This window comes from Carassius auratus, chromosome 46, assembly GCF_003368295.1.
Source record: "Carassius auratus strain Wakin chromosome 46, ASM336829v1, whole genome shotgun sequence".
In the NCBI taxonomy this organism is placed as follows: domain Eukaryota; kingdom Metazoa; phylum Chordata; class Actinopteri; order Cypriniformes; family Cyprinidae; genus Carassius; species Carassius auratus.
In genome coordinates, this window is record NC_039288.1 from 6,686,658 (window position 1) to 7,171,379 (window position 484,722).

General features: G+C 37.8%; 6 protein-coding genes, 1 long non-coding RNA gene and 2 other non-coding genes across 18 annotated transcripts in view; 7 read left to right on the top strand and 2 right to left on the bottom strand.

Annotated features, from left to right (window-relative positions):
• Positions 1–2,918, top strand: part of LOC113064007 (dual specificity protein kinase CLK4-like) — a 7,110-nt gene extending 4,192 nt beyond the window's left edge. Inside the window, exons 5-13 of one of the 2 annotated variants that reach the window (XM_026234493.1) lie at positions 236–302; positions 872–988; positions 1,073–1,239; positions 1,339–1,433; positions 1,783–1,912; positions 2,003–2,085; positions 2,186–2,265; positions 2,396–2,486; positions 2,597–2,918. In XM_026234493.1, coding sequence (XP_026090278.1) covers positions 236–302; positions 872–988; positions 1,073–1,239; positions 1,339–1,433; positions 1,783–1,912; positions 2,003–2,085; positions 2,186–2,265; positions 2,396–2,486; positions 2,597–2,743 — 977 coding nt within the window. In that variant the 3' untranslated portion in view covers positions 2,744–2,918. The remainder of the gene's footprint in view (positions 1–235; positions 303–871; positions 989–1,072; positions 1,240–1,338; positions 1,434–1,782; positions 1,913–2,002; positions 2,086–2,185; positions 2,266–2,395; positions 2,487–2,596) is intronic. The other variant, XM_026234494.1, reaches the window with a different exon arrangement.
• A 1,302-nt stretch (positions 2,919–4,220) lies between these two features.
• col23a1b (collagen type XXIII alpha 1 chain b) lies at positions 4,221–105,592 on the top strand. Of its 3 annotated transcripts, XM_026234497.1 has the most exons (30): positions 4,256–4,865; positions 5,267–5,336; positions 67,732–67,767; positions 76,561–76,568; positions 77,271–77,297; positions 81,541–81,567; positions 81,702–81,728; positions 84,415–84,441; positions 88,916–88,942; positions 90,715–90,774; positions 91,433–91,549; positions 93,229–93,255; positions 93,406–93,432; positions 94,167–94,220; positions 94,299–94,361; positions 94,497–94,532; positions 94,622–94,696; positions 94,777–94,812; positions 94,911–94,955; positions 95,029–95,118; positions 95,202–95,255; positions 95,344–95,400; positions 95,526–95,552; positions 95,639–95,707; positions 95,797–95,859; positions 95,962–95,988; positions 96,070–96,123; positions 96,716–96,802; positions 103,980–104,018; positions 104,162–105,592. In XM_026234497.1, the coding sequence occupies exons 1-30, from the start codon at positions 4,581–4,583 to the stop codon at positions 104,162–104,164; spliced, it is 1,644 nt and encodes a 547-aa protein (XP_026090282.1). In that variant the 5' UTR covers positions 4,256–4,580; the 3' UTR covers positions 104,165–105,592. The 3 variants fall into 3 exon arrangements, with proteins under 3 accessions (XP_026090281.1, XP_026090280.1, XP_026090282.1); XM_026234495.1 differs by lacking the exons at positions 103,980–104,018; positions 104,162–105,592 and adding an exon at positions 96,947–98,014 and having other exon boundaries at positions 4,230–4,865; XM_026234496.1 differs by lacking the exons at positions 90,715–90,774; positions 103,980–104,018; positions 104,162–105,592 and adding an exon at positions 96,947–98,015 and having other exon boundaries at positions 4,221–4,865.
• Positions 105,593–106,872: 1,280 nt separating this feature from the next.
• Positions 106,873–106,945, top strand: trnav-cac (transfer RNA valine (anticodon CAC)). Its single transcript has one exon. It is a non-coding gene; the product is annotated as a tRNA-Val (tRNA).
• Positions 106,946–107,355: 410 nt separating this feature from the next.
• Positions 107,356–108,017, bottom strand: LOC113063723 (uncharacterized). Its single transcript, XR_003278726.1, has 2 exons — positions 107,780–108,017; positions 107,356–107,599 (listed from the first exon to the last, which is right to left on the bottom strand). It is a non-coding gene; the product is annotated as an uncharacterized LOC113063723 (long non-coding RNA).
• Positions 107,799–107,871, top strand: trnav-aac (transfer RNA valine (anticodon AAC)). The gene has a single exon. It is a non-coding gene; the product is annotated as a tRNA-Val (tRNA).
• A 322-nt stretch (positions 108,018–108,339) lies between the features above and the next one.
• mat2b (methionine adenosyltransferase 2 non-catalytic beta subunit methionine) lies at positions 108,340–113,358 on the top strand. 4 transcript variants are annotated; one of them, XM_026234500.1, is made up of 7 exons: positions 108,340–108,477; positions 111,141–111,335; positions 111,477–111,591; positions 111,672–111,818; positions 112,095–112,291; positions 112,477–112,590; positions 112,856–113,358. In XM_026234500.1, exons 1-7 carry the CDS (start codon positions 108,448–108,450, stop codon positions 113,030–113,032), a joined length of 975 nt encoding a protein of 324 aa, XP_026090285.1. In that variant the 5' UTR covers positions 108,340–108,447; the 3' UTR covers positions 113,033–113,358. The 4 variants fall into 4 exon arrangements, with proteins under 4 accessions (XP_026090285.1, XP_026090286.1, XP_026090283.1 ...); XM_026234501.1 differs by having other exon boundaries at positions 112,098–112,291; XM_026234498.1 differs by lacking the exon at positions 108,340–108,477 and adding an exon at positions 108,945–109,248.
• Positions 113,359–114,206: 848 nt separating this feature from the next.
• On the top strand, positions 114,207–119,257 carry LOC113064010 (cysteine-rich and transmembrane domain-containing protein 1-like). Its single transcript, XM_026234502.1, has 3 exons — positions 114,207–114,464; positions 117,918–118,165; positions 118,694–119,257. The coding sequence occupies exons 2-3, from the start codon at positions 117,925–117,927 to the stop codon at positions 118,798–118,800; spliced, it is 348 nt and encodes a 115-aa protein (XP_026090287.1). The 5' UTR covers positions 114,207–114,464; positions 117,918–117,924; the 3' UTR covers positions 118,801–119,257.
• Positions 119,258–119,685: 428 nt separating this feature from the next.
• On the bottom strand, positions 119,686–275,877 carry LOC113064011 (teneurin-2-like). Of its 4 annotated transcripts, XM_026234503.1 has the most exons (28): positions 224,823–225,051; positions 211,040–211,249; positions 197,954–198,179; positions 189,480–189,718; positions 164,860–164,982; positions 157,939–158,144; positions 155,306–155,501; positions 153,255–153,356; positions 150,811–151,005; positions 150,222–150,422; positions 147,482–147,667; positions 146,592–146,738; positions 135,567–135,777; positions 135,370–135,489; positions 135,026–135,287; positions 134,451–134,718; positions 133,971–134,114; positions 132,799–133,051; positions 132,235–132,255; positions 131,680–131,912; positions 130,707–130,861; positions 129,263–130,137; positions 128,191–128,366; positions 126,615–126,850; positions 125,885–126,181; positions 124,159–125,779; positions 123,916–124,046; positions 119,686–122,751 (listed from the first exon to the last, which is right to left on the bottom strand). In XM_026234503.1, exons 1-28 carry the CDS (start codon positions 224,836–224,838, stop codon positions 122,014–122,016), a joined length of 7,788 nt encoding a protein of 2,595 aa, XP_026090288.1. In that variant the 5' UTR covers positions 224,839–225,051; the 3' UTR covers positions 119,686–122,013. The 4 variants fall into 4 exon arrangements, with proteins under 4 accessions (XP_026090288.1, XP_026090291.1, XP_026090292.1 ...); XM_026234506.1 differs by lacking the exons at positions 211,040–211,249; positions 224,823–225,051 and adding an exon at positions 275,382–275,877; XM_026234507.1 differs by lacking the exon at positions 211,040–211,249.
• Positions 275,878–477,278: 201,401 nt separating this feature from the next.
• ca4c (carbonic anhydrase IV c) lies at positions 477,279–483,392 on the top strand. Its single transcript, XM_026234052.1, has 8 exons — positions 477,279–477,340; positions 480,038–480,085; positions 480,230–480,394; positions 480,803–480,948; positions 481,060–481,152; positions 481,845–481,911; positions 482,036–482,196; positions 482,944–483,392. The coding sequence occupies exons 1-8, from the start codon at positions 477,286–477,288 to the stop codon at positions 483,136–483,138; spliced, it is 930 nt and encodes a 309-aa protein (XP_026089837.1). The 5' UTR covers positions 477,279–477,285; the 3' UTR covers positions 483,139–483,392.
• The last annotated feature ends 1,330 nt before the right edge of the window (positions 483,393–484,722 follow it).

The window sequence follows — 484,722 nt, forward strand, 5'->3', positions numbered from 1 at the left end:
TCAGCCTACGTTTGGGGGTTATAAGGGGACTTTTGAAGACTTCTAATATTAACCACTTTGAAATTAACAATCATGTGAAACTTTAATTTGGGGCAGATTTTTATAATCAATCAATATGATTTAACTGGAATGAACTTGTCAAGTCTACATTAGTACTGTAAAATCTGTGCTTTTGTATGTTGTATCCTCCTGTCCCAAAGCTTTACTTACGACTGCCTCTTTATCCTGTTTATAGATGAGATTGTAGGGACTCTGGGCGAAGGAGCCTTTGGGAAAGTGGTGGAGTGCCTCGACCATTCAAAGTAAGCCTGCTTTTGTGTTTTTATTTATTTAACTTCTTTTTTACTGTAACTTCATTTACATGCACCCAAATATCGATGACTCAATCTTGTTGAAAAGCCTTCATGTAAATAATTCAGTCTTACCCAACTGAGCTCAGTGGGACTATCATTTTGGTCATATTGAAAGGAGTGTTATAGACCTGAAATTATATGATCGATCAAATATATGCATGTAAATGTTTAAATACAATGGTCTTTTCAAGTGTATTAAAAATACCTTGCGCATATGTCCAGTGCCTTTTTTGCCTATGTTTACCAAATGAGATCTAGAATTAGAAGACAACAGGCAAGTGGAATAGACTGTATATTGACAAAATATTTGCAAAAAAAACACTTGTCAGTTTTCCCATTAGGTATGTCATCAAGCCTTTGTTTCTTACACTGAATGTTTGTTGAAATGCATATATGGAAATGCAAATCAGAAAATGCAAGATTTAGGGTTCATAAAAAACAGAACATTCAAAATCTGAAACTGGTATGTATTCATTAGCAATGCATTTTTTTTTTTTTTTTTTTTTTTTTTTTTGCAGAAGTAATACAAGAGTGGCACTGAAGATCATCAAAAATATTGAGCGCTACCGTGAGGCAGCCATGTCAGAAGTTGACGTGCTTGAGCGGATAAACTCGCTTGATGAGGAAAAGCGATTGTGAGTGTTTGAGTGTATTTCAGCGTAGACTAATAGACGTTATGGTTTTTTGGCCATAATAACTTCCCTTTTACTTCTTTGCAGTGCTTGTGTGCGGATGCTAGACTGGTTCGATCACCACGGCCACATCTGCATAGTGTTTGAGCTGCTGGGACTGAGCACATATGACTTCCTGAAGGAGAATGGATTCATGCCCTTCACTCTGAACCAGATCAGGTGCATGGCAGACCAGATATTTAGAGCTGTGCACTGTGAGTATGGATGCATACATTTTTACTAAACCGCATCAATGCTACAAATCAATTTTATACATAATTTCTTAATATAGATAAATCACTTTTTTTCACCAGTTCTGCATCGAAATAAGTTGACGCACACCGACCTTAAGCCTGAAAACATTCTATTTGTGGACTCCAACTACAAAATTAAATACAACTTCAAGATGGTAAGTAAGAGCATAATGAAATGCCATAAACTATAGAGATAAACTATTCAAAAGTTTGGGGTCAGAAAGATTTTCTTTCTATTTGAAGGAAATCCTTACTTTAAGCAAGGACACTTTAAATTCATCAAGACATTTATATATTACAGAATATTTATATTTCAAATAAATGCTGTTCTTTTGAACAACTTATTCATTCTTATTCAAGGAATCCTAAAAATGTATAATGATTTCCACAGAAATAACAAACAGCATCAACCCCAAACCTTTGAACAGTAGTATGCCTATAAGAACACAAGTATTGGTTTATAGTGAGGAGAGGATGGTGAACATAATGGTCTATATATTACAGAAGCGAGAGGAGAGGGCCTTGAAGAGGTTGGATGTGAAAGTTGTGGACTTTGGCAATGCTACCTATGACGACGAGCATCACACCTCTTTGGTGTCAACCCGCCACTACAGAGCTCCAGAAGTTATATTAGGTGAACTGTTTGCACTGTTACGATGTTGCTTAATTCACTTAAATGTGGTCATGATTTTGAACGCTGCAAAATGTTGATCTCTGCTGGCAGAACTGGGCTGGAACCAGGCGTGTGACGTGTGGAGTCTGGGCTGTATCCTGATTGAGTTCTATCTGGGATTAACATTATTTCAGGTGCAAAGTCATGTTTACAAGGATGTATTATTCCACTGAATGCCTTGTGGCTTCATTTACTGGCTTCAAAATACTTACAAAAACACCCTCTTTTTTTTAGACTCATGACAGTAAGGAGCATCTGGCAATGATGGAGAGGGTTCTAGGCCCCATACCTGCAAACCTCCTCCAGAAAACCAGGTGAAGTATCATAACTTGAGACTAGGAGTTGGTGTCACTTGCTTATAAATAAAAGTATTTTACATGATCGAAGAAATGACATGTTTTGGGATTTTTCATGGTCTGATGTATGACTATGCTTCGTTTTCAGGAAACGGCGTTTTGTGCATCATGACAAATTGGACTGGGATGAGCACAGCTCCGCAGGGAGATACGTGAGGAAACACTGTAAACCTCTAAAGGTGAAGATTTATTGCACAAGTAAAAAAATGTTTTGAAAAAAAAAAAAATTTATTTCTGTTTGGGTAGCCTTGATGAAAATAATACCGTTGAATCTATGCTCCTTACTCAGCAATACATGTCCTCTAAAACCCCGGAGCATGAGCTGCTTTTTGACCTGCTGCAGAAGATGATGGAGTATGATTCATCGAAACGAATCACACTGGATCAGGCCATTGGACACCCCTTTTTCAACCAGTTAAGAAAAGAAAGAAAGTGACTTGGAGGCATCACAAATTGAACATTACTGCTCCCAGGGAGACTGCTGCTGACTGTATCAGTCTGCTTTAAGACTGCCTGCTTCATTACCTCTGTCCATATTTATTGTCAGTTTGATTATATGGGCCAAGTTCCACTTTACTTTTGGCAAATTAAACTTGAATGCTCTAAATGCACAACATTTGTGTCTTTATTTTGTCTTTTTTTTAATGATGAACTGACGTTTAGAGCAATTAGTCTATAGCAATGCATTTCTTTATTTTTTATTACTGCATTTATAATGTCTGTCCTGCAGATGGCACCAAAAGGTCTGTTCTATACAAATGCTCTTCTTGTTCTGCAGTCTTTAGTGCTGGTGCTTTAGTGCTATTTCTGGAAAGGGCACATGGACATCATGTGGGTACAATATTTTTTTTCTTTTTTTTCTGCGGGATGTAAAGCAAGTAATCTTTGCTGCATTAATTGGCGCCATCCAAATTTGTATTCAGTCGCACATAGCGCAGTGAGGGAACAACAGTTATCTTCTGGACCTCTAGTGGTTGAAGCATGAAACTACAGATTACTTAAACATTAACAATTGTTTTAGGCAATCACTTGAGTTTGGCTTATTTGAATTATTGCGTTACATCACAAACAAATAAAAATATATATATCCTAAATCATAGGCCTATGTTTCAACCAAGCCTTCTCTGTCATGCATACATTATAGTAGCCGGATCTTTTATTTGCTATAGCCTACATGCATTTTCTCTGTGCTTGAGGGTGAAAAAAATAAATATAAAGAAAACTGTAGTCTGACCCTCTTTTCATTGAAAATATGCAATTCCCGACAGCTTATAGTGAATCAGGGTCCAAGAAACAGTTTTGTTTTTGATGTGTTCAGTCATGTCTGAAATGTAGTTTTTAACAACGTATAGCGTAACTTTTAAGCATTTAAGTATTTTGTTTATATATATATATATATATATATATAAACAAAATACTTAAATGCTATATTTTAAATATATAATAATATATATAAATATATATTTTTTTATATATATATATATATAAAGTGTTTTTCGAAAGCACTTGAGCAGCTAACGGTCACTGTGATTTTGCCAAGTAGCTAAGACATGTTCCTGAATCAACATCTTTGATGATGCTGGATCAACATTATTGCCCAAAAATATATATTTAAACCCAATCCCTACCCCTAAACCTAACCCTGCCCATAATCTGTTAAAATCTGTGGGAAATTATAGCTGATTAACAAGAGTATAGAAGCACTAACCCTGACGGTAATCATAAAACTGATATTTCCTTAAAAGTTATATCCCATTCTGATTGGTTGATTGGAATGTTGTTCCAGGAACATGTTGTAGCTACTTGGCACAGCAACTTTGCTTATTAGTCTACCCTGACTCATTTATAGCCTCATCTCACCTTTGTGTTTACTAACGTTTGAAAACTCTCTTGAAACAAATAGTAAAAGAACAGATGTTCTTAAGACCCCCGTCAACCTTTTGTTTTTACTTCCGACCTTTGGAGCGAAGAGTGGGCAAAACCGACCACGCGCACACACAAACACACTATTCTCACTGTCATTTACATAGTTTTGTTGACGGCAGTTCAGCAGCGAAAAAGGACTGGCTGGATTCTCCGAGACACTTCAGAGGGAAACCATTTAAACTGAGAGGCGCGCGACCGTCAGCTTGTCTCGCGCAGAACACTTTCAGCACTGCACGCTTTCTTCCAGTGTGCGTCACATCGTTGCGTCTCTGTCAGCCGCGGATGAATTAAAGGTCGACCCGAGTCTCCAAAGAAGATTCAAGAACAAGGATCATATTTTAACCATAATGCCAAAAATGGTTTCATCTGGGGATTCAAAAGACGTGTCAAAGTCATCACAGAGCAATGGACATCACACATCACACATATTTCATTGTTTTACGACCCTCGTATGTTTCATGTTGTCTGCGTCTTCGGTGGCAGTTTGTCTGTTTATGAACGTCAAAACATCTCATCTTGAGCGTAAAATGGAGATTCTGGAGATGGAGCGACTGTCTGTGATGGAACCTGTGCACGCGACCCTGGATGCGAACGCGACCCTTCGGGATGCGATAGAGAAACTTGTGCAAGAGGTAAGGCTACTTTATTTTCAACGTTTTTGCTGCTTTTATAAGCATTAATACAAAAAAGTCAATTTATCTGGCTTTCGGTTTCTTTTTGTATTTGTATTGTTTATATAAAACGTACTGTGTTTTGATATTTTTATTTGTAAAGTAGCCTATGAAGTGAAATTTGAGAATGCCTGTTCATACTTTACACTCAAAACTATGAAATAATTTCCCTTATTGATTTTTCATAGGTGTTTTCCCAGAATTTTGAATTATGCATTGCATCGTGAAGCTATTTTGTATTTTTTTCAGGAAAAAAAATAAATGTTAAATGAAACATCCTTAAACAAAACGAAAATATCCTGGTATTTTTCACTTATCAATGTATACATCTATATCATATACATATATATTTGTTTTCTCAGAGACTCAAAGAGGGGGTGTCGAAAATTCGCACAGCTCGAGAAGCAGCGCAAGAGTGCTCGTGTCCTCCAGGTTTGTTCCTCTGCATGAGTCTGGGATGTTTTTGCCTTCTTTTCCTTCCTAAACGATCAACTGAGGCATATTTCCTCTATTTATTTATTTTTATATCAAAATCTGATATATGCCTTAAATTGGATCTATATAAATGATGCAGCAGGTGATTTGCTAGCACGTGATGTTGATAAGAATGCTCAGGTCAATAGGGACTTGTCATGTGATCCGTTTTCAGTTGTACTTTATCCCACTAAAGCATTAAGTGTATATATTTTTATATTTGATTTGGATTTTTAAATATATATATATATATATATATATATATATATATATATATATATATATATATATATATATATATATATATATATTTATTTAAAATTAAGCACTTGGGAAGAAGAAAATCATTGTTGCATCTCATCATTGCAATCTGCAGTGTCTTTCAAACTTAAGTTTAATGCCACAGTTATAACCTAAAGTATGAATTTAAATCCAGATGAAAAAAATCCAGAAGAGACTCTGAAAAACTCATAAAAATCTATACGAAACGACAGCAATTATTGTGACAAGTTAAGTGGATGGACACAGAGATGTTGTAATGATGATAATTGTTTACAGTCTGGACAAGTGTCAGTGTTCGGCATGTCAGTGTGACCACATGCAGAACCACAGCTTATATACTTCATGCTGAATTAAATAACTCACATGTGGAAGTTATAAAGATGAGAGTGGATCTCCTCTGTCCGCTGAGGCTGGTGGATGCCACAGATTTATTGCGTAAGCTCAGCTACGAGACATTAAAATTCATTGCCAGCTATCTGTGCAAAGTAGGGGATAGACGGAGGATACTTAACCTTGCATCAATTTGTTCTTATATTTTAGTCCTTGGAAATCTGGCTGTTGCCTGAGAGATAAAGAGAGGTTTACTCTAGCACTGTTTATGAGATGTACCATCTCAGGGCATAGTGGAATTATGCATGGTGAAAGAGTATCCCATATAGGACAACACGGTTTAAATTAAACTCAACTCAACTCTAAAGCTCTTTTATCTTTTTTCAAAGATTGATTTCATATCTATAACCTTATCATGCACATCGTTCCTTTACATGTTTAACATTTTGCCATGAGCAAAGAGCATATTAGAAATTCGGTTGGTAGAGATTTGCTTCTCATATCGTCATCCAGAGGTATTGTAGCTAGAAACGAAATCCAGTCTTTTTCATCCCTGATATTGAACATCTAAGAGGATAAAAGAACAGAAGAAATAACAGGAAATACATCTGGTAAGAACATTGAACATTGATAACTTAAAACAGTACTTCATCTCGTATCTTCTAAGAGATCTGTTTTACCTCCTATGGCAGATATATTGAAGAAACATGAGATCTATTTAAGGTAAATCTGTTTTACTGACTTTGTCAGCATTCTTTTCAGATTGTTGCTAATCAGTTTTTGGAGGAACAATTACTTCTTGTTGAGTTTTGTGTAGATCGCATTAACATTCATCAGATACTTAAATACTTGTCTGTGTCTGTGATGTTCTTTTTACTGGTGCTTGGTAAGCCAACCATCATTATCACTAGTATTAAACACAAAAGAACACCTCATTTTCTAAACAATCAAAAGTATGATTTACACCTAGATAATTACAAAACAGGCAAACAATCCCATATACTCACACTGAAGGAGCCACAACCAAGGTAATACTGATCACATTAACAGAGAGCTTCTTGATATATTTTTGTAATCTTTAACAGTTAGTATTTGATCAATTACATTTGATAATTCACTCTTTACATCAAGATAGTAAATAGTGCTATTTAAGTCAAATTCAGCCCTTATTGGCCTGGTTTCACAGACATGGCTTAGACTAAAACAGGAATAGGCCATAGTTAAATTAGGAGAGGTAAGTATTTTTTATATATATATAAATGAGCCTTAGATAAAACATTACTGGTTTGCATCTTGAGAAAAAAACAAAGGCGCTGATATTTTTTAAGATCAGTCAGTGCAAGTTCCTTTCAGTTGAAACAACTCAGATTTACATTTTAGTCTGGGACTAGGCTTAAGCCTGGTCTATGAAACCGGGGGATTATGATGCTCATGGGAGGTTTTCATTGGCAGTCTCACACATTATTTGATCACACTTGTATCTATCATTTATAGGCTGGTGGCTAGTATAATATGGACATTTAAGCATGTTATTTACTGTGATATAATGTTAGTCTGCTCAAAATATAGGCTACTCAAAACTAGGCTTTTTAGTTGAATGGTATTTGTTACCATTGTAATAAAAGGTAAGAGGCTTATACACAAAACATATGTTAACTTTATTTTAAAGAAATACAATCAAGGTTGGTTGGAAATAAGAATTGTTTCTTTTTTTTGAAAGTAAGAATAGTTTCTTAGTTCTTTACCTTGAATAGACCTTTTGTCTTCCTCAGTTGTGTTGCACTTCCTGTCTCCAGTTAAAGGCTTAGGTGCTTTTGGTCAATTGGACCGTTTTCTTAAGCTTGATTGTTAAACCTGAGTCATCCGTCTGTGCAGTTTGCAGTTCCTTCCTTTGCTTTTATTGGGCTTTCTTTTCAAGGCAGACATCAGAAAACACACTTGAACCAGAGACACAAAAGGACTTAGACCTGCGGACCATGAAATAATGAGCTCAACAAATCAGTTAATAAAGTCAGGCCTCGGGAAAGCTGAAGCCACTCAGACTTTGATTTCCTCTGAATCTGAAATGACGACACACTGGTCACTTAGTGCTCAAAATGAACGAGGTACTGAACCAATTAGTCACTTACACACTTCCCTATGACATTTGAATTCATTGTAGCTACGAGTCTACCAAGGTTTCAAGGATGTTAAAGATTTTCCTTGGAACCATAGATGCCAATAAAAAAATATTTTCAGGAGTGTATGTAATAAAATGCAAGTTTTGAGCCCCTTCTATATGAGTTTGAGTTTCAAAACACTCCTCGTTTGGTTGCACATGAATCTCTTTGATCAACATGTTGAAAGCAGCTGACATTCATCTCTTTTAGATTTTCTTGTGAGCATTTGACAACTTGTCATAATCATTATTACTTGCTTTTTTTGTATTGTCTTGTCAAGGACGTAAAATATATCCAAATCGTCAATTCAAAGTGCCCTACTCTAGTCTACATATTGGAAAACAGCTAGAATCCCAGCCACATAACCAGAATACAGATGTTTGCATTCATTGCGAGTCTCTATTGATAGATACCACATTCATAACAGAGTCCAATAATACAGCTGCGTTTGTTTCACAAGTGAGCCTGCAGCTCTTCTAGGCAGTGCTCAGAAAACCTCTGTTGTTCCCACTACAGACAAACGCATTATTTTTAAACCAAAATCTGAGCGTGACTGTGAAAAGCTACAATAGGAAAAATCTAAATGTTTCACATAACCGTGTGACCCCATTCCTGAGCCTCAGGGTGATGTAGATCCAAACTCGTCATGGATCTGAACACCTTGCGTCTTCTTTCAGGTTGGGAGGTTGTTCTGGAAACAGCTCAACGTTCCTGGATAAACGTGCCTCTTAAGAATGTAATCTGCCTCTTGTTTTATTAGCCTACCAATTCAGAAGGCAGTAAGCTTTAATGCTTCCTCCAAAAGCTGTCTAGGGCTCTAAGGGTTTCGCCTGTGGGTGACATGGAGGGGCACAGATTATCTATTGGCCTCTGTGTTGTATTGAACTTTTTCATGTCTGATCTATGTTAAGTTTTCCCCTTTGTGCATAAGTGTAGTCATATGTTATACTTTCATATTGAATTAAGCAGGCATAAAAAGCGCGGTAATGTGAAATCTAGCCCTCTCCGTGCTCCGTGGGTGCTTATGTGTTTCTCCACACCAAGTTAGAAGGTTTTTTTTTACTTCGCTGAGAAGAAGCGGATCTCTCCAAACCTGCAGACTGGAAAATGAATAAATATTTTCATATTTCATATTATTTCCAGAAACGACTGTTCAACTTTAGCGATTGAATCTCCAGCACACATATTGTGTTGCTTTCGCAAGGGGACTCGAAAAATAATATTGCAGATATTATATATACAGGTCCTTCTAAAAAAATTGGCATATTGTGATAAAGTTCATTATTTTCCATAATGTAATGATAAAAATTAAACTTTCATATATTTTAGATTCATTTTTTTAGATAGGAATTTTGGGTTTTCATGAGCTGTATGCAAAAATCATCAGTATTAAAACAATAAAAGACCTGGAATATTTCAGTTGGTGTGCAATGAATCTAAAATATATGAAAGTTTAATTTTTATCATTACATTATGGAAAATAATGAACTTTATCACAATATGCTAATTTTTTGAGAAGGACCTGTATATATAGTCCAGTTTAACCTAAAACCAGTTTAACCTAAAATAAAAAATAATTCTGTCATAATTTACTTCATCTCGTGTTTCCAAAAGCATTTTTATCTGTAGAACATAAGATATTTTAAGATTTTATTTTATTTTCAGCCATACAATGGAAGTCATTGGTGACCATTCAAAATATATTTTTTAATGTTCCACAGAAGAAATAAAGTCATACAGGTTTGAAACGACATGAGGTGAGGGTGATGACACAATTTTCATTTTTGGGTGAACTATCCTTTAAGTGCAGCCTGCGAGCACATATGTGGCACAAACTTTTCTTATTACTTTAATTTGACATGAGTTTGTAGCTGCATGGCTTTGCCAAATAGGCGGTCAAAATGTATCTCCATCAGGATCTAGCTAAATAAATACAAAATAAAGGCAATAGCGGCATGGGTTCTGTACTCTCGACTTATTAAAAACATCTGTCTGTAGTTTGTGGGAGGGCATTCTGGCATACTCTCAACATCACTGTGAAAACTCCCTCCCTGTTTGGCTGCAACATTTCCCAATTTCATTTGAATGAAATGTGAGGCCATGCACCCGCTGAAAATAGAGAGGAGATATGGAAGCAATTATGGTGTGTTAGATCTGATTATCAGAAAAAATAGGTGATTTGGTGATCATATAGTAGACCCGCACTTTTTCTCTCCCTCTCATCTCACACCTCACAAGAATTTACACATTTGGAGAACGTTTATACCTTCTTGCTCAATCCTAGATGATTCTCAAGATCTCCAATTACAGTAAAATAAAACCAGGGCTCTTTTGAAACTATTTGATAAATGCATTGAAAAAACATTCTATGTTTTTCATCTTTGTAATGTTATATTTTCTCTTTAATCTCAAAGATGATGTCAATTTATAAACGATAAGAGCATTGTTGACCTCTTCTTTTAGTGGTTAAAAATTGTTCTTACTCATTAGATCTTGGTTTAGCATTTTGTACGTTTCGGTTTGCATGTACTGAAAAGTTTCCAGGGCTGTTGCTGTTTTAATTTGTTTCTTAATTTGTTAAATAAGTGTTTGTCAAGCACTTGTGTTGTCAATTCTCAGACTATCTAAAATACAAGTAAGCCATTAATTGAGAGTTCTCATAACACCTTTATGAAACCTGTCATTTTTACGTTGAAACACTGCCATTTTTATGTTACAATGTGTAACATTATATGTAAGAAAAATGGACAGTGAAATGTAGCTATATGAATCAGAATCAAATTGAATAAAGAGCTTGTGAATCAAAATCAAGGTGGGAAATTTAAGCGGCACAGAGAATACACCTTTGATTTATCTAGTCTCTCCAGTGAGCCATTCATTATAATCTCATTCACATGTCCATTTCCTTCCAGTCAGTCCTGCTCTTTCTATGGGGTCTCGTCTGTTTGTATGATTATGTGTATTGAAGGAGCCTGATCCTTGTCCTTGTGTTGTCAGGCCTAATCTTAATTGCAAATCTCTCGAATGCCTACAGCAAGCCAGAGAATTCATTTTCTCCCTCTGTTGTATCCCCCATCTGTGTGGCAGCATGCCACGTCTTTTCACATTTTCAACCTCTCCCCTGACTGGACTCTTGGGTTGCATGGTTCATGGCAGAACCTTGGAGCTGTGCTAGGCTTGGAGCCGTATTTCCTAGACTGAGATTTTGAACAGGGCTGCACTTTTTTTTTTTCGGTGCCATGGGGAGATCTTGCCATTTTCCTGCAACATTTTTTACTGTCAAGCTGTGAGGTTTGTTTTTACATCGTTTTCACCTGGGGCTTTTCTGGAAAATGGTCTTGAGTGATTAAAAAAAAGAAAAAAGTTTTCCTAACCGCTTTCAGATATGACTATTTCGGCTAGATTTTGCTTAACTTAATGTCAAACCATGGAAAGACAGTAACGGTTCCTCATTATTCCATGTCTGGTAGTAACTCACACTTAACTTTTATCAGAATGTTGGAATTATGGTTATTTACTGTAAATTATTAGATGACTGTTGATTTTTTCCTTCCAAAATCTGAACATTTGCAGTGTTAACAACAGAAAGACCATGGCTGCTTTTGAATGAAATAAGGTTGAGAAACGCTGCTGAAGTGGATCTTCAGTGACATGCACAACTTCTTAACAGTACATGTGGATCTCCAGTGACTCATGCTCACTCAGTTCTGTGGACCGCTGTCCTCACTCATTCTGGGATGTCTGATGAACAAACCTCAAGCAGATTGGCCAGCTGCATTCAGTTATCTAAAAAGAAAGATTTCAAATTCGTGTGAAGACTATTTTGCATACTAAGTCAGAGGTGCATGCAGTCGGGATGATTGTAATCTCCTAATTATGTGTGTTGATGTACTCTGTTTTGATTGGCTGAGAGATACAGTAAGATTTCTTCCTCCTTCAACCAGACTCTATTGAAGAACAATTCAATAGATGCCATTTATATATTTATTTTTTTATGTTTCTTTGCCAGAGCAAAAACACACTCCATATTTTATAAGTATACTGTCCTAACCTGTTGAAATTTAGGATAAATTCTCCCATGATAGAAAGACTCCTGTATTTTGTATTAAGCATATACAGCTTGTTTATATCTGTGTTTTGGCTCTGGCAGGCTGTGTGTTTGTATGCGTGTGTTTGTGGGTTTTGAGTCTGAGTGAATGTGTAGGCCTCCAGCACTTGGTGGGGGGTTGTATACTGAATGTCTGGCAACCCTCTGATGGTCTTAGTCTGACTTTGTCCACTGCTAGTGATCTTAAGCTGTGCTAAATAAACGTTATACTGCTTTGAACAGCAAGTGTTGATCCTGTAGATTTAAAATATTCTATTAGACAAATAATGTGTTTAATAAATGGTGTGGCATTTCAAGATAAATGAATAAAATAAACATTTTCAATATTTTTTATGTTTTTTCAAAGAATATAATATTATCATTTAAAATAATAGTTTTCTATTTGACTATTTTAAAATGTAATGAATTACTGTGATGGCAAAACTGAATTTTCAGCAGCCATTACTCCAGTCTTCAGTGTCACAAGATCCTTCAGAAATCATTCTATTAAGCTAATATTCAAGAGACATTTCTTAAGGTGTGATGTGATGTGGTTTAAATTTTTCCTTTCTCTTTGGAGTGTTACAAGCTCTTGATGCATAAAGTTCTAAAGACTAAAGTCTCAAATCCAAAGATATATTCTTTATTAAAGTTAAGACTCTGCCACGCCCCCCTAAATGCCTCATTCAAACACGCCCCCACATCTCTACGTCACTATGTGGAAATATTTGCGTAATGCCACCCAAATGTTCATGCAAATAAAGAAGGCATGGTTACAGTATCTGCAGTTAGTTTTGAAGCAACCATGTCAGGGAGATACTGTGTGTATCTAGGCAAAAAGCAAAAGCACTTTATTTGGCCTTCCGAAAGTAGATGCATATAGAAATCTTTCAAATAACTTGCAACAGAACAGTAATGCATTTTATGGATGACCATTTCGTTAACCTATAGGAGAGGAGGTCATTCTGACTTTGCTATGACAATTTGCCACTTCTGAATTCAGTTCAAGTTTATGTATTTGCTGTTGACTATTCAAATGTGGAGTTTTGCAGAGAGTGTGTGTGTGTGTGTGTGTGTGTGAGAGAGAGAGAGAGAGAGAGACGGTCACACAGTGGAGCCAGCTGCCTTAACCGTCCGTGCCTTGTGTACTGCAAACACATACGAGCTTCATCACTGTGTCTGTCACGACTCTGTTCCCCTTTCAGGCTTGAACTCAGGGCCGGCCCATGGCATTTATCTTTTTGTCGGAAGTGCTCCTACACCCATATATTAAGCAAAATAATTTCCGACAGTTTACATCATTTTAGTACTGATCGATCATCAAACTAATTAAAATAATGTTAGAATAAAATAAAACTGACATCAACTTAAAATAATAAGATTTGAGATACTGTATGTCATGTTGGACTAATTTAAACACTTTCTGCGTCACAATCTAATTATAATACATCATCATAAAGCATTAATTATGCATGGCGCATGCAGTTAAAAACATTTAGCCAGTTATGTGCTCTTAAAGTATCATTTCTAAAAAAAAATCTAAAAATAAATTTATCTGGTGCACAAGGTAGGAAGCGAAGAAGATGAGAAAAAAAAATATCAATGTGGAAATAATAATCGAAAAAAGTGAAATGACTGTATTAGATCGTGATGTTGAGTATTTTGAAGTAGCCTTTTTAGAACATTGTAACTGGCAACACTGACACCGTTGAATGATTTTGCTTGAGTTAACTGCTTATTTATTTTTACTTTATTTTCTCTCAAATAAATGTAAGCTTCTGTTATGTTGTTTCAATATCAGGTACATAGGCTACTGCTTGCTTTTAATTCACCAAAAAGTGGCAAAATATCTTTTGAACAAGACCACGACTAGGATAATCTAGAATTCATAATATGAAATAATTCATTTTAAGTATGTCATTTTACACTGTACATATGCACAAAACTGAAATAAAAGGTATGGGTATGATAATTAGACTAGCTAGCTGGCTAACATGTACAAATAAATTACAAAATGTGACCTTTATTTTGTTGCCTTTGTTGTCTGTTAGATTATTTTAGGCATTTCATATTGCTCATATTTCACTTTGTTGTAATAAGTACTTGTCACTGTAGGCATAGTTGTGGGAGTAGCCATGTCTGGTCTCTTCAATAGGCTATTATAACAAATTCACTCATAAAATACCTACAAGGCGCTTCAACATCTTTTTTTTTTCTTTCAACATTTATTTATCAAAATTTATTTACTACTTATTTATGTCAATACTTATCAGTATTTATGTCATATTATATTATATTATATTATATTATATTATATTATATTATATTATATTATATTATATTATATTATATTATATTATAGTAAAGTTTTGAAAAATCTGCATTTTCAGAATTCTTTTAGTGGGGCGGGACGGAAATCTAAAATCTTGCCTAAGGCATCAAAAGAGCCTGGGCTGACCCAGCTTGAACTGATGGTCAAACTAAGGACATTATTAACTGTCTTTACATTTATTTTGAAATATGAAGCACCATAAGAAAAAAAAAGCTTCTAAATAATATTTCAGTTAATAAGGCAAATTTTTCATTAAATAACAACCTTTTTGGCACAAATGTTGAAATCATTATGTAAAATTAGTTATAGGAAACCCCCCGGCCTTGCCAAAAAAGAAACTGACCACACCATCCCCCCGAAATATTTTTACAATCCAACTACTGATTACAAGCATTGTTCCATGTAGGCTTCAATTCCTTTTCATTTCCATATTTTATCTTCATTAAATGCAAATATACAAGGCAAGGAGAAATTTGGAAAACTGGCTCCTGATTGTGTTTAAAGATTCACTTGCAGAATTTTCTTGTTAAAGCTGTATCTTCACTTAAATGCAGGTGTTATGCAGTGTTGTGTGCATGTTTGTTTTGGGGTCTGTATAGACATATTAGTGACTCACATCACAGACTGTTTGCATCCCTCTCATCCTTCACTGAGAAAAACTAACTTCCGGATGTCCCCCTAGCATTCATGTCCTGGTAAGGATGTGTCAGTGTGATTTAGAGAACAGAGGTGGGTCTGTAAGCACTCGTCATTGTTTAACTTTGTTTGTTTATGTTACTCTATAGTGGAACAACAAGACAGATTACGAAAAAAACGAGAAATAAATACCCCCTTATTTTCCCCACTTTTACACACATGGCTTTCGTCGAACATTAAAAATGTTAAGTCTGGTTTACAGAGAACATCCCGTGCTTGAAAAGTAATTAAAGTGTTAGGATAATTAGAGGTTTGCCTAAACAATGTGAGTCTGGATTTGTGTCATGGCCTGAAATGAGCACTTTAAGTAAGTGATGGAAATCAATAGATTAAGCATAACAATGTGACGGCACTAACGTTTACAACACTGTGTTAAACCAGGATAGGGACTGTTATACAGACCAATGACTCCCCTGTCAGCTTGGACACAGTCCACACGAAGTCAACTAAAGGTCAGACAACAAACAAAAAAATTCGATGTCATCCAAACATGTATCAGTGGAATGCAATTCCTGAATTGTATTTTAGTTTGTTTAATTTTTACTTTTTCATTTATTTAATTAAATTAATTAAATATCCTCTTCAGGAACTCGAGCTGCGTCCAAACGCTTTGGGGAACACGTTTAGCATGAGCGACTCTGAATATGATATCTAATCTGTCTTATAGAAGAGTGTGACGTCACGGCCGAGGTGACGTAAGCGACCAGGAAGCTATAAAGGCACGAGCCGCACCGCTGGCTTCAGCTTCTGCGTTTTCAGCAAGCGCTCTGTGTGTGCATGTCATTCTGTCTTGTCAGTCTTATTTATTGTTGTTTGTCACTATTAGCTCCTCGAAAAGTAAGCAATAGTCAAAGAGCAAAGCTAAGACGAGACATCTGAAAGGTGAATCCAGATCGCCTTTCAGATTGTGTGTTCATCACAAGTGAGAATACACGGTCTGTGCGCGGTCTGCCTGGGATTGAGGCAGGCTGTTTCGGCTATTGAGGGAGCCGACTGCCTGCACTGGTACAAGCCAGTGTGGATGCTTCGATCCCAGAGGACTCTCTCGAGGGGGAGATTTGTAAAGGGGGAAAGGCAGGAAAGGGGGAGTCTTCGCCAGCGTAACTCGCGGTGTCAGTCCTGCTTTCGCCGAGGCGGAGCGGCACCTGCACTCGCTGGGTTCGCAGATAAGATCTGCTGGAGGGTAGGGAGACGGGCGCGTCCCTATCTCCTACCTCACCCGCCAGATCTGCCCGATCTCCGGGTGCGGAAGCCCGAGTGCTCGGTCCTTCCCCCCGAGTGACGGCCGTGACGCACTGCCTAAAACGGAGAGTGTCGATGAGCTCGCAGTTGCACAAACATAAGCTGCATAAACATCAGCTGCACAGACAAACAGTTACACAAGCATCAGTTTCACAAACATATTATGCCTAACTGTATAACAAGCAGCATTAATGAGGAGCGCAGCTCACGCAGCCAGCTCTCGAAATAAAAATAAAAATAAGGGGGCTGACTGTGCTTCTCGCATATCTAGGACGGATCGAAGACGGCTCTGCCTATCTCCACCCGTATTCCCTAGATTTAGAGTTCATCGAGGTTCGGAAGCACGTGAAGCGGTTCCTTCCCCCTCTGTGAACTCTCAGCTGCAGCTACTAACTCCGAGGAGATTTATATTGTTTGTGTGACTAAGCGGCTCGCATGTTGCCGAGGCAGCGCGTGTACTACATCATTTTCAGTTTTGATCTAAATCTTACCAAATCCAGACCGTCTTTGCTCGTCTGATTGGTTAACTGCATTAATTCTGAGGAATTAAATTCAGTATCTATCTGACTATGAGAAGTTAGATATGAATTATACTAACAATGCAGACTGTGTTTACTCGTCTGATTGTTTGTTTACATTAAATTCTGAGGAATATAATGACACTTATCTCACTCTGAGAAATTATATATACTGGAGGGGCTGTTGGGCGAGAGCAGCCCTCCCAGTCTGCAGTCAGAGCGTTGCCACCCGCGCTCCCCCTGCGTCGGGGCCGGAGGCTGAAGCAACGCTCTGAACCAGGGTTTTTTCCAGCCAAAGGCGGATCTGAGGGCCGTACTTCAGGCTGTGAGGCCCTCGGTTAAGAAGTCCTGACACGTTTCGGTCACGACTGCAGAGGGCAGCCCCTACTGGGGTGGAGCGGCATCCGCATTCTCAACCACATCGACGACTGGTTGAGTTAAGCTCAGTCAAGAGCAGGTTGTGGCTCGGCATCGAGGTGTCGTTCTCGCACATATGGGGGAGCTGGGTTTGAGACTGAACGCCTAGAAGAGTGTGCTTTCTCCAGTTCAGAGAACCACCTATCTAGGCGTTGTATGGGATTCGACCACGATGCAGGCACGATTGTCCCCTGCTCGTATCGAGTCGATCCCATCTCAGTCGAGAGAGTCAAAGAAGGCCAGTCACTCACTGTCAAACAATCTCAGAGATTGTTGGGTCTGATGGCAGCTGTGTCCAACGTGATACCTCTTGGCCTGCTGTACATGACCTCACCGGCTGGGGTGCAGTCATGAGTGGCCACCCTGCCGTGGTCTGCGGAGCGATCGCCATCTAACATGGCATATCAATTGTCTAGAAATGCTAGCAGTTTATCGTGCACTGAAGCACTTCCTCCCAGACCTAAGGGGTCACCATGTGTTGGTGCGCACCGACAACACATCGGTGGTCTCTTATATCAACCACCAGGGAGGTCTTTGTTCACGCCATTGTACAAGCAGGGTACGATAATTCACCCTCGCCCGGAGTTGTGGAAGCTGTGGGTGTGGCCCCTGAGGGGGCGCAACTGTTAGCAGCCGGTCTCTCAACCGAGGTTGTTGAGACCCTTCTCCAATCCAGAGCTCCCTCAACGAGGAAACTGTACGCCCTGAGGTGGAAACTGATTCAAGATATCTCAGATAGACATCTGACTCTTAAAACTGCCTTTCTGTTGGCCATTACCTCTCTGAGGAGAGTAGGAGATTTACAGGCCCTCTCAGTGGCCCCTACCTATTTTGATTTTGCACCTGGCATGACCAAAGTGTTCATTTACCCTCGAGCGGGATATGTTCCTAAGGTGCCCTCTATCACACCACAACCTGTAGTGCTGCAGGCCTTCTGTCCGCCTCCCTTTCGGGAGCCCGACCAAGAGAAGGTAATTTGTGTGTGTCCAGCTCGAGCGCTGGATGCATACGCCCACAGAGCTGCCCTGTGGAGAAAAATGGACCAATTTCTTGCATGCTGCGGTCCCCCTAAGAGTGGTTTCCCTGCTTCTAAGCAGACTACTAGTCGTTGGATAGTTGAGACTATCAACGCCACTCTGAGCCCTCTGGTCGTCCCCCGCTGTCAGGAGCCAAGGTTCACTCTACATGGGGTATGGCGGCCTCCAAGGCCTTTTCTAGCAGGTGCATCCATGCTGGACATCTGCAATGCTACGGGGTTTCCACGCCTTCTACTTTTGAAAGATTCTATGGCTTAGACATGCCAGTCACTCCAGGCACTTCATTCCCCTCGTCCTAAGCTGTGCTCTTCGGATACACACTAGGCAGGGGTTTGGTAGTCTGGCAGCGTTGGTACTCGTTCCCCAAAGCTTTTCGGCGCAGCTCGAGTTCCTGAAGAGGAGCGTCTCTAGGTTACATATGTAACCCTAGTTCCTCGAGGGAACGAGACGCTGCGTCTCAAGGCCATACCCCCGGCACCCCTGCTGGCGCTTGCTGGTACTCGAAGCTGAAGCCAGCTGTGCGGCTCGTGCCTTTATAGCTTCCTGGTCACTTACATCACCTCGCCCGTGACGTCACACTCTTCTATAAGACAGATTAGATATCATATTCAGAGTCGCTCACGCTAAACGCATTCCCCAAAGCTTTTCGACGCAGCGTCTCGTTCCCTCGAGGAACTAGGGTTACATACGTAACCTAGAGACATTTTCCTCCGGCCTCAAAACAGCAGTCCAATCAATGAACAGAGGGTGGGATGACAGCCATGACGCAGATGCTAAGTGCTGAATATAAGATTGTAGTTTAGGTTAGGAAAATGGAAAACGACAGAGGACACGGAGACTGCATTTTGCTGCATTTGTTTGCTCACCAGGTACAGATATCGTGGTGCTTCTTGGCAGGTCAGAGAGAAATGGTTATGACTACACAGTGTTGGTTTTTTCGTTATGTATGTCCAGATTTCATTGACCTCTGAGTTATGACATCAATTCTTGCCATTCACCCAATTCACTTGTCAGCACACACACAATCACACATTACACACCAGACAGTCTAGATAGTGACTCATCTGCAACTATACATACAAACTGTCTGTTCACAATTAATCCACTTCCCAGGGAATGATTGCTCCGGAAACTTCTTTCACTTTTTGATTATTCTGTCTTCTCCGCTTAATAATAAAGCACACCTGTTCCAGTTTGGCTCAGCTTTCTATTAAGACTCATCCAAGACCAGGAGCATTTAATTAAGCCACCTGCAGAAGTGATTATAATAATTCCAGTGAATATTCATTCAAGTTTACTGAGCCTTGTTTTATATCATTATTGTGGACTCTAAAGTTCAGTTAACTGTGTCTGATCTGCATCAGTTATATCATGGAACTCTAAAGTTCACTGAATTAAACAGTTGTAAAAATAGGCAATATCACATGAGAAAGAGTGCTGTTGTATTTAATATCAGCATGATATAGATGTGAAATGTTCAGTACAACCAGGGCTTCTAAAGCTTTTAAGTTAAAAGTTATGTTAAAATGTACAGACATTTTCATTATTACAGTTTCATTATGCTTTCCAAAGCCTGGTTAGAAATCATGAGATTAATTGTAATTATTGTAATCAGTTTATACTCATATATTTATATTTTTCTTTATGCTCATTCATCTAGCAGTAATGGTGGGTAGAAAAATGACATATAACAAATATTTTTAATTTTAGCCTTTTATTTTAATTTTTAAATATATTGTTTATATTTTTTATATTTTTTTAAAGCTAAAGTTAAAAAGATAAATATTTTGTCCCTCCCACACTAAAACATATGTAGTTTAACTGTAATGTCAAATATTCATCCATCCATTTTCCAATCTGCTTGTTGTGTGAAAGGTGACAGGGATTTTGGAGCCTATTTCATTGTGTCAGGCTACAGGCAATGTCAAAGTATGTTAATATGCAGTCTCAGATATAATAAATTTGAATTATGTCATCAGTGTTTGATCGGTACTTGATAACCCAGCAAAGCCCCCTAAGCATGGCTCTGCTGTTAGGATGACCTCCTTCTGTAAAAGGCTTGAAGACTTGTATTTACCATGAATCTAAAAGATTCTTAGCAGCCAGCTTTCCCAGAGCTTCAGAAATCTTGCGCAGTGCAGGTGTACAGCAGTAGCAAAGCTCTTCTGATGAAATATAGTCCATACTTAAGACCTGTGTTTCTCATTACCACGTGTCAAGATTTAAGCTCTCTGGAGTGGTGTCTTCCCTCTTTTGCTTCTAATGGAAAGAGTGTAAGCTCTGGGCACAGCAGAGATACAAGAGGAAACTCAGGAGACCAACAGGCCTTCTGGCCGGCATATGTTAATGTCATTATTCTGACAGACTGGGAGAACAGGTAGTGAAAGTAAACCCAGTAGAACCAAATCCTTCCTGTGTTTAACGTTGGATCATTAACATCAGGTGCAGTTGGACATGCTCCATTAGCAGCTCTGGCCCACCTTTGAAGATCAGGTCAGGGATTTTGACACTCATTGATCCATTGTCAGTGTGTTTCTTTTTATAATAGACACCTGCCCTGAACCCCACACAAGATGAACTGGCATCATCTTTAAAATCTTGATTTGTTTTAAAAGCTTCTGTCTTTAAGTTGTAATTCAGCTCAGACTGTGAGCTTTTTAACTTTCTGAGTCTGTTACACATTATTTAATTTGTTTGACATATTATAGACTATAGAGTAAACACCTAATTTAAAGGTTGAGAATTTTGACCAAGAAACAATTGAAGCACTCAAAAAACTTGAAGTAGTTTGTGAAATGAGATGTGAACCCCATGACCTTAAAGTTAACATGATACAGTAGACGCTTATTTTACCTCCCCAATAGTTAGAGTTAAGAGTTCAACAAGATATGATGTCAAATGTAGGATTGAATTACTGCACAATAACACCACAATACAACTTGTATTAAGAAAGTAAACAAGGAAAATGTCTCAGGTTACACATGTTACCATGGTTCCTTGAGGGAGCGAGAAGCTGCGTTGAACGATTTGGGTAATGCTTACTGCGTGAGCAACTCTGAATATCCTGTGTAGTCTGTCCAATGGAAGTGCGTGATGTCACGGAAAGGATGATGTAAGCTACCAGGAAGCTATAAAAGCATATGCTTCACACCCGGCATCAGCTTTGAGGAGTGAAGCAAGTGCTGTCAGGGATGCCAGGAGTATGGCTTTGAGACACAGTGTCTAGTTCCCTCAAGGAAACATGGTTACATGCATAACCTGAGACATTCCTCTTCAGGAACTTGAGCTGCATCGAACGCTATGGGGAACGAGGTGCCAACTCCGCCAGATTTCCAAATCCCGGCCTACTGTGTATCTGAAGAGCACAGCTAAGGCAAAAGAACAGAAGAGCCAGGAGTGGCTCGTATATCAAGGCCATAGAACCTCACAAAGGTGGAGGGCGTGGACCATCCCGCAGCATTGCAGATGCTCATAGGCCAGGTTGATAGCTTCAACTATCCACCGGCTAAGGGTCTGCTTAGTCGCAGGAAGACCCCTTTTGGGAGGACCATGGCACACAAGCAGTTGGTCCGTCCTGTTCCACAGGAGAGCTCTGTGGACATATGTGTCCAGTGCTCAAACTGGACACATACAATTAAGCTTCTGCAGCACTGTCGGTAGTGGTGTGACAGAGGGAACCTTTGGAACATAACCCGCTCGAGTATAGAAATGCTTTGGCCATGCCAGGTGCAAAGTCAAGATGAGTACGGGCCACTGAGAGGGCCTGAAGGTCTCCAACTCTTTTTAGAGAAGTAATTCCCAACAGAAAGGCAGACTTTATAGTCAGATGACGATCTGATATCTTCTCAATTGGGTCGAATGGAGCTTTACAGAGAGCCTCTAATACCACAACCAAGTCCCGGGGGGAACACGAGACCGTACTGGAGGCCTCAACGCACTGTGGACAAAACGTGTCACTAGGGGGTGTCTGCTCATTGACTGGCCACTGAGGGAGACATGGTAGGCAACAATGGCTGCCATGTAAACTTTTAAGGGGGAGTGGATTAACAATGCAGAGAACCTGAATTTGAAGTTTCCACCTCATTGCATACAGTTTCCTCGTTGAGGGAGCTCTGAATAAGAGTATGGTCTCAACAACCTCAGGGGCCACACTCACAGTTTACATAACTCTTGGCGGGGTTGAATTATCATACCCTGCACCTGTGAGAGTAGATCTCTTCTGACTGGAATCTCCCATGGACAGCCATTCTCCATATCTGCTTCACCAACTTGGGGTGAAGCATCCATTCCCCAGGCTTTGGCCCCTGTCCCAACAGGATGTTTGCTCCCACATTGAGATGTCCTGGAATGCATACTGCTGTGAATGAGAGAAGTTTGTCCTGGGACCACACAAGGATCTGGTGTGCCAGCTTTTACAAGGGTAATGGTTGATGTAAAAGACAACTGATGTGTTGTCAGTGTGCACCAACACATGGTGACCTCTAAGGTCTGGGAGGAAGTGTTTCAGTGCTCGAAACAAGTCCAGCATCTCCAGACAATTGATATGCCACATCAGATGGTGACCATACCACATACCACGGGCAGGGTATGCCATTCATGACTGCCCCCAACTGGTGAGGGACACATCTGTCACTAGCATTACACGGTGACAAGGAGTTTCCAGCACCGGACCCTGATTCAAGAACCAAGGTTTTTTACACATGTCTAAGGCCCGGAGGCATCGTCACATAACCTTGATAGTTCGAAGTGGATTCCCCCTCAGGGAAAATACCTTGGTCCTGAGCCACCACTGTAGGGGCCTCATGTACAGCAGACCAAAAGGTATCACATTGAACGCAGCTGCCATCAGACCCAACAGTCTCTGAAACTGCTTTACAGTGAGTGACTGGCCTTTTCTGACTCTCTTGACTGACGTGAGGATCGACTTGATATGAGCAGGGGACAGATATGCCTGCATCGTGGTCAAATCCCACTCCATGCCTAGATAAGTGGTCATTTTTAATGAAGAAAGCACACTTTTCTTGCCGTTCAGTCTCAAACCAAGCTCCACCATGTGGGCAAGAACAACATCTCGATGTCGTACCGCTATCTGCTCCGATTGAGCTAAAATCAACCAATCATCAATATAATTTAGTATGCGGATGCCCTGGAGTTGCAATGGAACTAGAAGAGCATCCATACACTTTGTAAATGTGCGGGGTTGAGAGTGCAAGGCCGTATGGAAGTACTCGATATTGGTATGCTTCTTTGCGATCTATCGTGACAAACCAGCCTCGGACCTGATTTGAGATATGACATGTTCGATGGTGAGCATCTTGAACTTCAAGCACATGACTGAGTGGTTCAGCTAGAACTATGTATCTTTGGAACTATGAAATACCATCTTATAAAACGTGAGGAGGAACCACCTCGATGGCCCCCTTCCTTAATAGGGTATTCCTGTTCCATAACCAAGGCCTGCTTGGGTCCAACCAACGTCGGAATAACCCCGTTGAATCTCGGCGGTGGAGATCCGAACTGAATATGATTACCTTTTTCTACCATGTGCAGGACCCATTGAGATATATATGGCATTAGTTTCCATGCTGCTAAATAATCTACTAAGGGAATCAGTCTCTCGAGACTGACCTCTGGTGTTATAAAGGCTTCCAAATGGATAGCGAGCAGTGTTGGGTAAAGTTACTTTTAAAAGTAATTACGTTAAGCATTACGTTACTTTTGCTTTATTTTTAAAATTTGGGCTGGGCTTGCTTGTTTGCTTTTAATATAAAAAGATATATTTTTGGCAAATGTAAAAAGCACTTTCACACCAAAACCTCAGGCTGAAGGAAATGTAAATTCACGTCTGTAAAGCACAACACAGAAGAAGGAAGTTCAACATTCTTCAGCAATACAAAAATAAAAATTTTTTTTTTAGTTTATCTTGTGTAAATTTTGCTTATTAGTATGGTTGAATTGGATCATCGAAGGCCGGCTTAACAAAATGGGATTAAACACATAAAGGCTATTTGTATTATTTAACATTTAATTATTGCAACTTTGAGTCATATTGTGAGTTGCTTTTGACTGTTTCTATTAATTTTGAGGAAAACTAAATATATTTTTCTTTTATTTCTTTCTTTTTTTGGGAGTGATATGAAATAATGCATATTCACATTTATTTTAGAACTAAAGTAACATTTTATGTGACTTATGACTTATGTGACGTGACATTCAGCCAAGTATGGTGACCCATACTCAGAATTTGTGCTCTGCATTTAACCCATCCGAAGTGCACACACACAGAGCAGTGAACACTCAGACACACTGTGAACACACACCCGGAGCAGTGGGCAGCCATTTATGCTGTCCAACTCTCTAACCATTAGGCTACGACTTCCCGAAATTACTCCCGAATTCTCTCAACAAGAGGCCAGGAGGTCTTTCAATTAACAAATCTTGACTACTTATCCTGCTTGATCTGTCCGCTGCTTTTGACACGGTTAACCACCAGATCCTCCTATTAACCCTACTGGCAAAAGGCATCTCAGGAACCACACTTCAATGGTTTGAGTCTTCCCTATCAGATAGGTCCTTCAAAGTATCTTGGAGAGGTGAGGTGTCCAAGTCACAACATCTAACTACTGGGGTGCCTCAGGGCTCAGTTCTTCGACCACTTCTCTTCTCTGTCTAGGTGGCATCATTAGGGTCTGTCATTCAGAAACATGGCTTTTCATACCACTGCTATGCTGATGACACTCAACTCTACCTCTCATTCTATCCCGATGATCCGACAGTAGCTATTTCGCATCTCAGCTTGTCTAACAGGCATTTCTTCCTGAATGATGGACCATCACCTTCAACTCAACCTTGCCAAGACAGAACTGCTTGTGATTCCAGCAAACCCATCATTTCATCACAATTTCACCATCAAGTTAGACACATCAACCATAACTCCTTCAAAAACAGCTAGAAGCCTTGGAGTTATGATTGATGATCAGCTGACTTTCTCAGACCACATTGCTAAAACTGTAATCAAGCAAATCCTGCAGATTTGCTTTATTCAACATCAAGAAGATCAAACCCTTTCTTTCGGAACATGCTGCACAACTCCTTGTTCAAGCTCTTGTTCTGTCCAGGCTGGACTATTGCAATGCCCTCTTGGCAGGTCTTCCAGCCATTTCTATCAAACAATTAATTCAGAACGCAGCAGCAAAATTTATTTTTAATGAGCCAAAAAGAATATGTCACATCTCTGTTTATCAATTTGCACTGGCTTCCAATGGCTGCTTGTATACAATTCAAGGCATTGATGTTTGCCTACAAAACTACCACTGGCTCTGCACCCATTTACCTATATTTGTTACTTCAGACTTATGTGCCCTCTAGAAGCTTGCGTTCTGCAAGTGAACGTCGCTTGATTGTGCCATCCCAAAGAAGCACAAAGTCACTTTTACGTACTTTATATTAAATGTTCCATCCCGGTGGAATGACTTTCCCAACTCAATCCGGACAGCTGAGTCCTTTGCCATCTTCAAGAATCGGCTTAAAATACATCTCTTCCATCTCTATTTGACCCTTTAACTTTAACACTAACTATTCTAATTCTATTCTTTAAAAAAAATCTAACTACCTTTCTAATCTTTTTATATTCTATTTTCTTTTCATTAATTATGCAATTGTATGTGTGTGTGTGTGTGTGTGTGTGTGTGTGTGTGTGTGTGTGTAAATTTAAAGACCTCTTACACTAGCTTGCTTATTCGTTTTTTTATTCTATCTGTTTTCTTTTTATTTATTATATTATTTAAAATCCCATGCTAGGTGTACTGTGTTATCCTAACTGAGACTTGTTATAGCACTTATATATCATTGCTCTTTTTGTTGTTTTTGATTGCTTCCACTGTTCTCATCTGTAAGTCGCTTTGGATAAAAGCGTCTGCTAAATGAATAAATGTAAATGTAAATGAGTGATGGCTGAAAAAATTACATTATTAAATTTAACATTTATATATTAAATGTTGAAAACAGTTACTTAGAGCAAAATAATGACACTACTGTAATTTAGATCTGTTTAACAGCAGAATGTGAACTGAAATTAATAAGGTAATTAATTTTTGTTCATATTAATAGCAACATTTGCTAAAACATTATTAAAATCGAAAATGTTATCTGTTAATATTAATCAATGGACCTGAGCTAACATGAACTAACAATGAACAGTTGTATTTAAATGAACAAAGATTAATAAATATTGTAATACATGTATTGTTCATTGTTAGTTAATATTAGTTAAAGCATTAATTGACCTTAACTAATTAACCTTATTGTATTGTAAGGTGTCTCTCAAAAACCGTTTTAAAACCTACCTCAAACTTTTGGACAGAAGTGTATATAAGTTCTAAAATACTTTATTAAAATCAGAGGGAAATGATGATGGCCTATAAGAATCAGGCTTTTAAACCTGATACTAATTACACTGCTAAAATTGGTTGGGCTGGCTGGTTGACAGGAATGTTTTGTAAAGAACAACAAAGATGTTGACTGGGAACATGTCCTACTTGTGTAAATCACGCTGTGTCAGGAAGACATCCCAAGATCACTAGCGTCTATAAAAACCCCCAAACCTTCTCAGAGTAACCCTTTTAACACACTGTCTCCTGCAGCTCATCCTCTTTATATGAAATATATGTAGTGACTCTATCACTTTAAAGTTAAAATAATAATGAAATGACACTTTTATGCACATAAATGCAGCATACTAACAAAGACAATCTGCATGATGACCAGTGACCACTGCCTCTAATTGGCAGCTTTATGAAGAGAGAGTCTGCTAAACTTCAGAAACTGAGGCTGAAACACACGCGTACTGTCACTGTTCTTCAATGTGATGTACAAGAGGAGTTGGTCACATTCACACAAATGACAGATTATGTAGGTGAAGCTGAGGTGTGTGTGACCGTGACTGACTTCTGCATATTCAGAGCTAATTTAAGTGTCCTGTCTGCAACCATGTTCCATATGCCTGTCCCTGCATACATCACAAATACAAGGTCCCCTTTCACCCCAGTTTGCAGCACTCCTCACAGCACACCGGACCACCCTCTGTCAGTGGGGTGGCGTAACCAGACCACTCATCTAAACCATCACTCACAGGGTGACAGTTCTTCTCTTGTATACTTATGCTTCAAGCAATTGTGCATTACTGAACTCAGCTTACAGCCGCTTATGCTCTTTTAACTGGAATCAAATTCTTTACCATGAAACCTAAAACAGCAGACACAGGCAAATGTAATAGCAGATCACTTTCCATTGATATATATATTTTTTTATCAACATTGCAACTAATGAAATATGCAGTGAGTTCCTTATAAGGAGTGTTATGAGGCAGACTACCAAAAACAACTATTGTATTGTCCTTGTTGAAAGAACACAGTATTATAGTGGGCCAGCAGTGCAGTTTGGGTCTGCCGAAAATTATTTCTAAATTAGATCTTAATTGTTTTATTCTGTTTCAGCCCTAATATGAAATAAAATCCTCATTAAGTCCCTAATCATAGAGTTTCTAATCCTCATTTATTATTATTTTTTAACCTTATACTCAAGTTGAAGTTTCTGTCCAAATGTTATCCCAACTTTCCAAACTTAGTCATTTGAACAAACAATTTTGCGATGAACTATGTTTTGTGAGTTCCTAACATGCATTGCAGCTTGAAATAGTTTCGTGGTAAGTTGACCATTATTTAAACATGATCATTGCTTTACATTCTATTGGCTTATGCTGCTGCTGCTGTTGTTACTGCCATACAGCTCAGAGTTCATATTTTGATTGAATTAACATTTATTTATCTTACTGTGTTTGAGATTTGTGTGTTGAGGCATTTGTGCGTTTCATTGCATCTTTGGGGTTTAATATATTTATCTATTTGGGTAATATGATGATTTTATTTTTTACAGTATATAAGTCGCTTTGTATAAAAGCGTCATATATATTTATTCATATATGTTGACTTCAGTACAATAATTATAAAGCAAAATAATTAAATGTGCAAACAATGTTTTTCCATGTTTTCACATTTAATATTTTTGGTAACACTTTAGAATAAGGTTCCATTAGTTAATGTTAGTTAATGTATTAATTAACATGAACAAACAATGAATAATAAATTTATTACTGTATTTATTCATCTTCGTTAATGTTAGTTAATGAAAATACACTTATTCATTGTTAGTTCATGGTAATTCACAGTGCATTAACTAATGTTAACAAGCGCAACTTTTGATTTAAATAATGCATTAGTAAATGTTGAAATTAACATGAACTAAGACTTATAAATGCTTTAGAAGGATTGTTCTTGCTTAGTTCATGTTAACGAAAGTAGTTAACTAACATTAACTAATGGAACCTTATTCTAAAGTGTTACCATATTTTTCCTACAGTATAAAGGGGCCTTTCCATGTGAAAATGTATAGTTGTCTTTATATTCTTAGGAAGGAGGTTTTTAGCAGAAGGCTATCCTATTTAAGGGTCCATGGCATAATAAAGTTTGAAATACCCTAAGTGATGCTGTCAACACACTGAATCCCTCTCCAGAAAGATACGTCTCTAATTTCATTCCCTTTAAAGCACTGCTGTTACAGCCATCAAAGCTATCAATTTCCAAACAATTACAGTATACTTCAAATTGCCCTTCAATTGTTTCTGTTATTAAGCGTATTCCATAGGTCACCATTTATTTTGTGTGTGGAAGGACTATGGGAGTTTTGTATAATCAACCATTATTTATTAAATTCTCGGGTGAATATCTGTCATATATAAGATAAAGCTGCGCAAAGCCAACCCAATAACATAGGGGGTTATGCAATGTGTTTAAAAAAAAGTAAGATTTGTAGTGAATGTCCAAGAGAATAAATGGCTTGATCTTTACTGAAGAAGGAGAGACTGAGGAGGAATGTGGCCCTCCACCTGCATGACGAAAGCCAAACCTACCAACCGCAGTATGTCTGGAATGTTGGCCATTTGCTGCTTTGGACAGCTGCAACTGGGCAGTTCAGGTATGAAGTCCTGGCATGGCAAATAGATCAATGCCCAGCCCAGTGTAATGTTTTCCTTCACTGCAGGAGAGCAACACAGCCCCTGCTGCACCGTAACTACATTGCTAGGAGCGCAACATTAAAGTATTTCTCTCTCACTTTCTCCATCTCATTCTCCAAGCAAAACAAATGACCTTAACTGGACAAATAAAAATATTTGGAGAGTTTTTATCGCTGTAAATGTCCCAAAATACCTTCAAGCATGACGATGCCATTAAGTCCTTTTAAGAAGCTATTTGTTTCTCATTTCCTGATAGTAAAATGTAAATGTACTTTTTTTCCCCCCAAAGTGCACATGTTTTAGATATGAAACACCTGTTAACCATTAGGTAACATTAGTGAACAGTTTTTGCACATATTATGGTAGCACTGACTATGAATTCAGTGCTAATTTGGATTGGTGTATTTAAGAGTGATAATCTGATAATCATTAAAAAAAAAAAAAAAAAAACTGACCAGATCTGTGACCCATCTGTTGTGTTCAGCTCCCCCACTGCTCTAGGAATATGTAACCTACTGAGAATGTCAGTTTGCATAATATTCTTAGGGCCATGTTTAATACACATCTTGTGTAATTCTCTCTTTGAGGCTTTGAGGGACTTTGGTCTTCAAGCTTTTGAGTCTTGTGGATCTTTGAAGCACAGCGCTTCCTGGGAAATACTGACACACAAGAAGAGATTGTTGCACAGCTGGGAAATAGACTGATCCTTTTGTTCTATTCTAGTGGGTAAATTACAAAAGACAGAACAAAGCTTCCTAGAGAAATATATATATATATATATATATATATATATATATATATATATATATATATATATATATATATATATATATATATATATACACAGTACAGACCAAAAGTTTGGACACACCTTCTCATTCAAAGAGTTTTCTTTATTTTCATGACTATGAAAATTGTAGATTCACACTGAAGGCATCAGAACAATGAATTAATACGTGGAATTATATATGGAATTATATACATGACAAAAAAGTGTGAAACAACTGAAAATATGTCATATTCTAGGTTCTTCAAAGTAGCCAGCTTTTGCTTTGATCACTGCTTTGCACACTCTTGGCTTCTCTTGATGAGCTTCAAGAGGTAGTCACCTGAAATGGTCTTCCAACAGTTTTGAAGGAGTTCCCCGAGAGATGCTTAGCACTTGTTGGCCCTTTTGCCTTCTGTGTTCGGTCCAGCTCACCCCTAAACCATCTCGATTGGGTTCAGGTCCAGTGACTGTGGAGGCCAGGTCCTCATCAGCACCCCATCACTCTCCTTCTTCGTCAAATAGCCCTTGATGCCTTCAGTGTGACTCTACAATTTTCATAGTCATGAAAATAAAGATAACTATTTGAATGAGAAGGTGTGTCCAAACTTTTGGTCTGTACTATATATATAAATATATATATATATATATATATATATATATATATATATATATATATATATATATACAGTCTTGTTCAAAATAATAGCAGTACAATGTGACTAACCAGAATAATCAAGGTTTTTCGTATATTTTTTTATTGCTACGTGGCAAACAAGTTACCAGTAGGTTCAGTAGATTCTCAGAAAACAAATGAGACCCAGCATTCATTATATGCACGCTCTTAAGGCTGTGCAATTGGGCAATTAGTTGAATTAGTTGAAAGGGGTGTGTTCAAAAAAATAGCAGTGTGGCATTCAATCACTGAGGTCATCAATTTTGTGAAGAAACAGGTGTGAATCAGGTGGCCCCTATTTAAGGATGAAGCCAACACTTGTTGAACATGCATTTGAAAGCTGAGGAAAATGGGTCGTTCAAGACATTGTTCAGAAGAACAGCTTACTTTGATTAAAAAGTTGATTAGAGAGGGGAAAACCTATAAAGAGGTGCAAAAAATGATAGGCTGTTCAGCTAAAATGATCTCCAATGCCTTAAAATGGAGAGCAAAACCAGAGAGACGTGGAAGAAAACGGAAGACAACCATCAAAATGGATAGAAGAATAACCAGAATGGCAAAGGCTCAGCCAATGATCACCTCCAGGATGATCAAAGACAGTCTGGAGTTACCTGTAAGTACTGTGACAGTTAGAAGACGTCTGTGTGAAGCTAATCTATTTTCAAGAATCCCCCGCAGAGTCCCTCTGTTAAAAAAAAGGCATGTGCAGAAGAGGTTACAATTTGCCAAAGAACACATCAACTGGCCTAAAGAGAAATGGAGGAACATTTTGTGGACTGATGAGAGTAAAATTGTTCTTTTTGGGTCCAAGGGCCACAGGCAGTTTGTGAGACGACCCCCAAACTCTGAATTCAAGCCACAGTACGCAGTGAAGACAGTGAAGCATGGAGGTGCAAGCATCATGATATGGGCATGTTTCTCCTACTATGGTGTTGGGCCTATTTATCGCATACCAGGGATCATGGATCAGTTTGCATATGTTAAAATACTTGAAGAGGTCATGTTGCCCTATGCTGAAGAGGACATGCCCTTGAAATGGTTGTTTCAACAAGACAATGACCCAAAACACACTAGTAAACGGGCAAAGTCTTGGTTCCAAACCAACAAAATTAATGTTATGGAGTGGCCAGCCCAATCTCCAGACCTTAATCCAATTGAGAACTTGTGGGGTGATATCAAAAATGCTGTTTCTGAAGCAAAACCAAGAAATGTGAATGAATTGTGGAATGTTGTTAAAGAATCATGGGGTGGAATAACAGCTGAGAGGTGCCACAAGTTGGTTGACTCCATGCCACACAGATGTCAAGCAGTTTTAAAAAACTGTGGTCATACAACTAAATATTAGTTTAGTGATTCACAGGATTGCTAAATCCCAGAAAAAAAAAATGTTTGTACAAAATAGTTTTGAGTTTGTACAGTCAAAGGTAGACACTGCTATTTTTTTGAACACACCCCTTTCAACTAATTGCCCAATTGCACAGCCTTAAGAGCGTGCATATCATGAATGCTGGGTCTTGTTTGTTTTCTGACAATCTACTGAACCTACTGGTAACTTGTTTGCCACGTAGCAATAAAAAATATACTAAAAACCTTGATTATTCTGGTTAGTCACATTGTACTGCTATTATTTTGAACAAGACTGTATATATATATATATATATATTAAATGCAAGTAAACAGAAAAAGGAACAAAAGATTAATAAATTTTAAATGTAATAATAATTTACAAAAATCTCTTTTGTTTGGTTTACTGTACAAGCTTCTCCATAAACTCCAGCTGATTCAGAATTCTGCTGCTCGTATCATAACCCGGACACCGTCTATACAACACATTACAACACATCTCTTTAACAGCTTCATTGACTTCCCCATCAAATTTCACACTGAATTCAAAATTAAATTCCCCACTTACAAAACTCTTCATAAGCTCTGTCCATCTAACCTCTCTCCATTCCTCTTCATTGAGTCTCCTCCATAAACATTTGGCTCATTTATCCACCATGTGTCACATGTGCCTTTGGAATTGTCTCCCAGCTCCCATCCGTATCCCAATTCAAAGTTAAACATTCATTCTTATTTTTTTCTTAATTTATTGTCATGTTTGTAACTGCTGCTTTTCTCTTTCTCATGATTCATTGACATTGGTTTTATTTATTGCTCCTGATGTAGAGTGAGTGATCTGAAAGGTGCCTTAAAATGTATTATTATTATTATATATATTTTTTACAGTTTTTAAAAAGGTGGATATATACATAATAAAAATATTTTATATAATGTATTTTATGATGTATACATGTAAAGGAAAATATTAACATGTTTGTTTTCAGTAATATTTTTGTTAAATGAAAAATGGGACAGTAATGGCCTGATGGTTAGAGAATCTGACTTGTAAACCAAAGGATTTGGCTTTGAGTTGGTACTGGCAGGGATTGTAGGTGGGAGGAGTGAATAACTAGCGCTCTCTTCCACCCTCAATACCATGAATGAGGTTTGACCCTTCAAACGAAGTTCATTTTCATTCTTCATTTGGTAGCAAAAAGAAGTTTGAAAAGGCTGAGCGACTGTATACTGTTTCCGCACTCTCCAACACCCCCACACTGCTGGAGGCGGGGTGTAGATAAATGTAAATGTGTCGCAATGCTCATGTGTATGCCCTAAACACAACAACGTTGAAGTTGAAGAAGTGTAGGCAAACTAAATGTGAGACGGGCCCCAGTGCTCATAATATTATAGACAACAGAATAATGATTAGCAGTAGTCAGAGTCAGGTATCATGTTTGCAATACAAAAGAATCATACCATTTCCATAATCAGTCCTTCATGGGAAGTGTGAATGTCTCATAGTCTGAAAATGTTAGCCTGATGTGGAAAAAAATATTGGAGTCAGTTTGTTACTTTATATTATTAGTGTTCATTTATTTTATTAAACTGGATAAATTGTTACACCTTTTTATTTTTTATGTGGTGTCATGATTCATGATTTATGATAAAAACAAGTTTATTATTATATGTTCGTTTGGAATTTCATTTATTGTTCACTTTAAATTCGCTTATTGAAAGAACAACAACAGCAGCATGGTGTAACATTTATTTTAAAACACACGTATTTAGTACTTGCTACCTTATATCTTGTCATTCTTTTCATTTCTTTGGAAATTCTTTCTCTATATTGCTTTTTGCACAACTCCGAGTCATCAACATTAAGTTTAGTGTGGATATATTTATGCCAGCTCAGCTATTCGACACAGTGTATTCATGTTGCTAGTGACTAGGAGATGTTGTTCTTCTGTTGGACCTCCGTTGAATGAGGAAAAAACAAATTGTACGTCAAAGAAGGCGGAGTTTCAGAACACACCCACTGATTGCGTAATTGTCAAGGACCAATGGAAGCTCAAAGGTGTTTAAGAGTCAAAGTGAACTTGCAGAAAGTTCGCTTTGGTGAGCTGTTTCGAACTGCTGAAACAAACTCAAAATGAAATTAGTTTTGGCCTGTTTTGTTTGAAATGACATCATATCAGTTTGAAGTATATTGTGGCCTTTAAGCTGCAGCAAAAATGGCTGGCCGCTGTTTCAGGTGTTTGCTCACTGCTGTGTGTATGCATTTTCTTCTATTACACTGTAGATTTCCCATGAATAAGTTCAAGTTTGGGCTGAATTGTTATTAGGGCATCACAGGCACTTCATGGGTCATGGTTTGGCCCCTTTGCCTGCTTCAGAACAGGGCACTGAACCGTCTGACCTCAGCTGTCCTGCAGCCTGGCATGCCGGATTGGTCCAAAGCATTTAGCAGCACTTTCTCTGAATCATTACCACTGCTGATTACTCCACAAAGACTTTAAGGTCCATGTCCACTGAACTTGTGTTTATACACAACGTGTGTCGATTTTCCGTATTTGGTTGCAATAGATCTAAATAAGATGAATTACTGAGCAGGCTTTTCAGCTTTCATTAATTAGCACTCATTCATTGTGATTACAGAGGTGAATGATCCTGGTGGAGTCAAGTTTGGAAGTAGAGCTCAATTGTGAAAGCATTTCCTTCTTGTCTAATGGGACTCCTAATAGCTGTGGATTACTGTAGGTTTGGAACTGGTATAACGGCAGTGGTTTTCTAACACACACAGTGTTTACACGGACTTCCACTGTAATGCATTTTCATTCTGTGTTTAGGAAACATTTGGAGACAACAGATTGGAGAGCCTCAGTTGGAGTTCCGGCTTTATGTCGGTGTTGATTGTGTGTGTGTGTGTGTGTGTGTGTGTGTGTATGCTATCCTGCATGTGTCTGTCCAGGATAGACAGCAGTCACAGCCCAAATGTTTTCTTTGTTAAGAGAACCCAGGCAGAATAAACATTAACACAGTGGCTTTCTGCCTATCAGAGGATAGAGAGAAAGAAAGAAAACAAATAACTATCGCCATATGTTCCCCTCCCGCACATATCCATAAACCCTCACTGAGAAGGTAAAATAATTTAACTGAACAATGGATGCCAGCATACCCCCAAGATATTGATGAAGACTGTAAACAGTGCACGGATCTTAAATAAACACACACACACACACGTGTGTCAAATGAAAAAGCTGGAAAACTGAAAAAGCAGGACATTTTATTTTTCAATCATGCTACATACTTTCATTACCGAGGTACTTCTATTACAGTCCTTTACGCAACAGAAGTGCCTGGTTTCTTTTTGTTTTTGTCAATTGAATAGGGTCAGTGACAAAATATGTGTGCCAACTTCTGTGCATTCTCAAGCATAGCTACAAAAAATGGTGGCCTATAGATTGACACGGTTAAGGAAAAAAATCCTAAATTAATAAAAGGGAGGCTGTTTTTATTATTATTATAAAAATTATTATTTTTTTTTTTTTGCTAGTTAAGTCGTCTTTCTTCATTTTGTTTTATTATGCATTTTAATACACTATTTAAAAACATCATAAAAGAGGGTTATTCAGTATTTTTTTATAAATTAATAGCACACAAAAATGGAGAATTACATCATCGACCCTATAACCACTGTTAAATGGCTAGACAAATTTTTCCAGCTTTGTATGAATTAGATTTGACTTCCCTCCGGATTCCTGTATGGATGCTCAGTGGAGCATGTGTTTTTAATTTATTCTCTTACACGTCAGGGTTGCATCTGTCTTCAGTGCTAATAACGCTTATTTGAGTGTATTTTGCATGTGTGATCGAAGCTCTAATGTGTGATTGGATTAAAGATTATTTTGCCCATTGCATCTCAGAATCATTGTAGTGCATCACTCACATATATGATGAAGGAGAAGTGAAGAAAAGTGTGAAGGATGAAAAGAGAGTCTAAAGAGAGCGATGCAGACAGACAAGCAGGAATGCCCCTCGCTGTGTCTGTGATGCAGAATTGTCTGTACTCTGTAAGTGAAGTCTATAGTGTCTACTCCTATATCACTGGATATGACAGCGTCAGTCCAGATGGATTTGATTAGACGTCTGTAAAACTGCTGACCTTTCACATTTCTTGACAGGTCACATAAGAGGGAAAGGGTGAAATGAGGTGTTATCATCTGAGGAGGAATTATAATAAAGATGGCACTTTTTGTAATAATAATAATAAAAAAAATCTACATACAGTACTTATTATTTTTAATTAGCTCTGCATTCAAAGCTGAAGATGTTTCATTTGTGCACAAGCAACATGATTCTTTTTGAAGTGTCAGTTACAGGTATAAACCTGGCAGGAGGCCGGTCATTTATCTGTTTTTGACGTGGAAAATAGAGATGTCCAACACTGAAAAGTTGGAGGGCAGAAGGTCCCGTGAATGCTAACTCTTATCCTCCTCCGCTGTATTTTCCCTGGAAGACATGTGGCACAAATCAGTGTAAGAGGAAACAAAGCGGCATGATGCACTAGGGGTCCTTGTCTGTAATAATTCACAACTTATAAAAGATCATGGATAAAGCATTGCTTGCTTGGGGAAGGCAGGATGAGGAACCATTAGTATGGCTTGGATCTTCTTTGAAGCTCAGCAAATCGTTTTTAGACTTGAGGATAAATATCAAAGCATAAAGAGAATTGCTTTTCCGCAACTTTTGCTGTGAAAATATTTACCAGCAGATTTGTCATCAGAGAGGTTTAATGCATCAGAGGTGTTTTCAAAAAAGGATTCCACCAGTCAGGTCTGACGTCAAGGTAGGGCCTACATTTTTAAGATTTCTATACAATGAAACCATGCATCTCAGAAAAATCCTTCACACTGATATGTATTTAATTTTATTTAATATGGGTCATATTCTGATTATTTCTTTTTACAGTAGATTAGAAGCTGTTTTCAACCAACATTCTGCATTGGTGTAAATGCTTTTGGTTGCTGTTGATACATTTCTTGGGATTCATGGGTGATTTATTTGAAACAGAAATGTTTTGTAACAATATAAAAGCCTTAACTGTCGCTTTTGAGTACTTTAATGCATCATTGCAGAATAAAAGTAATAATTTCTTTAAAAAAAATCATGCTGACGCCAAACTTATAAAAAGTAGTTTATATATTACTCTCTACTGACTGTGGTTGAAACAAAATTGCAGGCTACTTGTGGACGAACATTGTTTGGTGCCATTTGTTGCACAGGAATTACAATTTTAATTGTTTTTATAGGCAGAAAGACAGGACAGCTTCCTTTGTTGTGATTAAAAAAGTACTCTTAAGAGAATATTTGTGCATGTTTATGTCTCTACACTCACAACACATTAAACGGCACATTAATGATGTTATAGTCAGTGCAAACATGTTGTTCTGGTCATATTTCATTTTCTGTTAGGAAAACAGTTTGGCAGGGATGTTACAACATGCCTTGATCTTGTTCTGATTAATCACACATCCTGTCACACAGTGTCAGTGAATCAGTCAACACTTTTATTTAGGAGATGGCTTATTGGCTCGGGCTGCTAAACAAGGGCATACCTAAATAAGAGCAGTGCTCCAGCTGTGAAAGTTCCTCTAGAAATGATGTCACTTCACACTGTGGGAAAGTATCTAATGAGACGAGGTCTAATCCAACTCTACGACACAGCAGAAGCTTTTACTGTCTCCCACTAGTACCAATGCATACCAATTGCATTGAACATTCTGTGGCAACCCTAAATATGTTTATTTTGGGAATTATCTAATCAGTCTCTTGATACTTTGTCCACAACTCATTTTAGCAGAATATAAATTCATATATATATATATATACATATATACATACACATTTTTTTTTTTTTTTTTTTTTAATGGCCACATGCTTTTCAAGGATGAACAAAGAATGATTTCTTTGAATTCAACTTTGCTGACACAGGAAAAACTTCTATTTTAATATGCATTCAAGTAGAAAACTATGGAAGCCTGTTTCTGTCACCTGTAATTGAATCACAATTCTGACTTTTTTCTTGCTGTTCTGACTTTATATGATGCAATTCTTACAGAATTCTGAGTCATGAGAAAAAAAAGTCAGAATTGCAAGCTATGAACTCAGACTTTTTTCTCTCGTTTGAGTTTATATCTCACAATTCCATAGTTTTTCTCACAATTGTCAGTTTATATCGCACAGTTCCATAGTTTTTCTAAAAATTTTAAGTTAATATCCCACAATCCTGCCTTCTTTTTTTTTCAGAATTGTGAGATATAAACTCAATTGTGAATTATGAAGCCCAATTATGAGAAAAAAAGTCACAATTCTGACTTTTTCTTACAATTGCGAATTTATATCTTGCAAATTTACATTTATCTCTCCCAATTTTGACAATTCTGGCTTTATAACTCACAATTTCAAGTTTATATCATGCAATTCTAAGAGGATATTGTTTCTCAGAACACAATTCTGACTTTTTCTTACAATTGCGAATTTATATCTTGCAAATTTACATTTATATCTCCCAATTTTGACAATTCTGGCTTTATAACTCACAATTTCAAGTTTATATCATGCAATTCTAAGAAAAAAAAAGTAATTGCTAGAAAAAAGTAACAATTGTAATGTAAGGTTCATAATTACCTTTTTAATTTTTTATTCAGTGGTGGAAAGTAATGGAAAATAGTAGAAAACACAAGAAGTTCAGTTTTATGTGAGAACATTTCCATAAAGAGCCTGTATTGACACAGCATTCAACAACCATTGTTGACAATCGACATCTAAACAGTGCTTAGGTCATATCAACCATGGTGTGTTAGATAACTCTTAATGGTTTGACCCTAAGGTTTACAAATGCAGCAACACAACATTGATACTGTTTGTTTTAGTTTAAACAGTCTTTGCTTTAGCCAGATTTTGCACTGGATATCAATTGATGACCAAATCAGTGCCAGAACTAGTAACAGAAATGTTAGAGATACAGTGATATAAAAATTCTGGCTGATACCATTAAGCTGATAAATATTTTAATGTTATGGCTGGTTTATATAAATGACTGATATCAAAGTTCTTCTATAATATTAATAATATTCCAAAAAATGTATATTAGGGTTAGGGTAATTCAATTGTTAATTGTTTAAGTTATTCAAGATTTTAAAGATTAACTTGAAGTGTGTGTTAAATGTCAGCAAAAGTAGCCTAACACCAGGCTTATCAACAACTAAAGTCATAGGATATTTTTTGCAAGACATTTTTTGGGTTGTGACCTACTGGTGGAGCACATTAGAGGAAGAGGTTGTGCTTTCTGCAGTGATTAACTTTCACAGGAAATGCTAGTGCTTGAACCATCAAGGACATTATTTTGTATATAAAGACATTAAACCATGTTCTTGTGAAACTGAGAACGTACTGCACAGTTTCCCAATGCACAGAAGTGTTCTCTGCTGTGATGTAAACGGAGAAAAGAAAGAGTAAGTAAGCTACAGATAAATACGAGTCAGAGGTCACAAACCAGGGCCAAGCACTGTGTAATCTTTTAGATTTATAGGCCTTTCCTGTTGTATTTGGTGTAAAAGTCTGTTTTTATGGGAGAGAAGGCAGCACAAACATGATCAAACATCAGCTTTTACAATCCTCATGGTTTACGTAATAAGACACATTACATGAGCAAACAGGTGACCCGGGGAGCCAGTGTCAGCCGAGCTGACTGATGTGGAAAGCTTCATTTATACACTGTCATGTCCATTTTTCATATAGTGTGTTTTTCCAACTGCAAGGTTGTGACATGGCTCCTCTCCAGGACTCCCGGGAACTGAGCATGAGTTAATCTCACAGGGATTCACTGTAATTTCCTCCACGGACCCCGTGGCATCAGGACTGGCTGCTTTCTCTGTCAACATTGACTCGGTCTAGTGGGAAATCAAGAAATCCGAAATAAAAAAGACAATCCTTTATTACATGTCCAACCCAGTAAGCGAGGCTTTTCCTTTTTCCCGGCCTGTCAAGGATGAGAGATGATATCTGGCATGCCTCTTGACCGAATGAGTGATAAGGGTTACTTAGTTTTTTTCCCATTAGATTTCATTCCAGTGAAGACAGGATACACACGGCCATTACTTAAAACAGCTCATGTGTTATTGCTATTCAAAAATACGCAAGTTGTTTTTTAAGAAGAATGGATCCCTTGAGGTGCAACCGTTGAAAGAGGAGGTGATTCTTAAAGTTATTGGTCCAAAGTCATTTATCGAGAGGGGAGAAAGTTGTTTTCTTGACTTCTGACTCCTCTACCCCTTTTGTGACTTGGTGGATTGCAGTCGAGAGCAAACACTGAGTCCCAGTGGTCTCTTAACTGAACTGGATAACTAGTGTAATTCGGCCGATAAGGCCAATCATTACATATAGCATGAGCATACATTTTTTATCATCACACCAATTAAAAGAAGCATTTACTGTAAGTAAGTGAGGATTCATTTGGCAGATGCGTCCTTCCACTATGTGGACGATCGTTCCTGAGCATCCTGAGTGAGAGAAATTATCTGGAAAAGGAAACATGCTTTATCTGAATTGTGAGCTGGAAGTCTAGATTGAATGTGATGAGATACTGTGAAATAAAACATTTTTAATCAACCTAACAACTCACTGACACTTTTAAAAATCAAAGATCTTTATTGGCATTGATATTTCCATTAAGAACTTTTAACATCCATGGAACTTTTCCTTTCCACAAAACGTTCTTTATAATGGGAATATAGTTGGGAATAGGTTCTTTGGATTGTTAAAATATTTTCCAAAATGAAAATAAATAAATAAATGGACTGGTCACTTTGGGAAACTGCTGAATGAAGCCAGCAGAGTTTTTTTTGGGGGGTTGGAGGTAGAATAGAGAGGAAAGGTCAGCCATGAATAAGAGTGGATGGAATGGAATGGAAGTTTGAATGAAGACCAGCACAGCTGAACGCTTTGCTACTTAGGGGAAGTCGTGGCCTAGTAGTTAAAGAGTTTGACTCCTAAGGTTGTTGGTTTGAGTCTCGGGCTGGCAATACCATGACTGAGGTGCCCTTGATCAAGGCACTGAAACCCAAACTGCTCTCCAGGTGCTGCAACATAAATGGCTTCCCACTGCTCTGTGTGTGTGTTTATTGCTCTGTGTGTGTGTGTTTATTGCTCTGTGTGTGTGTGTGTGCGTGTGGACTTTGGATGGGTTAAATGTAGAGCAGAAATTCTGATTATGGGTCACCTTTCACTTCACTTCATAAATTCTGGGTGTATGAAACTCCTGCACTTTCCAAAAATGGTTCTTCTATGGCATTACTGTGAAACCCCTTTAAAACCTTTACCTTTAAGAATGTAACAGCCAAAGATATTCTTTTAGCGCTGGAAAATTTGATAGATTTCACAATTCAATTCTGTTTCAGAAGCTTTTCTGTAATTATACAGTGTAGTGTTTCTTATATCTCCGACTAATGAACACCTTTAAATTAGCCAAATTTCATGAGTCCATTGTTTTTTGTCAACATAGCAATGTATGATGCACACCTCACACAAAATTCACTTTTAAAACAAGCAGATTTCTTTTTGTCATTGTGGCAAATCTGAGTGACCAATGTTTGGAAATCTGTGTAGGAAAATCTTTTTCCCTCACGCAAAATTCTCATTTGCATGGATTCCTTTCGAATAGCCTGATTTTCACCCACAAACGTAAATGTCACCGCACCTTAACTAATTTATTTTTAACTGGTCATTAGAAGAGCTGACTCATAAAAGTCATTTGGTTCAGGTAACACTGGTTGCTTTGTCTGTTTTTGAATTACCTAAAAAGAAACATCTCATAAGAGTCATTTATGCATGAATTGAACCATGTTTTATGGTTACATTTGCTTACAGTAAGAACTATTACTGTTGCCCTCTTATTGGTCGCTTAAGGCATAACCAAATTAGCCCAATATTTAAAATACAAACATGCAAAGGATTTGTAGAATTATATGACTAACAGGAGTTGTTTTTCTAGAGATATTTGCTGAGATTTTTGCAATCACACACATCATGTGGGGTCTATTCATGGCTCACTCCTTTGCAGAGATCAAGCCAGCATCCATTACATGAGTTCAAAACACTACACCACACTGTCTGTTTGATATCAGACTCGTTGTATGGTTTCTTTCTTGTATGAACCCTCAAGCTTTTCAGAAACTTTGACCTTTTCAGAATGCAATATGAAAAATATCAGTGAAGAATGCATTTATTATTGCCTGGCCAAACTCTTTATAGCTTCCCTCTCTCACTGCAGTCAACCCCAAATGATGAACACTTGAAGATAAATATATGCTGTTAGTTAGAAAGACTTATTATTTTCAATGGTTTTCTACCAGTAAGTTGCCTTGTGAGGATTCATCACGGACCACAGGCACCACAAGTCTCATCTCTTCAAATAGTCTGACCAGGGGCTTATGTAATAATGATATGTTGTAGAGAAAAATGGGCTCTGCTTTCTGTTATGATAAGCAATCTGGGGAACAGACCATTTTTGTTGTGATCTCCAATTCAATAGACTCAAAAAAAACAAAAATCTTTTTAAAATCTTGAATTCCTCAGTTTAGAATGTGCAGATTTCTCCCCGTGTTTGAGACCCAGCTGGAGCCCATGCAGCAGAGACTGGCTGGCTGGGGAATGTGTGTGAAACTGCACTTTCTGCTAATAGCAAGGCTTCATTGTTGAGCTTGCAGTGTCTCATGTGTGGCTGGCCGTCAGAGTGACGAGTGAAGCCAGCGGAGGATTCTTTGGGGTGGAGGTAAAATCTAGAGAGCAGAGGTCAGCCATGAATGATCCTGACGAAGACCAGCACAGCTGAACGTTTTGCTGTATAAATCACCTGCACTTTCTGGACACTTAATGTCAGTGAAGATGGCAGACCTGGGTTTCACCTCTGACACAATGTTTACAAGCTATTTGGGAAAGTTGTGAGGAAGGAGACTAAGACTTAAGAGTTTTAGTGAATGTTGATATGTGACAGTATTAAGTTTATAGATAGATAGATAGATAGAGCACAATTTTTTTATTTTTTAAAGAGATGTATACTTTTATTCAACAAGGAGGCCCTACCCCTGTTTTCAACATTGATAATGTTTCAATGATTAGAATGATTTTTTTGTGATCATGTGACACTGAAGATTGGACTAATGCCTGCTGAAAATACAGCGTTGCCAGAATAAATGATATTTTAAAATATATTAAAATAGGAACAGTTATTTTGCAGTTTTACTGTATTTTTGATCAAATAAATGCAGCCTCTATGAGCATTAGACACGCAACCCCCCCCAAAAATAAAACGATAGAATGCAGTACGAAAATGGATAATAATTTTCATATTCCCCAAGAATGAACTATTACGGTTAAAAAATAATAATTAAAAGAGTTATTAAATTATTAATATTAGTAAGTAAATTGTATTCATATAGCACATTTAAACATAGCAATGCTATCCAAAGTGCTGAACAATATATATATATATATATATTATATATTAGGGCTGTCACTTTTAGTTTGAAAATCGATTGCACAATCGATCGGACCAACCCAAAAAAGCTTGGAAAATGAAAATAAGAAATAAATTTTAACCAAATATGTACACTAATAATTTTAAAAGAATTAAACAATTAAAAAATATAGATTTACCAAAACTCACAAACAAGCAGAAAAAGAAAATAAACAATTCCGAAAGTGCAGTATGCGTTGCGAAAGCTAGACAGAAAATACCAGCAATTTTACATGTCGAAAGCGACCTCTTATGTTGCGTTCACACTAAATGCGAATAGAGCGTCTGGCGCGAATGATTTCAATGTTAAGTCAATGTAAAGATGCGTTTTATATATATATATATATATATATATATATATATATATATAATAAACGGGTAAGACCAAACAAGACAGAGTATAGAAAAGTAGAATATATATATATATATATATATATATATATATATATATATATATATATATATATATATATATATATATATATATATACACATATATATATATTGATAATATATTTAAAATGGTAAGGAGTAAAGATATGTTTTAAACCCGATTTAAACATTTTAATAGAAGATGCAAGGCAGTTGTCCAAAGGCAGTTGGTTTCACAGATGGGGGACAGTAACAGAAAAATCTCTGTCACTGGGAACGATAAAAGAGCCCTGTCAGTCTGATAGATGACTGAGGGGTAAGAAGATCTTTAAGATAAGATTGAGCTTGCTGTTAAGAGCTTTGAAAACAAACAACAAAATCTTGAACTGAATTCTAAAATGGACCGGGAGCCAATGAAGTGAAGCCAAAATTGGGGTTACATGGTCATATTTCTTTGCCTTGGTCAGCAGCCTTGCAGCTGCATTTTGTACCATCTGGAGTCGTGCAAGTTGTAATGAATGAATAACCTTCTCTTAATCTTGAAAAGACAAAAACGCTTTAGTTTTGGAAATGATCCACAGCTGATAAAGCTGTTCTTAACAACAGAATTGATTTTTTTGGTTAATTAATAAACGTAATTCAGAATCTAGGATAATACCAATATTAGATGTCATTAGATGACATTAGATGACACGTATGCACATTTACAACATCAAACAAATATGGGCACTGATTTGCTATGGCTTGTTAGTGGAGGACCAGTGATCTTTTTGCTCTCCCCAGGAGCATCTCTGTCATTCAACCTCAGGTCTCTGGTCAGGAGGCGCAGAGGTCATGACCCTGCCAGCAGTGGATGCTGAGAGAAGGTCTTTGTGTCGACAGAGGTGAGAGGATTTCAGAGCCACTGACTGACAGATTATCAGTGCCTTACAGCTCTGACACATACAAAATCAAACAGGAAGAGCTTGATGTATAATCACAGATATAAGTTGTATCTAATTAGAAGAAGACCTAAGATTGTTGTTCAGCACATTTTGAGATATTAACAATATAAAAGGGCCTATATACGGATGATTTGTGTCTTTATTATACAAATTCTTGAATAATTAATACTTTGTGTTGTTCAAAAGCAAATATATTGTATGCAGATGTCCTTAGAGCCATCTAAAGAGGGTTGGAAATCAGATAAATTATTGTTAATTCTCAGAGGAATCTGTTCATTGCAGCTACTCTGAGTCCTGCTTTTGACACAATCTGCTCTCAATTACTCTACCCAGAGTTTAATAGACGCTTCAAAAACTCTGCCTAACATCTACCACAACATCTTTGGTTCAGAAAGAAGGGGCAATTTATTGAATGATGTAAAGATCATTCAATGAGTTTTATGTCAGATATTATCAAAACAAATATTTTTGCATTAATTTAATCAGATTTTATTATTTTTTTCAGGCTGCTATGTATACTTTTGTTTTATCAAAGCAATGAAATATAGTTTTAAAGAATGTTCTTTAATGAGAACTGAATGTAATGTTTTCATATACTTAATTAATTAAATATGTATCATAGTTTACATTTATATTACATTCAGTTACCAGAATTTTAGAGTGCCTTTTTAAAGCAGTTAAGTAGGACTTAATCTAATTTCACAATTACACATATTGTCTGTAAAAATAAAATGCACTTTGATTTATGTCATGTATATGTAATTTCACATTTGTTATGAAGAAGTTGCTATTTAGTACATTTAAAATAAAGTAAAATTAACATTCTTTTATAAAAATGAAATATAATATTGAATAACACTAAAGTTAAAATTTTAATCAAGAAATTTAGTTTTGCTTATGTATTTTAAGCAATGCATCAAAATAAGTGTATTCATTTAAAGCATTATTAAATATTATGTAAGCAATCGTTTAAAATGTACTTTAAAGTAAAAATTGACATTACAAAGTGCACTTTTACTTAAGTGTGTTGAGAAACAGTCATGAAAGTGTTCTCTCTGTAGGTACACTTAAGCTGCTTTTTATTACATTAATATTATACTTTGTACAATTACATCTAAAAAAAAAAGTTAAGTGAAAGTGACATTCAGCCAAGTATGGTGACCCATACTCAGAATTTGTGCTCTGCATTTAACCCATCCAAAGTGGACACACACAAACCGTGTACACACACCCAGAGCAGTGGGCAGCGCCCAAAAAGCAGTTGGGGGTTCATGCCTTGCTTAAGGGGACCTAAATAATACCTTAACAATTAATCTAACTCTCGCATGCTTTTTAAAACATTTTCCTCACTTCTTTGTCCTCCTCCACCCCCTCCTGTTTCATCTCTAATAGCTGACGACTTTGCAACGTTTTTCATTAATAAAATTAAACACATTAGTGCACAATTTTCCACACCACAATCAGTCAAGCTCATATCACCAGCAAACTTACACTCATTAACATCCTTCTCTTCACTCTCTGAGGCAGAAGTCTCAAATCTCATCCTTTCTAATCACCCTACAACTTGCCCGCTTGATCCAATTCCATCTCATCTCCTTCAAGCCATTTCTCCTCAAGTTGTACCTGCACTCACTCACATCATCAACATTTCCCTCCACACTGGTGTTTTCCCCTCATCATTTAGACAGGCATGTATAACTCCACTACTTAAGAAACCCAACCTCAACCCATCTCTTTTAGAGAACTACAGACCTGTTTCCCTTCTTCCTTTTATTGCAAAAACACTTGAACGAGCTGTGTTCAAACAAGTCTCTACGTTTCTCACACACAACAATCTCCTTGACAGCAACCAATCTGGCTTCAGAAGTGGACATTCAACTGAGATGGCCTTGCTCTCAGTTGTTGAAGCTCTAAGACTGGCAAGAGCAGAATCCAAATCTTCAGTACTTATCCTGCTTGATCTGTCCACTGCTTTTGACACGGTTAACCACCAGATCCTCCTATCAACCCTACTGGCAAATGGCGTCTCAGGAACCACACTTCAATGGTTTGAGTCTTACCTATCAGATAGGTCCTTCAAAGTATCTCGGAGAGGTGAGGTGTCCAAGTCTCAACATCTAACTACTGGGGTGCCTCAGGGCTCAGTTCTTGGACCACTTCTCTTCTCTGTCTACATGGCATCATTAGGTTCTGTCATTCAGAAACATGGCTTTTCATACCACTGCTATGCTGATGACACTCAACTCTACCTCTCATTCTATCCCGATGATCCGACAGTAGCTATTTCGCATCTCAGCTTGTCTAACAGGCATTTCTTCCTGGATGATGGACCATCACCTTCAACTCAACCTTGCCAAGACAGAACTGCTTGTGATTCCAGCAAACCCATCGTTCCATCACAATTTCACTATCAAGCACATCAACCATAACTCCTTCAAAAACAGCTAGAAGCCTTGGAGTTATGATTGATGATCAGCTGACTTTCTCAGACCACATTGCTAAAACTGTCCGATCCTGCAGATTTGCTTTATTCAACTTCAAGAAGATCAAGCCCTTTCTTTCGGAACATGCTGCACAACTCCTTGTTCAAGCTCTTGTTCTGTCCAGGCTGGACTATTGCAATGCCCTCTTGGCAGGTCTTCCAGCTAATTCTATCAAACCTTTACAATTAATTCAGAACGCGGCAGCAAGATTAATTTTTAATGAGCCAAAAAGAATACACGTCACACCTCTGTTTATCAATTTGCACTGGCTTCCAATGGCTGCTCGCATAAAATTCAAGGCATTGATGTTTGCCTACAAAACTACCACTGGCTCTGCACCCATTTACCTAAATTTGTTACTTCAGACTTATGTGCCCTCTGGAAGCTTGCGTTCTGCAAGTGAACGTCGCTTGATTGTGCCATCCCAAAGAAGCACAAAGTCACTTTTATGGACTTTTAAATTAAATGTTCCCTCCTGGTGGAATGAACTCCCCAACTCAATCCGAGCAGCTGAGTCCTTAGCCATCTTCAAGAATCGGCCTCTTACTAGCGACCTCTAACTAGCTTGCTCTATTCTTTTATTTTTTATTCTATCTGTTTTCTTTTTATTTATTATATTAGTTAAAATTCCATGCTACATGTACTGTGTTAACCTAAATGAGACTTGTTATAGCACTTATATATCATTGCTCTTTTTGTTGTTTTTGATTGCTTCCACTGTCTTCATCTGTAAGTCGCTTTGGATAAAAGCGTTTGCTAAATGAATAAATGTAAATGTAAATGATGGTATTGCCGGCCCGAGATTCAAACCCACAACACTAGGGTTAGGAGTCAAACTCTCTAACCACTAGGCCATGACTTCCCTAAACAGAAAAAATAAAAATACACTAGCAGTGAGCATTCAATACAAATAAGCACACTTAATTTACACATACGTAGATGTCAAAGCTGTGCCCCAAATACACCAAAAATATTCTGCATCTTTAAATGCATTTCAAAACTTTAACTTACATTTTTAATTCTCTCTTCCTCTCTCTGGGGTCAAGGTATAGTGTGTCTTGTCTCTCCAGGTGTGCACAGATGATGTAAGTTTTGAGACCCCTGAAGTTCAGAAAGTGGAATGTGTAACACAATTTTAAACATTTTCAGGTTTCTAAACCTGACCTGTCCACTGATGCAAATGGAAAGCAGCTATCATGAGAGCAAAGGCCAGAACGCTGTGTGTTACGTGGTCAGACTGCAGTGGGCCGAATGCATGCTGTTGACACACAGTCTGGAGGTAGGGCTGCAGGCAGTGTTCATGAGGCTCATCTACCTGTAAAGCCTTCCTGGATTAAAGCTGGATAAAAAGGCTGTAAGAGCCGTTTTCGGGTGATTTATTTGTACAAGCGTACTCAGTTACAATGCTGTTAGCTTTGTAATATCAGTGTAGATTGGAATGTGTACAGTTCACGTACTGCGGCACATCTGCACAGAGATCCCATGGAGTTGTAAGGCTTTACCACTGTGAGTGGAGCACAAAGATAAACAGAAGCTTTTGAACAAATGCTTACTTGCTAAGGGCTAAGTCAAAAGAGCCCACTCTGAAATCTCTGATATTGTTTTCTACTCTTTGAAAAAATATCAAATTGAGAAAAATATGCTGACAGTCTTGTTTTCCATTACTACTATAAATCGATCAAGTCAAGTAACTTAAATTGAGATATATGATAATCAACTAAATTTTTTGTCAGTTTAATCTAATTAAAATTAAAATTACTTGTACAGCCAATCTGACTTAATTCAAAATAAAAAAAAAAAAAAAAATATATATATATATATATATATATATATATATATATATATATATATATATATATATATATATATATGGTTTGGATATCTCCACCAATCAAAGTCAATGTTTATTTTATTTTTGCCCTTTTGACCAAAAAACATTATTACGTATCATGTAAAAAAGTAGTAGCACATCTCCTCAACAAGCCACATGATTTAAAATAAATGATTCATGTCCTAAGGAAGTGTTTTTCTCTTTCTTGTCATTTGTTTCCCAACATTTTCAGTGAAGTATTACACCTCCTGACCTTCCTCTTGTTCTGTATGACAGTATCTCCCAGATTTACGCCTCTAAAGCGTTCTCTGGAGTATTTTACCATAATCAGCCACAGATATGAGAAATTTTTGACGGATCATAGCTGAATTCATAGAGCTGCTTACAGTGATACAGCCACGGCCCTGGAGAGCTTTATCACAGAGTGAAAATGTCCACATGACCTGCGTGGTTGGACCAACTCAGCATTTCACAGATATTTTTGAGCAGAGCGATGGATGCATGTTGTTTTCTTTTTGATATTTCTAAATTAAAAAGCCTCTCAGAGGTAGCCCGTCAAATGGATCATTAAATACGTATTTCATCTTTTAGTCGATCATTTCGACCTAGTTTGATTGGTTAGAGAATCCACAAAAATCCCCATCTGAATTGATAAACTACTTAATGACCACATTATTATTGCTACAGTAAGCACAAAATGCTGTTCCTCATTACACCAGTAGAGATCTGTTGCTTGAGTTGAACCAAGGGCTTCCTGCATGCTGTGATTCCTCTCAAGTTGTGTGAGTTATACTGGGACCCAGTGGACTGAGGTGATGACTGCTGTGTTAGCCAATGACCAGGTGAAGATAGGTGCTTATTAAAAATGTGTGCGCTCTCTCACTGAGAGAGTGAACCTTGGCCACCCTCGTGAGAATAGTCGAAATCAGAACACACGATGATCAGAGCAAGACTTAGACTATTATGGCATACTGTTAATAGGGCTTGTTTTAAAGGAATTTTCCAGGTTACTGCAGAAAGTATTTTGACTTGTGTCTTTAATGGTGGCCATTATGACCAAAACATTCAGTCTAGACATCCAGTCAACACCTCAGTTAGAAATGCCACTTTATGTTATTTCAAAAATGGTGGCAGTTTACAACATTAGTCAGGTTTGACGCCATATTGAATTTAATGCAGATGAAAATGAGGCTGTGAGGAATAGACTTACTGACACACACACTGTATAAAGGTCCTAGAACACATGCGTTTTTTTCACAACTCACAATTTTAAGAACTGTTTTATGGATTTGTTTTCTACTAAAAGTATTTCTTTTTTTCATTAGCTGAACAGTTGATATGTTGTTAAATGTAAGTACAAACCGTTGAGTACACTGTTCTATATTTATGTGTATCTGGTTTGATTTTTTACCATCTTACCAGACTCAACTAAATACATTTACACAGAAATAATTTGGAAAATGTAATAACTTAATTTTTTTTCTTTTTTTTTGATTGATGTAATTATGATATGTGATATTTTGTGTGTTATTCTTGTTAAAAAAACACAAAAAAACCAATAATCATTCAGTTAAAAAAGTTCTAATCGGTCTTGAAGGAAAATAAAAATTAAACACATAACTAACGTGAAAAACTAAGTAATTAATGCAGCCGGCACCTGATTAGTTGATTCAGGTGAGTTTGATTAGGGCTGGAGCTAAACTCATTCCTCAAGTTAAATAGTCCTGGTAGTATAAGTTGGTATAATTTTTGTACTGTATATATATATATATATATATATATATATATATATATATATATATATATATATATATATATATATATATATATATAACATTTTGAAATAACATTTATCATAAACAAAGGTATTTATTTTTTCATCCAATAAACATTAATTTTTTCATCCATTCTCCAATACACTTACCTCTGTAGGTTTGTATGTATCATCAACATGTTATGAGACCTGCCATCATTTCACCCACATAGATGTTGGTTTGTAAAAAGAAGCTAAATGTGTTGCCAATTATGCACTTACAATGGAAGTCTATGGGGCAAGCATGCAGTCATTCTCTAACCACTTTTTTGTTTGCCTTTACAAGCTGAGTTGAAAATGAGTTTCCATGGTTATCAATAGCATGTGAAAGATGCTGTTGAACTTAACTTGTATTAAAATCATAATATTGCTTTAAACAATAGTAGAGTGTATTATATTTTAAAATAAACATGTTTACCTTTAAAAGTCATCCAGCACTCAGATCTGAGTCTGTGTCTGGATTGGATTAAGTTTTAATTCTGGTGCTACAGCATAGCTGATTATAATTTGACTTCTGGGAAAACCACTTGGGTGTCTGGTGTTATTCTGTTTACACATTTTCTTTCTTTACGGACCAATTTGCTGTGCTCACTGATGAGGCCAGAACTTCTAAACTGATTTTTCTACTTGTACTTCAGTGAATGCACATGAAAATCACTGTTTTTTTGGTCACAACCTTTGTCAGGTCAATTTTAGAGTAACAAGGGGCAATGAGTTTTTATTAATCATTTACAATGACTATATGTTTCATTTCAAATGACTTCCTGATAGTGTTGTTTTTGGCAGCCTGTTTTAATTTTGGTTTTAGTATAGTCTTTGCGTGAAGCTGTCATTTTAGTTTTTATTAGTTTTAGTCACGTTCTCTTTTTTTTTTTTTTTTTTTTTTTTTTATCATGTTTCAGTCAACTAAAAGTCTAAGCATTTTAGTCTTATTTTAGTCAGAATTATCCATGACTATTTTTGTCTAGTTTTAGTCAATGAAAACTGATGACATTTAGTCTAAAATGTTATTTTAGTATCTTTTTAGTAATGCAATTCTGTTTAACCTAGTCAATATAGGTTAAATACCTAGTCAACTAACTTTGTTCGTTGTCGTCTTCGAAATAATGCCGCGAGGAAGTGATGTCACTTGTGTCTGTGCAGTTCAACCTTATGCAGCCCTTGAAGTGAGACAAAGGAAACAGAAATACTGCATAATAATAATAATAATAATAATGTGACTAAACGAGACAAAATAACGTTATAACATTTCGTTCCGTCTCATTTTGGTCAATGAAAATGAAGACATTTTAGCATAGTTTTTATTTTGTAAACCACATTTACTCTCATTTTTATTCGTCAACAATACTGCATTATACATTTCATTTAAGTCATCGTCACATGATCAGCATTTACGTTGCGTCTCGTCTCGTTTTCGTCACGTGATAAAGGTTCGTTGACGACGATATTTAGTCATAATTTCCGTTGAAGAAACAACACTACTCCCTGAATATATCATGTTGAAATAGTAATGCTGGAAGCAATTAATTGTGCCACAATATACGCAAGTGGCCCCTCTGATCAGCTTTACAAACTCAGTATGGTTTAAGTTAGGAGTAAATTTGTGGTTAGGCTTATATGTCAATCTGGCAGGCACAATGAGCACATTACATATTCAACAAACACAGTTTACTTCGTAACTGTTGCTAATCATTGTTTGTACTCTACTATGAAAAAGAAAAAGCTTGTTTCTCTTTTATTTTGGATGTTGTTTGTCCTCAACCTGCCTCTGTTGTTTTTTTATCTCCGCTGTCTTAAGTTTAGCCAGAAAGCATTCCTTTATTCTTGTGAAGTGTGATGTTTTTCCCGAAAGCTAACTTCAAATGCTTCAGATGTTTTGATTGTCAGAATAACTGTAGGATGGATCTGTTGGATCGCAGATGTTGTTCAGTTGTGTCGTATATTAAGTCATTAAGCTGTTCATGTTGACTAACTTAATTCCGGCCGCTTATCTCAGCACTTAAATCTTTGGATTTCAGGAAGAATGTCTTCTTGGGTGTGAAAACTACACTTAGAGCTCTGACATAAATATGTCAGCCTAAAAAGCCTTGAGTCACTTTTTGTGAAAGATCTTTTCTTCTTGAGAATTTAGCTTGCTGTGTTAATAAAATATTACCCCAAATTATATAATATATAATTCATATTTTAGTCTTTAACAAGACATGTTTATATCTGAATTTTTGTGTTTCAAATTTTTGGCAAGTTGCATGGAAACAAATGTAGGGCAATTAGACCCCTTATGTCATCATAGTCACATAATTCAATAGATCATTTCTAAAATACATTTATGTGTCAAGCTTTGCTTGTACATTCATGACCATAAATGAGGGATGAGAAAAGTCAAGAAGAAGAAGAAAACTCTTTAACCAGAGTTTCACTATTTTTATATATGGATCAAATTATCCCGAACACAAAAGCAACAGTTATCCAAACATGAAAATTTTACTTTTTTGGTGTTTACTTATACTTGAAATATAATACACAAGATATATGGACTTAGTGGCATATGGTGCTTTTTACTTCTTTTTGGGGCTTGACAGCCTCTGGTTACGATGAACTTGGCAAGAATGGAACGACATGGGTTTGACTGAATGACAAAAAAAAAAAAAAAATCACACCCATCACAAGTTTTTTTTTCTTATGAGAATTGAAAGGTGTTTTCAGGGTTTGTATTTTTAGTTTCTGCATTTCTGCAATTAAAAATAAACCAATGGTAAGATTGACAGCCCAAACTGTAGTAATGAGATCCTGTTCACGTAACTTAAAGGTGTGTAATTTCTGCTTCAGTGTGTTTACTACATATTTCGTTGGTCCATCTGGAGTCCAGAATAACTTCCCTTTTACAGGGCCCTCTTCACAGCAGCACTGTTGCTAAAATATGTTGATGTCACAGTCATCGACAGTAAGTTCAAAGCCTGTTATGTTTAAAAAAGCATTTTCTTTCCAGTATAAGGCAAGATTCGTCCGCCTGACTCTATTGTCATCAGTGCACATAGGCCATATTCTTTTGATATGTATGTAAATATCCCCGTCACTCTAAACCCTTCAGTAAGATGGAGTCGAATTTACAGCCCATCATTTCTCCAGTTTGATGCAATCCCATGATAGACGCAAAGCCCATTGTCCCCCTTCTGGAACCACTTAGGAATTAAATCAATTACGTGTTCATAGACGAGAACATACTTCACAATTATACACAGTATTGTCAAGTATGTCTTTGCGGACACAATGGATAGCATTGTTCAGAAAGATAACCATACCTCTAAAACTTCATTATGTGGCTCCATTCATGCTTTGCTGGACTCCAGAGGTCCAAATAAATCAGAAGATGGAGAAAATGCTCGGGCCTTTTATGGGGCGTTCAGTATTTGTTGTTGAATTATAAAAGCCTGTCATTTCTTAGCGTGGTATCTGAAGGAAACAGGAAGATCAGATGGCCATCCTGGAATCTGTGGACAACTCATCCCAGATCTAGTTTGCATATGGACAGACATATTTCTCCACTTGTGTTTGTGTGCACAAGAAAGAGAGTGAGAAAGAAAAAAAAGAGGTACTAGCTACTCCAAAGAAACAGCTATTCTGATTTGCAGAAAACATCATACCATTTACTGTGTGTCGTAATCTTCTCCACAAGACGTGATGGTGCATTCTGATGTGTCTTGGCAGCTTGCGTGAATCCTGATATACTTCAGTCTTTTTGTTTCAAGCCTCTACCTAAAAAAGACAACGGCCTTTTCACAATTTCTACGTGTCAGTAGATTTGTGGGTTTTCCATCCGTATGACCTCACTTAAATGGGGTCATACCACGAGAAATCAAGTTTTCATTGATTTTCTTTTAGATAAACGAGTTCATTGTATAGTGAAAATGGTAACTTTTAGTATTAACATTCTGCTATTCTGCAACAGAGCACATTCTGCTTTTCTGCTCATTCTGACACCAGGTATTAATACATAACTGCCCACAATTACATTCATGTCAACAATTTGCCTACTTCCTTTAAAATGGCAAATCATACTCAGTTACATTTGTTTGAGATAGTGTGGGATAGAGATGATCCATAGGAAAAAAAAAATATAGCATAAAATTTGTATATGTAGACATTCCAAGTGTAAATACTGGAGAGATGGCTTTGCCATCACAGGATTAAATTAGATCTTAACATTTATTAAAATAGAAAATAGTTATTTTAAATTGAAATAATATTTCACAATTCTACTTTATTATTATTATTATTATTATTATTATTATTATTATTATTATTATTATTATTATTATTATTATTATTATTATTCACATACATGCAGCCTTGTATTATCCCTTCTTCTTTTTTTATTTTTTATTTTCTGGCCTGAACTCTCCTTTGAAAAATCCTCATTTTCAGTACAAATCAATTCTGTAGTTCGATTATTTTTAAATATACAGTAGATATGAAATGCAAGGAAAGATGCCAGCACCCCATGCCTTTATTAACCAAGTAACTCATACAGACCACATTTTTCAGTAAAACTATAATGATGCACTTCCAAACTTTACTGTGTCCTGTGCCAAAGGAAACATGCTGTTGTACATGGCCAAGCACAGGAGAAGAAATCAGAGCGCTTCTATTGAAAGTGGCTGTTTAACTGTGACTAATAGAAGGGAAAACTTACTGTTTGAGTTGCTCTCTGATGGCAGAAATCCTTGACCAAAATGTTCTTATAACAGCCAAACACAAAGATGAATCCCAAACAGTGTCTTATTGAAAACAGATAGTATACATTAGGGTTTAAGTAAATATATCTCAGCATTCTTACATATATATTTATTGATAATAAAAATGGCATAAGTTATTAACATTTGTTTTCAGATAATACATTTGTGTTAATATATGAAGAGTTCAGATGCAAAAGCATCTAAGTGCCATCTGAAATTTTCATCTAAAATTAGGATTTTTATCAGGCTCCTATATTTATATTCAGTTATTTCACTTTACTAGCCTGGAAAAGGACCTGCACATCACAATTAAAGTAAAATGACTCAACCTAAGCATAGGACCTTGATAAAAATCCTAATTTTAGATGAAAATTTCAGATGGCATTTAGAGGTTTTTGCATCTGAACTCTTCATATATATATATATATATATACACATACATACATACAGCTATTTACAATATTGTTAAATATAAAATATACCGATAATGTTAATGCTGATAACTAATAAACTGCAGACTGCAGATATAACAATTGTATACTATTTTCTATGAATAAATAAAAATTAACACTTAAAACTAAAATCAGTTGTTTTTAAAAAGTGAATATAGACCTACAGTATTGAAGTTTCTAAAATGGATTTTCATTTTAAGTTTTTCTAAAGATTATGTGTAGGCTTTTTAAGATGAGCTATCTAAAGATTACTAATTGTAAAAATATATTACATTATTCATAAATAATATAAGTTTTAATAATTATGTAATAATGTAGCTTAATGAAAAGATACAGAAAATAATTATACAGGTTTGAAACAACATGAGGGTGAGTAAATTCATTCACTTCAGATGAATTCTCTAATATTTCATATGTTGCTCAAATGTTTATGTTTCTTTTAAAGTCTTTTGTCCTCCTGTTGCTTAATAGCTTCTACATTTTAAGATTTATAACGTTTTCATATACAAACCCTCTTTATAGTGGCATGAAAATAACAATCTTTCATTCCTAATGGAAGGGGAATAATTATTGAGCTGTCAGTGGGTATTATTCTCAAAGTTATGATCGCTTGGGTTCTTTTGACCTTTTGTCTTTCAAAACACAAAACATATGCACACATAACATAAGACATTTGTGTGTGTGTGTGTGTGTGTGTGTGTGTGTATGTGCACATTAACTTCCCTGCATGCATCAAATACACAAGAAGCCGTATACTATACTGTATATCTACATGTGTCCACTTTTAAATAATCCACGAAAGAAAGAGTAGTTACATGCATGGAGTCTCTATATTGTCTAGAACTCTAAAGCAGAAGATTACAGTTTTAATTTTCCTCTGTGGGCCAGAGATCTGTCTTCACTCTTCTAAATAATGACACCCTCCCTGCTGAGATCCCCTCTGGGTAGCTTTCATATCAGCGTTAGCTGTGTCTGTTCAGCTGGGTGACAGAAATGTCTCAGACTCTGGGGCTGTCCAATGGGAGTGCTGTTTGCAGCCTGCGAAAACACCTGGTCGCCACATCTGGAGCCATCTTGAACCTCCCAACCTGGAGATCTCCCGCAGTCTGTCTGCATATGCACAGCGTGTGTCTTCTCTAGGTTTCAGGAGGATACACGCAGACCTTACAGTCATTCCCCAACCTTTTTTTGTCCTACATACCCCCACAGCTCTATCAGTTAGCATTAAAGCAATAGTCCACCCACAAATAAAGCTTCTGTCATCATGTGCTTAGCCTCATGTTGCTTGCATGACTAGTTTCTTCTGTGGAACACAAAATAAGTTATTCAGAGATTTATTAATTTTATTTTTTCCATGTTTTTCCAGTGTTGTTTTAGACCTTGTAGCGATGACCCAACGGTCAGAGGAAATCATTTTGAAGGACAGCGTTTAAGTGAATCCCATTAGGTGGTTTATTAAAGTGGAAAAAAATTATAATAATAAAATGCAGGGTCAAATCCAACGTTTAAACAAAAACAGTATTGTATGGACAAAAACAGTTAAAAACATTCTTTAAAATATGTTCTTTTTTGTGCTTCTTTTGCATCAGAGATCTTAAGGGTGAGTGAACTGAAAATAAAAAAGACTCAGCAAGCAGACGCATAAACTACGATAAACAATTAAATCATTATCTTCTACGTTTTGACAGTTTTAGGGCCAGTCATTAAGAAAAATACCTTGCAGTGAATCTCTGTATTAATGAAATACAAGTATGAAGGAGTGCAACTATATAATAAAAAATTCTACTCATAATAAGAAGATAAATTATTGATGGTTAATGATTAAATCTAACAGTACTAGTAAATTATTAGTTATTAATTATATGAATATATGAAAATATTTGTTTAATTGAGCATTAGATACTTAGTATAAATATAATTACATTAAATAAATGTTTTTTTTTTCATAATTAAAAAATATATCTCTCTTGTAATATATCAACATAACTAGTATGTTGGTTAGTAAAGCAAATTCAGATTCTATCCTAATACTCCCAGTAACCGGCTAGTGTCCCTGGTTTAGGAGAGCGGAGGCCTGGTGATGTCCCCTCTCTTTCTCCTCATACTTTGAGCCCAGGGTTGCAGGAGAGTCTTTTGGCCGGTGGCCAGCATAATGAACAGAGGGAATGTTTTCACAACTGGTGTGCATTTTCCCTTCACTAGAGGCTTTCTAATATACAATAGCATTATTTTCAGAATAACAAGCCGCCTCCAAAGGAACTCATGAACCACGTTAGTAGATACATTACAAACGCTGTCCCTGCATTTCCTCGGCTCTGTTAGTTACCGTTTCTTGTGCCATTAAGCGTTTTTTGTTTGTTTTTGTTTAAATGCAGCCTTTATGGAGGACGGGAAACGATTGGTAAGATAAAGGCTATGTGATATCATGTTCAGTGTCTTTACTGTGTCATACTCATAGACTGTAAAAAAATACGGACGTAGTGTCCGTGACGTCACCCATAGACTCCTCAATAGCGGTTTTGAAGCCTAAAGTGTGCAGAGCGGGCCGTCGCCATCTTGGCCGCGCTTCACCGCGCGACTCTCCCGGATAATCAAAAATGGGCAAAAAGGCGGGAGCTGATTGCTGAAGCCACGCCCACCTAGCGCGACGGCATTGTCAGCAGCGGCAATCCACCTGTCTCTCAAGTGGCCACGCCCTTAATTATGCAGAGCTTTAAGGCTTAATATAATTTAAACGGATGAGTTATAAAAAAATTCACCCCCCTCACAGTTGTCATGAAGGGCAAAATTAGCAATATAGACCAAACTCATTTTTTGAACCAGGCTGTAAAAATGTTTTTTTCTGCTGTAAAGTTGGGCATTTTAACATGGGGAGTCTATGGGACTGACTCCCTTTTGCAGCCAGCCTCAAGCGGCCAGTCGATGAATTGCAGTTTTAGTCACTTCCTTATTGGCTTCACTAGAAAGAGCAAGAGGTTGCCGCTCGGTCATACTGCAGGGGTTTGAATTCTTAAGACTGTGGGAGATTTACAGGACAGTCAAAGAAAAAGGGGTTCTTATGATAATGAACAGATAAATCAGGTGGGAGTTGCCCCTGGTATCAGAAACTAATCATTTTTATGTGCTGACTGCTGTTGGCCTCTCAATGAATTGCATGTCATTCTTAAAAATACACTAGGACATGATGATTATATATTGTTTTATTCCTGTAAATCAAACATTTATTCTTTTGGCAGATTTGACCAAAATAACTCGAGATAGCTTTACCAGTTTATCATTTCCCAGGAAATCAAACATGGTGTGTTCACTGCTGTGTGTGTGTGTGTGCAATTGGATGGGTTAAATGCAGAGCACCAATTCCGAGTATGGGCTACCATCTTTCAAATCCACAACCATGGTGTTGCTAGCGCCATGGTCTACTGTCTGAGCTGAAGTAATCCTACAAAACCCGCCACTAGCAATGCTAAAGTCCTGTGTTCAATTTTCCAGGGAATGCATGAACAGACAAAAGGAAAGGCAAAACTATTTTCTTGGATAAAAGCATCTGCCAAATGCATAAATGTTAATGGTGTGTTAACATTCATTGATTCTCTCATTAATGAACTCATTAGTGACAGGAGAGGCCAGAGGTAAATATTATTACTCCATATTTTAACTCAATGGATTTGCCTCCAGTATGTATGTCTGTATAAATTTATGAGAACATTTGGCCAAGCTCGGCTCGTTCATCATAGGTATGCTTTTCATGATATCAAGCTCAAAAAAAGGTTGTGTTCTCCTTCGCCAAAGGCTATTATCCTCTATCTCACGGATGAAAAAGGGGAGAAAAAGATTCTCCTTCGCTTATATCTCTCATTTTATTTGACAGTTTGTTTTGATGCCTTCAGCTGTTAAGCCAAAAACTGCAAGGCAAAAAAGGTTTGGCGCTTCATTAGTGAACTTATAATTTGATGCATAATGACTTTCCAGGAAATTTGACCGCAATAAGGAGAAAATTGGCTTATTTTCTAATTGTAAACCCTACAGCTGTGTGGACACACCTACTATACAAACCCTAACCTGCACATTCCATAAAAGACCGAAAAATATGCCTTTGATTTAAACATTCTCAAAGGATAACAATGCTGTCATGGTTTGTTTTAATAAATGGATATTAAATATAATTTCATGAAAGCTCTAGGTCATGCTATTCTCAGAAGTCAAATTTTTATGTGCTTTGGTCTGAATCTAAATAACAAAACACAATCAATTCAGTGTGCACTGACTTAAACCTCTTTCCAGTGCAATCTGTTTGATTTATATTTAGTACATCAGATCACCTGTTGATCTGAAGCTTGTTTTTCCTTGTATTGTAGTTCTCTCCTGATTCATTGAGGGGGAAGTTGTGGCCTAGTGGTTAGAGAGTTTGACTACTAACCCGAGGGTTGTGAGTTCGAATCTCGGGCTGGCAATACCACGACTTAGGTGCCCTTGAGCAAGGCATTGAACCCCCAACTGCTCCCTGGGCGCCGCAGCATAAATGGCTGCCCACTGCTCTGGGTGTGTGTTCACAGTGTGAGTGTGTGTGTGTGTGTGTTCACTGCTTTGTGTGTGTGCACTTTGGATGGGTTAAATGCAGAGCACGAATTCTGAGTATGGGTCACCATACTTGGCTGAATGTCACGTCACTCATTATGTTGGAGTTTCATAATGCAGTTTTCACCTCATCAGAGCTTTATGCTAAAAAAAAAAAAAATCAAGAGCATTTACTGTAAACCCAGAGCCACTCATACCTTCCTGCACAACCTTTGCACGGGCTCTTTGAAGTGAAACACCAGGTGTCAAAATCAAATCCTGTTGCTCATCAGCTCAAATGAGCTGTTAATTCCAATCTAATGCCATAAAGCTTAATTTGAATCCAACCTTGGTCCAAATCAGTTATTATAGCCAAACATAATGTACTCTGTAATACAGATACCATTGTGCTATTTTGGCAATGCATTATAAACAGACTCTGTGCCAGGAACTGACACGTTTCAGTGAGTGCTGTACACATTATTATGTATTTTGATACTCAGGTTACATTAATAGTAGTAAAGTAAGACCAGACTTGTAAATACTGAAACAGATTTGGTGGTATTACCCTGTCTGTGGGTGATTATTTTATATTAAACTTCATATTCTGTCTGTGAGTTGCAAAGTAAACATCTTCTCACACAGTAAGTCAGGTTGTGGGTTCCAGCCTGTCATTAGAATTTTCTAGCAAAACGTGATTTAAAAGATCAGGTTGTTTGCTGCTCACCTCTCGAGGCCATACGCTAACGATTATGATAAGATAATAGCGGCCCGGACTCCTTCCAACCACATCGGTTATTTGAAACAATGAGCAGTAATTTGAAACAATGAGAAGGGAATTAAAGCATGCTGTTTTCCGAAGTCATCCGGGGTAGGCTACAGAGCAGCAGTGTTTTTCTGTAGTTGGACATTCTGCCCTGCAATCTTTCTGGGTTTAACTAAGACAGCTATTGTTGTGAAGGATGAGGCAGCTATTTCAGTTGACCTGCATCCAGTTTATTTTTATGATAAACTGCTTCTATAAAAATATTTGCGGTTATTGGAAAGCAAATATGATATTAAGTATTATTTTTGTGTTTTACATCAGTTTCTGAAGAGTGTAGACTTCAGCTAGCAAATGTATATTCTGTACAAGACAAACAATAAATGAAAAAATTTAAATTTCCCATAGACTTAAGACACCACAGCTGTGAGTTGTTCACAGGGAAGTCCAGCTGACATTTTCTTTATAACAGAGATCTAGGTCTAAACCTAATTGTGCTTGAATAGATTTGATCAGGGTTGTTTAAAAGCATCAGTTCATCTGTTCTGCTGGTTCTTAGAGGAGTTCAGGAAAGACTGCACACTAAATCACTGGACTGATTCATTGTTGCAGTTCTGTAACCACGTGTAACTGCAGCTGAATAGCTTATATGGATCATATTAAATCTAAACCAGGACCGTGGCTGTCCTGTTAAACTGATTTCTCTAGAACGGGCTCCATGCAAAACGTCTGAGCATTTGATGTCCATTTATAACGGCTATAAATAAGAGTCTAGGCAGAGACTTGATTTATTGTCTTTTATCTATCGTGAAAGATGCCTGTAGACAGTAGCAGAAAGAGAGGGCCGTGGAGACAGATATCTGCACTTAAGTTCTTCCAAGGAGAGAGATACAGCAGATCACTGGGTTAATATGGGTTCAACGTGGGGTTAAAATGAAGGTCAGTTCAGAAATGCATCTAATGCACTACATCACATTCAGTATTTTAGCTTAGTGCCAAAACCAACATTTTTATTTTCTGTAACAAATATATTACTTTTCTTTTTTCCAGTAATATTCTGAGCTTGATAAGATCATTGCAAGTGTAAACATAATGACATACTGATAAAGACTGTGTGATCAAATCATCTGGTCAAATATGTCAGAAAGATTATTTTTAAAGGGGAAATGTCGGGTTTTAAAGAAAAAGGAATGCATGATGTTTTGATATTAAATAAAAGGCAACTTATTTTTTAATTCTATGAAGGCCTTAAAAAGCATTAATAAGGTACTCATATCAAATCCAATAAAAAACAGCACAAATAAAACTAAAAAGTTTATTCACAGTTTTACTAGTAAAATATTATGACTAAATTCAGTTTTCCACAGGGATACAGTTAGTACGCAAATAACAGTGTAAATACAACATTTTTCAGTAGAAAAACTATTTCAGCTTTTCTACTTAAAAAAACAACAACTTTTAATTCAATCTGTTACTTGCCGTTTCTTTGTAATTATTTGTGAAATTTACAAGCATTTTCTGGGTCCATTTTATTTAGGCCTGTTTATTCTTTTGCCAATGAAGACTCACAGCCAAGCCATGCTCACTATTTCATGTGTTATGAAGCTTTTAAAGATATCATAATACTACATAATAGAAATACACCCTAGATCAGGGGTGTCCACGCCTGCTCCTGGAGGGCCACTGTCCTGCAGAGTTTAGCTACAAGCATAACTGAACTTACCTGAACCAATAAATCAAGATAGTCAGACTCACTGGGAACTTTCAGGCAAGTGTGTAGGAGCTAGTTAGATCTAAACTCTGCGGGTCACTGGCCCTCCAGGAACAAGTTTGGACACCCCTGCCCTATATATTCCATAGGCAGATCTTATGAAATGGATTCATATTAGTCCAGGTAGGTAGGTGCTTTGAACATCTGCCATCGCTGTTGTATAAATCTTAAGTCTTCTATTCTTTGCAGATAGGCCTAGCGGGTTAATTTAGTCATGGTTTTCAATCCCAGTCTTTGATCTGTGTTTTAAACTTTTATTAAGTGGTGGAAATAGCGGATGATGGGCACAAAACTGTAACTGTAAAGCTCCAAGATATTTAAAGTTACACACAGATGTAGTATGCAATCTCTACTGCAATGGGATGTATTAGATGACTGCAAAATAATTAATGTTTAAAGTTTGGTGGGGTGGGGGGGGGGTATTTATTATATTATAAGCCTAATAAATAATTGACCTCAAAAAGAAATTTCATGAGCAATAACTGCTTTATTTATTTTTTTCATATTATATTGTTTTGTTATATAAGTTTTTGCTCAGGTGGCCGAAATGTCTGCCCAATATAGAAAAGTTTCGCTCAGCAAGAAAGCAAATTAGATGGAACATTGAGTAGGCCTATATACACTGTTCACAGTATGTACATTTTCTGTAACTTTTCAGTTTTTTAGTGTAACCAAAAACAAAATTTGTTTCATATTAAGGTGTTAAAAGCACATCTGTGGTTCAAGGAGAGAATGATTCTGTTGTAGAACATATTATGTGAAGACTACTGGTTGGTGTTTGGCGGCAGTGGTCTGCAGCAGAGCCTTGATATCTTAAGATGTGGATCAGCCGTCTTCATCTCAGTCTGGTCTGAATTTGATCTTGGGTGGGTGGGTGGATAACAAGGGGGAAATTAACGCCTTTTCCTCCCTCTTTTCACACCCTTACTGCCAAATGAGCCTGTTCTCTGGTGTTAAAAATTAAAGTCTTAACATATAACACCTGTTCAATTAATGCCCAAGGAATGCAGAATAAAAGACCCCATTAATTACACATTCTCAGGCCGCTCCTAATACAACACTGATGGAGGGCCGAAGCCCTTATCCGAGCACCTGACAATACTTTACAATCAAAGTGTTAAGGAATTCATTAATGTCAAGTCTTTGAAAGCTAGGTGTAAAGTTATCAAGGGCTGGTTCCTTATAAAATGCATTCATGTTGGTCTCAAAGCATTCATGAAGGAAATGTATTGCATGAATTTGCCGGATTTCATTAACTTGCTGCATTTAAAGTTACTGGCTGTAGCTGCAGGATATGTGAATGACCCAAACGCTTTGTGTGAGACTCTGATGAGATCCATATTCCTATACTAATACTGAAGATCTGATTCAGGTTCATTGTATTACACTTAATGAAACTGATTTAGCTTTAAATTATAACTCTTTGCCTTAGGTGCTAATTTTTTGTGACTAGTTTTGTTGTTATGCCAGTAGGTGGTGACAAGTGTTGATGGAATGATTTATAAAATCATACTACATGCTGTTGGTTTCAATTTGGAACAGCTGCATTTTTGTGCATGTTATTACATAGATATACACTTCTTTAATGTGCAGAAGAGTACTTGAAGTAGTCTAGATTTTGATGTAGTATGGGTTTAGATAAAGCAACATAGGGTCTTGGTGATTTTGTCACAGACACGAGCTTGTGTATGTGACAGAGCCATGAGGAGGCTTTTTTCGGGAGTGTGCTGGAGGTTAGTGCATCTCTGGAGAGCTGTTCATGGTATCAAAAGGGCTTAACAGACAGGCTTTTGGATCAGACATCGGGTTTTACATTAAAATCTCTCGTCTGTTTTTCCCCATCAGGATTTATTTCATAGGCCTATACTTTTATGGATGCAGTTCTTTAGATAAGAGTGTACTAACATGATCAAGTCCAAGGTCAGTGAAATGGAATGAGTAAGCTATAATTGCCCACCACCTTGTTTTTGATCAGGCTTAGTTTTTTTTTTTTTAGATGTTTAAATTCTTACTTTGTATGTTTTGTAAACCATGTTTTGGTTAATACAGTTTGGGTTTTAATGTAAACTTCTTGATTATGGTGGTTTCAACTAGGACAACAGAAAGTGAACTCTACCTCCAAGCATATTTGGAAGGGGTCATTTCAACAGTTAAAGATGCATAAGCTAAAAAGTATCTGACCTAGCTTTTCCCTGTGATAAATCTCCCACGCCCAGCTCATGCCCTGTGGAGGGAGCTGATGTTTATGTGGGACATTATAAGGGTGTTGGTATAGATTACCACAGACCGTAGAGCAGAGTGTGCAAAATGTCTTCCATATGATACTCACATGTTCAAAACCAGGCAATGTGGCTGTCAGTCATTCAGTTCATGAAACATTTTTAAACTTTTTTGTGTGTGTGTGACATGTGTGAAATGCTAATTAGCACCAAATATCACGTGTTTGCATGATATGACAAATAACATACTCAACATGGTTGCCAACTTTCAGACTTTGTAATATCTTCAAGTTTTATTAAATTAATCTCATATGCCTCACTGTTTAGCATCCTGTTGCAAAGGTTCAGGGTAGAATGTATTTTTCTTACAAATAAAACCTTGTTTGCATTAGAATAATTTCAGTAAAGGAACAATGTGTACAGTATTGTCTAAGATAAAAGCATCTTTATCACACCCAGTTGTTTGGAAAATTAAGAAATGCTGTACTTCACTTGCCATTAACTTGATCAATTTGATGCATAACATCCCAGTGTAGAAAATGAATCCAGAAGGTTTCAGAAGAGCACTGCTTGTGTAGATGAGAAATCCATGAAAAGGCCAGAAGTAAATCATACATATCCGAAAAATGAACACGGGTCAAATAATCCTTCTATTCACTGTGTTTCAGTGGTGGCATCTTAAATTATGAATTTATATTGTCTAGACCAGAGGTTTCCAAACCTGTGACTGGTCTCTGACTTCTCATATAAAACGACAAATCTGTAAACTCTAAAAACAGTTCAATCCAGAACTATTGTTTAGTGTAAAATATGATGAAGATTAGCCAATAGGCTGTCGATTCATTAAATGATAAGCTGTTTCCTCAAAAAAGCTGATTATTCAGCATAGTAAAGCCTCTCCTTCATTGACATACATTCAAATAATTTTTTTCTCTTTACTCCTTCCCTGTGTACCACCAAAGCGGAAGGGTTAGCATTAGCCGTTATATTTTTTGGCTAAAGATTGTAGGCTTGCCTTCTGGTGGCTTTGCTAGAAACTTCCAGGCAAGTGTGCTGGAGCTGGTTGAGGTTAAACTCTGCAAGACGTTGGCCTTCCAGGAGAAGGATTGGACACCCTTGGTCTAAACCTTTTAGTATTTAAATTGTAGTTAAATTATTTTAATGTACAACCTTCTGTAGTATTTTCCTGTAGCTCAAACAAAAATGCATGGCGCTGCCAAATGCATAAATGTAGTTCAACTTTTCAAAAAACTTCCTTTTCTGGGATCTGCTAAATTCAGCCTTTTCTCTTGTTTCAGTTACTCTACTTTGTAAGAAGTCTTTGTATTTGTTTGGCTGGACCTGTATGTCATTGTTGGCTACTAATATGCTGCAGAAGGGGACTGCAAAGATTGTCTCTCCTTGTGTCTGTCACAAAGCATCTTTTCCCACCTCTCTTATCTTGGGGGTGGAGACTCCCGTGGAAGTTTACACCAGAACTATCAGCCCTGCTTGTGGAAAAGGATGTGTTCCTCTCGCATTTAGGAAGGGATCAGTGATATCTGCACAGCCTGTTGCTGAAGACAAGAGTTTATATCACATATACTAAATCGGTCAATTGGTCAATTTATGATTGCACTACAACATTTTCTAAAAGTTGCCCACATAGGTTTTGCTCATGTTCAAGTTGGTCAAGTTAATTTGCCACATTGCCCAATAGAAAGCTGCTTGGTTTGACAGTGTTCTCTGTGTGGACGCTGTTTCATACATCACTATGATATAGACGGTAAATGGATGGAATTTATTGCATGTGAAATTTCACTGAAATCTCTCTCTTTTGACCAGAGCTGTAGTGGTCATTGACCAATCAAAATCAGAAAGTGTTATTAAATATATACTATTCACCATCTGTTACCCTCTGCTCACAGGTCCTCCGGGAAAACGGGGAAGAAAAGGCAACCCTGGTAAGTACCTTTACATGATACACACATTTATACACATCCCATAGTTTAAAAATGACCTGAACCTAACCCAAAATTACAGCAAAACAAATTCCAAGTGATTTTCAGCTGTTCTCCAGGATAAAGACTGTTAGGGTCCTCTCATGTGTTCCAGACCTTTCATTTTTCATGTCATGTTTGATTTGTATTTCTTTGAGGAATCACTGAACAGATGGAAATATTTGTTCATATTATGCGGTTGGGAAAAGGCCTTTTCTCTTTGGTAGTCATGGTGACGTTTCTATCACGTTGATTCTTCGGGGGTTGAAGAGGGTTCTCCTTGTCTTCAGTAATTTTCCCAGCATGCTGTTTGTTTTACTGCTGATCTTCTAACCTCCGAAACCTGAGAGTACTTTGAAGTTGACAACTATGATCCAACAGTCAAAAATGATCAGAATTATGATGCAGCTGCATATGTATAGAGCTTAACCTAAACTGAAATCACTGACTACGTTTACATGCAGCCAATAACCCGTTCAAAACCGGGATATTAGCAATAACCCGGTCGCGCACGGCCATGTAAACACCGGCAAAAACCCGGATGTTTTTAAAAACCGGGATATTATACCTGGGGTACCCCTTTTCTAACCCGAATATTTGGTCTTGTAAACGCGTTTCGGCATATCCCCATCAAAATGTGTGTTCTGCGCATGTTCTATTCGCAAGGAATCTTGGTCTTTTGAGTCTTTGGATACAGGAAGAAGAATCGGAAATGACGCATATTGCGTCTTACGTCCAGACGCTAACCGTGCGTCGCTGTTTACATCGGGATATTGGCGACTGATTACACATTCTATGTATACAGGAGTAACTCTCTCTGCTCACGCATGTAAACGGGTTGTCCCGAATGTTTCAGAAACCCAAATAGTGACCTTAACCCGACCATAACCCGAATTTTAACAGCTTGTAAACGTAGTCAATGTCTCACAGTCAAAGGATGCAGTACTTTGTCCTCTAGCATTTGTAGACATATTGTGCAGTGTACATCATCATATTGTACATTTTGTAGCCCAGTTGAATATTAGAAGGTAAGGCCTTACTCCCCGAGCCAAACTCCCAAGACAGAATTTTATAAATTAGAAAAAGTTTTAGACCTTGAAACAAACCAACAAGCTATGTTTTACCGGAAGTGTTTCTCTGTTTGTGGGGCCCTAAGCAACCGCTTAGTTCACTTATAGGGAGGGCTGGCTCTGGTCAGAAGGACCAGACTGTCCTTGCAAATTTGGAATTGCCCCACTTTATTAGAAACACACACTGGCATTAGGCTACTGGTTCAAGAAACAAAAGACATAGTCTGTTGTTATATGTCTATCTTTACTAACTTTGCACATTCAGACTTTGCAATATTTGCCCAGTCTTTTTTTCAGAACTGCTCAAGTTCAATTAAACTTGATGGTGATTTTCAATGAGGTTTAATTCTGGGCTTGCAAGGACATTCACCTTTTTCTCTTTCCACCACTGTGCGGTTAGTTTTGCTGTGTGCTTTGGGTCAGTGTCATGTTGGAAAGTAAATCTTCTTCCTATTGACAACTTTCTGGCAGAGGGCAGCAGATTTTCCTCAAGAATGTGACAGTATTTTGCCCATCCATTTTTCCTTCTATTCTGACAAGTTCTCCAGTCCCTCCACTGTTTTATTTCCGTCAGACATATCGTTTGGTGTTGAGGCCAAATAATGTAACTTTAATCTCGTCTGCCTCAGAAGGTGAGTTTTGGCAGAGCTCAGTTGTAGGAGTGTCTTTTTCTTGCAATGCTCCCATATAAGCCACATTTGTGGAGAATTTGTGATATCGTTGTCACATTCACACGATGACCACTCTTTGTCATAAATTCCTGTAACTGCTTCAGAGCTGCTGTATTCCTCTTGGTTGCCTCTATAACCAGTTTTCTCCCGGCACTTTCATCCAGTTTGGAGTGACATCCTGATCCAGTGAGGGTCTGTGTTGAACCAAATAACGTCTGCTTCTTAATAATAGACTTTACTGTGCTTCTAGGCATTGATAAAGCCTTTGACATTTTTTTTTTGTATCAATCTCCTGACTGTCCACAACTTTATCCTGAAGATCTTTTGACAGTGCCTTGCCATCCATAGTAGATTTTTTTCTTCAGTTGCAACGCCAAGTGCTGAAATGCTCAAGGAAACACTTTTCATGATGAGCAAATCAAAATGACCACAACTGATCACAGTTGAAAGTCAGATGGCTTTGTGTGCCATTGAGAAGGTGATTAGTTACAACTGATTGAGTTTATAAGATATTTTTAGGAGAGAGGTGATACTTTTTTTTAAGTGACTTTGAACATGGCATTGTTGTTCGTGCCACATGGGCAGATCTGAGTAAGAAGACTGGTAAAATGTTACCTGGTGTGAGGAGTCATGATTTCTGCTGTGACATTTAAATGAATTTGGTGTAAACAACATGAAAGCATGGATCCATCCTGTCTTGTATCAACAGTTCAGCATAGTGCTGGTGTTGTAATGGTGTGGGGCAGTGGTTCTCACACCTGTCCTGGAGTACTATCTGCACTGCACATTTTGTACGTCTCCCTCATCTATCACACCTGATCCAACTCATCAGCTTATTAGTGGAGACTGCAAGACCTGAAGTGGTCAGATTATTGGGAGACATACAAAATTGCAGTGCTGGGGGTACTTCGGAGAGGTTTGGGAACCCCTAGTGTACCTGTGTATGTCCTTACCTTTATGACCATTTTGTATGACCATGGTATCTTGTGATTGCTACTTATAGTAGGATAACAAGTCACAAAGCTCAAATCATCCCAAACTGGTTTCTTGAACATGAGAATGAGTTCACTATGGGGTTGGGTATCAATTGGGATTTTTATAACCAACTTTATGGAGATGCAGATTTTATTTTCCAACAGGACTTGGCAAATGCACACAGTGCCAAAGCTTCCTGGTTTAAGGACCATGGTATCCCTGTTCTTAATTGGCCAGCAAACTCACCTGACCTTAACCCCATAGAAAATCTATGGGGTATTGGGAAGAGGAAGATGCGATATGCCAGACCCAAGAATCCAGAAGAGCTGAAGGCCACTACCAGAGCAATCTTGGCTCTCATAAGACCTGAGCAGTGCCACAGACTGATCGACTCCATGCCACGCCGCATTGCTACAGTAATTCAGGCAAAAGGAGTGCTGTACATGCTCATACTTTTCATCTTCATACTTTTTCGTTGGCCAATATTTCTAAAAATCCTTTTTTTGTATTGGTCTTAAGTTATATTCTAATTTTCTGAAATTTGGGATTTTCGTAAGTTGTCAGTTATAATCATCAAAATTAAATGAAATAAACATTTGAAATATACGTGTCAGTCAGAGTATAATGAATGAATATAAGATACAAGTTTCACTTTTTGAATGGAATTAGGGAAATAAATCAACTTTTTGATGATATTCTTATTATATGACCAGCACCTGTACATAGCATTCACATGCTCTCATTTCCTGAGTTGTGCTTCCCTTACTCTAGTTCAGTGTTTCCCAACCTCGTTCATGCAAATTTTGCATCTCTCATTTCTCTGACACACACATTTTAGGTCTTGGAGTCTCTACTAATGAGTTGATCTGAATCAGGTGTGTTTGATTAAGGAGACATGAGCTGCGTTTCCACTGTCGGGCCAGAATCTGCCCTTTACATGCCTCTCAGGAACATCATCATGCAACCCCTTCATTTCCCCAACAAATAGAAGTTATCAGAAAACTAATAAGAAATAAGTCACTGGAACACAATCACAAAACGAACATGATAAAAGTGGACGTTTGTTTGCATGCTTTGAGAAATAACTAAATCCAAAAGTAGCCATGTTTTACTATAATAAGTGTTACATTGATCATAATGAATTAACTTAATCAGGATTAAAAATTACACAGAAATAAAGCGTTATGAACATTGCCTGCTTATTCAGTCGAGTCTGTTTCTATTTATTTGTAGTCCCAGTATCCTATATACATCACATTTAGAAAGATTGATGATTTCTATATTTAAAAAAAAGCTCCTGAACAAAAACCATTAGGCCTATTCTATTTTTATGACATACAGTCAAGCATGGTGACCCATACTAAGAATTCGTGCTCTGCATTTAACCCATCAAAAGTGTACACACACATGGAGCAGTGGGCAGCCATTTATGCTGCAGCGGAAGCAGTTGGAGGTTCGGTGCCTTGATCAAGGGCACCTCAGTCGTCGTATTGCTGGCCCGAGACTCAAACCCACAACCTTAGGGTTAGGAATCAAACTGTCTAACCATTAGGCCTCGGCTTCCAATTTTGCATTGCTCATAAATATTTCTGCCTTGTATGGTGATTATAATCCACATCGGATCAAGTTATTTCAAACCCTCGCTGCTGACTGAAAGTGAGTTTTGAGCTCAATTTATAAAACAAAATTGAATTGAATTTTTTTTTTTCATTCTGGTGTTATAACTGTTAGCTTTATGAAATGATCCATGGCTCTGATGCCCTCCAGACACGGAGAAACTCTGCCTTTGATCATAACCACTCCTCTAGCCCCAGATGTCCCGCTTTGCCCCAAGGTTTTCGTTGGGACAAAAAACCAGTACCGTTGGCCCCGAGTAAGCACAGACGAGGCACGATCAAGCACCGGAAGTGACAGTGGAGACGCGACTGGCCCTGGCACACACTAGCATGCCTGTTTTTGGCCCGGCAATGGAAACGCGGCTATGGGAAACCTGCTGTGTTGGGGGACCTCCAAGAATGTGGTTGGGAACAACAAATTTGTGTACAGTTTATGAAGCTAATCGCTATAGCCCCGCTATAAATGGGCTAGCAAACCATCCTTCTTATGTCCAAATATTAGCAAAAATCTCTGAGGAATGTTTCCAGGACCTTGCCAAATCTATGCCACAAAAAATGTAGGTGCTTCTGAAGGCAAAAAGGGATCCGACCTGGTATACCGAGTTGGTGTGTGTATTTTGTTATTAGGCTGAAGAAACTTATCTAATATATTAATTATGTCCTCTGAACTAATTTATTAACCAAATCTATTTTAATAATATTATCACACATTATTAGTAGTAGTAGTAGTAATATTGTTGCATGTTCTTGCTAAGCTAAATAACTAGCGTGCATAATTTATGCTGTGCTAGTTATCTACTTGATAGATATTTCATAACAAGACTGGTTATATATCTAAGCATAAGAAAAACAGCTTCCTAAAGTTTGTTCCGTCTGGGAGGTCATGAAGTCATACATCAGGCAAACCAGGCTTGAACACAATTTTGTATTGTGCAGCTGTGCTTACTGACATTTCTGGTCAATTAAACCACTTTTATAGTCTCTCATATGTGGATATAAATTGGATTGTTTTGTATCTGGAAACCTTCTGTGTAACATAATGGCCCATTTCTGATTAACTATTGAGTAAGTGGTGGGAGTAGATAAGGGAGATGTTTTTTGTTTTTTCTGCCATGGGGCCGCTGCTCTGGTGGTGCAGTACATTTGGTGAGAAGTCTCATCTTCTCATCCTCATTTTCAGTTTTACTGTTGTATTCATGTATATTATCATGCAAGATAAATACTAATGGACCAAATTCATCACATCATGCTCGGCATGCAAAGACTGGAAGTGATCTCAAAGCACATATAGTGCACTAACTACATGACAACAAGTACAGACCCCGTGCACGCTTTATACAGAGATTTTCAAACACATTATCAGATGAGAAGAATTGTGTCTTTGTTCTGTGTGTGATGACTTTGGCAGGTTGATGGGAGGACTGACAACCTCCAAAACACACACCCTGGTGTTCATAAAAAGCTGCCCTCCTGCTGCAGGGCTTTGGGTGACCTGGACTTGACACAGTGGGAATCTCCTTTCCTCTATTCACAATGACAGGATCAAATTGCCCTTGTGGTCATGTGACTGAAAGCACTCTTATCACCGTGGCCATTTGTCGGAGTTATGGCTTGTTAACTTGGCTGTCTGATCCTGTGCAGGGAAGGTCTGGATCCTCCCAGCACCGCTTCTGTCTCCAGATCCATTCAGTGTCACATTCCACTCCTACTATCACACTCCTCAGGCATCAGAGCAGAGAGGCACCCCAATGAGTGTCTTGTGCATTATGTTCATTGCACTGATCAAGAAGGAGGGAAGCTGTGCAGCATAGGAAATAACAACCCAGATGTCCTTGTGATCCTTTTAACACTTGGGTTACTGCAGGAGCTTGACTTCACCATTTTCCATCGAGAGTATGATTCGGCATTGTGTATACATGATTTTGTATAGCTGAAATCACTTGTCATTGAATCAAAACTGATCATGGTAGATTGCAGACCATCGCATTAATGAGAATAAATTATTTCACAATAATGCTTTTTTGGCCACCAGCATCGTTCCCACACTACTGGAATGCTTTGGATTGCATGAATTCGTTAAGGATTCTTTAGATTCACAGACTGCTGAATCTATTAAGTCGGCTCCAAATGAGCACCGTTAAACATGTATTTTTGTAGAGTTTGGGAACATTTTGGCATTCTAGGTGCAACATATCTATGTTACAGCAGAGCCTCCCACTATGTGCAAAGCTCAACTAGAACTATTCTTTTTAAAAACTAAGAAGGCTTAAAGGGTTGGTTCACTGTTTTTTTTTCTAGGCTTGACTGTGTTTATGGGGTGCAGTCTAAACGTGTTAATGCTTTGTTTAAAATAATAATAATAATAATAATAATAATTTTTCACATAATTTACCTTTATTCCACACCACTCTGTCCCTTCTCTGAGAAACGTGCTGAACATTTCCTGATTTTATGAAACCCCTCCCTCAGAAATAGGCAATGGGATCTGATTGGTTAGCTAGCCCAGTTTGTTGTGACTGGCTAAACCGCCTCTAGTGCACGTCTAAACCTCACCGGTTGTATTGTAAACAACGGCATTGTTAATATTGCTTATCAGTTTGGATAAGCAATAGGACATTAGTGAAGATGATCGTGCAGAACCTGTGCAAGCATGACTTTTCATGGTAGGCCTGTTTTTTGTTTGTTGTTGTCTCATACTCTTAGATACACTGTTATTTGTAAAAACTATGTTCGCTTTATATATACGATTTTATCCTGATTAAAGCTTTAATACAGTATGGCAACGGCACGCGCATCCATGTGTAACGCTTCTCATAGCTATGTGAAAATAAGTGTATAATTTGAACAGTTTATTGTTTGAGCTGAGCTGAATGAGAGAAAGAGAGAGAGAAAGAGAGAGAGAGAGAAAGAGACACAGAACGTATACAGAGCTCAAAGTTTGACTATTTACCATCAGCTGCTCGCAAGTGTTGAGTGCGCATGAGCCGCACGCATCCTAAAATGAAAAAGGTTAATCAACCATCGATAGCTTTAATAGATTGTATCGACAATTAATCGATCATCGATTAATCTTTGACATCCCTAGTACAAATGTATCGGTAACACTTTAGAATAAGGTTCCATTAGTTAATGTTAGTTAATGTATTAATTAACATGAACAAACAATGAATAATACATTTATTACTGTATTTATTCATCTTCGTTAATGTTAGTTAATGAAAATACAGTTATTCATTGTTAGTTCATGGTAATTCACAGTGCATTAACTAATGTTAACAAGCACAACTTTTGATTTAAATAATGCATTAGTAAATGTTGAAATTAACATGAACTATAAATGCTGTAGAAGGATTGTGCTTGCTTAGTTCATGTTAACGAAAGTAGTTAACTAACATTCACTAATGGAACCTTATTCTAAAGTGTTACCAATGTATCTATTGTGTTCATGTTGAATTGGAAAAACTTTCTGCTACTGAGGTTGGATATGGGTATGGTCCGGGCAGGTTTGGTGGTATAGTTAAGTTAAAGGGGTAGAGGTACTGTAAGGTCAACAGTTTAATTTTAGATGTAACTATAGAAATTAATTACAGAGTTCTCCCATTTTTAAAGCTAAATTTTCACGATCCTTCAGAAATCATTCATACTTGTATATTGATGAACAGATTTGCTGTTTAGCAAGTTTTGTTACAAAACATGGTAAATGGGGATTATTTGATGAATAGAAAATTCAAAAGAACCTTCATTATTTTTTTTTACATTATACATGCCTATATATATAACATTATGAGAGTGACAATAAAGACATTATATATATATATATATATATATATATATATATATATATATATATATATATATATATATATATATATATATATATATATATATATATGTGTGTGTGTGTGTGTGTGTGTGTGTGTTGGTGTGTGTGTGTGTGTTGGTGTGTGTGTGTTTTTGCAGCAGGGCAAGTAAAAATCTGAAGTCCTTTCAAATGCATATGGTTAAGCCCTGCACCTGTTTTTCTTTCCTATTGGCACTGCTCAGAGGTGTTCCACCTATCCACTGTCTTTAATCACACACAGACTTTTGCCAAATCTGGAGTTGTTCAGAATAATAAAGAAACAAGTGTCCATTTTTATCTGTCGCCGTCCTTTGATTGATCAATATTATGAGCCAAAGCCAGGTTTCTTCTTGTGCAGATACTGGAACGTTGTGTTTGTATGTACACACTGACCTCATCAATTCTGGCGTCTAAACACACATGCATGAACATGAATTTAATTCCTCAAGTTGACAGAAACGAGACAACATATTAATCATTGTAAATTTTATTAATAAATCATTAATGTCTTGCACATGATTGCTCTTCAGTGCCACAAATAGTTGTTAATGTTACATACAACTGTGTGTTTTTCTTTGTTTCAGGAATTCCAGTAAGTACCCTGTTATCTCTGAGGCTTTAATTCAGAACAAATGTGAGTTGGTTTGGAGGTGGGCAGATACAGTATGGCATGCCATGATGGCTTTGCAACCTTGATATAGACTGCAAAATAAGGTGAGATAAGATGGAATGGAGGATATATGTTCCAGGAGACAGTTTCTGAATTGATCACACTCCATTTTTCACTGTCTGGCATACATCCTGACCGCCTGTATCGTAATAATCATGCATGCCTTTTAAAAAATCCAACAGCTGATTCAAATCTCTTCATGCCTTCACAAAAAATGCATAGTAAACACTAGTACATGCTGAAGAGTATGTATAAAATCCTCCTTATCATAGCAATAATGAAGCAGCACAGCGGCTTTTATTGCTGTGGTTGCATCACATTTCTCAACATGAGCAGAAAGCCACAATAATAAAGGAGAAGAGTGTGTAAACATGTCTGGTTGCCCCAAACACATTCCATTTTTATGAGCTATTTGTCACATAAGCTGTGTTTATGTATTGCAAATGGACTGTTGAAGACAATGGCAACAATACTATATGGAGCACTTTAATAATGTCCATTCTTGTGTATATTTTGGGGGCTCGGAATGTAAACAGACTTGTTTTTGTTTTGTTTTAAATTCAGATATGATGTTTTTTATGTTTTTAATTACACTGTTTCTTTTTCTTTATTAAATCCGAACAGGGCACTCCAGGACGAGATGGCTACCCGGTAATTGTCACTCCCGTTGTACACTCACAGATCAACTGATCACATCTGCTTTAACCACAAGTTCCCAGAGAACAAGTTAGGGGTCTCATGTAAACCTCTGCTAACAGGCAGTTTTAAGTGTCATAGTGCGCCACCTACTGGACATATTGGTAAATTATTGCTAACAAAGCCTGCTGGTGCCATTTGGGTTGGGTTTAAACTACCAGAAGAAACCTTGGGTGTGTTTCCTAAAAGTATTGTTAGCCAACTATGGTGGCAACTTTCGTTACCAAGATAGATGAATGATTTCCTGAATCCATAGTTCCAACCATACTCAGAAATGGGGATGGGGGGGGGGGGTGGACAGAACCATCTGATAAAAATATGATTAAAAACCATGCTGTGTATTGTAAATAATCTTTTATACTTTAAATAACTGTAAGTAGTAACACATCACAAACGCAAAAGGGGCAAAAATCGGTTTTACATTTCGAAACATTTTGAGTCTCTCACAGTGCTTTGGTCCAAATGCCTGCTTTCCTCTTGTACATCACCTCATTTTTGTGGAAAAGCCCAAATTAGGCTACTTTAACACTGTTGACACAAGTTTTTCATGTCCACGGGTTGAAGCGACTCCTATAAAGGTAGAAAATTTTACCAGACAAACACAATGAAAAATGTGTATTTTATCCCCCTTAACATGATTTTTTTTTTTTTTTACTGGGGAACCCCCCTCAAAATGCGATTGGACTAGTTTTGGTAATTTGGCATGGTCTCCCTGTTGCACTAATACTAGTTACAAATTACCTTAGAAGTAAAATTTTAGCTGTTATTTGTGTCCCGTTCAAAATTTTGTTTATTGTCCCGCCCCCCTGCTCTTAGACAAAATGTATGCCCCTGGTTCCAACAAATCTCCGTAAGCAGCAAAGTTGTGTGATTGAATCCTGTGCTTGCGCAAAATAAGTAAGCTAACATGTAGTAAAATCTATATCTTTAATTCCATACCTAAATTTCATTCTGTCTTTTAATATAATAGAATTAACGCAACATTTTTAGCATACATACTGTACTCTGGTACCAAAGGGGAATCCCTGGGTAAATTAAACAAACCTGTAAAATAACAGAGAACACACATAGCGAAGCAGTCCTCATATGTTATGTTATTTACAGCAATTATCCAACATTAACAGCATTTCTTACCCTGGTAATACCAAACTCTGCTACTCCGCTTTGCTTCGTAGACAGAGTCTGGAAGGGCATAATTGACAAGCGTTTTCTTTCTCGTGGGGGGCGCTTGTCTGAAGTTTAAAATCATTGGTTTACTCTTAAGCCAATCACATAATATTTGGTTATGACGTGTGTTATTCGCCGGCACAGCCGCCTCGAACTTCCACTGTGAACACAGGAATGCTGCGAAAACATAACCATCAAGCAAAATACCTGATGGAACATGGCAGTTTACAATCACAATTATCGCCCTGCCGTACTTTTGCCTCCCCAGTTTCTCGCTAACGATCGGTAACAGTTGATAAATTAAATTTTTCCTAAAACCTGTCAGGACTCAGGAGTAGGGCCACAACTTCACCTCCATTCAAAATGTGAAACAAACACTCTTCCTTTAAGGGCTTCAGTTGGCAAATGGCGGGAATATTCTCCGCAACAGAGCGAATAGCATCCCGTGTCTCTGTGTCTGCTGTCGTTTTCATTTTCCCTAACCTAAACTACAAACCTAAATTCAGCACTTAGCGTCTACGTCACGGCTCTCAGCCCACTCTCTGTTCATTGATTGGCCGGCTGTTTTAGAGCCGGAGGAAAACTGGGAGATAGGTCGCTATCTAAGACAGAGTACAGAAGAGATCTAAAATTGAGCGCAAGTACGAAGTCTGACGTAGTGAGGCTAAGCATTCCTAACCAACACGGTTCAAATGTCAAGAGGTGCGACAAAATTGAGACTAGCTAGTCTGTTTCTCCAACACTGAATCATACTATGGTGGTTAATTTAACAAGTTACTTCTTTGTATGGGAAACACTCTCCATATCTCTTATATCTTTGAATCAATCTGGTCTTTTACTTGGTGCATTATACATTATATACATTATATTTATATATATATATATATATATATATATATAAATATAATGGGATTGAAAATTGTATGCATATATAATTATATATAATAACACAGGCAGATAATCTATCTGTATTCATAACCTACCTATTAAACATGAACCTCAGAAAGATTAGTTCCAATTATCAATATTAGATAAGCTAATTTAAAGGTGCAATATGTGATTGTCTTCAGAAACATTTTTTGTTATACTGGTTGAAAGTCTCTTCACATCCTGATACCAATCATTAAGTTAAATGGTCTAAATGTATTTATCTGTATTTATATATTTATATATTCTGTCAAAGGTGTAGGACGACGAAATGTAAGTCCAATCAAAACACTTGGTCCAAGCATTTTAAATAGCTTTCCTACCAGCGTATGTATCTGCATACCTCTATGCACCCTGTTCGTGCTGACAGAATACATCATTAGCGCGTTCACGCACGCAGTGCATATAGATATATATAAAAGAAGTTGTTCTCAAATTGTTTAACCTCTACACCTACACAACTCGTACAGAACAGAGAGTAATTGTTCTTTCCAATAGCTTTGCTTTTAAAAGAGGCATTAGTTGTCTGAAGCCTCCCTGACAGGCCATCGCAATCCAGATGCGATCATTAGCATGCATTGGCAGCCTCCTCTCCGCATAAAGATCAACTGGGAAATATAGCCCTGTGTGAAGTCTCTCCAAGCATAACAAGAGAGCTGCTCCAACTGAACCGTGTGCAAGACTGCACCACATGTGGCCCTTGCCGGATTTCCAACCGCACTCAGAACCATCACCACACCAGTCATCCGTTTCTTCTACATTACGCAGAATAGACTGACATGTGCAACATGCTCTCTTGTCACTTGTCCATTGTGAAAGTACAAGCTCACATTACCAGACCAAGACAGACAGATCTATTGTATGCATTCCCTGATTCAGAATAAAATCATGTTGATAAGATTTAATGTAAAAAAAAAAAAAAAAAAAAATACTGTACATTTTTGTAGGTCCTCTATGCCCCGTCTCTCTTAAATGTGCAAAACACCGCATTTGAAGATTCAGTAGCAAATACCTAAACTAATGACAAAACACTCTTATAGTAGCTGATTCAGAAGTGGCAGATTGTCATAGCAAATTCAGAATTACCTCTGTTCATGAAACAGGCGTCCATAAAAGGTGTTGCTGTTCTGTTGTAAGTAATCTTAAAGATTCCTATATGGTTTTTTGATCAGAGAACGTTCACATTTTGTTAAGTATGTTGTATTATATTTTTGACAGGTCAGAGACTAAAATTTCAATGCAGTTGACAGCGACTTCCTATCCTTAAGTTCGAGATTAATGAAGCCAGTGATGATGGGTCCACTACCGTATTTTCCGGACTATAAGTCACACTTTTTTTCATAGTTTGGCTGGTCCTGCGACTTAAAGTCAGGTGCGATTTATTTATCAAATTTAATTTGACATGAACAGAGAGAAATGAACCAAGAGAAATGAACCAATAGAAAACATTACCATCTACAGCCGCGAAAGGGCGCTCTATACCGCTCAGTGCTCCTGTAGTCTACACTGAAGACATAGAGATGGTAATGTTTTCTCTTGGTTCTTGGTTCTAAATAAATGCGACTTATAGTCCAGTGCGACTTATATGTTTTTTTCCTCATCATGGCAAATTTTTGGACTGATGCGACTTATACTCAGGTGCGACTTATAGTCCGAAAAATACGGTATTTATTATTACAAAAATATAATGGTTTAAGAATCCATCAAAGCTTACCTGTATGGTATTGGTTTTATTGTGAACGATTAATCCATGCATGTCACTTTTTTTTTTTTTTTTTTCATCATCATTTTTTATAAAAACGTCATAAGTGCAATGACAGACTTCTCTCTGGTGATGTATGCCGGACATCTCTAGACATTGAATCTGCTTAAACCTCACCTCTTTCTTACAATCAACAGCAGGCTTGCATTTAGATCTGCCTCCATCCAAAAAACATCCGATGTATAGGACCAAGTCCCCACCCGGCCTTATTCAAATAGCCATTTTACTCAGATGCAAATCACTATTGGGAAGAAATAATCGAAGTAGAAAATTTAAATCGAATGTACAAGTACATAACCTTAAAAACTCATTTGAGTCTTTTTCTGTTTCTTTCTCTCTCAGGGTCCAATGGGTATGGATGGTAAACCTGTAAGTACAACATCATCGAGTTGTAAGTACAACTCCAGTCATCTGTAGGCTGATGAGTTTAACACCCTGTAACACACTGCTTATTAAGCTGTAAAAATGAAATAATAGTAATAATAATTTCTCTCTTGTTATAGGGACCTCCAGGTCCAAATGGCAGCCAGGTAGGTTTTTTTTTTTTCAAGCTGAAAGCATCTGTATTATTGTGTGTTGTGTAATTCTGTCATGGACTCATTGGCCAGTTTGTAATACATGTAAGATTTCTAACAAAGCCATAACAGCAACATCTGGTATAAACTAGCCTCACCTCCTGGTTTGTACAGCATAGGTAAACTTCAGTCTATCACCTCATTCACAAGAGTGCAATGCTGGAAAATAGTGTTTAGATCTAATTCCTCAGGTTACTCTAGGTGCCAGATGCAAAAGCTGTGCACAAGTTAAAAAGCATAGTTGTGGTGAAAATTGGTGGAGTCACAATTAACCCACTACTAAATATTAAACTTAACTAAATGTAACCCTACGTTATTAAATAATAATTTACGAAAGCAGCATTAAAGATTTTCATTATAAAATTTCTTAGTATTTATTACTCATTATCTTAGTTACAGTTTCTGAATATGAATTACATATTTAAATACATATATTATTCTATTTCACGATTATGTATTGTTTTTTAAATACATATCATTTATTACCATAAAGAATAACAAGAAAAGCTTAAATTCACTGTCTTTTCTTTATGCAAATTTGAAGACCGCTTATTGGATTAATAAAGTTAAATATCATATTTCGCAACTACATATTGCAGAGGTCTTGTGACTAAGGTTTTGCCTTAAGAACAAATGGAACAATCAAAAATAAATGGAAACTCCATGCAAAAATGTAAATTCTGTCATCATTTACTCACGTTCTTGTCATACTTTGAAGAACTCAAAAAATTATTTTGAGAATAAAGTCATGACTTAGTCTTAGCAATATGAGATTAAATTCATAATATTTTGAAACTAAAGCCATAATATTTTGAGAATAAAGGCTTAACATTATGATATCAAAGTCGTAGTATGAGAAAAAAAAGGAAAAAAAAGTCATAGCAATACGAGATTAAAGTCATATTTAGAGAACTGTTTGTATTTCACTATAATGTTTTATATTAAAAGTACCAAAAGCACAACGCTTAAAGATATTATTGGGTGGCTGGCCCACTAAAAATAATGAATGCATTTGAAGACGTGAAATATTATTTTCAAGCATACTGTCTCTGTGAGTATATAACTCATGGTATGGTATCTGCTAATAATCCCACATATATTCAAATCAGTTACCAGTGCTTCCAATCCAGGCCATTTTTATGTGCAATAACGGCTATACTCTCAAAATATTTTGACTTTATTCCCATAATTGACTTATTCTAAAAATATTTCGATCTTGTTCTTGTATTGTTACGATTTTATTCTCATAGTTTTAACTTTATTCTCAAAATATTACACATTTATTCTTGCAATCTTGTTATTTGTTTATTTACCTGGCACTAAAACACTTTTGAAACATTAAGATAAGTATATGATGAAAGAATTTATATTTTTGGGTGGAGTATCCCTTTAAGTTCAGTGTTTACTAGCAGTTACTAAGAACCCAGTTCTGCACCTAACTTCCCAAATTAAGTCAAAATGTTCTTATACCCATATATGTTTACATGGGGGAGGCCAGCAGTGCCTCCGTGGTTGATGCCTCTTTTAAAACCCATTCGAAGGGTAAACATGGGAGCAATTAATTGCTCAGAAATGAACACAAGTCTGGTGAAGCACATCAGTGGAACACAAACAGTTTTTGCCAGTTACATCAAAGTTTAGAGTCACCGGTTTAAAACACATTCAAGAGGATTTTTTTTTTGTTGCTAAAAGTGGAAGGACTAAAAGTTGAGTGTTTACTTGAAGGACCATTGAAGATTAAAGAAAGAGAGATGTGTTTTTGACTGGGCATACATGGAGAAGAAGATCCGTATAAATGACTTTACATAACAAGAGAGATGCACATCTCAACCTTATGCAAATGTTCTCCATCTGTGTGTTGGAATGACTATCATCTCATGTATCTTCTCCATCACAATCAAAGCATCAGAGGATAAAATCAAGTGATTTGTCTACTGCCGTCATTGTTGGGTCCAACAACAACACCCTCTAATCTATTAAATCTATTCAATCTCCAATCCATTTAAAAATATAAACAGTGACAGAAACTGTTCCAAGATTCCTGCTGTACATTTTCGTAACTACCCACAAATCCATGTCAACATGAACAGCACTTGGGCAAGACTCTCACGTTTAACATATTTTGAAAAATACCACAACAGCACTGCATTGCTTTTTTTTGACGAAGCTCACACTTATGAAACAGCACACAAAATTACAGTGTTTGAAGAACTGCAGTGAACACTACACCACAGAGCACGATGGAACTGTGATAATCAGAAAGTGTCTTGTTGTTTTTGCGGTCTACAGCTAAGTTTCCTGTGCAGACCGCTGTACAGAATAAAACCAGAATAATATCATCCATTCCCTCAAACCAGCTGTCCACTCGTTCAAAATTATACGCCAGAATCTTTGCTGTCAACAGGAATGGAATGCCATAACATTGTTTTATCTTTACTTTTCTATATCTTTCTTTTCATAGTTTGTGATATACTGGTTTTCATTTACTCAATCATTCATTCAAACACTTCAACCACTCAAACATCTGCCAGTCTTTTCTGAGGGTGTAAGAGGTCTGACTTGTGGTTTGCAATGGAAATAGTCTGCGTTGTTAAGAACAATTTTTAATCTGTCCCTTTGAATCTTTCTCTTCTTTTGCCAGGGAATGCCGGGACCGAAAGGAGAGAAGGTATGTTCTCCCCACAAAACATTCCTGCATGATAAATGTGCAATTTATGGAGCCATCAAGTCATAACAATGATAGATTAATTGAAGCATGTTGAGCTTGTTCCCTTTCGATACTTCACTCATACTGCGTATGGGGAAAAGCTCCTTTTTCCTCGATACTGAAGCCTTTTTTCTGCAGCGCCGGCGTACTCGCAGACAGCCGCTCTCAGCGCCGATCTCGGGCCGCCCGCTTCCCGCTTCCGGCCGCTTCTCAGCGATCTCCTGCCGCCATCCGGCGATCGTAAAAGAGCTTTTCCAGCGGTTTTCACCGCTCTAAAAGAGCGTTTCTAACGCCGTTTTAACGGCGACGGCACATGCAGAGCCCCTCTGCATGAGGACGACGGCCATGGTGAGTGTGTTTTCTGCCTGGGTAAACCCCATGCTGAGGCTGCACTCACTGAGACTTCATGCTGCTTTTGTGAAAGCATGAGTCTCGCCTCTCTGCGCTCGTGGATTGCTTTCTTTAATGAAAGTAATCCCGCCCCTCGCGCCCTCCCGTCTTTTTCCTCCCGCGAGCCGGCCAGGAAAAGACAGCGGGGAAGAGGGGCTCAGCGCCCGGATTTGGGTGAGCTCACGCCGGCTCAGCGCCGGCGTGCCTCGCCCTCTCCAATGAGAGAGCCGTCCCCTGTCCTCTTCTCATGCCCAGAGCAGCGTCCCTCGGCTGAAGCGAGCGACCTCGTCTCTTTTGGCGGATCGGAGGACGAGCCGCTTGACGACTCCATGTCTCTCGCGGCTTCTGAAACGGAGGACTGGGCCAGCGATTCTGACCCCGCCCACTTGCCGTCACTGGAGCCCATCGACGCCAGAGCTGGGATGGATGCCGAGCTTCTCCGCATCCTCTCCAAGGCCGTTGAGGAACTCCATCTGGAGTGGGCCCCCCCTGAAGAGCCGACACGCAGCAGGCTGGACGAGTGGTACCTGCCAGGACGCCGCCAGGCCCCCCGCCAGCGACCTGCCCCATTCTTCCCTGAGGTTCATGATGAGCTGACAAAGTCATGGCGCGCCCCCTACTCGGCCCGCCTACGCACTTCCTCTGCAGCTCTCAGCTCAATAGATGGCTCTCAGGAGAAGGGCTATGAGCAATTGCCGCCCCTGGACGAGGCCGTGGCTGCTCACCTCTGTCCCCCGCGGCTGTGGGGTGGAAAAATAAGAGAGCCCTTCCTTCCAAGCCCTGCAGGACGACCTCTGCCATGGCTGGCAGGGCCTACACTTCTGCGGGCCAAGCCGCTTCATCTCTGCACACCATGGCCATATTGCAGGTGTTCCAGGCAAAGCTTCTCCGTTCCCTGTGAGTCTAGCTCTAGTGAACCTGCTTTCCGTGACCTCCGCAGCGCCACTGATTTGGCTCTGCGCGCCACGAAAGCCACGGCCCAGGCCATCGGGCGATCCATGGCCAACCTGGTTGTGCTGGAGCGCCACCTCTGGCTCAACCTAACAGAGATTAAGGAGAGCGACAAAGTGGCCTTTCTCGATGCCCCAGTCTCTCCATGCGGCCTCTTCGGACCAGCGGTAGAAGGGTTTACAGAACGCTTCACTGCAGCACAGAAGTCGTCCCAAGCCATGCGACACTTCCTGCCCAAGCGCTCCACCTCTCCCCCGAGTCGCCCCAGGACTGCGCCGACTCAGCACCAGAGCAAACCTGCCCCTTCTACCCCCCAGGCGGCGCCCCCTAAGGAGCAGCACCCAGCTCGCCCCACTAGGCGCGCTAAACCGCCTAGACGTCAGGGCCCCCGGCAAAGGATTGTGCTGGACCCGACGCCCTCTAAATCCTCCTGATCGTTGGGGAAGAAAGAGGAAGGGGCAAAGTCCCGCCGCGGCCGGACCACCCCAGAACCACCCCAGAAGTCTGCTGTGCGACCTGGGCCCACTGTTGTTGCGTCCACGCAAAGCGCCGTTGTTATGGCGAACACAATAAATATTTCACATTTTCAAAAAGAGAGCAGTTTTCCTCTTCCACACTCGTCAGTGTTCAGGCCCCTAATCAGCGGTCTGCCATCCGACACTATCAGACAGATGGGAATCCGCATTCTGAACTATCTCGAAGACTGGCTCATTCTAGCCCAGTCACGAACCGAGCTAGACCACAACAGATCCGTGCTCCTGAGCCACTTACAGTGCCTAGGACTCAGGGTCAATTTCGCCAAGAGCTCACTGCTCCCCAGCCAACGTATTATGTTCCTGGGAGCAGTTTTCAACTCCGTCAATATGAGGGCGGTCATATCACCAGAGCGCGCTCTGGTACTTCAGCAGCTCGCAGCCTCTGTCAAGAACAAAGCCTGTTTCCCTCTGAAGTTCTTTCAGAGGATGCTAGGGCTGATGGCTTCCGCCTCCCCAGTTTTACAGCTCAGCCTCCTACGAATGCGGCCCTTGCAGTACTGGCTGAAACTCTGGGTCCCACCTCATGCTTGGCGGCACGGCTGCTTTCGCATCAGGGTCAACCAGGCCTGTCTAGCAGCCCTGGAGCCTTGGATGAACCCTGTTTGGTTCAGTCGTGGAGTACCCCTACAGGCAGTTTCCAGAAGGACCGTGCTCTCAACAGATGCGTCCAACCTGGGTTGGGGTGCTCTGTGCGAGGGCAGACCAGCCTTCGGTTCGTGGTCACACGAAGAAAGCCATCTCCATATCAACTGCCTCGAGATGCTGGCAGTAGAACGAGCCCTTCAATCCTTTCAGGCAATCTTGGAAGGGCGCCACATCCTAGTCCAGTCGGACAGCATGACAGTGGTGTCCTACATAAATCACCAAGGTGGCCTTTCGTCCAGCCGCCTCTGCGCACTGGCAAAGCGCCTCTTGGAATGGGCATTAGGTCGACCTCTTCGCCTCAGAAAGCAACTCTCATTGCCCAACTTATTTTTCAAAGGAAACAGATGCGCTGGCCCACAACTGGCCCAGCCTCCTTCTTTATGCTTTTCCCCCGATCGCTCTGATCCCTCAGGTCATCAGACGAGTCAGGGAAGACAGACACCGAGTCCTCCTAGTGGCCCCACTCTGGAGGACCCAAGTTTGGTCCTCGGAGCTTTTCGGGCTTTCCATGAAAGCCCCATGGCCGATCCCCCTGAGGCGGGACCTCCTCTCTCAGGCGAACAGGACAATCTGGCATCCACAGCCAGAACTCTGGGCTCTGCATGTATGGTCCCTCGATGGGAGCCTCTGAGCCTCCCCGGGGACGTGCTACACACCATTGCTCAGGCAAGAGCCCCGTCTACAAGACGCCTCTATGCCCAAAAATGGTCAGTCTTTGCTGACTGGTGCTTAGCACAAAACAAAGACCCTGTTGAGTGTGATGTATCTCCGATACTGTCATTTCTCCAGGAGCGTCTAGAAAAGGGTCTCACCCCTTCCACACTCAAAGTTTACGTAGCAGCCATTGCAGCATTTCATGCTCCTATTGCTGGCCAATCAGTGGGTCGAAACAGCCTCATTGTGCGTTTCTTGAGAGGTGCTAGGCGGTTGCTAGGCTTTGAACCGCTGCGGTCAGCTGACCTTCGGCCCCTAACGCTCAAAACCGCTCTGCTACTTGCTCTAGCATCGGTCAAGCGTGTTGGCTATTTGCAGGCCCTCTCGGTGAGCCCTGCATGCCTTGAGTTTGGGCCCAATGACTCTAAGGTCATTTTAAAACCCAGGCATGGCTACGTACCTAAAGTGCTCTCGACGCCATTCAGAGCACAGGTAATTCCCTCTCAGCTCTGCCTCCGTTGTCAGGTGAGCGAGAGCTGGATTTACTCTGCCCAGTGAGGGCTTTGAGAATTTACATTGAGCGGTCGCAGCCGTTCAGGCAATCTGACCAGCTTTTTGTCTGCTTTGGTGACCGCACCAAAGGGTCTTCGGTCTCAAAGCAACACCTCTCGTGTTGGATAGTTAAAGCTATCGCTCTATGTTACTCCTCTATGGGCCTTGAGTGCCCCATAGGAGTTAGAGCCCACTCTACTATGCCGTGGCACGGCGTGGTTGAATTCGTTCCCCATACGCAGTATGAGTGAAGTATCGAAAGGGAACGTACTCGGTTACGAACGTAACCTCGGTTCACTGAGATACGGAACGAGTACTGCGTTATATGCCGTGCCACGAGGCTGCGGGTTCAGTGTCGTCGCTTCAGTCGTATGACCTGATTTCCTCTGGCAATTGCCTGCTTATATAGCCATTCGCCCCGCCCATTTTGTCGGGCTTTGGCGCTCTGCATCGCCACAGGCTCGCGCAGCTACGCAGCGCTGTCATTGGTTTAAAAAAGTTTACAGATTAAACCAATGGCAGTGCAGTTGCACTGCGTTATTGAAAAAAGGCTTCAGTATCGAGGAAAAAAGGAGCTTTTCCCCATACGCAGTACTCGTTCTGTATCTCAGGGAACCGAGGTTATGTTCGTAACCGAGTACGTTACTTCACTATACTTTCAAATAAACTTATTCATAAGTAAGAGCTAAGAGCTGCTCTCTCCACAGGGTGACCAGGGAGACATGGGTCCCAGGGTGAGTGTCACAAACATCTAATATCATACTCAGTCTCTAAAGAAGTCTCTCTGTCCTGATTGTTCTGATCTGAGGATGCCTCTTGAACTGCAATTCAATTAAAGCCATTTCCTTCCAGATGGCAGGGCTTGGCTCCTAGCAGTTTTACATTATGGTGTTAACAGAGGTAAAATCTGTTAAACTCAAATTCAAATTACAACCTCAATGTGGTACCCATCACTGTACCCCTGCCACCACCGAAACCGTGAGCCTTGACAAATCAGGAATTTACCAGTGAAGATTGCACCACTTTTCTATCTATATCTACTTGAACTATCATTTAAATCATTTGGCTCCCTATGCTTCTTTTCCACCATACCTCATGACCATTCAGCACAATTAGAAACACGTGCTTTGGCTGCTCTCTTTCTTTATGTAAAGAACATATGTTGTATGCGCTACACTGTTTTTGCTTCATGGCATTAGTCTGACTGGTGAAACATGAACCAAATCACTAAGAGTGGGGACATGAACAGTCAGGAAAAGGAAAACAGCCTCTCCCATGGGCTGTTTTCTTCTTTTTGTGTGGATGTGAGAGCCAAATTAGTGCTTTTTCAACTGCAGTTAGCAGGAGGAGTATGACCCCTTGAAATCCATTAAAGCTCTCATGGGACAAGGACCCCTTGACCTGGAAGTCGATTAAAGCCATGTTTCCTTCCAGATGGCGAGACTTGGGTTTGTAGTGCAGGTGGATAGTTGACCTTATGCTTACTCCTGACTTGTGACTTTTGCCCTTTGCCGAGAAAAAAAAGCAGCAGACAGGACTCACAAAGTAGTCTTTGTGGCATCTGAGGAGGCCGAAAATAATGTTCTGCAAAAACGTATGCAGGGTTGTGTGCTATACAGAACTGAATTGAGAATGCTGTTTAAATTCCAGTTTGGTTCCTGGATTAGATTTTTTTTGTAGCAAACAGGATGCAGCATTACAATTAATTGAATTTCAAAGAAACTCACATATCTTTAAATTAGAAAAGCAAAGTTTGTCAAGAGGAAAAGGAACTTTGCATGTTGACTTGATAAAGCCTCGTTTAAATTTCTGGAGAAATAAAAATTCTAAAAGTCTTGGAGCTTGAAGGTTTATAGAAATCACATCGTAGATACTTAACACCCAGAATACCTCTAAAAGCCATCTAGCAACCACCCAGAAAACAAGAGCAACCAATTAAAAACTCCATGGCAATATCTTGGGCATCATGAAGATCACTTTAGCATTATGGTGGCAAGTTGTAGTGGGTGGGCAAGTACCCGTTTTCTGCTGAGAGGTAGAAATGTACTTTAGCCGTGCTGTTGTTGTTCACTACAGCATTTCAATACAGTTCCTGCAGAGTACGTTTTTGTGCACAAACAGAAAAGAAGCCCTTGGCAATCTGTGAGAAAGAAAAATCATGAAAAAGTTTCTCCTGGGAAAAAGTAGCCTTTCTTTATGAATCCGTTGCAGGCCTATCTAACCGCAACTCTAAACATAAACCTCATCGCCATGTGCGCCCATTGAAAGTTAATCATATCCAGAAGGTGTATTTGGGCTTGGTTTCTTAAAACAGAAGAATAGCCAGAATATCACTCACAGGATTCAATTTCAAGTTTAAGCTCCGTTCTGCACAGAAGTACAATACAAGATGTCATCCCCCTCCAGTTTATGTATCGTAACAGTGTCATTCTCCGGATCATCTCCTCTTTCTCACTTATGTCATTTCCTGCCTCCGTTTTCTTCTATATGACCTCTGACCTCCCAGGGACCACCGGCCTACACTGCCTCTGCAGGCCTGCTCAGTAATCAGATTCTCACGGTTAAGGTTTGTCCTTCTTAGCCTATCATCCCTTGTTCATGTTCACAAACATGTGTGCCTTCATACCTTACTTCATTTCACTTCGTTTTTTTCCACTTCTACTTTGTTCCCACAACCCTTTACGCTGAGGGAAGATGGTGCAGGCTGAATATCTGGTTCTCCAGCTGTGATTGCTCGCATCTCTGCTTTCTTTCTTATTCACTCTGTCCATCTTTCTCATTACCTTTCCTCTGCTGTCAGATAGTCTTCTCTCACTCTGAGCATGGCTTTCTCTTGGCTACAGCTGACCACACTTTTCACAGGCATCTAAAAAGACTTGTGCATGCATTGCTGCTTTTCTAGTTTTCTCCATTTCTTGTGTCCTTGGCCTCAATTAGCTCATCTGGCAGTTTACAATGTTGTGCATGCCTGTTTTGAATTTCAAAGAGAGGATAATTGTTGTGTTTATTGACAAAAGAAACGAAAACATGTTTGAAAGACCACAGCAAATAATCAAGCCAAAAAAAACCTTTTGCCTTTTTTAGCCATTAAAGTGTCTTGCATTGTTAATTGAGAATTGTTTTTGGAACAGACATTTCTTCATAGATATCTGGTCCTTGAATCTTAAAACTATTTTAGCATTTGCCACAACCAAACTTACAGTTTCAGTATGTTCTTTCTGTAGGGTGATCAAGGTCAGGCTGGACCCCCAGGTCCCCCAGGACCTCCAGGAACACCTGGTCCCAGAGGGCCTCCAGGAAACACCGGCAGAGATGGGCCGCAGGGCCACCCAGGAGAACCAGTGAGACACTCTCTTTCTATCTCACATGGTCTCGTGTGCCTGTGTCTGTACTGAGCTCACTCATTCTACAGCTGTTGTGACTCATATATGGGTCACACTGTGCTGAAGACCCTGCTCAGAAGACCAGGTGCAGCTTCTCACTGAGCTGAACCCTGTGTTGGGTTCAGACATACTGCATCTTGGCAGATGCTCCCATATCACAGTGACTTGGTTTTAAAAATACATGACTGTTTAAGACAGGTAGCTGTAGAATACATCATTGAGTGTATTGAGTAGGGTTCTTGTGCATTGCTTTGAGGTTGCTGTTGTGTTCTTGGTTATTTCTTGGGGGAAAAGGCTGTGAAACACCAAGTCAATGGTCTGCTGTCAGCTAATGCTGACCCCATTTTTGCATGTGTTCTGCACTGCTGGTACTAGTAGCACCACCATCAGCAGTTCTTTAGTTGTTTGAGCATGTTGAATTGGTGAGATCGACCACTCTGATTGGCTGTGAAGCTTAGCAAACCTAAAAAACAACAAAAACAACCTAAAGTGACTAAAACAAGCAAACAACAAAGACACACACAAGGCTCTTCTAATTTTCATAATGACATGGCCATCTAGTTCTTTGCTGTCAGCTTGGTGTGTCACAGCCTTAATCCAAGTACAAAGAGCTCAGCCCCAAGTTTCTTTAATATTACCTAGTCAAGGCCTCCTTATAATCCTCAACTTTGAAAAGACTTGCTTTAACAATATAGGTTTATAGTTGTTTCATCTTCCATCACCTCAAAAATAAGAAGCCTCCACATGCTGTTCACAGTAATGCATTATACAGTATAACAGTCTGAGGTGGGATACTTAGTGATTGAGTTTGTAGCTCCAGAGTATCTAACTATGATGCTTTATGCATTTGTAGTAAACTCCGAATGTTTTACTTTAGCCAGTTTATCCCAACATATGTTCTGCACTTTATTTTCTTTTTAAGACTAACATCTTATCCAAATAAAGAATGGCGCTATGATGAAGGGCAAAAAATCTCACCCTGCTCTCTCCCTCATATTGGGAGCAGATGTTCTGGGGTCAAGAAGCTCAAAGGCCATTTCCTGTTATTGTATCCCAAATTGGGGTATGCCTAAGTGAAACCACCTCATTAGGCCTGATGCCATGCCTTGTCCTTCTCAGAAGTGCTGTGGAACATGACAAACAGACATGGTACTGTGGCACATATCAAGACATTAGATGTTTCTGTTCAGTGTCTGCAGGAATACACAAAGATGTACAAATTAATTAGATTTTAGGCAAATGTTATGCAATATTTCTTAAGTGTCGAATCCGTAGATAGTTTGAATACATCCTTGGAAGCTTACATGACGACTGCCAGAACATTCTGAAATAGATGTTTAAAAGGCCATTGTGTGGTTGTTTACTGTTGTTTCGGTGAATTCTAAAGTTACACTCCCATTAGCTGAATAACCTCATCTGTGTTTAGAGAACCTTTATCACTTTAGGGCTGCCATCTGTATCACATAATTTAGATACACTTGGATAATTTTGATGATTAATTTGATTGAAAAGAAAAAGATTAGATTTAAATACTTATACTATAAATCATAGATATAAAAAGGTCTAGCATTTAGTGGACAGTCAACAACCTGTTTCTTTAAATAACTCATATGTTATGTTTGCTCTCTAAATAACAGGGTGCTCCTGGAAAAGATGGAAATGAGGTAGAAACACCCCCCACCACCACCACACACACACACACTATTTTTTATGAACTCATATTTTATTATTTATCTACAACTTAGTATCATATTAAGTAATATTGCTTAAATGAGATTGACTTATGTTATATCTTAATAACATTTTCCCTACAGGGACCAAGAGGGCCACCAGGCATGCAGGTAATATACATGTGTGTGCCTACGAACATATGTGAATCACATACAGTGGTCCCTTAAGTATCTGGACTCTTCAGCCAGAATTAAAAATGCATGAATGTTGCTTTGATATTAAAATAATCAAAACAAAAAAAAAATCAAATCAAGTGGAAAATAGTACAATTAAATGCTTAAAGCAAAACACAAAAAAGTACTAGAAGTACTAAAGTACTAGTTTCAAATACTAAAATGATAGATATGTCATTTGAAAATAAGAAAAACGTATTTGGACCTGTTAATCATTATTGGTACCAGTTTGATAAAAGAAGTTTAAATAAGTAAGTAAATAAATACAAATAAATAAATGATCAAATTGATGTCATCAGAAGGCAATGTCATTCCTGAGTGCAAACAGATTTTCAGATTTTGATTAATGATTACCAAGACAAAGAGGTGTGTTTATAGTTTTGGAGGCCATAGTGCTGTCTGTGGGGCCTCCTTGGTAGAAATTGTGTTCCTGGTCCCCACGCAATTGCACACGCTACTGCCAAATCAACAACAAAAGAAAATTCTTGTGGATTTACTTAACAGATTAATTATTATCCTCAAGACTAGCAATGTGCACTAACAAACTCCGACATGTTGATGTCAGTGCAGATTTAAGTATTCAGAATTGTCCAAAGACTGTTTATACATACATGTAACATTCACTACTATTTATTTGCCAACAAAATAAATATCCATTGTTTTCTCTAAAGGGTATGAATGGTGTCAATGGAATACCTGGCCCACAAGGCCCTGTAGGGCAAAAGGTTAGATTTTCACCCTCTTTTTCTGTTTTCTTACACACAAAGACCACCTTAATTATTATGCAGTTTTTTGGTATATAGGGGGATAAGGGCACCCCAGGTACTGAAGGGAAGAGAGGGATTGATGGATCCCCTGGCATGAAGGTAAGCTGTCTGTTGAGAAGCTGGTAATCATAATAAGAAGATGGAGTTATAGTGTTTAAGAGATGTAGTCGCATTAAGGTCAGTTTAATGAGTAAGTGCACATATTAAAACGATACAATATTCCTGATTCCTTAGGGTGAAAAGGGAGATGTTGGAGATCCAGGACCCCAGGTGAATATTTAACCAAATCTTTCATTCATTACATTTCTTTTTGATCATCATAGATGGTTGACAGTCATTTTCGTCTGTCTCTCTCGCAGGGTTTGTCTGGAGAGAAAGGAGCTACTGGCTTCATAGAGAATGCTGATCTGGCTGTTAGACTAAAATCTCTACAGGTACATTTCAGTTAGAAAATTTACCTTTCTGTTTTCTTCAGTAATTACTCTATGTGTTGATATTTTGTTTGTACCAATAGGGGCCTCCAGGCCCTCCAGGGGAGCAAGGGCCAAAAGTGAGTTATTAGTTTACACTGAACTACACTGTCATACATCAATTACCATTGCTGGGACACTATACAACTCAGATATATCGCAAACATGTCTGTAACAGGGAGAAATGGGCTTACCTGGAGCACCAGGACCTGAAGGAAAGCAGGTTTGTTCATACACAGTCTGATTATACTTAGTTATACAAGTGTACTCAATAAATAGCTTGATGTTTCATCCAGGGCCATAAGGGAGAGAGAGGTGATGCAGGAGAGCCTGGAGCAGCAGGAGCCAGAGGGGAAAAGGGTGAAATTGGGCTAACAGGGCCTTCAGTGAGTATTACCAACAATCAACATGTCATGTTTATGGCAACCCTCAGGATCATTATATATGTTGATTTGTTGTGGCATTTTAGGGGGAAGCAGGGCGAAAGGGAGATAAAGGAGACTCTAGGCTTGAGGACAGTCTGGTGAGTTTAAAACACACACATTTATATTTAGATCCTATGTTATCCAGATGTAATTTAATTGGATTAATTTTGACAAACTCTCTTGTAGGCCCAAATTATCTCTATGCCTGGCCCACCAGGGCCACCTGGACCCCCTGGGCCTGCCGTACGGAATAGTTTAATACTTCCTTACTTGATTTTTGATAAGATAAAAAAAAAAAGTTTAGAAGCATTTTGTCAAGGAAAGCTAAGAATAGTTGACTTATTTTTTTTCCATTTAATTTCTTTCAGGGATATCATGGATTGCCTGGACCCAAGGTCAGACTCTGAAACACTGTTGAAATTTGTTGTCCATGGGAACTGAAATATTTAACATAAATCTAACAAATTTAAATGTAACACAGGGAGATCCTGGTGAGTCAGTTAAAGGAGAAAAGGGTGATGCTGGAGAGAGAGGTCCACTTGGGCAGCGGGTAAGATTTGCTGCAAAAACCAATATGCACAAACCACTTGTAGATATATGAAAAGGCTGGTTTGATACAATTCTGCTTGTTGTGCTTAGGGTCTTCAAGGCTTTCCAGGGTCTAATGGCTTGGTAGGCCTGCCAGGTGCAAAAGGTGATAAGGTGAGTTTTTTTGTACCTTAAAAAGACAAGTTAACAAGTAGTTATTTGACTACAAATAACCTGTTACTGTTGTTTCTTTTGCCATCGTGTTTTGTTTTCAAGGGGAAGCAAGGTGAACCAGGTTTAGATGTAAGTAATCATTATGCTGTTAGTTATGTACTGTTAAGTATATGAAGCCTTTTCTTACTGAACTTGGCTTTCCTGTGATAGGGTTTCCCAGGGTTTCAAGGAGAAAAGGGCGACAGAGGAGACAAAGGGGAGAAGGTTAATGATTTTTATTTATTTATTTTGTTCATTTCCAGTGATTACATTTTGTATGCATTTAATAAGGCTTAGTGTAATAGGTTTGTACGCTGTGATGAATTATAAAATAACTTATGGTAAGATTTTAAAATAGTTTTGTCTTAAAGACCAATATATTTTATTGCCATAATAATTTATATGGTAAAATGTTGTGTAATAAGTGGTTTGACTACTTCATTTCCCTTAAATATCCGTCTAGTTTGAACTTGCCGCTTGCTCGCAACTGCTGTCTTCATGGAAGCTTTGCGTTTAAATATTTCAACTCAAATCAATATTTTGTCAAATGATATACTTATGTGTCAAGTAGGCATGTAATAAATGGGATTTTGAACTCAGCCGTTTGTTATCGCAGAATAACCCCCTTCAGTTTTATTCAAGACCCTGATGTTGGGGGTTGTTCTGCCATACCATTCGGATGGATGTACATTCTCGGTTACATATATGGTATTTTATTTTAAAATAAGTTCTTTATGCTTTACTAGTACAATCTGACCAGCTTTATTCAAAATAGTTTCATTTTTAAGCATACCTTTCCACTGTGCTCTTCATGCAGGGTGAAAGAGGCTCAATAGGAAAAAAGGGTCTGAAAGGACAGAAGGGAGAGCAGGGACCTCCAGGGCTTGATCAGCCTTGTCCTGTGGTATGTCATAAAACCATGTGAATGTTGTTACAATGTTATTTTTTTTTTTTTTCAATGCAAGTGTATGGCAAAGTCAGCTTTGTGTGCGTGCATTGAAATAATTTTCAACAGATAAAATTTGACATGGTTGGGTTTCACTGACAGGACACCAGTTGGTTTAGAGAACATGGTGGGGAGGCAAGGGCTCCATCAGATGCCCCCTGCCCTTTGGTACAGTATTTTTTTTCATGTGTGCCCTCATCATTTCGATATTTCCATCCTGGTGCTTGGGGTTCCCTTGTCCACACCCATGAGATCTGACTCTCAGGATGGCTTGGCATAGACCAGAGATTTCTATCATTTCTATCAATGCAAAGTTTTGCCCCATACACAAATTAATTCTAATCAGAGACAAACTGCATATTTTCAAAATTGGCAACTGGCAAGTGTTAAGGAAGCATCTTGTCAACCATGTTGTCATAACATTGACTAAACCCTAACATTACAATTTTATTCTCAATTGTTTTTATTTTAAAAACACTAAACAAACCACACTTTTCTACTTTGAAATTCACAAGTTACTTTTTACAAGATTCAAACTTGCAATCAACCAGTCAGAGTAAAAAATAAATAAAAAAAAATGTAGGTGGTCTGATATTCACCAATCACATGATGAACCAAGAAAGAGGCTACAACAAGTGGTGCTGGAGTTTTTTTTCCCCACACACTTGTTGGTTTCGTTAAGTTGCAAACCTAAAACCTGAATTATGACATAAAATATATAAATACTAATAGTTATATTAATTTTATTCATAATAGGGCTGTCACTAACGATTATTTTGGTAATCAAGTTATCAGTCGATTATTCTGATGATTAACTGAGTAATCTGATATTTTCTGTGGTAATAAAAATAGACCTAGGTGAACAATAGACTTTAAAATGACTTAAATTACATAGTAGGAATAACAATTGGTTCAAATAAAATATCAAAAGCAAGTAATCGCATTGTTTTATTGAACAAAACATTTAGCATATTTGGAAAGATTATGTATTCTACTGTGTTGGTGGAAGTTTGTAAATGATTTACCTTATAAATCTGAATGGTGCACATTGCTCCCAGATGAACATTATATAATTAACTCAGACTCACAATAGGTGATTCCATTAGAGTACTCGATTTAAAAAAAGATTGTATTTTAATATCCATCCATCCATCATCTTCCGCTTATCCAGGGCCTGGTCGCGGGGGCAACAGTCTAAGCAGAGACGCCCAGGCTTCCCTCTCCCTAGCCACTTTTTCCAGCTCTTCCGGGGGGACCCCGAGGCGTTCCAAGGCCAGCTGGGAGACATAGTCCCTCCAGCGTGTCCTAGGTCTTCCCCAGGGCCTCCTCCCGGTGAGACGTGCCTGGAACACCTCCCTGGGAAGGCGTCCAGGAGGCATCCGTAATAGATGCCCGAGCCACCTCAGCTGGCTCCTCTCGATGTGGAGGAGCAACGGCTCTACTCTGATCTCCTTCCGAGTGACCGAGCTTCTCACCCTATCTCTAAGGGAGCGCCCAGCCACCCGACGGAGAAAGCTCATTTCGGCTGCCTGTATCCGGGATCTTGTCCTTTCGGTCATGACCCACAGCTCATACCATAGGTGAGAGTAGGAACGTAGATTGACTGGTAAATCGAGAGCTTTGCCTTACAGTCAGCTCCTTCTTCACCACGACAGATCGATACAGCGACCGCATTACTGCAGAAGCTGCACCGATCCGTCTGTCAATCTCACGTTCCATCCTTCCCTCACTCGTGAACAAGACCCCAAGATACCTGAACTCCTCCACTTGAGGGGCAGGAACTCTCCACCAACCTGAAGTGGGCAAGCCACCTTTTCCGACTGAGAACCATGGCCTCGGACTTGGAGGTGCTGATTCTCATCCCAGCCGATTCACACTCGGATGCAAACCGTCCCAGTGCACGCTGAAGGTCCTGGTCTGAGGAGGCCAACACGACAACATCATCCGCAAAAAGCAGTGACGAAATCGAATGGTCCCCAAACTGGACACTCTCCAGCCCTTGGCTGCACCTAGAAATTCTGTTCATAAAAATTATGAACAGAACCGGTGACAAAGGGCAGCTCTGCCAGAGTCCAACATGCACCGGGAACAGGTCTGACTTACTGCCGGCAATGCGAACCAAGCTCTTGCTCCGGTCGTATGGAGACCGAACAGCCCTAAGTAGGGAGCCGCCGACCCCATACTCCCGGAGCACCCTCCACAGGTTGTCGCGAGGAACACAGTCGAATGCCTTCTCCAAATCCACAAAACACATGTGGACTGGTTGGGCAAACTCCCATGATCCCTCCAGCACCCTGGAAAGGGTATAGAGCTGGTCCAGTGTTCCATGACCGGGACGAAAACCACACTGTTCCTCCTGAATCCAAGGTTCCACTATCGGCCGAATTCTCCTCTCCATTACCCTGGCATAGACTTTCCCAGGGAGGCTGAGAAGTGTGATCCCCCTATAGTTGGAACACACTCTCCGGTACCCCTTTATGAAAAGAGGGACCACCACCCCAGTCTGCCAGTCCAGAGGTACTGTCCCCAACCGCCATGCGATGTTGCAGAGGCGTGTCAGCCAAGACAGCCCCACAACATCCAGAGACTTGAGGTACTCGGGGCAGATCTCATCCACCCCCGGTGCCTTGCCACCGAGGAGCTTTTTAACTACCTCGATGACTTCAGCCCGGGTGATGGACGAGTGCTCCTCCTCAGTCCGCTTGACCTGTCAGCTGCCTCTGGAGTCCCACAAGCCATCCAGGCCCGATAGGACTCCTTCTTCAGCTTGACAACATCCCTTACTTCCGGTGTCCACCACCGGGTTCGGGGATTGCCGCCTCGACATTACGGCCACAGCTCCGAGCAGCCGCAGCGACAATGGAGGGGGAGAACATGGTGTTTGTTAGGGACAAACCGAGGTTAGCACAGAAATCCAATAACAGAACACCGCTCTGGTTCAGGTCAGGGGGGCCGTTCCTCCCAATCACGCCCCTCTAGGTGTCACTGTCACTGCCCACATGAGCGTCGAAGTCCCCCAGTAGAACGACGGAGTCTCCAGTCGGAGCATTTTCCAGCACCCCTCCCAGAGACTCCAAGAGGGCCGGGTAGTCCGCAATGCCGGTCGGCCCGTAGGCACAAACGACAGTGAGAGACCTATCCCCGACTCGAAGGCGCAGGGAAGCGACCCTCTCGTTCACCGGGGTGAACTCCAACACATGGCGGCTGAGCTGGGGGACTATTAGCAAACCCACTCCACACAGCCCTCCGCCTCTCACCATGGGCAACTCCAGAGTGGTAGAGAGTCCAGCCTCTCTTAAGAAGTGGGGTTCAAGAGCCTAAGCTGTGCGTAGAGGTGTGCCCGACTATCTCTAGTCGGTACCTCTCGACCTCCCGCACAAGCTCAGGCTCCTTCCCCGCCAACGAGGTGACATTCCACGTCCCTAAAGCCAGATTCCATGTCCAGAGATCGGGTCGTCGGGGGTCTCACCTACGACTGTCGCCTGATCCACTATGCACCGGCCCCTTACGCTCCCTCCTGCAGGTGGTGAGCCCACAGGAGGGCGGCCCCACATCACTCCTTCGGGCTGAGCGCGCCCAGACCCCATGGGGGAAGGCCCGGCCACCAGGAGCTCGCATACGAGCCCCAACCCCAGGCCTGGCTCCAGGGTGGGGCCCCGACTGCGCCATGCCGGGCGACGTCACAGTCCTTGATTTAAATTTTGACATAAGGGGTTTGTGAACTGTTCTTAGTCTGGCCCGTCACCAAGGACCTGTTGGCCTTGGGAAACCCTACCAGGAGCATATAGACCTCTCCTTGAACTGTCACCTTATTGTGGTGGAGAGGTTTGAGTACCCGAATAATCCTGGGAGCTATGTTGTCTGGGGTATTTTAATATAATTTGTATAATTTCATTAAGTGAGAAGCCTATATTTATTTATTTAGTGTAGACAATATTATTAAGTAAAGCAAACTTTTTGCTGAAATATTCACAACATTAATGCGCAGTTTATCTGTCGATCAGATGCTTGTGAAAGTTGCATTTGTTACTACAATAACAGGAAGATACAAAAATATCATGATAGTCATGTTAACGAGAAAACAGCAATTATTATGTTGAGATCAGGAGAAATTAAGACAAGAAAGAAAAATAATAATCCATATTTTTCAGTCTCACTAATCACTAACTTGTTGGTTCATGTACTATGGAAGCATATGGGTAGCATTATTCAATTTGGGATGTAATATGCAAAATGACAATGTAATATGTAAAATGGCAATGCATTTCTGTATTTACATTTACATTTTCCAATACATTTGTGCAACGTTTGGTGCAAAATGAAAATGAAAATTAAATTACATAATTTTAATTTGCAATTTCCTACACCAGTTTTATTATGTAAAATGAATATTAATTTTAACGCTTTATAAGTTGCAAAATTTAAATGAAAATGTATTAAAGGAAAATAATTAGACATGTCTAACATGTTCAAGCAAAAACTGTGGCAAAATGATCATTTAAATGCTATTTTTCTTAAATGCATTAACACTCACAGTCAAGACACTTACGATTGCATTTTCATTCAATGACCCGCAATGAATGTAGCAAAATTCAAAGTGCACATTGAAAATGCATTCCGAGCCGATCACATCTCCGCCCCCTCCCGCCCTGTCAATCACTGCTTGAACAAGGCGGGCTTACAGAAGGTCAAGAGACTCGAGTGAGAGAAAATGGACAAGACAGTTGGCCCGTGTACGTTTTGATCATTTCGGTTTATGGCTTCAATATTTCATTCGCACTTGTGGGCGTAGCTGAAACGCTGCTTTCATCTGATTGGTCGAATCGCTCCGCCTTCAGCTCGGTCTTTTTATTCTTTCAGGCAGAATAAGAGTCAGTGCGAGTGAAGCACTGTAATGTCTGAAACCACCGCTCACTGTTCATTAGCGTAATATTTGAATCAGATGTAGCTGGGCACATAATTCGTGCTGTTGAGACCTGCAAATTATTTCTAGGTTGTAGTATTGTATGAATATTGTCCCACTGATAAATACAGTGCAAATAGTTCTCTCTCTTTGGATAAAAGTGAAGTGGAAATAAAAATCAATAATAGACTGAACAGTTCCATGTCTGTAACATTTACCACTCTCATCTTTTTAGTCATAAGGCACTAGGTATGTGTGTGTGTGACATTAATAAATAATTGTAAAAAATAATATAGTTAAATTTCTAAATAAAAATAGTAAAATTAGCTCTATGCTGCTCAGTGCTCATGCTGCTCAGTGCTCCTGTAACCTACCCCAGAGCGCCCTCTCGCGGCTGTAGATGGTAATGTTTTCTCTTGGTCCTGAATAAATGCGACTTATAGTCCAGTGCGACTTATATATGTTTTTTTTCCTCGTCATGACGTATTTTTGGACTGATGCAACTTATACCGAAAAATACAGTTAACATTATTATTATTATTTATTATGAGAGTAATTGATACAGGCTAGAACTTAAATGTTTCATCCAATTCAGCTCAGATCTTCAGACTCGTCTGACTCGTGTTGCTTGGCCAGACTTACCTTTCCAAAAAATCCTATTTAATTTAATTTCATAAATTTAACTATATTTATTTCCACTTCACCGTTATCCAAGGAGACAGAACTATTTGCACTGTATTTATCAGTGGGACAATATTCATACAATAATTTAATGGGGTCTCTTGCAGGTCTCAGCAGCACAAATTATGTGCCCAGCTACATCTGATTCAAATATTTCGCTAATTAACAGTGAGTGGTGGTTTCAGACATTACACTGCTTCACTCGCACTGACTCTTATTCTGCCTGAAACAATAAAAAGACCAAGCTGAAAGTGGAGCGATTCGACCAATCAGATGAAAGCAGCGTTTCAGCTCCGCCCACAAGTGCGAATGAAATATTGAAGCCATAAACCGAAATGATCAAAATGTACACGGGCCAACTGTCTTGTCCATTTTCTCTCACTTGAGTCTCTTGACCTTCTGTAAGCCCTGCCTTGTTCACGCAGTGATTGACAGGGCGGGAGGGGGCGGAGATGTGATCGGCTCGGAATGCATTTTCAATGTGCACTTTGAATTTTGCTACATTCATTGCGTGTCATTAAATGAAAATGCAATCGTAAGTGTCTTGACTGTGAGTGTTAATGCATTTAAGAAAAATAGCATTTAAATGATCATTTTGCCACAGTTTTTGCTTGAAGGTGTTTCCGTAATCATTTCCCTAATCATTTCCGTAATACATTTTCATTTTAATTTTGCAACTTATAAAGCGTTAAAATTAATATTCATTTTACATGTTAAAACTGGTGTATGAAATGGCAAATTAAACTTATGTTATTTAATTTTCATTTTAATTTTGCACCAAACGTTGCACAAATGTATTGGAAAATGAAAATGTAAATACAGAAATACATTGCCATTTTACATATTGCATTGTCATTTTGCATATTACATCCCAAATTGAATAATGCTACCCATATGCTTCCATAATGTACAGTGGACTAGTTGACCATCCAGAAAACATAAAATCTCTAATTCTAACTACAATATAAGTGCACTGAATCTATGCCTTGCCCTATGAGATTATAGGTCACATGAAATAAATAATAATACCCACCTGGCATTGTGATCTTGTTCATCTGAGCTGTAATTAGTGTGACATTGTGAATATGTGCTGTTGGTATTTACTGCCAGAGGTGTTCCTCTGTGGGTAAAGTCCAATATATACTTCGGTTTTTAAACATACACAATTTGTTTTGCACTAATCAGTTGGGCCGTTGTTTCACAGTGAAAGCTAAATTAAAGAGATGGAACAACAATAACAAATTACTGGAGACTGCAGCAACAGCAGATACCAGCATTGGCAAAAGCTTTGTTTGAGAGAGTTATGAGACAGCTGCAAATTTAGTTTAAAAAATTTAGTTAGAAAAATATATTTTTATGGGTAATACATTTTGGAGAAAATAGAGCACAACACTGGACAAAAAAAAAACGAAGTATACTTTGGGCTTTAGAGTGCTTCCTTTAGTCTCACACAATCATTGGTGGCAGGTTTCATGTGTGATCACCGCATTCCTCCCTACTTCATCAGTAAGAGCTGTTGGAAATCATTGATTTCCTTCTCTTTATTTGTAGGGCCGTGATGGGCTGCCCATACCAGGATGCTGGCATAAGGTATAGTTATATATGTGATGTGAAAAAGCTATGAGTCCTACTAGTTTCCCCACCATAATAATGAGGATTTTGCATTATGACTGCAGTGACCGCTTCCTTTTTGTGTCATCTAACAGTTTTCTCCTATTGCTTTTTTTTTGCAGTAATGACTAACGTGGAGCATGGAGTTTGTACATATTGATATATATTTTGCAAGTAAAATGAGCTTTTTCTCCCAACTTATTTAATAAATTGGGTTTTTATATGGGAGCCCTTTTAAAAATAATATCTGTATCGCTGCATTAACAAAAGAGAGGCTCTCCACTGCCACAATAACAAGTGTAGAAAAGCAATGAAGCGAGCATCATAGGTACTGAGACTGTACTGATAATATACATACATGAGATACATGAACTCAATGCTTGTGGATGCACAGAGAATGCTGCTCTAGTTCTAAAGAAGAGAACATAACCCTGAACTTTTTAACACCCTGGCCAATGTGTCTCCAAATGATCAATTCTTCAATGGCTGTCTTACTGTCCCGGGCTTCATTTGAAACAACCGACCCCATCCATTCTTTGCTAAATTTTTTCTATTAAAAGAAGAAGCTTCAGGGGAGGGGGACAAAGCCAAGCACCCATCTCATCCCTAAATGACACTGAATGGGATATATGGAGGGAGTATGCTTTGCCAGAAGGGCTCTAACGGAAGGGCTCACCTGTACTACAGGGAGAAACGCAATGTGGACGTTGCACTGGATTTGTACTGGTGTACATATGGACAAATCTGTACTTGGGAAGCTCTTTACACTTGGTCAACAGGAAACAGCTTACTGTCTTTTGTTCCATTTCTCACTGTAATACACCAGTGGAGAGGTGGAAAAAAGTAAAATAACTGATATCATGTAAAGTTGTCATTGTAAGTCTATTTTTTTATAAGATCCCTCATAAACTCAAACAACTTTGGTCTTTTATTCATTGTTTTTGTGAGGTTGTCTGCATCCTCAATGAGCATTATACAAAGTTTGTGTAAATAAAATTTATATTTTTTACATTTAAAGGCTTGTATGATTTATTGTCTGAATACCATGCACTGTGTTTTATGTTGTTGTTTTCCCCCTCACTGTTTTTTTTTAATTTTGTAAAAGATGGAAATGTTTAATTAAAGCAGTTTTTTTTTTAAGAGAAATATTTAACATTCAAATACAACAATGCAAATGTTTCAAGCTATACAAATCAGTGTAATGTGTTGTGCTGCCAAATGTGTCAGATTTGATAAACAAGTTAGTTGAATTTGAAATGTTTATACTACCTTAATAACACCACATCTTGAATAAAATCATATCAAAAACAACTCTTTGAACTCTACCGCCCCCTTGAGTACTGAGGTCTGTTACTGCCACAGTAATAAAACACTACTGATAAGAGTTATAGCCAAATATTCTACAAGTGTAAAGTATCTTTATGGCCTTAGTGTGTTAAAATTCCTAGTAGAATGGATGTTTTATAAATGTAGAAAATATTAATCAAATTAAATCAGTGGCTTACTACTAACAGGGTACTACACTGCGACCAAAATGGTCGCATATCCGACCTTTTGAAACGCCATTGCGACCCAAATTTTTATGGGGTCGCAAATGTATCACTGATTATTTTTGTATCTACTTTTGTGTTAGGCTATGATTTAATATGATAATTTATTAAAACAGAAATGTGTGTTTTAAGAATACATTTTATAACATGCTTTGATCATTTAACATATCAACTTCGCTTGCCCATTTAAACATTCAAAAGAGTATAAAGCATTCAAAGATGCGGGAAAGCTGAACTGAGTAGCTGGTTACTCGCGCTCTGTGTTCGGTGTGCATGAGAGAGCCGCGTCTCACAGACAACAACACTGAATCCAGCTCTCCTTCAGGACGTTCGCGTCCTCCTGAACCTGAATGAACAAACTGGTAGACTACCAGTGAAATTGATTTTAAAATATATATATTTTATTAGGGACCTGACCATGTTTTTCTTTAGTGTTTCTTTCTTTAATTGCTAATTCAACCTTTTCACACCACAGACTGAACAAAATTAAGCATTGCTTGCTTGGTAACTGTTCAACAAAGTATGGATATTTGTGTAAATATTGTCATACTGACAGCTGTCTGAAGTTTTGTTTGATTCCATTACATATCTTTCTATGAAAGTTATCTGACATTATCAAGATGAATTTGTTCTGACACAGTTTAACTCTTGAGTTCTTGTCATATTTTATTACCAATTTCTAAACTATAGCAAATAAACTGTGGTAATGTGAGAAATGTTGAAGGTGTCTGAATACATTTTGGTTTGACTGTATTTTTATTTTACAGTGTAGACTATGCCGTGCTATTTTAAATTAGTCTCTGGACACCTACAAACTTAAAAAACGTAACCATTGGGTAAATAGCACACATAAATAAATAGAATGAACATACAGTACAAATTAAACAATTTCAGATAGGGCCCCACTGGACAACCTGCACCAGGGCCCTTCTAACCCCAGCTACAAGACGGAGCAATGCACTGTGTGTACTGTAAGAAATAAAACAAGGCGGCATGTGGTTTAAAAGATGGCAAGTAAAATAAAAAGCACATCTGTATGCAATACAGTTTCATTATTGTCCAGAGCGGCTTCCTATAAATAATTTGTGCGACCAAATCATGTTTTGTGCCAGTAACTGAAAAAGTTAGTAGCGCAAGTGCCACCAGTGGAAAAGGTTAGTAGTTCCCTGACTATTACTCCATGTGTAGTTATAATACACTTCAAAATACAAGTCAATTATTTACTGTTTTCATACATGTATCATATGCATATATGGTAATATGCACAGCACCTTGAACATGTAGTTTCCGTAGTGTAGTGGTTATCACGTTCGCCTCACACGCGAAAGGTCCCCGGTTCGAAACCGGGCGGAAACAACTACTTTTTCTTGCACTAAAACATCCTTAAGTGTTCTACCTAACGTTTTGTTTTACTGCCTACCTTTACTAATACATTAAAAAGTAAAATACCTGTCAAAAGTTTTAAAACATTAATATTTTTATATGTTTGTACTTAAGTCTCTTAAAGGGGTCATCGGATTGGCCATTTTCCACAAGTTGATATGACTCCTTCGGGTGAAAATTCTATAACATACGTTGGTTAAAATTTCTCAAATGGTAGTATAAAAAAACGAAATTTATGGTCAAAAACAGCTCTACAGAAATTAAAAAATTTTTGGCATGTTGCCTTAAATGCTAATGCGAGCCCTATATGTGAGACCGCGTACTATAACCGCATTTAACCGCGAAACTTGCTAACAGCATGTTATTAGTAGGAATTGCAAAGATTCATTAAAATAATTTTATTCACATCGCTGTAAGTGAAACTGTATCACAAATGATTAGGGTGAACATTAATGCATTTTTAGCATTTTAAGGGTGAATTCCCTTCAAAAACAATGGTAATCTACTACATCTTCAGCGGCTCAAATATCAGGTGTAATGACTGGTGTAAAAGACTTATTTTGAATTCATTAGAATGATTTCTGAAGGATCATGTCACATCGAAGACTGGAGTACTGGATGCTGAAACTACAGTTTTTAATCAGGAATAAATTATATTGTAAAATATATTCAAATAGGGTTAATATCACAAAATATGATATTTTTGATCAAATAAATGCAGCCTTGGTCAGAATAAGTCTATCACAATCTAGTGTTATGTAGGGTGGTTGGACAGGAAAAAAACAGACAAAAAAAAAAACATATTACCCATGAGTCCTTGCATGAGGTTTCCGTAGTGTAGTGGTTATCACGTTCGCCTAACACGCGAAAGGTCCCCGGTTCGAAACCGGGCGGAAACAACTTTTTTTTCCACCTAAGAAAGACCAGTTAAGTAGACAGATTAGAAACATACAAATATAAATGTCAACCAGTAAAAAAAAAGAACAAAGATAAACCTTGCTAAACCCTTCCCCACCCGTTCCTTGAAAAAAGCAAAAAAAAAAAAAAAGCTGGAAACAACCTTTTTCCCCTCCTAAGAAAAACCAGTTAAATACACAGATTACAAACATTTTAAACATACAAATATAATGTCAACCAGTAAAAATAAATAAATAAAATTGCTACTGCTTCCCATCCTATCCCTTAAAAAAAGCAAAAAAAAAAGCAAAAAATGGGGGGGGGGGGGGGGGGGTATGGGGTTTGAATAGTGTTGTAAATATAATTTTTTTGTTTATTACTTAATTTAACTCCGATAAAACCAGATCTTCTACTAAAAAAAACAATTAGTAAACAAATAGAAAATAAAAAGTTGGGACTTCTATACAAACACGGACTAGGACTTTTATACTGAAATCACTATTGTAGCTGCAGAACAAGGACTTGAAATAACATTTTCATGCTAAAGGCTTCACACTACACCTGCATATATTCCAAATATGCCTGGTTTTAACTACGGGGACGATCAGGTACATTTTAAACGGATTTAAATTGCATTTGTGTGGTTTAATGTAGCCTTTAATGTTTGTTCTTTAGAAATGTTAAGCTAGATCTCTGTAAGAAGCTATTAAAACAGTTAATTCCATTCTTTGGTAAATGGTTTATTAAAACGTCGTTCACTTTATAGAAATCTGCGTTTCTGAGTGATTACGAAATTTGTACGATTTCAAGCTGTTTGGAAACATTAGCTTTGTATCGGCGGACTTCGGTCTGTTTCGAGGAACTAGTTCTTATTCTGCCATTAATCTGTTTTCAAGTTTTACTCCTATAGAGTGTTTCACTATTTTGTCATTCATATACATATTCATTTGCGAATATGCCGCAATGTGATATTGACGATAGTCTTAGATACCGCAAGACTTTGTGGATGAAACGGCTACTAACGCGAATCTCAGCTGCATATGGACTGCGCAAAAGTGCGCAGCTATGATGCGCTAGAAAACTTTTCTTTGTTTTGAAAAAAGCTGCTGTTTACGCTACACGGATGGCATAGAGATTCACTAATCTCCAGAACATAAACAGGTGTCAGCCTTGCGTGCGTATGCTCTATAGATCAAACCGGACGTGGGCCTAATTTGACAGCACGAGCCAGCCGTTCCAAAAGGGTTTAAGGATTGAGTGGAGCATTAGAAATAGAGGTCTCTCCTCCAGGATATGATAACTGTAGCCACACTGAAATGAGTATCAGAGATAAAGAGCTTCAGATACATTTTAAACCCGGGCACGTTGAGCTTGTTCAGGTAAGACCGTTTGATCCTTTTCTAAAGATGCACCTCCATGGTATATAAGCCAAAAGCTACTTTAATTAAAATGAATACCTTATAATCCAAGGCGACACGTACTGTATAACTTTCTTGTTTAACACAAAAAGAAATACAAATCGTGTTATTGTTATAGCATAGTTAAGATTCAGTAGCGAGCAAATAAACGCAACTGAATAATTGTTTTTTGGGAATTTTAATTGGTTACCAGCACTTTAAAAACTATAAGGAATATGAGCGCTACCTGAAATTTTTTTTTACAGATAATGCTCATTACGATATTTTTCATTTTTGGGATATAAAAACTGATGTGTGGTGATGATGTGTACAGTGCCATTTAAGCCATCTGGTGGTAAATCCCATGTAAGTCAGTTGATTTAGAGTTGAATTCACTGATCTATATTATAGATGAGTGGTTTCAGTATTAAACTCTAAATGTGCAGATATAAAACAATGGAAAACCAAGCTGCATCTGTTCAAATTCAGCTTAAATAATTAAAATGTAATTAAAAATGCATGTCTGTCAAGAGCATATATATCATCTATGCCAATAACGTGTGTAAATAGACTGTGAGCATATATAATGAGAGAACTTTCTACAACCAAAAATTCACAAAATGTCCTGAGGGTGGCGCTTCAGCGGCTTTTTAAATAAACACCTGAGCGCAGCAGCTTCAGCATCGAGATATTTCGAGTGTGGGCTTGTGAGGCTGCAGGTTTCAAGCGTCTGCAAATCATATAAATGACGAATACGACAATTGTATTAAAAAGGTTCTTTCTATTTTTTATTTTATTATTATTATTATTATTATTTAGAGGGTTAAAGAAAGCTGGTTGTGAAAGGCTAGGGGCGTTTGCATGCATGAGGCTGAAAATGATGCTAGTTTAACACCAATGTAATGTAACGTTCCAAGGCAATTTCTGTATCGTCATACAAATATAAATACACTAATGTATGCGTCCAGTTCTTGGTCCAAAAAGTGGAATTCCTTCTTACAATAACAACCAACATGGCTTATTTCAATTACAAAGACAATGTCTTTATAAGTTACCTCACACACTGAAATAAGTGACTATCCAACATCTGAGGTAAATTGTCGTCTAGTATCACGAACTCCACTTAAACTCCACTAAACTTTAACTTCACTAATACAGCTCGTACACGACGATAGATACTTCTCAACTTCTCAAAAACGTTGTAATATCTTACCTATCTTCGATTGTTTTGCTGTTTGCACTTTGCAGTGTGGGCACACAAAAAACGTTACTCATCGACAATGTTTTTTTCCTTCAGTCGTCATTAGAGCCCGCGAATTGATATCAACTGCGAATGATGTTGTAGGGGCTTGTCCAGAGTCTGTGAGGGACGACTCTCATTGGTTCTTAGTCTGTCAATCACATCTCTGACTTGATATCGTTCTATCAAGGATTTAAAATATATAAATAAATCAAACCATCTCATAGACTCACTCAACAATCGCATGCGTTATAAAATGCATCCAATTTATTAACTTTTCCAAGAATCGAGTATTAAAAAACATGCTAAACACCCCGATTGCATATGTTGTCTACTACAAACATCCAACAGATACAAGGAACATAAGTGTTGTGAAACGTGTTGCATTAATGGATTTGTCCAACAGTTATAAATTAATAAACATGCCACTCACCCAGATTGCTTCATCTGGAAATAATCTGTCTACTACAAACATCTAATAAACAAAGTAGTTTCACATACATTCTAAGCCTCAAACATCTTAAAAATATTATCTAAATGTTTATTGAACATCTGACCTCTTAAAATGAAAATGTGCAAAACATAGCTGTGTATGCATACTTATAGGGTAAATGTACTTGGTTCTGTCATTTAGGATGAAGTGTACACTCCATACCGGCGTGTGCTTGTGACTGGCGCCACGGGTCTACTGGGCCGTGCTGTTTACAAAGAGTTCAAGAACAATGACTGGGATGCTTTGGGGTCGGGGTACAACCGTGCCCGGCCTTATTTCCTGAAGTGTAATCTCCTGGATGAAGACGCAGTGCGAGGGGCCATTCAGGGGTTTCAGGTAACTCATTACCCTAACCAGTAAGATCACCCACTACTATTCTTCTACCAATATCACATTTATTATTATTATTTGCAATATTTATTCACAAGGTACATGTTTGATGTGTCATAAGTAATTTCTTTGTTTTGTGAATGTCAGCCTCATGTTATTGTGCACTGTGCTGCTGAGAGGAGGCCAGATGTGGTGGAGCGTCATACTGAAGCAGCCATGAACCTGAATGTGCATGCTTGTGCTTCTCTGGCCAAAGAAGCAGGTTAGTAGTGTGACAAATCTGTATTCTATATAGTTAAAAATGCACATTTGCTCAGTAAAGTTCATAATCATTTCCCACAGGTGGTATCTTCCTCATCTACATCAGCACAGATTACGTTTTTGATGGACGTAATCCTCCCTATGGAGAAAACGATGCTCCCAATCCTTTGAATTTGTATGGGAAGTCCAAGCTAGAAGGCGAAAGGGAGATTCTCAGACACTGCCCAGGTATGATGTTTTTCAACCACATCTGAAAGGATCTGGATCTGGGCAACATCGGTAAAAAAATAATAATCAGTAAATTGTGTTCAACATGTTTTTTCAGCAAAGTTTTGATCATTTTGTTAATTTAGAGGCCTTGAATATTTGCAAATCAAATAAGATACAGTAGGCTTTATTGTCTGTCATTTATAGAGGTAAGCCTGCTACTGTATATTATTAGGAGAGCATAAAATGTATATTCCCTTTTAAAAACAATCTCTGTTTTTTGTCTGTTGCTCTGAGCAGGTGCAGCTGTACTACGAGTGCCCATTCTGTTTGGAGAGGTGGAGAAGGTTGAAGAGAGCGCAGTGACCGTGTTGTGGGACCGTGTTCAGGAGGGAGCTGAGAGCTGCACCATAGACCACTGTCAGCAACGCTTCCCCACTTACACTAATGATGTAGCTCGTGTCTGCCGGAACATGGCTGAGAGAGCCCTTCAGGTGAGCCTTTACAGCAGGGGTGTCAAGCTCAGTTTAGGTCAAGAGCTGGATTAAACGAAATGTCACCAAAGTAACTACTGGTGTCTCTGTGGAGAAGATCCACGATGTATGATCTACTGGATATAGTTAAGTCCAGAATCACCTTAACCACTCGTTTCAGTACATCATGTTTCTGTTGCCCTCAGGACTCTTCACTCCGTGGAATCTTCCATTACTCTGCCAAAGAGCAGATGACCAAATATGAGATTGCCTGTGCAATAGCAGATGCTTTCAACCTGCCCAGCAGTCATCTAATACCAGTGAGTAAACAAAAAGCTGAAAAGATGCCCTTAATATATCCTCTGTCATTCAGTGCAAACTGTATATGCAGTGCATTCCCTACCCTTGCCTGTAACCATATGCATGTTATAGCTATATGTAGAATGTGGTCCGTTCATGTAAACATGCTGCCTTCTGGTTGAAGAAATTTTTTGAAGTCATATCTTTTCTCTTAACTTTGGTTTCCTCATGATCCATTTTGATCACTTTTGGTCATTAACCTGGTACATGTATGTGTGTGTGTAGATGACAGAGCAGCCTGCTGGAGCAGGGGCCCAAAGGCCACAAAACGCCCAGTTAGAGTGCTCACGTTTGGAGCTCCTTGGCCTGAGTGTGGAGTCCACCCCTTTCAAGACTGCCATAAGGGACAGCCTCTGGCCCTTCCAGCATGACAAACGATGGAGGCAGACTGTCTTTCATTAAGGCAACAACTATATCCCCAAACTCCCGAAGAAAACAGGGCCACAATCTTTAAATTGTTTAGCATTTCACTGAAGCATGCATCTTATTTCACAGTCCTGAATTAAAACAGGTCTACGCTTTTCACAAGTCCAGCAGCTTTGTTTGATGTTCAAGTATACATTTATTATAGCCAACAGGTATTTCACCTTTATGTGTTTCTCTGCGAATTGCACTGCGGGTTAATAAGTCTGGCCTCGACTGTACTTGATGTTTCTTTCCTAAAATGTATTACTTTATGTAAATGACAAGTTGAAGACATGAATGTTTGATAAAGGAACTGATGATATCCTCTGTTTCTGCCGTCCCTTTTTAGTTGTTCCTTTCAAAAAAATAAAAAGCAGATGAGGAGAAAATAATGCAATATGAATGAAGTACCAAGAAAATCAAGCCTGTCTCTCTTGATCATTAAAGTTTAATTATTTTAAACGTTGCATAAATTATTTATGTAACAGGAGTGTCATTTAAGGACAGATAAGGCTTCAAACAGATAGTGTAGATTTAGATAACGTAGCTATTATAACATGAAATTACTTTGTTCCACAAGCACAGGGTCAAGATACTGTGGATTAAAAGGTATGCCAGTAAGCTTGCCTCATTATTACTTGTATAAGTTCTGTAAATATAAATTATGACCATTGTTTTGCTCTTCTCAAATTTAACCATCACAATTGATGAAATTATTAAAATTCCCTTTGTCCTGCTGGTTTTTATAAGATCCCTTTACCTAACAAATAACCTAACAGATCTTTAATTGCATAATCCTCTAAAAAAGGCATTTTCTAACACAGTTTCTCAATTTTGTTTTTTATTTATTTTGTATAACTTTAAAAACAGTCAATCCTGTTACATAAAATTACAGTAATATGTATTTAAAATGTCAAAAGACATGTTTATTAATTGACATTGTGTAATCAAGGTATAATTAATAATGTTTAAATTTTTTTTGATTAATCAGAGCATTTCTGATACTCGGGTATGATATTTTACAATATCTTATATTATCATTAAAAATATATTAAAGATTAAACATTATTTTTTTAAACTTGTGTTATCAAACCTCGTGACAGATGACTATGTTATTTCTTGTGTGGTGGTGACGTATGCACAAAGAGGCGGGGCCACTGGGTTGCGCTTCACGCGGTGCTGGATAAGCAGTCAGCTGATATTACCGGGTGAAACTTTCCAATGGGAGCCCGTTCGCCGCTGTCTACGTGACATCACCGCACCGCATCCGTACCGACTGAACCGAGAGGCATAATTTTGTTCGTGGTTGCAGCTTCAGCGGTTTATGGCCGACTTCAGCGACTAAATAATAAGACAACACTGAGACTGAAATAAAACAGAGGAATTATCAGAGCAATTCGCTGAAAAGAACCTCGTTTTTCTTTCAAAGGTAAAAAAAAAATAACACTTTCTCTTTTTCTCTGAAAATATACGTTTACTAATTAATTAATTATGTATTTCTATATATTATTTAATGTCTTTTGCTAGCGAATAGATTTGTTTGGTTGTCCTGTCAAACATTGACTACTGAAGGTAGGGTTGGTCTTCAGGATCTTACCGCCCCTCCCCTATGGACAGAATGGCGCACAAAAAATAGATAACAATTATAATAAATAATAACAATTATAATTTTGTCTTTCTCTATGATGATCTGGCGCTGTTCTGTTATTGTAAGTCATGAAAGATCAAACGTATTTAATGAGTGTTCAAGTGTTTTTTTTGTGTGTTTTTTTTTTGTAGTGTAAACTGCTGTTTTAGTAATGTGTCGCACATTTATTCGCTAGAGCGAATGAGATCCTGATCTTGGTTTGGCAGCAGGTGAACAATCGTCTTGTTGTTGTGACTGAATCAGACCCAGTGCAGTCCCCTGATTCTCATTATTACTGCAGTTTCTGTATCACTATATACTGCATTCACTGTCATAGAGAGCGAGGCTTGCTAATGCATTGGTCAAAAACAATAGATGTACTTGAGACTTTCCATCATTTGTTCAGCTCTTCTGTCAGAGTCAGCGTATTTTAGTCTAGCTAGTTATCAGAGTGCATTGTGCTCCTTCTTGATTAGTCATTTGCCCTTAAATGATCAGAATGAGATGTGGATATGTCCCTGTTTAATTATGCGTGGGATTTCAAAGTAGATGTTAAACACACAGTAATGAATTCTGATTATCTGACAATATTGTCCAGGTTCACAGCAATGATTTTTAGAGAAACGTGCCTTATTAAAGTGGATTTGCTAACTGTGCATCAGACATTTCATTCAGCATTGTCTTTGTGTTTGAGCAATGCATTACCAGCTCATTCCATTAAGAGCCACGAAGTTAATAATTTACCATCACTGAGGCAGGACAGCACTGTTTGACTTCAGCTAGATCAAACTCTCAGTTCACTCATCGCCGTTGTAAGTGTATCTGTCATTTCTGATGCCATTTCCGGTGACTGAATATTCCTGTTCATTAGGCTTGATATTCACTGATCATATAAAGAGGTGTTTTTGGCACATGTACTAGGTGATATTTAGAAATTATGACTCAACATAATATGATGCATCCACTGATTCAGATCAGTGTATCATATTTAATGGAGCAAGGAGACTGCATCTGTATTACAATTTTTGTTTTCTCTAAATCTCTACAAATAAAGAGTTTATTAAACAATTCTTCTCTTCCTTGTCAGCATCCGCCGCTATTCACGAGAGTACCACAACACACGTGTGTGCATTCCTCTGCTTGTAAACGAGGCACAGTGCATGCATGTTCTACTTCAGCAGCATCACACACACACATCGTGGAATGGCTGCGGATGCTGACAAGGAAGAAAAGAATGGTTGAATTAGTTTATTATTTAGAAGTGGAAGGTATTTGGTACGTCGCTCTAAACTGGAAGAAAGAGTCAGAAGGAAACTGGTCGGAGAGACTAGCGAGAGGCCTACAGCAGCTCTGAAACAGTTACAGGAATTTATGACAAAGAGAGGTCATTGTATGCAATTGACAACAACATCACAAATTCTCCACAAATGTGGCTTGTATGGGAGGGTTGCAAGGAAAAAGCCAAAACGCACCTTCTGAGGGAAAGCCAAAACGCACCTTCTGGGGTTGGTGCAGTGGATAAGACACAAGCCTTTGGTGTGAGAGACCCGGGTTCGAATCCACTGTGAGACACCAATGTGTCCCTGAGCAAGACACTTAACCCCTAGTTGCTCCAGAGGCGTGCGACCTCTGACATATATAGCAATTGTTAGTCGCTTTGGGTAAAAGCGTCAGCTACATGAATAAATGTAATAAATGTAAAGATGAGACTAAAATTCAATTCTTTGGCCTCAACATCAAGAAATACAGAAATAAATGTATGGAGGTGGTAATATTCTGTTACGTGGGTGTTTCTCTACAGAAGAGACTAGACACTTGTCAGGATAGAAGGAAAAACGGATGGGCAAAATAAAATCTGCTGCCCTCTGTCAGAAAGTTGTCAATGGGGGAAAAGGTTTATCTTTCAACATGACATTGACCCAAAGCACACCGCAAAACTGAACACACAGTGGTTGAAGGAGAAAACGTCCTTGCATGGCCAGAATTAAACCTCACTGAAAATCAAACAGTCACCATCAAGTTTAATTGAATTTGAGCAGTTCTGCAAAAAAGACTGTCCAGATGTGCAAAGTCAGTAGAGACAGAGACATATACCGACAGACAAAATGCTGTAATTAAAGCAAAAGGTTGTTCATCAAAAAGCAACAAAATGTTTATATATATATATATATATATATATATATATATATATATATATATATATATATATATATATATATATATATATATATATATATATATAAAGTGGAGTGATTTTTCTACCCACTGTAAAGTTTATAATGTTAAAATGTCCTATTCAAATACATTTTTTTCATCCTGAGAAATATTTCACAGTTCCCCACAAAAGATATTAAGCAGTAAAACTGTGTTCCACATTGATATTAATAAGAATTTCTGAAGGGTCATGTGACTTGAGTAATGATGCTGAAAGGAATAAATTACATTTGAAAATATATGAAAGTAGAAAACAGTTACTTTAATTTGTAATCCTTTACAATATTACTATTTTTATTGTATATACAGTATGAATGCTAGTTTGGCCTAGTTTTAGTGAACTGCAATAAGCCTACTAGAATCATGGGTAACATTTGAGAATGAGTAACACTTGTTAACTATTAACTTCAACATTTTTCTCAATAAATTCTTAAATTTCTGCTTATTAATAGTGAGTAAGGTAGTTGTTAGGTTTAGGTATTGGGTAAGATTTGGGATGTAGAATAAGGTCAGGTAGAGTAAAGCATTAATATGTTCTTAATTAGCTCTAATACATAGCTAATAATCTAGTAATATGCATGCTAATAAGCAACTAATAGGTGTTACCTATTGACTTAAGTGTTACCGAAACGTGTATAGGCTGTTAAAAACAAGCAAACAAAAAAGGACAAATGCACTTTTTAACTTTTTTCTTTATTTTAAGGTGTCCTTATTACACGTATTACATGTACTTACTATTATAATTACAATGAATAATGCATAATTACATGCAAGTAACCCTAAACCAAACCCTAATCCCAACCCTAACCATATAGGAAGTACATGTAGTTAATTATTATTACTCAGTACTTAAATGTATAACTACCCCGTAACAAGGACACCTTAAAATAAAGTGTAACCCTTTTTTCTTAATAATTTAAAGATTTTGTAATAACTCCTGAGTAATACATTTTGTGAGTTTACGAGGATGAGAGAACCGAAAGTGCACCTGATGTCACATGTCTTAAGCATGTTGTATAACTTTTATTTTTTTCATTGCAGTGTGCAGATGAATTACGAGCAGCCTCCCCCGTACACAGGGCCTGGCCCCACCGCTCCAGGATACCCTCCTCAGGGATACCCCGCACAGCCGTACCAAGGATATCCAGTCAATACTGACCAGCCCAACCCTGGTTACCCAAACTACCCTCCTGGACCCCCTGGGCCATACCCGGTGCAGCCGGGATACCAGGGGTACCCACAACCACAGTATGGAGGCCCAGGGTATGGGGAACCTCCTAAAAACACTGGTAAGATCCTTGATTTCTTGTAACATTGAACACATTTGTTAGTTTCACTCTTAACTTCCTCATAAACATCCTCATTTGCAACAGTGAGGTCAATGGATTTACACAAAACACTGCTAGAACAGTTAGTGGAAATGTTTGTTGCTTATAGTTTCTGCAACGGTCATGTAATGACTTCACTTGTGCATTATTATTATTATATTGTTTTTAATTTGATCGAGTTTAATAGGAGGTTATCAGAAGTCAGAAGATTACAGTGTGTTTTTACTGTATGCTGTTACATAATTCAATTTCTTTAGTTACTGTGACTTACTTGGTTTTTAAATGTTTTCAAAGTATAAATATATATTGAGCTAGATTTTAATTAGGTGTCAATTAAATGTCTAATGGACTTTCACACACAGTGGAGACCCTCAGAGAATGATCTAGAGAAGACATGAAATTTATAATCTACTTTGCAATAGACTTGCGAAGTTCATAGCGCTGTCCTTCTGAGCAGTGTTTTCCTCCATCTCTGTGTTTTTCCTCCAGTGTATGTTGTGGAGCAGGGCAGGCGGGAGGATTCCGGGGACCAGGCATGTCTTACTGCATGCTGGACGGCATTGTGTTGCTGCTGCCTCTGGGACATGTTGACCTAAGATAATGAAGAAACCACTGTGAGGCCCTCCTTCATTTGGAAAGATCTTTCACTCCACAATTTAATCCTTATTTATGTCCGACTACTGAAAAAGTAATCGCGAAGCAAATAGAGCACTGTTTTGGTTGTAGCGTTCATTTCCAGTAGTCCAACTCCATGGACTGCGTTCATTTCCAGTAGTTTTTATTCCTTTAATGATGCACGATATGCACTGAGAGACTGATTACATGCATTGCTCTTATTTGTAGAAGCATATTAAACAGAATGTCTTTTATTATTTGTCTTTTGAAAATAAACCAGATGCCATCTTTATTAATGAATGCAAACATTGCAATTTTGCCTGTTTATAGACCAGATTTGATAATCGAATATGGCCTTGAATGTTTGATCTGTCTTAATATGTCAATCAAGGAGAAAGTTTGTTTCTATTAAATAAAATAATGGGAAATAAGACGTCATCACTTTTTCTGTTTTCTCAAATGTGCTTTTTTGTGTAGGATGCCCAAAAATAATAATGACTTGGGGAAAAAAAAAAGAAACACTAAAGAGCCACAGTGTTTACACTTTTTGGGGAAAGTAATTTATAGTTTCAGCATATTAAACTGATAAGCTGTATTTTTACAAACAAAAACAAAATTTAGCATATATATATATATATATATATATATATATATATATATATATATATATATATTGCCCCAGTGAAGCATTTGGCAAAATTCCACTCTGAACATTTAATTTTCACATATTTTGAACTTTTTAAACAAGATATGAGACCAAAAAAAAAAAAAATACATTTACAAATGAGATAACATTGACTGGAAATCCTTTTAGGAATTGTTTGCTGAGCTGCAAATGCATGATTAATAAGTCATTATTCTCAGTCTTCACATCCCACTGGCTTTTTATTTTGTTCTACTAAAGTTTTCCACCTCTCAGATACTACAGACAACACACTTTTGTCTACTCTCATTTAATCAAGGCAAAAATCATCACTGACTGCAATCTAGGATAGGTTGTTGTACGCATGTTCATAAATAATAAACCTATAAAGATAACTGAATTAAACTATGTTAATTTGGTGGTTTAGATATGTTGATTTGTCTTTGCTGAAGCTTTGGATTTTTTTTTTTTTTTTTTTTTTTTACTTATGTAGGTGTTTGTTAGTTAAAATACACAAAGCGGCCAAATGTCAAGAAGACTCAAGTTCCTGGTAAGAAGCATTTATGAATTGACGACATCCCTTGTTTGTTTTGAGTTTTTCAGCATGTACTTAGAAGAATCTCGAGAGATAAGTGATCCCTTCCCCCAGCACCAGTGTGCAGCACTTCACTGGAAGCGGTTCCCATGGGTGTAAACTTAACACCTGCATTGCAACAGGCTATTTAAAGAAAAAGCTGTGTTCACCATTTACTCACTGTCAACAATGACAGCTACAGCCGGTCTGATCTTTGGCCATTCACTCTGAAACCTCACGGAAATAACAGCCAAATGATTAATAATTACTATATTGTTTCAATTCATTGGTAGAAATGTTTACAAAAGGTCAGAATACTTTGTGGTTTATGTCAGTCCTTGTCATCCACAGAGATCTTTACAAACCACTTTCTGATGTTCTCAACTGACTTGTCATTCCACCTAACTGGTGGGATTGACTTCTAGTTTCTCTGGCATTTTAACTACAATTCTGGATAAGGGAATAACAGGAAAAGTCACTGTTCTCAATGTGTTCACAATGTTGGAATTTTAAGGCACTGCTGACTCTTGAGTAAATTGCTATATATGAATGAAGAGCATTATGCTAGTTTTAAGTCCGTTAGACGGAATCTACAAGAAAATGCAGTTTTCATGAAACTTTGATAGGTTCGTGTTGGCTGGTCTTTGTCTTGTCTTAAGTACAAACAAAAACAGACCAAGTCACATTGTAGACATCAAAGTTCACCCTTCAATAACCTTTTTCATTTGGACAGAAAAATTCGTTGAGATTGAGGTTGGTCTACTGACTAGTAGGTGATATTTAGATTAAATAACAGACAATAACAACCATCTTATTTTCATTATGTGAATGGTGAAATTAGGAACTATTTGTCTTTTAATGGCACTGATGGACCACAATCATTCTGCTAAGCTCTAAAGATTTTCGTTCCAATTCAAAAGGTACAAACAAAAATGTTTCATTTTCATGGAATTTCCGAAGAATTTCCTTCCATAGGTGAATGAATGCGACTTTGCTAGTTGAAGCTCATATCCACACTGACTTCCCAAAGTCAGAAGAGATTCTACACCAAGAAAAGCATGTCAACGGCTGCATTAGCTTTCGTAATATTTAAAGAAAACGACCTCTGCAATGAGTCTCGCAATGTATTTTCACACAACGTAATGATGAAACCACTTCCTCGAAGGAATGTTTTCGAATTGATACATCCAAAGTCAATGAGAATATTTTACATGTGTAACATGTTTCACAGTTTTAAAAGACTTTAAAAAAAACTATATATATATTACACTTTCATCTGTTTACACTTGTCAAGTCGAAGTTAAATTAATAAAAGAATAATAAAAAACTCAGACAATCAATAATCTCTTACATATTATACAAAACGGTTGGCTCATGTACAGTTCAGATCAATGTATCAGCCCCTGTGATTGTCATATATTGCGAACAGAAGAGGACAGACTCTGTGAGCTGATGGTTAACACATCCAGAGAAGGCCAATCAGAAAGGTCGGCCTCAGACGGTGTGATTCAAACCTTAATACCGAACACTGCATTGAAGTATAGCGAGAAAATTCATGAGGAAAGAGACTGAAGGCGTCGAAACACTGATGCTCCTTTTGAATATGTTCCAGTTTAGTTTCACAAACACATATGGAAGCAAGTGATGCTGTTTTATTGGGTACTGCGGCATGAGAGTGCGGTGAACTGATTGTGGTTTTTTGTGATAGTTTGATATGCAGTCATGAAAAACCAAAGCAGTGAGCCATCACACACTCATCACAATAACGTCTGTTACTCACAGCCAGTCTGAAATGACAAAAAAAAAATATTGACCAATAAAGTCAAAAAGTCACTACAAAATCGTTGTTTTTCCATTATTGGGTCATAGTGTTCTTGCTGCTGGCTGTTGGTTCTCCATTTTTGGGAAACGTCTCTGCAGCGCTCTGTTGTTTCTCTCCGTAGGAGACGGCATGGCGTCAGCGACAGTTGAACTCTGTTACCTCCTGCCCATCTCGTTCTGTTTGAGGAACTGGATGTTAGCGCTGCTGTCCGCCAGTTCAGGGTACTGCTCTACTGGGAGCACGTAGTAGCCCTCGTAAGCCGTAACCTTCCCCATGGCTAACAGTTGCTGCTTCTCATTTTCAGCCCACACACGTCCTCCTTCCCTGCCTTCGCGCACTTGCTGTTGCTCCCTGGCCCAGGCTCCAGACAGCGCCCTCTGATGGGCTTGTTCCAGCAGGCGGCTCCGCTCCTTCTCCAGAACCTCTGCTGTCAGCCCGTACCGGATGCTGTATGTGAGTTTAGCGGAGTGGACTTCTATAGTGACACCCCGACGGGAGCGTCCGCTGACCGTCACGTTGATCCCGCTCTCCAGTGTCTTGTGGCCGCTGCTGAGACCCAAGGCCAACAGGTCACTGTCAGCTAGTCCGAGCTTCACGAAGAAATGGCAGTCCCAACCATCGATGGTGTAATGAGTGCCGTCCAGGTAGATGGCGTTGCTGAGGATCTGTGATATTTTGCGACTGTCTTCGCTAGCTGAGCTGGACAGGTCTGTTAATACATGACCATCCTTAATAGCGAGCATCATGCCTTTGCCTACGATAGGCGTGCTGGTGCCAAACCAGTAACCGGGCTTGTCGCGCTTGGTGCGCCGCTGTTTGTTGAGCCGCCTCCCCTCAAGAACCATGAAGGCCTGGTTGTGTCTGTCCACTGAATGCTGAACTCCAGTGAAAAGCTGTAAAACAGATGAATAGTAAGTGACACTTGACAAAAGTGAATAAGCAGTAATATAATACATATGGTCACAATCAATTTTCGGCTGTATGATGCATCTAACTATAACCATGTCTACCATCATCATCAGAGCATTAGTGATGCTGTCTATAATGGATACTGTGCAGCGGGGCGAGACACGACAAATCCCTGAAAGTAAACTGATGTCTTATTTTATTTATGACGTACTGAAACAAAGTTCAAATGATTTGCAATGGTGGGTTTGTCCAGTGTAGATATCCTGTCTAGACTATGCTGACACTAAAACTGTCACGTTTGTTTGTTGTTGTTTTGTTGCCTTTTTTAAGGCTAAAGTTTGAGGTTGGTGAGACTTATTGGTGAGAATATTTTGAAAAAAGTCTTGTATGTTCACCAAGGCTGCATTTATTTGATAAAAAAAATACAGTAAAACAGTAATATTGTGAAATATTATTGCAATCAAAAATGTATTTTATTTTTCCATTTTAATATATTTTAAAATGTAATTTATACCTGTGATGGCAAAGTTGAATTTTCAGCATCATTACTCCAGTCTTTAGTGTCGCATGATCCTTTACAAATCATTCTCATATGCTGCATATGGTGTTCAATTTGGGGCTTTCTTATTATAAAAGCCGCACATGTCAAACTAGCTCTTTTTTTTGGGGGGGGGGGGGGGGGGGGGGGTACAAAGTTCACCACTTATTTGAAATAGAAGTTTTTTGTAGCATTATAAATTACTTTTACTTTTGATCAATTTAATGCATCCTTGATGAACAAAAGTATTAATTTAAAAAAAGTCTAACAGTAGTTAACCAAAAGTTTTGAATGGTTGTGAACATATTTGTGACAAGAGTATTTAGCAAATTGTCCTTATAAATGTGTTAAAATTTTTTGGTTAAGAATAGTATAATATAATATTATATCTTATATATATATATATATATATATATATATATATATATATATATATATATATATATATATATATATACACAAAACTGATAGCATAAATAAAACATACATGTAATATAACTTGATAATTCTAAACATTATGCGGTCAGCGAAAATCTTGAAAAAAAAAAAAAGAATAAAAATGGCAAAGCAAATTATCTTAATTGAAAAATGATTACCAAATCAAACTGACCTGAGTGTTATCAGAGTCCTGACTGACAAGAACCTCATAAGGAGGGTCAACAAAATAAAGCGAGTGTCTAGGAAACCCTGGAATGATGTTACTGAGCTGAAAGCCAAACATGACCAGCCAACTCTTCACATCTGCAAGACAAAACAAAGAAAAAAAAAATACAAGCTGTCATAGAAAACCAATGTGAGTCATTGATATAAAACCTCTAAGCTCAGCCCATAAATACAAAGCAGAACCTCTCACCTGTCACATAGTTTTTCACATCAATCATATCGCTGAGTGGATTATTGTTCTTGAACATATACAGGTTGAACGGAGCTGGCTCTTTGCCTATCTTCTGCCACAATGTATGGTCAGGTGCAATCCATCTTCCTGCCAGCACGTCATAGTCTCTCTGAGCGAAGTGCACCAGCTTTGTGAGAGGATCATAAAGCCCTCCATGAAATCCCACTATGAGCTGGAAGTCTGGATTGGAATCATGGTAGATCTCTCCGTACGCTGTGTACTGCATCTGCTTGACCATCTGCCCACTGCTGCTGAAGATGGCCAGTGGAGTGCCTACATTGTCAGAGGCGATATAGTATTCCCCCCCACCGCTGACCTCCATAGCAAATAGATGACCCTGCAGATCATAGTAGAAGGAGGTAATGTCAGCTCTCGAGTGGTTGTAAACATGGGTGACCCGAGTGGGGTAGTTCAAGTCGGCGTAGAAGTACTGCTGATGCTCGCCTATGTTAGTTCTACGGGAGACACGGCGGCCCAAGCCATCGTAGCGGTAGCGGACGCTCCAACCCCCAGCTGTGCGGCTGTAGGCTCGCTCGAGAAGTCCTTTGGAATTGTACTCAAATATGTCTGAGCCTCTCTGTGCAAGCACGCCATCCTCATCGAGGTGATACTGCATATCGCCGAGCCGTGTGATTCGGTCTCGCAGATCGTAGCGTAGTGGCAGCAGACGGGCGCTGTTACCGGGGTTAAGCAAATGGAGATTCCCATTTAGGTCGTAGCTGTAGCGCCAAGTGGACCAGTCATCAACCTTGACACCGACAAGCTGGCCGTCACCGTCGTATTCATAGCGGTACTGTGTAGTATTAGCATATGGACCGATCTTCAGTTCGCGTTTAATTACACGGCCCATACTGTCATACTGGACCGTCATCCAGTACATCAACGAGCGGAAGATCTCATACTGCACTTCTTTGATGCGGCCATGTGTATCAAAATGCTTACTGAGGGTCATCACGGCCGTAGTGATGATTTGGTTGATGTCGTAGTATATGATGCCGAACTTGCCGAAGTGTTCGACTTTACCGGATATCTCATCATAGCGGTACAGGTCCACAGGAAGCGGGGTTTCCCCTATTACTGGCTTTATGCTGGCCACCCTGAAGCTGTTGTCATGATAGGTGTAGTCAAAACGTGCATTAACCATTCCTTCCTCTGAGAAGCGGTACATCTGTTTGTCCACTAGGGGGCCGAGTTTGCGATAGCGAATGGTGCAAGAGAAGCCTCCGCTCTGTAAGTTGACCATTTTTAGCACTCCTGCTGTCTCATCGTAGCCAAAGGTGACAGCAGTGGCGTCATACAGCACCTCCGAGAGCTTTCCGAGCCTCCCGTACTTGTAGAGCACACGCCGACCCGTTCCAAGGTAGAATGTAGCGCGTGGACGCCCATCCTCGCTGAAGTCGTGGATAATGGTGGCATTGCTCTCAGGGGGGTTGTAGGTGTTGCGAATGTAGCCAACAGACACATGAGTGGCCATAGTGTGTCTGGCCATGCTGGGCATAGTGACCGCCGTGAGCCGGCCCGCTGTGTCAAAATCAAAGACGTACTGTTTCTGACTCTGTTGGAGCAGCAACACCATGGACTGAAGTGTGAAAGAGAAAAATAAAAAAGGTGCACAACATTAGTATGTACATGAACACTATAGGAAAAACAAGTGCTTTATTGTGGTTGTGAAGAATCAACTCACTTTGTCCATGTAGCTGAATCTCCAAACTTTCCCATCAACAAAGGTTCGGGACAGGATCCGTCCAAATGCGTCAAACTCGCTTTTCTCACTCATGCTGCCCCTCTGCAAGCCCACCAATCGGCCGGTGGGTGAATAAGACACATTGACCAGGGCTAAGCTACTGCTGGGAAGCCAGGTGGCCGGTCGGCCCTGGGCGTCATAGATGATGCGCAGAGTGAACTTGCGGTGGTCATCGTAGATCTTCTCTGTTCTGGTGTTGCGGTCATAGTCAATGGACAGAAGGTTTCTGCTGTGGACCTGCAGGAAAACATTTTAGGTTTATTAAAGGATCTAAACCAGGGGTGCCCACGCTCGGTCCTGAAGAGTTTAGCTCCTACCCCAATTAGACATACCTGAACCAGCTAATGAAGCTCTTACTAGTCATACTAGAAACTTCCAGGAAAGTTGAGGCAAGTTGGAGCTAATCTCTGCAGGACACTGGTCCTCTAGGACTGAGTTGGGGCTCCCCTGATCTAAACTCTAAATTCAAACATAAAATATTGCAGTTAACTTAGCAAATCTCAACTGAATGATTGTTTATTTTGTCACAGAATGTAATCGCCCTGCTTTAAACTGCTAAATGTGTTAAGATATAAACATTAACATTCTTAAAGCTGCTTTGAAAAGTGCTACACAAATGGAATGGACTTTACTTGACAATTGACTTAAATGGTAAAAAAAACAAGCTTACGCGCAACTTCCTGCCAAACACTGTGACCTTGCCCTTGGTCAGCTCTTTTCTCATGCGCCACTCGATAGAGTTAAGGCCACTGTCAGTGGGTAGGGTGATGTTGCGTCTCCCGATAGTCGGGCTCACTGATCCTGCAATGATGTGCGGTTCGATGTGAAAGCTGATGCCCATTCCATTAGCATAGGACACTCGCAGTGTGCCGTTGTGGTACAACTGATAGTTATTTCTCACTTGGTCTGTGAAAAGACAAAAAAGAATATAGGTCGACAAGGATTATACTCTTTAAATAGTACATTATAAACAAGCATTATATAATATTTCACATCTCTTTATGAATGTACTCAAATACACTACCGTTTAAAAGTTTAGGTACTTTTTTTTTTTTTTACTTTTTTCAAAGAAGTCTCTTGCACTTATCAAGCATGCATTTTTTAAAAATCCAAAATACAGCAAAAACAGTCATTTAAAATAATTGTTATTTATCTTAAAGTATTTTAAAATGTAAATTATTCCTGTGATGGAAAGCTGAATTTTCAGTATCATTACTGAAGATCACATGATGCTTCAGAAATCATTCTAATACTCTGATTTGGTGCCCAAAAAACATTACATATTATAAATCTTAGAACATGTTTTGCTGTTTAATACTTTTGTGGAAACTGTGATACATTTTTTTAAGGATTCTGTGATGATTTTAAATGTGAATATTTAAAACCATCACAGAAAATATATATTTTGTAAAATTATAAATTATTTTATTGTTACTTTTGATCAATTGAATGCATACACAGTGAAAAAAAAGTGTTATTTTATACTGCTTCATTGATTTAAAATCATAATCCTAACATCTACAGTCCAGAAAAGTCCAGACAGATAAAATGGTAGTTAAATGCATTTGAAAATATATAAATATTGTTTCATGGCATTTATGCACTTTAACTATAATTTATCTGTTAAGTATTTAATGTTTGTATTAAGGCGACTTAATATGAAGTGTTCCCTAAATCAAGCCTCGTTTAATTTCAGCATTAATTCTGATCTGACAGTCTATTGTGCATCAGCTTTGGCTAAAGGCAGCACAAACATCTTTAGTTCCATTTACAAGCTATAATTGAATCAGATGCTGCTTTCCACAGAAATGTACCTGGAAAACACAATCAAGTACATTTTTTAAGTCATAACAAAAATCCAAGTGCATTTTGATACACTGCTAACAAGCAGAAGGCACCCAAACGGTAAGGTTTTCATGTAATTTGTCTTGAGTAAACAGCAAAAGCATACTCTTTACAGGAAGTAGCAAGCAATCTATCAACACATTATCTACTGGATATAAAGAGAAGAGCTTAAGCCTTCAAGCTTTTGCTTTTAGAAAGAAGCCCTAAAGGGGCCTATAGTAAATTATAAACTGATTATTTCTCTGCTCTGCTGGACTCCACACATTCAACAATGTGTCCTCCCTGTCAACCTGCCTGCTGTGTGTTTTGGTCTTAATGGATGCGATTTAGAGGGAAAACAGGGGGAACCAGCATGAGATCGGGACTGAGATATGTTCTTTAGATGTGTTGCATTTGTGTACCTTGAACCACAGTGTAGGACGCTTCTACGGACGAGAGATTAGTGATGACTGTGACATCATCATCTCTGTTTGAGCTCTCCATGTCAGTATTGATGGTCTCCTCCATCTCACGATGCAGACTGGTCACCACACCAGTGGGATATGTGACGTTGGTTAGACGACCCTCACTGTCATAGCTGAGAAGAAGAGATATAACACAAAACTCACTAATATTAATATAATAAATAGCCAGCAGTGTCAGCAGAAATATTTTTTATTAATTTATAATTTTAGTTTTTAAGTGCTTGATACAAATGTTATTTTAATACTATTTTAGTAAATAAATATTTAGAAAAAAATATATATATATATATATTTGTATTCTCTTTTTTATTTTAGTTTAAGTTTTAGTTTTAGTTAATTTGTTACATGTTTTATTAATAAAATACACAATTATTTAAATGTCTAGAGCAGTTCTAGCATACAGACACTAGATGGCAGCAAGACCAAAGCAGTGCTGTGAAATCATCCTCTGCTCTGACACTAGATGAAGATACCAGGCAACTGAAAAGCACAGTGCTTAGAAACAGAAGTCAAACTTCTGGGTGCAACAGTCACACAACTTTTGCACTCAGCATTTTTTGCTGAAAAATCTGCATTATATTCTCTACTCAGTTTAAAAGAATACCAAATGCGCTGAAACATCAAAGTCATTTTAAATAAACTCAATATCAATCATTTCACTGCAAACAAGCCTCCTTTTATGTATACTGGGCTTAATATAGATAACCTTATTAACACTGCACAATAAACAATGTCTGACAAAAAAAAAATAAAAAAATATTAAAAAGAGTTTTACTGCATATTGCAGCAGTTATTAATCAGACGACAACCAAACACGTCTAGATGCAGTGTCGTTATTAGCCTTTTCGGCATTTTTAAAAGTAAGTTATTATCATTGAATTCCCCCTGAATTTTTTTGGCTAGCGAGAATTTATTTTTATTTATTTTATTTACATTATTTTTCTTGACGATTTCCAGATTTTCCATTTATCTCAAAGTTCTATTAACACAGTGCACATTTCATACTCACTTGTAAAAGTTTGTCCACCCGGTCTCATCTGACTTGGAGGCTAAAAGTTCTGTGTTCGTGTAATAACTGAGTTGTGCCACTTCCTGACTGAGAGCGGACACTGAACGCAGGCTGCCGGCCGGGTCCATTCCCAGTGTTACCACCTGGTTCTCTGGCAATAGCACAAGCCTGACAGAGCCAGACGCCTCCCTCCTCACCCGAAGCGTATTGTTAGAGGCATCGGTAATTGCTGCCAACTCTCCGTCCAGCCCGTAGGTAAAGTTATACAGTGCCAAACCTGTGATGAGGCTAAGCGTCTGCCTATGAAGGCCGTCGGGACCAAACACATATAGCTCCTGTTCTAGAGATGAACCTACTTCATATTGTCCACTTGCTGTGGCATTGGGGCGGTTGCTGCGGACCGAGCGTACACGGATATTGTTCAGGTCGGCGATGTACAGGGTACCATCTGGTGACACAGCTAGAGAAGCGGGACAATTAAGGCTGGCGTCCGCAGCATAGCCTTCATCTCCTGAGAAACAGTTGCAGTTGACGTCATTCTTACAGTCGCATTCAGAGGCAGCACCGGCAAGCAGAGAGATCTCACCGCTGGTGCTCACTTGCCGTATGCGGTTGATGCGCTTCTCGTCGGTTTCAGCAATGTAGAGCACACCTGTGTGGGAGATGGCGATGGCTGTGGCGCTCTCCAAGGCAGAATGGATGGCTAGTTTGCTGAGCGAGTGATCAATGCCAGGGACCTGACAGTGCATGGGCCGCCCTGCAATAACGCTGACCTGGCGGTTCTCAGAGATACGCAGGACGACGTTATTCTCCAGCACATACAGAGAGTTGTCCGTAGGGTTGATGGCCAGGTCTGTAGGCCACTCCAGACGTACCTGAAACAACAAATGTTAAGAAACATAAAAGAGCACATTAACATAACTGAGCAGTTGTGGTCTTAGAGTGTAAATTCAGCTTTGCCCAGTGGGATTTCCCTGCCTTTGCTTCTGATATGTCTCTTTCTGTGCATTTAATTCCCCAAAGGGGATTTGTTTTATCCTTGATTCTGGTCAAACTGAATGCATTTCCTATTTCTGACAGTCGATTTCCTTCTGGTATTAAAATAATAATAATAATAATGTTCTTATACATGAATTATCTCTCTCTGATTCCATAAAACAATCTTAATAAATAACATTGTTAGTTTTAATGGATTGTTTCTATGCAAGGACACAAATTTCATTGCTTAAATGACCTAAACAAATGACAAATGAAGCTGATTCATTTTCATACCCATTGAGATTAGTTGTATGTGACATTCAAGAAATGAATTTGAACTTGCACACACTGCAGACAAATTCAAATAAGATGCATTACACATATATGCACATTACAGGGCATCTGAATTCCGCACTTAAGTACAGATTTCAACAACTTTTTAGGAGTTGAGGAAAGAAATCACAACCTGGCTGACGTCCATGCTGGAGTCACAGCTGAGGGGCCTGACTGCAGTCAGGTCATTGGTCTTTATCAGAGTGGAGATAATACCATTCTGATCCACTTTTCGTATCATAGTAGCATCCACAAAGTACATCAGGCCGTTCTTATCCAATGCAACACCTGCATGAAAGAAAGGACAGTGACGAAACTCAATACTGGTGCATGATAAAGCTCATATGAAGACATGCTATAAGTTGCATGTGTTTCAACAATGTAGAAAACATTCACCCGCTATTAAAAAGGTCAGTTAAGCCAGAATTATGCATTGTTATAATGGTCTAATTATGGTAAATCTCTTCTTCTTGAACGTATCGTCAATGTCACTGCAGATTCTCCTAAAGAACTGCACTGCTCCCCAAGTATCTGACTGATTTTCCACCCATTCCGATATTCCAGAGCGCAAAGGTGTCTTTAAAGGTAAAATAATTAGTAGTCTGTGTGTGTATGAGCAATGACCTGGAAACGCGTCAGGCGCTGTGCCGCTCGACTGCTACAGTTTGATTCACGCTGTCACGGTGATCATGTCAGAGCGCGTTTTATTCTGAGATAAGAAGGCAGAGTCGGTCTCCGAGTGCAGTCTGCTAACCTTACCATCTCTCTTTACTTTCTGTGCTGTTTATTTCCCTCCCATCGGTGGCCATGCTGGGCTTTAAAAGAATGATGTGTGGAGCCTAGACAATTACAGGTCACTGAGGTCTGAGATAGCACAGAAAACGACAGCACCCGGTAATTGTCTAAGGGATTAAATGGTGACGCTTTCTAGGTTCAAGGAAAATAAAAACGCGTCTGTCGTATTTGTAAAGCATCACAGCGTTGAAATGCTGCTTTGTCTTGTGTAAAAGCTAACTCTGAAGAAGGATGTAGTATGTAGTAAGGTGTAAGCCCCTCCCAACTCACAGAAAAGAAGAAAACCGAATATTTCCTTTAAAAATCATCACCTCTTGGGCTCATTAGTGTGGCCTCCACTGCCTTTCCTCCATCACCACAGCGAGCCTCATCAAACGGGACACACTGCTCTCCTGTCCCTGCCACCACCTGAGCGTTATCCAGAAGCGGTCTCGCCCCATTCAGAGAGCGAACGCGGTAGATCTGCCGGGAGTTGGTGTCTGACAGGAACAAAGACCCCGACACCGGATCCACTGCCAAGTAGTACTTATGGCTTGGATTATTGCTATGGAAATAGGGCAAATGGGAGAATGTCTCTTAATAAAATCCTCAGAAAAACAGCATGGTTACCTTGGCGAACATGATGAAATGTGAATAGTTCATTGCTGGTAAAGTAATTGGAGCTCAAAAAAAAAAAAAAAAAGAAAACTCTTTGATGGAAAAGAAGAAAAAAATTCTTAAATTCTGCCACAAACAAAGAGCTGCAGAAAGGAGCAGGACACAAGCACAACACATCTGCACAATGTTAGTTTTCAGACACATTAGCATGCAAATTAGATATGCAGACATGATAAATATTATTGGCATTATGCATTAATTTTAATTACCTGTGTCTCAAATCTTTATTTCTTCGTGGAGCAGGGGAAGAGGAGAGAAAAATAATGCATCGGTTTGAATAAATTAATCCAGACATATTATTGTAAAAGCTATTCAAGTTGTTAAAAACAACATTAAGTCAAAACTGAACTCATTTATTTTCATAATGAATGTCCTTGGTGTAGTAGTGCATGATTCATCAATGCATGTCGAGTGTTTATTAATATCCTTCATCAAACTTCAGCAACTGTGGACTTTGTGGTCAGTGCAGGTTTTCTGACATACTGAGCTGTGACGCTCATGGGAAACCCTCGATTTAACAGAACAATATCAAACGACAAGATTGAATTATTATTTATATTCTTATGACATCTTTTCCTGTCAATGGATCTTGGAATTTAAGCCTTAAGCCTTGTGATTTGCTTATTTCATTTTTTTTTTGGACCAACTCCAGGCTTTTATTATTTCAGCAGAATATTCTGTTCTACTCAATAATGCACCTCAGTTATTAAAGAGGTGAAATTAACTACAAATGCTGTTTTAATGTTGTCAGCTGTGCATCCTGTCAGCTTTACCTGAGCTCCAGTACAGCCGTGGTATTGAGGGACGGATAGACCCTTCGCACAAAGTTAAGGTCACCCACGTACAGGTTACCCTCTCCGTCACAGGCCACAGCCATCGGCGCCAGCAGCTTGTTGCCCTCAGCCATCCCACTGCAGCTCGGGCATGAGATGCTGCGTCTTCGGCCATTACCCAGAATACTGTTGATGATGGGCGGCTGCTGCTGGGAGAGGAAGATATTCTCACCGCTGCCCTTATGGAGGATGCCTGCGTGAAATAAATCAAACACTGCCACTAAAGCGCAACCGATTGAGATTCCAAACGTGACACATTTCTAATGGTCTTTAAATGCACAAATGTGATGCTTAAATGAAAGCATCAATTGCTACAGTGTGACAGATTTATTGCGTTCCATGATCGATAGTGTGAAACCAGCAGTCATTAAAGACCTCATAATCATCAATAACGACAACAAAAAAAAAATGACTTGCCCCTCAAACACACAGGATTTCACCCTAATGCAGTAATTAAATTATGAGCAATGACAAATGTGCATAAAAAGAGCAATATTAGGCAGAATATGAGTTGTTTTATAGGTCACTGGCATGCTCTCCAGCTCTATGTCCTTATTTGACTTTCCACTAGCCAAGCTCCAATCACAATAAATTGTTGTTTTTAACTCAAACCTCCTCAAATCTCCTAAAGCAAGGGAATAAGTCTTTGGAAAGAGAAATTTAGTTGCTGCAAAAGCCTGAAGATAAACAGGTGTTAAAAAGCATGCAGTAACTTCTGTTCTATAATACCGAAACATTTCAAACAGAGTCAGTAATGGAATTTTTTTCTTGGAGAAGCTTGTTGAACTATCAGCTGCTGGGATGACCTGTCCCTTCTGCATTTCACAAAACAAGTGTCTCATAGGAAAATACATCTTGGCTTATTGTAATTAGCCTGACTAAGGAGGGATTGATTGATTTATTGATTTATTTGTGTATGTGTGTTTTCAGCTCCCAATTCAGGGATGGGAAAAACTGGTACTCAAAGGCCACTGCACTGCAGAATTTAGCTGCATCCAAACTCAACCACACCAGTGAAATAAGTCTTCCTTGAAACTTACAGAAAGGTGTGTTTGAGTAAAGATGGAGCTGAAGTCTGAAGAAACATATATGAAGATGTTTCCATATCCTACCGCTGCGGACATTCAGCATGTGGTGTTTGTCTAGAGACCAGCTGCCCAAGTTTGAGGGGTTGAGCTCGTATCCCTGCAGCACAGCTGTCCTCTTCTCCCACAGGATCTGACTGGGACACGTCTCATACTCGTACCCCACAGACACTATAGAGATTGACAGATGGAAAGAAATGTGATGAATGAAGGCCAAAATGACAGAGAAGGAAGACACTTAGAGGAAGAGCAAAGCTGTGCTATCTTAATTAAACCCTTCATCACCGAGCGGAGACATAACAATTCATTAGCTCACAGGAAGAAGTTACTGCTGGCACACACCATAATGGATGAGAGACAGACAGTCTCATTAAAATACGGAACTATCTGTGTTTTGGAGCTCAAATTAGGAGAAGACACTAGGTAAAGGACAATAGCATAGACAAGCAACGAGATAACAGTTGAAATACACCTGTTTTCCTGACATGACTCCATAATCCCACTTACCCAAAGCCTCAGTCAGGCCATGGACCCTCTGCCTATAGGCATCAGTCTTGTCCCAGATATACATGTAAGCCAGGTTAGGAGATGCATGGAACCATTTCTGAAGGAGATGACCCTCGACGGCCACCATCAGGTGCACTTTGGCCAGGCTGAGAGGCACTAGAGCTGGGGTCAGGATCACCTTGAGCAGTGAGAGGTAGCCTGAGGTCCTGGAGCTCAAATAGCAAAGTTTAAGACCGGTGCCAGGAATCTCCACCTGCTCGTGAAGCACCTGGACAGTGAGAGGAAGCGAAAATTGGGTTAATGGATTCTAAAAGTACTACAAATCAAAAAGAAGACTACCTTAGAGTGGAGATAAAAGAGATGAACTGTGAGCAGGGGAGAGAAACCGTGATTGTGAGAAAGGTATGAGGATGTGAATGAGTCAAAAGGAGTTCAAGAGTGGAAACTAAGATAAACAACAAAAGACCAGCCAAGAGTGAAGAAGGAGAGAAATGGAGAATATAAAACCCAAATAAAAAGCCAACGGAAGAATGTAATGACCTAAATGAAAGTGAATGAAATGTTGAATGTGGCACCTGGCTCTCAGGGAGAATGTGTTTCTCTGAAGGGTTGGAGCTGAAGAAGGAGGAAAGCGGGGAGGGAAGAACCACAGGATCAGGCCTGACAAAACCACTCAGGTCACATCTGGCCATGGCTTTTTCTTCCGTCCGTAGGACCACAGTGTCCATGGCGTAGAAGCGATTCCAGGGCAGCCACACCGTCCGTTCCTGACTCAGAAACGGAGCCCGCTCAAAATGCAAAGTCAGAGAGCCTCCACCGTTGGCCACCAGATCAAAACTAGGGAGAGCCAGCGCAGGAGATATATTTCAGTACATACTCAACTGCATTAAAGGGGCTTAAATAATGTGAAGTTACTCACGTGCCATCCTGGCGGGTCATGGTGTGACCATAGTGGGGGTACTTCACAAAGGTTACATTGACGCCCACCAAAGGAGTGCCATCTGAGGTCAAAACCTGACCTCGAATAAGAGATGCCAGGCTGCACATATACATACAATATCAGCGCATGATACATTTAGTAATTTAGTCTCTCACAGCACAGGGCAGATGAGGTACCTGGCATTGAATGGGTTGATTCCTGGTATGATGTGAGTGCTGTCTTTACCCACAACCATCTTGATTCTGTCATAAAAGGATGGGACTTTCTGGACCTCTGATTGGCTCTGCTGAATAACCTGAAGTGGGTCACGTGATCCACGGCACAGAGGATTGGTTACACAAGAGCTCTGTGTGCAACAGTCCGGATCCATACAGTCAACCAGACCATCTGAGTGGAAAAGATGTCACCACATGTCATAAGCTTTAGGTCTGTAGCATGCATTAGCAATGTGATATATGAATTTTGTATGAAAAAAAAAAACCCCACACTAGGGTTGTCACGATACCAAAGATTCAGGACTTGATAGAAATGCCAGGGCATATCTAATATATTTCACTGAACATACTTCACTTCATATTTCTCAGTCAATTTTAGCAGCAATTTTGCTGTAATATTTTCTAACGCACACTACTGTTTAATATATATACTTTTTTTTTCAGCAAATGTGCATTCAATTAATCACAGGTGACAATAATGGCATTTTATAATATTGATTTTTATTCCAAATAAATGCTGTTCTTTTGAACTTCTATTCATTAAAGAATCCTAAAAAAAGCAGCACAACTGTTTTCAACATTGATAGAAAGAAATGTTTATTGAACATCAAATCAGAGTATTAGAATGATTTCTGAAAGACCATGTGACAATGAAGAGCTGCTGAAAATTCAGCTTTGCCATCCCAGGAATAACTCACATAAAAAAATAAAAATAAACTTTTCTTATTTTAAACTGCAATAATATCTCACAATTTCACAGTTTTTCCTTTATTTTGATTAGTTTTATTGAGCATCTTTCAAAATGATAAAAAAAACGATAATTTTACACACATTATTTTTATTTTCTTAAAGGGCTCATGAATTGAAAATCAACTTTTACTTGAGCTTTTGATACAAAAGGGGTCATCGTGCTAAAATAACTTACTGTAAGTTTCAGAACTGAAAATGTCCTTGTTACTGAAATAAAAGCTTTTAATGTTAGTTGCTCCTTTACGCTTAAGAAAGGTTAAGGAAAACAGTTTGACACCATGGTATAATGAGCATACTCGCACCCTAAAGAGAGCAGCCCGAAAAATGGAGCGCAGCTGGAGGAAAACAAAACTAGAGGTATTTCGTATTGCTTGGCGGGAAAGTAGCATATCCTACAGAAAAGCATTAAAAACTGCTAGATCTGATTACTTTTCTTCTCTTTTAGAAGAAAACAAACATAACCCCAGGTATTTATTCAATACAGTGGCTAAATTAACGAAAAATAAAGCCTCAACAAGTGTTGACATTTCCCAACACCACAGCAGTAATGACTTTATGAACTACTTTACTTCTAAAATCGATACTATTAGAGATAAAATTGCAACCATTCAGCCGTCAGCTACAGTTTCGCATCAGACAGTGCACTATAGACCCCCTGAGGAACAGTTCCACTCATTCTCTACTATAGGAGAGGAAGAATTGTATAAACTTGTTAAATCATCTAAACTTACAACATGTATGTTAGACCCTATACCATCTAAGCTCTTAAAAGAGGTGCTTCCAGAAGTCATAGGTCCTCTTCTGACTATTATTAATTCCTCATTGTCATTAGGATATGTCCCCAAAACCTTCAAACTGGCTGTTATTAAGCCTCTCATAAAAAAGCCACAACTTGACCCCAGAGAACTAGTTAATTATAGACCAATCTCGAATCTCCCTTTTCTGTCCAAGATACTAGAAAAGGTGGTATCCTCACAATTATATTCCTTCTTAGAGAAAAATGGTATATGTGAGGATTTCCAGTCAGGATTTAGACCGTATCATAGTACTGAAACTGCTCTCCTTAGAGTTACAAATGATCTGCTCTTATCATCTGATCGTGGGTGTATCTCTCTATTAGTGTTATTGGATCTTAGTGCTGCGTTTGACACAATTGACCACAACATTCTTTTGCATAGACTTGAACACTTTGTTGGCATCAGTGGAAGTGCATTAGCATGGTTTAAATCGTACTTATATGACCGCCATCAGTTCGTAGCAGTGAATGAAGATGTATCATATCGATCACAAGTGCAGTATGGAGTACCTCAAGGCTCAGTTCTAGGGCCGCTACTCTTCACGCTTTATATGTTACCCTTGGGAGATATCATCAGGAAACATGGTGTTAGCTTTCACTGTTATGCTGATGATACGCAGCTCTATATTTCCTCGCAGCCCGGTGAAACACACCAATTTGAAAAACTAATGGAATGCATAGTCGATATAAAAAATTGGATGACGAGTAATTTCTTACTGCTAAATTCAGAAAAAACAGAGGTGTTAATCATAGGGCCTAAAAACTCTACTTGTAATAACCTAGAACACTGTCTAAGACTTGATGGTTGCTCTGTCAATTCTTCGTCATCAGTTAGGAACCTAGGTGTGCTACTTGATCGCAATCTTTCCTTAGAAAGCCACGTTTCTAGCATTTGTAAAACTGCATTTTTCCATCTCAAAAATATATCTAAATTACGGCCTATGCTCTCAATGTCAAATGCAGAAATGTTAATCCATGCATTTATGACTTCAAGGTTAGACTATTGTAATGCTTTATTGGGTGGTTGTTCTGCACGCTTGGTAAACAAACTACAGCTAGTCCAAAATGCAGCAGCAAGAGTTCTTACTAGAACCAGGAAGTATGACCATATTAGCCCGGTCCTGTCCACACTGCACTGGCTCCCTATCAAACATCGTATAGATTTTAAAATATTGCTTATTACTTATAAAGCCCTGAATGGTTTAGCACCTCAGTATTTGAATGAGCTCCTTTTACATTATACTCCTCTACGTCCGCTACGTTCTCAAAACTCAGGCAATTTGATAATACCTAGAATATCAAAATCAACTGTGGGCGGCAGATCCTTTTCCTATTTGGCGCCTAAACTCTGGAATAACCTACCTAACATTGTTCGGGAGGCAGACACACTCTTGCAGTTTAAATCTAGATTAAAGACCCATCTCTTTAACCTGGCATACACATAACATACTAATATGCTTTTAATATCCAAATCCGTTAAAGGATTTTTAGACTGCATTAATTAGGTAAACTGGAACCGGAACACTTCACATAACACCGTACTTTCTACATCATTAGAAGAATGGCATCTACGCTAATATTTGTCTGTTTCTCTCTTGTTCCGAGGTCACCGTGGCCGCCAGATCCAGTCTGTGTCCAGATCAGAGGGTCACTGCAGTCACCCGGATCCAGTACGTATCCAGACCAGATGGTGGATCAGCACCTAGAAAGGACCTCTACTGCCCTGAAAGACAGCGGAGACCAGGACAACTAGAGCCCCAGATACAGATCCCCTGTAAAGACCTTGTCTCAGAGGACCACCAGGACAAGACCACAGGAAACAGATGATTCTTCTGCACAATCTGACTTTGCTGCAGCCTGGAATTGAACTACTGGTTTCGTCTGGTCAGAGGAGAACTGGCCCCCCAACTGAGCCTGGTTTCTCCCAAGGTTTTTTTCTCCATTCTGTCACCGATGGAGTTTCGGTTCCTTGCCGCTGTCGCCTCTGGCTTGCTTAGTTGGGGTCACTTCATCTACAGCGATATCATTGACTTGATTGCAAATTAAAACGGACACTATTTCAACTGAACAGAGATGACATAACTAAATTCAATGATGAACTGCCTTTAACTATCATTTTGCATTATTGAGACACTGTTTTCCAAATGAATGTTGTTCAGTGCTTTGGCGCAATGTATTTTGTTTAAAGCACTATATAAATAAAGGTGATTGATTGATGAGACCAGGCCCAGTGAATGCCAGTTCCTGGAATGTTCCTATCTATAATAGATAAGTACACAATAACACTGCCTCCACAGAAGAACATCAATGCCTAATTCTGTAGCCCACTGATTCGTGCATGACATAGTAGGTACATTAAATCACATAAATGGCACTAAACCAGACCGAGCAACCAAGCAATAAGCATGCCATTGAAGATAGCAAAATATTGTGCAGTGCCTGGCTGTGGAAGAACATGGTCACTGCATACAATTCCTTTGAATTCAGATATTAGGAATGCATTTATTTTTGATGAAGTTTCAGCTCACGTGAGTCAAATATTGAGCGTTTGTTCACTTGTTCGCATTCCACCATGGATTCCTTTGTAAACAAGACACAGGTCAACGCTGGAATTGCAGAAAGACTGAGATTAAAAAGCAATGATGTGCAGTCTACAGTATATCGGATCCGACAGGAATAGTGCAGCACACATATGTGAGTAAAAAATATTTGCAGTACGTCACTATTGCTTTGTAATTGATCGCTTGATATGTCCTGGTTATGTGTATGTGTATATGGTCCAATTCACACTAATAAGTAGTTGCTTATTAGCATGTCTATTATTAACATATTAGCTGTTTATTAGTGCTTATAAAGTACATATAATGCATGACATCCATAATCCTACCCAATACCCTAAACTTAACAACTACCTTATAAACTATTAATAAGCAGCAAATAAGGAGTTAATTGAGGCAAAAGTCATAGTTAATGGTTATTTAATAGTGAGAATTGGACCCTAAAATAAAGTGTGACCATATTTTTTTTTAGTACTAAGTATTGCCTGGTTCTGGAAGTACCGGCACATTTGGCATCCTTAGCACAAACGGATTCACGGTTTCATAGTATCAGATGGTTTAAAGGGACTTCTGAAAACTCTCAGTTCATCTGCCATCTTTTTCACAGAATGTGTACTTTTGATAAACCCTTCTAATTTCAAACCCCTGCGCTGCTTTCATGTCAAGAGAGGGAGACAAATAATATGATTAAAAAACATAATAAGCTCAAATGTAGAGCTTCTCATCATAATGGAAATTAAATTGAACAAATCTATTTATTTATCCCCATTGGGGTAATGAGCTCAACTGATGGATATGATCACTAAAATGAATGATGCTCTAGTTTTTTTCTCTTTCTCTCTTGAATTCACATTTAGAGAACTTGCATTTAGAGAAGTTACAGAGGGCATCGCTCACACCCTTGAGAGCTTTCTTCCCTGTTTCATCTTCCTCTCCCTCTCTTCACATCTCTTATTTGCTACACATTGCAGTTCACTGTACATGCACACCCTTTCAACACTTCTCCCTAAATGGGTCTTTCTTGATCCGGAAAAAACTCACAACAAGCCCCTGTTGCCAAAGACTTTTGTTCCATGTTGTTTTGCCTGGTGGTCTCTGAACTATGAGGTTTTTGTGAAGTAACCCCCAAATGAAAAGTAAACAAAAAAGAGAGAAGAAAGAAGCAGGCAGTTCGTATGTCTGGAGAATGCTTGTTTGTATCTGGGTCAAATTGAGTACGTTCAAATACCTGCTTTGATGGTATTTTGTGATCACCCTTAAAATTTTATCCACAAGAAGTGTAATTAAGATGTGAGCAAATTGAGATCACTTCCCAATCCCCTTTACCCTTCTATATATAATTTCCTCTACTCTCTCTATTCTAATAATAAATATCCTGAAGAACATTTAGGAAAAGAATCACCCACCTTTAAAATAAACACATTTTGTTGCTTTGCAGTCTTAAATTAAATGTTCCCTCCTGGTGGACTGACCTCCCCAACTCAATCCGAGTCCTTAGCCATCTTCAAGAATCGTCTTAAAACCCATCTCTTCTATCTTTATTTGACCCTGTAACTTTAATACTCACTATTCTAATTCTATTCTTGAAAAAAAATCAAACTACCTTTCTAATCTTTTTGTATTCTATTTTCTTTTAATGTATTATGCAATTGTGTGTGTGTGTGTGTGTGTGTGTAAATACCTCTAACACTTGCTTGCTCTATTCTTTTTTTAGTCTATCTGTTTTGTTTTTATTTATTTTATTTTTAAAGTTTGAGCACATAAACATTAGATCACACACCCTGGCTAAAACCCAATTATTATATTGGTCTAAATGAGCAGACTCCACCAAACTACTGTTATAAGCATGAGCCCCGTCAGACTGGTCGTGGGGGAGGTGTAGCAACAATATATAGTGATATTCTCAATGTTACCCAGAAAACAGGACACAGGTTTAACTCATTCAAAACACTTCTGCTTAATGTTACACTGTCAGACATGTAAAATAAATCTATTGTATCTCTTGCTCTGGCTACTGTGTATAGACCACCAGGGCCGTATACAGAATTCCTAAAAGAATTTGCAGATTTCCTTTTGGTTATAGTTGATAAAGCACTAATCATCTGAGATTTTAATATTCATGTTGATAATACAAATGATGCATTGGGACGTTTACTGACCTAATAAACTCTTTTGGAGTCAAGCAAAATGTCACTGGATTTAATGATATCGCATGGAATCAATCTTACTGATAAAGATATCGTGCCTCAAAGTGATGTTACCGACCATTTCTTTGTATTGTGCATGCTGCGTATCACTGATATTAACTATATGGCTCAGCGTTACCATCTGGGCAGGACTATTGTTCCAGCCACCAAAGACAGATTCAAAAAGAACCTGCCCGATTTATCTCAACTCCTATTTGTACCCCAAAATACACATGAACTAGATAAAATGACTGGCAACATGGACACTATTTTCTCTAATACATTAGAAGCTGTTGCCCCCATCAAACTGAAAAACGTTAGAGAAAAATGTACCGTGCCATGGTATAACAGTAATACTCACTCTCTCAAGAAAGAAACTCGTAGACTTGAGCGCAAATGGAGAAAAACTAACTTGGAAGTTTTTAGAATTGCATGGAAAAATAATATGTTCAGCTATAGACAGGCCCTAAAAACTCGAACATATCCACACACTCATTGAAAATAACCAAAACAATCCAAGGTTTTTATTTAGCACAGTGGCTAAATTAACAAATAACCAGACGCCACCTGATTAAAAAATTCTATCAATGTTTAATAGTAATAACTTTATGAATTTCTTCACTGATAAAATAGATAACATCAGAAATACAATTAACAAATGTAGATTCTACAGTGTCTAATAATTCAGTTTCATCCATCACACCCAAAGATAAACTGCAGTGCATTACAACTATAGGATAGGAAGAGCTAAATAAACTTATCACTGTATCTAAACCAACAACATGTTTATTAGATCCTGTACCCACTAAATTACTGAAAGAGTTGTTACCTGTAGCAGAAGAACAATTTCTCATTATTATTAAGTCGTCATTATCTTTAGGTCACGTCCCAAAACCATTCAAGCTGGCGGTTATTAAGCCTCTTACTAAGAAACCACAACTAGATCCTAGTGAAATGGCAAATTATAGACCCATTTCAAATCTTTTTTTTATGTCTAAAATTTTAGAAAAAGTTGTGTCTGCTCAATTGTTCTCCTTCCAGCAAAAAAAAAAAAAAAATCTGTCTGAAGAATTTCAGTCAGATCAAGGCTGCATCTCATTGCTAGTTTTAATTTATCTTAGTGCTGCGTTCAAACACCATAGATCATAACATACTCATAGATCAATTACAAAACTATACAGGTATTCAAGGGCAGGCTCTAAGAAGGTATAGATCCTACCTGTCTGATCGCTACCATTTTGTTTATTTAAATGGGGAGTCATCTCATTTATCAACAGTAAAATATGGAGTGCCACAAGGATCTGTCCTAAGTCTTCTCTATTTTCAATATACATGTTTCCCCTTGATAATATTATCAGAAAATACGGGATTAGTTTCCACTGTTATGCTGATGATACTCAACTATATATCTCAATGAGACCAGATGAAACTTCTAAATTATTTAAGCTAACAGAGTGTGTTTAAAATGTAAAAGATCGTATGGCCAATAATTTTCTCCTATGAAATTTGGATAAGACATAGAGATTACATAAAAATAGTACACAGAATTGCGTAGATTATAATTTGCAACTAGACAGATGTACTGTTACTTCCTCTACAGATTTAAATCAAAAGTTGTGCTTGTTAACATTAGTTAATGCACTGTGAATTACCATGAACTAACAATGAATAACTGTATTTTCATTAACTAACATTAACGAAGATGAATAAATACAGTAATAAATGTATTATTTATTGTTTGTTCATGTTAATTAATACATTAACTAATGGAACCTTATTCTAAAGTGTTACCGACTATTGTAATGCACTTCTAGGTGGTTGTCCTGTATCTTCAATAAACAAGCTACAGGTAATCCAAAATGCAGCAGCTAAAGTCCTTACCAGGTCAAGAAAATATGATCATATTACCCCAATTTTGACAGTCTCTACACTGGCTACTTATAAAGTTCTGTATCAGTTACAAATTATCATTACTTACCTATAAGGCCCTAAAGGATTTAGCTCCTGCGTACCTAACTAGTCTTATACCACACTACAATCCATCATGCTCCCTAAGGCCACAAAACGCTGGCCTTTTGGTAGTTCATAAGATAGCAAAGTCCACTAAAGGAGGTAGAGCTTTTTTGCATTTGACTCCCAAACTCTGGATTAGCCTTCCTGATAATGTTCGGGGTTCAGAAACACGCTATCTCTTTAAGTCTAGATTAAACACACATCTCTTTCGCCAAGCATTCAAATAATGCATCTCATAATTTGTGACTGCAGTTGTATCTGATCAAATGCACATTATTATTATTTTGCTTGGGTTAAACTAATAAATTTTACATTGTTGGAACAGCAGCTACGCTCATTATGTCTCTATTTGTTTCTCTGTTTTGCCACGGGATTTACCTCCAGTCTAGATCTAGAACACCTGAGAAGAGATGATGCCAACCCCTTAGAGGACATCAGATGATGCTAACACTGAAACAACATAATATTGCTATTGCTGTATTATCTACATTACTAACAAATATTGCTACAAGTGTGATTGCATCATATAATAATTGCTGTTAATAGTGTTCATCGTTTGGTTGACTACGTCTCGTATTCATTTTTCTGAAAATTCCTGTCATATGCACATAAACTGACAGTTACCACTTATAAACTTCTACTAAATATTGTAGAAACTTAATTTTCTGTAAAGCTGCTTTGCAAGGATTTGTATCGTAAAGCGCGCTATACAAATAAACTTGAATTGAATTAAAATAACATCCAAGTGAAAGATATAACACAATCATGTCAGAAAAAATAAGTAAATAAATAACTTCACTGAGTAAAGGAAAAGGATCACGGGCTCCTAAAAAAGACTTAGTAGGGTGTAGCTAATCACATTTTCAATGGGACACAAAGCCATCTGACTTTCAACTGAATAGCTGTGGTCATTTCGATTAGCTCAGCATGAAAAGAGATTTCCTGGAGCATTTCAGTCCTTGGTAGAGGAACTGAAGCAAAAAATCAACTATGGGTGGCAAGACACCATCAGTGAAAGTGAAAGTGACATGACATACAGCCAAGTATGATGATACTCAGAATTCATGCTCTGAATTTAACCCATCCACAGTGCACACACACAGCAGTGAACACACATACGGAGCAGTGGGCAGCCATTTATGCTGCGGCACCTGGGGAGCACTTGGGGGTTTGGTGCCTTGCTCAAGGGCATCTAAGTCATGGTATTGAAGGTGGAGAGAGCACTGTACATGCACTCCCCCCACCTACAATTCCTGCCGGCCCGAGACTCTAACTCACAACCCTTTGATTGTGAGTCTGACTCTCTAACCATTAGACCACGACTTCCACCTTCAACATTCTTTTCAACATGACAATGACCCAAAGCACACAGCAAAACTGAGCTCACAATGGTTGAAGGGAAAAAAGGTGAATGTCTTGCATGGCGTAGTCAGAGACCAAACTTAAACCCCATTGAAAATCTGTGGAAGACTGTAGACCACAAACGTTCACCATCAAATTTAACTGAACCTGAGCAGTTCTGACTAGCTCGAACAGTACAGCCAATCAGAGGTGTTCAAGAAATTAACTGTAATTGGCCACATTGCTCAATGCTATAAAAACATGATGTAAATAGAAACTTTTGATGCTCTCCAGAACACGAACATGCACTGAAACATTTACCAGATCTGTTTTGCCAATATCCCTTTACAGTTTTAACTGATGGAGCTCTTGTTTTCATTTGAGGGTGCTTTTCACTGCATGAGAAAATGGCCGTGTGAGGTGCGAGTGTGAATACTGTGTCAGTTACGTGAATTTCACCCTGAAGGCATGAAAGTTGGCAGCCCTGCATCTAAACATCACAGATTTACCTCACTGCTATATTCAAATGACACAAATCCCAAGTATTTTCACAATACTTTGTAAAAAAAATAAAGAAAAATAAACCTTGTATATAAGAGAGTGAGAAAACACAAAAGAGAAGACGAAGCGGGGAAAATGAAAACATTTTAAAATGAGAAACAATAAATAGTTCTTTCTAAAAGCCTCTCTATGCTCTTAACTGGTCTAGGGGAGATGCTCAGTTCACAGGGCTGACTCTGAACATCCACCTGTTACTGTATATAATCATTTTGCCTTGGGGTAGTTTCAAATTCCTCACTCTGCCAGCCAACAGACACTTCACCTTTTCATACGAATGACTGGAGCTGCTCTATTCATCCGTTCAGAGAATCTTCATATCTCTCATATCTCCTAACAAACTGCCACAAAGCAGCAGTGTATAGACAAATCTCATTATATTAAAATGCTTAAAAAATAATTTATAGTTACTTCTGACTGATCATGTGACTATTTGATGTATCAATAGTCACATTTTCTGTTAAAAAGAAAGAAAGTAAATGCATGGTTAGACTTTTGTATGTGCTTGTCTGCTCAGACCGATGTTTAAAACTCAATGGTAGAAGGGCTGAATCAACATGTGATGGCAAAAAGATTAGAACACCTCATCGTAAAAAAATAAAGTTTGTCCCAGTCTGAAGCAACATATTAGCAGCCATTTATCGCACCAAATATTCATGTGAACAGGCCTTTACAACAGTGAGATAACAACTGTTTAGCATTTTTCCCCAAGTCCCGACAGATGTGATGCATGTGAAGCCAAAGGGGATAGAAACAATTTCTGCATTCAACGTGCATTTGTCACCTCCTTCATTGTCCTTGTTGTCATTGCAGAAGGTCTCCATGGCAACACTGCAGCCTGGCCCTCTCCAGCCAGTGCGGCACTCACAGTGCCAGCTGTTCTGACCCATGATGCACTGCCCATTCCCATTGCACAGGCCCGGACAGCCATCTGCAATAGAGGAAGGAGAGATCCATCAGTTGTGTGATTATATTGGATTTGGCATGAATTAATTCAGTGCCGATGCCACAAGGAGAAATGTTACTTGCCACTAAAAACTCATTATCATACCTATGTCATGCATGCTACTTACCAATACGAAAACCTGTCAGAAACATTCTGATTTAAATCTATTATCAGTTAACCCAAGCAAAACCATTATAGATGACTTGGTTGATTGCTGCATTTTGGCTGGTTGAATTCAGCGTTAAGAAATGTTGTGTGCACAAAATCCATCGGCTATAATTGTCTGAAAACAATGATGTGAAAACAGTGATTGAGAGCGAAAATTGTGCTCATTAGCATTAAAACAAGAATCCTAACACATGCAACCAAGGCATCCATTAGTATTCCTCTTCCAGTTAGACTCCAGAGCTCAAAAAGTCATTTAACATTCTTAGAGATGCGGATCACACAGTGAAGACCATTTGCTTCGTTATGAATGTGATTATAAAATAATGACAACACACACACACACACACACACACATGCACATCCACACAGATGTGTTTTACTACTCTATGTGTGCTGATGCAAACATGAGCAAATCAATCTAGACCAAACAATAAAACAGCAGCTGAAAAGTCTTTGAAAAACACTGTTGTAAAAGAAGTCACAGAACCAAGGGAAATGCCTTTGACTAGCTCAAAGCTTCAAAGCAGGAAAAGAGCATGTGTGTTTGTGTGTGTGTTTACCGATGGTGCAGTGTTCTCCGTTCCAACCCTGTTCACACAGGCACTTGCCATCCCTGCAGGTCCCATGTTTCACACACTGTGGGTTACACAGTTTCTGGTCACAGCTTGTGCCTGTCCAGCCCTCCTCACAGTGGCAAATGCCTCCGACACACACACCATGGCTCCCACAATCTGCTGAACACACCTCTGGAGAAAGAGAGCAAGAAAGAGAGAGAGAGAGAGAGAGAGAGAGAAAGCTGCTTTTACTCTTTATTTTTATTTATATTAAAGATATATATAGATAGATATAGATAGATATTTTTTCTTCTTAATTACTTCATTTAATTAAAAAAAAAACATGTTATTATTGTTTCTTTTAATTCTGTTATTTACTTGATTGCTATTTGCCTATGCACTGTTTTAATGATCCACAGCAAAGATGCAAATGCTTTGGCAATGTAAATAATTACATTGCTAAAAATAGCATTATTGTACTGTATTTCATTTGGTTAGCAAATGGCATATTAAAATATATGTATTATCTACATTTCTGTTGAAAAGCCAGATCTTTGCTTGAAAGAAGTTAAAATGTATTCAGCAAGGAAGCATTAAATTACTCAGTAAAGAGTTACATTCTAAAATATATTTTTATGTCACATAAATGCAGTTCCCTATTTGTCGGTCACTACGTTATGTCATGATGACATTAGGGATCTAACTTGGGAGCCCAATCATTTCTAAGTTTAAGAGAAAATGCCAATGAGAATTGGTTGTGTACACGGGTATATAAGGCGACAACATGCATCCACTTATTAGATTTTTCCTTCGGAGCCAAGTAGTATATGGTATTCACCTTATTACAAAGCCATTTAGTCTTTGTGTGCCAGAGGCTGTTCCTGGTTGGTTTTACGGCACGTTAAAACGGTCAGCATCGATTCCCCTGGGCGCTTAAACTAAAAGAGCAGTTTCCTCTAACAGAGCAAATCAGGGATGATTCGCATATTTTTCAAGATTGCATTTCATTCGTGTCCTTCTGGATGCGGTCGTTTCCTGTCCTCTGTAGATGGCCACGATCGCTTCAGTGACTGATCGTCTTCAGTGTCTGGGCCTGTAGCATGATGAAGCGCCGCTCATGGAAGAGTCATGTGTCTGTTGATGCAATCGCAGCGATGCCATGGTCATACACCCACAATCCAACCCTCTCTCCTCAAGGGGAGTGGAGCAGACCCCTCTGTCACTACCCATCCCGGTTTCTCTGCCACAAGCAGAGAACCGCTGGTTAGTGCTCTGGGAGATCTGAGGGTTAAAGGGCTTTTCTGCTGGGCCACACCCCACAGATCTCCTGAACCTCTGAACCTTTATACAAGCTACAAGTAGTCCAAAATGCAGCGGTTAGAGTGCTTACTAGGTCAAGAAAATATTATCATATTACACAGACTCTGCACTGGCTACCTATGTAGTACTGCCCCCCCAGGTCAGCCCATATCAGTATCTCCACATGTCACTTCCCTACGTGCAGGATTTGGTCTCAGTAGCAATCTTTTCCTGAAGGTTCGCTTCCCCATCGTTCTGCCAGGCTGAAGGAACAAATAGGGAAGATTTTAACCAATCTTTCACTGAAGGTTGAAAGCCCTTTTTAAAACTTTTGTTGTATGGCCTTCTTCAGCTGCGATGTTCTGACCATTGGTCCCCTGCAGTATCAAGGTCAGTGAATTTGCACTGGGGCTTTCATCATGGCATAACTTGTAGTGACCGACAGATAGGGAATGTCTGGGTTATGTACGCAAAATGCATTCCCTGATGGAGGGAATGGAGACATTATGTCCCCATGTCAAAACCTTGACACTAATGAGTGGATGCATGCTGTCGCCTTATATATCCGTGTGCACAGGGAGTGGCGCAGCATACAAAACCCACTAGCCAATTCCCACTGGCGTTTTCTTTGAAACGACTGGGCTTCCAAGTTAGACCCAAGTTTGAAATTGTGTAAATAGATAAAATAAATAAATTATGCTTTCGTTTTTTCAGGTTTGTCGTGTCCAGGTACAGAAATTAAATAATCGAATGTAAAACAGCATTTCATGGTATTCACTGTAAATTAAATGTAGATTAATCATTGTTAAAGCTACATAAGTTATTCAGTCAAGAGCAGTGAGTGATTTTCTCTCATTCTCAATTTTTCTTGGATTCACATCAAGGAACCCACAGCAGCTAGTAAATTAGGTGTGGTGCATGTATAATTGTTACCACATTTCTCTCCACTAGCTACAGCCCTGATCATGTGATTGTTGCTGAAACATCATCTGTCATCATTGAAAAAAAAATAAAATTATATATTAAAATAGTAAACTGTAATAATTTTTCACAATATTAATTATCTTAAATATTATCTTAATCACTAATCAATTGAAAAAAAAACACTCTCTGCGCAATTTGCACCATGGATATTTTATTTTTTGTAGATTATTATTACTATATTTTATTTTTGAAGCTCATTTTGCATTGCACCTGATTCACTAAAGATGGAACTGCTACTATTTTGGGTGGGCGGGGTTGTGCTGTTTCCTGATTTGCATATGAATTGTGTGCTAAAACAGCACACGCAGTGAGTATAAATAAGCAACGCTATCAGCGGGCGCAATTCAGGCCGAGTGAATCCCACTGAGAGTGTAGATGGATGCAAGTGAAAGATTAGAATATATTGCAGCACAGTATGAGATGACAGTAAGTGAGAAGGTGAAAATGGCTGATGGGAACACACCGGTGGAGCAGTCAGGGCCCATCCAGTTGGGGTCACAGCTGCAGAGCCCCGTGTCAGGACTGTAGGCTCCGTGACCGTTGCACTGATCTGGACACTGGGCTCTGGACACATCACATAGGGGCCCGGACCAACCAGGTTTACAGTGGCACTGACCGGACACGCAGCTACCATGTCCCGAACACGTGGGGTCAAGACAATCCACTGGAGAGGGAGAGAAACAGAGACTTTGAAAATACTTTTCCATTCGACTTGCTTTTTTTCTTTTTGTCCTTTCTCTTTCCTCCTCATCTTTCACCTCTCTCTTCTGAACTCACCTCTGGGATCTCTCCACTTTCAAAAACTAGCTGCAGCTCATATAAGAATGTGCTCAGAGACTCCATTTCTGGCCAATATCTTAAAAGCCAGATCAATAGACTGAATTTGATCACTTGTATTATAAAATAAATATATAATAAAATGTATTATGCTTTTACCAGCATGCTTTTATAGCAAAAATTTGGAAACCACGATTCTCAAAGGAAGAGTTTTTTCTGAGAGTGCTGAGATTTGAAAATGAGATGGTCAGAAAAGCCGTCAATGTGCTCAATACCTTCCTCGCAGGACTCGCCACGGTAACCCGCTTCACAGGTGCAGCTGCCCTGGGTGCAGGTCCCATGACCGCCACAGCTGGGGTCGATGCACTGGCCCTGCGGCACGTCACACTCCAGCCCCTTCCAGCCACTGTAGCACATACACACACCCTTGCTGTACTGTCCATTCCCGCTGCACAGCACGGGACAAGCCACTGCAACGGAGATGGAATGATAGGATGCAGGACGGAAAAAAATTAGGGAGTGAGGGAAGGACAGAAGACGAGGGAGTTTTAGAGGAATTAGTGTAAACCAGCTTAATTGAGAGAAGTTCAGATATGAAATGTAAGATAAGAGAAAAATGAAGCAAAGCGTTACTCGAAACAAATAAATTGAACTGTATGAAATCACCTCAAACTGTGTGTCAAGGGAATCAGAGTAGTTTACTAAAACTTTGTAGCTGTTTTCAGACAGTGTTGTTACATCATATATATATATATATATATATATATATATATATATATATATATATATATATGTTATAATGTGATATCATACAGTATATTGCCCTCTAAATGATATAATTAATAGATATCATGTATTTCCCATTAACAAAGTTACAGTACTCACATACATTCATCAGCAACCAGTTGTGTAGCTAATTACTTTTTCAAAAGAGTAGTCTGATTTTAACTACTTTATATTATGAGTAGAAATTAAATTATGAGCTTTTATCTTGACAAGTTTCACTTTTTATAGATAGTTTTTACAACAATAGCCAGCATTAACTCAATCCGAGCAGAGACTGTTACAGTTTTTGATGAAAAATTGGCTAGAGCGAATTAATGAATGAATGAATGAATGCAGGAAGGCTATTCAGCCTCAAAGGCAGCATAAACACTGCCAAAGCTCTATGAATATGGTGATAAAGCAGACTATGCTTTGTGTAATTAAGGTGAAAGATTCAGAGGCAATATTAAAGGTGCTCTCTGCTACTCAAAGAAGACAGCATTCGACAGTAATAAACTAGCTGTCTATAGCCTCAGGTAAGCTTGTACAGACACACACATATATTTCTCTTTACGATGCCTCCACTAAAAGCATTTCATCACTCAAAAAGATTGGTCTGGCACAGTAAAGCCAGCAAACCCATCAGAAATTTTGGCATAACTGAGATGGGATTAATCAGTGATGTTGTAATTCATCCGTCTGGATCTCAGTGTGATGTGACGGTGTCATAGAGCCGTTACGACAAATAGCCAGAGCTAAAGTACACTGATGATCTCATGACAAATGCTGAGCTCAAGGGAAAATTCTGGCGTATGCTTCACAAATCTATAACAGCATCACAATTGCAGCATGTAGAAAAGTCAACTTTAAAACTTAAAGCAAATTATAAATAAAAACTCATCAAAAACCACTTAAAATAAGTCCAGTGGTACAAATGTTAGTGACAGTAAATAACATTAAAATAATAAATAAGTAAATAAGAAAGTTAAACTAAAGCATGAAATTACATAATAATGAAGTTTGAAATCAATTACTGATTTAAATTAGCTTAAAAAAATGTCATGTTCATCTACAAATAAAAGATAAATATGTTAATATTATTATTAATATGCATATATTTATATAATATTGTGATAGATATTAAGATACTTTTAATTTCTTATTGCATAATATAAATTAATTATAAATTATTGAACAGTAATATTACTGGATGGATGTGCTTACTTGTCTTAAAAAACATTTGCAATGAAAAAAAAAATCTGAATGGTTCTAAAATAGGATAAATAATATTTATTACTTATTTGTTTTGCTTTTTAAGTTTTGAATAATAGCTTTTGACCATTTGTGAGAAGAATCACAATATTCCAGAAACTGGCATGTTAATCTTTTTGCATTTAGACTGCGTGTCCAGTTTCTTTAGCCAGCTGAAAACATCAGGTGCTCTAAAATTGCCCAGCTGTGAGCGCAGCAACTTTTCAGTTGAGACGCTTTGGTTGCTATGATATGGAATATTCGCTGAAGTAAATGAAAATATTTCGCAAACTCAATGCTTCTCCAAGCATTATTTCATTATAATATGGTAGTCCAGCAATTCTATCTGGTAAAGACATATACACTCAAGAGACAAGCAATATTAACTTCTCCATTGTTGTTTAGTCGAGAAAAATGACCTAGCAATCAGCATGGAAAAGACGCTCAGCACGCTCCTGGCGTTTCAAAATACGCGGCTCTCCCATTAAAAACAACTGGAAAAAATATGCTAGCCTCTGAGAAAAAATGCTTTGATGGACACTCGACCTCAGAAATGTGAAAGGTGTTAAGATTTAATGATCAAAATGTTATGATACAATGCTTTTTTTTTTTTGTATGACTACAAAAATGTTTTGAGAAATGCTGCAAAGTGAAACATCATTTTTTAATGCAAACATTCTAGCAGTGTGTCAGTAAACGGTACCTTTAGAACAGTCTGTGCCGTGGAACCCTGGGAAGCAATGACACGCTCCTGACATGCACTCTCCATTGGCATGGCAATTCTGGGGGCACTCTTCCACTGAATCTGAGATGACACATAAGAGACGTGTGCATTTTACAGCCCTCAGTTATTAATGGGGTTCAGATGAACCCAGCGTTCAGAAATTCAGGCGAACTTTAAACGCTGCTGTCTGAAAAAAAAAAATGCTCAACCTGTCTTGCATTTTGTGAAATAATCTTATACACAGCAAGGTGTACTGTGAACTTTTAGCCAGCTTTATTGGTGCACTGGCAATGTGTGAATTACTGTGACACATTTCCCCACAGCATATTGGGAAATATAACACAATCACTGTGGTAAATGCTAAAATAAATGATGCTTTTCAAATCAGCAGAATAAGATGTACATTCATACAGTATGTGATCAGATCAAAGAGGCCTCAAGAGCACAATGTGTATGATAAGTGTTTGTTTCTCCAAAAACTGGATTGTTAATCATACATTCTGTTATTAATATAGTTGACCCAAAAAATATCTGGACACTTAAGCTACACTTAAAATGTATGAATGTCATTGCATTAGATAATATCATAGTAGCATCTGCAAACAAATAATGCTAGAGTTATTTTCACCTTTTTGAATTATTTTTGCACTGAATTGTAAACAGGTGATCTCAAGGTGATTTTGAGTAGATGTATAAAATTGGTTCTTCTCAAGTACACACAGGTGTTCTATGAGAGCAGCTGCAGGTGCAATTCTTAAAATGTCTGACTTATGCTTGACAACCAGAAAGTGTGCAAACACACTTCTTTTTTGTTTTTGTTTTTTTGTTTTTGAAAAACGTTCTTGTTCTAGTTTACTGACATTTATTTATTTAAAATAAATACCACTTTGTTTGGTAATGTTTAATCTAAAGGCATTCATTCATTTTAAGTAGCTTAAGTGCCCAAACGCCTTTAGCATTTGATCTCTATGGATTTATTCAGACAGCAGACAGCCAGCAAAAAATGTTGTGAATTATCCTACTCAAACAGTTTCGTTTTTTGTAGTCAGTAAAAAATAAAATAAATAAATGATACAGTTTAAAATTTGGGGTGTTAAAATGTACCAAGCCTGCGTTTATTTGAACAACAAATAAAAAACTCTGAAATATTTTAATTTTATTTATTGATTTACTCTGCTATTTTACATTAGTTTGTGGTCGTATACAAGATCTATATATGCTAGCCCAGGGTTTCCCAAAGTTGGGTTCACAAATCCCTGGTGGTTCAAGAGGGAATTGCAGGGGATCCGTGCGTTGGTACACGGTGTATCCCTGCGAGTTAACACAATTAACAAATCAATTAAAATGTTTGTCCAAAGAAATGTTACAGGTTTATACAAATTTGATGTAAATGTAAAAGCTTAAAAGGATAAAAATTAATTATCTTTTGGGGAAACCCTGAAAAAAAATTATATATATATATATATATATATTTATTATTATAAAAAAATTAATTACATTGTAAATTATAGTAACATGAATTTTTGTATGTGGTATATACAAAACAATATGTAAAATACAGCAAGGCTTCCTATACACTTCACGAGTTCAGCATAACTGCCTGGTGTTATGACAGACGTGAGGCCAAATTTCCACTTTTCCATCCCTCACTGACAGCTCCCCTCGGCTGTTGTAGAAGAACGTCTTGAAGCTGGCATTGTGCTTATGCTAAGTCATCACTATAGCAACCCTTGCAGAGAAAGTGCCTAAACAAACATATTCCAGTGTTTACTTTTATTTCATAAATACAACTATTCCTTCTGTGACCTATGTAAGTGAAAGCAATAAAAGTAGCTCTCCCAGTTCAACTGTTCACATCCAAACTGAAATATAAAATGAAGTTAAGGGTAGATTTAAAAGGTGTACTGTGTAAGTTGCTTGCAGTGAAAAAGCATCTTCTAAACAGCAGGTCTCCAAACAACCGAGTTTCTATTTGACCATCTTCCTTTTAAAAATTGACCTGTGAGTAAATGAAAGCAGGAGGTGTCTACCTAGAGCCACAGTGCTGAATGAGATGGGTTCTTTCTCTTTTCCGTCATTGTAGAAGGCCAGGTGCCAGGTGCCGGAGTCCAGATACTGCACAAAGATCGCCTCATTCTGGACAACGGTTTGAATACTGCGCCGTTCACGAGGAGACTCAATTACGCTCCACTTCTCTTTTCCATCTAACCTTTCCATGTAGTCATACTGAAGAGACACACACCGAGAGAGAGAGAGAGAGAGAGAGAGAGAGAGAGAGAGAGAGAGAGAGAGAGAGAGGGGTGAGGACAGAGGGAGAAAACAAGCAAGTAGCTGCGGGACATCATCTTCAATAGAAATTCAATCAAAATAGTCAAATTAAATCAAAACGTAGATAACAACTCTAGAACGTGACAAGACAAGTGTAAGAATTCTGCAGATAAATATGCAGTGATTATTTGGAAATCATTTACAATTCATTAAAAAAAGTTGCGAACAAAAAAGCCTGTCTGCACAGATGGTCTCTTCATGGTAATTAACAAAAACCTGTCTTTTAAAGGAGGAATATCATAGAGAACCAGATTTCCTCGCTCTATAAAGGACAGCTCACACACACAGCCCAACAAATGGCAACCAGCCCCAATTTCCACTGGTTGTTGGGTTTTGTCGGATCAGTATGTTAACCATATTGGCATTTGCTGGGTCAGTCTGAACATAACAGTTTCAAACACTAGATCAAGATATTATCTCGCTCATGAAAAACAAATGAGGACAACACTTTATTTAAAAAAAACAAAAACAAAAAAAATTATCCTTAGAAAAAGAAAAAACAATGTCCTGGCAGCAAATTACCAGTACCTTTTCCGTTACTTTTACAGACATTACATTCAACCCTAAAACATAACACAATGTAATTCTTGCTGTGTATTTAAGCTTCAAACCATAATGACTTAATTACTAAGAATGGAAATCATCATAGGATTTTTACGTTTCTGATTTAGATTCTAATTCTAATTTCTTAAAAAAAAAGCTATTAAGGACTTTTTTCTTTGTAAATTTGTTTTGTATTTGCAGCACATTTCTTTATTTGTGCAGTGAATGTCTGGTCAAATTGATGAAGATGTTTTCTTAATTTTGTTGGTGTTTTTTCTATTTGCAGAGCGTTGTGTTCTCTTGGCTACCGTAGATTCTTCCTATATAATCCCAAAAAAATAAAACAACAATGACAAGTAACAAATCATGTTCAACAGCTCTGTTATAATGAAAATATGTATTTAACTAGAAGTCTTTCAAATATAAGGTTAAACTAGGTGTGGTTTATCTGTCGATTTTATATCGCGATCGATCTCGAAGACATCTACAATCTACTTTTCAAGCGAACCGTAGATATCGTGATCTACTATGTCCTAATAATAATGTTAAAACTATTAGATGACTGTGGCTGGTCAAATTATATCACGTGTCTCTATCATGTATCTTTCATGCGTGGTGACACACTTAAAAAAAAAAAACTCAACGTGAGCTAGCAGTAGTACTACGATGAATCAAATTTTAGTTTCAGTTTCGATTTGTGCCTCAAGCTGTTTTAATAATTTCAAGCAGTGAAAACCCTTTTTATAATTTTAATAAGAATCAGTAAATATTTTTTAAATATACTAAATTATGAAAGACTGGGGTATCAATAAGCTTTGACGGTAACAGTTCTGTTGGCGGTACTAGAGAGATTAGGAAAACACACACAGCCTACATTTGTTATTGCTATAGACATCTTGCTATCTCATCAGAGACGACAGGTTTTTTTATATGCAATAATATTCATACATTTGTTTGTGATGCATTTTTGCTATTCGCAATTCAGAAGCGAGATCACGCTCACGCGGAGAAGCTACAGTGTGCACAACATGAAAGCCCTGTTTAATTATCATAGAGAGAACTAAACATTCAAACTATTTAGGCCTGTGGCTGTGATACTAAACTTATTTATTTTTATTTTTTTATGGCTTCTAAGGATTAGATAAAAAAAAGAAGATAATTAATGTTAATTAATGATAATTAATAACTTAATGACAAAATAAGTTGTAAATGCAGTCTGCTACATTGTGGGACATGTTTGATTATAAAACATTGGAAGCAAAAAGATCCACCCAAGAGATCTGCTCCCCAGGTTGGAATGTGTGTGCGCACTGCACACGCTCCAATACAGGCCGCAACTTCGCGTGGACGTCCAAGCAATCAAATACATAAAAATATGTCAAAATGGCCAACTTGGAGAATGTTTACTTAAACACAGTTTATGTCTCAAGTGGACATGAAAAGTTGGGAGAAAATCCGATGTTCGTCAATATATATTGTCTTAGTGACAGCAATGACTGGTGCTTGGATCATCAGTGGTAATCAAACAACAAAATGCAAAGAGAAATCACTCACAGCTCTCAATCTGAATAAAGTTAGCTTTAATAAGCATTGATATATTAATTCTTACAGTGAAAACTATGCAGGGTTCATTTACATTTGATTACCTTACTGGAACGACACGAGGGTAAATGAAGTCAGAATTTTCAGTTTTGTGTATACCAACCCAACAAAAACTGAACATCATGAAAAATCATGCTTTTTAGCATGGCTACTTTCAGAGGAGAAACAAGACATGAGGTGATTTGCTCACCTGAGCATGTGAAGGAGGCAGGCCTTTCCGCATGTAGACCCCAAAAAGTGCGTCCTTGCCCAGGGAGATGTTGAACTTGAGGAAGTGTGGCTGGCGCAGGTGAATCAGAGACCTCCAGAAGACGCCTGGAGGAACATCCTGACTGACACGTTGACCCAGCTCCAGCTCCCCGCTGTTTATACTGCTGTTCTTCAACACCAACGGCCCTGAGATGCACGCCAAGAGACGAAACAAGATTTGTTTGAGGGACAAACACGAAGGAAGTCTTTCAAAGACATTGGGAAAGGGGAATATCATCCACTTTGTGTGAAAATATTTCCAGTGTGTATAAAGAAAGATCAACATATATTATTCCACTGAGACATAGCTCTGTGCTAATGAGTGTGCGATGTGGGCTGATAAAGTCATCAACCCTAAATCAAACCCTGTCTTCTCCATTGAGATCATAATATCTCTGCATGACAGCTCTGGCCACACATACACACATCCCCTCCCAATACACCTGCTAAATCTGTCCTCTAGAGAGAAAACTGTTGCTGTGTTGACAGCGCAAAGAGATCGCAGCAACACCAATCAGAAAATAACCCAGTAAATGGGCCTTGATAGTATCAGAAGCAACACACACACACACACTCTCTCTCTTTTGTGTCTGAGGGGCCATTGCAACACGAGTGGGCTGGGTGTTAGCTGTCAGTCTAGTTTGCTTTCTCGATGTTTGATGTGCCCCGATAAGCAGAGACAATCTGTTTCCCTGTCTGCTAAAACCTCTGGCTGCATTTAAACGAGTAATGGAGAGAGAGGAATTGAATTGAGCAAGCACAAGCAAGCACTTTCCCTAAATGGATCAAGCTTTCTTGTTGCAGGAGAACATGCGCATGCATGCAGTGTCAAGTCTGAGTGACAGCTCGGTTAAAAAAAGAAGCCCAGTCTAGTAACCAGTGGGAGTCCACACCAACCTCCCTCATTAACACGAATGGATGGATGGCTCTGCACTGAACGAGAGCACCACACTGAGAGAGCAAGAGAGAGAGAGAGATGTAAAAAGGGAGATAGATAAAGAGAGAGAAATTGGGAAGCAGAAAAAGGGTGGAAAGAAAGTACCCTGGAGAGGGTGCATGAGAAGAGTCTTTTACAACCAGAACTACTAATATTCAGAGCCACCGAAAAAGGCACGCTCACACCCAAGACTTGGTATAGATGGATTTTCTTTATTAGTTTAGATATGACTATGTCAATCACCTCAAATCCTGCAATTTATAAACCTAAAATAACTCTTATGAACTTCTAAAATAACATCCTAAATCGTAAACCAGCCTAACAGAAAATGACTGATTGTATCAGTATCTTAAAAGTTTGAAGGACTGACAAAAAGCTTAAATGTACTAGGAATATAATCGACACAACAACCCACTGGGAACATTCCGTTTTTATATATGCTACTTAAAAAAAGTTTATTTATTTATTTATTATTATTATTTTACATTTTTATAACTTAATTTCCTTTATTTTTATGAGGATGTCCCCAAAAGGAGATTTGTCAGACGAAGCTAATTCTTAGGCACACATTTATTCACAGAATATGGTTAAGAAGGTACACACAAGTGTTTTAGTCTTATTTCATATACTACGTATATCTGCTGCACCCTATGGCTCCATTAAAATGTAATCACTCAATTTAGTCTACTTGTTTAGTTAAAATATAATTGTAAAATGTCAATTAGTCAGTAAAATATTTCATTTGAAAGAGTCTTAGAAATAGTCACAGTAGAGCCGAATTGGAAATCCACATAGAGATGCCTGATGAACAAATGAATAATTCCAGAAGTAAAGCTTCGCCAGATTTTATTCTATTGAAATAAATATGTAAATAAACAAATGAACTAATAAAGTCTGGATCTGCTGGAATACATTATTGAGGGAGATACTCCAGATATATGAAATGGTTTCCTAATTCCACTAGTGATGTGGAGTGTTACTGTCTAAAAGCAATGTAAAGATGAATGCCGTTAGATTATATAGATAAGGGGCAAATGTGATCAGTTTGGTCGCATGTAACATCATATCCTGAATTATTAAACTGACTTTTAGTGGACTGCATCAATCAGAGGGTTAATTGTCTTATTGCCTTGTTACACTCAAAAGTATGTCACATTACAGAAGCCAAATAACAAATGTTGCTTTAAGTAGAAAACGGGAAGAATCAATCACCTCATAGCAAGCGAACATGCTTAGTAGGGCTGGTCAGAATACCTTCTGTAGTAATCAACGCTGAATATTCGAAGATTCGTAGGTAGGGGCTGAACATATTCTTCTCTCTAATAAAGACAGGAATCTCTGTATGTCTGTCTGTTTGCATTTTTATCATGTCAAAAAACGTTCATCCAATCAACTTCAAGTGTGGCAGGTGTGTTGCTACTGACCCAAAGAAGTGCAGTGTTGGATTTTGGTGCAATATGGACTACAGAATAAACTACAGAACAGCACGAGCCAGAAGCGGTGTGCCTCACCAGGGCAGCGCTTATATGCTCCGAGAGCGGACACTGCACTAGTGATACAAAACACACATGTCTGTTAAGAGCAATACTTTTAATATAGACAAATGGCTTCCGTATTTGCAAGTATTTTCCAAGTAAATTAAATGGATGTTTTTATTGTGTGTAAAATTACTGATTAACATGGAAGATAACAGCAGTTCATTTTCTTTACACCAAAAATATACTATAGGCGTAGCCTGTCTCAGACATCTTTTCTTTTTTATACTGAACGTAGCATAGCTGTTTGATCAAATAGCGCACTTCCGCTTAGCCAGCTATGGAGAAACTGGTAGCCAGGCAACAGAGTGGCGACGTCACGCACACACGCACTCTAAAAAACCGGTTAAGCACGGTTGTCTAACTATGCCGAGAATTCTGTGCCAAGAAAGGTTTGTAATCATGCTATGCCGTACCAGGCTCACGTGGAAATACAACTGTAACCATACCTGACAGTCCTTAGAACCGTTCGGACTGGATATAAAAAATTGCTATATTCAAACGCGAATGAAAAAAAAAAAGAAGATGATGATTCAAATCTCAAAATTGAAAATCAAATGCCAAACCACCAAAACGAATATTCAAATAATCAAATATTCTGGTCCAGCCCTAATGCTTAGTAGCATCAAAGATCTCTATAGGTTTCACCAATGTATTTTTCCCAGTCGAGAATACAGCATCACAGTCCCGCCCACAGCTGGTGCTGGAAGTAAAAATTCAATGCAATTTCTGCATTGACATTTGGGGTATAAGCCGTAAAAACTTAACCATACATGGTAGACTTAAAATCAGCTACGGCTGTACTAAGCGATAGTATATGCTCATATAAACGCAAAAGGATCATGGGGCACTAACCTTGTTTTAATATAAATGACTTTTATTTGCGATGACTTGGCTAAGTACTTCATTACCCACAATCCTGAACAATCCCACAATCCCACAGTGATGCATCTGATTGGTGGAGCTCGTGTAACCGTCTGGTTGAACCCCGCGAAGGCCCGTGAAGACTGAAGATCATTCATAAAAAAATAAAATAAAAACCTGTGTTGCGTTTTTGCACGGTAGACTTATCTCCTTGGCTGCCATGAGAGTTTTGCAGGGAGGTTGGTAACTTAGCTAGGCTACTGTAGCCTTCATATGGTATGAGTCATATCAAGCATTTTATAATGCCACTGTCAAAACAATATTTAGCCAAGGCATACCTTTTTGTGCATTTACTGAACATTTCTGTAATGGCAACGACATGTGTTGACGACTGAGCGGGGATTGCAGTCAGGTACAAAGCACTACACCACGTTGCTGACGTTATTGTTAACCACTTTCACACACGCACACAATATATAAAATACACGATGATAAATATAAAAATCAATACACAATACATATATAAAACACTATTGGTTTACACGATTAATACTGAAAGAACTGCTATTACTGCACCTCCACTATATAAAATAAAATTCACTGGAGGAAAAAGTTTGCGCGAGCGGCCGTCATCAGGTTTGGAAGTCGCTCAAAAGGCTCGTTCGCAGTTGTGGCTTCAGTCTAATTCAATGAGGTGCAGTGGTTTATGGGATGAGTAGTTCCTGCGCTCGAAATGAAAATATGCACACAGTCTTGTACCTTTGACTTTTTTTGCATTTTCTCTTAATTTTTTCACTCGAAATGATATGTTATATGCTTATGAGTTCAGCCGTAGCTGGTTATCCTCACACATGCTCTAAAACTCTTTAGATACGGATTTTTCCGGAAGTCAATGGGAGAAATAATGGGAAATTTACTTCCGGCACCAGAGCTCTCTCGGGCTGTGGGCGGGACTGTGATGCTCTATTCAAATCCATGTTAGCTATCTTGTTTGCTTTCAATATTTTCTATGTCTAGCTTACAAGCTATATATATAAAATTGGTCTTCAGTGATGCTTTCAGAAGTGCTTTTCATGTCAAGGTTAAAAAGGCACATGATTCCTGTGCTGAGAGGTTTGCTGAAGTCCTGACATGAATCTTGTGAAAGGGCCTTGTAGATTCACATAACAACATCCGAACGGAGAACAGCTTGACAGTAGCCTTTCTTCAGAAACTCTTCATCAAAGTTAAGGGAAATTTCACAGAGAGCAAATTATCACTAGAGCCTTTGGACACAATGTCCTTCCTCCCACATTATGTTCATCCAGTATCCGACAGGAGACTCACTGGAAAAAATGTGCCTGTTGTGACATTTCTGCTAAAAGATATTACATTGCTTCTTGCACATTTTGCAACATTTTCAATGTAAAATTTCCAGTGACTGATGCTACAAGTGTGTTCAGTTTTATCTCACACAGATGAATGTTAATGAATGCGACAATGTTTTATTACATCGCATGCTGTACATAGGCTATTGTGGCAGTTTGGAGATTAAATGTCTGATCAGTGAATCACAAAATCCTCTATCGCATTTGTACCACCTACAAACAAAACAAAAGCAAACATGAGATAAAAATGTTTTAGCTTGCTTCTACATATGTGGGATCTCTCTTATTCAGCACTGTGAATCCTGTTTCACAGGACTCATGCAAGCACTTACAAGGTGAGCTACCAAGCAAGTTTACTACATCAGAAAAGCAATATATGTGGATGGTTATATGATGCAAATGACAAAATATATTAGGAAAATGTGTTTAAAGTTCATAACAGAATTCTGCAACTGGAACTGGGAACTGCAGTGAATTGTATGTATATGTGCACACACACATATATGATTATGCCCACACACATTCTCCCCAGTTAAACTCAGATTTGCACCCATGCGTCCTCTTCCATAAAGACCCACTCTTTTAGACCCATCTAAATCTATTAGAAGCTGTACTGTGTGTGAAAAATGTCAATACCAGCACTCTCTAAAGGTCAGCGGCAGTCGTTATCATCTGAACGTGTTGACACTTATAATGATAAATCATTTGAGGTGAAGGCACAACAGACAGGGAGATTCTTTGTGTCTGAGCCACTGAAAATTAGCCAGAGCTTTAAACCACTAACTGAAGTCCAGTGAGATCCAAAACATCTCATCTAAATGACCTTGGATATCAGGGTTGCTGTGAGTAAAAGGCACACAAGACTGATTTTACACTAATGTACTCACAACATACAGTACAGGACAATCACTAGTTTCACAGAGCCTCAGGCTGACAGAGACTAACATGTGTTATAACAAGCCAGCAGAGACTAAAGCCCCTTTCACACTGCCATTCCGGCAAATACACGGGTAAAGTGCTCCGGCAATTGTTCCCGGGTCGCTAGATTTTGCACTTTCACACTGCCTGTGATGACCCGGGATATGTTCCTGCTTTCACACACAACCCGTGAAGATCCCGTAACGACACGTGACATCAGGGCGTGACGTGTTATGTACGAGTCGAAAACATTAGGCACGTTATACTTTCACTGAAGCAAGCAGACGATCTCTGCGTCAGTGCGGAAAGTGAGTTACTAACTGATCTCTGCTTCATTACAGTTTACACATATTTTTTCGCCGCAAACGTTGATCTTCCTTCAAAACAACGGGTAAAAGTGTCGCGTGATAACGCGCGTCAACACCTCGACATGGCATTAGATCTGGCTTTTGTTCACACAGAGCTCGTCCCAGCAATGTTACTAGGTCCCCGATCCGGGTTCAATGCGGGAATCAGTCCCGGGACGTGCTTGCTTTCACACAGAAGGCGACCCGGCAATGTTTCGGCAATATGCCGGGTCCGACGTGCAGTGAGAAAGAGGCTTAAGTCTAGTCATCATTTCAAATAAATGCATTACCATTACCATAATAATGTATAACTGCAGAAGAGGCAGTGGAAAGAGCTGAAATCAATAGAAAACTGCAATCTTAACAAATTTAACTTTCATGATTGTTATTATTTCTGGGTGAAATTAAATAATCTGCTTGAAAAAATTGGTTAGACTTAGTAAACATGTGACACTATGATGTTTTTATTAGGTTATAACAAAAGTAAATATATATATATATTTTTTTTTTCAAAAAGCTAACACAAAGCTAAAGAAATGTAAGCTGGGAATCAATGATCAAGAATAGTCTAGGATGTAAATGATTAATTTTATTACACTATACATTATGCTTTATTACATAGTTATTACATTACAAATCTATTTTTTTATTTTAGTTTAGTGAAATATTCATCTAGAATTCTTTTTATTAATATGCTATTACATAGTTATTAAAATTACAGAATAATGAAACTTTTCTCCCACTAGAATATTGTGAATTCACTTTGTGAAAAAGTGTAAAGAGAAGGCAGTTTTGGCTTCATATTTTTCTAGGGTTTTGCATTGTATGTCATCAGATCATTTGGATTTCATGTTGATCATATTTCAGGGTTTTGGCACAAGTTTTTGCTTTTACCTCTGCCTCCGGAGGGCACTGTTGCCACATCACCAATGCCAGGAATACTCATGCTGAGGCCAGTGTTCACTAGATGCCCTTCAGTGGGCTTCAGTCGCCAATTCAAGCCCAGCAGATTAAGAACTGTGAGAGAGAGAAAGAGAGAATTCAAAAAATAGAACATGACACTACATTACACCTCCCAACCACTTACGTACACACGGATGACACGTCCTGACAGCCGAGAGCCTGCAACACCCATACAACTATAACTCTCGATGACAGAGACTTTAGCATACAAATACACTCATTATAGCCAATGACGCTGTGACTACAGTCTGTGCTTTGTTTGGGCTCCATGCCCAGATAGGTTTAGTTGGACCAGGTTTAATCCAAACTGCTACAGGAATACTAAACTTGCCGTAGATATAAATATGTCACACAGAATCTGGTGGCACATCAGCAACACAAAATGTCAAATGCAACACAATACAACGTCTGGAAGGAACTGACACTCATACTGCATAAGGTGTGAGAAGACAAGAAAATGGTCTTAAAAAAAAATTAACTGAAGACGTTTTAAAGTTGGTGGCAGATGCCAAATATTCGGAATACTTTCTTGTTTTTGTGTGTGTGCGCTAAAGAAATTTTTGGCTACTCGCCCGCTTCTCTCTGCACCCTATATGTACTATAATAAGTGTTTCAGCACTTCCAAGACTTTGTAGAGGCTATTTGCTCCAATGGAGATCACTTGATATGCAATATTCAAATATGTCAAGTCGTGTTTAAGAAATATGATAATGATCAGAAAAAGTTAGTTTTGTGATGTGCTGGTGGAAATTACGAACGAGATGCCCCCAGGGAAAACAAGTACAGCCATACACACACACACACACACACACACACACAGACACACACAATATAACAGGAAAACGCTGACATTCGCAGTATCAACCATAACACCTTACCTCCGCCTCCTAGTTATTCTATCCCTCCCTAAATCTCATCCATGCAAAATCAATGCCAACTCATTCTTTCCCCACCTCCTGACATCTGAGGGTGCATTATCACTCTCATGTAAAGGGGTTAAAAGAAAAAGCTGACTCCTTCAGGCTGTCAGCTGCTCTGATGTCAGCAGCTCATTGTCCCACACGCATTACTCCTCATCTTATCTCTCTATACTCTAATCAGCCTTATCTCTTGCTTGTTCATTGTTGTTTTCACCCTTCGTGTCCTTCATCCCTCATGCTTTTTCTTCATCCATTTCATTACAGTGCTCACTGATAAAGATGGTTTGTTATGACCTGAGACATCTTGTCACACTAAGCCGAGCCGTGGGGAATCTCTTAACATAAAATATATATTTTTCCTCCAATCTATTGTATCCAAAGTTGATATTGCAAAACATAAGAGGAAATGGTTCATTATATTTGACTATGTTTTACCAGTGACATTTTTTTGAGGGTTTAAGCTGCAAGAAACTGAAAATCCTATTTCCATCTTAAAGTAAAAAATTAAAAAGGTATAAAAAAAAGGCATACATTTCCAGAATTAGAGTATGTTTTTACAAAATAATAATAATACGCCTGAAGCCTTTCTACTTCAAAATTTCACACGCAATTCAATGTTTCTTTGTTTTAGTTTGTGAAATGTACTAGCAAAAGTCGTTTCAATGGCAATCCAACACTATTTTTTTTTAGGTGCAATTAAAATGAAATATCAAATAATAAAATACAAAAAATTCAGTTGACTTTTCTCTAACAATATTGCAAACAATATTGCAATTTGACTATATCTCAAAGTATAACTGTATTTTCTGCAATGCTACTTCATATCTCACAACGTGACTTTTATGGATTCCATGTGAAACAGATGTTTGTTTTTCCCTTATAATAGAGAGTTATTATGGCTCAGGTACACTGTAAACCCTAATGCACTTTTTAAGTTAACTGAATTATTTGTTGTTTTAATTTAACTCCACATAAAATCTTTCAGCATAATGATTTGCGTATGAGGTCATCCATGTACAAGCAAACTGTGTTAAATTTTTCTTCTCAAAATGGGAGAATGGTCTTGTTTCATGCAATGCTGTAAGTACAGTATATATTTGCTTTTACAAATCAAATGACCTTGAAATTAAAAATTTTATTTATATCATTGTTGAGAGTTAAGTCAGGCTTTCTAACTACTGTTTAGGAGATTAGATACAGATTTAGAGTAATTGCCAAATTTCAACCTTTCATTTGAAATGATTGATTCATCATTTTTAAATTGGCAGATTCCAAATCCGATTTTCGGCATGAGGAAGAATTTGAATATAAACCCTGAATTACTATTATCTGCCTCACCACACACTGAAGTTTTTTGGCCAGTTAGATAATTTAATAATAATGTGCTATAGAACAGCACATAATTTTTAAATTCACTTCAAGTGGAGCTTTACAGTTTGGAGCTTCTTCTTTTTCTTTTTTTCTTTTAGGCACAACTGTCACATGTATGACCTGTTTTGGTTTAGTTTTCTGTGTTTCCTTTCTCCTGCCTTGTTTGTTTCCATGGTTTTTGATTAATTAGCTCCAGGGGCCCGTTCTTCGTACGTTGCTTATTACATCCGAGATCAAATGACACATCCAAGATGATATCATCGTGCTAATCATGATCCGGCTAATTGGGTTCTTTGAACACACCTGTTGTGTATGATTAGTATCGCTGGATTGAGTTATTTGAGATAATTGCGCGTTCATGTGTTGGTTTAAAAGGGGATATGTATCAAAACTCGAAACAATGATCAGCAGTGCAGCGATTGGCTGGTGGCAAGACGGCAATGTAATGATGTCATATAATTTAATACGACACCTGACGAAAAACTTGACAAATTTCTTGACTTTTATAAGGAAACAGCCAAGCAAACAAAACTACATAAATTTTATAATAGGTACATCAAACAGATAATAGATACATGTTTTTATTGTATTAGAATTTTTTTCATGATTCGCAATTATTTAGATGCGCAATTTATAATAGTTGTGCAGTCTTTACATTTTTATTTCAAATCTAGAAATTATCTATTCATTTAAATTTTATATTTGGACAGATTTGTTACGTGACAGCATTAATGAAAGTTTCTTAAGGGTCAATATCATGTTATCTGCATCTCCTGTGATCCATCAAGCCACTCTTATAATAGCAGTCATCACTCAAAATAATGCACAACTCTATTATCTGTATAGCATGTGTGTAAGACTCTTTATGAAGAAATGATTTTATGACAAATAAATATTTCAGTGAGTAAAACTGGCTGGGTCTATAGTAGGCTGTTATGGACTACACAGCATTTTTATATTATTTTTAAATTTAAAATTTTTATATTATTTTTTTAATGATTATTGTTTTAAATTATTGTCCCTGGATCAGTACGATACTCTTGTAATAAAGTAACGGTGGTAGCAGACATATTTTGAGTATCAGTTCTGGTTGAAAAGAAGCGATCTAATCCTGTTTACATGAAATAAGCCTGCTCCCGAGCAGGTTTAAGCTTATGGACCTGTTGCTATAACAGCAGCTCCGGGATGAGCTTGGAAGAACCAAATGATCCAAGATCATGCAAAATCATCAACATTCAAATCCAGCTAACCGAGTTAGCGACGTAAGAAGAACAGGCCCCAGACCTGTTTCAGTTCTCCCACTTAAGTTTCTGTTACTTATGTCTGTGTTCCCCAATGTTCCTTTGTCTGATAACATTTTGATTTGTGTTTGGTTGTGGCAATTTTCACCTGTGGATTATTAAAATAACTTTTATTACACTCTTTTGTTGTGCACTTTGTTTTGCATACTCACACTAGTGACAGAATAGCATACCCTCAAAGTAAATAATTTCACTGCGTTTTTTTCTTTTTTGTTCGTTTTGTTTATTTCAACCCTCTCCAGGAATGGACCTGCCTGCAGTCCAGCTGCTTTCCCTGGAGCAGCAGGACTGTCCGCTGGAAGACCACAAACAGGGACTTTATTGATCTGGCGTGCATGCCTTACTCACTTCCCGGACCACTCGCTCTGTGTTTTCTACATCACAAGCGGTGTAAGGCACGCCTGGCAGCGGACGGTCCCAAGGAGAGTTTTGCAGCTTTTGTGGAGTGGGTGCTGGAGAAAAATGGACTGTATTCTCCATCTGCCCTGCCGAGGAGGACTTCTCCAGCCCCACTAAGGAACCAGAGACGAGAGGTCATACCGCTGCACGGAGCAAATGCCAGAGCCCACCGCAGCCACAGAGCCAGAGCCTGCCACGATTAAAGAGTCAGCACTGTTTAAAGCGACAGAGCCAGTCATGGCCTCGGAGCTAGGACTCGAGAGCGCGACTGACCAGGTGTGTGAGCCAGCAACACTGTGCGTCTTGGGAATACTGGTGGAGATTGAGGGCTTTTAGGAAAGCCCCGCCCACACTCCTGCGACTGATGAGCTGTATCTGATTTCTGGGAATCATATAGAGGAAATAATGAACATTTTTCAAATGGACTTAATAGTCTGGATTGGGGAGGTAATTCCCTGAATCTTCTGTGTCTCCGCTAGTTTCGCCCAGCTCAAGTCCTCCAGTTTCCCTCCCAGCCTCCATCTTCCACCTCCTCTTAAACCAGCCAGTTCCTCAGCTCCGTCTCCGCTAGTGCCAGTCAGTCTCTCAGCCCACCCTCAGTCAGTGCCATCTAGGCGCTATGATCCATCTCGGGACTTCCAGTTTCCAGCTTCACACTGACGTGAGGATCCCCTGTCTCTGCTTCCAGCCTTCGAGTCATGGACTCCACCTCGGTCCTTCGACCCATTGGTTCTGCCTTGACTCCTAGCTCCCTCGTCTTCATCGTGGCCCGTCATCCCACAAGCTCCACCGGGCTCACTTGTCCCTCTGGCTCCACCTTGGCCAGTCATCGACCATCCGCCACCTCGAGACTACACTCCTCTGGCTTTCTCTTTTCACTCTGTCCCTCTGGGTCTGTCAAGGTCCTCCTTCCCTCCAGCTCCGCCTCCATGCTCAGTCGGTCCGGCTCCACCACGGTCTTCCGGAGCCACGACGCTGCCTCAGTTGCCTGAGCCTTCTGCTCCGCCTTGGCCCTCTGGATCCTCGACTTCACCCAGGCTCTGTGGCTGCTCTGCTCCATCCTGGGCTCCTACTCAACTGGTGTCATCTCAGTCAGTCGTCCCCATGGTTATGTTGGCCCTATCTCCACCATGGCTCCTCCCACCGTTGACTCCACCAATGCAGAGCTGGAAACTGGAAGTCCCAAGGAGCATCATAGCGCCCAGATGGAGCTGACTGAGGGTGAGCTGAGAGAATGACTGGCACCATTTTCTCCTGTGGATTATTAAAAGAACTCTTTTAATATACTCCTTCATAGTGAGCTTTGTTTTGCACACCAACAATTGTAGGGCTGTGTGTTGCCAAGAATCTGGTGATACGATATGCATCATGATACATGGATTGCAATACGATATATTGCGATACTGTAAGCAAGACGATATATTGGGATATTTCCTATTTTAGTAATAGAATATATTGTAAGGAAAGCTGTCATTAACCATCTGGAGTCGATTAACGCATATACACCTTATAAGGCATTTTCTCCTGATAACCCCCGAAATGAACTTAAATTACACTTTCAGTTTTGATCGTACAGATAAGAGCAATACATCAATCTAATCTGTAAAGGGTCTACTTTTTTTATACAGACATAATAACAATAAAACTTTGTGCATTTATAAAATAAAGATAACAAACAAGATGTGCTGACTGCAGCCTTTATCTGCGGTGATCTTCATTTACAAACGCGTCATTAAAATGAACTGTAACTCAGTGAATACTCAACGAAGAGACATGAAAGATATATCTATAGAAAGCCTGACATGTCTACTTTGAAAAACAATGTGATGTCCATTTTGCACGTCTATATGTGACCCGTCACGGAAACCAGTGACACAAGTCAGCAGCCCAACTTTCGAGCAAAATGAGAAAGAAGCTGGTTTTTTTTTTTCAAAATTGGTGATTTCCGTTTTTTTGCAGAATCTGTTAGTTGAGATCACGAAGAAGCCTCTCCGTGTTTGAGATAGCACTATTGGTATATTTAAAAGCTTACATTTTAAGGTTGAAATTGGCTTGTTTTTCAGATATTCTAGCACGCAGTATGGGCGTGCCATTGTCTGTGTGTATTTCTATACTGGATAAGCCGGCATTTGTTTCTTTTGTTATTCCCCCGCCCTCCGAGGGAAGCGTGGCTACTTATTATGCAGCGCTCTGGCCGGCTCTAGCTGATATCAAAATTCAATGAAGATGGATGCCGCAAAGGTGATCGCAGATGAGCTGAACCGTGGCCGTTACACCGAAAATGTTTTGAAGTGCTTTGATGGGGATAAAGACAGAGCAATGGGGAAAATCCGTAACTTTGACTGTAAATGCTACACGAGGAGAAAAGAGAACTCTCTGCATGGGAGACAGTCCTGTAGCCAGAAGCTTTCTCCAGACATTATTTACAACATACGGCTGGATTCTTTAGCTGCGGAAAAAGAGTGGCAGGACATGCAAATTATTGGACATTTAGAGGCAAACAGACGCACAGTGCAAACTTCAGAGATGGTTACATCCACAAAGAAGCCCCCAACAAAGAGAAAGTGTGCTCAAACGACTTATTTCATTGGAGGCATCGAGATCTGCAAGAATACTTTTCTGTTTCTTATGGGGTGAGTTTCCATAAACATCAAAGCTTGTCGTTTTGTGTTCATTCTAAGAACACGTACACGTACATCTCATGTTTAGTCCATGTTTAGACCTTACCATATCTACCTATTGTTATTAGCTAGCTCATAGCTCATCGGTTATCACAGAATCCTGTTCAAAAAGTCCTAATGCTACACAATGAAATCAATTCACCAAGTTTTATGTAGAAAACCAGCAAATAACAAATAAAATTAGCATCAATATGTACTTTTTGTTTACATAAACATTAAAATTATAACATTAAAAATGATGGCCAGATTTTAAAGGAGTGTCTTGCAACATTATCTACACTGCACAAGTTCAAATAGAGTTTTGACAAAAAAGGTTTTATAAAAAGATAAAACTCACATATTTTAGCCTCTAAATCATTTTATAAGTCAAAAAAGATAAATTACTGACATTTACAATGCACATTCTCCTTTATTATTAATAGTATGCAGTCCGATTTTATCCATTGTGTCTGTCGTTGCTATGCTACCATGCAGCTTTACAGGGGGTATGGTTATCTAAATGATATGTAAATGAGCCCTATTGTCACTCCCAGCAGGTGAGAACAGGTGACAACAATGTTTGGAGGCAATTTTCTCACTTTTGAGCTTTTTTGAGTGCCTACCTTCAAATGGGCACAACTTCTCCAAATATTATCAGATTTCCATGTGTTACACATCGTTGGAAAGCTTGGAGACCACACTTTCAGAATCTGTGATTAACTCAAAATGCCCCAGAACCGACTTGTGTCCCTACTTTCCGTGATTGGTCACATATTATATATATATATATACATATATATATATATTAGGGGTGTAACGGTTCACAAAATTCACGGTTCGGTTCGGTTCAATACACTGATGTCACGGTTCGGTTCGGTACGGTTCGGTACGTTTTAGATACAGCAAAAAGAAAAAATTGGCAGATAAATTTCCTTGATTTTTTTAAAAATGTTTTATTTATTAAAACTAACAAAGTATGTGTTTTTTTTACATTGAACAATGATGGAGCTATTCTTTACCCATCTTCTATGGTGTTTTCTTAGCAGTATACTGTATAAAACAAAAATAGCTCCTTATAAAAAATTTTTTAAAAATTAAATGTAATATTGTTGTAGTGGTTATGAACAAATACAAAGATGTAACTCTTTTTATATGGAACTCTATAACTCTTTATATTTAGTGTGTTTTTACTCAATTGGTTCTCTATTTGGGCTTATGTTTTTTGGAACAAAGCAGGAATTACGGTCTGTCTGAAATGGGCTCGTGAAGGAATATTGTAATGGGGCTCAATTACATTAAGCATGTTCTTAAAACCTGCGTTTTCCACTACAGAGTAAGGTCTCATATCCGCGGCTATAACGTTAATGCACCATTCGCTGCGGTGATGTCCGTATACGGAGCCCGGGACGTCACCTGTAGGAGAAAAAAAAGCAATCCGTGGCGACGGTTTTGCAATCCGTCCCCTCAGTTTATAAACCGTACTCACGAATTCATAAACTGTTCACTCGATTTAACAAATCGTGCCCACGGATTAACAAACCGTGCCCACGAATTTCCAATCCGTGCACTTAGATTTTGTAAACCGTACCCTCGGTTTTTGAATCCGTACCCACGAATTCATAATCCGTGCGCACGCTTTCGCAATCCGTTCCCTCGGATTTGTAAACCGTACTCACGGATTCATGCAGCAAACTCCTACGTGTTAACATACAGTTTTATTGAATATTATTATGTGGAATAGGTTTACAGCAAAGTGTCTTAAGTGATTCTCTATCAAGTGTAGTACGAGGTGGAATACAAAGATTTAATAAGAAAGATGCGCATTAAAATCTTGTTCAATTGCTGATAATCTATAATAGCACTTGATTATTATTGTGCAATAAACCTGGCATTGTGACTGACTCTGGAGTAATTTTTTCCTCTTTTGTAAGTTATTTTGGATAAAAGATTCTTATGCATAACCTGTTTAATAATATATAATAATGATACAAATAAAAATAAAGTTATTTTTTATAATTTTAATTTGTAGGCTAAATAAATGAGTACAAGACAGTAAAAATATTTGTCATAAAATAATTTGTTAATTGCTTTATTTTTAAATAACCTTTGGACAGTTTTGGAAATGCTTGTGTACAATTCTTTCTTAACATGAAGACTTATTTTTGTGATTTTATTATACTAAGCTCCACCCACCTCACCCCACCTGCCGGAGTTAGATGCATGTTTCACTGTTAAGTGTAAAATGCGTGTCAGTTTTCAAATCCGAGGGAACGGATTGCGAAAGCGTGCGCACGGATTATGAATTCATGGGTACGGATTCAAAAACCGAGGGTACGGTTTACACAATCTAAACGCACGGACTGGGAATTCGTGGGCACGGTTTGTTAATCCTGGGTACGATTTGTTAAACCGAGTGAACAGTTTATTAATTCATGAGCACGGTTTATAAACTGAGGGGACGGATTGCAAAACCGTTGCCACGGATTGATGTTTTTTCTCTCCTACAGGTGACGTGCGGGGCTCCGTACCGAGCCTTCAGCGCGTACTGAGTGAGCGAGCGCCTGACTGAGTAGCCTAACATAAACATATAAGTTGGTGTTTTTTTTTCTTCGGGGGTGTCAGGGGCATTGCCTGTTACGTCGTTTGGGTTATTGGGCTACCTTGTTGAACGCATAACATTATATTTCACACACCTTTTTTATTTTCCAAATTTAATTAATTAGTCCAACGAACCGTTCGGTACATAATGCGTACCGCGTACCGAACCGAAAGCCTCGTACCGAACGGTTCAATACGAATACGCGTATCGTTACACCCCTAATATATATATATATGTAAGGTCCAGGCACTCTGCCCAAGTAAGGTATCCGGTGCTGGATGAAGGTTTCCTGCGTGTTCGGTCTTTCAGCGCGTAGAGTTATTCAATTTAGGTTAAACTCAAATCTGACTCCATTTATTATCTAATCTGACTACATTTTAGTATGACCTCGAATTTAGGTTGAATGCAAATTGGTTGTATGCCTTTTTAATTAATGTTCTTCTGACATTTGATTATTCTAGTTAACTCTATTTTTATATTAACTTGTTCATTCGGGTGCTCGTGTTGCTAAAAAAGATACAACGTAATCTACTAGTCAATAATTACAGAGTAAAACAGAATAGAATCAAAATGTAACAATTCATTTACAGTCAGGTAGATATGTATTTTGCCAATTACATATCCAATTGAAACACATCAAATCATATCAATACAAAACATCAAATTCTCAAAGATGAATCTAAAGGTAAAATATGCATACCTGACCTTAGAAAATACATAGTATGAAGTGAAGAGACACACAACACACTACGGGCTTTCTGGCTACAGAAATCGCCCTGATCCCTTTGCTGCAATCCTTTAAATACCTCAGACCAAGACAAACATCCCCCGAGATGAAGACAGAAACTAACAATTGGAATTTGATTAGGTCAGGTCCAAGACCAGGGTAGTTTACACCTCAATGGGAACAGAGGGTAATTTACATGGAAGACCCTGGAAAAGGGCACAAATATCACTTGCATTAATGCAGAATATTATACTATTGGCAATTCTGAGTGAAACTAAGTGGAGGGAGTGTGATGGTGAGGTGTGAACTGCTAGGTGTGGTGCATCTTCGATGGCACCATTACTTATGATGGAGGGTATTCAAGAGAGTGTTCAAATGTTAATTATCAGGAAAGTCCTTTGTTTTCTTAGAGAGATGTCTTCCTCAGTCCAGACGGTCCAGCTCCAGTCTTACATATATATTTATATATATATATATATATATATATATATATATATATATATATTAGTGCTGTCAAAATTAGCGCGTTAACGCATTCGATTAATTTGAAATATTTAACGCGTTAAAAAAAAATAACGCAATTAACGCGGTTGCAGTTTTTTTTATTTCCAGTTGTGGCCTATGTGTGTTCAACGTGCAAAGAAATATGGATAAGACCAAGGAAGGACTTTTAGACGGAAAGTTTCAGTATAAAACTCTGCCGGATTACTCTTCAGTCTGCCACAAGAAACATTACTCTTCATTTAGTCTGCCACAAGAAACAGCAACATTAAAATCATGAACTCAAATGTCATTGTTTAAAAAAAAAAAAAAAAACAATGACTGTAACAGTGCGTAAATCAGACCTTTCTGTAACGCTAACGTTAATAAGCTTAAACGAAAATGCCGAAATAATTGTGTAGCGGAGTATTTTTTGTACACAGTGCCGCGAACTGTCAATCACTCCAGTACGCGTGCATCACTGTCCTCCTCGCAGCTGGAGCAACTTGCGCTCTCTCTCTCTTCATCAAGCTTTAAAACAAAAAGGGAACAAAAAGATCATATTGTCTTTGTGCATAGGCTATAGATTAATTAGATAAATGAATATCTAAATTTGTGCCTTGCCGTCTACTGTATTTGTTTAGAACTTAGAAAAAAGATGCTGCAGCCAATGAGCAGCCAGCGGGGGCTGCAGGACGACTCAACCTCCGCAGACAGTTTTTAATGTTTATCAGACAATAAATACTCAAGATTTTGCTTTAGTGTAACTCACAACGAGTTTCACACACCTTCTCCGGCCACGTTGAGTTGTTGACACTTAACAGTGGGAAAAGCGACACATGCGCTATTCACTTGTATAACTTAAGGGTGAATGGGTAATGTAGTTTCTGCTCTGGGTGGGATGAATTAGGAAGCTTGCATTGTGAAGGGCGCTCTGAAAATCGGAAGTGCAAGTAAAAGATTAAAACCTCTATTAAAACAGATGTCCACAAATGAGCGTACCGGTATGCTACAAGCACGTTCTGGGCGCACGGAGAGGTGGCGGTAAGCTCAAGAGCTATATTTGGAAGTGGCGGTACTGAGTACTGGTGCATACTGGCCCACTTAAAGCACTGGCAATGACTATACTTTGGAATTTTTTTGCAGTCCACTTAGAATTCAACATGGAAATCATTTTTGTTTTTTATTGGCATTGATTGTTTTGAAATTCAAATGGTACTTACATGCCTGTGTTTTTATTTCTGTAATAAATATGGCTTTCAAGCCAACAGTTAATTTGGAGGATATTGATGGTTTATTGCAGGTATGTTGTTTACATGAGAAAATCTGTGTTACAAGTTAAACAAAAATTCCAATAAACAATCATATTTTGAATTTAAATAGTTTCTTTGTCTTGAGTTTACATTAATTATTTACATTTTGCATTTACATATCCAAAAAGTTTCAGTCTTTTAATTGCGATTAATCGCGATTAATTTTAAAAAATTGTGCGATTAATTAGTTAATTTTTTTTAATCAATTGACAGCACTAATATATATATATATATATATATATATATATATATATATATATACACTTGTACTAGTTTTCACATAACGTGTAAACATTTTACTAGTTAGACTTTTTCCAAACTATAATTCCTGACTAAATGTATAATCAAGTGAAACATTATGAAGTTTCAATAACAATATAACTACTATTAATAACACTACTATACCATTCAAAACCATGATGTAAATCATAGAAATGTAACAAATATATGTACACAAATACACAATCATGAACATACATGCTGCTCACATATTATTATAGCTCAGTTTGCGCTGATTACAGTGAGATTTTAGCCATTTAGATATTTATAAGAAACTGAAAAAGCACAAATGTCAGGGCATGACAAAACTTCTCCAGGCCCCAAAAACACCCTTAGACTTCAGAGGGTTAAGAACACCACCATATGCAACCCTTAGCAATAAATAAATGAATACATAAATAAATACATAAAAATTGTTTAACCATAACACAGTGGGATCTGCATTTGCAAAAATCAGTCCCTGTAACATTCAATATTATTAAACCACTTTTTGTGCAGTATGAGTAAAGGGGGATAAATTAAAGTGCTTGCAGAATCCTTTAATAAAATAAAACAACATAAAAAAACAATAAAGGCATAATCTGAAAAACCAAGCTTTTTGGATTATAACGAATAATATTCTGATTATATTACAGTTGGTTTGATACCTTTATCTTATTTGTCTTATCTTATTATTTTATTGGTTTTATATTATAATGTCATTTAGTTAAATTATTTAATTAATTTAAATGGTTAATTTTTATCTGAGTTAGTTTGGGCTCAAAACATAACAGCCACAAAGAGTTTAATTGTCAAAAAAACCCTGAATGTCTAATGAATGTCAAACTAACTTTGCCGCCATCGAAAAACCGCAATGTGAGCACTGCAGCAACTGCGAATGTATCTGATTACCTCAATTATTTTCTTTCAACTTATTCAGGTTTACAGTGAAATATGTTTCTGGAGTTCTTTTTAGGCAAAATGCCAGTTTCCAGGTCGTATACTTACAGTGCAACAAGAACAGGTGAGCAACAGCCATTAAAATAAAATAGCCAATTGATTGATTTCCTCACATTTATTAAAGGTCCCCTTCTTCGTGATTCCATGTTTTAAACTTTAGTTAGTGTGTAATGTTGTTGTTAGAGTATAAATAATATCTGTAAAATTCTAAAGCTCAAAGTTCAATGCCAAGCGAGATTTTTTATTTAACAGAATTCGCCTACCAAAAACGACCCATTTGGACTACAGCCCTCTAGTTCCTGCAGTAATGACATCACAATTTTTTTTTTTGGACTAATCTCCGCCCACATGACTTCACAAAAAGGGGGCGTGGTCTTGTTGCGCTCCGACGGAGAAGAAGGAAGAGCTGCATTTGTGTTCGACATGTCATTGAAACGCTTTTATTTTCATCTCAGAGTCCAATCACCTTTGTTTGGGCTTCCCAGGGACGCTGTTCTTGGAGATTAATGGTTACAATTTATGTTTAACTCGGTTCCCGAAAATTATAATCCACAGGTAAAAAAACTATGTGCAGCACATTTTGCTGAGGACAGCTTGCTGAGGACAACTTCCTCAATCTCAATCAGTTTAATGCCGGATTTGCACAAAGATTATTCTTGAAAGATGGAGCAGTTCCCTCTTTGTATGGAGAAGGTGTTGTTTATGGACCAAAACCGGTAAGTGTATTTTATTAAGTTGGTGCGTTTAACAGTTTCTGTAACTTATTACACAAAGGGCAACACTGTTTAGCTTTGTTAACTAGATATTAGGGCTGTCCAAAAAAACGAATCCGATGTTCATGCGCATCTCGTCAGTAAAAACGCTCCTGTGATTATAAGTACATCTCCAGCACGTGCGTTCTAGCCCAATCGCGTTACCAGGAGGTCAGCCTGCTCTAAGCTGGTGTCGAATCACAACAGGAAGGAAGTCATCAGGCCGTTTTTGTGACAGTAAAAACAGCGGTATACAGATAGGTGAATTGTGTGAAAAATACTGTTTTTTTACACGCGAAACATAAACACTTGTTATATTGCACACTGTAAACACAATCAAAGCTTCAAAAAAGCATGAAAAACGGGACCTTTAACCCTTTTTGAAGTTAATCACAAAAGAAGAATAAAACAAAATCATTCAACTTTTAAATATAACTGAATAGCATTTTTGTATCAGTTTTTCTTCTAGTGGAGCAAATTTGGCCAACATAAAGAGATTAAAGCATGGTTTCAATACAAAGTGGAGGATGCATAGCTAATTATTTTCACCATGTTGAGAAGGAAATCTGTATTTATGTTCAGGCAAACCTCTTTAAATCTCTGACTCAATTACTGAATTAATTTAAAGTATGCCAGTACTGTACCTCATGCACTTCTGTGAAAGAATGGGCATGGCTATGAGTCAGGTAAGGGCCACACACTAGTCTAATGTCTGACAGAATTAGCATTACCATTTGTGTCAGTTTGCACTTTTTTTGCTAATCGAATCTGGAGGAGAACTCATTTTCGGTCCATGCAAGAAGCATTTATTATTAAGAGGAAATGTGTTAGATGTGAAATTCATGAGATGCTGCGTCTCACTTTATGTAATCTCTATGTGTAATTCACTTCTTCAAAGTGATGAATAATATTACCTACTTAAAGCACAGACAGAGAAACAGAAAGAAAAAGAAAGAGTGAGAGAACAGACAGGAATACAGGTGACAGTATTCCCTTGTCTTACCTGAGTAAGTCTGCATCTTCAGTCTGGAGTTCTTCTTGGATTTAAAAGCACACTGATAAAATGAAATCTATAACCGACATGAGCTGCAAATTATTTCACTGAGCTGTACAGCTGAGTCGGTGCTGACAGCAGCACTGCAAAAGTGGAACTCTTTCTTCAGCAATCCATTTTCGAACCGTAATGCAATTTTGACCAAATGATGATATGCTTCATGGTGAGATCTTGCGCTAATGAACTGATATGTTGATATGACTCAGATTTATTTTTTTTATTTTTTATTTTTGTATCTTTACGTTAATTTTAATGACATAACCAACTGGATTTACATTAGAGATGCACCACAAACTCATGGCAGATATGATCAGCTTGTGATTATTTTTATATTATAGTTAATAAATAATACAAATATATAATGTTAAAACGTATATAAAAACATATATTAAATAAATGCTACTGTTAAAATATTTTGAGGTCAGTATTTTATAATTAATTCATTTTAATAACCAAAAATCGATAATTGTTTTGAGATTGGTCAGTCGGGTACTCGGCACTCATGATCCTGCAGAAAGTCTGATATCCTTACATTACTGTACTTGTTACCAAAGTACACCTATTTTGACATGCTAATCCAAAATGAACTGCTTTGGCAAGATGTGTGTGGTGTTTAAAGCCACTGGTTGTCCATAAGGGGTCTGGTGAGGCGCTCTGCAGAAAATCTCTGGAGGTTTGACAGCATGTGTGACTGCATTATAGTATTATGATTTTGCACTGCACAGAAGCCACATCAAAAGGTTGTGTTTACACAGATTTTCTGATGCTGCACAGACACTAAAAGTATCTGGATAAAATTCAAATTAAGGGAGATAGTACATCATGTGTTTGACTGGTAATTATTGGTCAGGTGCTCAACGTACAGAAAGCACTTGCTAACTGACATGATGGAGCAGCTGTCCATCACCTGTCTCCATTTTAGAATAGTATTCCACTCATTTAGGACCAGGTTACAATGAAATGTTTAATGAACAGATTTAAATGTACATCTCCAGCATTAACCTACTTCGATCATGAGTGTTTTGGGTAAACAAACGCACAGCGATGAAGATGAATTTCCAACAGACTTATAATAATAATCCACAAGGCAGAACCCAGAAACAGTCCAACACAACTTTACATTAACTTCAGACCCGAACACCGAACTCAAACTGAACAGAACTTAAATAGTGAAGAAAACGAGACACACACACCTGAACATAATGAAGAAATCAAACGAACAACAATGGGATAAATAATGTACTACATAAAAACATATTTTTCCTTTTTTTTGTTGTTACAAACAAGAAAATGTAGGTGACTTTATATAGACTTAGGCAGAGATTTAAAAAAATATATATATCTTTTCACTTTGCCCTTCAGGGTTAAAACAATAGGAAAAACTATGTGTTCGTGAATTCTCAAAGTTGACAGTACATGCTACTTTATTTTTTAACCTTGATGAGGATGAGTGTGCAGGACATTTGAAAAGTAACATTCAAATGTTAAGTAGAAATGAAGGAAATAGACTCAGGAAGGCACTATGACAAACAAACAAATGCTATATTTCCCCTAAAGACCATAACTGTCAGACTCTATCAGCAATACTGTTCCACCCTCAAAACAAACTCTTGTGCATGAGGTCACAATTTGTTTGCGGGGCCTCGTATGATTATTTTGGGAGACGCCAGGATTTGTGGGCCACCAATGGTCCATAAAGTCAAAAACACACTTGTCCAGTTTGCACAGCCAACAAACCCAGTTCCATTAACCATTGTGTTGCCACCCCTTTGGAACACAGCTCACTGCCAAACGCTTCAGATCAAAAACGACTGATATTTGCCCACCGTTCTGTTATTTATTAGGCCTTGTGTTGCATTTATACCCACAAGGGATATCAGAGGATGAAACAGGCTTCTCCCTATGGGCACCATTCCAGCAAAAATAAAATAAAATCACACAATAAGAAGCAGCTTTGAGGACAGTGAGATGGTCAGTGAGCCCAATGAGAGGAAAACTCACCAGAGGGTAAGAACCCCCAGAGCTTCATTGTTCCCTCTCTTTTTCCGGGAGCAGTCACTACCTGAATGAGATGTGTGAATAAAAATAGTCATGCAAGTGTGTCGCTCACGTGTGCACGCGCACACACACACACACACACACACACACACACACACACACACACAGAGTTGCATCTCAATCAACCTGACGCAACTTCACAGCAATCTTCACCTGGTGTTACAGAAGGCTCGTTTAAAGTCTACACAAGAGCTGAACAAATTCATCAAAATACAATCACACTGCTGTCTAGTGTAGTTTAATTCAATTGATCTATAGTCTGCATGCAGTGTGTGCTTTAAAGTGAACTCTGTTCTGTCTGTTGTGCATTACACACTAAAAAACCTGCATGGAGCTCATGAGTCTTTAGAGCTACTCTCAGTTTGTGACATCTCCACACAAAAGGTTTGTTCGCAAAGAGAAGAAAGAGTCTAAGAGATGTGTCATCGTAAATATTGTATAAAATAAACAATAAAACATTTTAAATAATTGACTTAACATTCAAGAACAACAACAAAAATAATGATGACAATAAAAATAACATTTTAACAAGTATTGATATTTTTACTGCTGTTATTATTATTATTATTATTATAAAATTGGTTTGTTAGTCAAAAATCTAATTGAATAAAATATAATATGTAACTCTAATATTCAATAATAACAATAATTAATTAATTAGAATTATTATCTAGAGACAGTATGCTGTTGTATTGGGCATAACAACTAATATTACAAAAATATAATATTCACGTGTACTGTGTTACAAATAAATAGCAGTCTAAAAGCAAATATAGCTAGAAATAGGGTTTGTTTAAATGGTGAAGAAGTAGTTTTCTTTATAGGTGGAGGGGTATATTTGCAGGTGGTATGAAAGCATGTTTTCTTGCAGATTTTGAGACATTTTATTACTGCAACACTGAGACAATACATTTTATTACTGCAAAACAATTACAATATGATTTGTGAAAAGATTATGTAGACCTGCTCTCCACCTGTCTTCCTAAAACTTTCTGACTGACCAAGTAAGAGGAACACAAAACCTAAAACATCCCTGTCTTTCATATTACCTTCAAAACTGCACACACACACACACACACACACACACACACACACACACACACACACACACACACACACACACACACACACACACACACACACACACACACACACACACACAGACACACACACACACAATCAGCCATATGTTGAAGGTGAAACTGTTGTTTTAATTGCTGCTTATCTCCTTGGAGTGGTGCGTGTGTGTGTGTGTGTTTTGATTTGAGGTGCACAAGTCCTGCTGCTTTGAATATAAATGAAAGGCTACAGTGAACCAGCACACCCCAGGATCAGCTCAATTTGATTACATCAGCTCACTCTCAAAACTCTCAAAGCACCGTGGAAAACTTCCAATCCCTAGACAAAACTGGTCCCAAAACACCACACACATATATGTGCTCAAAAAATAAAAATAAATAAATAAATAAATCAAGGATATTGCTCCAGGCATGCAAGGTCTATGAGTTTAACACAAACACAGCTCACTGAACCTCCTGCACGGGCATGACGAGATGGATCCAATCTATTCCACTCGGCTTGTCAAATACTCCGAGCACAACAATCACTCCCCATGGTATAAACGCACACACATTCACAAGCAAATTCTCCTCTTCTCCCTCTCTCAGTCCTATGCACCAGCAGAAAGCCTGATGCTTTGACTGACAGCATTTTTTATTGCAGGTATAGTGTGACGATGAGCATCCCACAATCTCTGTCCCACAATCCCAGCATATACTGTATGCTCACAAAGCTCTAATCAAACTATTTCGCACTCCTGTCACTCAGTGGCTTTAATATTAAGCAGATGTCAGAAAAAACATGGAATAAAGGAGAAAGTAAATATAAAAGTTAAAGTAAAAAAAAATGAAAAGTGTCATTTTAAATCATTTTCGGGCATGTACACTGGTGAGCGTCAGTTTGAGTCAGGCAGACGGCGCAGGGCTTAGAGATTGGCTGGAGAACATATTATCTCCACGAGACAGCATCTCCAACATCTCGGGGTGTGTAGGTGTGTGACTGATTGCTGGGCTTGTTTGCATGACCGTATGGGCAGAAGAGTGTGCCACTAGGCTGCCAGGGTGTGCGTGAGGACAGATATAAAATGGGCAGGTGACAGTAAAAGCCCCTGCTGACAGAGAGTGCTGGTAAGTGGACATATAATGACTCATTCTGACTGACATACAGCATGTTACAGAAGACCTGACGGAGACTTGACCTGTTTTCATAAACAAGTCGCTGTCTCATTGGCAGGAGCTGGAATGGTGAATCATTACACTTCATGCTCATGTTGCTCTGCACCTGAATTGATGATTAACAGTCAACATGAAATCGAAGCTAAGTACTTTATTAATTCCAAATCCTGATCTTAATCTGCATGATTCATCAGTAGGCATGGGAATCTTTAGGCTCCTTGCAATTGATTCAGATTCAGAGAATCACGATTCTGAAACAATCCTCAATTCAGCAATAGTATAGGGGCACAAGTCTCTACTGACATTTTTAACCAGAGATGTGCACACTGCTTTTCAGATGTTCATCAAATTTTTCCCTTTCTTTTTTCCAGTTGCCAAATCCATTCACTTTAAATGTGTCCATTTTGGTGGAGGCTTGGCCAGTCATGGTTCCAGAATTAACTCACTGAGGGTGCTCTCACATATATTCTTGAACCATCTATTGCTATGGTTATCACTTTGTTAATCATTGCTATTTTGAGAGTAAATCCAGCATAAATATGCAGATGTCATTCTCGACACTTTGCAGGGTGTACGTGTCCGAAAAACTAAAGTTTCTCACAAATTATAATTGTATTATAGCCTTGAAAGCACAAAAAGCGTGCTCCCTTTATCACTCATCTTATTTAAACATGATCTCACAAAGTTCTGTCATGATCAATGAAGCCCTCTTAACTGCACAATGAATATCTTATTTACACTGAACAAAATTATAAATGCACACACTGTTGTTTTTGCCCTCATTTTTCATGAGCTGAACTAAAGATCTAAGACTTCTTCTATGTACACAAAAGGCCTATTTCTCTCAAATATTGCTCACCAATCTTTCTAAATCTGTGTTAGTGAGCACTTCTTTGCGTGCAATTGGCATGCTGACTGCAGGAAGGTCCACCAGAGCTGTTGCCCATGCATTGAATGTTAATTTCTCTACCATAAGCCGTCTCCAAAGGGTTTCATAAAATTTGTCAGTACATCCAACCGGCCTCACAACCGCAGACCGGCATCTTTACCTCCAAGATCATCTGAGAGCAGCCACCCGGACAGCTGCTGCAACAATCGGTCTGCATGACCAAATAATTTCTGCACAAACTGTAAGAAACCATCTCAGGGAAGCTCATCTGAAGTAGTTTGTCGTCATAACCGACTTGTGTGGGCAAATGCTCACATTCAGTGGCGTCTGGCACTCTGGAGAAGTGTTCTCTTCACGGATGCATCCCTGTTTACAGTGAACAGGGCAGATGTCAATGTTGTGCATCGAGTGGCCCTTGGTGGCGGTAGGGTTATGGCAGGAGTATGATATGGACAATGAATACAGGTGCATTTTATTGATTTCATTTTGAATGCACAGAGATAATGTGACAAGATCCTGAGGCCCATTGTTGTGCCATTCATCCACGACCATCACCTCATGTTGCAGCATGATAATGCACGGCCCCATGTTGCAAGGATCTGTACACAATTCCTGGAAGCTGACAACATCCCAGCATACTTACTGGACATGTCACCCATTGACATTGGGGTATACGACAGCGTGTTCCAGTTCTTGCCAATATTTAGCAACTTAGCACAGCCATTAAAGAGGAGTGGACCAACATTCCACAGACCACAATCAACAACCTGATCAACTCTATGTGAAGGAGATGTGTTGCACTGCATGAGGCAAATGGTGGTCACAATACAGTAACACTGCACATTTTAGAGTGGCCTTTTATTGTGGCCAGCCTAAGGCACCTCTGTGCAATAATCATGTTGTTTAATCAGCATCTTGACATGCCACACCTGGGAAATGGATGGATTATCTCGACAAAGGAGAAGTGCTCACTAACAAAGATTTGTAAATCGCATCTCCGCTTTGTTTGTTATGAGATGATTGACAAGGCTGCTGAACTCCACTGAACAAAAGCTTGGGCATTTTCAATAAATGCATGAATTCTGATCCATGTTTCTGAATGGCCAATGCATTCAAGAAATCAATAGATAAGTCTGTGATTGGTTACTCTGCTCAAAACTGCAAAAACACGTTTTAAAAAGTAGCTTTTGACACTGTCCAGAGCACAAACAAAAATATGCACTGGATAGTTTGCCAGATCTTAATTTGAGGAGGCTTTTGCTTTCGTTAATACCAGGCTTGGGCTTGGCTTACCACTCCAAGCTGCAGTGGGACCGACATAGTGGATTCCATGACTACAGGCTATCTGTTCTCCCGTCTGGCCCATGCAGAATGTTGGTTGGTCCGTTGTAAAATTCAGCCTCATCTAAAGGCTGATATACGCACAAAAATTATTAATAATCAAATTTACATTCAGATCTATTTTTGTGGATCAATTCAAAATCATTCGTTAAAGAATTGTGAATCGGCATTAGCCAATACTAGCCTCACCTGCATCATTTGCCAATGAACATTTACCATCACTCAAAAACACATCATGTTATGGAACAGAAATGCATTGTGAATATCATTCCATATTGTCCTTAATTGTTTCTAATCAAGCAGTTGAATCCCTGAGGGATTCAGGTCATCAGACTGCGGATCTCACTTAACTCTTCATTACGACTGATATTCATGAGCACAGAACGCAACACACTCAGCTATCCACTGCGTCTACGTTCACGAGGAGGCAGTGGGGGCAGAATCCTTCACTTAGCCTTTAGACATCTCTCCTTCATCTGCTTCTTTCATCATCTTTCGCCAGTTCGTCCAGATTAGTCACAGTGGTCTTATGGCAGCCAGATGCAGACACCATGCCCGATGCTGAACCCCCACCTCCCCACTCCCTCCCACATCAGGACTGAAACACCTGTCTCCTAGCAACCTGCATCCAGATCTCAGGCAAGGGATGCTGGCTCTGACACAAGAATGACAAGACAAACATTCACTGGAACAGCCATGCAAGAGCTTGACGATGTAATGATGCCACAGGTGAGCAGAGGACAGTGGACAAAGCACTGGAATGCTGGATTTTTAATGGGAGCACACTTGGAATTCTGGGACTGGATGCTATGCTCAAAAGGGCATGTTACTTCTATTATTAATGGAAATGTGTATTGAAGCTAGTTTATTACTGACACAGACACATGTGAAAAGAACAACTCTGCTGATTGCTAGTTGGTCAATATTTGGGGGTTCATTATAAATAAAAGAAAAACATATTTTTTAAATGTAGTTTCATATGGTTTGGAAAATCTTGTACGACATTTTGAGAAATATTTTAACCATCTAATAAAAAGGAAAAGTTTATTTTCAAAACATTTTATGCTCCACTACCGTTCAAAAGTTTAGAGTCTTTCTTTTTTTTTTTTTTTTTTTTTTTGGAAAATCAATAAAATTCCAGCAAGGATGAATTAAAATTGATCAAAAGTGACATTGACAATTATAATGTTACAAAAGACTTTTTTCAAATAAATTAATATATCCTTATACATATACTCTCTCTCTCTCTCTCTCTCTCTCTCTCTCTCTCTCTCTCTCTCTCTCTCTCTCTCTCCCTATATATATATATATATATATATATATATATATATATATATATATATATATATATATATATACAGACCCCAAATAGCACATATCACATAATATAGAATTGCTTGAGAAAATTACTGAGAAAAAAATATTAAAATATAGGGCTAAACTTCTATTATAAGGTTTTCTTTTGAAAATGGCATCATTAATGTATCTGCGAAAGTTCCATTGTGGTATACCGTATGAACCAGAAGAACTGCAGCTTTCAGTCCGAGTGTGTGTTCAAAAATAAAGTGTCGTGTGGAAAGTGGTGGAAACTTTTCAAGAACCTATGTGATTTAGGAAGTTGACAGTGTTGCTCAGTGGGTAGTTACAGCTCAGTGGACCAGCCACACATATGAATCAAGAGTCCCATTTTACCGGCAAGAAGTCCCTTGGAAAGGTCTTGGAATAGTTAACAGAACACTTTACAGGCCACTGCACACAAGATACACACGTAAATACACTCTCATTTAAAATCTCACTCACATCAAAAGTACCTTGAGCGTACATTGAGAGTACTGTATGTATGTGTGTACATTTAATATTGTCGGACAGTACTGAGGCAAAACCTGGCTCTGCAATCAGCACAAAAATCCAAAAATAAGACGGAAGCCAAGTACACCAGCAAAATAAACAATGAAAAAAAAAATGAGATATTGAAATTGTAAATGTGCGGATTATTCAAGCAGAAAAAAACAGACTGTTGTTTTCTTCACTGCTTTCTAAAGGTGCAACTCTCTCGCAGACTGGCAAGGACTCAAAGTGCTTGGTGACATTTACCGTCAACTGTGTTTCTGGAAGCGATCCAACTCTTATCGGACTCTACATGCAGTCTCTTACGCCTTCAGTGCCACCTTTTCTTACTATTCAAGTGCGACTCTCAGCCACGAAAATACACCAAAAACGTGTTTTTGTTTCGTCTTTTTTCTTTTCTTTTTTTTTGTACACTTGAGGATAGATCAGAACAACTGCTGATCAGTTACTAAGAACTGAACCTAAATCTTGTTTATAAAACCAGAGGAACTGAAGATTTGAAACTAAGCAGTACTCCCTACAGAGAAGTGCCTTGATAAGACAAAACCCTCCTTCACAAACACATCCGAATCACAGCTCATATCAAACGGCGGATGAATCACATGTTGCCATCTGAAGTTAACGTCCACATGCTGAGGCTCCTTCCTCCCCTCTGCGTGGGTATTTACTTTGCTGCAATTGTACCACAACAATAGCACACATCAGTGGTTTATCAAAGACGCTTTGAAGCGCTTCGTTCTTTGTGATAAATGTCATTCTTCTGAGTGAGTCATCTCAGGGTCATTCTTTGAGCTTTAAAAGGCCATGGTGTGCTAGAGGACACTGAGCACAGCCCGGCAAACCCTCTGCTAACTACACTAACTCATGCTCATGACATTTAAAGAGTGTCCAATTAAATTCATTGATTTATCATGCCGTGGTTGCTGACTTATTGTTTAGACAGCAATAAATGATCCATCATGCATCCATGAATTCAGTTCAGGACCCAATTATGCACGACTGAATTGTAAAATGTGAAATGTTTGCATCATGATAAATTGCTTAAAAAGTTACTTTCATGCTTATAAAAAGTTTTTTTTTTTTTGTTTTTTTCTTGAAGCATGAATTCTCAAGGACACCACAGTGCAAAGATTATGGACAAACATTTATGGTCGTGGTTCATTTAAAGATTGATCTCATTTTTGATGTCACTGAAATGGGACAAGTGAATGAACAGGAGGTGGATGCACGGCTGCGTATGGTACAGAAAAAACAAATTCAGTGCCGGATTGCAACTTATGTTAATATCTACCAATGAAATAAAAACACCTCCTGAACAACTGGAGATTCTTCTTCTGTAGTGGATCCCAGCTGCATATTATTTGGGAACATGATTTGAAAAACATACCTATGACGTAAGAGAGAAGGACGGCCAACAGCACAGCGGCTGCGATTGCAGACACAGCAGCGCATTTCCAGCTGCAGTACTTGGAGGGCTTCTTCAGCTTGAAGGAGCTCCTGGAGAACGTGTTTCTGGGTAAGAGCCGAGGTGGCGGGGAGTAGACAGTACCACCGGTCAAGGGATAGCCTGGTGAAGAGCTGCTGAACAGAGGAGTGCTCCCAGACGGCGTCTTGAAAAGAAAGTGCCTACAAGAAGAAAGAAAAAAAAAGATAACACAGCATTTGTCAGCACCGTTTTAACCAACAGTAGAAAAACCTCTTTATCTTATCTCTAGACTAAATGTTCTGAAAATTGTATGCCCGAGGCTTTACTGGACTTTGATAAATCTAATAAAAATTTTCTTTAATGAGATGAATGAGTAAAAAAAAAAAAAAAGCCATTTAAAGCTTATTTAATGGCTTACTCTGGGAAGTAGGCTATTTGTTTAATTCACATTTTCCAGAAGCTCGTGTTGTTCGTTTTTTGCTCTCATGCTGTAGTTTTTCTAACAACCAGTTCAATTTGTACGATAATGGCTTTAAATTAGGCTCATTTAACGCTGCTCTGATCATTTAAAAAGTATTAGGCATTAGACTACTACTTTGTGTACTAGCAGTGAAGACTGAATTCATCATACAGACAACTCGAATCGAATGGTCAGCAGAAAGAATTGATTTTTGTTGTTAAATCCCTGTGGTTGCTAAGACTCAGCAGGATACTGAATAACAGTTCTGAGCACCCTGGACCGCATCAAACCTTTATAATTCAAAAGATTATCACCATCAGACACAACATGAAAGGTCATGGTGATGATAAAGTGGTCAGCAGAGCAACAGTTTTTCTGTGACGTGGAGGGCACTGCTATTGCAAATAATACCAGATCTGGTAATTCATCCGTAGTGCACGGGATCAAAGTTGGACTGAAATGGTGAAAGTGTGTGTGCGTGTTTGGGGAAGGGGGCAGACAGGAAGGGGATGAAAGCAGATGACAGTTGACCAGGAAGCTTTGATGAGCACTAGGTTTGGCTCAGACTGAGGTCCTATGCTAAACCAGCCTCAGATCTTTGTCCATGTGTCTTGTTCGGGACAGGCGGTCCACTCTGACTCCAACAGGCCTCTCTGTCGCCCCCCTGCGAGGCATCCAACTGCTCCCTGCTGCCCACAGCCAGAACAACCCATGAGCACTGGCATGCAGATCTGAACTGAACTTGCTTGGCAGTCTAGAATTACATCTGACATCATACTCAAGATCATGTTATTCTACAGTACTATTCAAAGTTTGGAGTCTATAAGTAAAAAAAAAAAATTAAGTCTACTATGGCTGCCATGGGCTGAATGGGCTGCCAAGCATAGCCCACTTACCATGAAACAACACACTATGAAAGTGGTCAATACCGTGCATTTTATTGACAATATATAATAATGGCATTAGTTCTTGCGTGTCACATGACCAACTGACAGTTGTGGAAATGTAAATGTGATTTAGAAGTGTGAATGAGATTTATCAGCTACTGAAAAGATTTAGATTGAATAATTATTTAAAATTCCGCCAGTTTCTCACACAAATATATTGTATGGATTTAGAAAATTGTAGATTATTGTACTTCAATAGCATTTTTTCTTTTCTTTTCTTTTTTGAGCTTGTCAGGCCCTTTATAGTCTACACATGGAAAAAAGCTGATTTTGAACTGCTCTTCTGAACTTCTCCTGATCAGTTCCAGAGGAAAAGACAGTCATATGAGTTTGGAAAGGCATGATGGTGAGAAAAAAATGATAGAATTTTTAGTTTGAATTGTTCTCTTTTCTGCATTCGGTTGCTCATTTCAGCTTTTTTAAGCTGGATGAGAGCAGTGAAGTGGGTAGAGAGAAAATCTCTCCCTATACCGCTGCTTTACTTTGTGCGTGTGGCCTCACACTAAACAGTGCAATCTTGCCGTGCAGTCACGGTCATCTGTGGACAAGCTCAAGGTAACTTATTCAAGCCTTTACGATTCATCTTTAAAGCAGGCACACAATCTTTTTTCCATTCTAGTTTAATAACACACTGCGCAGAATACGAAACATTGTCTTTCAATACCAGGGAGTTGCTATGTGTCATCACAATATTATACAAGTAAAAACCCTACAAATAAATAGTGCAGTTCAAAATCTATATTTAATGAGCAGATAATATCCAGAATAATGCTTTGAAGTCCAAATATATTTCATCATATGGCTTGATAGACATGTTAGATAAATCAACTTAAGAGAAGCGTTAAACCAGACATCGGGGTCTATGTGAATAATCGACCCTCTAGGACAAAATACATTACACAGAGGAGAAATGTGTGAAAGAGAGACGGGGATGGATAAATGGAGAAAGACTGAAAAGGAAGGAGAACTAAGCGGCATTAAAGACACAGACAGACAGATGATGGATAGACAGACAGACAGACAGACAGACAGACAGATAGATAGATAGATAGATAGATAGATAGATAGATAGATAGATAGATAGATAGATAGATAGATAGATAGATAGATAGATAGATAGATAGATACAGTAGATATGCTTTTTTTCAATATCTAAAAATCACAATAATTCCTCAAGATGATGTCCTTACATTTGTCTATCATTATTTATCACAGTTTAAGCCAGGATAGTCATTTCTACTGCTTCTTCATCACAGTGAATTACAATTTTGAAAGGTCCCTCTTATACCTATGATGCTTCTCATCACTTTTAAGAAAATTCCCGATGTCAAGTTTTTGTACATTTGTAATTGTAAAAAAAAAAACTAAAAGATAACATGTTAGTGAATAAACAGCAGTGAACCATTAAAGGAATGCTTGCCCTATTGGGACATCTCACCAGCAACCAACCAGCACAAACAGAGCACGGCCGAGAAACACGGCAATACGCAAAAACAATGCAAAGCTGCAAGAAATCTCACTTTCACAGTAAACACCTTTTCTCTACTCCTGTGGGAGAGGAGGAAAGGTCCAGAGCAATTAACGAGCAAACATGAGCTTTAACAGAGAACGCAAACACAAACATTTCGGAAGGTGAATTAGTATTCCACAAATATAGTATTCCACTCCAAACTGTCCAAAACATTTAGCCTAATTGGGATTTCTGATTCGGTGACAGAGTTTTTTTTGCAGGGTCAAGGTCCTTTGCTGTTTGCATGTAATGACCAAAATATATGGTCACTTTATAGATGCAAGTCTGCTGTTTATTTGCACAAACTCAAAATATGATAAATGTCTACAGGAAGCCCAGCCAACCACAAGTGGTTCTATGTTGAGGTCCTTTGAAAGAGCTTGCTAGTGACTCTCTCTCTCTTTCTCTCTCTCATTCAGCACATCGATCTACTGCCATCCTCAATATAAGATGCAGTGGGCAGCATTCAGAAACCTCAAACTGAGTTTGTTACATTCAGTCCACTTTATTCTTATCCGCCTCTAGCTAGTGAAGTGTCTAGATAAGAGCTATTCCTATACACTTAAAAAGAAAAATGTTAAACAACACGTCTCCATTTTGTACCATTCGGGAATTGAAACATCCACACTTTGGCCACTGAGAGTGGGGAAAAACAGCAGTTCAAGTGAGTCTGAAAATGCATTTTGAATACACAACAATGTCACAAAAGTATATTCTGCTCAGCTAAGATGGAATGTAAACCCATACATTTTTGATTAGTAATATGTATTGCTAAGAATTCATGTGGACAACTTCAAAGGTGATTTTCTCAGTATTTAGATTTTTTTTTTTTTTGTCTGATACATATCAACGCTACATCAATGGAAAGCTTATTTATTCAGCTTTCAGATTATGTTTTAGAAAATGTACAGTACACTTTAGACTGATTTTGTGGTCCAGGGTCACATATATTAAAATAGAAAACAGTTATTTAAAATGTTAATAATATAATACATCAAAATATTCCTGTTTTTATTGCATTTTTTATTAAACAAATGCAGTTTTGGTGAGCATAGTATACTTCAGAAACATCAAAAAATCTTACAAGGACCAAACTTTTAAATGGGAGTCTACATATTTTCCGCTACCATTGTAGTACTTTCAGCTTAACACATTTAACCATGTTTGATCCTTTCCACAGATCCCCTCTCCCACCACCACCACCACCACCAAAAGCTGTGCATAAAAGTCTACAGATTCCACCTGGGCCATTTATTTGTATCTAGCAACAAAAAAAGCAGTTAGCGATGGCTCAGATTCAGAGCAGAGCAGGCATTTCTTCTCTGTATTTTTGTGCGGAGAAGTTAGAGGCCTGTTAGGGGATGACAAGTCATGTGCAGAACAATCAATCAATCAATCAATCAACATTTATTTGTATAGCGCTTTACAACAACTGTCAGGTATCCAAAGTGCTTCACATCATAGAATACAATAAACATCATATCATACAATAAATACATATAACAAAAAAGAAAACAGCAAGAGGGAAATTGTGTCACCACTACTATGTATTAAAAGCCATCCTAAACAGGTGGGTTTTAAGTTTAGACCTAAAAAGAGTTTCATCTGCAGTTGTACGGATATCAGGGGGTAACTTGTTCCAAAGTCTTGGGGCAGCAACTGCAAACGCCTGATCACCCCAACGCTTGTACTTTGACCTTGGGACTTCTAAAACCAGTTGATTTGAAGACCGTAACGACCGGCTGTGCTCACGCAGGGTTAAAATCTACTAGAACAAGTGAGAGAAATGACACCGGTGTTTCAAACAAGCCCACGGGGAGAGCGATAGAAGCGTAAAAGAAAAGAAAAAGACACACAAGCACTTCCCTGGTGCCTAATAGAGAATCTTCTCCAATTTCCGTCCACTAAGATGAAGCACACCGTCATTAGCTCCAGCTCAGGGGGGGCACTGAAGAAATTTTAGCCCAAGTAAACCACCTCTAATTGGGGTCCATCTCTGTGGCAGGCCCAGATTTTTTTATGGATAAATACTGAGCTTCCTGGATGAGAGGCTGGAAACTTAAGACTTTGGAGGAGAGTTCCCAGAGCTCAAGTGTTCAGTGCATTCTGATACTGTGTGTGCTATTAACACACACTCATGCTAACGCTCAGGTGGTGCAGCGTCCCGGAGGAAAACATTTTGAATAAAAAATGTTTCTTCTCTCGGCTGCTCCTCAGAACTGGGCCATTTCTTATGAACTGACGGGAGATAACGATGGAGATCATATTTCATAAGATAATTAGTCTTGCATAGCAAAACACTGTGAGACTGCATTTTTTCAAACCTTCGAGCATCTGGAGTTTTCTCTCTGTGCTGCAGAAACTCAGCAGAACCTTGTAAGACTCGTTAATGTGGACCTACGTACTTGTGAGATTGACCAGCACAAGAGATTTAAGATTACACATAGAGTAGCAACACAACTAAAAATCCTGGCACTAACTGAAACTAAAATGTATAATGCTTCTAGCGTAACTAACATATTTTAGTGCAGTAGTCTTTGCGTGACAGTAGCTCAGCTGTTTTCAAAATAGGATTTTTTTTTTCCAGAAAGAAGCTCATTTTTCCAACAAGTGATGCTATGACTAATGAAACATTCCTCTTTCTATTTGTAGTAGGGTTGGAAAATCTGAAATTTGTTTTCTTGAATTATTTCATTGTCTTTTTATTTATTTTATTAGCAAATCAGCTCACTGAATTGGCTCATTTTAATTGGATAACAAAATGTGCTTATTGAATAGCCATCCCTCAATAATATAATCACGAAATGTTAACAGTTTTTTATTATTATTTTAATACTGATGTTTAGTGAATATTATTCAACAAACAGTAAAATAGCAAAACAGCTAAATAGCAAAAAAAAAAAAAGTTTCCATTTTATAATCAATTTTTCAGTTTTTCATTTTCAGTAATTTTTTTTATTTTATTTTAATAGTTTAGTTTATGTAAGATTCTACCACCCTAAACATTCATCCTAAACCAAGTTTCATGTCAAATATTCCAGGTGAATATTAATAAATAAAATAAAATAAAATATATTGTTGCCTTAAATGTGTTGAGTTTTTTTGCATTAGCAGCTTGTGTTTTATATTTTGAATATTTATTTTATATATATATATATATATATATATATATATATATATATATATATATATATATATATATATATATATATATATATTGTTATATTTTTAAAAATATTTTCGATCAATTGTTAAGTTCAAAACTGGGATGAACTGGGATGCAGCTGCATGCACTGGTGGTAAAAACTCTCTCCGAACTCCTGCGTGCTCCACCTGCGGTCCCCTCGGGTCCAGACTCCTAACCACGGAGACACTTCATCTAATGTGACAGCTGCACATTCCTCACTTTCTGTTACTCTCAACCAATCTGTCACCATATGGCCCTATTCCTCTCTCTCGCTACTACTCTAGCATTCAAAGCAGAACTTTTTGTATCCCGTGCATGGCATTGCAGTCCTGCTTTGCATGCGTGCCATTGCATGACCTATTTTTCAGGCGGCGCTTGCTTCATCTGAAAGTGGGTGTCAATTTATTTATTTTATTTTTTTATGGGAGAGAGCGACGAAGAGACAGAGAGAGAGAGGGGAAGGGATCTGTGTGGAGATGGATGGTGACTGGCACTGATGGACGTGGAGTGTGTGTGAATGTGTGTTTATGCGTGTGTGGCCTGGCTCTTCATGGATTCTGTGGTGAGACGTATGTGCTGACACGGTATTGGACACGCGACATGGTGTTGGGTGGGGTACTAAAGGACCTGGGTTGTGGTGCGTGTCGGAGCACCTGGTGAATAAAACATCTGAACGATAGGGAGGAGAAAATAGAGAGAGAGAAAGAGAGAGAGAAAGAGAGAGAGAAATAGACTCAAAAGAGTGTGTGTCTCATAAATAGTGCATACAGCAATAGAGGAGAGTATGGTTGAGTCAAGGGGAGCATCCCTGCAGTCCTGCAAGAAGAGATACACTATACTACACAATAAACAAACAAAAAAATACAACCCACGGGGACCCAGCAGAAACAATCCAATGTGTGTGAGTATGACAGGCTGTAACTAAATGTTTAGCTCTGGGTGGGTGGATAATAAGGGTTTGTGTATTTTGTGTCTGTGCACTGTAGACTGGGGACTATAATTACATGCAGTGATTGCCAAAATAAAGTATATATATATATATATATATATATATATATATGTGTGTGTGTGTGTGTGTGTGTGTGTGTGTGTATGTACACATTTCTATATACAATTTTGGCAGTCACTGCATATAACACCATTAAAAAAACAACAGTGTTTTTTTAGTTTTTTTTCAGTATATGTGACCGGGGACCACAAAACCAGTCTAAAGTCGCTGGGGTATATTTTTAGAAATAGCCAAATAAACATTGTATGGGTCAAAATTATAGATTTTTCTTTTATGCCAAAAATCGTTAGGATATTAAGTAAAGATCATGCTCCATGAAGATATTTTGTAAATTTCCTACCATAAATATATCAAAACTTAATTTTTGATTAGTAATATGCATTGCTAAGAACTTCATTTGGACAACTTTAAAGGTGAGTTTTCTTTTTTTTTTTTTTTTTTACATCCTCAGATTCCAGATTTTCAAATAGTTATATCTCGGCCAAATATTGTCATATCCTAACAAACCATACATCAATGGAAAGATTATTTATTATATTATTATTAATTCTCTTTTCTGTTTTTTATTGTTTTCTCAAATTTATTTTGAGACTTTAGACTTTGGTTTTGTGGTCCAGGGTTACATATGTATATGCAATTTTAATTAGGGATATATAATTTAGGACAAGTACTGTAGAATTAGTCAAAAAAATATCTAGATTATATTATTGTGTGCAATTTTATTAAAAAAATAACTGAATGTAATGAAAATTCAATAACTGAATAAATCAAAATAATGCATTTAAATAATTATTAATATAAATAAATATAATGTAAACATTTATAATATATACTGTTTAAAACTATCATTTTGTAAAAAAAAAAAAGAAGCTTTTTTATAAGCAGTAAGTGGGCATTTACAATTTTTTTATATCCATCCTTTTAGATGTACATATTTTTATTTAATAAAAAACACAATTAAAATATGATTAGGCACCAAACTAATAGATTATATGAAATAATTCATATAGCAACATAATAATAATTCATAATGCATTTTAGTAATAACGGTTTTATTTATTATTTTATATAATTTTAGTCCTATTCTATAACATATTTTTGTAATATATGCAGATGAAAAACTAAAACAAATATGAAAATACTATCCCCTTTATTAAGACACAACAGAAGGATCATCATTAATGATTATAACGACAAGAGGAATGCATGCTTATCGACATTACACATAATATGTAGTCAGTAAAGATTTACAAAATCTCTATAACTTTCTAAAAAAAATGTAAACTCTAGCATATGCCTTTTGGTGTTTTAGTAAAACTTACCGTGTCTCCAGCGGGACACTGCTGTTGAGAGCCCAACTGTCCTGGAGCTGGACAGATTCAGGGGTGGAGGGTCCATCTGGCGGGGCGGCAGTAGGTGCGTGGCTCTGCGGGTTCCTCCGGCTGGCCTGGTTGCTGCGATTGAGGGAATTAGCTGATGACTGGTGGTGGTTGAGCGGGGGAGGCAGAGGAGGTCGAAGGGAGGTCTGACTGTGATGACTGGACGCACCTGAAAGAGAGAGAGAAAAAGGAGATTAATCATAGAACATCTCTTCTTTTATGGTCCCTTAGGATGCTGTCTGTAAAATGCTTTTTAACCACAAATTCCGAACATCAAGTTGTTCAGGTTACTTTGATTCAATGGAGCCGTAATCTGTTTACTGTTCAGTAGTCATGCGTGAAACACTTGTAACTGAAAGGAGGAGAGGGGAAATGCTCCACATTTTGCAACAGAGAGAAGGATCAATCATGGATAATAAGATCTAAGCAGACACAAAAAAATAAGACTTTGATCAAATCTATTGTTAGATGGAGAAATAAAACATGTCTGTTTTTTTATTAGATTAAAGTCTCAGAGTATGAAAACAAAAATACATTTGTATCGCCTTCTAGCTTCTGACATGCTTGCTACAAAAAAGTGACATTTACAGTTTACTACAGCGATGTATTATATATATATATATATATATATATATATATATATATATATATATATATATATATATATACGTTGAAAAGTCATCAAATGGTTGTATTTTATCACAGTACAGTTTATTTACACGAAACATGTGAAAATAATCAATATTTTATAGAAACCTAAGAATATAAAAATAACAATTTAACAATTTTTAAATAAAAATATAATATTATAATATATTAATTCATAATATGTAATATATTCCAATATATAATATGAATACTAAATATAATTAATATAATATAATATATTATAATATGATATGATTACTATATTATAATATAATATAATATAATATAATATAATATAATATAATATAATATAATATAATATAATATAATATAATATAATATAATATAATATAATATAATAAACCTTCTTAATTTAGAACAAAATTGCAATAATAAGAGAATTAGCCTAGTCCAGTGTTTTACAATTTAGACATGTAAAAATGTTCATTTTCTAAACTGTTAATGTAAACATTTAGTGTTTTATCGTGAAAACTTCTCAGCATGTTAACAACTGAGATACACAGCAATTTCGCAGATTTCACAGCACAAAATAAACTAAAATCTTTGCCCCACCTGACGGTCTCTGAATAAATATTGTATTCAAGCGTCTCTAGAGGTTTAACAGATGTGTCTATGTTCCTGAGAGTATAACGTCAAAATTCAATTATCCACACGAACTACCACAAAGGCCTGGGTTTATTTCTGTCATATATTCCACCTTTATTTGTTTTTCTTCAACGTAACGCTTGCAAATAACACGGCGAATATGATAATGTGTTTCACACCCTCCGCCGCACCTCTCAACAATGGCGCATGAGGTCAAACGGAAGCAAATTCTTCGAGGTACCTGTGAAAAGAAGGGAAAGCAAGGGATTCAAAAGTGCCTTTGTGTCCCTTAAGAAGAGGTTCCGAGATGAAAGAGGATTTTAGACCAACGGGAGATCGGCTACGGTCTGAGGGCAAGGGCTGTGTAATCTCTCTACGTGCAGTGTGTCAGAGCACTCTCAAAACGCAGCGCGACAAAACCCAGCCGGGCACAAAGCCCTGCTCTCTCAGCTAACAGCGCCAGAGGAACTCTGGAGGAACTCTTCGGCTCCAACAATGGTGCTCAAAACACTGGATTATCGCCCAATGACATGCCCATCAAAACCAAGCCGGCCACTTTTCATATACTGGAACAAAGGCAGGAAGGAACGAAGCGTCATTCCTTGTTTTTTCAAAGCGACCTGGCGTAGTCGACCAAAATTGATGCGACAGGCGCAGACGAAGCGCCTTCTGAATGGGCTGCTGTGACAGTGGCCTTCAATGGGCAAATAAAGAATGGCGCTTGGGGGATTCTCTTCTTGCTCACATGTGAGAACGGCACGCCAGGGGTCTCGGTGTGAAGCGCTGGAATCACAGAGGGACAATGGGCCGCTCCTGTGCTTCCATTCTACAGGATGTGGTGCTCACAGCCGGAGAACAGAGCTAAAGTCAGTACAGTAATGCAGAGATTACAGGCGACTACTGTTATTAGTACAGAGTTACGTCAAAGAGCCTAAATACAAAATCTCTCACTGTAATGTGCACATTTTACCCAAGCAGGAGGTAAAAGACAGGGGGTCGTTTAAGATGCCTGTGGAAAGATGTATTGATTGCCAGGGTGTGTTGCTATGAATTTGCTGTCTGGAACATTCCTAAATGAGTGGACTATGGAATGGAGGTCAACCAACTGTGGATTTTGCCAATAACAATAACTAAAAAGGGGCTGATAACTGAATAGGTTCAGAACAGATTAATCAGTTGTTGTTGTTTGTTTTATTAATAGTATGAATTTAAAAAATCCCATTCAATAAAAATAGTTCTGGATAATAGCTTAACCATGACGATGTTTTGTAAGAATGCTTTATCTTTATTGACACTAACAACTGTTTATATTTGATTGTCATGACGTACTGTATATGAATGTTGCACAAGAAAGGGAGGGGAAAAAAAAATATATAATTAAAAACAATTTTTAAACATTTTAGATAGCATTTTGTATATTACACAGAATATCCATGTGCCCTAATATCTAAGTTTTTTCATGCTTATGTTTGAGATTCATATAAATTATCATGTTTATGTCTTATGTAAAATATAGAAATATTGTCAAAAGGTGTGTGTTGTGTATTTTTTTTTATTGTTGTTATACAGTAAAACCCTCAAGTGCACAGAAAAGCATGGTTTATATGAAATAAAATGAAAACTACCAACTATCATCACTGATTTTTGCCAATATCAATAGCTCCTATTAATGCCAACTACAATTATTTTATTTATTAGAATCAATATATCAAACTACATAAAAAATCTAATAATAATAAAAACATCTAATAATAATAATAATAAAGCATCTAAAGTGGGTCTTCTTTTGTAATACAGACAATAACCAAATTTCACCCTGGTGTGGTTTATGATTGAGTTCTGAGAGCTTTATGTTGGCAGGGAAAGAAGGTCACAGATTCCGCTCTCCTGCAGCTCGTTCCCTCTCAAAACTTCCGCTTACAACACGGGCTTCATAATGCTCGATTTATTGGGACACGAAACAGCTGTGAAGCTATTCTGTCCTCCGTTACAGACATTCGTTTAATTCCTACCAGCCTCCATCACTTTCTCTTTTCACGTTTCTTTCTCCCTCAGCTTTCCGTTCTTCACCATTTAGCAGTGTTTATGAATAAATGAGTTTTGATTCGGTGAGCGAACGGCGGAGGCAGACAAAATATGCGACAAGCAAAACAGAGGAAGAGACACTATGTGGGTTCAAAAAAGGCCTATTTGCCTAAATGGAAACTTCCTGCTCTTCCCGCCAGCCTGTTCTACAAAAACAAAGATGCATTTACATTCAAGGCATATCAATGAGAAACTCTTACAGGGGAAAATATAATTTATTTGGCTGGTAACACTTTAGAATAAGGTTCCATTAGTTAATGTTAGTTAACTACTTTCGTTAACATGAACTAAGCAAGAACAATCCTTCTACAGCATTTATAAGTCTTAGTTCATGTTAATTTCAACATTTACTAATGCATTATTTAAATCAAAAGTTGTGCTTGTTAACATTAGTTAATGCACTGTGAATTACCATGAACTAACAATGAATAACTGTATTTTCATTAACTAACATTAACGAAGATGAATGAATACAGTAATAAATGTATTATTCATTGTTTGTTCATGTTGATTAATACATTAACTAACATTAACTAATGGAACCTTATTCTAAAGTGTTACCATTTGGCTTCCTCTGGCTAGACCGTATATGACAAGCAACAATATTTCAGAGCTTCACTGAGTGGGAGTACGGGAACCTTGTCAACAACATGTTCACGCTGTCATTGGAAGGTATGAACACAGAATTAATATACAAAAATATCTGAAACTAATAATAATAATAAAAAAAAATCCTATGGAAGAGGATGCCGCTTATATATAAGGAAATCAAGTGGAACAAAATATCTTGCCCCGTCCCCAAACAAACACACACAGACACACACACACACACACACACACACACAGACACAGATTATATCTAGCTAGTTTAATTTACATTTACAGAAACAGGAACAAAAGAAATACCTACATAATCTGCAAATTATATTGTAACAAGCAGATTCTGATTATTTTCAAAATTTTGAAAACTGACAGTTTATTTTATTTGCTCACAATGTATTTATTTTTTATTATTAGTAGTAGTAGTACTCATTTATTTATTATCAATAGTTATTATTATTTTGTATAAACTATTTATTACTTTGTTATTACTATTTCTAATTCTGTATTATATTTATTTTTTTATTTTATATTATTTACTATATATTTTTTTTTTATTTGACTCTGTACAGTAAGTTGAAAAAATTACGTCAGCTTTAACTTGAGCAAGATCATTACTAAAAAGAGTGTAAAAAAAGAACAGAAAGACAGACGCTAGAGAGAGTGAACGGGCCAGAAGAAATGAGCTGGTGCTGGTTAGACAGGCGGAGGAATGGAGGCAGAGACGTGGGACAACAGCTCTGCGTGGTGGCTTCTTGTTTCCAGCGCATGGCAATGGTGAAATGACTGCAGCCAAGCTTTGCTAGGCTATAGGCCACGCCATGACAGGGATTAAAATAAATTGCCCAACATGAGCGGTGGGAACGGTGGAAAAACAATAGGAGTAAAAGCATAAATGTCAATTTGGAATGATAAAAGACACAATCTAAATGTGGCAGGAGGAGCCTGGAGACAGAGCGGGGGTAATTGAGCTCTGTGCTATAGAGTGGAGTGTTTACGGAAAGAGAGGGAAAGAGAAAGAGAAGGAGAGAGCAATGAGGTGTCATGATTGGTGGCCAGCCACCTTCTGTCGTTCATCCATCCTCAGACTAATTCTTCACGCACCAACCGCCATTTTTTTTGCTTCTGTCGCTCGACAGATCTGGCTAGACAGTGTATGACAAGCAACAATATTTCAGAGCTTCACTGAGTGGGAGTACGGGAACCTTGTCAACAACATGTTCACGCTGTCATTGGAAGGTATGAACACAGAATTAATATACAAAAATATCTGAAACTAATAAAAAAATTATAATAATAAAAACATAAAAATGTGCAACTGCAATGCATTTGAAAGTCAGAAGCTAATGTCTTCAGAGCGGGGGCAAAAGCAATGCCCTATTTTGGTGCAACCAAATGTTACAATCTATCATGATATGAATGTAATGTATTTTCCTGGAAATTCAACCAATAATGGTTTATATACTACCACTCAAAAGTTTGTGGGCAGTACGGTTTTCTTTGATATATTGTGAGAGTTTATAATGTTACAAATATTTCTATTTTTTAAATAAATGCTGTTCTTTTGAACTTTCTATTCATCAAAGTATCCAAAATATGCATTACAGTTTCCACAAAAATATTAAGCCACACAATGGTTTCAATGTTGATAACATTAAAAGGATAGATACTCCATCCCAAAATGAAAACTTTATTTTTCATTAATCACTTACCCCCATGTTGTTCCAAACCCGTAAAAGCTGTGTTCGTCTTCGGAACACAATTTAAGATATTTTGGATGAAAACCTGTCACATAGACTGCCAAGTAAATGACACGTCAAGGTCCAGAAAAGTATGAAAAGTATTGTCAGAATAGTCCATCTGCCATCAGTGGATCAACCGCATAGTTATGAAGAGATGAGAATACCTTTTGTTTGCAAATATATCAAAAACTTTATTTAACAATTTGTCTCCTCTGTGTCTCTCCACATCACCGTAGCGCCATTTCTGAGAATATGATCTGAACACAACCAGACAAAATATGTTTTCTATATGTATTCGTGCTTTGATTTGAAAGAAAACAGCCCATCCATCCTACATTCAGCTCATATTCTCCAAAATGATACTATGGTGATGTGGAGAGACACAGAGGAGACATACAAAAAGTATTTGCATCGCTTCATAACGTTACGGTTGAACCACTGATGGCAGATGGACTATTCTGACAATGCTTTTCATACTTTTCTGAACCTTGACAGTGTCATTTACTTGGCAGTCTATGGTACAGGCACAAGCCTCCCGTTTTTCATCCAAAATATCTTAAATTGTGTTCCAAAGATGAACAAAGCTTTTACGCGTTTGGAACGACATGGACAAGCGATTAATGACAAAATTTTCATTTTTGGGGTGGAGTAACCCTTTAAGACATATACTGTATGTTTTGAATGGTAGTGTTTAATTACCATGTGGTAATGCTTCTGTTCAATTATTATTATTATTTTTTTTTTTTTGACAAGGACATCCTCTCATTTGATTATATTTATTTTTATATTTGGAATTCACTGGACACACATCAAAAACGAAAATTATTTTGAATGATCAGTCTAGCATCAGTAAAAAACAGAAAAGTAATACTATAAAACTATAATAAATTGTTACTGGATAAGCCTCATGGGCTTACTAATACAGACAACACACAAAAACATGCACACATGACTTGGCATGTGACAACAACTATACTGACGTTTTGCTTTGCAACACCCTTGGATAATAACTTCTTAAACTATCACTTTAAGTGTAACATCATTTCTGGCCAGTTAATTTAAATTATTTTCCCCATTTTTTTTTCAATTGCTTGAGAAGACTAGATAAGGTTTGTTTAGTTTATTAACAGAACAATCTCTCTAAGAGTATTTCAAGAAATAATCTAAATAAAATATAAACGATATTTAAAACTGACGGTAATTAAAAAAAATTATGTAAATCACACTTTTAAAGTTCCCCGATTTTTGTGCAATACAAACTGTGCAATACAAACTGTACAGCAAAATCACAAAATACCAAATGACACACGTTCATGCCACTTATCCCTGTTTCCTACAGTACACTGTCTTGACATATGAAGTGGTTTTATTCTCGGTAAAAGTCAGATCTGCATGCAGAGAGATACAGTGAGATCAGCTGACGTCTCCCTCCTGTGCTACTGAAGAACTGAGGATTGAGAACGGACAAAAATAGCTCAGTGCTGGACACCAACTGGCCTTTCCTTCCTCTTCATCTTAGTTCTAGGATTTAAAGCTGAATTGTGTCATTTTTTAATATTTCGCCCATTCCAGTTTAATATACAGGTGATATTTCATATAGATTTTTGTAGGTTTAAAGGGTGAGTTCAACCAAATATGAAAATCTGGTCATTAATTACTCACCCTGATGTCGTTTCAAACTTGTAAGACTTTCGTTCGTCTTGGGAACACAAATTAAGATATTTTCGATGGAATCTGAGAGCTGTCTGGTCCTGCATAGACAGCAACGCAACTGAAATGTTCCCAAGAGTGAATTAATCCATGTGACAGCACTGGTTCATCTGCAATTATACGAAGCTACGAGAATACTTTTTGTGCGAAAAAATAAATACATTAAAAAACGACTTTATTCAACAATCACCCTAGTGCCATTTTGGAGAATATCCACTGAATCTACACTATGTTCTATGTTCTGTGTCAGCTGCGTCACACCGATAAGCTGTTTTTGTCAGATAAAATCACAACAATGTAGGAAACAAACAAAGGAGACAAATTGTTGAATAAAGTTGTGTTTTATTTGTTTTGTTTTTTCGTACATAAAAAGTATTCTCGTAGCGTCGTATACAACTGCTGTCAAATGGATTAATTCACAGATCTCCTTGCTACATTTCTGGACTTGGGAACCTTTCAGTTGCATTGCTGTCTATGCAGGGTAAGACAGCTCTCAGATTCCATAAAAAATATCTTAATTTGTGTTCCGAAGACGAACAAAGGCCTTACGGGTTTGAAACAACATGAGGGTAATTAATGACAGAATTTTATATTTGGGTGAACTAACCCTTTAAAGGACAGTTTACTCAAACAGTTAGTAGAAAATGATATTGAGAAATCCCTCAATACAAGGAATTGCAATACACTGTCTCAATACAATGTTGAATTGTCAATTAAATGCAATGGTCACCAAAATTGTTTAGTTATTATTGTTCTTCGAAAGATCTTCTTTATTTTTGGGTAAACTGTCCTATTGATTATCCTGAAAAGGGTAAACGCAGTTATCAATATCAATATATTAATTATATATCATATATTAATTACCACTATCCAAACAAGCATAACAGCTGCAGCTCAACCAATGGGAATGGTGCCTGAACAATAGCTGATGGCTGATTCTTTTTATTCATTTTATAAAATATGCAACTTTATGTGCAAGAAATAGAAGCCATTGTTGGTATTCTGAACACATAGTTGGGTCAGTTTCAGACACTTGCCTCCACTAATTAGGGAGTAATGACATCCTACTCTGATTACAAATGCCACCCAACGCATCCTCCACACTTTGGCAAATACATCACAATTACACTAATTATACTGTTAATGTTTAGGTACCCTAATATATTATTTATTCAGATGCTTGACTGACACAAATGAAACCATTTTATTCTCCTCACAGCTGAAAACGCAGCGCTCAAACATTCAAGCCATAAAACAAACTTCCACCGATTTCCTTATTACCGGTATTTCCCACAGTCAAAACACTCCAGAAATAGCAAAAAGAACAACACAGAAACTAGATATGAATTATTTATCTGCGGCATTAGCACGCTAAGAGTGAAGCTCTTTCCAGGCGCAGTCAGCGTCAAGCCGCACAGAGGGCTGGAAACTGGGTGAACAGAGTGACTCGACAGGGAGAGTTTGACAGAGGAAGGAAAGTACGCGACTGCCACAGAAACTCTGACGGGAACGGTGGAGAGCGATAGAGGTAACTGCTGAGGGAGAGAGGAACGGAGAGCAAGTGAACTGACAAGACAGGTCTCCCAGACGCACGTTCAGTTCTGGTTCTCGAGCACACCTCGCCCGCATGGATGACACCTCTGAGACCGAGAGGCTGGAGCACTACCCGCCTCACTGCAGAATAATCACACACACATGCACGCGGAGGAGAAGAATATCAGTGCATACCAATTACTCTCAATTCAGGGGTGGGAGGAACGGGGCGCAGTGAGCATTGCTGCCACCTCAGATTGGTGATTTATGTTGGACAGCTTGTTTGCCACAGCCTTACTTATACAACATATCAGTACTGACCATTATTATAAGTAGTACTAGTATTTGACAGAATTCAGTCTTTTATTCATTCATTTTAAAAAGTCCTTTTTAGTGCTAGGCATACCAATTTCAAAATTATAAATCATTAAATGCATGTAGGCAAATTTGGCACAAACAATAGCTGATTTTTAAATGTTAGCCAATAACTAAATATAATTAGCCAATTATTTTTTCCATGCATATATTAAAGCAAATATCTAAAATATATGCATGATAAAACTTCTTGTTTTTTTAAATTACACATATATTTGTATATGAAATGTACTGTATATGAAATGTATAGGCCATAATTTCTATATTGTTGCATAAGAATAGAGATAAACAAGAGCAGAGCTGAACAATTTTTTCAATTATAAAAAAAAAAAAAAAATTACATTTCAACCATACTTGTTATCGTCTAAAAAAAATAAAATAATAATAATAATAATTATCAGCTATCATATCTGCCAAATTATGAGCATTAAGAATGAATAGTCTGTGCAGTAATGATACTGTCGATACTGATGGCGAATCATGATAATTCATGCATGCTACATTTTTAAAGGAATAACTGTTTAGCATGTTCACCCATATATTAAATATAAAATTAAATGTTAAGTGTTTTACATGCACATAGGAGCCAATGACTGCCTGGTGTCATGTAATGAGCCTTCATTATGAAAGGATTACTGAATATAAAAGCCAAACATCTGTGGTATATAATAATGGCTTTCTTAACCTGTTAAATGTCACCCCGTCCCGTATACGGGACGCCTACGTTGACTATACTATATTACAATCAAATCTAATCTAATCTTGACAAACTATATATCGTTGGAAAGGTCTAAGACTCCCAAATATATATTTTACCAATATTGTTTGTTAAAAATGATGTAGGAAAAGTAATAGATGAATTTATGACAAGAGTGCACCCTCAGAAATCTACGTTACAAAAAGAGCTTTGACCTTTGTTTAAAAAAAAGACTTCCTCGTTGCCTTTTTCTCTATCACATTTTAGAAATCATCAGAAGTTATATATCACTTGAAAACATAAAATCTCAAAATTCATCCTTCAAAACCCATTTTAAAATCAGACATTGCATTACCATGTAAATGGTACATCAAAATCATGTTACAAAATGTTTTCAGTCATGAATTATAAAAATTTATGTTTGTATCATGCACATTCATGTCTATCTTCAAAAAACGTGAGTGACAGTTAACAGTTAAACAAAGATGGGCCCATAATTCCACTTCTATAAAATTTTGACCCATTTCACGAAGGAGCAGCACTTGGTGTAAGATCTGTCTTATATCTGCTACGATGACTGATAAAAACATGACTGGTGTAAATTTCTATCTGGTGTAATTTTTTATCATTATGCTTGTTTTTAAAGAGTTTGAAAGACTCCTAGTTATAACACTCTCAACTTAAAGGTTTCAGAGCTTAAAAGAAATCACCACAGCCTTCATAAAATTACTATTTTTATGTTAGGTTCTTGCATCTTGCATCTTGCATCATATCTCGAGCTCATTGATTTATTGCCCAATTGTAACAATGATTTTAGTATAATTATAAAGCATTATTCTAAAAATTAAGTTGCTCCGGATGTGTCTCAGCGAAGCACCTATAATATATTACAACAGATTAGAGTACACTTGATTAAACACACACAAACATTTTTGAACGTAAACTATGTATACACTGCTGAAACTTATCAAAGGGAAACACACATTTATGTTAATGACATCTATGCCATTTAGTTTTAGTTTTTTTTTTTTTTTTATGTATAGATGCACTAAGAATTCAACTATGGTATATAATCATAAAGCAAAAAAAAATAAAATAATATATATATATATGTATATATAAACAAAAAAATAAAAAAATAAAAAACTTGAAAAAAGACCACATTAAATAATGTAAAAATAATATTCACAGTGACATAATGTGCCATTTCTTACACATGCATTCACTGAAAAGCTGTGGATTAAAAAAACTCTTTTACAAGAGACATATAAAGCTTCAGAAAACAACAACACTAAATTATTCTTGGTGTCTTTAATATGAGAATTATATTGTATTATGATCGAATTAGTACAGTATGTCTGTACAAATTAATTTGCACAGGCAAATAAAATAAATATAATTATACTACTCTGAATTCTAGAAATGTATTGGAAAATAAAATAAAAACAAAATACATATTTCAGATTAACAGCAACAACAACAATTTAATAATAATAAAAATAATAATTGCATTATAATACAACGGGGAGTATTTGGGAGTATTAGAAATAAAAAATACAAATATATAAAGATTATCAGTGTAATCAGATGGTTCTCTTTCATCTACGTTTAAAAATAGAAGTAGCGTTACATTTTGTTGAAGAGGTTAGAACAGGAGGACTGTCAATACAAGCGTAAGGAGAAAAAGAGAGAGTGCATGAGAGAGAGGTAGTCGGGGGAAGCGCACAAAACCGCTGTGGCAGGCCGAGGGTGTCAGAATTGTCTCAGATCTTTTCCCGTGACAGACGATTTACTGTACACAACCTCAACACCCACCCAAACGCTCATGCTTTTTATAATAGAGCACCTTCTAACAAAATGTAACATTTATTTACACTTTATTATTGACATTTGCTATTTATAATTTTACAACAGCTGAATGGGTGTTAATAATAATATGAGCCAAGCGCTTAAATATTTGTGTTCAAAGTCATCAAAAAGTGCACCCGTGGTTCTCAGCTAAAGAAAGGGTTGTGAACTTGTGATCCAAAAATGGTTCAGCAGAATAAAACAAATGCAAACACAGACAGGTTGCATGACATGCCCTCATCCTTACAACAACAACAACAACAAAGTTAGATACTGTGCTTGCAAAAGGATAAACATTGTTTGTGCAGAACACAATGTGCTTGTGCAATTATCGGCTGCAGAGAACATAAAAAACCTTCAAATGAAAGAAACATTTAGAAATTACAGATAGTATTACAAAAAAAATAATAATTCTAAAATGGTTTAAACAAATAAAATAAAAAATCATCATTTTGTTTACAGAAATATATTTATTCCTTTTTTTTCAATCAACAATTTTGATACTGTGTCAGGTTGTCACATAGCTTCTGATTTATATATATATATATAATTTGGATAATATATATAATACAGTGGTCTCTTATTATATAAATTAAAGCAAATGTAAATAAATACAGGATGCCATTTTTCCAGCTACCAAAATCAGTGCATGTAAAGGGTTTAATTCAAAAGTGAAAATAATATGAAATTGCTTGTTGCATGATAATACAGGAAATGTACTTTACCACACTTCACTTTGAACTCTGAATTACACTTGAGTGATGTAACACTTCTCAAACCCCTGGAGAAATCTGAAGCTGGACACTGAGAGAACACTGTGATTTTAGTAATGCTCAGGTCATTGATCAAACCTGAATCATTTTTGTGCACAGTTCAGATTTGTAAAAAAATTAACCTATAATGTTTTAAAGAAATCTCCCTGTTAAGCTGACCATGATTGATCATTTGATTTTAATGGAGAAATGTTTTTCAAAATATTCTTCATAATATTTCAGAATGATAAATAATAATTGTAGGCAGTCTTTAAAGAACATTCTAATGATCACCCTAATCTAATTTACACCTTATTTCTAAAATGTGGCTTATGGCAGTGGGACAGGGTTCATATGCAGGATGGGTCAGTGTCGGTGGAGGGAGGGGCTGAGAGTGATAACAGAATGTGACAGTGCAGTGACACACTCTTACCGGTGGTGGGGGGCTGTGCACGGAGCAGGTAGGAGTTGGGGGAGAACTCGTCTTCAGGAGGGGGGTCCAGTATGGCATGGGATGAGCCGCTGTCCAAAAGGGGCATATGACACTCCCTGATGGAGGAGGCGGCCTGATGCAGGGGGGCGGAAGGGGGAGGAGGGGCTGGTGGGAGCAGACTGGATGAAGGCGTGGGAGGGAGGGGGCGACCTGAAGGACACACACACACACACACACACACACACAGTGGGAAACGTGTGTTACTTTATGGAGTGAAACCGTTGCGAACTGATGAAATTCCAACAAACTAAAGTGAATCACAACCATTTTATTCCATTCACGGCTGCTTGTAAATTCTCCTCACTCATCTTAGATGTTTAGCATTTATATTCCACAAGACAAAATAATTAAATTTACACAACTGATACTGTTCAAAAATTTAATTATTGGTTCCCTATACTTGCAGACTTTTGTAACAGTTCCGTTTATCAATTGCTGCAAGATGTTACAGTCACTGATACTTGATATTAAGAAACTTTTGAATTAGACAATTAGTGCAAATTCAGTAACAAAATGCAATTTTTATCATTTCTATTATTTTATTATTATCATTATTAAAAAAGCGTGGGGGGGGGGTATGAGAACTAATGAGCATGATTATAAGAGCAGCTGTAGCATAAACCCAAAAGCACTTATATTAACAGATGGCTATACACTATATTTCTGAACTATGTCACCAAAGACACTTTCTTCCACATCTGTTTCAAGTAACCGCATCAAGTAAACTTGCGACTTGAGTCAGGCAAACAGGCAAACTAAAGAAAACATAAATCAAATCTCAGAAATGGAGCATTGAGAAGCTTGTAGAATAAATACCACATTCAAAAGAGAGAAATGAGAAGCTTTGAGATGCTCTAAAAAACCTTCAACTCTAAACTAAACTAAAAGCCGTGGTCTGAAAGGAGGTCAGCTTTGATGTGGCTTTTAAATGAATGAATAGGCTATGTACAAATAGATATATAATATACTCTCTATATGCAGTAGGTATCCATGATATAGCGAAAAACAATGTTCAATATTTTGAAACAAGCTTTATTTTAACCAAACAAGCACTGTAGCCGATGTAATGTAATAATTTAAGAATTATGTTTAGAAAGTAAAACTGAGCATTTTTTGTACTAAATAAAAGTTCTAAACAAAATAAATAATAAATATGTAATCATTTCAATATATTCAATCATTTAATTTCACTTATGTGCACCAACATGTATATAATATATATATATATATATTTTTTTTTTACACGGGATCCAGTAAATATTTGCCAATGATGAAGCTAACACTGTTTTCACTAGTGACGTTTAAAGCTGAAATGATATTAATATCCATCTTACCTAGACAGACTGTGAAACTAGACTAATGACACCATTCAAGCTTAATGACCAAATAAAAAGCACTAAAAACTATCAAATCATCACAAAATTCAAGATGTTGGTTCATTTTATATTGCCAGTGAAGTCATTGTGTATATATTATGAATCTTCAATGCATACAACATGGAGCTGCAGTGTTTTTCTCTTGGTTTGGCTGATGGTGGTGATGACACAAGCAGAAAGGGATTCAGACACATGATCAACCCATCAAGCACATGCTGGGTTTGTGATTGGGAGCAAGGCCAGCTGATGTATTCTGGACATTTTACCACCCCATGCCACCCGCACTCGTGTGCAGCCAACAGTCAAAAGAACTGCTGTGCGGAGTGGAACTGTGTCATCAGGGCTCTCCATGTCATGTCTACAGTGACTAATTTAATCAATTCCTCTGTCTGTGTCTACGATACCATCCAGCCCTACTGTGGACATAAACCACACACACACACACACACACACACCAGATGTAATGGCTCTGATTCACTAATAATTATGAACAAGAGCTCTTTCTTACAGCTGCGTAAAACACCTCAAACAGTAATTTAATAAAGGGATTCATAAAATTTTAATTTTTTTGAAGTACCCTTTAAGAATTTAAGTTTTTATTTGAATAATTAACAACACATTCACATGTTCATGGTCCTTTGATTACAGTTAATGGTCACACGACATGCAGGTAAACAAATAAAATACTGGATCTTTTTTAGTACGTTTTTTTGTTTAATTATTTTTTATTGTGAAGTTATTCATTTTAATTTTGCATAGTTAACTTATTAGCTTTTAATCAACTACGGACCCGTATTTTGGAAAACCTGGCTTAATAAAAATAAAATATTTTTTAAGAAATAATAATAATAAGCAATTAAGTCAAACTACACAATAATGTTTTCTTTTCAGGAATTCCATTGTTTCAATAAGGCTTTTTTCATAATATTTTTTTATCTTTTTTACCTACTTAAATATTTCAAAGTAATTCAAATAATTCCTAAATTACTTTGTGCATAAATGTATTAAAACATTATCTAATATCAGAACAGTTAAATCAACCTGACATTTTTTACTTTATGCCCACATAAATATCAAATGAATTTTAATGAAGATATGATATAATATTATTATAATATATTATATTATCATAGAATCCTAGAAGAGGTATATTCAAGCAACTGTGCATATAAATGGCATTGTTTTACGTATTTCTAAATGAACAGATGCAGAAAAGACACAAAAACAAATGAGTGTCATATCATTGACCTACGTAAAGAAGTAACTAATTTCTGTCAGAAATCATTTGTACAGACAAGTATGTGCGCACACACAGCTAGTCACCCTGTGATTATGATTTCACATCCTTTTTTGTTTTTTAGATGAGTGAACGAGAAAAAGAAAATCACTTTATCGTCCACCATCAAAGGTGGAAAGACGGGAGAGGACGCAGTCAGACTGTGGGAAAAAGAGTGACAAATCACCCCCTAACAAGCGCAATTTATCAGTCACACCACACTCGCCCTTTCTCCTTTATCTGCCGTGTACACAGAGCAGACACCTGTGGCATCCAGGAGACACACACAACGCACACACAAACAAGAACTGCAAACCACACACTCCCACACACAGGCGACTGTCCTCAGCGAGTGTGAGCTGGCAGGTCTTCAGGCTGGAGTGCGGCGGTTAGCTCTGTTTCAGGACTGATCCACTCAAGCAAACAGTGGAACTCCTGCACAATCCCTCTTTCAAGCCCTCTCACTCATTCTTCATTTTTCCTCTCTCTTTCTTCTCATCCCTTTCCTCAGTTACGCTCTCTCTCTCATCTTCCCTCTTGATCTGCTGCATCTGCGTTCACAATGGTTCGGTCAGTGACATTTGCGGAGATTTATCATATCAGTTTCCAACACAACAAACAAAGGCAAAGGAGGGCTGTGAGCACAGAGGGGGGGAGACATTGAGCGTCACCCGCACAAAATGGGGGAATCATAAGTCATGCATCATCCGAGCGGCACATGAGGCCGCCAAACAAAACAAATGTCACTGCCAAGATTTTCTCGCAGAACACAATCAAAGCCTTCGAACTCCCAAAATAACTACAATACTCAACTGAGATATACTCTAACATGATGAAACACGTTGTTGTGATTTAATTGGTCAGATTAAATGACCTCATTAATGCCATTTTGCTTACCGATAGTAATTGCAGCTCACAGAAAGAACACAGATAACTCTATAATGAAATGGAGTTATTGTGGAAAAGGAAAAGCAATCATCAGAGGTTACTGTTTCATTGTGTTCCATAGAAAAAGAATGTGTACATTTGTAGAGCTAAAAAAAATAAAAAAAATAAAAATCTGGTCTTATTGGAATTTCTGGTGTTTGATTGACTTGAAGGTGTCTTGATAGAAATTCAACATTTAAGATCTCTTATGAAACTCTAGAAGAGACGACTGTGAAATGACTATAGAGACAGAATTTTTAGCTTTATTTTGTATTTATTTATTTATTACAATTTATTATTATTATTATTATTGTAGCAGTGTTGCTTTAAAGGGGATTTTGGAGATATCTTCTTGGAGTAGATTTTAGCATGCTGTGCTTTAGTGTGCAGTACTCCCAGCATGTTAAGGACGCTCTTTGAGAAGTTGTGTCTCTAAATTCATCCATTTTAAAGCACCACCGAAATCACAGCTTGCAGGGCTGCAACTAACTATTATTTTGATACATTTCTAAATTATTTGGATTAAACGAATACTAAAAGGGACATTTTATTTTCTGTATTATACATCAGATTTCAAAGACAGAAAATAATTATTCAGATTGCACCCAAACATGCAATGAGGCTCAGAACACAGGAATAATCTAATACGAAAACAGAGCTCCGAAGTCTATTGGTTGCATATAGTTATTATTATTATATTGATCTGAAAGTATTCCTTCTTATCAGAATATGTAAAAAAAATTCATCTTACAAAAAAATTAAACTAATAATAATAATATATATATATATATATATATATATATATATATATATATATATATATATATATATATATATATATATATATATATATATATATATATGCATATTTTGAATAATTATACTGCATCGCATGACTATGCATGTATTAGGAACAGTGAATATTTTTTTTATTAGAAGAAGAAGGACAGGGGTTTGGTATTAGTCTTGTGATTGCTACTTAATATCATTTTTAATTTGAAGCTTGGATAAGTGTAAATAGATCTTAAGTTTGATTTTTGTCGACAGACTGTTGCTCTGCAAGTTTATGGTTTTATGTGTTAAATCCTTTGTTGCCAATCCCTATAGAAACGGTGGAGAATGGAAAAAGATTATGTACCACCATTACAACACATATTGTTTTGCTGGAGCATCATTTTATTTTTTATATAATTCACCCACAAATTTTTATTGTGTATATCCCTAATTAATAGGGTATTTTACTTAGGTGAAAAATATAAGCAAAAGACTGAAGCAAAAGTCTTTATTTGCTCTCCATTTAATCTCATTGCTGTCTAGGCAAATCAGATCAAATTTTTTTTATTATTCTTTTTATATAGGACAGCTATAAAAAGCAAGTGGAAATGTAGTTGGAAGAAGCAAATAGGAATGATGATGGAGAGCAGTTTTGGCCAGTGATTGAGCACCATTTCAAAACTATAAGCATTAAACTTCAGAAAACATGCTGTGGTTCCTCTCAAAATCCCTAAGATTGACTGTCTGAACATCAGTGCTAGCAAGCACACACTGGTCAGCTGGAGAATCAGTCGGCTCTGTTTTCAGCTGGACTGACTCATTTTTGGGTAACTTCTTTAGAAGTGCAGTAGTTCCCATGGTGACTGGGCACCTGTGGTTTGCAGATAAATCGGAGAGGAATGGAGTGGGCCGCAGTACGTTCCCTTGATAACACCTGTAAGCAACAAGTTCAAAGCAGTGCTGCGCTTTAGCCTCCTGGATCGCTTTGTGAAGTTGTGTGTGGGGGTAATTATGGAGTTGTTAAACTTGAAGAATATCTGGAGAAAAATGGAATGCCAAACACATGCAGGAAAATATCAAGAGCTGTGCATGTGTATGTGAGGATTTCTCTTTCTTTTATAGTTCGGTAAAAAAAAAAACGGGTGTGAGAGCTACCTTTTCATCTCACCGTCTGTCTTGGCCCATCTGTGTTTCTCTGTCTTTCTCTCAGTCTGTTTGCTTACAGTGAGTCTCCATTTCAGTTTTTTGGGATGCAGTAGAGCTCTTGACTGCCCAAGTCTCTGTTTTCTGTGTAATAAATCTCACTCAGCCTTGAACAATACCATAGAAAATGCTGTTGAAATGACTCGTCTGTATGGTAACCTTGGCATTGCGAAACACCTGGAGATTTCAATGACCAATACATATCCATAAAAGGCCCTTATCAATAACAGTCAAACATTACTCCCATAAAATCCTTTAATTCCCTAAATAATCTAATGGCCAAACATCTAAATAAGACCATACAACAAGCCTGATTAAAACATCAATAACAAAAATAACCAGTGAAGCTCTGAAATTTGGCTACCAACATTTTTTGGGAGAGAATGTTTGTGATTTTATTGCATTCAGTGTAAACTGGGGATGTATTTATGTTGTGCCAGGTGAGGCTCGCACAGCCTGTCTGAGTATGAGAGAAAGACTCATGCAGAAATCAAAACAAATGAGTGCAATAGTACACACAATGCAACTCACAGAAAGTTACAGAGACATACTGAGTTAGAAAAAAAAAAGTATTATAATGTATGATTTAGGTAAGCAACATTACACAACCAAGATGTTTTCCTGAATAACAACACGATTGCAATGTGACACTGATTTTATACAATAGTAGATGAGAAGATAGAATTAAGTGACTTGCATTTTATACACAATTTGACTGATTTTAGCTCAACTTCGCAAACGAAAATAGTTCCAATCAAAGCAACATTCACAGTTTCAACCCACGTTTTTGAATGAATCATATGTGTGTCAATCAGGCAGTAACCCATTGCCTTGTTTCTAAATGAATCAGCCATTTGAATGAATCAGTTGAATGAATGACTGACTAAATGACCGTCAACTACTGCTGGTTGGGTTTCATATTTAAAAATATAATTGCATTTTCCCCAAAATGTCTTATTTGTATGTAAAAAACAAAAAAAAAAACAAAAAAAAAACAAACAAAGACATTTCATTTGAATGATAAGAACTCTACAGTTTCTTATTATTCTAACTGAATTTACTCAAACAATGCAAGAATTTGATGTGAAAGATGACACATTTAATAAAGGGGGGGAAAAGACCATTTATAAACTACATCTGTTTTGTTATATACAGCAACTCATTTTCAGTTAATTGTTATTTCTGCATCTTTCCAGGCACAGATCACTTTATTTTGAGAGTTGTTTAAGTTAGAGAACATCTGTAACTTAGTCCAGATTGAGGGAATTATTTGTAATGTTTAATTATTTATTTATGTAAATAATAGTTTTGCATTATAAAAGGTAAATTTGTATTTGTATATGCTGTCAATTATAGTTCTTAAAAAGAAAATGGCAAAAATCTGTATCAGCAGGTCACACTTGTAATCGTCCAAAAAAATTGCAATTGGCGCATTTCTTACTCTTTCTGTTCTTTGCTTTCATTTCAGTGATAAAAGTAAAGTACAAACTGGAAATTATAGGCAGAAGCTGGATTCAAAATCAGGTCACCTGTATATATTCACATTAAGACTGTGCAATAAGTCGCTGCTCACATGACCCACCAGGGCCACATCTTCAACAGTTCTTTGCTTCTTATGAGATATAATGCACTCTAACAGGATGCGATAGTTGGCGATAATGTGATACGACACTGGTGTCACTGAGATTTGACCCTTTCTCTTTAAAACCCCTGGGAGAAGTTTGCAGCATGGGATGGGCTCGCTATTTTGGGGGAAATGCACACAAAACATGACATTATGGCTCTGTTTCAAAACCTAGAGCTGCCTACATTGCACACGTTTCAAGACTCAGTCTATTATGCACTCCAAGGCTGCATTTATTTGATTTTGGTCTAGCTCCCTCTTACTACATCCTCCTCTTTTACTATTTCCTCTCTCACATTTTTTTTTTTTTTTTTGGCTGTTGTTCATCGTTGCTCTTCAGTTTATTTGGGGTGCTCACCTGAAGGCAGGTCAATCAGGATTCAAGCACATCAAACTGGCTGGCATTGCATCTATATTCTGTTTTCATCTCTCGGCAAGACTAGTCACAAACTTGAAACACAATGAGTCAAATCAAGTTCATTTGTATAGCGCAATATATAGTGCTTCAAATCAGCTTTACAGAAAACCATTCCCTAATGGCCATATAGATAAAGTCAAAGGAGATTGTGGCAAAAAAAAAAAAAAAAAAACATTTAAAAAACAGAGTGGGGGGCATTGGGGGGAATACTCCTCTGGCAAAGTATATATATTACTGTAAATGACAAACATTATCAAATTGCATGGTATGTGTAATACTATGGCTGATTTATAGTCTAAGTCAATCATATAAAACAATTATTCAGTGAATCATCCTTCACTGTCTGGCTGGTATAGTCTGTTTTTGTCACTAGATGTTCTCCCTTTAATAATTTATAGTCTTTGAAATCCATTCTAAAATGACTGGAGGAGCTGACTGTGTAGTGGCTGTAGCTAGAATGTTATGACCAATTTTAAAATGCTATATTATAGTGTCTAAATAAATGAATAATAATAATAATAATAATAAAATCTGTAATTTTATGTGCGACAAGTGAATTTAGGCATTTCAACATTATAATAAATAATAACAAAAATTAATACTAATTTTGAGCTTTGCTAAAGATTGCATTTGTAATAAGTTTAATTAAATTACCAGCATTGTTTTAGATTAACTTTAAGTGAGTGTTAGCTGACAGTAAAAGGTCCTCTAAATGTGAAAATAATATCACCCAATACTTATGGATTAAAAAATCCCCAAATGCCAAAAACATCCAAACAGTAACCAAAACAGGTGCCGATATATTGTGCATCCCTGTAGTTTAAGCACCAAAATGCTTTAAAATTCCCATCACTAGATGTTCTGAAGCAGGCTTCTTTCTTGTAGTCTAAGCAAAGCTTTTAAGTATGTTTCTCTGATTATATTCTGCAAGCTACAGTATTAAAATACATGGTAATATCAGTACCTATCATTCAATCTGGATTGGTTTATCATAAAAGAGAGTCTACTTGTGGACTGCTGAGTCTGCTCTCATATAACACAAAGCAGCACTTAGGACTTCTCTTCTGTTATCAGCTTTTGGCTCTTCTACGAGGGCGTGAAGTACTCACTGAACCAACCCACTGACTGCAGCTGCCTTTGACGTCTGCTACCACAAACAGACAATATTCTTAAAAGGTGTCGTGAACAGAACAAAAGTGTCCTACTTTTTTCACCCTGTCCTCTGTTTTTCCTTCTTTCTCTAAAGCTTCCTCCCCTCTCCTCCATAGAACATCCTCCCACAAATGTCTCAAATCTTAAGAACTCTGCAGCCTCGCCAGGGATCAAAGAGGGATGAGTTTTATCCAATGAGAACGCACCTCTCTGCATGACAACACTCGGCACATTCCAATCAGCTCGCACCATTTTCCTACTTTTTTCTGTCTGTCTGTCTGAATCACTGGCATAACAAAATGCGATTTATTAGTCTGCCCTCTCACATTGTCTAATATGTTAACAAGGATGTGTTGCTCATTTATCTCTTGAGCAGTTTATTTTCTCAGCATCGCAGACGGTTAGGTACTTCTAATCCATAAATAGGGATTACTAAATTTAACTGAAGCCTTTGAAGTTAGTGCACTAGATTTGGTCACAGACACACCATATTGCCCAGAGTTCTGCACAGCAGGTCTCAGCGGTAATGAGTTTATGAATCGGCGGGTTTGCAGGATGAGACTATCAGCAACATCTTTATTAATATTTGTCTCTAAAAACACAGAATACTGTCATTTGGAACATATTATGTTAATATCACAGACAAGCATTAGCGACAGAGACTCACACACTTAATGGACAACTGCTAAACTTCTGCTGCTAAGGCTGGAGAAACAAGAGCTGTCTAAGTGATGAATTATTGAAATAAACTGCGCCTAATCTAATGGAGATGAGCGTTGTTTCGAGAGCTGGGAGGCAGATGTCAGTCCGAGCTGACACATGTGACAGCAGTGAGTGCCAGTGTCCAGAGGCGATCAGAAGGGCCCGAGGGAACAGCTGTCTTGGGTCATTAGTGAGGAGAGGTAGTGGGCAGGGTGGTCGGCCCTGTATCAGACTGGACAAAGTGGGGCTGTGACAGATGACACGTGAGGCGGACAAAGCCTTGAGTGCCTTGAGGAACGCTGCACTGAGGCAAACTCGGGAATGCTTTGCATCATCAGACCCCGAGGAGAAGAGAAGTGGCTGTTGTTCAGCACAGCTCCCCAATAGATTATCAGCGCTGGGAGTGATGCAACTCCTGTACAGCTAGGGAGCTATTATAACACACACATGCACATGCACTTAAAAAGAAAAAAGCAAATCAAACAGAACTTTACAAAGCCAAAAATGGCTTTGATTTTGAAAGCATGCTTTTCTGGAGCACATTATGTATTTTATATAGATCTGGCCACTTTAGTTACAGCTGCTAACTTAGAAAATGTTTGTAGAATATCCTATGAATGATCTGAATGAACTGGAGAGTGTGACTTTCAGGAAATGTGTTCACAAAGTGGATCAAATGGATTAGCTTTTTTGGAGCTTGAAAGAATCGAGTGCTTGAAAGTATTTTTATCTGCCATGTTTCTTTGAAATAAATTGTTAAATTGCACAGAAACATGGAGATCAGAATCAAGGTAAACACTTCTTACAGTCGAATGAAAAGATAAAAAAAGCTTCATTTAAAAGTAATTAAAAGCGAAAACATCTCTGTTCCTAACATTTCTAATGTGCTGTCACCACTGCGACTCTTCAGTTACAATCAACACAAAAGGAAATAAAATTAGTAACATTCATTTACCTTGAAATTGATCAAAATGAAAAACTATTTTCATTCAGATATTGCTAGTAAATTTCACAAATAGTATTTTCTAGTCAAACTTTCTCCAAAAGTATTTTTTAACAACCTAAAAATAATTATAATATATATACAAATCTGTGTATCTGGTCGGTATTGAAAAGTCAATTTTTAATTTTACACAAAATGCGTTATTCATAGAGCTATGTCATGTTTTTTCCTTTTTTTTCCAAAACGTGACAAACGTGATCTGCACAATCAATCACAGTGCACCATGCCACACAGTTTAAAAAGTAACATCCAATCACAGCGCACCATTCTGCGCACTCTAGACAGTACTGGCGATGCTTTGAATACACACGGCATCCTAATTTTCCTCTTTTCCTCTGTACTTTGTGATCAACAAACAAGGGCTGCACGATAAATCACATGATTGCCATGTGCATCTTATCAGTTAAGCTAATTCTGTGATTAATAGTACCGATAAATCTTTCAGATGGAAATTAATCAGATGCATTTACTACACAGAGCCGTAGATCAGTGACAAGCTACGCTATATCGTGTTCATCAGATGAATCACATTGGATTATGAACATGATATTGCGTAGCTTGTCAGTCTTAGTGTTTTTATTAATGCCATTTATGTGAATACAGCATATAGCACTAGTCAACTAAATAAATGTAACATGGCAAAGATGAATTCACTTTTGGAAGTTAAATGTAAGGGAAATGTCATTTTGGAAGTTCTGTGGTCTAATGTGATATTGTTGTCCATGTTCTTGTTCTTGATGAAATTTTAATTTATTGCTATAATTAATTTATAGCATTAACAAGAAGACCCGTTTTTAGTCCAGTGCCTGTATTTAACATTAGTATTGACCAAGTTCAGAGGCTGTCATATGTGGATCAACTCACTATGTTGAGTGTTTTCATCAGTTTCAGTATGAAAAATTACTTTCGTATAGATTCAATGGATGTATTACATTTTGGAGATTTTTTATATATATAATAAATCTTTGAAAATCAAAACCTGATTTTTTTTTATGTTATTAAAAAATATGCTACTAAATACTAAATATGCTATGTGGAAGTTCCTCTTTCTTACCTTTTTACAATCTGAAGAACCTTCTCTCGCCACAAAGAACCTTTTTCAGATGTGAAAGGTTCTTTATGGAACCATTAAGACAAAAAGGTTCTTCTATGGTATCATGAAGTACCTTTATTTTTAATAGTGTAGTTGTTTTGCTTTTTAATGTCATAAATTTAATCCACAGCATGAACCTCTGAAGATTTATTTAAAGAAAAAAATAATAATATCCTCTCTGGGTACCATGTTGGACTATTAGAAGTGACATGGCAACAAAACAAGCCATTAAAACAAGCCAAATGCACAGATGCTCCAAAAGAGAAAAAGCCATTTCGAGAAAATGGCGGATGGAAACAGTTACTAAGGCATGACTGTCAGTAAAATTTTTAAATGCTGGCTTAGTGATGGGTCAGTTGATGAAAAAACAACAACGCAATGTACAAATGCACAACAAATCCAGTCTTTAAACACAGCAAAATATGTTCTAATTCTGTTTGGGGAACAGTGAAGTATGAACAAAAAATGCTTTTATAAACAGTGCGCACTGAAGTCTAAATGAAAATGGCTTTATAAATAGTGATATTGTAATGAGTCATGTTTTCCTTTCCAGATTAAAAAAAAATTAATTAAAAAATCTTGCTCTATAAGACGCTTAAATAAAATGATGGTTAGAACGCTGTACATTAGCATGACAATGATAAGTGCTACAAAACCATCCGTCTTTATTCTGAGTATAAAGCTCCATATATTCAACAGAGACTGAAACAGAAAAATCACATAGCTGTAATTAACATGAAGAAAAGACTGGGGATTTAACAGCAAACACTAATTCCATATGACCTACTTATTCAAAAAGCATTTCTGGACAGCATCTGGTTATAGCTATACTGGATACACCAAAACAGCAAGTTCAGATGCAGCAGACACCATTGGCTTTCCAATCATACAATAGTTTCATTCAAATTTCTCACCGAGAACTAAAACTTATACAAAGGAGAAACCACGGCAGACGGACTAAACTCCTGTCCATTAGTAATGATGGAGTGGGCCTTTGAGACACAGGCCATTAGGCTGGAGGAGTGTGTGTGTGTGTGGAAAATGGGCACAATTTCTCACGCACTTCCTCTTCGATAGCACCAGTGATGATACTCAAAGCATGTGGAGGAGCAAGTGAGTCAGGGATGAGAGAGATGAGTGTATCCCTGGTAGACTGAGGCTGCCGGACAACAGTGATGGGAGAGGGAGTGTTCCCTTGTCTCTAAGCCTGGATGTTGAAATGTAGGCCAGGGAAGAGAGGAAGGAAAATGAGGATCCACAGAGGTAATGACTCTATGACTTTTTCATAAATCATGAAATATGGCAGCACAAGATCTAAAGCAAAAATGTTTGGCTGGTGCAGCCAATGGCAAGTTTCATTTTGTTAAACAAAACTAAAACAGTAAAAAAAGAAAAGAAAAAAAAATCTCCAAAAATGTCAATTACTAAGCTGCCTGAGATATCCTGATAATTACAGTATCACAGATGCAAACTTTGATTGCAATCAGGATGCCACAAGTCAAACTTTACATAGGTATGTCTCCTGAGATAATCAAAACTCGACAAATATAAATTATCCCTATCATACATCTCAGACTGATCAGACAACAATAATTGCATTTAACAGATGAACAATGTCTGTCCATAGAAATACACTGACAACTTACTGTAGAGGCAGCGATTATTCTCGCGACACTAATGCTTAGTCAAGGAGGTGAACGGTAATTTGATTATAATGAGTTATATTTAATTTGAGACATTTCTTGGAGAGCTAAAGAGGATTTTGTTGTCTAATTCAGTCGTGTACATATGCGCCCTCATAAAATAACTACTAAATAATTCACGGAGATGTTTATGCTGTCGTGCAGATTAACACATTTCCGTTATGATTCCCAGACGCTTGCGTGAATAGCTCATTTCAAACTGTGCTTCCCATGTTTATGTCTACATGAGTTACCTCAGCATAATTATTATGAAACCAAAAATTATGCCATCCTGCATAGAGTCCGCATGCATTATTTTAAGGCTCGCGCGAGCATCCTTACCGGCAAACGCATCTCCATTCATCACTGAGCTTAAATGTCTCTCAGGCAAAGAAGAAAACGTCGCTAAAAGACAAACTCTCTGTGTCAGTAAGCCGTAAATGGAGCTGACACTGACGAAATTAGAGGCTTTTGTCACATGAGAATCTCTTACCTTTCCTTCTCTCCATACTGCGAGCACAGCGTCCTCTCTCTCACTCTCACTCAGTCATTCTGCCGTTGCAAGAGTTCTGCAGGGCACGAGCGCTTTTCCCTCAACGGCGCGAATTTTGAATTCATGCGCTGTATTGTCGTTGTGTCTGTCAGTAAGGCGGCGGACGGACTGTTAGGTGTGTTAGTTGCTGAAAAAGAGCGGTACTTGGAGGGATGCGCCACAGCGAGCGGTTCACCCCTGTCAACACACCCATGTGGGGCCCATAAGGGATGGATATGGGCTGGTGAGTGTTAGTTAATTGGCCAGTTAATTTTGTCCGGGGGTTCCATGGTGGCCCCATGTGGGCAAGCCCAGATGGGCTGAAGGTGGGCTTCACATGGGCCCTAGCTAAAACCTACTTGGGCATCCCAGGTTTCTCCCATCTGGGGCCCACACTAGCTGGGCCCCATGTGGGCTGATTATGGGTCCCTGCTATTATACCCATATGGGTAATAACCATTATTATTATTATTATTATTTTTGGGGAATTGGAATTTGAACAAATTCAAATTTTCATTCTTATTTTACAGTCAGTCCATACAGTTCTTTAACAATTGTAAGATGTTAATATTTTTGTTACACAGCCAATATCCCCGAGTCTGGTGGACCCACCACATTATTAGGCTTTTGAATCAATACAGCCACAACAATTTATGTAAAAATAGTTAACAGATGTTTACTTTAGCTCAATATTACCAACGGTATATACATAATTTATGGTTCTTATTCGCCATTTACCCCTGTGAGATAACAATTATGATCATATGATGTGTGTGTGAAAACATGGAAATTCAATTATAAAAAATAAAAATAAAAAAAATAGAAACAAGATTTTTTATCATTATTGGTGCTCATTTCTTAGAACTTTATTTAGAACAGGTGAAAGTGCTTGAAATGTAACAATTTTGTTACTTTGTGTGTGAATAGCAGGTGCAGAAAAAAAAACATTCGCGCACACAGAAAAGACACAGCAGGCCCAGTTAGGAGGAGGACACAGTTAATAAATAGCGTAACTTTTTCTTTTAGCAAACATTGAAAATGGGTCTCACAGACCCGAACACCTTGGGTTAAACAAGCTAAAATAACAAGGATACCAGTAATAGAATTAATTACATTTTATTTAAGTAAAATTTATGACAACATGCTTTTGCACAGTGTTCCCTCACTGTCACAAACAGAATTAGTTTCTTTCCACCTCAAACGAGCCTGAAGCCTGAAGTCCTTGTTGAGGGGTTGACTGTCGGGCCTGTCTATTACCCCCCCGGTCCCTAGCACCAATGAGCCACTTGGAGACCGCCTTCTCGGCATCTTTACGGGTGATTTGGCTGGTCATGGCGTTTTTCTTTAAGCCTCCTTCAAGAAACAAATATAACGGTGACTTAATTCATATGTGCCAACACAACACTCAGCCAGGACTGTAGACAACTATGTTAAAAAAAGAGCTATATAAATTAAGATTATTATTAGAAATAACACTCTTGAACACACAAGCTAAGCAACTGAGAGACATGTGCGAACACACTGCTCAGCCAGGACAACAAACGCTTCATTCACAATATTTAAAATTGACATGTTTATAACGTTAGGGTATTGTGACAAACATTATCCACATGCACACCTACCATATATTACTTCATACAGTTTTAAGGCCTTGAACTCTCTCTTCCCATTTCGGCCCACAAAGTTATACTGCCTGGATAGGCCATGGTCTAGGAGAAAAGTCATCATCCTTTTTGTGGCCTCGTCAACAGTCCCCCCTCCTATGTCAGTCACAGCTGCAACCTGAGGGGGAACAAAGGCAATACAAAGCAAATTTATCTACAGTATATTGCTCACTGGAGTAAACCACTCAACATGAAAGAACTGCCAGAAGCATGGGTGTGAGCTAGGCATGGAACGGTACATGTATTCGTATTGAATCGAAATGGTAGGGGCATCACTACATTGATTAAAAAATCAAAATCAAATGTTTTTAATGGTAGTATTATTTTATACAGAAATAAAGTATTTATAATTCAGATGAGAATAAAGTTAGTGTTAATTAAAATGAAGGAAAACAAATATATTGATCTGAAATATAGCAAATTAACTTTAAATTCATTCAGGTACAATTACCAAACATATCTCAAGGTATTTTTTGTCTCTTTATTAATTTAATAAACTAATTATCTAAAACTTGTCAAAAAGTTGTGAGCACACTTGGGAAGTTTCAGATCAAATTCACTGCAAGCCCCCCAATAAAATTTAATTGAGTTGCACTACCCTAGACTTAACATGCATACCAGTTCGGACATGAAGTTTGGGTTTGCCAGTTTTTCTTCCATGATTTCCACATCCCTAACTGTCTTTAGGGGGAAACCCTTGGGGGTAGAAGAGAAGGTGGTGCCGATGTTGCCACGCTGTTGTAGAAGCGTTTGTAACATCCTCCCCTGGATTTTTTGTGTCTCTTTCATCTCCTCAATCAGTGTTAAGATGCGAACAAACATGTTGCCCCTGATTTGTCTTTGAGAGGTTTCTGGTGACATGGTGACGTGGTGATGGGTTGAAACATCAGGCCATCTCAGGTTACCCAGAGGTGGTGGAAGTGTCGGCCTAGCAGATGATGGTGAAGAACTGAGGGTGGATGGAGGCGGTGCAGGTGTCAGCACAGACCTGAGGGTGGATGGAGGCGGTGGAGGTGTCAGCACAGACCTGAGGGTGGATGGAGGCGGTGGAGGTGTCAGCACAGACCTGAGGGTGGATGGAGGCGGTGGAGGTGTCAGCACAGACCTGAGGGTGGATGGAGGCGGTGGAGGTGTCAGCACAGACCTGAGGGTGGATGGAGGCGGTGGAGGTGTCAGCACAGACCTGAGGGTGGATGGAGGCGGTGGAGGTGTCAGCACAGACCTCAGGGTGGATGGAGGCGGTGCAGGTGTCAGCACAGACCTGAGGGTGGATGCACCATACAAAAATCAACACTGTAAAAATCTCGTACAACAACAAAAAAAATCTTAGTACTAATTTCTCCTAGCTTTTTCTTTTTGACTCAACTTTTGTAGATAACAGTACGAACTGAAAATAAGTTGTCTGTGATAGAAAAAAAAAAAAAAGTTTAGTTGAGTCAACTTGACATTATTTGTTTTCTGGAGATGTGCCACTATTCTGTAACAAATCTTTTGAAGTTGAGGCAATTCAACATCTTGTGTCTATGAGGAAATGTTAAAATCATAAAAAGAATCTGAGGAATTTTCATCTTCTAAATCAATTGATGAATTCTCAAAACAGTTCTGATCACAAGCATCCTAGAAAGTGTCCATGGAATCTTCGCTTTCAGTATGCTCTAACAAATCATCCAGTTGGTATTCGTTTTCAGAGTCATGTGCCAACAAATCATCAATCATAGACTCCTTTTCAAGGAGACGCAAATGTTCCTCCACTTTCACTGATATTTAACTCCTTTTAGTTCTTTCTGAACACTCCATTATTCTATATTAAAAAAATAGAAAATAAAAAAAAGCAATTTAGTTTTTAGCTATGATTACAGGGGATCGGGAATGACAAACTCTAGAGTACAATTGCAAATCATATAGTTTGGTAAGCTGGTATTAATGTGGCTGATTCTACCATCTGTTCTTAGTAGCCTTCAATTTGATAAGTAAACTATTTGAAAGATAGCATTTATCTCTCTGTTAAGGCCGAACCCTTTACTATCGTGTTTCAATTGATTTCGATTAATATGCGCGAGGGAGAGAGAGCCAGACAGCGCTCGTGCTGTTTGAAGACCGCAAGAGTGTGCGCGCGCGCGGCCAGGCGGGGCTCTCTCTCTGCTCGATCGTGTTTGAAGACGGTGAGAGTGTGCGCTGTAAAATGTAGGAAAACCCCTGTATCAGTCGGCCTTTGTAGCTAAAGTGCATGGCCATATGGAACTTAGGAAAACACTGTAGATTAATCCACAATATTAAACGACGCAAACAATTCACACGTCGCCTTAATGTAACAGACAAATAAACATATTTATTTAGATAAATAAGTCCCTTATTACTATGGAAAACCCTTCCACGTCGCTATTTGTTCTATTTAAGAGGTGAATTCGTAGTGCAGCAGTTAAACTCCGCTTCTCTGCGTGCTCCCGCGGCCATGGGATGCAAATCCAGGCGGCAATGAGTGCCTTATTGGCACAACACCCTAGCCGATAAAACATTGCTGACAATCAAATGGACTTTCATCAGTGTTTTTGCTTTAACTGTAAATGCAACAAGTGCAAACATTAAAATGCCACCAGATGGTAAAAGCGGAGAAATGGACATTTTAGAGGGGTTTTTTTAACAGCTTGCTAACTGCCTGTTCGACTGCCTTGCTAACAAGTTCGCAATCAAATCCTTCTAAACAATATATTCAAATCAACCACTCAAAATAAGCTATGCATGATATTTACTTGATAAATTAAACTCGTCTGTTCAACGCATGCTTAACCAGGTTTAATTGTTTACATTCGCGAAAAGCTAGTCCCTGGCCTCTTAACTAATACTTTCCAAAAAAGCTTTTGGTTAACATACATCATACTGTAAAATCATCCCCTGTTTATTATACATTGAAGCAGAGTCTTACCTGTCTTTTGTCCAGTCGACACCGTAATGGATCCTTAACGGACAGCAGACTCAAGGCGGCAAAATTGTTGCTGGGCAAACTTCTTTCGCTCAGTGATGGGGGTGGAGCTTTCCGGATGTGCGCTGCACACAGTGCGCACTGCTTAGGTTTGAACATTTTGTGCAACCTGCTGTGGCAAACTTGTCTGTTGAAAGTTGTATAGTGCTTCAGACCACTATTAAATTGTTATGGCTTCTAAATAGCTTAATAGTCTAATAATATTCATATAAAAAGTGACCCTAGCCTAGTGGCTATTGTTAAAAAAAGCATCCATGTCTGACATAATTAATTTTGAATATATATATAAAAACATAATATCTTGTGGAGCCCTAGCTGGAGCCCACTGAGTTTAGCCCATCTACTGCCCATGTGGGGCCCAACAACAAAGCCCACTCTGAGCCCATGCCCAGCCAAAGCCCAACTAGCCCAAGTGAGGCCCATGTGGGCCCCAAGTGGACATGTTTGCAGGGACAGAGACGCTGCGCGGACGAATGAACGAGCGTTAGATTGGTGAGGTGAGCTCATAGTGTATAACAGTCACTTGGGCTTGTTTTGAATCAGGGCTCCTCCTGCGCGTCGCTCACGGCAGGTCTCCTCCCAAAATATGCACTCGTCTTCAGCGCTTCGGTGTCGAGACATGCGCCTCAGGAAACCAAAACGGATCGCATCGGATACGCGGTGGTGTTATATCGATATTTAATCACTGACACCGTTTCCAGAGATCGTTATTCATTAATCAGGTGTTTTGAAAGATTCATATTTGACGTTCCTGCTGCCTTCAAGCTAGAATAAGGTCTAAGCATGCTTAGCGGGCAAATTGTAATGATGAGACGAGATTTTACAATCCGGTTTAAGCGATTTAATATATGGATATATACAATATATTACCTGTTGCATACTGTAGTTTATTCTACTATATGTAAAATTATCTGAAGTTTTATTCCATCCCTCATAAAGGGATAGTTTTGGAACAACATAAGGATGAGTAAAATTAACTATGAAATTTTAACTATGAATACTAAAAAATGTATAAAAAAATGTATTTCTTGTAGTAAAAACAAAAACCCCATTATGCAATTTTTGAAGTTGTAAGTTGTGAAAATTATGTGATCTAGGACATTTATATAGTGCATGCCACTGAAAAGGCTGCAAGTCTATCACCCGCAGCCTCGGTTTTATCCATGTTATATTCAATATGGCGTCTAACCTGACGTGTGCATGTTAAAAATATACCCACATTCAATTAGCGCTTAATATGTCGACTGATTCTGTTAATGTTTCTTGTCTTGTCACATTCAGTTATTAATTCAGTTAAATTATAGTCTATATTTTTAAATACAATATCAAAATGGCTAAATTTTACTAAAAAAAAAGTGGTATGCATCACTGTTTTTAACATTTCTGTTGTAGGCCTACATAGGTTGTCAGATATTAAACATTTAACTACTTGCTTCTTACCCCAAGCTATTTCATTGTTAAAACCAAAGTGTATGACTGGAATTTATGTATGGGTTCTGTGAACGGTAAAGCCCAGCTTCTTTAATTTGACTGGCATCCTAATCATTTTAACATTGATGAGTGCTGTTTGACCACTCAGACCAACCTAAAAATGGGAACTTGCCTTGCCTGCTCACACATATTAGCCAAATCTTTCTCGCATCGATGGCAGTTGGAACAGAAACTGGATGAATAGGTTGAGTCAGTTGAGGTAATAAACTAATAAGTTCTTATTAACAACAATCATTTAAATGCAGTCTTCCTTATTAACTTCTGTTTTAAACTCACTAAAATGAATCAAGAGTAATAAAACCATAAGTTCTGTTTGCTGTCGCTCTGTGACAGAAGAATCAATTTTACTGGGATGTTCCCAGGCATTTCCAGGATGTCACAGTGCCCTCACTGTGGGCTTGTCAGCTTTGCGCTCTTAATGGTATGGATTCAGTCATGTCACTGGATATTATGATAATACATTACGTGTGAGTTAGACATTATTAAAGAGCACAAAATATTACCAATGCATAACCTATAGCACTGCCAGGTGGTGTCACTTTCCTCCAAGACACGTTTGAAGGCAAAGCCTCCCTTTTAGAGACACCGGCTGCGAACACAAGAAGTGATCTCATTAGAGCTTAATTCAGAGACAAACTGTCTCGCCTAAAACTGACATTCTTTTGGCGTGGGGATTTTGTGTGTGTGTGTTGCGGTGCCGTGCCTAGACGTTTCCAAGAACCTTCGCATTGTGTGGTGACACACTACAAAGCAGCCGGCTCTTCCCACGCACGGGCATCCGTCCTCATTACCCCACCACGGGCCCTGCTGCCAACACTCACAAAGAAGCCAACTGCCCAGAGACAACGCAAGTACAACTGCTCCAGCACACTGACAAACAAGAGAGAGAGAGATGGAGGAAGAGAGGAACAATGGAAAAGAATGAGACTCTAGGAGAGACGGCGCACTGTAGATTTAAAAGAGCAAGAGAGGAGGGCAAGCTCAACTTTGTGTATGCAATCGCCACAAACCCACGTAAAAAATAGTGGAAGATGTGCCGGCACTGCTGTGGCATGAAGCTCCTCTAAGAAAACCCTTGTCTTGAACGGTTGGTGACATAAGTATTCACATCATTAACTAAACATTTAGCTGAAGAACCTTATCAGCCACAAGTCTTTTTGGGTATGATGCGACCACCTTTACATCAGCATTTGGCAACTATCTTGCCATCCTTCTCCTCATCCCTTTACCTCTTATGCTCTGTTAGGTTGGATGGGGCGCAGATGAACATTTTCAGGTTTCTCCAGAAATATTTAATTGGGTTCAATCCCAGGCTCTGGCTTGGACACTTAAGGACATACACAGAGTTGTCTATAAGCTACTCTTGCTGTGTGTTTAGGGTCATTCTGCCTATTTTGAGCTTCTGAATGCTCTGGACTGGGTTTTCATTAAGGCTATCTCTATATTTTGTTGCACTGAGCATTCCTTCTACTCTGATGAGTCCTTCAGTCCCTGCCATTGAAAAACAGCCCCACAGCTTTATGCTGCTACCAGAACACTTTACTTTTGGGATGCCACTCTGCAGGTGATGAGCAGAGCTGGTTCCCTTCAAACATTATGTTTAGAATTGAGGTTCATCAGAGAATCTTGTGTTTCAGAGTCTGATTGTCTTTTAGGTGCTTTTTTTTTTGTAAATTCCAAGTGTGTTTTCATGTTTCTTAACTGAAGAGAAGATTGAGTTTGGCCACATGGCCATAAAGCCCAGATCGGTGGAGTGTTGGAGTGATGTTTGTCCTTCTCTAGATTTATTCTATCTCCGAACAGTATGATCATGGAGCTCAACTAGAGTGACGTTTAGGTTCTTGGTCACCACACTAACCAAAGCCCTTCTCCATCAGTTGGTCAGTTTTTCCAGAAGGCCAACTTTAGGAGGAGTCCTGGTTGTTTCAAACTTCTTCCATTAAGGGTAACAGATACTACATGCTGCTTTGACCCTTCGATGAAGCAGATTTTTTTGAAGTTTTCCCCCGATGTGTGGTGTGACACAAACCTATTTCTGAGCTGTACAGGCAGTTCTTTTAACCTCAGAGCTTGGTTTTTGCTCTGATATGCATTATCAGCTTTTAGACCTTTTGTTGTGCCTTTCCAAATCATGTCCATTCAATTGAATTTGCCACAGGTTAACTTCACTTGAAGCAATATGAATGCTCCTGAGCTAAATTTAAACTTTCCCAGATAAGGGTATGAATATTTAGGCAATGGAATCATTTTAGTTCTTTATTTTCTTTTCTTTGCAAAGATGTTAAAAACCCTTTTTTTCTTTCTCTCTTTTTTTTCTTTTTTGCTTTAGAATTATGGCGTATGGAGTAATTAAAGCAGTTTAAGGCAGCAACATTAAATGTGAAAAAAACGAACGGGGTATGAATACTTTTGCAAGGCACTGTACATACAAACTAAACAAATAAACTGTCAGACCTTGGCCCAAGAGTAAGACAAATGTGAAACTTACCCTCACAAACTAATTATTTTAAAAGGATTGACATCAGTTTAAAATAACATTACCGGCTATGAATGACATCACTATCATCCTCATCTTTTATTGATGTCTAAATGCAATTCACATTTCTGTGTAATGACAGCTGGAGGTTCCTCCATGCCAAAATGGAGTTCCTGCTGGACCTTTATAATGTCATTTCAAAACGTTTACCTCCATCGTGGGTATCAGCACACGACAGATGAAGTGTTACTAAAGTTACAAGCATATTTGTGTCAATCAGCATGGTGAATCAATCTAGTCTCACTTTTCCATATTATCCTACCCAAATGCATAACAAGCCCATGCAAACATCAATGCAATTTTGATTTGAGTTAGTCTGTCAGACTTTGTCTCAAGGAGAGGGAAAAAAAATGAAGGAAAAATTTGCTCTAGTTTTAGTTGACCTAAATTTATCTAAAAGCAACAATACGTGAAATGTGTACCTATGTATGTATTAATAATAATAATAATAATAAAAATAATGGTCCCACTTTATATTAGGTGGCCTTAACAACTATGTACTTACATAAAAGTACATAGTTGCTATTGAGGTGGAATAGGGGTAAGGTTAGGGAGAGGGTTGGAGGTATGGGTAAGTTTAAGGGTGGGTTAAGGTGTAAAGTATGGGTCAACAATGTAATTATAAATGTAATTACAGAAATTAAATACAGATGTAATTAATGTCGTTTTTTTTTTTTTTTTAAATATAAGTACAATGTAAAAACATGTATGTAAACAATAAGTACATTGTACTGAATTATTAATTAAAATGTAAGTTAAGGCCACTTAATATAAAGTGGGTCCAATAATGAATCATTTTAATATTCAATTATTATTATTATTAAATATTCATTAACACATATTAATTTATTATTTTAAAACACACAGACAGACACACACACACACACACACGTTTGTTTTTGTGAAAAGTGGGACATCCCATAGGCGTAATGGTTTTTATACTGTAAAAACTGTATATTCTATGGCCCTTCACCAACCCTACACCTAACCCTAACCCTCACAGGAAACTTTGTGCATTTTTACTTTCTCAAAAAAACTCATTCTGTATGATTTATAAGCGTTTTGAAAAATGGGGACATTGGTTATGTCCTCATAAGTCACCCTCTCCTTGTAATACCTGTGTCATACCCATGTCATTATACAGAGTTGTGTCCTGATATGTCACAAAAACATGCCCACACACACACACACACACACACACACACACATATATATATATTATAAATAAACAAAGTGAATCTCCTTAGATAGTCTGAGTTAATTTAGAGTGCTCACATATAAGAAAAAAAATATTTCAAAGTCTACTGAGACTATAGAAACAAACAAAAATGAGAACCCCTCACATTTGTTCTATGAAAAGTGTTCATGCTGCATGTGTGTTACTCAAAATAAAAAAACAGCCAATCAGATATCCAAATTGACAGGATTCATTTCACAATAATATATATATATATATTTTTGCAGGCACATCTTTGCATCTATGCAACATGATTTCTTGTCAAATGTCAGTAACATGTCTTACATGCTGCCTGCCACCAAGGGTGGTAGATGAGCAAAATGACCCCACACTATGCAAAAAGTAACAGCATTTGGCTGAAATGTTGGTTTTAAATCCATATCCTGCTTCATACTGCAGAGCAAGTTTGTACTCAAGTTGTGCAGAAATGTCACAGGCAGATATAATGCAGAGCAGGTAGAATCTTCCTGAGCTCAAACGCAGGGAGTGGAACCAGAACATTAAGTACTCTAATGAGCCACTCAGGTGTTCTGAGCTGACCAGAATGCTAAGGAAGTTTAGCCTTCGTCTTGCCCAAAACACACTCTCTCTAATAACCGGCTGTCTGTCCAAGCCTGAAACGTAGAAACAGAAGATATGACAAACAATTTTTGACCTCAGTTAGCTCTTGGTAAAGTATAATAAAATTAAAGTGTTTCATTATGATGATGCATTGGCTATTCACAAATAGCCTCCCACAGACAGTACACTAAATGCATGATATTTAAGCACACAAAATGAAATGAAAGCACCAGCTCAAATCTGATTGGCTGGCTTTACACAACTTCCTGGAGTCCTGCAATGTACAGGATCAAAAACATCACATTTGAGGATAAATTAATCACAGGATTTCCTAAAGTTACAGTGTTAGTGGCATCAAATCTTTATTTGTTTTATTTTATTTATTTATTTATTTATTTTTAGACAAAGATCCATACAGGTAATTCTAGTTGCATGTGAAGAGCAAAAATAAGACAATGGGACAGAATTATTATAGCACTTCACCATGAATACAACAGGAGAATCAGTACCTGTATAGCTGAAGAAGCAGAAAAGGTCTGAAGCCAGAAGAGAGAATGAACTAAACATCTGTATGGCATACACAAGGTGGTAAGATTTGGTGATGGAGAAAATCCTGAGTAGTGATGCCCTAGTTGCTTCTTTTTTTGTTGGACAGGTAATGGAGTTAATTATTGTGAAGAATGCTCTCTAAGACTCATTACTATCAGTGTAACTTTCCATAAAACTCAGAGATGATCGTGCTCATCCATGTCAGTAGATGGCAGTGCAGTGACTAGCGCCTTTGTTGCATCAGTATTTAAAGTAGGCTACATGAAAAACATTAATGCTTGCAAAATACCTTATGAAGTGCATTTTTTTTTTCAGACTGATTATCCCAGCCATCCCAGTACAACCGTTGACGGAACAACACTGCTGTGCAATTATTTGAATGGGTTGGCCTATTAAAAATGGTACAAAAAAATACAACTGTGCTAGGTAACTTAGCATGTTTGAAGACTTTTCCTGAGATTGAAATAGCTCGCACAAAAAAGAAAATTCTGTCATAATTTATTTACCACTAAAAATGCTTACTATGTTGTCCAGTGTTGTTTTGGAGTCCACTGACATCACTTTTAAATGCAATCATATATCAAAACAGCATTCATTTAAGTTTGGAATGACCTGAAGGTTAATAAATGATGACAGAATTTTCATATTTTATTGAACTGTGCCTAAGCATAGTGGACCAGACTATACCTATTTAGTGGAAATGGAAAGATGTGATGTTATTTAAACTATACAGTTTACATCTGTAGTACAAATCAATTTTTTTTTTTTTTTTTACATTTAGCAGAGGCTTTTATCGAAAGCAACTTACAGTGGATTCAGGCCATCTTATTTTTACATATGTGTTCCCAGGGAAATCAAACCCCCAACCGTGCGCATGATAAGGCAATGCTCTACCAATTGAGCAACAGGATCACTTTAAATCTACACCCAAACTTCACCGTTCATTTGTACAAAGAAGCTACATCTGATGGTCTTATCTTTTGCTGTTTTGACTTTGATGAAAAGATTATCACACTAATAAAGGTGGAGCCTTTTCTTCCCTGCCATCTCTCCACACACACACTACGTCTCTCCGCAGGGACGCCAAGGCTTCTCCTCATGCTTCTGATCTTGGCAGCGGGGCCTATTGTGTGGCAACATCCTCTCGTCTCCTCTCGCCTCGTATGAGTCTCAAACACATTCACATTCCAGGAGCAGTTTCTGTCAAAAAGGCATCAATGGCTATACTGGCAAAGATCAGCCTTTTAAAGCACCTCAGCATCTATTACCTCCCATAATCGAAAGAGACGAGAAAGAGCCAGAGGAAAGAAAAGGAGAGAAAGGGAAAGTCACTGTGGTTTCAGCGACTGGTTTGTTAAAAGTGTCTTTCCCAAAGGTGCACCAGTCTCTGTTTAAATTCACATTATCTGCCTCGAGTCTTTTCTTTTACTGTGAACTGCATTCTTTTCATTTCCTTTCTTCTTTCCCAAGATTCGCTTGCTTGGCCCGTTTACGTGAAGTAATTTCCCCTTTTTGTCCTCCCCTGCCATGTCAAAGCTCCCATGCTGGGAGCCACTCCCCTATAAAAAAATGGCTCTTAGAAAACCTCATTTTTTCCCTAAATGGAATCTTTCCACACTACTGGGTGTCAGATAAACAGATCCAATTTGGCCTCTTGCTGGTTGTCCCATAATGAAGTCAAAATGCAATTATCAGTAATGTTTTAGAAAAGAGTAGATATAAAGGAACAGGGTGCTGTGCACATACAAAGCACACACTCGTACACACAAGCTCTAGGTTTAAGTACTAAGACATCTAGAACTGATGATATAAATGGACCAATAGCTTGTGTTCCAGGGGAGACATTTTCAAGCAACATCAGATTTGCCGTGTGTTACAGTTCTTTTGTGATGACAGTGAGCAGAAAGCAATTACGCCAGCGTTGTTTGTGTAAACCACGCGCCTGAACCAAATTTGCAAGCTGCCAGGTGCTGTAGACTTTTGCAAGCCTTTGTGCCATCCAAGCTAATAAAATGCTGTTATTATTCTCTATGTGCCCATTTTTATTTCATTTTTTGCTGAATGCAAATAGATCTCTCTTTCTTGTTTTTTTAAAACAATTAAACTGCTTTGTGCATGGGTCCAGAACAGCAATGAAAGTTCAATAATTTTCCAAATTTGACGCACTTGGGAGAGTTTGAGGTTGCGTTTGCCTATGAATTTTATTATGTGCAACAAAGAGAGCATTGAGTGCAGAGAACTTAGAATTTAAAGGGGATAGTCAACCAAAACTGAAAATTGTCATTATATGATCACCCCAAATAGTTCCTATCATTTACGAACGCAAATAAGACATAAAAAAGGTTGACTTTCATTTTATAGACAGAAACAATTCAAGCATTATTTAAAATATCTTAACATATTCTCATTGAAAAACCATACCTCTACCTACATTATACATAAATAAAATAAAATACATAAAAACATACCTCCACTTAGAAAAAATAAAATAAAAATACACCATAAATGTACCAATTCACTGCAAGTTTCAGCTGAAATGAACAGACGTGACAGTAAAACACCAATAACTTTTTTTACACAAATTATTTCAGAGGCAGATTATATTTATGTGTGTGTGGTTCATTGCACAATACTGTTACCCCTTACGAAAGGAAAATAAATTTACTAATATATTTCTTAAAATATATTGTGATATATTATTTTCCCTTTTTATTTCCTAATATTTTATATATTTGAATACATGTAATAATATATTGATGATACATATAATATATAATATATTGCAAAATATACAAATGATTACCGATTTCAATATATTGCAATATATTGGAAAAAATAAATATATATAAGAATATATGCCTTATATATTACATGATATTTTCCAATATACTGCAATATATTTTTGTTTCATAAGGGACATCAAACACTTTTACCTCAAAACACTTTCACCATAGTCCATGATTCGTATATTAATACATTGTGATGTTTGTCAGCTCCATATGTATGGCTTTTTCTGATGCAGTAAACTTACTAGGTATACTGTAGCTCACCTTGTGCATGTGTGCTCCGGTTAAAGTCCCGTGAACACAGATCACAATAAAATATTATCTCATGTTTATTTTGGTTTAGTGTAGGTGGTAAGCTTTTTTCACATGCAATAGAGCATTTATAGTGGCACTCACCAGAAATGTAATTACTGCACTACTGCGATGCAAACAACAACCAACATAAAAAATTTCGTCAGATTCATGTTCTTCTGTTTTGAATAAAACCGAACAGGGTTCTACTGAACATTTCAATTTCAAATCACCCCAAAACATGCAAGGAGCAATATAGTGTTTTGCGAAAATGTTGCCACAGACACATTTTCCCAATGGGCCTGGGTTAAAATATCTTCTTTTTTGTGTTCTGCAGAAGAAAGTACAGGTACTGTAAGTCAGACAGGTTTGGAACAACGTGATCCATTTTAATTCAGACCACTCAAGTGATGTCAGAAAATATAATTGCTATCTCTAGCTTTCAAAAAAAAACTATCCAAGTAAAGTTTTTTTTTTTTTGAACTACACTCAGGTAATAACCTATATCCTTCAACTACATCTTCAAAACCTTATGTGCACACTCAGACATCATTACAGGAGCAGTAATGTTACATTCTGAAACTCTAATTGAAGGAGCCATACAAACCCACTCCGTTCGTCCTCGAGGAGTATGTCAGAGAGTAAAAGAGCCACTTTCTGTTTCTTCTGTTGTATGCCCCTGGGGATCTCACTCCCAGTCCAGATTTCTGCTCATAAAGTGGATGTCCTCGCTCATTAAATTTCACTTAGCTGTGGAACACAAGCCTGGACACTGGCACCAAGTTGTGCCGTCCCCTCATAAAAAAAAGAGGGAACGGAGAGGGACCAGTGGGACTGTGCTTCCCTGAGCACTGCCAGGCTGCTTCTACATCTCCTGACTTATTAAAGGAGAAAGAGAGAGAAATACTGAAAGCGACTGAATGCTGGACAACGAATCAGGCCAACAAAAAAAGCCCTAGAGATGAAAACGTGTACAGGAGAGTAACTGTGCATTTGTGTGTAAGCAACCAGCTGAGAATTCAGTAAGGCAGGTGTGTGTAGTGCCTGCTAGGCTGCAGAGGAGACTACAGAACAGGTGCTCTCTGTAGAAGAGGACACAATGGAGACCTGATACTGTAAAGTTAAACACACACAGGCCATTCTCAGAAGGCTAGCAAATGGCAAGAGAGGCAGTGGAAAAAACATCCTAAACCTCACCTGGATCTGCTTGTTAGATACAGGCATCAGTTTGCACTAAGAATTGCAGTAGTCAATACTCATACAAGAAATAAAATGTAGGCCTATTTCCAGCCTATTTTTTTCCAGGACATAATTACTGGAAAGTTTTCTGGAGTGCAGCTGAATAGAAAAGAGACATTCTGAATAATCCATAGTACTTGAAGTGCACCAAAAAAGGATATGAGACCCAACTCCATCTCCATCAAAAAATAAAATAAAAGTGTACTATCCTGATTAATCTGGAGTGACAAGCTGCTTTGGGACACAATAAGTAAACTAAGGCTACGTTCACACTGCAGGCTGAAAGGACCCAATTCTGGGTTTCTCAATTTTTTCTGCCCTTATGCGACCTGTATCTGATCTTTTCATGATAGTCTGAATGACACAGATCCGATCTTTTCAAATGTGACCCAGGCCACTTGGGTATGTGGTCCTGAATCCGATACGTATCCGATCTTTTGAAATGCGACCTCTGTCTGAACGGCCAGGCCACATGTATCCGACCCGTACGTCATTGATATGCTACAAACGTCATAATTCTGCGTTGAAGTAGGCGGGAACGAGAAGAGCCACCCACATCAGTATCCCACCACTCCTGGCTGTGACTCCGCACCCACACGTTTCTCTGTACTGACATTGCTAACTCTGTTCCACAAAACGCCATGGCCAAAAACCTTGCTCTCCTCCTTTTTAATTTTCTTCTTAAAACGAGAAGATTGTAATTGTGCTGGCTCCGTTGGGAAAATATTATTGCAAAAAGAGCTCCGCTGTTGACTACACTGTTGTTGACATCCATGTTTAACGTTAGCTACTTCCGCAAACAACGAGTGACGTCGTTCACCGTTGAGTACTCTTCTGCGCATGCGGGTCACTTCTGGGTCATTTCAGATTCCCACAGGAGATCACAAAAAGGTTGCATTTAATTGGAAATGTGACCGGCCTTGGAAAAAAAAATCTAATTTTTTCAAAAACAAATTTCACAACTTTTTACAAATGTGATGAGATTTCTTTTTTCTTTTTTTCTTTTTTTAAACACCAAGTCAGTATATTAGAATGATTTCTGAAGGATTGTGTAACACTGGAGATTTCAGTAATGGCTGTTGAAAATTCATCTTTGCCATCACAGGAGAAAATTAACATTTTTAAATACATGTATTTACAATTTTACTCTTTTACTTTATTTTTGACCAATTAATGTCTCAATGGGCATAAGACTTTATTCAAATATATTATAATTTCTTTACTCCGAATATTCAAATGTCAGTGTACATTTTGTAATTTATTTAAATAAAGACTTTTATTAACATGAATTTTCATATTATTATTGTTCATATTATTTATTTTCCTTATTCCTTTTATTTGTTCACTTATATTTTATTTTATCTGTGAATATTTCATGTTTATTTTTTCATCTATTATTTAAACAGTATTTCTTTCCACAAAACCTAAATCAAAATCTAGCTAGGTTCCAGTAATTGTATTTATAAGATACCAGTAATAAAACTCTAATCATATCACTACCTTATTTGTTTTTGATATTTAAATTTAAACATACCCTTTATTTAAAAAAGAGGTCAAAATGTAAGTTTACAATCCAAAACATTCTAAATCTACTTTTCCCAGCAGGAGAGGCAGCTTCTAAGGGTAAAACTGGGTACCAACCGTCCCTACGTGAAAAAAAATAAATAAATAAATAAATAAGAAGAAAGGCTAAGGGTCATTAGTCTGATGTAATCTAATGCCTCTTATTGAGATTCTGCACTCAATTAGACCATTAATTGGACAGAGAGTCACATCACCAAACAAACAAACAAACAAAAAAATAACGCTGATAGCGTTCCTTTGACTTCACCCTAATTAATTATCATGGCACCTGGGGAACGCGAGAACAACATTGCAGACTTGCAGTCATATCTTCCTCCTTGTTAAGGTTACACATTAGAGAATATTAACTCATATGCCATGCATGATATTTACTATGAGACGAACTTGGAGTAACATGAATTTTGAGAAGTGCTGTGCAAATAAAATTGAGAAATATTTTGTTATGATACAGGGATGTGTGTAAAGATCTACTTCGCTGCAGAGTTTAGTTATATCCCTGTGACAAAACATGAGCAAGGCTTTCCAATTCATTGTTCATGCACAGGGAACTGTGGGATTGGCAACGTGAGAGCATCAGAAAGTTGTGAAATGCTAAACTTTATGCAAATATGAGGCAAATAACTCTGAATAACAGCCAATATCTGTGAAATGAAGGCAAGCCAAGGTTGTAACACTACTGTCAACAGTGCTGGAGTTTTGCTATATTTATATGCATATCATAATAGGTTGGCTGGTTGTTTGGTGTTTTAACGCAATGCCAGCTTCCTTGGATATTTTCATGGTGAGTAACAAGTAAAAAAATATCTAAGAGCTATGTAAAAAACTTTAAATCATATCCTCTGAAATTCAGGGATGACTATGTTAAAATTTTCTTTAAAAGTGTTGCTAATATAATTCCCCAAGAGAAACCAGCACAATTTAATAAAACGTTTAAAAGATACTGGACTCTCGCATGAGGAGCATAGCGGTGGATATTAAGAACCTGTGTGTGATTCTAGAATGTCCTATTCAGCATTCTGTATATGTGAATTGATCCCAGTAGATGCGACTTTTACCCAGAGTCGGGTTCATTTCATACAAATTCATACGCATGCTAATACAATAGCATTAGCCTAAGCTATAAACACTGAATTCTGACTAGAAATTCGAATTACACTTATATGATTAATAATGATTAATGCAGCTGACTTGTGTTCTGCAGATTTTGATAAATCTGTATACATGCCTTGTATACATGTCTACATATCCATTATTTGTTGTAATTATTATTTTTTTCAATCAGATATTAGTATATTTAAATAACAGCGATATATTCATATTTTAAATATAAATATTTGTAAATAAAGTTAGCATTTTCCCAAATCCTGAGTTTGAGGATTTTTTTTTTTACCTAGCATTGAAAGTGTATTTCATCTGCACTGTGGACTCATCCGGCAACACGCCTGAAAGTAATTTTTAAATGAACCCAAGGACCTTGATAAGCCCCCGACCCTGACATCAGGTGTGCTTGATTGAGTTGCAACTAAACTCTGCAGGAAATTAGATCTCCAAGAGTGAGATTAAGCAACCAAGATAAATGGAAAATCAAAGTCCTGTTTCAGTAATGTATAGTCACAAGTTACATAGTGTCACAGTGATCGTAATTCTGCTGAGATCTGTGAAACAATCAGGAGAAGCACAGTGAAGAGAATCCGATTAGCCCCACTCGAGACTCCAGTCCAGCTCCACCATTATCCCATTACTGCAGTCTGTCCTCTTTCTGCTGCAATTAAGACAAACCTTCAGAGACATAAAAGCTCCATCTCTTTACGGCAAATGCCATCCATCAAACATTTAGCTTCATATCTAGGGAGAGAGTGGTCGAGGCTCTTTATTGGTATGTCCATTGACTCCAGAGCTGGTAAAATCATGGTGGCGAAGCTCTGGGCATCTCTGGAGCGAATCACCAGGCTGATGCGTCCTACGGGACTCTATGGAGTTCGAGAGGCTGGACTGATGAGATAGGATCTGATGTGTCCTTGCCAGATGTGGAAGTTTAATTAAAACCTGCAGTCACGCCACCACGGTAAGTGTGAAACAAGAGACAAAGCCAGAGTGTGAGAGATTTTTGGTTCAAAACAAGCAGATCAAGATGAGGATGGCTTCAATGGGCCCTGTGCTTAGTGAAGGATTTCATGGATATTGCAGGAGACAGGGCATGAAGAGATGGTGATTTAAAGTACTTCTAGCTAGTGGATGAGTGGGGATATAAGTGAAGGTTGTGAAGGGTTTTGTTAGTGGGTAACAAGCTATGGCACCGATGTCACTCCTCAGAATGAGATAAGAAGCAGAGAAGAGACCGGTAGAGGCTCTTGAATTCAAGCGTAATATATGGCAGCTAGATCCAACTTTCACACTCAATGGTTTGTTCCATCTGCATACACTAAAGTGAAATGTCCACAGTCATATCACCCTGCAGCCCAAGACTGGTTGCCCATTGAAGCCAAGTATACTTATGGGGACAATATACTATCAAAAAGTGCCGTCCTTCAGATAAGACATTAAACCTGAGGTCCTGTGATCATTAAGAATCCCATGGCACTTCTCTAAAATGTAGGGGTGTAACCCCGGTGTACTGGCCAAATTGCCACCATTGGCACTTGTCAGTCATGGCCTCCTAATAATCCCCATCCACTCGACTACCTCTATGACTCTCTCTCTAGCCGCATTTCTACTGTTGGGCCAGTGCGAGCCAGGGCTTAAAGCGGGCCGGGTGGGGCTAATAGCACCAGTAGCACCGAGGCCAGAATAGCGCAGGGTTTCCACAGTCGAGCATGAAGCTCCGCTGTGGGTCACTAAAACATGCCCTTTACACGCCACTTAGTAACTACGTCATGCAACCCCATCATTTCACCAACAAAGATAAGTTATCAGAAAACTAATAAGAAAAAAATCACTGGAACATGCGCGATCACACATGAACATGATAAAAGCGGCCATTTGTTTACATGCTTTGTTAAATATTCAAATTCTAAAGCATCAATATTTTACTATAGAATAAGTTATACATTGATCATAATTAATTAATTTATCAGGACTCAATACACTTATTTCTATATATTTTTTTTTTACGATTATGAAAATACCCTGCTTATTCAGTCGAGTCTGTTTCTGTTTATCTTTAGCCACAGTAGCCTGTACATTAAGACTGTACTAAAGATTGATAATATCTCTATTTTCATAAAAGCTCCCGAACAAAAACATTATATTTTTTATGATAGGCAACATGGAGCTAAACTCTTGAGACGAGACTTATGACAGATAATATGTTACTAAATAAATACACAATTGTGATAGAGAATTAGAAGCGGACGTCTGATTTCTTCAAGCGGTCATATTTACCATGTTTACTATGGTAACATGTTTAGCATGCATAGTCTTTTACATCACTTAAAATATTTCTGCCTTCTTTAGTGATTATAATCCACATCGGATCGCGTTATTTTTAACACAATTGCTGCTGACTGAAAGTGAGTTTTGAGCAACTCACTTTTAAAAAAAGTTTTTAATGCTGGTGTTATAGCTGTTAGCTTTCTGAAATGATCCGCAGTGCAGACGCTCTCCAGTTTTATAAAAGCTTCCGAACAAAAACCATTATTATATTTTTATGACATGTGCTACACGGAGCTAAACTCTTGAGACGAGACTTACGACAGATAAAATATGTTAGGCCTAGCTACAAAATAAATACACAATTGTGATAGAGAATAAGAAGCTAACGTCTGGTTTCTCCTGGTTGCATTTACCATGTTTACTATGGTAACGTTAATGTTTAGCGTGCACATTCTTTTACATCGCTTATAAATATTTCTGCCTTGTTTAGTGCTTATAGTCCATATCATTCCAAACACTCGCTTCTGAGTTAGAGTGATTTTTAACTCTTATGAACTCTCCCCCTAAAGACTTTAAAGTCTTTAATGCTGGAGTCCGTGGTGTGAGGGGTGGCAGCTACTTCCACCGGCTGCATCCATCTTGCTGGCCACAGTGCTTGAAGGGACTAGATGGCCCGGCATCTGGACTGCAGGTCTGGCAGCTCACATCTCTAACAGCATGGGAGTCCCTCTACGCACCCTTCCTGGACCCACGAGGACACCATCATGAATGCACGGGGAAGAGACCAGTCTCCCGGGGAGAGGCGCACTCAGCATTTAAACAGTGGCAGTGATGAGGCTCCATTTGCGTCAGGTGTGCCTTATCACACGTCGTCAGCCCAGGTCATTTCAGCGCCCCTCCTGCCTCACGCACCCACTCCTGTTGGGAGCCTGGTGAAGGGTGGTGATTAAGGGACGGGTGATGATGATAATTAGCGGGGAGGCAGACAACTTGCTTCAAATGTTTCACCCGAAGGACGGCGCTTTTAGCCAGTATAGTGTCCCCATTACTATACTGGTGCGTTAGGACCCACGCAGACCACAGGTTGAGCAACGCCTGCTGGCCACACTGACACTTCTTTCAACAGCAACCTATTTTTCCCAGGAAGTCTCCCATCCAGGTACTGACCAGGCTTAACCCTGTTTAGCTTCAGAGGGAAACCCGTCTTGGGCTGCAGTGTGATATAAACAAAATATATAAAAAACGATCAAAAAAAAAAGAAAAGAAACTACAACTTTAACTATTATTACAATGAAAATGGAAAATATTAAAATAAAGACTAATTCAAAATATTAACAAAAACTGTTAAAATAACATTGACTTGAACCCATATTACCCGAATATGAACCAAAGCTCAATCTATCAGGAGCATGCTGCACCAAGGCTTTCAACTTCTGTATTGATTTTAAGAAAGAAAACTACAAAAAGTTATTAAGCTGGAAAAAATAAATAAATAAATATGTCCAGTGATTTTCTAGCACCTACTTATGAGTAAAACCCTTCTCTACCTGGAAATAACACTGTTACTGTTGCACACAAAAAATATTGTGACAGAAGGGAAACTAGGAAATATGATGAGATATCTTGCACAAACCAAACATATTTATCTGTATTGTTGTCACTGTCAATCTCATACAGTGACACATTCCTACTTCCTTTCAGGATGGATGAGGGGAGAGAAGAATGTCAGAGATTGTGTTTAGGAGGCAAAGGCAAATGGTGCATTTGGATAACAGCAAGAAACAAAAACTCGACATTCAAAAAGAAGAAGGAGCGCGACAAAAGAAGTTTGTGAGACAAACATTGAAGAACTTGTGGAGGTAAAACAATGTGCAAAGAAGACAGCACATCAGAAAACAAGCTAGACAAGATGCTGTAGAGCTCGCACTCTTGCTAACTTGTGAAAGGCTAAAATAAATACCCACTCTAATGAGAGCGGTGACCTATCGATTATCTGGAAGAGAGGTGAGAGGGCTGACAGAGAGCTGGGAAGAGGATGATAGGGGCTTCTGTGAGACATATTGAGGAAAGAGACTGTGAAACCATAACAAAGGCCTGATCCTGTCTAAATGAGAGCTGTCAGAAATAATCCCAAAGAGAGCTCCAGATTTATGATTTGACAATATCTGCCTGGAACACTTCTGTCTCAAACACTGTGCCCCAGTCACCATTTACAGGTAACCTAGACAGAAAAAGAAATACTACAGAGAGGAGAAAGACAGTTAGTGCACATTAATTACCTGCAAAAGCAGAGTAAATCGTAAGTGGGGAGAAAGATTAAATACTACAGTGCAAGTGAACATTTTCGTAAGCACTGACCAGGCTTGTTTTACGTCAATCCACAGCTTACTGCCAACCATTCCTTTTACCATTCCACTTGTCTAGATCATGCAACTTCATGCATCTGGGGTGAGTTGAGCAGAGGACAAACAGTGACAGATGTTGGCCATGTTGGTAGTTGAACACTCCAGTTGTGAATGTCTGATCTTATAACACCGAGTTTAGTTATTTACAGGAGTAACACCTACTTTTGACAACTTCATTACATCTATATGATGTCTACACAACCATACAACAGTAGGTCTGTTGATGGTAATAAAAAAAGAAGAGCAAGAAAATGATGAAAAGAAAAACATGACAAAAAGGGCAAAAGAACCCTGCTTTTAAAATTACCTAAATAATGAGAAATGAGGATAAATAAGATAGTTAAAAAATACTGTTAGTTAAACAAGAAATGGTAACAGTTTGCAATAGGTTTCCATTTGTTAACATTAGTTAACAAGACCTAATTAACTATATATATATGAACTAACAATAGCAAGTTGTATTTTTAATACCTATGCCTTAAAAAAAAAATTAATTTAAAATTAATATTAAAACATTACACTAAGCCCTTCTTATGGATTTACTCCTATCTTTGCAGTGTGTAACAAGCTTGGCATTTTTATTTTAATATATGATAATACCACTTTTACAGAGATCTAGGATTCATTTTCTAGCTGAACTAGTGGTTGAAGCCATTTCAGAAATGCTCACTGGATTTTTCACTGGCAGAGACTGTATTTGACTTTGCATAGTCAGGGATCACAAAGTATTGTTTTGTATATCAAAGAACAGATTTTCTTTTTTATCACCTAATAAACCTGGAGCTTTTGAAGCTTTTAAAGCTATTGGAGCTTTTACCACATACAAACTCGAAAGCCACTTCAAAAATCAGGTCTATATGGCCAAAAAATGAAAAAGCCAATGGGAGCAATTCCAAATAACAAGCAGCACAGCTATTTCTGCAGAGTAGTTTATGTGTCAACAACACCTCCATAGCACCGTCAAAGAGTGAAATAATTCATTTGCTGAGGTTTAAGTGGGGCTTTACCACAGGGATCCCTAACTCACTCGTGTTTCTTGTTCCTGGGCAGCTGAATGGAGAAGTGTGGATTATCTGACAGCTCTTTGTGCTGTCTGCTAAATTTAATTCTCTGTGTTTGGACTCAAATATAAATTTAAACGAAAAACAAAAGTTTTTACTTTTGAGAAGACTTAAAAAAAATAGATGGTACTACATCTTGACAAACTGACAGCAATTTTAATTGCTGTGTATTGAAAGTAAACAAGAAAACATACATATGAGTGGGGAAAACAATAAAAAGTACAAAAGAGCAGAGAAAAAAAGATGAAAATATATATATTAAAATACATTCTGATCAAATCAGATAAAAGGAATAACTATTCTGATGAGTAACACCTTAGACACTTTTCCCCCCATAATTTAACAGCATTTTTTCCATTTAGAGGTCATGTGTAAATAAGTGTAAATAATGCTGGCAAATCAACAATTTTACTGCAGTGTAAAGAAAGTGACTCTGTGCAAATGCCTAATTAATTGTTTGAATGCACTTATTTTTTGGCCTTTATTGAAATTTAAAAGATAATGTTATATTAAAGAAACAATTTAATGCATATACAGTGAAGCAATTGATACTATACATACATATATATTAAAGTAGGTCAAGTAAAACTAAATTGCTTCCACAGACTTGTGTGTACGAGACAAGACTTGACTACACATGTAATTTAACTTCAGGCTTTACCTGACATGCCTATATTTCCATATATGTGTTTAGCATCTTTGATTTAACTTTATGCTAGCTGACTGCATTGCACTGCAGCCCAATGCATGAGTTTCCTACTTGATGTTTAAAGCCCAAGATCAAAGAGAGTGCAATTATTTGACAATGTTGCCACTGCAACTGGCCGCTCTTATGTCTATTTGAAGGGAATGGTGTGGCTTACAGAACAGTGTGGGAATTGTCAATTGGCCCTTAAGTAGTTTAACCAAGAAAAACTAGCATGTCTGAGGATGGCTATTGGGGAGTTTGAGCACTCACACTGAAGTAGTGAACATTTGATGACTGACATGGATTTGTTTAATTACTTTTTAATTATTATCTTTTTTGTGCCATTATTATGATTTTTTAAAAATGTTTTGTTCTACTTGCTAATATATAATTCCTTTGTGAATTTAATAGCTTTTTACAAATAATCTATTAAATATCTAACATTAATTATATTACATAATTTATTCAATGATATACATTATATATTAATATAATTAAATAATACATTAAACTAATAATATAGTTAATTATTTTTGTTTAAAGGCAATATTTTAATCATATTTAATGCTTTGTTTCTAAATCATAATAGTGACCTTTTTGTGTTTCATGCACATTCTTTTACCTTTTAAAGAAATGCAAATTAGAAAAGCCTTGTACAGAAATTCATTTTACTCACATATTCATTTTAAATTCATTTGAAACTACAATGAAGGCCAAATACAATATTTGAAAGCAATCATGACATGCCTTGCCATTAATGAACACTACTACAATACAGAGGAACGTAGTGGATCTAGACCTTTTGAATTCTTTTTTTTTGTGGAAAGTGTGCAACTCCACATTCAAGTTAAGATCTGAAGGTCCTAATGTGATGGCGAAGGGTTCTATCTTGTAATATCTGGAACCTTTACTCGCCCTGACAAATACAGTATTGTTCAAAATAATAGCAGTACAATGTGACTAACCAGAATAATCAAGGTTTTTAGTATATTTTTTATTGCTACGTGGCAAACAAGTTACCAGTAGGTTCAGTAGATTCTCAGAAAACAAACAAGACCCAGCATTCATGATATGCACGCTCTTAAGGCTGTGCAATTGGGCAATTAGTTGAAAGGGGTGTGTTCAAAAAAATAGCAGTGTCTACCTTTGACTGTACAAACTCAAAACTATTTTGTACAAACATTTTTTTTCTTCTGGGATTTAGCAATCCTGTGAATCACTAAACTAATATTTAGTTGTATGACCACAGTTTTTTAAAACTGCTTGACATCTGTGTGGCATGGAGTCAACCAACTTGTGGCACCTCTCAGCTGTTATTCCACTCCATGATTCTTTAAACAACATTCCACAATTCATTCACATTTCTTGGTTTTGCTTCAGAAACAGCATTTTTGATATCACCCCACAAATTCTCAATTGGATTAAGGTCTGGAGATTGGGCTGGCCACTCCATAACATTAATTTTGTTGGTTTGGAACCAAGACTTTGCCCGTTTACTAGTGTGTTTTGGGTCATTGTCTTGTTGAAACAACCATTTCAAGGGCATGTCCTCTTCAGCATAGGGCAACATGACCTCTTCAAGTATTTTAACATATGCAAACTGATCCATGATCCCTGGTATGCGATAAATAGGCCCAACACCATAGTAGGAGAAACATGCCCATATCATGATGCTTGCACCTCCATGCTTCACTGTCTTCACTGTGTACTGTGGCTTGAATTCAGAGTTTGGGGGTCGTCTCACAAACTGCCTGTGGCCCTTGGACCCAAAAAGAACAATTTTACTCTCATCAGTCCACAAAATGTTCCTTCATTTCGCTTTAGGCCAGTTGATGTGTTCTTTGGCAAATTGTAACCTCTTCTGCACATGCCTTTTTTTTAACAAAGGGACTTTGCGGGGGATTCTTGAAAATAGATTAGCTTCACACAGACGTCTTCTAACTGTCACAGTACTTACAGGTAACTCCAGACTGTCTTTGATCATCCTGGAGGTGATCATTGGCTGAGCCTTTGCCATTCTGGTTATTCTTCTATCCATTTTGATGGTTGTCTTCCGTTTTCTTCCACGTCTCTCTGGTTTTGCTCTCCATTTTAAGGCATTGGAGATCATTTTAGCTGAACAGCCTATCATTTTTTGCACCTCTTTATAGGTTTTCCCCTCTCTAATCAACTTTTTAATCAAAGTACGCTGTTCTTCTGAACAATGTCTTGAACGACCCATTTTCCTCAGCTTTCAAATGCATGTTCAACAAGTGTTGGCTTCATCCTTAAATAGGGGCCACCTGATTCACACCTGTTTCTTCAAAAAATTGATGACCTCAGTGATTGAATGCCACACTGCTATTTTTTTGAACACACCCCTTTCAACTAATTCAACTAATTGCCCAATTGCACAGCCTTAAGAGCGTGCATATCATGAATGCTGGGTCTCATTTGTTTTCTGAGAATCTACTGAACCTACTGGTAACTTGTTTGCCACGTAGCAATAAAAAAATATACGAAAAACCTTGATTATTCTGGTTAGTCACATTGTACTGCTATTATTTTGAACAATACTGTACATCTACACTCAAAGCCATAATCATTCCTTTCAGTTCACTGACCTCCACATGCTCTTATTCTTTCCCCTCTTCTATCCCACTGCCTCATCACAGACAGGTATTGTGAGGATGTGCCCAGCAATTAAAGCCAGCCTGGCACCGGGACTAATGAGATTCCAGAGCCACGCTCTCTCTCCCTCCCTAACACCTCACCAAGGTTATCGGCTAGCAAGCATGCCCCACACACCGCTCCCAGTGGACACCGGCAGAGAAGCTCTCTACTGATGCAGAGCTACAGAAAAAGCCAAGATAATGTTAACTCCTGAAATTCATTTGCTCTCTGAGGGAAAGCGAGAGAGAGATGGGGCAAAAGGAAGGGGAAAATGAAGGGAACGAGAAAGAACGATAGCGAGAGACCCAGCTGCCTCATTAGTGTTTCACTCACAGCATCACTTTCTGCTCACACCAGGCTTACATACTGAGGAGAAAAGCTGCAGTAAAAAACCACCTCACCTCTGACAAGTGCTATTCACCAGGCAGACACAGAACAAGAACGGTGTCTTACAGTGAGGCTTCCACCTTGCTCTCTCTCTTTCTCTCTCTTTCTACCCCGCTCTTTCTGTATGCTGTTCTCTCTTTTATAAATAATGGATATTGTTTGAGAAGCTGTATATTTATTAATCCAAATAACACAATATATGGAACAATACATTTTTTACAATGTATTATTTAAAAAGTGTCTATAATGACAAAAAATTTTTGCCTTTCATTGAGTCACGTTCAGCGTTACATCATTGTAATGAAAATAAGCATTGGCATGCAAGATTGGCGAATGGACATCGGCGCGCAAGATTTGCATTACGCAATCTGCCCTGCAAAGTGAGTATATAAGGAAGAGCGCATGCAATCACACATTTAGCTTTAGTTTCGGAGCCGAGTGTTTGTGTTCAAGCCTACAGTCAGTCAGTAGCAGAATGAGAAAACAAGTGTTTGTGTCACGGCATGTCAGTGGTGGTCACATGTTCCAGTGCTGCTGCAGCTTTTTGAGAGATAACTCCAGTGCATGCTGCAGTTATAAACAACTGTAAGTCATGCTGCAACCTCCCCTGTGCGATTGAGTGCTTCTATAAAAAAGAGAATTCCTCTAACAGAGTGGCAAGGGTGTGAGGTTGTGTCTTTTTAAAGATGTCATTCTACCTGTGTGTTTCTGGGTGCGTTCATGGATGTCATGGAGACATGACGTTACCGAAACTAATACCGGCACATCCCTACATACAAATAAAAGCAGACCTTTATATTGTGATTCATTATTAATATGATAATAAGTGTTTAAAAGTTGATTCTGCTGGTATAAGAAAACAGTTAGGGGGGGGGGGGGTACAATGGTGTTTCGTGTATTCAGAGTTGTCCACAGTGTTAAAGAGATGGATTCTCATGCTTAACATGGCCAAAATTTAAACAAATAATTTAGAAGAATGACTGAGAATTTCTGTGCCTTCTTCTGTGTGTAAGAAAATATTACTTCCGGGTTGGTACAAGTTCCGGCTGTTTTTTTTTTTTTTCGATCGAGGATCTAATGACGTAGACGAGAACGGATTTGTTTGAGAATGCCTCAAAATAAGTGCATTTTTGGATGTGAGGGAAAGTTTACCGTGTTCAGCTTCCCCAAGAACCCAGAGTTACATGAAAATTGGATGCAGTTTGTTTTTCTGGGGCAGCAACGAAGTGTATCAATTGCCTTTGTGTGTTCTGGTCATTGAGTGACGAATGTTTTATAAACAAGGCACTTAAATTGGCTGTCCACTAACGTTTACCATCCAACCTGACAGAACTGGAGAGGATCTGCAAGGAGGAATGGCAGAGGAACCCCAAATACAGGTGTGAAAAACTTGTTGCATCTTTCCCCACAAGACTATGGCTGTATTAGATCAAAAGGGTGCTTCTACTTAATACTGAGCAAAGGGTCTGAATACTTACGACCATGTGATATTTCAGTTTTTTCTTCTTTAATAAATCTGCAAAAATGTCAACAATTCAGAGTTTTTATGTCAATATGGGGTGCTGTGTGTACATTGATGAGGGAAAAAATGAACTTAAATGATTTTAGCAAATGGCTGCAATATAACAAAGAGTGAAAAATTTAAGGGGGTCTGAATACTTTTCCGTACCCATTGTATATACATATAAACATATGAAGATGTTTAGACTAATCACTGGCATACCTCCTCCTAAATGGGCTCTAGTTTCTAAATTAATCTTTACGATTATGTACAGTTTAGTTTTGTGTGTTGTAGGCGGGCTAGAGAAGTAGCTTTGTGTCAAACCTAATCAAAGTCTTATATTTCAAAAGAGTAATGTTTGATACTGTTTCAACCTAAATATGCTGACTTAAAATTGAGAGCAGACAGACACTTACTCGCTTGTACGTTCCAAAGCAAAATATACAGGGGAAATATACAGAATTGGATTATCCTCTGTAAACATAAAAATGTAGCAGGGGATGAGAAAACAAAAACTGTTAGCTTCCCAAAAGGATTTGAGGGCTATTCTTCTCAGCACAGAGAGCAGCTGGGGGTGGAAAGCCCTAGTCTCACCAGATTTACTTTTGTGAGTCACATCAAAAGCAGAAAAATATCCAGTATAAATAACGTCAGTGGCTAGTGCTCAAACCAATGTTTTTCAGTTTAGAAGAGGCTCTTCATGTAGGGAGAGTGGGATGCTGTGAGGCCGGCTGTGAAGAGGAGCTGCTCAATGCCAGTTTGTGTCAGTCAGAGCAGACGAAACCCCCTTACAGACAAATTCTAAACAAGTTATACTGAATTTTTCAGAAAACCGAAAGCTGCCCGATGTTCCTTTTAATATGAGGCTTGAATTTTATGGGTCAGATTTGATAACAACATGCTTAGTCAGTGGCTAGATGTTTAAGTGATTTGGTGACTGTGCTTCAACAAGGCCCATGAACACATGAAAAGAGTTCTCTAAAATGACATAGTGACATGGAACATTTAATGGGGCAATTCACTTAAAATCATAATTAAATTACACTCATGGTGGATAGAACACACACAAAAAAAGGTACCACAAGCTAAAAGTTCAGCCTTTAAACCATTTTTAAGAAAAGAGATGAGTCAAAGTATTATTATGAGTCATGAGTAAAAGTATATTACATTAGTTTAAACAATTATTACCAATCAATTATTATATTCATTTAATAACACATAAATATATCTTAATGTTTTAATTGTTTAGATTTTTGAAGTGCATTAGCATTAGCTTCTTGTTGATACAGCGTTTCACATTTACAATGATGTTCTCAATGGTCTGCACAAAAACAGCTTATTAAAATGCAAATTTATCCTCTGCCAGCAGGTGGCGCTTATATAGCAGTTTCCACAGTAATGGATGTAGCAGTGCAGCAGCTGACTTTGAAATGTGCAGCGCTCATATTTATTTATTGAAATCATAGCATGTTGAAGTTTAACAGGGTCATATGATGCGATTTCAAGTTTGCAAAGACTAAAGTCTCAAACCATAAGATAAATTCTTTTTACAAGTTAACTTTGGCCACGCCCTCCTAAAATGTCTACATCACTGTCTTTGAAGATTTGCATAACACCGTCCAAATGTTCACGCAAAGAAGACATAACTTTGATTCTTGATATAGTTTTGATATCCCCGGCATGTTGGTGGAGATGCTGTTTGTTTCATTATGAAAGCGAAAATACTTAGTTTGGACTTCCAAAATAGAACACAACTAAAAATCAGAGGATAAGTTGTATTTACAACAGGTCAAATCAAATATTTGTGTGTGTTGCAAAGCATTTTACGGAGGACTGTTTCCTGAAACTGGGAGAGTAGCCTATAATGCCAGCTGTTCTGACTCACAGCCTGTAAGTACGTTTTCATATTTAACAAAATTGCCACTGATGATTCAAACGTGAGTTTTGAGCAGTGTAGAGTAGCCCTTGTTGTTTCTCCAATCACAAATGCAGAAATGGTTTTATGTTTACGTGGCAGAATGCATGCAACTCATAAAAAGACAGTTTAAGTCATTATTATAATCAGTAATTATGTCCCCACTGGATGCAACACATGCTTAGTTTATGTTTATTTATTTTTTTTGGGCCAGGACACGGCATCACAATATGGTAAGGGGCATAACATTTCCGTCACACAGGCATTTGGCCAATCACAACGTACTGGATAGATGGCCAATCAGGGTAAACCTCGATTTTGAGAATGATGAGGCTTGTAAAAATCTACGTGTTTCAGAACATCAAGCATAGAGGAGAAACAATGTACAGTATGGGTTATATGCTTTTTTTTTTTTTTTTTTACCTTAAACAGCATAAAAATTATAATTACACCAAATTAACAAAATATCTTTTTTTTTTTTTGCAACGTCATAAAAAATATAAATCTATATCCCAAATTTAAGACCTCTTGAAATCGTAATTAAGACTTAATTAAATGTTGCACCATTTAAGACAAAATTTATTTAAGAAATTTTGTTAGCTATAGGCTTAAATTTGATATAACTAAATTTAAGACGCTGTTGGGATCAAAGTGCATGATATCAGTAGGGTTCAGACAGTAAGAAAATCACAGGGTGTCTGAATTTTCAGTCATTTTTTGAGTCTTCACTTTTGCTTCAATGCAAAGGAAACCAGCACGCCATTATTTGTTACGTAGTGAAGGGTATGTTCAAGTAAGCTACAGCAGATCTGCACTCATGCTCAATTAGGCTGTATTATATCATGATGACTCATGAGTTTAATATTTGCCCACAGTCTGTGCAAATTTGGCCTACATTAACTTCCCCAAGAATTTAATGAGTGAACAAAAGTAACCCGTCAAATTGGCTAGTGATATGACAAACCGGATTTGGTGGGTGTTAATATCAAACCCTGTATATATGAACAGTTTGGTTTAAAAACCCAACCAATCCATTTTGATGGATTTATAAAAAAATAAATAAAAATAGAGTGTCCTCTATTGGGATTCAAATGCTCTTTGGATCCAAATAACACTTAGAGAGAATCTTATAAACAGCATATTATTCTTAATACGACTCAAGTTTCATTAGCATATGGCTATCCATTTTGTTATGTAACAAGTAAGCTTGCTATTGCTTTGAGATGCTGTCATTATTGTCACTATATCAAGCGGCAGCGGTAACTTGACGTGATTTAAGAGTACTAGGCGAGGCGGTGATTACAACACAGACTCACAGATGTGAGGGAGCCAGTCGCTCAGAGTGGTTAGCATGCAAAGTTTAGCATGCAAATTCAGCAGTTCAGTGGGGTTACAAACATGCACATTAGCATCTCCGAGACTCAAAACAAATGTTCTCGCCCTGCTCTCAATGTGACACGTTCCACCATCCAAAACCCCCCGGCAAACAATTAGCCCACAAGGCTTCACTCATCATTCGCTTTAGTCAAAATTGTGAACAAAACCGGGGTCTTACCGATAAGCCTTATGGAAAGCTTTATTATGATATTTAACAAAGGAATGAATTTGCCCCTTTTTCTTTTGCGCCGAGCGGCATACAAAGCACCCAACAAAAGAATGCACTGGCCTGACAGGCTGGGCTCACCTTCACTGTAGCTCATTTGAATATTCCCATCATGCTTCATTTCAGGGTTCAGCCAGGTGGTGAAATGGGGTAAACCAAACACTTCCAAATGAGAGGCTTTCTAATGTGCGCTAAGAGACCTCTCTTATTTTCATATTTCAGACCGACCTGTGACTTTGTGTCTGTAATTTGCATGAAACACAATTGTTCATCTAATCCAGATGGGGCCTGATTGAATCTTTCCTTTTCATTTTTTATTTAAAAAGAGGACAATTGCGGTATTTTTCTCAGGAGCAACAAGGCTGTACATTTGGCCCAGAATGAGACGGTAGTGATTGTTTCAAAAGAGTTTTTGTGTTATTTTTTTTTATTCATCTACTTATATTCATAAATCATTTATTTACCATTTCATATCCGTATCTAGGTGTTTTCCCTCCCCCGTGGGACTTGTTTGTAACTGAGATTGCTCAAGAAGGCCACAGCCTTCTGATCCTGTCACATTCATTTCCTGCTCCTGCCTCACAGGAGAATTAAAATTACACCTGCCGTTTGGTAGCCTTAGCGCTCAGTGCTGCTCACTGTTTGTGCAGGAAAAGTGTTTGCATCATGAAAAGAAAGAGGGTTTAATCAAGAGGAGGATGCAGAAAGTGATTTCCAGGAGGGAAGATTGCTGAACTCATCAATGACATGCTCATCAATAGTGAAGTTAGTGGTTAGGCTGCAAATCGATTGAGACTAAATGGAAACTGTTGATATGTGCAAAACTGTCCCATTTCATATATATTACAAAATACAAGACTATTTGCTATATATATATATATATATATATATATATATATATATATATATAGTTCTTCTTAAATGGGTTTTCATACTTGAGCTTTGACAATTTCAATGTTTTTGAAAGTCTCTTATGCTAACTAAGTCTTCATTTATTTGATCAAAAATTCAGTAAAACAATGATATTATGAAATATAATTACAATTTAAAATAACTACTTTAATATATTTTCAGCATCTATGTCACATGATACTTCATAAATCATCCTAATTAGCAGATTGTGTGCTCAAGAAACATTATCAACATTGCTGAAAAAAACATCTGTCTCTTTTTTTTCCTGGAAACCGTGATATGTGTAAATACCCCCCCCCCCCCCCCACACACACACCCCACACACAGCTTTTTTTAATTAACAGATATCTTAATAATAATAATAATAATAATAATCAATACAGATTTTCTTTTTGTAACAGTGAAGGTTTTACTTTCATTAATTTCACCTGATTTACTACAGCATATTAATTTCCTTTAAAATCTTTCTGACGGTAATATATATCCTACACCTGTGATATGAATAATCACATTTAATTAATGCTACTTTGACAGCCCTTGTCAAAGCATAATCATTCCAACAGAGAACAAAATATCCCAGTTACTGAGTCTCACTTCCCCCAAGACGAGCTTCAGTTGATGTGCTCAGTAACAGCTTACAGTGGGCACAGTTCACAACCATCAAACTCAATAAAACCCACATCAATCATCACATATTTGGCCCTACACAACACTACAGTTGCGAACTGAATTCACTCTGGTTATTTACAATCTATTTTAATCTTTTAGATCAGTCTGTGGGTTGTGCTTTGGGAATCTGGGGATACTAACTGGCAGCTAAGTACTCTTTGATGGAGCAGCTCCTCCTCCTGTCTTGCTGTCATGCATGAGTGTGCGTGTTAGACTCTTATGAGTGTGGCAGAGGCAGCAGACTGTGAAACAAGCCTTCTTCACTCAAACTGAGAGCTAATTGGGTGTGGCTGAAACAATATGGCTTTCTACAGCTCAGTAGAGATGAATGGCACCACTCCCAAAGATGGCAAACTTTGCTCTTCCAAGGCATCCAATCAGCTTAGACGATCAACAAACATCGGGAGGACTCATTGTAAATCTCGCCTTGTCAGGCCACTGAAATGAGACATTTTACTCAAAACGACAATAACTGTCAAATAGAAATAGGATTAGGATTTCTGTGTTGTGGAGCCTCACATTGCACATCATGAGTGAGAGATGTCATCATGACTGTGCTTTGGCTGTTTGAATTGAGTGATTTTTCAGGTTGAGTGAAGAAAACCTAATGTTATTTGAGATTGGAATAATGTTGGAATTCATCTAACGACGGCATGAATGATACATAAACATTATCAGCTATTGTTTTCAGCATTGAAAAAGGGTAAACAGAGAGATGGCTGATGGGTGTAAACCTTCTTCCACAAACATGGACACTAAACTGCCCGAGATTCAACCACTTTCTCATTCATCCGTCCTATGGAGCTATTATTATGGCAAAATGATTTGAATTTGAATTGTGTAAATTTGAATTATTTGCAACTGTAATCTAGCAAAATTGAATTTTAGGTGGTAGTTTAAATAGTTCTGAATTTGATTTCTTTTAAATTAATATTGAACATTTGAAATTTAACAAACTGAAATGTTTTTATGGCTGATTTTTATCGACATGTATTTTCAAACAGCTAGTTTTTTTGTTCTGAATTCTTATACTGCAAATATTCAGTTTTAAAAAATTCAGATTCAAGTTTTCAAGATGAAGAAATTCGGAACTTCAAATTCAGTTTTCTAAAATTCAATGTCAAATCCAACACAAAAATTCAGATCTTACATGGATGCATGAACATGGATGAATAGAGGAACAAATAGATGAACATGAATAAATGAATGGATGGATGCGAATTGATGCATGAACAGATAGATATTTTTAAACCGAAAACTGAATAGCCTTTAAAATTAGTAGCCATGCACCTTTTATAATGATTTAAAAAAGGATGATTTTTGGGGACAACTGTTAAAAAAAATATATGATAAAACAAATTTAATAAGCAAATAATATTTACATGAACAATTTATATAATATTTTTCAAACCTGTATGACTTTCTTTTTTTTCTGCAGAACACAAAATACGTTATTTTGCTGTTTTTGTGAACAAGGATTGTCAATTGGGTCACAAACATTGCACCTAACACAACACTGGTCCTTATTGATTTTAATGTTATATGCAAAAACATTGAGACTTCAAATATTTTACTTTATGTTCCATGGAAGAAAGAAAGCCTTACAAGTTTGGAAGAACATGAGGGTGAGTAAATGATGACAGGAGTTTTAATTTCTAGGGGAACTATCCCTTTAAGCCAAAATGTGTTCTATTGAAAGATGGCATAGTATTTTATATTACATTACTTTACATAAACCGTTACATTACTTTAACCATTTTGTGGTTTCACAAAAAATCCTCAGTGTGCACTGTCTGTAGAGCTCTGCAAGACAGGAATTAGTGAATCACAGCAAGGATTAAAATATAATAGGTACCGCACACATACATAATCTTAAAAACAACTTGTTGCCGTTTAATGGCACACCACACCGTAAATCCTAAGTAAAAACATTTGCAGTCAGCTACAAACCACAGTCTGGGACTTCAATCTCCAGCTCAGATCTTATCAGCATCCTGTGCTGAAGCAAGACCCAACTTATCTAAATTTGCCACGGACTAGAGAAATCAATATCTTTGTGCACAACAACACACAAACTACAATCAAAGGACTTGCACTTTACACTTTTACACTTTATAATCTCTTGAATCTTCGCCCGACATCTCTTCTACAAACACTAAATATCATGCAGAGACAACAAGGAGGATTTACTTGTTTATCTTAGCAGCCTAAAGCAATGCACGGTATCCTTTGTGCTATTAGTGTCGCTATGCTGTTGGGTTTCAATTAGCATTTTGTGTCCAATACAATACAATATTGTCCCCACTTAATATCATGTGGACAAAAAGGAATAGTTCACGCAGAGATACAAAGTCTGTCATCATTTACTCACCCTCATTTCACTCAAAGGCTTTAAAATACTCTCTCTTTTTTTTTTTAATAAATGTAAGATATTTTAATGAAATCTTAAAAGATTTATGATCCTCCCCATTGCAACTCTCAAGCTGTTTAATCAGTTTAAAATGTTTTTATGAGTTTTTTGAAGCCTCAAAGTTTTTATTAAAACTGACTTTCAAACAAAGGACATAAATCTTTCTGGTTTCATAAAAAAATATATATATATAATAATAAAAAGGTTCTGAATAAATACATTTAGGTTCTGAAGATAAATGAAAAGTCTCAGGGGTTTGGAATAACATGAACTGATGAAAGGGATCTATAATGAAATGATGATTTTTGGCATCTATAGTGCTAATCAAAAATGAAATTTCCAAAATTCTACCACTAACATTATGAAGAGTCTTTACACAGTTCAATGTCTGGCAAGCTCCACACACATCAAAATAAGACCATGACAGCCATTTGAATAGCCTCAGTTATCTTACTTTTTTAAATGAAGCTACCAAATGATTTGGGACATAGAGCAAAAACAATTTAGAATACATTTAGAGTATTTTAATAGTATTTTTATTGTGAGGGCTGTGGTCACCATAAAATGTTGTTATATGAATGAAATTTATTATAAGAAAAATAAATAAATAAATAGAAACAACTTGAGGGTGAGTAAACAACAATTAAATAAATAATAATTGGGTGAACTACACTTACATTTTTATTTAAGTGTGTAAGTATTTGGAACACTAATGTTGAAGATGCTATAAGATGCTACTTTATGCATTTTTGATTGATAGGGAAGCCCTGTCATATAGTTTGTGTTGAAAATTAAAATTGTGTTGAAGGTTTTGTTAAGAGTAGAACCTGTGAGCTTTGTTAATTTAAAGTGGATTGCACTTAATTTAATAAATTTAAACACAAAAACGTGCAAAAGAAAAACTGAACAAACTTTACTTTTTTTCTGAGCAGAAAGTCACATTACATTGCAAAATGTTTATGGCGATGTTTCCTCATCTAATTTTATATCACTCTTAGGTACCAGAAATAACATTGCCGGTCAGGCATTAACTGGCCATAATATCAAACATCAGGCCCTCTTCTAACTCGAGTGGAGAGGCACTAAACAAGATATGTGCTGCAATTACAAGTGTGCATTTTTAATTAGAGTAAGGCCTCTGAGTCAGAGCATTTGACTCAGCCTCACATCATTTGCTTTATTATGTTTCAGAACCCCAAAGAGGTCTCGCATGTCTCTGTATATACGTTACATCAGTTGCCATGCATATGTTCTGATATCAGAGCCACCGAAGGATGCACAAATGAGTAGCTGAATCAGTTTATAGTAAACTGCAAGCATTTGGAAAGCCCGGCCTACACTGGCAGAAACCCATAAAGACATATAGAAAGAAGCAGATGGGCTGGAGTACATACAGCTGTATCACTGTATGAGGGCAGTTAGGGAAAAACAGGGCAGACAAAGCAGCTCAGGTAATTAAACTCCATTCATGCTGTTAGTGAGAATCAATACCGCCAGTTAAACTGCACACACTGCGCACAACTATAGGCTAGAGGACCCGGAATATTAAAAATATGCTTTTTATTCAAAAGGTCACCATTAAAAGCAGGCAGAGCGATCCCACAGATACCAAATCTCAACCCATGGGGAAATTATCGTGTATTTGTGTGTGGTACAATCCACCCTTGCCTGGAAGTCAAATGCTGATTACAGCGATTGTGTCACATGCTTCCCCCAGGGGTAAGCCGTTCTAAACGCACTTCAGAGACGGGAAGAGAAGAAAGCAGTGGCCGGGACCCCTGCGTGTGCCTGTTCCTGCACCCAGGCAGGGGGCGACATGGGCAGCCCAAAGACAAAGAGGCCGAACCACATGCCTACTGCTCGCCGCGTACACACGCTCAGTATTTCAGGACAACTCAGATGTTTAAGTATTTACCAGGACAAAGCCATCTGCTTTATCAACAAAGTGTAGCGTCTCTGTAAAGACCACAGTGACATACAGAGAATGATAAAGTGGAGACATATCACGAAGACCACAGGGAAAGGAAGGGTTCAATCATAATTAAGAGAAACCCCCTACATTTCAGCTAATGAGAGCCGGTACCCTGTTGGCATGGAAATGTGACAGCATGTGCCCCCCATCACCACAAGCCTCTGGTTTGTCTAAGCAACAGACTATAAAATGAAAAGGCAAAGATAACATTTAAAACTGTGATATCATAGATGCATTAAGATTGATGTATTTGTGCATGTGTGTGTGTGTGTGTTGACAGCACACCTGTTGGAGGTGTGGAAGCGTGTCAGTAATCATTAAGTTAATGACAGGAATAATTATCCAGCGACATGAATGACAGCCTATGTGTCGCTCATCCATCATCCATTGTTTTGACTGAAGTGTTCAGGCTGCGTCTATTAACCCTTTCATTACTGCTAAACACCATTAAATCATCACAAGGCAAAAGAAAATTGAACAGCTAAATGACGTTATTTATAAGCAAAGACTCATAGCTGCATTTCAGTCTACGCACTGCTCACTACACACTTGTGAAATGCATTCATATGACAAAATTAGTTCACGTGTAATACCCTGAAACAACAATATAATATAATATAATATAATATAATATAATATAATATAATATAATATAATATAATATAATATAATATAATATTATATATAATAATTACTTATTTAGATAATATATCAAATAATACATTATAAGATGTAAATAAAAATGCATATAACATATATTAAATAATAAATTATATAAATGAATAATCTTAATTATATAATATATTAATTAAAATAATAAATTATAACATGTTACTTCTATATACTTCTATAAATAATCTATTTTTTATTGACTTCTATAATAAAGTGACAGTTAAGACATTTAACATAAAAAAATGTTTCTATTACATATAAAGGATGTTGTGTGAACTATAATATTAATAATAATAATAATAATAATGATAAACTGTTTTCATCATTAATAATAAGAAATGTTTGTGCACTAAAGCATATTAAAATGAATAAAATAAATTATATATATATATATATATATATATATATATATATACCTACCTTGTAATAATAAAACTATTTGTCATATGCAAATGCAAAACCCCTATATTTAGTGTTTTAGTCAGATCTCACAGCGTTCTTGGGTGATGCGCAGGGACTGGTGGGTACATCGTCCTCTCCACCTTCTGAAGTGATGTATTTTCTCCCTGTGATTAGGAATCTCACTTAAGATGGCCAAACACCCTCTTAACCGGGCTGAGTAATTGGAACGCACCCATAGACATCACCTTGTGTAATGTTCTATTTTTGATGCCCAGTTAGCGTCATGAGGAGACAGAACACAGTGTGACACAAGGAGAAATGCTTTTGCAGTCCCACAGACCCATGAGTCTACACTTCTCAGACACAGGCAGATTTTCCTGCAAAATGACACCCTGGCACTGATGCTCTGAAGTCTGTGTGAAAGCAGACACTCTGGGCTCTTCTCCTACGTGGGAAGAAGAGAAAAATGCAACACGGTTTGACTCTAAACCCCAGACACGGGCTGTCATTCGACATAACGAGAGATATCATAAGATTCACTCCTCTTCTCACTTCTCACTTTCTCTTTATTGATCTGTTTGAAATCCAAAGCACATGCACCTATCATCAACAAACCACGTCACTTCTAGACAAATAGAAATGGAGTGACAAAATGTAAACATGGCGCATACAGGAAATTGCTATAGAATAAAATCATAACCAAATTATGTAAATATTACATATATAAGTTTGGGGTCAGTAGCATTTTTTTTAAGTGTTTATTCTCATAAAGACTGCATTCATTTGGTTTAACATTTGTTGTAGTTCTTCTACAGTCATGTCCTCATATAGTCATGTGTCTTGCTTCTCATTGGTTGGATTGTGTCATGTGACCCATATTGTTTAATATAGATAGCCAGTGTTGCCAAGTGAATTTTAACACTGTTTCAGCTGGTTGTTTTTTACGTCCATGGTTTGAAGTGACCCCAATGACGTGATATTTAGCCACTGTAATGCAAATTAGACCAGAACTACAGAACCTGTATTTTACCCCCGGGATGCGATTTTTCAAGGGGCACCCCACTCGAAACACGATTGGGGTAGTTTTGAGTAGCAATTGTGCAGATTTTGTTGTGAAAACCTGGCAACCGTGTATATAGCCCTCATTTTGTGAGTTCTGTTCTTGGTCTAGTCTAGTTCATGTTATGTTATGTTTATTGCCAAGTTGAGTTCATCATCGTTTTGTTTGTTTATGGTTTGGATTTCAATAAACTGCACTTGTGTTCTCAATACTCTTGCCTCCAGTGGACAATATATTACAGCTAGACACATTTATTATTATTTATTATTATCAATGTTGAAAACAGTTGTGTTGCTTAATATTTTTGTGATTTTTTTCATGATACTTTGCTCATTAGAAAATGAAAATCTAAACATTTTGTAACATTATAAATGATATATTTCACTGTCATTTTAATTTAAATTAATTTAATGGGTTAATTAATAAAAAGGAATAAAAATACTCTACTTTTGAACTTTGATTTTATTAAACTAAACAGTTTTGTTACTAATAACACATGCATTTCATATTAATTTCTTTCCAAAACAAAAATATTTTATTGATGCCCACATATGAGATTGTCTCACACACAAACACACACTTTATATAAGCATCATTTGAGTCATGTGCACGTACAAACTCCTGTTTTTGCTAAAAGAAGACACAAAGGGGTCAGATGAAGGTCAGTCTCCATCACTGTGACAAATGAATGAGACAGAGACAGAAGAGATGTAAACAACTTTTTATCCCAAAGGTGACGATGCTGAGTGTTTGTATGTGTGCTTGTGTGTGTGTGTGTGAGGGAGAGAGAGAGAGATAGAGATAGAGAGAGATAGAGAGAGAGTGCTTGTTGTGTGAGTAGGCCAGTGATGGATGAGGAGGGCACTCGTCTCTACCCCAAGCCTCACCCCCCCAACAAAGTTTACCGCTGCTTATTTGTCATTGTCATCGGTGGGCCAGAGCTCTCACCACAGGATCAAGCCCCACTTTATCTCTGTCTTACAAAACAAGATGGTACCACTAAAACTAAACAAAATATCATTCAGCCACTGAATCCTCTCTTTGTCGCAGTGAGTGTTCAGTGCCAGAGTCAGGGAAAGCTGGATGGAATATCTGCAAATTAATGTGCTCCTTGATCCATGTTGCTTGTTGTCCTGCCCCGAGTCTTTGTGCTATATAATATCTCACTATCAGTGGCGTCCACCTGCCCTTACAGTGATATATACTTCAGATATTAAACTACACATGTTCATCTGTTCATCCATATATAGCACTTTACTTTCATGCTCATATGTTAGTGTCCTCGAGCAAATCCAGAGCAGAATTTCAACAAGTGAATACACAACCGTATGAACATTAAGGAAAAGAACATGCAAAGACATGATCGCATATAATTTTCACCTCCGCTCTCACCTGTGTGATTCAGAGTGATTAACATGGAAATAAAAGAAAGGAATAGAGAGGACAAAACAACAAAGAGAAGAGACATAATGTGATTAAAACAGAGAAAGAAGAGAGACAAACTGAGAATAAAAACATTACAAAGTTCAAAGTAGAAAGAAAGACATTAGACAAGAAGTAAAACAAAGAAAGGATGAAATGATATGACAGAAGAATAGAAGTAGAGAAGAGAAGATCCCAGGCAAGATGAAATGACCAGAAAAAATAGAAGATAAGTAAAAAAGAAAGGGGAAAATGGGTAAAGAGAAGACAAGAGCAATGAAATGAAGATAAAAGAAAAAGATAGACAAAACGACAATAGCAGAAAACAGTGTAGAAAGTGTAGACAAGATTAATTTTGAAACAATAAGACGAGAGCAGAAGAAAAAGATGAGAACTGAAAATTAGGGAAAAAAGAGCAGAGAAAGCATGATGAGACAAGACAATACAACAAGAGAAGTAAAAAGGAAAAGAGATGAGACAACGATACTGCAACAGAGAAATAAGGGAGGACAATAAAAGAAAAGACAAGAAAAAGGAGACACAATTATATAAATAATGTGACAACAGCAAGAGAGCAAAAGAGTAAAATGTGGAGAGAAAAAAAAAAACATGACACCAGGTACAACAAAATTGTCTTCTCTAGAGAAAAGATAAACTGAAAAGAGATAAGAAAAGGGGAGACAAGATGCAGGGAAAATAGACAAAATGAGAATAGAAAAAGAAGTGAGAAAATGAGGAGAGACAAAATTAGAAGAAAAACAGTGAAGCAAAAAAGTAGAGGAAATGAGACAAGAAGAGATGACAAGAGGATTCATAATGTGCTCTCCAAATGCAAAAAAGAAAAAAGAAAAAGCAAAGAGAGTGAGAAAGACAACATGGGTGGAAGAGACTGATCATACACGGCAGACTGGACCATGTTTCAAGTGACACTGCAGCTGTGTACTTCAGCATAGAAAGGTCCCAGAGGAATGACAGCCATGTAACACTCTTCTACATCTCCATCCTAGACTCTACAAGGACGTGAGAGCACACACACACACACAAACACTACATCAATTCATCACAACAAAACTCTCCAGCCCTTATTATTTTCTTCCCTCTCATCTTACTGCCTCTGACCCTCTCCAGTCTGACCCTGCAACAGCAGCTGTAATGTGCGAGTTTAACACATTAAGTGTTCAGAGCACCATGGATTCACACACTCTTTATAGCTCAGCCTGCTCTCATACACTTTCCCCCAGTTCTGTTGTCCTTTCTCCCTTCACTGAATAACTATTGTCACCTCATTACTTCTCATATTTATTCTCAGTGTCCAACAAGCATTAAATTGATATCTGATAATGAAGTAAAACTGCTAAAGTGCCAAAATGCACACCAAAAAAAAAAAAAAGGAAACAAAAAAGAAAAACACTGAGTCAACAACAACAAATCATCAATACACCCTAAATAATCTATAAATTTTTCCATTGTTCCAAATTAATTTGAGGGTTTGCCAAATGACTGATTCAATAAATCAACTGCATTGCTGCAGTGAGACCTTAATCTGTGTGTTAATTAAGGGCAGCCATGGGAATGGTGAACTTGGCACTCACTTCCCACTGAGAGCAGCAGAGGTGCAGGTGAGCACTCACGCATACATATTGTGGTCTGATGCTTTAATTAATAATAATAATAATAATAATAATAATAATAATAATAATAATAATAAATTTCATGAATTGCACCAAGACATGAAGGCTAAGGATTCAAATTCAGTGTTTATTCAGAGGGTAATCCACAATTACAATCCAAACACAGGCAAAAGACATAAACCAGCAAAACAGTCCGAACAATAACAAGAAACACAGACAAAGACTAATCCAGAACAAGGGGCAGAAAAAAAAAAAAAAAAACACAAGACACAGGAAGATGCTATGCTCGACACTGAAGCTCTTGGAGCATGCATTAAAAAAAAAAAAAAACACATTTTTCATTAAAGCACGGTATCGAAAGTTGATTAGTTTTGCCAAAAGCACATGATCTATGATGTTTAAAGCTCAGCACTTTCCTTTTTTTCAATATTTAGCTCAAATGAACTTTGCCTATGAAATAACAGGACTGAGGAATAGTTCAAATAGACAGGTCGCAGATTTAATTTATTAATTTATGTTTCATTTATTTTGCTTATTTTAGTACCAGCACACAGACACAAATGAATGACTTTGACAATGACCATTATGTGTATACAATAAAATAAAAATAAAAAATAAAAATCAGTTGTAGAACTAGATCTGTAAACGGGGTGTAATGGAACTCAGCACTTTGGAAGGCTTTCAATTTATGACCACTAGACGGCCACAAAATAAACTCTATTGAAAAGCTTCAAGTAATTAAAGGGTTAGTTCACCAAACCTGCAAGACCTTCTGTAAGACGTTCATTTTCGGAACACAGTTTAAGATATTGAATCGTTTGAAACGGTTCGCGTCTCCAGGAAGCATTAATCCACAAATGATTTAAGCTGTTAACTTTTTTAATGTGGCTGACACTCATCACTCATAAACACTTGCATCGGTTTTTGGATCACCAGTAGTGATGGGAAGTTCGGTTCTTTTCCGTGAACCTGTTCTTTCGGACAGTTTGATTCAATAAACCGGTTGAAGAAAACGGTTCACCGGTTCTTTTGTGCTCGACGTAATGATGTCATTGGCGATGATTGCCCTTGATTCAAGCCTTCGGTTTACCCGCACTCATAACATTAGCACAGAATCAGTTCAGAATCAATCACCAAAAGAACCAGTTCGGTTCAGATGCGCTGTGTGCCAGTCTGCTTCACACTGAATCACACATGCGCAGTATCATCAGCTCCTCGGTTCTCGAATCGGACGCGTCTGACAGAAACGGTTCTTGACTCGAGAACGAGTCAATCTTTCGTTCGTTATCTGGCTCGGCTCGGTTCATCTTCAGTTCTCTCTTCACAGCAGTTCAGTCAATGTACTGTATGAGTAAATTAATTACTCTGGGATATTGGTTTGTTTGAACTCAGAGGGAGTGTCAGCCACATTAAAAAAGTTAACAGCTTAAGTCATTTGTGGATTAATGATTATTGGAGACGCGAACCGTTTAAAACGATTCAGTTCGATTTGGTGAACTGGTTCAAGAAGATCCAGTTACATCGAGTGATTCGTTCACGAACCGGATATCACTAAACTGCAGTGCTGTGAACTCGCCCACAACAGACCCAGAAGAGAAGACAATCCTGAATAAAGTCGTAGTTTTTGCTATTTTTAGACCAAAGTGTTTTTTCGATGCTTCAAAAAATTCTAACTGAGCCTCTGATGACAAATGGACTACTTTGAAGATGTTTTTATTACCTTTCTGGCCGTACATACGTTTTGTAATGGAGGGACAGAAAGCTCTCAGACTAAATGTAAAATATCTTAAACTGTGTTCCGAAGATGAACAGAGGTCTTAAGGGTTTGGAACGACATGAGGGTGAGTCATTAATGACATTAATGACTCACCCTCATAATGACAAATAAATGCAAAACTTAACACATGTGAGACTTCACAATGAATAACTGAATTAATCAGACTATATAAGCAGACAGGGTTAACAAGACACAGGTGCAAACAGTAGGTGCGTTTACACGCACACGTTTTGCTTCCATCAGAATGAAATCATTCTGATTGATGAATCCGAACCTAGTGTTTACATGAACGGTAAATAAAGTGATCGGGTTGATGTGCACGTTTACATGTCACAAGCTTCTGATCGGATTTACTCTTCTTGACATGTGCACACTGCATATACAGAGTTTCCCGCTGCTGATTTAAAAAGGATGCGTTATATTTACATACTTTGGGTCCTAATTAAGGGCCGACCAGAACATGAACTGTTGTGCTGCTTAACTTTACTTTAGCAGAAAAAAAAAAAGTAGTAAAAGTGCCTCTTTCAGCACTCAAAACTAGTCGTCTGTTTATGACAGTCTTAAACGAGGACGGGAGGTGGTCATGTTCCACTACACATACACTGATTAAAAGGGGAGATTTATAAGACAGGACACTTATTTATGACACTTTATTTACCAGGAAGAACCCCTTTTTATTCTGAAAACGCAGCTAGTGAGTGCTGATATGTCCAGGGAAAATGATTATGGGAAATGAATGTCCAAGACTGAGTGACAGAGGTATGGGATGGTGATCATCACACCAAGATTAAAGCATTGAGTAGTGCACATCCACTGCATAGGGGAGAGCGGGGTCGAAAGTAACGTGGGACGAAAGTAACAAAGCGATTTTCTCCGAGCCTCTTTCTGCATTTGCATTCCCAGCATGACAGCAGCATGCAATCCTTGACGGAGCTGAGAAATATCATGTGATTTCCTCATCGTTTCCGGAAGTTAGGTCCGTAAAACTGTTTTCGAGTACAAAAAGTAAATTGTTGAAGCGTTTTTTTTTTTTTTTTTATTAGTTGTGTTGTTTTTCTTGTTTCATGTGTCCCAGTAATGATCAATCTACAGGTTATTTAGTGCTTTAACACATCCTAAAGTTTGCATTTTCAATTTTTTTTCAGTATAAAATTAAATCGAGTTTAAATGTAAGGAGTTCCTGTCGGGTCGAAAGTAACAATTGTTACTTTTGTCCCGCTACAGCCACAAAAAGTATTTATTTTGTTCCAGTGCAAGCTATAATGTGAATTTCTGTGTCTTGCATAATTTCTTACAAATGTTTATGTCATATTATACCAAAAGAATATGTCTTAGTGAGGGTCAGAAAGACAGACAGAGGTATGGTTTTATCCAGATGTTTTTGAGAGGGCGTTTCTGGACATAGAGGAACATCACTCTCTGGGAAGCTGCTACGTCACATTTATGTTTATGTTTTAGCCGTATCTTAGCCTTTACACCTCCACCTGTGAATTTGCAGTGTTTCCAGATGTTTTAATGCACATTTTCAATTCATGCATAAAAACAACTGGATGGAAACATAAATAGGCCTACTGTTACATTATGTTTAGAGGTTTTTTTATTATGCTAATGTGATAAAAATTTTATATTGTGCATTCTGTAGAATTTTTTTTATTATATAAAAATACATTGAAATTTACAATAAAAAAATACAGTCAGGTTTTAAGACATCTGATTAAACTTAAACTTAAATTTAAAATGAAAATATGAAAATGTAATTTAATTTTTTTTTTTTTTTGCAAAGATAAAGGATAAAATATGTTTGCTGTTACTTATTAACAAGGTCACAATCAGGTATACTTAAGAAAAATAAGACAACAGAAAAAAATCTAGCTTATATTGTTGTGTTACTTTTGACCCACCTGTGTGTTACTTTCGTCCCAACCGATGGGGTCGAAAGTGACAATGTGCAACTTATGTTCAAAGTGAAATTATACTGAAGTCTTTCTACATTTGCTAAAATACCACCTGCTATTGATAGACCACACTTCTGAGTTACTGGCCACAGCAGAAATATATCTCTGTCTACAACATTATCTTTTAAAATGAAGTTTTTCTGAAAAATGGTACTTTTGCCCCTGCTCTCCCCTACAATAAATGCAGTGGCCACTCAAATGTGTTTAAATTAGTCCATAAGGCTATCAATACAGATGCCCAATGTATCAGAAGTCATAATAGGTATTGTTAAACTGGTCCATGTATAAAAGCCAGTAAATAAGACTTAATGCTTATGGAACTACACATAATTTACAGTTGGCTCGCCTATTATTAAACAAAAATGAAAGAAAGTTGGCCAAAATAAATGTATAATTTACACATGCCTACATAAATAATCAAAAAATAAGAAATTGTTTTCTGCAGTTGAATCTGTTTTAAAACTGTACTTGCTGTCATTTGAAGCACATCGACATTTTTCCTGTTTTTTTTTTTTTTTTTATCTTGTAGATTTATATATCATACTTGTGTAAAATTGTAGATTGTAGTTATTGGCTGGATATTAAATAAGTTAATACATACAGTGTATACATACTGTACATACATACATAAACTGTTATCTTTTGCGACAAAAATATCCATATCAGTTTATCCGTACCTGTCAGTAGTGATGTCAATCACTGCTAATGAGCGAGGTTGAAGCAGTCGTATTTTTCATATCTGTGGTTGACAGCCCACAAAAATGAGAACTGAAGAAACATCACCTGGCACTCAGAAACAGGCTGTACACTGATGCAGTAGAAACCTGCTTAAAACAGCACAAGCTGTGTATATATGTGTGTATCTATCAGCACAGTGTTTATTGTAGCTATCCAAAACACTATAAGCTGCTCCCAATGTGCCTAATCCATTAAGTTGATATTGATGAAAAATTGCAGTTACACTTAAGCCCCTGTAAATTAACAAACAATAATAGATTTTGCTGTGTTGCTCAATTTCCCTCGCCTCTAATGAGATGCCAGCAAGTGGCCCTTGCCTGCAAGGTTAATGGATTCCATATTTTTCTATTTAAAAATTTGGTTCCTCTAGCTCAAGAACCAATGCAAAAGTACTGCTAATTAGACAGCGACGGCTCAGAAGAACTTAAGGAGACTGTCAAAAACAGGCAAGCAGCTCCACATACACTTCTAGGGTTTTATTTTCTCAAAGATTTACTGATCTAGGATTTATTTCCCCCCGCAAACTCTACATATCTTACCCCACCATGTGTTTAAAGTGCAGCTGCTCGTGTTGCTTTGTGATTACACACTGTAAAACAGGAACACTGATGCTATAGCCATGGCCTTCTCTAGCAGGGGTGTGTGGATGAGGTGGGATCAGGCCTTTGAACACCGCAGTGTCTTTCTGTTAGAGACAGAGGTGGATGGAGCTGAAGTTGAAGGGTGATTGCCCACTGAGCTCTGAATTGATAGAGACAGGCAGTGAAGGGGAGGGTGGAACTGCCTGCCATTGATCACACATTCTGGACAGGAGGGTTTTCAATCACCCCCTCTTCTCTCTCTGTCTCCTGCATTTGTGGGCTAAGAGGCCTGGGCTGAGGTAAATTGCTTTATGCCGGTCTAATTTTAAGAAGCTCGCAAAAGCAGAGATATGCTGCTCACACTCACATTCTCTTCCCAGCTCCCTAAAGTGCACAGCTACGCTCTCATATAGAGATGACGAAGAAGGATTCCTTTCTCTGCAGGAGACAGCATGCTTTTACCACACACATGCACACACACACATACGCTGACCAAAGCGTCTGCTGGACTTGTCTTGGCGGAGACCATTTAATTTCTGTTTGGACCTCTGGGTGATTTATCCAGCCGTCTTCTCAGTGTGTGGCCTCTCCATCATTTCACTAAATATGAGTGAATCCAACTCACATCTATTGAGTTTTGCTCTGTAAGTGTTTATAATCAATGTGCACTGTATTTCCGATAAAAATGTAACTGTGCGTCATAATGTACTGTAAGTTGCTTAGGATGACTTGTGGCATATAAAAAGCTCATTTTCCAGTCTCCCAAGCATGAATCAAAATGAAAGTTTAAAATGGCTCAATGTGACACATTATTAACTATATTATTTCTTGGCCACTGTTCACAGCATGTGGATGAATCATACTAATGCTGCTAAAACAAATACAGAATGAAAATAAAACACATTTGGGAACGTTATTGCTTAGTCATGGCAATTAGCCATGAGTAGTATGCTACAGCCTACTCAAATCATTCACTTCATTGCCTTAAAGCAAAGGCTTTAAAATATTTTAAGTAATAATGTATTTTTTTTTTTCAACTAGCCTTTGATTTATTTTTTATTTCATGTTATTTTTTATTGAATTTTTTGCCTTAGGTATTCCTTACATCACATTAGCTCCTGCTGTGGGTAAGCCGTCTGGTGAAGGACACCACACAAGCTCAACAGGTCGTTTGCACTATATAATTTACAGTAGGTCTATAGCCTATCAAATACACTTCATTGTACAGAGTAGAGCAACACAAACATTCAATATGCATGTAATTAAAATAAATAGTTGTGGGTGAACTATCCTTGTCTTCTTTTCAATAAAAACAGTTAGCAATAAGAAGTCTCAGTAAACCAATAATTAAAGGATTTTTGTGCTATAAATCACTGGTCAGTGTTCTGTAACTTGAAAATTAAGGAATGATGACAGAATTATGATAAATAAAATGATGATTCGTGGACATCGTCTTTCCTAAAAACACAACAACTAACTCAATTTTGAAGCTTATATTTTCTTCTACAATAAACCAAGATACAGCCTTTCGTATTTCACTCAAAAGCTTAAAGGGGTTTGTTTGTTTGTTTGACGATACGCGGGTTACCGCTTGTTAACTGTATGTTTTCATGTATAGGCTATGCAAATACAGGAATATATGTGAAATATATGTTTATTATATTTACATACCAGCATACCAGTTAATTTACTCATGGCCATGCCCATGACAGAGAAAGTTCACGTTAATCTCATCTGGGCGCGCGCACCCCACGAGCCCGTCTTTGCCGAGTGTTCACGCGCTGATGTCAGTGACAGAGTGAATCGGCTGATCTTACCTGGATTGTGGTGGAGCGCTTTCGCCCTGTGCATGCCCGTGCGGTGCATCTCTCCCCGGCTTTTCGTAATGCCGCTGCTATATCGGCTGTGAAGTCAGTCCGAAATCCTTAACAGGTAAAAACGGATCCTAAAACTTCGCAGGTTTGATAGTTTATCTGCACATAGCGAAACTTAACGATTTATTAAATCTCCCCACAGCAACAGCGTTCTGTTGACAGTTCTACACGCCACTCCCATTCATCTCCGATTCTTATATTTTGCTTCGTTTTGGTGGTAAACGTTCAGAAAGTTACACGAATGAAAATGCATAACAGAAGATATGCATTCCTTGAACAAAAGAATGTAGCTAGTTGTGGAGAGACAGAGCGAAACTGTGCCTGCTCTCTACTCCACACAAAGCAGATGCTTGCAGCTCAGATTGGAAGGGAGGGGTGGGATGTGGCCGTAATGTTCATGAAGCAGAGAGTGAGAGATAGCTTGACTCACGTTAGTCAAATATCACGATTATTTTTCATGTAACTCCTACATGGATGGTATTTGCATTAAAGAGAGACACCCAGTTACTATTCTATGTTACCATTTTAACACCTAAAGGCTAATAGATGATGTGAATAGTTCCTTATCGGCAAGTATTTGAATAAGTTACTGTATATTTTATAAAGAAAATTTTCACCTAATGATTGACCCATAAAATGCGTGGTGAGCTTTCTGAGCTTTTTTTTAGATATGTATTTGTCTCTTCTTTTCAATGAATTTGTCAAACTTATAAATTTGTTGATAGATCTATCTATCTATCTATCTATCTATCTATCTATCTATCTATCTATCTATCTATCTATCTATCTATCGTAAAATGATTTGGAAAAATGTTGTATTATACAAAAAACAATAATTTAATTTAAAAGAAAAATTATTTGTGCTTGTACATCTAAAATTATAGTGGGTAGGAAAAAATATAAAAACATACAGGACACATATCATGTACCTTGAAATGATATATTAATACATTTACATTAAGAACAGAAACAACATAAAAAGCTTTATAATTACCCGCTTATCACTTATAACATAAAAGCAACATAATATATATATATATATATATATATATATATATATATATATATATATATATATATATATATATATATATTTGTATGTGGTAAAAAGCTAAGTGGGGGTCTCTGGAAACCCCGGACTTAGTCTACAAAAAACAAAAAAAAAAATAAAACACCCCACTAAGCACTGTTATAGCTTTCAAAGCCCAGTCACTAAATGTAATCCAAAGGATCAAGTCTTATTCAGGTGGTGATTGTAAGGGCATAACTGACTATTAGATGTCCAATGCTCCTATGAAGCTTCAAGCTGGCACATTGTTGCCCTGTGCCTGCTTGGTTTCACATAGCCAAGCTAAGCCTGCTGTTCTCCATCCTCTCCCATATGGGTCTGCTTCCTGTTTCTGCTGTGCAAAAACCTACTACAGAACCTATCCTTTCATGCTGACCTATGAGCAGTTCTGCTCACCTAAATCCCATTCTGACTCTGAGCCTAAAGTAAAGCTGAGTAAAGCTGCTCTCTGACCAGTGCCCATGAACGTCCAGAGGAATAGGAACAGACACCAGTCCTGTGCCTAGAGTCTAAGTTTGGAAAATACCATCTAACAGCTTATAATGCTGGCACTTCACTTTTACCATGGTCTATAACTAGAATGCAGGATCAATTCTTGAATACTTGTGGGATATATGAGAGCTGACCAATTTCCAAACCAATAGAGAGCACTTAGGGTAGTGGAATTATTCAATGGTCCCAAGTGATGGTACTTACAGAGGCTGGTGCCTTTGTACAGTATGTATGTGAGTAGATGATGGACTAATATGGCTTCTCTTAGCTTTTTACCAGATATATTTGACCACTGTAGGTCTCCTACAGAGTTAAGCGGTCAATGACATGACGTTTTTGGGTCCACATCTATCCATATATATATTTTTATATATATATATATATATATATATGAAAAAGCCAAATTAGTCATGTGGTCCAATTACCATGTGGGGAGGGTGGGGTTACATAAAATAATAGAATATTATCATATCAAAATGATCAAATGATAATGATCAACTCTGCATATCAGCATTATTATCAGATAATTTGATATTTGATATTTGATATTTTTTCATTGTTGTCACCTCTACACCTTACCCTAAACTATTGCCATACGCAATCTTTCCTCCACTCAAGATTTTAGACATTTTATACGATGTAAACAGCCCCTGTTTTTGTCTGACAACATCCACACGTATACGGTATATCTAACACTGTGAGGTGTTTATTTAATCTTTTTTTTTTTTTTTTTTTGTAGCAAGGCTAGACACAAGGTAGACACAATTGGGTCAGCAATTCATCTCTGTTTTTATGGGATAAATTTCAAGAAAAGCAGGAGAAATACAAACAAGTGACTAAGAAGAAACAGAGGAAATACCACATATATTATGAAATGACCAATGATTTTTCTAATTTTCCTTCCATGTTACAGAAGCAAGAGCAAAATATTAATGGGAAATTTTGAGGATAATTAATATTTGATCAGGGAAAATCAGAGATAGTTTTATTAGTAATATAAATTATAATGATTTTTATCGATGAGGTCAGAAATAAGCACAAGCACATGATTTAAATGCACTTTGCACAGATAAAATACTCTCCAAAAGGTAAAAAAAAAAAAAAAAAAAAAAAATCTAATACAAAGGGGAAAATGACATCTCTTGAGACGCAGCAGCTCATTCCCTCATGCATCTCTGTTCTTACTCTGCAGGCTGTCATGGTTTAGGCTAATCACTGCACAGGTGTCTGCGTGTGACTGTCACTCATCCAGCTCACTGCGTTATGCTAATTATCTTAAATGCCGTTGCCTCTGCTGAATGAATCTTCCAACCCAGTGTCATTTTGCATGGATGGGTTTGTGCCAATAGCATCAGATGTAATCTCACACTCCTTCCCAAGCTCGGAGCCAATCAGACAGACTCACAGCAACCACCATACATTTTTTTCAAGGTTTCCTCCAGCACTGTGCCTAACTGCCGAGGTCCCCAATTAAGCACAAAACAGAATGCAGACGTTCACCTTCCCTGCCATGCCATGAAGCCAACGGCTATCAGTAAAGCTGCTTACACAGTAGATGCTCTTGGCTATGTAGCAGTAAAATGCCACTAGCCATGCACTTGACAGTCTTGACAGTCAAATTGTTCTGACAAACTTGAGATGTATACTTACTTGAGAAATTAGCAATATTTATGAATTGCCTTCCCATTTTTATCTCTCTCAAAGATCACATTGAGACTTGGAAGACGATAACTAATTATAGCACAAATTTTGGTTTTATAAGGCTGATATTGAATTGAATGTGGTTCAGAGAGGTGGCCCTGATCAGATATTTCCTTCCAGCAGAGGAAGAACAAAGGCTATCAATGGCAGAGGGATTACTTATGCCCTTTTGCCTCGCTTCGTGTCCAGTTTCTCGCATTCTCTTTTACATGAGAAGCAGCTTTCATTGTGTCGATAAAAGCAAGACCGGTTTGATGAGAATAACCTCCAGTACACCTGCATGCATGTGATGTTCTGCTGAAGAAAGGAATATCTACAAGAGATGGTGTCTCTCTAGGACCAAAGCTTTACACTGGACATCAAGCAGTGACCCAGGTAACCTATTTTCAACGTAGTATGTTTTGTGTTTTTTTAATTTAGGCATTTTGTTCAACATTTTCTAGGATGAGACCATGTTACCCATTTGTCCATATTTGGCCATAATAAATAGACATGAATTTGCAATGGAATACAGCACTGTAGAGTTTTAATTGATTTTTAATAGCAACATATTTTAAGCATTTTTAGACATTTCTCCCTTTTGAAAGTTAGTCTTGTATAAGGTTCTTCATGGAACCATAGATGCCAATAAAGAACTTTTATTTTTAAGTTTCTCAACAGGGGCATTCAGGGACCATCGGTGGGTGGGGGAGGTGTGTGCTGCTGGAGCAATATTTTTGAAAGGGGGCACTTAGGTGGTCTTTGCGGGCATTTGTATAAGGCTAGTATACACCAAAGATGAGCTAAAACTTGCTGCAAAGAAAACAAGTAGGATTAACTGCAGCCTGGAGCAATGGGCATAGCGAAAGTTTAGGGTGTGCCTAAAGGTAGGGGCATGAAGAAAGGCCTTCATGATTGACCGACAAAGCTGTCTGTTAGGGTGTAGGAGTGGGGTTAGGGGTAGTTTCTTTTATACTGAATTACCTTTTGGAATACATAATTTCATTGTGCCCATTGCTCCAGGCTGCAGCTACCCCTGTCTCAAAGAAAATGTTTTGTAACATCCAAACGCCGCCTATATACTGATGCATCAAAGCAAACTTTCCAGATCTATCTGCGTCAATGTTTCGTTCATTATCTGTCTCTGCCCTGTGTTCATCTTCAGTTTTCTCATCACAGCAGTTCAGTCAGTGTACTGTTTGAGTAAATGAATTACTCCGTGATATTGGTTTGTTTTAACTCAGAGGGAGTGTCAGCCACAATTAAAAAGGTTAACAGTTTAAGTCATTTGTGGATTAATGCGTATTGGAGATGTGAACCGTTTAAAACGATTCAGTTCGATTTGGTGAACTGGTTCAAAAAGATCCAGTTACATTGATTGATTCGTTCGCGAACCGGATATCACAAACTGCTTTGTTTTGAACTATCTCAAAACAGACACAGAAGAGAAGACAATGCTGAATAAAGTCGTAGTTTTTGCTGTTTTTGGACCAAAATGTATTTTCAATGCTTCAAAAAATTCTAACTAACCCTCTGATGTCACATGGACTACTTTGATGATGTTTTTATTACCTTTCTGGAAATGGACAGTAGACCGTACACACAGGTTCAATGGAGGGACTGAGAGCTCTCGGACTAAATCTAAAATATCTTAAACTGTCTTCCAAAGGTCCTCCACATCGAGAGGAGCCAGCTGAGGTGGCTCGGGCATCTTTTTCGCATGCCTCCTGGACGCCTTCCCAGGGAGGTGTTCCAGGCATGTCCCATCGGGAGAAGGCGCCGGGGAAGTCCTAGGACACGCTGGAGGGACTATGTCTCCCAGCTGGCCTGGGAACGCCTCGGGGTCCCCCTGGAAGAGCTGGAAGAAGTGGCTAGGGAGAGGAAAGTCAGGGCGTCTCTGCTTAGACTCTTGCCGCCGCGACCCGGCCCCGGATAAGCGGAAGCTTATGGATGGATGGATGGTGTTCCGAAGATAAAAGAGGTCTCACGGGTTTGGAATGACATGAGGGTGAGTTATTAATGACATAATTTAGATTTTGGGGTGAACAATCCCTTTACTTAGGTAATCCGGAACCAGGAACACTTCCCATAACACCCAATGTACTTGCTACATCATTAGAAAAATGGTATCTATGCTAATATTTGTCTGTTTCTCTCTTATTCCGAGGTCACCGTAGCCACCAGATCAAGTCTGTATCCAGATCAGAGGGTCACTGCAGTCACCCGGATCCAGTACGTATCCAGACCAGATGGTGGATCAGCACCTAGAAAGGACCTCTACAGCCCTGAAAGACAGCGAAGACCGGGACATCTAGAGCCTCAGATACAGATCCCCTGTAAAGACCTTGTCTCAGACAACCATCTGGACAAGACCACAGGAAACATATGATTCTTCTGGACAATCTGACTTTGCTGCAACCTGGAATTAAACTGCTGGTTTCATCTGGTTAGGGTTAGGGTTAGGGTTAGGGTTGAGCCAGTTAAGCCCAACTGTCTTAAGCCCGACTGAGCCAGTTAACACCAATGCTGTATCAATTTCCGTAGCAACGTCTATTTTCTACAGTGTTCGTATAGCTTTCTGTAGCGCAACTGCCGAACTTCCCATGAAAATGATAACTAGAACTGAGACAGGACTGCACAATATGCTTTTAACATAAACATCATTAACCGTTACCTTCTGATAAGCTATCTCATAAATGCTATCAAGAAGAATTAATATAATATATTTCTGAGGCTTACAAAACGAATGCTAAAGGAAAGTCTGTCTGTCGACCTCACCTTTAACCTGACTAAAGAACATCTATGAACATCAGACATTATGGCTCATTCCATTTATTTCATTTGTGTTTTGGCAAGGAGCAGCTCTGAAACTATCTTTGTCACATCACATCATCTCATCAGTGAAGCCGTCTCTCCCAAGAGTGATTAATCTTCTAACACTAATTAGATATTTGCTAATTAGCATCTAACATGTGAGGGGAGGAAGAGAAACATTTTCATGTGGACACGGATGGCTACAGCCGACAATTGCTAGGCTCAACCATACTAAAGCATCATCAGTGGAGGCAGGTACACAGCACAGCTTGCAAAACAGGATGTGTTGATTTCAGAACACCTGCTGGGTGATCTACCTGCATATAAGAGAATGTCAACATCCCGGGGCTCAGACATTATTTTATTCAGTTTCAAATGAAGTCAACCCCTACGTTTCTAATGAGCACCGTCTAGATTTTAATGACCATCATGGTGGAAACCTGGAGCTGAAAGGACATTAATCTGGATATTGCCAATTTAGCGGGAAGCTTGGTGGTAGAAAATCAGCAGGATTTTGGTCCTCCGTCTTCGCCTACACTGTCTCCTTCTGTCCATATCCAACTCATTTAATATGCCCTCATCAATTAATGATGACAGTTTATTATCATTTCATTGTGAGGGTTAAAAGATCTGTAGCAGATGGTGAAATGCTACCTGTGAAAATCTTAAAGCAGAGTCATAATCAGACTTGTAGATTATAGTGCAGTAAGAGCAACTGCATTGACCCCACTTCACTGAGTGAGAAACATACGTTTTTTTAACAGTAAACTGGCACAATATGCGGATGATATTATATTTGTCCAATAAGAAAAAGTTATTGGCAGTAATTTTGCTATTTCAAAATTTGCAATTGCAAAATAATGAGATTATTTCATATTAATTACAGAAGACTAGATCATAGGTATAATTTACTTTCAAACTATATACAAATATATTACGTATTCATGTAGAAAACAGCTATTTTAAAGAATGACTATTACACAATATTATTGTTTTAATTAATTTTGATCAAATACCTTGGTGAGAGTAAGACATTTCAAAAGATACTGAAAAATATTACTGTCATTAATTTTTTAATTGTAGTGTACATGTAAAACAGTTATAAAGACTTTTTAATGTCTTTTTGGTAATGACATAAATATCAGCATACTGTATTTTAGTAAACTAAAACATTTACTTTAAAAAGAGTGTCTGGCTTCACAATCACAATCTGCTGTGTCTGGCTTCTCTTCAGTGCTACATCATCACGATTGGAGCACTTTGGTGTTGGCATGATATTTTGATAAACAGTTATGTCACGAGTAACTACTTCTATTTGTCCTTTGCAACAGTATGTCCATAAAAACATTGCTGCACATCATAGAACACACATCAAGGAATTACACTTATTCCAGATCCTTTATGTCTTCATAAATCAATTGACAGATACTCCATATTATTAGCCCAATAAATGACAGTGATAAATAACAAACTTTCTGTTACATGCCTTTGGGTTGACCGTGGCAAACATGGGTCCGCAATTCTACATTCGAGAGCCTCTCAATGCACTGTTAACGATTTTCATGTGTCGCAGGATTTTACATGGTAATTAAATGCCTAATTAGTAACAACTTCAGGGGGAAAGTGCCACTGTCACAAGGGGGTGGTTAGCTGGATGTGTTTGAGTTGGTAAAATATGTGATTTTACAGTGTAATCAGCTCACAGATGTCTCATTAACTTTGTGTCATTTGCACCCACTTTTCTACATCATTATGGAAATTCGCAAATACAGAAAATTATACGAAAATGTTTGTACTGTACTTACATAAAAAAGTACAATATACTTATTGGGATCATATTGTATTGCAAAACACTTGTTTCTATTGAGGTGGGATATGGGTAAGGTTAGGGACAGATTTGGTGGAATGGGTAGGTTTAAGGGTCGGTAAGGTGTAAGGGATGGGTCAACAGTGTAATTATAAATGTACAGAATTTAATTTCAGATGTAATTACATGCAGGTATTTTTTTAACATAAGTACAATGAAAAAATTAATGTACACAATAAGTGCATTGTATCAAATGATTAATTAAAATGTAAGTACACAGTATAAAGTGGGACTGAAATTTTTATTTGCACAAACAACTGCACACCATTTCAGTAAAGAAAACCAGCACTGGGCTCATATTCACAAAACATCTTAAGGTTAAAAGTAGCTCATAAAAGCTTAAAAATAATGGGACTCCTAAGTAAGACCAAACCACAAACTATACTAAAATGGCTGTTGCCGACAATCTGCCTTGAAACGTAAACATTTTAGACATACTGATTAAAAAAAAAAAAAAATGTATAGCTGAAATGCACTGCAATTCGCTTTGGATAAAAGTGTCTGCTAAATGCATAAATGTAATGTAAATTTAGAAACATTTGACGATAATGAGCTTTTAAAAAGGTATCAACTTTGGTTTTGAAGGTTATCCCAACTCCAAATTTTCCTTTCCTAGACAGCAACATAATGTTGGCCCAGATCAGAAATCCACGTGGGTCAGATGTGGGCCGGATCTGGGCCGACACCGGTTGCTGTCTGGGTTGATTACATCATTTTTTTTATTAACCAGTTGGGCAAGAATAACAGCTGTGTCCAGTTTGGTTTTCTTTTATGTTTGCATGCCTTATCAGTCATGATTATTCTACTCTGTTAATTAAAAGGCTGTTTATATTTTATTCGCTAATTACGAGAGGCACAAATTTAAGAGGCTGACAATTAGCTGAACATATACTTGTTTAATTAGTGACATGCAGCCTGCATTTCAAATTCTTTATTTGAATGTGGCAATTTGCAGTTTTATTTTTAAACCTTTATTTGAATTTAACAACATAATATTGCATTCTTCAATATTTCTATGAATAAATCTCTGACAGATACTATTAGCTAATCACCGTGGGCATAGTTAGTAAGCAAGCTTACATAAACCATACCCACGAGGTCAACCCCAACCTTTCCCTTAGGTTAAGACTTTTGTCTATTCCAAAGTAAAAGTTTGTCTCGGCAGCCTTGTGAAGAGTTTTTAAGAGAAAACTCTTAGCTAAAAACTTTAACTCCTATTTATGCAACTCTTAGTGGTAAGATAAACTGTTTTGTGAATTAGGGTTGTGGTTTATGTGTTTTATTCTTACACTTCAAGCTTCATATTGCAAATGATTTCCATCCAAATTTTCCATTAGGGATCAATAAAGTCTGTCAGTTTGTCTGCCTGTCTATCACATGTGCTATTGCAGACTCCAGCTATAGCATAATGTGCCACTGCTGTGTGTTTTGTAAACAGGAAGAGCTCCTGCTGACCAAATAAGACTATTCACAATTTCTTTTTTGTTTTGTTTAGTTTTAGTTTTTTGTTTTTTTGCTTACAGCTCGAACTGTGAACATAATCGACCAGCTTTCTCTTCCCCCTCTTCACACTCACTCTGAAACACATCAAGGTCAAGTGGTGGAAGGCATTGTCATTACAGCACTGCTAAAAAAGAGATCGTATTCACAAGTGTTATTTAACAGAACAAGGAAAGGTCAGGAGAGCATTAATGCAAGCTGTATTTATGCATTACAGGTCTGCAAATGTTCCACAGAACTGATCAGATCTACTAATTTTGCTTGGCAGATGATACAACAGGTGAGTTTCGCTGGGCAGACACCACTAAAACTTTATTGTGAAATCGTATACTTTAATACTGGCATAAAGATATTGATTTCTAAAATATTCATCATTTTATTACTTATTTAGCATCAAGTAATCGAATGTGCTTCATAAGCTTCAGTGTTAGAAATTAACTTTACTAGTAAATTATGTAGGATAGTAACTATTCTGTTCATTTTAAGCAGAAACGCTGAAAACCCAAAATGGTCACAACCAGCAGTCATTCAGTGACAAAAAATAAATAAATATAAAACCCTACTGAATGCATTTAATAAACCTAAAGGTACTGTCTGTCTAATAAATGTAGTTAACAGAACAGTTATATTTCATCTTTATGGCAAGCATTCTTGGTGTTAACTTGCCTTTATAACGGAGGTACATAATACTGCAGCAGGTAGAACCTTTTTTTTTTGGGGGGGGGTTAGTGAATCAAAAATCCACCTGGATTTAAAGAGATTAAGAATTTAATGTAGCGGGCAATTGCAGCTTGCTCTTACAAAAAAAACAAAAAAAACAAAAAAAAAACAAGACAAATAATGTAGTTATTATTACAGTAATTTTTATAGTAAATGTTCTTGGTGTGAACAGGCTCAAATTCTAATTACTAATATACTAAGTACTAAAATTTCAGAAAATCTTGAATTAATTATCATGTTCTACAAAATGACAATGAATGGAAGACAAAGACCTATTTAACAACTTTTGAAATGTCTGTAATAACGGATTTTGTCCTATTGATATTTGGCTTTAATCATTGTGAAAAAAGAAAAATATGTGGTATCGTATATCCCCACCACTTGTATTTTCTTAATAAAATGGAAAAATCTAGTTTGATTCAACACTGTGTTCAAAAAACATGTTTAGATGTCCACCCTAATCAAAAATAAAGAGTGATATAAATTATCTATAATTTACAGTAAAAGTAATCTCATCCATGCTTATTCTATTTTGAATTGGGCTGCTATGATAATCTGCTGTTCAAGTGTGTGCTGTAGGTGTCAACTTTAAAACTGAACTCTGCATATCCAAGCAACCAGTTAGTGTGTGAGGCATGCAGGCGTCCACATGGAACACTGCGTTTGTGTGTACGTGAGAGGGAAAGAGAGAGAGTCAATGAATCCAAACGACACTTGCTGAGAGCAAGTAACATCTTTCAGGTTCCAAGTAGTGGACGGATGCAAACATCTCAGATAAAGTAGAGAAGTAGCCTTGCAGAAAATCAATAATTCATGGGTGACGATCAGTTTTCTTCCCTGCCCGTCGTCAAGGTGAGAGCACGCCGAGCTCCAGGCTGAGCCAGCTTTCTGCAGCGGCCTGGAAAATGACAGCAGACTTGTCAGGAAGAAATGCCTGCTATCAACGCCTGCCTGCGTAATGATGTGCATGCCACTGCGCGCTCAGGCAAACGTGCTGGTGTGTCCTCGCGGTATTGCTGACTGACAGGACATCTTTCTCGCTGTGACACTAAGAGCTCCACAGGCTGAAGTTCCAGACACTTCCAGACCAGAACCTTGCCGAGATCTGGAAACAGTTCTGCCATGCTTCTCGCTAGCCCAAATATTTCAGGAGGATTCAAACCAACAGGCCATTACAGAGACCTCTGGCTCTGTCTGTCAAATGCATTTCTGTTCGTCTTTGCATCTCGGTGATTGATAGAGAGCGGGCGTTCTTGCAACTGGCTCGGAATTAGATCCAGAGATTTGATGCAATGTGACAGGCAGCCATGAAGCTCCTCTGAGACCCCTGCGGAGAACTCGACTCATTCTCGTGTCTACGCTTCCTCAAACATGAGCAGCGGACCACAGCCAGATGGCAGAATGGCAAGGACAACCCACCCAGCGCAGGGCACGACCAATCGGGTATAACAAGCAGAACTCTGGAACGGTATCCATGGAAACGCTGGTTTTCTTGGCCTATGGCATGCGAGTGACAGGGAGCTCAGGTATAAGATCTCGCAGCGGTCATCAATCACTTCAAAGCAGAGGCTGCTACACCTCCGCAGTGCGGTGAACTTTAAACAGAGAACAACAAAGAGACGGGCTTTCAATCAATCATAATGACGCACTTCTCCATGGCCCTGTTCAACCAGCAAACCTACTCGCACTCAACTACACATCACTCTTCATTTAGCGCTTAATGACCAACCCATCTACTAAAGCATTAATGTATCTCACCCTCTCAAATGCAGTCAACAATCAAACTTCAGATATGACGGTGGTGGGAATGTTATGGAGAAAGCAAAACAAGACTAGATTTGCAAACTCAAAAGGAAAGGTAAATACTTTAAGCTAAAGAGGCTTTGCAAGTAATTTGTCTGACAACACTGTGTTCAAACTGCTACATGATGTGACAATCTCAGTTAATCAGAATATACTTGATTAATATAGGTCTTTATTTATATGGGAATGTGCAATAGTCTTCATACCAGTGAAATGTGCATATACATCAGTCAATGTCCATTCAACAACAGACGCTAACTGGACTATCCTCGCTAATACCCGATAATATAATATATATATAAATCTCTATATCTTATATCGTCACAGTATAACCCAGTGTAACGCTAGATAATATGCATATAACTGAAAAAAAAGACCAAATAAAAAGTATGCAAATTTAGCAATTTACATTCAGCTGCAAATATTTTATTGATGTAACTCAACTGGAGATTTTCAAAATGTAATCTTAAATTCTGCAAAAAAATATCAAGTTTAAATAACTTTTTTAATATTCAGGAGAAGTGGTCTGTTAATTTAGGGCCTTTGATCCAATGAGATTTCCTGGTGGGTGGGGATTCCCAGCATGATGTTGCAGAAAAAGAAATGAACATGGAAGAGATTATACGTTTTCACTTTAACTTCATGCCTTGTTAGAACATGGTGTGAGGCTGAAATTACAAAGAGAATCTACAAAAACTAATTTGAATGGCAGAAAATTGTAAAGACAAATAGAAAGAATTAATAGGAAGAATTTCAATGGACTTTTTTAAAAGAAATAAAATAAACAACTGGTCCTACATATTCTCCATGATGTTTGGCTCTAAATCAGTTTTTTGAAGTGCCTCAGTAAGATGTTCAAACCTAATAATGTCTCACTGTGTAGTTCTGTTTTAACGTGTCAGTATATATTCACAAGACTCTAAAGAGTACAATCAAGCCGCAACTGTTTGTTTTTGCATCTGAATGAAAAACAGCACAAGTCATGAAGAATAAAAATATCCTTTTGCTCAAAAAGCAACTAAAATTAGACTGAGACTGAAAAAAAAAAACATCAACGGGGTAAAAAAAAAAACCTTTCTAGTGTTTGGCGAGACTTAATTACGCTTTTTGTAGCAGTTGTGTGCAGTACACTTTTCTGTCTCCCACTGCCTCTTTACCTGTGATTTCTGAGAGAATGCAGTTGGGCGTTTTGGCAGACATATCAAATGGTGTGAGAAAAAAATACAGGCATACAAAGAAAAGAGAGCTAGAAAGAGAGCGAAAAGAGAGAAAAATAAGGATTCAAGCGCACAGCTTGTTTGATATGGCTGCACTCCACACTGAAGCTGTGCCAGCACTATCTTCAGTGGTACACATCGGCAATGGGGTGTGAATCATGAGATGTTCCCCAGGCAAGAGTGCATTTGTTGAGGCTTTGAATGCTCCTGTTGATCCCTGTGTCTCTTCTCTGGAATGACTGAACAGCAGATCTGGGCCACTGCAGGGTCACAGCCCACTGTGTCCCACATCAAGTAGGTGAGATAGGGTTATGCACCACATCACTTACAGATCAGCAGACCCACATGGAATCTGTAGAAAACTTCAATGTCTGTCTGTCCTCACACACGGCTTTCATATGGCTTTAGAGGACCTTGAATATAGGGAATGAGTCATATCATATGAACTACTTTTGTTGTACTTTTTTCATCCAGTTGCAACTCACTTTTCATTATACAGAAAAGAGAAAAAGAAAAAAAACTCACCTTTTGTTTTTGAATGATGAAAGCCATACAGATATGAAATAATATGAGGAGAATATTAATAATTTCATGGATTTAAATGTATTTGAAGGAGCAATTAATCCAAAGGCATATAACCATAAACTTTTATTCAGCAAGGTTGTATTTAATAGATGTCAACAAAGTGACATTATAAACATAAGTGTTACAAAACATTTCCTTTGCAAAAAGAGCTGTTCTTTTTTTAATGTCTATTCATCAAAGAATCTTGAAAAAAAAAACAAATATAAATCAGCACAAACATTGAAAAGGATGTGCATTTCTGAGGATCAAGTTAAACTGAAGACTGGAGTAATGACTGAAAAATTCAGCTTTAATCACAGGGAAAAATTTTCAATTTTAAATTATATTCAAATAGAAAACAGTTATTTTAAAACTTAAATAATATTTCACAATATTACTATTTTTTACTGTATTTTTGATCAAATGAATGAATGCAGGTTAAGCAAGCATAAGTGACTTCTTTCAAAAAATAATAAAAAAATATTTCTGACTCCAAACTGTAGTGTTCATTTTATTATTATTTGTTTATTACTTATTTTATTGTATTTAACTTTGGGTAAACATCTTTTTTAACACATTGAATATAATCCACTGAATTCCACTTATTTTTCACAAAAAAATTAGCAGAGGAAATGCAAAAAAAAGTCTGCATGCAAAGTCCATACGGGCTTGTGAATCGGCACCCAAATGCAAACAGTCGAGTTAAACAAGCTTGTTTGCAATCCATCTTCTTTCAGGGTTTGTGGATGTGAGGAAGTCATGACAGATGTTAAGAGTTGAACAGTACATGTTAAACAGTAAACATGTTAAACAGCAAACAGTGTCTAAATGATCCTCATTTGATCTTCCGCTCAAGTTGTGCTTGCAGGGAAAGCAGGATGATTATGTAACCACAGCTCTTCTGCATCATGAGTAATTCTGAGTATATTTTTTCTGTCTTGGTCCTGCTGCCAAGCAAAATGTTGCTGTAATGCTCCATCAAGGCAATCATAGCAGCAAGGGGCAAATTTTTACATTACACTGCACAAATATTGCTGTCTCCTTGTCTCACTGTGACCTAACTGTGCACAATGCGACAAGTTTTCAGCGACAAACAATTTGTCTGTTCACACACACACACACACACACACACGCACACACACACACACACACACACACAGACATACACATGGACAAAAACACAATCTAGACCAATTAGAAGATTATTATACTTAATTATACAGTTATATGGAATTTTGGACCAGTTAAATTTCACAGTGGGCGGGGCTAAACAATGCAATCAAGTGATTAACAGAAGGCCAAGACGCTGATGATAGAGTAAGAGGTTTTAACTCATTTTGCTTCATCACTAAAGTGAATAAAAAACTGCTGTGTAATGTTGGACAAATCCCAGCTTTTCAGAAATAATTTTATTTGTATAGGGAGGGATAAAATAACATGAGAAAACATGACATTGTGAGCTGGCTCATTCAGCGCTTCAGTTACTCCAACAATGAACTGAGAAAATAGTCTGGACTAGCGAAGAACTTATGAGCATCCTGAACCGATCAAACAAATGAAAGGGCGAAATGAATGTTTTTATGGTTCCGCATGGTTTATGGAGTTTTTTTTTAAGGTTAGTTGATTTACTTTAAATGCTTGTAAAACATACACTTTTCATACACTCGCATGACTATTGGGTGCTTTAATACTACACTTGCATATACATTATGACATTGTGTAATAATGTATCAGTTATTTGACCCAAAAGAACAAACCAATCATTTCAGTTCATAAGCCCTCAAAATATCACTAATATTAATTTAGGCTCTCAATTTGATTTTATTTTTTTGTTTGTTTGTTTGTTTTTACTCTCCAAGTTGCAGAAGTCATTGACTTGAATTTTATGAATCACCAAAAAGTCACTTACATCTTAGATGGCCCGTGTAAAAATTAACAGCAATTTTCATTTTTGGGTGAATTGTCCCTTTAAGATGTATTTTATATAAATATTAAAAAAATATTATATGCATGTGTGTGTGTGTGTGTGTGTAAAATATTAAAAGTATATGAATATATGGTATAGAAATAATAATAATACTAATAATAATAAAAACAGAATTTACCCAACCTCATGTCATTCCGAACCTGTATGACATTTTATACAATGTTGGTAACAAAACAGTTTCACTGTATGAAAAAAAAAAAAAAAAAAAAAAAAGACAGTGTTGATACTTGAAATGTTCTGAAATGGTGGTTTTTGTGACATTTTATTCAGAGCTATATGAAGGAAGCATTTGGACCAATGAAATTTCACATTGGGTGGGGCTACCCAGCACAACGCTGCAGAAATAGAAACCGAGCTGTGAACAAAATATCCTGTTGCTTATCACATCAAGCCGTTGAAGGAATGAGTCTACTATGGCCTTCATCTCCTCCTGCTCATTTGGGGGAACACTTATCTTTCTGCAAATGCCAGGCCTGGAAGAGCAAGAACGAGGCCTGAACTGCCCCTCCAGCTCTTATCAGGCCATTGCAATTGGGTGGCCGCTTATGTAAGGCAGAAATCAGAGCACCAGCGCAGCCCATGGAGTCATCACTCAGGTGAAGGAAGAGGTGATAAGTCTTCACATGCGTGCTGATAAAGCATACACAAATGTTCTTGCAAAGATTAGCATAAATGGTGTAGCAGTATACTACTTCATTCTATAACATTAATGTATTTTGCATCCAATTACATTTTTAAATTTCGCCAGTTTATCTTTCACAAACTTCTCCATTTCGATAATAACTGGCGTCAAATTGTGCCAGGCTTTATTTGGCCTCACACAATGCCGGAGACTCGCAGGGAGCCGCTGACCCGCTTAGGATAGCCTCTCTGTGGGGGACGTCTGTATATCTTCTCTAGAGAAAGCCTGCTAAGTCTCTCTCTCTCTCCTGTCCCCTCAGCCCCATAAAAAGGGCCAGCGGACAGAATCATTATGCTACAATTTTCCAATTTATTCAGCACCTTCAACTTCTCAGTAGTTTCTGCCTCCTCCATAAAGAGTGCACATTATCACAAGCTGTCAGCAAAGAACTCACAGGAGCTTCATCATCTATTTGGACTCTGGGAGAGGAGAAGGGTCTGACCACAGGACATTGCTGTGTAGAGACTTCCTCTACTGCTCAGAGTCAGCTCATTTTATTCACTGATGCTAAGTGAGTCAGATAGAATATGCCAGATGCTGATTTTCATATAGCTTATACCTTATGTAGTAAAAAAAAAAAAGTAAAAAAAAAAGTGAAGTGACATTCAGCCAAGTATGGTGACCCATACTCAGAATTTGTGCTCTGCATTTATCCCATCCGAAATGCACACACACAGAGCAGTGAACACACACACACACACACTGTGAGCACACACCCGGAGCAGTGGGCAGCCATGTATGCTGCGGCGCCCGGGGAGCAGTTGGGGGTTCAATGCCTTGCTCAAGGGCACCTAAGTCGTGGTATTGAAGGTGGAGAGAGAACTGTACATGCACTCCCCCCACCCACAATTCCATCCGGCCCGAGACTAGAACTCACAACCCTTCGATTGGGAGTCCAACCCTCTAACCATTAGGCCACGACTTCCCCACGAAAAAGGTGAAAGTGAAAGTGAAAGTTAAGTGACATTCAGCCAAGTATGGTGACCCATACTCAGAATTTGTGCTCTGCATTTAACCCATCCGAAGTGCACACACACAGAGCAGTGAACACACACACACACACACTGTGAGCACACACCCGGAGCAGTGGGCAGCCATTTATGCTGTGGCGCCCGGGGAGCAGTTGGGGGTTCGATGCCTTGCTCAAGGGCACCTAAGTCGTGGTATTGAAGGTGGAGAGAGAGCTGTTCATGCACTCACCCCACCCACAATTCCGTCTGGCCCGAGACTAGAACTCACAACCCTTCGATTGGGAGTCCAACCCTCTAACCATTAGGCCACGACTTCCCGTGGAAGTTTAATTCCAAATTAATAAAAAAAAAAAAAATGAAGTCACCTTCTGAGAAATACTGAGTTATATAAAGTCATTGTGAAATATAAAATCACATTTTGCCACCCTGACAGGTAAAGTCACAATAATAAGAAAATATTTTTGAAATTGTGAGATATAAAGGTTGTTTCACATGACTCGCACCATGGCTTCAATGCACTTCTAAACACAAGTAGCAGGTATTTGTGAATTGCTTTGGATAAAAGCATCTGCTAAATGATTAAATGTAATTGTGCTGCAACAATTTGACCTCCACACAGTGCACAGAGCATGACGCAAGGATAAATTTACGAGGATGCCAGCAGCAAAACAGCAGGGAGTGTACAGAGTAAACATTGAAAATATTGAAAGCAAACGAAAGAGTATTAGAGTTCAGAAGGAGACAAAAGGCAGCTTGTGAATTGTAATGCTAGTTTATGTCATGATTCTGCCTTCATGTCCTGACTTTCCTCTAGTCTTGAGGCAGGATCATGACAGACCCGTGTTTTGTGTACAAGCACATGGCCTTGTCTTTGGGCCATGTGCTAGTGTTGTCTCGTTCCCTTGCCCCGCCCCCCTTGTTATCCTAGTCTTGTCGTGATTGCCGTATCTGTGCCACCTGTTGTGTCTTGATTAGTTCTCCTATTTAGATCCCCTAGTGTGCTCTGTCTTTTGTTGGTTCATTGTGATTGTTTCCACATTGTGATATGCGTTTCTACATGTTCCTGTGAAATATTGTTACACGGTGTTGCTCTTGGAAGAAGACGTTGTGAGACCTGTTATTGTTTATTTGTAGTTAGTGTTCCTGTGTTTCGAGTCTTTGTTTATCGTGTCAACCCAGTCTTGTTAAGTTATTTAGTATCTGCCCTAGTCATTGTTTTCCCCCTCGTGGGTTTTGTTTTCCCCTTTTAGTGTAAATAAATCCTGTGTTTAGTACATCCTGTCTGCACTTGAGTTCCTCCTTACCCGCCACATGACAGAATGAACCGACCACCAAAGAACTCAGCAGACAGGAGGCCCTCCGAGCTTCAGCGACAGTTGGAGTTCTGGAGGCAATGCTGGATGTCATCCCCCACCGAGAGGAAGTGGGTCACACTCCCATACTCGTCCGAGGGTGAGTGGGTTCTTCGGAACTATGCCCGGCTATGGGAGAGTATCTCCCAGGGAGAGCCGCAGGTTTCCCCCTCGAGGTCCCCACCGTCTGCCCAGCTGCCAGTGATCCCAGAAGGTCGTGTCCTGGCCGTGGCAACCCTGGGGGATCAGGCAAATCCCTCCCAGAATCCTGAGGCACCTCCCACGACCTTCAGTCTCCCCAAGAAGCGAGGGAGACGGTTCTCGTGGGACTCTGCTTCAGAGTCGTCGGCGTCAGAGTCTGCCCTGCCTGAGACTGAACTCCCCCAACCAGTCGCAGACCCAGCAGTCCCCGGGCCAGCAGCGGTGAGCGCTGGCGTCCCCGAGCCAGCAGCAGTGACCCTTGACCCTGAACCGGCGACTAAGAGAACTGTATCCAAGTCCGCAGTCATGAGGGCGGAGGGGAGAGCCGCAGCCGACTCTGCAGCAGAAGTGTTGTTACAGTCTGCCTCGGCTCGTAAGGAGATGCCTGTTGTAATTGCTGCCAGGACTCTGTCTGATTATTTGTCTCGTCTTGTTCAGATTTTAGAAGTCCCTGCCAGTCCTGTCTTGTCCCCAGACCCTGTCCCCAGAGATCCCGAGCCAGCCGCAGTTAGCGCGGTTCCTGAGCCTGTTTCTGTCTCCACTGATGTTGTTGAGTGTCCTGTTGATGTTGTCGAGTGTCCTGTTGATGTTGCCCCGTGCCCTGTGATTTCTCCTGTCATGTCCTCTGTTGTCATTTGTCCTGAGACCACTCCCCACCCTAGACCACCCAGACCTGCCCGGACCCCTCGTCGTCAGCCTTCGTCCTGTCCGCCTAAGACTCCTGCCCCACCCACCCTGGATTTCCCCCCTTGAACTTTGTTGTCCCGCCTCCTCCCCTTTTTTTTTTTTTTTTTTCACCCTAACCCTGCTGTTGTTTATTGATGTTTGCCTTTGTTATTTGTCATGTCTTGTTGGCTTTTGTCTCTGTCTCAGTCAGTCATGTCCCGTGTTTGATGTTCCTTTGAGGAGCGTCTGGAAGCCGCTCCTTAAGGGAGGGGTTCTGTCATGATTCTGCCTTCATGTCCTGACTTTCCTCTAGTCTTGAGGCAGGATCATGACCGACCCGTGTTTTGTGTACAAGCACATGGCCTTGTCTTTGGGCCATGTGCTTGTGTTGTCTTGTTCCCTTGCCCCGCCCCCCTTATCCTAGTTGTAGTGATTGCCTTACCTGTGCCACCTGTTGTGTCTTGATTAGTTCTCCTATTTAGATCCCCTAGTATGCTCTGTCTTTTGTTGGTTCATTGTGATTGTTTCCACATTGTGATATTTGTTTCTACATGTTCCTGTGAAATACTGACTACGTTTACAAGCTGTTAAAATTCGGGTTAAGGTCACTATTCGGGTTTCTGAAACATTCGGGATAACCCGTTTACATGCGTGAGCAGAGAGAGTTACTCCTGTATACATGGAATGTGTAATCAGTCGCCAATATCCCAATGTAAACGGCGACGCACGGTTAGCGTCTGGACGTAAGACGCAATATGCGTCATTTCCGATTCTTCTTCCTGTATCCAAAGACTCAAAAGACCAATAGAACATGCGCAGAACACACATTTTGATGGGGATATGCCGAAACGTGTTTACAAGACCAAATATTCGGGTTAGAAAACGGGTACCCCAGGTATAATATCCCGGTTTTTAAAAACCAGGATATGAGCATATCTGGGTTTTTGCCGGAGTTTACATGGCCGTGCGCAACCGGGTTATTGCTAATATCCCGGTTTTGAACGGGTTATTGGCTGCATGTAAACGTAGTCATTTTTACTCGGTGTTGCTCTTGGAAGAAGACATTGTGAGACCTGTTATTGTTTATTTGTAGTTAGTGTTTCGAGTCTTTGTTTATCGTGTCTACCCAGTCTTGTTAAGTTATTTAGTATCTACCCTAGTCATTGTTTTCCCCCTCGTGGGTTTTGTTTTCCCCTTTTTGTGTAAATAAATCCTGTGTTTAGTACATCCTGTCTGCACTTGAGTTCCTCCTTACCCGCCACATGACAGTTTAAGATGGCTAATTATGTTGTTAGAAAAATAACAAAAATTGTATTAATTTTGTAAATCAGAATTACAGAAGTTACATAACAAAAAAACATACAATTTTTTTTTGTAGTATATATCAAGTTTGGCCATTTTGCTCCTAAATTGGTTTACTGGGCTGTTAAAAAGACCAACTTTTGAATTTTATTCTTGTTTTTAGGATGATTTATTATAGAAAATAGTAGAGGATGGAAAAATTGTAGGAAAATAACAAAAACATTAGCCTTTTGTAAATCAACTACTTTTTTTTTGTGGCATATTTCTAAGCCTTTTTAAAATCCAAAACATGTGAATTCAAAGATTTTGCAAAAATCATGTCAAGCTTCTGTGTTCCAAGTGGAATTAGATATTAAAACAATATATTGTATAGCACAGTGTACAATACAGGTGCTGGTCGTATAATAATCAAAAGGTTGATTTATGTCACTAATTCCATTCAAAAGGTGAAACTTGTATATTATATTCATTCATTACAAATACACTGATATATTTCAAATGTTTATTACTTTTCATTTTGAAGGTTATAACTGACAACTAAGGAAAATCCAGTATCTCAGAAAATGTGAAAATTGTGAAAAGGTTCAATATTGAAGACACCTCGTGCCATGCTCTAATCCACTAGGAGAAGAAGGAAAGAAAAGATGTGGTAGAAAAAAAGTGTCCAAGCATTGTGAAACAAAACCCATTCAAAAAATGTGGGGGAGATTCGCAAAGAGTGGACTGCAGCTGGAGTCAGTGCTTCAAGAACCACTATGCACAGACGTATGCAAGACATGGGTTTCAGCTGTCACATTACTTGTTTCAAGCCTCTCTTGAACAACAGACAGCGTCAGAAGCATCTCGCTTCAAAAAGGACTGGACTGCTGCTGAGTGGTCCAAAGTTATGTTCTCTGATGAAAGTAAATTTTGCATTTCCTTTGGAAATGAGGGTCCCAGAGTCTGGAGGAAAAGAGGTCCAGTGTAAAGTTTCCACAGTCAGTGATGGTTTGGGGTGCCATGTCATCTGCTGGTGTTGGTCCACTGTGTTTGCTGAGGTCCAAGGTCAACACAGCCGTATACCAGGAAGTTTTAGAGCACTTCATGCTTCCTGCTGCTGACCAACTTTATGGAGATGCAAATTTCATTTTCCATTTTCTCATAAGACCTGAGCAGTGCCACAGACTGATCGACTCTATGCCACGCCGCATTGTTGCAGCAATTCAGGCAAAAGGATCCCCAACTAAGTATATGCTCATACTTTTCATTTTCATACTTTTCAGTTGGCCAAGATTTCTAAAAATCTTTTCTTTGTAGTCTTAAGTAATATTCTAATTTTCTGAGATACTGAATTTGGGATTTTCCTTAGTTGTCAGTTATAATCATCAAAAAAAAAAAAAAATGAAATATATCATTCTGTGTGTAATGAATAAATATAATATACAAGTTTCACTTTTTGAATGGAATTAGTGAAATAAATCAACTTTTTGATGATATTCTAATTATTTGACCAGCATCTGTATATTATACAGTATGAAAATGGATATCCATTTAGAATTTTTTTGTGTGTGCTAAATATTACATTTAAGAGTGTCATTTAACTTAATTTGATTAACAAAAAAAAAAAAACAAAAAAAAAAAAACAACAACAACAAAAGACAGGAGTTTGACCTGATGCATCGCTACTTTGAGTTGTTGCTGATATAAGACATGTGAAAGGGTCATAACAACAAACAGCAAAACATGTGGTAGTCATTGTCTCAATAGAGCTCTGATTGGTTGATTATCCTGTCAATACACCGGCCTATCATTGCAGACAAAGTGGCATTGATCTTTGAGAGCCCTTCACCAAATGACAGTGGTGGTTGCCAGTCATTCTCATTATCTTCCATCAAATGCATTGTCTTCTATTTATTTTCCACAACAATTATCAATGCACTTTCTTTCTTTTTGCTTTCTAACTGTTTCTTTGATTGAGATTGTGTGCCAAGGATGTAGGCGTAAAGAGTGAAACCCCATGCTCTCTGTGGCGCTGAGCTCTGGGAATTCAATTAATGGATAAATTTCCCCTCAGAAAACAAGCTCTTTTAGAAGGCGGCATTGTTCTCTGTCTAGTGGCTGACGCTGATAAATGGCCGGACACACCTTTAGAGCTGTGGGTCGATCAGGTGGATGTCTTAACTGATATTTTTCTACAGAAGGACCTATATAGCAAATCTGATGAATAACTTTGCTGTTTCTTCTACTGGAGTCTGGAGAGCTGGTACACATTATAACAAAAGAGAACAACAGAACTGAAGCAGGAAGGATGTGCATTGGAAGAAGCACTGCACATAAAGCATATTTTGCATAGCTACTAACTTTCATTATTAGTCACATTCCTTTCAGACCTTTCAGGCCTTAATATACTTAAAACCAAATTGAAGAACGAACTGATATGATGTCATTTAGAACAAAATCAGGCTAAATGAAGTTCATTTTGAGTTTGTTTTGGCAGTTAAAACAGCTGACCAAAGCGGACTTTCTAGGAGAGTTCATTTTGGCTCCTAAACACCTTTGAGCTTTCATTGGTCCATGACGGTTACACAGTTGGTGGGTGTGTTCTGAAACTCCACCTTTTTTGACATGTGTTTTTTTTTCCTATTCGCTTCTCATTCAAAGTAGCTCAGGCAAGAGAACAATATCTCTGGACTAATCACTAGCAACATGAACACACTGGAGTGTCGAATAGATGAGCTGGAACAAATATATCCACACCTGTAAGACAGTCTTTAAAGATTCAGAGAAAGCATTTAATTCCTAGAAAGAAATTGCAATGAAGCTTGGTGTCGACGACCCAGAGTTATGCAATAAGCGATGCAGAGAAATATCCGAGACAAGTTTTCAAAAGCCATTAAAAGAATGAAAGGAAAGAGTACAGATATAAAGTAGCAAGTACCAAATACATGTGTTTCAAATAAATGTAACACCATACTGCTGCTGCTGTTGTTCTTTCAATAAGCACATTTAAAGAGTTGCCAATAAATGAAATGAACATAAAATAATAAACCTTGATAAAAACCAGCGGGTGGTTTTATCAAAAGTAAATCATGACACCACATAAAATATAAAAATGTGTAACAATTTATTCAATTCAATAAAATAAAAGAACACTAAAAAGTAGTGACAAAAAAGTAACAAACTGACTCCAATTATTTTTTTCATGCAATCATGCAAAAGTTTTCAGACTATGAGACATTCACACTTCCCATGAAGGACTGATTATGGAAATAGAAGTCGTGGCCTAATGTTTAGAAAGTCAGACTCTCAATCGAAGGGTTATGAGTTTGAGTCTCGGGCCGGCAGGAATTGTAGGTGGGGGGAGTGCATGTATAGTGCTCTCTCCACCTTCAATTACTCAAATTAGGTGCCCTTTGAGCAAGGCACTGAACTGTGTGTGTGCACTTTGGATGGGTTAAAGCAGAGCATGAATTCTGAGTATGGGTCACCATATTTGGCCGTATGTCACGTCAGTTTATTGTATTATTAAAGAATGGTTCTTTTGTATTGCAAACATGATTGACTCTGAACTGCTGCTAATCATTATTCTTTTATCTACAATAGTCTGACCATTGGTGCCCGTCTCACACCTAGATAGCCATTTCATTGTTGTTGTGTTTACGGCATACGCATGAGGGTCACAAGTCATGTTTACATTAATCTACAACCTGCCTCCAGCACCGCAGGGGTGTCAGAATGTTTGGAAACAGTATACCATCGCTCAGCCTGTTCAAACTTATTTTCTTTTACCTTGTATTACCTTGTATATTACTATGATTGCAATTTTTCATTTTGAGACATGCTTTAATGTGGACACAATATGCCAATAAAATAAATTAAACTGAATAGAAAATCAGACTTAAAATCCACACATCATTTAATTGCAATAAAAAAACGTATTGTATTGTTTTTTTCTATTTATTTTTATAAAGAACGATGCAATAAAGAGTGAGTGCATAAAGTATACAGTCTATATGAGAAACGTAACAGATAGACACATGTAACTTAATCATAAGAATTTATTACAGATGTGTCAAAGAGCAGTACCACATGAGTCCAAATTATGATGCATTGCAGTCCTCTCTGGCAGAATATAATATAAGTGTGAGGAGCAGGGCATAATTTAAGTTGTTAAATGTTGAAAATACTATGCTGATCAACTCCCTCAAGGCGCGCGTTTCTCACATAGACAGGAAAAGTTTCTCAATGGAAACACGCATCACCGGAAACACGGCATGTCGCAATTTCTGACGAAATCAGCAAGAGCCAATAAGCGTTTGATATCGCTGCCGTAAAACATGTTGTAAAACTTCTTAACGACACATTTTTAAATATTTACTATAGCTACAGAGGAAGGAGATACATATCGACAATGATTGCAGTTTGAATTTGGATCTATTCCTCACACCAAGCATCACATGGATACAGGATTTAAATAAAAATAAAATACTTTCATGATCATTTTATTTAATACTTGTGCATGACAGCATACTAATAAAAATGATGTGCCCCCACTCTCTATTATAGATCAGTGTGTCCCCCATAGTAAACCAAATACATATTACATGATAACTGCTAAATACTCTCTCTCTTTCTCTTTCTTTTCATGTAAAAATTCTAAGATTATTTGTACCAAGAATAATAATGTAAAATTTAATTAAATTATAATTAAGTGCAGTTTAATGCACTTGACTGATTTGTTTAATTTTTAAATGATAATGTTTATTTTGTTTTGACTTGCCATTTCAAAGACTACATTTTAACAATACTACACTACATTAAAATGTATGTGATCATTTAACCATTATCATGCAATATTGTATTTATCTTGTTTATCATGGGTCACATAATATGCTGCCAGATCTCAGCCTGATTTCGGCCACATATCACTGGACTGATCTGGGCCACAATCGGCCCTCATGTTGTTTGTCGGATCCCTGCCGTGCCGTCATTGCCACACATGGCCCAGCTCTGGCTGAAAGGGTACATGCACATTGTGTATGGGAATCACGGCTTTGAGAGTAAAAAAAAAAAAAAATACACAAACAAAACCAAATTAAACCCTTTGGCTCGTGATGCAGTGATGTGTAAACATTGGTCAGTGCAAGAAACTGGACAGTATTTATACTTTTTTTAAAAAATGTTGTTAGTGTTCTACTGAAGAAACAAAGTCACCTACATCTTGGATGCCCTGGGGGCAAATAAACAAAAAAATAATCATTTTTTGTTGAACTATCCCTTTAAGTGTGTAAGCGATGATGGCTAATGCACAAATGTCAAAATAGAATATTTAGATGTTACGTAACCTCCTACAGATTTAAACCCACAAATTAATGTTTTCTCTGGCTTGGAGTCAGATGAATGCAGTGGTGGCTTGTGTGTAGCTCCAGAACCCTTTAATGTGCTGCCTGGGCAATAACACTGGGGAAGAATGAACTCAAAATGTGTGTCACACAAGCCATGCTTTTATCATTTCATATGACCTTCGGGCTTGAATACACTGAATGTCTGTGAGCTCAAGAACAAGAAAAAGGGAGGATGGTAACTGAGCAACAGAGAAAATATTTCATATACGAAACCGTATTAAAAAGATATAATCAAAGAATCACATGGCGCATTAGTCAGTGTACAGTAAAGAAACTCTACTTCATTGGCCCTTACAAATCCAATCTCCTCTGGTGGGAATTTTGTAACATATGGCTCCCATCAGTATCTTTCATAAATCTCTATGGCAATTCATAATCACTGCCTGCAGCTCCATTTCTTCAAAGCTTTATTTAAACTGTTCCATTTACATTTTTAACTGTTTCAACTTTACAGTAAGGTCAGATTTGGCCAAAATAGCTTGAGAACTCTAAAATAATCATGGTTGGTGAAGTATTGTGTGCTCATAAAGATTCTTTGGATCTTGCAGCTCTCAGTTAATTTAACATATTTCTCAAACATTAATCATGTCTTTGCACATTGCAGATGTCATCATTCCAGAAGGCATCTTTCCTTCTAGTAAATGAATACTGTCGGCAGCTGACAAGAGCATTCTGTAAGTTAACTTAAAATGGTTTCAAGGAAATTGCTGTTTTGATGCAAGCAGCAGGTGTTTCTTTAAATCTTCTTAAGAAGCTATTTCGCTTTTGTGCCTATACAATCTCACTGTAGAAGGGGTGATAATGAGACTGAGATCTCTTTATAATTGACTGCTAACCTCAGACGCCATTATGAAAGGATATTATTCATAACCTCATTCACACTGATATTGAGGACAAATGCAAAGTTTGTTTAAATGTGAGAAAACAAATTTCGAATTCAAATATGGAAAGTAGAATTTTATTAATACGAGAATCATGGGAAAGCATGTGTTTTGAAAGTCATATTCAAAGGAACATAAAGTATACACACATACACAGACAAAAGATCTAATGGGTTAATTTTATTTGTGAAATATGCCTTCCAGGGTATTTACAGTGAAAAGTAACTATAAAAGGACTTTTTCAAAGACAGTTGCTTCTAATACTGAGAGAAATGGACTGAAGAGACTGGCTTTATGCCATGTGAGGCTAATTGGCCTTGGGTTTGTTTAAGGCATTGTGATTAATGAAGTTTCTAATGACAGCTTTATGATGAAGGTGGCAATCTGTCAGCTGGTGACTGCAGCTCTCAACAGGGATAGAAATGAACAGTTAAGAGGTGATTTGAAGAAGGGAATTCTCCTGACACAAAAGGTTCTCCTGTAACCAATGGTTCACCGAGAGGAAACAAGACACTGTGTCCTCTAACGGACAATAAGAGGACTGCCGTCAGCAGGACTGGTGTCTGAAGCAAGTGTGAAATAACTCCAATCCTACTAGCCCATGTAGCCCGTGACGTCATAGACGGGCACCCGGAAGTATAAAAGGGTTCCTGCAGGACATGTCACCAACTTAGTTGTCTGAAGGAGACGTGAAACAAGCAGGCCGAAGACATGGTGAGGGGACACAGCATCTTACATGCGTACACCAGGACATTCATCTTCTAGGGAATTTGCTACATCCTCTAGTGGAAACTGTGGGGAACTAAATGCCAACTATGCCATGCCACGGTACATGTCTGTCCACCTGGTGAGAGAGCACCAAAAAAGGGACAAACATACACCCAACCTTTCCTCCAAATGGGGCCAAGCCACTGACTCCCTGCACACATAGCTTGACAGAAATGGGGAACCCAGTTTGAGATGAATGAGGTGCATCCACGCCAAATTAAGAATACAGCTAACCCTCAGATAGCTATGTAATGCGAGCAACAGCTTATCCTGATAATACAAGGACCATGGACAGAGGCTACTTGGAAACCCTAGCAGGGGGATAGCACAATCTAAATAGGGGCTCAAGGGCACCACTACTTAAAAAAAGCCTAGTAAAGAGAGTAGACACTGAGCTATAAAACAGCTATACTTAGATGGCTGTCCTCCACAGGTCCTAACTGAGGATTGCCAAGATCACAGAGAGTGAGCCATCTACTTAAACCATAACAGGGGAGACAGCACAGTCTAGGCAAGGGGCTCAATGGTTGCTACGTAGAACCCTGACAAGGGGACTAAGCTAAAACATGGCTATCCTTCCAAGGCAATGACTCAGTACCTGCTGTAGAGGGCTTGTTCTAAGAGAAACCCAACCTAGTCATAGGAGCCAGGCTGGAACACAGCTGTCCTCATACTGCTATATTCCAGAGCCAAATAAGGAACAGTCTTCTTAGTCCAACTTAATATGCAGGATTCAGAGGGACCGCCCCCTTTAAAATACAGTGAGACCTGGGGAAGGAAGCCCTCTCCTAAACCCTACCAGCTTAACAAAGGAAGGGACATTCCCCAAAATCAAGCTAGGAGTACAGCTGTCTTCAAACAACTATGTTCCTGAAGCAATGGGCCATCCACTTGAAAAAACAAATGGGGGAAAGCTCATACTTGGCATGTGGGATACAGGGGGACCGCCCCGCTTAGAAGATTCCCCTTAAATCAGGGGAGAATGCCTAACTTTATTACCCATGAGAAAATGCTCTCTGGGGGGGGTTGAGGTATCATCTTCTGTGCTTGAATCCCGAAAGGGGGAGGAACAGGAGAGTGCTGGCTCACTAGCCCTGTCTATGATCCTCAGATCATATGCGGATCCCGCAGATCAAAGCTATCACCGGGAGCTGAGATAAACCAACAAAAGTGGTTGACGTGTTCTCCAGGTGCCCTCTTATACTTCTGGGTGCCCACCTGTGACATCATGGGCTAAGTGGGCCAACAAGGTTGGAGATGTTTCATACATGCTTTAGGCACGGTTCTGCTGGCAGCAGTCCCCATATTGTCCACTAGATGATGCAGCAGAAATCACACAGGGACAGAAATTGACAGTTTCTGCCAATCTCATGTTAATCTTGAGTACTTACAGAGTAATATTGCATTATTCATATCTCCTAAGTGTTTAGTTTTACCAGATTGGTAAAAGAAAGATACAGCTTTACGCTTCTCTCTGAAAAACAACCAAGCTCCTGGAGGCGTTCCATAGGTGGAGTGTTGTTTACATTAAATGCACATAAAATGCACTTTAATTGCCAATAAAACACAGAAATTTGATGTACCACCTGCATCTGCTTTATATTCTCACTGCCTGAGGTTCTGACTCATGTTCTTTTATTTATACCTCTTAATCTTGGAGTATCGAACAATCGTCAAATCCAGTGTCGAACTGGGCCTTTTTTATAAAATATTTGTTACTGTAATGATGCGAACAAACAAACAAACACGTAGGCAACTCCGTTGCTGTCAAACAAAATGCATCCATTGGTCCCTTAACATCTATCCCTCTCAACCAAAAACACACTTCTTTGAAGACATCCTCTTGCAAGTCCTATTACACTTTTTTTTTTTATGTTTAGAATGAGGATACAACTCTTTAACAGTGTTAATAACTTAGAATGCATAAAATATGCATTATACCCCCCCAAAAAAACCAAAGCTTTCTTAAAAACATTAAAATAAAAAAAATGTTTTATGGTACTAGTGATTCCCATTACACACAGAATCACTTGAATACACATACATACAGTACACACACACACAAACACAGCAAACACATGAAAACATATGTAGCTTACTTAAACAGTAATCACCAAACAGTTCTTCATATCCTTGTCATCAAAGTATGCTTGTAATAAAAAATAAAATCAAATTCAAAAGGCAAGTAAATCATAAAACAACAAACAAAGTGAACACAAACACACACATGAGAATAAACTAAAATATAAGACCTTGGAAAATAAGAACTAATAACATACAGAAATCTCAGTTGTTCTTTTTTTTCTTTTCAAAAAGGTAATTTATTTGTAGACTAAAGCATGTAAGCACAGAAACTGTAATTATAGTGTGTCTATGAGGCACCCTGAAGATTGCAACATGCAAACAGAACAGATCAATAGGAGCACTGGGTCACCAGCACATACTATATTACTTAGTCTGTTTTAGCATGACCTGCTATTTGTTTTTCATTCTATAACTGGCTTTTGTCAGAGCCAATTAAATTTTTGTCTTTCTACTTCAATAATCAAAAAAAATTTTGAACTTAATAATCAACAGAAATTAATTAATGGTATTCCAATCATGATAACTCTCAGAATATTTTTAGAGTTGTATTTTAATACTGTAATATTTTTACTTTGTTAGGATAGGACAATATTTGGCTGAGATACAACTACTTGAAAATCTGAAATCAGAGGATGCTTAAAATGTTTTAGTTGTCCAAATTAAGTTCTTAGCCAGGCATATTACTAAAATGTTGCTGTTCAAACAATAGGTATACAAACTATGATTCCCATAGCAGCTCTAGACAGGTGGAGCTGGGGGAGGTGGAGGATTAAATTGATCTACAGTTTCATGACTGAGTCAGATATTAAATTAAATACAATTTTTGCTCTATTTCGTTTATGGAAGTAGTTTCAATCAAATCCACAGCAGAACCGTTTTGCATCTCTGAGCAACACATGATGGTATTTCATTACTGAATCAATTAGCCATTTAAACGAATTACTTGAACGACTAACTCAATGACTGAAACATGCAGTGATTTGACGCTACCTACTGGCATTTTTCTGTTTACATTTAAAGTACATTTTCTTTCTTTTTTTTCAAAATAATTAAAAAATCACTATTGAATATTTTGTTTTTAAGACATCAAAATATTATTTATGCATTGGTGCAGGTTAACTACATTCATGTCCTGCATTAAACAGTCTGTGTTACAAGCCACTTCAGATGCAGTTTCTGTGCCACCTCTGCATTGCAAACACATAATAACAAATAACAAATTACGCCAGTATAATACAAAAAAATTGAGTTAGATCTGTTATTTACATATTAATAATACTAAAACAACCCTCTTCATTGTGAGTAAATCACTCGCATATGTGACTATCTTCACTCTGGGTGACTAAATGATGTCTAATATTAACCACTGGCTAATAAATTCTCAGAGTTTTATTCTCTGTCAAGTGATCAGTGCTGTTTTTCAGTTCACCTGCATGGATGTGCAGCGCACCTGTGTTTGACTCACCATAAACTCTAATGTAACGGCTCATGACACTTTATTTCACACAGATGCAAAGAAAGAGACAGATCGAGAGAGTCTTGCATTCCATGCAGAACTGATGCACTACATGTAAACAATATTATTTGTTGTATTTTCCTGTCAAAATAATAGAGTTCATTTGGAATCTTCAGTTTTTAAAAACTGCTGAGGAGGAGGAGTTCCGAGTGCTTTCCAGGGTTGCCAGGTTTTCTCAAAACGCAATTGCTACTCAAAAATAACCCAATCACGAAAGACACATTCAAGGTGCTAAATATAAGATTATTGGGGTAGCTTCAACCCGCGGAAATTAAAAGCAACCCGCAGCAGTGTTAAAAAAGCCCAATTCCATGAAAAAAAAAACGCAGACTTGCAAAGCTGGTGCTTTCCGAGCTGTCGCATCGGCGCTGCTCGGTCTCAGTCAACAAAATATTAATCTGTACACACACGCAAAGTTTCTCTGGGCCTGCAGTTAGAAACAAGGCTGCCGGTCTCTATCTTTAAGATAAAGTGCTTGGTGTTGCGTGATGGTTTGTTTATCCAGCAGACTAGCACTGCATAGTTAAAATGTTGGTCAAACTAATACATTCAATGTTTGGAACAACTCTTTTGTAATGAGGCATTTTGAGGCTCATTATTAAAGGCTTACAATCTTTATGCTCATACAGATTGTTGCTCACATTATTCCTTTCTGTAAAATATGCTTTGTCTAGCACACTGTACGGTATTTGTTCTTAATAATATGCTTTTTTCTTTGTTTATTAAGCCATTGTTTAATTTGCATCTACAACAATTCCTGAATGTCTTGTACTGGAATGGGGTAAGTATTACGACTTAAGTCTCTCCTGTTGCGTAGACCATTTCTACAAAGAGGTCCTCACTGTTTATTTCTGCACGAGCATCCTCTGAATAAGAGCATGAATGTAAACGGACAAATTTTCTTGCCATGCTCAAAACACTAAAGTTTTCCCAATACACAATAAAGGTAAAAATGCCCATAAAAGGTAAAAATCTATTAAAACTCTATGGGAATCAGCTATCCAAGTCCTAAACCTGCAAAAATACAAACACAATAACATGCTCAGCAAAATGTTTTCTAATTATTCAATTGACAAAATTCCAAAAAATATTGGCATCATTGTTTGCCATTATCACACACCCATGGTTTATTTTATGAAATATTATTTTTTCCCATAACAAAAATAAAATCTGATAATAGACTTTTTTTTTTCTACAGTGGTTTTTAATGCGATTGGCTCTCAAATATGAAGAATCCTTTGCAAGAGACCTTCTAAAATTTGAAGGCTGTATTATTGTTATGTATAAACTATTAAATATTAAATGTGTTATTATAAAGACAACAGAATTTCAATGTATATTATCTTGATATTTAAAATAAGCTTTTATATTAGCAGTGGAAATATAATATTTTATGTGGGAAATATTTAATTAATATTTAATAATCACTCCACAAATGCTCACTTTGTTTCTTCTTGTGCCTTTTTTTTTTTTTTTTACAAATGTTAACTACAGACATTATTTTACTCATAAAAAAGGGAATTCGTGAGAAATGTTTTAATGGAGGTGCGGGGGTTGCAATAAAATAAAGAAAGATAGTGTATATATAATGATTTTAACTTTCACATTATTCAAATTTGGTGTTTGGACTTTGGTGCTATTTCAGTTTACTTTCTGAAGAATTACATTTATTGTATTAATTTATTTTCAACAGAACCAATTTAACATTACATAAACATAATTATCAAATCAACCTACATTTCTGCATTTATTAAAAAAAACTGTTAGGGCACCTTTTACATGTTGCAGGCATAGGAAACGTACTCCGGCATTAGCATCATCAGCTTTTGCTGCTGTTGTTGAGACTGTGCAGCAAACTGGAACTAAGAAACTTCACTCTACAAAGTGAATGCTTTGAGGTGGCAAAAGCATCAACAGATTAAACCACAGTAGCATGCTCTGTACAGTGACTCTGAACACCTCTGAACACGGTCCCTTTATTAACACTTCTCACACCGTCTATTTCTCCTTGTGAGGAGACGATGGAATAGTTGTGCACACGTTTTTTTGAGAGCCATGCAAATAATGGATTGTAAAAAATCATAAAATAACAGCAATGATGTGAAAGTGGGACAGATAAGGAAAGGAAAGGAAAGTTTATTTACACAATATTAACATAAAAGAAAGTAAAATAGTCATGAAGAAATAATAAAAAGAAACAAGCAATTTTAAAACTTTGGAAATTATTTAAAAATGGACTTATTTATAAAGAATTTAAAACAGTTAAAAAAAGAAAAAGATTTTACATAAAATACAGTGAATACGCAAAAAACAGTGCAATCGGTTCGGACATTGCACAGTGCTCATTCAATAAATGCACAGCTAAACAGATGGGTTTTGAGTCTAGATTTAAATGTGACTAATGTTTTAGCACATCTGATATCTTCTGGAAGCTGATTCCAGCTGCGGGCAGCATAGTAACTAAAGGCGTTCTCCCCTTGTTTTGTGTGAACCCTTGGTATTTCTTACTAACTTGATCCTAGTGATCTGAGGGCTCTGTTAGGTTTATATTCAGTGAACATATCTGCAATATATTTTGGTCCTAGCTCATTGAGTGATTTGTAAATGAGTAAAAGTACTTTAAAAACAATCCTAAATGTAACTGGAAGCCAGTGAAAGGACCTGAGGACTGGTGTGATATGTTCAGATTTTCTGGTTCTATTCAGAATCCTGGCAGCAGCGTTCTGGATGAGCTGCAGCTGTCGAATGGTCTTTTTGTAAAGGCCGGTGAGGAACCCATTACAATAGTTCACCCTACTAGTGATAAAGGCATGAATAAGTTTCTCCAAGTCTTGACTGGAATCAAAACATCTAATTCTTCCAATGTTTTTTAGATGATAGTATGCTGATTTAGTTACTGCTTTGACATGACTACTGAAACTAAGGTCTGTCTCCAGAATCACACCAAGATTCCTGACTTGATTTTTAGTTGTTTGACCCCTAGAGTCAAGGTATGCATTCACCTTGAAAACTTCATCTTTGTTTCCAAATGCATTCTCCTTGTTTAACCCCCAAATGCATTCTCCTTGTTCTAAACATAATTCTGTGACTTTGGAAAGAAGACCCTTTGGGCCTTACTTTTTATCAACCAGAAAGAACGTTCTGGCACATCCAACTATTAATTTCACCAATACATTGGCAGAGGGAGTCAATTGGGCTGTAGTCATTTGAAGATACCCTACAGTGTTCTCAATGCCGTTCAGAGCACAGGTAATTCCCTCTCGGCTCTTCCTCCTTTGTCAGGTGAGCGAGAGCTGGATTTACTCTGCCCAGTGAGAGCTTTGAGAATATACATTGAGCAGTCACAGCCTTTCAGGCAGTCTAACCAGCTTTTTGTCTGCTTTGGGGGCCACATCAAGGGTCTTCAGTCTCAAAGCAACGCCTCTCGAGTTGGATAGTCAACGCTATCAATTTATTTTACTCCTCCATGGGCCTTGAATGCCCCATAGGAGTAAGAGCCCACTCCACTAGAGGGATGGCCTCTTCTTGGGCCTGGTCTAGTGGTGTCTCTATCAAGGATATATGTGAGGCGGCCAGCTGGTCCACTCGCCGTCCATTCTATCAGACCTAGTCATCATGCCATCTCCAGGGAGCTAGCTCCCTAGCAGTGTAGCATTAAAGTACAAATTATGACATACAAAAATACATAGGCTACAGGCTCATGTGGATTAATCATTAAAAGATCATGATCGCGATTGCACATGCATCACACACATTAACTACTAATAACGAACATGGGATAATAGTTTATAGTCTGGATATATCTGATGCTGCGACAGCCCCATTTAAAATGAGAAACTGACCTTTAAAACTCATTACACTTGAAATAAAGATTTTAGGCCTATATGTTACATTATGCCAGTAGATAGCAACCAGTGACTGTTAAATTGCAGTTGATGTCTAATTCATTTAATCAAGAGATTCGTTCAAAAACTAATGAATCACTTACATTCATTTATATAAAAAAAAACTATAATCATAATATATATATATATATATATATATATATATATATATATATATATATATATATGCTAATTTATAAAAAAAATTATACTCATTTATAACAATAAATAAAAAATTGTAAGAAACCTAAGTGAATTAGCCTATATATTATTTTGTTTTTGTCTAATGTTTTGTTTTCAGAACCGAGGGAGAACAGTGATCTCTATTCTAAAGATAAATTATCCAGAGTCATAGCTTAATGAATAATATCTTGCATCAAACTAATAGCCTATTATTATTACTGTTTCTGATAGCCTATTAAAATGTAGACTAGTATGTAAAGTGTACAATCTTACAGACTTACCGTACAACAACAAGGATTTGGTACATTTATAAGGCATTAAGGCCTGTTCACACCAAGCACGATAACTATAAAGATAACGATAAAGATAGTTCTAAAAACATTTCTCAGTATGAAAGAATAGCAGAGTCAGCACCAACTATAATGATAAAGGCACAGAAAAAAATTATATAATTGGAATCACTATCAGAAAGATTTTTTTCCATCTGATGAACAATTAAAAAACTGACAGCCAATCAGAATCCATTCTGCGGATATGAGTCGCTGGTGTGGACTCTAATATTGTTATCTTTATAGGTAATCATTAGTTATCGTGCTTGATGTGAATGGGCCTTTATAATGCCGTTTCTCATCTAGTGTGCAAGTTTTGCAACCCCATCACCAAGAAGGGGGTCCCTTCCTTTGGTACGTTCTGCGATCCATGAAAAGAATGATATGCTTGGTAAATATTTTCTGGTTCATTAATTTTGTATATATTGGATTAATTTAAATGTGTACTTATCTGGATCATTATCCCCATAACAGCCTATGTGACCTTTACACACAACAACAACATCAAACCAACCAACAACATTTCCATATTCAAAATGGAATATAAATTTTTAGAACATAAAGGTCAGAAACACTTATAGATTAACATACAAATGAATGAAGACAGAGTAACAGTATATGAGAACGAATATCTATTTGTGCTTTTGTGGTTTTAGTTTAATAAAAAAAAGGGGGGGGGGGGGGGGTTACTAAATATTAACATCTAAATTATGCACCGTTTATCATCTGCAATACCATGCTGTAGCTATGTCAGAATCAGAATCAGAATGAGCTTTATTGCAAGGTATGTTCACACATACGAGGAATTTGTTTTCGTTACAGAAGCTCCGCAGTGCAACATAACAGCGACAGAACAAAAAACACAATAAGGAATAAAAAATACAAAAAGGTGGGTAAGGAATGAAAATATACAAATTGACAATGTATGGCAGGTATATTACAATGAGCATTTATGTATGTACATGTATATTATGTGCAAAAAATTTAAGTGTACGCTAAGTATGTGTGTTAGATAAATAAGTGTATGTGTATATAAATATAAATAGTGTAGTGTGTTCCACAGTTATTATCAGCTGTTCATAAGATGGATTGCCTGAGGGAAGAAACTGGTCCTGTGTCTGGTCGTTCTAGTGCTCAGTGCTCTGTAGCGTCGACCAGATGGCAACAGTTCAAAGAGGGAGTGTGTTGGATGTGAGGGGTCCAGAGTGATTGTGCCAGCCCTTTTTCTCACTCTGGATAAGTACAGTTCTTGAATAGATGGGAGGGTTGTACCGATTATTCGCTCAGCAGTCCGGACTACCCTCTGTAGCCTTCTGAGGTCCGATTTAGAAGCTGAGCTGAACCAGACAGTGACTGAAGTGCAGAGGATGGATTCGATGATGGTGGAGTAGAACTGTTTTAGCAGCTCCTGTGGCAGGTTAAACTTCCTCAGCTGGCGAAGGAAGTACAACCTCTGCTGGGCCTTTTTCACAATGGAGTCAATGTGAATGTCCTACTGCAGTCATAGTGCTGTTCATGATGGTGAGTGGGGGGAGTGCAGGGGGGTTTCTCCTGAAGTCCACGATCATCTCCAATGTTTTGAGCGTGTTAAGCTCCAGGTTGTTGAGAGTGCACCAGATAGCCAGCTCTTTAACCTCCTGTCTGTAAGCAGACTCGTCACTGTCCTGAATGAGGCCAATGAGTGTGGTGTCATCTGCAAACTTCAGGAGCTTGACAGAAGGGTCCTTGGATGTGCAATCGTTGGTGTACAGGGAGAATAGCAGTGGGGAGAGAACACAGCCCTGGGGAGCTCCGGTGCTGATTGTACGGGTGCTGGATGTGTATTTTCCCAGCCTCACTAGCTGCTGCCTGTCTGTCAGGAAGCTGTTGATCCACTGACAGATGGAGGTGGGCACAGAGAGCTCAGTTAGTTTGGGCAGGAGGTGGTTTGGGATGATCGTGTTAAAGGCCGAGCTGAATTCCACAAACAGGATCCTCACATAAGTCCCCGGTCTGTCTAGGTGTTGTAGAACATAATGCAGTCCAATGTTTACTGCATCGTCCACAGACCTGTTTGCTCTGTAGGGAAACTGAAGAGGATCTAGCAAGGGTCCAGTGATGTCTTTCAGGTGGGCCAGCACCAGTTTTTCAAAACAGACGATAGAGCCACAGGCCTGTAGTCATTTAATCCTGTATTTTTGGATTTCTTTGGGATGGGGATGATGGTGGAGCGTTTGAAGCATGAAGGGACGCACTGTTCCAGCGATCTGTTGAATATCTGTGTGAAGATGGGGCCAGCTGGTCAGCACAGGATTTCAGACAGGCTGGTGTAACACAATCTGGGCCTGGTGCTTTTTTCCTTGTGTATGTATTACACAATTACATATGTATTATGTATTTATATCTATGTAGCTCTAGATATAAATACATATAAACTATTGTGGTATTGCGATAGCAAATAGTCTCGAAATCATTAAAAAAAAGGAAGGAGAAATGAGAAATGGTGACAGGCAGACAAAAAAACGATATGCAGACACTGCCAGACTGCAGTGAAATAAACATCAAGTAATACAACTGACACGAAGAGCCACTTCAAAATCCAGCTGGGACAAAACTAAAAAATAAAGGAACCAGTGTTATAAAACGTTACCTTTTTTTTCAAGTCTGCATTTGTCTTTTTTATATATATATTGCATTCTGTGGACTTTATAACAAGGTATTATCGTAGCTTGAGACTTAATTATTGATACATCCCTAATCTAAACCATTTGCTGCAGAGTGAGAACATAAGACAAAAAGAAAATTGCATTGGATTACTCATTCTAGTAAATGTTGACATTTAAATGTTGATTTGAAGTGTCAGTTATTTGTATTGCAGTCAAATCTGGACACAGAGAAAGTATTTTTTTACCCATATAGCTACATCAGAAGTCATCAGAATAAATATTGGCTCAGTGTGACCAGAGAAATCTTGTGGTCGAGTTCTGTATCTTCCTCCTTTTTGAAAAATCTCCATCGCAATTAGTGACTAACAAATATAGATTTGAGTAGCTTTATTGGCATGGTAAAAAGGCTTTACAAAGCACTGATAGCACTACAAACTAATGGTGTTGAGCATTATCAATTTTAGAGGCTACAACAGGCAGGGAATCAGGCAGTGACTGAGAGCACTCTGATCCAATGACCAAAAAGCTCTCTGATCCAGAAGTCACAAACCACTTTCAACAACATATAAAAACGAAATAATCTTTAGAGTAATTTTATGAACAAATTTTGCATCACCATGAAATTTTGAGGTTGCATGACGTTGTGCTGAGAGGCATGTAAAGGGCGTGTTTTAGTGACATGCAGCGGTGCTTCAAGGTCCCCTGAGGAAACCCTGCGCTATTCTGGCCTCGGTGCTACTGGCCCGGGGCTATGAGCCCCGCCCGGCCCGCTTTAAGCCATGGCTTGCACTGGCCCGACAGTAAAAAATGCGGCTATTGACGATCAGGACAGTTGACAGGCCACTGCTGCATGTCGTCACGAAAGCTTATCATTTTCTTATGTTTTTAAGCCTGGCCACTTTCCAATTGAAACATTCAAAAGAGTTTAAATCATTCAAACCCAAGACGTGGAAAAGCTGAACTGCTTACTCGCGCGCTGTGTTCGGTGCGTATGCATCTCACAGTCTCAGAGCCGTGTCTAACAGACAGTTGAGTATGCGTTAAAGGGGGGGGGGGTTTACACTGTGTAAAGAGTTGGATTCCCATGCTAAACATGGACAAAGTTTCAAAAATTAAGCTGTACATTTGATGGAGTATTTTTTCGTTCCAAAAATACTCCTTCCGGTTTGTCACCAGTTTCGGAAAGTTTTTTCGAGTATGGCTCTGTGTGACGGTAGATGGAGCGGAATTTCCTTATATGGGTCCTAAGGGTACGTCTGCCGGAAGAGCACGCGCTCCCGTATAGCAGAGCACTGAGAGCACAACAGACATTCACTTATCAGAGCGAGAGCATCGCAAAATGTCACAAAAGAAGTGTGTTTTTGGTTGCCAGTGCAAGACAACCCTGCACAGATTACCAAAAAAAAAAAAAAACAGCATTAAGGGACCAGTGGATGGAGTTTATTTTTACAGAGCATCAACAGAGTTGTGCAAGTGTTTGTGTTTGTTCCCTGCATTTCGAAGATGCTTGTTTACAAACAAGGCCCAGTTTGACGCCGGATTTGCACATCGTTTATTTAAGGATAATGCAGTCCCAACGAAAAAGGGTCACAATCGTGTGTTGGAACCGCATGCGGTGAGTAAAACTGCTTCAAATATCTCTGTGTTGTTACCTTAGCTATCGGCGCATAAGCACATCAAGTAAACAACATGCGATGCTGTCATCAAACTGCACTTTCCACATGTACAGCTTTAAAAAAAAAAAAGGTGACAAAGTGGAACTTAGTCATTTTCCAAAACCGCTAAGCAAATATATACAGTTTCAGTACATACCACATAGAGACGTCGTTGCTGATGCTGCTCTTGTTAAATTTCAGCCTCTGGATCTGATTCTGGATCATACGCTGAATCTGACCGTTAGCCATGGTTTGTTTTGCATGTTTTTTTCTTCACGGTAATGTCACAGCTTCCAAACGCTCTCAACGCAAAAGCCTACTGGCGCTCGTGATTCTTTAGCTCCGCCCACACGTGACGCCTCCAGCCGGTCGTGTTTTTCCGGGAAAAATCGGTACAGACTATCTTTCTCTTATGAATATAATAAAAATAAAGACTTTTTGGAGTTATGAAGGATGCAGTACTACTCTATAGGTACTCAAGATCAACAGGATATTGAGTGAAAACGAGCATTTCACCCCCCCCTTTGTGAAAGTAAACAGGTGAGAAAAAAATCGGATGTGTATTATATTGGATGCATTCATTGTCTCTTAAAGTGACCACACCTTATTTAATATGTTTTATCTATAACACCTTATTTATTTTATTCATACACCTTATTTATAAGTTTTAATAGTAGGTGCAGGACACTATAATTAATTTAGGTAAGTGAGTATAGCAAAATAAAGCGAACTGTGACATATTATACCCCCCCAACATAAATTAACACAGTGGACAACTAGTGAAAATGATAGAGAAAAAAATTGGACCAAAAATTAATCAGACACTGACCTCATGTTTTGCTTTTTTTTTTTTTTTTTTTTTTTTTATTGCTAATGCAACCTTTTCACACCACAGACTGAACAGAAATAAGCATTGCTTGGTAATTGTTCAACAAAGTATTGATAGTTGTGTAAATATTGCCATACTAACAGTTGTCTGAAGTTTGGTTTGATTGTTATCCATTAAATATCTTTCATATCTAAGTTATCTGATATTATCAAGATGAATTTGTTCTGACAGTTCAACTCTGATTTCTTATCATATTTTATTACCATTTTATAAACTAGAGCAAATAAACTGTGATAATTAAGAAATGTTGAAGTTGTCTGAATACATTTTGGTTTGACAGTTAATTAAATTTTTACAGTGAAGACTATGCAGTGTTATTTTACATTTAATCATTTGTTTTCTGTACTTGGACACCTACAAACATGAAACAACTTCAACATTGTGCAATAAGCACAAATAAATAAATAAAATTAACATATAAGTGAAACAATTTCAAACAGGGCCCATTGGTACAACCTGCACCGGTGCCCCGCAAACCCCAGCTACGGCCCTGCTTAGGTTTGATTTAGGGTTAGGTACGTGTTATTATGCATTATCTTCTGTTATTAATATAATAAGTACATGTAAGATAAAGTGTTGCCAAATAATGCAATAGAGAGCATTAGAGTAATATAGTACAAACAAATAAGAGTGTGAATAATTATATACACTTTTTTTTGCCTTTGTGACTTAATAATTCATGCATCAGAAGGTTAATCTGCATACTCATATTACGCAATCATCTTGGCCAAACTTTGTTATCACATTTCACAGTTGATTTTGCTACAAGTTCTCATAACATGCACAATGACTCCCTAGTGATGAAGTTTGTGTCCTTAGACTTGTTAATGGCCTCAGTACAACTGTGAGACAGCACACCACAACAACTTAAAAGAGTGCGAACATCACCACGAGCAAACTGTGGCATTTTAATGAGCACCCATCCTCTAATCATTTAGCTGTAATCCGCCGCGGACATGAACCCACTGTCTGGAAAAGTAACCAAGGCTCAGCGAACAACAGAAGAAGGGAAAATCTGAGCAAAGATACTTGGGAAAGGGAGCCCGGGAATGTCGGATGGGCGTTTCTTTGATGCTGAAAGTTGACCGTGAATGCCAACAAAAGTGAGTGTTAATGAGTTTAAGTGTTGCCTGAAGGTGCCGTTTTTATTATATCACCATGCCACGCTCTTCATGTGCACAGTGGCTGAACACAGTGCCTCAGGACTCACTTCTGTGACTATCCCTTTTAATTAGCTCCCATGGTAAAAATCTATTTGTGGTCAGAGTCCTGAGTATACACACAAATGGAGAAACTTCTTCTTTTTTTTCTTAAAGGTTGGTGCATTAAAGAAATCCACACAGACGTAGACTTCAGTCTCAGTAGGTGGAAGAAAGGGTGGAGTTTAGGACAGAGGGATTCAATTTCTGCCTGTGGCTCTGAAAGGGAAGTTCAGAATGGAAAAGAAAGAGAAAAGCAAAGATCAGTGGGCTACCACAAGGGTGTTTGACGACTGTGGCTCAGAGCAGCAGTGGAAACAATGCAACCGATTCTTCTGTGAACATCACGCTGCTCCCAGCTCACTACGGTGGATGTCTTTTACAGTGTCAAAACGGCCACCGATGCCGCCCACCGAGGCCAAGTGCATCAAACTAAACTACTTTTTTTTTTAATGGATGCTGTGATTCAGGTGTCCATTACCTGAGTTAAGAACCTCTGTCACCAAGAATGATAGACGGCAGGTGGCTACGAAAACATAATTTTGCTACTTGTGTGCTAATTACAAACACAGCTGGACACAAAGCAGATGCTCATGTATGGATGAAGATTATTCATAAAAGCAGTCATTTCAGTGAGTGCAAACAGTAGAGAAAAGATGTAATTAAGGCAGCAAAAGAAGTTAGACTGAGTGGGAAATCGTGTTTATGGTGATTCATTCTTTGTGGAAGGCAAGATGCAAAAAGATTGGGGTCAGTTAGACTTTTTATCATTTTTGAAAGAAGAGCTCTCTAAGGCTGCATATGTATAATCAGAAAAACAGTAAATAGTAAAACTGTGAAATGTTATTAAAATTTTGGTATTTTTATTTTAATTAAATATGAATTTTCATCATTACTCCAGTCTTCAGTGTCACAGGATCCTTGAGAAACAATTCTGTAATATGCTGATTTGGTGCTCCAGAGACATTTCTAATTGTTGTGAATGTTTATCAGTTTTGCTGCTCATTATTTTTTGTGGAAACCAGGATTCTTTGATGAAGAGAAAGTTACATTTACATTTATGCATTTAGAAGACGCTTTTAATCAAAAGCTGTTTACAGTGCATTCATGCTATATATATATATATATATATATATATATATATATATTATGATGTTCTCGTTAACAAGGTTAGGGAGGAGTGCGTCAGATAATTAGCCCAATCAACACAGGTGGACCACAATCTAGTAATCAATCCCACAGTATAAATATCACTGACTTACCTCTATCCATTGACGGTTAATCAGCATCCCTCCTCCACCCCATCACTTCGAGTTTATAATTAGACGGGGAAGGGGTGGGGGTACTCTAGGTCATTCCCGAGCTCGGAGTCCTTCCCTAGACAGCATACCATACCTCAGCTAATTATATGTAAGCATGAACTCGTGAATAGAAGTACATGTGTTCCCTAGGAATTGAACCCACAACCTTTTGCACTGATAACACAATGCTCTACCACTGAGCCACAGGAACATTCTAGTTAACAATAACAGCATTTATTTGCTAATTGTGTAACATTATTAATGTCTTAGCTGTCACCTTTGAGCAGTTTAATGCATCCTCGTTGAAGATGGTCATGTATGAATGAAGATTATTTATAGAAGCAGCTATCTCAGTGGGTACAGACCATAGAGAAAAGATTTAATTATGGGAGTAAAAGAAGTTCAATTGAGTGGGAAAATGTGAATGTGGTGATTCATTCTTTCTTTCTTTTTTTCTCAGACTTCACCAGGCTAATGTTTCAGTGATATCCACTCTTTAACCAGCACAAATTCATCCAGATTTTTTAAACTCCCTATTTCAATTGCATAAATGACTGTTATGCTCTCAAAAATGTTTTCTGTTCTGGAAACTGTCCAGAATGTTCATATGCTTACACTCACTTGAAAGAAAGGGCAAAAGCGATGGAGGAGTTGATCTTGTCAAATGAAGCACTGCTGCAGAAATATTGCTTTTACTGTTTTTAATGTCTGCAGGGCTTGAGTCTTTTGCTGCTGTCTCCAGAGGTTTTCAGTGGCAGTGTCATCAACCACCGTTCCAAACAAAAAGCCTCAAAGTCCCTCCCTTTAAAGACACACCAAATATCCTATGAAAAGTCCTTAGGGGTGTAGCAGCCGTTGGCACTTTCCACAAAAATGGTATATAAATCATAAAATATACAAGACAACCAACTGAACCAAATGCAAACAGGTGTGATCTAATTAATGAATAAACAGGATAACTAACTAGTCGCTGCAAAATGTAATGTGAAAAAGAGTTTTCAGCAGCCATTACTCCAGTCTTCAATATCACATGACAATTAAAAAATCCTTTCAATATGCTGATTTGGTTCTCAAATACCATTTCTTGTAATTTTCACAGTTTAAAATGGTTGTGCATTGTAAATGCTTTTTGGTCTCATTTTTTATGTAATCTAAAAACAAAATTAATAGAAAATCTTTTTCCTGCCCCGTAGGAGGTCAGGAATAGATACAATTTTAATATATGTGAAAATAAAATGTTATTTAACAATTATTTAAAATTATACAAATATTTCACAATATTAAATTTTTTTGACAGCATTTTTTATAAAATAAATGCAGCCTTGATGAAAATAAGAATCTTCTTTCAAAAACACAAAACAACAATCTTAGTGCTCCATGCTGTTGAGGATAATATTGTTAATAAATTTGATTGGTTGACAAATTCACTATTATTGTCTAAATTGCAACATTTGGTGTTATTTTAATTTTGCCAGTTGATTTTATGTAACATCTGAGAGTTTAACATTAACTGCATGTATTGATTTAAGTGACATTAGTGCAAAGTATCAATTTCCTATGTTAAATCATCTGACTGTGTGAGAGTCAATCAACACTCAATGCCCAATATCCAACTTCCCCATCAACATCATCATCATCTTCCTGTCCCTCATACCACCAGTACATGTGAAGGCTCACAATGGAAGTGTCACCAGAAGAAGGTGAACAAAACAGGAACACTACAGGGAGTGCGTGATGAGACGCACCTGGTGCTTATTGCATGTCGCTGCAGGTATCATAAATCCTGCATTGTGCCTTTCCCTTGCACAACCTGCTTTCATTAATGCATGTGGTGGCCTTGATGTCCAAGAATGGATTAGCATAGCTGGGCTGGATTTGAACGATGACTGTGTGTATTCAACATTCTAGATCTACTTTCCCTTTCTACATGCCTGCTCACTTCAATGAGGAAATCCTGCTCCTTGTCTATTAGTATCCCCTGGAGAATCACATCTCCTCCCTAATCACTTTGCTCTGTTCACTTCCTCTTCTTTTTCATTTTCTGCGTGTGCAATGAAAGCCTTTCAGTGGTGTGCAAAATCTAATTTCATCATTTTGGAAAATGTGCAGTGCTTTTTTTCACAAACACAAACAAAAATGTTTGCTTTCATATGTTCATAATATGTTTTGCTTCTCTTAAGCTGCAAGAGCTGATCACTAGTAAACTGAACCAATTGCTAATAGGTTGTATGACAAAACATTTTGTATTATGATCAATTTTTCAAGTTTTGCATAAATTATGATGCATCTTTTTCAGGATTCTCAGATGACTAGACAGTTCAGAATAACAGCATTTATTTAGTTTTGAAACATTGTAAATGTATTTACAGTCCATTTTTATGAGTATAATGCATCCTTGCTGAATAAAATGATTAATTACTTTTTTTATCTTACTGACCCCAAACTATTGAACAGTAAACAGCAGTATTCATAAATCTCTTTACACACACACACACACACACACACACACACACAGACACACACACACACACACACATATACATATATATATATATATATATATATATATATATATATATATATATATATATATACACACACACACATACATACATACATACATACACAAACATACACAACAAAGTACGAATGTAGCTTCACTATCCATACAGATATCTCTGAATTTACAAGCTTATGTCTGGTGCTTGTTTTATGAAAGGAAGAAACTACAACTGTGACGCTTCAACAGTCAGCAAAGAGCATCTTCTAAATATGACATAATAACTAGATAAATGCATAACAGAGTACTTGACATTGGCAAGTTAGACGAGCCGGCTTGTTGCAATAAAATCTCGTTATATCAAAGCGAAACACCACTTGAGTTTGCAGGTATTGAGATAATTCTGCTTTGGTTTGTAAATTGCTTTGATCTCGCCAGAGCAGTAAATGCAGTCTTCAGAAAATGCCATGGCTTTACAAATATTGACACCTAAGTGCTGGGAATCATATAAATAGTCCTTATTCAATGATACAGTATGCTCAGTTTCACACTAAAAAAGGCTGAAGGTCTCTGGGGAAATGAGAACATTTCATTTAAATGTCTCATTACACCGGCATTCGCTGTTGGAACTAATGATACATCTCCAATCATCAGTGTCTTTTCATTTGTCTCTTCATTTGTTTCATTCCTCCAAACCAAAGTGTTTTTCTCTCTTTCCTACCTGATTCTTCTTCAGTCTTGTGTTCATTTTCAGAGTCAGTGAGAGTGAGTACAGAGTGGTCAGGGCTGGACAGGCGAGAGCTGCGGCAGGACTTCAGGGGCTGTCCGCTCGACAGCTGGACAACACGCTCCGGGGTCATGACCCCCTCAGGGTCTGAGTCGGCATCGGATCCAGCGTTCAGAATGTATCTGTCCTGAAGGAGGCTTATATCAGAACAATATACAGCGGATGACGGAGGAGGCACACATATGCCCAGATCAGCCAATGCGAAGCTTCCTGTAAGAGAATACAATTATTAATGCTCAAAAACAAAAAAACAAAAAAGAATGTGTTTGCTGCAAGACATCACAGACTCCTTAAAGAGATGGATGACTCAGACTAAGAATTGGCTTTGCTAAATTACATAATGACAACACAATCTTCATTCTAGCGAGTCTTCATTTGAGTGTGTAAATTAATTTAAGCTCTGTATTGTCCTAGACATCTGCATTCAGAAAGGCCGTGAAAGGAATGAATGTAAATGATGTTACACTGGAATAAAAGGCCAATTCACACTGCAACAACAGACGCAGACAAACGACAAACGACACGGTTTTCAGCTTTTGTTTGATCAATGTATAACCCCTCTGGTGTCTTTTGCTGTTGGTCGGCGCTTGTAAAATAGAAACGTATTCTGAATGAAATTTATAGTCTAGGCAAAAACAGTAAATCAAACAGCAGATTCAGCTCACACACACACAAACAAATTATGTACAGAAATGTTTTAATTATTAGTATTATTTTTCTATTTTTCCATATTTTATATCAAACTAAATAATACTATTAAACTATACTATTTCACTGTCATTTGCTAATAAACTAAAAGGCAGTAAATGTTAATATTGAAAAAGAATACATACATAAAATTATATATTTAATTAGATTTTTTTTTTTCAAATATAAACGTTTAATTAATGAACACAAGTAAACTAAACTAATAAATTATATTTATATGATTATTTATATATTTGTAAAGAAATGCATATATAGACACTGTTTATTTGGTTATTTAATTTCAACTGATTTCAAAAGCCTTTTTTTAAGATCACAATAAACATTTATAGAGTCCAATTTGTTGTGTTATATTTTAATTTATCTCATAGTCATTTTTTTTAATCAGTTATGAGTCTATCAGCTTAGATATATGAATTCAGTTAATTTACATATGAATTAATAAGGGAACAATTAAGCATTAATGAGGTAAACATTAAAAGGACAACCTTGTTTGTGAATGAGGAAGATCCATAAATCTGTGCACTGCATAAAACCACAGCAATTAATGACTTCAAAATAATGACTCACTATTACATCGATGCAAAGCAGGAAACCACTAATATTTAATAATGATTTCATAAGCAGCTAAAAACATTATGCTGAATGAGCTTTGCATCCAACCACTCGGCAGGCTGGAGGAGAATTTTGCAAGAGCAACCTAATAAGCAATTGTATTATAACATAATATGATTGCACAACACAATAGTTAATGAGGGAGAACAGAATAGAGGGCACACACAGATTTAAATAGGAGCAGTTGGGGATGGAGTCTTGTCCTGCACAAAGACACATACCTACACAGTGCATACCTGACAAATAGTAATGGATGGTAACTGGGGCCAGCTCTCGTAAGCTGTGAGTAAGAACAGAATGTCCCACCGTCATCTAATAACATCACTCGCAAAAACTGCACCAAACCTGCTCCATATAGCAGAAGCTCCCTGGCTATTTTTATGTGTTTAAAAGTCATGCGCAGCTGCTCTGCCTCTCTGCTGTTGTGTGTCTACTCCAAAGTGAAAAATCTTCCAAGGTGTAAACTTGAGATAGAGTCTAACTGAACAGCCAGAAGGCATTCTTGGAAAAAATTTTTTTCCAAAAGGCCTACTTAAAAAAAAAAAAAAAAAAGGCCAAAATTCCAGCCTGCTCCAGCGACTGTTTAGACAAAATTTCCCCCTTTTGCTCAGACACCTTGGACGTTAAAGTGAATATTGCTTTTTGGCAGGTGCTAAAATCTGAGAGTGGCAAGGTCATATGTTGTGGGAGGGGTTACCATGGTAACATAGAATTTTTCTGCATGCCGTCAGATACAGTGAAACGTTTTGGAAAAATTCATGAAAATCTCCCTTTACTTCAATCATCAAAACATTGCAGGATATATATATATATATATATATATATATATATATATATATATATATATATATATATATATATATATGTATATATATATATAAAGCATTCTCTTTCAAAACCTCAATGAACTGTAATATTTGCATCTTCACAGAACAAATAGGCTGGGTCCTCAAGTCCTTAGTGTTTGGTACAAACTATCAACACATAGGCCTATCAACTGTTTTTGCAGGGTGAACATTTATTTTCTGCTCATATGAAAACAGATAGCTGAAACAGATAAAGTTAGCAGAACATAATCTTCAGCAAAAAATAGTTTTCAGTCAAAAGGCTTTTATGTACTAAATGAATGAATGAACCGAGTTGGGGAAACAATCTATTAATGTGTTTAGCCAAAACAGAGGACAGGTGCTTTAATGAAATAAAAAATGCTTTCAAATGATAGATAGATAGATAGATAGATAGATAGATAGATAGATAGATAGATAGATAGATAGATAGATAGATAGATAGATAGATAGATAGATAGATAGATAGATAGATAGATAGATAGATAGATAGATGAGATGAGATGAGCCTCTCATGGATGGGCTTTTTTCTCATTTCCTGCTTGAGAAACAAATTCGCTCTCATAAGTCAAACAGTCATGGTGTAAATGATGCCTTCTAAAAAGGCTAGACCTTCATAGTGAAACATATATTACTTTATAAATGTCAGCCTATTTCAATAAATCCACCGACCTTTCTGAATTCCATCCCAGATGCTTTGGTCTTAGAGCATTATTGTCTATGTTACACTTCTTTCTTTTTTGTGAAGTAAAGCAGTCGTGTTTTCTGTCTCCAGAAATCAATACCATCAGGGTACAGAGGATGCAGTCAGCATGCCCTGAATAATGTCAGCCCGCTTGACTGAACTGAAGAAAATAGCTGCTGTGCAAGAGAGAGCTTCCCTGATTCCTCTAGCTGCAGCACAGGCCATTTGGTTCATTTTGTTGTGTATTGCTCAGTGCTTGAGCTGACTGTCTAACGGCGGTTTCCTTGTCTGGGTCTCTTATTCATGAGAGCTTGTCTGGCTGGCTTTCCTCTCTAAACATCTGGGGTGACATCAGAGCATGGCATCCTTTTGTTATGGCACATTTATTATTTATCCCTCTGTTTTCTTAAGCTTGCCTTTCATTCGCAACGCAACCGTTAAGACAGCCGATGCATGTTCATTGCTGACAACAGAAAAATGTTGTACAGGTATGTTTAACAGCATGGCGAAATCTGATAGAACAGTTTAGACAGTAACTTGCAAACATTGAATACCTCAAGCATGTGACCGAAATGATACATCCCTTAACTGGTGCGACAAGACAAAAAAACAACAACAAAACATTATAAACTATTTGTTGCATCCAGTGGGGACATAATTACTGATTTAATGACTTATACTGTCTCTTTACGTGTAGTGTATTGCGCTTCGTAAACATAAAATCATGTCTGAAGAAATGACAAACAACAAGCGCTACTCTACACTGCTCAAAACTTGCATTTTAATCATCAGTGGCATATACTTTAAATATAAAAAACATACTTACAGGCTGTGAGTCAGAAGCGTCAGACTGTCCTTGCAAAGTTGGAACTGAGGAACGGACGGCGGCTTAGAGTGAGGAATGGCCCAACACCTAGAGTGAGGAACGGGCAGCAGGCTGAGTGAGTGGTGGCCCGCGGGCTGGAGAACTGCACGGCCGGCAGACAACCACATATGATGACCTCGGGCTGGACTCCTCTTTGTCCACGGCTGGACTCCACTTTATAGGAGATTCACAGTGCAAAGGTGATGTATTTTCTGAACATGTAAGTAACAAGTCTACCATGTTTGTTCTAAACAAATGAGGAAAAAAGCATTACAATAAATTGTGCTGCCAATGGTGAATTAATCTAAAGATCGGTTAGCTCATATCACATCAAACCATGCAAATTATTATTGTTATATTTTATTCTCAAATTATTAATGTTAACAACGGTAGCATGATGTAAAAATCACATTCGGAGAGTGTGCGCGGAGGCTTTGAGCAGACGACCGCGTGCCTTCCATTTTTTGTGAAAAAAAAACTCTTCAAAAGCCCTATTGCACATGCACAGGCTGTGTGAAGAAGCCCATTGCTTCTCGAACCTGTACAATCTGTCAATAAAACAATATAAATCTAGATATGCAATAAATCTGGCCAATTGTTTGTTCACATGTTTGTTGCAGAGCGGACCATCAGCATATGATTTCAGTAGTATAAATACAAGTAGTTCCAGCGCACGTACAGGACAGAGAAAAGCTAGGGCTTGGTCTGCCTCCTCCAGGGGCAGCACTTGCAGGTTCACCACCTGGTCCCTGAAGGAAGTGGTAGAAACCTTGGACATGTAGCTGGGCTGGGGTCTCAGTGTTGCACTGGAATAAGCAGGCCCAAACTGAAGGCACGATTCATCGACCGAAAATGCTTGCAGGTCCCCCACCTTCTTTATTGAGGCCAGTGCGCTCAGGAGTAGGGTTTTCATAGAGAGAAACTTCAACTTGACTGACTGCAAGGGTTCGAAAGGGGGAAACTTGTAGTGTTCTTAGCATCAATGTCAAATCACAAGAGGGTAGGGAGGGAGGCCTAGGAGGATTTTACCTTCTGGCCCCCTAATAAACCTGATGACCAGATCATGCTTCCCCATGGCTTCTCCATGGCTTCCCCTCTATGTGGTCGTGATGGGCTGAAATAGCAGCAACATACACTTTAAGGGTGGAAAGGGACAGCCTACGCCCCAACCCTTGCTGCAATATGGAAAGCACGCCTCTGATCGAGCATCTCCAGGAGTCCTCCTGGTGGGAGGAACACCATTCGACAAATAGGTTCCATTTCAGTGCATAAGCCTGTCTTGTGGATGGAGCGTGTACTGAAGCAATAGTGAGAGCTCCCTCCTGGGGTGGGTCACTTAGATCCTCTGCATCCCATCCAGGGACCACGGATGGAGTTTCCAGAGGTCTGGACGTTGGTGCCAAAGGGTGCCCCATCTCTGAGAGAGCAAATAATTCATCAGAGGAATCGGCCAGGGAGGGGCTTTCAACAGGAGCATGAGTTCCGAGAACCAGGTCTTGTTAGTGGCTCCATACTGGCCCAACAGGACATGGTTCCCCGAACTCATGCTCCTCGTCCTTCCTGACCTTGCACAGTTTCAGGATGGGGGGAACACATATTTGTGCATCTGTGTGCCAGTGTGTCTTTGGAGTTATAATCACTGCCAGTGGGTGGTTTCTGGAGATGCAAACAGGTCTACTCGAGCAACACCAAACTGACTCAGGCAAACAGGTCTACTCGAGCAACACCTAACTGACTCCAAATCAGCTGAACCACCAGGGGTTGGAGTCTCCACTCTCCTAGAAGTCCTGCTTGAGACAGCTCATCGGCTGCCTGGATGGCGCGAAGGGACCTCAGATGCTTCTGATTCCACAGGAGGAGGTGGCAGGTGAGTTGCGACATGCAAATGGGCAGGTACAGTTTACAACTCTCCTCTCCTTGAGACCCAGAAACTGAGGAAAACACTCTTTTATTGAAGTTTTGGGTACTGCTAGGCTACTGGGCCATCAGTGGAACACAAACAAAATTTAACAAAGAAATCTCCACCCGGCCCTCTGGATTGCCCGCCTCAGTGTCTACTGCACTTGCGCTTGCCACCAGGCTTGGTGGGGGCCTAGGCGGGCTGGGCGTCCTGCTTGTGACCAGCTCAACGATGCTGCCTGGTGGAATGCTGCTGCACAGGAGCGGGGGCGGCCGCGGTGGGGCGCCCTCGGCAATGAGAAGGCTGAGTGGCTGAACCAGAATGGAAGCTGCAGGTTTCCTCCAGCGCAGGATGTGCGCAAATGCCTCAGTCTGCTTCTGTGCGGCCGAGAACCTCTGGGCGAAGCTCTTGATGGCGTCGCCGAAGAGGCTGGTATGGGACACAGGAGCATTCAAAAACTGTATCTTATCCTGTTCTCTAATGTCGGCCAGACACAGCCAGAGATGATAATCCTGGACCACCAATGTGGACATTGCACGGCCCAGGGACTCGTTCATGTAGAACTGCCCGGTCGAAAATTATCATAAATTAGAAAATTATTTTCTAACTCATGTATTTCCCAGGGTTTAGTTTGCAGTTCACTAATTCATTTGTGACTAATTGTTTGCCTGAAGCAAATCTAACACTTTAATTGCCAACAATATCTGTATACCGCTGTTTTCACTGTCATAAAAACGGGCTGATGACTTCCTTGTTTTATAAAGTCCCTCCTTCAGAAATACATAACGAGTTGTGATTGTGCCAGCGGTTCCTGTGTTGTGATTCGACAGCAGCTGAGCACACGCGGCCCTCCTGGAAACGCGATTGGGCTAGTTTTGAGAAGCAAGTGGGCAGGAGCATGTGCTGGAGATGTACTTATAATCATAGGAGCGTTTCTACTGACGAGATGCGCATGAAAATTTCTTTCGTTTTTTTTTTTTGCACAGCCCTAACATCTAGTTAACGAAGCTTAACAGCGTTGCCCTTTGTGTAATAAGTTACAGAAACTGTTAAACGCACCAACTTAAATAATAAAATACACTTACCAGTTTTGGTCCATAAACATAGCCTTCTCCATTTAAAGAGGTAAATGTTCCATCTTTGAGGAATAATATTTGTGCGAATCCGGCATTAATCTGATTGAGATTGAAGAAGCTGTCCTCAGCAAGTTGTCCTCAGCAAAATGTGCTGCACATAGTTTTACATGTGGATTATAATGTTCGGGAACCGAGGTAAACATAAATTGTAAACATTAATCTCCAAGTACAGTGACCCTGGGAAGCCCAAACAAAGGTGATTGGACTCCAAGATGAAAATAACAGCGTTTCGACCACACTTCAACAAACACAAACGCAACTCTTCCTCTTCTCCGTCGGAGCGCAACAAAACCACGCCCCCTTTTTTGTGTATTCATGTGGGTGGAGGTTAGTCAAAAAACTGTTTTAGTGACGTCATTACTGCAGGAACTAGAGGGATGTAGTCCAAATGGGTCATTTTTGTAGGCGAATTCTGTTAAATAAAATATCTCGCTTGGCATTGAACTTTGAGCTTTAGAATTTTACAGATATTAATTTTAATCTAACAACAACATTACACACTAACTAAAGTTTATAACATGGGATCACGAAGAACAGGACCTTTAACATCTTACAAATGGCATTACTTCTTCAGTTAAAGTCTCAAAGTTTCATATTCGGTATATATCTGCTAGCCCCCTCCTGGGTGTCAGTCTTCCTCTGGAACCTCCTCCCAGGTTCCCACCCACGCCTCCCTCTGTTGTTGCTACGGTGCGAGGACGCACCTTCCAGTGAGGGGGCGGGATGTCATGATCATGTACTGTCTGTATCATGTTTTGCCTCTGTTTCTGTTCCCTTATATGGTCATGTTCCTATCCTTGTTTTGTTTATTAGTTTGATTAGTCATTTCATACACCTGTGTTTCCAGCTGTGTTTAGTTAATTATCTTAATTTCCCTTTTTTACTTAAGTCCTAGTCTGTTCAGTTTGTTTTTGTCAGGTCTACTTTATCAGTAAATGTGCCATTCATAACTCCTGTGTTGGATTACCCTTGTGTTTCGTCAAATAAAAGACTTTTGATTATACTCCTGGTTTCCATCATTCCTAAGACAGTGTAAGTGTGGCACATTTAAAGAACAAAGTATGTTGTTACATAATTTTGTTGAAACAATTTAACTGCCTGCAGAAAAGAAGAACAGATGAGTAGTTAACATTGTACGTCTGGCACATTAAATGTTGGACATGATGTTTGTGAACCATTCAGTCCTCCTTTTTCTATAATCAAACAAAAATAATGGTGCCAATACTCAACATCAAGAGCAAAAATGTGTAAAACATTATAAAGTGAATTCACTAAACTAATATGCACGCACACACACAAACACACACAAAATCACTATCTAAAGTAGTCTACAGGGACAAACCCCCTGGAATAACGTTAGGTTACGCTGCTTGCCGTCTGTAATATGGATAAAAATCCTTTCAAGGGCTTGTTAAACTACCTACTCTTACTCCAAACAAATTGAAACCTGAAAGTGATGCAGTCACATTGTTATTGATCTTGATGATTAATATTAACCATTATGTGGGAGATAAAAATGTAAAAAGGAAAAGTACAGACCAGTTATTCCTTTAGGCATTGCAGCTAGAGCACTTAAGGTCCTTTTTTACATCTGGTATTAAAGTAATTGTTCACAAAAATTTTTGTTGTGTTTTACTATTTACTCAATCAAATGTCTTTCAATATGTTACATATCTGTTAGTTTTATAAATCATAGTTAATTTCCTTGGTCGGTTACTTGTATTGCATTGTCTCATATTGTTGTCCTTTACATTTGCGTAGCTTCTTCTGTGAATTCCTGTGAATCAAATACTAATAGTTTCCTTGTGGATACTCTCCTTTGTCATGCACTTAATCCTGCACCAGCATGTTACACCATCCCAGTATGCTGTTAGTGTTTTCCAAGAAAAAGGAAACGGGGGTTAAAGCAGCTTCTTGTGAAAATCCATTGAACTAATGAAGCTAATTTGAAGCTAATCTCAGTTGGAGATAATCAAGTAAAAAAGTATTACTATTCCAAGTCTTCTGAAGCCATATGATATGGCTGTGTAAGACAAATGGCAAAAATAATGTTATTATTCATTAAACATTTTACTTTCACTGCTATCAAAACAAATATGGTGCAGGTTTGAAGTCATTGTGTTTGATAATGAGACGTTCAAAAACCATAGAGATTTGATGTTATTGGAGTTCAACTTGACCCATATACATTTAAGAGTTACAGTGGAGGTGAAGATAACCAGTGAAAAATGACTTTAGGGATGCATATGTCCTCATTGAATTTGCTTCTCGATGCACCAAGGACAACATGGACCACCTACACATATAACACATGTATTGCACCAAAACGGGATCAAAATAAATTTCTGGCCATTTAGATCACTATAGTAAATCAAAATGATTTTGCATAAATAATCATAATAATAATGAAATAATTATATATATATATATATATATATATATATATATATATATATATATATATATATATATATATATATATATATACATTGTGACGCGTGGCCCAAGCTCTCATCAGCATCACCCTGAAAACAGAGCAGGCACACCTATTTTGATTTCCCGAGTCCGCTATTTAGATTATAGCCCGTTGGCATCGCCAGTGTGGTTGCCTCTAATCCCGCGTGCACTTCTAATACTCTACACCCCTGGAACGGTCGTGCTTCATGGCGTCATGGTGTAATGAACAGAAACTGCTCTTTGTTAATAATATGAATCTCTTCTGGGAGCGTCCTAGGCTTTTTTTGTGCTGTTGGCCTGCACCACAGCATATTTGGAGCAGAACTCCTGTCGAACAACATCTCCAGGACGCTACTCTTCATATGACTGGTAAGTCAGTTCTCAAATAACTACTATGATGGCTTTTGTTCTACCCACTTAAATGATAGAAGTACTTGCGCTGTCTAATCTATTAAAACTGTCTGTTCCCCGAATAGTGAGGTCATAATATAAATTTACTGTACAGTAGGATCTAGAAAAAAACTGATCATGATTAAACCAGAAAATTTTTTTTTTAAAATGTGGACTCCTAAACATTAGATCACTTTGAGATTCTGCTTGTGCACGTGAACATCTTGTGTTAAAGGACATTTTGTGATGAAAGTATGATGTGCTGAGATTTGAACCTTACTCTTGTTTCATGGTATATGATTGCCCAATGAAGTCAGATATGCTTATTCAGCTATTATTTGCCAGACATTCCATTGCCTCACTTCCTCAAAGATGCTGTATAAAAGTGACACCCATTGGACAATAAAGTTGAGCTTAGAATGAACTGCATCACTTGTGTGTCTCATTCTTTGGTCCCTGGTACCAGCTCTCCTCTGCTCAGATAACCCAACCTGAACCAAAATTATATTTGTGATCTTGAAGGCAAGAATATACAATTTATTCTTACAGTCTGGGGGCTGGCCCGCGAAAGGGGGGAATCTCCTACAGAACCGCAAATTAAAGTCCCGAGATCGAGTGAGGAAAAGACACACAAGAGAATCAGGCAGACCTACGACAAAGAGGGTGAGTGTTTTAGTATATTTCTTGAAGGACATATAGCGTTTACCCCTGTAGGATCCTAAGAGGGGATTAATGTAAAAATTAACCCGCATTTCCCGTAAAGAGACGGGAAGGAGTTGTAATCACTAATTGCTAGTGGAATTATCCATTGTTGTTACACTAAGGCTGGAAACAGTACTCACTTGTTACAAGATTTGTTTGTTGACTATTAGTGAGGAGTAATTGGATGTGCAGTACTGGCCATACTGTATTTTTGATCACGACTGCATATTTTAACTATCGGACTGCGTATTTTAACACGGAAATTTATTTAGTTCGGGAATTGAAATTCAACTAAAATCCATACTGTGGAAATTTATTAACAATTGTTATTACATGTTGATATATTGTGACCCAAAAGAAAAAGGTGTTTAGCGGGCGACCCGAAATTGGTTTGGCGAGAGGCCAAAACTAGGCAACACCTAAACAAAAGAAGGTGATTTAGTGACGATCAGGGCGAAAGCTTTGTGTAAGTCAATACATAGGAAAATCACCCAAGGTCACAATACGATACATGCATCACAGTTGAGGTTGGGCAAAAGAGAATAGGAGAATTTTGAACTGCAAGCTTGCTTACTTATCACTGCCTAGATATTACCATTGGTACTGCTATCTTAAGTGGAAGATAGGGGGCGGGGTTCAATCTCAAGACCATTACCAGGAGAAACATCAGCTGATTTTATGTTCAGAAATAATCAAGTGTTTTATACGGAACCTTTTGTAAGTAATATGGCAGGATGGTCAGAGTGCATGAAACCACGAATTGAAACTCCATATCCTATAGAGGGTTCGTTCACAGATGAGGGCATGGAATTGGCTAAAAGTCTAATTTTTGAAGGGTGGGGAGATCCCAACTGGGATTATAAGTGTATGATCCAAAGCAGTTATTGTAAATTAAATGAACAAAGATAATAGTTTTGATGTACTATTAATACATGATAAGATGACAGATGATAAGAGTCTTGACTGAAACCTGGCTAAAACCAAATTATTATATTTGTCTAAATGAGTCTACTCCACCAAACTACTGTTAAAAGCATGAGCCTTGTCAGACTGGTTGTGGGGGAGGTGTTTCGACAATATATAGTGATATTCTCAATGTTACCCAGAAAACAGGATACAATTTTAAATAATTTGAAATACTTATTATTAATGGTACTCTGTCAGATATGCAAAATAAATATATTGTATCTTTTTATCTGTCTACTGTATATAGACTATCAGTGCCGTATACAGAATTCCTAAAAGAATTTGCAGATTTCCTCTCAGACCTATTGGTTAACATGGATAAAGCATTAATTGTCTGAGATTTTAAGATTCACGTTGATAATACAAATGATGCATGTGTTTACTGACCTAATTAACCTTTTTTGGAGTAAAGCAAAATGTCACCGGGCCTACTTTTTTTAATCATACGCTAGATTTAATTATATCACATGGAATCGATCTTACTGATATAGATATCGTACCTCAAATTGATGATCCTTCTTGCAAAAAAAAAAAGATCTGCATGAAGATTTTCAGTCAGGTTTCAGGCCCCACCATAGCATAGAAATTGCACTAAAAATTACATTTAAATGGGGAGTTATCTCCCCATCTTTTTTCCGAAGATGGCGCCGCCGAGTCCAGTCACCGTCCAGGTCGCTCCGATTAGATTGTGTTTTTATTAACTCTTCCTTTCTCTTTTTACACACATAACCTCTGCACTGATCATTTAAAACAAAGAAACACTTTTGGACATTGAATTCTGCTTCACTGACCTGTTTTAGGACACTTTATCCTCCAACCCATCGTGACCATCTGAGATTCTCCGGAACGCCAAGATGAACAATGGCCACCTGAATAACCACCCGAGGCAACGGATCAAGAAACACCGCAGAAAACGCGCTGGGATTCGCAACAGATTGAGGAAAAGAACTCACAGTCTTCCTCTACCGAGCATTCTGCTCGCCAATGTCCAGTCTCTGGAAAATAAGATGGACGATCTTAGAGCCAGGATAAGTTTCCAACGGGACATTAGAGACTGTAACATCCTTTGTTTGTCGGAAACATGGCTCACGCCCTTGGTCCCGGACGCTGCTGTAACGCCGTCTGAAAACTTATCTGTTTTACGAATGGACAGGACAGCCGAGGCCGGCAAATCCAAAGGTGGAGGAGTGTGTTTCATGATTAACAAGAAATGGTGTGACCCCAAGAATATCTCCACTCTGTCACGCTCCTGCTCGCCTCATCTGGAACATTTAGCCATTATCTGCCGCCCATTCTATTTCCCCCGGGAATTTTCATCGATCATCGTTACTGCTGTTTATATCCCACCACAAGCAGACACAGGTTTGGCTTTGTCTGAACTTCACTATGCGCTCAGCGGTAACATCAACAAACATCCTGACGCTGCTATTATCATCGCTGGGGACTTTAACAAAGCCAACCTCAGGCAAGTTATGCCTGAGTTTTATCAACATGTATCCTGTCCAACCAGAGGATCGAATACACTGGATCATTGCTACACTCAGTTTAAGAATGCCTACAAAGCTTGCTCACTACCGGCTTTCGGCAGATCGGACCATGCCGCCATTTTCCTCACACCGGAATATACATTTTGACGACTTCATTAAGTTTTGTTTTATAGAAAACTCTTTTTAAAAGATTTTCGTTTTGTATAAATTGTATCTTAATTTTGATCAATGTTTTATCAATCAATTGCCCGTATTTTATAAATAAGAAGCAAATATATAGCAGACGATGTAATGAGACGCTGGCATGATTATTTGAATTGCATGTGAACTGGAGGGCACCGAAAGCTTGTGCTTCACAGATTTGAGAAATATAGGCTATATATTACAGAAAGCTTGAAATGTCTACTTTTACACGAAAATATTAAAACCAAAATAAATAGGCTACTCTCTGAATATGCAATCCGTATGAAATGTGCATTTCTCTCTGGTGTTCATGGCGAGTACGCATCGTCAACTTCATCTTTGCAGTGACACAGAAAACACTAGTTTATTACTAAACAATTAAATGTCTCCTTGCATATTTTCGAACCAGCAGGCAATTCTGGGTTGAGAGAGACCCCACGGAATGAGGGAGCGGAGTGTATTATATGGAGAAATGCGCTCTCCGCTCACAAGCTCTGATCGGAACTGATTGTCTGCTGAACAGAAACATCAAAACAGACATAGCCAGACTAGACAATTTTAGAACAAATTATGAGTTTATTGACGATTTTATGTTTTTATAATTCTTGACAAAATTTGAAATTATTATGGATATTATTTTTTTTTTACCTACTTCCAACATCTATGGCCCAATGATGCTACGATGAGCATTTACTACTTTAAAAAAAATACAAAATACAAAACATATACAAAACATATACAAAATATTATTTTCCTTTTTTTTGTGGTCCGAGTTGCGGGCCTGTTAGTTGAAAACGTTGTGCGGGTTTTTAATACATTGACCCTCGCATCACTGATGCACATTATTTTGCGTTCTATATTTCTATCTCTGTATGCGTGCATTTCATTCATTCAGAATGATTGCCGTAGTGTTATTATACAATAAATACTAAATGGCTAGTATAGCAAAACCATGTTAATGTGTGGTTCTTTTAGTTTAACTTGTTTTCCTTTTTTTTATTATTTTTTTTTTTTATTAAATGTAATTAAAACATTATGTAACTGAGTAGCCTACATAAATGAACGTGAGTAATCTTACCTGATGCTGATATTACAATAACAGTTTACTTGATCTTGCTCTTGATTTTATTATTTGTATTATTTTTTTATTATTATTTATTTGCCGCTAAGCAAATATATCAAACATTCGCGCGGTAAGAGATTCTACGGTAATTCACGTTGGCCAAAACACACAAGGAAACGCGTTGTGAAATAAAATATCACCGGCAATCACAGACATTCGCATTCGGACGGGGTTAGTTTTCTCAGAGGATCACTGAGTTTGCTGAAAAACGGTAGGTAATTTGCTCTGGAATTATCACAGAGGTTGTGTGAGAAAAACACAGACGTGGCAGATTCGGACGGGATTAAAATCACCAAGTACGTCTGTGAAACGCAGATTTCTCTAACGACCCCCTGTAAAACTAGTCCCGTCCGAATAGGGCTTTAATTCTGCATATATGTTATCAGATATTTAAAAAAAAACTATCCTAGCAGCCATGAAAAGAAAATATCAGTTACACATTCTGATATGATATGTGTGATCATGAAATCAGAGATGATTCAGTTGACGAAATCCAATCAGAAGTGGTAACCAACAGTGCATTTTAAACATGACATGTCAATACCAAGTATAAACTGTAATCCCTCTTGTCTGATCTCTTCTGATTGGATCATCCAAACTGGATGTTAATCCCAGGTGTAAACAGGGTCATATGGATAGAGTTTGCTGCTTTCCACCTGATTCACTCTCTATCATCTCTCCTGCATCCCCTTTTACCAACATTAACCATACTGTAATCTCAATGTTCTGCTATGTTTGGAGCAGCTTTGCTTAGTAAGGGTTTGAATGGAGGACAATAAGTACATGCAACCAGATGTTGTGCTAGAAATGTGCACTAAAGGGACCATAAGAGGGTTCTGGGCTGCCTACAAGGCAGAGCACTCCTTTCCACAAATGTCCATAACGAGCGTTCCCGTATTTCCAAAGCTCCCACGCCATATGGCCTTTACTGAAGCAAAGCTGCGTGCGGAGCCTTGTTCACTCACTATGGCCATGGACCACCAGTTTGGAATGTCTTACAATCAAAAACTCCTCCCTCGATCATATGAGCATATCCTTGGCAAGATTGTTCAGATGTAATGTGGAGCAGAATACAGCTGGCAGGTAAAAAAAAAAAAAAAAATGTGTGCACTAGAAACCTCAGGCTACTGAAAGCTAGAGACTGCTAGGTCCTGTGTCTATCATTTTCTCTGTGTGTGCAAGTCTCAGTCTGTCTGATTCACTCTGAAGATGAGACAGCAGTGCGCAGCTCGGTCTCAGTGGTTTGGACTATTTTTACAGCACACAGTGAAGAAGAAAAGTGACGACAAGGTCACCTCTTGCTTTAGGTAGATAAAACTTTGCTATAATGACTTGTGGACACTGTTAGTAGAGCATATCTTATCTCCAACCATTAAAAATTTTCTGTTTCATTCCATTTTTGATCTACACCTGAGCCAGCATCTATGAAAAACAGAAGCCTGTGAAAATAAATACTAAATAAACAAACAATTAATGACAGCTTCCCTCTCCTAGACATTCCCAAATCATACATATATTAAACTTAAGGCTGTATTGTGAGTTTGGCTGTGTCTCCACAGAAATAATGCTCTGGTGGAATTCAGAAAAAATAACCGTATGGTGATTATGGATGCATTCCGGACTGACAACCGAAAGTAAGAAACCCAAACATCATCATAATAATAAAGTGTAGTTGATTAAAAATATGTACATGAGTTTGTTATAATTAAACATAAAGATTTTAGGTTAGAAATTAAAAAATAAATAAATAATTACAAACCATTTTTGTTGTTTTGCTGTTAACCTAAATCTTAAGCATTTACCTAAAGTGTGTGACAAACTTTATTTATTTACTTATTTTCAAAAACAAATTCAAATACTTTAATATAAATACTGTATACACTACAGTTGAAAAGCTGATAAGTCCCTTATGCTCAACAAGGCTGCATTTATCTTATCAAGAAATTCATAGAAATTTTATTACAATCTATAATTGTTGTTTTCTATTTTAATATATATTTTATATATTTTAAAATAGTACATTTTAATTAATCAGTATCATCATTCCAGTCTTCAGTCACATGATCATAATTAGTGTCACAGGAATCATTCTAATATGCTGTTGTGCTGCTTAATTATCATACCTTTTTAGGATTCTGTGATGAATGTATATGCATATTAGAAGATAAAAAGAGAATATATGAAGAAAAATGCATTATAGATTAACTGTTTTACAAAGTCAGAGTAATAATTTACTAAATAAATATATACATTTAAAAGTCTTTGGTACATTTTGTCCATCTTTTTCATGGAAATATCGTTCATGACACAAAAATGAAAATACTTCTACTTTAAAAGTACAAATATAAGATTTTCAGTAAGCTCATAAAAATTGCATCTAAAATCCATGTAAGCTGTTGTAACTGCCAGCTTCTCTGAAAAAAATAAATAAACAAAAAATAAATAAAAATAGGACAGTTTGAGCAGATACTGAGAGGATGCAGGTTCCTACTTCAGTACTGCAGCTCACCTCTATTATCTCTCTTTCTGATATTGACAAACCTGGCTGAAAGTGTGATTATAAGGACAACTTTCAACATGACACAACGTTTTCAAAGCCTTTCATTTTCACCATCTATTTTCTGTGCAACAACTAAATAAGGTCAGTTGGTCGAACAGTAATTATAACCAGTTAACACTTCATAACAAGATCAATTTGAGCAAAACATTCCCTGTCACAGAACTGGTGGGTTGAATTCTCTTAGGATGAGCACAATTTTTTTCTTTTTTACCACAGGTTTCCTCTTTGATCTGACCCTAATCAACAAATAAGGCCATGAGTAAATACTAGACAGAAAACAGCTTTTGTGAAAAATAAAAATCTCTATAAAAATACTTGGTTGTAATCAAACTTAATACATCAATTGAAAGTACTCAATGATATTCATATCACGATCACTTCTAATCACTTCTAATATATCCATCCTCACTACAAACATGAAATGGTATATAATTTGTTATGTTAATAATCAAACTGACTGTACACAAATGCATCTGTGTGATTCAGAGATCAAAAATCGAGGTTCATTCTTTAATATAAAATAAATCCTTTCAATAGCTAGCTCATTTATCTTCAATTAGTGATTTGATTTTATTTAGATTTAGGTACCATATGAATCACATTTTTCACTAATCTGGTTTGTGTTTACCAGGGCAGTGTCACTTGACATGACATGACAGGAACAGTAAATTTTAACAAATATTTGTAATGTCACATCGGCACAGTTTGTGCACACAGATCAAAAGTTTCAATAGCTGCAAATTAAAACTTAACACAGAAAATCAGCTACTCTGTTTTTATTACAGGGGGATTATGTGGGTTAAAATGGATAATACTCATCCATGATGGCATTTGTATTAAAGCCCAAACTAATGAGAAAACTGACCTAAAGACTGCTGTTTCCATCATGCACTTAAGAGCTGCACATACATATGTTCAATTCTTCTATTTACTCTAAGCCTTAATATATGATGTTATATTAGACGGGAGCACAGATACTGTAGATATACAGATACAATATGCCATGTAGACCCACAGAAAGCTGCTTGTTTTGAAAGTGACTTCTGAATGAGCTGTGCTTTAATTATCACTACACTATTGATGCTAAAAAATTTAACATTTGTGGATATTCTGCTAATGTACCAAATAGCATAGCTACTGTTGGGAACTCAGAAATGAAGACCAGGAGACTCTTGGGTAATCTTCAGCAGGATTCTTTATTGAGAACGCTCTGCATGGTGCTGCAGTCATCAACAGTCTAACTTGTCCTTAAGACATTGTAGTTTTTATATACATTCAAGTGGGAGGGATCCATACAGTAGAGGTGGAGACCATTTTAACAAAGCATGCAAATGCAATCAGGAAAGTACCAGACACTGGCATCTTCCCAGCTTTGATCTTATCAGCATAACAGTGTCATTTAAATACAGAGGTGCCTGACAGTATCACTGAAACCTTCACATTATCATAGAGACAAAAGGCACAGCTGTACCTTGAGCTTCAAGGAAGAACACAAAGACAAAAAGTTAATGTCTCAGACACTTGATTTTCCTGATTTGAGCTTCTTGGATGTCAGCTTTATTACCCCAAAAAAGTATACTATTATATTGGAACCTAGATTTAACATTTTCTAAATTTGTAATCCCACACTACCATATTTATCATTACGATTTCTACTATTCATGTACTACTTAAAGTAACAATCTCACCTTGTCTGACATACTCTTCTGTCTCCTGGTGCACCAGCTCTGCAACACATCTTCCATAGCGCAGGTGTCCATCCTGCTGGTAGGCCTTCAGTGTTTTGCTGGAACTGTATGATTTCTGTGATATTTTATGGCAGTTCTCACTGTCCTGAGAGGATGTGGTGTAGTGCAGATCCTTTGCACACTGACCCTGTGTCAGAGAGCACTGCCGTCTATCCTTCAGATCCATCACTGCAGGGCTTTGCAATGTGAACTAGAGCTGTAATCGGGCCTTAAAAGTTAGGACCGACAGGACCCGAGCCCGACAAGTACATTTTGATTGACAGCTTTTAAAATGCCCAAACCCATTTACAACCCGACATTATTCAAATGTACGCATACACACAGCTCTTTTGCCTTTTGTCAAGAATGAGTCATTTATAGATGTTTTAACATAATTTATTCATAACTAATGTAGACTACACCACTTGGAAGTTGGAATAAAGAAATAAAATAAGGCCTCTGTGACATCTTAACAAATAGGCATAGGCTGTCAGGGGTGCGTACTGGACAGAGGACTCAGATGCAGAGTAAAGAAAAGGAGAATCTTTATTCTCGCCACAAAACATAAAATAACATAAACAATAATGAAATGCTCTGGCACATACAGAGATCTCCGAGCTGGCCGGCACACTGTGGACAACTCGCGCTGCCGGATCTCCGAATTACGGATCCTTTGACAAAAGAACAGAAGGTGAGACTGATACTGAGAATCATGCAAAACATGGGCAAAGACAAAACAATCTACTCACGACCACAGACAGAAAAGCAGAGACATATAAGGGAGTGGGGGAACGAGCGACAGGTGCGGAAGAGTCAGCTCGTGATCTGCACAACCCCGCCATGATCAGTGCTGATTGCCCAGACCACGAGCTACTGAACAGACAGGACAACACAGACCACAGGGGAAGCTGAGACGGCACCCTGCACCGTGACAGTACCCCCCACCTCAGGGACGCCTCCTTGCATCCCCGGAGGACTCACCATGACGCTGATGAAATTGATCAATGAGAGCGCGATCCAGAATATCGCTACCCGGAACCCAGCATCTCTCCTCCGGACCATAACTCTCCCAGTCTACCAGATATTGATGACCTCTATCCCTACGCCGAACATCAATGAGCCGCCGTACAGTATAGGCAGGGGACCCCTCGATGAGCCTAGGAGGCGGAGGGGCAGAAGTCAGAGGCTGAAGGGGGGAGCGGGTTAAATCTTAGAAATGTGGAAAACCGGGTGGATCCTTCTAAACTGAGGGGGTTATTTGAGCCGAACTGACACCGGAATAAGCACTTGATAAACGGTCCAACAAATTTGGGTCCCAGTTTACGTGAGGGCAGTCTGAAGTTAATGTCCTTAGAAGACAACCAGACTCTCTGACCACACACGTAAAGTGGGGGCTTAGTACGGTGACCGTCCGCCGATGCCTTGTTCCTCTCGCCAGTCCGAGTGAGGGCTTCTCTGGCGATCCTACGTAGGCATCTCTGAACAACGGCATCGGATTCTTGAGAGGGGAATAGAGGTGGCTGGTAGCCTAAACAGCACTGGAAGGGAGACAAACCCGTAAATGAGACCGGGAGGGAGTTTTGCACATACTCTATCATGGTAAACCTGGAACTCCAAGATGACGGTTCAGCAGACGCCACAAAGCGCAGGACTATCTCAAAATCTTGGTTTGCATGCTTGGCCTGACCATTAGTCTGCAGGTGATAACCGGAAGATAGGCTCGCAGTCGCCCCCAGCTGTCGACAGAAATCTGTCCAAAACCTAGACACAAACTGGGGACCTCTGTCAGAAACCACGTTCACCGGGAGGCCATGAATACGGAAAACGTGATCTAAGACCGTAGTCACTGTCTCCCTCGCTGACGGCAATTTGGGGAGGGGAATAAAATGGACTGCCTTTGAGAACCTGTCCACCACAGTGAGAACCACCGTCTTGCCCCTAGATGGAGGCAAGCCAGTCACAAAGTCCATCGCTATGTGTGACCAGGGCCACGAAGGGACCGACGACGGCTGACGTAGCCCTGCAGGGGGTCGATTGGATCCCTTACTCGAAGCGCAAATCGGACAGGCCGACACAAACCGTCGAGCATCCTGCACCACGGACGGCCACCAAAACCGCTGCTTGATTAACCTACAAGTACAAGTCGCTCCAGGGTGGCAAGCTAGACTAGAAGAGTGGCCCCACTGAAGTATGCTAGTTCGGACTGACTCAGGTACAAAAAGCAGACCCTCTGGGCATCCAGTGGGAACAGAAGCATGGCGTTGTGCTGTGCGGACCTTGGACTCCACCCCCCAAGTGACCGCAGCCACAACCCGGTCGGGATGCAAAATGTCCACCGGGAGGGTGGGACTAGAAGGCGGAGGGATGTATTTTCTCGTCCAAAGTTGATCTTTGAGACAAAACTGCCCCCACCCCCACCTCCTACGCATCCACCTCCACAATGAACTGACGAGATGGGTCAGGGGTCGTTAGAATGGGGGCCGAAACAAATCGACTCTTAAGGTTTGCAAACGCAGCTTGGGCCTGCGACGACCAACAGAATCGTTTCCTTTTGGAGGTGAGATCAGTCAGAGGAAGGGCGATTTGGCTAAAGTTCCGAATGAACCGCCTGTAAAAATTGGCAAACCCCAGAAAGTGCTGGACCGCTCTACGACTATCTGGGGTGGGCCAATCAGCAACTGCCTTTACCTTGGCGAGATCCATTCGGAAACCTTCAGGCGAGAGAATAAAACCCAGGAACGGAACCGACTGTGCGTGAAACTCACACTTCTCCAACTTAACGAATAAACGATTCTCCAGCAGCCGCTGGAGCACTGGACATGATCGCGCTCATTCTGGGAAAAAATAAGGATGTCGTCGATATAAACAAAAACAAACGACCATGTCTCAGAGCACGTCGTTGACGAGTGCCTGAAAGACCGCCGGGGAGTTGGAAAGCCCAAACGGCATACCTAAATACTCAAAGTGCTCTGTATGGGTGTTAAAGGCGGTCTTCCATTCGTCCCCCTCCCTAATCCAAACCAAGTGATAAGCACTGCGTAGGTCCAACTTCGTAAAGATGGTTGCCCCCTGAAGGAGCTCAAAGGCCGATGGTGTTTGTAGATAACTAGCTAGCCACTCAGTTAACTTGTTCTTCTGGTTAGAATGCAAAATAACAACACAAAAATATCAACAACACAAAAAAAGTCAAGCAAAGTCACATTGATTCATAAAGTGCTTTCACAATACAAATTGTTTCAAAGCAATTAGAAAATCATGATGTTAATGTTTATAATTTCTATTCTTTTACTTTTAGTTGTATTTAGCTGAGCTGAGTGATAATATAGTTCACATTTTGTAACAGTATAAGCAATAAAGATGTTGAGATAATCGATACAGCATATGTCACCCTATGTGAGTATACTGTGTGTGACTGAATTTTAATATACTTACATAATCCAATTTTATTTTTACAGAGCTGTGCGATAGTATAGTTGCATCATATGATGGTGGAGATTTGCTATATAGAATATGTTGCTTTACACAAGTGTACTGTATGCATGCAAATAATTATAGATTAAATTTAAATACATCTTCATATATAGAGCTGTGCAACTGTATAATTAGCTGTGCAATTACACAATTATACAATTATCCTGCCAAGATTTGCTATATAGTATTGCTTAATGTGAATATACTGTATGTGTCCTCTGAATTATAATTTTAATGCATTTTGAGAGCAGTTTTCTACAATATAGTTACATTATAACATTATAACAAGATAACAGTTCTTTTAACTCACATTATATTTTTTAAATGGTTGTAACATGATGATTTCTTGATTTTCTGTTCAAGTTGCACTTTTGTAAAAGCTTCCATTGGGTGATTTATGCATGCCAATTTGATAAACAGAAAAATATGTCTATTTGTACCTGATAAAACCAACAGTTGCTTCTCTATTAGCAAATTCCCATGCTGCATTCTACCAAATGCCTCCATGCCAGTTGTAGATCAAGCCGATAACCACCCGCAAAAACTCAGATCAACGCAGAATGTCATATTGCAGGAGAAATACATATCCTTAACATCACAACAATGTCTCAAGCCTCCCAAACAGAATGTGCTATCTTCAGCTCAAGACAGACGTATCCTCATGATGTCTTATTATCAGGTAGAGACACAGAGACTTGATCACACCCTCCCACTCTACATCTGTGTCGGTGTGCTTAGTAAGCCAGGCATGGGAGCCAATGGAGGATACAATCACAACATTGAGTCTTTGGCAGAAAGCCTGTTGTTTAGGACTTTTACATCATTTAGTTAGGAAAAATAGCACTCTAAATGTTACATATGGGGAAACTGAGGCAATGAAAGAGATACTACACCTCTGCAAATTACCCTTAGGTCTTTTAGGACACGTTACTCTACTACAAAAACTAAACGGCCAAGGCCAATATTTTCGCCTAAATTTTTAAAATGTAAGTCCTTTTACCATCAATTTCACCCAGGAGATTAATAAAGAACCATCCTACGCTATCTCATCCACTTACTGTAAATTACCGCTTGGTTTCGCTTACAATAGTTAAAGTGGCAGTTGGCAGAGAACTACTAGAGTTGAATCAATTACACCCTGCGAATGTAAATGGAGAAGTGAACTCATTTTGTCAGTTTTTATTAGAGAAAGTCTCATGTCTGACAAATATAACCACCAAAATAAGGAAATCGGGGTTAAGGCTGGTGAAGCATTGTTAGATCTAATTTAAATCTACTTCACAAAGTGAAAGTCTATCAGCATCTGACCAGAAACATTTTTAGAGAGTGTTCTGACTGCGACATCGTTTTTGAAAGAAGTCTCTTATATTCATCGAGAATGATTTATTTGACAAAAAAATACAGTAAAAACAATACTATTGTGATTTCTTTCTTTTTTTTCTATTTATAATTGCTATTTTGTATTTGAATATATTAAAGTGAAATGTATTACTATGATGGCAAATTATTCTAATATGCTGATTTGGTGTTCAAGAAATATTTATTCTCATTATTCATGTTTATAGGAATATCTGATTAATATGTTATTTTGTATATATTATTTAATATATTTGAACATATTTTATTTGCTAACAGTAGTGGACACATATGTAAAGACTCATTGTGACACTGTCACACAAAGACTTCTTTTATAGCGCTCATTATGTATTAAGATGGTTTTATATCTATATATTTGAGTTTCAATGGTTTTACATGTTGTCTTTGCCATTTTAAACCTCTTAATCATTCTAATGTGTGGATGTCTTTAAATGTTCATGGGTCTGCCCAATCACACGACAGGAATCAGGAAGTAGACCAGTATAAAGCAAGCAGCATGGCAGACAATCAGGGTCACTGACCAAAGCACTGAATGAGCTGTTTTAAGGAATTACCATTCCAGCACCTGACTTTTATCACATTCTTTGGACTGTATAGACATGTGGAGACTTTATTTTGGAACTTACAACACATTAAGATTATTAAGGATTGTTTTATGGTATTATACAAATGGACTACATGCTTTTAACAGCCTACGTTCTTCTGGTTTTAATGTGTTGTTTTAAGTTCCTTGTAAATTGTTTGAATGCACTATTTATTCATTTTACTTGTGTTGTTTGTCTCATCTTTTTAAAACACTTACTTTACCTCATACCCCATTTAAACATTGTGTTATAAGCATTACAAGCATTACAGCATATAACCCCCTTCCTCAAATCTTACCCTGGAGGTCCAATGAACTGCAGAGTTTAGCTACAACCCCGATTAAAGTCACCTGTCTGCCATTTTCGAATGATCCCAAAGACATTGATTGACACTGATTAGCATGCTCAGGTGTGTTTGATTAGGGTTAGCGATTTGAGGATCCCTGACATATAGTATCAAAAATTTGTTCTGGCTCCAGATATTCATTTTGCTACCACAACCATTAGTCAGTTAACCTTGTTTACGTGACTAGACAATTTGACCCTAAAAAAAGTAAAAAAAGCCTTTGATAAAGAAGTTGCCTGTTTGAAAAAATTACATCAGCACAAATCGGGAACTTCAAAGAGAATCAATTTGAGAGCAAGGCAGCAGGAAACCCAGCACTGTGCTGTCAATATGTTCAATGAGGAAAGTGTTTACATACAGGGAGGTGCTCTAGTTATGTTTATTGATTGCCAATTGGTATTTACAATAATAAAGGTTTCAGATGGGACATGAAGTTTTCAGTTTGCAGATGGGACATGAAGGCAATACAAACCATTTGTTTTTTGAAAAAATAAGATGAAACATATACATTACTTTTATACTTTCCCATTTTCAAATAAATATATGTTTGATGTCACCCATCCCATTAAGCTGGCCTTTGATAAAGTGTCTTCAAACAGGAAAAATAAAAACTAGCCATATTGGTCGTGATGTCATGAAAATGTAAAGGCTTAGCTCATAAATATAAATGACACTGTTAAAAGAAATGTTAGTGTGAAATTGCTGTATATTCAAGGTTAATAATTGAATTACTTTTACATTTATTTCACAGTGGGAGTTCTCTTGCTTCTACAGTATCTGCACTGTCAGAAATTTCTCGCAAACAAACAGCGTCACTATGTTTCTAAAGTGCATATGTACTATGAAGGCACACAGCATGCAATGCAGCATGAATAGATCGTACAGTAGAGTTTTAAAATTTTTGTTTGTTGCATTTGTGCTATTGAACTTGTTTTTGATTCACTTTGTGTATTTGTTGTTGTTGCTGTGTTGTTGGTTTATTTTGTAATGCTGTTTTTATTCATTGAGTGTTGTGTTCAAAGATGTACCTCAGCAGCAGCTTCACTATTGTGAAAGATCCATCCACAAACAGTTAAGAAATTAAAATATTACTGATTAATCTTCATGTTTAAAAATTGCTAAAATAAAATCTTCATGTTCATGCTATAGTTTGACTATAACTTAAAGTCAGGCAATCAGCCTATTTCATGTTCTAGCTTGTCATCATTTTAACAAATGCTTTCATTTGTCACACTTCTTAAATGATAAGATCAAGAAATTGAATATGAGTTTACAGGGTTCAAGATCATAAATACTAATCACTATTATGGTGACATCAAAACAAAAAATTTCTCACAGTGGCAGACTTAAATACAACTTTTTAATGTGAATTCACAGTAAAACAAGAGCAGCAAATTACTGTGATCATTTAAGCGACAATCTCTGAGTGAAAACTTTTAGTTTCTCATAATCAACATAACATTAAATTATAATTAAACAATGAGAACATGCTCAAATTTACTGTCCAATTCAATTGCTGGGATATCAGAGAATAGTGAATAAATCAGGGATTTTAGCATTAAATAAATATAAAACCATTACAAATATTGTAAAAAATGTAAAAGGTAAAACAAGTAATAAAAATTACAAAAACAACAATATTACTAAAACTTCAACTACAACTAAAATGAAAATTGAAAATAAATACCAAATGTATTTTTCCACATTTACAAATTTATTAAAAATAAAAACTAATTCAAATTATTAACAAAAACTATAATAATAATAATAATAATAATAATAATAATAATACTGGATTTAATATATGGATCAATCATTAGTGTTTGCATTCACCAATATATATATATATATATATATATATATATATATATATATATATATATATATATATATATATATATATATATATATATATATTATGATAAACTGACAATTATTTTTACATAGTAACCAATAACCAATGCATGCATGTTCAATATTACTCACAACTCACAACATTATGTAAAGTCTTAAAAATGACTATTCATTTTGACATTTGCTAAAGGTTACATTTAACAGTGCTATTTTACCCATTAAACTTAAGGGTGCATAAGATGACAGCAAAAGTAATCTAAATGTAAAAATAGAGAAATCTACTGGCAGTAGGCAATCTACTAAATTACAGTTTTGTACAGCTTAAACTGACTCATATAAACAATTATAATGACTGTATCATATAACAACCAATAGCCAAAATAGAACTTGATAGCTGGAGGCCAACCATTAGCATTCAGACTAACATGTTCAGAGTGCAACTGCAGTCACTTTGGAATATTTTGGAGGCCAGGTCAAGTTCCACACAGACACAGCTGCAACAGAAATCCATATGAAAACTCTGCTGAATGTCAATAATTGATACAACCTCTCTATCTATTGGGGAATCTCAGTGGCATGGTAAAGCAGCCCATTCCAGGCTACTCTATTAAAGTTAATCCACCAAAATCCATCTTGAGCAGAGCAATGTCTTAATCAGTCTAGAAACAAAAGGCCACAGCAAACCCCACACTGAGCCTGACTGGTGCTTGCACCCGCCACAGGGTGACCAACTGTTAACTCTGACTGTTCAATTACATTTGTTCAGATCAAGACAGCAGAGAGAGAAATGATCATTATAACAGGAAATGAGTGGGGAAAAGAGAGCGGAGAGCTTTATAACAATGTGAGAATGTGGTGGTGTGATGAGGAAGAATGAGAAATGGGTTCATGTCATGTTTTTTTGTCCTTTTTATGGATTAGAGTGCCTGGTTCTCATTCACTTTTATTTTATGAAAAACAGCAGCATGAACATTCTGCAAACTATCTTCTTTTGTGTTCCACATATGGAACAAAATCATCGGTTGGAATGAAGTGGGGTTGAATAAATCAGAACTATTATTATTTTTATGAAAAATTTTATGATGTGTCATAATCCTCTCGTTCACTTCCAGTAATTGTGCACTCTCAGATTTAGCAAAAAGTCATAAAATATAAAGAGACGTGGTGCATTACAGAAAAAAAGGTTTTAAAACAGCTGAAAACACAATAGTATTGCACATTTATAAGAGCTAATTGAAAAAAAAATGGCTACTGTAAAATTTATATTTTTCAAAGACACAACTGACGAAGCCTAATTGACTACCAATTTAACACAGAACCATTTTAAAAATGCTAAAGAACTATATGTGAGCACACAGGGTTATAGAATCCGAGATATACAACATGAAGGCAATGCGGATTCTGATGAAAATAGTCTTTTCGAGAGAAAATGTCAAAACTGTAGGAACTGATATGATATTAGCCAGAGCTGAGAATGCAATACATCCTATTGCTCGCCCTGTGCAGGAATCACACCTCCATGCTCTGAAGAACTATCCAGCAGAAGAACAGTGTCTATTTTCGACATGGCAAACTTGATGTCAAAATCTCCTCCCACTCTGTGCGCACCGGAGGCGATCTTCTTTTGTGTGGTTCTGAAGTCTTTGAAGGTAAAGTACTGCGGTACTGAGCATGCAGCCGGAGTGCAGTACACCCTAAAGCACGCACAGAACAATTTTGCTTTACCTAAAGCCCTGGGGCAGCCATGCACTCTGTCTCTTAGGCTGAGATAGATCAGCAGAGGGACGCTGGGGTTTTCTCCATTTATTTTTGCAAGAATCTCTAGTGGATTGTTTGCTGTGGATTGAAAAAGAAAGAAAATATCTCTAGAAACTCAAAGTGATGGGCAAAAGGCCTCAATTGTGCCATTGAAACAAGCACAGAAAAACAAGTGCAGAACAGCTTAGCTTGTGTTTAATAGCTTATCTAATGACCACCACTTAAACTTTGTTTCTCAGCAGTCTCCTTCATGCTTTATTTTCTTTCTCACTTAGTGCTCACTTAGTCCCAGAGATTCTCAGAGAGTTCAGATCCATAAGCCCTTGCTCGTAGATGTTGCTATTCTGAAGCCATTATCTTTGTGCATTGATGAACGAATTAAGTAGCCTACCTATACATTCTAAGGAAAATTTGAATATTAAATTACAATAGATATATTAGGATAGTGGAATGGATAATGAAATAGCTGAAAACTATCTGAATACTATCATACTATCTGAATATCTAAAATATACATAATTATTCATGCATTCTATTTGTATTGTAGCTGTTCTATATAATTAAATATTAGATATTTATATTTGTGTCTGTTCCATATTACAATTTAACGTTAGTGATTCATATTTTTATTAATTTAATTCTAGAATATAATTACATATTAAAGATCTATATTTGTTTTCTAATATATACTTAAATATTAATATGTTATTTATATAGTTATTCTATATTATAGCTAAATATGAGCAAATTATATTTTTGGTCTTAATATATTTGAGAATAAAAATATAATTTGCTAATAATTAATTATAATATACAGCAATGAGTTATATTTTTACTATATTTATTCTATAGTATAATTGTATTAGCTATTCATATTCAGCTGAAATCATAGAATAAATTACTTAAATTAAGAATCACTGATATTAAGTTATTATTTATAACAGACACAAACAGGAATAGCTAATATTTAATATAGAATTCATACTAAAGTCGTAAATATCCAATATGTAATTAGAATATAAAATGGCTATAATAGATTAATATTTACGTATATTTTAAAATAAAATTGATCATATTTAATTGTATTGTAGAATTGTATTGTATTTAATAGGAAAGAAAGAAAGAAAGAAAGAAAGAAAGAAAGAAAGAAAGAAAGAAAGAGAGAAAGAAAGGAAAAGAAGGAGGTCTTTGCCATAACTAACAAGCAATCAGGCGGACAGGTATTTCTCTGGGTATTACAGACCTCCCGAATGGGCTAAATCTGTCTGCTTAAAATACAATAACCTTGGCAGAAAGATTTCAGTGAAGAACGGTTATTTTTCACAAAATCACACTGTGTGCTGAATACCTCCGTTTGTCTCTCTCTGTATCATTCATCACGGCTTTCTATTATCCCATCCAGCGTAACCCAGCATTTAGATCTCCTGTGAAAAACAAATGACACTTCAGTCCCATTTCAGCAGCATGACAAAACCTGATTTTACAAGACTACACTCACACACACTTGTAGGTTATAATATTTTTAACACTATGTTTCACAATAGTGGAATTAAAGGAAGAGACAAAGATCAGTAAATCGAGATGCTCTTCGGAAGTGTGCGCTCACTGGTTGCCTCTCACTCGACCACAGCGTGAGTGGCTGTTACGAGGATCGACACTAATAAAGACTAAGAAGTGTCTCTCTCTCTGTCACACACACACACACACACACACACAGAAACAGACCTGCAGTGCTGTCTAAGGGCTGCTTCACTGGCCACTTCAGCCTCCTTCCCCCCAGGCCTGGATAATAGGGCTGCTCTCAAAACACATTATATTCCATTGCAGGCGGGCAGCACAAGTGGCCAGAGAGGCCTGTAGTCTGTACTTCTAAGTGCCATAAAAATTTGAATTCAGACACGACATGGTGCTTCAACACGCACTTACTGAGCATCTCTTTCCCTCACAAAATCTCTTTATTTGCCCTGTTCACAATTTCGAAGTTTATTTTTCACTGCAGCTTTTAAAAAAAGGATTAGGCTATTCTCTCCAGGGCTCTTAACCGGTTCAAGGTACGAAAACAAAAAGCGGAAACAAACTGAATTTTGACATTGAGTTGGATTCAACAGATCAACTGCAGTGCTCGTGAATGGATAAAACAGAATAAAACTAAAGGCTTACATAAAAAGGAATAGCCTACATTGGCCTACACAAAATACATTTCACATAAATTGACAGAATAATTAAACAGAGATAAAAATTAGCTAAGTTTTGGTTTATTGTGACACGATCCAAAGTTCACGGAACGGAAAACGAGACAGCAGAAAATCTTTAATTTCTTTATTTTTAAAATAAGTTTTATTTTAAATAAAATTTTACAGTTTTATTATTTCATTGTTTTATTTATTTTGCAAATCTTGACAGTTTTGAATGACGTTTTGCTTCTATCTGTATAACCAGAACCAGATATAACCATATGACTCACATAAAAATTCAAATAAAAAGTTGCACTGCTCCGTTGTACAATCTGTTGCATTCAGTGTGACCACCACCTCACTGTGCTGATATAGCCGATATGTATGATAATGTCGATGCAAGTGAAGTACAAGTCTATTTCATTATATATATATATATATATATATATATATATATATATATATAGTCACGGGAGGAGCACAAGACAGACACAGTGGGCATGGCGTCAGGCCTCGGAGAGGCTTTTATTAACAGAAATCATAAAACAAAGGGAATAAAAGTGGCCAAAGGGGGAAAGTGTCCAAAATAACAGGGGATCTGGTGTCCTCGTTGTGCTGCGGGGTTCGTGTGGGTCGGGCAGTGTTCATTGAGGAAGGGTGCAGGCAAGGGGCGGAGTCCGGCGGCCGCACGCGCTCCCCTCCTTGGTCCGGGGCGCGAGGGGTGGCGGCTTCTCCTAGCGGCCGCGTCTCTCTCGTTGCCCGCGGCGCTGGTAGGGGATGGTCAGCCCGGCATCCTGGCCCGTCGGCCGTGTATACGGGTGCGGTTCCCATCCGGATCGCGGGTCCGGCATCTCACGTCTTGGTGGCGCGGGAGTCCCTCAACGCACCCTTCCTGGACCCACGAGGACACCAGTGTGCATGCACGGGGAAGAGACCGGTCTCCTGAGGAGAGGCGCGTTGGGCTTTTAAACAGCGGCGGTAATGAGGCTCCACTTCCTTCAGGTGTGCCCCATCACACGCCGCCAGCCCTGACTCGTCCAGCGCCCCTCCTCTCACACACCCACTCCAGTCGGAAGCCTGGTGAAGGGCGGCGATTTAGGACGGGGTGCCGGTGACAATCAGGGAGGAGGCAGCTGACTCGTCACATTCCCCCTCCCAAGCGACATCCCCGTCCCCAGGGCGCCACCCACATGGGAGTGCTACCATCCTCAACCAGACTCCAAACGGTCGGAGTGGGCGGGGATTCCTCTCCGGGCGGTCCTCCCTCTCGCAGCGCACCAGAACAGGGACAGAGAAACCAGGTTTTAGTGACAGCCTCAAACAAACACAGGGTAAAATGACAATGGAAAAGTCACTTACCCCTTGTGTGGCTGGGAGGCTGTCCCCAGTTTTCCTCCGTCCCAGTCTGGGTTCTCACGAACGTTTGCAAGCGAGAGGGAGTGACGTCACCAGACGTTTCCCAACTGCGCTGTCTAGGCTCCGCCTGCCCGCATTCTCCACCAGTGTCACGGACTGAAGAATCACACGACAGTGTTTAGTGAAAAGTGAAGCCCCGGAGGGTGTATTTATTAAATGGTGCTCGGTGTAGTGCTGAATCCTGTAGTGCCTGGTGCTCGTCCTCGGTGCCACGTGATCCTGTTTGCCGGCCGGCTGAGTGCAAGGGAACTTGGTGTCCGGTGCTCGGGTGGCGGGCTGGTCGATCCGCAGCTGTCTAGAGGGACAAGAGACACAACGTTAGTTTCAGTCATCTGAAGATCCTCTCTTTCCTGTGTCACCCTCAGCCACAGCGTTTATAGTCCTCTCCTCATCCGCTTCAGCTGGGACCGATCAGCCCGCTGTGATTGCGTGCAGGTGAATCTCCCTCGTTGCCAGGGCGACGCTGATAGGTGCCCAGGACACGGCTCACAATATATATATATATATATATATATATATATATATATACAGTACAGACCAAAAGTTTGGACACACCTTCTCATTCAAAGAGTTTTCTATATTTTCATGACTATGAAAATTGTAGAGTCACACTGAAGGCATCAAGGGCTATTTGACGAAGAAGGAGAGTGATGGGGTGCTGCGCCAGATGACCTGGCCTCCACAGTCACCGGACCTGAACCCAATCCAGATGGTTTAGGGGTGAGCTGGACCGCAGACAGAAGGCAAAAGAACCAACAAGTGCTAAGCATCTCTCGGGGAACTCCTTGAAGACTGTTGGAAGACCATTTCATGTGACTACCTCTTGAAGCTCATCAAGAGAATGCCAAGAGTGTGCAAAGCAGTAATCAAAGCAAAAGGTGGCTACTTTGAAGAACCTAGAATATGACATATTTTCAGTTGTTTTACACTTTTTTGTTATGTATATAATTCCATATATAATTCCACATGTGTTAATTCATAGTTTTGATGCTTTCAGTGTGAATCTACAATTTTCATAGTCATGAAAATAAAGAAAACTCTTTGAATGAGAATGTGTGTCCAAACTTTTGGTCTGTATATATATAGACGGTTTCAACGGCAACAACATAAACAAACGTTACTGCGCATGCTCGCTTTTGTGGCCCTAACTTAAAGGTCCCCTTCTTCGTGATTCCATGTTTTAAACTTTAGTGTGTGTGTAATGTTGTTGTTAGAGTATAAATAATATCTGTAAAATGCTAAAGCTCAAAGTTCAATGCCAAGCGAGATATTTTATTTAACAGAATTCGCCTACAAAAAACGACCCGTTTGGACTACAGCCCTCTAGTTCCTTCAGGAATGACGTCACTAAAACAGGTTTTTTGACTAATCTCCGCCCACATGAATACACAAACAGGGGGCGTGGCCTTGTTGCGCTCCGAAGGAGAAGAAGGAAGAGCTGTTTGTTTTTGTCGCCATGTCGTTGAAACACTGTTATTTTCATCTCTCAATCACCTTTGTTTGGGCTTCCCAGGAACGCTGTACTTTGAGATTAATGGTTACAATTTATGTTTAACTCGGTTCTCGAAAATTATAATCCACATGTAAAACTATGTGCAGCTCATTTTGCTGAGGACAGCTTGCTGAGGACAACTTTCTCAATCTCAATCGGTTTAATGCCGGATTTGCACAAAGATTATTCTTGAAAGATGGAGCAGTTCCCTCTTTGTCTGGAGAAGGCATTGTTTATGGACCACAACTGGTGAGTGCATTTTATTATTTAAGTTGGTGAGTTTAACAGTTTCTGTAACTTATTACACAAAGGGCAACGCCGTTTAGCTTTGTTAACTAGATGTTAGGGCTGTGCAAAAAAACAAATGCAGTTTTCATGCGCATCTCGTCAGTAAAAACGCTCCTGTGACTATAAATACATCTCCAGCACGTGCGTTCTAGCCCAATCGCGTTACCAGGAGAGCAGCCTGCTCTCAGCTGCTGTCGAATCACTACACAGGAACCGCTGGCCCAATCAGAACTCGTCACGTATTTCTGAAGGAGAGGCTTCATCGAACAAGGAAGTCATCAGCCCGTTTTTGTGACAGTGAAAACAGCAGTATACAGATAGGTGAATTGTGTGAAAAATACTGTGTTTTTTTACACGCGAAACATGAACACATATTATATTGCACATTGTAAACACAATCAAAGCTACAAAAAAGCGCGTAAAACGGGACCTTTAACATCCGGTAAACTTACAAATAGAATCAATAACAACAGCCAAGTCCCTCTAGAGTAGATTTTTTATTTTTTGATAACAAACAAAATATGTTTGCTGTGTAAATAAGGTGGACTTAATGAAAATGCAAATAAATTATTTTCGAGCAGGAGATGCATAAAGCGCGAGAAATAGAGGTTTCCCCAGTAACAGCTGGAAACAAAGCAGAGCTACGCTCACAAATGCTGCGTTTTCAGGCATATAACATGCAAGTCTTCCTTCAGAAATACAGTGATATAAAAACACCCGTGCCTCGTTTTGATATTTAAAATTATAAATGTAAGGAATTATTATTATTAAATGTGCAAGTACGTAACGTTAACTAAGCTTTCTTGAAAATCTTTTTTTTTAAATCGTTGTGAGTCTCCAAAAATAAATAAATGTATGGGAAACATATCCCACAGCACAACCACCTTCAGAGCCCAACTTCAGTCTACTCATCACCTTGACTTTAACTGCATTTGTAGATGGCACCACAGCCAGAACGATATACAAAACACAGACCGGAAGTTAACTTAGGGCCAAGCGCGTGCACCTATATATATATATATAATAAAGTATATGTATATATTCACTCTAAAAACACATTCCGAAGAACCCTTTCATGCTTAAATGGTTCTTTGTGTTAGAGCTTAAGGTTCTTTATTCCTGCCCTTTTGTTTTTCAAATCTGTAACTGACAAAGCACCTGATTTTCTGGAGTTCAGTGATCAAACTACACAGACTGTCAACTCACTATCAACAGGAAAATGGGTTCATTCTTAAAATTTAAATGCAAATTTAACTCTGATAAGCGGTGGAAACTTCTCTCCTCTTCTCCACTAAGTAAAAGAGACAACTAACTTATAATTCATACTGTTAGTTTTTTTTTTTTATGTATATTACTTGAGTTTGTGTATAAACGTACCCAGTTACAATAAAATAATAATAAAACTATCCTATGACTTTATCCCACTTTTTTCTTTGAAGATTGTGAAGGACTCATACACTGTTCATTTTTCCTTTTGGCCTTCATAAACATTTTTGTTTTTACAAAAACATCTAGACTTTATTGTGTATTTCAGATGTATCACATCCCACAACCTCATTCTCTACAGAAAAAAATCACGAATTAATCACACCAAAATGATGGACTTTAAGGCATCATATTGATTGGATTGTGATTATTCACTGAAAGTTAGTCTTCATCACATCTATTTTTTTGTTGTTGTTCTTATTTTGAGTTTTACTTCATGTATTTATTCATGTTCAATGCCAAATGCCATGCATTAATGTATTCAGCTAATTACTATAATTGTTACAAGTACTGACAATTTTGCATGTCAATAAAAACATAATTTGCACAACATGCTGCTGTTGTTGTGTTACTGTAAAACCTTAACTGAGTCTACAGTTTAATTATTTATGCCTCATTACTGATTTTCTGGAGCTCAGCCATCCAACTACACAGACTCTCAACACACTCTCAACAGGTAAACAATTTCATTCTTAAAATGTCTATAAATGATAACTTTCAAATTCTAACTGGTTTCCTATGTCTATTATCTTTTTAGTTTAAGAGAGCATGTAAGTGTGACCAGCTCTGTTCAGTTAAGGATACTTTCCTCTTCTTCACTCAGTAACAGATGTGGAATTTATGGGTCTACTTTGTTTAATATTTTTTTATTACTAGGGTTTATGCATAAACATAACAAGCTATCCCTTGACTTTACTTTAAAAAGCAGTTTTCAAGGACAGCCCATCAGATTCTCCGGCTCAGTGCAGGTGACATTTTTTTTGGATCTACCACTTGGCTTTTTGTCTCATAACTCTCAAGATCTTTTAAGAAACATACTGCATCCAACCTCGGCAGCGATGGTGCATTGCATGAGCCCTTGCTTGTGCAGCTCAACAATACTGCCACGTTCAAAGACAGAAAGCCTTTTTGCCTGTGCCATCAAGACATAATGACAGTGTGACTGCCTGAAGGACACTGACATGAAAGCTATATTTTTGCACAGATTTGAACTTTTTAAGGTCTTAAACATTCAATCGCCTGATGAACAGCCTGTTTGAGTTTAAATTGCCTACTCTCTATTTTTTGTCTCTTTCTCCTGTTTCTTCTTTTGGCATTTTGAACCAGTACTTACAACCTGGATACAATCCACCAGCGTGAAATGCAAAAACTGGTAATGTTAATCAAGATTTTGTTCAGGAGCTTGTATTATTGTTTTCATAGGCAAAAAAAGTGTAACAGATATGCAGGTCAGCGATTCATGGGTTAAATTCTGTTTTATAAATTCAGACTGTTGGTACTAAATGCCAGCCTGGCTGGACTTAAACTATTTACGATGCCCATGCGAGCTTCAAAGAAGAAACGAAAACCCCCAACCCAAATTCTTCCAACACTGGAGACAAAGGAACTTTTCGTATAAGTTCCTTACTTTCATTTTATTATTAATATGTATTTTAATTATGTTTATGGATTGCATAAAATGGTTAATCCTTGTTATGTGAAGAGTATAAGTTGCAAGCTTATACTTTAGGAAATGTCTCTCCTCACTTTAACCTTCTCAAAGAAAGCCATGTTTCTGCAACCCCCACTTTTGCAGGTTGTAAAAGTTACGACCACACAGGACAGGAGAGAAGCCAAGTCACTGGCTTCTTTTGAACAATGCATTCTATGGAATGTATTCATTAACTTTCTGTTTTCATGTTTTATAAATGTATTACGTATTCCCTTTTGGTACATTTAGATGTTTCCCAACATCTGCAGTGTTATCATGTGTTAAACAAATCTTTAAATGTGTAATTCGATCTAAAAATTAGATCTTTGGTCATTTATATATTATGTCTAGTCTTGTTCTAATCGTCATGCTTTGACAGACCCACTTATCTAAAGCAAAGTAATGAAAAATGTATTTAATCTGGAATAATGAACTTGTTTTAATATTCCTGATGAAATCGGACAGGCCCTAAATCATCAGGGGGTTGTCTCAACCGAGACAAAGGAACTTTCCCTCCGCTTCAGATCGCGGACATTCATTGGATGCTCCCTCGAAAATGGGCGTGAACTATTTCAAGCTATAAGAATTGACCAAACAAGGTCCACCTCTTTTTTTTTGCTTCTTCCTCTTCCCCGTTCTCGGATACGCTGCTCTCCAACGTTGTTTCCGCGCGGCCATAGGCCGCGCTCACAGCGCGAACCCCCTCAGCACAGGGGCTGAGAGAAAAAGCCATTTTAATGGCTCCTTTGGAAGCTTTCGTTTCGTTCGTTTTCTTTTCTTTTCTTTACTAAGTTTATTAAACTATTCGCCTCTCCACACAATGAAGACGAATTCTGGAACATTGTTTGTTGAACCTTTCAAATACCGCGCGAAGATGAACGAACACCTCTTTGCAACAAAGGAACACGTGACTCCACGCTCACGCCAAGATCCAGCGCAGCTTGCGCGCGCGTCACACGGCCTCCGGCCCACGCGCGCAGTTTTCAAAGGACCACGTGACATCACACGTGCGTCGCCGGTACCACGCTCACCCACTGGGCCATGCAAGTATCGTTTTCTATGGAGATTTAAATGCTGCTTTAAAGTGTTGCTATTATTTGATTCGTTGTTGGTTCCACTAAGGTTTACTGACTGATTTTCATACCTGAGCTCATTCTGTGATCTCTCTCGCTTTCTACACTTCTCTCTCTCTCGCTCTCTCTCTCTCTCTCTCTCTCTCTCTCTTTTATTTGGATTCCGTTGTCTTGTAAATGTTTATTGTCTGTATTTTCGTACGCATATTTACTCTGTGTGATTTGTAGTCTGATGTATTACTAGTTGAATTATTAAAAACTCATATATAAAATGATTGGCTTTGGACTCCACCCCACTCACATTACGAGTCACTGAGATGTGTCTGATCTTTAGCTACAAGCTCTAAATTTAGAAACTAAATTTATCATAAGGATAGGATAATATTTTCATGGCCAGAGAATACTTTTCCTTGAATTATAAGGCGTGATAACTTTATTGAAAATTGATAGGTCTACAGTGGTGTGCTGGACATACCCCGGTTTGATCTGCAGTAATTTACAGTAAGAGATCACAATAATTGATATGAAGAATGTAATATTGACATATTAATGAGTAAATTACAGTGCCCTGTGATTAGTATTGGTATTGGCAATTGAGCTATTTTTCATAATCAATAAAATTAAATGTAACTGTCATCTGAGATATATATTAATCAAATTCTTGATTAATTATTCAAATTCCCTATATATCATTTGAGTTAATTACTATGTAAAACTCATTGTTGTTACAAAAGTAATGTTTTTTTTTTTTTAAATAAAGTTTTTTTTTTTTTTTCTCATTGCAAACTGGTTTCAGAATGATAATAATACAGAGGAATGCAGGAACATAAACGTTAAATTATTGATTTGGCTAGGAGTGAAACAAGTGGGTTTCTTTCTTTTTTTTCATTTTCAAGCTCTGATTCTTTCTGCTTTTTCTGTTCCTCTAAGTTTTTGGGATTCTGCAGCTATATTTTGGGAGAAAATAATTGACTATTATAATAACATGGACAAAGTTAGCCAAAGTACGCAGTGTCCTGGTACAGTCCACTGAAAGCCAGCCAAATTAAACATTTGGACAAATTTGAATACATTCACATTAAAAATGTTTTACAAATTTAATTTTTATTCAGCAAGGGCACACTTTTGAATTGATCAAAAGTGTTAGTTCTGTCAGGACCACTATCATAAAAGATGACTGACAATTACTTGAGTTTAGTATTGAGTTTGGATTCTGATGGTTCTGTTCTGGGCAAGAACTCCCTTCGCATCCATGCAGCCTAGCATGTATAAGAGCAGGAAGAGCAGCGATAACCCCCTAGGGTTATCTCAAACCTCTCCCTGAATTACCACCAGCACTGCACATTTTGCATGTATCCCTATCTGACACACCCACTTCAGGTCTTGCAGTATCTATAATGAGCTGATAAGTTGAATCAGGTGTGTTAGATGAGGGAAAGATACAAAATGTATAGAACCAACATAAATGTATTGCAGAAAACAAGTAATGTTCAATAATTTAATGTACACATTTTAGGAATTAGTGCCCTATTTTAACGATCTAAACACAAAGTGTAAAGCACACAGCGCAGATGCACTCAGGGCATGTCCAAATCAACTTTTGCTTTTTTAACGATGGAAAAATGGTCCGTTTTTGGAATGGGTTGTCCCTATTCTCTTAATAAGTAATGGGCATAAAATTCAATTAACCAATCAGAGTGTCGTCTCCCATTCCCTTAACCCTCTGGGGACGGATTAGGCGGTACCGCCCCCAAAATGGCATACTTTTACAAATGTGTAGTTATCTCAAAAACTATTAATGCTAGAGAGATGCGGGTTTTTTTGCCGTCTTCCTCAGATTCCGCTGAAAACAGCGGTGTCCAGTTTGTATATTAAACAGTTCCCTTATTGCGCAATACCACTGCGTAAACAGGCCAATGAAAAAGATTGTGCTAGGCAGATTCAACACGCAACAGCCAATGGAAAAATTGCCGCTGGGAGGAGTCTTTTTCTAACCCAATCAGAGGAAGGTTATGTCTTCTAGCGATTCAGAGGACTCTGTAGCTCTGCTGTAGCCTTGTAAAAGCTGGCTGGACTAAAGTAAAAGACATGTAATCAATAAGCGTTCAGAGAATCAGCATCAGGGTGGAGAAAGCAGAACGCGATCGGAGTATTAGCGAGCACAAAGAGCTAAATTCGAGCGATCGGAGAATCAGCATCACGTGGAGATAGCAGAAAGTGTGTTAGCGAGCACAAAGAGATCAATTCGAGAGAGATACAGCATTATTACACAATTGTTTTATCAAAATGGCAAGCAGTAAAAGATTTACGGCAGAACAAGCTCTGGAACAATTACTGGAAAGGCCTGGAGAGGCCTTGCTTTGCTCACTGGCATGCCTAGGACTGTTTTTTAAAAAAGTTAATTATTTAATTGTTCTTTACACATTTGATTAAACAATAACACATTTCTGTCAAGCAAAGAGTTTGAAAAAATATATTTTCTTTGTTCAAAAACTGTTCTATATTGTGTGTTTTTCAGTAATAAATGACAAAAATCTAATTTTCGTTTTTGAAATGCTCTAGTTTATTGTAAAATTTTTCACTCATACTTCCTTTATATAAACATATTGCATGCATGCTTATGGTAGCTTAGGGTCTTCTGAATCCATAGATACCAAACACAGGGTGTTTCATCTCCTTTACATATGATTTATAAGCCCAAATATAAAAATAGAGAAAACAGACCAAAAAGGGCTTAGTCCCAAAAATAAAAAAAACGCCTAGGACTGTTTGTAAATAAAGTTAATTATTTAATTGATCTTTACACATTTGATTGAACATTAACCCATTTCTGTCAAGCAAAGAGTTTGAAAAATATATTTTTGGGTCAAAAACTTTTAACTATTGTTGTGTGAGGTAGGATTTTCAGTAATAAATGACAAAAATCTCATTTTCGTCTTTGAAATTCTCTAGTTTATTGTACAATTTTTCACTCATACTTCCTTTATAGACATATTGCATGCATGCTTATGGTAGCTTAGGGTCTTCTGAATCCATTGATACCAAATACATGGTGGTCCATCATCATTACATATGGTTTATAAGCCGAAATGTAAAAATAGAGAAAACGGACCAAAAAGGGCTTAGTCCCCTAAGGGTTAAAGACAGATGCACTCGCGCCATTGCGGATCACTATTTACACAGCGGAATTTGTTGCCGGAAAAGCTGAACTCTTCTCAAGTGAAGAAAATGACCTGCTCATGTGCAAAGTAAAAGCGTGTGAGCAGATTATCTATGGAACAAGCAGGAATCCACCAAAGCTTGCCTAGGTGAAGAAGGAGTGGGATGAAGTAGAATTTCATTCATCATTATAAACAGTAATAGGCTGAATTGCTAATACGTAGCCTAATTCTAAAACACCTAATGACTATCCATCATTACATTTTTATATTCATGTAGCCTACACAATAATATTATTTTACACTGTAATCCTTTTGTTTTTAATATTTGGCATGTTTGTGTGATGCGCTAGCCTGACTACGTCAGACTTCCTACTTCCGCTCAATTTCATTTTGCTTCTGTACTCAGTCTGATACAGCTTCAGAGCTTTCTGTTTGCCACCGGTCTGAAAACAGCCGGGCCAATCAACGAGCAGAGGGCGGGCTGAGAGCCGTGACGTAGATGCTAAGCACCGAGTTTTAAATTGTAGGTTAGAGAAATCGAAAACCGAAACGACCGCGGAAATGGGAAACGAGACACAGGATTCGCTCTGTTATGGAGAACATTCAACTCTTTTTCAAACTGAAGCCAGAACAAGAAGAGTGTTTAACAACAGGTTTACAGTGGAAGTTCAATCATAGATTTGAGTTCGATGCATGATGTCTGTGCTTCGATGCGGCTGTACAGGCGCATAACATACGTCATAACTAAACGTATCTTATTGGCTTACGGGTAACCAATGATTTTAAACTTCAGACAAGCACCCTCTAGCGAGAGAGAAAACACTTCTCTATTATGCCATTCCAGACTCTGTCTACGAAGCAAAGTGAAGTAGCAGAGTCTGGTATTACCAGGCTAGTGATGCGCATCCCTATGTGTAATAAGAAAGTCAACACGCACTGTGGACCCGCCAAGAGGTGCATTTTCTGCCAACACGCTCTTTAAAAAAATATATTGCGTCATTAACTTTAGACTTAAGACCAGGTTTGAATTGGTCTATGGCACAGTATAAGCTCCTTAAAATAGCAACGTGCCAGCAATGCGCCTGAACACAACTCTTTTTTAGACCACCACGCCCATTTGCACACAAATGGGTCCAAATGCATTTGCTAATTAAACAACTTGGTACTGGATGGGAAAATGCGAATAGCACCGGACTGAAATTAGCAAACACATTTGTGATGCACCTTGCGTCGCACTGTGCCGGGTGTATGATAGGTCCCTTAGTCTTAGTTCAAAGTAGAATCCAAAGGCTGAATCCTGACTGTTGAGAGGAGGAGCTGGGGATGGAGTAGGGTAATTCAATATTGAGAAACGCAGAAGCTGCTGATAATAGTGTAGTACCTTATATATGGATGCTATGGTAGGGGTCGTATCCCTGTAGGTAGACATGGTTCAACTGATAGTCAGCTGATGCAAGCTTGACGTGACCTGCCAGAACTAATGCTACACTTGATTTTCCACAAAAATATTAAGGAGCACACAGCTGTTTTCAACTTTAATAATAAGAAGAAATGCTTCTTGAGCACCAAATCAGCATTTTACAATGATATCTGAAGGATCATGTGACGCTGAAGACTAGAATAATGGATGCTAAAAATGTATCTTTGCCATCACGGGAATATAAATTTAATCACACAAAATAAATGACAATAGAATAAAGAGCTTATATATTTCACATACTGTTTTTGAACAGTAGCGTATGTTTATGAAAATCTGAAAAACCTGAATTGTTTTGAAGATTAATATACACTTTTAAACTAACAAAAATATGTGTGCAGACCTGTAATCTGTGGCAAACTAAAAAAGCAAAGAATCAGTTCATTTAGAAACATGATAAAGAAAAGCAATTTGTACATGAAAACGTTTAATATATTATTTTCTTTTTTTTTTCGTTTTCGTTTTTTTTTTTTTACATGAATTACTTTATGTATATTTATGTGTCAATTTAATCCTTAATTAAGGTAATTTACTTCCTCGCTTGTTTTGTTTTTACATTAATAATTGATTTCACCATAGGCCAGATAAGATTTAATAAATAGTGAATAAGGTAATTTAAATTCTATTAACAATTTCAGACATAAAAGGCACACTTCAATTTGTGTCACTTCAGATTTTATTTTTATTTTATCATTATTCTAAAATGTCAAAACCAGTGATAATAAAGAATGAGTAGGTGTCAAAATGCTTGATTAGCTGTGCATGTGTAAGTAAATTCTCTCTGGCTCTTTGTAGCAATTACCACCCATCCACCACTGAAGGCACAGCAGATCACAAAGATTTGTGTAGAATTACACCCTATTACTGCCTCTGCAAAACTCAAAAATGCTGGTTGTTTGCCACTAAACTGGTTGTTTGTCAGCGGGAACTGTTTTGGTTAATTACCATTTAACAGATGCTTTTTATCCAAGCAACTAAAGGCAACATCCCAGTAGCTGACTCAAATAACTACAGACTTTTGTCGAGATGTCACACCTACCGACTGTTTTCACTGAAATCTCACTCTTTTTATTTGGAGGTCTTTCCAAATCCCTCATGCACTGCAACAGTCCATTTTGGCAACAAAACAATGTGAAGAAAAAATCAGGAACACTATACGAACATAAACTATTGTAATAGACTGAATTAGGGTATGCATATGTGTCCCTTTGGGGTTGTTCTAAGACAATGCGCTGCTTCGGCAAGAAAAAGATTTACAGTATATTCAATAAACACAGCCTGCTCTGCCTCCGCTTTTTTTTTTAAGAATGGCAGGGGGGGGAAATGGTTATGCAATCGGAGTATCTGATGTGTGCTGAGGAAAAAGTTTGGATCAGATTTGAGCAGCACGATGGCCTGTCCATTCTTCAATGTTAGAAGAAGCTTATTGGTCACTTCCAAGGCACAAGTCTGTCCCAGCCACTGCCTGTGATAATATCAAGCATTCTAGAAGCTAGATGATCTGATATAGTTGCAAGACCATTAACTCAGCAGGGAACTGAGTCACAGAGGCTGCTAAGGCTCTCCACTAAGAGACACTTCCTCTAATTCTCATATGGCTATAAATGAAGCTTCCAACTGAAAATTGGCTCGCAGGACACCAGCCTTAGAGTATACTTATTGTAGAACAGTCCCTTTAGAGCAACATTGGGTTAAGTAACTTGCTTGAACTTTCCAGTTGTTAGTTCACCTGTACTCTACCACCTTTTGTTATAGCAACTCCCACCTTGACTGAAACAAACTGTGGTTCAAGATGCAGCATCAAGCAAATATAGTTAAGTATGTGTATTTTAGATTGCAGAACACAACAGATGTTTGAGTCTTAATTGGTGACTCTTGTTTTACACCAAAGATCAAAAGACAAAGTAAAGAAATAATATATATGTATATTAGTAGAAAATAAAATCCTCTGTTAGAACCACAAATATTTTTAGCATTGTGTTATGTTTTTCCAGAACAATTAATGAGTTTGCCTGCCCATTCAGCTCTGCCAGATAAGGGTAAACAAGATTGGCTTGCTATCTGCGAAAGAGGCTCGAACCCGAGGTTCGGCTCTGAGTAAGAATCCCCCCCTCGCCATTATAATGGTAAAGTGTGGAGGGACAAAGATAAGGAATAAGAGGAGGAGCATGGGAGATGGAGGGATGCAGGAAGAGTTGTCGCTAGAACAGAGTAATGGCTACTGCTTATACAGTTTTAGCGATAATTGACAGGACGGGATGATTAGGCTCCTCCTGAACCTGTGTTGGGAATTTTAATTAATTAATTATTATTAATTAATTTTAATTACAAACCTGATTCCAAAAAAGTTGAGCAAAAACTGTGAGCAAAAAAGGAATGGAATAATTTACAAATATCATAAACTTATATTTTATTCACAATAGAATATAGATAACATATTAAATGGTGAAAGTGACACGTTTTGAAATGTCATGCCAAATATTGGCTCATTTTGGATTTCATGAGAGCTACACATTCCAAAAAAGTTGGGACAGGTAGCAATAAGAGGCCGGAAAAGTTAAATGTACATATAAGGAACAGCTGGAGGACCAATTTGCAACTTATTAGGTCAATTGGCAACATGATTGGGTAAAAACAGAGCCTCTCAGAGTGGCAGTGTCTCTCAGAAGTCAAGATGGGAAGAGGATCAACCAATTCCCCCAATGCTGCAGCAAAAAATAGTGGAGCAATATCAGAAAGGAGTTTCGAAAAAGAAAAATTGCAAAGAGTTTGAAGTTATCATTATCTACAGTGCATAATATCATCCAAAGATTCAGAGAATCTGGAACAATCACTGTGCGTAAGGGTCAAGGCCGGAAAACCATACTGGATGCCCGTGATTTTCGGGCTCTTAGACGGCACTGTATCAAATACAGGAATGCTACTGTAATGGAAATCACAACATGGACTCAGGAATACTTCCAAAAAACATTGTGGGAGAACACAATCCACCATGCCATTCGACGTTGCCGGCTAAAACTCTATAGGTAAAAAAAGATGCCATATCTAAACATATTCCATAAGCGCAGGCGTTTTCTCTGGGCCAAGGCTCATTTAAAATGGACTGTGGCAAAGTGGAAAACTGTTCTGTGGTCAGACGAATCAAAAAAAGTTCTTTTTGGAAAACTGGGATGCCATGTCATTCCACATCATTGCATTTATTAATTTTTTATTTTATTTTTTTACAATTTGTACATTGTCCCAACTTTTTTGGAATTGGGTTTGTAGTTCTCATTACTTTAATACAGACAAAATATTATATAAAATTATATAAATTGTATATATATATATATATATATATATATATATATAATGGATTCATTGTTTTCCTGCCTTTAAAATATAACTAATTTTAACAATTAAAAGAAAATAATATTGCAGTAAAGAGAATTATCATTAAAAAAAAAAAAATAACAATTAGCAAGAAGTATACCAGAAATTACAGTAATGATCATTAAAAGACAAAAAGTTGTACTGATTGATTGATTGATTGATTGATTGCAACATGTATTTATTTATTGGCAAAATGTGACCACATTTTGGGTTTTGGGAAAAAATAATATCAGCATAATATATAGAATGTGCTGCTTCCTCTTCTCTTTAAACATGTGTCTCTTTTTATTGACCTCTCTTTTAGTCAGGGTCCTCTCTACCTCTTCCAGGAGTCCCAATTATCTCAAAACAATTAGTGCCAATTTGCTGCCGTGCCACTGAGATGAAAAGGAAGCTCTTCTTCCTGTTTTGTGTAAGACTCGGAATGGCTGAGAGGGGAAGATGAGGTCAGGAAATGACAAAAGAGCTAATTACAGAAGTGTACAGCTATTTCAGTCCTGTTCACATTTTCAGGGATGTTAGAACAAAAAAAAAGCAAAGCATTGCGCAAGACATCAAAAGGGTCAAAGTCACCAAGATCCTGCAATTCAGGCTGATGAAATTCCTATGAGGTTTTACTTTTTGTGGCTCACATTTATACAGATTTTAGAATGGATTTATCATTGATGTCACAGTTCAAGCATGATCTCTTTCGGCAGATGGCTGGAGGAGGTGGAAGATATGAGTTTTACTGGCAAATATATATAACCATGTGGGAGATTTTTTTCAGAGAATCACTCTATTCTATTGTATTGAAATGGTGTTGTTTCACCATGCAATACACACTCAATGAGATGTCCTTTAAAGAATTCCCAAGATGTCATATGTCCCAGAGAATCAATGTGCATTACTGTACTAAGATGCTGAGGACATATGAGCAGATCAAACTCAGCTCAAGTCACTCGACACAACATTAGTTGAACTGGTTACAGGTACATAAGTGAGCAGGAGGTGCTCAGTTTCTGCGTACAATTTAGCCACTAACCAGCTAGTCCAGTACAGGAAGAAGCACTTAACTAGTTTGAATTTGATATGGTAAAAACATTTCTGATGATCTGCTCAGAAATATGAATTAGACTGAGAAGCCACAAGTCCACGTCCTGCCTAAAGAGGTACAAGGCAATGAAATTCACCAACATTTTCATGTTGTTAATTGTCTGACGGACAATTAAGTTAACTTTAAAATGTTTTTTTTTTTTTTTTTTTTTTTTTTTTTAAGCTTTTACTGTTCGTACGCACTACATAGTATTAACATGGGGTTAACTGGTTTATATTTCCTGTTTTAACGGAGCAGGCCTTTAAGGAAGTGCAAACTTGTGGGGAAGTGCTCATTTTATCTTATTCATGGAAATGTTTGTGCAAATGTATGTTTTGGTTTTATCCACACGTTTTATTGTATTTACCTACATTGGAATTAGCTCTTGTACATTTTTATAAACAAAGCTCGGAAAGAGCACGTTCAAATGATGTACCCAATCAGCTTGACAGGAGGCAAATATTTGACTCACCTACACTCCTGGACATTTTTCCATATTCTTCCACAACCCCATCTCCTCACTTTTAGCTTGATCCTATTCCCAGCTATAGGGGCACAGGGAGGAAAGCTCTGTATTCATGCCAAATTCCGAGCTCGGAGCCCTCCGTAGTTGCTGAGTAAAGTGTCCTGGTGCATGTTTAATGTGTAGATTCCTGTTGAATCCCGTTATGAATAAAAGCTTCATCATTTCATCCATGGGTTCACTGCTCCGAAGTGAATCAACAAAGTTTCTAAAACCTGCCAGAAGATCGGACTCCTCTGGCGAGGAGGTTTCCAAGGTGATGGGTGATGGATGTCTCCAGGGAACCACAAGTTAAGAAAAGCTCACTTTTTGGGTGTGGGAGAGGTTTTATCTGGTTTTCCTGTAACACCCACTTTGGTTAGATTGACCATGCAGTAACAAGGCATATAGTTTCAGCGGGAAAGTGTTTCTTTGTCCCAGTGACACCTTATTTGCATGCTTTAAGGTTGTCCTGAATAATCGGTGTAGTTTTACCCAAACTATGGTACAAATAGTATGATGTATTTCACGATCACATAGAGTACATCATGGTTTGAGGATAAAGAGCAGATAATTTTGATACCAAGAACAAAACATCTAGAAAATATAGAACCAGAGATACATAAACCTGAATATTAGCATTTAAAGCTTAACTAATACAAATAAACAGTGGTAACTAGACTAATGTAATAGGGAAACATACAGACAAAACATGTATATACAAAATACATTTGTAACTTATTAATTAAGTCTAAATAAAGAAAATGTATTTATGTGTGTGTGCTATGTGTATTTGTAAGCGTGGAGATGGTTCACTGGTCAGCTTGGCCATGGTGTCTGGCCCTGAGGGTCATTAACATATCTATGAAATGAATTTGAAGTCCGATGGAGAGCAGCAGAGAGTTGCTGTTTAACATCATTTTGATAGTGGGGGGAAAACCCTTGGTAATTATCACCCATATAAATGTGGAATGTGAGGCCATGTATACAATTTATATGCAAATGTCAAAAGGCTAAATGGAATTCCTAAGACATGAAGCCCATACTATCTGTAATGAGGAGGCTGAGGCAGTATTAGAATCCATTTGCAGAAGTTTATTAGGGGAAGATCTTAAAGACAGAATCGTTGAACGAGGCAGATAGTCAGTACCGTAATGGCAGTCCAATCTTTCTACATACACAAGGGGAATCCCTAAGGGGAATCTACAAGGCAGAGACGAGTGGGTAGGCGAATGGCTCAAACACAAACACTAGTCCAATCAGGCTATAAAACCAATGGGGCAATCCAACAATCGAGAACATGAAGACAGGCAGAATCATACACAAACAGGCAGGCAGAATAACTATGGGAAATGCTTGGTAAGGCAGGTAAACTGGCAATACTTCGCAATGGGCAAATGCACTGACTTGTGTTAAATACACACAAACAGGAAATGACTGTAGAAGCAGAGGGAGCAGTGAACAGTCAGTACTCAGGTGAGGGCTCTCTCTGCTGGTACGGCATTACACTATCGTACATTATCCTAAGCAGATGCTACACTAGGTTTGTACTTAAAGTTTTCCCCTGTTATACTTAATGTATACTTAAAAGTATAATTTTGTATACTAGAAAGTGGGCCAATTTAGTTCCAAGGAGTTTATAAACACTTACAAGTATATAACTAGTGCAATAATATTTGTAAACTTACTACATAAAGTATATTTGAGCTTTACTAAAGTATCCTTAATTAAATAAACAAAGTACACTTTTTATCACAAGGGTCTCCATGTGATACTTGGGTCACTACCACAGATGGACAATTATCAGAATGTCCAATTCTTCTGTTAATGGGGTTCAAGCTTGAATGGACCCCAACATTTAAAATATATTATTTTATGTTTGACAGAACTTTTGAACTTTTGTAATGACACAAGTATGACTAAAAGATTAAAGAATTTTCTTTTGTGTGTGAATGTACCAAGAGAATCTGACTTATATATATAAAAAAAGGATTTAAAAACTAAAATGTTAGAAATAGATTCCCTACACAATAAAATCTAACTCTGAAAGGAAATAATGCATTAACATTTCTAAATGACGTCAAAGGTTAAAGTTTACAATTAAAAGAATAATATGTGCTAACAGTCAACAAACAGATGCAGCGATTGCTTGGAAATATAGTTACTGTGACCTTTACATCATAACTGCCACTGAAAAAGACACCAAATATGATTTTACCTTTTTCCTCTTCACTCTAAGTCCATTCTAATGGAGACTTCCAGCAATAGAAGATCAGGACTGACAGTAATCTGATTTGTCTTTCCTATAAAAGAGCTCTGAGGTTTTAAACACTTTTACCAATTATAAAGCAGGAGAGAAAGAGAGAGAGAGAGAGAAAGAGAAGGAGACCTGTCCACTTTATCATTATCGCAATGTCGGTCTCAGTGCAGTGACCAAATGAACAAGGAAATAAAGTGAAGATCGCTCTCTGAGAAGCTGCTATTATCAGGCAGGTGCATTTGATGTTGGACACAGCAAGTAGTGCACTTCCATTAAATAGCGTCTGTCAGCAACCGCAAACAAAGGAAGTCAAGCAGAGTCATCCAATGAAAACCCACTGAGCAAAAACTTCATAAAAATATTAATAACCGTTCCACTGAAACAGTTTTCCTACTGACAACAGCTCCAAATATGCTTGATTGATTGAAAACAGGGGTTTCAAACAGTCAACAACCAATTCGCCACTTGAAAATGTATTATGCTAATCATTCCCTTTTCAATATTGTTTAAAATCAATTCCATGTAGCAAATCAATTTACATAGTAAAATGTGTGAACAAATTACAGCTAGAAATTGTTAAAACCAGTGATTTTTTTTTTTTTTTACTTTACTATTTTTATATTTATGTTTACACATGTGAAACATTAAAAATACACACTACGTCAGCTAAAAATGATAATATAAAATATATATTTTTTATGTTTGACAGAGCAAATATAGTTTTGGATTGACATAAGGATGAGTAAAAGAAGAAATAATTTTGTTCTTGGGGTGAATCATATGATCAAGAGAATTTGACTTATCTTTTTAAATATTTAAAACTAAAATGCCAATAATGGTTTCCCTGTACAAAATATAACTCTGGAATTAAATAATGCTTTCAGTTCGAACAGAAATATTATACAGTATTATGTATGTCTGTCCACAAATGAGTGGCTGGACTTATTTATGCACCACATTTTTTATTTTGGTCATGCATGCACACCTTTGAACCACTTATGTGCACCCCTGTTGATACAGCATTTTAATGTGCATTTCCACCACCTATGGAACAGTGAGCCACATCCCATTACACAATATCAGGCCAGACCTGACTCACAATCTTGCGTTTAAATGGCAGCAAATCCATACAGTCATTGGCTTATTTAACAACAACACTGAAATTCAAATAAACAAAAAAATTATATATTAAACAAGAAATTATATATGAAACAAATTAAAGGCAGGGTAGGTCAAAAATTTATAAACAACTTTCTTCCAAATTCGTTTAAACTTTCTATATATATCAATGCATAATTAAAATGTAAGTACTCTGATAAAAAGAGTATAAAAATCGAGTGACTCTAGACCGTTTAATCTGTATTAAACACAGCTCATTATTTCCATTCGGGACGAAACATAGGATTGGCTTAGGCGACTGTCACTCTCTCGCAACCATGGCAACCACACTTTTGCCACACATGACCTGCCCACTTGCGCGCGTATGTTTGATTTGAGGAATTCAAGAGGCACGGATCCTAGGAATACCAAAACAATTGTAGAGAAACAGCAAGCAAAATTCACAGTACCGGCCTATGCAGTTAGTGAAGGCAAACCAGGCAAAAAAAGGAAGACAGTAACAGTACAAGAAAAGGCAATTAACAAAAAGTCTTTGGATAAACAAAGAAATAAAACGTGAGTTAATATCGGCGTGGCTTTCCAGCGATGCGAGAACTGAGGGAACTCAAGGGGCTGAAAAGTGACTCCTTGATGGCTTTATTTCTGCTGGACAGGTAAATCTTTATTTTTGTATTTTGATCATGCATATTTTTTTGTTTATTTTTTCATGAAGCATGTGTCATTAGCACACGTAGCTGCATAATATAGCTAACATAACATTACTTAGCGAGCCGTAGTAGAGACAATAAATAATCTATAGGCCTAGCTCAAGATGATAGCTATAGCGTGGCTTTGGAAGGAGCCCAGAAGGGAGGGGGCGGAGTGAATGGAAATAATGAGCTCTCTTTAAAACAGTCGTGAGAGGTCTACAGACACTCGATTTTTATACTTTCCTTTTCAGAGTACTTACATTTTAATTATGTATTCATATATAAATAAAGTTTAAACAAATTTGGAAAAAAAGTTTTTTACATATTTTTTAACTACCCTGCCTTTAAATGTTCAAAATAATATTGGTGTGATGTTTAGATATCCTAATGCTTTTGTCTATACAACATACATATATTTAAATACATATAATAAGCCTAAGAAGACCTTACCCGCTACTATTTGGTAACGTAAACAAGAGCTTTACACAGGTACCAAAAACTTTCAGGAAGCACAAAAAGAAATAGAGGACCAGCAGAAAGACCTTTGATATTGACACAACCCAGAGACGAGACTGATGGATGAAATCGCGATCAATTATTTAAATAGAGCTTGATATGAGAAAAGCAGAAAATCCTGAGCTTCTGAAGGGCATAACGGAGCGCAGTATAAAAGGGCATAATCAGTGATTATAGAGTAATTATAGATTAAAGCATGAGAACACAATAAATTGTGCAATAAAAGCTATTCTTGACAATTACCCAACGGTCTCTAGAATTTCAGACTCTGATACCCAGCGTTCCATTGATCTTAAAATAATCATTAGCCATTTTCAACCACTTCATTTTCATGAAAATGTCTAGATATGTCTGATAATCAAAAATTCATTAGAGTCAAAGAGAGAGAGAGAGAAAAGTAATCCTCTTGAGCAATCCTCTTTCAATTTCCATCCATTCAACTATCCTACAAACTTCTTACATTCTCTCCTCATAAATATTTAAGCACAGAACCAGGACGCTGATATTGTGCCACAGGAGGTACAGAAGTGCGGTTCTTTGGCATCGATCAAATAGATTCAGGCTAAATAATTAAAAGCTCACACTCCCCGGAAAAAACGAGGAAGGCTGCTGGCGGCTGCTTCTGTTCTCCACCGTGCTAACAATGGTCAGGGCCCAATTACATGTGCACATGTGCTTTTTGACATTATAATGTTTGTAATGGAGCCTCTAATGGTAAAAATAACCCTGAACAAATCCCCAGACCTAAGCAGCCTAAGGAGACACAAGGCAGATGAGGAAGGCGGGGTTCCACGGGCCTCGGAAATGAGAGAAGGAAAAGAGGAGGCCAATTCTGCGCTCCGCTGGTTCCTGCAGTCGGCGATTTGTTTTGGTAAGCACGGAGCATGCTAGACATCGCAGCCAACATGCTCTTAGTTTTAATCAGAGAGGAAAAAGACTTACCTCAGTACACTAATGAAATGGGGAGCAGCTGTGCTCAGGAAAGCGCAGTAACCACACATTTATTTTCGCAGAACGTCTGCCAAAGGCAACTGTATATTTTCGGGTAGCAGAGGGAACACATGAGTGCATTAGAAGGATGCCTTGGCTAATATGAACCTTTTTCCTAGTAGTTATACATCTGAGAGAATGTGAAATATCCTAAGATTATTAATTATAGGAATATACATTCACATGTGAAGTAGTCAAATGTGATGTTTCTGAAATGCTATTAAGTATGACCCACAAATTCATGAAATCAATGGCTGTGAAGTCTATGATTTTATACTTCAGTTAAAGAGGTAATATACTGAGAAATCTAAATTTCCTTGACCTTTTGACATATCAAATGTCACTGTAACATCCTGTAAGTTTCAGAACTCACTTTCTCATTAGTCTAAAAACGGTTTATATTGAAGCCAATCTGCCAGAACGACACGAACTATGAATGTGCTTCTGCTTCTGCATCACTGCCGGTTTAGCCCCACACACTGATTCGCACATGTATTGTAACTAACGAGAGAGGCAAAACTAGGTCTACACAGATACCAAATTATGAAGCTCCAAAGAAAACAAGACGCTGTGCAATGCCGAGTTGTGGAAAAAAAACAATCTTTGCATTGCCTTCTGATCCCAACATTAGGAAAGAGTGGATGAACTTAATTTTTAATGGTTACAGACCGCATCGGTTAGAACTTAAGGTAAGTAAGTAAAGTAAGGTCCTTTTTGGGGGTATTTTACTGCGGATATACAGTACAGACCAAAAGTTTGGACACACCTTCTCATTCAAAGAGTTTTCTTTATTTTCATGACTATGAAAATTGTAGAGTCACACTGAAGGCATCAAGGGCTATTTGACCAAGAAGGAGAGTGATGGGGTGCTGCGCCAGATGACCTGGCCTCCACAGTCACCGGACCTGAACCCAATCCAGATGGTTTAGGGGTGAGCTGGACCGCAGACAGAAGGCAAAAGGGCCAACAAGTGCTAAGCATCTCTCGGGGAACTCCTTCAAGACTGTTGGAAGACCATTTCAGGTGACTACCTCTTGAAGCTCATCAAGAGAATGCCAAGAGTGTGCAAATCAGTAATCAAAGCAAAAGGTTGCTACTTTGAAGAACCTAGAATATGACATATTTTAAGTTGTTTCACACTTTTTTGTTATGTATATAATTCCATATATAATTCCACATGTGTTAATTCATAGTTTTGATGCCTTCAGTGATGAAAAAAAAACCAATACATTCCATTACAAACTAGGCATTTGTTGCAGCCAGTGGGGACATAATTACTGATTATAATGACTTATACTGTCTTTTTACGTGTAGCGTTGCATCGCACAGCGTAAACATAAATCCACGTCGGCATTTGTGATTGGGGAAACGACAAACAACAAGCGCTACTCTACACTGCATTAAAACTCACGCTTGAATCACCAGTGGCAAATTCTTTAAATATGAAAACATACTTGCAGGCTGTAAGTCAGCATTATTTGTCAGGCTACTCTCCCAGGAAACAGTCCTAATCCTCCATAAAATGTGTTGCACACATCTGAATATTTGGTTTCAACTGTTCTGGAATAGTGTTGAAAATACAACTTAGCCACTGATTTGTAGTTGCGTCCTCTTTTTGAAGCCCAAACAAAGTAGTTTCGCTTTCACAATGAAACACACAGTGTCTCCACGACATGGCGGCAGCAACAATACTACAGCAAGAATTTAAGTTACGCCTCTTTCTTAGCGTGAACATTTGTGTGGTATTATGCAAATCTTCCCACACAGTGAGGTAGACATATGGGGGCATGTTTAAAAGAGGCGTTTAAGGAGATTGGGGACCTTAACTTTTATAAAGAATATCTCTTTGTGTTTGAGACTTTTTTCTTTGCAACTTTAGGGATCTTATCTATTCACAAACATCTTGTAACACTCCAAAGAGAAAGGATAAATTGAAATCACATCATATGACCCCTTTAACCTAAATCACAGCAGCCATCTATGAAGGATGTAAGCTGTCAAGCATACAAAGCTGTTAGCCAATCATAGCAGTGGGCATTCACTTCCAAGTCTACAATCTGACAAACCAATTCAAACACAGCGTTCCAATAAGGGGTTCAAAACAGGACAGAAAATAGAAATGTATTACTTCTAAATTATGATGTTTTTTGATGTAAAAATCTTGATAACATTATAAGTGAACATCACAGAACAGTACAACGTAATAAAAAAGGCAGTTCATGATACCTTTAAGAACATAAGATTTGGACAGATTTGGAGATTTTTATAAAGACCATAAATTATTGAACCACCAACCTTCCGCTTACTAACACAATGCTCTATCACTTGAGCAACAGGAACACTACTTTCATGGTTTTACTTAAAATCTGTTCAGTGCTAATTCAGTTTGATTACTGTGTAAAGTTCATTAAAGGAGTTCAATTCAGCTTTAAGCAGCTCTACAGAAGGCTTAAGTAATTTAAATGACTGGTGATTTGGTTCAGTTCAATAACAGTGTCAGTATTGCAAAATCAATTATGAAACAAATTTGATTCAACTATGAAGCAGCTCTGCAGAAAACAGTAGTCTCGTCATCTAGCTCAGTTCAGTTCAAGGTTTGTTCTCTCAGTGTCAGAGCAGTCAAGTTGATAATTATACTGAATATTAAGTATTTCTGAAACCCAAACTTAGCAATCAAAAGGCTACAGTGCCAAATAACCCAAACTCCCATCAAGTGACAGAAATGGAGAAAACAACCCTTGGGAGAAACAAGGCTCAGTCATGAGGCCAGTCTCTTCTGGCCTAAATGAATGAGCATGGTGTAATTTATTTATGCAAGTGTTAGTTTGGGGGAGAGTGTAGAGTAACACTGGATGTGCTGCAAACTGTAAAATTGAAAGCTGCATCACCATCCTCCAACTGCGTCCTGCCCAAATCATAACTCACCAAGCTCCTAAAAAATCAACGCGTTCACTCAAATTCAGTCATACCGTATGTGCATCTACAGAGTTGTTAGGATTCAGTCCGCATACTCACAGGATGTTTGTGTAATATGTGAAGACTCTGTTTCTTAATTCAAACAATTCTTCTGTTATATTAGGTTGATAAATTCAACATTTTATTAATAAAACGTATATAAAAGGACTTCAGCTGTGCTCCCTTTCATCTCATTAGCATCTAGGAGGAAAAAGAAAATTATATATATATATATATATATATATATATATATATATATATATATATATATATATATATATATATATATATATAATTGTGATAATTCGTATGGCAATGCATTTGGACCAAACATTTGCCAGACCCCAGCTGAACAAACTGTATTCCAAAAAGCAGTGGGCAGAGAACAGAGAAGGTCAGTGCTCCCTCTCCAAGCAGCACTTGTCAGGAGACAAGAATGAGCAGATGCAGATATACATGCTGGCTAGGCTTCCCCCGATTGAACAGGTCAGGCTTGTTCTGCTGTGAAGGGAGAGAGTGAATTAGAGCTGCAGGAAAAGTACTATATGCCAGGCCTGATATTGATGGAGTCCCTCACTAGAAACCCACTGGCCTGCATCCAGCTCTCGGCACTATCCTCACATTCAGTAACAGATGATTGACTGGATGTGGTCCAAACTTGGCTCTTGACACAAAGCCCGGCTAATCAACGGCCCAAGCCATGGCACTTTTCACTCCAATTAGGTCCTTAATCGAATAAGCACTAAAGATTGTTCACAAGGATGTCAGAAATATTGTACACTATTAAGACGAAGCATGGGTTAGGGGAGGTTTTATCAGAGAATGGAGCCAAAGTGAATCACACTGTGGGAACAAACAGTAGAAAACTTGCTCTTTCTTCATTCAACAGAACATTTTTATGAAAAAAAGGGATAACACATTTAGGTACACACACAAGAAGAAGAAATAATACAAGGATAAATCATATTTTGTTCAAATAGTGCCCTTTTTAAACAATTATATGATTCACAGATATATGATTTTTATACAATAGTAAACAAGTTAATATTTCTCTACTTTTGCTTTGTCAACTAAAATAGCGCAAAATGAACCCAAATAAAAATAGTTGCATCTTGTAGCAAACACACAATAGATTTTTTGTTTGTTTGTTTGTTTGTTTTTGTTTTGCTGTTTTTAATAAATCAACCGAGTAACTGATGCACTGAATAAAGACTGTTTTCACTCATGATTGAATTGGTGTTTTGAACAAATCAATTGTGTGGATGATTCAGTGACTCACTCATAACAATGGTCACTAGTTTTGGTCATGAATAAATTGGTGTTTTGAACAATTCAAATGAGTCGATTAAGTGACTCATAAAGAGGCCACTTGTGTTTCTTAATGAACAGCCTAGTGAATGATTAAATGACTCAATCAAAAAGACAGTCACTTGTTTTGTTCCTTGAAAAAAGAAGCACTGAACAAATTGGTTAAATATTTTCCTGAGTAAATCATTCAGTCACTTGGCACCTACTGCCTTATCTATTTAATCTGGAGAAACAGTCTCTGAAAAATACTCAGACTGACACAGACTGACAGTCTGACTAAAATAAACATGGACAATAAACATTCACTTATACAATGAGAAAATAATGACAGAAAAAGCAGCACCATAAACAAATATACAAATGAATAAGTGGATCTTAAAATCAAACCAAGTACAATCAATCAAGTAAATCAAATAAGTACTAGATCAAGTTTCTGACACTGCTGCTAGTTACACACATTGTTAGCCCATTTCATCTGATTTCACTTATTACTGTCTATGGCATCCATCGCTTTGACCCAAAGGACAAAAATGACTCCTAGCACAAATACACATAAACAGTCGGCTCATCAAACAGCTCATCAATCTACTAAGTAATCCAAAATTTTAAAAAATAAAAGGAAAGGAAAGGAAAGTGTGTCCTTGAGCTACAATGTGTGTTTGAAATATGTGATGAGTAATACAATTCATCCACATGTACTGTACATATATACACAGAATTGAAATTGCGTTACTCTCAGACCCTTGGTCTACAGATAACACTAACTAACAAGTGTTGAAGTCTTCAAGATGCCCTATCACCATAGCAAAAATGTTACGAATGAACACACAAAACGAGAGATCCAGTTGCAGTGTTTAAATGGGAAATCCAAAAATCGAATCCAAAACAGGCAAGAGGTCAATAACAACGAAAGCAGTCCATAAACAAGAAACATGAAAAACACTGGGGAACTCAGAAAGCAGGGTGACATGAAACAAGGACTACATGTAACAGAAAGAAACAAACCAGGTTTATATGGACAGGTGAAAACGATGAAAGTGGGGACAGCTCAGTGCAGTTAAAGGGTTAGTTCACCCAAAAATGAAAATTAATAATCATTAATAATCACACTAGATTTCCCACAAGTCTTTTTCCCATTCATCACAGTTAATTGCACACCTGTTAAAGTGTTAGTTCGCCCCAAAATGAAAATTAATAATCATTAATAACTCACCCTTATGCTGTTCCAAACATGTAAGACCTCCTTTTATCTTCGGAACACAGTTTAAGATATTTTAGATTTAGTCCGAGAGCTCTTGGTCCCTCCATTGAAGCTGTGTGTACGGTATACTGTCCATGTCCAGAAAGGTAAGAAAAACATCAAAGTAGTCCATGTGACATCAGAGGGTCAGTTAGAATTTTTTGAAGCATCGAAAATAAATTTTGGTCCAAAAATAGCAAAAACAACGAATTTATTCAGCATTGTCTTCTCTTCCGTGTCTGTGTTAGAGAGAGTTCAAATCAAAGCAGTCTGGATGTCCGGTTCGCAAACGAATCATTCAGTTCACCAATTTTTTTTTTAAACGATTCGCATCTCTAATATGCATTAATCCACAAATGACTTAAGATGATAACTTTTTTAATGTGGCTGACACTCCCTCTGAGTTAAAACAAACCAATATCCCGGGGTAATTAATGTACTCAAACAGTACATTGACTGAACTGCTGTGAAGAGAGAACTGAAGATGAACACCGAGCCGAGACAGATAACGAACAAAACATTGACTCGTTCACGAGTCAAGAACCGTTTCTGTCAGACACGTCCGATTCATGAACCGAGGAGCTGATGATACTGTGTGATTCAGCGTGAAGCAGACCGACACACAGAGCGTCTGAACTGAACTGACTTTTTTGGTCATTGATTCTGAACTGATTCTGTGCTAGTATTATGAGCGCGGGTAAACCGAAAGCTTGAATCAAGGGCAATCATCGCACGTTGGGAGCAGTTTGCAGAAAACGTGAACTGTTTTCTTCAACCAGTTTATTGAATTAAACTGTCCGAAAGAACTACTGGTGATCCGAACACCGATGCAACCAGTTCTTCACTCGTGAACGAGTCAGTCTATTGTTCATTTTCTGGCTCAACTCGGTGTTCATCTTCACAGCAGTTCAGTCAGTGTACTGTTTGAGTGCATGCATTACTCCGGGATATTGGTTTGTTTGAACTCAGAGGGAGTCAGCCACATTAAAAAAAAAGTTAACTACTTAAGTCATTTGTGGATTAATGCGTATTAGAGATGCGAACCGTTTAAAATGATTCAGTTCGATTTGGTGAACTGAATGATTCGTTCATGAACCGGATATCCAGACTGCTTTGATTTGAACTCTCTCTCACAACAGACATGGAGGAGAAGACAATGCTCAATAAAGTCGTAGTTTTTGATATTTTTTGACCAAAATGTATTTTCGATGCTTCAAAAAATTTCAACAGACCCTCTGATGTCACTTGGACTACTTTGATGATGTTTTTCTAGCCTTTCTGGACATGGACAGTTTACCGTACACACAGCTTCAATGGAGGGACAAAGAGCTCTCGGACTAAATCTAAAATATCTTAAACTGTGTTCCGAAGATAAAAGGAGGTCTTACATGTTTGGAACAGCATAAGGGTGAGTTATTAATGATTATTAATTTTCATTTTGGGGCGAACTAACACTTTAACAGGTGTGCAATTAACTGTGATGAATGGGAAAAAGACTTGTGGGAAATGTAGTGCCTGCAGTGGGGTGACTCTATGGGGAAGTGAGACCACTAGTGGACACCCAGGGAAACACAGACCAGACACTGTGACTGTTACAGGATAGGACGAGCACTCTGGAAGTTCGGCTGAGACATGACGAGGCTCTGGAAGTTCAGCTGAGACGTGGCTCTGGAAGATCAGCTGAGATGTGAAGAGGCTCTGGAAGATCCGTGGTGATTTGACTGGGTTCAGAAAGATTAACTGTGGCTTGACTTCGTTCAGGAAGATCAACTGTGATTTGACTTCGTTCAGGAAGATCAACTGTTGCTTCACTTTGTCCATGAAGATTATTGGTGACTTGACCTTGCTCAGGACAGTGAATGGGGATCTGACTAGACTGGGAAATCAGCAGGGACCTGGTCAGTGGGGACCTGACTCGACTCTTGAGCATCCACAGGGGACCTGAATCAACTCCGGAGCGTCCATGGGGACCTGATCAAGGGAACCTGACTCGACTCTGGCTATCTTGTGCGGTGGCGCTGGGCTGTTTAATGGGAAATCCAAAAACAGGCAAGAGGTCAATAACAACTAAAGCAGTCCAAAAACAAAAACCATAAAAAACCACTGGGGAACACGAGAAAGCAGGGTGACATGAAACAAGGACTCCATGAAACAGATAGAAACAAACCAGGTTTATTACACAGACAAAGAAGTGTTAAAACAATGTAGGAACTCTTTGCCACAACATTCAACCTATATTTTGATCCAGTTCAAAAAGATAAAACTATAAAAGCACCTTAGAAAAGTAGTGATGTACATAAAACTGACAGTTTTATAAAAAATAAAAAAAAAAACAGAAAAGTGACAATGAGTCATGCTGCCTACTTCAGGGAAAGAATCCTATAAAAAATATTTCAAAGGAAAATGTCTAGCTGTTTCTCATTTTTAATACTGAAAACATCTTAATTAAACAATAGTGAAATACATTTTTTTTACACAATGTCAAATAAAGACTTCACTTAATTAAAATTAACCTTTTAATTATGTTGTGTTATAGAAATGTGGGAAATGATGAATGGTGTTAATGAAGTTATTTTATCACAGTACAAGTAACGTGATGATATTCTGTTATATTTGGCTTGATACATCTAATTACACTTCTCCAAATAGAGGGTTGAAGGATCTAAAATACAATCAGTAAAATACATTCACAATACTTCACTAACACTATCTTTATTCTTCTTTTTATCTTCTGACAGCTTAAAACCCAAAAGTATGTGTGCAGGCTCATAATGTCTCATTAAAGTGCTCATGTGCAGCCAGTTTCTTCTCAAAGGGCTCTGAACTCTAAAAGAAGTCACAGTCATGCTCCAAGTGGATGACACCAGCAGCTTGAGGAAAACAGCAGGCACCGACACACACTTCAAGCTCATTTGGCTTTGGCTCAAATGGAGTTTAAATGCTATGAAATCACTGCCCCTAAAACATATAACAGCATATACAGTTATAATTGCATTCTCCTGAATAAGTTGCTTATACTCAGCAGGGCTGGGTTTATTTAATCATAAATATGGTAACATCTGAAGTACTATTACAAAAAATAAAATAACTTTCCTATTGTAATATATTCATTAGTTCAGTCTTCAGTGTTACAGTACATGATGCAAATGAGAAATCATTCTCATGTTTAATATTTTTGTGGAAACTGTGAGAAACAGAAAACTTCTATAACATTATTTTAAATGCCTTTACTGTTACTTTTTTTTTTTAATCAATCCTATGCTTTTTTTCACCAACAACAGCAAATATCTGACTGACTCCAAAATTTTGAAACAGATGAATGCACATCAGATTAATTTTTCTTCAAACTCATATTTTTACATGTGTAAATATGATGAGAACATGCTTAGGTAGTCTGATGCAACAGGGGACTCTTTTCATCGCCCGTACAGAGCTGGGGCATAATTCATTTCATAAGACTCAATTTACAGAGCTATCAGGGATTAAAGTTCATCCCGGTCTATAAATCTGCATTTTTATCAGGCATTAGACCCTCTCAGCATCGAATGGTCAGCGTGAGAGCAGCTGTGTTTGAGAAAGGTGGAAGGAACAAGCTCGTGGCAGTAATTGGAACGGTCACCCCCATAGGTCACAAAAAAAGGACTTACTGAAGGAAAGAGTGGATAGTGTAAATATAGTTTTTGGGAGGGAAGGAGATGACATTTGCTGTGACAGATATCAATCAAATATCCAACAAACACAGATTGGCCCAGACTTAACAAAGGACAACCTTTTCAGTGAATAATGTCATAAATTTGGGTCTGTTCCTCACACAAACCTACATCATTTAATTTAAAGGGGTCATATGATGCTATTTTAAAGATCATTATTTGTGTAGGTCCTCTATAACTCTGCCTCTCTCAAATGTGGTGTTTTCTACAAAGTACCTCCTTCTAAAAAGAGCATTCTTCTCTGATTGGACAACTGACCCAGTGCATTATGATTGGCCGATCACCACAAGCACTAGTCAGAAATGTTAATGCCCCTTTCCATAATCACGAGCTTCATCTTTCAAAATTAATTTTAGTTAGTTTACTTAGTTTTACCATCATTTCAAGCCTGAAAGTGGAACAGAGTTGCGTGACAGACACAGCGATGAAGCTCGTATGTGTTTGCAGTACACAAGCCACGGATGGTTAAGACAGCTGATTTCACTGTTTGACTGTCTCTCGCTCTCTCTCTCTCTCACACACACACAATGCGCAGATACTATTTGCAAAATTCCGCATTTAAACATTATAATAGAAAATACTTAAACTAATAACAAAACATACTTACAGTAGCTGATTCAGAAGCGCCAGATTGTCATAGCAAAGTCAGAATTGCCTCCTTTTCCAGGTTCACGAAACAGTCTTTTTTATTAAATGCGTTGCTGTTCTGTTGTAAGTAATCTTAAAGATTCCTAAATGCATCTACTTTCAGAAGGCCAAATAAAGTGTTTTTGCTTTCACCTGGATACACACAGCATCTCTCTGACATGACTGCTTCAACACTTACTGCATTACTGAAACCATGCCTTCTTTATTTGTGTGAACATTTGGGTGGCATTATGCAAATATTTCCACATAGTGACGTAGAGATGTGGGGGCGTGTTTGAATGAGGCATTTAGGGGGGCGTGGCAGAGTCTTAACTTTGATAAAGAATATATCTTTGGATTTGAGACTTTAGTCTTTGCAACTTTACAGATCTTCTTCATGCACCAAGAGCTTGTTACACTCCAAAGATAAAGGAAAATTTCAAATCGCATCATATGACCCCTTTAAGAAGACTTATAAATGCATATATATGTATATATGTATGTACTGTATATACATTGTGACGAGTCAGCTGCCTCCTCCCTGATTATCACCGGCACCCCGTCCTAAATCGCCGCCCTTCACCAGGCTCCCGACTGGATTGGGTGTGTGAGAGGAGGGGCGCTGTACGAGTCGGGGCTGGCGGCGTGTGATGGGGCACACCTGAAGGAAGTGGAGCCTCATTACAGCCGCTGTTTAAAAGCCAAACGCGCCTCTCCTCAGGAGACCGGTCTCTTCCCCGTGCATGCACACTGGTGTCCTCGTGGGTCCAGGAAGGGTGCGTTGAGGGACTCCCGCGCCACCAAGACGTGAGCTGCCGGACCCGCGATCCGGATGGGAACCGCACCCGTATACACGGCCGACGGGCCAGGATGCCGGGCCCTACCAGCGCCGCGGCCAACGAGAGAGACGCGGCCGCTAGGAGAAGCCGCCGCCCCTCACGCCCCGGACCGACGAGGGGAGCGCGTGCGGCCGCCGGACTCCGCCCCTTGCCTGGACCCTTCCTCGATGAACACTGCCCGACCTACACAAACCCTGCAGCACGACGAGGACACCAGATTCCCTGTTATTTTGGACACTTTCCCCCTTTGGCCACTTTTATTCCCTGTGTTTTATGATTTCTGTTAATAAAAGCCTCTCCGAGGCCTGACGCCACGCCCACTGTGTCTGTCTTGTGCTCCCTCCTGTGACACTGGTGGAGAATGCGGGCAAGACGGAGCCTAGACAGCGCAGTTGGGAAACGTCTGGTGACGTCACTCCCTCTCGCTTGCAAACGTTCGTGAGAACCCAGACTGGGACGGAGGAAAACTGGGGACAGTCTCCCAGCCACAAAAGGGGTAAGTGACTTCTGTTATTGTCATCTTACCCTGTGGTTGGTTGAGGCTGTCACAAAAACCTGGTTTCTCTGTCCCTGTTCTGGTGCGCTGCGAGAGGGAGGACCGCCCGGAGAGGAAGCCCCGCCCACTCCGACCGTTTGGAGCCTGGTTGAGGATGGTAGCACTCCCGGGTGGGCAGCGCCCTGATGACGGGGATGTCGCTTGGGAGGGGGGAATGTGACGAGTCAGCTGCCTCCTCCCTGATTATCACCGGCACCCCATCCTAAATCGCTGCCCTTCACCAGGCTCCCGACTGGAGTGGGTGTGTGAGAGGAGGGGCGCTGTACGAGTCGGGGCTGGCGGCGTGTGATGGGGCACACCTGAAGGAAGTGGAGCCTCATTACCGCCGCTGTTTAAAAGCCCAACGCGCCTCTCCTCAGGAGACCGGTCTCTTCCCCGTGCATGCACACTGGTGTCCTCGTGGGTCCAGGAAGGGTGCGTTGAGGGACTCCCGCGCCACCAAGACGTGAGCTGCCAGACCCGCGATCCAGATGGGAACCGCACCCGTATACACGGCTGACTGGCCAGGATGCCGGGCTGTCCATCCCCTACCAGCGCCGCGGCCAACGAGAGAGACGCGGCCGCTAGGAGAAGCCGCCACCCCTCGCGCCCCGGACCGAGGAGGGGAGCGCATGCGGCCGCCGGACTCCGCCCCTTGCCTGGACCCTTCCTCGATGAACACTGCCCGACCTACACAAACCCCGCAGCACGACGAGGACACCAGATTCCCTGTTATTTTGGACACTTTCCCCCTTTTGCCACTTTTATTCCCTGTGTTTTATGATTTCTGTTAATAAAAGCCTCTCCGAGGCCTGACGCCACGCCCACTGTATCTGTCTTGTGCTCCCTCCCGTGACAACATAAATAAATGCTGTCAAATAATGAATTGCGATTAATCGCATCCAAAACAAAAATATTTGTTTACATAATGTGTGTACTGTGTAAATTTATTTATATATGTATATATGTATATATTTAAGAAAATATGTATATATTATGTATAATGTATATCAAACATTATATAAACATATATATATATATATATATATATATATATATATATATATATATATATATATATCAATTATATAAATATACATGTAAAATACATGTAAATATTTTCAAAATATATACTACAAAATATATATATGAGTGTGTATTTATATATACATAATAAATATACATAGTACACACATACTGTATATTTTGTAAAAAAAAACTAAACTATTTTGGTTGCAATCGCAATTCATCGTTTGACAGCACGAATAATAATACAATATAATAATTATTAATAAATAATACAAAAATAAAGATACCGAACAGTTTTTGGCCTCCACTGACAAATTTCATTTATATATATATTTTTTATTATTATTATTATTATTTTTTTTTTTTTCATATTATGGAAGTCAATGGGATACAACATGCTTGGTTACCCAAATTCTAGAAAAAAGTCCAGAAAAAAGACATTCATACAGGTCCTGATTTCAGGTCCAAATCCTGAGAGTGAGTAAATGATGATAGAATTTTCATTTCTAGGTGAACTATCCCTTTAACGCATCAGGCTATCCTCACTATGAAATGCCTCCCAAAAAAGTATGACAAATATACATCATATCCTATTGTCCACAGTATCTTCCTTAATGTAGGTAGAATCCATCTCAGATTTATCCACTTACAACCAATTACTGTAATACTTACACTGGGCAACTTCATTCATTTAAATGTCATGATTACATTTGTCTAGTTGGGTAAAGGGTGGAATTAAATTACTAAAGAGTGAGAGAGTGAGAAATAGATAAGAACAAAGGAAAAATAGGCCTCCGTGCCATTATTTGGAAAACTGCCCTGGAGAACAGTAAGATACATCCTACTGAAATGATAAGATTCTACTCAAGTAATGAAGCAGTCAGCCATTTTAATGCCTTGGAAATTACAGAAGAGAAAATGGCTATTTAAATGCAGTACTTGACCATGCTGAAAAATGACTTACTCTCTCCATTACACAGCCAGGCTCCCACATTAAGCAAAAGTTACCGACATATTGTTTATACCTATCACCTTAGCTACATTCATGGTGAATGACAAATTAAAACTGCCAGTAGATCGAATGAGTGAATGGCAAAAATAGCTGATCCATATGTGGTTTGAACTTAGTAATCGAACAGTATCAATTCACTCATTTTCACTTTCTCTATTCATGCTGGGCAAAGCTATAGTTTCCTCATGTGTCTGAAGAAAAACTAATATAAAAGCCGCTCTTATGAAAATATTCAAATGTAAGTTATAATACAAGAGACTACAGGACGTCTGGAACTGGAGTGTCTTCCTATGGAACTCTTCAAGGTCTATACGTGAAAATATAACCATTTCCATATTCAGCATCACAGCACAAACACATACAGGCAGCACGCCACAGTGCACACAAAGATCTTCTTCAGATTAATTTAAGAAAAAGACATCTGTGTTATGAACCTATTATACTGCGGAGCATTAACCTCATGCTGCTAAATGAGATGTCTTTCACACTCAAACATTTGCAGCAACATTTGCTGGGCATTTAAAACTGTGAGATGTTATAGAGATTCTAGTTACAAACACACAAATTTCATGACCTAAAGTGAAGAGTGATCACAGAAATGCTGTGGATCATATTCAATTCAAAGCTTGTGAAGGACAACTGTATTTATTAACAGGTGTGACTTATATGACATCACACAAGAGCAGATTTAGTATAGGCTGCATAAACAATTAACAAAAGTTTTATATATTCTAACGGTTCGTTGGACTAATTAATTATATATAAAAAAAAAAAGAGAAATATAATGTTATGCGTTCAACAAGGTAGCCCAATAACCCAAACGACGTAACAGGCAACGCCCCTGACACTCCCAAAGAAGAAAAAAACACCAACTTATATGTTTATGTTAGGCTACTCAGTCAGGCGCTCGCTCACTCAGTATGCGCTGAAGGCTCGTTGCAAAATGGCCAATGCGTTTAACAGACCAGAAATAGAAGATCCTCCAATAACCAACAGGTCTGGTGTTTGGGTGCACTTTGGATTCCTTTTAAGATATAATGGTGATGGCAAGAGAGTGGTGGATAAAAAAAACAACATTATGTCGCATCTGCTACATGACAATAGGGTACACCAGGGGGAATAAAAAAAAATAAAAAAAAAAAAAAAAAAAAACACCAGTGGGAATACTTGAAACATGTCAACTCATTTACGCCTACATCACCTTATTGTGTCAGTATCTGGGAAAAGACGAAAAAAAGGAGAAACATACACGCAACAAACTATCCCAAGAGCATTTAGACACCGATACACCATTATAGCTTACAGGGTTTCCAAAGTGCACCCAAACACCAGACCTGTTTGTTATTGGAGGATCTTCTATTTCTGGTCTGTTAAATGCATTACACAGTTTGCAACGAGCCTTCAGTGCGTGCTGAGTGAGCGAGGGCCTTCGGAGCCGTTCACATATCGTGCCTAAAAATGCGTGGAAAATGGTAGTCGCGCCGCTTTCTCCTCCTTTCCAAATCGCTCGGGCAGAAGCGCTCATGAGGCATCTGTCTTTGCTATGCAACAATGACGTGCTCTCTCCATGAGACACGGAAAATTCAGCAAAGGATAAATGGATTTGCAGCTCTAAAAATCGCTTGCAGTAGCTGTGCTACTAAATTTATTTCAAAATTGCAATCCATATACAACTATGATCAGCTGTTCCTTCATCTTGGCTGAGTTTTCAACGTTGTTACGGGAAAGGATGAAGCTGATTGGTTAGTTCTTGTCACATGACCCGCGGTGCGCTTGCGGCATTCTGAAAAGTTGAGATGTTTTTACATTTTGCTGTATCTACAACGTACCGAACCGTACCGAACCGAACCATGACATCAGTGTATCCTATCGAACCGCGAATTTTGTGAACCGTTACACCCCTAATATATATATATATATTTAAGTACTTCGAGAAGTAATCGTCGAGGTGGAGGCTTGGCTGTTATTTTTAATAACATGATGAAGTGCAAGTTACTGCCTGCTGAAAGTTCAAAGAGTTTTGAAGTTCAATTAATGAAGATTGACTTGCCCTCGCCAGTGATTTGTGCCTTGATATATAGGCCTCCTGGTTATAATAAGAATTTTCTTGATGAATTTAGTGAGTTTTTATCCGTGGTTGTTCCATCTGCTGACAGGATTTTGATTATGGGTGATTTTAACATTCATGTTTGTTGTCCTGGTAAACCCATGACCAGGGAATTCTTGAATTTAGTTGATTCTTTTAACTTATTTCAATGCGTTTCCGGTCCTACACACGATCGTGGCCACACACTTGATTTGGTCTTTTCTTTGGGGATAACGATAGAAAATATTTGTGTTGAAGCCACGTTTCTAGCATTTGTAAAACTGAATTTTTCCATCTCAAAAATATATCTAAATTACGGCCTATGCTCTCAATGTCAAATGCAGAAATGTAGCACCTCAGTATTTGAATGAGCTCCTTTTACATTATACTCCTCTACGTCCGCTACGTTCTCAAAACTCAGGCAATTTGATAATACCTAGAATATCAAAATCAACTGCGGGCAGCAGATCCTTTTCCTATTTGGCGCCTAAACTCTGGAATAACCTACCTAACATTGTTCGGGAGGCAGACACACTCTTGCAGTTTAAATCTAGATTAAAGACCCATCTCTTTAACCTGGCATACACATAACATACTAATATGCTTTTAATATCCAAATCCGTTAAAGGATTTTTAGGCTGCATTAATTAGGTAAACCGGAACCGGAAACACTTCACATAACACCGTACTTTCTACATCATTAGAAGAATGGCATCTACGCTAATATTTGTCTCTTTCTCTCTTGTTCCGAGGTCACCGTGGCCACGAGATCCAGTCTGTGTCCAGATCAGAAGGTCACTGCAGTCACCCGGATCCAGTACGTATCCAGACCAGATGGTGGATCAGCACCTAGAAAGGACCTCTACTGCCCTGAAAGACAGCGGAGACCAGGACAACTAGAGCCCCAGATACAGATCCCCTGTAAAGACCTTGTCTCAGAGGAGCACCAGGACAAGACCACAGGAAACAGATGATTCTTCTGCACAATCTGACTTTGCTGCAGCCTGGAATTGAACTACTGGTTTTCGTCTGGTCAGAGGAGAACTGACCCCCCAACTGAGCCTGGTTTCTCCCAAGGTTTTTTTCTCCATTCTGTCACCGATGGAGTTTCGGTTCCTTGCCGCTGTCACCTCTGACTTGCTTAGTTGGGGTCACTTCATCTACAGCGATATCATTGACTTGATTGCAAATAAAAACAGACACTATTTCAACTGAACAGAGATGACATAACTGAATTCAATGATGAACTGCCTTTAACTATCATTTTGCATTATTGAGACACTGTTTTCCAAATGAATGTTGTTCAGTGCTTTGACGCAATGTATTTTGTTTAAAGCACTATATAAATAAAGGTGATTGATTGATTGATTGATTGAAGAAATGGCCATCTCGGATCATATGCCTATTAATTTAATTTTACCTCTACAACAAATGACTGTCATCAGCCTCCATCATTCTTGTCCAGGGTTATCACTACTTCTACATCTAGTGTGTTCTCAACTGCTTTTACTGAATTAGCCATTCATATTGAGCCTTCCATATTGTAAGCTGTAGGACCTGATGAATTGGTGGATTCTTTTAATAATGTTTGCTCTGAAATTTTGGATAATGTTGCGCCTTTTAAAATGAGATGTCAAAAAGTTAAAAAACGACCGTGGTTAAATGATGTAACGCGTAATTTGAGGCGGGTTTGTCGGCTTGCAGAGCGTAAGTGGCTGAAAGATAAATTGCAGATATCTTATGATATTCTTAGAGAATCTCTATCAAATTATCAAAACGCTGTTAGAGCCGCTAGATCTTCATATTTTTCGCGAATTATATCACATAATGCAAATAATCCAAAGGTACTATTTTCAACTATAGATAAAGTATTGAGTCCTTCTATCAACTATTTTCCTTTCCCATCTAAGGATCTGTGTGATAGTTTTTTAAAGTATTTTATTGATAAGGTTGTTCTTATTCGGTCGAATATTGTGCCTGTAGGCAATGTTGTAGCTGATATAATTAATCCTTCTCGTTGTTTAAGTAAATTTGCATCTATTACATTAGTTGAGTTGGAAAAGATAATAATGCATTTAAAGCCGACTACCTCATTTTATGACGTTCTCCCGTCGCGATTGTTTAAAGAGGTTGTAGACACTATTGGACCTAATATACTTCTGATTATCAATAGTAGTTTATATCAGGGAATTGTACCTTCAGGGTTTAAGCATGCTGTTATTGAGCCGGTATTAAAAAAACATAACTTGGATTCACATGAGTTAAAAAATTTCAGACCTATTTCAAAATTGCCTTTTATGAATAAGATTTTAGAGAAAGTTGTCCATAATCAACTTACAGATTTCTTGTTTGTAAATAGCATAATGGATATTTTTCAGTCTGGATTTAGGACCAAACATAGCACAGAATCAGCACTATTGAAGGTTACAAATGATATTTTGTTAAGTATTGACTCCGGGAAAAGTGTTGCCTTAATGATGCTAGATTTAAGTGCAGCCTTTGATACTTTAGATCACGCAGTTTTAATAGACCGCCTTAGAGATTATGTAGGGATCAATGGTGTAGCCCTTAAGTGGCTTTCCTCGTATTTGCATGACAGGACATGCTCTGTTAAAATTGGAAATTATGTCTCTGCATCTGCTGCTATTTCTTGGGGGGTTCCTCAGGGATCAATCCTTAGTCCGACTCTGTTTTCTCTGTATATGTTACCCCTGGGGTCTATTTTTAAGCAGCATAATATTAACTTTCAACTCTATGCTGATGATTTACAATTGTACCTTCCATTGGAGTGTGATGGTTGTGCATCTTTTACTAATTTTTATAAGTGCTTGACTGAGGTAAAGGGATGGCTAGCTAATAATTTTTTACAATTAAATGAGGATAAGACTGAGTTTATTATGTTTGGGAACAAGGAGTTTGGGAATGCTCCGGCTGGAAATAATAGACTACTGTCCAACAATATGCAAAGTTATGTAAAGAACCTTGGAGTATTTCTCGATTCGGAATTACGCTTTGACCGTCAAGTTAACAGCGTTGTGAAATCATCTTTCTTTCATTTAAGAAAATTGTCTAAACTGAAACCAATTCTTTTGTACAAGGACTTGGAGATTGTTGTGCATGCCTTTGTTTCAACCCGGCTGGATTATTGTAATTCTCTTTATCTGGGCATAAGTGAATCACTGGTTACTCGTCTTCAGTGTGTCCAGAATGCTGCAGTGAGATTTTTAACAAATACCAGAAAACGGGATCACATAACACCTTTATTGATATCCCTTCACTGGCTACCTGTTAGATACAGAATACAATATAAGGTGTTGATGTTTGTTTTTAAAGCACTACATGATCAAGCTCCTGAGTACATAAAAGACATGTTAATTCCTTATCAGTCTCAACGTCACCTTCGCTCTTCTCGGAATATGCTCCTAACCAGGGGCGTAGCAAGCTTTTCAAAAGTGTGGGGGATGGATGTGGTTTGTTTATAAACAATAAAAATAAAGAATACATTGACAGAGAGGTAAAATGCAGGGCTTAATGTTCTCTGGCACTTTGCGGGATTTTCGGCTTGCAGCGTTTGGCTGGGAAAAAAATAATCCTACATTTAAAAAAAAAAGCCCACACAAAGTTTTTTCTCTGGTGGTATAAATAATGTAACAATTTACTGTTTTAAAACATTAAAATAATATTCACTTTTCTTTCATAGTTCTTCAACAGGTATGCAAACAATATCCCAATAATAGCAATTAGCATTAGTCTAAAAAACAAAATATAATAGCGAAAACACTTGACATGTCAACAAAACGATTAACAGAACATCTTCCCAAACACATATCAAGTTTTTTAAAAACCTCGAAAGCATAAACACTCATTCAAAGTACCTGGAAAAGGGAGATGTAAATAACCATAACCATAAGTTCCCGCCTCCTCAGCACGAGCTGACCTATAATACCCCAAGAAAGGCGGGACTTAAGGCAGAACAGCCAATCATCAGCTGGTCACACTCAAAGCCGGTGTCATGTTTGAGAGGGAGGGGGAGGAGGCAGCCGCGGCGAGCGCAGACACAGAGCGGTCAGAGAAACGGAGGAGGGACTGTAGTAAGGCGTTTGTGCAAAACTGCGGAAAAACTGCAGAAAACGTGCGGGTGTCGAACCCTCTCACCGGGAAAAGTGTGGGTGTTAAAACCCCCACATCCCCCACGGGTGCGACGCCCCTGCTCCTAACCATCCCACGGTCTCGCTTGAGGCGTAGTGGAGACCGCGCTTTTTCTGTGGCGGCTCCTGCTCTTTGGAATGTGTTGCCTCTATCCTTAAAAACCTCATCAGGCATGGATATTTTTAAAAAGGGATTGAAGACTTATTTATTTAATCAAGCCTTTGGCGTTTGATTAGGTCTGAGAACTGTGAGTGATTTGTGGTTTGATTTTCTTGTGTCTTGTTTTTAATGTAACTTATTGTTGGTATGTATTTTAGAGTTAGTGATCAGCCTACTTATGGACAGCACTTTGGTCCATTCTAATGGTTTTGAAAGTGTTATATAAATAAAAGTTGAGTTGAGTTGAGTTGAGTATATATATATATATATATATATATATATATATATATATATATATATATATATATATATTCAAACAGCATTTCTCTCAGGCAACTGATGGCTAAACTGTAACATGTTGGTGACGTCCATGTGCTGCACACAGCAGGGCTAAATAGATGGGGAAAATGTTTAGGGATATGGGAGGCAGCTGTGAGCCTAACAATGGCTTTATTTGGACATGGGAACTGTTAAGGCAGACTTTTGCAGGGCATGTACATTTAGTGTAGCCTACATCTTCAGTTGTGAAGGAATAGAGGAGACAAAAGAGAAATGGATAATTAAGAGATGGGGAAAAAATAGAGGTCTGTAATGCCCGGAAAAAGCATGAGCTGTGAAATAATTCATTGTAACAGTGCTACAAACAATAAAATAAAATAAAATGTGATCAAATCATGTGCTGCTGAGACCAACTGAGAAAGTTAGTCTTACCAGTGTGAACAGTGGGAAGAATGAGCCCTGAACAATAGATTCACTAGTTCACGCTTACATATAATTAGCTGAGGTATGGTATGCATATTTGGCGTGCTGTCCGGGGAAGGGCTCCGAGCTCGGGAATGGCCCGAACCTAGAGTACCCCCCCCCTTCCCCATCTATTTATAAAGTGAACTTGAAGTGAGGAGATGGGGTGGAGAAGGGATGCTGATAAACCATCAATGGATAGAGGTAAGTCATCGATATTTATACTATGGGATTGATTACTTGATTATGGTCCACCTGTGTTGATTAGGCTAAGTATCTGACGCGCTCCTCCCGAATCTTATTAATAAATTACATTTCACTAGCTCACGCTTACATATAATTAGCTGAGGTATGGTATGCGTATTTGGCGTGCTGTCCGGGGAAGGGCTCCGAGCTCGGGAATGGCCCGAACCTAGAGTACCCCCATAGAGTACTGGCGGGGGCTGACTTGGTTTCTGAGAAGTAATCTTTTTGGCAGGCTGGAAGGGCCTACGTATTCCGGAGGGAGCGACTTGGGCGTTGGGAGAGTAGGTCCTACCGGCTGAAGCTAGTGAACTATGTGGTTGTTGGCGCCCGGTCGGTAGGGCTCGAGCCGATGCTCAACTGGAGCTTTTTGACGTTGTAACGGTGAGCCCTACCGGCCGATGAGGAGGAGCAGCATGGTTGTGGTGCCCGACCGTGAGGACCCGAGTTACCTCGACCGGAATAGGTCACGGTGTCAGTGTACGGGCCCTACTGACTAATAGCCCCTGCTATTCAGTGGGTGAACGGCCTAACGCTGACCGAGAGGGCCCATGAAGCCTCCGACAGGAGATTGAGACTCAGGATGATGGACGTCTGGGTCCTCTCAGTTTGGCAGATAAAAAGCTTTGGGCTTTTTATCTGCCGACATCCGAAGGGAGATCCCAACTCACGGCATCGGATGGATGAGACTCACTTGCGGCCAGCAAGCATAGGCCCCCATAGGAGAGTTGGAAAGGAAAACACGACTGGGAGGACTCTCACGGCATCCAATGGGGCATTAAACTCAGAACATCGAACGGGTAAGCCTCGCCAGGCGGGGTTAAAAGATGTGAGGGTAGCTGTTTTTTTTTTTTTGCAGGATTTGGCGAGAGGTCGTGGTTGGCTGGCCAGGAGGCTCTCGCCAGCGTCCGATGGGAGCACTCGCATCGAACGGGTGAGCCTCGCTGGCCAAGGATGGAAAAGGTCAGGTTGTCTAGCCGGCAGGCTCGGACCGACGTCCGATAGAAGCTTAGCTCCCGGAATCGAACGGTTAAGCCTCGCTGGCCAAAGGACAGAAAAGGTAAGGTTGTCTAGCCGGGAAGCTCTCACCTACATTCAATGGGAGCCCTGACTCCATGCATTGGATGGGTAAACCTCTCCGTACGTAAGACAGAATGGCAAAGCAGGTAGCCGGGGGCTTTCACCTACATCCGAAGGGAGTGTGAGCTCCTGGCAGTGAATGGGTAAGCCTTGCTGAAACCAGAATGGAAAACTCCAATGATTTAACCCTAATATGGACATAAACGAATGCCTTAAATATAAGGTATTCAAAAACCGCTAAGTTCATATATTTGGAGGGAGTTCGGTTGAAATGATGCCTTAGTCGTATGTGCCCCGGACCACATGCCTCATGGTGGGACCGACGCACCGCCCCTGAAACCAGAATGAGATGCGTTCTAACGTAACTGTGGCATTAAACTCCGTTAGTGAGAGCTCCTTTAAAATATGGCACGTATCGGATTACCTGTTAAAGTGCGATGGAATACCTTATATCTGCAAACGATATAAGTCTATTTGTGGATGGAGACTTCTTTGCCACCTACAGGCTCACGTCATCCTTTGAGAGCACGGGCAAGCATGAAGTGCAGTGCTGAGATGGGATAACAGAGCGGTTTGGTAGCCGAATTATGGTAGGCCGCCTAATAATTATTACAAAAAACATTGGTTGGAGAATGGGCCTAATATCGTCTTGGCTATTGTCGATACATGATGCTATCACCGCAACCTAGGATGCGTGGCATACCTTCAAGCGGAGGTGATATGTTTTTTTTTTTTTTTTTTTCGTGTGAACAGACGCTGGGGAGGTATAGGAAAGGCTCCTGCAGGAGCAGACACTGCTGCGGCAGTGAGGAGGTAGAGGAAAGACTCCTTCGGGAGCAGACATTGCTGTGGCAGTGAGGAGGTATAGGAAAGGCTCCTGCGGTAGCAGACACTGCACGGCAGTGAGGACGTACAGGAAAGTCTACTTGCTTCGGCTGCTATAGATGTTGGCTGTGGGAAGAGTAAAAAAGGGTTAGTAACATTTGATGGGCAAGCTAATAATGAATGGGTAGCCTACTGTGTTACCAGCTTAGCAATTGGTTGCCTGATTTGACAATTCCTCAAGCCTTGTCCGCATTATTATGTTCCTGTTGGAAAAGCATCTTTCCTCTCATTTGGTCTCTGGGCTCTTGAGACGGTCTCCCGAGCAAATACGTTTGGAACGCTGTTTTCACGTTGTAGTAAAGACTGTGGAAACAGAGGCTTTTGGAAACGATGAAGCATGTTTAGTCTTGTAAGACGTACCGAAAGACATGATTATAGCAGTAACGTTAATAGCAATTATGTGCTATTCGCTTCCAATTGGTTTCTAAAGATATTTACTTGCCAGGTTTTTTTCTTTTTCTTTTTTTTTTGTATTACGGTCCTTAAAAGGCGACAGTAATTTTACTCACACTTGCTATCCTGCGTCAAAACATGAGGACAGATGCGTTTTTAGATGAATTTTGAGTGATCACGCCAGTGAAAGGTGAAATAGGTCCCTAAATGATTTGGTCCTTCCAGAAAACTTTCATGGAGATTGAAATTTTAAATTAAGCATATAGCAGACGCTTTTATCCAGAGATTTACAAGCTTTTTTTTTTTTTTTTTTTAATCATGGAACATGAAACTGTCTGTATCGTTTCAGTGAGGTTTAAACGTGCGCGTTAAGGCGAACCAGCATGCTGATAAACCGTCAATGGATAGAGGTAAGTCAGCGATATTTATACTATGGGATTGATTAATTGATTATGGTCCACCTGTGTTGATTAGGCTAAGTATCTGATGCGCTCATCCCGAATCTTATTAATAAATTACATTAAATATTATATATTTACCAGAATTTCCAAGTAGTATTTTAGTATTAGATTACCTTTTTTAAGTATTTATTAATATTTTATATTTACTTGTATCACTATTACTTTAGAATTTTCTATACTTTTACATATGACCTAAAACATCTTAGAGGTTAGAGGTCACATAAGTCAAAATAATCACTAAGTAAATATGTCAAACAAAATGTCTAGACACAAAATGGCAAAATGGCAAAAATAAATAAATAAATAAAAATAAAACCCATGTTCATGGATTTATTATTTCAAATTTGTTTTGCCATTTATTGGACATAGAGCTCAATGTAGCGGAGCCTCAGGTGTTATATATTTTGCCTAATATATTTATTGCCCAATGTTCACATGTACTCTGTCTGCAGTGCGTATACAGTAAGTTATGTGTAGGTTCAGAAGCAGCAACGAGAGTGCATTATTGTAAGGCGAAAGCACATTAATATCATCCGCGAGCGCGAATCTATCCGCTCCCACGCAGATTTTCTTTGCTCTGGTTTTGTAATGCGCGTGCTCAGATCATATTAAATCTTTTCGCACCTTTCTATTTAGAACCTTTTCTGTTCTCATCTTTTTTACTGCGTGCAGTGTGAACGTTCTGATCCATTAACATGGGCTTAAAAAAAACAAAGGCTATGCATCACAGACAGTAGGTGCGTTCCATTCGACAGGGTCCCTACGCAGTGTTCACTGCTCCCTACTCCCTGAGCACGGTATATCAGTTGAAGTGGACTTCACTGACAATAACCGCCAATTTGGAACGCCCTGCAAATGTCATCAAAGAAAGTCAACGATGGGGTCGCGCAGATTATGATATAACAAATATATAGGACTACATTCATATTTAAAATTTTATTTAAAATCACATTTAAAATATGTATACTAAACAATAAAAAAAACATTGAGTACTATATAATGAAAAACGTATGTTTATTATACACTTGAATTGACTATTGCTGCTATTACTTAACTATTAACAGAATTGAAGCCCTGCTGTAACTGTCATGCAAATATGAAAATAAACTTTAATTTGGTTAAATGTGTTTTTAATAATTGGTCATATAATTGCACAGCGGTCTGGTGCGCCTTCTTCCCACACACAGCCGTATAGTAAACACTGAGGTAAATAAAGTAAAATAAAGAAAAATGGCAGAGCCTCATCTGCTTCTAGTCGCTTTTACATTATCATACCTTTTTACAATCCGTAATGAATATGAATGAAGATAGCGAAGACGGCTGTTCTGACTGGTGATGACATGCTGCGCACAATGACATTTGGGGGATAATCACTCTCCACTTCCTGTGAAGTGATGTATTGATGTTCCCTTATTCCCTGTGCCGTGCGCAGTGCCCTTCGAACTGAACATGTTTGCTCCCTTCGGATTGGAATCTCACTTAAGATGGCGGAATACCCTGTGAAGTATACTTCGCATTACACTCACGGTCGAATGGAACGTACCTTGTGTGTGAACCTGGAGTTAGGCATATGCCCAGTCTGCTCTGTTCTCGCGCTCCACCTAGGCGCGCTGCATCCTGATTGGTTCAGTTAACATACTGCGGAAGGCCGGGCCACGGAAAATTGTGCTATAAAGCCCAAACCATAAGGCATACATAATATACATAAGGCAGACCCTGTCCCTTTCTTTCATATCGGACAGGGTCAGCCATTAGTGTCTCTTCACAGCCACCATAGCTGCCATCAACTGCCCGATGGCCCGAGCAGTGTCTTTGGTAGGAGAGATGTCCGGTCTGCCTCAGCTCTGAAATATCCCTCATCAAGCTCTTTCAGCAGGTCAGCTTGTTATGCCTGTAACACAGTCACTGTGGGCAGACACGCACTAGCCTAACCTGCTGCTGCATAGGCTTTGCCCATCAAAGCCGAAGTTGTTCTGAGCAGCTTGGAGGACAACACTGTATCAAGCTACGCAATATCACGTTCATTATCTCCTTCGATGAATACTCAATATGAACGCGATATTGCGTAGCTTGTCAGTGATCCATGGCTCTGTCTATTAAATGCCGCTCGATTTGAAACCAGGTGATGGCGATTTAACAGTAATCACAGAACCATATTTACTGACTAGATGTACATGATCATAACGTCAGATATATTGCCCCTCAGCCCTACTTTTGCTATTGATTTTTTGGGGGGTACTCTAGGTTCGGGCCATTCCCAAGCTCGGAGCCTTTCCCCGGACAGCACACCAAATATGCATTATAATACTTCATCTAATTATATGTAAGTGTGAACTTGTGAAAGTATGTTCCAATTTGTGAGAACAACGGGTTCGCAACTGATGTAAAAGCATTCAAACTAACTTCCAGACACTTGGTTTAAACCTTATTGTTAAATTATTTGTTAAAAGCATTGAACGTATATTTTGAGGTAATTTTTTATGAAGACCAAAATGTAGGACAGAGATGTTTTGTTTAATTTTGTGAATCAGTTCAAACTGTCATTACAAAGTCAGTTCAAACTGTGTCTGTCACAAACACACACACACACACACACACACACAAGAAATACCATTGTGGTGGTGATACAAAAATGAATGTAAATCATAAGCACTCAAAAACTTCAAGAGTTCATTATCAAGCTACTTGCAAAACAAATCCATCAGAGCCACAAAGTCAAGCTGTCAGATTGTATGTATATTTCCAGCCAGATCGTAATATACTGAGACTGATTTGAAATGCAACAGTTTGACTTTAATGAAAAATACTGCAAATGTCTTGAATATTACGTTGTTCAGTATGATGATTGCATAATGAACAGAGAATTTACTCACAGATCATTCTGCCTCTTTTCTACTCTGTGACAAGACTATGACATTGACAATGTTAAACCATGACACAATGACTGACAAGCTGCTACATTAGACATTCCTAAAGCCAATTTCCACCCTCACAAAACACCTTTCATTCAGTAGTCACTCAAAACTAACAAATGAGTCAGCCTGAATCACACAGATGACAAGGGTATTAAGCAAAGTGATTCTATAGTTTACTTTTGTTTTAAAAAGTATTTTGCCACAATTCATTACTTGGTTACAGAAAGATCCAACACCTGGCCCACTGTGCACAATGCACGTCATTCTCCTGACAAATCTAATAAACATAAAGCTGCTAATGGCCTAAAAACAAAGCACAGCGAATCTGCTCTCATCATCCTAATAAGAAGGACTGTCTATCATATGACACTTTGCTTAATTCAACACTAATGCATTGTAATTAATTCATATTTCTGTAACAACAAATGCAAAAATTAAACATTTAGATTTTTGCCTTTTTACTGCTACATATGACTTTATTAACTTTTACAGTATTTTTAACCTATTTATTTTGTATGAAAAATGTTTTCATATTGTGCCAAATAAACTCCTATAGTTTAGTCTATATAATATTTAAGAGATATAATCATGACGTGGCACCAACACAGACATGCATGCAGTTGCTGATAACTGAGGCTAAATATCAGAAATATTTGCTGATATTTAAATATTTCTCTCTGGTGCTATAGCTTATGATTTCACATAAGCATAAGGGCAAGTAAGGTGCAGAAAAAAAGATATAAAAGCAGTAAATGAGAATGAAAGTCAAACAGACATGCACCGAAAGGAAAAAAAAAAACTATCCACAGAGCCATTATGAATTTAATCCATTATGAGCAGTCACCTTATTCTCTTTTTCACTTGTGAAATATTACAAAGGTCAAATAAATTTTAGCCACGCTACTTCTTTAAATTAGGTTTCAATGATGTCTTTATGACTAAGAGCAAGAAAAAGAGGAAATCGCTGTTCTTTTCAGTAGTTATTTTAAATTTACAGCCAGCACGAATAATTGATTACATGCTTTTATTAACTTAGACAATATTCCATAACCTCTAACTAAGGCAGGGCTCCTTGTCATTTCCTAGCGATAAGTTGATTTAAAAGTATTGTTATGAATCCACCTGAGATGGCAGAACTAATTGTACAAATGATAAAACAAGTCTGCATTTATCTCAGAGATGATGGAGCATTTAATGTGAGCTAAAATGTTGTTTAAAATCCATTACATGAGGGAATGGGATCTGTTTTAAGGTTCTGGCACATTACTAAGATTCCTCCATTCCTGAGCAACTTGCATGCTGCTCGTAGATAGTCACTTGGCAAAAAATAAATAAATAATAAGTCCTTTCAATTTCAAGTTAAACAAATGGTTTTAGCAAATGAATGGCTCTAAAGTTTGGACTGTGTTGGTTTAATCTCTATTACTCTTTAAGAAAACATAACGAAAGCAGAACCCTGTTTCCATGGCAAACGCCTTCCAAACAAACTCCAATCTGGAAGCGGATGATGGATCATCACACTCCCCATTGTTTGAGTACAATGCTGCATTTCATCTTGTCCTTTGTCTGAAGAGTTCTCAATCTTAGTCCTTAGAAACAATGCAAATGAGAAAAGCAATCAGTGCACTGGCTCAGAAATTTAAGCTCACTGGCTACTTCATTTAGTTTAATGTTCATTTAGTATAAGGTGTTGAATAAGAGTGTGAAATCAAATGAAAACCTTCCCTTGCAGTCTGGCATTCAAGGCTATAAGCCAGTCTTAATTCAAAAACCTGTTCGCAGCTCTAATGAGTGCTTAACAAATTAAGCCGAATGGATTTCTCGATTTGCAAGCCAACACAACACAATCAAACCAAACTTTGAAATGAATGAATAGAGGAGACTGGGGCTAGTCATCATAGAGGCTTGTTTGCCTAGAAAACAAATGATTGTCTAGCAGTAGGTTTGTGAGTTGGGTAAAATATATAAATAGAGAGAGTTGTTATCTTTACATTTTGATAAAGATGTTTTACATTTTCAATATTCATTTACTTTTAAATATCTTTCAGAAATGTAATGTATGACACATATTGCCTTATGTCAAGAGTGATGTTGCCATATATAATTTTCACATTTATGTACATTCTCTGGGTAGGTGATCATATAAATGTATAATATAAATGGTAAAAATTATACATATGTTAATAATATCTATATGATGATTGTATATGGTATTATATGCAGCCACCATATATGTCAACAATATATATTTATATATAATTATATATTATACATTTTTTTATGTTGTTGTATGTAATTTATAATACATTTTACATTTACTTAGATAATATCAATATGTACTGAAGGGTTTTAGGATAGACATATATATGTCCAAAAGTGTATTACAAATACACACAAACACACATATGAATATAAAATAGTGAATATTTGTGCCACATTTCCTGCTGCCAACAGGTGACGCTATGATTATAAATGAATATAGACATGTAAATGTCTTCAGCCAGGACTCTTACCAAACATGCAAAGTTTCGGGCAGTTCAGACATCTCATGTTCAAGCTATTTTAAAATAAGTCATTTCCTGTACTTATAATTGAATACTGGCCTTTAGTTGTGTTCAGGCCAGTACACTTTTAAAACGTGATGTTTGGGTCAGATTGGGAATTGTATGCATGAGTTACAATAACTTCCTGTTTCATAGTATTAATAGCATCATTTAGCACATAGAAAGCTAGAATGTTTGAAAATATTTCTAGAATATTTAGCACACAATGGCATATTTACTGTGTTGCAAATAGTGCACAAAAGTGTTAAACATGACACTTCCTGTTGCCAGCAGGTGGTGCTATGATTATAACCGAATATTGGCATGGTGATTTATTTAGGACAGGACCCTTGTCAAAGGTGTGAAGTTTGGGCAGGTCGGACATTGCTTGCCCTGGGTTACAGCAACTTCCTTTTCACTGCATTAGTAGCATGCTTTAGCACTTAGCTAAGTGTTGCTAGCATGTTTTAGTATGCTTCTAGAATGTTGCCAGCCTATTTAACACTTGTTGATGCTTTTTATTATTTTGCAGGGATTCCATAACAGTTTTAAAAATGCCACTTCCTGTTGCCAGCAGGTAGCACTATCTTCGAATACGGGCATGTTGATGTGTTCAAGACAGGACTCTTATCAAACGTGTTCAATTTGGGGCAGATTGGACACTGTATGCCTGAATTACAGTAACTTCCTAATTCACTGCAGTAATATGATGCTATGAAGTGTTGCTAACATGTCTTAATATGTTTCTAGCATGCTGCCAGTGTATTTATCACTTGCTAGCACTTTTTAATATGTTGCTGGGATTCCATAACAGTGTTGCACATGCTAGGAGTCCATAACAGTGTTACACATGACACTTTCTGTTACCAACAGGTGGCACTATGAATCTAACCGAATATGGGCATGTTGATGTGTTCAGTACAGGACTCTTGTCAAATGTGTGAAGTTTGGGGCAGATCGGAAGTTGCTAGCCTGAGTTACAGCAACTTCCTTATTCAATGCAATAGTTGCATGCTTTAACACTTAGCTAATTGTTGCTGTGGGCACATTGATGTGTTCAGGAGGGGACTCTTATTAAATTAGTTCAATTTGGGGCAGATTAGACACTATATGCCTGAATTACAGTAACTTCCAGTTTCACTGCATTAAGATGATGCTTTAGCATTTAGCTAAGTGCTGCTAGCATGTTTTAGTATGTTTCTAGCATGTTGACAGTATTATTAGCACTTACTTACACTTTTTAATATGTTGCTAGGAGTCCATAACAGTGTTACACATGACACTTCCTTTTGCCAGTAGATGGCGCTGTTGCTATAACCAAATACCGGGCTTGGTGATGTGTTCAGTTAAGGACTCGTGTGAAGTTTGGGGCAGATCGAACATTGCGAGCCTGAGTTACAGCAACTTCCTTATTCAGTGCAATAGCTGCATTCTTTAACACTTTGTTAAATGTTGCTAGCATGTTTTATTATGCTTCTAGAATTTTCCCAGCCAATTTAACACTTTTTGGAACTTTTTAATTTGTACCTAGGAGTCCATAACAGTGTTAACCTTGTCACTTCCTGTTACCAGGAGGTGGCACTATGACTATAACTGAATTTGGTCATGGGTGTTTGTTCGGAACAGAACACCTATCACACGTGTGAAGTTTGGGGAAGATCGGACATTGCTTGCCTGAGTTACAGCAACTTCCTTTTTCATTACATTAGTAGCATGCTTTAGCACTTAGCTAAGTGTTGCTAGCATGTATTAGTATGTATCTAGCATAATGCCAGCTTATTTAACACTTGTTGACACTTTTTAATATGTTCCTAGGAGACCATGAGAGGGGTAACCATGTAACTTCCTGTTACCAGCAGGTGGCGCTATGACTATAACTGAATTTTGTCATGAGTTTTTGTTCAGGACAGAACACTTTTCACACGTGTGAAGTTTGGGGAAGATCGGACATTGCTTGCCTGAGTTACAGCAACTTCCTGCTTCATGGCGAAACATAAAATTTTGTCAGGCTGGCAGGGGCACACGCCTTGACTAAAACTCAAAAACTTCGTAATTTAACATCACAAAGGTCTTATGAGGACCCTCACTAAATTTGAAGACAATCCTATTAAAACTGTAGGAGGACTTCTTCAAAGTACGAGGCATGGAAATGACAAAAACTGCACAAAAATTGTACAGGAAATTCAAAATAACTTACTTTCTGTTGGGTTTTGGATTTTGTACCAAGAGACTTTTTTGTAGATAATGGTGTGCTACATGTGTGTACCAATTTTCATGCATGTACAACAGAGATGGGGACTCGAGTTTGAGACTCGGACTCGAGTGCGACTTAAGTCGCACAAACAGTGACTTCAGACTCGACTTGAGACTCGTCTTCGAAAGACTTCAGACTCGACTCGGACTCGAGCTCCGGGACTCGTGAACAATGTTAATTTTTAGTAAACGTCAGATGAGCTCGCTGTTAGAGTTGTGACGTTCGCGAACGAACCGATTCTTTTGAACGGCTCATAAACATGAACGATGGGAGCCGAGTCACGGCTGGAGGGGAGCCGTTCTTTCTGTCGTTCTTTTTTCCTATGCGTGTTTCAGAGCGCGTGTTTCACACAGATGCACACAAATGAGCTCCTCCGCGAGACAGAACAGTTATAGGGGGAGGGGCGCACCCAGCGCAGGCCAACCCTTTATAGCGTGATGATATTAGTTATTAGTTGTGCACGCATCCTTCACGTGAGTACTCCAGTGGAAAAAAACCTGCGTTCCTCTGTCATTGGGTAGGAGCGGAGCCATGACGTTTTGCACAGATATTCATTGCAGCCCACTTTGTTATTGTTCATTGACTTGAAGGGGCTGATGTCCTATTTGCAAAGTTTACAGTAGTAATAGTATGTAGACATTTCCATTTTATTTATTCTAATTTTATCTACTTTAAATATTTTTGGTTCTCTATCAAAATGTTCTTGTGTGATAACAATGTTCTTGTGTGGAAGTGTTTGTAGTAAAAGCTGTTTTGCACAGAAATTCATTGCAGCTGGCTTTGTTTTTGATGTTTATTTGTGAGTAGGTATTGTATGAATAACATAAGTCAGCGTAGCTTTGTTCATTCTTAAGCCAGACAAGAGGTGTGCAGCTATACAGCCAGGACAGACAGAAGGCCATTACTGAATCCATAAATGCAAAATACAGATATCAACTTAAAAGTAAAGCATTCTTGTTGGTTTTGTCATGTTGCAATAGCCTGTTTACACTGATTATATACCAAAATCAAAGTTGATATTGTATGCTAATAAATAGAGTTGTCATAATAATATATTACATGCTTTGAATTCCTTACATATAGCTATGCAGTGTTCTAAGCAGCTTGGATGGGTCGCTGTACGTGATGCAACATTTATCATAACCAGAGACTTAATATAATAAAGAAACTTGAGATTTGACTTGGACTCTAGCTCAGAGACTTGAGACTTGACTTGGACTCTAGCTCAGAGACTTGAGACTTGACTTGGACTCTAGCTCTGAGACTTGAGACTTGACTTGGACTCTAGCTCAGAGACTTGTGAGCATCTCTGATGTACAAGAAACGTAGCTCGAGGCGCACTCCGTTGAAATATAACAGGTGGCGTTATCGAGCCATTTTGCCACACCCACTTCTGAAACCTATATATCAGGTGTAAATTTTCGCCAGTCCTGATGCGTGTGCAAAGTTTCGTGAGTTTGGAGCATGTCTAGGCCCTCAAAAATGTGCTTCATTTCGGAGAAGAAGAAGAAGAAACTAATAATAATAGAGAGACAGAGAGATAGGTGTGTGTGTGTGTGTGTATAAAATCTTGATATACAATAATTCATATAAGGACATTTAATGTATGTACATATATTACTTGGGGAAGCCGTGGCCTAGTGTTTAGAGAGTTTTACTCCTAACCCTAAGGTTGTGGGTTTGAGTTTCGGGCCGGCAATACCTCGACTGGGGTGCCCTTGAGCAAAGCACCGAACCCCCAACTGCTCCCCGGGCACCGCAGCATAAATGGCTGCCCACTGCTCCGGGTGTGTGTGTGTGTTCAGTGCTCTGTGTGTGTGTGCACTTTGGATGGTTTAAATGCAGAGCACAAATTCTGAGTATGGGTCACCATACTTGTCTGTATGTCACGTCGCTAACTAATCACTACAGTTGCTTATGGGTTAGCTAATGAGTTTATTATGAAAGCTTACTCAATATAGTGTGATAAAATATTGTATTTAGAATAAATACAATATGTTATCACACTACATTGAGTAATTGAGTAATATATTGAGTAATAAATTCCCAAGTCCACATGTGCTGAAAATTGAAGAAAGTCAGAATATTGAGATCAGAGTAAAAAAATAAAATAAATTGACAGCCAGCACTGAGCACTGGTCTACCCTACTAGTTTTTGTTTTGACTGTAGCTCTCACTGTAGAATCAAATATCACAGCAGGGTTAGCACAGACAAATAATAGGGTCAGTCAACTAAAGTACAAAATAAAAAGCAACAGGCACAGAGGTCAGTCATCACAGACCAGTGACATGAGCGTCTCTTGGCATATTAGAGTGCAGCATGCCATGCGTTTTTCACTAGTGTCAGTGTTACTGCTGAGGCATTATGGATATTGCACAAACTCAAGGCTATATCTCTTAATCCTCTAATCTGCAAAGCACAGGGAATAGTTGGCTACGTATGTAAGACCCTGGAATGCCGGGGCAATGCTCTTAACATAAAAATGTTATATTCACTTCCCTTCTGCAGAGATATGATTACACAAGTCGCCCACACTCATGCATTGTAATTTGTTGTAGGCTGTTCGGTTGATAGGGTGGCGTTCAGAGACGTAGCTGTATCAACTTCCCAGGTGAGTTGGTGGTGAGAGGCCACGCAAAGCTGCTTATGACGGTGTGCAAAGACCACAAGTCCGTCAGCTATTGAATGTACTGAAGCAAGTAAATAGTTAAAAAGTGGCAACGAAATTACTGTAATCCGTAAAGTCACTCCACAGTAGTCAATGCATTTGAACATGGATCAACAGATTAATTAGTTGTCAAAGTAGTGATTAGCTGCAGCCCTAGTTGTATACTGTACATACAACTAACACTACATCTTAAGTAGCAATAGCATGAATTATTTGTACACCTACTTTGCTGGGTTGTTTTGTAATGCAATCAGATACAGCCCCATTTCAAACCTTCATTTTACTGTAGTTGTAAAGCTTTTCAAAAAAGTTTAATAAAGGGGACAACTCTAAAACGGAAAATGGAGCCACTTTTTCGCATGCGTTTCTGATGGGTTGTTAGTGTTCGTTAAAAAATGACGAAAGACTGACACTAATCTACTTTCTGTTTTGAATATGCAGTGGATAAGCACATTCTCTTGCTGTAATCTTCCATGAAGAATGCCTAAAAAGACGACAAATCTGTTTGTTTTGTTACAGGCGATCAGCATCAGTGAAAGCACCTTAAACTACAGTATAAAGAGGCAGATAATCCCATAAGGGACTATGAAATTCTCCCAAAAGCTTTAGCCACAGTACGCGACTTCTTATTGGAAGTTGGAACAGCAACAGCATACTTGGTAAAGAAATCAGTGATAATTATCACATCCTTGGTATTCTTGGAATCTGTCTCAATAGACAAAAAGTCCATGCACACCAGTTCAAGAGGACGAGTCACTTGGATATTGACCAAAGGAGCAGCTTTCCCAGGTAAGGATTTAAGACACAAAGAACTGGGGCATGTTCTGATTTTTCTCTCCACATCCACAACCAATTTAGGCCAATAGAACTTTATATCCAAAAATTTTAACTTTACATCCAAAGAAAAAGTTCCAATATAGACATTTCACATTAAACCCCTCAAAAACAACTGCCGGTTGGTTACCATTTTAAATGCAAAAAGAAAAAATTTAAAAACACAAACATAGAAAAATGTTAACTACACAGTTATTGTTAACTAAAAATATATAAAAACATTTATTTTAGTTTTTTTATATATATATATATATATATATATATATATATATTAAATATATCTGGTGTAGCAGAAATGAGTCGAACCAGACAAATTAAAGAGTCTATCAGAGCTGTGTGCATTTAAACGAGAGCCAAACTCCTCAGGAAGTCATAAATCAGTTCTAGTGCCACAAGAACCAAGCAAGATAACCAACCAACCAACTTGTTCACACAACAGCTTTCAACATTAACACCAATAGAACAATTATTGACAATTTTAATTTGAAGAAGAGATTGTCAAATTTATTGTTCGTGATTGAAATGCAACGCTGGACATCACATGTAAACCCAGGAGATCAAGTTAAATACTTGCATTGACTTCCCCCACCCAGCAGAACCAGACTGAAATTCCTAAGGGGGGGGAGGGCTTTAAACCTTTGTCTTCACAGAAAAGTCCCTTTGCCAGAGAATGGCAAAGAAACTGCTTTTGTACATTATATATGGACCAGAATGAACTCAAAAAGACTTATAAATGAATCATTCCATTGCTTAACTCCATATTCATTTATGTGTAACCCACACATTTGACTATCATGTATAATCACTTATTGTGTATGTCTTTTGATAACTATAGGATACATAGTCATGTCTAGTATTGATATAATCAAATTTTCTTGCTTGATGTTGTCCTGACAATCATTTATTTGTAAAATATATCATAATCATGTTATAGGAATCATGTCCAAAATTAGACCCTGTGAGGCAAGAACCACATGCTTGGTAAGATAAACAAATGATTTATGATACCCCAGACCCAAGACCATATCTGATTGGTCAAGGCAACATTTGAGGGGTGGCCAACAAGGAAGTTTAAATACTTTGGACCCCATGAAATTTTGCTTTTAGTTCTAGCATTGTTTGTGCTATCAGTCATGCCTTGCTTTTAGTCTGCTTTTAGTCTCTTGCTGCTGCTATTAGCCATGTCTGTTTCTAGTCTCTAGCTATGCTTCTGCTAGCTTGTAGCTTCTAGCCATGCGGTTTAGTCATCACTGTTTGAGCACGGTTCCTGCGTGCTTCGGCCTGCCTGCTGCTACTTATGCCACAATGAGAAGGAACACAACCTAGTCTTGTCAAACTTTATTTCTTTTCTTTTTCCGTTTGAGAGTTTCGTGTTCTGAGTTAAGTTTTGTAACGTCGAGTCTCCGAAGCCTGACCTCGGATGCCCGTTCAACTTCGACCAGCGCACACGACTCTTTCTTTTGGGCGCACTTTCAGCCAACGCCCAACAACCACGGGCTTCCCAAGACGTCACTTCACTACTGAACTTCCAGCCAATCAGCGACACCGGGATACCCCTTTCAACGGGAGTCCCTTTCACAGAACACGAAGGCAACGTATCCCCAGATATTTGTTGTGCTGGTGTATCTAATATAATTTTAGTCACATTGAGGAACTCAATGCGAGCGCTAATTACGTGATTGATGGTTGTTCATGTCTATGCAATTTAACGTATTGCTGAAACTTGGAATTCCATATTTCCATTCTCCTAAACTCATCTTTTCCTAACTTTCGATCTTCCTGCAACTTGTGTGAATGTGTGAGTGCGTGCGTTTATGTGTTAGATTAGTTTATATGTCTTAGATTTATCTAATAAAGCCTTATTCATATTGAAAAGAGAAGTATCTTGTGTTTTGTGCTTACAAGTTAATGTCTTAAACTGCCAATCTTGTTATTGTGCTAATTGATAGTGTTTTCACTATAGTTTGGATATTAGTATCCAGCGCAGATTTGATGTTAAACGGCTCATTCACTGAACCGCAGGCGCGTCTCCGTGAACAGCCGTGAAACAATGATTCTGTTCAAATTCCCTTTAAAATCTTAAATGATTCCCTTTGAGCTAAATTGACCTGTTTCCCTTACACTGGAATAAATATATAATATAAATATTATCGGAATAACCAAAACTTATTTCAGTTGTATTTTTTTAATGTAGTCCAAGTTAAAGCTCTAAATTACTTTCTGAAAAAAAAAAAAAATAATATTACAAAAGCATAAATTACTAAATATTTAACAAAAATTAAACTGAAAACTGAAAGTGTCAAATTAAAGCTAATTCAAAATATTAATAAAATAACACACACTCACTTCTCTTATTAGAATTTTAAACGTGTTTAATCTCTAACAACCTACATTTGATGTATAAAATTTTTGCTAAATGTACAGGTGCATCTAAAAAAAGATGCACCTGTACATTCTGAATATTCACCCGTTCAGACTGATTAATGTCTTACAAGCACATCTTTTCTGTCCTTGAAAAGTTTTAGTCCTCCCTCTCACGCGGAAGTGTTTGCTCTTGAGCTGATTCTGCGTTCCAGTCAGATGCTTACTTCATTCTAAATGTCTGTCTGTTGTAACGCTACAGAACCAGTCCGCACTGGCATCTGTCAAGTCCAGGGTGTTTCGTACGAAGCGAATGGTTTGCTAGTAGAGCAAGCACATGGGTAAATGTTGTCATTCTTGCAGCTGTAATGATATTACGTTCAGGGGAGGGTTGAGGAGATGTTTCCCTCAGTAAGACGCTCTGGGTGTTGTTGGTGCTCAGTGAAGGTACCAAGGTGAGAGATTTTACGTAACATCGTAAATTTACCAATAGGCCTACTGTATAGGCTACTATTTTATACATTTTTAGTACTTAAAAGTACGGAAGCAAAAACCAATTGAGATGTTTTTAATGCCTTCCTTTTTTCTATTTTTCTTTTTTTTTTAATCTATATTATTATTATTTAGTTTTGTTACATTGTTATTATTGTTATATTTTTATTTCATCTACCATGTTTTTTGGTTTATATATATATATATATATATATATATATATATATATATATATATTATTCTGAAGTATTTTGGTTTGTTTGTTTTTGTAATTATTTTATTTATTTATTTATTTTTTGCATAAAAAATAAAAAAGCTTGCTGGATAACTTTTACCAAGCAGTGGCGACTCTGGCCACTAGGAGTGCTAACAGAAAAGGGGCATTGGAGGTGCATTCGAAATTGCCCCAGTCCCTCATTAAATATTCCCTACATTACTCAACTATTGTAGTCCACTGAATGAGTGAATTTGGACATTGTGTGCACTGGAACTGTTGCGAATGGCGCATCTCCTCATAAGAAAAAAAAAATTTCAGCATGATGCTCATAGTGTATGGGTGTTTTCTAGTGGCTAGCCATTGAGTGTGCGTCTTTATTGAGGTGCATTATGGGATTGAATGAGTGCACTTGATAACATGGTTTCAGACAGCACTCAAATAGTCCACTATATAAGGGAATGGGGGTAATTTTTCGAGACAATGTCTGTATCTTGATAATTATCATGTAATGCCAACTTCAGCCACTAGGAGATTCAGTAGAAGAGTCTATTTCACAATGAAAGTAATTTAAATCAACAAATGAGCAATGATGCAACAACTAAGAGTGCAGACATTACCTGATGCATTTGGATACACGGACACAAACCAGTGATGTAATCAGTGGTCTGTCTCATGTTTTCTTTATGACTGTGTAAAGAACAAAAATATTCCGGCAGTTTTGATGGTACAGATAAGAATAAGCTATCGTTTGAAACGTCAAAGGGTCTAACAGATTTTGTATTTATCCAAATAAATTTAAACCCATAATATGATGCAAATAATTAAATGTTAAATAACACAAATGTATTTAATCCCATTTTATTAACTAATGTCTTTGCTGCTGACCTTTGATGATCCAGTTCATCCATAATAATAAGCAAAATTACTAAACTTTTTTTTATTTCATTGCTGAAGAATGTTGAACCTTCTCCTGCTTTCTACTGCACAGACGTTAATGTACTTTTCCCTTCAGCCTGCGGTTTATTCATTACACTTTTTGGTGTGAAAGGGCTTATATTTGCTATAAATAGTACTTCTTACATTACTTCTTATATTAAAAACAGTCAAGCCCTGATAATATTTTAAAAGTAACACAAAAGTAGCGTAACACATTACTTACCATATAAAGTAACGTAATTAGTTACTTTTTAGGGAGCAATGCAATATTGTAATGCATTGCTTTTAAAAGTTACTTTCCCCAACACTGTTCATAATAAATGAAACAATATAAAACAATATGCTTTTGTAAAAAAATAAAAAAAAATAAGCAGGGTGCATTCTCTGCCATCTCAGTCTCTGTCACCTCTTTTCACATAAATAAAATAATATGAATCTACGTGAATACTTGACTCAAAGACTTAAAATGAGAAATACATGTATAGAACGTTTGAAATATCTAATTTTAAATTAAGTAAGTCACATTAAAACAAATATTCTCTGTTAAAATAATCCGTATGAAACCAATGCAATAACCTGTTTTCCTGTCTCATCTCATTATCTCTAATGTGGCCACGCCCATGAGCCGATCGCGCTTTTCAAATTCTAAATATCAAAACATCCACGAGATGTGCACACATGTAAAACGGCCACATTGCGTCCCCATATTCAAACAAGTTCATCTCGTCTACTTTTATTTTTATTTTTATTTTTAATTTTTTTGTGGAAGAAGACACTCTGAGAGCAATAATCCAGAATTGACCTCAGAAGAAGAACACAACACAATGTGTCGCACAGCTAGATCCAGTCGAGGATATCACTATGATGAGTAGCCTAAGATTACTTGCATCTTTTGTTATCCTGTTATTGTGACATAACTTGTTCACATTTTACTAGTTAGACTTTTCCCAGACTACAATTCCTGACTGCATGTATGAAATCAAGTGAAACATTTTGAAATATGTGTAATTTCATTGTCTGAATGTCTCAAAATGCCAGGAGGTTTGTTTAATGTTTTAACATATAAAACCACAAAATATAAAAGTAATGTGTTAAGACTATGAATGAATGTTTGGCACTAAGGTAGGTTACTGTTCAAGTCTCAGTGTTCAGATCAGTATATTCAATTATGTGTCCTTGACCTTCACTGTGTATATTTTTATTATACTGTATTGCAAATCATATAAAAATAATAATCAAATACTTACATTATTTTACCTCACACTCTTTTTTACCTGCCTCAGTCACATTCCTATTGATGGCCAATTATGAGAGGCACTTTGTCTATCAGATGTGAATCACTAAATATTCACGGCCATAAAATCTTCATGAAAATTAATGAGATATTATATTGAACTTTATATTATGGGGGAAAGTCATGTCCTAGTGGTTAGAGATTCAGACTCGTAATCCAAAGGTTGCAAGTTCGAGTATTGGGCCTGCAGGAGTTGTAGGTGAATGTACAGCACTCTCTCCACCCTCAATACCACAACTGAGGTCCCCTTAAGCAAGGCATCGAACCCCAAACTGCTCCCCAGGTGTAAATGGCTGTCCATTGCTCCAGGTGTGTGTGTGTGTGTGTGCGTGTGTGTGTGTGTGTGTGTGTGTGTGTGCGTGTTCATTGCTGTGTGTGTACACTTTAGATGGGTTAAATGCAGAGCATCAATTCAGATTATGGGTATGTCACATCACACTAAAAATAAAATACTTTAACTTTATTGTTATATAATTTTTTTAATGCATTTTAACAAATAATATTATTTTAAACAAGGAAAACAATAGTAAAAAATTAAATAAAATAAGCTGGGCAAAATGTATAATATGGCAACATAATTGCAATATTTATGAGCCCAAAATATTAATTAAATATATATTTTGTAACAAAATATTACTGCAAGCTGATTCATAAACAACAAAAAATACAAAAATAAAAATCCTTGTACAAATTGTAGTGTTTCTCATTATCTGGGTGCTGTAAAAAAATGTCCATAGGTCTTTTATAAAATCATTTGTAAGACATGCCCATCCACAGAAATCAACCCAGGATAAATAATTTAAATTCTCTTTCTTTTGGTTATGTAACCGTCTGCTCTGTGTCTACATATCTGATGAAAATCAAATGACTGAACCTCTGCCCACAGATGTCAAGCTGGATTTGGGTAGGAAGTAATCACACATTTCTGCCTATAATATCTGACTGCGGTATGATACAAACATGTTTTTCTCCACAACACTGCTGGAAAATATGGTCTGTGACCCTCTTGATAATGACATATTGCATTCATTTAGTCCTGTGATAGAGACACCCCTCCATAAAAAATACAGCTAATGGAAATGGAGGCCAGAAATCATAGAGGCTGATCTAACAGTTATTAATTATACCAAATAATACTTGCTTCAGAAAAAAATGGATTTTGAAAACCTGACATACAGTGTAAGTAAAGGTTTATTTTATACATGTAATAATGATCTTTTATGATAATGTGGAGACCAAACATTATTTTTTTTACATTTAAATGTAGCCATTTTGCAACTTTTATCCAAAGCAACTTACAATTGGGGAATACATAAAGCAATTCTTCTTAAAGAGGAAAACAGACACAGGATGTGCTCATAATACCAAGTTTAAGGCATTGTTCAAATAAGTACAAGCTAGAAAGAGAAGGAATAAGTAAAGAGAAAGACAAAGTTAGCAGATCTCACAAGCAGATCTCTGACTTCTGGATGGTCTTTGATTTATAGTGTGAAAGTTGGCGGATGCTGAGCCTGTGGCTGTTCTATATACAAGCATCAATGTCTTGAACTTGATGCGAGCTGCAAACAGTTGCCAGTGCAAGGAGATAAAGAGAGGCGTAACATGGGCTCTTTTGGGCTTGATGAATACAAGTCGTGCCTGAGATCCGTGTAGCTACCGTTGGATCATCTGGTTGAAATGAGAAATAGAGCTGTGTGTCATCAGCATAGCAATGGTAGGAGAAGCCATGTGCCTGATGGGACCCAGTGATGTAGTGTACATGGAGAAGAGGAGGGGTCCAAGAATTGATCCCTGAGGAACCCCAGTAACCAGTTGATGTGCTTTAGAGACCACCCCTCCCCAGGTCATCCTGAAATACCTACAAGTGAGATAGGATTGAAACCAGCAAAGTGGAATCTCTGTGATGCCCAGTGATGAGAGGGCAGAAAAGGAGGATCTGGTGATTGACAGTGTCAAAAGCATCAGACAGATCCAGCAGAATAAAAACTGATTATTTGGAATCAGCTTTTGCAATCCACAAGGCTTCCGTGACTGACAGTAGTCTCATTTGAATGGCCACTCCTGAAACCTGGCTGGTAAACGTCTAGTTTGTTGTTATGTGAAATAAGCAATGATAGTTGGTTGAAAACAGCTTGTTTGATAGTTTTAACTATAAATGGAAGGAGAGAGACAGGTCTGTAGCTTTCTATAAGAAAAGTGTTTAATGTAGAGATAACCTCTTATTAAGAGATAACCTGTAATAATTTATAATAAGATTCCATCAGTTCCACATAAACAATATATATATAAAAAAAAAATATATATATATATATATATATATATATATAATGTTAAAATTAACAATAAACATTTAATTAAACTCTATACTGCTTTATGGGGATAAAGACAACCTACAAAGAATTGCTTAAAAAATCTCATTATTCCATATTATTTCTATTTTATTTTATATATTATATTTGATTCAGTTAATTTATCGACTTGTTTGGTTTTCTTTCATTTAGCACAGGTTTGTATTTCATTTTGGAACTGATTTATGATAGATTGGTATGAATGTATGCAAATCAGTTTTTGAGTGATTATTGCCAAAATAATCAATATCAAAAAAAAAAAAAAAAAAAAAAATACTGATGCACATGAGCTCAGATCAGTGATGTCTATGATGAGTCAATCCCAAAAAGAAATACAAACATGTGCTGATTGAAAGACAAAAAGTTTTAATCCAGGATTTGGTGAATGCATAATGACAGATTTACAAGCAAATTTTAGAAGGCCAGTCCTTTTTATCAGAGAACACTAAAATTAGTAAATGATTTTTTAGCACAGCACAAGGATTAAGTAAGTCTAACAAATGCTTTAGAAGTATTTTCCATTGCTAGCTCATGTTAACTAATGCAGTTAACAAATGGAACCTTATTGTAAAGTGTAACCAGAAAATAAAACAATTCAACTTTACACTCACTTTATGTATTGCAAGTATTTATCTTGGTGGGATACAAAGTTCCAGAGGCTAAACAGTACAGACCTGATGTCTCTACACTCCAGCTGTTCTGAAGGTGGCCCTATACAAATGTATTTTTGGAGAAATGTCTTGACGATACGTTGGAAATGCTGTGAGCTCAGGAGGTGGTTGACTCCCGTGGTGAAATGCTTGGAGCATTTTGAGTCTGTATGTGGTAAGGAGGTGTGGGGACCAAGGCTAATCGCTGTGTTTTTTTTTAATCCTGTGGAGATATGTTCACGCAGGGCTACGACACAAAGCCACAACACAGTTTCCAAAGCAACAGTACCAACCACATATAGGAGAAGCAGAAGGAAAACTATTTTTTGGCTTGGTGAGGACAAAGAATTCCAAGAACATGGATGTTTTTGGAAGGAAAATGAACCAAACTCAGGTTTTTCCAAATATACTTTGGAATTAATATTAATGAACATTTACTATCAAAAAGTAATTGCTACTATAAATATATGGACATGTTTTTAAATTGGACTAACCTAGTCATTTACATAATGCTGTGTTTTTACTGCTGTCTCATTAGATTTGGCTTTAGGCCGGCTGGACATATTGAGCAGCGTCACTCATTGGACATATTGAGCAACGTCACTCATTCCAGCTTCTAACTGAAATTGTGACAAAACGATAATCAATAGGCAGGAACTGTTTCTTTCTTCAGTCAAGGCTATGTCAGGGATAGAAATGTTGGAAACTGATGTACACCAGTGCAATTATGCTAAGAAACATTTCTTCTTATTATCAGTATACTATAATGTTTGATGTACCTCAATTAATTTTTATTTCATAAAAAATTGTTCACAAAACTGCAATGCAGGTTGAGCTGGATGAACAGAGAGAGTTAACTGGCCAGTGGATTGATATTTTGCCTCAAAAAGCTGTTTTTTATTTTACACTCACCTTTATCTCTTACACACTCTTCAATCATTGGCTTTTGTGGTGTACTGAGGCCAAATCTGTTGACTGGACAGGTTTCTCAGAGACAACATTGAAAGTGCTTATTTAAATTTCTTCCCTGTCTGTCTGTGTCTCTGAGATAATGGAGATTCTGAAATCATTCATTCAGTCCTATTACATTTGTGACACCAGGTTATCTACTGTTCACTCATACCTGAAGTGTTTAGGAAGCAAAATTTCCACTGTAGTGTGTAACATCTTTTGTAGGTGGTAGCGTTGTTGTTTTGTTTTAATTATCTGAAATGGTCTTTATTTTCATATTATTCCCCTGAGGTCTATTTAAAACCTGTCACATTTTATTTTACATAAGCGTTTTCTTCCCTCTCTTTGAACTCTAAAATTATAATGTTAGTTTATTTTAATATACCTTTGCAATATTCTACTTTTTACCTTTGTGTGTGATAATTTTCACTGACTCTATGAAATTCTTTACTGCACACATACCAACCAGTGAATTTGCTTTCAAATCAAATATTGTTTGTAACTGCACCTTTGCAAAAAGCAGCAGCCGTTATATACGCTATATCATATGGAATTGATTCACAAAACAATACAGATAGAAATGTGTTAAATAATAATAATAATAATGATAATTATTATTATTATTATTATTATTATTATTATTATTATTATTATTATTATTATTATTATTATTATTATTATATTAATAATAATTGTTGTGTAAATTTGGGCAGTTAGCTATTTATTATAAGATTTATCTCATATTCTATCATTAATTTTCAAAAACTTCAAGGCTTAAAATAATTACAAGACATATTTACATAGTATTATATACTGTATAGTATTTTTACAAAAAACATTTAGCTATTTGACATAGGATTTACTTTGATACTTAAAGTAATTACAAATAATTGACAAGACATTGAATTAAATTTCATTTTAAAGTGGAAATGACTGAAATGATATCTTATCTGGATCTATCGGTCATTTTCTCTACATTCAAGACTTAAACTGTTTTTCAAAAGTTTTAAACAAGGCTTTGTGAAGCCAATATTCAGAGTTGTTTTTTTTTTTTTTTTTTTTTTTTTATGACAAGCATACATTTCTCAGAATGTTCTGTTAATTTACTGTAATTCATTAGAAAGAGTCAGTTTCACAAATTCACAAAAGTTTCCCATTCGCACCAAAAAGTTTTGCAGCTTGTCTTCTATAAATGTTCTGTTTCAGATCCGACAGAGAGCCTTATTAGTAGGCTTCTTCAAGTCTCTTATTGGTAGAACAAAAACTTAACATGACAACAATGTATTCTTGTGTATAGAGTAAAAACTCATCTGCATCCACTTTGTGCATGATGCACAGTTCTTGAAATCCAAACGTTTTTTAATAGCTACTAGCTAGCCTCTTTTGTCGATTTTTAACTGGTAGATCTTGACAGAGATAACACTTAAAACCAAAGGTGTAACATCTGCAGCTGGCCAGTTGTTCAGCATAGCATCTAAATAGCAACACAACACAACACAACACATTACAATACATTACCTGAGAGCTTGAGCTTTAAAATATAACCAAGAACACTGCAAGTGCTGTCAGATGGAATTCATGATTGCTCAAACCATCAAGGTTTTCCCCCTTTGTCTTTTTTAACTGTTGCCATTTGCAGATTGCATTTCATAAATGGAAATGTCAACAGAAGAGAGAACAAACACTTAAAATTGTATTCCTTCTCAGACATGAACTCTCTTTACATAAGAGACTCCATTAGTAAAATGCACTGTTCTCTCAGCCAGGAGAAGAGCTTTGAAATTAAGCTTTATAGAAAGATCCAAAAGAGAAAGTCAGTCAGCTTCATATTTGCAGTAGCTGATAGCAGCACAGTTGTTATGACAACGCATTTTTAAAAGCTCTGTAATGATAGATTAGAGGAAACGTGACTCGGTTTTGCAGAAGACTTCTGTGATCGACAAGCAGACACGAGCACATCAAAAGCAGTTCTTTGAACTCATTAGCATTTCAGATTAATCTGTGTTTGTGGAGCCATGTTCAGTTATCCATAAAACACCATGTGTGTTCATTATTTGTAGTACAAATTTTGTATTCATACACAATGTGAAACATAGCTGTCATATGAGCATTTAATAGGCAGGATTAAAACAAGATGCAGAGTTTCGTTCCCCTCTCAGGGAACAATGGTCACATGCACAACCTGAGATGTTCCCTTTTGAATGAATCTCAAACTTTGTCCTATAGTGATAGGTATGGGGAACAGAATAACCACACTCCCATGCTGAGTGAAGTGCGTGCTATCTTTTTTTAAGGCAAGCACTAAACTCTGCAGTGAAACCGGCAGAATCACCCCTTAGACGCATCAGTTGCTGTCAGTGACACTACCCCCTTTGACCAAAGGACTGAGCTTCATACCTAGGGATGCTCATGGACTTCATACCCTGGGAGCAGTGTGCTCATGGGCGACCCTATATAGCAGTGTTTCCCACTGTGCCACAGACTTCCAGACTTCGTACCTCTATTTTATTTCATTATTGTTATTTTATATCAGTGCTACTGGTCATCCTTATGTCTGTTTGAGGGTTTTACAAAAAATGTACAATGAAAAGCATTCAAAAGAGCTTGTGACTAAACCTCGTAACGCTTGGATCCTCAAACTGTCAGCGAAACTTCACAACCCCACCCCTGCCTCCATTTAGATTGATGCGCTATGCCCAGTCTGGATATGTATCTCCGTCTGTATGCAATGTAAGGGTAAATTAAAGAACTGTTGATGAATATGTACAGCATTTTCTTTACTCGAGAAACACTAAATCTGTAAAGGTTTTTTTTTTTTTTTTAAGTTTGAAGAGCGGAGTAAGTCTTTTGCCATCTTTTGCTGTCTAGTTGAACCCAATATACTTTTGTAAGTTTTAAATACCCTGTGCATAGCACATAATCTTTTATATCATGAGATGTTGGCCAAGTGTATTAAACAACAACAAAATCTGAGCTCCCATATAGTCACAGTAAACGTTATAATCTGTAAATTGATGAAAACATAGTGTGATGCACTTCCTGCCTCAGATGCAGCCATTCTAATGATAGACAAGATTGATGATGGATGAAATTTTGCCATCATTTGCTGGTCAAAAACCTTAACTCCAATTGATTTTCATAAAATGTTAAGTGCAAGTGTCTGATAAAGCCACAATAGCAACGACGATGTCTTTAATAAAATTAAAATTCCCCCCCCTTTTTTTTTTTTTGTTGTTGTTGCTATATTTATATATTCCAGTCCTTAGAGGTATGCCACGGTATTGTAACGGAAACAGGTCAATTTAGCTCAAAGGGAATCATTTAATAATTTAAAGAGAATTTGAACAGAATCACTGTTTCACGGCTGATCACTGAGACGCCCTGCGATTCACTGAACAAGCCGTTTAACATCAAATCTGCGCTGGATACTAATATCCAAAGTATAGTGAAAACACTATCAATTAGCACAGTAACAAGATTGGCAGTTTAAGACATTAACTTGTAAGCACAAAACACAAGATACTTCCCTTATCAATATGAATAAGGCTTTATTAGATAAATCTAAGACATATAAGCTAATCTAACACATAAACGCACGCACTCACACATTCACACAAGTTGCAGGGAGATCGAAAGTTAGGGAAAGATGAGTTTAAGATAATGGAAATGTGGAATCCCAAGTTTACAGCAATACGTTAAATTACATAGACATGAACAACCATCAATAACGTAATTAGCCCTCGCATTGAGTTCCTCAGTGAGGTTAAAATTATATTAGATACACCAGCAAAGGTCACAGTCTGGAGGTAAAGTTACTTGTGTCTCCTGTGAAAGAGTCCCGGTGAAAGGGCTATCCCGAGGTCGTTGATTGGCTGGAAGTTCAGTCGCTGAAGTGACGTCTTGGGAAGCCCGTTGTGGGGCGTTGGCTGAAGCTGGAGTTGTGTGGCTGTTTGGAGTTGAAACGCGCAGACGAGGTCGACGTTACAAAACTTAACTCAGAACACGTTGTGTTCCTTCTCATCGTGGCTAAGTAGCAGCAGGCTTGCAGGCCGAAGCACATACCAGACATGACTATGTATCCTTCAGCTATCCCATAGTTATTAAAAAAAACATACACAATTTGTGATTATAACATGATAGTCAAATGTGTGGGTTACACATAAATGAATATGGAGTGAAGCGATGGACTGATTCATTTATAAGTATTTTTGAGTTCATTCTGGTCCATATATATGTACAAAAGCAGTTTCTTTGCCATTCTCAAGACAAAGACTTTTCTGTGAAGACATAGGTTTAAAGCCCCCCCCCCCCCCCCCAGGAATTTCAGTCTGGTTCTGCTAGGTGGGGGGAAGTCAATGGAAGTGTTTAACTCATGGGTTTCCATGTGATGTCCAGCGTTGCATTTCAGTTATGAACAACAAATTTGACAATCTCTTCTGCAAATTAAAATTGCCAATAATTGTTCTAGTGGTCTTTACGTTGAAAGCTGTTGTGTGCACAAGTTGGTTGGTCATCTTGCTTGGTTCTTGTGGCACTAGAACTGATTTATGACTTCTTGAGGAATTCGGCTCGTGTTCCAAACAGCTTTGATAGACTCTTTAATTTGTATGGTTCGACTCATTTCTGTTACATATCCCCCTTTCGATCGGCGAGGTGTTTAGGTGAAGACATCGTCGATCGCTGGAGAAACAAAGGCAGAAGAAGCAGACAAACACAGCAAACAGCAAGACAACACCTCCATGACAGTTACTGTACTGGTGCAGGCATCAGGTTATTTAGGTACACGTGGTTAAGTTCAATTAGTCAGTGTAGTTTAGCACATTGAGGATAGTTTAGATCGTCTTGGAAATTGTTTTTTATTTTGATTCATCAATCAAATTTGTGGTTAACTTTGTTTGGTTCTTCTAGGTTGTCTTACTTTACACGTTTACCGTTAGTTTTCTAGTAAGCTCATTTTCAGTGAAATTAATTGACCTATCATGAATGGAGCTCTCTAGCTTCCATACAGTTTAGAGTGGCTGGCAGATATTAGGTGTTGCAAATCAATCCTAATATCAGACCTTCGACCCTTGCAGGGTGTCTAGCGTTTCACCTGCTCAGGAAAGAGGGGAAGGAGAAGGATAGGTAAAAGAAGAACAAAACAAAGCTGCTGTGGGTTTTCCTAGCCTGGGTTACAACCACTATTGAGCTATGATGTCAGGTGCAGCTAGTGTATCATGAACCTTAACTTAGTGTCAGGTGTTCTACCTATTGTGAGGTTGGCTGCACGTTTCTTCATGGTGGGTATGTGTAACTTTGTTACACTAAAAGTTGCATATTCTACCTGTGGGAAGAATATGTTTGTTGAATGTGTTATCAGTAGATGTGTTTACCTCTGGGTGTAGGTAATGTTGTGTGTGTTACTGTTGTAGTGCATGTGTGGTCAGATCTGTTCAAGTCTGTGTTGTCTCCCCCTTTTCCTAGTATGTCACTGAAGACTGACTCTCTGCATCCTTGGCTTAGATGAGGGTGTGTCCATGGTCTAATGAGGGTCAGTCCAGCAAGGCAGGAAGTTCTTTAGCAGACAGTCGGAGGCAGTTTGGCATGGCTGTGTGCAGCTGGGTTGCAAAACTTTGTCTCCTATGTTGCATTCTTCTTGTGATGCCTTCTGGCTGTAGCAGACTTTCTGACCTTCTGTGCTCTGGTGGTTGCTGTTGCACAGACAGGGAATGTGGTTCTTGGAGTTGGAGTTCATTTGACAGTTTGTTAGTGACTGAGGTGCTATCCTTTGATACCTCAGATTTTTCATCAACGGTTGGCCGTGAAAGACTTGTTCGTTCTGGTGCGTTGTTAAACAGGTGCTTGTCATCTCTGATGTGGTGCACCAGGTGATCACCGGCCTTCCGTTCTGTCGCTGGTCACAGCGAGCACGACTCAACTTTGTGGTCATATGCATGTGAATTGTCTTGAAAGAACTCTGTCAGTTGTTTCATGACTTGTTCCATGTCTTCTGATGGTAAGCGGTCATGTTCTTGTGCATACTCAGCACTGTGCATGTTTGAGTGGTGCTGAGGTGGGTTTTGTTGTCGCTTACCCACACGAGTTGCTCTTGGATGAGTCAGGTTTCTTGAGAAGCGTGGCTGGTCCCATGGATTTTTCCAGCAGTTGGGCTGAAAGCGGTCGTGGATATGGGCGTCACATTCTCTGTGCTCTTGATGGAAGACTCTTGTGTTGTGATGCCACTGGGTGTCGTTCAGTGCAAGGCTTGAGTCTTTGTTGACAGAGTTCAAGAGTGTGGAGGTTCTGTTACCTTTCTTTGAGGCTATCTTCTGCTTGTTATAGGCCTTCTGTGTAAGGTCACGCAACTGTTGGATGGTCATGGAGTTCGGACAGGCCATGACACCTAGATGGTGACTGACTCCAGGGTGCAGATTTCTTAGGAAGAGGCTTTTAAAGTTCACATCCTCTTCAAGGTCAGGTTGGTTGTGTGCACCAAAGTAGGCTTGTCGGAGTCGGTTGTAGTAAGCTTGTGGAGTCTCTTGACGACCTTGTTTGGTCTCCAAGGCAGTTAACAGTCCACGTTCAGACTCTGGGTCTGTAAACTCTTTAATCAGGTTCTCATGAATTTGCTGGTAGTTTGATTTGGTTTGACTGGGCTGTCGATCTAGAAAGTTTCATACCTCAGAACTGGACGTGGCTCTAAGGAGGTATAACCAGTCTCTGTCAGTCACATGAGGTCTCACTTCCAGATGAAATTCGATATCTCGCAGATAAGCCTGGATGTCGTGGCCCTCTGTGGAGTTCGGATTGAACCTGTTGATGTTTTCAGACAGCTTGTTGAGGTCTTTGATGGTCATCCCGTGTGCAGCTCCAAGGTCTTGGACGGGAGGTTTTCTTTCGTTGGCAGGAAAGGGTTGTGTGGGAAAGGCAGGTGAGGTTTTGGGTTGTGGCCCTTCGCTCCTTTCGTCATATGCCAGTTCTTGGACGTGGGACTCTACTCTGCTCAGCAGTGATGAGGCTAAGAGAGGTTTCTCTTTCCTTGGCTCTTGTTTGTGCTTGTAAGCATTTTTGAGTTCTTTGCTGACCATGTAGAGCTCATCGTTGGTATCGTCTAGTTGTTGGGTCAGATTGTCCGTTTCAGTTCTGTACCTTTCAAGGTGGTCTTTCAAAGCACTGATTTCAGAATTCTTGTTTCTGATGTCTAGCTTGGCTTTCTCTAGTAGCTGTTCGGCATACTTGAGTCTGTTTACCAGGTTTTTCTGAGCAGCCATTGCATGTTGCTCGTCGAGCTGAGCTGCTGCCAGGGCTGCTTGGAGCTTCATAACTTGTTCTGTTGTTTCCTGCTCCTTCTCGCTGGGTGCTTTGAGTTGATCTTGAACTTTCACTTCCAGCTTGTCTATGCGATGTTGAGCACGTGTCAGCTCCTCTTGAAGGTGGGTGATGTGCTTGTCGCTCAGTTTCAGCTGGGTGGTGAAGGCATAGCTTAGTGAGCTCGTGATCTTGACTAGCTCCTCATGGTTGTTGTTCTGGCTTGAATCTTGTGTCAGGAATCTTCTCAGGATTAGGATTATTATTAAAAATAATAACAGTTCAAATGTCTTTGGAGTGAGGCTGTCTGTCATGCCTCTCAGCCAAATGTTCACATCTTCCCCATGGGCAATGGGGTCTGCAGTCTGTGGCATGTTGGCACGCTGGGGAGAAGAGAGACTGACACAGATCTGTGTGGAGTAAAAACCTATGTGTGGTGGGACAACTAAGTGTTATATCAGTGATTGTGAACTACTAGTGAAATGTGGTGATGACTGTGTTGGTCTCAGGGGGTCTAAGTAGACTAGAGATGCAAAGACTTTGTCACTCTAATGAGGAAGAGGAAAAGAGAGACAGTGGTGAAAAACAAATTCAATGACAAGCTAAATTTCTGTTTTTCAAATGAGGAAAATTCTTTTTTTCCAATTAAATGTTATCAAAAAGGTAAACAATATTATTGTATTTCTTGTTTTGGACAAAAGAATACAATAATACTTCTGATATCTCTTTTCTTAGTCTGACAGGATTGACACCATACACCTTACAGTTGGACCGCTCACCAGGGAGGCTGCAAAAGCGACAGTTATTCAACACATATCTCTATTAAATTGATCTCAACGTTGGATGAGATGCTAAAACTTGGATTGCGTTTCCAAATGCAGGGAGGTTAGGAAGAACAAAGGAGAGGTTGATTACAATCAAAATTCGTAAGAATGATTCGTCGTCTTTGGCACGATTGTGTATTTAATTCACTTAGAATTGATTGATGGTTCTTACATGTCCTACAAATGTAAAAAGAGAAGAGGAAAGTAAAGGAGAGAGAGGACGGATATGGTAAGTCTCAGTAGCGGTTATCTCAACTACAAGGAGAGCGTTGTTTTAGTTGCTGCACAACTAATCAAACAAAATATCTTTAAGTGAAAGAGAGTTGTCTTTCTAATTTATTTGAACTCGTAGTGAGGGATAACAATGTCTCCTTTTAGGGCTCAGGTGTGTCGATCCCAAGCTAGGTTAAAGAAATGGTAAGAAAAAGAAAAAGAAAAAAAATCAATAAATGGGCAAAACATGCAAAAATGAAATTAAATAGAAGAAATCAATAAGTAAAACAATAGTGGTTAAGTGTATAACCAAAACAGAAAGAGGGGTAAAACTCATTCAAATTAGTAAAGGTCTGAATAGCATATATTCAGATGGGTAATAAATAAATTGGGAAGAATACGTTTACTTAAACTTCCAAAGTTCAAGGCTTATTCATTCCTAAAATAATTAGTCCCAAAAGAGAATACTAGAAATAAAAGATCATATGAAATGATCTGAGAGGGAAATTTTAAATGATTCAAAATAAATTTAATGTTTCAATTGTTTCAATTGTTAATAATTGTGGGTTAGTATTTTCCCTTTCTAGTAAAATGAAAATAAGTGGTTTAGTGAGAAAAGAGAGCAAAAAAAGTGATGTCACGGTCATCACTATGGCAACCAAAACACACTCTAATGGATTAACGTTACACATGAATCATTGCATTGTTGCAAATACAAATACACCCGAAATTTATTGTACTATCTCAGATGTTTACTTTTAAGTTCACTTATTGCTGTAAACAATCAAGAGACGGACTTGAGTTGAGTTTACAAGGTTGTGTTCCTTCTCATCGTGGCTAAGTAGCTTGCAGGCTGAAGCACGTTGGAACCACGCTCAAAGAACAGTGATGACTAAACAGCATGGCTAGAAGCTACAAGCTAGCAGAAGCATAGCTAGAGACTAGAAACTGGCATGACTGATAGCAGCAGCATAGCTACAGACTAAAAGCTAGAGACTAAAAGCTAAGACTAAAAGCTAAGAGCATGCATGACTGATAGTACAAGCAAGGCTAAAACTAAAAGCAAAGATTTTATGGTGTCCTCAGTTTTTAAACTGGCCTGTTGGCCACACCTCAAATGTTGTCTTGACCAATCAGATATTGTTTTGGCTCGGGGGTATCATAAATCATATGTTTATCTTACCAAGCATGTGGTCCGAATTTTCCTGCTCTTGCAGGGTATAATTTTGGACATGATTCCTTTAACACGAATATGATACATGTGACAAATAAATGATTGTCAGGGCTATTTCAAACAAGTAGATTCAATCACACACATACCAGGCATGACTATGTATCCTTCAGCTATCCCATAGTTATTAAAAGCATACACAATAAGTGATTATAACATGATAGTCAAATGTGTGGGTTACACATAAATGAATATGGAGTGAAGCGATGGACTGATTCATTTATAAGTATTTTTGAGTTCATTCTGGTCCATATATATGTACAAAAGCAGTTTATTTGCCATTCTCAAGACAAAGACTTTTCTGTGAAGACAGAGGTTTAAAGCCCTTCCCCCCCTTAGGAATTTCAATCTGGTTCTGCTAGGTGGGGGGAAGTCAATGGAAGTGTTTAACTCCTGGGTTTCCATGTGATGTCCAGTGTTGCATTTCAATTATGAACAACAATTTTGACAATCTCTTCTGCAAATTAAAATTGTCAATAATTGTTCTAGTGGTTTTAATGCTGAAAGCTGTTGTGTGCACAAGCTGGTTGGTCATCTTGCTTGGTTCTTGTGGCACTAGAACTGATTTATGACTTCCTGAGGAATTCGGCTTGTGTTCCAAACAGCTTTGATAGACTCTTTAATTTGTCTGGTTCGACTCATTTCTGTTACAGTATCTTTTATAAACCAAAACTGTGCCATGGCAGAAAAAAAGGTTGGGAAACACTGCCCTACTGTGCAATGAGCACTGCCAAGCTCAACCATGAGAGCATAACAGGGAGACAAAAGATGAACTAACAACCTGGTATTCTCCCTACAGAGCTCCAGGAACGGAGTCCTTGGCTCTTAAGAGAAGACAACTCACATGATTGCTCTGGGAGCAGCAGGCTCATAAGATAAGCCTCATGCGGTTAGGAGAACACTGCCAAGCTTAACCATGAGCAGAAGCTGCATACAGATCCCTGAAAGTGGAGTATAAGATTTTAAAATTGATAAGATAACTCACATTTTCAGCCTTGGAGCAGCAGGCTCATAGGCAATCCTCCCGTATTGAGGAGAGCGATGCCAAATTCAACCAGAAAGGGCAGTCTAACAGGGTAGCAGAAAGGAGGCCTCTCAATGTAATACAGCTGCATACAGGGTTCCGTTACACTCTCAACACCTCAGTATAAAGGAAGATTCGGCAAGGCTTGAAAGGAGCCTGCTGAAGAGGCTTGTGGTAATGACAGGCTCTTGCACCACCCTTAAGCCCAATTTATTCCTCACCTTCAAACCACGCCATAGCCTTTGCATAGACACACATCCTATACCATTGCCTGACATGCACCTCAGCAAAAATCGAACAGTGCGTCAATTCTAACCAGATCGCAAATGCTGTAATTGGTCTGCTAGAACTCCTCACTCCATATTTATTTGATTTTTGTTTTTATGTGCACTTTAATATATTTTAATGTTACACCTTCTTATATAAAACAAAATAAAGCAAAGAATAAGTGTATTTTCATTTATTATACTACATAACATTATACATCAGTAGTTGTCCACGGCAAACAATGCTGAGATGCCATGCTACAAGTCCTTTTGGAGATTGAAAGAATGTCATCTTCTCCTGGTCCATTGTTGTCTCCTTTTAGTAGTTTTAAATATTGACTTAATGATTTGATATTTATTTGCCACCATCATGGCTATAATGCCTCTCCAACGAGACGTTTCTTCTTTGGCTTTTGTCGTGGTACACGGGTTATACCAGCAACATGCGCGTAGACACTGCAGACTAGCGATTTGCATGTGTACTGCACGTCAACGCTGACAACGATGCAGAAGTATAAATTAAAACTGACGCATAGCCTACAGTTCCAATGCAGAAGTAAAAATCAGCCTTTATAACCAAGGGGAGCATTGCCAGCTCAACCACGAAAACAGGATGGGACCCAAAACCATTCATGCACATGATTAGAGCTTTTCAGAGCGAGTACTCAGTAACAGGCTTTCAGAATGAAGGAAGTACCATCATACTCATACCTAAGGGTAAACAGTGTACTCAATACACTCACAAAGAAAGGAGAGATTCAATGGTTCAACCATGTGGTCATTATAATAGGGAGGTCCATAGAGGGCCTAACAACCTGTCATATCTGCAGAGTGGGTTTCCAAGAGTGGAGTTACTCAACTCAATGAGACGGAGAAGTCAAGCTCAGTACATTTGCAGAATTGTCACATGGGAGCTTAGATCTCAAGATAGGGCAAGATATGAATTAGCTCACCTCATGAGCAACTTGGCCAGGGTGGCTTCTCAAAGCCAAAACACCCAGTGAGTTCATCAGGGAGAAAGGTATGCAATATTACTCTGGAGTGAGAGGAGTACTGCTATGCTAAACCTGGATGCTACCACCTCAAGGAGACCCAGAGGGCCTAACCACCTGAGGTTGCAGTGCTATTCTGGGACATCCTAAAGAGAGTAGAGGCTCTCCAGTGATGGTATGAACCGGGAGGCCTATTAAGACAAACTCTGCAACCTGCTATCAAGGGAACCAGGATACTGTACCAGAGACATACCCACAAGCAGCCCTCAGGGGAGTAAAATGCTCAACTACTGTACACCTACTCATAGGTAAGGAGCATTAGCTCAACCTAGAGACTCAAGAGGATCAAGGAGGCTAAGGTGACCTACAACTTGAGCTAACCTAATTTGGGGAGTTCTACTAAACCACAAACCTCAAGAGATCACCAGAGTAGAAGAAATGAAAAGAGAATGCTTTGGGAACGCCTCCAGCGTGACCGTTGTTAACTGACGGCTCTGTGTAGTAACAGCTGCTCTATGTGAAATCACGCACCTGATGGAATTAACCGCTGATTAGAAAACCGGCTTTACTGACGAGATGCGCATTAACGATCGGCCGATCGTGATCGGAGCACCCCTATTATCGATGATTATAATCGACAGGTAGGCTCCTATGATAGCGCCGGGAGGTGCTCTTAGGAGGAGGGGTACTGACACGGTTCACAGGTTTGTTTCCTGTTTGTTTTGTGTCACTTTGTCATGTCTTGGTGGCACTTGTTGCTGGGGCAACACTGTTCAGCTGACGAGCTAATCAGTTCTGTACATCTGAAGCTCGTTATGATTGCTATATATATATATATATATATATATATATATATATATATATATATATATATATATATATATATATATATATATATATATATATATATATATATATATATGAAGTGTTTGCTCTTGTCTTTTTTAAATCATTGGTGTGCTTATCTGCTGTTGTTTTGTTCCATTCAGTTTACTCTTCGGTTTCCTCTATCATAGTTTTGTTCCTGTTCAGAGTATCTTTGCTTCTTTCTCTCTGGATTTTCCAGAACTTTTCTGTCAGCAGTTGTTGCACAGCCCATTGCAGTCTCCTTGCTGCCAAGGCCTGTTTTACTATCAGCGATCCACTATTCTAGCCATCCTGTATTATTGTTCTCTGTCTTTTTGAATAAACTGTTTTGCTCCATTTGCTACTGGATTCAGTATTCATTCCCTGACAGGGGCATTTTTTTCTCCCTGTCTTACTCGCTCATCCCATCGCAGTCAGGTCTACACTGTCTTTCTCTCCTTCCTGGCTGCATCTCAGACCTGTTTTTACTCCTCTCACGCTCTGTTTGCTGTGGAGCCCCATGAGGAGGCCTCTATATCAGAGGTCAGACTACTTGTGTGTGTGTGTGTCTCCACACATCCTTCCATCTACCACACTGGCCACTTTGACAAGATATGGCACTTCAATGTGCCAGACTAATTTATTAATTACACTCACCTAACATGTTTTACACAAAGATGAAATTATTTTGTGACTATTGCCTGCCATAAAGGTTAGCTCAAAAGATGCTCTGGGTGGGTTTGTTCAGCGCGTTGTAGTGACACGAATGGATCCCGAAACATCAACACTGTTATTTATGGTGACCTTTGTGCAAAGGTGCAGAATATGACATTTTGAGTCTGGTATCATAATGTTTCCTTGGAGACAGTGGTAAGAAGAAAAGCTCATTAATGTTGCACAGGATTTTATGGCAATTTTTTTCATTTTAGAATGTGATACACTTGTGATGTTGGGTGATGGTGAGGTGGGTATGTGATGGTGGGTATCACATGAAAGTAGTAAAAGAATGGTCTGTGCTGTTAATGCTGACTTTAATGTATTGATTTGGCTTCTCTGTCATCTCAGTTGCTTAACAAAACAGTGCACCATTAATTCAAGTATATGGTTATGGATATGGATATAGTAACAAAAAAGAAGCATGAAGCAAGAATTAAATTGATTTAATGGCAAATTAACATGCCTGAGATCTTTAAAAAAATTTAATTTAAAACACACGTTAACAAGCCCTCAGAAATGTAATCTATGTTGTTGTTTTGTTTCCTTTGTGTGTGTGTGTGTGTTTGTGTGTGTACACTGTAAAAAGTGCCAATCTGCAATCATTACTTTAAAGAGCTATTTCTACCTGATCTAAACTATAAATATTTTTGTTTTTATAAATTAATGTATTTAGGCTGATTATGTAATGTTAAATTATATTTTAGTATATTAAAACTAATTAATTTAGATGTTACTATAGCTTACTGTTTTTCCAGTGTAACAATCAAGTAAAAAAAAAAAAAAAAAAAAAAAAAAGATACAATTCATCTTTATTTTGGAGAAGATTTTTAAAGGGGTCATATGATGTGATTTAATTTTTGGAGTGTTACAAGCTCGACACATCTAGAAATCAGTGGTTAAGTTGTATTTACAACACTGTTCCAGAGCAGTTCAACCCAAGTATTCAGGTGTGTGCAGCACATTTTATGAAGGACTGTTTCCTGATCCTGGGAGAGTAGACTACAATGCCGGCTGTTCTGACTCACAGTCTGTAAGTACGTTTACGTGTGTTAAGGATTTGCCACTGACAGTACTTACGGCTGTTCTGACTCACAGTCTGTAAGTACATTTACATGTGTAAAGGATTTGCCACTGATGATTCAAATCAGTGTAGAGCTTGTTGTTTGTCATTTCTCCAAACACAAATGCAGACATGGTTTTATGTTTACGCAGTGCGGCACGATGCCATGCAATGCCTTAAAAGACAGTATAAGTCTTTATAATCCATAATTATGTCCCCACTTGATGCAACAAATGGCTTGTTTGTAATGGGTTTTATTGTTTTTGTCTTCTCCTTCTGGTGTTCTGACCAGGCGGGACATGCCATCACAGTATGTTAAGGGGCGTGACATTTCCATCACAAACTTGAGGCATTCAGCCAATCACAATGCACTGGATAGCTGGCCAATCAGAGCACATCTCGCTTTTCAGACCGATGAGCTTTGTAAAAAACAACGCCTTTAAGAAAGGCAGGGCATAGAGGAGAAACAATATTGTACAGTATGTGGAAATTAATCTGTTTTGAACCTTAAACCATATATACACATTTCACTACACCAAATACATAAAATTATGTTCTTTTTAGCAACATCATATGGCCCCTTTAAGATGAAAATGTTATATTACAGATATCATGACAAAAAAAACTATCAATATCATTACATTATACAACAGTGGACATTTCAAATATAAATTAAATATTTTTATAATTAAACATTACAAACATGAATATTATTATAAAACAGAACTGCCTCACTGTTTTTTTTTTTTAAGTATAAATGTATATTCTGTCGAAAGAACAAACCTGAAGCAGCTATTTCTATTTGATTTGACTAAAAAAAGATTTTTGTTACCCATTGTATTTAAGTTAATTGAGTTATGTAGAATAATTAGACTTGAATAAAACAAGTTAATTTAAATGTTTAAGCATGCATTAGGCACATTTTCAGGTTAACTAATAAAACATTTTTAACATTTTTCTTTCACTGCGGAGGCATACAGTATAACTAATCCCATACCTCCACTGTAAGCAACGCATGTGCATACTAGCACAGAAGGCATCGTGAAAATGTAAAGAGGAAAAAATTGCAATCATTCTCTGAGGGTGTATATTTGAACGTAATGTCTGGCAACAGATTTCTTTTTGGCTGAACTTCAAGCCTTATGAGTCAGCCATGAGTGAACTCCTCTGATCGCCTATAAACTTCTCATGATTGTGGGGCACCTGTGGGTTGAAGGCAAATCTGCAGCCCCCACATATATTATGTTCCCTTACTGATGTCTGTACATGACAGACAGCTCATAGTTTAGGAGTTTAATTCACTGAAAGTGACAGGGTAGTTATTGATTTATTGTTCCTCCTATAAAGCAGAAGAGAGGAGAGGAGACAGTACTGGTATTTTTTTTCCAATAAAATATTACATAGCATGTAAAGCCTACTCTGCATGGTATGCAAATTTTCTGCCTGCACAGAGCACATGTATAACCTACTACATTTGTCAAAATGTGAAGGAAATTATATAACCAGAGCACACTGCGTGGAATACTTCATCACATAATACAGTGTTTCCAGTGTGATGAATGAACCGGATGTTCATCAGCTTTGATTGATTTATTTTTTATCATTTTATAGAGTAACATTTTGTTTAGTTTGACTTTCAAAAATCACAAAACTTCAACACAATTACATGAAAATGAATTGCATGCAATACTCGTGTGTAATATTATGTGACAGTGCTACCGTTTAACATTTATCTTGACTTATATTGCATACAATTTGTTATTCATTTCATACCTTTTAACATTGTACGTTATACATTTTATACAAATCATAAATGAAGAAATCCATTGAGACCTACTATATAGACAAGTCTCATTAACTTCATTTAATATTAGCACACATAATGCCCCATGGACATTTGTATACAGTATATCCCCTCATTTGTATTAAACTAATTTAAAGACTGTATATATAACACATAAATCTTAAATTAATTTTAAAAAAAAAAGTCACACACACACAAAAACAAATGCTGCATCAACTATCACTTTACTGTGCACTGCTCAAGTATTTCATTCTGAACATTTCCCATGATACTGAGTGGCTTAGCTAGATATTATATTTGGTCTTTCTTTCATTAACATGCTCTCCACATTCATTGGGGGAGAATTAGCATCAACGTTTGTATCTAAATAGCTGTTCTATTACAGATTACATGACTGATGGTTAAGTAAACCAACAATCAGGTGGCACACAAGCATCATCTCACATTCTCATTTAATCGCTGTGTGGAGGGATTAACATGTTACTGATGCTGCTGTGTTTTGAGAGCATTATAGTGGACACCTTCACTTGGCTGCTTGGATTTGGTGAAATGAGGAGATATATGAAAGTCCAGTTCCAGTGTAAATCCCTCTGCTGCAGATGTGGAAAGCTGCCCTCCATTAATACTGAGTGTGTGTGAGTCCAGGGGGTTACATAAACCACACAGCCAGATGGCATGGCCGGAGGAGAGACTTTGAACTGAGCTGCTCAAAAGGAAATAGAATTTATGGAAGTAATAAAGAACAGGGATAAGTTCAATCAATAAACACACTGGTCCATTCAGTCATAATCTATGGAGGTAAACTGTAATATCCATAAATACACAGTAGATTTATGTGAATAAAGCAGATCAGAATGGATTTAGATCCAGAGGAGAATGCGTGAGGTGATGAGGTGGAGGGAGAGTGGATCAGTGCCTCAGCCAGAGGGAATTTTCATGACCTCAAACAGCTCGAACATCACAATGTGCCTGTTAGGAGACTGAGAACGGGATTTTCAGATGCACATCCACATCCACGTCTGCTCTGCCTTTTCCATTCTGACCTAGTTCACGAATGGTAAACTAGCATCTGAACATATGAGCCATGGTGACACTCAAGAATCGTGCTGGGCCGCATTTATCATACAGACACATCTTGCAGTCTGACATCTCTTCCACGTTATGCTTTCCCATGAGTCTCAAGTCCCTACACGGAAACACACACACTGTGAGCAAAACTGAATGCTATCCCTGCTGGGGCGACAGGTCTTAAAGTAAATAAATACATTTTACATCTTTCCCTTTCTTTCTCATTTTTCTGTATTTGTTCCTGATTCTGTCTTTCAGCAAAACATTTATTCAAACTGAAATAATTTCTTGACTCATTCGTTTTCATGTACATTTTCAAAATATCTGTACTTTTATTATCTCTCTTTCTATACATGAAAAAGAGAACTAACTTTCACTTAAAAAATAAATGGTAAATGTTTGAGTTTTTATCGTTTGCTTTAAATAACATTGGTTTAGGTGTGGTTCACAAAGAATGCATAAATGTGTTCCTCTGGCTGTATTTTATTAGTTTTTTTATTTTTTATTATTATTCATGTAAACATGCAGATGGACCGACATGCCATGTTGCTTTTTTAGTGTCTCGCACATGAGATGCAAATTTTTATACACATTAAAATCGTATTTCCATTCTGCTTCTGTGTTGTGTTTTAGTTAAGAAACGGCATGTTTCTTGAAGCCGTGAATCATGTCTCATAGTTATATATTGTCACTTGCAATGTACAGTAGATGAGTTGTAAGAATTATGTGTATGATATATGCCTGTCCTCATCTCGCATGGACCCAAATGGAGTTAGAGGAAGATTATGGGAGAAGAAACTTCACTTGTACACTAACTCTTCATCCTTATTTATTCTCTTGGATATCCTGCTGTTGATTTAATGAATTGAATTTCTTCATTTATTCCTATTTGAAGGTGTGTATTCAGTTTGAGCGAGGCCATTTCAATACACCATCAAGACTCAGGCTTCAAAGGTTTGAAGTTCTCTGTAACTTAAAAGTGAATATGGAAGTAATGTAGTACGCATGGCTCGGTGAGCGCTCGCCGTAATCTGTCAATCAGACAAAACATGTTTCAACAACAAACCTCATTGTCTAACTGCACCGAAAGAGAGAAAAAAATCAAAGAGCTTCAAACCCGAAGAAATAAGAACGTTTGATTGAAATTCTGTTTAAGTGTGTGCCTGTCTACTGTAATATGACCATAGTATGTGTGTTCATGTGTTGGCCCAACAGTAAGCTCCTCAAGCATAGAAGTTTGGGATAGCTTAAAAGTTTTGAATTGAAAAAAGGAAAGGAAATAAAAACAAAAGTGAGAGATGAAAATCTAGGAAGGATAGTCAAATCAGTCCTTGGTAAAACTGTATGTGAATTCCAGGTTGGGATTATCTAACATTCATCCAACCAATGTGGCATGATTTTATCTTTATTTGAGTCATGTATAGTGTTGGATGAAACATGCAAGTACCTTATTTACTCTAGAAAAAGGGACAGAACTTGATTTTATAATTAATTGCACTATATGGGCATTTTTATTTACTATGAGTCATTGTGAAAATGATTGCCTGGCTGGTTTTAGTTAGTACTTTTTCAAATGAGGAATGTTAAAGAATAGAAGAAATCAGTTCTAATTCAGGACTATGGACAGCTCCACCAAAACCACCATTTAGGCATTGTTTCAGAGACAGGGCTTAGATTAAGCTAGGATTTTTTTGTATTTTATCTTCAACAAATTTGTTTGTTCACTGGAGCTGGTTCACTGTGTCTGAATGGTGTCCAGTCATCCATGGAAAATGATGCGAGAATCTAGGTATGCGTGTGTGTCTTTGTTGTTGTCTCTGCAAATGTGTGTTTTTGTGTAGATACATTTGCTTATGTGCATACTTGTTTGGGACAATTAGACTTTAAAAAATGGTTCATTTTCAGTTCAGGAGTTGGAATTTAACTGGCCACAACAACAGGATGTTGAATTGTAATAATGCTATAAAAATAAAACATATTTACTATGTATTCAATTAAGTAAATTAAGAGTATTTTGGAAGATTGAGTGAACATTGTTTATAAAAGGAAAGTTAACTGGTAACACTTTACAATAAAGTTCATTTGTTGACATTATAGTAAACATGAACTAACAATGCAAAATGCTTCTAAAGCATGTATTAATCTAATTTAATATCAACATTTACTAATACATTATTAAATCAAGAGTTTCTTATGGTAATATAATGTACTTAGGAGATACTGGGTATGGTTGTAACATTTATGAAACTTGGTGTCTTGGAGATCTTTGAAGCCAGTGCGGTCAAAATGTGATTCATTGTCTGCTATTAAATAGCAGTTGTTATCCTTGCAGTACAAACAGAAAAACCCTGGTTTAGTTTCAAACACTAGGAGTGAAATGTTACAATTCACCCCATAGTCATGGTTAGTTGTAACATACGCTGGGGTGAGATGTAACATTATGATATCCGCCAGAGATATTTGTAACATTATCCAATAAGGATTATGACAATAACAACAAAAAAGTTTTTTGAAAGCTTTTTTATTCATCACTAACTTTTAATCCATCCTGATCTGCTTTAATCGCGCAAAACAACTGTGTATTTATGGATATTACTGTTTACCTCCATAGATTGTGACTGAATGGACCAGTGTGTTTATTGATTGAATTTATCCCTAGTTATTTATTTCTTCCACAAAATCTATTTCCTTTGAGCAGCTCAGTTAAGAGTCTTTCCTCCGGCCATGCCATCTGGCTGTGTGTTTTATGTAACCCTCTGGACTCACACACACTCTTAATGGAAATATTATGTGTTTGTGTGTGTAACAAAACTGACAAAATGTGTCTCAGCTTTAACAATGTATCACCGTGGGTGTGTGTGGGTGTTACATTAGCATCATCCTAATAAAACGGAATAACGTGCATTTGTGTGTGTGTGTGTGGGTGTGGGTGTGTGTTTAAGTACAGTATGTTTTTAATGTCAGTCATAATAATTGGCCATATTAAAACTGAACTTGAAAAAAACCTTGAACTTGAAAAACCCCTTGGTTTGACTTTCTCTTCCAAGACCTAGGCATACTGAAATTCAAAAGTAAACATATTTAAAAAAAAATATTTTTTTTTTAAGTTTCAATAAGACTACAACTAACCCTGTGTCTTGTAGTTTTTTTATTAATTAATGTTGTATTTTTATTAATTAAAATTAAAAACATGAATAAATACTGTAAAAAATGTATTGCACATTGTTTGTTAATGTTATATAATCCATTAACTAAATTAACTAATGGACCTTATTGTAAAGCGTTACGAGTTAACTTATGAAATGTGTTGTGATTATTGATATATAGGTGTTTCTCAATAATTCATATGATTTTTCTTGAATTCCTTTAAATATTATTCTGTATCCGTATATTAAAAAAACAGCATCATGTTCAAATCATTTCATATTAAGAAACAAAATAAGATTATCTTTCTCAATTTCATTCTAAGTAGCTCACACCACTGGCTTACTAGTGTGAAAGGTTCAGAAAACAACCTCTACTTTGATACAATGATTCATATGACAATGCTGCATGTCCACATCTGTATTCTAACAATATCTCTTCTGATGCTGCTTGTGTGAGGGGACTTAAGTAGCTTAATCATTGCTGGAGAAAGTGCTGATTTCCATCATTTTAATGCATAAAATCTGACTACTTGAGTAAACTCTCCTCTGTGATGTATGCATTAAGGATAACTGGCTACTCTCATATACAGATCTATGAATATGCAATTGAGATGAAAAATCACATTGCTTATATTGCAAAAGTACACATACAAAGACAAAAAAAAGAAGAGAAGAGAGAGTGGTAGAGGACAAACTACTGAAACACTGGAGAGTAATATGACTGAAGTGCATGCACAAAGTTTGAAGCATTAAAAGTAAAGTCAAACGTGGTTTGCTAATGCTGCGATGTCATGTGAGTGACAGGTTGCCCCGCCCTCATGTTGGTAAATATGTCATAAGAGATGTCATTGAAAAGGGGAGGAGAGAGTTAAAGATGAAATTAATTTATTTAAATGAAAGATTAATGTTAAATTAAACATGTAATTAATTAAAGTTTAAAAAGAACTTATACATTTAAAGCTGCAGTAGGTAACTTTTGTAAAAATATATTTTTTACATATTTGTTAAACCTGTCATTATGTCCTGACAGTAGAATATGAGACAGATAATCTGTGAAAAAAATCAAGCTCCTCTGGCTCCTCCCAGTGCTCCTATTGCCATTTGCAGAAAGTCATCCGCTCCCGTTAAGAAACAACCAATCAGAGGTCCAGTCCGTAACTTTGTTTGTGTTCAAAACGTAGAAAAATGTATATAAAAAGCGAGTACACCATGAATCCATTTTCCAAACCGTGTTTTTAGCTTGTCCTGAATCACTAGGGTGCACCAATAATAAGTGTTTATATTCTGACTATTTTAGATTGCTTCGGGGGTATCGCAGAGGAGTAACCCAGTACCTGTGTGGTTCTTCATAGACATAAACAGAGAGAAGTAGTTCCGGCTACGATGTTCTTCCGCAAGACGCAAGCAGTTCTGTTTATTAACCGCTAGAGCGTCAAAAGTTCCCTACCGCAGCTTTAAATCAATTATAATAAATACTATAATACAGTCCTTTAGAAAAAGAAAAAAAAGAATTGTCCGTTCTGACTTTATTTGATCATACGTAGTGTATTATTTTTACAGATTCTCAATCAACACAGAGTAAAAGCTACCACTGAGACATCCATCAGCGCAAAATTATCCATAACACATTCAAACCACTAAATCATTTATTATGACCAAGATGTTTGAACATTTTGCATGCAAGTTTTCAGAAACAACTAAACTTCTGTAAGTGCTGTCATTTTTTTAAGATTAATATTTTAGTTTGATAAGCTTATTATTGTATAGCCTATATTTATATGCTAATAAATTGTATATAATAACAGATATAAAGCAGACTGTATATATATATATATATATATATATATATATATATATATATATATGTATATATAATTTGCAGTCTGTGATATCGTAAAAGACTTAGTAACAATTTTACTCTCACTCTGTAAATAATTCCAAAATTACAAATAATCTACACCTCGTTGCATCACTACTGCTAAAAGGATTACATGAGCATGAGAAAATACCTTATTTAGGCTTACATCAAGCATTGTAGCTTAGGGAAAGGCTCATGAAGAAAACCCAACCGCTTAACAATATTTTAAAATTTCCCGTTTTAGGATTTCCAAAGATCTTTTGCTTACTTCATCGTAATATTTTCAGTGTTTCCCTAACTAATATACACTCAACATGACTGTTAACTTTCTAATATTGAAACTCAAACCTGCCACAGCCACAAGAGGGTGCACATTCTTCCCTTTACCTCTACAGTAATAAGAGTACTGTAATAGTTCTCATATGCATAAAAACTACTGCACCTAATAACATCTGTGCAGAATATCTGAAAGCAAAAGCAACATAAAAGTATCCAAACATATTCATACAATTTACTTGGATTTAAAAAATGGTTCAAGAGAAGGTCATTGGAAAAAGCAACATGAACCGTTCCACTTAATAACCAGATAAACTTTATTTGAGCCAGTGTCCTTAACCAGGAGTTTCTAAGACAGTCACGTGTGCTAAAATGTGTTGTTGTGTTTTTTTTTTTTTTTTGATTTGTCTTAAGGTCAGCATTTTAATAAGTTTGAGATATTTTACGAAGAATCTTTCCCTTGGAATCTTTTTTTGTTTTTGTGTTTTTTATTTTTTGTCTCAGATATTTTGGATCTTTGTCATGTCAATTGACCCAGCTCCTATGGGCTTTGGATCAGACAGAAGCTCTGACATTCTGCTGCACAGTTTCTGGATACGACTTGGATATCATCGGTCCCTCAGTGACTGTTAGCCATACAGGCCCTGAGGCGGCATGGCAAATTTTTATAAGTAATTATCACTTTTCTTTTTTCTGTGACTCCGTGATGAGAACAGTTGGTCTTAATCGTCCTCGTCACACACAGCACATTCTGGGAGTGTAACAGTGGGACTGAGGTTGGATGGGAGCACTTGTGAGAGTTCTCCATGTGTTAGAGTTCATCTGCATGCGGCCCATCTGCTCTGAGAGTTAACATGGCATCAGCTCTTACTCAGGAGTCAAAGAAAAAGAACTCAAAGCTCACAGGGTTCTCTTAATGGTATTTCACCCCTACACCATTTAACTGTTGAAAGCCTCATTTAAAGTCTTGTTTAATCTCAGTCAGTTCAGTGCTGTTACCAACATTTAAGTTCATAAAGTCATATTATATGTATTAACTCTACCATTCCAAAGTTTAGGCTCAGTAAATCTGTGTCGATATATTTTTCTGTTTCAGCATATTTTAAAATGTAATGTATTCATATAATGGCAAAGTTGACTATTCAGCATCATTACTCCCAGTCTTCAGTGTCACATGATCCTTCAGAAATCATTTTAATATGCTGATTTAATATTCAATAAGCATTTCTTATTAGTATTAATGCTGAAAATAGTTGTGCTGCTTAATATTTTCGTAAAAATTTTGTTTTTTCAGAACACCTTAAAGAATTGAATGCTGTGAGAAGGAATTTCAGAAGCATCATTTATTTGAAACTGAAATCTTTTGTGACATTTTGAGCCATTACTGACAGTTTTAAACAATTGAATGCATCCTAGCTAAAAATAAATATTTTATATTATTTAAAAAAAGTACTGACCCCAATGTTTTGAAAAGTAGTGTGTACAAATACGTAAAATATTATTTAGTATATTTAACAAAATTTATAATTATGTAACTGTTATTGTTATTTTACACCTTAAATTTTTGCTTCAGATGTTGATTTTGACAATAGAATTTGTATTCAACATTTTAAATTGCGAAAGAGAATGGGAAAGAGCGGGGTGCATTCAAAGCATGCAATTTCTCAAAATCGGAAATCGGTCATTTTGGTAAAATCCACTCGTGTGGAACGTTTGAATCCAAAGTGATGTAATTTAACACTAAGAAAACAATAAATACTCATCTTATCTACAAAAAGATTAAATATTTTTAGCTGACTAACTTTTTTTTTTTATTCAATCCAGAGTGCTGGTTTAAGAATGTGAGTCTATAAGAGAGAGAGAGAGTGTCTTTGAAGATCTTCCTTTCATTAAGATCTTGTTTGATGTATCGGCTGCATGTGTTAAGGGAAGCAACAGATGCTAGTTTTATAACAGACTGAACAGCAATGCAAGGCAACCAGATTTAACCTTGTTCGCTTCAAAGAAAAAAGCCACAGTGTGAAGTGATCTCGCATTTACTTTTTAATCTACCCAGACCTACTGTTACATGAAGTAACAAAGGAAATCATTATCAAACATCAGTGGTTCTCAAAGTGTGGGGTATTGACGTGAATTAGGGGTATGTTCTTCACACAAGGCTATCATAAGGCCTCAGAAGAGACTTGGATTGTATTATACAAGTCGTATATGGTGTGTGTGTGTGTGTGGGCATGTTTTTGTGACGTATCAGGGCACAACTCTGTATAATGACATGGGTATGACACAGGTATTACAAGGAGAGGGTGACTTATGAGGACATAACCCATGTCCCCATTTTTCAAAATGCTTATAAACCATACAGAATTAGTTTTTTTTGAGAAAGTAAAAATGCACAAAGTTTCCTGTGAGGGTTAGGGTTTGGTGTAGGGTTGGTGTAGGGCCATAGAATATACAGTTTGCACAGTATAAAAACCATTAAGCCTATGGGATGTCCCCACTTTTCACAAAAACAATTGTGTGTGTGTGTGTTTTTTTTTTTATTTAAGTTAACATTTATTACAAATTATAAAGTAATAAAAAAGTAATAAAAATACATTTAAAAAATCTTTTTTTATTAGTTTTCATACTTTTTTCAATAAATATAATTTATTTGAATACATTTTCTTTTCCAATAATAGCATAACATAATAATACTTCATTTAAAATCGCCTGCGTTTTTATTCATTTAAACCTGCCTTTTAAAAAAGCATCTGCAAAATTAATAAATAGGAATATAATTGTTTTATCACTATTATTAATCAAGATTAAATGCCAAGATTTGGCAACAATGCTGATTAGATTAGATTATTGTGTCTCCCATGGTTGAGTATTAGTTTTTTTTTTAACTGTTCAATTACCTCATGATACATGAAATTGCATTGATGAAGTGACCTTGGGGTTTGTTATATCCACTTTTACTCACAGAGGAGGACAAGAATACAACCGCGAACAACAGTCAACTGATCTTGTGGCACTATGTGAAGCTATTCAAACAATTCCCCTCAGAGGACAAATAGTAATTAAGAAACTGCTAAACTGTAGCAAGTGCCTCTAAGGCTATGTGAAACAATCTGCCAAATCTGTTTATTGATGTTTATTTGTGACAGTGGGCATCTTCCCCAACTCAACAGAAGAAATAGGTTAGCTGAATTTTAGGAAATGATTCCTCTTGGAAACCAGCGGATTCAGTGGCATACTCCTCCTTTGATTAGCACAGGCCACTCTTGTCAAAGTCTCTTGTAGAGCAGGGAGACATCACCAGTTGTGAGCAGTTTAGTCAGGTCAGTCAGGAGTCTTAATCCTGTAGCTTTTTATCAAAAGTCACGCAGGGCGCACTGATCTTCACATTGCATACTGTGCCCAGAACTCCCTCATTTAGTGGCATCTCCCAGTCCAACATCTATTATGTATGACTCATTGAGAGGAGGTCAAACAGCTGCTCCCACAGATTAATGTGCACGTAAATATTAATAAAATGTGCTCCTAGGGCTATGCTCCTGTAATCTGCAAAACAATTTGAAATCCTGGGCGGCTCTGTAAAAACAGGGAAATCACCCTTTGAGACTCCTTACAGAAATGTCTGTAATTGCAATGAGAGTAGCTTAATCAAACTCATACATTTATTGAACAAAAATACCCATTTACTAGTTTTCTTTTAAATTCGAAGAATGTACTCATTAGTGTTGATTCACATAGATATAGCTTTTAAAATATGAAAAAAAAAAATCAGCATATAAAACTGTTTTTTTAGTACTACTGAAAATATTATCATTTAACATTCAAAAGGGTCGGTAAGATTTTATTTTTTTATTTTTTGTGGTTTACGTCAAAAAGTATTTTATGCTTACCAAGGCTGCATTTATTTGAGCAAAAAAAAAAAAAAAAAAAAAAACTTTAATGTTGTGAAATATTATTACAATTATTAAAAAATTTATATATTTTAATATATTTTAAAATGTAATTACTCTTATAATGGCAAAGCTGATTTGTTTTGGTCTTCAGAGTCACATGATCTTTCAGAAATCATTCTAATATGCCGATTTGGTGCTCAAAACATTTCTTATCATGATCAATGTTCAAAAAAATGATGAGTAAAGTTCAAAAGAACAGAATTTATTTGAAATATAAATGTCTTGTTTGTCAGTTAAAAACCAAACAATCAAAAAACATACCTGAATCTGTTATATATTCATTTGCATATTAATTTGCATTATAAAATCTCTTAGCCCAAAAAATCTGAGGAAGCACAACATTCTCTTTTATTATTTGTATTCTAAGCAAAGAAGAGTTTCAGTATCCTCTGAAACCTTATTAGGCCTTGGCAATCATTAGTCTCAGGATTCGTTGTATTTTAAAGGCCAAATTCAAAGTTAGCGGTGGGCTTTTGTGTAGTGTACCCACTTCCCAAATCATTTGTCACAAACACAGGACCTTTCTCAAAATCACACTTCACTGTGATATATTCCACTGTCTAATATTTTTCTTGTTAATGGCTTTGCTGCAAAAACAAGACATCAGTGTGCGTTCATCAAATCTCCCGCTAAGCCATCATTGCTGCGTTCGTGCGATCTATTTGTTATGCCCGCTGGTATTTGTGCCATTCTTAAAGTGCAACAGTTCTCCCATTATGCTAATGCCCGAACATGGAGCTAAATTGAGAAGCAGAGAATGGCAGATGGGGGAACAGGGCCACTGCTAATGAAATGCAAAACGGTGTTATGCAAAACTGTGCTTATTAAAATATTTCACTAAAAGCCGAGGCCTGAAACACCAGTGTAATTATAAGGTCCCTCTTCAGCAGAATGGTGGTAAATTGATGTTACGGCATACACTCAACCCTCATTAAAATCGGCTACAGTCCACAACGAGTTGCAGGAAAAACAGTGTTAATTCTCATTGCATTATCTATTCATGAACAATTCACTCGACAGCATTGCAGCTTCGAGGCTGAAGTTAAGTGCACAATTGAAAAAGAGCCGCACTGTAATATTTAAGTGATGGTATCACTGTGAGCTGTGATTGGATAAAAGCATGTTTGGACAGCTTTCTATTGCCTATTCAAAGATTATCTAAAATAATATGAAGAAGTCATATGATATGACTTTTAATTATTCTACTGAAACACCCATTTTACAAACTGTCACCTAAAGACTAATGTTTTAATTGGGGTTGAGGTTCACTAATTGTTGATTGTAAGAAAAAGCGAATAATTATGAACGTCATTTTCGGATACAATGCGTGTGCCATTTAAATGTAGAAGAGAATTGCTATTAAAGTACAAAAGACCAAAGAGAAGTCATTATTTTGAGTGTGGCCTTTTTAAGGATTGTAGGCTGCTGCAACCAGCATGCAACAAAACAGTTACTGAAAGCATGATATCAAAAGATTGTGACAGTTCTGTTACTAAAATGATTCTGAAAGATGTTATTTTCTGTTCTGCAGATCATCAGAAGGTTTAAAACTGTCACACATGTCTGTTAGTTTATTTTTCAGCACAGATGTCTTTTTGAAATAAACAAATGAGCAAATTAATAGCTTTCAGACTGACTGACGTTAAAAGCATCTGTCTTTATCTGGTTAAATTACTACGCAATCTCAGGTGCTTCATATCAACCGCAGTTATACATAAAAATTGCTAAATGCAGCACAATAAACATTTGTTTTAACAGTGAAGTAAACAAGAATAGGCTACTGAGTAACTCACAACATGTTTGTTAAATTAATAGTTTAACAGTTTTTCCTCATTGGAAAATAATTGGAGATATTTAGCATTAGCACTTACTAACCAAAGGATCCTCTCCAGTCAATGGGTGCCGTCTGAATGAGAGTTAAAACAGCTGATAAAACCATTACAGTAGTCCACATGTAATCCATGACTCTAGTCATTAATTAACATTGAAAAGCTGTGTGTATGTTAAAAAATAAATCTATCATTATCATGTTTAACTATTTCTTCTGGCTAAAATGTGAGTCTTCTATCCATAATATTGATTTCTCCAGTGAAAAAGTCATCTCGTCTAAATCAGGGGAGAAATATGGACAGTGAAAAGAGTCCAGACAGTTCTTAACAATTGTGTGATTGGATTTTGATGTGAGAAGACAAAAGGAGATTTTTACCTGGAGAAAGCATTATTACATATAATGAACTTAATATTTTGGCCAAAAGTGGCTGTTTTAAAGTTAAAACACTTTAAAGAGCCAGTAAGATGAAAATTCTAAGCTTCCTATCACTGTTTATAAGTCCTGTACATTAGGTTTAAATCCATCCAAGGTTAAAAAACATTGTCATTTTGTCAAAATATCATTTTAAAATTACCTCAATTCTCAGAGATCCCCAAACGGTTTGCGCGAAGCTGTTCAAAAGATTCAGTTTCCTTAAACCCCACCTTTCGGTAGCATACTGTGTTCTGATTGGTCAACTAACATAACCAGTTTGGATTGGTTGTTCCGCACACACCTCCACGGTAAACTATGCATTAGCATCTGTTTGGGGTGAATTATGTCTTATTCCTCTCATCGCGAAGCAAACAGTGAATAAAAAACTTGAACAGTCTCGCTGCTTTTTCTTCTGTGTGGGTGTATTCAAACCGCGCTTCAGTTTGAATCTGAATAGCGCGTTCAGCGTGGGGGCGTGGTCACATTGGATATAACGAAGGGAGACATGAAAAACAGACATCGCGTTGTTTTCATATGAATTACTTTATCACAGAATATCTGTTTTCGACAGCACTTGTTTAGTTTTAAAGTAGACATGTCAAGCTTTCTATAGATCTCTCTCTCATGTCTCTTCGTTGAGTATTCACGGAGTTACACTTCATTTTAATGATGTGTTTGTACATGACGATCAGCGCAGACAGGCTGCAGACAGCACACATACTGATAAGATGCTCGGGAGAAAACAGACACATAACTTCATAATCATACTTCGCGTTGTGATTCGGAGATGCTCGTTGTTCTAAATAAAGTTGGTAATGAACCATCTTTTATGGCCAAACGCTTTGAAAATCCCGCTGTACTTACCGAGATTAGAAAAGCAGTCATCAGTGAAATGTTGTGAACACAACAAAAGGGATTTGTTGTACTGCTCTGGTATTGTGGTGAAAATGAATTTTAGCCATTGGTTCTTCTGATCTTCATTCTTTGGCAGTGAAAATAAAACAAATGGTCCCCTCGACATGATGCTCTCACACCAAACAGATCGTCTGTGTGTGGGGGTGGGGCAGGTCAGAGTTCCGTTTCTCCCAACACGGTAGGCGGAGATTATTATGCAAAGTGCTCCTAGTGACGTACATAGAGATGGGCAAAAGCTTTGAAATCTATTACGACTCGTTTCAGCGATTCAGAGTCGACTTCTTACTTTAGAAGCCAATAACTTTATAAATCGTGTACTTTTTGGTTTAATTATTTGCACATTGTTTACACAGATGGACAGCTACATCATACACTGTAATACAGGTAATTTTTGATTTCCCATCTGTGTGGCTCTTTAATTATTAATTTATGTCTTACAAACACTTCACAAGATATGAGGTTAATTTATTGAATGGAGTTGGATTATTATATTTTTAGCAGCTGCTTGGCAGCCATTCACTGCAAAGGATCCATTGAGCTAATTATATACATTTCTTCAAATCTGTTCCAATGAAGCAACAAACTCTTGGATGGCCTGAGGGTGAGTACCCTGACTACGTCATACTTTGTACTTCTGCTCAATTTTAGTTAGCTTCTGTACTCAGTCTGAGTTAGCAAACTATCTCCCCGTTTTCCCCTGGCTTCAAAAAAGCCGGCCAGTCAACAAACAGAGAGTGGGCGTAGATGCTAAGCGGCGAATTTAGGATTATAGTTAGGTTAGAAATCGAAATCGAAAACGCACAAGGAGACACAGGATGCTATTCGATCTTTTGTGGAGAATATTCCCAGCATTTGCCAACTAAAGCCCGAACAAGAAGAGTGTTTGTTTCACATTTTAAATGGAGGTGAATTTGTGGCCCTACTACTGAGTCCCGACAGGTTTTAGGAAGTTACATTTATCAACTGTTACCGATCGTAAGCAAGAAACTGGGGAGGCTAAAGTCCGGCAAGGCGATAACTGAGATTGTGAACTGCCATGTTCACTCCAGTATTTTGCTCGATGGTTTTGTTTTCGCTGCATACCTGTGTTTACAGTGGAAGTTTGAGGGGGCTGAGCCGGCGAATAACACACGTAATAACCAAACGTTATGTGATTGGCTTACGGGTACACCAATGATTTTAAACTTCAGACAAGTGCCCCCCACGAGAAAGAAAAATGCTTGTCAATTATGCCCTTCCAGACTCTGTCTATGAAGCAAAGCGGAGTAGCAGAGTTTGGTATTACCAGGCTAGAGGGTGAGTACATTTTCAGCAAATTTTATTTTTGGGTGCACTATTACTTTAAGATACAGTCAATTTTCCATTATTTAGCCAATTTCTGGTTTGTCCAGGGCAAAAGATTTTGCACACAAATTGTTCCAAACAAAGGCATTACATAATAAACCATTGCCTCTCCTGTGTTTTTTAATGCATTGGTCCAACAAATTATTCAATGGTTTATTCATGAAGACTTTTTTCATTCCTGAATGATACAGTGTTTGGAATGAATGTAAACGGTAAAAAGTGTAAAGTCCCGGTCCTGTTGAACTGTTGTCAGTGACCTTAAAATGATACTCAGTCAATCAAATTACTGTTGTATAATGAATATAATTAATTGTGAAATTAAACCAGGAAACTATTAATTACTTATTGACTTGCAATCTTAACTACATGGTAATGAATCTGTGAAGAGACTGTCTCTCCATATGTACCCCCTTCTCTTTTAGCCTCAGAGACTTGGCAGGTTTAGTTATTAGTGCTACCTGTCGTGCAGCAGACTAGCTGCTCCAGCCCTGTCTGTGTCAGGCAGGTCGTCAGCAGTCCAGACAGTGCCCCAGGGCTCTGTGGCAGCCTTAAGTTACACACGCTGACACACATACAGTCACGCACAAGCAGACAAGACACATACTTACTATTTCTTCCTCTTTCTCTGTCCCTTCTCTCATGCAAACACACTCACATTCACACAAACACACACACACATACAGATGTGCTGTTTAAATTATACTAATATATGCAGGATCACCATCTGTGTATTTACTAATTAAGCATTATTGATCTAATATAATTTGCAATTCAAAATCTCCCATTTCCAGACCTGACCAATAAAACTGTGCGCAGATGCATTGTTATTAGCTTGATTTCTTCTCCTTGCATAATGGCCACTTGGATCATCCTGAGGGTGCATTTGCCCTGGCAGATATTTTATATTGTAATGCACATGCATAATGGTGTCTGTTGGCAAAATGTACCACAATTTGCAACTGATACAGACAAACGTAAAGTTTTCCTCTAAGATGTCTTTATGACAGCTTATACAGGTGTGCGTATTGATGTGCATGGGTAATTTTGGCATGCAACTTCTGCTTCATTACTCACACCTCTAATTTTTCTAAAATAAATGAACCATCAACAGAAATTCAACAACGATATTTAAATTGCCAGAGGAACTTGGAGGCTGACAAAAAATATGAAACACGATTCGGTTTGTTGTCAGAGGGCAAATTGCTAAAATGATGTACCATACAAATGAACCATCCTCCTCATCTGTCAGATCTGGAATAATGGCTTTCTCATGGTGTTTGACTCTGGAGAAAGTATATTCCCCCTCTAACCCATTAATGATTCTTTCTCTTCTGCAAACTTCTTCTGGTTTTCATGTCATATGCATCTCTAAATATTGCAGTATTGATAAACCATGTCAGTGTGTTTGCCCCAAAACCGTGGCTCAAAAATGTATAAAAAGACAAAAGCTTGGGATGGACACTTCTGTTTGTGCTTCACTGTCTATGGCTGATTTTTATGAGCATCATTTGGAGATGCAAATGTAGGGTCAATCATGACTCCACATGATCACAGTAGCATAGATAAAACTATTGTGTCTACTCAGGCTGCTGCTGCCGAACCAGAGATTCAGCTGCTTTAACGCTGTTGGATAAGGAGTTCGTGCAGCTGTGCTTAGGTGATCAAAAAACAGGATTTATCCTTGTCTAGTTTTCATGGATTCTGCATGGATCAACTAAACCATCTGAAAAGGTTCCTTGAATTTTTATTTCTGCCAAGCAGCAAGCTGGAAATGTAAAACACAATAATGGGAACTTCTGATTCTGATTCTAATGACTCACAGACCATGAGCCTCAAAATACAACATCCTAAATATTCCATCAATAACATATTCAGGGTCATGAAATTGACACAGCTGGAGTGTTACAAAATCCAGTATGAAATGCATAAAAGTTGTGTTTAGGCCTAAATTGTCCCTCTCGGATTTTGACCAGTAATGACACTCTTGGATGCATTTTGCTTAATAATGCTAAATTTAGAATAAATTAATTATACCATTAAGCCCTAGCAACCACCCCATAGCATTGAAGTGATGATCACTACTCTATTTTTCTTCCAAAAACAAAAATATAGCTTTATATACTGTTGAATCTATCTTTAAATTTATGAAGTTTTATAGTATGTTAGGCTTAATTGTTTTAAATTATTATTATTATTTTCATGCTCAGTAGTAGCTGCAATTAAACTTCATTGGTCATCGCATTAATCATTGTCATTGGGAATTTCAAATATGCAGAAACTATGATAGAGTACAACAGTCAAGTGAAAGTAAAAATGTTCCCCACAGGGGAATTAACAATAATTTATAAACCTTAAAAGACAGAATTGCTTTTAGCTGCTAGATTGTTATTCAATTGTATATGCTTTTGGAGAAGACATTAAGCTCTATTATTTAAACTTAATCTTTTTTTTTTAATTGTGTCTAACAGTGGAATTGTTGGTGAAAAACTAAATTACGTATTAAAGGTCCCCTTCTTCGTGATCCCATGTTTAAACTTTAGTTAGTGTGAAATGTTGTTGTTAGAGTATAAATAATATCTGTAAAATTCTAAAGCTCAAAGTTCAATGCCAAGCGAGATATTTTACAGTATTCGCCTACAAAAAACGACCCGTTTGGACTACATCCCTCTAGTTCCTGCATTAATGACGTCACTAAAACAGTTTTTTGACTAGCCTCCGCCCACATGAATTCACAAAAAGGGGGCGTGGCCTTGTTACATTCCGACGGAGAAGAGGAAGAGCTGCGTTTGTGTTTATCGCCATGTGTGGTCGAAACGCTGTTATTTTCATCTCTGAGTCCAATCATCTTTGTTTGGGCTTCCCAGGGATGCTGTACTTGGAGATTAATGGTTACAATTTATGTTTAACTCGGTTCCCGAAAATTATAATCCACATGTAAAACTATGTGCAGCAAATTTTGCTGAGGACAGCTTGCTGAGGACAACTTCCTCAATCTCAATCAGTTTAATGCCGGATTCGCACAAAGATTATTCTTGAAAGATGGAGCAGTTCCCTCTTTGTCTGGAGAAGGTGTTGTTTATGAACCACTACCGGTAAGTGTATTTTATTATTTAAGTTGGTGCGTTTAACAGTTTCTGTAACTTATTACACAAAGGGCAACGCTGTTAAGCGTTGTTAACTAGATGTTAGGGCTGTGCAAAAAAAAAAAAGTGAATGAGATTTTCATGCGCATCTCGTCAGTAAAATGCTCCTGTGATTATAAGTACATCTCCAGCACATGCTCCTGCCCACTTGCTTCTCAAAACTTGTCCAATAGCGTTTCCAGGAGGGCAGTCTGCACTCCGCTGCTGTCGAATCACAACACAGGAACCGCTGGCACAATCAGAACTCGTTACGTATTTCTGAAGGAGGGACTTTATAGAACAAGGAAGTCATCAGCCCATTTTTATGAGAGTGAAAACAGCGGTATACAGATAGGTGAATTGTGTGAAAACTACTGTTTTTTTACACGCGAAACATGAACACATGTTATATTGCACACTGTAAACACAATCACAGCTTCAAAAAAGCACGAAAAATGGGACCTTTAAAAAAAACAAGCAGATTGCACCAAAAGAACTTTTCAGCACCCACTACAATGAAGCACTACAAATATAAACTTAAACATTTGTACATGCATGCATATTTTGCTATAAATGTAATATATACTGTTTCAGTATACATAATTAACATATTTCTTATTTGCAATGTTTCATGTGATTGTAGTTATTTCCCTCACTGAAGCCATTAAGTACACAGATTTTGTCTTTTGCACAGATTTTGTCTTTTTGGCCAGTTTTCAAATACGTCTTGCTGTCGTGATTCACCTCATATATGGTTTTTGTTGTTGTTTTGGTTATAACACTTGAAGACTGAAGACGTTTCAAAAATTCCTTATGGAACAATGTTTCTGGAAGAAAAACTGCTGAAAAAGTGTGCAAACATACTGCAATCTGTTAGAACTGAACATTCATCATGGATGAGATAACTAGGATAGGGTGCAGGAATGAAAAAGATGCATGCAAATTGCAAAAGTAAAATTTTTATTACTAATTGGTTATACTACTTGTCAGTATTTTAAATCTTTTAGCTCAGATCCCATTCACCAGAAGCTATGAAGACATCAAATGCATTATTCATAGTATTATGTTTACAGATGAGACAAGCAAAGCTGAGAGTTTAGGAGTCCACCCATCTGGACTCTTAATCAAAAAGTAATCAAAACCGAAATTCAGAGCCTCTAACAAACATTATTTTACCATGTCAATCATTTTGTTTTTATAATCCTGTTAGCACTTTTCTCTTAAAAACATACTACCGTGTGTATATTTGAAGCTAGACGGTATGACTATTGTGCTCTTTTACAACATTTTGCACATGAGAACCACATTTAGACACTGTCAAGTTAATAATGTAAATAATGTAAACTTTTACACTCAGCACCACTCATCAGTATCAGTTTCAGAACGACTAATCAGAAGACCTCAGAGGCGGAGCAAGCATTGCAAGCTTTTGTTTACAGCAGCAAGTTGACTTAGTGACTGTTGTATTTGACATCAACATGGAGGAAGCAGAAATCTGTGCTGTGTTTTTTAAACATTTTCAGATGGAAACACAGGTTCTGTTCGAATGGCCCAAATGGCCCAAAGTCCCAAATCATTTCATTCTGTGGCCATCTTTGTAATGCCTCTCCGGCATGCAAGTGAAGCTCTTGTCTCTTTGAATGGGGAAACTTCTCCCAAATTCTCCCAAACTGTTCGCCAATCTTACAATTAAGTTTAATATTTGAAATCACCAATGATATCTGACAACAACTGTCTCATTAATGTTATTTCATATGCTCCAGTAGCGTCGAAAAACTGTACTTTTCAGGCAAGAAAAGCCAATTCGCAGTCCTTACATCATTTTAGGTGTAGGCCGGGGCTCCCAACAAGAAGGCCATTTACTGTTGTCGTAACACTACCCACTCAGTGAGATTGGATAACACTGGGAAACGTACTCATTTCACTTGGAAAAGGAATGTTGCGGAAGCCCCGACCTTCCCGAAAGAGGTTTCGGAAGCACTTACACATATGAATGACTGTTTAGGTGCATATGGAAGAATTAGTGGTGATTGTAACAGATGTTTGCCAGGGAAACAGGGTTTTACCATGGACTTTACACATATGGGATCCACTTAGGTCTCTACATATGGATCCCAGCCCTCTACCTCTTCTCACCGATTCATAAAGTGAGGGCCTGGTGCCAGACATTCCACCACTTCTGGCTGGCAAGGGCATAGAAGAGCTCGACAGGGTCTACAGTAGGAACTCTCTGGAGCGGTTTTAGCAAGCAAACACTAAACCGAGGCCTCTCTGTGCTTTCTTCGCATTTGAGGTGGGAACACAGGGGCACACCAGTTCAACATGAAGGCTATAAAACCTAGCGAATGTGTTGGAAGTCGCCAAGCCCGCAGCCCTACAAATGTCTGTCAGCGAGGCACCATGAGACAGCAACCAGAAGGATGCAACACTTCTAGTAAAGTGAGCTTGCAACCTGAATGGACGGGGCATACTTTGTGCTTGATAAACCAGGGTAATTAGATTAGATTATTATTTATTGTCATTGTACTTACATCCACCAAAATTATAGATTTGCCAACATATCCAGCCACAGATTACTTAAACAATTAATAAGTAATAATTAAACAAAGACCATATTACACATAAAAATAATTTTACACCGTGCTGAGGGAAATAAAGTATGCAATGCACAATATAATTGCACATGACTGGTTCTTCTCACATGTCAAGAATGTATTTTCAGTTCATTGTTTAGTATGGTCATAGATTTAGAGGGAGGTCGAGGAGGATTCAACCTTCTTGTGCTTACCCACTATTCTACCCTCCACGAGGTTGTGGTTTCAGAAATAGCTGTGACTTAAACTTTAAGGGTGGCGGGAGACACAAGAAGGAGAGCATGACTCTGATCGGACATCTTCGGGGGTCCACTCGATGAGAGGAATACCACTTAATGAACAAGTTCAACTTCAAGGCGTAAGCATCTTTCACACCCGTCCAGGGACCAGACATTAAGTTTCCAGAATTCTGGATGCGGATGCCACAGGTTGCCCATTCTCTGATACAGTAGATGCTACCTCAGAGGAATATGCCAGGGATTGACTGTCACAAGGAGCATCAGTTCTGGGAACCAGGTCCAATTGGGCCAGTAGGGCCATGACCTTTGTCACTCAGGGCACATGGTCAGTTGCGGTTCAGAGTTCTTTTAAAACATCTTGATCGTTCTACCCTTGTGCAGGTCATTCAGTGCTTGAGGCTGGTAGAACTACAGTAACATTTGCTTATTCAGTAAATTGCTCATATTTCTTTCATCATGCTTGTGACTCTCTGATGTTTAAGTCTGATCGTCTGGAGGATCCCCAAAGGATCCGACTAGTACGCTCCTTGTAGAGGGCCCAGCACGTTCCTGAAGTGGTGGTCCTTGGGAGTTTGGTTCCTCTGAGGGGTTACCAAGAGTGTGATCCTAAAACCGCCAGAGCTACTTGCTGAAGTTATCTTCCCGCAATGAGAACATGACGCATCAATGAACACCACCTCAGCATGATTAATACCCAGGCATGTGAGGCAGCATCTCACATCACAGAGCCATCACCCGGTACCAGGTAATGAAAACATCCAGAAACCCACGGGTGAAATGCCATCTCTAAAAGAATGTGTCTTTAAAAAGAAATTCACCCTTGAATGCTCATTTAGGAGTGCTCTTTTAGTTATGCTGAAGCAAACAGGGGAGATGGCCGACTGCAACACTATAGAATGTAGTACAGCCTGTAGTCTGCACCCACTCAGCAAAGGTCGACAAACCTGAAAAGGAGTTTCGATTTTGCTTGATTTACATGGTGCCTTTTGACCCCTGAGATATGTTCACACTAGGCACATTGCCAAAATCTGGACTTCAAAAGTCGACCTGTAGGACTCTGAGGAATGAAGCAATTAAAGAGAATACATGGTACGCTGTCAAATGGAATTAGGAAGTAAAACATACTAATCACTGAAAACCTCTCCACAGAGGGTGGAATGCCTTTAGCTATGGATTTTCTTCAGCATTGAAAGAAAAACTCCTCAATGGCAGTGTGCCAGCCTAGGAAACACAGGAACTGAAAGGCCATCCAATTAACAGGTGTTTGTAAGAAACGGTGACACTTCTTCCTGTCTGAATGGCCTGAGATCTATAGCTACTGCTGTCTAGACACCGACAGACAAATTTAGGTGCTCTGGGGAGTTTTGTCTTTTTGCAACATGCCTGTTTTTAGAGAAAACATCCAATTTGGAGGATGTCACATAACAAAATGGCTTTCAATAAAAACGCAATATGGAATAGTGAGATAAAACCGGCAACCATACGCTTTTATTGCTTTAACAAGGTTGTATTAGTCTCAGGTGTGTAGAATTAGCAGGAGAGCAATACACATCATAACAAACAAGCAGCATTTTATAATCCCTTTTATGTCTTTGAAGTTGAATTTATAGACTAGCAACATAAAATAGAGCACACAGGAGGACTGGTAAAAAAAAAATAACTAAAAATTTGCAGTTGTGTATTGAGAGACAGACTAGGTTAATTGAATATTTGTGGATTAGATATGTAAAAATTCTTCAATTGAGTCACCTGAATTATTAATTAACTGCACACCACCAACTGTTAAGAGAGCCCATGACTAATAACAGTGTTGGTGATGAAAAGGATAAAAACATATATATATATATATATATATATATATATATATATATATATATATATATATATATATATATATATATATATATATATATTTAAAAATTTAGTTTAAATCATATGAACCTAGTTCTTAGAAATATATTTATTGTTTTCATGTTAATTTTACATGGTTTTGAAAACATTTTGTTTTTAATTTAATGAATAAAGTTTAAAATAGTTTTTAAGACATTATACATTATAATGTATAAATATTTCACATTATTATAATACATTTTATTGTTATTGATGTATTATGAATTACAACCTAATGTCATAAAATTGTACAATTAGTTGATATTTTATTTAAATCATTATTTTATTTAACTCATTGACCTTGGCAAACAATAATGAGGCTCTTTAGGGTCCTGTTATATCTTTTGCTGTTTTGTTTTTTGCCTGTATGTTTGTTGCGCCAAATACATTCATTTTGTGGAAGGGTTCCAATTCGCTAAGCATTGAAACATTTTTGTCTTTTTCTTTGATTTATATATATATATATATATATATATATATATATATATATATATATATATATATATATATATATATATGTTGATCCAGGAAAATGTCTTGCTTGGCAAAATCATGGCGACCAAATATATATTGTAAAGATTTGAATTTAATGTCAATTTATTTAAGCTTATTTTCTTTCTTTCTTCATTATTTTATCAGGACAATTGTATCCCTCTGACACTTTTACATTAATGTTCATAATTACACATCCACGTCATGTCATACATCCAAATTTGAGAGAGGTAAAGCAGGGCCCACTCTGGATGACCTTGGAAATCGCTCTGGGATGCTCCACTGGCTCCACGGAATCTCCAGACATACTCGTGTCATATTAGCACCTGTAGACGGCCCATATGGAACGGTTAATATAAAAAGTGTTGAAGCACATGCAATTCCCAACAAAATTCATCTACAAGCACGTAGCCTGATATAGCTTCTCAACCTCTTTCAACATCTCAATATCCAATTTGCTGAAAAAAAAACAGGACATTTCAGCAGGAATTGAAATGGAAACAGAAAACAGAGGAACAAGTATTGACCTGCCACTGGGAAGGTTGATGCTGTGCTGCACAAAGAGATAGAAGGGGCAAACAGTGGCGAAGGGAACTAGGTCGGCAGCAGTGAGGGAATAGTTGTGCTTTAACCTTCCTCTCTGCAGGAGTGGAAATGAGTGCCCTCAGTAGGGTCACGGGCAAAACACGAAGGGAATGTTCAACACAAGTACCCTGCTCAGCGCTGACCACAGCCAACAAGATCACACCACACATTCTGCTTATGTGCTGTGACCACTCTTGTGAGGTGAATTCTGGGAGATGTGTTTGCCACACGCAAATTTGATCACAGCACTATGGACCTTTTCAGCCTCAGAGTAAAAAAGTTAATTGTGACTTTAATTACGACTTTATTTCATGTAATTGCAGATTTATATATCTTATACAACATACTTTTCAAAAGTTTGTGGTTGGTATGAATTTTTTTTTTTTTTTATGTTTTTGAAAGAAGCTTCTAAAAATAAAGTGTTGTAAAAACAGTTATGTTGTGAAATATTATTATTCAATTCAATAAAAACTGTTTTCTAAAACATTACATACAAAGGTTTTGTTATGGCAAAGGTGAATGTTCAGCATACTCCAGTTTTCACAAGTTTTACATTTTAATTTTAAAAGATTATTTGATGAATGGAAAGAACAGTATTTTCAACACATCTTTAAAATGCTCATATGATATTGCTAAAAAGAACATTATTCTGTGTATTTGGTGTAATAAAATGTGTTTATGCTGTTTAAGGCTCAAAAAACACAGTATTCTCCACATAATCTACATTATTGTTTCCCCTCTATGCCCCGCCTTTCTGAAACACGTCGGTTTTTTTACAAAGCTCATTGCTCTGAAAAGTGAGGTGTGCTCTGAATGGCCAGCTATCCAGTGTGTTGTGATTGGCCGAATACCTCATGCTTGTTATACGCTCCTTGACATACTGTGATGCCACATCCCAGTGTTCTAACAAATGTTACCTATCAGATTATGCTACCACATTGTATTTATCGTACCGCAAGGGTAGGTTTAGGGTTAACCCTAACCCTAAACCTACCCTTGCGGTACAATAAATACAATGTGGTAAGTGAAAAAAAAGTGAGAAAAGAAAGTGACGTTATGTTAATAACGTATGTATGTGTTTATAAAGTATTTTGCTTTATACGGGGTAGCAAAAATCGTCAGAACAAAATCAATAAAACCCGTTTCAAACGCAGCATTTGTAGCATTCAGTGGGGACATGATTAAACATGTTTGGGCATGTTTAAATGAGGCATTTTAGGGCGTGTGGACCAGTCAAAGAGAAAGGAAATCTTGAAATCACATCATATGACCCCTTTAATAATTTGCAAGCCATTTGCATGCTTTATGCCTCACACAAACTTTAAGCAAGAATTATGCATTTATTAAAATTTGCTCACATTTTCTAACAAGTTTCCATATTTCGATATTTATAATTCAAATACTTTCATAGAATCCAATAAATACATAATGTGACCTTCCACAAGACATAGAGAAGTTACATTCTCAAATTATGCACCACTATTACATTTCAGCGAGGCATTTTGCACATTGCTCTTTTGAAGACCGCGTGGCAGCACCTGTTGATGTGATAAAGGGGTGGAGAGTGAAGGTTAGGATGATCACTTGCTTCTTATTTGATTGAGGGGGGATCCAGTTCTTAACAGCAGCTCCTCTTTAGCTAAGCAATGCAGGATCATCAAAGAATCTCCGCTTTGATCCACTCTTCAGAAGGCTTCACTGGCCTCTTTTCAGTGTCTGCTCTGCTGATAGTTTAGGCTTTGTGCCACTGCTGTTAAAATAGCCCAATTAATTCACCACAATCTCCATACTGTGTTCATATTGTCAGTGGATGAAAAAAAAGACATTCATTAATGCAAATTTTGTATTAATTCAGAAAAATTTGGGGAATTATTTGCACCTGATGAGGTAATGATCCTATTGTTTTTAGTTTTTTTTCTTTACACTCTTAATTATAAAAGTACTTTAGTCCATTGATGGTTCCATGAAGAACCTTTAACATTCATGGAACCTTCCCATTGCACATTTCTTTATAGTGTAAAAGGTTCTTCAGGTTATTAAAATGATTAAGACAATTAATGATTATGTTAAGAACGGTTCACTGACAGTTCTTTGGGGAACCAGAAATCGCTGTGAAAACTCCCTTTTTGGAACATTTATTTTTAAATGAGTAAGATACTCTAAATGTTTGAATTCTTTATTTGGGTTTGAGGTCATCTCTGTAGGAAAGTGAACCTCGAGGGCCAGAATGGAGAACCCCTACAGGCACAGGAATACTTCATTTAATGTACATGATGTAATATAATTTAGATGTAATTATGTATTTTATGCAGGGTTCATTTAATATTTGACATCTTTATAATGACTGACGTGTTTGTCACCAGTAATTTGTTTATTTCGAGAATGTTCCCTGGTCAAACCTGTGATATTGGCGTCGTTAGAGCAATGCTCCACATGTTTACATAACTCATCAGATCTATAAAAGGATTTATTCAAACAAAATCTCATATTCAGATTCAGACTAAGTACAGCGCTTGGATTTTGGTGTCTCTGCAGATGTTTTGACCATGTAATTCTGTGAATGGACAAATGGTCCAACATACACCAAATCAGACTAATATAGATCGATTTTTGCACAGCTGGCAGTGTTTGGTAAATTTATGAACTGTCTGAAACTGACAAAACACAATCTGGCTTGGGAAGAAGTAGACAAGTGACACGGAAAAGCTCTTTATGGAGCAAGGGGAGTTGTCTTTCACTGTGCTTGACTGAAGATATTGAAGTGTCTGATGCTGACAGGGATCCATTAGGGATCCTGGCCTTTCCTCAGTAATCGAGAGCAAAGAGTTCTTTCTCCATCAACTTTGTCTCTCTTTATTACTCTCTGTTTCCCATTCTTTTGGTCGAGCTGTAATTCTCTGTCGCATCAGACAGCCTGTGAAGTTGCTACTCAAGGACATTTGACAATTTTTTGTGTGATTGAGGCTAAAAGGCAAATCTCTTTCTCTACACAATCTAACAGTGTGTCTTAAGGGAGTTTCACCTTTTATATAGAATATTACTTGGTTTCCACCACAGAAACACACTCAGAATGCTTCATTTAGGTCAGTTCCTGCATGTAAATGGAATAAGTGGTCTGGTAAGAACGAGTTTGTCTAGAAAGTCCTAAATAAGTACTCTGGTATGTTTTATTTCTCCTGTGCTGTGCTTAAATACTCATTGACATATAGGTTCTATACATGTACATTTTGAAATGTAAAGCATATAAAATATAGTATATACTCACCGACCACTTTATTAGCTACACCTGTTCAACTGCTTGTTAACATAAATATCTAATAAGCCACTCACATTGCAGCAAATAAATGCGTTTAGCGCATGTATGGTCAAGAGAACCAGCAACCGAGCATCAGAATGAGGAGAGAGATTATTTAAATGAGTTTGAATGTAGCATGGCTGTTGGTGCCAGACAAGCTGGTCGGAGTATTTCAGAAACTGCTGATCTACTGGGATTTCTTACACACAACCATCTCAAGGGTTTACAGAAAATGGTCCAAAAAAGAGAAAATATCAGTGAGCTGCAGTTCTGTGAGTGAAAATGCCCTGCTGATGCCAGACATCAGAGGAGAATTACCAGACTGGTTTGAGCCAATAGAAAGGCAACAGTTTCTCAAATATCCAATTGTTACAACAAAGGATTGCAGATGATCTCTAAATGCACAGTACATCGAACCTTGAAGCAGATGGGCTACAGCAACAAAAGAGCACACTGAATACCACTCCTGTCAGCTAAGAACAGGAAACTGAGGCTACAATTTGCATGGGCTCACCAAAATTGGAAAAAGGTTGCCTGGTCTGATGAGTCTTAATTTTTGCTGTGGCATTCAGATGGTAAAGTCAGAATTTGGCTTAAACTACAAGAAAGCATAGATCAAACCTATCTCGTATCAACAGTTCAGGCTTGTGCCGGTGGTGTAATAGTGTGGTTAATATTTTTTTGGCACACTTTGTCCCCTTAATACCAAGCTAAGCATTGTTTAAACGTCACAGCTTCCTGAGTAATGTTGTTGTCAAGAACTGTCAAGTCCATCCTATTATGACCACAGTGTACCCATCTTGTGATGGCTACTTCCAGCAGAATAACGCAACATGTCACAAGGTTCAAATCATCTCAAACTGGTTTCTTGAACATTACTTGACAATGATTTCTCTATACTCGCATAGCCTCCATAGTCAGCAGATCTCAGTCCAATAGAGCATATCTGGGAGGTGGTGGAAAGGAAGATTTGCATCATGGATGCACCTGAGAAATCTGCAGCAACTGCTTGATGCAATCACGTCACTACAGAGAAATATATCTCAGTAATATTTCCTGCACCTTGTTGAATTTATGCCACGAAATATTAAGGCAGTTATTAAGGAAAAGGTGGGTCCAAGCTGATACTAGCAAGCTGTACCTTATAAAATGGCCCGTGCATGTATGCAATGGGTGCTTCTAAGTTCATATTTGTGCATCCTCCTTTCATATCAAACCTCCACCCCTTGAGGATGTGAGGGAAGGATGTGATGAAAAGACGCAAGGATGGAGGAATTGAATCAAGTTAAACGATATCCTTGCCCTCTTTAGCATCACTTCAAAGCATTATCAGCTGCTCTAAAAGGTTCTGCCATTATGTTGTTAAAGTTTGTTATTTAGGACATTCATAATAAATATTAATAATTCAAAATGACCTGTTTGAAATGTATGACAAGTATGGTTTATTTAAACTACAAAGGTAAAATCTAATTTTTTTTTTTTACAACCGATGTGAAGAGGGAGGAGAATTTATAAGTGTGTCAGGTTTTTAGATGAAAAACACTTCCGCAAAGGATACACCTGTGTATCCTCACGATTCAATTAGAGAATTTAGATACAAGATGAACCTACAATATGGCTTAGCTCGTTTGGAATCTGGCCTGATTGAGGACGGAGGAGCGAGGATACGAGGAGAGATATTGAGAAGCTCACATTGTAAAGACTTACACTGAACGAATCTGAATAACTGAATAAATCTTTTTGGTCAAGTGATGTCTGATGATGATGTCAGACAACATGAAAGTTGAGCTGCAACTTAAGTAGCGACAGATCTTTTGTACTGTGATTTACATTCAAGTTTAACTGATTATCACAAAAAGAAAAATTGTAGGGCGAGGACTTGGTCTTTATTCATGAATCATTGAATTGTTCACTCAGGTAATTCATTCAAATTACTGATTCGTTTGGGAATGCAACAACTTTGTGTTACGCATGGACATTGCTTTTGTGTGGAACTATTTTCACAGAGAGAGCAAAAAAATGTTAAAATTACAATACTGGCAATATTGTGTCTAAAACCCAAGTTACTTATTTTTTATTGAACTGTGTCAGAGATTTCATACTTAAAATTGTGAGGGTATCAAAACAGGTCCATCTTAAAGAGGGTTTGTCCGCTGAGGGACTTATTCTTCACTGCCAGTTTATTGAGAAAGCATCACATATGCTTTCAAAACTGCCTTATTTGGTAAACACCCATTTAATTAAATTATATGGATTGAGGTCTGAGTTTAGCAGCATGTGTGACATGCATGTCACAGTGTCTCTGCAGCTGGTGATGTGATTATGATTTTGTTGTGATAACAGACCAAATAACAAACCCGATTCCAGCTGGGACACTGTACAAATTGTGAGTAAAAGAGGAATGGAATAATTTACAAATCTCATAAACTTATATTTTATTTACAGTAGAATATAGATAACATATCAAATGCTGAAAGTGACACATTTTGAAGTGTCATGCCAAATATTGGCTCATTTTGGATTCCATGAGAGCTACACATTACAAAAAAGTTGGGACAGATAGCAATAAGAGGCCAGAAAAGTTTAATTTACATATAAGGAACAGATGGAGGACCAATTTGCAATTTATTAGGTCAATTGCCAACATGATTGGGTATAAACAGAGCCTCTCAGAGTGGCAGTGTCTTTCAGAAGTCAAGATGGGCAGAGGATCACCAATTCCCCCAATGCTGCAGCAAAAAAATAGTGGAGCAGTATCAGAAATGAGTGTCTCTGAGAAAAATTGCAAAGAGTTTGAAGTTATCATAATCTACAGTGCATAATATCATCCAAAGATTCGAAGAATCTGGAACAATCTCTGTGCGTAAGGGTCAAGGCAAGAAAACCATACTGGATGCCTGTGATTTTTGAGGCCCTAAGACGGCACTGCCTCACATACAGAAATGCTACTATAATGGAAATCACAACATGTGCTTAGGAATACTTCCAAAAAACATTGTCTTTGAACACAATCCACTGTGCCATTCACCGTTGCCGGCTAAAACTCTATAGGTCAAAAAAGAAGCCATATCTAAACAAGATCCAGAAGCACAGGCATTTTCTCTGAGCCAAAGCTCATTTCAAATGGACTGTGGCAAAGTGAAAAACTGTTCTGTGGTCAGACAAATCAAAATTTGAAGTTCTTTTTGGAAAACTGGGACACCGTGTCGTCCGGACTAAAGAGGACAAGGACAACCCAGGTTGTCATCAGTGCTCAGTTCAGAAGCCTGAATCTCTGATAGTATGGGGTTGCATGAGTGCATGTGGCACGGGCAGTTTACACATCTGGAAAGGGACCATCAATGCTTAAAGGTATATTCAAGTTCTTGAACAACATATGCTCCCATCCAGACATTGTCTCTTTCAGGGAAGACCTTGCATTTTCCAACATGACAATGCCAGACCACATACTGCATCAATTGCAACATCATGGCTGCGTAGAAGAAGGAACCGGGTACTGAAATGGCCAGCCTGCAGTCCAGATCTTTCACCCATAGAAAACATTTGGCACATCATAAAGAAGAAGATGCAACAAAGAAGTCCTAAGACAGTTGAACAACTAGAATTAGACAAGAATGGGACAACATTCTTATGTTATAGACTGTTGCAGACTGTTATTAAAAGAAGAGGTGGTGCCACACAGTGGTAAACATGGCCATGTCCCAACTTTTTTGAGATGTGTTGATGCCATAAAATGTAAAATCAACTTATATTTCCCTAGTATTATATATTCCCTAGTATATTCCCTTATATATTCCCTAGTAGCACAGGAAATCAGAGACCGCTTACAAGAAAATAGCCCACTGTTCATAATGCAATGGTTTTGCACAAAGCAAGTTCATTGCAACACATTGTCACATTTGCTGCTACTGTAAGGGAACACAGAGCATGGATTGAGGAGACCAGGAGTATATCAATAAAGAATTTATTCACATCAAGGGGAATCACATGTAGCACGAGGACTAGACATAAACAATACCTGACAAAGGAATTGGGAACTGAACACTGTTTAAATACACAGACAAATGGGACTACAGACTAGACACACCTGGAATCAATGGAACAACACAGAAAACACCTGGAATTAAATCAATCAACACAATGGGCTCAGGTAACACACACAAAACATGGGAAAGAGTCTGAGGCACACGCTGCCAATAAATATTCTTGTCAAGTGTGGTATCCTTGTGGATTGACAGCACTGTGTAATGATAATGTTATTTTGCTGAGGATATTTTCTCCAAACAGCTTCAGTGTCTTTCACAATCTCTTAATTATGCCACTTAAAGGCAATTATACACAAGCAATGATGCAGAGGACCAAGCATTAAAGCATTCATAGCACAGACTTTTAAATCCTCAAGCTTCTCCTCAGAAATAATAACACACCATAATCTTTTTCAGGTGGACTATTTGTATGTTATCTGCTGAAGCATTCCAGTCTATGTCAGTGGGCTAATTCGTTCAGTAACCCTTTTTGCAGTTTGTGCCAATATGTAGCAATAAGTGAATGTCTTTTAGTGCATAGTGATTAGTCGTTAAATCATTAAACTAGAAAGAGTCAAACACAATTAATCGTATTATTCTTTATTAAAATTTGCATTTACAAGTCTACCAAAACCAGAACGTTTAAGACATTACAAGCATTTTCCTCACAAATGACAATGAGGCATATATTATTTATCCTATTGAATATTTAACTTCTGCAAATGGTTAAGTGCATGATTTAACTGTCCAAATGAATCTTTATCATGAAAAACTTTTTGCAAACCGATTAAAGTTTAAGTGAATTTTTTGTGAATCTGTTACTAATAGTTCTGATGACAGAAAGTTCTGTGTTTGCTGTGTAGCTTCTTGTTGTGAATGAGACTTACATGCCCCTTCTCCATTATATGAACTAAATTTCGCTTGTTGTCACTCCGAATCTCCTAATTATGTGAAGTAATTATGTGAAGTGACTGTGTTTTTTTTTAACCAATAAAACTGTGCTGTCATGGCTCACACTCACAATCCTATTGGTTCATGCTCTACGTCAGTCTTTGAAAGCTAGATATAATTATTTGTTCACTTGAAAGATTCATTACCTTAAACAAAATTATTATTTCATGAAAAAAAGAGAAAAAATGAAGAAAAAAAGAGTTTGAAACTTCCAGTTCTGGTTCTGAAGTTGGCAGAGTTGTCCTGTCTCTCCCCTTTAATCAACCACAACTGTTTTATTCACTTCATCACAGTGTTCAATAAAAGATTCATCAAGAATACTGATTCTTTCTGTAATAAATGACCACATATAGGCTGTAACTTTTTGCTGAGATGATCTTATGAGTTTGACACCTCCAATTACTGATTCTGAAGTTAGTAAGGCCCAGTTCAGACATCTTGACTCTCTCCTTTAATCAACCACAGTTGTTTTATTCACTTTATTACAGTGTTCATTAAGAAACCCTGGCTAATCCACCTTTGCCTTGTCTTAATTCAACTCTCTCATTTATTTCCAATCAGTTGCCTGTCTCAGAGCTATCTTGCGTTTAGTTACATTTCAGCTAGAGGCATCCCTCACTGAGACTCATGGCCAGAGTCTATTAGAGCTTGACCTCCCTGTATCACTGTGGATGTTAATTACATCCGCACACATGCACACACACCCACTCCGGCTGTCCCTCATATGAAGTTATCAAATGTCCGGTCACTCAGAATGGTAAACATCCAAAGATCTATGAAATGGAGGTCACCTTCATTTTAGAAGACTTTTGTAATCTTTTTCACTCAGGTCTGAGCTGTCTGTCACCCCCCTGCATTCAGACTGGGGATGACTTCTTTGACTTTAATCTGTCCTGGGAAATTGCACATTGCATTGCCTTGATGGAACTGCTATTTTCACATGTTCTCTATCTCCCATAAAGATTTGTGCACGTACACTCACACACACACTTAGACAAACAAACAAGAGCTGCATTGGCTGCGTCTCACAGTAACTGAAGAGCGAGTAAACTGAGCTGGAGAAACAAGATTGTTACTCTACGTTTGTGTCCATGACCTTCTATTTCTCTTCTGCCCTCATCAGCTTCAGTTCAGAGCCACTCGCTGCCTCACCGCTGTGTAGAGCAATCTCACAGAGAGAAGGGTAAGAAGACGAAAAGCTGACCTTTGACCCTGGACAGAATTCAATTTGGGTAAGACCTTGGTGGCATCAGCTTTCTATGGGATCTTTCCACTGCCAGATATATAAATAGGCCAGAGTGATGGATGCCTGGGAGATTTTTTGGTGAGCAGGTATTGTTAAGATGACAGACAAGGGTAGCTGACACATGCGGTCATAGCTGAAGCAGGATTGAAGTGTCAGGAGGCCAAATACTTAAGGGATAGTTCGCCACGGCCCCCCCTGTATAAACTCTGGCCACCCCTGTGGCCACCCCTAGGATTATTTGCAGTGGGTACTATTAATTTAAATGCAGAATGTAAATTCGCAATAGTTTAAGTGAAAAAAAAAAAGTGCAGCACCTGCTGCAGCCACAGTTTTGCGTCTCTAAGCAACATTAAAGTTTTTCGTTCCTGAATGAATCAACCGTTTAAATGATTCGGTTCAATCGCAATGACTCACTTATTAACAGTGACTCGCTGCCACCTATTGGCGTTTTTAATTTCACATTTTAGGTACCTTTTCATTTTTTTTATAATTTCAAACATCAGTTTTCAATGTTTTATCTTTAAAGTATCAAAACATTATTTATTCATTTGTAATTGCAGGTTAAAGTATTCCATGTTCCACGGAGCTGCATTAAACAGTGTGTAAAAACATCTAAATGGCACTTCAGATGCAGCTTCTGTTTTATCTGCATTGCAAAGATAAATTTTGTTGAAACTGATTGCATTTGCTTGTTAACAGCCCAAATGCAAGTATTTGACCTAAAAGATGGTGCATACTTTTAGATACAATGTTGTAAAGGTAAAAAAAAAATCAGATGTCAGCACAATTAAAAATAAGATATCAGCAAAATAACACTCAGCAAAATAGTCTAATTATCGTTATCGATAAAATCCTAGAATTCACAGAGATATAACTTTTTGTCTATATTGCAAACCCTTAATTTTTTTTTCTTTATTTTAATGTGCCACCCCAAAGTTTACTGTGGCCTCATTTGGCCACCCCTGTTAACATTTTTTGGAGGCGCCAATGAAAATCACTGACCTGTCTTTCATTGGCACATTTACAAGAACTCATAAAATACGTAGCGTAAAACGTAAAACTAAAACTGGTTAAAAATATATATAATAATAATAATAATAATAATAATAATAATAATAATTGTCAGTAATTTAAATTCAGATGAAATAACAAAAAATATAAATATGAGATTAAAACTTGAAAAATGTTTTTAATAAATTAGTTAAAAAATTAAAAATATAACAAAAAAATAACAACGTAATGCTTAAAAACACTTAAAATGACTAAAACGTTAAATATATATACAAAAACAAATAAAAGTTACATTTAAATACTATATAAAACTATATAAATAATACAAAAACAACATTGTTCCTGTTTATAAATGAATAAATGCGGAGTTATGGTCAGAGACTTGGACTTGTAATCTGAAGGTTGTGGGTTCGAGTCTCAGATCAGGCAGGAATTGTTGGTGGGGGGAGTGAATAACCAGGGCTGTCTTCCACCCTTAAAACCATGACTTAGGTGAGACCCTAATCAATTCTCTGAAGCTGTTGAATGACTTTTTTAAGACTTGGAATATAGCGCATAAGTCATCTTGACCAATTTGAAGATACTTTTTTAATGGCGCCTTACATCATTTTTGAAGCTTGAAAGCTAGTTCTTATTTATTGTCACTAACAGACATGTACAGTCTTTATATTGTGTTTCGCAGAAGAAAGAAACTCATTCAGACTTCATGATGATGATAGAGTTTCCATTTTTGGATGAACTATCCCTTTAATTCTTCTTTGCTTCTGGAGAGAATAATACATTAACTGTGGTGAATTTAGAGACTAATTCGATTTACCAGAAGGCAATGTTTCACGATATCGCTTATCTTTTCTTTTAACGACTAAAACAGCAATTTAGGTCTTGAAGTTAATTATATGTTAGAGTGGTGCTTATAAAGGTTATTAGTGTGTGCTAAATGACTGGAAAAGTTAAGAGTTCCTGGAGTAACACAGTAAAATGCCACAGTGGATTTCAATTTTTGAATGTGTTGGTTTAGTTTTAATGAGAGTATGTTTAAAAATATGATATTGCGCTATAAGTTCAAATACTTAAAGAGGCTTTATCATTTGGTCTCTTGTCTTGTCCTTTCTAAACACTGTATAAAGAAGACCCTGAAGAAGGCATTCTTTCCCAAAACGTGTAGGTTTACAATCTATTTTTGAATATAACGTTCTTAATTTCTTCACTGAATGTGAGACCAAAAAGTCAAAGATCCCCTTCAAATATATATTATACAGAACTTCTGAACATACCAGACTTATGTTTGGAACTGTTAAAAAAGTTTTACCAAATGAGTAAAGACATTCTCTATGACAGTTTGTGAACATCTTCCAAATTTTAGACTTCCAGGCCTCATTCGCATCCTGAATCATCATTTAGCACACCCTCCTCCGGTCCTCCCCCACAGAGTGATGAAGCTGAGATGTACCGTTCAGTGATGGCGCATTTAATCAGCACTCCAAAATGTATGATCGTAAGAGACACGGCTCCAACGCCACACGTCTCCGCACACCGCTATTACAAGTACGGAATAACCATGCGTGATCACACAATCAATCCACCAGCAGCTTTTAATTTAGCATCTCAAACCCTCAGCACATGTTTTGTCACAGACTGCCAAGCAGTAAAATTGATATTAAGAATATTGACTGTTGTACATGACACTCTATTAATAATGGCAGGGGTGAATAGGTATGAGCAATATATTGGCCTTGCTTCATCTGATTAGGAGGGTGAAAGGTATGATGGGATAGGTGTTCCTCTGGAGGGTGATGGATTGTGGTGTGCTTTTCATGCTCTGATGTAATTGACTTCAAGAGATTGGTATATATGCAATTTATTGTTGGAGAACAATTTGATAATAAATGAAGTAACATACATAAATCACATAAATCTTTTAGAAGCACTCTCTGGGTACACTGTAAAAATTAAAAGATACATGACACCATTTGGGGATCCTCAGATCACAGCCACACTAAAAGAACCTTCTGGAGAACCTCTAATCACCATTTCAAAAAGAGCAGTTCTCTGAAGAACTTACAAAAGGGTTCCCGAAAGAAAGACTGTTATTGCTTCTTCAATGAATTATGCAATAACATAATGTCCTAACCAGGTGAGCCTCTATATGATTCCTGCTTGTCTGTCCATACAAAATGCACAAATGAGAAGTATTCACATTGCATCACATAGCACTGTTTTGATCATAACGGTTCTTACATTTTGCGTACTGTCTCACACTCTTAAATGTGCTGCTGTTGAAGAGTGTACTTACTATGCTGCATTTTACGGTATACTTTATATAATTTTTCCTGTGTAACTTGAGGATTTGCTTGTGGATTTCTCATATAACATCCAATAATATCCTAATCTTCATACCCTGACTCTTCATGTACCTTTTATTATAATAAATATACATGAGGAATGAGTTGGGGTAACAGATATAGTGTGTAGTGCAAGCAAGCATTTTTTTTTTTTAATAATCCATTTGTATAAATTATATTAAGGCTTAAGTTGTGCATAATTAAAGGTGTGGACACTTGAGTGACAGGTGGATTGCCGTCACTTTCTCTACCGTCGAATTAGGTGGGCGTGGTTTCATCAACCAGGCACCTCAGCTCCACCCATGTCCAGCCTCTTTGCCCATTTTTGATTATCTGGGAGTGACGCACGGTGACGTGCTGCCAAGATGGGGACGGCCGGCTCCGCCCACTTTGGGCTTCAAAAATGCTCTTCAGAAACCTACAGGTGAAGTCATGGATATTACATCCATTGTTTCATACAGTCTATGGTATATAGTGGCACTTGTCACAGTCGCAGCTGTGTATGATAAAGTGCATTAGTGCATGCCTACTTTTTCAGCAACACTAGAAAATAGATTTTTTTAAAAACCTATCAGGATTTTTTAGAGTGATTCACGTGAGTGCATGGGTGAAATTAGCTTGTCATAATTTCTTGATTGATGGGTTTTTCTGAAGAATCATGGGTAATGTTGTTTTTTACAGAGAATTCCACTGTTAAACATCACTGTTTAAAAAAATAAGCTAAATTAATGCTGATGGCTTTAACAAATGTATATACCATCTATTAACAACCTTTTAGCTCACATTAGTCTGCTTTTAATGGTTACAAAATAAAAAATAATTTCTCTTATAAAGAAAATGAATAGGAGTTTTACTTCAGCAACCTGACTATTGCATTCTATAAAATACCCAAGTGGGGTCTGTACAATAGTTGAAGTAAAGCTTAAAATAGTTTTTAATTCACTGGAAGCTGGCAAAAAAAAAATTCCAAGCAGGATTCTCTCCTCACAGGTAACCACAGTTGAAAACTGAAAGAATCTCTGTAGGATTTGGCTTTGAACAACATTTCTCTGTCTGATTCAACCTTGCCGAAACACCAGTGGACATTTATAAAATCATGCATGCAAACAACAGCCCTTCCTCCATGTGGTATCCTTGCCCTCGATAAACTAGAAAGCTCTTCACCCTTAGGTCAGAGATGATGCTAGAAAGGGGGGGAAAGAGCAATGAAACATTAATATTTTGTAAGAAATGTTTTATTTAAGTACTAGGGGGGTGAAAAACATTTACCCATTGGGAATGATGTTATGACCCTGGCAGAGGCCATGTGATGGTTTGTTTATTTTGTTCCAGGGAGCTATTACAAGAGGTGACTGTGTTTGACTGAGTGAGAGAGCAGGACTGAATAGCATTCTTTTAATACTCTGCTTTGAAAACAAAGTCAGCTACTATTATGTCCTTTCAAGTACTGACATTACACAGCATTTTATATATGATTGGTAATCATATTTGCCAGGTGCGTATTGATGCTAATGATCCTAATAACTATTAAGGAGCTGTTGATTGTTCATTTAAATTGCAGACGTGTTTCACAAATGGATGTGGATAATGATGTCAAGATGCTTTTGTTTCAGTTAAGATGGTTTTGGATCCTTACTGCACACAAACACCTATAATTTGTCAGGACTCTGTCAGCTGTTATTGTTCTTCCTCACAGCTCATTCAAAATGGATTAAAACATCTAAGGAGGTAATCAAACCTTCTAACACCAAACAGAAAGCCAATATGTCCGACAACTCTCAGCGAAGTGTAACCAATAACTGTTCCATTTGCAAAATGCAGCTGAGCTTGAAATTAATACAAATCTCTTTTATTTGAAAAACGAAGGCTATGAATTGCCAGCAGCACTTCCAGGTGTTCTTACTGTATACCAATTAGACCGCTTACATTGAGTTTTGGCTGTGATTGATGTTTGACCTCTTGGGATCCTTGAAAATCACTCGCTGTGCATTCTGCTGCAGCCCCCCATGGGATCCTGATGAATGGCATCCCAAACAAATGAAAATGTTTATCGTCCGTTTATCAAATTAACCACTCTGTTGCACAGTTAATTGTTTATTAAAGGACTTAAGATGGAATTACGTAATGAACCTGGTACTGGTCTTAAGCTTTTTCCTAATTAGAAACTGCACTGATTCATGTCATTTGAATGATGTCACTCCTATGAAACTGAAGCAACAAGAACTTGTATTTATTTATTTTCTTTTTTTTTTTTTTCATATTTGAGGTTGGACATCAAAAGCCAGTCTTTTCCTGGTTTATGGTCCGCTTTCTGTTAATCAGAAAAGCCACAGCACCCCCTACTGTTCAACGCTTTTCAGGGCCCTCATTAAATGCTCATATTTGATGGAAATAAAATCCCTATACTAAATCAGAATGGATCATATTTATATTTTTGAATTATATTGTAAAAAAAAAAACGATATTTACATTTTTTCTCATTCCCTCAAAATTAGGTAACAGTATCCCAAATACTATGGTATAAGTGTTACATTTTGATACTTTAAACATGAATATTATGTTATGTAAAAAGAAACCCTGCAGGCAGGAATGAAACTACATTCCAATGGCTACATCCCAAATCTGAAAAATGCTGCATACGCAGAAAGAAACTCCGACTCCAGTGTTTGCATAACATCCTACTCAGGTCATTCGTGGTTAGTTTGAAGGCAGTATCCTTTGCCGCCTGAGATATGCCACAATCCTGTGTAAGCAGTAGAATAATAAAAGAAAAAAGCTGTGCCTGGTGAAGTTGTTAATGCATTAAATTAATTCATAAATATACATTTTTATTAGAATGGTCACACTTCATATTAAGGTCAATTTCTCACTCTTAACAAACCATTAACTATTACTTTTGCCTCAATAAACTCCTAATTTGCTGCTTATTAATAGTTAATAAGGTAGTTGTTAAGTTGTTAAGGTATTGGGTAGGGGATGTAGAATATGGTCATGCAGAAAATGTGCTTCATAAGTACTAATAAACAGCCAACATGTTAATAATAGCCATTCTAATCAGCAACTTATATGGAGAATTGTTCACTATGCTACTGTGTTTCCATTAGATTTTAATTTCTACTGAGAAATAAGTGTTGTAATCATCAAATATCTGCTTGGTTATGTCTAACCGATCTAATACTAGCAGTGACGAACTAATACTAGCACTTTTATTCTATAATGTTCTATTCCATTCTATTTAAAAAACATGACTGAGACTCGTCACAGCGCTTGTATGCTATTGCTCTCTCGTTCGTTTGATTGCTTCTATTGTTCACCTCATTTAAAAGTTGCTTTGGATTAAAATATCTGCTAAAAATTTTAATTTAAATGTTAAATGCGAATGTCTAAACCCACTTGAATTTGGTTTGGAATTTTAAAGTGCCTTTGATGTTTTCTTAGAATTTGCCTTCATATGCTAATTCTGATTAATAATTAAATGACTGGGCAGTGAGATAGAAAAACAGTATAACAATTACTAAAACTTTTCATTTTAGTAATGATCAGAAATTTGTCATATATTCTGTAAAAAATCCAAAGCACATACAAATTAACCTCGGCTAGAGTTTTCTGATTATAATCTTACATGCCATTTGCAGTGAAATGGATGAAAAGCAAACATGCTTACTCTTATCAGAAAAACACAAAAACGTGCAAAAATGTTACATTCAAGGAGTTTGGTGACATTTTGTGAACAAAAAATAGTTGGTCTATAGTGTACGATGTATAACGAACCAACCCAGTCTCACGGCAGTTCGTCATTGAGGACACGAAATTTAATCTATTGAATCGTCTTTATGGACACGAATTTCCCTTTTTTTTTTCGTGCCATACAGAACGACCTTCAATCTAATGTATTTCAATGGTACTCTCAAAAGAAAAACGAGGTGCATCAAATAGATTAGATTGAAAGACGTCCCCATGGACACGAATAAATATATTCATTTTGAGTGGCCTATCGAATATAAAGCAATACAAAAAGGCTTAAAATCTCCTGATTAAATGTTGGGTAGTGTAGCCCTTAAAGTTTGCAAAATTAATAACAATTGAGAAAAAAACAATACTGTGCTTCTCGAAAGAAAAACTAGGTGCAGCCGCGAAAAAAAACGTCCCATTGAAATACATTAGATTGAAGGTCGTTCTGTATGACACGAAAAAAAAGGGAAATTTGTGTCCATAAAGATGATTCAATAGATTAAATTCCGTGTCCTCAATGACGAACTGCCGTGAGACTGGGTTGAACGCACAGCTCACAAGGAAGTTACTTGCATAGCAAGCAGCGTTCTGTTGGTCAGCGTCTAAACTCATTATGAGTATTTAACTTAAACCCTTGTGAAATCTGCATGGATAATTATTTTGCTCTCACACAAAATTCCCAATTGTGTGGATTCCCATTCAGACGGATGGATTAAATGTAAACAGTAAATGTGACCTGACCTTTACGGCTACAACAGCTTGTCACTGTGATGGTAAGGGGGTTCATATAGTACCTCACAACTTTTTAGTAACCTATCTTACTGCCTTTCTACTTTAAGGTATGAATATGAACTTTTTAGGAATATTTAAGGTATAAAGCTGTCCCTTTAACAGGATAGTTTTGTGTGAAACCAAACTACCTAAAAATAAAATCTATATGATGTCCTTACTAATATAGTGACACCAGCATGTGTGTGTTCAGGTATGGTAAAACACAAATACAGTGAATCTCTTTAGTACATCATACTGTAGATGTCAATAGACTCTCTAATCTATGATTCTCCACAATGAGTTACGAGTCAATGAGGCATTACACACATCAAAACTGGGGCACTACAGTACATTTATGTCCTTTCTCTAATTCTCTACTGTCCTTTTGCTGCCTACTGTTTACCTTCCACTTCATTTGTTCATAATCGCACGTCCACGCTATATGATGTCCATAAAATTGAGTCATTCCAGTTTGGATGCTAAAGCTCAACAGGGCAGACCTTCATGCTGAGTTGGCTTTTATGACTTTTTAATAGGTCTCTCTGTTTTAACGATGCAGTACAACAGCTCCAGTCATTTTAGATGGAATGATGAATGATTGAGAGGAGGTTAACATTAATTTAATTTAAAGCACAGGCTTCCCATCTTTAAAAGCCCAAGACTACATCGTAAGAGGCAAAGAAAAGGAGAGTGATGGGGTGCGTTCATTATGTCGGAAAAAGGCTGGGGTGATTTATCATTGCAGCATTGTTGTTTTCCCATATCTCTAATTAGACGCTTTTGTCGTGCTAACTGATTTCAGTGCCAAAGCAACAAGACATGGTTAACAAGACAGGCCGCCTTGTTCTACATCATTCATCATTCTCAAAACAGTCACCCGAAACGTCCAAACATGTCCTGACACCCCACATGTTTAATTAGACTTTGAGTCACCTGGAGGGACTGAAATTATTTCCTCCATGGTTATATGTAGCTCACTGACAACCAGCATTCATTTCTCAGAGGGTCTGATGCATGTGTGTGTCTTCAAAGACAAACTTTACAGTGTGCTTAAAGCTACATGCCCTAAAACAGAATTAAAAAATTAGGTTTTGTTTTACGCTGTAGTAGTTCTGTGGAATAGTGCCCTCCACAGGCTCTTTGGGAAAGCAAACTCATTAAGCCAGAGCTCAGGGAAAACTTCACTAGGTTCAACTGGCTGTAGGTTGTATTGTGAGAGTTAAATGTCCTCATCAAAGGCCTCAAATGCCCTACACCTGCCATTTTAACTCTTACCTGTCAAACTCTCTTTCCCCCTCTCCCCTCCTTCCTTTCCTCTAGCTACTCTATAAAATTGGTCCCTACCACACAAGGCAGTGAGATTTGTATTGGTATTGTAGACATGAAGTCCATTCTCTCTCTCTCATCTGTTCTGTTGGTTCTAGAACTCTGCTCAGGTAAGATCTATCTGTCTATCTATCTATCTATCTATCTATCTATCTATCTATCTATCTATCTATCTATCTATCTATCTATCTATCTATCTATCTATCTATCTATCTATCTATCTATTCTGGTGGCTGGGTGGTCTTGGGCTATTTAGCTGCTGGCTGTGTATCTCTCTGGCTGTTTGGCAGTATAATTGAATAAATGACTGCTCTAAGTAAAATAAAAGAGGCTACATTTTTAAATTACAAAATGCTAACTTAAATTCAAGTATGTCTGGCACTATATATATATATATATATATATTCCATATAATTATTCCACAGTATAATTATTTGAAATAGAATAGGGTATACATTATAGGGCTACAAACTGCTACAAACATTTTTATGTGAACCCATATTTAATTTCACATAGCCTGTATAGTCATCCAAAAGTCTGAGATCACTAAATGCTTGTTTTGCGTTTTTCAAATGGAATCAAGTCAATACACATTTTAAGCTAGCCATACACACATATTTAGCCTTGCTAGGCATATATGACAAATAAATGCAAAAGCCTATAAATAAATAATTAAATAAACAGCTAAAACCAGAGTTCCGTTTTCTCACCCCTTTATTCAGTTTTAATGATTCTGTAAATATTAGCTAGAAATGAAAATCAGTACTAATAAAATAAAAAATCTGTAGGCTATGAAAATATATTACATATGGTACAGTAGACGGCCTGTTATTTTCGAACAAGGCCTCGAGTTCAAATAGCCCATCGCAGAAATATCAAATCCCCAGGTAAAGCGCAACTGTATGTCAGTAAAGAGTCGGAGCGCATTTTATGTTGTGATTCGTACCTGTATATCGCTAAAATAACTTTCATCCCTTCGATTCTATCAGTCGAACAGACTTTTTTTTTTTTTTACCATGAGCGATTACGCAGTTATAGCCTAGCAGCAAAAGTCAAAGAGGATGGCAAAGTGGAGCACAGGGAAAAGTGTATCTTACATTAATAGCGCAATAATTGCTTCCTTTTGAATAGTGACATGTAGCTTAGCAATTAATGACCCATAAACAACAGAGTCTAGGTTAATTTATTAATTTAGTAAATCGAGAAAAGAATGTGTGCCTTGGGCTCCATTGTATAAAGTTACACATCATAACACTATTAATAAAAAAACTTATTATGGTGGCATGAAAGTCCTGTCCACTGACTGAAAGCTGTTGATTTGTGATAGCATAATCATAAAAGAAATAATAATAATGATAATAAATATTGTTGGTGCAACACAACAATCAGCAGTACCTATGCATAAACACTTCTATGAGCTATCTGGTAGAATTTTAGTCGAGTCACAGCCTCTCATTCTCCTGCTCCTTGTCCTTTGAGTGGAATGCAGTTCTAGTAAATTTTTCTGTGCCTTGTCTAAATGCCCTGTATGTTATGAATTGAATACACCAAGTACATTATAGTTTGTGCTCTTGTATTACCACAAGCCCTTACCCTGAAACTGCAAAACCAGAGGTGTCAGAATGATTTGAAAAGTTGGGGTTATTCATGGGAAATTATGTCCCAAATGTAATTATGATCCAAAAAGCAGAGGGAGATAATCTGTACTATGTGTGTGTTTTGGGTAGTGACAAATTATCTGCATTTTGTATTTTTAGGTATAGTGTTTAGGTAAACTTTACCATGCAAATCAAAAAAAAAAAAATTGTGTAAGAGAGACTGAAATATGATATTGCACATGGCAAGTTTGAGTTGCAATGTTTTGCAGCACATTTGCTCTGACAGTCATTGATATTGCTCTGTCATGGGTTAATCTAGCCTGTAACGCAGTGCATCTTGGGTTATTGAATCCAGACAGGTTACTTTTTAACAGAGGGTCACCTTGTGCATGTTGACCTCTTCAAAGTTCACCGTCTTCTTTCACATAATTCGTAGTTACAAGACAGATGCAGATATGTCCATAATATCAACATAAGTGCAACTTTTCTTTTTTGTTTCTCTTTTGTACCTGAAGTCATTCTCGTGCTTAACATGCAGCATCACATTGCAGTAGTTTAATTTTATTTGCATAACAGTTCTTTTGGAAAAAAAAAAAAAAAAAAAACTAATGCCAAGCTTAAAATGATTTTAAAGAGATAGATTTTGAAGTAGAAAGACTGAAATATTTTCTTGTAAAATGAATAACTCTTATTTAAAACTTGGAGACAGTAAGGACTTCGTTTCATTTGTGGAGAAAGGAAGAAATACAGTGAAAGTCAATGGGGTCCAAAGAAACAACATTGGTCCCCATTAACTTCATCTTCTTTTGTGTTTCATGAACAAAGAAAGCCATACAGTTCTGGAACAACGTGATAGTGAGTAAATGAGGAATTTTCCTTTTTGTGCAAACTAAACTGAAGGGGATGCAAGTGCACAGGTAGACGGTGGGTAATGTGAAAACACTTAAGGTGCCCTTGCATTCAAGCACATGTTCTGCACTCAATCAAACCTGGTGATCAGGAGGGGGACTCAGTTAGATGGCTCACCGATTATCAGGAAAAACATTGTGAATCAAAACAGGGCTTTATATAACAAATTTGTTAGTTAATAACCACCATCATAACTGGTTCTTAAGACCGCTCTGAACCTTGGCTTCAAGTCACGGATCTGAATACTTTCCAGCAGTGGCCCATGGAACCAATTGCATCAGGTTGTTCTCTCTGTTCCAGGTGAGTGGTGCTACCAGAGCCAGGTTTCCTGTAATGACACATGCAGAGGTGAGAACAAACACAAACACAAAATTGTTTGTACCTGGACTCACAGGTTTTTGCATAGTCATCACAAAAGCAAAGTCCTTGTTCACAGTTTCTCATATGGTTGAATACAGTGAGAATAATGTGTTTTCTAATTGTGTCATCCAGGGCCTTCAGAGTGGAAGAATCTTTTTCCTAATTGTGGAGGTCAGAGACAATCACCCATCAATATAGTCACAAGCAGAGTGAAGCATGACCCGAAACTGACCCGTTTTATCTTCGAGGGCCACGAGAAAGTTTTCAGTATGAGTGTGGAAAATCATGGACATTCAGGTAGATTGAACTGAAATTTAAATGCATAGTTCATCTAAAAATGTACATTCTGTCATCAGTTAGTTCATTAGACTGTCTTTTCAGAAGGCTCAATTACTTTTGCAATGACTTAATGAACTTTATGCGTTGTTAACATTTTGGTGGAATGAACCTTCAATGGACTTTCAGTCTAGTAGGATTAATTCAAAATGTCTTTCATTTGTGTTTCAAAGATAAACAAAAGTCTGGTTTGGAATGACATGAGGTTGATTAATGACAGATTTTGAATTTTTGATCACTTTACCTTAAGTTAAAAAAATTCCATTCAGTTTAATTCAGTTGCTTTAATACCAGATTTACTTCGAACTCGGTTACCTTTTGAATCTTGTAACAGTTCATTATAATTACAAGCTCCATGCTTCTTTCCAGCTCACTTCACACTTCCTCAATCTGTGCGTCTCCGTGGTGGAGGTCTGCCAGCCACATACAAGGCCGTCCAGTTCCACCTGCACTGGGGAGAGAACGGCAGCCAGGGCTCAGAGCATTCTGTGGACGGGGAGCGATATCCCATGGAGGTGAGAGTCCATGTCACTAACAAACATATATGGACAATAAAAAGCTAAAAAGCCTATCATTTTCTCCCAGTTACATTATGACAGGTTTTAATGATGCATTGTGTCCCCCAGCTCCATATTGTTCACATTAAAGAAAAGTATGGCAGCTTGGGAGAGGCTCTAAATGACTCGAGAGGGGTGGCAGCACTTGCCTTCTTTTTTGAGGTACTGATGCCTTTGTGATATTTCAAATATTTTTTGTGAGAACATTATCTGAACACAAATTTTTATAGCTCACCAAATAGGTGTATTTTATCTAACTGAGATACTTTTATAGTTTTTATTAATATTTTGAATTAATTTTTTATTATTATTATTATTTTGTTTTGTTCTCATTTTAATGTTAGTTATGTTTTAGTAGCAGTTTTGTTGTGTATTTTGTCATTTTTTATTATTTTATTTTAAAAATATGTTTGTATAGTTTTTTTTATTCAAGTTAAACTAAATGAAAAAGAGAAATGTTGCCTAGACAGTTAGATAAATTAAACAAGTTTAAAGGTTTATATATATAGATCAGTTAAGGTTTATTTTATCATTTCAAATTCAAACAATCATACATTAAAATTCTAAATGTTTTTTTGTGATTTTTTTTTTATAATAAAATTTAATTAAATCTTTACATTCACGTTTAAAGATTTATACTGAATAATTTGAAGATCAACCTCATACAATGTTATACATAGTATATAATGCAGGCGTCATGGACTACTTTAATGACATCTTACAGTATATTACTTTTCCATCATTTTGGTTTTGACAGCCCCAGTTCTTATTCATATTGATTCCCCTTTTATGAACCAAGTAGATAATAATTTGATGTCTATATTAATACCTGACTTTTGCCATCCCACTTTTAGGTGACTTCTGGGGAAAACGAACATCTGGACAGAGTCATACAGGCTTTAGGAAGAGTCCGATATGAAGGTGAGTCATTATCGAAGATAACGTTATTTTGGGGGGACTGAGTTGCTTATTTTTGATTAGTTTATCTATTCAACATGTTTTGCATTCTGCATTGTGGTTCCACATTACCTAATGTGATCAAAAGGGAACAGCAGTGAAATTGAGGATTTTAGACTGACTGACATCATCCCTCGAGCCAGTAAACTGAACTACTATCGGTACTCCGGCTCATTGACCACACCAGGCTGTGACCAGGCTGTTGTGTGGACGGTCTTCCAACAGACTCTGCCCATAAGCGAAAATCAGGTACAGTGTGACTTTTTATTTTACGCATAGACCAAACTGAGATCAATATGTTAGTCAACACTAATTCTCCTGAGATGCTGGTGATTGTAATCAAAGCAAGACACTATGGGCAAAACCATTTTTCTTCCATAACGTCTTTTTTTTTTAGACTACTAGTGGAGTTTTTTAAGTATTTAATTTACGTGTTATTTTATTACATTTTAACTATTTGTATCTGTACATTTTAATTACAATTCATACCTTTAAAGCTTGTTTTCTTTAAATGAGTCTTATATCAAACTTTCCTATTCCTATCTATATTCTTAAGATTTTTACACAAGAGGTTTGTTGTCATTTGATTTATATAATATTTATTCCTAAAATCACTGAGTATTTTTATTTTATTTTATTGCTGTTGACAATATTTTCTGGTTTATGCTCTGATAAAAAGAGATATCAAAAACCCCTTTAGGTAAAAAAAAATGAGAGAATAATTAAGAACCTGGCTTTATCCAATATGCAAATGAGTGCATATTTAATTATATAATGTATAATTTGCATATTTAAACAAAACGTTTCTAAAAACTTGTAAAACAAAACAATCATCTTAATGTACTGTGATTAATCAACTATGAAAATAATTGTGATTTCTATTAGCTAAACCGTTTAGCGAACCTGTAGTGCCTTGCCTTAAGCATATGATTATGAAAGGCAGGTTTTAATTCACACACACTGATCATTTTGACCATCTTTCTTTTCTTGTTTTAGCTGATGTCAGTGGATAAACAGCTGTTATTTGGAACAGAAAAACCAATGACTGGAATATTCCGTCCTGTGCAGAATCTGAATGGACGAGTTGTGTACACATCAATGCCAGCTCACAGTCTGTGTGTCCTGCCCAATCTAATCACCCTGTTTCTGAGCCTCTTTTGTGTTTTTGGACAACAAAGGTGTTTTCACTGAATGGTAGAGAACACGTCTCTTTTAACACAGGATGTTCTGTATCAAACTTCCAGAAACAAAGTATAGCTAATCAATCTCCTGAGCACTGAAATGAAGATGGGATGGAGATTTCTTGTCAATTGTCTCACTGGTGCCTCTTTTCATATCATGGGATATTTTCCTTCAGTTGTGGCAGCTTTATCTGGCTTTGTTTATTTCAGGATTCCCATCTGTTTTCCATTACTTTTTTTATTTGTTCGTGATTACTGTAAAGTATTTTAGAAACACACACACATTTACATATGTTATGTGGCGGGTAAGGAGGAACTCACTTGCGGACAGGAAGTACAACACAACGGTTTATTAAATACAAAAGGGGAAAACAAAACCCACGAGGGGGAAAACAACGACTAGGGCAGAGACTATATAACTTAACAAGACTGGGTAGACATGATAAACAAAGACTCTAAACACTAACTACAAACAAAAACTCATGGGTAAAACAACGACTTCTTCAAGGGGTGACAATGATACAATATCTCACAAGCTAACATTAAAGAACACATATGTAGAAACAATGAACCGACAAAAGACAGAGCACACTAGGGGATATAAATAGGAAAACTAATTAAGACACAACAGGTGGCACAGATAAGGCAATCACGACAAAACTAGCAAAACAAGGGGGCGGGGCAAGGGGACGAGACAACAAAAGCATATGGCCCAAAGACAAGGCCATGTGCTTGTACACAAAACATGGGTCTGTCATGATCCTGCCTCAAGACTAGAGAAAAGTCAGGACATGAAGGCAGAATCATGACATTATATATATATATATATATATATATATATATATATATATATATATATATATATATATATTGCTGGGAAGGACTTCCATTTATATTTATACTGTATGTACCAATAATTATACCTTTATACAAAAGTCTTCAAAAAATACAAAATAGCTTGAGATTTGAATGTGGCTCATTTGAAGCTTTCTTATCCTCCATTAAGATCGTCACAATCAACTTTTCCATTACTTACCATTTTCATGATTTACCAGGCCTGATTAAATCCCAATTTTACTGTTGTTTAATGTTTGATGTTCTTATGATTCTCTTGTAATTTAATGTTTCATATGGCTATGGTTTGATGATTAAAATTGATACAAACATGTAAAACAAATTGTGTTTCATATGCAGGGCATATGGGGTGTAAGTTGTACATCATTTTTCAAAAGATGTTAATAAAAGTACAAATGAAGTGAGTACACAAATTCTTCATTTATTTGCAATTATATTTTATTGTAAATATTGTTTGTCATGTATAGATTTTGTTTTTCTTTTGAACCAATTGAAGTTCATATGTAACATGCAGGCATAACATGCCAAATTCAAATATAAAAGAGTACCTACTGTACTAGTGACCCTTGTAGAAATGAGGGTCCCACTTTATATTAAGTAGCCTTAACCATTATGTACTTGTATCAAAAAATCAGTACAATGAACTTATTGTGGTCATATTGTACTGCAAAACACTTCTGCTGCTATTGATGTGGGATATGGGTAAGGTTAAGGACAGGTTTGGTGGTATGGGTAGGAT

Excerpts from the sequence above, each read along its gene's own strand:
- col23a1b (XM_026234495.1), top strand. The coding sequence starts at position 4,581 with ATGCCAAAAATGGTTTCATCTGGGGATTCAAAAGACGTGTCAAAGTCA. Across the intron at positions 4,866-5,266 it reads TAGAGAAACTTGTGCAAGAG|AGACTCAAAGAGGGGGTGTC; the intron begins GTAAGGCTACTT and ends TTGTTTTCTCAG. Across the intron at positions 93,256-93,405 it reads CTGGAAAAGATGGAAATGAG|GGACCAAGAGGGCCACCAGG; the intron begins GTAGAAACACCC and ends TTTTCCCTACAG.
- mat2b (XM_026234498.1), top strand. The coding sequence starts at position 109,186 with ATGAGTATCAGAGATAAAGAGCTTCAGATACATTTTAAACCCGGGCAC. Across the intron at positions 109,249-111,140 it reads GGCACGTTGAGCTTGTTCAG|GATGAAGTGTACACTCCATA; the intron begins GTAAGACCGTTT and ends TCTGTCATTTAG. Across the intron at positions 111,819-112,094 it reads GATTCTCAGACACTGCCCAG|CAGGTGCAGCTGTACTACGA; the intron begins GTATGATGTTTT and ends TGTTGCTCTGAG.
- LOC113064010 (XM_026234502.1), top strand. The coding sequence starts at position 117,925 with ATGAATTACGAGCAGCCTCCCCCGTACACAGGGCCTGGCCCCACCGCT. Across the intron at positions 118,166-118,693 it reads GGAACCTCCTAAAAACACTG|TGTATGTTGTGGAGCAGGGC; the intron begins GTAAGATCCTTG and ends TTTTTCCTCCAG.
- LOC113064011 (XM_026234503.1), bottom strand. Across the intron at positions 147,668-150,221 it reads GGGCCCTGACTGCTCCACCG|AGGTGTGTTCAGCAGATTGT; the intron begins GTGTGTTCCCAT and ends CTCTTTCTCCAG. Across the intron at positions 126,851-128,190 it reads GTCCTACACTGTGGTTCAAG|ACCAAGTGAGAAATAACTAT; the intron begins GTACACAAATGC and ends GTCTTTTCACAG.
- ca4c (XM_026234052.1), top strand. The coding sequence starts at position 477,286 with ATGAAGTCCATTCTCTCTCTCTCATCTGTTCTGTTGGTTCTAGAACTC. Across the intron at positions 480,086-480,229 it reads CTGTAATGACACATGCAGAG|GGCCTTCAGAGTGGAAGAAT; the intron begins GTGAGAACAAAC and ends TGTGTCATCCAG. Across the intron at positions 480,949-481,059 it reads GGGAGCGATATCCCATGGAG|CTCCATATTGTTCACATTAA; the intron begins GTGAGAGTCCAT and ends TGTGTCCCCCAG.